The 576716-nt window shown below is 39.0% G+C and overlaps 6 protein-coding genes and 1 pseudogene across 26 annotated transcripts; 4 read left to right on the forward strand and 3 right to left on the reverse strand.

The window, feature by feature from the left end:
• The first annotated feature begins 934 nt into the window (after positions 1–934).
• SLAIN2 (SLAIN motif family member 2) lies at positions 935–72374 on the forward strand. Of its 2 annotated transcripts, XM_061420102.1 has the most exons (9): positions 935–1680; positions 27370–27518; positions 32129–32293; positions 35587–35748; positions 39509–39868; positions 40236–40373; positions 46877–46954; positions 67556–67874; positions 69354–72374. In XM_061420102.1, exons 1-9 carry the CDS (start codon positions 1292–1294, stop codon positions 69418–69420), a joined length of 1827 nt encoding a protein of 608 aa, XP_061276086.1. In that variant the 5' UTR covers positions 935–1291; the 3' UTR covers positions 69421–72374. The 2 variants fall into 2 exon arrangements, with proteins under 2 accessions (XP_061276086.1, XP_061276087.1); XM_061420103.1 differs by lacking the exon at positions 46877–46954.
• Positions 5532–5636, reverse strand: LOC133250150 (U2 spliceosomal RNA; annotated as a pseudogene).
• A 49674-nt stretch (positions 72375–122048) lies between the features above and the next one.
• On the forward strand, positions 122049–127905 carry SLC10A4 (solute carrier family 10 member 4). Its single transcript, XM_061420114.1, has 3 exons — positions 122049–122754; positions 123512–123722; positions 126896–127905. The coding sequence occupies exons 1-3, from the start codon at positions 122132–122134 to the stop codon at positions 127406–127408; spliced, it is 1347 nt and encodes a 448-aa protein (XP_061276098.1). The 5' UTR covers positions 122049–122131; the 3' UTR covers positions 127409–127905.
• An 805-nt stretch (positions 127906–128710) lies between these two features.
• Positions 128711–143894, forward strand: ZAR1 (zygote arrest 1). Of its 3 annotated transcripts, XM_061420115.1 has the most exons (5): positions 128711–129681; positions 131149–131241; positions 131325–131399; positions 135086–135150; positions 143405–143894. In XM_061420115.1, exons 1-5 carry the CDS (start codon positions 128839–128841, stop codon positions 143427–143429), a joined length of 1101 nt encoding a protein of 366 aa, XP_061276099.1. In that variant the 5' UTR covers positions 128711–128838; the 3' UTR covers positions 143430–143894. The 3 variants fall into 3 exon arrangements, with proteins under 3 accessions (XP_061276099.1, XP_061276100.1, XP_061276101.1); XM_061420116.1 differs by lacking the exon at positions 131325–131399; XM_061420117.1 differs by lacking the exons at positions 135086–135150; positions 143405–143894 and adding an exon at positions 132499–134651.
• FRYL (FRY like transcription coactivator) lies at positions 135925–404477 on the reverse strand. Of its 10 annotated transcripts, XM_061420111.1 has the most exons (66): positions 403554–404477; positions 359492–359667; positions 333438–333568; positions 316791–316880; positions 281609–281808; positions 270879–270932; positions 267103–267242; positions 265727–265823; positions 252248–252327; positions 251783–251863; positions 247951–248119; positions 247563–247655; positions 244033–244131; positions 242476–242577; positions 239162–239206; positions 236532–236635; positions 236229–236337; positions 233154–233240; positions 230935–231106; positions 230302–230434; positions 224865–224972; positions 221664–221901; positions 220630–220815; positions 220275–220361; positions 218089–218357; positions 212860–213055; positions 211989–212113; positions 210031–210088; positions 207639–207730; positions 205395–205567; positions 203838–203998; positions 203179–203289; positions 201976–202130; positions 201569–201668; positions 198955–199123; positions 194599–194858; positions 194082–194222; positions 190348–190516; positions 188334–188418; positions 187728–187840; positions 186590–186740; positions 185819–185922; positions 184081–184266; positions 182598–182802; positions 180984–181105; positions 179754–179944; positions 178298–178392; positions 176562–177169; positions 176155–176252; positions 172041–172211; positions 169494–169634; positions 167925–168122; positions 165296–165457; positions 165107–165181; positions 164610–164786; positions 160994–161197; positions 158194–158361; positions 151983–152233; positions 149110–149317; positions 147522–147671; positions 146698–146796; positions 143215–143283; positions 140534–140551; positions 139616–139726; positions 138414–138604; positions 135925–138068 (listed from the first exon to the last, which is right to left on the reverse strand). In XM_061420111.1, the coding sequence occupies exons 5-66, from the start codon at positions 281726–281728 to the stop codon at positions 137810–137812; spliced, it is 9093 nt and encodes a 3030-aa protein (XP_061276095.1). In that variant the 5' UTR covers positions 281729–281808; positions 316791–316880; positions 333438–333568; positions 359492–359667; positions 403554–404477; the 3' UTR covers positions 135925–137809. The 10 variants fall into 10 exon arrangements, with proteins under 10 accessions (XP_061276095.1, XP_061276093.1, XP_061276096.1 ...); XM_061420109.1 differs by lacking the exon at positions 316791–316880; XM_061420112.1 differs by lacking the exon at positions 316791–316880 and having other exon boundaries at positions 359485–359667.
• A 47123-nt stretch (positions 404478–451600) lies between these two features.
• On the forward strand, positions 451601–474552 carry OCIAD1 (OCIA domain containing 1). 8 transcript variants are annotated; one of them, XR_009736995.1, is made up of 10 exons: positions 451609–451734; positions 453283–453345; positions 453773–453853; positions 458433–458486; positions 465329–465376; positions 466177–466312; positions 467179–467398; positions 467818–467896; positions 468330–468404; positions 471291–471442. XR_009736995.1 is itself a non-coding variant. In XM_061420118.1 (9 exons), exons 2-9 carry the CDS (start codon positions 453288–453290, stop codon positions 474055–474057), a joined length of 744 nt encoding a protein of 247 aa, XP_061276102.1. In that variant the 5' UTR covers positions 451601–451734; positions 453283–453287; the 3' UTR covers positions 474058–474552. The 8 variants fall into 8 exon arrangements, 6 of the variants coding, with proteins under 6 accessions (XP_061276102.1, XP_061276105.1, XP_061276104.1 ...); XM_061420118.1 differs by lacking the exons at positions 467818–467896; positions 468330–468404 and adding an exon at positions 474020–474552 and having other exon boundaries at positions 451601–451734; positions 467179–467354; positions 471291–471443; XR_009736996.1 differs by lacking the exon at positions 468330–468404.
• Positions 474553–483263: 8711 nt separating this feature from the next.
• Positions 483264–495322, reverse strand: OCIAD2 (OCIA domain containing 2). 2 transcript variants are annotated; one of them, XM_061420125.1, is made up of 7 exons: positions 495115–495322; positions 492551–492678; positions 489408–489504; positions 487771–487824; positions 487407–487454; positions 486117–486234; positions 483264–484438 (listed from the first exon to the last, which is right to left on the reverse strand). In XM_061420125.1, the coding sequence occupies exons 2-7, from the start codon at positions 492614–492616 to the stop codon at positions 484357–484359; spliced, it is 465 nt and encodes a 154-aa protein (XP_061276109.1). In that variant the 5' UTR covers positions 492617–492678; positions 495115–495322; the 3' UTR covers positions 483264–484356. The 2 variants fall into 2 exon arrangements, with proteins under 2 accessions (XP_061276109.1, XP_061276110.1); XM_061420126.1 differs by having other exon boundaries at positions 492551–492674; positions 495115–495208.
• Positions 495323–576716: the final 81394 nt, after the last annotated feature.

The following is a 576716-nucleotide window of genomic DNA, read 5'->3' on the forward strand; positions in this document are numbered from 1 at the left end:
CAGTCGTGTCCGACTCTAGCGACCTCATGGACTGCAGCCCACCAGGCTCCTCCGTCCACGGGATTTTCCGGGCAAAAGTACTGGAGTGGGATGCCATTGCCTTCTCCGAGGCAAGCAGATTCTTTACCACTGCGCCACTTGGGACAAATTACAAACGGGTGCCACTGAAGACAAATTTTTAGTCATACTTCTCTCAGCGTTTATCAGTATTTGTCAACATGTTTATTAAGTACTTTCAATACACAACCTTTTAAAGGCAAGACACAATATGGAAAAGTTTTTCAGAAGAAAACAATACAAAGAAGAAATTATGGATCGACTAACAGACAAAGTTGAGAAAGGAGCAGTTTTCTATCCCTGCTTCCATGAGTGTGCTGAAAACAGCAATGAAGTCGGGAAAATTGTTCTAGATAATGCCTTTATCTAATGCATAGTGTCTCTCCGTAGTAAGTACTCAACAATTTATGGTTATTCTTTTCTAGACATCTCTTAACCATTTGAGATTTGGCTTTCTCATTTTCAGAAGAAGAAACGGGTCACAGATGGTCTGCGGCTCCTGCCAGACCCGACGATCCCCTATTTCAAGAAGGCATCGACTAAATATTTGCTGAACACACGAAGTAAACTCTTTCCATGGGGCCAGGCTCAGCGCCCACCAGAAAACCCGCTTAGGAGAACAGGATCGGACGCCGGACACACAGGCGAGTGTTCAACCAACGCCAATTGGTGGGGCTAAGAGTGTCGACTTGCAATCTTAGTCCCACCCGCCGCCTGGTCCACACTCCTCTCGTGCCCCGCCTGCGCCCGGAATCGCTCGTCTCATCCAGCAGAGCAGTGACCCGCCTCCGCCAACGCTCCGACCACGCCCCTTCCGGCTTAAGACCCGCCCCCACGCGGCCCCGCCCCACCAGCCTCGCCCATGGCCACGCCCCTCCGCGAGATCTGAGCTGGGTTCCTAGCGTCGGTCGGCGGCCGGTCCACCCTCGACGCTCTGAGGTCACCCACTGGGCCGGGCTGAGGGGGGCGGAGGGACGGAGGGAAGATGGCTGCCGAGGCCGGATATTGGCGCCGCCTCCCCCAATCCTGGAGCCGGCGCAGATGAGGCGGCTCGGCTGGGTCCGGCGACGCTTGGGAACCGGAGCAGGAGGGACACAGGCGGTGGGGCCTGGCCCTGCTATATGCCGGCGCCTCGGCTAGAGTGAGCGGCGGCGGCGGCGCCTCTTTCCTCCGGCTCTTTGCCTGTCGCTGTGAGTCCGAACGGGTGGCGGGCGGCAGAGGCAGCGGGGCCGGGATGGAGGACGTTAACTCCGACGTGAACGCGGACCAGGAGGTGCGGAAGCTGCAGGAGCTGGTGAAGATGCTGGAGAAGCAGAACGAGCAGCTGAGGAGCCGCTCCGGGGCCGTGCAGGGCGCCGGCTCCTTCGGGCCCGGCAGCCCGGTTCGGGCCGGAGCGTCCACTCCCTCCTCCGGCACGGCGTCTCCTCGGGGCTTCCCTTTGGGCCTCAGCGCCAAATCGGGCAGCGGGGCCGGGTCGGGCCCGAGGCGGACGAGTAGCGAGGAGCTGCGGGACGCCACCTCCTTGCTGGCGGCGGGCGAGGGCGGCTTGCTGGACGAGGTGGAGCCGCTGCGGCCCGAGGAACTGGAGCGCCTGTCAGGCTGGGAGGAGGAGGAGGAGAGCTGGTGAGCGCGGGGCTCCGGGCCGGGGCTGGGCGGGGACGGGGGTCCCCCGGTAAGACACCTCGCTTTGTGTAGCGGGGTCCGCTCTCTGACTCGTGGTTTTCTTGCTTTGGTAGCGGTAAGGTCAGCGAGAGTTGGGGGTTCGAGGCTTGCGAGAGGAACAGGGTTTGTAGCTAGTTCTCCTCTGGGTTGGGGGACCCTCTGGTCTTTGGGCCTCGTTGGGATCTGGGGACTGGCACAGCCTGGGAAGGGCTGCTCGCCGTGGGAGGAGTCGGAGGTGGGAAACTGCTCTGTAGGAAGGGATCTTGCTTTGTGTGAAATCCTGCTTTAGGATGCTGGCCTGGGTATTTTGGGTGTCGGGGAGGGGTTCTGCTTGATGAGGTGTCACCGGTGCGGGGAGCAGACCAGGGTAATCGAAGTCCGCGCAGTGGTCAGCGTTTTGGACCAGTGGGAGTTGGGTACATTTCTGGCGGCGATGGGGAGACCGTGTGAATCAGCACTCCCCCTTGGGTAGTGGGGTGAAGCTTGCTTTGTGTGAAGAGGGCAGAGGATGGTGCCGCTTTGTGTAAGAGTCAACGGTGGAACAAGAGCCCTGACTCTCATTTTTTAAACAAAAATTAAGTTTGGCGTTTTCCTGAGCTGTGAAGTGACATTTTCCATCTTTTATTTCCATGTCATGCTAGAGGCAGAGAAAAAGAGCCCTGTTTAAAAATGTGAACCGAACTGCATTGTCACAAGCTACTTGATAAAATTGTGACCCACGGCATAATATCACTTCCATATATAGAGAGGACATGAGAGGCAGTTTGCTTCGTGTTTTATGGCAATTGCATAAAAATATCTATGGGAAATTCTTAATTTGTCTTTTTTTTTTTAAGTTTTCATCTTTTAGCTAAAGTATCTCTCTGTTCTTTGTTGAAATTGAAACTTCTAACTTAGTGAAATTGAAATCCTTCATAGACTCTGGTTTTGCAGGGCTGCAACTTTACTGAATGTCCTGATATAGTTGAGAGCTTTGCCTGGATTCAGGCCCTGGCTCTGCTACTCACAGCTGTACGACCTTGGGCAAGTTACTCTGAGCCTCACTTTCTTCCTCTTATTTGATGAAGAAAATAATAGTTCTTTATTCTATAGCGTTGTGAAGATCATGTGAGATAATCCGTGTATCCTTTTAGCAAGGGTCTGGTATATAAGCTCTCTGAGACACTAGCTGCTATTACTGTTAAGCCAAGTTGTTAATATCAAGAGATATTTAGTGAGTGCTTCCAGGATCTTGTGGGAGATTCTTAAATTTGATCCCTGTTCATTAAGGCAGTTACAGTCTTGTTGGGATAGGGTTGCGAAGAGTCAGACCCGACTTGGCGACTGAACAACAAAATAAGAAATAGGTTGGGAAATACATAGTGAATTGCTTAAAAGACTGATAGGGACCAAAAGTACTGAGAGTGCTGAGAAATTGGGAAGAAAATAACAGTCTAAGGTAGTTGGGAAAACTTTGAGGAGAGGTGGAGCCTGAGGACTGAGGGGCATTTTATGCTGTGACAACTGCTAGAGCAGAGTCAGAGATATTTGTAACTCTCGATTAGAAAGGTTTGAAATACAGAGATACTCTTGAATATATGATGTCAAGCCTTTATTTTACTGCCAAGTGATACCAAATATAATTAGAACTCACTGTGGTAGTGACAGTTTTCATATTAGTGTGAAGTCATGTCCTCACAAAGGAATCCTAGGTATGTATACACTTTAAAAGAAGTGAGAATCATCTAAATACCATCACATGCCTCTTCCAACTGATGATGATAATGATGCTCTTAATAATAACAAGGATTAGCTGCACTCATCCCCCATTTTAGATTATATATTCTTAGAACACATTAACTCCACTTGGAGAGGCTGATTAAGTCTTTTGCTGCTTTGGTTAAGTAAAGCAAGTCTTTTAAAATAGTATGCCAGAAGTTTCTTTTGGCCAGTTGGTTCCTGGTTACATGTCTTTATATTATAGATGTCCTACTCTTTTTCTGAAAAGACTTGTGTGAATTAAAAGTTTGAAAATCATGTTTAAAATGTTTTTGGAGTATGTGTATGAAGTATTAAGTTACAAAGGGTGGTGGGTGTTAGTAGCAGTAAGAGGAAGATTTTTAAATCAGTTTTTCTTAGCAAACTAAAAATCTACTTTCTGTAACATACACATTTCTTTCTTTTTCATTTAGGGAAATGTTTTTTTCCCAAAGGTATACCACAAAATGCCACTCCTGAAGGTGTTAGTAGATATTGTATGAAAAAATAATTGTTGGTCTGAGATCAGATATGTCTGGGGAAAAGGTTCAACAACAACAAAAAAGTTTTCTTTTATGCTGAACTTTTTTGATATGCTAGTATGTGTTGAATATAGTAGATCTCTAAGTGGTGTGGTTTGTCTCCTAAACTCATTTGAGCTCCCAAGGAATTAGTTTCTGTAGAACACACTTAGTAACCAGTATTGTACTTAGTGGAGACAGAACTGGCAAACCACTCAGGTATTCTTGACTGGAGAATCCCATGGACAGAGGAGCCTGGTGGGCTGCAGTCCATGGGGTTGCAAAGAGTTGGGCATGACTGAGTCACACACACACACACACACACACACACACACACAAACACTGTACTTTTAGCAGTGACTTTCACTTATTTTTTTTTAGACTCATCTTCATGATAAGTACATTTTATACCATAGTTTAGTACACACATGTATGTGAATAATTGAAACAGTTTCACAAAACTATACTTAGTATGTATATTAAAGTGCTAAGATTTTCTGTTTCTTTAGGGTAAAAATGCTGGTTACAATTCACTAAGCTGATTTGGTGACCCGTTAATGGTAATTATTAGTTTGAAAAATGCTCTTATAGAACAACTCAGAAAAATCTAGAGAAGGAAACGTACATTATTGTGTATCCCAGTGTGTCACGCGATGCCAGGCAACGTATGAACAATTTTACACTTAATTGCATTTAAGTTTTTATCCATTTATGAGGTAGGTATCATTTTCCAGGTAAGGCAACTTAATCACTCTCTAAGCATCAAATAGCAGACAGTAAATGATGGAGTCAGGATTTGAATCCAGGTCTTTATGACATCATAGCTTATATTGTTCCCACTTTATTTTGCTTTCTCCAAGTATAATTCCTTTTCCACCTGAATAGCCCCTTACAGTATTTGAATACTACCATCATAACCCTACTGACTCCTCCCTACCACACACTGAGCACTCTAATCTCCAGAGTAAAACAACCTCAGTTTGTTTCCTTCTTGTTATTTAGCTCCTAAGTCGTGTCCGACTCTTGCAATCCCATGGACTATAGCCCACCAGTCTTCTCTGTCCATGGGATTCTCTAGGCAAAAATACTGGAGTGGGTTGCCATTTCCTTCTGCAGGGGATCTTTCTGACCCAGAGAGCAAAGCTGCTTCTCCTGCCTAGCAGGTGGATTCTTTACTACTGAGCCACCTAGGAAGCCCTTTAATCATTCATAACTTAATGTAATTCTCTGATCTTTCAGCCATGGTCATTTTTAATAAATTGTAGTTGTTCCTTGTCATTAAATGTGTTATCCAGAACTGAACTTGGAATTTTAGATGATATTTGACCAGCGTGTGGTGGATATATTTTACATGAGCTAAATGCTGTTATTTGGAACCAAGTATTTCATTAACAGTTTTGACTTCTGTTACTTATGCCTAATATGAGCCAGTAGTTTCAGTTACACTCTGTATTTTTATACATAGGTTGTTAAACCAAGTCTTCCTAACTCTGGTTTTCTGTAATGATTTTTTTTAGCTTAGGTATTAAGTTTTTGTATTTTGTTAGTCTTGATTTAGGCTTTTTTTTTTTTTAAGTCCTCGGATAGAGGACGTATCAGATATTAAACTGATAAGAACAGATACTACACTTGATCTTAGCCAAAAGGCCGAGAAGCGATCGATTTAGGCATTTAATATTACCTATTTCTTGCAATTTTGGGGGGTCATTTTCATGGCTTCCCTGGTGGCTCAGACGGTAAAGTGTCTGCCTGCAATGTGGGAGATCTGGGTTCCATCCCTGGATGGGGAGGATTCCCTGGAGAAGGAAATGGCAACCCACTCCAGTACCCTTGCCTGGAAAATCCCATGGACAGAGGAGCCTAGTATGCTACAGTCCATGGGGTCTCAAAGAGTCGGACAGGACTGAGCGATTTCACTCACTCACTCACTGATATTTCATAGGAATACTTAATGGGTCTTCATTCAGGTTGTTGATGAAAATATTAAAATTATAGAATAAAGAGCTCTGAAGATGCAGCTCGACTAGACTTCCTCCAGATTAACATCATTAGTCAACATACATTGTGGTTATTCAATAACTGTTAGTACTACTTCTTCTTATCAAGCCTATATGCCGTTTTGCCTGTATGGATATTATGAAAGATTTTGCCAAATGTCTTGCTGTAATTAAGCTATATGGTGCCTACAAAGTTCTTACCTACAGTTAAGTAAACCTATCAAAATAGAAATTGCAGTTATTTGGTTTCACTTGTTCATGATGAATCTTCTGGCTTTTACCTTTTCTAACTTTACATTTTGTTTAACATAATTTTGAATTTTGCAAGGAATCAATCTGTCTGGAATTTCTAGACATTGCTTCCTTTTCGCTTTAGAAATTCTAGTATTTCCTCTTATTCAGGCTTTTGACCCTTCCATAATATTTTGGATCAACAGCAGTAATTTGGTGATACAATTTCAGTTATTTTCCATTATTTAGAAGAGTAGAGCTAACCTTGTTTAAAGCTGCCTTTCAGCTTACTATCACCTTGACTCAATTTGGACTTCAGTTTCCCTCAATGTAGCCTCCCAACAATTCCAAGTTTGTAGTTCAGTACTGTCAGCTGCATACACATTGCTTCTGTGCAGCAGATCCCCAGAACCTCCCATCCTGCATGACTAAAACTTTACACTCACAGAGCAGCAACTCCTTACCCGTACTCCCAACCCCTGGCAGGTACTGTTCTATGTACTTTATTTCTGTGAGTTTAGCTACAGTAGATGCCTATAAGTGGAATCACGAAGAATTTGTCCCTTTGTGACAAGCTTATTTCACTTAGCATAATTTTCTTAAGGTTTATCCATGTTGTAGCATATGATAGGGCTTCCTTCTGTTTTTAAGGCTGAATAATAGTCCATTCTATGTATATAACACACCTTCTTTATCCATTCATCTTTTGGTGGATGCTTGCATTGCTTCCATTTCTTGGCTGTTGTGAAAAATGCTGCTATGAATGTGGGCCTACAAATAATCTGTGCAAGTCCTTGCTTTCACTTCTTGTGGATTCATAACCAGAAGTGGAGTTTTTTGATCAAATGGTAAATCTAAGTTTAATTTTTTGAGGAGCCACTGTATTGTTTTCTACAGCAGCTAAGCCATTCTGCATTCCAACCAGCATTACACAAAGGTTCCAGTTTTTCCACATTCTTACCAATACTTACTCCGATTCATTCTGAGTTTTTAAATTTTTAAATTATTTTTGGCTGTGCTGGGTCTTCATTGCTGCATGTGGGCTTTCTTGAGTTGTGGTGTGTGGGCTGCTCATTGAGGTGATTTCTCTTGTTGCAGACCACGAGCTCTATGGTGTGTAGGCTTCGGTAGTTGCAACCCTTAGGCTCAGTAGTTGCTATTCAACTTAGTTGCCCAACAGCATGTGGGATCTTTGTGGACCAGGGATTGAACCAATGTCCTCTACATTGCAAGGTGAATTCTTAACCGCTGGACCACTAGGGGAGCCTTCATTCTGTTTTTATATGGTTTTTATATGGTGTGAGCTAGGGGTCCGACAATTCATTTTGCATGTGGACATCCAGTTGTCTCTGTACCATTTGTTGAGAAGACTTTTCTGTTCCCATTAAATTGTCACCACATCTTTGTCAAAATTCAGTTGCTTATAAATGTATGGGCTTATTTCTGGACTCTCCATTCTATTCTGTTAATCTATCTTTGACTATCTTTATTCCAGTACTACACAGCCATAATTACTATAGATTTGAAATTGGAAAGTGTGAGTCCTCTGATTTTGTTTATTTCAAGATTGTTTTGGCTCTTCAGAGACTGTTGTATTTCCATATGATTTTTAGGATCAACTTGTAAATCTCAGAAAAAAAAACCCCTGGAATTTTGATAGGGATTATGTTAAATCTGTAGGTAAATTTGGGATTTTAACTATTGAGGTCTTAACAATATTGATTTTTAATTTTTTTCAACTTTAAAAATTTTCAGTGTAGAAGAGTTATATTCCTTTTGTTAATTTTATTTTAGTCATTTTATTTTTTGATGTCACTGTAAATGGAATTGTTTTTCTTAATTTCATTTTTGAACTCTTCATTATTGCTGTATAGAAATACAGTTGATTTCTGTGTATTGATGTCATTGTCTCTTGCAGTCTTACTGAGCTTGTTTATTAGCTGTGATAGTTTTTTGGTGTGAATCCATAGGATATTTTATATATAAAATTATGTCATCTGCTGATAGATAATTTTACTTCTTTTTTCCCAGGCTGGATGCCTTTTATTTCATTTTCCTGCCTAAATGCCCTGAAACTAGAACACCCAGTATCATGTTGGGTACAAGCAGTGAAAGAAGACATCCATCAGTGTGATTTTCATTGTTCTTTTATTTTTAATAATTGCTAACAATTATTTATTGCATTAACACATGATGGATACTATACTAAGCACTTTATATGCAGTAATTCATCTTTTTAATAACCCAGTATGGTCATTCTGTTATTAATCCCCATTTTAAAGGTGAGGCAATTAAAGCTTAGATTAAATAACTTGCTTATAGTCACTCAAATATATGGACAAACTAGGATTGGAACACAGATACTCTGACTGTATTTAAACATTTTCAACCGTTGTGTGTGTGCATGCTTAGTCATGTCCAACTCTTTGCGTCCCCATGGACTGTAGTCTGCCAGGCTCCTCTGTCCATGAAATTTTCTAGGCAAGATTACTGGAGTGGTTTTCCATTTCCTCCTCCAGGGGATCTTCCTGACCCAGGGATCGAACCCACAGCTCTTGTGTTTCCTGCTTGGCAGGCTGATTCTTTACCACTGTGCCCCTGGGAAGCCTTTACCTAATTCTTGTTATTCTTAATAGATTTGTACTGTTATTCACCTTTAGCTCTATATTCCACCTAATTCGTTTGATCATTTATCTTTTAACAACCTGAGCCCTAGGTACATTTTTTATTTATCTGATGACCTCATTTGGTACTCATTATTCTTGTGCCGAAGTGGCCTTTAGAGCCCCAGGAGTCAGACTGTAGTCCCACCCTTGTCAACTGCATGACCTTGTCAACCACTTACTCTCTGTGCTTGAGACTGTTCATTGTTTGTAGAGTTAATTATTATACCAGCCATATAGAATTAAATATCTGTAAAGCATTTACAAGTTCTTGGTACAAACTAAAAATATAAGTGTTAGCTTTGTCATCATCATCACCATTTTAATTCAACTCTAGCCTGTCTTTGCAGTGAACTTGAAAAATTTAAACATGTACAAAAGTAGAATGAACAATGAAACAAACCTTTCAGTTCACTTCAGTTCAGTCGCTCAGTCGTGTCCCACTCTTTGTGACCTCATGAACTGCAGCATGCCAGGCCTCCCTGCCCATCACCAACTCCTGGAGTTCACTCAGACTCTCACATCCATCAAGTCAGTGATGGCATCCAGCCATCTCATCCTCTGTCGTCCCCTTCTCCTGCCCCTGATCCCTCCCAGCATCAGAGTCTTTTCCAATGAGTCAACTCTTCGCATGAGGTGGCCAAAGTACTGGAGTTTCAGCTTTAGCATCATTCCTTCCAAAGAACACCCAGGGCTGATCTCCTTTAGAATGGACTGGTTGGATCTCCTTGGCATATTGAAAAGCAAAGGTGTCGTATCATTTAATTACTAAATATTATAGTAGAAGATATGGACTCTTTTTAAACCTAACTACAATACCAGTTTCCTGTCTTTAATATCATCAAATGTGCTCTGAATGTTTTTAGACCATCACTATTACATCTTTTCTTTGTATGGAATTTGTATTAGGTAAATAACATCATTCATATTTTTCTTTGGCCTATTGGCCTATAGTCAGCTCCTGTAATATCATCATTAGTTTTATAATTAGTTAACATTTTTAATTAAATTTAGTTTTAGTGTCTCTCTGCTTTCATTTCTTAGTTGTTCCTTTGCAGGTGGAATCTTCCTGGACCGGGGATTGAACCCGTGTCCTGTGCATTGGCAAGTGGATTCTTATCCACTGTGCCACCAGCGAGGTCCCCTTAAAAGTTTTTGAGATTGGAAATCTAAATTGTTCCTTATATCCTGTTAAATTTGCTTTACTTTAAATCAGTTTTAAGTTTATGAAGGCACTTTCACTCAGACTGCTCGTCAATAAATTTTATTGATAAACTTTCCCCAGCTCAGCGATCGATAGGTATGTAGTTTTTACTTTATTTTTTTTCTCATAGCCCTTCACTTTTGAGAATGGACTTTATTACCTGACGATTTTGTTTTATGTATGCTTTTTGTAGGAAACTGTCGGTAGAATTTGTAATTTAATATGATGAGCCCAGGTTTATAAAGCAATTTAATTTGTATACTTGCCACCACTTATGATTTGGCAATGGCTCACTGATTAAAATCTTAAAGTTTTATCTTCTGGATTCTTCTGTACCAAGGAGATGTTAAAGTAACATGGTTTGTGTGTGTTTTAATTGAATCAGAAGTTATACATCAGATGACCATTTTATTCCCTTCTTAACTCTGGTTTCCCAGTGATTCTAACATGACTTTATATTTTCTTTTTTCTTCAATGAACAAATTCTTAGAGCCTGTATGTGTGAGCAGCCCAATGTTAGAACAGTTCGGGACATAGTAATGCATTTTCTTGCTTTCTTAAAAAATTGAATTTGACCAAGAAAGGCCACGTGATTGGTAAAATACATTATAGTCATTATTGTTTGAGCATGTTCTTTATACCAAGGCATTTTATGCGTGTTAAATCATTTAATCTGTTTTGAATTGTAATTGTATTTATTATCCCCATTTTTTTTTTTCAATTAGGGTAAAATATACAAAACAAAAACTTCACCATTTCAGTCACTTCTAAGTGTATAGTTCAGTGGCATATTAAACATTTATGTTGTTGTGAGGTCATCTCCACTATCCTTCTCTAGAACTTTATCTTTACAAATTGAAATTCTGTATAAACAGTAACTCCCCATTCCCCTATTCACCCTGCCTCCAGCCCCTCACCACCACCACCATTCTACAGTCTGTCTATGAGTTTGACTACTCTAGGTACCACATGGAAGTGGAATCATGTAGAATTTATCTTTTAGTGTCTGGTTTATTTCATTTATTGTTGTGTCTTCAAAGTTTATCTTGATCGTATTGATAAGAAGGTGTCATGTTATCTTGTCATCTTACAAGTAAGGAAATTAAACTTGATGTCACACAGCTAATATAGTTCATTGAAATTTTTACCAAGCCTTAAAACCGTGCCTGGTAAATAACATTTTATCTTGATTTGTTTAACCTGTAGATAGATTGATTTTTTAAGGTTTATTCTGTATAACTCTGGAGATCATCACTAGGACAGTAGGTATACACTGTTGTTGCTCAGTCGTGTCCGACTCTCTGCGAACCCATGGATTGTGGCACGCCAGGCTTCCCTGTCCTTCACCATCTTCCAGAGTTTGCTCAAACTCATGTCTATTGAGTCGGTGATGCCATCCAACTCTCTCATCCCCTGTCATCCCCTTTTCCTCCTGCCTTCAGTCTTTCCCAGCATCAGGGTCTTTTTCAATGAGTTGACTCTTTACACTGGGTGGCCAAGGTATATATTAGAGGTAAGCAAATATTTAATTAATAGAAGGAAAATGTTCTAGTAGAGCTGTTCCTAGACAGTATGAACTGCCTTTAAAAAGTGTTGTGAGTAACTTTTAGCAGTAAGAGTTAATTGTCCTGTGGCAAGGGATGTTAGAAAGAGGTAAAAGTTGAATTTGATTACTTCTAAGTGTTCTTTTAAATTCTGTTTCCGTGATTAAAATATTGTAGTCTTTTGGGAACATAAGATACCTTCAAGACAAAGTGCTAAGCTTAAATGTGGGAGAGATCTTTAAGCATCATGGAGTTTTTATAAATCTGTGGCACATTTCTTTGAATATCCTTAGTAATGGCAAATTCTTTTCCTGTTGAGGGTAGGTTTGAGTTTTGAAAACTGTCTAAAGTCATTATTATGCCTAGTGAATAAAAATGGGTTAGGAAGATATTTGAAGCTCTCAGCAGTGTAAGTCCAGTTCACCTTTTTCCTAGATTTACTTCCTGTTAGGAAATTTCATGAACATTCAGGCCTATTACCTTTTAATGTTTGTTCTGTATAGAGTATCTTCTTTTTCTCTCTGAAATTCTAAATTTCCCACTTGGTTTACTTCCTCTTCAATGTTACCTACTACTGTTTATGTTTCTTTTTAGAGCACGTGTAACATCACAACCTCCTCTTTGGTCTGTCTTGTCTAGATTGTGAGTATTTTAAGCAGAGGGAACAGTATCATATTCATCTTTGTGTATCCAAAACAGGCTTTCAGAATCTTGTGAGTTCAGCTATATTAAATTGAATCAATCTGATTGTCAATGATAAATTGAAACTAGGTGAAGCTGGAAATAATGAGACCAAATTTTTTGCATGACTTGCATGACCCCAATACCAGTTAACAGTAAGGAATTGCACATGTAGTCTGCATAATGGCAATATTGAAACTGTACTCTCCCATGAATTAATTAAAATATTGTCAAGATACAGTGTCTTATATCAAAAATCAGTTTCAAAATTATCTCTTTGGTAGGATAAAAGATATACTTTGTTTTATACTTCTTTGTATATTTTATGATTTCTCAGTTTTCTGTTACGAACACAAGTTGCTTTTATAATTAAAAAATCCTAGTGATAAATCCTACTAATTGAAGTCAGTTTCATTAGTCTGTGGTCACATAGAGTAGGGATCATAATACAACGTGATGGATATTTAGGTCACTTCCATGTCTCGGCTGTTGTGAATTGTGCTGCGGTGAACATTGGGGTGCGTGTGTCTTTTCAAATTATGGTTTCTCTGAATATATGCCCATAGTATACCCATAGTGGGATTGCTGAATCATGTGGCAGTTCTGTATGCAGTTTTTTTAAGGAATCTCCATACTGTTTTCCATAATGTTGTACCAATTTACATTCCCACCCACAGTGTAGGAAGGTTCCCTTTTCTCCACACCCTCCCCAGCATTTATTGTTGGTAGATCTTTTGATGATGACCATTCTGACTGGTGTGAGGTGATACCTCATAGTAGTTTTGATTCACATACCTCTAATAATTAGTGATATTGAGCATCTTTTTGTGTGCTTTTTGACCATCTGTATGTCTTCTTTGGAGAAGTGTCTGTTTAATCTTCTGCTCTTCCCGCCGCCCCCAACTCATTTTTTTGATTGAGTTGTTTGGTTTTTGTTTGTTTGTTTTATTGAGGTACATAAGTTGTTTGTATCTTTAGAGGTTAATCCCTTCTTGGTTACTTCATTTGCAAATATTTTCTCCTTTTCTGTGGGTTGTCTTTTTGTTTATGATCTTCTTTGCTGTGCAAAAGCTTTTAAGTTTAATTAGCTCCCATTCGTTTATTTTTATTTTCATTAGGAGGTGGATCAAAAAGATACTATTGTGGTCAGTAGTCTGTTTTTGTTGGGGGGAGGGATCCAAACAGCTTAATTTTCCAAGGATACCAGATAAAGAATTCTAAAGCTTGGAGTTCACATTGTGAGCCTTCTGGGTCACTGATGTTGCTTGTTCTCCTCAGTCTCATTTTTGGGACTACTTTGCATGCAGATCCCTGTGCCAGACTTCCTGAAGTACCTGGCTGGTGCTGATGCCCAGATAGCCCCAAAAGACTCCTTTTCTCCCAGATCCCTGCCTTCTTGCCTTCTGTTGGGAGCATATCTATATATCAGTAAATTCTTTTAATTTTGACATGATTAAAAAAATACTTTGGATAGTAAATAGCATTAAATAATGTATTAATGTAAATGCATTGAGTTATATTAATAATAATGTACTCTTCTTCATAATGGTCTTCCCAGATGGCTCAGTGGTAAATAATCCTGCCAATGCAGGAGACGTGGATTCGATCCCTGGGTTGGGAAGATCCCCTAGAGAAGAAAATGGCAACCCACTCCAGTATTCTTGCCTGGAAAATCCCACGGATAGAGGAGCCTTGTGTGCTACGTCCATGGGGGTCACAAAAGAGTCAAGTACCATTTAGCAATTAAACAATAAAATAGCAACAAATTCATTATAATAATGACTTGTGCTAGCCAAGGCACTCTGCATGTTGACTCCTGTTATAATAGTTTAGTAACAAAAGTGAACTTGTAAAAACATTTAGGTTTTAAGTCTTTCAGTAATACAAGTTCTTATTTTGCATGTTCTGTTTACTCAAAAATCACATCCTCTGTGATCTTTCATTTGGGAATCTAATGGAGGATGTGGACACCTTTAGGAACAAACTAGATTATTTAAGAGGAAGACACAAAATGCAAAATATACAGTTTGCTTTAATCTTGGAAAAGGTTCAAATTCTGGAGTAAAATTGCAATTTCTTGACAATATTAAAGAACTATAGGGAGGAAAATAAAAAGTGATTATATCTTCTTGAAATCTGAAAAATAATAGATAAGCAAGATAATGCAGTACCGTGAAGTTTATGGAAATACTTAGAAATAGAGAAATAGTGTTTAGTTAAAATTTGGAGGTTTAGAATTCATGAGGATGAATCAAACCATATCCCACTTCTAACAATTTACTAGAAGGAGATTCCTCCCACGCACAACCCTCCACTACTCCATTCAGGAACTTCTGCTCATTTGTCTGTGAGAGAGTCAGAAAGCACCCAACCGTGTGTGGCTGTTAAGGGTTGTTTTGTTTGAAAAGTATGAAGAAGAAGCAAGGAGTGAGCCAGGCTAAGTCCACAAATAACCTGTGAGTCTGATAAACATGAGGAATGGAATTTAATAGATGCTATCAAGTTAGTGAGGAGGTTTTAAGTATATGCATTTCGTGCCTAATTAGTGCTGTATTTTATAATTATAGAGATTATATTGTATGTCTTTATTAATAACTAGTAGATATAGAAGGAGTAAATTAATAGTTTTAGGATGTGACTATCTTTTGAGTGAACCTGCTAATTTCCCCCCTAGGAGGAAGATAATGGGTTTTTCATTGACTTGTCATAGTGAAACTCTTGTTTACCATTGGTTATTTTTCACTCGGGCTGATCTGGAGAGGATTGAAAAAACAAAATCCTCCCAAAAAAGATGAATCCTAGAAACCTGAATCTGGAGGTTTGGAACTTGATGAGTAGGTGCTGTAGGTTTCGATGGTAGTACTGCCTATGACTGAGAGAGCTAACAAGTACTGTGTTGGGTACAATCATTCAGTTTTGTCTTAATTTATCTTTGGATTCCTGTTTAGCACCATGCCTGGCCAGTGGTAGCTATCATATAAACGTTTGTTTAAATGACTGACTGTGGCTTTACACTAAGCCTTCAAGTGCTTGGAGTTTAACTTGGAAACATTATGAGAACAGAATTTGATTCTCTGTAAAACCAGCAGTGAGAGTTCTTAAAAGAAAAATTTATATGGACTTGAATGTGAGGAAGTGAAAAGTGAAAATCACTCAGTTCTGTCCAACTCTTTGTGACCCCATGAACTATATAGTCCAGGGAATTCTCCATGCCAGAATACTGGAGTGGGATCTTCCCAACCCAGGGATCGATGCCAAGTCTCCCGCATTGCAGGCAGATTCTTTACCAGCTTCCAACAATGGGTACAGATAGATCAATGGGTATTTCTTTCTGAATCAAAAAGTACAGGGAAAAGAATGAGTGCCTCATCTGAGTAGGATGAAGCAAAGCCTGTGAAGTTTGTTAGGGAACAAGTAAGAAAGTTGGCTTAAAACTCAACATTCAGAAAACTAAGATCATGGCATCCAGTCCCGTCACTTCATGGCGGATAGATGGGGAAACAATGGAAACAGAGAGAGACTATTTTTGGGGGCTCCAAAAATCACTGCAGATGGTGACTGCAGCTATGAAATTAAAAGATGCTTGCTTCTTGGAAGAAAAGCTGTGACCAACCTAGACAACATATTAAAAAGCAGAGACATTACTTTACCAACAAAGCTCTGTCTAGTCAAAGGTATGGTTTTTCCAGTAGTCATGTATGGATGTGAGAGTTGGACTATAAAGAAAGTTGAGCGCCGAAGAATTGATGCTTTTGAACTGTGATGTTGGAGAAGACTCTTGAGAGTCCCTTGGACTGCAAGGAGATCCAACCAGTCAATCCTGAAGGACATCAGTCCTGAATATTCATTGGAAGGACTGATGCTGAAGCTGAAACTCCAATACTTTGGCCACCTGATACGAAGAACCGACTCATTGGAAAAGACCCTGATGCTGGGAAAGATTGAGGGCAGGAGGAGAAGGGGATGAGGATGAGATAGTTGGATGGCATCACTGACACGATGGACATGAGTTTGAGTAGGCTCCAGGAGTTGGTGATGGACAGGGAAGCCTGGCATGCTGCAGTCCATGGGATCACAAAGAGTCAGACACGACCGAGAGACTGAACTGAACTGAAGAAAGTTGAATCATTGGATTGGAGACCATACTGTGGATGATCTCTGAAATCTAGGAGGAGGTTTTTGAGTGTTGGAATATCCTTAACAAAATGGTATTTTGAAAAGAATAATGTGGCAGTGGTATGTGGGTGGGAACAGGAGATGTAGGTATCTTTGTGTGCTAGAAAACCAAGTCTGATCTTTACCCACCTCTTGGGTCCAGAAACACATAGCAAAACTGGAATCCAAATCAAAGTACTGAGCCGTGATGATGGTCTTTCCATTTCATCCCAACCACTTACAATTGATTGCCAAAAAAAACAGTCATACCAAGCTAAATGATTCAAGATCAGATTTGTTTCATTCCGCTTATAAAATGTTTGTGTGCTTAGTTGCTCAGTCGTGTTCGACTCTTTGCAACCCCATGGACTGTAGCCTGCCAGACTCCTCTGTCCATGGGGATTCTCCAGGCATGAATACTGAAGTGGGTTGCCATGCCCCCCTCCCGAGGATCTTCCCAACCCAGGGATCAAATTCAGGTCTCCTGCATTGCAGGCAGATTCTTTACTGTCTGAACCACCAGGGAAGCCCTATAAAAGTAATATCAAAATGATATTTTTAAGCAGTGTAGATATTTTATATCTACATAGCTTATAAGAAAGTTAATTTACATTGCTTAAAAATAGCATTTTGATCTTACTGTCTTATATGAGAGAATTGATACTTTGGGCCACATACTTCTTTGTTGTGAGGGCTGTCCTGTGTATTCTATGATGTCTAGCAACACCCCTGGCCAGACAGAAATGTCATATGTTGCCAGATGTTTCCTGGTGGCAAAATCACCCCAAGTATTACACTAAAGCATACTTACATTGTCTACTTAATCAGAAATATTTAGTGCTGTATTGCAGGAAGAAGTATCTGATTTAGTAACTTTGCTTCATACACATTTCTAAGTAATAAAATAGTAATATTCTGAACATTAGGAAAAACTACTGTGTGCCAGGCAGTTATCTTTGGGAATAAGAGTGGGCCATAATAGATGACACGAATATTTCTGGCCCTGAGATGCTTGGAGTTGTATATGACAGAGTGTTAAATATATATAACTTTTATGTATATATACAACTGCAGGCTTGAACAGTAGAGGACTAGATTGGGTTTTCTCTCCAGGACATTGTTAAATACTTTCCCCCAAACCCCCTAAAATGTATTTTATGCATTCTAACCATCTCGGTATACAGTACACTTTAATGATAAGGAACCCTCACATACTCATTCCTATCTTTCTGTATCTATCTTTTCAAAAGAAAAAGAAAAGAGAATGTCTGGACTGGCCTTAATACTAACTTTAGTTCTAAAAGCAGAGTATAATGTATTACTTACTCTTACTGCTCTGTCATGTAACATAAAGATATTAGCACTGTAATTACCTAATGTTTTAGGCTAGCGTATTGTTGCGGTTAAATTCTTATATTTGAATATATGTTTATCTTAATATATGTATTTTGATTTCTTCTATTCCTATTTGATTTGTGTTTTCACAAAGTGGACAAAATATTCTAATTTTACAATAATTCAAAAATCTAATTTTAGAACCTGTAGGAATACTGCAAATAGGAGATTCTCTGAGAAGGCAGTTTGGTGTTTATTGTGTTGATAAATCTTTGTTACCAGTGTTTAGTAAATTCTAACTTGCTGCTTTCACATCTTTTCTCAGATATTTTTGCAGAAACCTTTCCAACACTAAGAAAAATATATATTAATTTTAAAAACCTAAGCTTGGTTGACAAACCATTAAAAGTCAGTATACATTATTATTGGGCTTCCCTGGTGGCTTAGATGGTAAAGAAGCTGCCTGCAATGCAGGAGACATAGGTTCAATCCCTGGGTTGGGAAGATCCCCTGGAGAAGGGAATGGCAACCCACTCCAGTATTCTTGCCTGGAGAATCCCATGGACAGAGGAGCCTGGTGGGCTACAGTCCATGGCGTTGCAAAGAGTTGGACATGACTGAGCAAGTGACACACACACACATACATTATTATTATTTAGGACTTGAAGAACATATCGTTTGCTAAAAGTTAACTTCTTAGCTGTAAGAACCATGGTTTCTTAAACAGCTGAAGTCTTGTTTAAGGCATTTCACAGATAAAATTAGCTGTTGACAAGCAAAATACTCTTAAGAGAATCAATATGAACCACACACACATTTCATGAAATATATAGATGTGATACATGCTTTTGCTATAATTTGCAGCATCTCATATAGTTTGAGACTTCAGTCTTCCTGATGTTTTTTCTCAAAAAGAAACAACTCATTTTCTGATTGCTACACTCCCAGTTGATCTCATTGTTACTATTGTTTTCCAGCAGTACATGATTATGCCTCAACACTAGATGTTTGCCTTTTTAAAGAAGTAATTTCCAGCCTCAGTTTTGTGGCATCCCAAGGAATATCAAAATTGTTTTTATTTTCTTAAAATTAAAAAACCCACACCATACCAAAATGAGAATCAAGAGACTCATGAAATGAAAATGGAAGCATAGCATGTCACTGTCCAGAAGTTTGAGATTTACTACTTTAAAACTTTTCTTCAGTCTCTTCTACTTGCTCTGCCATTTTTTGATTCAGCATGTTGTGTTTTGCTGACATACTAGCAATTTATATCTGTATTCTACCCTGCAGCTGATGTCATTTGGGGGCTTGTAAACTGTTCTAAGACTTTATTAATGAATTTGCCTTGCAAATAATTACCACTGTTATTTACTAAAATTTAAAAAGACTTACATTTCATGTAAACTGAAGATACTTTTCTTCAATTGCATAATTACAAATAAACTAAAGATACTTTCTTCAGTTGCATTGTGATTTTTTTCCTTGTAATAGTAGGATCAATTACAGCTTTATATTTTGTGGTTCATAGGGCTTAGAAGAAAGCAGGGAACAGCAGAAGGCCATTAGGATGATTATTATATTGACGTCTTTACAAGTATCTTTTGCATTTTTTAAAGTAATGGTATTAGTTGGAAAAATATGATAGTTAAGAGCAATTGTTCTCAAGCAATCGTGATTTTGCCACTTAACAGCTATGTCACCTTGGGCAAGTCGTTTATCTCACTATGCTTCAGTGACCTCATTTATAAAACAGGGATTATAATAGTACCTGTCTCATAAGAGCTGTGCTTTCGGGGTGGCTTGGTGGTAAAGAATTCACCTGCCATTGCAGGATATGTGAATTCAGTCCCTGGGTTGGGAAGATCCCCTGAAGAAGGAAATGGCAACCCACTTCAGTATTCTTGCCTGGGAAATCCCTTGGACAGAGGAGCCTAGCGGGCTACAGTCCATGTGGTTGCAAAAGAGTCAGACATGACTAAGCAACACAATCCTAATAGTTTATTAAATTATATTTAGATGCGGTAGGACAAAAAATCTTGGGCTTCCCACATGGCGCAGTGGTAAAGAATATACCTGCTAATGCAGGAGACACAAGAGATGCAGGTTCGATCCCTGGGTCAGGATGGCCTCCTGGAATAGGAAATGGTAGCCTGCTCCAGTATGTCTTGCCTGGGAAATTCCATGGACAAAGTAGCCTGGCGGGCTACAGTCCATGGGGTCGAAAAGAGTTGGACACGGCTGCGCAACTAACACTTTATTCAGGATCAAATACTTAACAGTCTGGAAATGTCATTACTATTGCAGGGAATATATATTGAGCTTTGTGAAGACAGAGGCTCCAATCTTTTGCTTGGAGTATGCCTTACTCAGTAAATAGAGAGGATGATTTTGAGGTATTCAAATCTGATTTTCCTTAGCTTGTAAAAGTTTTCATACCAATCTGCAGAAGTTTTTCAATAATAATTTTAATATAGCTTTTATTTTTACTTTAAGTTAAATCTTAACTTTGTTAGCCTACTTTCAGCTGACTGCAACATGAAAAGTAATTATTGTGGTTATCTTAAATTCAGCAAAGTATCTCCAGTCTCCCCTCTCATCTTTTAATTATGTGTCTGCTATGTGTATGTATAGAAAAGTCAGGAGAAACCTACTGCAAATTATAAATATTAATAACTTCAGAGGACAGAATTGGTAGAGGGGAGATTATTATCACTTCTTTGTTGTTGTTCAGTCATTAAGTCATGTTTGACTGTTTGAGACTCCATGGACTGTAGCAGCACAACAGGCTTCCCTGTCCTTCACCATCTCCCAGAGTTTGCTCAAACTCATGTCCAGTGATTCAGCGAGGCCATCCAACCATTTCATCCTCTGTCGTCCCCTTCTCCTCCTGCCTTCACTGTTTCCCAGCATCAGGGTCTTTCCAGTGAGTCGGCTCTTAGCATCAGGTGGCCAAAGTGTTGGAGCTTCAGCATCAGTCCTTCCAATGACTTTTAATTTCATGGCTGCAGTTACTGTCTGCAGTGATTTTGGAGCCCCCCAAAGTAAGTAGTCTCTCACTGTTTCCATTGTTTCCCCATCTATTTGCTATGAAGTGATGGGACCGAATGCCATGATCTTAGTTTTCTGAATGTTGAAAAATATTTTTTTTTAAGTTTTTGAAAAAAACTTAAGTTTTAAATTTAAGCCAACTTTTTAAGTTTTAAGCCAGTTTTTTCACTCTCCTCTTTCACTTTCATCAAGAGGTTTCTCTTTACTTTCTGCCATAAGGGTGGTATCATCTGCATATCTGAGGTTATTGATATTTCTCCTGGCAGTCTTGATTCCAGCTTGTGCTTTATCCTGCCCAGCATTTCTCATGATGCATATAAGTTAAATAAGCAGAGTAACAATATACAGCCTTGACATACTCCTTTTCCTATTTGGAACCAGTCTGTTGTTCCATGTCCAGTTCTAGCTGTTGCTTCTTGACCTGCATACAGATTTCTCAGGAGGCAGATAAGGAGGTCTGGTATTCCCATATCTTGAAGAATTTTCCACAGTTTGTTGTGATCCACACAGTCAAAGGCTTTGGCATAGTCAGTAAAGCAGACGTAGCTGTTTTTCTGGAACTCTTGCTTTTTTTTGATGATCCAGTGGATGTTGGTAATTTGATCTCTGGTTCCTCTGCCTTTTCTAAATCCATCTGAAACATCTGGAAATTCATGGTTCACGTACTGCTGAAACCTGGCTTAGAGAATTTTGAGCATTACTTTGCTAGCGTGTGAGATGAGTATAACTGTGTGGTAGTTTGAGCATTCTTTGGTATTGCCTTTCTTTGGGATTGGAATGAAAACTGACCTTTTCCAGTCCTGTGGCCACTGCTGAGTTTTCCAGATTTGTTGGCATATTGAGTGCAGCACTTTCATAGCATCATCTTTTAGGATTTGAAATAGCTCAGCTGTAATTCCATCACCTCCACTCTTTTTGTTCATAGTGATGCTTCCAAGCCACTTGACTTTGCATTCCAGGGTGTCTGGCTCTAGGTGAGTGATCACAGCATCATGGTTATCTGGGTCATGAAGATATTTTTTGTATACTGTCCACAATATATATTTCTAAATATATTACTAAAATTCTTGCTTTTCCAAAATAGTTATATTCTTAGTTTTTTTTTAATAATCACAGGTCATATTATACAGGCATGTGTGATTTTTATGGGTCAAAATATGATTTGTAATGATTAGTTTCTTAATATTCATATTGTTAGTATTCATATTCTTACATCTTTATTAGTTCTTTTAGCAATATACATAAATTACATTTAATGGTGTTTAATTCCTTTGTATTGATTACTCTAAGGGAAAATGCAATATCTTAAAAGGCCAATTATTTCTAACAGATTTTTTAATACCTTCACTGAGATAGAATTTGGAATGGCACCCCACTCCAGTACTCTTGCCTGGCAAATTCCATGGACAGAGGAGCCTGGTAGGCTGCAGTCCATGGGGTCGCTAGGAGTCGGACACGACTAAGCGACTTCACTTTCACTTTTCACTTTCATGCATTGGAGAAGGAAATGGCAACCCACTCCAGTGTTCTTGCTTGGAGAATCCCAGGGACGGGGAAGCCTGGTGGGCTGCCGTCTCTGGGGTCGCACAGAGTCAGACACGACTGAAGTGACTTAGCAGCGGCAGCAGCACCTGTTTGTAGTATTGAGTTATTTCCAGCATGTTTACAGAATAGTACAACCATGGCCATAATCTTGGTTTAGAATATTTTCAGTATTCCCAAAAGAATTCTTATCCCCATTAGCAGTCACTACCCATTTCTCTTTCCCCAGCCTCTCTCCTATCCCTAGGCAACCTCTAATCTACTTTCCATCTCATAGATTTGCCTCTTCTAGACATTCCATATGAATGGTATCATCTGGTATGTGGTCTTTTGTGGCTGACTTCTTTAACTTAGTTTAGTATTTCTGAGGTTTATCCATGTTTAATGTTTTTATTGCTAACAGTTTTTTACAGGTCTCTCTTCAACTTATAAATACCAACTCAGAAACTTCAGACAGGACAAAAATGAATAAAGTAAGTTTCTTTTAATTCAGAGAAAGTTAGAGGTGGAATTTTCTTTTTGGTGAGCCATGTCTAAGTAGATCCAAAGATGCTTTGTTAAAACACCTTTCTTCACTATATAGTAAATAGAGGGGCACCTAATACAGTCTTATGAAAGATACTTAAGAAGGTTCCCTTGAACAAGTCATATTTAAGATGAGATTCAGTAGAAAGTAGTAATGGGCTGGCTGAAGTTGGACAAGGAGAAGGTAAGGTAAGCCCAAAGTGGAATTGAGCAAGGGGAACAGCATATACAGATGACCTAGAAGCAAAAGTATTGGGCTTTCAAGACTAGAAATTAGTACCATATGGCTTTTATTTAGATTGGAGTGATGGAGGAGGGTGAGAAATGTAGCTTAAAAAAAAAAAGGTACTACAATGGTTAGATCATTGCTGTGTCTCAAGGGTCATGGGAGCTGTGTTTTGGAAAAGACTGTAAGGCAAAAGGAAACTGGCATAGTGACTTCCCTGGTGGTCGAGTGGTTAGGAATCCGCCTGCCAGTGCAGGGGACACGGGTTTGATACCTGGTCCAGGAGGATCCCAGATGCTGCAGAGCAACTGAGCCCATGAGCCACAACTATTGAAGTCCATGCTCCTAGAACCCGTGCTCCAAAGTAAGAGAAACCACCTCAAAGAGAAGTCCTTGCACCACAACAAAGAGAAACTCCCACTCACTGCAGCTAGAGAATGTGCATGCACAGCAAAAAAGACCCAGTGCAGCCTATAAATACATATTAAAAAACTGGTATCCAAGTTTTAGTAGAGTAATGTTAATAGTCAGATTCATATTTTAGAAAACAGTTCACCTGCAGTATATGGAATGAATTGGAAGGGAGCAAGATTAGAGATTTTGAAATTAAAAAAAGGACTTTTCTTTTTCAGAATCCTTTTGGCCATTCTGTATCTTTACATTTTCATGTAACTTTTAGAATCAGGCTGTCCATTTCTATAAAAATGTCTGATGATATATTTTAGGGATTGTATTAATTCTGTTGATCAGTTTGGAAGAATTGACATGTTAATATTGAGTCTTCAGATCTGTGAACATGGGCATCTCTCCCATTTATTTAAGGCTTCTTTAATTTCTCTCAGCAATGTTTTAATTGTTTTCAGTGTACAACTCTCGCAGTTCATTTGTTAAATTTATTCCTAAGTATTCTTTTTGATTCTATTGTGAATGGAATTATTTATTTCATGTTTGAATTCTTCATCGATACATAGAAGTACAATTTTTTTGTGGAGGGAGAGCTGTTGATTTTATATCCTATTGCTAAATCTAGTTGATTTTGTTTGCTTTCAGTAGATTCTACAAAGGATTTTTTATGTACAGGATCACAGTCTGTGAATAAAGACAGTTTCACTTTTTCTTTGCCATATGGATGCCTTGAATTTCTTTTTCTTGCCATATTGCACTGGCTAGATACTCCAGTACCACACTGGATAGAGATGATAATACCGTACATCCTTAACTGTGTTCCTAGTCTTCAGAGAAGCATTCAGTCTTTCACTGTTAGATCTGTCTTCTGAAAGATTTTGTACAGGATTGGCATTATTTTTCCTTAGTATTGATAAAATTATTAAGTGAAGGCATCGGGCCTGGACTTTTCTTTGGAGGGAGATTCCTCATGACTAATTCAATTTCTTTTTATAATCTCTACAGAGTCTCAATTTTTTCTTGGGTCCCAGTTGATAACTTGTATCTTTCTAGAAATTTATCTGTCATACCTCCTTTGTTGCCATAAAGTTGTTCGTGATATTCCTTACAATTCTTTTAGTATTGGTAGCAGTGCTCACTCTTTCTTTCAGACTTTGGTTTGTAGCAGTGCTCACTCTTTCTTTTTTTGTTGTTGTTTAATTTTATTTTATTTTTAAACTTTACAATATTGTATTGGTTTTGCCAAATATCAAAATGAATCCGCCACAGGTATACATGTGTTCCCCATCCTGAACCCTCCTCCCACCTCCCTCCCAATACCATCCCTCTGGGTCGTCCCAGGGCACCAGCCTCACTCTTTCTTTCAGACTTTGGTAATGCACATGAAGGAAGCCATACACACAAAACATTGAATGATTTCATTTATATGAAATGTCTAGAAAAGGACATGGAGCTGAAAGCACATTAGTTAATGCCTAAGGCTTGAGGTAGAAACAGAAAAGGGGTTTCTTTTTAGGGTAATATAAATTAATTCTAAAGTTACATGGTGATGGTTGGAATAATTAAATACTAAATTTATCAAATTATACAATGGATTTTATGGTACAGAGATTACACGGGTTGATTTTATGGTATGTAAATTATATCTTGAAAAAGTTGTACTTTTTTTGAAAGTTGTAAGGTACTTTTAGCATCTTAAAAATACAGAAACTACTATAAACTAAATGAATAAAGCATCAATAATTCAGAATCTATTAAAACATCATGATCTCCCCTATGCCACATGAATGGTAGCTTTCCTGTTTTTGTTAGTGGTGCTGTAGTACTTTCAGTCACAAAAAGCTTAAAACTGTAGAACAATTTTGGATTCCTCTATCTTTTTTATTTCCTACCCTCATCATTAATCTGTCACCAAGTCCTGCTGATCCTACATGTATAAACTACTTCTCTCCCTACAGATCCTATATTTAATCCCCTTATTGGCAATAAAGAATGCTCTTGCCTTCTGTTAACAGATAAAAGGTAATGTAGCAAACTGTCTATTCCTCAAGTGATGAAAAGAGGGAAAATGATTCAATAACCCTATGTGTGCAAACTATCTTCTGCTACTCTGTTCTCTTATCTCAGTGTCCCATCACTAAAATGATCCCTAAAAATAAAACACTTTGGCCCATATGATATTGGCACCAAATTATTTTTCAGTCAGGGAACCTTTGGTTGACATTTCACAGTACTTTTAAACCTGCCAGAGGACACATAAGCTGTATTGTATGTAGCATGTAACTGAATGTCTCTTTAGCAAAACCAAGTGTTTCCCTAACCCTAAATTTTAAAGAAAACCCCAAACAAAAGTGCTTGCAGTAATTGTATGTATTATCTCCTTTGCTCATCTCTTACAAACACATAGACTTCTTTAAAATAACTGTTTGCCTACTGAAAACATTTTTTTCAATCTGATGCTTTTGAATTTCTTACATAATGATACATAGTTTAATCAAGAGGGATGGCGTTCTGATGGACACAGCCAATTTATTGATGGCTAATATAATTTACAGTAGGTTGAGATTATCAAGTTTTCACTTGTCAATAAAACTTGAAAAGTATTACTTCATTACCCTGTTTCTGTTAAAATTAAGTCATAGAGGCCCAGTGAGACCGCTGAACTTTCACCTCTATCTAGCATCAACAAGACAAGGAAGCAGTGGGAAATGGGGCCCTTTGTCTCCCGCTCCCCATCCTCCATGTGTCAGTAGGATCCAAGAAAGGAGCTGATTTTACATCCCATCCATTGGAAATACAATAATTTTGTTTATATCATAGATTTCACCTAAAGTGTCTTAATTTGGAAACCACTCTGGTTAGAGTCCAGTTAACTTCACATTTTTCCTGTAGAGTCACATTTGAGATGAACATCAGTTGATACCGTCTGAACTCATTCGAGGAAAAACAAATCAAGTAGGCTTCCCTTGTAGCTCAGTCGGTAAAGAATCTGCCTGCAGTGCAAGAGACCTGGGTTCAATCCCTGGGTCGGGAGGATCCCCTGGAAAAGGAAATGGCGACCCACTCCAGTATCCTTGTCTGGAAAATCTCATGGACAGAGGAGCCTGATGGGCTGTAGTCCATGGGGTCCCAAAGAGTTGGGCATGACTGAGCGACTAACACTTACTTAGGAAATTAAAGTACACCTGTCTCCTGTCTTCTCACCTTTTTGTTTTTATATACCTTCTCTAGGAACTTATAAAATTTATGTCTTCTTTCTGCTTTACTGAAACTGAAGTAATTTAGTAAATTGGATCATATTGTTATTAAGGATTTTTTAAATTATTGCTTTTTTCTAACATACCATCATTTGAAAAGAGGGCTACAGAGGGGCTATTGCTTAAGTAAAAGGAATGAATTGCTAATGATAAATTTTCATGTGGTTTGTGGTAGGAAGGGAACTGGGAATTGGAAAGCAAGGTATTTATCTGACTTCCAGACAAAGCCCTAATGATATGGTTATGTTAGGGAGTTAAGAACTACTGAAAACAGAATAAACTATTGTAAAAACATGTTTCCTCATAGTTTTTGAATGAGAGTAAAAGAAAAATAAGACACACTTTAGGACAGGACAGTTGGCCTCCTTTGAGTTCACTTAATAGTTGAGATTTGGATTTGTATTGATAGTTATAATATTTTCTTCCTGTGTAGAAAGTAGATGTGGGTGATTTAAAAATACGCCATCAGTTTTACTTCTCATCCCCCAATTTAAATCTGTTCAAAAGATCCCTTATTTTATAACCTTGTGTTTAGTAACTAACATTAGTCTTTTTTTGTTTTTTGTTTTCTCCTAGGCTATATTCATCACCAAAGAAAAAACTTACACCAATGCAGAAATCGGTTAGTCCTTTAGTTTGGTGCAGGCAAGTTTTGGATTACCCAAGTCCTGATGTTGAATGTGCTAAAAAGTCTCTTATCCACAAACTTGATCAAACTATGTCAGGTATGTCTGTAATTTTTCTTGTAAATTCACCCCTTTGCTTTCTTTAATCAAAAAACAGATAAATGTTGAATGATATATTTTTAGGAAGGCAGGTCCTTGTTTGGTGGTGTTTTTCAGATCACATCGTGCATGCTGTTGTGAGGTTTTGCCATATGCACATAACCCTGTTCTGTTATTTACTTAATAAGTTCTTTTTTTTTTTTTAATCTCTATTTAGCTTCATGCTAAAAAATATCTGTGAAATAATGGATTTTATGACAAGCTTTTTTTCTAATGTAAACTAGAACAAATGGTTATTTTAAAAAATGTTTTGTCTGGTATCATCTGAAATCATCTCACCAGCCTCAGGGAAATTCTGATGTGATAGAAGGAATCAGATGGAGAACCTTAGAGACCTCCTTCTCACTCTGTCACTTAGTTGCTTGTGACCCTGTGAATTACTTAACTCTGTTGAGCTCAGTTTTCTTATAAGGATGATGAAATCTTATAAGTGTTATTTAAGGGTTAAATGATAATCTTTATGAAAGAGCCTTGCATGTTTTTCTGGTTCATGGTAGTGATTAGTAAATGTATTCATGCCTATCGTCTTTTTGTTTGCTTCGTTTTTTTATTTGGCATTTTAGGTTTAAATTGCTTTTATGCCCTGTTTAATAGCATTCACAAAGCTAATCAAATATATGTGTCACTATTGATGGCATTTAATGTAGCATACTGGTGTGTTGGAAATATAGGAAAAATATTATTGATTCTTTCTTGGAATTACTGTCATTGTCTTAAGAATATCAGTTTCCAGGAATTCCCTGGATGTCCAGCGGTCAATACTCAGTGCTTTCGCTGCTGGTGCCTGGGTTCAGTTCCTGTTCAGGAAACTGAGATCCCGCAATTCGCATGGCATGGCCAAAAAAACAAAAACAGAAGACCAAAAAAAGTAATAGTTTCCCGGAAAACTCATGTAGTAAAAGATTGATGCATGATTACAAATTTGGAATAGGTTTTTGTTTTTTACTTTGTGTTTACTTGGCAGCTGTGTCCTTAAGATTACCTTTTTTGGCTTTTTTGTTGAAGTACATGCTCTTTTTTTTCAGGGTTTAAGCTCCCAGTGGTCAGGGGAGGCATGGGGAATGTACACAGTTAAACTGGCATAAAGTGTAGTTTGCCTGTAAGGAGCAGTGGTTATTTTAAGAAAATAATGTATGGGATAGACATAGTGGAGAAAACCAAAGCTGTTACACTTCAGAAGTAGCAATTGGAGTGAGTAGCATTTTGCTTTATTATGACAAAGTTATTAAAGATAGTAGGAGCCTGTAAGAGAAGCTGTTACTCTTGAACCGAAACTAGGTGTAATCAAGTACTGGATCTGCTCAACAATGCTTAGATCTTATAGCTGTGTGCACAGAGCAGTAGCTATAACTGTATATATTTAAAGGAAAAGTAATTTGGCTGTTTAAAGTTTGAAGCTTATAGTCCTAAACCTCTCTTTTCTCAGGTTGGAGGGAAAATACTTTTTTAAATGTATTTTTTGATAAGGCACATCTTCCTAGAAATTTAGCTATTGTATTCCAGCACAACAGTTTCTGCTCCTTCACACTTGGCTTCTCTTCAGTGAACTACCATGTGTTTCTAAGACATTCTTTTCTTGTTTATTTATTTATTTTTTAATGATAATGCATTATCTTTTTTACCCTGTCTTAAACACTCCCTACAGTTTTCTTTTCAGTCTTTAAGGTTCTCCCTTCTCTGTTCTCTGCCCATCTTCTTTTTTTTTTTTTTGGTTGTAAGACTTATTTAACATAAAATTCCCCACTTTAACTCTTTTTAAGTGTACAGTTCAATGGCATTAAGTACATTCACATTGCCGTCGCCTCTTTCTCCAGAACATTTTGTCATCCCAGACTATATTAGAGCGGAGAAGGCCAAAAGTGAACATAGGATGGTTTTGAGGAGGGTTGATGATGATAGCTGAGCAGTGTGCGTTGGGAGAAAGGGTCATACCAAGATGAAAAGGTATGAAAGGAAAAAGGAATAAGCCAAATATGTGGAACTGGGGGAGAAGAAAGTATCGGCACTGATTTCTGTGTTTCCAGCTAGTGTGATAGGGTGAATGTTTTTACCGTTCTGAGATAAGGACCGCAGACATAAAATTTGTTTTAGCTCAGAAAGAATAAGTTTGGATTTGGACATGAATTGGTTTTGAGAATGAAAATGAGAAAAGAATGAGTTGCTTTGGGGGTGCATTTGCCATATCTTCAGGGGAGACATTAAGTGGGCAGTGTATATGAGACTGAAGCCCATGAAAACTTAGGCTTAGAGATATAAGTAAAGGGGATTTGGGTAATATATACTAACTAATGTTATGAGTATGATTAAAATTTTTCAAGAAAAAGAAAGTTAAAATTTGAGTTGAGAACTTGCAGTGCTGGTTATTTAAATAAATAACCATATAGAGAATATGCTTCAAAGGAAATCAGAGTAAAGAGGAAGGAACGAACACCCCTATTTCTGCTCAGGTTGATATATTGAGATCAAGCTATGTACTACATACTCAATATGTTTAATGATGTCTTGTCTCATGGTGAAATATGTGTAAAACTGTACTACCGACCAGCTTACTATACTATCCAACTTAACAGAAAACATGTTTGCCTTCTCTCAAAACCAGTGCTCTGCCTATAAGCAAACCAGAAACTTCAGAACCATCTTATTTTTTTTTGCCCTTTAGTAATCCTTTGTAGTTTTTAATATTTATCCCTTTCTTCCCTTTTTTGGTCACCTTTATTAACCAGTTCAGTTATTTAACATTAGGATTTCTACCATTTATTTTTCCTGTGCTGATTAGACCATAGTACTCTTGCTCAGAAGTCCCTAATGGTGTTATCATTGCTACTGGACACATTTCAAACTCCTAAGCATGGCGTTCCAGGCCTCCTGTGACCTGGCCCCAGCTGGTTTTTCTTGTTTTGTTCCTTACCATGAACTTTACCTTTCTAGATTACTCACTGTTATTCCCTAAACACAGTATGCATTTTCATGACACAGCTTTAGTTTGTTATAAACACAGATGAAACCATACACTTTGCTCAGTTCTGGTGCCCTATCAAATTACTACTCATCCATTTAAGCTCCACTGCCTCTTCTTCCAAAAAGCCTTACCTATTTTCTGTCAGTTGTAATGAATTACTCCTATCTCCTCATTTCCATTAGCGTCTTTGCACTTTTTTGATGCTACTGATTTCATTTTGCCTTGAAATCATTGTTTTTTCTCCCTGCAGTACTTGGCGATAGGCCTGTTGAGAAAAAGTACAATGTCACATCTGTGTATGTATTCTACATCATACTTCGGTAATGGTCATAAACATGAGTAAATGGTAGATTTTAGAATAGAGTGGAGGAAAGGAAAAAATACTTTTATATATGTGTTTATTTGGCTGGCTGCGTTGGGTCTCAGTTGCAGCACACAGGATCCTTCTTGAATCATGAGGACTCTTTCGTTGCGGCACACAGATTCTCCAGTTGTGGTGTGCGGGCTTAGTAGTTCCGGCATGTGGGCTTAGTTGTTCCGCAGCATGTGAAATCTTCCCAGACCAGGGATCAAACCTGTGTACCCTGCATTGCGAGGTGGCTTCTTACCACTGGACCATAAAGGAAAGTGCCCCCCAAAATATTTTAAGTATTAATTTTTCTTACATATAATTTCACTTGAGATCTTTCGTACTACTTTTATAATTTTGTACACATAGCACAGATGTTTTACCTTTTTCTAGCAGAAGTATTCTCCTTGGCTGAGAAAATGGGAGTGGTGGGAACTTTTTTTCTTTTTAAAAAAGAATTCTTGCATGTTTGACTTTAATATGGGCTAAATAGTCAGTGGACTTCCCTGGTGGCTCAGACGGTAAAGCTAAAGCGTCTGCCTACAATGTGGGAGGCCTGGGTTCAGTCTTTGGGTCGGGAAGATCCCCTGGAGAAGGAAATGGCAACCCACTCCAATATTCTTGCCTGGAAAATCCCATGGACGGAGGAGCCTAGTAGGCTACAGTCCATGGGGTCGCAAAGAGTCAGACACAACTGAGTGACTTCACTTTCACTAAATAGTCAATATTGTTTTATTTCTTCTAAAATCCAAACTTAGGAAAGGCTATGTTTAAAACTCATTATTTCATAGTTTTTTGTTGTTATTAGCAGTATGTATTCAAAAAATGAGAAAACACAAACTGCTGTATATTCATTTTATTTTTAAAGGCTATTCAACAGTGGGAATAAACTTCCCAACAAGACAGAAGTAACTTAATTTAGTAGTTAATAGTTTATTGAAGAGATATTCTTCCTGTGGTATTATTGGGTTAGCCAAAAAGTTTGTATGGGTTTTTCTGTAACATCTTACAATATTTTTGTTTGATGTGGCTCTCTTTTTATTTGCGTAACCGAATTTAAGATAGTGGAGATATTTTGTTGGGATTATTAATGTAATATTACCCCCCCCCCCCCGCCCACCCCGTAGAAATGTTTCTGTATTTAAATTGAGATAATGAATTACTGAATTGCCTAACAGGAAATTTTTTGAAATGTTACTAGCCTTTTGTTCAATTTGATTGTTTCTCTTGTCATTAATGCAGCTCTCAAGAGGCAGAATTTGTATAATAATCCTTTCAACTCCGTCAGTTATACAAGTCCGTACAGTCCAAATGCCAGTAGCCCGTACAGTAGTGGTTTCAATTCTCCATCCTCAACCCCAGTGCGACCTCCTATTGTCAAACAGCTGATACTTCCTGGAAATTCAGGTAAGGAGAAATGAATTGAAGTAATTAAGAAATAGTTTTTAACTTATTGCCCTGCCTCAGAAAATAATTTATTCATCAGTAGCTCAAGTTTTCTTATTTATGAAACCTCCAACTGATTAGAGAGGATATTGTCAAGGAGCTACTTAGCACCAGGTGGTGCTGTACTAGGCACCAGGGATACAGATAAGCCAGGATACATCCAGTTTTCTTTAGCACATATGTAAAATTTTTTTAATGTGGCTTGATTAAATAGGGTCATAAGTTTGATTCTCTTAACAAATGCTTGCTTGGGTTGTAAAAGCTACAGTTAAATAGGAGTTTTAATGAGCTTTGATATTGTACTTTAATAATAGTATTAGACCATATATGAATGTGCCAAGGAGGTGTTTAGAGCCATCAAGGGTATAGGAAAAGGATAGATTGCTATAATTGAGGAAAGAATGTTCTGCGTGGTTCTATGACTGCGACTGTTACTGTATAGCTTACTGTTCTCTAGATTTCACCCGTTCAGTTACTCTTATTACTGCTGTTGTTATGATTAATTATTATAGCTCCCTTAAAAAGTATTAATCACCTCAAACTTTTGACCTCTGTACTTGCCAGTTTCATCACTTACTGATCCCGCTCTTTGCTCTTTACATAGGTTGTTAGTTGTTACTTATATCACCCATGACTGTTGTACTAAAACGTTTGATCTACCATATTTGATTAATATTTTTAAAAAATATTAAAAATTTTTATGCAGGTACTATTTGAGACTGACCTTGTAGTACATTTCCTATTAGGTACACTATACTCTTTTTGATGAAATAAATATTAACTATGTTTTGTATTCTTCTTGTTCTTTTTATGTGCCATTCATGTTAGAGCTGACTCTTACGGTGAAAAATTCAGAAAACAAGAATTTCAAATACATCTGTATTAGAAATATTAGTAACAGTGTTGGAATTTTTCAGTTCTTCATTGGAAGTTGATCAGATGAGAAAGCATTTCCTTAGAAGGTATTAGGTTGGTGCAAAAGTAATTGTGGTTTTACATTGTTGAACTTTGCCGTTTGGTATTGGAATAGATTCTAAATAAATGTGGTTATGTTGTACATCATTTTAATGCACATTTCTCACTTTATTTTTTTTGGCTAATTACTTATTACTTGCTGTATTTTATATTTATTTTAGACTATGGAAATGATGATTGACAAAAAGCAAATTCAAGCAGTTTTCTTATTCAAGTTCAAAAGGGGTTGTAAGGCAGCAGAAACAACTTGTAACATCAGCAACGCATTTGGCCCAGGAATTGCTAACGAACATACAGGGCAGTGGTGATTCGAGAAATTTTGCAAAGGAGATGAGAGCCTTGAAGATGAGGGGCGGAGTGGCCAGCCATTGTAAGTTGACAGTGACCAATTGAGAGGGTCACTGAAGCTGATCCTCTTTACAACTATATGCTGCTGCTGCTGCTGCTGCTAAGTCTCTTCAGTTGTGTCCGATTCTGTGCGACTCCATAGACGGCAGCCCACCACGCTCCGCCATCCCTGGGATTCTCCAGGCAAGAACACGGGAGTGGGTTGCCATTTCCTTCTCCAGTGCATGACAGTGAAAAGTGAAAGTGAAGTCACTCAGTCGTGTCCGACTCTTAGTGACCCCATGGACTGCAGCCTACCAGGTTCCTCTGTCCATGGGATTTTCCAGGCAAGAGTACTGGAGTGGGGTGCCATTGCCGTCTCTGTACAACTACATGAGAAGTTGCCAAAGAACTCAACGTTGACCATTCTATGGTCATTTGACCTTCAAAGCAAATTGAAAGGTGAAAAAGCATGATAAGTGGGTGCCTCATGAGCTGACCACAAATCAAAAAAAATCATCCTTTTGAAGTGTTGTCTTCTCTTATTCTACGTAACAACAATGAACCATTTCTTGATCGGACTGTGACGTGCGACGAAAAGTAGATTTTATATGACAGCCAGCAGTGACCAGCTTGTATTTGGACTTTCATAGCTCTTTGCAAAGCCAGACTGGCACCAGAAAAGGTCATGGTCACTGTTTGGTGGTCTGCTGCTCGTCTGATCCACTACAGCTTTTTGAATCCTGGCGAAACCATTACACCTGAGAAGTATGCTCAGCAAATCGATGAGATGCACTGAAAACTGCAACGCCTACAGCCAGTGGTCAACAGAATGGGTCCAGTTCTTCTCCATGACAACACCCAACCACATGTCGTACAAACAACACTTCAAAAATTGAATGAACTGGGCTACAAAGTTTTACCTCATCCACGTATTCACCTGACCTCTCGCTAACCAACTACCACTTCTTCAAGCATCTCAACAGCTTTTTGCAGGGGAAATGCTTCCACAACCAGCAGGAGGCAGAAAATGCTTTCTAAGAGTTCATCAAACCCGAAAGCACAGATTTTTATGCTACAGGGATAAACAAACTTATTTCTTCTTGGCAAAACTGTGTTGATTGTAATTGTTCCTATTTTGATTAATAAAGATGTGTTTGAGCCTAGTTATAATGATTTAAAATTCACGGTCCAAAACTGCAATTACTTTTTCACCAACCTAATAAGACTCTTTTGGATATGTATAGCCTTTATTCCTTTGAGCTGTCTTCTATCCTCCTTTGGTTTATAGTGATAAAATGTGTTTTTTAATCCAGTCATTTCCTTCATCCTGTCTTTGTGCTTCACTACTAAACATCAGAGAACTCCTTGGATCCCCATTACTAGTTTGGCAAAGGAATTTTGTAAACATGGCATAATGTAGGAGAAACGAGCTTAGTGTTCTTTCTTTGGTTTGGTTCTAAATCTCTAAGGAATCCTGATTTTCCTCAAATTATAGTTTTCTTGTTTAGGAAAAGTAGGTGGTTTTATTCAAGGGAAAAGATGATGGTGTTTGCTAATGACTGAATGGGAGGAGAAAACACGACATAATTCATCTATTTATAGAGCAGTTTCATTGGCTACCTGGTAAAAGTTGAAATCCTCTAGCATGTATTATTTGAACATTAACTACTTTGCCAGTACTGTTTTGAAAACTTAATTTTTCATAAGAATATGGATAAATTATAACTATAAGAAAATGAGTTTTGTATTTGTCATTGTATTTGAAGGAGTCTCTATAGCTGTCTTTATTCTTAATCAGGTCAGTTTTTAATTTTAACATCTGGGAATTTTATAAACAGAAAAGACAGAATCAGTGAACTGAATCAACCCAAAGATACAATATCAAGTTAATTGCAACAGATGTTTATTCAATTTTTGTTCACCAAAGTTTGAATCATTTTATTTTTAAGGTAATTTGAAAAGTTCATCAGACAGAAATCCTCCACTCAGTCCTCAGTCCTCTATAGACAGTGAATTAAGTGCTTCAGAATTAGATGAAGATTCAATTGGATCCAATTATAAGCTAAATGATGTAACTGATGTGCAAATTCTAGCTCGGATGCAGGAAGAAAGTAAGTATTTTAATGGATAAAGTTTAGGTCTTTCATTATGGTATAATTTTGTTGCCCTTATTAAATGTCTTACAGTGTTGTGGAATAGTAGTATAATAAGAATAGAAATGTTGAAATTTCAGAGCTTTTTCAGCATGTGGACTGGTTTGTTCATTGACTTGTTTTTAGAGTCTATTGTATGCTGAGCAGTTTGCTGTGTGAGTACTGAAGAAAAGCAGGCTGTGCTATACTGTGACTGGAAATCATACCCTGCATGTTACTCTGTACTGTAATTCACTAGTATGAGTGAGTGAAGTCGTTCAGTCGTGTCCGACTTGTTGCGACCCCGTGGACTGTAGCCCACCAGGCTCCTCTGTCCATGGGATTCTCCAGGCAAGAGTACTGGAGTGGGTTGCCACTTCCTTCTCCGATTCACTGGTGTAGTATACTCTGTTGCTGTTTCCTTAGTGTAGGTTAGCATTTCTTAGCTGTTCTTTCATTATTCAGATCAGATCAGATCAGATCAGTTGCTCAGTCGTGTCCGACTCTTTGCGACCCCATGAATCGCAGCACGCCAGGCCTCCCTGTCTAACACCAACTCCCGGAGTTCACTGAGACTCAAGTCCATCGAGTCAGTAATGCCATCCAGCCATCTCATCCTCTGTTGTCCCCTTCTCCTCCTGCCCCCAATCCCTCCCAGCATCAGAGTCTTTTCCAATGAGTCAACTCTTCGCATGAGGTGGCCAAAGTACTGGAGTTTCAGCTTTACCATCATTCCTTCCAAAGAAATCCCAGGGCTGATCTCCTTCAGAATGGACTGGTTGGATCTCCTTGCAGTCCAAGGGACTCTCAAGAGTCTTCTCCAACACCACAGTTCAAAAGCATCAATTCTTCGCTGCTCAGCCTTCTTCACAGTCCAACTCTCACATCCATACATGACCACAGGAAAAACCATAGCCTTGACTAGACAGACTTTTGTTGGCAAAGTAATGTCTCTGCTTTTGAATATGCTATCTAGGTTGGTCATAACTTTCCTTCCAAAGAGTAAGCGTCTTTTAATTTCATGGCTGCAGTCACCATCTGTAGTGATTTTGGAGCCCAGAAAAATAAAGTCTGACGCTGTTTCCACTGTTTCCCCATCTATTTCCCATGAAGTGATGGGACCAGATGCCATGATCTTCGTTTTCTGAATGTTGAGCTTTAAGCCAACTTTTTCACTCTCCACTTTCACCTTGATCAAGAGGCTTTTGAGTTCCTCTTCACTTTCTGCCATAAGGGTGGTGTCATCTGCATATCTGAGGTTATTGATATTTCTCCCGGCAATCTTGATTCCAGCTTGTGTATCTTCCAGTCCAGCGTTTCTCATGATGTACTCTGCATATAAGTTAAATAAGCAGGGTAACAATGTACAGCCTTGACGTACTCCTTTTCCTATTTGGAACCCCTAAGGAGCCTATTTAGATTTTTCTTTTCCTTTTTACCCACCTCCACTCCCAATAAATTTTAATACCACTGATATAGTCTACATCTCTTTGTGTGTACTCTAAGAACTACAAACTATTATATCTAAGATTTTTTTCACACCCACAAAATCAGTTTTTTCTCCTTGGAGGCAAGTATATCATCTTCCTTAGAATGTATGGTGTATTCTGATTAAAAAGAGAGAGAGAGACCTTTATGGGAAACTTGAAATTGTGACATTTAATTAAATGAAGCATGTGATATTGCTTTGCACAGTGGTCCTTGCAACTTTTTGGGTAACAGATACCTTTGAGAATCTGGTAGAAGTGTCCCCAAAATATACATGTGCACAAATTTTTTACTATTTCAAGGGTTTATCAGTGACTTGACTCTGATCTGAATATAAGATGATGATGATAATATTATTCTTGCCTGTACATTTTATTGTATGGGCTTAACTGAAGGAAGCAATCTCTCTAAAGTGATCTCTTTAAGCTTTACAATGAAAAGATCCTTAAAGCACAGGTTTCAGAGTCTTGACAGTTGGCTGAGGTAATGGAGCAGTGCTGTAATTTGGTTCAGAAATTTTGTTTGTCCTTTGTTTTATGTAAGTTTTATCAAGCTGTAACATTAAGAAACTGCAAAATGTTGGTTTCTTACTCTGCTAATTCTTATCCCATTTTTACACATCTTCCCTTAGAAAGATAGAAAGGTTTGGTGCTTATCTGTCTTTAGCCCTAGAAACCAATAACATGTTACCCTTTTCTTCTGTAACTTTGTAGACATAACTCCTCACTCCAAGTATGGTATTGCCAGCTAATGAGGGGTTATTGTCACAGATGTGAAAAAAGAATAAAGAATACTGCCTAACTGTTACTTAGACTAAACTTATTTGTTTCTTCTTTGAATCCTGACTTTTTAGACTGCAATATTTTGTTAGTAATTCAATCACATATTTGATACAGTTTTCATATTGTATGTTGGTAACACATAATAGAAATTTTAGCCTTTCTTTAAAAATCCTTTCTAAGCTGTTCACATGCATAAATATTTCTTTTTTTGGTGAATTAAAAAGATACTGAAAATGTGAGTGATACCTCTTTGAAAACACCATCATTTTCTTTTTAAGAATGATTTTCCTTTTTGCAACATTGTTTCTCCAGTTTTTTTGCTAACAAAATTGTAAAGTAACAGATGTGGGCTTTTGCTTGGTTCAGCTCTCATTTTTAAGATGAGAGAAGCACAATGCCCATAGTGGTTGTGATCTCCCTAAGACCCACTTGTTAGTGGAGAACTTGCATCAGGATTGGGATTTTCTTTTCTAAAACAATACTCTTCATGGGTCTGTTGTCTTTTGCTAGGTGACACCAAGTAATTTATCAGTTACTACAATGGTCTCCAAACCTGACCAAAGGGCTAGATGGGCCCTAGGAAAGCATAGTGTTATAGGTACCCTGATATGATTCTCTTTCACTTCTTTGGGGAACCATGTTGATAACACTTTCTGTGTATGACTATATAACTTAAAAAGTTTGAATACTACTCAAGAACACACAGATCTTCTGGACGAAACTGCCAGTAGTTAGCAGGATTTCCTCAAAATATTATCTGAATTCGACACTCTTTTTCAATTGTAATTTTTTTCTCATTGAATATGTGTCACATTTGTTTTTATTCTAGAAGTTTTTATAGTATTTGAAGGGCTCCTTAGGTTGCTTGGGTGTTTCTGGAAATAACAAGATAAAAAGGGACTCCTTTGAAAATTCTTGATGGTTTAGAATATAAGCTTATTTTATTGAAGTCTGTTAGCTTATGAAGCAATTGAAATTACATTTGTACCCAAGTACTGAATTCCTAAGAGTGGGTTAGAAGTTTCCTTCATCATCTTCTGGAGTAAGATTAATCCAAAGGTTTAGTATCCAGGATGTTTGTTTACTCACTGATGTATTTTTTACACTGGTTGGACAGGTAATTGTTTTCCTTCAATATTCCTTTAATGTTAATCTCAAATTTGGACTCCGTCTTTTGAAATAGAAGTATTTTTAAATTTATAGTTTTCTTTTTAATATAGATTTTGGATTCAAGAAGAAATGTTGAAATTGGGTAAAAGTTTATGAATTTCATGTAATTTAAAAATAGCTTTTTAGATGTACTATATGCATCCTTATGTGTGGGGAAGTCTAAGATGAATCAAGTGAAAGGGAGTTTTCCTTTAAATGTTATATGCTATTTGTGTTTCTCAATGATAATTTTGTGCTTTTAAACCTTAAAAATGCTTAAATGTCTAATACTAAAGAAATAACACATTCACTATTGTCAGGTCTCCGGCAAGAATATGCAGCCACAGCGTCTCGGCGCAGTTCTGGTTCATCTTGCAATTCTACAAGACGGGGTACTTTTAGTGATCAGGAACTTGATGCACAAAGTTTAGATGATGAAGATGACAATATGCATCATGCAGTATACCCTGCTGTTAACAGGTTTTCACCATCACCACGCAATTCACCTCGACCATCACCTAAGCAGTCACCCCGAAATTCACCTCGTTCTCGATCTCCTGCTCGGGGAATAGAATATAGTAGAGTGTCCCCACAGCCTATGATTAGCCGCTTACAGCAACCTCGCCTTTCACTTCAAGGCCATCCAACAGATTTACAGACAACCAATGTTAAAAATGAAGGTAACTCTAAGAATGGAAAAAAATTGTCCTTCATATTTTGGTATATAGTAACATGGTTTTTACCAAGGTTTTGTATTTTAGATAAGTACATCAAGAATTTTTACTTAGGTTAGTTTTGCTTTGCCATACTCATGAAGTGTTTAGATTTTGAGTTAAGTAATTTATGGTTCTTTTTTAAAGGTTCTACCCATTTATAGAAACTGTATTGAGTTATTTTTTATAAGATGTGTTTTTTTCCTGTTACTTCTTCTAAAGTCTTCAGAACACTTAAAGAATTATTTTTGAATATTAATATTAATATTTTAATTTTCTCCATCCTAAAAAATGTTTTGACTTTTTTTTTTTAATTAAAATTCTGTTGTCATAGAAAAACTAAGACGCAGTCTTCCAAACCTGTCCCGAACATCTAATACGCAAGTTGACTCAGTGAAAAGCAGCAGAAGTGACTCAAATTTTCAAGTGCCAAATGGAGGTATACCTCGCATGCAACCTCAGGCTTCAGCCAGTAAGTATCTTTTATGTATCAGTTATTTAAAGAAAAATGAAAATTACAGACTTTAATTTTGTGCTGAATAGCTATACTATAGTAAAATGTAGTGTTTATTAGTTCTGTAAGATAATCATAGCTGTATTTAAAATTTGTCCCTATTAAATATCCAGTTGTATCAATACTTAAATCTGTATGAAACTGTAGTCTCTCGAATTTTGAAATAAGCAAGTTCTGTTTAATTTATAAATATGTATATTCTTTAAAAACCTTCTGTTCTGCAATACTGAACATTTAAAGTGACAGAATCTAGGGGGGTGGGAGGGAAATAGTCCTGAAATAGACCATTTAAAACCTAAGGAACTTTCTTACTAGAGTATCAATAAAAGCAATAATCGTCCTATGAGTATACAAATAAAGGCTTGCTAAATTCTTAATAAATACTTTACCAAAGGTAGAATTTTATTTTTTTTAAAAAAGGTTAAAAGTAACTTGATGGAAAGAAAAGCTGAAACTGTTGACTTAAGGAGACATATGCAACATAAACAAGGATTAGAAAATCACACAGAAGGAACGCCTAAGACAAAGTGGCCAGACTGAGCCAAGAAGTGATGTGGGAGTAGATGGGCACTCTGTACTTTACAGAGTGATTTTAAAAGAATTGAACACTTTCCAAGAAGTATTGCTTATTAACTAAGGCAGATATGAGCATGTACTAAACCCAGTTTAAACAACTATCAGAGTTATTTCTGCAATCTTAGAAATGCTCAGTTATGCATGCCTTCTATCCCACAGTTCACGTCAGTTTTGTAGTCTGATTTATTCAGTTCCTTTGTAACATATTTACTGTTTGTGGTTAAAGTGGTCACTATGATGTGTTCCTTCATTTCCTCAAAGCTGTAATGAAGAAGTGATACAAACATAAAGTTATTGACTGTCCATTTTATAACTTGTGTATTGAGGAACAACTTTGACAGTGTTCAATTCTTTTGTAAGTCTCCTTGCATTCTTCCTTGGCTCTGTTGTGTTTAGCTGACTTGGTGTACTTTATATTAAGCTGCTATTATTTGGTGGCTCAAAAATTCACAGTCTAGAAAAAAATTTTGGTTCAATTTGAACCAAAACGACTTTTGTGATGATAAGTTTTCCTTATTTACCAATTGTAAATGATATTATTTATATTATAAAACTCACATTGTGCTATACCTTATATTCATAATTCTGTTTAATCCTCTGAACAAGTCTATAAAGTAGGTTCAGTTACTAATACATTTTTACAAACTAGGAACCGGAAGCTTTGAAAGGCTATGTAGCTTTAATTTTTTCCCTATAGGTGAATTATTTTCTCTTTCCCCTCAGAAGTTGATAATTAAAAATAGATAAAGAAACATAGTGAGGTTCTAATCACTAATTTACTTTTAAGTGGAATGAATATATGTATGCAGTTTCATAGTAGTATATTTCAGTATTTGAATAATGTATAGGCAGAAGAAATAGTAAGGTACCATCCTTTTTTAAAAATTGCATATACTTGTTTATTTTTATATTTGTAGTTATGAAACTTGTTTATAATGAAAATGTCAGAAACATTTATTGTAGTATAGAGTCACATTGTTCACAGGTTGTATTTGAAAAGTAGTAAATCCATAATATTAGCAGGTTTAAAATTTAATAAAGTTTATTTGATAAAAATATTTAAAACTTGGACTTCCCTGGCAGTCCAGTGGTTAGGACCTGTTGCTTTCACTGCCATGGCTCTGGGTTCAGTCCCTGGTCAGGGAACTAAGATCCCACAAGCCACATGGTGCCGCCAAAAAAAGAAAAAAAGTTAAAACTTTGTGTTTAAAGTCAATACATTATGAAGCAAAATGTTACCTATTTTTCTGAAAATTTTACATATATCTTTGATACATAATATATATGTGTTTTAATTAGTGTGTGTGTTAGATGTACTGTTACATATCAAAATTAAGACTAATATGGTAATTATGTAAAAATATTACAATGGCAAGTTTTATACATGAATAGCATTTTAAATATTTTATACAAACCAGTTCATATATTTGCTGCATTTTGTTTTCTTTTAAGTATTTTTCCAGCTCTTAAGTGGTAAAGCTTTGGTTCTTACTTGCTGATCTGCATGAACCTAACTTTGCAAGATTGCTGTTATTTCCACCTAAGGGACCACTTCTTTTGCCTTGTTACTATGCAATCACTATTTTTATATGCTTATTTGCTATGGCTGCATTATTGTGGATGCTGGCATTCAAATATGAATATTATGAAAGTTCTAATATACTTCATTTTGATAGCTATTACCAATTCTTGACTTTTATATTTGGAAAATGTGAGTAACTTAAAAAGTTTAAGAAAACCAGAGCATTGCAAAGGTCATGAATACATGTAATTTTTTCATTTTCTCCAGTTAAAGGAAGGAATGTTTGTCAGGGACAGTTTTTCAAAAGACTAGTGTAGTGCTTGTTTTCTAAGACCACTAGAGAACAGGTTTAGTTTTCAGAAAAATAAGAGAAGGGAGAAAAACCCAAGACAATCTGCTGGTTTTAAAAAAGTAGTATATATTTACTTTTATATGTATTATCTCATTTGAACCTCACACCATCCCATTTTTTATTTTTATAGAGAGGGAGCAGAGATCCATATAAATTATATGTGCAGTGCCAAGTAACTAGAAAACTGGCAAAACCAAGCCAGATTAACTCAGCTCCTCTGTGTGTCTCCTGATTTCCTCCCAGTTACTGTTTGGATTACATCATGCTGACCCTAACTGCAAATAAGGAGGCATTGGAAAATATTCTTGGATGACTATTGGAGCATGATTTGAGGTTGAACTATAAATACTTTATGAATTACCACAAAAGAATAAACTAAGTCTGTGTAACATTTATCATTTGCTTGCTTACATGTAACTAAGTGGAAGAACATATTTGCACAAGATACTCCTAGAGGAGAGATGTATAGGATCAGTATTGTACTGTGGACCTCACACTGAGAAGGGAGTGTTCAGGGCAGTTACCAGCTTATGCATAGCCAGACTGCACTTAGGCCCATGGGGAAGGAATTCTCATCCAAATTTCACTTGTGACCAAAACACTAGAATTTTACACAATTATGAAACATGAAGTTGAAGTAAAATAAGTCATGATAAATCTGTGTAGTGGGCTAATATAAGAATGAGTGAAATACTTGTAGAACTTTTGTTTAAGGATAAGTAATATAATTACGTTGAGTCAGTTATCACAAAGACATTGATACTAAGTATAGTTCTTCTGACCTTTACTTCTGAAAATGTTGATTGAATACATCTGGAATGGGGACCCAGAATCTCTATTTTTTTAGAAGTGTCTCAGCTGACTCTGGGGCATAGTTAAGTTTAAGAACCACTGAATTGGATCTCAGCTGTGGAGGATCTTGAATATTTAATTGAAGTCTCCAGATTTTATCCAGAGATTGTTATTAATTATTACTTAATTATTCAGTAAATAATTAAGATGTTTATAGGGTACATGTTATGTTCCAAGCATTGGGAATATAAATGTGAAAGAGAGAGCTCGTGCCCTTCAAAAGCAGGAAGTGATGGGGAAACAGAGGTGTTACACTCATCAGTATAAAGAGGTTTTCTGAGAAGATACTGAAAAATATCTCAGCCAGCTCTGGAGGAGGTGTCACATGAGGGAAGAAAGTACAGGTTTTCCCAACAGTGGGACCAGTAATGAAATCTTAAGAACGACACCCTGATTATAGTGGTTTTGTTTGACTAAAGTGTGGGTCACAGGATGGTTAGTCAGTTCAGTGACAAGAATGAGAGATGTAGGTAGGGGATAGATTGTGGGAATTTTAAAATACCGTATTTGGAATTCCCTGGCACTCCAGTGGTTAAGCCTCTGTACTTTCATTGCTGAGGGCACAGGTTCTAGTTAGGAAACTAAGATCCCATAAGCTGTGTGGTGCAGCCAAAAAATAAGTAGGTAAATAAAATATATTGAGGAGTTTAGATTTCATCTTAACAAGCTATCATAGCTTTTAATCAGGGTTCCTTCTTAAATTGAATCTGATAGCAATGTGAAGAGTGGATTAAAGTTCTAGAAGGATTTGGAGACTTCAGTTTAGTATACGTTATCATTTAAAAAGTGATTTTGGGAACTCCTTGGCAGTGCAGTGGTTGGGACTTCGTGCTTCCACTGCAGCAGGCATAAGTTGGATCCCTAGAGGGGAACTAGGATCCCACAAGCCACATGGTCAAAATAAAGAAAGACAAGTGATTTTGCCATTGGAAAATGGATCAAATTAAGATTGATAATTCAGATTAAAATTTAGTTTTTGTTCTTATTTGTGTAACATTATGTTTCTTTGTGGTATCATGAAAATCATTCATTTTATTCTATCTGTATCAGGCAAATTTAGAGTATACTGCCTGAACCTATTTGCAGTTTGATTCTTGGCATTACCATTGGACAGTCATCACTTGTCTGTAGATGCTGTTCTTGTGACATCACCCATGAAACTTGAGGGATAAATAAAGTCCATTGGAGTCATTATAGCTGTGAATTTAAATAAGATCTTTACAGAACAATTGGTTATAGATGATATTTTATATTTAAACCCTTGTTTAAGAAATCTAGTGGTTAATAGATATTGTGGATTGCCAGCGTTACGTGCAGTTGGTTACCCTTTGCCCTCATTTGCGCCACTACAAACACTGTGGCCTACTTCTGTTCTTCATGTATATCCTGCACACTCCTACCTCAGGTCCTTACTACTGCTTTTCCTTCCGTCTACAGTGCATTCCCCCAATATCTGTATGGCTCACTTCCGTGCTTCCTTCAGATCTTTGGGCAAATGTCATCTCAGGAGAAATATTTCTTAATCACCCTATTTATAGTTGCAGCTTATGTCTCCTACTTCTTGTCCCCCTTTCCTACTTAATTTTCTCCTTAGCTGTCACCATCTGGCAGGCCATGCATTTTATTCTTTGTTTATTGTCTGTTTCCCCTTCCCTAAACTCTTAGTTCCATGGAAGTAGGAACTTGTCTATCTAGCCAGCTATGTATTCATTATTTCTAAAACAGTACCTGGAATAAAGTACACAATTATTAGAAAGAAAGTAGGAATGAATGGGTGAGTGAATGAATGAAAATGAATGGTAGAAAGCATGTATGAATAAATACATAAATGAAGAATATTTAATGATGATAGTGCCTGATATTTCTGTGGGATAGATATGGGGTAATGCATTATAAAATTGATTGTTTTTTTTTAAGTTTGGAGAATTTTTTGCTAGTCCGCCTGGCAATATGTTTAACTTAAACTGGCATACAACATTTAGTTGCAGTAGTGTGTTGTAATAAGTGTTGGTAGAAATTGAAATCAAATGGGTTTGTTACTTTTAAAAAATGTTTCCTATTAGTGAAAATTCTATCACCATTGATTGGATTAAGCAATAAAGAAAAATTCTCCTTAATTCTTTTTGGTGATGTATCAAGTAATACATTTATCCACAAATGACTGTTTGAATGCTGGCCAGGTTTATGGTTTGAGATCTCTTTTTTGGGGCAGGTGGAAGTGGTGCTTATAAATCCTAGAGGTGTATGAAGTCTTATTTTCACATCATAGAATGATGTTTTAGAACAGCTTACATAGGTGACTGCACTGGTGGCTGTGGGACTCACCCATTCATTGGAGCCATAGTGAGCTTTAGCTCTCTGGATGTCTCTGAACTGCTGCTTAGTTGCCAGTTTTGAGAGTTTTACTGCAGTTAATAGATGAGGAGTTGTGAAGAAAGCTTAGAACTCCTCCTTGAACACTTAAAAAACAGATGCTCTGACTCCTCCAAATCCCTCAACTCCAACACATACGCACACACATCCCTACCCCTCACCATCCCATATGCATATGTACATAGTCCGGATAACCAGGTCTAAAATGCAGCTAGTTAAATTCTACACCAAGATGGTGTTGAGCATATTTAAAGCAACTAGATTGTTGACTCCCTTGAGGACCTGCCTGGTTCTGAGTTTTCTTTTCCTTTTTGAGTATGAGGATTACTATTTCACGTTAGGACAGTTCATCTAACAATAACTGCTTTGCCAAAGTCTGCTTTTTTGCACTGAACAAGTACTACATTTATTTATTTTTTTCTGTACTGTGTGCTTGTGTTCATCACTTTTACTTATTAGCTTTGTATTCTTTGCATCCTGTAGCATGTTTGCTGGTGGTTTGTTTTCTCTGGTATTTTGATCAGTTTACATGTTATAGATTTTCTCATCTATAAGAAACAATTTCTTAAAGTATGCACTTTGCACTAAGATTTCCATTCCCTTTCTTTTCTAACTTAATGCACTAAGCATCACTTTGATTCCTCTGATTTTAGGTTTCTGATGTATTCTCGCCTATCTGTTTCTTGATAAATTTTCAAGTTTGTTTTAAAATATTCAAGTTTACAGAAGCTATAGCCTTTATCTTGTCCTTCCAGGCAAATATTACAGTTCCTTATTTTTCAACAGCTTCGCAAAGGCTGAAAAATTTGCCTCGTACTTCCCTCAAAGCCAAACAGTTGCTTCAAACTTCATCTACAAAAAGAGGTAACTACAGCCTCTTACTAAGTTTTAAATTTCAGCAAATGATCAAGTTAGTTAAATCTTTCACCTTTTGGCATACTGAGTCAGTGATGTCTATAGGGCACATTTTAGTCTTTTTTTTTTTTTTAAATAATAAAATAATGTGGATGCATTCTCTGTTACTTGGATAAATCCAGAAGAAACTAATTTTCTACAGAGGTATGTATGGAGTTTCAATTCTGAAAGGAATAAATGATATTTATTTTTGATAGCTTTTCATATTAGAGAATTTATCATTTTTCTTACCTAAAACTGAGGGTCACTGTTTTAATTTTGTTAGATAAACTAATAAATGCTTTAAAATGTATGAAATGCCAGACATTCTGTATGCAGTATTTTTTCTTCTGACTTTGGTGTTTGGATTTACTTACCTGTAGGATGAAATGGGCCTGTTTTCATATTAGAGATTGATTGAGGTTAGAGCAGAGTTATGGTTAACTGATGATGTTTGGAATATTTATGGAATGGTAGTTTTTATAAGAACTGAGTATTGAAGAAATATCTGAAGGTTGGACATCAAAGCTATCATATTGGTTCCAGGAGGTTGAATGTATGGACAGCTAGGAAAAAGTAGAATTGGGAGAAACACTGTGGGATTGGATAGACCAACAGTAATAAGAATGAACAGGACTTCCCTGGTGGGAAGTGGTTAATAGTCCGTAATTCGGCTTCTCAGGGCAGGGTTTGATTCCTGGTCCCCCTGGTCAAGGAAGTTCCAAATGCCGAGCAGCCAAGAAAGAAAAACAATGAACAGAAACCTCAGAGAATATGGGACAGAATAAATACAGGCAGTGAAGAAAAATATTTCCCCTGTCTGCATAGATTTCCTGACAGCTTCAGAACTCAACAACTAACAAAGATATAAGGATAAAACACTAACAGAATGTTACATGGAAAGAGGAGGTTTGAGGTTTGATTTGTTGAAAAAACAATTTAGTTAATATGGCGACAGAAGTACTGAAATAGGTATCAAAACTTCAGCAAGTTCATTAAAAGCAAATGATTTAACAGTGATTTGGTGGATAAGTATAATTTAAGGAAATACTTTTAGATATTAGAATCCCAAGAAAATAGTCAAATAGAAAACAAGAATGTAGGAAAGTTTGTGTTTTGGATGTCAGAAGTTGATCTTAGGGCCTCCAGTAGGGGTGTTTTCTGGTACCTTCTGTCAGAAATAATGATAGACACAATAGATTATGCTCTTTTATTGAAGAAAAAGGTGCCTTACTAAAGATCACTGTAGAAAATGTTCTTAAATTTTTTGAGGGCCCTAGGCCTCTTTTTTGAGATTTCCAAATACTTTTGAATATTTTTAGGTATGGGAGGAAGGTGAAAACAGATGATCATAAAAGGATTCTAGTATCTACAAAAGGGCAGGAGAGGATATTACATTTATATATATTGTATTTTTTGTTATGTTCTACAAGCTGCTTCATTTGGGGGGCCTTAGGTTTATATAATTTAAAATTTTTACTTAATTCTGTGTTGCTGTTTATTAGATTGAAAGTGAAAGTGACAGTCACTCAGTCGTGTCCAACTCTTTGTGACTCTGAACTATATAGTTCGTGGAATTTTCCAGGCCAGAATACTGGAGTGGGTAGCCTTTCCCTTCTCCAGGAGATCTTCCCAACCCAGGGATCGAACCTGGGTCTCCCACATTGCAGGCAGATTCTTTACCAGCTGAGCCACAAGGGAAGCCATTATTAGATTGAGAAGATCGTAATTTCTGGCTGACTTTTTGGAGGAAGAGTGATCTCCATTACCCTATGGTGATTCTGAGCTACCAACTTACCTACCCTCTGTGATAACAGGAAAGCTGAGTCTCATAATTCCTGGTACCTCTACCTGTCTAGTTGACATGGTAAAGGGAGAGTAGTTTGTGCATGTGCATGTTTGATATTTTGTTCTTTTAATTTCATTTTGTTTAATTTCCTAATTATCTTAATCCAGACTCCCATATTTTCTGGTTGGTGTTGTGACTTGGTGATCATTTACACTATTAAGTTCTAAACCAATTGAGAAATGGTTATGACAGGATTTCAAATACTAATTTAATTACTGGTAAAGCTGAATTGGAGAATATCTCTTGACTGGAAGGCCAAAATGGATTTTCTAATTTCCCCTCCTGCCTTGACTTTGTGAGAGAAAGGGGTCTGCTTTGGACTGTGGGTTTCTCTGATCTTGTAGGGATGTAAAGCAGACAGAACATATGTTCACAGGTAACTTTGCATATTAAACCTGCCCAGTAGAGAAACATGGACTAGATAGTAAATTGCCACATAAATCAAATGTTCCTTATCCTGGGGATGAACTTCTAATGTTTTCTAGAAAGCTGATTTACTTACTTTAAGGGTTCACAGAATTGTGGGAAGAGGAAGAAGTTTTCCTTAAACTCTTGGAAAAATGGTCGCTGATTTTAATTGCATTTAGTAGTGGCTGGAGTTTGAAGATGGGAAGAGAAGTAAAACTGTGTGGCATGGCACAAAAGAAACACACCATAAACATTTGTTGATGAATACGATCATGCCACTAACTCAAGAAGGCTGGACACATCCCTGTTTGCATTTTCTTCTTGCAAAGCTTTTGGCTTTCTTCATCCCATTTTTCCCTTTGAGAAGAGGGAAGAAACCCATTGTGTGTTTTTAAGACTTCATAGAAATGACTGCTTAAACTGCTTTGATAAAGATATGTTTTATCTACCTCCAGTTGTTGGAAAATCAGTGAAGTAGAGATAAACAGGGTTGGGGGGACCTAACCAAGTTAGAGGAAGAAAATGACTAATTAGAAAAGTGAATGCAGAGATCAGGGCAAATTTAAATGTTTTTTTTTTTAATTTAAATGTTTTTTATTTTAAAAACAAATTTAAATGTTTTATATTTTTATTTAGAAGGGAAGAAGCAACTAAGGAGTTTGTGATGGTAGCTGTCTAATATTGCTTTAATGTTCTAATTCACTGTATTTTGAGATATTTAACATGAGATAAGCAATAGTTAATCAGAGTCCTTAATGATATGAACCCAGGAATTTTGTAATTACTCTGGATCCAAAATTTAAAATTTCTTGTGTTCTCTTTTCTGTCAGTTAACATGTACTGAATCTGAAGCAAACAGGATACATGCATTGTATCCTTTTCTCTTTTTTTCTCTGTTCTAGCCCCTCTTTACTTTTTCTTCTATTAACAGTTGTGATCAAAGCCAGCCTCTGCCATAAACAGCTTTTTGAAGCAGTTAAAATGATAGGCGTTGCTCTCGCTCCCATGACTTTGTTATATACAGTGGGAGAATGGGAAAGAAGAGCACAGAGAACTGTTCTTGGGGCTCCCTTCAAACACACACATTTCTGTTAGACCATGTCATGCTGTTTTGGACTGATGATTGAATGGATTGTATTTACATTTAGACTTGCTAAGGCTTTCGTGATTTTCTAAGATTCTCTTTTCTTCTCTGGTTAAGTCTTAAGTACATCGATTAATTTCCTTTGCTGATAAAATCCTATTTCAAAATTCCCTCCTCTCTGAAACTTGTACCTTGCTTTTCCTGATTAAATAGGACTGCATTTTAGAATGTTAAAAATCTAATATTCTGTGGTCTTAAAAAGATCACTTGATTCCAGTTTACCCTCATTATATTTTTATTCCTCCCTAGCCCGCAAATTTATAGATAAGGCAAAATGCTGCTGCCATTAGAGAAGGAAACATTTTTTACAATAGTGAAGCTACAGCTTAGTGCACCTCTTCATAAACTCTCTAGTTTTCCCTCAATTTATACATTAACCTTATTAAAGTATTTCTCTCCATATCTTGAGATTGTGTTAATAGAACATTTTGACTTCTCCTTTCATAAAGGAGTCCTTTCATTCATCTAAGAACTTAAAGATTAATAAAGTTAAAGTTTAAAGATTAATAAAATTAAAAAGATTTCTGATTTATAAATCTGTATTTTAATCCTTGTTATTTTAAAATACAACACCAATTCAGAAAACCGTATAATACATAGAGAACTTAATGAATTCCTATAAGGCAACAACCTTGTGACTACCATTTGTATCAGGAGACTAGAACTTACTCCCTTAGATGCTCTACATCCATCTGCTTCCGAACACAATCCTCTCTTGACCCCTTTTCACCAAAGTAGCCATTCTCCCAAATTTTTATAATTTTTATTTTAGAACTTCCAGAAGTTCCTTACTTCTCTGTATTTGTCATCCAAGTAATCAAACTATAGTTTTGCCTCTTTACTATGTCTTTTTAAGTGTCCCTTAATTTATAGCTTTCCTCCAACTCTTTACTACCCCTTATTGTTTGAAGAAACCACCAAATCACTTGTCCTATAGATGTTCACACAAATTGGATTTTCTGTGATGTCTTTTATCAGGTTCCTCTGTATTTCCTATAAATTGGTAGTTATCTTCATGCTTAATTAGATTCAGTAATGTTATTTTTGGCAAGACTATTTCATTGGTGGTGGCACTTCTTCAGCCAAAGGTGCATACAGTGGGGTTGCCTGTTTCATGTGATATTAACAGGCATTGATGCATAATGCCTATATCTTTACTTTATTAGGAATTGCAGAATTGGGTTTTTCAATTCTAACATTCCTTTATTTAAAATAAAAAAACTAGTATGTAGAGAAACTTTTTCTTATTCTTTGGTAAATCAGCACTAAAGTTTTATTTCAGTGCTTGTTTTTTCCCTTTATTTACCAGTTTGCAAAATAAAAAATTAGCAACCTAGAATTCTCCAAAGATTAACCAGTATTTTTCTTTACTATGTATCATTATAAATGTATAGATTTAAACAAACATTTTTTTATTGTGTTTCAATCTATTCTGGGCATTTTCCCAACTTTGGTAGAAGCATCATCAAGTTGGTGTTCAGGTCTTTTTGACACAACCCTGGTAGTCTTTGATAAAGTCTTAATAAACTTATATGACAAGATTGGCTCATCTTTTACATTTCCTGCCACAGACCTGGATTTAGGTTTTCTTCAGAAAACCTGTTTTGGTAGGAAATGGAATCTCAAAACCAAAATCTTAGTTATTAGTTATGCTCTTTGCTATCTTATTGGTCATTATTTCTAGGTCTTTTCAGTTACTAGAACTGTATATGTGTAAGTTTGTTTATTTTTTAAGATTGAGAGCCTTAATGAGTTCATGCTAATACTTCCCTTTCAAATTTAGGGCTTTAGCCTCTTTTAACTTATTATCTTTCTTTCTTTTATCCTGCTCTGAGAAGCCTATTTCTTGGAAACACATAGAAATAGAGTATCATGTAACAATTTTTCTCCCATGTTTTACACAGAATCTTCTGGCGATAAATAACATTAGTGTAATACACCATACAGTATGGTTACTAAAAACAGTTTATAAAACGTTTCCCATATATTAACTATTCCATATTCTCCTTTATACCTCATTTAGAGATAGCTCTACATTTAAATAATTTCTGATGCTTACTACCAGTCTGTTGATATTGTCTCACCAGTCAATTTTTTTATTTAAAGCTTATCCTCTAGTAGATTCCTTCAGAAGGAGTTATGGGAACAATATCCATTCTCTCATTTTTTGTATGTTGGTGACAGCTTGTTTGCTATTTTTATATTTGAAAGTCAGCTTGATATGAAATCTTTGGCTTATATTTTCTTTCCTTGAGTATCCTAAATATATGACTCTTATTTTTTGTCAGGAATAAGAGTTGTTTCTGTTACAATCATTTGATATTTTTATCTAGATGTCCAAAGGTTTTTTTTTCTCTTTAAAGTCCAATAATTTATGAGAATGCATCTCTTTGTTGGTTCTTCTGAGTTGATTTCCCCAGACTTGTGTTATTTCAATTTAAAGTTGCAGAGATTTAAAAATTTTAGACAAGTTCTTTGAAATTATAGTTTTCATTATTGCGTCCTTTTGTATTGCTCTTCTCTTTTTGTGGGAATTCTTGTACACATATTAGGAGTTCTTTGCCTTCTATATTTGTTGCCTTCTCTTGAATCCTTTTCATCTTTCTTAATTTCTTCTTGTTCTATAAAAGTTTATTTTCATTATTTATTTCTCTTAAAGCACTCTGTTGTGTATGGTGACTCTTGTTCCTTGCATCTTAGACTTCACTTTGAAATGATTTATTTTACGTCTAAATCTTTTCTGTGTTCCACCATCTCACTTTTGAGTGTTTTTCATTATTTATTATGTTCTTTTGTATCTTGTAATTTTCATCTTTGTGTGTGTGTGCACATCAGTTCAGAGAAGGCAATGGCACCCCACTCCAGTACTCTTGCCTGGAAAATCCCATGGATGGAGGAGCCTGGTATGCTGCAGTCCATGGGGTCGTGAAGAGTCAGACATGACAGAGCGACTTCACTTTCACTTTCCACTTTCATGCATTGGAAAAGAAAATGGCAACCCACTCCAGTGTTCTTGCCTGGAGAAGCCCAGGGATGGCGGAGCCTGGTGGGCTGCCGTCTATGGGGTCACACAGAGTTGGACATGACTGAAGCGATGCAGCAGCAGCAGCAGCAGCAGTGCATCAGTTCAGTTCAGTTGCTCAGTCATGTCTGACTCTTTGTGACCCCTTGAACTGCAACATGCCAGGCTTCCCTGTCCATTGCAGACTCTTGGTGCTTGCTCAAACTCATGTCCATCCAGTCAGTGATGCCATCCAACCATCTCATACTCTGCCACCCCCTTCTCTTCCTGCCTTCAATCTTTCCCAGCATCAGGGTCTTTTCTTTCTTTTTTTTTTAATTAATTAATTTTTTTTTTACATTACAATATTGTAGTGGTTTTGCCATACATTGACATGAATCCACCATGGATGTACATGTGTTCCCCATCCTGAAACCCCTCCTCCCACCTCCCTCCCCATCCCATCCCTCTGGGTCATCCTAGTGCACCAGCCCCAAGCACCCTGTATCATGCATGGAACCTGGACTGGCGATTCGTTTCACATGTGTAAATTTACATGTTTCAGTGCCATTCTCCCATATCATCCCATCCTCGCCCTCTCCCACAGAGTCCAAAAGACTATTCTATACATCTGTGTCTCTTTTGCTGACTCGCATACAGGGTTATCATTACCATCTTTCTAAATTCCATATACATGTGTTAGTATACTGTATTGGTGTTTTTCTTTCTGGCTTACTTCACTCTGTATAATCGGCTCCAGTTTCATCCACCTCATTAGGACTGATTCAAGTATATTCTTTTTAATGGCTGAGTAATACTCCATTGTGTATATGTACCACAGCTTTCTTACCCATTCATCTGCTGATGGACATCTAGGTTGCTTCCGTGTCCTGGCTATTATAAACAGTGCTGTGATGAACATTGGGGTACACGTGTCTCTTTCAATTCTGGTTTCCTCGGTGTGTATGCCCAGCAGTGGGATTTCTGGGTCATATGGCAGTTCTATTTCCAGTTTTTTTAAGGAATCTCCACACTGTTCTCCACAGTGGCTGTACTAGTTTGCATTCCCACCAACAGTGTAAGAGGGTTCCCTTTTCTCCACACCCTCTCCAGCATTTATTTCTTGTAGACTTTTGGGTTGCAGCCATTCTGACTGGCGTGAAATGGTACCTCATTGTGGTTTTGATTTGCATTTCTCTGATAATGAGTGATGTTGAGCATCTTTTCATATGTTTGTTAGCCATCTGTATGTCTTCTTTGGAGAAATGTCTATTTAGTTCTTTGGCCCACTTTTTGATTGGGTCTTTTATTTTTCTGGAATTGAGCTGCAGGAGTTGCTTGTATATTTTTGAGATTAATTCTTTGTCCGTGAGTCAGTTCTTCACATTAGGTGGCCAAAATATTGGAGTTTCAGCTTTAGCATCAGTCCTTCTGATGAATATTCAGGACTAATTTCCTTTAGGAAGGACTGATTTGATCTCCTTGCAGTCCAGGGGATTATCAAGAGTCTTCTCCAACACCACACTTCAAAAGCATCAGTTCTTCGGTGTTCGGCTTTCTTTATAATCCAACTCTCACATCCATACATGACTACCCGAAAAACCATAGCTTTGACTAGATGGACCTTTGTTGTGTATGCATGGTAGACATATTTGGCAAGATTTCACCATTAGTAGAAGTATTATTCTATTATTTATTTTCTTACTTTCTTTTTTTTCATATAATAGCTTTATATGAAATTTGGCCTCATTCTTTCTGTTGTTTATTGTTCTGTGAAATTGGTTTTCTAAACACTTAGAAAGGGAGTTTTAAGTTTCTAATTTATGGCTGTAGTGCTCCCTCTTCTGTTGTTTTAGGGAACTGTTCGAAAATAGGGCTATTTATTTTCTGAGGTTTCTTGCTTTTATTCTCCTCCCTTATTTTAAAATTCATTCTTTTAAAGTGTACGCAAAAAAAGGGTGATACAGTTAACCCGTGAACAACATGGGTTTGAACTGTGTGGGTTCACTTATACATGGATTTTTTCACTATGCACATGTGCTACACTACTACACGGTCTGTAGTGGCTGAATCCACAGGCGCAGAACCATGCATACAGAGGGCCAACTGCAAAGTTATGTGTGGATTTTCCACTGTGAAAATGGTCAGCACCTCTAACTCCTTGAATTACTCAAAGGTCAGTTCATAAGTTGAGCAACTGTTAACCACTGTCTGATTTTAGAAATTTTCATCACCCCATAAGAAATACAGGCACTGTTAGCAGTCAGTCCCCATTCCCCACTCCTTCCAGGCACTGGTAACCACTAATCTGTCTCTGGATTTGCCTATGCTATACATTTCATATCAATAGATTCATACAATATGTGATCTTTGCAGCTGGCTTATTTCACTTACCATAACATTTCCAAAGTTCTTCGTATTTAGCATGTATTAGTACTTTGTTCCTTTTTTATTGCCAAATAATATCCCATTGTATGGACACAAACCAATTTTGTCTATCCATTCATCAGTTGGTGGACATTTGAGTTGTTTCCCATTTTGTATTTATTGTGAATAATGCTGCTGATGCTGCAGATGTTTGTTGGTAGCTTATTTATTATCTATTAGTGTTTTTGTATATATGGAAGAAAAGCTAGTGAAGTCGATTCTCACAGGTTTCTTCTGCCTTTATGTTTAATAAATATTCTCTTTATATGCTTAGAAAAATAATGGCAAGTACTGTATACTAATGAAAGAAGAAATCAAAGACTTTTTTATGATTACTTGTTAGCCATTAAAAATTTAATATGCCTTGGTGTCATATCTTATCAAACTTGCATAGGATAGTAGCCCCACAAATAAACTTTCTGAGTCTAGCTGAAATTTAAAATGTTAAAAATGATATTTTAACTTTTAGTCCCAGAGGTGTTTCTCCTTTGGTATTACCAGTCTGGGAATCAGGAGACCTGGATTCAAGGCCTCATTTTCCTATTTATTTGGTCAGTTGATTTCTGTGATTATGGCAATTTTCGTTCACTATAGAGTGGAAGGGTTGTACTAGATGGTTACTACCATCTCGTTTAACAAGGATTCTTTAACTTTGTAATGAGAGAATCATATTTACTTCATCTCTGTGGCCTTTAATAACCAGAAATTATTTTTAAAGCCCTTACTATGTCAGTAACCTGTTGCCCATCATTTATGGTGCATAGATCATTGAGGGGCTGGAATGAGTAGTGTAATTAGGATAACTGACAAGGAAGTATTTTTGTCCTTATTCTTTATTAATTAACTGAATGGCATATATGTTTTAATAAGTATTTTGTTCCCCATTAGTCTTGGTGGCCAATGTTTGGCATTATGTGTTTTTATTGCAAACTATATATTTATTGGACATTTACATATTTTTTAAAAATTATACAATTAATGTAATTTGTAGTTTGGTTGACACATGACTGAAAACAACCACTTGATATGTCTAGTTTTTATATTGCAAGATAGTGTTTAATGTTGTGATAGATTATTTGTAAAAAATTCAGTGAATATCAAGATGAATACAGTATACAGTTTAATCAGTTTCTGTTTTTTAGAGTGAAGTGCCTGCTGAATTATTTAAGCCTTAAATAGAAAATAAACAGATTTTTATTAAATGCTTATTAAAAGACAAAAATGAGTATGAAAAACAAGAATCCTCATATCACCCACCATTCCATTTTAGAGATGACTCTGACACCACAGTTAACATTCTTAGTCATGTCAGTTTTATAAATAGAATTCTAATTCTTGCTTGGGGCAGATAACATTCCTTCATTTTGTGCCTTGGTTCAAGTATAATTCTTGATATCCAAAATGAGTAAAGAGAAATTATATCCTGCTGTCATAATTAATTTGGGTGATAGAGCCTAACTTACTTAATGCCTATATTTTAGTCAGTTTATCAGAACAGCCCAGGAGACTGTCCTGAGTGGCATTGTTGAATATCTTTCCAGAAAACTGAGCTGCAGCAGGCTGAGAGGCACCACATTCCCTGGGTATGGGAGGCATGGATATGATTTGTCTTATAAATCCTGTAATATTTTACATTTTATCAACAGTTTGCGTATACATTACTCATTTGATCTTCACAGCTAACCTTTGGTATCTGCTGAAACTTGTTTTGTTAGATTTGCATCTATGTATGTATTTTTCTCTATTTTGGGATGCAGTGCAAATGGTATTGCATTTAAAATTTATATTTCCATACACTTACTGCTGGCATATAGAAATATAATTGGTTTTTGTATGTTTATCTTACATTTTGTGACTTTCCTGAGCTTAGAATTTCTGGAAGATTTTATTTTTTGTCTGTTTTTTAGATTCCTTGGGATTTTCTGTGTAAAAAGAGTTTTTTTTTCCCCCCTAACTTGTTGTTGTTGTTCAGTCGCCCAGTTGTGTCTGACTCTTTGTGATCCTATGGACTGCAGTATTTCAGGCCTCCCTGTCCCTCACTATCTCCTGGAGTTTGCCCAAGTTCGTGTCCACAGCGTCGGTGATGCCATCCAGCCATCTCATCCTCTGACACTTTCTTCTCCCTCTGCCCTCAGTCTTTCCCAGAAATCTATTAGGTTGGTGCAAGAGTAATTACAGTTTTGTACTATGAATTTTAAATCATAACTAGGCTCAAACACATCTTTATTAATCAAAATAGGAACCATTACAATAGACAAATTTTTGCCAATGAGAAATAGGTTTGCTTATTCCTAGAGCATAAAAATCTGTGCTTCGGGATTTGATGAACTCTTGGAAAGCATTTTCTGCCTCCTGTGGTTGTGGATCCATTTTCCCTGCAAAAAGTTGTCGAAGATGCTTAAAGAAATAGTAGTCGATTGATGAGAGGTCCGGAGAATATGGTGGATGAAGCAAAACTTAGTAGCCCAATTTGATCAACTTGTGAAGCATCAGTTGTGTAATGTGCAGTCAGGCGTTGTCGTGGAGAAGAATTGGGCCATTTCTGTTGACTGATGCCGGCTGCAAACGTTGCTTGTTTTTGTTACATCTCATTAATTTGCTGAGCATACTTCTCAGATGTAACAGTTTCGTTAGGATTCAAAAAGCTGTAGTGGATCAAACCACAGCAGACCACCAAACAGTGACCATGACCTTTGCATGCGAGTTTAGCTTTGAGAAGTTCTTTGGATCTTCTTCTCAGTCCAGCCATGAGCTGGTCCTCATGTGTTGTCATACAAAATCCTGGTTTCATCATACATCACAATAGGATTGCAAAATGGCTCATTGTGTAGAATAAAAGAAGACAATACTTCAAAATGACAATTTTCTGATTTGCAGTCAGTTCATGAGGCACCCACTAACTGAGCTTTTTCATCTTCCCAATTTGCTTCCTCTGCCAAACCACCACAGAATGGTCGACATTGAGACTTAGGCAACTTCTCATGTGGTTAGTTGTAAGAGGATTAGCTTCGATGATGTCTCTCAGTTGGCATCTTCCAATGGATGGCCACTATGCTCCTCCTCTGCAGTGCTCTCTTCTCCTTTGTAAAACTTCTTGAACCACCACTGCACTGTATGTTCCCTAGCAGTTCCTGGGCCAAATGTGTTCTTGATGCTGTGAGTTGTCTCCGCTGCTTTATGACCCATTTTGAACTAAATAAGAAAATCACTTGAAGTTGCTTTTTGTCTAACATCATTTCCATAATCTAAAATATAAAAAATAAGTAATAAGTCATTAGCAAAAAGCATAAAGCAAGAAATGTGAATTAAAATGATGTGTAACATAACCACCTTTATGAAGAATGTATTCCAGTATCAAATGGCAAGTTTCAGCAATGTAAAAAACCTGTTATGTTTGTACCAACCTAAGGTCCATTGTTTTCTGTTCTTATTTATTGCACTCACTGGAACTTCTGGCACTGAGTTGCATAAGAGTGATGAGAGCATATATCCTTACCTTGTTCCTGATCTTAGAGGGGAAGCATTCAGTCTTTCCTCATTAAATATAATGTTCAGTTCAGTTCAGTCACTCAGTCATGTCTGACTCTCTGCAACCCCATGGACAGCAGTATGCCAACTCCTGGAGTTTACTCAAACTCATGTCCATCGCATTGGTGATGCCATCCAACCATCTCATCCTCTGTCATCCCCTTCTCCTCCAACCCTCAATCTTTCCCAGCATCGGGGTCTTTTCAAATGAGTCAGTTCTTCGCATCAAGTGGCCAAAGTATTGGGGTTTCAGCTTCAGCATCAGTCCTTGCAGTGAATATTCAGAACTGATTTCCTTTAGGGTTGACTGATTTGATCTCCTTACAGTCCAAGGGATTCTCAAGTCTTCTGCAACACCACAGTTTAAAAGCATCAATTCTTCGGTGCTCAGCTTTCTTTATAGTCCAACTCTCACATCCATACATGACTACTGGAAAAACCATGGCTTTGACTGGACGGACCTTTGTTGGCAAAGTAATGTGTCTGCTTTTTCATACGCTGTCTAGGTTGATCATAACTTTTCTTCCAAGGAGCAAGTGTCTATTAATTTCATGGCTGCAGCCACCATCTGCAGTGAATTTGGAGCCCAAAAAAATAAAGTCTGACACTGTTTCCACTGTTTCCCCATCTATTTGCCGTGAAGTGATGGGACCAGATACCATGATCCTAGTTTTCTGAATGTTGAGCTTTAAGCCAACTTTTTCACTCTCCTCTTTCACTTTCATCAAGAGGCTCTTTAGTTCTTTGCTTTCTGCCATAAGGGTGGTGTTATCATCTGCATATCTGAGGTTATTATTATATATTGTTTATATTGTTATATCATGTAAGTATAATGTTAGCTGTAGATTTTTTTGTAGGTGCTCTTTATCAAGTTGAAGTTCCTATTCCATCTTTTTCTGAAAATTTTGTCATGAATATGTGTTGAACTTTGTCAAATGCTTTTTTCCATCAAAAATAGGTGGGCTCATGTACTTTTTCTTCTTTAGCCTGTTATTGTGGAGGATTATGTTGATCGATTTTCAAATATTGGACTATCTTTGCATCCTGGGAAAAAACCCCACTTGATCATGGTGTATAATTTTTTTTTATATCACTGAGTTCTTTCTGTTTATATTTTGTTAAGAGTTTTATGTCCATATTCCTGAGAGGTATTGGTCTTCAAGTTTCTTTTTTGACACTGTCTTTTTCTGTTTTGATATTATGGCTGATATTTCATAAAATGAATTTTGATTTATTCTCTCCTCTTCTCTTTTCCGGTAGAGAGTATATGGAATTGATGTTAATTCCTCTTTAAACATTTGGTAGATTTTTTCAGTGAAGTTGTCTGTGCCTGGAGGTTTCTCTTTCAGAGGATTTCGAGTTATGAAATTTCAGTTCAGTCAGTTCAGTTCAGTCACTCAGTCATGTCTGACTCTTTGCGACCCCATGGACTGCAGCACGCCAGGCCTTCCTGTCCATCACCAACTCCCGAAGCCTACTCAAACTCATGTCCATCGCGTCGGTGATGCCATCCAACCATCTCATCCTCTGTCGTCCTCTTCTCCTCCTGCCTTCAATCTTTCCCAGCAGCAGGATCTTTTCTAAGGAGTTGGTTCTTTGCATCAGGTGGCCAAAGTAATGGAGTTTTAGCTTCAGCATCAGTCCTTGCAGTGAATATTCAGGACTGATTTCCTTTAGAATTGGCTGATTTGATCTCTTTGCAGTCCAAGGGACTCTCAAAGTCTTCTCCAGCACCACAGTTCAAAAGCACCAATCTTCGGCACTCAGCTTTCTTTATAGTCCAACTCTCAAATCCATACATGACTACTGTAAAAACCATAGCTTTGACTAGACAATCCATTGTTGGTAATCAGTTTCCTTAATAATTATACGGCCATTCAGTTAATCTGTTACATACCAGATGAGTCACGGTAGTTTGTGCATTTTGAACAGTTGGTTCTTTTCATCTAAATTGTCAAATTAACATGTGTAGAATTGTTCTCAGTACGTCTCCAGGGTCTGTAGTGATATCCCATTTCACTACTGATACTATGTATTTTCTCTCCTTTTTATTTTGTCAGGTTTGTCAGTTGTGAAAGAACTCTCTATTTCATTGATTTTTTTTTCTGTGCTCTTCTATTTTCAGTCTCATTAATTTTTGCTCTTTATTATTTTCTTCTGCTTGCTTTGAGTTTTTTTACTCTACTTTTTCTAGGTTTTTGAAGATAGGAACTTAGATTACTGATGTAAGACTTTCTAATTATGACCCACAAACTTTGATATTTTGTATTTTAATTTTTATTCAGTTCCATATATTATAAAATTTCTATTCAAGTGTATTGTTTGGTTTTCAAGTGATTTTTAAAATCTTTGTTACCTTTTAGTTATTGATTTCTAGTTTCATTGTATTATGATCAGAGAAAGTACTCTTTGTAATTTCAGTTTTTTAAAAACTTGTTGAAGTTTGCTTTATGGCCCAGGGTATAGTCTGTCTTGACTTGGTTTCTGTGGACACTTGAAAAGAATGTGTTTTCTCCTGTTGTTGAGTAGACTGTTCTGTTGATATAAATGTCAATTAGATCCTATGATTGGTGGTGGTGATGTTGAGTTTTTACATACACTTGCTTGTTTTCTGTCTAGTTCTGTTAGTTGAGAGGGAGATGTTGAAATCTCCCAACTGTTATGGGTTTGTCTATTTCTCCTTTCAGTTCAAAGTATTTCCTTCACATGTTTATAGCTGTCTTTAGTATGTACACATTTAGGATTGGCTTGTCTTGGTAATTTGACCCTGCTTTCATTATGTATTATCCTTCCTTGTCCTGTGTAATTTTCTTTTTAATTATCTGATATTACTGTAAACATCATGCTTTGCGTTTTGTATTGTTGGCATGATATATCTTTTCCCATCCCTTAACTTTCAACCTCCCTATATTTTTATATTTGAAGTGAGTTTTCTTATAGGCAGCATAAACTTAGGTTATATTTTAAATGCATTTCTACCAAATCTGGCTTAATAATTGATACAGATGGCCCATTTACATTTCGTGTAATTATTGATGTGCTTAAGTCTGCCATTTTTATTTGTTGTTTTCTGTTTGTTTTCCCTATTTTTCATTTATCTGTTTTCTTTTTCTTGCATTCCTGTGGGTTACTTGAACATTCTTTAGAATTCCATTTTGACTTACAGTGTTTTTTCCCTTTTAGTTTTATTGAGATGTAATTGGCATACAACACTGTATATATATAAGATATACAACATAATGATTTGATTTCCATACATTATGAAATGATAGCCAGTTAAGTTTAGTGAACATCCATCATCTCATGCAGCTACAAAACCAAAAAATCTTAAGATTCACTCTTCTAGCAACTTGCATATATAACATACAGCAGTTAATTAAGTTCTATCAATACATTATACCCCTGGTACTTATTAGTCTTATAATTGGAAGTTTGTACCTTTGGACCAACTTTGTCTGATTTTCTCTCTCCACTATGGCAACCACAAATGACTTAAATGTAGTGTTTTTGAGTGCATATATTTGCATAGTTATTATGGTGACTGTATTACATTATATATGCATTACATCATATATACATATCAGTCTCTCATAGCTCAGTTGATAAAGAATCCACCTGTAATGCAGGAGACCCTGGTTTGATTCCTGGGTCGGGAAGATCCACTGGAGAAGGGATAGGCTACCCACTCCAGTATTCTTGGGCTTCCCTTGTGGCTCAACTGGTAAAGAATCTGCCTGCAATGCGGGAGACCTGGATTCGATCTCTGGGTTGGGAAGGTCCTGTGGAGAAGGGAAAGGCTACCCACTCCAGTATTCTGGCCTGGAGAATTGCATGGACTATATAGTCCATGGGGTCACAAAGAGTCGGACATGACTGAGCGACTTTCACTTCACTTCACTGTTGATGTTATCATTTTATCAGTTCAAGTATGTAAACCTTACCTTTTTTCATGTATCTTTACCCTCACCCTATTTATAATTGTCATAAATATTTACTTTAATATTTCCAATGACATTAGTATTACAAATTTTTCTTAAACCTGCAAATATAATTTTGAAAACTCAAGGAGAAGGAAAGCCTGTGTGTCTGCCTATATTTTTGTTTACCTTATTCTTTCTTCCTTTCTGGTATTCAAGGGTTCCATCTTTTTATCATCTTCTGCCTGTTTATAGAACTTGTTCGACTGGGTTTTTTTGGCAGGGTGGTGGGGAGGAAATGGGTCTGCTGCCCACACATTGTCTTGGTTTTCTTGTCTTGAGAATGTCTTGATTTTCCCTTAATTTTTCTAGGATATTTTCTCTGGGCATAGGATTCTGCGTTGACATTTCTTTTCTTTCAACTCTTGAAAAGTTTATGCCACTTTCCTTCTAATCTCTGTGGGTTATGATGGGAAGTCCACTGTTGTTAAAAATTCATCTTCCCCTATAGGTTATGTATTATCTCTCTCTCTGACTTCAAGGTTTTTATTGTGTTTCATGTTCAAAAGTTTAATTGTGATGTGTTTTGACATGGATTGCTTTGGATTTATCTAGTTTAGTGTTCTCTTAGTTTTTTGAATCTTCAGGTTTATGTCCTTTAGCAAATATGGTGAGTTTTAATATACGAAAGTCATTGTTTCCCACTATACTTTTTGTCCTCTCTTTGTCCTTTCTTCCTAGTACTCCAGTGATATACAGATGTAAGCCTCTTGTAACCCTGCAGGTCCCTGAAAATTCTGTTTGTTCCTTTCTTTCTTTTTTTCTGTTGAAGTATTAATAGTTAGTTTAGAGTGCTGTGTTAATTTCTGCTGTACAACAAAGTGATTCAGTTATACATATATATACATTTTAAAAATTCTTTTTAATTATGGTTTTATCACATGATATTGAATGTAGTTCCTTGTGCTATGCAATAGGATCCTGTTGTTTATCCATTCTGTATGTAATGGTTTGCCTCTGCTAATCCGAAACTCCCAATCCATCCCTCCCCCCACTTCATTCCCCCTTGGCAACCACAAGTCTGTTCTTTGTGTCTGTTTCTGTTTCATAAATAGGTTTATTTGTGTCATATTTTATATTCCACATATAAGTGATATATGGTATCTGTCTTTTTTTAACATATTTCACTTAGTCTCATAATCTCTAGGTTCATCCATGTTGCTGCAAATGGCATTATTTCATTCTTTTTTTTACAACTGAGTAATATTCTATTGTGTATATGTAACACATCTTGTTTATCCATTCATCTGTTGATTGATATTCAGGTTGTTTCCAGGTCTTTGCTATTGTGAATAATAGTTCTGCTGTGAACATAGGACTGTGTTTATCTTTTTGAATTGTGGTTTTGTCTGGATGTTTGCCTGGGAGTGGGATTGCTGGATCATATGGTAGATCTATTTTTAATTTTTTGAAGATCCTCTGTACTGTTTTCCATAGTGGCTGCATCAGTTTACATTCCCACCAACAGTGTAGGAGGGTTCCTTTTTTTCCACACCATCTCCAACATTTATTATTTTGTAGAGTTTTTTATCATGACCTTTCTGATGGGTGTGAGGTGGTACCTCATCATAGATTTGATTTGAATTTTTCTAATGATTGAGTATCTTTTCATGTGCGCATTGGCCACCTGTATGTCTTCTTTGGAGAAATGTCTATGTAGGTCTTCTGCCCATTTTTCAATTGGTTGGTTGTTTTTTGCTGTTCAGTTATATGAGCTGTTTGTATATTTTGGAAATTAAGCCCTTGTTTGTCCCATCATTTGTAAATATGTTATACCATTCTTTAAGTTGTTTATTCATTTTGTTTATGGTTTCCTTTGTTATACAAAAGCTTGTAAGTTTGATTATGTCCTATTTGTTTATTTTCACTTTTATGTTTATTGCCTTGGGAGACTTTTTTTTAAGTCTGTTTTCTCTCCACAAGCCACAGGGTGCAGCCAAAAATAATAAGAATAGAATTCCTAAAGTTTTTTAAAAAGTTCTATCTAGCTCTTCAAAAAATCTTTTAATTCTCATCTCATATTTATATTTTTTTATATCCTTAAGCTTGTATGTAATAGTATTTATAAACTATTACAGTAGTTCAGTAGCTCAGTCATCCCTGTGACTTCTTAATCTGTTTGTCCTGACTAATTTTTAGCCTAGTTTTGGTTATCACTTTACAGTTTCTTTATATGTCTACTAGTTTTTATTGGTTAGTAGACATTGTGAAGTTTTATGTTGTATGCTGGATTTTGTTATCTAATTTTAAATAGTGTGGACTTTGTTCTGGTAGACAGTTATTTATAGATTAGTGTGATCCTTAGAGCAAGGATCAACAAACATTTTCTTAAAGAACCAGATAGTAAATATTTTAGGATCATGGGTGATATGGTCTCTATTGTAACTGTTTTACTTTGTAGCTGGAAAGCAGCCATAGACAATAAATATAAACATACAAATGTTGCCATATTCTAATAAAACTTTATTTACAAAAGCATTTTAGTTTCCCATGAGTGGTAACCTGCTGATCCCTGCTTTAGTGGCTTTTTGTTGAGTTTTGTTAGAGTGGATTTAGAGTTGTTTTATTCTAGAACTAGTTTATTCCTTTTAGAGTGTCCCCTGATTGCCCTGAATATTTGGCAAGGATTCTCTGCTCTAACTAGTTGAAACTCAAACGTGTCCTAGTCCTGTATAAGCTTTGGAAACTGTTCAGTTTACTACATGCCTTCTTTGCTCAGTCATATGGAGCTTTACTTGGTGAGTGCACAGCTCAGTATTCAGGCAGAGGTTCAAACAGACCTGAGTTATAGAGGTCTTCTGGAGCACCTCCCTCCTCTAAGGTACTTTGCCCCTCAGAGTCCAATTTTTGTCTCCTCAACTCAGCAAGATAATTTTGATATTCTCTGGATCCTCCTCCTCATTCTATAATCCAAAAAGTCCACCACCATCCCCTCCCCAAAAAAAGCCAGAGAGCTCATCACATTTATTTTCCTTCTCTCAGGAATTACAGTCCTGTACTGCCTGTTGTTCAATATTTGAAAATCGTTTTTATGTATCTTACCCAAATTATAGAGGTGCTTATAGCAGGAGGGTAAGCCCTGTCCTGTTTTTGTCAACATGGTCGGACACTCCTATTGTGGTTTTAAAATAAGTATATTGATTTCATTCCAAACTAGATTTTCTGGGGATGGTGCTTGGGCCCCTCTCCCCCTCCTTTTAATGTTCCTTGGGATTTTGATACACAGTCAAGCTTTCTCTCTATTCATATCTTAGGCAAAGTAATGCAGGTTCAGAGAGAATAGGGTGACTCTGACTTCTTTCTCCCTTTTCCTCTGAACTCTCCTGCCTTACCCCCATCTATCATTCACTCTGAACCCCCACCCCAGAGTTCTTTGTTAGGTAAAGCATATTAAGGTAATATTTTTTTATCTATATTGTATGTAGGCATTCATAGGTATTTGAAGAAACCTTCCAGAGGTGATTTATCCAAATAGAATCAGCAGGAAAGGACAAATGAATCCCGCAACATCTGAGCTTACAATGCTAAGGGACCACCACAATAATAAAATTTATTTTGAAGTCTTATTTTGACAAAAATTACTTCAATTGTACATTTAATTCTTTTGTGTATCATTACTTGTTTTAATAATGTCTTTTAACTAACTACTTAGTAGAATTGACATTCCAGCGAAACATAGCGTCTCTATCCTATGACTTCATATAGTTCTTGATGTGCCCCTAGATTTTAACTTCCTTACTTGCTGAAGCACAACAGAAGCAGGTTCAGTTTCTAAGATTTAAGTTACACTGTGGATGAGAGAGGACTTACTTTCCAGGTACTTGATACATGTTTACATGATTGTTTCTTTGAGGGGAAAGTGTTTGAAATTCTAGTCAACCCTCTAGTAGCCAGCACTTTTTTCACCTCTACAATGTGGCTTAGGTTGGTTGCCGTGCTGAAACAGAATGCTGCAGTGTCTCTTCTGTTATTGTGGATTCCTAGCTGACCTAGTTAAAAATTAAAACACTGTTATCAAGGATAGTTACAGTCCTCTGAGTAAGGACTTGGTTACTTAAGAGCTGCTAGTGATCTTTATGTAAATGTATATATTACCCCAGAAATATTCTTTACTCCTTGCATTTCTATAGAGTGAATTTTCAGGAATACAGATGTACTGGTGCCCAGTCATAAAGCAGCAGTTTCACTTGCACTTGATTTCCACTGAAAACGTTGATTTTTCTTTGCCATTCTGCAGTACCTTCTCCAGGTAAATTCCGCTCCCCTGCAGCACCGTCTCCTTTGGCTCTTCGGCAACCAGTAAAAGCATTTAGTAACCATGGCTCTGGTTCTCCTGGTAGCCAAGAAACAACACAACTCATGCAAACCACTTCCTCACCTGGGCCTCCCATGGTTCAGAACACAGTCCCAGCAAATCCTCCCAGCAATATCAACAGCACTACTCTAACCAGACCTGCAGGGACAACTGTGATGAGAAGTGGCTTGCCCAGACCCAGTGCCCCTTCTGCTGGGGGTATACCAGTGCCTCGCAGCAAACTTGCACAGCCTGTTCGCAGGTAAGTGGCAAACACTCTGTTTTGACCTTCTTGAGTATAGGAAAGTGGGTAGACAGGAATTACCTTCAGTTCTAATAGTGAAGATCAGGAGTCCTAGTGGGTTCCCACTAAAATCATTAAAATTTGAATAAAACATTACTTTCAAGAAATTCTCACTTGGGACATTGGGGTATTATATCACTTTGATTCAGATTAAATTTGCCCAGATGCCTGGTATGATTAAGCATCTTGGTGAATTCCTAGGAAAAATTGTTAGAACCACTCCATCCAGTTGTGGTATTTGTTTGTTTTGAATATAATGAGATTCAGTAAAGATATTAAAAGCATAGTAGAACCTACAATGAGATTTAAGATACAACTTGTAGCTGTCAGGTCTGAGTGTGTAATCCAGGATGTTGGTTTTCAAATCTCACTACAGTTCAGAATGTTCTGTGGAGTTTATGTAAATATAGAGGCTGAGTTTTGCCTACAAAGTAGATCTGGTGTGAAGCCCCAGATCTGTAGGTATGCTGTTTTTAAATTTGTTTGTTTAATCTCCAGATGATTCTGAGCCTACCCAGATTGGGAGTCACATATATGTAGTCATATCTGTACCTTTCAGATATGGTGGTAAGGACTGTGCTTACCACCATCATTAGGTGTTGAATGTATTAAACTTGAAATATTTATTTGCATGAAAGAAGTGCTTTTGTGCCTTAAGCATTGAAACTGAATTAACCATACTTCTTTTATTTCTAAGATAATATATTACATTTTTGAGTTCAGTAGAGTACAACAGTTTTTCAATCCCTGCGTTAGGATGATCCCTTGGAGGAAAAAATGGCAACCCACTCCAGTATTCTTGCCTGGAGAATCTCATGGACAGAGGAGCCTGGCAGGCTTCAGTCCATAGGGTCGCAGAGTCGGTCACGGCTAAAGCGACTTAGCATGCACATGCACACCTTACTTAATTTTTACTATAGCATTAGACATATAGGTACTGTTGTTATGCCTATTTTTCAGAGAATATTAAAATTTAATGAAGTTAAGTAATTTGCCTGAGACTTCAACTAGCAACATACAGTTCCAAGTATGTCTGACTTCAGAGTCCTTTTAAGCTCTGTCCCATTTTGCCTCTCTCATGATGGTGACACTGTGCCACTGATAACACATTCATCAGTTTACCCCTCAAATAAATAAGTAATAAGTTTGGTGATCCATTTGGTTGGAAAAGATAAGACAGTCTTTTCTCTTACTGCAGTGTCTATGTTAGCAAAAAAGAGGTTAGTGCAGTTACCTGATACCCAGTAAAACTTAAAAGTTGTGGACATGCCTGATGTAGAATGGTCGTGCTAATAGCTGTTTAGAGCTTTGATCTCAGCAGTTCCCTGGAACATTGGATTGTGTTGCAACCTACAAAGTAATTGATATGCGTGGAAGATAGCATGGTAATGTTCCATAAAACCTTGCAAATCATTCTGTAAAATTGCTTTATTTCAGATCCTTGCCAGCTCCTAAAACCTATGGCAGCATGAAAGATGACAGTTGGAAAGATGGCTGTTACTGACCAGCAAAGACAAGAATGCAGAGGTCCACAGCTTCATGGATACCCCTTCACCAGGCTAAAAGACAACTTTTATATGCAGACTGTTCAGATAAGACTCTTGGGATTTATAAAATCCCAGCCCTCTCTGTCTTAATTAGCACAAATTGACAGAGATGATCAAACAGCACTTTAATGACATTTAACATCAGATGTGTTTGGTAATCATACAATCACTCTCCATGGAATCACTTTTAGTTTTATTTAATAGCAACTAAATTGATTTTTTAATATTTGACAGAGGCCAATATCTGGGCAAAAAACTAATGGATGCCAAAGAGAAATGCCCATCTGTAAATGAGAGCATACCTTTGTGCACAAGGTGAATTCTAGCTATCCAAAACTTCACATTCAACCTAAGTTACTGTATACATAGTATCAATAAATATTTGTGTTAATGAGAACTAATATTCTGACTAATTATCTACAATGTTTCACTAGTACTCCAGGAAACTAGATTGAGATGGAAGGGGACAGGGTGGGAAGAAACCTGGGCTAGAGATTTAAAACACAGTTCCTAAATTTGGGAGAATCCTATAAATTATTTTCACAGATTCATTAGAAAAATTGTCATTTTGTTTAATCTTAAGTTTTGGATGTAGCTCACATATCACCACCACCAGATAGTGTTACACCGTGCATCCATCATGTTGCATCGACATATCAGACTTTTGTGTGTTTGTTTTGATTGCCAAAAGGGCTTAATATCAGTTGTACAATCTTTCTAAACTTTATAGCTCCTGGCTCAGGAAAGATAGCCTTTGCTATTGAAGCCAACTTCTTCACATGCTGTTATCTGTTACAGGACTAAGAGATCTTGTTTTTATTAGCAGGTTTCCATGATGGGAAAGAGCAAGTAGTATGTGTCTTTATTCTTGATATAAATAACACCACTTCAGTGCTTATAACCTGGAACAAAACCATACAATAAGGGGGAGGGGGTGTAATCTATGCACTTAACGTTCAAAAACTCTGGTAATGACAGTTGTATTGTTACTATTAATTGACCTAGCAGCCTATTATGTGGTGGGAAATTATAGCCTGCTGAATCCTATTTAAGTTTATCTGCTTTAAACTGAGCAACTGTTTCAAAACACCCTTTGAAAATACTGTCCCTTTTAGATTCTGTCTGACGTCAGTTTTGGGATTTGGGGGTACAAATGAAACCTACTACATGTGACTCTAACCTGTTAAACACTTGCTCTGTGATGGCCCTTATATATATCCTAGAAATAACTAATTTGGATTTTATTTGACTATTACTAGACTAAAGCTTCCATCTTCTGCAGACTTCTCATTTTTTTCATGGTGAGGTCTGTTTTAAAATATTTAATTTGTAGAGCTTTAAAATATTGGCAGTCAGATCATTAAAGGATTTTAGATATTTGAACATACGTTCATCTTCTGTTAGTCAAAGACATTCTGTAAGTTGGCAAAAGAAATTGAGAGAGAAATGGGAAGCTTATATTCAGCATAGTACTGAGGTTTATAGGTTGAGAGAAGGATAAAACTTTTAAGATCAAGACCGCTGTTCTGCCATGATGGACATCATGGTAGTCTTTATTAGCTTGACCAGTAAGGAGTCATTCAGTTAGCACAGCTGCTGGAAGTTTAAACTGCCAGTGCTAGTGTATTTTGGTGTATAATGCAAGGAAGAAATTTTATTCTTGGATTTGAGGGTGATGGGGGTGGGTCAGGAAAGGATGGCGCCAGAATTCCACATATAATGATGAACTTAAAAATGTTGCTTTTCAGAGGAAGATAATGCATCTGTTTCGGGTAGAGGGGTATCTCTTATAAAAATCTAAGTAAGTAAAAGAGCTAGCCACTGTCTCTTTTAAACCACGTATACACAAGAGGAAAAATAGGTCTCAGTTTTCAGTGCAACATTGCAAAAAAAAAAAAAATGCTGCAATCTAATAATTAAAAGGAATTTTAACTCTTACAAAACACCCATTACATTTTTAAGTTAGATTATCAGTTTCAAAAGGAATATTCAGGTTATTTAACTTTTTTTTTAATGGCTGCATCAGAAAAAAAAAATGTCTATTTTTCTTTAATTAAAATTTTCATCACTTGTTAAGAACATGATGGATCTGAGTTAGGTAAAGTATTATTTTACCTGCTGTTATACTACCACAGACTATTGGCTTTTAGTTTCCTAAAGAGAAAAATTGCCTTTTTACTAGAAAGCCTTTGTGTATTGCCAATTTTTCTGTTTGGGAAAAATATAAGGATTCGCTGTGGTTACTCTTACAGATGAAATGTGGATTTGATAAACTAGTGCCTATGATTTTAACTTATGTTTGATATATAGTAGTAAGGGTTTTATGAATGTTGATTATTTTTTTGTGCCAACAGCCCAGAATTGTCACTTATATGTGAGCAGAAGGCTATGAGCTCTGCTTCCAAAGTTATTTAATTTTTCAGTGTTTGAATGTTATTTTTTTGTAAGTGTGTTAATAAAAGTGTAAAGAATTGGAAAAATATAAATATTCTTAACTCAAGCATTTGCTGGATCATTTTTCTACAAAACTTGTTTGTATAATATAAAACACTCTGAAGGGTTGGCTTTTTTTGGTTTTCATACCCTGAAAATCACATTTTGTAATACTGGGGACCATTCATAATTGTCAGATACTTTTTAAAATTATTATCTCAATACATCACTTTTATAAAAACGTTTTTCTGAAGGAAATAAGATCCATATGTGTCCCCAGATGTTTGTATAACTCTAGAATGATCTAGACTATGTATATTTAACTTTTTATTGAATGTACAGGCGTCCATTTTTGACATTACGCATGGTCCTTTTAGATCACATGAAGTTTGATTTGCAAACATTTCTATAGCCGAACTTGTATGTGTGGTTGCCTCCTTAATAAACAACCTGACCATAATGTTTATTATTAAATTTATATTTGTTTTTTCAAGTGTTTTATTAATTTCTGGGTACAGTAAGATCTACCCTCCTTTTCGCCAGTTGCTTACAATTGGTAATAATAAATATCTCAGTTGATTTTTTTTTCTAAACGCAACCCAAGTCACATTGTCCTTTCGGACTTGATCTCTGTGAGGTTGGAATATATCATGCTGTATACTCTCTGTCCTAATTACTTCATATATGGATTTTGAAGGGTGAAATTTGTAGTTTACTCAAAACTGGTACATTCCTATAACTTTTTAACTTGCTGTGAATTGTTATCTAGTTAAAAAAAAGATAGCATACATAAACTAGCAAAAACACCATTATGTAAGAGGCTCCAGGAACTTCCCCTGGTGGTCCGGTGGTTAAGAATTCCCTTTGCAATACAGAGGATAGGGGTTCGATCCCTGGTCGGAGAGCTGAGATCCCATATGCTGTGAAGCCCACGTGCCACAATGGAAGATCCCACGGGCCAGAACACTGACCCAGTGCAGTCAAATAAATGAATCCTTTTTTAAAAACAACCTTAAAAAAAGTGTCCAGAAGAGGAAATTAATACCTTTTCAAACCAAATATGCATATTTATTTAGTTGATCATGTACTACTGCTAAGTCGCTTCAGTCCTGTCCGACTCTGTGTGACCCCATAGACAGCAGCCCACCAGGCTCCGTCCGTCCCTGGGGTTCTCCAGGCAAGAAGACTGGAGTGGGTTGCCATTTCCTTCTCCAATGCATGAAAGTGAAAAGTGAAAGTGAAGTCGCTCAGTCATGTCCGACTTTTCGAGACCCCATGGACTGCAGCCTACCAGGCTCCTCCATCCACGGGATTTTCCAGGCAAGAGTACTGGAGTGGGTCGCCATTGCCTTCTCCAGTTGATCATGTGTATCTTTCTTTTATGGGTGAATGGGGGAAAAAATCAAGAATTGTATATTGTTTTATTAGTTCCCTGCATCCCTTTTGGAAGTTTTCATCGTTCTCTGTGTTAAAATTGGTCTCATTAATGAGTTGTAGAGACATGACACCTTCATGCTTGACTTTTCTCCCAAGTCAATCTAAAAGCTTTTAAGAATATTTTTTTAAAGAATCATTTAAAATTGAATGTCATTATATTTGTAAATTCATGAATGAAAAGTTTACTTAAGCTTTTTATATACCCAGTGCAACAGAAAAATATATATGGTGGTTTTTGTGAATTATTTGCTATATCCAAGTTTAGCTTTGAGCCGCAAAAGCAAAATAAATGATAGTGAAACTAACTTGGAGGAAAAAAATGTGTTCATATGAGCATGAAGCCAAAGTTAGCAACCACTAACATATTTTTAATGATCCTGAATAAGTCTGAGCAGACTAAATGGCCTTCTGTTTACTGGTAAAAAAATGGAACAAATTTTCCTCATGGACCTAACTTAATACAACTCAGTTAAAAGTATTAACTGTATTCTAATTTCAAACCAGTTCTTTACACTGGGTAACTTCAGTGTTTTCTTTTTAGATAGAGGGGAAGAAAGCTTTATTTCTAATGATTTTGAAAATAATAGGCTCATTACTTTTTACTTAACTGAAAATATTAAGAAACATAAAAGGGGAAATGATCCCACATTTTACCTTTGGATCCTGCAATCCCTCCTCCCAGAAATAAAGATTTAAGTGCTGACCTTAACATGGTTATAAAATAACAGGTATCTCAAAAAAATAAAATAACAGGTATCTCCCACATTTCAAAGGTTCACTGTATGCCACTTCACTTTTTTGAAAGACCTATTTGTACCTCTTTTTACTAACCAAAAGAAGTTCAAAGAGGATTTTTGCTTTTACAAAAAAGGGTGAAAGCAAATATAGTGTTCAGTGTTTATTTTGCAGGGAACAGTGAGCCCAACACGTGAAGCCCCTGCACCAGGAGCTACTCAGCGTCTCAAGCCACCATAGCTTGGAACCATGTGAGCATCTGTGCTTTACTTGATTTGTGTCTCTGTTAGCAAGATGTGTCCTCAGATAATTGTTTCTTCACTTTATGCCATTTCAGCTCAGGAAAGTTTCATAGAAACGCTCTCACCTTCAGTAGTGGAGGAAACCCGTATTAAGTGGAAGGGTAAGAAGTCTTCTGTTTAAGATGAGGAAATACTTTTCACTTAAACAATACTGACATGAGTTTCCTCTTGAAACAGAGGTGTACATTAACTGCTTATTGAAAGCTTGACACATTTCTCGGTTCCTGATTATAGATATTCCTTGATTAAAAATAAATACACTGTATCTTTATAACATCAGCTGTCTTTTGTTATGAAAAATTATGTTTATTACAGAAAAATGGAGGAATAGAGTAAATTTATAAAGAAGAAAAAGCACTTACTCCATAGGTAATCAGCCACTTAAATTTAAGGATGTTGTTTTCCCTCCCAGTGAAATTGGGATCATTTTCACGATTGACATTGTAACTTTTTCTTAACTCTGAGGTCACTGAGGACTGCCATCATTCAGATGGATTCTGCTAGGGGAGAAAAAAGTTCCAGGAAAAATATACAAATATTCCAAAATTTTCCCACATCTGTATTTTCATATTCTTTATATAGTTTCTTTTCTTGACACTTGAGCCCCCTGCCCCCCACATACACACACAGCCTACCAAGCCATGACTTGACAGTTTTGGTTGAATACAATTCCAGTTTCAAAACAAAACACCTCTGAAGAAATGGACACAGCCAAATAAAGAATCAAGATAGTCTAGATGAGAGTCTTCAAACTTCAGAATCATCTGACAAGCTGCTAAAATGCAGATTTTTGCACCCTACCCCAAGCATGCCTATTTAACAATAGAGCACTGGCCCCAAGAATAAAACGTCTAGGAATACTATTCCCCAGCACAGGTCAGGTGCCCATTACTGGGCTTGTTGACTATGGCAGGTGATTGAGGTTAAGTAAAAAACATGTATCTCTTGTGAGAAACCATATGGATAGAATGAGGGAAGACCATTTTCCCTAAAAGTGGTGCTGTCTCCAATAGGTAGGCCTTGTCTTTAGTAAACAAAACAATAGTTACACCCCCAAAATGTCTCATTGTGTACCATATAGAATGGTTGTTTCATGTCAGTGGTCATGTTTCCTCAACTACATTTGTGGTGAGAGGGCAGGTTCTGATAGTATTGGATCCCCTGGGTCATGTTCATGCAGCCCAGTATCATTCCTGACCTTGAATTCCACGAAACACCTCGTATCCTTATTATAAATTCCCCTTAATACACAGATTGATTTAAGCTAAGGTTCTGTCATCTGCCACCTGAAGGAAGAGTTAATGTGTTTTTTAAATTGGCACATAAAATATGTACAGAAAAGCGTACAAAACAAATGTTCAGCTGAGTGAATTACTAAGTTACTATATGTATAACCACCATGCAGGCAAGAGTTAGACTCTTAAGAGCACCCAAAAAGCTCTCCTAATGCCATCTGCCAATTACTACTTCCTTCCTCTTCAAAGATAACAGGTATCCTGACTTCCAACATTATTATTTAAGTTTTGCCTATTTTTGAACTTTATCTAAATGTGACCAGAGAAGCTGAAGCTCCAGTACTTTGGCCACCTGATGCAAAGAGCCGACTCATTGGAAAAGACCCTGATGCTGGGTAAGATTGAGGGCAGTAGAAGAAGGGGGCAACAGAGGATGAGATGGTTGGATGGCATCACTGACTCAATGGACATGAGTTTGAACAAACTCTGAGAAATAGTGAAGGACAGGGAAGCCTGGTGTGCTGTAGTCCATGGAGTCACAAAGCCTCAGACACAATTTAGCGACTGAACAACAAACCATACTCTGTAATTTTTTCTGCCTGTCATTTTGATTAAAGGCTAAAAATAGTATTTCTCTGACTCAAGGACTAAACAGCAAAGCTAATGTGAAATTCACCCATGTTGATATTACTGTAGGTCATTGTAATTGTCATATGCCATTGTATATATCACAATTTGTCCATTCTAATGTTAAAGAGCAATTGGGTTGTTTCCAGTTTAAGTCTCTTAAAAATATTGCAGATTTGGACTTCAGAGATAATTAAGACAGAGCAAGCTCTCAAAAGGTTTTTTCTCCTACTGACAACTCAAAATTTTGGACAAAATGCATAAGGTACCTACCTGTGGACACAGAAATACAAACAAAAGCAGGTGGTGTGAGAGGACAGTCAAACCTGAAGAAGAGACTCAGAGAAATTAGTGGTTTTTTCCTCTTTTATCTTGGCCCTGTCCTCAGAGAAGGCACCCAGTAGAGCTGTCATGATGGCTTCTCTGATAGGTTAAACCAGAGAAAATTCTGAGGGAAAACCTATGAAAGGAACCCTGCCCCCTACCTGCCCCCCCCCCAAAAAAAGGGAAAAATAAAAAGCTCTTGGAAGCTAGAGCTTGTTGGGGACTTTTATTTTTGCTTTTCTTTCATGGTTTGTCACTGTTAAGCACCCCATTAAGCCCTGGTAGCAAGCAGTTGAAATTGATGGAAACCCTATTTTTCTGATAGAGAAAATGGGAAAAGAACCTCTGCAATCTAAAGAGTGAGAATAATATCCATTTTTCTCTACTTTTTGTCCTAAAGGTGAACTGAGTTGTGGCAACTGCACAGTGATAGTGATGGTGTTAAAATTCTGAGAGAACCTTTGTATCTGCTCAGAGGAAAAGCAAAGGCACCCTTTGGGGTAAGGAGGAAACTAGAAAGAGAGCCCAGAGAAAGGGGTCCTTTATTGTGTTTTAATCCAAACTAATCAGTGTAAGCTCTAAGCTTACCCCTGCAGTACACATACTCAGACCCAAAGTGGCACAGCAAAGCCTTTGAGAAGTGAACTAATTTAAACCGCTAATTGTGACACAGCATAACTACTGAGCAGTGTGTGTGTGAGGTTGATCCCACATAGCGTAACAAAGCCTTTGTAAACTGACACTGGAACCACAGGCTGCAGAAGATGGAACAGAAGTTGCATTCTGAACCTGTCTGGGTTGTTTGTTTAAAAAAACAAAATCAACATTCTCCAGAACATTTTAACAGGACCTAGAGTCTAAATAATATTCAAAGTATTTAACATATAATCCAAAATTATTCAACATACAAAGAACCAGAGAAATGAGATCAATTCTCAAGAAGTTAAGACAGTAAATGTCAACACCAAGATGGTCCAGATGTTACAATTTTCAGATTTTAAGGCAGCCATTATAATTATAACATGAGATAAAGGAAAACACCCTTGAGATGAATGAAACTGTAGAATCTCTGAACAAGTACATTTTTTTTTTAATGGAAATTTTAGAACTGAAAAACTGAAGATTTAAAAAGTTGGTAGATGGATCCAAGAGCTAACTAAAGATGACAGGAAAGTCAGTGATACTGAAGACAGATCAATAGAATTTATTAAACCTGGAGAACAGAGCAACAAAAGATTGGAAAAATAAGCAGAGCCTCAGTAACCAGAGGACCAGTATCAAAAGGCCCAACATTTGTTTCACTGGACTCACTCTCAAAAAGAAGTCTTTTGTAGGGACTTCCATGATGGTCCAGTGATTTAAGAATCTACCTGCCAATGCAGGGGACACGGGCTCAATCCCGTCTGGGAAGATCCCACGTGCCATGGAGCAGACAAGCCCATGTGTCACAACTGCTGAGCCTGCGCTCTAGAACCCACACTCCTTGATGATACTCCTGCTGCTCCCTTTGCCTCTTCTCTGTGGAGCCTTACAGTAAGCACCCTACATATGAATGAGTTCCATTCCGAGAGTGTGTTATAAGCTGGTTCTAGCACCAGTGTTAGGATACCAGAAAGGAAGAGAAAGAGAGAGGTACATAACAATTATTTGAAGTAATGAATGAAAGTTCCCAAATTTGATGAAAGACATACACTTATAGATTTCAAGAATCTCAGTTAACTGAACATATCTGGGTTGATAAGATAAAACCACACTAAGACACAGTGAAGTGAATTAAACTTTATAACTCAAAAAGCAAAAACTCAGAAATAGACAAACAGACGTAATTACAATGCTGACACCAGAGACAAAGGAGAAAAGTCCTGAAAGCAGCTAGATTGAAACACCTTATGTATGGTAGAACAACAATTTAAATGATCACAGATTTCTGTGAGTCCAGAAGATAGTGAATAAGATCTTTAAAGTGGTGAAAAAGAATAATCAACTCAAATTTCTACACACTGGACAGTAATCACAGCAAAATGACATTTTCAGGTGAGGGAAAACTAAGACTTTATATAAAATCTGCAGACTTGAAGAAAATGATGCCAGGGGGAAATTTAGAACTGCAAGAACAAAGGAAAAGCAGCATAAATGTTCATTCAGTTCAGTTCAGTCACTCAGTCGTGTCCGACTCTTTGCAACTCCATGAACCGCAGCACACCAGGCCTCTCTGTCCATCACCAACTCCCAGAGTCCACCCAAACCCATGTCCATTGAGTCGGTGATGCCATCCAACCATCATCCTCTGTCGTCCCCTTCTCCTCCTGCCCTCAGTCTTTCCCAGCATCAGGGTCTTTTCTAATGAGTCAGCTATTTACATCAGGTGGCCAAAGGATTGGTGTTTCAGCCTCAACATCAGTCCTTCCAATGAACACCCAGGACTGATCTCCTTTAGGATGGACTGGTTGGATCTCCTTGCAGTCCAAGGGACTCTCTAGTGTCTTCTCCAACACCACAGTTCAAAAGCATCAATTTTTTGACACTCAGCTTTCTTTATAGTCCAACTCACATCCACACATGACCACTGGAAAAACCATAGCCTTGACCAGACGGACCTTTGTTGGCAAAGTAACTTCTCTGCTTTTCAATATGCTGTCTAGGTTGGTCATAACTTTCCTTCCAAGGAGTAAGCGTCTTTTAATTTCATGGCCGCAATCACCATCTGCACTGATTTTGGAGCCCAGACAAAAAAAGTCTGACACTGTTTCCACTGTTTCCCCATCTATTTGCCCTGAAGTGATGGGACTGGATGCCATGATCTTAGTTTTCTGAATGTTGAGCTTAAAGCCAACTTTATGTGGGTAAAAACAAAAATTTTCTAAGTTCTTTAAAATTTTTATGACTGTTGTAAGCAAAAGCTGTAACTTTGTCAAAAGTTTTCAGTGTATTTATCATTAATACATATGACAACTGTAAGAATAAAGAGAACTGTAGAGCTGCAAGTTAGTATTTTGTCACTAACGCTAAATACACTAACTTTATTAGACTAATAGACAAAATACTAACTCTAAATAGACTGTGAAAGTTTAGCTATGTATATTGTAATCCCTAGAGTGTGTATATTGTAATTAAGAGAGAGAGAAAATAGCTAAGTTATAATTTAGTTCAGATAGTCTAAAAGAAGGCAGGAAAGGTGGAATAAAGGAACAAAAACAGGACAAACAGAAAACAAATGTTAAAATGGAAGACTTAAATCCGACCATACCATTCTTCAGTTGGTTCAGTCGCTCAGTCATGTCCAACTCTTTGCGACCCCATGAATCGCAGCACACCAGGCCTCCCTGTCCATCACCAACCCCTGGAGTTCACTAAGACTCACGTCCATCGAGTCAGTGATGCCATCCAGCCATCTCATCCTCTGTGGTCCCCTTCTCCTCCTGCCCCCAGTCCCTCCCAGCATCAGAGTCTTTTCCAATGAGTCAACTTTTTGCATGAGGTGGCCAAAGTACTGGAGTTTCAGCTTTAGCATCATTCCCTCCAAAGAAATCCCAGGGCTGATCTCCTTCAGAATGGACTGGTTGGATCTCCTTGCAGTCCAAGGGACTCTCAAGAGTCTTCTCCAACACCACAGTTCAAAAGCATCAATTCTTTGGCACTCAGCCTTCTTCACAGTCCAACTCTCACATCCATACATGACCACTGGAAAAACCATAGCCTTGACTAGACGAAACTTTGTTGGCAAAGTAATGTCTCTGCTTTTGAATATGCTATCTAGGTTGGTCATAACTTTTCTTCCAAGGAGTAAGCGTCTTTGAATTTCATGGCTGCAGTCACCATCTGCAGTGATTTTGGAGCCCAAAAAAATAAAGTCTGACACTGTTTACACTGAAATCAAATTGATTATATTCTTTGCAGCCAAAGATGTAGAAGCTCTATACAGTCAACAAAAACAAGACCAGGAGCTGACTGTGGCTCAGACCATGAACTCCTTATTGCCAAATTCAGACTTAAATTGAAAAAAGTAGGGAAAACCACTAGACCATTCAGGTATGACCTAAATCAAATCCCTTATGATTATAAAGTGGAAGTGAGAAATAGATTTAAGGGACTAGATCTGATAGATAGAGTGCCTGATGAACTATGGACGGAGGTTTGTGACATTGTACAGGAGACAGGGATCAAGACCGTCCCCATGGAAAAGAAATGCAAAAAAGCAAAACGGCTGTCTGAGGAGGCCTTACAAATAGCTATGAAAAGAAGAGAAGCAAAAAGCAAAGGAGAAAAGGAAGGATATAAGCATCGAATGCAGAGTTCCAAAGAATAGCAAGGAGAGATAAGGAAGCCTTCTTCAGCGATCAATGCAAAGAAATCGAGGAAAACAACAGAATGGGAAAGACTAGAGATCTCTTCAAGAAAATTAGAGATACCAAGGGAACATTTCATGCAAAGATGGGCTCGATAAAGGACAGAAATAGTATGGACCTAACAGAAGCAGAAGATATTAAGAAGAAGTGGCAAGAATACACAGAAGAACGGTACAAAAAAGATCTTCATGACCAAGATAATCACGATGGTGTGATCACTGACCTAGAGCCAGACATCCTGGAATGTGAAGTCAAGTGGGCCTTAGGAAACATCACTACAAACAAAGCTAGTAGAGGTGATGGAATTCCAGTTGAGCTATTTCAAATCCTGAAAGATGATGCTGTGAAAGTGCTGCACTCAATATGCCAGCAAATTTGGAAAACTCAGCAAGTGGCCACAGGACTGGAAAAGGTCAGTTTTCATTCCAATCCCAAAGAAAGGCAATGCCAAAGAATGCTCAAACTACTGCACAATTGTACTCATCTCACATGCTAGTAAAGTAATGCTCAAAATTCTCCAAGCCAGGCTTCAGCAATACGTGAACTGTGAACTTCCAGATGTTCAAGCTGGTTTTAGAAAAGGCAGAGGAACCAGAGATCAAATTGCTAACATCGGCTGGATCATGGAAAAAGCAAGAGAGTTCCAGAAAAACATCTATTTCTGCTTTATTGACTATGCCAAAGCCTTTGACTGTGTGGATCACAATAAACTGTGGACAATTCTGAAAGAGATGGGAATACCAGACCACCTGACCTGCCTCTTGAGAAACCTATATGCAGTCAGGAAGCAACAGTTAGAGCTGGACACGGAACAACAGACTGGTTCCAAATAGGAAAATGAGTACATCAAGGCTGTATATTGTCACCCTGCTTATTTAACTTCTATGCAGAGTACATCATGAGAAATGCTGGACTGGAAGAAACAAGCTGGAATCAAGATTGCCGGGAGAAATGTCAATCACCTCAGATATGCAGATGACACCACCCTTATGGCAGAAAGTGAAGAGGAACTAAAAAGCCTCTTGATGAAAGTGAAAGAGGAGAGTGAAAATGTTGGCTTAAAGCTCAACGTTCAGAAAATGAAGATCATGGCATCTGATCCTATCACGTCATGGGAAATAGATGGGGAAACAGTGGAAACCAATCTTACATTTATTTAAGCACACCAGATTAGATTGTCAGATTGCCTAAAAAGACCCAATAAATATATGCTGTTATAACCCCAGTGCAGGCACAGAGGTCCTCACATATGGATTAAGGAGACAAAAGAGGGAGAACCAGAGACATGGCAATGGGAGGACTCAGCTCAACACTGCCAGAGGAATGCAGCCATGAACAAAGGATTGTGGACCATCTCTAGAAGCTAGAAAATCAAAGTAACATATTCTTCCTGGTTAAGATAAAAGCCTACCAAAGCCTTGATGTTAGCCCAGTGAAAGTTGTTTCAGACTTGTGGACCATAACTGTGAAATAATAAAGAAATTTATGTTGTCTTAAGCCACTAAGTTTGTAGTAATTTGTTACAGCAGCAACAGCAAACTGATAGAGATCTCAAATCAACTATCTAAGCATTTACCTTAAGAAACTACAAAAAGAAGCCAAAGGAAAAAAATTTAAGAGCAGACTTCAATGAGACTGAAAAACAATTGAGGAAATCAGTGAAGTCAGAGGACTCTGCTATGAAGTTTCTTGTACATGTGCATGCATTTCTGTTTGATACACATGATTATAAGTGGAATTGCTAGATGAAGTGATGTGCGTATGTTCAGCATCAACAGATGTTTCCCAAGCTGTTTTCCACAGTGTTGTGCCAGCTCCCATTCTTACCCGCAGTGTATGAATGTTCCCGTTGCCCCACATCCTTGCTAGTCCTTTTTACTGTATTTTTGCCTTTTTCCCTTTAGTCAGAGTATATTGTGATATCTTTGTGGGTTTAGCTTTCATTTCTTTGATAATTCATGATGGTTGTGTACTTTTTCACATGCTCGTTGATCATTTGGGTATCCTCTTGAAATTTGTTCCAGTAACTTGCCTGGTTTTATTTTCTTTTTGAGTATAATTGCTTTACAATGCTGTGTTAGTTTCTGCTGTACAATGAAGTGGATCCGCTATATGTATACATATGCCCCCTCCCTCTGAGCCCTCCCTCCCACCCCCGCATCCCCACCCCTCTGGGTCATCACAGAGCACTGAACTGAGCTCCCTGTGCTATACCGGAGGTTCCCACTAGCTAATGTATTTTGTACATGGTAGTGTATATATGTCAATTCTAATCTCCCTATTCATCCTACTCACCTTCCCCTTCTTACCTGTGTCCACATGTCTGGTTCATCTGTGCCATTTTTCTAGATTCCATATTATGCATTCACATACAGTATTTGTTTTTCTCTGATTTTCTATTGAGCTTTCTTTGATTAGTAGGAGTTGTCTGAAGGTGAAAGAGGAGAGTGAAAAAGCTGACTTAAAACTCAACATTCAGAAAACGAAGATCATGGCATCTGGTCCCATCACTTCATGGGAAATAGATGGCGAAACAGTGGAAACAGTGACAGACTTTATTTTGGGGGGCTCCAAAATCACTGCAGATGGTGACTGCAGCCATGAAATTAAAAGACGCTTACTCCTTGGAAGAAAAGTTATGACCAATCTAGACAGCATATTGAAAAGCAGAGACATTACTTTGCCAACAAAGGTCCGTCTGGTCAAGGCTATGGTTTTTCCAGTGGTCATGTATGGATGTAAGAGTTGGACTGTGAAGAAAGCTGAGTGCCGAAGAATTGATGCTTTTGAACTGTGGTGTTGGAGAAGACTCTTGAGAGTCCCTTAGACTGCAAGGAGATCCAACCAGTCTATTCTGAAGGATAGCCCTGGGATTTCTTTGGAGGGAATGATGCTAAAGCTGAAACTCCAGAACTTCGGCCACCTCATGCAAAGAGTTGACTCATTGGAAAAGACTCTGATGCTGGGAGGGATTGGGGTCAGGAGGAGAAGGGGACGACAGAGGATGAGATGGCTGGATGGCATCACTGACTTAATGGACGTGAGTCTTAGTAAACTCAGGGGTTGGTGATGGACAGGGAGGCCTGGCGTGCTGCGATTCATGGGGTCGGCAAAGAGTCGGACACAACTGAGCGACTGAATTGAACTGAACTGAACTGAGGAATTGTCTCTGGGCTTCCCTGGTGGCTCAACTGGTAAAGAATCTGCCTACAATGTGGGAGACCTGGGTTCAATCCCTGGGTTGGGAAGATGTCCCTGGAGAAGGGAAAGTCTATCTAATCCATGTATCCTAGATAAGTAAAAATAGTTTTGAGTGAAGTTTTTCATGGTTCTTTTTAATGAATGAATAATACAATGTGATATCCCTTTCATTTCATGTATTGATATTTGGGGTTTCCTACATTCTCCCTCTCCCTATCCATCTCCCTCCTCTCCTCCCTTATCAGTTTTACCAAGCATATCTCAATTTTTTAATTGCAGCTATTAATTTTATGTGTCCCAAGGCCCAATCCAGGGCTTCCCTAGTTGCTCAGCTGGTAAAGAATCCACCTGTTATGCAGGAGACCCCGCTTCGATTTCTAGGTCAGGAAGTTCCCCTGGAGAAGGGATAGGCTACCACTCCATAATCTTGGGCTTCTTTGGTGGCTCAGATGGTAAAGAATCTGCCTGCAATGTGGGAGACCTGGGTTCGATCCCTGAGTTGGGAAGATACCCTGGAGAAGGGAACAACTACCCACTCCAGTATTCTGGCCTGGAGAATTCTATGGACAGAGGAGCCTGGCGGGCTACTGTTCATGGGGTCACAAAGAGTCAGACATGACTGAGCGACTAAGCACAGCACAGCAAGTCCCAATCCTTGGTCCACTTCTCTGTCTATACTCATTCAATGGTTCTTGGCTTAGAAATCATCTATTATGTGTCTAGATTCAGACCCATCTCCTGAACTCCAGATTTACATACCCATCTGCTGATTTGGTATCCTCACTTGGAAATCCAGTAGAAATCTCAGGGTGTACATGTGCAAAAACAAACTTCTGATCTTGCAAGCCTGCATCCATCTTGGCTGTGGCAACAAGATGAAAACTTCAGAGTCATTCTTGGTCTGTAACACCGAGCAAAATTTACAGTGTAGATTAAAATGTAGATACAGTGATTTCCAGGGCTTCCCAAGTGGCGCTAGTGGTAAAGAGCCTGCCTGCCAATGCAGGAGACGTAAGAGACGCAGGTTCGATTCCTGGGTCAGGAAGATCCCCTGGAGGAGGGCATGGCAACCTACTCCACTATTCTTGCCTGGAGAATCACATGGACAGAGGAGCCTGGTGGGCGACAGTCCATAGGGTCGCATAGAGTTGGACATACTGAAGCAACTAAGCACACACAGCGATTTCCAAGAATGTATCTTATACCTGCACATGTGCTTACGTAGTTGTGAATACAGGACCTTTATTATAGTGTTAACTTGTGGCAAAGGCTGAACTTGAATGACAACCAGTAGGACACTGGTTAAATTATGATACATTATTCACTGAAATATCATGCAGCCAATTAGGAAGATTGTATATAAGAGCTCTGTATAATTATGTGGCATGATACCCAGCATACAGTGTTAGAAGCAAAAACGAAGTACTAAACAATGCCATTTGTGGCAAGAGAGGCTTCTGTGTGCTATTTCACTTGATTAGCAATGACTTTCTCTAGAGGAAAACAAAAGAAACTGGTGACTGACCTGTGGAGAGGGGAACTAGGGACTCTGTGTACAGTAGTAAAAACACTCATTTTACCAGAAATCTTTCTTGTACTTCTGAATTCTTCACCATGTACGTATATACACCCAATGGTTTTTCAAAAAGTAAGAGAAATGTAGGTCTTCTTCTAATTCTCCAAACCTCGCCAAAAACTTACCTGACTTTTAGTTAAATGAATAGAATCTGGTTTGTGGGACATGCTCTTAGATATTTGGGCCACAAAAGGCACTTTCATAAATTTTACTTTAGTGTTGTGCTTTGGGCTTTATCCAGAGTTTTATGAAGAACAACCACAAGAGCTACTTCTCTCTGGTGTAAAATTATCAAGGGCATTGTTCATTCTGTGGTTCAACATCCCCTGCATAAGGGCCTGTTGTGAAAACTTTATTCTAGAATGCAGTACCTGGAAGATCACTGTGTCTCTTGAGGAACTGAGGGTGGCCCTTGTGATTACAAGACCTTTGTGCTTTGTCATATGCTTTGCATTTTTCTTCCTTTGCCAGAAAGTGTAGATTTCTTAGCTTGGTGCAAAAGTAATTGCGGTTTCAAATCTTGAATTTTGAAACATTATAACTAGGCTCAAATACACCTTTATTAATCAAAATAACCATTACAATCAACACATTTTTGCCAATGAGAAATATTTGCTTATTCCTATAGCATAAAAATGCATGCTTCAGGATTCAGTGAACTCTTGGGAAGCATTTTGTGCCTCCTTCTGGTTGTGGAAACAAAGTTGTTGAGATGCTTTAAGTGGTAGTCAGTTGGCAAGCAGTCAGGTGAATATGGTGGGTGAGGCAAAACTTTGTAGCCCATTCATTCCACTTTCGAAGCATTGGTTGTGTGATTTGTAGTCAGGTGTCGCGGAGAATTGGGCCCTTTCTGTTGACCAACGCCAGCTGCAAGTGTTGCAGTTCTCAGTGCATCTCATCAATTTGCTTCTTTGCTTTCTGAGCAAACTTCTCAGATGTAATGGTTTCACCAGGATTCAGAAGGCTGTCATGGATCAGACCAGCAACAATGACCATGATATTTTTTTGGTGCAAGTTTGGCTCTAGGAAGTGCTTTAGAGCTTCTTCTCAGTCCATCCACTGAGCTGGTCATCTCTGGTTGCTGTATAAAATCCACTTTTCATCATACATCACAATCCCATCGAGAAATGGTTCGCTGTTGTGTAGAATAAGAGAAGACAACACTTCAAAATGATGATTTTTTAAATTTGCAGTCAGTTCACAAGGCACCCACTTATCGAGCTTTTTCACCATTCCAATTTGCTTCAAATGCCCAATGACTGTAGAATGGTTGACATTGAGTTCTTTGGCAACTTCTTATGTAGTTAAGATCAGCTACAGTGACCAAGCTTTCAGTTGGTCACTGTCAACTTGTGATGGCTGGCCACTACACTCCTCATCGTCAAGGCTCTCCTCTCCTTTGCAAAACTCCTTGAACCACCACTGCATTGTATGTTCGTTAGCAGTTCCTGGGCCAAGTGCATTGTTGATGTTGAGAGTTGTCTCTGCTGCTTTACAACCCATCTTTTTAGAAAAAGAAAATCACTTGAATTTGCTTTTTGTCTAACATCATTTCCATAGTCTAAAGTAAATATAAAATACACAGCAGATAATAAGTCATTAGCAAAAAAAATAGAAATGCTCATTAAAATGATGTATAAACATAACCACATTTAAGAATATATTCCAATATCAAATGGCAAATTTCAATAATGCAAAAACAAAAATTACATTTTCACCAACCTAATATATATGAATTTATTTCTTTATAGTCTGTCTTGGTCCAAAAAAAAAAAAAAGTGATTTACATAAATAGAAGAAGAAGAAGTTTTTACTGGACAAGAAAACATGAAGCTGAAGAAAATAGAAGAAACCTCATGTGGCATATTTTCTTTTTCCTTTTCAGAACACTGTATTGCGATTTTATTTTATAATACAACTATTCTCTTAGAGGTAAGGTGAGCATAATGAAATTTTTAACCTAGATACTAAAATTTTCCAAATATTTTCATTCTTCCGCAAGCCAGAAAGGCTTCTGTAGGTTTAACTTACTCTGCACAGCCCTAAGCTGTGCACTGAGAAAAAAATACTTATGATAATATAATTTCATAATCAAGTTATACATATTGGTTTATAGTAAATAAAGGAGACTATGTCTACTAAAGAAGTGTAAGCAAAACCTGTAAAAGTCCCTTATCTTTGTCTTAATTCCTTTAAAATAACATGAAAAGGTTTTAATTAGAAAACTTGATTTTCTATGGTAGACATCCTTGTTTTATTTATTTTTTAATTTAATTTTATTTTTAAACTTTACAATATTGTATTGGTTTTGCCAAATATCGAAATGAATCCACCACAGGTATACATGTGTTCTCCATCCTGAACCCTCCTCCCTCCTCCCTCCCCATACCATCCCTCTGGGTCGTCCCAGTGCACCAGCCCCAAGCATCCAGTATCGTGCATTGAACCTGGACTGGCGACTCATTCCGTATATGATATTATACGTATTTCAATGCCATTCTTGCAAATCATCCCACCCTCTCCCTCTCCCACAGAGTCCAAAAGACTGTTCTATACATCAGTGTCTCTTTTGCTGTCTCGTATTCAGGGTTATTGTTACCATCTTTCTAAATTCCATATATATGCATTAGTATACTGTATTGGTGTTTTTCTTTCTGGCTTACTTCACTCTGTATAATAGGCTCCAGTTTCATCCACCTCATTAGGCCTTATGATCCAGCAATCCCACTGCTGGGCATACACACTGAGGAAACCAGAATTGAAAGAGACACATGTACCCCAATGTTCATCGCAGCACTGTTTATAATAGCCAGGACATGGAAGCAACCTAGATGTCCATCAGCAGATGAATGGATAAGAAAGCTGTGGTACATATACACAATGGAGTATTACTCAGCCATTAAAAAGAATACATTTGAATCAGTTCTAATGAGGTGGATGAGACATCCTTGTTTTAATATACACTCCAGAAAATTGCAGGGGAGAGGGAAAGCTTTCTTTGAGAATTGGTAACTTGGTCAGCAGCTAGTTAGAGTATTTATACTTAAACATCTTTTAGATAAAATGAATTACTTGTAGATTATTCTCTTGTAGATGCCACCAAACCAGGCAGACTCATAAATACCAAATAAGAGTTCTTTTTAACACTTTCTCTTTTATTAATCTATTTTTATTTGTATTTAGCTACAATTGACAGGTAGCATTATATTCATTTCAGGTGTATTACATAATGATTTGATATCCACCATAGTAAATCTAGTTCATCACTATACATAGTTACAAATTTTTCTTGTGAAGAAAACTTTAAAGTTCTATTCTCTTAGCAACTTTCAAATATACAATACAGAATTATTAGCTATAGCAACTTTCAAATATACAATACGGAATTATTAGCTATAGCAACTTTCAAATATACAATACAGAATTATTAGCTATAGTCCCCAAGTTGTACATTATATATCTACAACTTATTTATTTTGTAACTGTGGGTTTCCACTCTTTAATCCCCTTCACCCACTTCACCCACTTTCCACACTACCTCCCACTTCTCCTCCCCACCTCTGGTAACCAGCAATCTGTTCTCTATATCCATGAACTCAGTTTGTTTGTTCATACTTTGTTTTGTTTTAGATACCACATATAAGTGAGATCATACAATATTCGTCTTTCTCTGGCTGACTTATTTCACTTAATATAATGTCCTCAAGGCCCATCCATGCTACTGCACATGGTAGGATTTCCTTCTTTTTTATAGCTGAATAATACTCCATTGTGTATGTATATGTATATACATACTTTCTCTAGTCATTTATCCATTGATGGACACTTAGGTAGCTTCCAGAGCTTGGTTATTATAAATAATGCTGCAGTGAACATGAGTGAGTGAAAGTCACTCAGTTGTATCTGACTCTTTGCGACCTCATAGACTGTATAGTCCATGGAATTCTCCAGGCCAGAATACTGGAGTGGGTAGCCTTTCCCTTCTCCAGGGGACCTTCCCAACCCAGGGATCAAACCCAGGTCTCCCACATTGTGGGTAGATTCTTTACCAGCTGAGCCACAAGGGAAGCCCAAGAATACTGGAGTGGGTAGCCTTCTCCAGGGGATCTTCCCAACCCAGGAATTGAACTGGGGTCTCCTGCATTGCAGGCGGATTCTTCACCAACTGAGCTATGCAGTGAACATGGGGGTGCATAATCTTTTCAAGGTAATGTTTTGTTTCTTTCACATAAATACCCAGCAGTGGAATTGCTGGATCATATAGTAATTCTATTTTAAATTTTTCGAGGAAGCTCCATACTATTTTCCATAGTGGCTGCACCAGTTTATTAATACATTCCAATTAACAAGTACACAAGGGTTCCTTCCACATCCTCAGCAATACTTACTATTTCTAGTCTTTTTGATAATAGCTATTCTAACAGTTGGGAGGTGATATGTCATTGTGGATTTGATTTGCATTTTTCTATTGATTAGTGATTTTGAGCATCTTTTCATGTGCCTGTTGTCCATCTTTGGAAAAATGTCTATTCAGATCCTCTGCTCACTTTTTAATAGAATTATTTGCATTTTTTGCTATTGAGTTTTATGAGTTCTTTATATATTTTGGATATTAACCCCTTATTATATATGATTTGCAAAAATTTTCTCCCATTTGGTAGGTTGACTTTTCATTTTGCTTTCTGATTTCCTTTGCTGTGAAGAAGCTTTTTAGTTTGATGTAGTCTCACTTGTGTATTTTTTCTTTGGTTGCCTTTGCTTTTGGTATCAAATCTAAAAATCACCAAGACTTAGGTCAAGGAGTTTGTGGTCTATGTTTTCTTATTATAAGAGTGTGACAGTTTCAGGTAATGTTCAAATCTTTGATCCATTTTGCATTAATTTTCATGTATGGTAAGATAGTGGTCCAGTTTCATTCTTGTGCATGTGACTATCCAGTTTTTCCAACACCATTTATTGAAGACACTGTCTGTCGTGTATGTTTTTGTGCTCCTTTCTTATAAATTGACCCTATATGTGTGGGGTTTTTTTCAAGGATTTCTATTCTATTCCATTGATCTATGTGCCTGTCTTTAATGCCAATACTATACTCTTTTGATTACTATGATTTTGTAATACAATTTGAAATCAGGGAGTATGACACCTCCCATTTTTTTTCTTCTTTCTCAAGACTGCTGTGGCTACTCAGAGTCTTTTATGGTTCCATACCTATTTTAGGATTTTTCTATTTCTGTGGAAAATGCCTTTGGAATTTTGATAGGAATGTATTGAATCGGTAGATTGCTCTGGGTAGTGTGGACATTTTAACAATATTAAATCTTCCAACCCATGAGCACAAACTATCTTTCCATTTATTTGTATCTTCAATTTCTTTCATTAGTATCTGATGAAAATCTTTTTCTGATGCTTTCATAAACAGAAGATGCTGATATGATGTGAATATTGCTTAATAATTTAAGCTCATCAGTAAAACCAATGACGATTCTGTGTTCAGTAGATGTTCTTCTATTGCCAGAAATACAGCATTGAAGCCATCTTTACAAAGGTGCTGTCTTTTTTCCTGTGGATGCAAATCAAATTATCATAATTATTAGAATTACATAGAAGAATATTCAGTAAGTTCTAAGTTCTTAGCTATGTGTATTTTTACATGGGTGCCAGATTTCTATTTACTTGTCTTTGGGACAGTTATTCCACAGGCCTCCTTTGGCATTCTTCTTGATTTTTCACTATGTTCAAATGTTCAAATAGCTAGAAATCCAATATCCAGTAATTGGGGAGGGATGTAGGAGAGGAGGAAAGTGCTGCTGACTGGACTGCTCATTAAGACTAGTCAAGTGGACAGATAGCACAGGAATTGAATGCCTCACCTTTTATACTCATTAATCCTGATTATATTATAATGAATATGAAGAGTGTAAACTCACAGAAAACTGCCCATTCAGTCTTTGATTACCTGTTCTGTAGGAAACATGACATCAGGCCCGGTAGGGGACACCTGCTCACCAACCTTGCACACATTTACATGAACCCCCTACCAGGTCCAAAACTCCATCCCTCTTCAAGGACATTTTGACGCTGAGGTTGTTGGCCATTTTTTTTTTTTTAGTAATTAACTGTGCCTTCTCTTTCTGTGGATAATATTTAAACTATGATTTTTGATATTTCAAAAACAACAACTTTTTATGCAAGGAAATAGAGGAAAACAACAGAATGGGAAAGACTAGAGATCTCTTCAAAAAAATTAGAGGTACCAAGGGAACATTTCATGCAAAGATGGGCTCGATAAAGGACAGAAATGGTATGGACCTAACAGAAGCAGAAGATATTAAGAAGAGGTGGCAAGAATACACAGAAGAACTGTACAGAAAAGATCTTCACGACCCAGATAATCACAATGGTGTGATCACTGACCTAGAGCCAGACATCCTGGAATGTGAAGTCAAGTGGGCCTTAGAAAGCATCACTATGAACAAAGCTAGTAAAGGTGATGGAATTCCAGGCGAGCTATTCCAAATCCTGAAAGATGAGTGCTGCACTCAATATGCCAGCAAATTTGGAATTTGAACTGTGAACTTCCAGATGTCCAAGCTGGTTTTAGAAAACGCAGAGGAACCAGAGATCAAATTGCCAACATCCGCTGGATCATCGAAACAGCAAGAGAGTTCCAGAAAAACATCTATTTCTGCTTTATTGACTATGCCAAAGCCTTTGACTATGCGGATCACAATAAACTGTGGACAATTCTGAAAGAGATGGGAATACCAGACCACCTGACCTGCCTCTTGAGAAACCTATATGCAGGTCAGGAAGCAACAGTTAGAACTGGACATGAAACAGCAGACTGGTTCCAAATAGGAAAAGGAGTATGTTAAGGTTGTATATTGTCACCTTGCTTATTTAGCATATATGCAGAGTACATCATGAGAAACGCTGGGCTGGAAGAAGCACAAGCTGGAATCAAGATTGCCGGGAGAAATATCAATAACCTCAGGTATGCAGATGACACCACCCTTATGGCAGAAAGTGAAGAGGAACTAAAAAGCCTCTTGATGAAAGTGAAAGAGGAGAGTAAAAAAGTTGGCTTAAAGCTCAACATTCAGAAAACTAAGATCATGGCATCTGGTCCCATCACTTCATGGGAAATAGATGGGGAAACAGTGGAAACAGTGTCAGACTTTATTTTGGGGGGCTCCAAAATCACTGCAGATGGTGATTGCAGCCATGAAATTAAAAGACACTTACTCCTTGGAAGGAAAGTTATGACCAACCTAGATAGCATATTCAAAAGCAGAGACATTACTTTGCCAACAAAGGTCCATCTAGTCAAGGCTATGGTTTTTCCATTAGTCATGAGTGGATGTGAGAGTTGGACTGTGAAGAAAGCTGAGTGCCAAAGAATTGATGCTTTTGAACTGTGGTGTTGGAGAAGACTCTTGAGAGTCCCTTGGACTGCAAGGAGATCCAATCAGTCTATCCTAAAGGAGATCAGTCCTGGGTGTTCATTGGAGGGACTGATGCTGAAGCTGAAACTCCAGTATTTTGGCCACCTCATGCGAAGAGTTAACTCATTGGAAACGACCCTGATGCTGGGAGGGACTGGGGGCAGGAGGAGAAGGGGATGACAGAGGATGAGATGGCTGGATGGCATCACCGACTCGATGGGCATGAGTTTGGGTAAACTCTGGGAGTTGGTGATGGACAGGGAGGCCTGGCGTGTTGTGATTCATGGGGTCCCAAAGAATCGGACACGACTGAGCGACTGAACTGAACTGAACTGAAGGAAGGTTTGTTTTGTTTTTGTACAAAGTTGAGAAGATGCTATTTCCTATTCTAAACACTAGGGGGAGACCTTGTTTTTTCTTGAGGCACTGGAAACTGACTCCCAGTCGGCTAGCTCTGAATTCAATTTATTTTCAACACAAGTGAATTAGTGTGAGATTTTTATATCTATAAAAGTAAAATGAAGATACATGACAACTAAATGCAATGTAGTATGTCCTAAAAGAGAAAAAGAACATAAAGCAAAAAACTAAGGAAATCAGAATCACGGATGGACTTTAGTTATTCAGTTCAGTTCAGTCGTTCAGTATTGTCCAACTCTTTGCAACCCCACGGACTACAGCACACCAGACCTCCCTGTCCATCACCAACTCCTGAAACCTACTCAAACTCATGTCCATCACATCAGTGATGCCATCCAACCATCTCATCCTCTGTCGTCCCCATTCTCCTCCTGCCCTCAATCTTTCCCAGCATCAGGGTCTTTTCCAATGAGTCAGTTCTTCGCATCAGGTGGCCAAAGGATTAGAGTTTCAGCTTTAGCATCAGTCCTTCCAGTGAATATTCAGGACTGATTTCCTTTAGGATGGACTGGTTGGATCTCCTTGCAGTCCAAGGGACTCTCAAGAGTCTTCTCCAATACCACAGTTCAAAAGCATCAATTCTTCAGCTCAGCTTTCTTTATAGTCCAACTCTCACATCCATACATGACCACTGGAAAAACTATAGCTTTGACTAGACAGACCTTTGTTGGCAAAGTAATGTCTCTGCTTTTTCATATGCTGTCTAAGTTGGTCATAGCTTTTCTTCCAAAGAGCAAGAGTCTTTTAATTTCATGGCTGCTGTCACAATCTGCAGTGATTTTGGAGCCCCCAAAATAAAGTCTGTCACTGTTTTTCCACTGTTTCCCCATCTATTTCCCATGAAGTGATGGGACTGGATCCCATGATCTTAGTTTTCTGAATGTTGAGTTTTAACCCAGGGTTTTCACTCTCCTCTTTTACTTTCATCAAGAGGCTCTTTAGTTCCTCTTCACTTTCTGCTATAAGGGTGGTGGTATCTGCATATCTGAGGTTATTGGTATTTCTCCCGGTAATCTTGATTCCAGCTTTTGCTTCTTCCAGCCCAGCATTTCTCATGACGTATTCTGCATGTAAGTTAAATAAGCAGGGTGACAATATACAGCCTTGACATACTCCTTTCCCTCTTTGGAACCAGTCTGTTGTTCTATGACCAGTTCTAACTTTTGCTTCCTGACCTGCATACAGATTTCTCAAATGGCAGGTCAGGTGGTTTAGTTATTAATAATGTATTAATGTTGGTTCATTAACTGTGATAAATAGATCATACTAATATAAGATGTTAGCAAGAGGAGATAGTGAGCATCATGTATGTGGGAACATAGTATCTTTGTAGCGGTTCTGTAAGTCTAAACTGTTCCAAAATAAGTTTATTCTAAAAAATACATTTTAGGGGACTTTGCTGGTTTTCCAGTGCAGGGGGTGAAGGTTTGATTACTGATCAGGGAGTTAAGATCCCATGTGCCTCGTGACCAAAGAACCAAAACACAAAACAGGAGCAGTACTCTAACAATTCATTAAAGACTTTTAAAATGGTCCACATTTAAAATTTTTAAAATAAATTTAAATATATACATATTTAAAAGTGAGACCAGAACCTAGTTTCCCATCTTTTTCAGAACCATGGAAAATACTTTCAAAGCAGTATATTTTCTAGGCAAGTTGAATACTAGAAATAGGAACTTTGTTAAATGAGCTATAAATATGTGAGGATGTAATTAAATAGGATTAGAAACATTTAAAGAAACTTAACAAAAGTCTGCTCAGTTTTCTTGAGGAGCTATCAGAGAGTTCCTCTTTGATATGTGTTGCTACATGGCAACCAGGCTTCCATGGTGGCTCAGAGGTTAAAGCGTCTGCCTCCAATGTGGGAGACCAGCGTTCGATCCCTGGGTTGGGAAGATCCCCTGGAGAAGGAAATGGCTACCTACTCCAGTATTCTTGCCTGGAGAATCCCATGGACAGAGGAGCCTGGTGGGCTACAGTCCACAGGGTCGCGAAGAGTCGGACACGACTGAACAACTTCACTTCACTTCACATGGCAACCACCTAGCAAGAATTTCTGTCAATCCCAGTCAGACCTCTCTCATATGCTCTAGTTTCTATTTCTCATAGGAAGTCTTACATTTCTATTTTCTCTCTCAAACCTGTGTCCCTGGATTGACTACTCCTTTCCCTCTCCCTGGCCTTCTCCGTATTCCCTCTTTAGGAACTATGTATTCCTCCATTCAGATCGTGCAGCCCCCACTTCCTATCTAAAGCCTCGGATTCCTTCCGGGTGGAGGGATCCCACGGGCTTGGGGATCTATGGTGGTCAGCAGAGTGTGTATCATCATTCTTGTCCTTCTCCTTCACTTGGACATAAGGTAGAGTTGCATGTCCCTGTCTGTCCCTTGCTTCAGCCAATGGAACCTGAGCAGAAATGACATGTTATTTCTGGATAGAAGCTTTTTATAGCTCATCTGTAACTCTCCATTTTTCCTTCCCCTACCAGAGAAAACACTGTCATTCCAGACGGTAAGGAATACCTCTGCTTGCAGGCTTCAGTGGGGAGCCCCAGGCAACCCATGGGACATACATACAGCATGAGAAAGGAAAATATGTTTGTGTTTATAAGCCACTGAGATTTCAGGGTCGTTGAACAACATAACCCAGCTCGTCTTGACCATCCACCAGTTCTCCCAGCAAAGCATATTGTAACCTTCAGTGTTTTGTATATGAAAAAACCAGAAAACTAGAAGATTAATATCACTCAGCTACAAATTTAGACCCAGGAAGTATGGCTCTAGCATCTGTGCCCTTCATAACCATCCCACAGAAACTCTCAGGAGTCTACCTTCCGTTTCCTTGCCCTGAGCAGTCATCCTGCTGCTCCTGTCTGCCAGGTGGCTTCCTCTGCCTGCTGTATCGCTGTTGCCTGGAGACTAGCCTGGTTAGAACCCTTCCCTGGATCCATGGCTTTTCTTTCTTAGTTTACTCCCTCATTTTGCGGAAGCTTTCTAAGAGGCTCATAGGCAAGGAAACATGGGAGGTTAACTTTTGGAGGGCTTGAATTTTAAAGAATAGTTTATTCTTCTCTCACTGTGATGGTTAATTTTATGTGTCACCATGGTTGGGCCACAGTGTCCAGATATGTGTCCAGTGGTTTTCTGGATGTTTCGCCAAGAATGTGTTTAGATGAGATTCAACAAACATAAACAGCACATTAAAAAGCAGAGATATTACTTTGCCAACAAAGATCCATATGGTCAAAGGTACGGTTTTTCCAGTAGTCTTTTATGGATGTGAGAGTTGAACCATAAAGAAGGCCGAGCACTGAAGAATTCATGGTTTTGAACTGTGGTGTTGGAGAAGACTCTTGAGAGTCCCTTGGACTGCCAGGAGATTAAACCAGTCCATCCTAAAGGAAATCTATCCTGAGTATTCATTGGAAGGACTGATGCTGAAGTTAAAGCTCCAATACTTTGTCCACCTGATGTGAAGAGCCAGTTCATTAGAAAAGACCCTGATGCTGGGAAAGGTTAAAGGCAGGGGAAGAAGGGGATAACAGGACAAGATGGTTGGATGGCATCATTGACTTAATGGACAGGAGTTTGAGCAAGCTCTGGGAGATGGTGAAGGACAGGGAAGCCTGGCGTGCTGCAGTCTATGGGATCACAAAGAGTCAGACACAACTGAGTGACTGAACAACAACAACAAATATTTGTGTAGCTGGATGTTCTGTCAATCTCTGCTTCTTTGTAGTGATGCTATCAGCTAGGAATGCCTGAGGCACTCATGTAGTCTGTGTACTACTTCTGGGGACCCCCACTGACATTTCCCTGACCGGAGCCAGTGTGTGGCTATTCTGTCCCTCATGGTTCTTGCTATGATCAGAAGACACATTAAGCAAACACCATGAGGAAACTTTGAAGCACGATGTATTATTCACAGATCCTGGAGGTTACATGGCACACCCAGTGCCACTCACAGAGGTCAAAGGTAGACAGAGCAGGAGAGGGTACAGATCTGAGGTTCTGTCTCAATTGGGGTCTGAGAGTAAGGTGACTAGTAGATGTCTAGTCACCCTTGGTGGTCTGCTCGAGCTCAACAGAAGAAGGCTGGAAAGCTGACTGGAAGCTTGAGCGCAAGAGTGGGATTTGTCTTCCCTTTAGTGGGACCTGGCTGGGAGAGCCCAGGATCATTATCTTCTGACTCTAACTGCCAAGTTCTGGGAACCAAATGGAGGAAAGAAGGCTAGGGTAGTATAGTATGTTGTGTGCACACGTTCACCTATCATTTTTGCTCCTTGTATTTGTACCCTCCCCTGTGTCTGCTATCCCCCACTACAGACAGTCTTTTACCCTCTCCAGAGAGGAAACCTCTAGTTCCCAGGAGGTTGTCTTGAGACCTAAACTGGGGAATAGACCTGCACATTAACTCCTCCTCTTCTTCCTCCAGTTTCTCCTCATCCTTACTCTTGCTCCTTTTCCTCTCTGGACAAAAAAAAAAAAAAAAAACACTTTACTCAGATATAATATGCATACAGAGAAATGCACTGATTTTCAGAGTGGACCTGCCTAACTGCTTCTCAAACAAGAGCAGATGTTTGAGATGGCCCATCTCTCACACCATCTTTAAGTATGTGGTACTGCCCATTCTTGAGCCTGGGGGGTTCTGGGGTGTGAATTGAGTTAGTAGTGCAATCAAACCCCAGTCTGAGTCAGGGGCCTGGTTCTGGCTACTAATTTTCTCAGAAGACATATCTTTCCCTTCTTTTTTTCTTTCCCAGTGCCAGGACTGAGACAAACAAGTTGTATTTCTTCATGCTTTGCCTTGGTTAAGGGCAGAGAGTTTTCTGTCCTACCTTTGTGAGGAGGGTGTGGCCCTTCAGGTTCTTGACTTTTTGTGAGGGTCTGGCTTTCATCTCCCATCCCCAGTGTCTTATCCTCCAGAAGCCCCCATGCAACTTCACCCTAGGGTTTTGGGTTCCTAGTTCTTGTAAATGCTTTCAATAAAGCATGGACTTCAGCACTGGTTCACTAATTCTATGGTCTTGATTCCAAGGACAGTTATTGTATTTAATTCAACAGTTTTGGTATTTTGTAACTAGAGGGGTTTTTCGGATATTTATTCCATAGTATTGCTGGGAGCAATTCATCTTGTTAAATCCTATTCACCTTTACAGGCTCAATTCAAAGATCACCTCTTATATAAAACCGTCCCACATTTTCCTGGACAAGTAGACCTGCCTCTGAGCTTCTGTGGTCCCCTGTGGCACTCCCCCTCCAGGGCTGTAACTCACTTAACTCACTTGGAAGGCTGCTTTATCTGTGTGCTCACACCTCTCTCTCCACTGCCTGTTATGAGCTATTCAGGGAAAACACTTCCAGATGCACCTCTTAGTGTCTGCAGCTAGCTTAGAGCCTACCACCTGAAGGGTAATTAATACTCACCGAATTAAAAGAAAAGCAATTAATAATGTGCTGGTGCCATAGTTCAAATTCTGATGTGGCTCCTGTCACATTTGAAAGGAGGTATTAGACATCCACATATTTAATGCAAACCCATAAATGGCAACCCACTCCAGTATTCTTGCTGGTAGAATCCCATGGACAGAGGGGCCTGGTGGGCTACAGTCCATGGGGTCACAAAGAATTTGTCACAATTGAAGCAACTTCGCACGCACTTGGCACACACACGTGCAAACGGGTGCCTCCATTCTGTCCCTGAAACATGCCACGTTTGTTCTCCTCTCAAGGTCTTTGCATTACTGTCCTCCTGCTGGGAACATTCTTCCCCTGGATGTTTACATGGTTTCCACCCTCCCCTTCTACGGATCGCAACTAAACTGTTACCTCCAGAGGAGACCAGGCTCCCCTAACCACCCCTGCCCACGTGCCCAGTCATAGTATCCTGTTTTTTCTTTCTAATAGTATTTATTACAACATATAATTCTATAATAAACTAAAATTAACTTTCTTATTTGTGTTTAAAAAATAAACACATAAATGCCATCTATGTAGTAGCATCCCCAGAACCTAGAACAGTGTCCCAAATAATTTGTTGACTATCTGCCTAGCCTGATATGTACAGGTGCAAGAGATTTTAAGACAATGAATAACTGGTCCTCACAGGTTCATTGAAAAGTTTATTTGATCAAAAATTGATCTTCTTTAGGACAGAAGTATCAAATAGATGACATCTTTTACAGTGCATTGACCAAGGAAATACTTGTGGCCAAAATGATGTGGTCTTTTATATTTGCTTCAAATTATTCCTTATAACACAAAAATCCTTATAATTGCTGCTGGGTACATGAAGGCTCACTGAGCTAGGCTCTCTACTTGTATGTAAGTTTGAAATTTTTTGAAATAGTATGTAAAAGAAAAGGTAAAATGCATTTTGGGCTTCAATGGTGGCTCAGATGGTTAAAAAATCTGTCTGCAGTGCAGAAGATCCAGGTTTGATCCTTGGGTCAGGAAGGTCCTCTGGAGAAGGAAATGGAAAACCACTGTAGTATTCTTGCCTGGAAAATTCCATGGACAGAGGAGCCTGGCAGGCTACAGTCCATGGGGTCGCAAAGAGTTGGACATAACTGAGTGACTAACACTTACACTTTCAAAATGCATTTGGCAAAAAAGGGGGGGAAATTATCTTCATTTGGATCACTTTTGAGATTTTTCTATGGCTGTTGTGGACAAGTAGTACTATCTGCCCCTTTCTAGGCCAAAATCATCTAAATTATACTCTGTAATTTGGACCTCACTGGTCATTTAATCATGTGTTAGGGCAGATTTAACCTTGTTTCCTAAGTACAGCCCTGGCTTTTCTATAGCTCGTACCAGCTTTGCTCCATTTAGTCATACAGTTAGTTCAGATCCTTCAAGGTGGAATTTTGATTCAGCCCATCCACTTCTAAAGGATGCACACCTGCTTATCCCTACACCTTTGCTGAAGTAGTTTGTGTGCTTGGTAGGAAGGAGGACGAGATTGTAGGCGAAGGAGAACACAATGCAGTGGGATCTAGAAATGGGGCGACACACAAGCGCCACGGGGTGAGAAGAGAGGGTCGGCCTGAGTGCTGGGACAAAGGTGAAAAAAGGCAAAGTGGAAAGCCTCAGAAATAGCTTGGACCAGCTTTGATATTCCGTCCAGTGTCCGCTTTGCCAAGAATTGGTCTGAAAAGATGCAGTTCCTCCCTTATCTTGGTGAGAGATCTTGGTGAAAATGGGGGAAGGAAGGAGGCTGGAGGTGGCTTTTTTTTTTTTTTTCCTGGAACAAGAGCTTCTTACTAGACAACACAGGAAAGCAAAGCACAGATTTCTCCTTCAGCTCTAGGAATGTTATAATCTCTGTGGCCCGGGGACCACACTGCCTTTTGCCCACCTGTTCCGGGAAGCCAGGTCATGGTACAAGCTCTATATGCTAAATAAACGTTCTTTGGAAGTGGTCTGACCTAGTCTAGCCACACATGTGCACAGCTTCCAGCAGTGAGCCTTCAGCTCTGGTGTGCAAAGGGGTTTGTTAAAAATGCTGGCCAGCCCTCCCTCAGAGGTTCAGATTCATCAGATTTGATGCAGGGTCCATGTATCTACTTCCTCATCTAGCACCTCCGGTAACCTAATAAAGGAGATTTGTGGATCACTGTTTTATACAATTGGCTTTTAGAAAATAATGATAATAATTACCAGTTACTAAATGTCCACTGTGAGCTAGGTATTGTGCTAATCCCCTATGTGTATTATTTTTCTTAGTCCTCACAACAGTGCAGCAGCTAGTCCAGTACAGTTATTAGAGGAGGACATAGATTCAGAGGGTAGCTGAAATTTGTAACTGGTGAGCCCTGGACTGGAAATTCAATGGACTCTGATTTCAAAGCCTGTGCTCCTTCATCAAACTGTGAATCCTCTGTTGATTCCCTAATACCTTGCTACTCAAAGTGTGGTCCTTGGAGGAGCCTGGGAGTTGATTGGCAATGAAGGATCTTATGTCCCAGACCCTGGGAATTAAAATCTGTCTTTTAACAAGACCTCCGAAGCACGATTCTCATCTATTTTATTTATTCATTTTTACCCCATCTCATGGACTTCCCCTGTGGCTCAGCTGGTAAAGAATCCCCTCATAATGCATGAGACCTGGGTTCAATCCCTAGATTGGGAAGATACTCTGGAAAAGGGAAAGGGTACCCACTCCAGTGTTCTGGCCTGGAGAATTCAATGGACTGTATAGCCATGGGGTCACAAAGAGTCAGACACAACTGAGTGACTTTCACTTTCACCCCATCTCATGGGGGCTTCCCAAGTGGTGCTAGTTGTAAAGAACCTGCCTGCCAATGCAGGAGACACAAGAGACTCAGGTTTGATCTATGGGTTAGAAGAGTACAGCAAACCACTCCAGTACTCTTGCCTGGAGAATCCCATGGACAGAAGAGCCTGGCGTGCTATGTATGGTTCATAGGTTGCACAGAGTAGCAGATGACTGAAGCAACTTTGCATGCACACACGCCCCCAGTCTCATGCCAATATAAATTAGAGGCATAGTCTCCTGTTACATATCATGGAGATATCTTATATCTAGGGAATGTGATTCATATTGGTTTATTGATTCATATTGGTTTAATTCATCCATTCAACTAGATTTAACTGAACCTTTTTTTATTTTTTTGGCAGATTGGTTAAATTTTGTTCATTTTTCTCCCCTGGTTGCACCATGTGGCTTGTGGATCTTAGTCCCCCGACCAGGGATTGAACCAAGGTCCGGCTTAAAGCACCGTATCCTAACACCTGAGCCACTAGGGAGTTCCCTGAACCAGTTTTATTATTCTCACCCAAACTGTTACAACTATGTCCTATTTGTTTTCTCTGCCTCCAGTCTCTCCCACCTTCTATCCATTTTGCAAACAACTTTTTAAAAAAGCGGTGAAACATCTTATAAAAACAAAATTTTGGTGATAGATCTACCATAATTAAAGTGCAGCTACTTTGGTTGAAGTGTGTTTTGTACATGTGTGTGTGATGGGGATGGTCCAGGCTCTGTCTTCTTACCTACCCTCCCTTCCCAAGACACCTTCCCTGAACCCTCAAGTGTCCACAGAACACATATGACCATCCTTGCTCTAGCATTTCCCAGCCATGATCAATTATGAAGCACGTGGTCAATAATTTAGTAATAGTTAAAGTACCAAATTTGTGATAAATTTAGTTTAAAATCACCTGAAAGCATTTCAGTATGCTTTCCTGAAGATGAAAACCCCAAATCAGTTACATGCAGGAAAGTGGAATGATATCATTAAGGGTGTCATGGATTCAGGCTGGCCTTCAAATTACTACCAGAGTTTTATTAAAAAATATCACTCTCTTTGCTTAGAAGCTCAGTTCCTTACAGCCTACAGATTTAAGACTTTGGGGAAAGTGGATTCCTGACCTTCAGTGCCCACTTCTGGTCCCTCCTGGGTCCAGTAGTTCTTCCTGCCTTTGTACTTTTTGCTGCTCTTTGGTACTCTCGGTTGGGCCCTGTCTCATCTTTTTACTTTTGTCTGTGAGTTGCAGAAATCTCATCCAACTCACCTTTGTACTCTCAGGCCCTGGAAAACAATGGGATGACAAGTTATTTCTGCTTTTTTTTTTTAACTGATGCATAGATGGTTTATAATATATAAATTTCAGGTGTACAGCAAAAGGGATTCAAATATATATATATATATATATATATTCTTTTCTCATTCTTTTCCATTATAGCTTATTATAAGATACCTGAGTGTAGCTCTCTGTACTATATGGTAGGTCCTTATTGTTTATCTATTTTATACATACTAGTGTGTTTCTATTAATCCCAAGCTCCTGATTTTTCCCTCCCTCCCCTCTTTTCCCCTTTGGTAGCCATAAGTTTGTTTTCTATGTCTATGAGTCTATTTCTGCTTTGTAAATAAGTTCATTTGTATCATTTTTCTAGATTCCACATGTAAGTGATATTGGAATATATATATTCCTCATATAAGCGATCATATGATATTTGTCTTTGTCTACTTACTTCACTTAGTATGATCTCTAGATCCATCCATGTTGCTGCAAATGTCATTTTTTCATTCTTTTTATCACTGAATAATATTCCATTGTATATATATCACATCTTCTTTATCCATTCAACTGTTGATGGACACTTAGATTGGTTCTATGTCTTGGCTAATGTAAATAGTGTCGCTATGAACATTGGAGTATTTCTTCCATTTTAAATGGAGCAAAGCTACCAAAGAAAGCTACCTTATATTTTCTTTCCTTTGTTCAAGGTAACCCCTAGACATATTCATTTGAGTAAAAATAAACTAGAACATGATCCTCAGGGCTCTAACTTACCATAAAGATTTTTCAAGTTCTAGTTTTTCCATATGAACAAGAATTATTTATGTTGATTCCCTAAAGAAGCAGCAGTACTTTATCACCCCAATCATTTTCCATTTGCGTGAGATACACATCAGAAATTTCCTCCTTTGTACTAAACCCAGCAGTGCACAGAGCCAAGCTTTTTAAACAGTAATTCATTAGTTTGGAAATAGGAAGTGACAAGAGGTAATTGATCTGTTTCAATTTGCTCTGGCAGGGGACAGCTTTTATTCCTTTGCCCCATGGCCCCTTTTGATTTGTGTGTGTATTTTTCTCAATTTCTTACCTTTTTTTTTTTTTTTCAATTCAATGGGGAGCAAATTTTAGATTATTTTAAATCACAAATGCAGACATCTCAGTCTCAACCTCTTCTTTCCTATTATAACTAAATATAGAAATTAGGCAATACCATGGTCTCCCTCCCCTGCCTGGCTCCATCTCTGCATTCTGCCCAACCTTCTTTATGCTCTGCTTCCCCTCCCCCACAGAGATTTTAATTTTGTTAAAACGTTTTTACTGCAGCTGCAACTCAAGCAGCTCAGCTAGCCGAAGAAACACAATGTCATTTAATATTCCAGTCCACAGCCCAGACAGTTTCACTTCAGGTCATTTGGAACAGAGCTGTGGCAACGGCTTTATGACAATGATTGGCAACACCCTGCTGCGGAAATCAGGCAGCCTGGAAACCCACCAGTGTGCTCTGCACACATTTCTGCTTTCACACCAGACTGCAAATCACAGCCAATTTAACTGAAGTGAGTGTGGTCACCAGATGACGATATTACCCAAATGCCACTCTCTTGACTCGCCCTGTGTTGGATGGATAAGACACATCCATTCATTAAGCCATCGCCCATTCATTCAGCTATATTCAGAGTGGGTCTCTCTCAAGACAGGAACCACGACAAAGCAGTGCTCAGGACATAAAACTGCACTAGCTCAGCTCCCACTGCGACAGACCTGTGTCTACTGGAGAAGGTAGATGTCAAAAAAATATCACAGGTTGGGGAGGCCATAACGGTAACTTGGGGAACCAGAGAAGATGACACTCGACTCACAGGGAACCCAAAGGTGAGTTCCAGGGCCTCACAGAGGAAGTGAGATTTGAAGTGAATTTTGAAGGATGAACTGGCTATTACGAGATGAAGAAAAGGAGTAAGTGTATTTCTGGCTACAGAAACACATACTAAGAGCAAGAAACTGATGATGGCAGTGCCATTAACTGAGGTCAAGAATAGGGGTCGGGGGTGGAGAGGATGAATTATAGTTGATGCCATGTTTGCAGTATCTGTAGTGGAGCTGGGACTAGAAGTAGAGATTGGAGAGTCATTCTCTGCAGTTCAGGGCTAAAGGCAAGTGAATGAGTAAGTCATCTAAGAATGTGTAGAGGGAGAAGGAGCCCCTGACTAAATCCTAGGAAGGGCAAGGATGTGACAAGTAACACACAAGAGAGTCTGAAGAAGAGTATAAACGGAAAATAGAAATGTGTGGTGGAGAGAAGGCACTGTTTTTATAGAAGCTGTCTTCCTCATTTTTACATCCCTAATACCTGACATTCACCCAGATATCTGATAAATAATGATTTTAGACATTATCCAATTCAATCTTATCCAAAAATGAGAATGGTAAAGCCAAAAGTTATATAATTAAGATATCCTGTCTTTTTTCATTTTTACTACGAAATATCTAGGTATGAAATTATTTCTGTTTACCATTCTCAGGACTCACTATGCTTCCTGAATCTGGAATCATTTTTTTCCAAGTCTGGAAAATCTTTAACTATTACATTTTGAAATATTACTTCTTTTGCCCTCATCTCCAGCCTCCATAAGTCCTTCTGGAATGCCCATTAGATGTAATGAGGTTTTCCAGGATTCTGTTATGGGCTTGTCTGTGTCTTTAAAAGGATGGTGTTACCTTTTATGTAGCATATCTGGGTGTTTTTTCATAAAAGAAAGATTTTCAGCTTGCAGAATCAATCATATTATCAGAAAGTAGAGGCAGGTGTGACAATTGCTATACATCTGACTGCTAATTTACATCTATTCCCAGTTCTCCGTCTTAGGCTTCAGAACCAAAGTTCATTTGCATATTGGACTCCAACTGGTCTAATATCCAAACATCCAGCATCCGATGTATTTATTTATTTACTTTATTTGGGGGCGAATCTTAGTTCCCCAACAAAGGATCAAACCTGTGTCCCCTTCAGTGGAAGCACGGAATCTTAACCACCAGACCTCCAGGGAAGTTCCTACCCAACGTATTTAAAACCTAGTCTCATACTTGCTACTTTGCCTATGATATGTAGCTCAGTTAATGTTATTACCATCCACCCAGTCTTCCAAATTAGAACCTAATTTTGCTTTTGACTCATCTCTCTCCGGCACCACAATTGTATCTTTTCTCAATTTCCATGCTTATTCTCCAGATAAGTTGCCATTAATTTCCATTGGCATTACCATAATAGCCTCCTAGCTTGACTCACTGTTCTTACGCCCGTTTCTGTCCATTTACCCTAAGTTTCTGGAATTGTCTTTCTGAGTCTTGAATCTGGATATGTCATTTCCCTGCATAGAAAACTTAGCTGACTTTCTGCTGTCCACAGAATAAAGTTCAAGATCTTTACATGACAATAAAAAATTAAAAACAAAACAAACAAAAAAACAGCCCTTCATAGCTGTCTCCGCTCCGGTTTGATTCCTGGCTTGGCAAGATACCCTGGAGAAGGGATAGGCTACCCACTCCAGTGTTCATCGGCTTCCCTGGTGGCTCAGATGGTAAAGAATCCACCTGCAACATGGGAGACCTGGGTTTGATCCCTGGGTTGGGAAGATACCCTGTCGAAGGGAACAGCTACCCACTCCAGTATTCTGGCCTGGAGAATTCCATGGACAGAGGGGCCTGACAGGCTATAGTCCATGGGGTCACAAAGAGTTGGACATGACTTTCCAACTTTCACTTCACATAGCCCCTACATAATTTACCTCTCCCACTCATCTTTCTGTATTTTTTTTCTTATCCTGGCCACTTGTGTACACTCCCTGTGCTTCTGTGGAAGTTATGTACCCATGATTTTGTTCAAGCTCTTCTTTGGAATGTCCTTGCCTTCCTTCACACAATCAAAGTCTAGACACTTGTTGGTTAACCAGGCTTGGACTCCACAGCCAGAATTCATCACCACCATCTATCTCTATTTGAACTTGAATATATACAATTCATTACAATATGCCATGTATTGTAATTGACTGTTTACTTGGAGCAGCAAAGTCCTGGAGAATATGAAACAGATCTCATATCTACCTACCTCTATCATCCTGTGTGTGTTTGTGTGTATGTGTGTTAGTCACTTAGTTGTGTCTGACTGTTTGCAACCCCATGGACTGTAGCCCACCAGACTCCTCTGTCCATGGAATTCTCCAGGCAAGAATACTGGAGTGGGTTCCATTTCCTTCTCCAGGAGACCTTCTTGACCTGGGGGTCAAACCCAGGTATCCAGCATTACAGGCAGATTCTCTACCATCTGAGCTACCAGGGAAGCCCTCTACTGTCTTGAAAATTCACACACACACACACACACATACTATTAAAATATATGCCATACACACATATATACTTACATGTGTCATATATATAACAAAATATAAGATTTTCTGAAAAGTCATTTGTATTTGACCAGTTCGGAGAGAGTCAAAACAAGTATGATAAAAATACTAGCACCAGTTCATAATCCCCCCATCTCCAGCCCCTGTAAGTCCTTGCAGCATGATTTTGAGAAGTGGTAAGGGGGATGCAGGGACCTTATCTACTCTCACCCAACCAATACTCTACACAAAGTAGGGCAATGGATCACAATGACAGATACTGGAAAGCAGCATCTATTAGTAATAATTCTCAGATCTATTGGATGGCAAGACTAATTCAATATTGAGAGTGGGAAAAGAATACATGAAATATAAAATTGTTAACAGACCACAGTCTTGTCTTAGGATCAACACATATCATTACTCACCAAGGTTAAATTAGTAAGACGTTGTTTTAATGATTTGCTTCTTGTGTGATGGGCAGGATGCTTCAAATTATTCCAAGAGAGCTAGCTTTGAAGAAAGTTTCAAAATAATACTTCCCAAATTCAAAAATGTGAATGTTTTTCTACTTTGTATGGAGTGATGGGGGAAAAAAAAGTATTTTTAACTGAAATTCAAACTAATTAGTGGTGTCTAATTTTAATAAAACATTTTTTTAAATCTCATTTTTGCTATTTATTGTGTTTTCTGTTTAACAAGAGGTAATCTTTCAGTTGGAGGCCTTTAAAAATATCACTGGAGCTTTTCATGTTTAGATCAAATAATTCTCAGTTTAATATCCTGCTAGAGCTTTGTAGATACTGTTTATTTCTTTTCAGTTTATCAGATGACAAATGCCTCCTGATACAAGCCTTTATGCCATACAAAGACTGCTATGTGAACTCCCCAGGAAAATCTTCTATGTATCAGAAGCCCATTGAAATATTAGGACTCCAGGAAAGCAAGACTTCTCATCTTTCTGTTTAGTTGATAGTGGTAAGAAAGTTAAAGAATAGGGGAGAATAGGTGAACAAGGATGGGACTGGTTAAAGAATGGCAGTTTAGCAAAGCAAAGAAAAAACAATCTTCTCATGTAAGGCAACCCCTATTGTTAAATCACTGAGGACATGAGTGGAACTCTGATGGCCCTTCTGATACAGACTTTGAGATAACACACAAAGGAGGACCTGGATTAAATCAACTCTCAACTGATGCCTCCTGTAGGGACTAGGAAGTGCGCATTGGATCACGTGATGCAGGAGCAGATGAGATGGTATTTTTACAAAGATGATTGCTGGATGAGATCTGACGTGTTATCAGAGCAAGCAAGATAGGCTGGGAAAAGTCATGCGAGGACACAAGGAATCAAAGCCTCAGACAAAGTAGCAGAAGGTTTGGAAGCAAAAGCTGCACAAACCAACAAAGGATCTTGACATACCAAGATCCTCCCCACACAGGAAGTAGGTGAGTTATGCCACTCTGATGTATTCAGTAACAGCTAAGATCACCTCCCAGTATGGGAAGCTGGTAATACCTTGATGACAGATCACGCTGTATTAACAACTGCTTATTTTGTGCAACAACTTAATGGAGCCCATTCTTCCCCTGGCTGCATGAGATTGGGCTGCAATCCAGGAATGTGAGTTACACCAAAACTAACCAAATAATAGCCAAATGCCACCTGTAAAATTACTAAACAACTAATTCCCAATTTTTTCACACTTTCACACTAGCTGAAAATGGTCTTATTATTCAAGGAATCCTTCACTTGCAACTTGAACTGGCTTGGCTGAAAGGGAAGATGGATCAGCTCGCATAACCAGGAAGGTGAGGAGTGTTGTTGGGAAGAACCAAAACAGGAACCTGCCTGCATTTTCTCTCTTCACCTCTCATCAGCTTTATTTAGGCTTTTATTTTTGGCTTTATTCTCCCAAGCTGGGTGGTTTTACAAAATGGAGCTATGGTTAGTATCAGTTTCTGGGTTCACAACTTGCCAACTTCTTAACAAGAGGGCTTTGCCTTGTGATTCTCATTTTAAAAAACATCACAGGAAAAGGCCTTAATTGACCTTGTTGTTGTTTGGTCGATCAGTCATGTCTGACTCTTTGCAGCCCCATGTACTGCAGCACACGAGGCTTCCCTGTCCTTGACTGTCTCCTGGACTCATGTCCATTGAGTCAGTGATTCCATCCAACCTTACTGTCCTCTGTTGTCCCCTTCTCCTCCTGCCTTCAATCTTTCCCAGCATCAGGGTCTTTTCTAATGGTGGATCAATTTCTACTTACTGAACCAGTCACCGAGGGTAAGAGGTTGTTTCCTGGGGTCACATCATATACACACTTTATTGTTTACAAAATCAACTCTTTGAGTTGGATGAGGGGAAAATAACAGAGAGATGATGGTTGTGTGTGGGTGATGCTGCCGGCCACTAAGTATAGTTGGTCCAAGCCCAGAGAAGACAATCTGCTGTACCTGAGGTCCCAGCACTTGTCATGGCCTGATAACCTGGAACAAAGGTCCAGAGAGTCATTTCATATAACCTGACCCTGAAATGCAAGCTGGTCGCTTCCTCTGGTGCTCAGAGGAAGAAACAGCCCTCTGTTCCAATACTGGGGTGATGTGTCACTGTGACCTTCATGAAAAAAAAAATTATTATACTGTTCAGTTCAGTTCAGTCGCTCAGTCATGTCCGACTCTTTGCAGCCCCATGAATCACAGCAGGCCAGGCCTCCCTGTCCATCACCAACTCCTGGAGTTCACCCAAACTCATGTCCATCGAGTCAGTGATGCCATCCAGCCATCTCATCCTTTGTCGTCCCGTTCTCCTCCTGCCCCCTATCCCTCCCAGCATCAGAGTCTTTTCCAGTGAGTCAACTCTTTGAATCAGGTGGCCAAAGTATTGGAGTTTCAGCTTTAGCATCATTCCTTCCAAAGAACACCCAGGACTTACCTCCTTTAGAATGGACTGGTTGGATCTCCTTGCAGTCCAAGGGACTCTCATGAGTCTTCTCCAATACCACAGTTCAAAAGCATCAATTCTTCGGCACTCAGCTTTCTTCACAATCCAACTCTCACATCCATACATGACCACAGGAAAAACCATAGCCTTAACTAGATGGACCTTTGTTGGCAAAGTAATGTCTCTGCTTTTCAATATGCTGTCTAGGTTGGTCATAACTTTCCTTCCAAGGAGTAAGTGTCTTTTAATTTCATGGCTGCAGTCACCATCTGTAGTGATTTTGGAGACCCCCAAAATAAAGTCTGACACTGTTTCCACTGTTTCCCCATCTATTTCCCATGAAGTGATGGGACCAGATGCCATGATCTTCGTTTTCTGAATGTTGAGCTTTAAGCCAACTTTTTCACTCTCCTCTTTCACTTTGATCAAGAGGCTTTTTAGTTCCTCTTCACTTTCTGCCATAAGGGTGGTGTCATCTACATATCTGAGATTATTGATATCTAAAGGATTTTCAAGGACAATTCTGCCTGTAGTGAATTTCTCCTTACAAGCTGATAGTAAAACCTACCCCCTGCCTAGGATTTGTCCAAGCTATTAAGAAGGGTCTGGAGGTCCATTCCTAAACCAGTCCCTGACAACTCAGAGATGGGGTCCTTAGGAAGGCAGTGGCTTCCATTTGGACTTTATGACAACAGCTGTTGGACATGCAATACCCTCCCCCTCCGCACTTCCACACCCCTGCCCCCGCCCCGATCCTCCTACCCCAAAGGAGGGTCTATCTCCCAGGAGAAAAGGGGAGGAACTCTGGGGAGCAAAACAACTGGTTTTGCTCAGTGGAGTGACTGTTTGGCCATATGATTTGGGTGAACATAAATACCTTCCTCCATGGACATCTTGGACTCCACCTCTCTCCACTGGTCCTCCCTGGGTCTTCCTCCTTGGCTTTCTGTCCCCCTTGAGAGCCACTCTGCGTCCAATTAACACATCCTTCATTCCCAGATTACTTCCTGCTATAGTGTTCGTGTACATCAATGTCTTCCTTCCACTCTATGAGGCTGCACTTCATCTACAGAACATGTTTAATTAGAAACAGCAATAGCAGTGCTTCTCTCCACCTGGAACCAGGCCATGTTCCTCAGGAGACAAGGAGGTGCCTCGCTATCTCCTCTTCATCACTCCCCAGGCACCACCCCTGGCCCAAGCCTACTACCTTCCCTTTTCCCATCTAGAGTATTTCCTGCGATTTGGGGGTTGCTTCCTAGCCACATGGTGCTCCTGGCCCTCAGAAGCCACCACTTCATTTCAGTTTTCTCAGTTCAGTTCAGTTCCGTTTTCTAATCATCCTCTTTCTCCAGGTACTGATGCCTGATAAAATGTTTGGACATCTATATTAAAAACTTTATTGTTTACCTGATATTCAAATTTTACTGGGCATCCTATACTTTTATTTGCTATATCTGGCCACTCTATAGTAAGGCTTCCATAAATAGGACCTCCGCCTGCAGAGTCCAATAGGTCACCCATACATTCCTGAGCAGGTTTTAACATGTCTGCATGCACCAGGTGGAGAAGGCAATGGTAACCCACTCCAGTACTCTTGCCTGGAAAATCCCATGGCCAGAGGAGCCTGGTAGGCTGCAGTCCATGGGGTGGCTAAGAGTCGGACACGACTGAGCGACTTCACTTTCACTCTTCACTTTCATGCATTGGAGAAGGAAATGGCAACCCACTCACGTGTTCTTGCCTGGAGAATTCCAGGGATGGGGAAGCCTGGTGGGCTGCCATCTATAGGGTCGCACAGAGTCGGACACGACTGAAGCGACTTAGCAGCAGCAGCAGCAGCAGCAGCATGCACCAGGAGTGACAATCCAAGCCCCCCACCAACTCGAAATATTCAGGCTTTCATGCCAGTTATATAAATGTAACATGAGTATCCTCCCCTTTTCCAAAGTTCACTTCACACCACTTTACTTTTACAAAAGACCTACATATTAGTCCTTGTTTTCACTAACCAAAAGCAATCCAAAGAAGATTTTCACTTTCAGAAAAAAAGTGAAAATTGTGTTGGTTTTGCAATAACCATTACAGAAGCATCGAGTGCTCTAAGAAGTAAGAGTGGACCCAACAAATCCCTTCCTGGGAATGACACTCCTCGTCTCAGCACCAGGTGGCCAGAGCTGTGAACTCTGTTTGAGCATCTGTGCTTCATCTTGATTGATTTTGTACGTCTGTTGCAAGATGTGTCCTACAGTAATTGCTTCTTTGCTTTATGCCAGTTTGGTTTATCGGAACCTCTGCTTTGGGAGAGTGGTGAAACCTTTATGCAGACCAGTATGTTAAGTGTGGAACGCTTTTTGGACACAGAAGACAGTCCCTGGTTATATCTGTCATTAGCTAGTTATTGAAGTATAATTAACACTGTTAGAAATTGACATTTATCCTGGAAAATAGGCTTGATTATACAAATCAGGCATAATCACCAGGCCATGTTGTTCTTAGATAAAAACCAGCTGAGAGGAATATTCCAACCAACTCTCCTGTTTGATGGATTCTATTAGAAGAAAATTTTCCTGCTTCCTTTCAACAAAAGTGGTTAAACGTTATTGTAATTCAAGTTGCTTCAAGGAATTTAGACAACTTCCCTGTTTTATTGATTAAAATGCAATATAGCTATATACTTAATCTACTTGTTTGACAATTTCAGTTTCTATGAGGGGGTGGTGGTTGAGAGTAGAGATAAAGCAAATATAAGAATACAAAAATCATCCATCATCCACTATATTTTGTATACATTGGTCCAGTCCTTTTGAATGCAAATATATAAATATTTTTAAAGAAATTGGGACCAAATTGTATCTACATTCTGTTGTATAATTAATTTGCTTCATTTCAGATTATTAAGCTTTTTAATAGTTGTATACTGTTCTATTACATGAATAAAGTGTAATATGCTCAATCAATTGCATATTGCTGAATATTCAGGTTATTTCTAAATTTCTTTTCTCTTGCTGCTGCTAAGTCGCTTCAGTCGTGTCTGACTCTGTGCGACCCTATAGACGGAAGCCCACCAGGCTCCCCGTCCCTGGGATTCTCCAGGCAAGAACACTGGAGTGGCTTGCCATTTCCTTCTCCAATGCGTGAAAGTGAAAAGTGAAAGGGAAGTCGCTTCAGTCGTGTCTGACTCTTAGCGACCCCATGGACTGCAGCCCACCAGGCTCCTCCGCCCATGGGATTTTCCAGGCAAGAGTACTGGAGTGGGGTGCCTTTTTTGGCTTCCTGAATAAACTGTCTGCAATTCAGATGATTTCTCTAAGTCAGCAGGGTGAGGCCTTCTAGTTTCCGCCTGCCCAATATCCATATTTCCTCTATCTGTTAAGAGCCCCCAGTATTCCTCTGGGGAATCCCTGACCCAGATCTGAGTTCATGTGTCTCATGTGGGGATGAGACTACCCCAAGTTCAAGGGAGAGCATTCCCCTTTGTGGCTACAATGTCTTTTTGAGGATGGGCACAGTTCCTGGGTCAAATTTACCCCAAGACTTTTATGAAAATCACTGGGAAGTAAGCTTTCTCTTTCCGTGGGTGGTTCTGAGCTGGTGGATATTTCTGGAAAAAAAGCCCCCTAGAGAGAAAGTGAACGTTAAAATGAAGATGACATAGAGGAAAGTGGAGCTGAGAAATGGACAGAGACCGAGTCTTCGCTGTAACCTGGGAGCCAGCCACATCAGGGGATTTTTCATTCTCATGAGTCACTAAACTCCCTTTTTGGCTCACAGCAATTTGAGTCAGGGTTTCTGGCACCTCATTTGAAATAATTCAAATTTTTAAAAAAATGTCAAGCAGGACTGTATTATCAGTGTTTTCCCCAGAAGTTGTATCATATACCCACTCACCATCAAAGGTGTGCTTCTATGGCGTTACCACAATTAAATGTTACTCTGATACTCTATTTGACTTTTTTTTTTTTGAAGTTTCATATTATATGTTTATTTAACTATTAGTGGGGTAAAACTTTTCCTATTTAAAACTTTTCCTATTTAATAGAATATAATTTGTCTATTATAAATTGTATCTTTGGCCTATTTTTCTGTATCAACCTATGGCCTATAGATTGATTACATGATTTTCACTTTGATACTCATAGAATGTATTTTTCCTCTGGATTTTAAACTATTAAAATTTTTTTATTTTTCTGATTATAAAATATATGTATAATTTTGAAAAACACAGTAAAACACAAAGAAGAAAATAAAAATCCCTTTTAATACTACCTCTCAATATACATTGGAGAAATTCCCTCTAAGTTTACATATATATAAAATATATTTACTAGAATATGCGTATGTTAATATGTGTTTATAGCTTTATCACTTATGATTATGTCAACACATAATTTCTCTTTTATCTTTAAATAGTCCTCAAAATTACTGAGAAAAGTCATGAACTCACATTTCAAGGAAAAAAATGTACATATGTGGAAAAACTAACTTTATTTCAGGAGAGTCTCAGACTCATCTGTGGACTCCAGATTAGGAACTCTGGTTGTGAACACTATTCTTGGCATCTGCATAGTAGTCTCTTGTCTTAGCACATTCATATTTATTTATTTTTTAAAATTTCTTTAATTGAGGCATAGCTGATTTACAATGTTTCAGGTATGCAACAAAGTCAGTTATATATGTCTATTTATCTTCTTTCTTGGATTCTGTTCCATTATAGGTTACTTCAAGATATTGAATACAGTTCCCCGTGCTGTACAGTAGGTCCTTGTTGTTTATCTATTTTATATATAGTAGTTTGTCGTTGTTATTGTTGTTTAGCCGCTCAGTCATGACTATTTTGCGACCCCATGGACTGTAACCCCTCCAGGCTCCCCTGTCCATGGGATTTTCCAGGCAAGAATACTGGAGTGGGTTGCCATTTCCTTTTTCAGGGCATCTTCCCAAACTAGGGATAGAACCCACATCTCCTGAATTCCAAGTGGATTTTTTTTTTACTGCTGAGCCACCAGGGAAGCCCTGCCTGTTAATCTCAAATTCTTAATTTATCCCTCCTCTGCCTCTTTCCCTTTTGGTAACCATGGGTTTGTTTTCTATGTCTGTGACTGTATTTCTGCTTTGTAAATAAATTCATTTGCATCATTTTGTAATATTTCACATAGAAGTGATATAAAATATTTACTTTTTCTATCTGACTTACTTCACTTAGTGTGATCATCTCTAGGTCCATCCATGTTGTTGCAAATAGCCTTATTTCATTCCTTTTTAATGGCTGAGTGATATTCCATTATATATATGCTATATGTATCACATCTGCTTTACCCATTCATTTTTCAGTGGACATTTAGGTTGCTTCTATGTCTTGGCTATTGAAAATAGTGCTGCAGTGAACACTGAGGTACATGTATATTTTCAAATTAGAACTTTACTCTTTCCAGATATATGCCCAGGAGTGGGATTGCTGGATCATATGGTAACTCTATTTTAGTTTTTAAAGGCAATTCCTATTGGCTCAGGCGGTAAGGAATCCTCCTGCAATGCAGGAGACCTGGGTTTGATCCCTGGGTTGGGAAAAATCCTCTGGAGAAGGAAATGGCAACCCACTCCAGTATTCTTGCCTGGAAAAATCCCATGGACAGAGGAGCCTCGCTGGCTACAGTCCATGGGGTTGCAAAAAGTCAGAAACGACTGAGCAAATAACACGTTCACTTTCCTGTTTGACTACATCATATCCGGTTTAGGACTGACTTTGGGATCCAAAAGCTTGGGTTCAAAAAGCCTGACTCTACCCCTACTGGGAGGTAACTTGGCAAATTCTTTCTTTTGACTTGGCAAATTTCTGACCTCAGTAAGCCTGTTATAAAAATTGAATGAGATGATCCATGATTAAAAGCTCAGCAGATTGTCCTGTATGTAAGCACTCAATGTGGCTCTCATTTTTAAAAAAAATTCCCTGAGTGTTTCCTTAGGATAAACACCCACAAATAGAATTGCTAGATCAAAGTAGATGCACATTTCTAGGACCACTGTCATCTACACCAAGTTTTCTTCTAGAAAGGATACACCACCAGCAGGATGAGAGGGTCTGCAGTTGAGAGAATCCTTGGCACCATAATATAATATCATTTATGTCAGTCTTTTCTAACAGTGAAAGAATAGCATCTAATTGCTTCAGTTTAATTTCTTTGGTCTTTTCTTTGTATGATCTTGTATATCTACTCATAGCATTTGCTTTTTTTTTTTTCCCTATTATATTGTTTGTTCTTGTTAATTTATAAAACCGTTTTATAAAATTAATACTAGCTCTTGGTTTTATAAAAGTTGCAAATATTTTTTCTTATTTTGTAATTTGCTTTTAATTTTTCAATGCTTTTTTGACTATAACAAAGTTTAAAATTGTTATGGCATCCTAGCTATTGAGTTTCCCATTACGATTTCTTCTGTTACTTTTTTGCTTAGGAACATTTTCCCTATCCAAAGATGAGATAAATACTAGCTAATATTTTTCTCCAGAAATTTTGTTCCATTATTGTTATTAATATTAACTCTTTAATCCATGTGGAATTAATTTTGGTGTATGGTGTGCAAGAAGCCTCTAAATTTATTTTCCCCCAGCTGGCATTTTCCACCTATGGTGTCATCTTTCCCATCTATGTATTTTCTCCCTTTTGGGTGGGCCAGACTCTCTTTGGCAGCAGTAAGAGTAAAAGGTAGGGCGATAGAGGAAGTTCAGTGACCCGCAGCACCCTGCCATTACCACCACACCTGGAGAGTGAGCTCTCTTTTCCTAATCCTAGGGTTTTTCCTAAATAGTGAAAAAGATCAGAAGGAAGAGGGGAGGCAAGAGCATATGCTTTCTTTACAACAACCACATGAGCAGGAGAGACGGCAGGTGTGCAGGCCCCAAGAAATCCTTGAGGCTGCAGGTTGAGCGTGATCCTCCTGCTGATTTACAACCCAAGCCCATCTCTTCTGCTTTTTACTCTTCACCCTCGGCAAAAATTCTCTCCCATATCCCTCCCCAGTCCCCAAGAGGAGTTAGTTGGATGGGTTGGCCTGCCTCTAGTTACTGCTTATTTAATTTGATTGTGGATTTTAATACCATTAGCACAAAGTGGAGTGGTGTCTGCAGAGTCGGGCTTCAGCTCACCCTCTGCCATTTGTGTTCTTGGTTTATCTTCTCCTGTGGTTTCAAGAATGTAAAGATTCCACAGTGCCTCCTCCTTATCTTGTCTGTCTGTTCACATGTCTCCTACTAACTTAACCGAAGTATTTGGGTGGCATTTTTTTTATCTGCACATAAGCCAAAATGAAAACTTGGAATCTTTTTGGTCACATTCTACTTTCTTCAAAGCTCTATAGATGTTAGAGCATTGTTTTTTTAGATTTACTGTCTGGGGACAGTTTGAGGGTATATTATTTTCCTAAATGCTTGCAGAAGCACTGCTCTTGTGGATTTATGGTCTAATGGAGAGGAAATAAATTATTTGTGATAAAGAGTGTACTATGCCATGAACTTAATCATATTTGTTATGTGTGTGCGCGCGTGCTAAGTCGCTTCAGTTGTGTCTGGCTCTTTGTGACACTATGGACTGCAGCCTGCCCAGCTCCTCTGTCCATGGGACTCTCCAGGCAAGAGTACTGGAGTGGAGGAGTGGGTTGCCTCTTCCAGGGGATCTTCCCCACCCAGAGATCCAACCTGCCTCTTTTATGTCTCTGGCATTGGCAGGCAGGATTTTTACCACTAGCGCCACCTGGGAAGCCCCCTATTTGTCATAATCTCTTCCATTTTCACAAGATTTGGGGAAGAGAAAATATAAACATACTTATATTTTCAAAGGGCAAAGGAGAAAAGGAAAGATGTATCCATTTGGATGCAGAGTTCCAAAGAATACAAAGAGAGATAAGAAAACCTTCCTAAGTGATCAATGCAAAGAAATAGAGGAAAACAATAGAATGGGAAAGGCTAGAGACCGCTTCAAGAAAATTAGAGACACCAAGGGAATATTTCATGCAAAGATGGGCACAATTAAGTACAGAAACAAACAAACAAACAAAAAGAACAGAAACAGTGGGGACCTAACAATAGAAAATATTAAGAGGTGGGAAGAACACTCAGAAGAATTATACAAAAAAGATCTTAATGACCCAGATAACCACGATGGTGTGGTCACTCACTTAGAGCCAGACATCCTGGAGTGTGAGGTCAAGTAGGCTTTAGGAAGCATCACTATGAACAAAGGGGGAGGTGATGGAATTCCAGCTATTTCAAATAGCTCATCCTAAAAGATGATGCTATGAAAATGGTGCACTCAGTTCAGTTCAGTTCAGTTACTCAGTCATGTCCGACTCTTTGCGACCCCATGAACCGCAGCACACCAGGCTTCCCTGTCCATCACCAACTCCTGGAGTCCCAAACCCATATCCATTGAGTCGGTGATGCCATCCAACCATCTCATCCTCTGTGGTCCCCTTCTCCTCCTGTCCTCAATCTTTCCCAGCATCAGGGTCTTTTCCAATGAGTCAGCTCTTCGCATGAGGTGGCCAAATTATTGGAGTTTCAGCTTCAACATCAGTCCTTCCAATGAACACCCAGGACTGATCTCCTTTAGGATGGACTGGTTGGATCTCCTTGCAGTCCAAGGGACTCTCAAGAGTCTTCTCCAACACCACAGTTCAAAAGCATCAATTCTTTGGCACTCAGCTTTCTTTATAGTCCAACTCACATCCACACATGACCACTGGAAAAACCATAGCCTTGACTAGATGGACCTTTGCTGTATTCAATATACCAGCAAATTTGGAAAACTCAGCAATGGCCACAGGACTGGAAAAGGTCAGTTTTCATTCCAATCCTAAAGAAAGGCAATGCCAAAGAATGCTCAAACTACCGCACAATTGCACTCATCTCACACACTAGCAAAGTAATGCCCCAAATTCTCCAAGCCAGACTTCAACAGTACATGAACAGAGAACTTCCAGATGTTCAAGCTGGATTTAGAAAAAGCAGAGGAACCAGAGATCAAATTGCCAACATCAATTGGATCATCGAAAAAGCAAGAGAGTTCCAAAAAAACATCTATTTCTGCTTTATTGACTATGCCAAAGCCTTTGATTGTGTGGATCACAACAAACTGTGGAAAATTCTTAAAGAGATGGGAATGCTAGACCACCTTACCTTCCTCTGGAGAAATCTGTATGCAGGTCAAGAAGCAATAGTTAGAACCAGACATGGAACAATAGACTGGTTCCAAACTCGGAAAGGAGTACATCAAGGCTGTATATTGTCACCCTGCTTATTTAACTTCTACGCAGAGTACATCATGGGAAATGCCAGGCTGGATGAAGCACAAGCTGGAATTAGGATTGCCAGGAGAAATAGCAATAACCTCAGATATGCAGATGGAGAAGGCAATGGCAACCGACTCCAGTACTCTTGCCTGGAAAATCCCATGGATGGAGGAGCCTGGCGGGTTTCTGTTTATGGGGTCGCACAGAGTTGGACACGACTGAAACAACTTAGCAGCAGCAGCAGCAGATATGCAGATGACATCACAAAGCAAAGAGAAACTTTGCTTTGACAGAAAGCAAAGAGAAACTAAAGAGTCTCTTGATGAAAGTGAAAGAGGAGAGTGAAAAAGCTGATTTAAAACTCAACATTCAAAAAATACTAAGATCATGGCATCTGGTCCCATTACTTCATGGCAAATAGATGGGGAAACAATGCAAACAGTGACAAACTTTATTTTCTTGGCCTCCAAAGTCACTGCAGATGGTGAGTGCAGCCATAAAATTAAAAGATGCTTGCTCCTAGGAAGAAAAGCTATGACAAACCTAGACAGCATATGAAAAAGCAGAGACATTACTTCGCCAACAAAGGTCCATCTAGTCAACACTATGGTTTTTCCAGCAGTCATTAATGGATGTGAGAGTTGGACCATAAAGAAAGCTGAGTGCCGAAGAATTGATGCAAGGAGATCGAAACAGTCAATTCTAAAGGAAATCAGTGCTGAATGTTCATTGGAAGGACTGATGCTGAAGCTCCAATACTTTGGCCACCTGATGCGAAGAGCTGACTCATTTGAAAAAGACCTTAACATTGGGAAAGATTGAATGCAGGTGGAGAAGGGGATGACAGAGGATGAGATGGTTGGATGGCATCACCGACTGGATAAATATGAGTTTGAGCAAGCTCCTGGAGATGGTGAAGGACAGGGAAGCCTGGTGTGCTGCAGTCCATGGGGTCGCAAAGATTGGACACAACTGAGCGACTGAACTGAACTGAACTGAAATATAAACATATGAACTCAGTGCATCATTGGGAAATGGAAGTCACCCAGTCTCCACTGATGTAGAAAATGGGGGTAGGGACAAGTTTCCAGGAGGAAGAATTCACTCGAGGATCTTGGCTCCATACAGACTAAACCTGAACTAAGACTTCAGCCTAGAAATCCCTGCTGTTGGCTTTCACAGCTCAACTGGCTATCAGGTTATAGTCACTTCAGTCAGCCAGATGCCTTCTCCATGGCTTCTTGATATGCAGGGAGGTCCCTTTCCTTTGCAGATGCACCCAGGGACTCACATAAAGTTGTTAAGTCAACACTCCCAAGAACTCTGTATTTGATTTGTTTTCTGGATAAACCTGTCTGAAGCGGGGAACCTCACCACTTTAATTCTTTTCAGTTCTTTAATCCTAAAGCCTGGGCTATACTCAAATCACTTCATAAATCTATGACCACTGAAGTAGCCTTTCCCCATCTGCCAAAAATTCCCAAACACACATTTTTCACGGAGACTTTTCTTAGCAGAGCTCTTCCCCTGCAGTGCTTTAACACCATATCCCGATGAACAGAGTCAGGTGCTTGCGGATTTGGCTGATGAGGCTGAGATTTCCCTGTGCCTCGGATTCCTGGTGTGGAAAAATCGAGCTAACAGGATCTCTCCCAAGGCTCTGCTGAGAGAAAATCAAATAAAATAATGCATACGCACTTGCACAAGACCTGGCCCAAACCCCACCAATATATTTTATTACTTTCTACGTTGTCAGAACACAAGTGTTGTGTCTTGCTACCAGAGAGCCATTCCTATGAAGTCAAGCATCCCTCGCAACACTCGGGGTTGCAGGCTCTTTGAACAGTCTGCATGATGTATGTGCGTGCATAGACCAGCTTTCTCTCTCTCTTATGTGTCTGGATGTCCAGATTTCATTATCAAAGAGACAGAGACCATCAGAGAACTTGATCAGCAGCCAGGCACGGTTTTTTCTGTTTTTTTCTTCTTGTTGTCCTTTGTCAGGTCTTTGTTCCGCCCCTGGCTACACTCTTACAGAACCACTTACTGGTGATTAAAAGGAGGGACTCGACCGGCGAAGGCGGGGCCTGAGGGCGCGCGGGGCCCAGCGATTGGGTTCACCCTCGGGGGCTGCGCTTTCTTAAGTGCCAGCCAGCGGGCGCCGGCCAACCTCCACCGCCCCTCTCCGGCCCCCGCCGCCCACTCCGCCCCACCACAGCAGAGGACCAACCGGCCGCCCCAGACGTCAGCCGCGCGCAGCAGAGCCTTGCAATTGAGTCCCGTTTGGCAGCTGCGGACTGGCGGACAGACAGACGGACGGCGGTGGCGATCGAAGGCGCAGGGAGGCCCGTGCGGCGGGAGGTAAGAGACGTCCGCAGGGCAGGCAAGAGCCAGATCCGCTGCCTCCCCCGACAGAGCCATGGACAGCACCGACAACGCCACCCTGCTTTTCGGCACCGACAATGGCACCCTGCTCTTTGGCCAGTCCACACTGCCCCCGGACAATTACACCTTGTCGCCCACCGCCAGCAGCCTGAGTCCCGGCCCGGACGCACCCCTCGCGCCGGCCTCCAGCGCCGGCCCCGGCCCCGTGCTCAGTGTGGCACCCGGGCCCGGAGTCAGTTTCAGCCCCGGCCCCACTCCGACCCCGGCGCCGACGGCCGGCAGCTTCGCGGGCGGCGCGGGTGGCCCAAGCCCGACCTTGTTCGCTCGGCCCGAGGCGGCCCACGAGCCCCCGTTCTGGGACACGCCGCTGAACCATGGGCTGAACGTGTTGGTGGGCGCCGCCCTGTGCATCACCATGCTGGGCCTGGGCTGCACGGTGGACGGGAACCACTTCGGGGCGCACGTCCGCCGGCCGGTGGGCGCGCTGCTGGCCGCGCTCTGCCAGTTCGGCTTCCTGCCGCTGCTGGCCTTCTTGCTGGCGCTCGCCTTCTCCCTGGACGGCTCGGCCGCCGTGGCGGTGCTCCTGTGTGGCTGCTGTCCCGGCGGGAATCTCTCCAACCTCATGTCCCTGCTCGTGGACGGCGACATGAACCTCAGGTACGGAGCTGCTTACGGTCCCATAGCCGTCTATCTAATCGCCGTCAACCGCGTTTACAGCCACGGGTTCAAGACCAAGGAGGGAGGAAGTAGAGGCGGTTAGCATGAGGTGCGGAAGAGCTGCAAAGAAACTGGAGATGAGGGTGATGTCCAGGCAGAAGAGATAGGGTTGGAGGGGAGAAGATCTAGATGGGAACAGAGGTGCTCTGAGGTCTGGGGGTCTCACCCCCAGCTCTCTCCCCACCCGCCCTGACTGTTGCACTGTCAGTGCAGGTCTGGGCCCCAGAAGACAAAGGGAACTGGGAAGTCTGAAGCCAGGACTCTCGGGAAATGTAAAAGCAAAATAGGACTGTTGGCTCCAATAAAGAAAGTAATCTCATATATAAGGTTGTGATTGAGGTCAGTCCAACAAGTAGTATCCAGCAGCTTTACCATGTCCTTCAGGGTGCTTTGGAGGATTAGAAAAGATAACAAAAATATTCCTTGCCCTCACAATCATCCAGAGGGTAACCAGTGCAGTAGGCTGCAGAAAGCAGAGAGCCACAGTCCTGAGATTCTTTTTATCTCTTACCTGGAGTTCCTATTTCAATTGGGCTTAGACATGCTGCTCTCTTGGTGCTCCCCTGAGATGAAGCAGGTTCACCCCTGACTTCAAACTGGGGGGCTTGCAGGCTCCCTCTTTCTCCTTTATCCAGTGTGCAAGCAAGGCTCTTTGGCTCAAAGCTGTTCCAACTTCTGTCCATTCCCTTTCCTGCAGTATCATCATGACCATCTCCTCAACTCTCCTGGCCCTGGTCTTGATGCCCCTGTGCCTGTGGATCTACAGCCGGCCTTGGATCGACACTCCCCTGGTGCAGTTACTACCCATAGGGACAGTGATCCTGACCCTCTGCAGCACTCTCATCCCCATCGGTTTGGGCGTCTTCATTCGCTATAGATACAGCCGGGTGGCTGACTACATTGTGAAGGTAAGGTCACTCTTCCCTTTGCCTCCTTTACATTCGTAGAGGGTCCTTGGTCTCCGACCCATGGCTGAAATGGTGAGAAGTTTGGAAAAGAAGGATAAGGAAGAAAAGGACTGGGCAGCCCTTGCATGGATAAACTTAAAAAATTATGCCAGGAAGATAACTTCCATCCCATCTTTTGGAACTTTAAAAATAACAGCTTTAATTAATATACCAAGGTTTATTAAAAACAGCATAACTATCAGTACTTATAGGTGGAAACAGATCATGAAGAAAAAAGATGACTGTGCAATTAAACGGCAACATGTTTTTCACTAAGAAGTCATGTATTACTAAAAATCAAAGCAGGTGAAGTAAAATTATTTTAATTGGATTTGTGCAGTATTTTAGAAATGCATTACTCTGTTCTTTAAAAGTGGAACTCTAATTCTGAGAAACTCTGTAGCAGATTCCTTTAAAATGTTTTATTAGTTTTCTAAAAGTAGCTTTACACTAATAAGACCAAAGGTAATTCAAAAATTACATCGTGGAATATAATAGAATACACAAAATAAAATTAGGTCCTGGGTAAATAATGCAGAATATATTACCATTACTAAATTTGTGTTTCTTTTTTCCTTCCCCATTGCAATATATCATATTATTTCTAAAGCTAGTGAAAGGATGAGATTTCTATTATTTTGTGCAATATTTCCAATATTGCTTTATTTTAAAAAAGTGATGCTTTTTGTAGCAGTAGAGATTTTGTAAAAATTGATTGGAGGAGAAAGATTTAAATATTTGTAAATTAAACTTTCTTTGAAAACTCAAAAATAGTAGTAAATAATAGTAAACCTTGAACAGGATTCTCATTTTAGGAAGTTAAATAAAGTATATAACTAATTACTATAAAGTGTATATGCAAATTCCTTTAGAAAACAAAGAGAAAAAGGCTCGCCCTAATGTTTAAATTATGTGGATTTAAGATGACATAATCTTTTGTGTTTTACTTATTTTATTTATTAAAATAATCTGATTATACAGAGGGGCTAACTTTAATATGAAAAATAGAGGGCTCTTTTCAGTACATATATTCAACCTTGAGAAAAAAAATATGCTCTGTAATAAACATCTATTCTTTGAATGTAACAATTACAGGTGGATTCTTTACTGTCTGAATCACCAGGGAAGCCCAATAAATATATATGTACATGAAAACATAAATATTTTAATGTTAAACATAATATACTATAGATTATTTTTGAGAGCATTAAGAACTTAATAAGTTTGATCATTAAGCTAAGAGTATTAATGTGATGCATTTACTATAAAACCTTAGGAATTCTAAGAGAAAGTCAATCAAAACCCTATTCCCATGCTAAAAATAGATAAATATATTTAAATAACAGACAATCCAATAACTTAAAGCTGGACTCATTTCTTAACTAGCACACTCATAAGATCAGCTTCATAATATTTTTATACTTTTGCAAACACTTTAAAATGAGTATTAAATGTCAAATGATTTAAAATGGTTCAAAGGAAATGATTCAGAGCCACTATTTTCACAATGAAGAATCAGATTTCTTGTCAAAGCTTTTGATGTAGACACACTTTGAAACTTAATATAAGAAAAGTTTTTATTGGTACATTTGTAGCATGAGTATCTTATAATTTTATTTCCGTACCCTTTAGGATAGATTTTTGACCAGCCCAGATAAATTTTGAATGATTTTTTAAAGAGTATATGCCAATCCCACAGACTCCAAAGGATTATCTTCCCACATATATCTATGAAGCCAGAAGCAACACTTAAATGTCTCTGGAACTGTTGTCTTCCTCACCAACACCCACCCAACCCTCTGCCCCACTGAAAAAAAACAAACTGCCAATCTGAAGAACAAGAAGAATTTCTAGGTTTCCATCTTATTATTTACAAGCCTTTCTTACTTGTATGAGTGAAATGTATCAGTCAGACATCAAGATGACACACTGTTTTATAAATTGTTTTGTATCTAAAATCTTTCTATTATATATAATAATTGCTAAGCACCACTAGAGACAGGTGGGAGGTTTCTCATCAATAGATAAAAAGGAGGGAGTTGCAGAACTACAAAGAATTCCTCACATCTTATGTTTACGTTTTTTCTTTTCTCTAACCTAATCTGAGTTGGTAATTGTTGAGTATTACTAACAGTTCTCTGAGATATAAAGTATTTTGAAAGTTAAAAATATTGGACACTCAGTTGCATAAATAGTCTTTTATCTTCTGTGTAAAACTAGAACTAATTTCTTATGGAAAACATGGAGTCCTGTTCAGGGGAAGTAATATCCATCTGTCTACTCCATTCATCAGACTATACCTGTTATATTGGGCTCAGTTCTAACCACCCTATTTTTAAGAGGCATATTTACAAATTAAAAAAATGTTCAGAACAGTCGGGCTTCCTAGGTAGTGCTAGTGGTAAAGAATCTGCCTGCCAATGCAGGAGATGCAAGAGATGCGGGTTCGATCCCTGGGTCCGGAGGATCCCCTGGAGGAGGAAATGGCAACCTACACACAGTATTCCTATTGGGAAAATCCCACGGGTAGAGGAGCCTGGTGAGCTACAATCCATGGGGCTGCAAAGAGTCAGACAGGACTGAGTACTCAGAACAAATCTGGACTCCAAAACAGAGTTACGGGATGGAGGCTGAAAACCTGGGACAATCTGCCCCCAGAGAAGAGTAATAACCTTCCCCTCATAACTGATTTTTAAACATGTGTAGGCTGTTTTTAGGATGAGTAGTCTGGTCTGTGTTGCTCCTGAATGTCTATCCAAGACAGTGGCTAGCAGTTATAGAAGGCACACTAGACATAAGGGCAGGTCACCAAACAGAGCTATCTGACATGGCCTGGATGCCTCCTGAGGTGATCTACCCATTCTCAAAAATAATGGCAAAAACTTTTCATTATATGTAGGAGATCAGACTAGATGACTCTCCTCTTCCAAGAGTCCAGGGTCCCCTTGTTTGAATTCCTCTGCAACTCTTATTGTTGTCTTTAGGGCATACCATGCTGGCATTGCACAATCTTAGTTCCCCCACCTGGGACTGAACCCATGCCCCCTGCTTTGGGAGAGCTGAGTCTTAACCACTGGACCGCCAGGGAAGTTCCACAAATTATTTTTGATGGCTTCTCTATTTTCTTTTACTAGATTTCCCTGTGGTCTCTGCTAATGACGCTGGTGGTCCTTTTCATATTGACCGGCACTATGTTAGGACCTGAACTGTTGGCCAGTATTCCAGCAGCTGTTTACGTGGTAGCGATTTTTATGCCTTTGGCAGGCTATGCCTCAGGCTACGGCTTAGCTACTCTCTTCCATCTTCCGCCCAACTGCAAGAGGACCGTGAGCCTGGAAACAGGGAGCCAAAATGTGCAGCTCTGTACCGCCATCCTGAAACTGGCATTTCCACCACAAAACATAGGAAGTATGTACATGTTTCCCTTGCTTTATGCCCTTTTCCAGTCTGCAGAAGCAGGGATTTTTGTTTTAATATATAAAATGTATGGAAGCGGAGTACTGCACAAGCAAGATCCTCTAGATGAAGATGAAGATACAGATATTTCTTATAAGAAACTGAAAGAAGAGGAAATGGCAGACACATCCTATGGCACAGTGAAAGCAGATAATTTAATTATGATGGAAACCACTCAGACTTCACTCTAAATATGGAGATACACAGGAGAGTTTATCTTGCTGAAATACTACTTCATATTTATGGTCTGTGGTAGTGTCTATGGTTTACATAAAGAACAACAGCTGGTTCACATCATTATACATGTAACGATTTTGATCTACCCACCATAAGGTTGCATTGGTATATTACCCAAGCATTTACATAAACTACAAATCAGTGTTGTGAAGTAACTTGCACCTGGGACTGCGAGGTTGCTGGCCTGAACAAGTGTGCTTTTTGGTTTTCACCATGACCAATATCTATGACTGTTTCAAATATGTTAAACAGGGTCTTGGAAATGTAGAATTTTGATGCACTATCTTATATGAGTAAAAACATGCTATATTTGTAAAGCATAATTGAGTTGAATGTAATTGTTGTTAAAACAAAGTGTGCTTGCTCAGTTTATAAATACTTGACACTGTTAAAATTTGACCTGTATTCAGACAAATCCCCAAACAGGTCAATTAAACAATGAAATATAATATCTCATTGTCCAACCTGTTTCAAATCAGGGAAAAATTACATTAATGTATTTGATTACTTGATCTGATATCTATTTGTAATGAACAGCCGACATGTTTCTAGTGAACGAGGCACTTGCTTTTCAACTGGGGACTGGTTCCATCTTCAGCGTTTATGTAAACACAGTCTAAATCAGTTTTCCTTTGCAAAGTTTATTTGGTCAAAAAAATCTGTGGAACGACTATCCTCCCCAGAGAAGAGCAATCCCTGGTGGTACTTAACAGCACCTCCTGGTCACCATTTGAGATGGGCGGGGGACGGAGGAGGCGGGGAGGCGGGGAGGGAGTAAGTTCTCCAAGGGAGAAAACAATTAGCCTAGATACGATGCCCTAGAGTGCTTTCCCTATGCACTTACTGAAAGGGTTCAATGCGTAGATTTCTCAGAGCAACTCTGAGATGATTAAATAACATATAATCTGAGATCGTAGGTTATCAGACCCCAAGTAGTCTCCCCAAACCTCATTTTTGCTCACTAGCCAGAGGCACCCAGCCTAGCCTCAGCTTCGAAGGCGGCGCAGACAATAACCGAGGAACGACTATCACCTGGCTCGGTTAATCCGCGGGATGGTTCTGCGGGTATCTTCTTCACCTGGGGCAAGTTCACTTCCAGATCAGTTTTGCATCGCAAAGAAAGCTTTCTTTGCAGATCATCTTAAGAATATTCGTGCCGACCTCCGGGTGTGGAATATTCCCACACCAAGGTCGGGGAGGGAACCCTTCGGCGAGGAAGCTAGGACACCAGTGGGTGGCGGGAAGGGTGCGGGGGGTGGGGGTGGGGGTGGGGCGCTGCCCCAGCACAGCGCTGGCCGCGGGGGTGGGGCCCGCGTCCGACTGCCCCTGGTAGGTCGTCTATTTAGGGCGCCGGGGCCGACGGGCAGGCGGCAGGGGTACACTGATGGCTGCCCTGGGGGACGTCGTCCTGGATGGTTACCTGTACCCGGCGTGCGCTCTCTACTCGTACCGGTGCCTCTACCCGGCCGCCGCCGCCGCCAAGGGAAAAAGCGGGGCGGACGAGGGTGGCTGGCGACCCCGGGGCGGGGGCTACCCTCCCGTTTCCTCCTCCTCTGACGGCGCGGCCTCGTCGTCGTTCCCGGGCCACGGGCAGCTGGCGGCCGCCGAGTACGTCCACAGCTACCAGCGCGCGCAGCTCATGGCCCTGCTGTCGCAGGTGGGCCCCCGCCCGGCCAGCACTCGGGACGCGGCGGTGCAGGTGAACCCGTTCCGCGACGTATCGGTGCAGTGCTCGCTGGGGCGGCGGACGCTGGGGCACAGGGCCCGCGAGTCCGGCCCGAGTCCGGATCCCGAGGGCGCGGCGGACGCGGGCGGCAGCTGCCCGGCCTCCCCGCAGCGCGCCCGCCGGGGCCCGGAGCAGGACAGCCCGCCGAGCCGCGCCCCGCGGCGCGTGCGTTTCCTGCGCACCCTGGCTGTGTACTCGCCCGTGACCTCCCGCTGCCTAGCCACCCTCCTGGAGGGGGCCGAGGCCGTGGCGGGCCAGCAGAGGCCCGGGGAGCCGGAGACTGAGCGAGGGCCGCCACCTGCGAGGCCCCGAGGCCCCGAGGAGGGAGACGGGTCGGCGAGGAAGGTTTCCCTGCAGCTGCAGCCTGAGGAGGACGAGGCCCAGGCCGCAGTACCGGCAAGCCGCGAGCAGCCCCCGCCCGTTGCCAGGGTCCCGGACACCGCTGGCGAGAGATCGTCGCCCCGGAGCCCCCAGCCGAGCAAGGAGCGCCTGCGCTTCCAGGTGAGACCCGAGTCAGCCCGGGAACTGGCAGGGGATCCCCCAGAGTTGTGTTGGCTCCCATCCGCGTCCGGGTGCCCGCCCTCGGCTGCTCTCGACACGTGGTAGCGCGCGCTCCCTTTACGCGCCGGCAAGCTTCGGTGCCTTTCGGTGGCTGCTGAAGTCTTTCTCCGTCAGCATTAAATCGAGTGTAGTGTGCTTGTTGCTATTATCGTAGAACTGCAGCTGCACAGGGGTGACTGTAGAAAAGCTCTTAACATTCTTATTCCGAGAGTATTTGCTGACCGCCAGAGTGTAGTCAGCTGTATACAGCAAATACATTGTACGCTGGATGATCCAGGATGGGTCTCAGAACATGAGAAAGTGAACTTATTGGCCAGGAGAGTCGATTCCCGTGGATCCCACTCTCTGTTTTGAATTCAGTGTGTTAGAAACTGTAACCATTGATTACTGGGGTCCTGGTCAGGATTTTACCTTGCATTTAAGACGCACCCCTATTCAGAAATCTGATGGTACTGCTGGAGCGTGCGCACTGCCGTGCATTGCTACCCAGGAGCAGCAGGCATGGAGGGCCGTGTGGTAGTTGCCTGAATGCTAAAGAGCTGGAGCGCACTGAGGGGTTGTAACCCAGCGGAGGAGAAAGACGTGAGAAATAGTAAGAGGCCTGGAGGAATCCTTCTGATATCTCCTCCAAGCCCTCAAGGCTATTTAGTCGGGGTCCGGGAAGCAAAGAGAGTGAAACAGATTTGTACACAAGCTATGACCGCTCCAAACTGTGTTGATACTCAACGTTTAACCTTCCTGGACTTGAGTTTGCTCACCTGTGAAAATGCTGAGTCTTCCAAAGTTCCTTCCAATCCTAAAGACCTAACCTGAAAAACTTGTCTGTAACTTGTTGCTGAGAATAACTTAAAGAATAAGGTAATACTACTTTTGTTCATATTGTGTATGAATTAATGGCTTATCCATATTTTCAACTCTCAGCACCATTTGGTAGAAACTTAATTAGCAACATAAAGAGCTTTTTTTTTTCAAGGTGTTCACCCAAGATTATTTTAGGGTGCAGTCTTATTTCTTCTGTTTGACTACCTCATTTGTGTGTGTGCTAAGATCAGACCTATTTTACAGAAAGAAAAACCCTCCCTCCAGAATCCCAAGATTCAGGAACCCTGTATTTTTGGCTTTCCCCTTGCCTGTCTGCAGGAAAACACCTGCTTAGTAAACTGCTACTTGAACCAAGTGAATGTGGAACACAAACTTTTGTGGGCCCATGCTTTTCTATTCAATACTTGATTAAGCTACTAGCTTTCCTAACTGTTACCTTCTGGAGACCACCTTGAACCTGATTCTACTTTCCTCCATGATCTGAAGCAGAGTGCCAGTTTTAAGTATCAGATCCTTTCCAGGCTGCTTGAGATGAAGGCTGATTCTGATGGCAAGTTGGTTAAACTCTGCTGTTCTTTCGCTCAGTTCTTAGAGCAGAAGTACGGCTACTATCACTGCAAGGACTGCAATATCCGCTGGGAAAGTGCCTATGTGTGGTGTGTACAGGGCACTAACAAGGTAAGCAATGCCCTGTCACCAGCGTCATCCTGACGGAAGGTTCAGGAGGGTTTGGACTTTAAGTTTTTCCTTTGTCCCATCAGGTTTACTACAAGCAGTTTTGCCGAACATGCCAGAAGTCTTATAACCCTTACCGAGTGGAGGATATCACCTGCCAAGTAAATTGAACGCTTGCATTTTATGTGTGAACTAGATAGTGATGAGAAGGTTTAGGAGTAGTTTCTTGAATATTTTTTCCTAAGAGAGCCTAGATTCCCAGTGACCTGAGGTTTTGATTCCTTTCTGGAAGGAGTTGTAGAAATAATACTCAACTGGGAAGCCAGGCCTCGGTGATCGTTTCCTCCTGCTCTTGTAAACCTTGGTCGTGTGAACATCTCTGGAGACTGTCGTCTCATTTGCAACGTGGAAGAATGTTTACTTTACCTGACACTCAGTCCAGTTCAGGAGAGAGTAAACTTAAAGAACAGAATACCTTTTAACATGAGGTAGTAGAGGCTGACGATTTTATGCAAATACATTTCATGAAGCATGTACCCAAGTTATAAGTATTTAGTAAAAATGCGAGTTTTTCAGAGCTTTCTGTTTTGCCTTAGTTCAGAAAGGAATGTCAGGTTGAGTGGTAACAGGTTGCTTGTTAAATGAGCACTGCCTTGTGATAATGGACTGTGATAATCAGAGAGGGAAGAACAGACTAGGCTGTTACCACACTGCTAGCGGACCTTGGCTTGCCAGTTGAGACAGCCTAATCAATGCCCTTGACTCTGAGAGTAGAGCAAGCTCTAAAGTAGAGAGGAATCGGACAAGGAAATCGAACTCACTCACAGCTCTGCTCTTGGCCCAGCAGCTGTTGTTCTGCCTTCTGCCTCAGCTTCAGGTCCTTTGCAGCAGGGAGAGGGCCAAGGTCAGCCACTGGTGCCGGGCCTGCTACTAGCTCCTGGCCTCACACCTTCACTTTTGTTGTCAGACTCCTCTCTCCTACCTGGTGGCTCTCCACCCTGGCTTCAAGGGTAGGAAAAGATTTCCTCTTAAAACGTCTTCAAAAGAAGCTTCACAATTCAGAATTGAATCCTATGCAAAATGGGAGCAGGAGCGCATGACGGAAGTGCTTTTGTTCTCCCATTCCTGTCCTTGCGGACAGAACCTTGCTTAGTGTGCATTCAGTTAGTATTTGAATGGACTAGAGAAACAACTTTGAAGTTCCAGGACATCACCAAGGGTTTATCTTCTGTATGCATGTCTCACTTTGATCTTTTTCAGAATTGTAAACAGACTAGATGCTCCTGCCCAGTGAAACTTCGCCATGTGGACCCCAAAAGGCCCCACCGTCAAGATTTGTGTGGGAGATGCAAAGGCAAACGCCTATCCTGTGATAGCACTTTCAGTTTCAAATATATCATTTAAGTGAATGGTGGGGGAAAAAACCCAAGAAAACTGAGGTCCCACTGTGAATGTGTGCTGCTGGAGCAGAAAAGCGAGCTGAGCTTTTTTGCCCCCCATGTCTCTCCTCCTCTTCTGCCGCTCCCTCGAAATACTTCGTGGAAGGCTGTTGTTTGGCAAAACTGTAAAATAAAAGCATTGCAAAACAGTTGATACACTGCATAAAATCCGTAGGAGAGCCTGTCTTAACAGTCTGTGCTTGTTACTTTAGTATTTGTCCATTGCTTATGGAGCAGCCAGGCTCTGAGTTAGGCTAGTCATTACTTGACAGTATGAAGGGGCTCACTGATGGGATGTTTATTGCTTGTAGGTCTGATGCCTATAAGAAATTAATTGACCAAAAAAGCCATCTATTAAAATGAGCATTCTTCTGCAGGAGGTGAAGGCAGAGCTAGGCCTTGATGTTTGAGGGGACAGGGGCGATGGGTAACCCAGTCGCAACCGGGAGTGGACGGCCTCCAGATTACCTCAGTGTAATAGGTGCTGAGGGACAAAGGCTCTGAGAACCTGACTTGCTGACAGCGTCACAGATACGGAACAGATGTGGACTGGAATGGGTGGGGGGCTCTGAGGGCAGTTTTTAGATGTTAAATAACTTCAAATGAACTTCAGCTGGTAATGGAACATTTAAAAAAAAAAAAAAGGTCTCCTAAATGTATTTAAAGATGAAGTTGGAGGCAGCTTTAGCCTTTGTCATTGTGAACTTGCAGTTCTGTAGGTGGCAAGTGTTTGGCACCATTTAGCACTATCCTAACTGTGCCTAATAGCTTTCTGCCAGATTACCAAGAAAACACCGAGACCCTGGAGCATTGGTGGGGGTGGGGTATGACAGGAGGGATTCTAATGAAATCAGAGTTGAGAGCTATTGGTTTCCTGGTTACAGAAACAACATAATTGGAACCAGGTGCTAATTATGCCCTCCAAATTTCTAACCATCCTACTTCAGTTAACCCTTACTACCTTAGAGCAACCGTGTATATAGTGAGTCTGTTAAACATCTTGGATGCTTGTACGTAGACAAATATGGGGAGTAAAAGAAACTAAAATTGAAGTCTCTAGAACCTTTTATAGTGGGGGGAAGGCCTCTAACCCCATGGCCTGGTATTTGTAAAAATGCAGAGTCTTAGGCCTCTTCCTACTGAATCACTACCTGGAGGTGAAGTGTTTAATAAGCACCCCAGATGTTGCTTATGTAATTGAAGTGTGAAAACAATTGAGTCAGCCCTGCAGTTCCCATGGAGAAACATGGCTGTGGCCTCTGCCCTGTGTAGTGGGTGTATGCCCATTAATTTCTGCACAAAACTTCTGCTATGCACTATGTAAGAGCCCCTTAGCACCTGGTAGAAAACAAAAGGGATCTGACTTGGGGAGGGAAGAGAAGGCTTGCCTGAAAAAATGACACTACAGCTGAGCTAAAGTTTGGATGAGCTGAATTAGGCGAAGAGGGAAAGAAAGAACTTTTCCAGACTAGGCTAACATGTGCAAAGGCCCAGTGGTAGAGAAAGCCAGGAGGCCCCAGTGGCAGAATACACTGGAGGACAGGGGTGGGTGTGATGGCTGGCATCACTGGTAGGCCCAGGCTGGGGCAACTGGTCCTCGAATGTCATCAGGATCCACTGAAAGGCTTTAAAGCTGTGGTGGGGCCTTAGTGACAGATTCACCTTTAAAAAAAAAAAATCACTCTGGCAATACCATGTATCCTCATAAACCCATAAGAAGTCGTGCAAAGATCAAATGGCAGTGGGGCCAAAGAGAAATGCAGGACGAGGACCACAAGGTGTGGGTGAAGGTGATGAGTTTTGTGTTAATGCTGTTAACTCATCGTGAGGTCACTGGTAGGTACACGGATAGGAAACCAATTTGACTTACATAGCATGCAAGAGGTACATATTTACTCTAAGCATCTGATGAACAAACGAGGAACAACAGAAATGAGCCCTACAATGAGCCCTAGGACAAATTCAATGGTTATTAATACGGCTATTAATCATTCTTTAGGCTTAACATGGCCATTACTTTTCCCAATAGTGCAGTTAACCCTATTTTACAGTTGAGCAAAGCCAGGATCAGAGCATGTTTTGCTTAGAGTTAGTGGCCTTTCAGAAACTGAACAAAGTGGTACAAGAACTTGTGATGAGAGTTATCGTCAGAACATTCTGGCAATGAAGCACTGTCAAACTGGATGTATAATTAGAGATTTATGTGATTTTTCTGAGTGAGAGTCTGAGAGGCTAGAAGGAAATACCCCAGAATGCTATTCTCTCTTGGTAGCAGGGGAAGTGATTCTAGTTTTGTTCATGTTTCTTACATTTGCTAAAGTGACAGTTTTGAAATTTTGAAAATTTAAAAATAAAAATGCCATAAAGTACAACTATATTGACATCGATTATTATCTCCTCTTGTATAGATTATGCTGGTGGATAAGCAGTTCTCAGAAACCAAAAGGAGGGATGGATGCTCGCTCTGGCTCTGGTGAGTGTCCTGAGACTGTGTAACTGTTTTCTGAATTTATGATGGACAGTTGTGGGGGTGGGGGACACCACACCCTCCCCATCTTACACTACTAAAAGTAAAAATATGTTCTAAATCATGTAAACCTTTGGAGAAACCACACTATCTCATGTTCTTGTACAGACTTACTTTTAAAAATGATAAATTTAGCGGGCAAAAGAAAAAGGTTGTAAATGAACAAAAATTGGTTTCTCATTGAAACTAAATAAGGTGTTTAATAAATTAAGCATTTGATATATTTTGTTAATGAATGCACACTTTGGATCCAGAGGACAAGGAGCATCAAAATATAAGTTTTAAGAAAATCTGATTTGTAGAGGGAAATCCTAATGATTTTATATCTGCATCTTGCTTTCTGCAGGTGTATTCATCTTTATTACATTATTAATAGACTTAGTTACATATGAATCGGAGAAGGCAATGGCAACCCACTCCAGTACTCTTGCCTGGCAAATCCCATGGACGGAGGGGCCTGGTAGGCTGCAGTCCATGGGGTCGCACAGAGTCGGACACGACTGAAGCGACTTAGCAGCAGTAGCAGTAGCAGCACATATGAATAGGAAATTTCCAGTGTTTGGAAGATTTGGGTAATTAGTCAACTGAACTAAATGTGTTCTCCCCTTTTGAAGGACAGTTTTTTTTTTTTTTTTTAGAAATAGTCAAGGCAACATTTGAAAAGTTCCTTAATGAGGCACACTAGAATCATTCATCCTTTCTTAAAATACAACACAGACCAACAGCTACAATGCTTTTTATTTTAACAAAAAGGATATAAGGAGGGTGAGAAAAATAGGGGATGGTGAGATAGGATGTAAAGTGTGGTGTGTCTCCAGACACCACTGCTCTCTTCCTGCCCCACACCCAGAAGTCATTAAATAATTTAAAGGACACCATTTACAGTACCAGAACACCATCAAAATAATTGTTTTTATCAGGGTCAAAAAATACAGTGATTATGAATGTGCTGTGACCAGTTACAGAATTTTATAGGTAACATAACTCTAGTCAGCAGTCCAGTGGCGTGCGCGGCGCCCTCAGTTAATGCACTTGAGCATAATTACATTTCTGGCAGGGTCCGCGCCGCCAAGAAAAGGCAAAGCTAAGCATTTCATTTCTACATTCTAAACTCTGGAATCCCAGAGCCCAGTTTAAAAGAAAAGTCACAGTGGATAAGAGATGCATATAAAAAATACAAGGTGTTCCTTTCAAATCAGAGGAATTTGTGGGACTACATTCATTTCTTTTACAAAATGCTATTTTAAAAAAAGGACAGAGAAATCCAGTCCATGTTATGCTGCAAACTTGGACAGTGAATAAGTGTATTGCATGTTTTGGTTAAGTCAGTCTTCAGGCTTCCTTTCATCTTCCCCCGTAGCCCCGGGTTCCTTAAGGGTGAAACATGTGAGTCCTGCATAAACATATACAAATGCATCTGCATCTCTCTCCTTGAATTCTGCAGACTTGCAGGGCCTGCAAGTCACATATTCTGCCATCAATGACCACAGTTTTTTTCTTTAGCTTTGTACACCTCTTCTTGTATAACAGTGCATTGCACAAATGTACAAGAAAATACCAGTTTTAATCTATACAGTTTCTATAATAATTATGGAGTAAAATAAGTTAACTTTTCTAATGAGAAGCGCTGACGGGCAGCATACATCTTTATTGTACATTTTAAAGTCTCCGCAGGCATCTACTTTGGTTAGTTATCAACAATTGTAACATAAGCACTGATCAGAGAACTGAGCAGCATTCCAATAACGTTAACAGATATATTATTTCTTTTTGAAATACTGGGAAAGCCCAGTTTTAAAATATTATTAAAATGTCCTAACATTTACACACTAAGAAGAGTTAGATCTAATAAAATAAATTTTTTCAAAAATAATCTTGCAGTGCTCTTTTAGGCATGCTCTGAGACGTTATCACCAAACACCCATACCTTGAAAATATGACTATCACATATGCACACATCTCAGCTCACACACACACACACACACACACACAATTCCTTATACAGACCAAAAAAACAAAACACCCACGCCCTTATCCCACATATTGGAAAAAAAAAAAAAAATCAATGGGTTTTGCAAATAAGTCTTTCTGTGTCTGTCTATCCGAATAGATGTTCTTCATGTAGATGATTAAGCATCAGTTGTCGATCATGCTTGTGACTGCTAGAAACCCAAGCAGCTCTGCAGGTCTTCAGCTAAAATGAACCAGCCTCGATTTCAGCCTCATTTTACCTGCTTTCCAATGTCTCAGTATTAGAGGCCATTATTGCAAACATCCTTAGAATTCTTTTCTTTCTCCAGAAAGTATTGTATTTGTATGCATCACTTTTAGCCCTTTTCTTTTCACGTAGGTAAAGTCATTAAAAAAATTCTTTCTTTATACGCTTATTGTGGGAGGTATTGGCAGCTGTTAAGATGATTAGTTTTTTCCCCTTCAGATGTGGTTCTGACATTCTTTTTTACCTTGAGAAAGTTTGACATTAGTTACACTGGGGTTGTGGATGCTGCCAGAAAAAGCTGTCAGTGAACTGCAAGGGTCCATAAAGGTGCTTGTTAATATTCTTAATCATCTTCAGTTCAGTCTTTTCCTGAATGCCTGAAGTTTCTCAAAATCCAGTGCTCACCAAATTTCCAATTGGTTTGGCCTGTGTGAGGAGTTGGTATGATTGCACCGTGCGTAGAGACTCTCTTATTTCTAGGTTAAGTTCCATCAGTTTGTAGTTGGCTTCTGACATGTCCAGGTCAGAGCCTATGACTGCAAAGCTTCCCGTCTGGCCCAGCGTCTGGTGGTGGAAATAGATGTGTAACAGCGTCTGGACAGGGGCATCGTCACAGCTGCCAAAGATGTCATTGGGCCAGAGAGATCTGAAAGCAGACAGTATTTGTAAGTCCTGATTGTACATTTTACACAGCACACATTTACATTACCACAGCAATCATTCCAGATTAAGTACTTTTAGGTTAATACTCACAAAAAGTAATTGCCTTATGAATCACTGAGGATCTGTTTTAACATTTTAACAAATATTACTGAAAGTAGCACAGATAATGAACAAAGTCTAAAATTGGTGTCATTGCACTGATAAGTGTACAAAATAAAGTCATGTTTTCCTTTCACAAAGATTGAGACATCAAGTTGAAAACCCAAACTCCATCATAAATTTCCAGCTAGGTATAAAGGCATCTCCTATAAATCCCTTCACATTTTACCTGAAAGCTTTCACTTGTGCTACAGCTGATATAAATTCCTTATTTTTCAAAGTTTCAATTAAAGAATGAATGGCAGTTTCTATAGTAGTTTGTGCAGCTTTGGAAATGTCAATTTCTTCATTTTCTGAGGCAGACTCGGCTTCTTTGAGGATACTTTCCAACTGGGCAAGTTCCTCTGACATGTTGAAGACCTAAAAGAAATAAATATACTTTAAAAGGATCAAATTTGTATATTCAGTAACAATACTGAGTACTTAGCTGTGAAATTACATCTGATGATGGTAATATTTTCCCTTTAAGATTATTTTCAGTTGTTAAACTTAGGACAGTTAATATTTCAAGTTCTCTATTCAGCTGGAATAATTTCAGCTACCAAACAGTAGTCTTTATATACTCTTGATAAAACAACAGGTTATCTTAAATGTAATAAATGTTATCAATACACTGTAATAAGTAAAACAATAGGTTGTTTATATTGGTCTGTATTTTAACATGTGATAACATGTTATACATACTTCATCTTAGTAAAAATACATTTATATTATTGTTTTGTAACATAAGGCCTGGAATTCTGGGAGGATCATGAAAAAAAATAATTGACAGTAATGAGATGTCTTTATATTTTAAAGGGTTATTTCTCCAGGGTATTTTATATAAACCGGTATGTATGTATTTTTTTTTTAAGTAAATTTAGAAAATGCAGTGATTTCCTTGGTGATAGTTCTGGTACCAGTGGTTTACAAGAGGGAAAGATTCTAAAGCCCCTACCTTTGAATCTATTCATGCTATGATTTCTAATACTCGCAGTGTTCTTGATGTGTTTATTCTTGTGTGAGTTACTAGAACTATAGAAATACTACATGGACAAGATGTTAGGGGGTTTCATAATACAATTTTGTCTTTATTGAACTGACGTGCTTCACTTGATTTTTGATTACAGATGATCTATTGCTGCTACTGGGAATTTTAAGGTCTCAAACCTTTTAAGATCGCTGGATATCTGCTTTCAGATTTCCTAACTGGTCCTAAAACAGCACATCATTTCAAAAACTGATAATACTTAACTAGGGGGGGAAAAAAAGACCCACTAGCCACTCTCCATAAGTGATTTTCGACTTTAGCACTCCCACAAGGAAATAAGTATGAATGTATTTTAATTTTGTACGATCAGTTACTAATGCCTAGTACAACTGAATATTTACCTCTGCTTCATTTTTTATTGTGTTAACTTGGTTGATAAGTTTACAGTAGGCTTGGAACAGAAGCAGCAGTTGAAAATGCAATTTGTATAACCTTCGACAGAGCTCCAGTTCCTAGAAATAAATAACACCATGTTAAATTTAGGTGTTATTTTCCATATTTCACGAGACAACAAAGTTCCAATAAAAATTTATAAGTAAATAATTATTTTAAATTGTTCTGAGATTTATCTTTCTGCAGTAAGCAAGTTAATATGGTATGAAGTTGACGAAACACAGATGAAAGATGCTCTGAAGACTGGGATTAAAATAAAAATTTAAAGATTATTGGTTACATAGTTCATTTTTAGTGTGATACATTTTCACATTAGACAAATAGAATTTTTTAGCAGGCAATAAATAGATTGCTTTAAAAAGGATTCACTAGAACTTAAAACTTTAACTTCATAATGAAAATAATTTATAAATTCATATACTTTTGCTACATTGAGATATACATCTCATTGCATTTATCAACAAGTGCTTGATAAAGCAAAAGTAAAACTTTGGATAACCTCTCATCTAAAATGTAAGAATAGTTTGCTTTTTAAATTAATTCCTTTTTCTAAAAAAAAAAAAAAATTTATAATCTCACTGAAATAAGACAAATTAACAAATGCTCTTGGATTATTAAAATTAAGAAATTTAAAAGGAGATTCATTAGAGATGTGTAAAAAGGCAACTGCTAGTTGTACATATTAATTATAAAACCTCATTATCTTTGTAGGACTAAAACATTTCATGGATTAGGGCTATGCAGAACTAAAGCATACACTACTCTTAAAGCAGTCCATGATAAATCATTGCGAGGTCACAAATGGCAAATGAAACCAGTTTGTCTGACATGGATAAGTAGTCTATAAATTAAGACAGGTCACTTACTGCTAGAATTTCCATTTGCTAAGCAAGAAGGTGATCGGGTCACAAAAAATACAAAGGAAGAAAAAGACCAAGAATTAGTGTAAGAAATCATTTTAACTAGGGTCACAGATGTCCCAGGCAAACTGAAGAACATTTAATTACACCCCAAAGAAAAATTTATGATGCCATTTCCAGAATAAAGTTTTTTTAGACATTTCTGTAACAATCCAGGGTGTTTTTTTTTCACTCTTTGCCAAATAACAGCTAAATTACATTTAGGCTATAGTTTATTTCTTGTGCAAAAGCTACAAAAGGATAAAATCAAACTAGTGGGATGTTGGGAAGTTGGCTAGTGAAAGTGGTCATCTATCTGGGTTTTTATAGCCTTAAAAAAAACTAAATGTAACAAATTTCTGTTAGGAAAGTGGAAAACTTCCAATTACAATAAGAAATGAGTTACTCCTACTTCTCAGAAGAGAACTGGGATATAATTTTATATAATAAGTATCTGCCCATGAGAATATTATCTCTGACATGGCTAATTCTGGCTTTCTTACCCTTTGCTGTCTACTTAAATCACAAGTTACCATAATTAGCGCTGAATCAGAAGGTAAAATATTGAGAGCAGTTGTGTGTTTTAAATTGCATTTCAAATGAAGTTTACTAAACCTCAGAAATTTAACCCAAGTAGGTCTGAATCAACCAACCAGCTTATGGAATATTTAAAAATTATTACATGAAAATATCTATAGCAACTTAGACCTAGTCTCATTAAAGGAGAAGAATTCTAATTAAAACAGCAATCATCATATGTAAATACTGCTTTTGAAATATTCGGAAATCCCTTTTGAAATCTGCTTTTCTAAATAGTTTCCTCTGAAGCACTGTTTATATAACATTTATTGCTATCAATTTAGAAGGGATTTGCTAAGCATAGGTGAACTTTAGCTCTGAACTACTTATCATAAATTACGTGGATGGTCATTCCGTGAATGTTGAGCACAATCCAGTGTCAAACATTAGCATATCTAAATTTCTGAGGTTTTACTTCATATTGTTTTGTATAGAAACTATGAATTTTAAATATATTTTCATTTCTATTAACATAAATAAAAACTGACTCCATACACATATATCCATAGCATCTACTTTAGGATGTAATGGAAAAGATATCACTGATAAAGTTTATAATGATCACAATTATAGGAAATAACAAACATAATTAATTTCTTAGTTTTGAATTACTAGATCACACAAAATGTTAACACTGTACCTTTAAAAATATTGCTTTTTAGTATGTTGAAATTTGCATATATACAATCCTTTCATTTATCTTTAATATTTATTGAGTGCTTATTAGGCAAATGGCTATACTGGTATATAGGAACAGACAGTACATAATGTTGCATAAAAAGAGACCTCTCCTCTCAAGGAGCTGAATGTGAAAGGAGAGCTAAGATATAAATGGAAGGCTTAAATGTAAAGAGTTTTCACTTTTTACTCAGTAGAAAACCTCAAGCTATTTTAATTGACATAGACTGCTGAGATGAACTCCTTGTCATCAGGTAGAAGGGATACAAGAAATACTTAGTCTAATCATCTAATTTATATATGACAAAAGCAGTCTGTTCCTTGTTTAAGCCATAGTGGCAAAGACAGAATTAGAACCAAAGGATCTAATTCTAGTCTGGGATTAATCCCTTATCTTGCCTTGTTTCTTTCTTTACACGGATGAAATGACAATTTCTTTATGACAGAGCAGGATTCGGAGTCAGCCTTTCTAGGTTTGAATCTTAATCCTATTTACGTACTGATTTTAGATAAATTAGCTTCTTTGAGCCTCGATTTTAATTTGCATATATATTTTCTCCTTATTTAAAAATATTTATTAATTGCTTATTATTTATCCTTATCTCATAATGGGGATAATTATAGCATCTACTAGATGAAATTGTATGGGTAGAGATAATGAATATGAAATGCTCAGCACAATGCCTGGCAAACAGTTAACATTTAGTGAGCATATACTGCTATTTTCTCAACATTTCAGTTTTGTAAAACTTCAAATTTTTATTACAGTACTACAGTAACTTTTATGCCAGTCTGACATTGTAAAAGATTAGAATTCTGATGTCAAATGCAGAGGCTATTAATTAATGCATATTCCCCCTATAAAGTTACACTTCTATTAAAATAATTTGTAGGTCTTAATTTTATCCTCATTTAATATATGTGTTATATATGTGCACTCTTCTCTATATTACTATTTTTTTCACTGAATTTTACTAGCAAAAACCATAACTTATCCAACCAGAATTTCATCTTCGGAAGGACTAATATGAATGTATTACTCCAGTTTGCTTTCTTGACCAATTTATCTGTAGAAATCTAACGCAGAATGAAAAAATTTTTAAAGAGGCAGACGCAACTAAAAGTCAACCTGGACTATCCAGATATTCATCGAGCTTATCTATTGAATGTTATTAAGTTTCAGTCACAAGCTGGTCGTTCATTTTTATTAAAGTGAGTTTTTCATTACTAAGCCAACATTCCACTGAACCTAACATTTACAAAGACTATTCTGATAATGAAAAATGTTACAAGTATTCTTTATTTTTAGGAATAGCAAATAAGGACATTTGAGCATATACATTATTTTACCTGATACAGAAATATAGCAAAACTAAGAACAAGAAACTTACTTGTGCATCTGTGTTTATCCTATACATGTCTTCTTTGGCACCAAATGTCCTCTTACAATTGTCTAACCACTGAAGAAATAAGTAACAGTACAATTTTAATACAGTAATTGCATAGTACACAATGAAACTGGTACTATAACAGCCCGCACATACAGAACAAAAATCCTAAAAAGTGAACTTGAATTTCTAGGATTGGTTGTAGACACAGACTTTGATCTCCACTCGAGCAGAATCATTTGTATGCGACAAACCCAAGCAGAGGAGGCTGTCTACGTGGCAACATGTACACACTGGGGAGAGTTTATTAATGGAAACGCAATCAGCTGTCTTCTATTCCAGGGACTTGTGGTGCTCCATTTCAGTAAAGAATATTCATTTTTGTAGATTTTACTGGCAATCTTCACAACCTATACTTGACCTGTGTCTAATGTAAGATGGAGAAATGAAAAGTGGGCTTCCCCTCTTGTTAGTTTAATAAAGGCAACTTAGAATTAACCAGGTCTGTTCGTTTATCAGAAGTGTAATTCTCAGAAGACGTGTGTCACTTTTAATTAGTGAAACAGAAACTAAAATCCATTTAAAATCTTGGTTTTTTTTTTCTTCCTTTTTGGACAGCAATGTATGGCAAATGTGTTATCTCCAAAGAGATACTGGTTGCAGAAGCCAAATATGATTTTCTTATCCAGGGTCTAGTCCTAAAGATGGATAATTTATTTAAGGTAACTTTTCCTTGGCCAGATAAAAAGAAAATAACAGTACTGTGGTTTAGTGGGGAAAACACTGGACTCATAGAATTTCCAAGCTGAAGTGAAAGCTAAGAGCCTTCAAGCTAAGCACTTAGGTTTTGAGAGTATGATGTTAATAATCAGTTCTTTTGACTGCCTGGCTCTTTCTTATGTGACAGATTAAACATAATAAAATTACAATATATATAATATTATCAAATATATAATATGAATTATATTTGAAATTATATATATGAAACTAGGACATTTTTCATTAGGACTTTGAGAAAAACCATGAGCTACATTGTTTATTCTTTGAAAATATTTCATTATTAGACATTTGAAATTCTCAGTTGTAGCTTAACGGTCTACACGCAAAGAATGAAAATTAGGTGTCTCGGTTGTTTCAAAACAGTCTCTTTGACCTTCTGTCCCTTTTATCCCAGCCCCTCAGCCTGCCTGGGCCCTTAGGCTCTGTACTTGACAGCATGTCAGAAGAAAAACATGTTAAAGCTTTCGTAGTGAGATACAGCTGCTGGCAGCCATTGTCAAAAGCTAGTCAGCAGATTTCTCTATATCAGCAAAATTCAGCTGACATCTATCATGGAATCTGTACATGAATGTCTGCTCACACAAAATGTTAGAATGCCTATATGGTTCATCATCATCATCACAAGTCTAGCCCAGTGTGTCCAGTATGCTGATGAAAAAAATTTTTAACTGCTTATTCTTACTAAATATATTTTTTTATACTGTATGCCTATGATAGGGCATGGGGGGGCACTATTCAACATAATTCTGATTTGTATTCTGTTACAAGACAAGCCCCAACCCTGTTGTGCTGTGGCTGCACACTGGCCTGAAAAGTACAGGTCCACAGCTTCCCGGTCAGTGTGTACAAAACACAGCAGACAGTCTGTGTACAGAATAACCTCCAGTTCACCGGTTAATCAGTCTTCCTATCATGATGGATTTTTTTTTTTTTTTAATTCAGGGCTCAAATAAAGGTTAAAAATTAACTGGAGAGGTACGGCGTCTGGGTGTGATGGAGTAGCTTATGTAAGGCCTGTCCTCGAAGGACAACTATGGAAGTTGAGTAAGAACTAGTTGAACTAGGAAGTCCAAAGAACTGACAGTAAATATCAAACTGCCATATTTAGGGAGTTAGAGAAAAGTATCAAGAGAGCCCTACTTTGATTCCAGCGTTACTCTAGGGGATTTGCTCATTCCTGTCCATGGGCTCAGAAGCTGAACAAAAAGTAGTGGCCTGTAGTTTCACTGGGCTGGGAAAGCAGGGCTGTCACAGGTAGTGAGGCCCTAAGGGTCAAGATCCTGGAGAAGAGGGAGCTGCAGAGGAGGCAGCCCAGCAGTCCGTGTGCACTTTCCCCTTGGGGCATTCGTTCCTGTGTTTATCCTGCGCAGGAGGAGAGGCTAAGAAAGCCAGCAGTGGCATCTGGGAGGCTGAAAAGGTAAACAGAGGCTTTTTGGTCTTATGGTGCTGGGGAGACAAAAACTGTTCACTCCAGCCAAGAGAGAGGGTCCTGATGAATACCCCAGGCTTTCACTTGTGATTCTGAGAAGCCTCAAGGAATATACAAGAATGTATTGATACAACTGAAAAACTATTAGAGGGGCAAAAACTGAATAATGAAAAATACTTGTTTGATAGAAAAGAAGAAAGGAAGCAAAGGAAGGGATAGGATAAAAAATAGTGACATGATTACTTATGAAGGAATCGAATTCATTTTTCTCTTCCATACAAGTATTTTAATTGATTCAGCACAATTTTCTGGAAAGAACATTCTTGTCCCACCATATTGCAACAGTACCTCTGCTGTAAAGTATATGATTTGGTCTTACTGGCTGTAGGTCAGAAGTGACTTCTTGGAAATCATAGATTTGGTTTGTACCCATTCTCTGTTAGACCTACATGACTTTGGGAAGTCTCTTTAATTGCCAGTACTTTTATTTATACTATAATCCCTACTTTGGTTACTAATTATTTGTTACTAATTATTTACATAAAGCACAAAGACTTCTATTCCTAAATATTCCTATCTAGAATATTTAGGGAATAAGAACCAGGTTTGACATTTCATTCTTCATAGGCCTTTACATGTGGTAGATATTTAGTACTTACTAAAGAAAGATCGGCCTCCTAGGGAAAAAATACCTGTCTGCAGTTTGTGTGTAAACGAGAACCATTTTTTTCCTTTAAGTTTTTCTGCCCCTGCCATTGAAAACAGCATGCTGGATTTGCCCTCAGGGATCAGAACTGCTGGCTGTGTTTTGCAGTGCCAGACTGGAGGTAGAGAAACATTTGTGTGCAGGCAGTATCTATAGTCTACTACATGCTCCTTTCTCCCTTTGCTTGCCCATGTACACACACACATCACGGGAAAAAGATCACCAGTTCGTCACAAGTGGCGGGTTTTCTGGACCACAACATCATATGCGTTGCTCAGGCAAATACTGCTTTTATATTCCTACTTGCAATGTTAACAGCAGCTATACAGTCTCCACACAGAAGCTTTTTATAAAGCGAGTTTTCCATTGTGTTCTAAGACGCTTAGAAGGCCAGTTTCTAAAAGCTGAAGATCGGGATTTACTGGACAGGCAGCTCCAAGTTCCCCACCATTCTCAGCACAACCTGAGGCAAGTGGCAAGAGGTCCTGTTTCCCTCTCGGCTATTCTGCCAGGTTAGCATGTCTAGTGACACAAGTAACTTTTTTTTTTTACATTGTAAAAAGGGACTGACCTGCTCAGCTGCTTCTTTTTTGGCATTATAAGTATCCAGGTGTTCTTGCAGCTCCAAAACACTGAACTTTAGTGTTTCTAGCAAATCACAGGACATCAGCTGTCAAATCAGAAACACATGGATCCAGGTCACCATTTCTGATCACAATCCTGAGACCAAAACCTTTGGGCTTATGGGTTAGTGAATTTTCAAGCCAACTTAAGGCAGCGTCCCCTACTGTCCACTGTCCTGTACTAAGGACTGACCTTTCACTGAAACAGAGGAGTGCGGTGTGGTTTCAGGAATGTCAGAAAGGGTAAGCATGCCTTCTAATGCTTTCAAAACCTGGCTCAGGCAAAAGTGGCATGTCCCACCAGTGAATACCTTAACAGTAATACACTTGAAGCTTTTTAAACCATAATTCTTTAACTGTCTTAATACATAATCTACAAATGTGCTTGGAGACAAGTGGAGAAGACCAGGGAGTTCTGGGTTCTTCATGGTGGTGGTGGGGCGGGGGTGGGGGTGGGGGTAGTGGAAATGTGTCTAGCCCTCTCCTGTGAGCTTTGATTCAGGAATCAGGGAAAAGTATGCATCTCTAAGCACGATTCTTTAGCTCTCCCATCCAGGACTCTACGAAAGGTGAGGGCAAGAAGAGGTCAGAATCAGAAACAGTCACAAGTCACTGCATACAGTACATGGGAACTATATTTTTCTAGATATTTATAATCAAGTTGAAAATATGAACCTTTAAAATTCTGAATTACCTTAAAAAAGACCATTTACTGAGTGATGCCATTCTAGTTTACTTTTTATGATAAAGTAAGCCTCATGTAAAAACTTACTGTTTCAGCATCCACAAAGACTGTTGGGCATTCTGAACACATCATCATCACTTCCAATGAGCTTTTAAATTTGGCACCAATGCGCTGCAGACTCTCACCAAGAAAGCTGACTGCCTCATTAGTTATGTCCCCAAACTTTCTTTGAATTGACTGTGGAGAAAATATAAGGAAATGTATTTCATATGAAAGCCTTTTTTAATCTTTAAGTAAAAAAGCATCATTTATAATTAGAGCAACCTTCTATTCTAAAACTATGATTGTAGTGATATATGTAGAACCCTAAAAATCAATCTGTAAATCCTTATTTTTAGGCACTTCTTTAGGAAACATGGTAATTTCTAAAAATGATCAAGGATTTATTGTATAGTATTCCTGAAAAGAGAAACTAATGATACATGCTATTCGTCTCCCCAGAGAGGAGTACATGCTAGATATTGCTGGAAATAAAGCCCTCACATGCATGAGGAATTAGATCTTCCGAAGTTAAATTCTACCAAGTGAAACTTTCAGTAAAAGTAGTTTACTCTCCTTGGATAGTTTACTCTCCTGCTGACTTGAACTGAAGTCATCAAAACGCACCAAGGGCAGTATCTTCTCAAAACTCAAGAATATTCATTCACATAAAACCATCAGGGCCTAAACCATAGTGAACACTGAATGAATCAGATGCTATATCAGCAATGTAATTACTATACAAATACTTGGATGTGTACCTACATGTATACGTGTAGCACCATTAGGTGGCATTATGATTAATTTAAAACAAAGTATAAGCCACAGTCTCACGCATGGAGAAATTTGTATCTCTGGAAAGAAAAGAATATAAATAGAAAACCAAGTAGCAATGCAAAACTACAAAGTTAAGTAAATAAATGCTCCAGTTAATAAGCACTGAAGAACTTTCAGAAGGGAAAGACTGAAGGCTGGGAAAACTTCAGCGAGATTATGTACCGAGCTGGGTCTTCTAAGATGGGCAAAATTTGCTTAGGTAGGGTGGAAAGGTGGCAGGCAGTTGGGAAAATAATGACTTAAATGTCAGCCTTGGTTTCCCTAGCTACAGAATGCTAAAAATACATTACGTAGGTCTGTTGTAAGAATTACTTACTGTAAAACATTTAGCTTAGTGCCTTACATATAGTGAGTACTGAATAAATGTTAGCTCATATTACTTTCAGGGATGGAAGCAGCCTTGGTTAAAAATTTTAAGGTCCCCACATAGTAATGAAAGTGCCAATGAAGTGAACCCTTTATGATACATTGTCTTATGATACTGACTGAAAGCTCCTTAAAGGCAGGAACCCGCCTTTATATTTCTTTGGTGTCCCTGGAGGTGTCTAGCATATTCCAGAATTTGATCAAATGTTATTTTGAAGTTTTACTCTAATTACCTTAGGGGAAGTACCTGTACTAGTCACTGTATAATGTCATATTAAAATGTAAATTTAAATTATCACTATCTTAGGAAAATAAAAAACCTTTAAAGGAAACTAGTGAGAATATTAAAATTTGAGATACTGATTTTAGATAAAACCCCGTAATTTTATCCAATAACTGTAGTACGAATTCAGAAGTCTTCAACCGTACTGACCTGAAACAGCCTAGAAAACACGTGAAAAGTAAAGACTGCACAGGACCCGTCGGTGTCAGACAGCATCTGATTGACATGGCAGCGCCAGGCTTCTTCCTCGTCGTCATATGCTACTGGCTGAAAAGCGGCTATGATGGCAGAAAGAAATGGTGATGGCAGAGGTGATGTCTGTACTTCTGGAAAACCATCTTGTTCTTCTTCATCTTGACTGTTAACACATACACAGTCATCATAATATTATCTTAAAAGAATACACTCAATTATTTAAAATACTTTAAATCACCTAACATTATTTCTTACATATGTGCACATATTGATTCAGAAAACGGGCGACCACCTAAATTTTGTGAGAAAGCATGAATAAGCAGATTCTCAGCCTGTTCTTTCTAGCATCTTTGGATTTAGAAATCTGATTTCACACAACCACCTTAAAACAACTTCATCCTACAATGGGGCTTCCCAGGTGGCTCAATGGGGAAAGAATCCACCTGAAATGCAGGAGACACAGAACACATGGGTTCAATCTCTGGGTCAGGATGATCCCCTGGAGGAGGGCATGGCAACCCAGTCCAATATTCTTGCTTGAAGAATCCCATGGACAGAGGAGCCTGGAGGGCTACATTCCATGGGGTTGCAAAGAGTCAGACATGTCTGAAGTGACTGAGCAATCCTACAATATGCCAGGGCTATGGAATAATTTCAGTAACTTCTATGACTAATATAGCCTAGAATGACTTCATTTTAAATGGTCAATTTCAGAGTCTTTTTATTTGAACAGGCCCAAATTGGCAATCATGATACTTTTTAAGTTTTTGTCATGTACTTTTGTGTCAAGGGCTATATATTAGGTGCCTTACATGGGCTGTTTTCATTCAATCTTCACAGAAACTCTATGACAGTTAAGTGCAATTATTCTGATTTTTACCAGTGAAGGACAAAAAGTTCAGTGAGGTTAAATGATGTGCCTAGGCTGCTGGGTAGGAAATGACAGAGCCAGAATTTAAGGCCAGTTCTATGGGACCAAACCCAGTATTATAAAGCCATGACGCATGCTATGTGCCCAGCAGTGTGGCAGTAACAGATCTGACTCAAAGAAATAGAAGACCTGGCCATTTTTTTTGAGGAATCTATAATCCCCACAGTCAGATAATATATACACACAAATATAAGACAATGGAGAAAAAGGTATACATGGTATTTGGGTTGAGCATCCCATAAAGAAACGTGTGACCCTGGGTCTTGAAGAAGTGTTTGGAGCCAGACTCCATAAAGAAATGTGTTACTCAAGGTCTTAAAATTGTGTATTTCACATTACAGGCCTCCACAAGGCCATTCAGAAATTACGGAGCAATTCATATAGAAGAGAGGGATCTGAAAAGACTGGGGAGAAAAGGTCAAAAGGAAGCAGACATGTGAAGTGAAAACTTAAATTCTACCTCAAAAAATTTAATTTTTAAGATGTCACTATGGTGATTGATTTTAAGAAAATGTATCCTGTAACCTTGAGTAGATACACCTCTGTATTTACTAAGGATATTCTACTTATTGTTTCATCTTTAGTACTTGGCCAAAGTCAAGTCTTTTGTCTGCAGCCTTTTAGAAAGCCCGATATCTGAGTATCTATCACTGCATCATTCCTGACTTCTCTGAATTCGTGTATGATCAATGATGAGTGAGTACATAGGCTACTGTCATAGCCAAGTCAGTGACATGAACAACATGTGTGACCAGGATCCTTTGTTAATATCTGAGTGTACACTTTCAAATACAGGTGAACATTCTAGCTATACTGAGAATGAAACACCTCCTTATGTGCTGTATATATTAAAACACTGTTATCACTTGAAGTATAAATAAAAAGCTTTTATTGTAGGAGTAAAACTCTGATATACTTGATCATTAAATATTAAATTTTATATGAGCTTCAAACTGTTGAATAGGGAAATAGATATACTGATAGATAATGCATTAAATTAGATGTCTTTATAAAGAACATTATTTTGAGCTACAAATATTTATAAAATTAAAAATATAAAAACAAAACAGTAGATATAGATTACATCATAATTCTCATCACTGAAGAACTATTTTGTGTTTAAGTAACATAAGCCACCAAAATTTCCTTTAAGAACTTTATGTAATAATTGATCATTCAATTCTGTCTGGTAAAGAATCTGCCTGTAATGTGGGAGACCTGGGTTTGATCCCTGGGTTGGGAAGATTCCCTGGAAAAGGGAAAGGCTACCCACTTCAGTATTCTGGCCTGGAGAATTCCACGGACTTTATAATCCATATGGTCACAAAGAGTTGGACATGACTGAGCAACTTTCACAATTCCGTCAGCCCGTGAGTAGAAAAAAGTCCTGTGTGAGATTTCTTCATACTTCGTGGTAATTTTGAATGTATGATGCATAAACATTTAAAAAGAGCACTCTAACATTTGACAGTACTAAGAAATGATACTTCTGCCCGTTATATAAGTCAAACATTATAACTATTGGTAATAAGACTATAATTTTTGGAATATATTTCAGATCTGTTGTGGTATCCAGAAGTTCCTTCCATAATTGTGATACTTGGCTCCACCCACGGCCCAATATGGATTTCAGCACTTGGGCACTGGCATTCTGCCCAAATAGGTGTTTGGTGTACTTCTAAATATAGACTGCCCCTCACTGTGCTCTGAGAATGGCCTACTTGTTTTTCTTTAAGTGAACGGCAGTAACAGAGAGTAAAACCATGGCAGGAGCTCATTTTACCTTTAAAATGTACACAGAAATGAAAGTCAGTTTACTGGAACAGAGGGTCATGTTTGGGAGGGGACAGGGTAGAAGCATCCCCTCATCACCGTGTCTGCAACACTGTATTCTCACCTAGACAGCCCCGAGAAGTCTGCTTCCTCCTCCTCGCACCGCTCGTCTAGTTCCTTCAGAGCTAAGGTGACATCTTCTTCACAGACTGACCCGGGGTAGCTCTCAGGACCTGGAGGCTCCGGCAGGTCTGTCTCCTCTAGATCCAGAATCCCTTGACACACAAGAGAGTCCTGCTGTTCTTGAATAATATACGACCCATCATCTTCAAAGGCGGTAAGAACCTGTTCCTCCTTTAATACTGAACTTGTATCCTGAAAAACAATCGTATTTTTTTTTTTTACAGACTTTTAACACATTAAAAAGCAAATTTTGCCAACACAGAATAAATGACTGTTGCCACCAATCTACATTTATTTTATTAGGCAATCTTCATTTACACAGTCTGATTTTTGGAGTTTTGGACTCTGATCACATAAAATTGTTCTTTTTTTTTTTTTTTTTTAATAGTTTCCAGTTTAAAACCCTTTGAAATTAAAGTGTATCACCAACTGCCACACAGAAACATCAAGGAGATCTTTTTTCAATAGGACTCAGCTGTTTACTTAGAAACATATCCTTTGGGGAAATATCTTCTCTCCCGCATATTCTAATTCTCCATAGGTAGAGCTTTATATTACAACTATAAATTCTCTTATGGAAATGTCATTTCTTTCATTATGCTAGAACTTATTCTCCAATGAATTCTAGATGTAAGAAGGGGAGGTAATTCAAAATGCTTAACCCGTTGGTTCTGCGGGGCTACCTGTGAATCACGAACAGGTCTTGACCAGTCAGGATGCTGTTGAACAGAAATGACGAGAGCAGCCTGACTGGAATAACTGAGCTGGATACCTGGGATGTATGATTTGCTTTCAGGTAATAAGATTATAATAATTTATTTAGATTTGAGTACTGAGACATCTTCACCACTGAGTTGAGTTCAGAAAATGCTGGAAAATTTTAGACTGTTGTACTCTTGAGAATTAAATGAACTATAAACTCACTTATCAATGAGGGAAATGATAACGGAAAGCGTGTTGTGGCATTTTTCCCCCCTATCCATTGTAACGTTACTGAAATAATGTTGATACATGTGCCTGGCTTGGAGTAAAAGTTCAACAGGTGTTGGCTGAGTAAATGAGCTACCACTACTGAAAAAGAAAAATCCTTCCAGGGTGTAGATCATGACATATCAGCACCAGTTTTAATTCGCATGGACATTAGTTCAATCAGTTTGAAAATAAGCACTTAACGGTCTCTCAGTTTCTTTCAGGACTTAGACCTAAGGTTACTACTGATCAAACTGCAGTTTCTCACCTCTTTCTCACAGATGAAAATACAATTTTCCCTTCCAAATTATGAAAAGTGAAATCCAGCGCCCCTGACCTTAGACCAGTCTGGGCCTTTGTTGTTTAGTTGCCCAGTCGTGTCCGACTCTTTTTCGACCCCATAGACTGGAGCCCTCTAGGCCCTCTGTCCACGGGATTCTTCAGGCTACTGGAGTGGGTTGCCGTTTCCTCCTCCAGGGGATCTTCCCGACCCAGGGATTGAACCCCTCTCTCCGCATCTCCTGTATTACAGGTGGATTCTTTACCACTGAGCCTCTGGGGAAGGCCAGGTCTTAATTTACTCACCTGTAAATTCATGTATAAAATGAAGGATTCTGGGCTGAGTGCTCTGAGATAAATTAATAACGAACTACAATTAGTGTGCAAACTAATATGGGGCTAGTTATGCAAACCACAATAATATACAGTAGAGTATGGTAAGTGAAAGGTATGACAAAGATGGGGTAGCAATAGTGCAATGAATGTTTCTGTCCCCACAAAATTCATATGCAGAAACCCTAAGCCCCAATAGGGTGGTGAAGTGGGGACCTTGGGAGGTGATTAGGTCGTGAGAACTCTCATGAATGAGATCAGACCCTTAAAAGAAGAGGATAAAGAGCTATTCTGTTCTTTCCCACCATGTCAGAACGCAGCAAGAAGAGCTCCCAGGAAGAGAGCCTGCGCCAGACAGCAGTTGGCTGGCACCTTGATCTTGGAGTTTCTGGCCTCCAGAACTGTGGGAAATGCATTTCTGTTGTTGATAAGCCCCTCCCACCCCAGGTGATGGAATTTTTGTTACAGCAGCCAAAGCTAAGACAGATGGGAAAAGGACCTAGAAGATACTAAAGGCACAGAAATGCGGCAGGAAAACACGAAGTATACTAAGGGATAGTTATGGAGAGAAAGTACAAACTCTGAGTCTTCACAGGATGGTGCTTTATAAATAATATGGTATAATCATTCCTTATTTGGTGCAATAGTTTATATTCAATACACTCTATTTAAGGTTTCCATCTGAATTTTCTTCTTAAAGATTTGGCCATTAAATGACTAAGAATTAGTTACTTGGAAAGATACTGTGAGTAACAGTGCCGAAGACACTGCTACACCTAGAATTTTTATTGGTATTAATTTTTCCTTGGGCATCAGTTTGAACATATCGTACTGAAATGATGCACCACCAAATTTCTTGGTTTAATGCCATTACTTTTCATTACTGTATACCTGTAAACACAGGTATTGGTTTTCATTACTGTATACCTATAAACACAGGTATTATTATTTGTTCTTGAATAATAATTTGAAAATACATGTTTCATCTAAAATTATAATGTATGCTGAAATTTTCTAGTAACTCCTGGATTTCATGAAGAGAGAACTTTTTGGCTAATGGAATGAATTCCACTATTATATGTAAATGGTGAGAATCAAATTTTCTTGAACATTACCTTATTGCACAACGACTCCTTCTGTCTCTGTCCCTCACACACACACACACACACATACACTTTCAAAGTTTGATTTTGTATAAGCAATATAATTTCTGGCATGCATGAATTGGTATCTAAACTATTATAAATACTAGAAGAAATCCCTCTGTGGAGGTTCTTCTGATAAACACAAGGATATAATCCCTTCTAGAAGGAATTAGCCAAGCAAGAATATTGGAGTGGGTTGCCATTCCCTTCTCCAGGGGATCCTCCCAAACTGGGGTTTGAATCTGGGTCTCCCGCATTGCAGGCAGGCAACCTGAGCTCTAAGTTTTCTGTCTTGAGGTAGAATGCTTTAGCCTATTATGGCTTCCTAATATTAACAAAATTCAAGGGCAGAAATTCAAATAAACATTTCTAGGAATTTTTTTCTTTAGTTCATAAAATATTTCATCCAGTGAAATTAACTGCTTTCCTTATCTTAAGAAATTGCTTTATAGCGATATGTATAGTATCTGTAACTCATATATAACTTTATACAGTAGGATTATGATTTTATTTATTAGTGCTTTTATACTTTCTTTAAAGGGGCAATTTTGGGTTACGTGACACTATTTGTCACACCAGGAAAAACAAACTAGGCCAACATATCCAACAGACACAAACCTGAATCATACTCTTGTGGACAACTGTTCTTCTGGTGAATTTTTATGTCAACAGAATTATTTTTAAATGAAATAGTATGTTTCAAAAAATATCCCCATTCTCCTCTGTCAGTGTTACAAAGTTTATAGTGATAAGGAAACACACTATTGTAAAAAGAAAAAACATAGTAAATTAAAGCGTTTTTCCTTCATTTAAAAAAAAGTGTCCTTGGGAACTTGATAATGCGTCGGAAGTAGGCCCATTAGATACTGTTGGATAAATGAATGACTCATCTGAAATAACACAATTTCCAGTATGTATGGGAATACATATGAATTTCCAATTCATTTCCAATCAATGTGAATGACTTCCAGGAGGTAGCTTACTCACTTACTATGAATACAGCTATTTTAATAACCAAAACTAAAAGACTTTCCTGTTTGTTCACTATTTTTGTAGTTAAAACACAGGACCATTAACCATATCGCTTTTGTTAAAAAGCTATTTTCCATTGTTTCTAATGAGAATGTCTGCTGACTTATAACATGCTATGAGCTATCCTGGACACAACAGATCAGATGATCAATGAGTAGCTAATGCTCACGTCACAGCCTTCCCATACTGAAAGGAATATAGTCTACTTCAGGTGCAGTTCTGAACACTGTCTGCTCCCTTCATAAACACCTTCCTGTCCACGCACTGTGTCAGTTATGGCCCCTTATCTCCTGCTAATATGCCTCTGGTGTGTCTCTTCATCTCAGCCTTCTCCAGCCCTCCCTCCACTAAAACACTGGTCAAACTATAACCTTGCCTGATGACAGACTGCAAGCTCCATGGAGGAGGTACAGGTACGAGAACACACTCACTTTTCCACAAAAAAGCCAAGATTGAAAAAAATAAACACGATCAGATTGTGTCCTTCGGGCTTAAAATCCTCTAGTTGTTGCCTGCTGTGTGGCTTCTAAGATCACCCTTGTGAGCACCTGGTCCCCTCCAGCTCCTTCTCTCCCAATGCCACGCTCTCAGGTTCCCTGCACTCCAGGCCCACAGGCTGACATTTTAGCTTTTCAGATACATGGGTGCCTTTTCCACTCCTGTTTCCTGGGCCCCGAACTCCCCTCCTCCACACTTACAGTGACTGGCTCCTTCTCATCACTTGTTTCCACCAGATGCTACCCTACCTAAGTGTCTCCCTCACCAAGTCCATATTCTCATTAGATTTTCTTAATATGGGTAGAAAAGGGATCACTTTCTGATATATCATTGATATTTTATGTTTTTACCTGTTTACTGTGTCTCTCCTGCTCAAATGAAGCTCCATAAACCAGAAGCCTTTGTCTGTTCCACAAAGCACTGTGTGCCTAGGGCTAGGACAGAGCCTAGCACATGGCAGGGCTCAGTAAACAAAGATGCTTAAATGACTGAGTGCTTGGGTGCCCTGGGTATTCCCACCCAGGTATCTGGGACAGGGCTTGGCACATAATTGGCATCTTTGGAAAGAATGAAAATTCATGACTTCCTATTGTTTCAAATAAAGCCTGCCTTTAGTGGAACCCAGCGTGTCTTAGGTCCATCCGTCTTTCCTCCTGCTGCTGCTGCTCCTCCTCTTCTCTACAAAGAGTGATTCCTGCTGCTGCCTGCACATTCCATGTTGTTTCACATGGCCGTGTCTTTCTATACCACGTCCCTCTGCCTGCAGTGTCTCAAATGCCACATAACCCCTAATGCACAGCTGATTGGTTCTCACTCTGAGTTTTCACAAAGCCTTGAGCATGTCTGGTTCTGAGTTTCTCATACTGACCTGCAGTGCTTTTTTTAAAAAAACTTCTCTCCCTTAATAGCCAGTGGACACTCTGAGGACAACGTCATGCTTTACGCATCTTTTCAGCACTTAATGGAATGCCCAGCATCTAGTAAATCTCAACGAATATTTGTTGAGTTATCTAAGCTTGAGCCATACTAATATGAACATTTAAAAAAGCTACCCCCCAAAAGCCTTCATTTCAAAATACATCTGCTTACTGTAAAGACGTATGATACACTGTTGGCGTAATCACAAGAACATGAGATTTCTCCTTACTCAGACAATAAGATCTAATAATTAGACTGGTCTTGCTCTGATAACTATATTAATTTGGTTAACACTGAAAAAAGTGTAGTATTTTCCTGATACCAGGGCATAACAGCACATATGAAAGAGCTATAGCAATTACAGTTTTTTAAAAAGAGATATCTACAGTAGTCTTAAAAAAGCAACTAAGAAAACGAATACTCACTTAGTTTTGGTCATTAGCTTGGAATCTGGCTTACTTCTCACAGGCCTTTCCAAAAAACATAATACTGGTAGTTCCACAGTCTTTCTAAAAGGTTTCATTTAACCAATCGCTAACACAGCTGGCCTGAGGTTTTCATCCCAATTACAGCACCAATCACGAAAAAAAAAAAAAAACAAACCCAAATACAAAGCAAAAAGAGAAGAAAAAAACAAAAGCAGTCCTTCAGCACCCGAGAAGATGCTCCCATCCCCGGAGAAGCGCCGGTACATTAACCTAATCACGTTCTGCAGCAGGAGATGCTCATTAAAAACACTTAGGGTTATTTTTAACCTGTAGGTCATTTCCTTAATCCATCACTTTTTTTTTTTCTTCAGTGATCAGATTTGACTATTTCAGTTGGACTAAATCACTTAACCAACAGGTTAGAAATACTGCAAACAAATCAAATAATTAGCATATCAGATGAAAACTCCTTTGAAAGAAAAGCAAGGGGTATCACAGATTGCTAAAAAGAGCCCAGATTGGCCATGCACCAGCCCCCATGACTCCCCACCTCAGGCAGCTGGCTGTTAGCCTTATCTAGAGAAGCTTCCAAACTGGGGGTCTCATCTCTGATTTGCAGCACTTCTTCTGTGGAGAGGCTGCCAGTGGAATCTTGAGACTGAAGAAGTAAATCAGAATGGTCCGGCAGGGTTTCGTCTGCAGCAGAATCGTTATTTAACTGAAAGGAGAGACAGTAAAATAAGGAAATTTATTTAGGAGTTGGCGATGGTCACTAAGGCTACAAGAAACCTGTGTCATAAGATATTCTGAAGCCATAGTTATAAAGAGCTTCTTTGACTTCCTAAGACCACCTTTCCCCCTCATTTCAGTCTGTATCAGAATTGGTGCGATTAATGCAAGCAGCTAGTTCATCAGTAGAAATGAAGTCTCCATTAACACGGATTAAATTTTGCTGAATAGAAACCACCAAAATGGAAGAGCTCTATATGACTCTGGTAATCTTCATCTAAAATTCTTATTTTTATGGTAATGTCTTATGTTTTCAGTTGGCCTAAGGATTCGCGAATGCAGGGGCTTTTTTTGCCTCCCTGTGGCTTTGGCGCAAGCACTCAGTGGATTCTCAAGAAGCAGTGTTAACTGGAGGCAGGTGCTTAAGTCTGAACTGGCCATTAACTTACTGAACCACAAATCAATACGACAGAACTTCAATAAGACAAAAAGAGTTAGGACAATAAAGCTGAAATGGCAGGCCAGCATTAGTGGGTTTATGTTCTTTGAAAACTAGCAGTAATCAATTAGAACAAAGAAAACACTACCATTTTTCTTCTTTTAAGCAGGGCTATACATTTTTCATGGGTCAGTATTTAACATAAGGAAAATCAAGTTCATGATTTTGAGTAGATAAAAGCAGAAGCTAATTTTCTCCCCCTGTGAGGAGGAAGTAGCATCAGATTCTCTTCCAAACTCACTACCACTATAACTGGGCTTCCCAGGTGCTGCTAGCAAGGAACACGCCTGCCAGTGCAGGAGACATAAGAGATGCAGGTTCTGTCCCTGGGTCAGGAAGATCCCCTGGAGAAGGGCATGGCAACCCAGTCCAGTATTCTTGCCTGGAGAATCCCATGGACAGAGGAGCCAGGCGGGCGACAGTCCATGTGATCGCAAAGAGTCGGACATGACTGAAGTGACTTAGCATGCATGCATACCGCTATGACTAGGGTTGGCCTTATGAAGAGACAGTTCTGCTCCAAGGCTCTCATGGAAGCTAACCTTTGTTCAGCACTTACTATACTGACTTCCCCATGAAATTCCCCCGAGGCAGGTGCTGCCAGGAGTCCTGTTTTAAAGGAGAGGGTAGATAGGTAATGACCATAGTTCCACAGTGGTTTGGTGGCACGATGCTAGTCTCTGAGCCTCCGGTCTGGCCCCGGGAGGGTCTGAGCCTCATTCAGTGAGTCACTGCTGCCAGCAACTCACCGTTCCTTTAAATGCACACAGTCCTGGGGAGGAGCAAGCCTTAGGTGGCATCCAGACTGCCCTGCTCAAATGCACTTACAAGCTGTGTGTCCTGGGACAAGTCACTTAGTCTACAGAGCTGCAATCACTGTGCTTACCTCGTGTACTTGAGGGGAGAGGTATAGTGACTAATCCATGTAGAACACTGTGACCAGGGCCTGGTGTGTCTCAGACACTCAGCAAGTGGTAACTGCTGCTACTGTGTCAGCAACAGCTTATCACTTAATACGTGACAGGGAGTTAGGGAAAGACACATCGGCATAATGGTGAGATGCCAAAACAGGGCAGGTGACAAGAAGCCGGCCACAAACCGACAACTGTACATGTTGTCTAAAGGCCAGCTCAGCCTGGCCATTCAACAGCACTGCCAGCACTTTACCAGCAGACTGAGTGTGATGCGGATGGGCCAAATTAAACAGAGGTGTGAAAAAAGGCCCTCATATAAGAGGGCTGTAATGTGGCTGCCACCTGGTCTTCACCAGCTGATTCCTCATCGCATGGGCCTTGATGGCTAATCCACACCCCTGCTCTCTCCTTGTTCTGCCATCTTCAAGTTCTAACCTACTGCCACTGCAAGTTCAGCCTTCCCCTCACTCAGTATTTGGAACACACAGATGATGCTTATAGCCTTCATTTTCTCGTCTCTCTCTCTCTCTCTCTCTCTGAATCTCTGCCACTCACCCTTGGAATGTAAGTCAGAACTTCCATATAACTGACTTGATCTTGCAAAGGGAGCAAAGTTGTGCTCTCTCTTTCCACACTGACAAGGAAAGAAAAGCAGATGGAGAATTAACCAGTGCTGGTGTTTGCACTGATACCAAAACGTATCATTCAGGGCGAAGGCCTCTAAAAGTGCCCAGCGTAGCTCACTGTGACTAGGAGAGAAGCAACAGAAAATACGTCTCATCAGCTCAGAGGTGCTGTCTGTGCTCAATCATGTGACTCTGTGATCCCATAGTCTATAGCCCACCAGGCTCCTCTTCCATGGAATGTTCCAGGCTAGAATACTGAAGTGGGTTGCCACTGCCCCTTCAGTGCTCCCCTTGCTCCCAACCTAGGGGTCAAACCCGAGTCTCTTGCATCTCCTGCATTGGCAGGTGGATTCTTTTACCACTGTGCCACCTGGAAAGCCCAAGGGGTGCACAGATGAAATGCTTAGTTCCACCATGAATCATGGAACACTCCATTGCTGCTACAGCCTTGTGTTTTCATTTCAGCACATGCATTTTACCCAGAAGGAAATGAAAATCCGAATATCGAGCAATGGTAATTACTAAGTTGGAAGTGAAGACAAAGAGGAGACCAGCTGTCACTGTACAGAAAGCTAAGTGTACCATCTGCGTGCGTGAGAGTATCTGGCTTGCTGTGAGCGCCGCCTCCTCTTCCGAGGACTCGTCTGTGTCCTCCTGGTTTGTCAGGTTCAGGCTGGGCGTGCTGCTGGAGCACTGGTACTCCTGGAGCGACGGCGTGTCCCCTTTGTCGATGCTGTCCAGTGAGCGCCTGCGGACTCCCCAGTTGAAGTTGTCCATACTTTCACCCTGGAAAAGCAAGGCGTCATTTCTAAGACCTCGAACACAAGCTTATAAATATAGGGAAGGTAATACACTGGGAGAACATACACCCAGATGAAAAATACTCAGTGTATTGTCATAAGCAGAGATTCAATCAGCCCTTCAGTTTTTTGAAACTTTTAAAACATCACTCAATATTTATAATGTTTAAAGAGATCAAAGTATGTGGTCGATGACCTGTTTTAACTGAATAGGATTCTCTTGACTTTCTATCTAGGGGCGACCAACTAAATCGACTACCTAGGCCATTTCTACTCTAATACACAAACACAAATGAGACCACAAAGAAGACAAATACGTTCACAGATGACAACAAATAAATAATCCAGAACGCCAGGCTGCAACTTACCTGCAGCTCCTGGATAGCAAAAAGGAAAACACACAGAATTAGAAAGAACGAAGACACACGTGTAAATATACACTACACTTGTGGGGAAAAAATGCTCGGTGATTCTCAAACCCAAAGACTGATTCAAGCTCTGGATGAAGCTTTGTGCAGGAAGTCAACACGTGATTCACATTATTTTTTTATGTAGAATATATCGTGGAAAAAAAGACAGACACTTAAAACAACATTTCTATGATACACTCTGGCAACACAAACTTCAGGAAATCTTTAAAATTTACATAGATTTAATACTGGATACAATGCAAAACCGACTTAAAATACCCACATTCAGTTGACAACATACAGGTTCAACAATTTTTTAGACTGTAGCATGGTTCTAGCTAAATCCAGTGGTAATTTTTGGCTAAAGAGGAGTTTAAAATCAAGATCACAGTTATCAAAACATAACCTAGGTCAACTTCAAAAGGTCAATAGGAAACAAGCAAGTTTCTGCTTTGCCCCACTTACGGATTTATCTAAGTTACGTTTCTGTTATTCCAAGCTGATCCTCCTTTGATAAGGATATAATTCTTATACTCTTTCTTAAGCTCAAATGACAAATTACAGTGAGTTGGCTAACAAAATCTGACTTATGTGTATTCCTTTATCAAGAGGGATTGTCCAGGATAGAGGTTTTCAGATCTTTTTTTTCTTAAATAAAGCAGAGGAATACTCATTTCACATGAAACATACAGTGGAAATCAACTGTGCAAAAGTGATAACAAAACCAGGGTTGTGGCAACAGCCCTCAATATGCATTTACGGAATGAATGAATACACGCTGTGGGCTTTCAAGGCTGGGGAATATTTTAGAAGTTTCATTTGCAGTTAAGTTTATTTTGTAGCAAAGTATTTACTATTACCATGTTCAAAGCAAGACTAGGTTTTTAGAAAATCTCTTATCATTTGATTTGGCCTAATTATGAGACCTAAGTTAATACCAGCTCAAATTACTGTGACTTGAATAAAAGACAAAAGCATCTTTAATTCATTCTAGGGTTCTACTCAAAAGCCATATTTATTCCTAGGAACATTTCAGAGTGCCAGACAAACTTGAAAGCAATTATAATGATCTTTTAAAAAAAAAAAAGGCAAATGAAAGAACCTGACCATTATAAAAATGTCAAGAGCCTACCTTCAGAGCTTCTAAATTCTGAACTGAAAAAAGCAAATAACTGCAAAAGACTTTAGAACTGGCTTATGCCTGTGAGGTAGGGCAGCAGGTCTCTTGAACCAATCACACTTTCTTGCCTAATTGTGTAGGTTTTTCCTGTTTCCTACAACTTTCTATGTTTTTTAAATTGTGGGAGTGACAGCAGTTTTGGAGGGTGATGACCTGCTCTTTTAGAAAAAAAAAATTGAATATAAAATAGCAGTGTACATAGACTAAGGGTGCATATTCTTTAAACTTTTAAAGGTGTGTCTATATATATGTATATACTTAGATGTGATATGTGATGTATTAGCAATGGCTATAGTTTTTTAAAAAAGGCTAAAAGCCACTGCCCTATGACACTGAATAATATGTGTTCCTGGGTTCTGAGAACCTGTCCAGCTGCATCTGGGAATACATACGTGGTGAACAGTGGCTACCCCTGAGCCAGTGTGAGGGCATCTGCTGGACCCTGAGGCACCATGGTCATATCCTCACATCCTTGGGGTGGTGGGGGAGAGGTGGGGAGTGGTAGTAGCTGAAGCACACAGGAAGACCTCCATACAATGGTTTCCTATCAACAAGTAATGGTGTGACGTGGTGGAAGCTGTTACAGTTCACTCCTCCACCTCGCCTATTTGAGTCAAAGGAAACATCCCTTCAAAGAGGACTGATGAATGCGCATGGGTTATACGAGTAACTTGAACATCCTTGGACAGAGGTGTAGCATGACATGGTGTGGATACTTGACAGTAAGGCATTTGGAGCTCTTGAAGACAGACATTTATAACAATTTTAGGAGGAACATTTCTGTGATCTGTTTGATGTAAACTTTTCAGATTTAGGAGTCTGTGGCTTAGGGGACTAATGTCAGCTATGGGAATAGGTCCCAAACAGCCTGACACAACCAGGGCGATGGGCAATCCTATTGCTCATTTATTTTTTTTAGAAACTGGCAAATGTCTCAATTTGGGCCAAATGAGGTGTGACAAGAAGTGTGCTGAAAACCTTAGGAGAGTTAACTTCTTCACTTTCCTGAGAGCCTTTATGGAAGTGACCCTCACTTTCTCTGAACACTGCCATGTATGGACATTTGAGGTGAAGCCGACTTGCAGAGAAAGGCAGAGCTTAGAGAATGCAAAGAAACAGCCAGAAACTCCACTGAGGTTTGCCTAAATAAGCTCTGACTCTGGGCTAGCCCAGTTCTGTGAGCAAGTAAATCTATCTTTTGAGTTGGACTTTCCACTTAGGAAGCATCTAAACTGACCCAACTATCAATTTTCTCTAAACTGAATCAGTTTTAAGGAGCGAGTCCTTGGTATTGAATGAAACAAGGCATTTGAGAGAGCTAGCTCCACCCTGAAGAAGAAAGTGGTGGGTGATGTCCTGGGTAGAATCTCAGTCACAGCAAAGTGTTCCAGAGCGCCAAAGGCACCTTAATCGTCAATCTGGTTTCAGGGCCACCTTCTTCAAACTTGTCCGATAGATTTAAATGAAACGTTTACTCTTCTGCTGCACATTAATTTGTGTGGCTTACGCAAACACTTAAGTCTAAGTACACCCTCAATTAAATACTTTTGAAAAAAATCCATTTTTACTCTATACTTTGAAAGATAAAGATGGAAAAAATTAGATGTTCCTTTTATTTCAGACTTATTCTGCTATTGACTAACTGTACTAATTATCTTTAGTTCCCAACTTAGATTTGTACCTTTTGACGTGATACTGCCCTGAACAAGGAAAGATTAAATCCTTGTTTAATCCTGTGGTTAAATCCTTCATTCTCATGTAGCTGTAGCTATTCTATAAATATTATGAAGGAAAGCCCACATCCTTACCTCTGCATCTTCCAACTCAACATCTAAAAAGTCAAAATCCTTAAATACGCCAAACTGTTGTTCACTGCTATTATCTTCCACAGCTACTTCTTCCTCTTGAATTATGTCGTCTGTTGTAGAAATGAGGCTAGTTTGTTGGTCACCGACTTCCAAATCCTCGTTAGAAGAAAATACAACCTGACGCCCAGCCAAAAACAAAACAAAACAGGCCGTCCGTTAGCTCGGTCACTCTGAATATGGGGCATCAGTGCCCTATGAGCCACTGCAGGCCTCTTCTATCAGTGAGCTCAGAGCTTTAATTTGGGCAAATGTCTAACTGTGTGAATACTGAATTAGCACAGGGGCCAAGTGTCATAAAGGCAAGTGACAGTTTTTTCATTCTTAGTCAACACCGTTAAGAAAAGGCAAACAAGGAGACACAATGATTTCTGTTTCTTCATGGACTAACACTTCTAAGATTTTTTAAAACACTTACACAGGTTTTCATGATTACTCACCGATGGATTCTTTGGAAGGCCAGACTCTGGACCACAGAGAGAAAGCACATTCATTAGCTTTTCTCTTGTTCTTCGCTAAAGAGAAAGAAAAAATGCAAACGTTAAGATTACTGATGAAAATAAGGCAAATTCTCAAGTTCTCACAAGTACCATAAAATTGATTCTTCTGTTCTATGAACTTTTATGTACCTGTGATAACTGCGGCCTCTTCCAACTAACAGGCACCAAGGCATTAGAGTTAGAACCGGAAGAAGTGGAGGAAGTGCTTCTTGTCACCGCGATCACTTTGGGTTTCCCATTCCTACCAGCTGCGCTGTGCTGATCACCATATTTATTTCCAATAATTGGTGTCTACAAAGAAATAAATTGCCAGTGTTTGACTCACACAGTTCAACGTAAGTGGGTTAATAGTGTATCTGTGATGACATTTTTTACAAACAATCAGAAAAACAGCATAAGGAGAAAGATTACTTAGCAAAGGCAGATACTACAAAAATCAAAAGTAATGATACTTTTTTTTTTAATAGTAAGATTTCACTTTACTGGAAACAAGACTCTGAGGAGACTGTTGGAGAACTTATTCCTACTTTAAAAATAGATCTGTTGTCTTTAAAAGCCACCGTCTACATCTTTCCCCCCATGATTATAAAGTATGTCCTCTTTGAAAGCTCAGAAATACAAAAATGATTTTACAAAATCACCTGTCATCTCACCACTCAGATTTAATGTTGGTTAACAATTTGGTCAGACTTCCCCAGTATCTCAGATGGTATAGAGTCTGCTTGCAGTGCAGGAGACCTGGGTTTGATCCCTGGGTTGGGAAGATGCCCTGGAGAAGAAATGGCAACCCACTCCAGTATTCTTCCCTGGGAAATCCCATGGACAGAGGAACCTGGCAGGCTACAGTCCATGGGGGCACAGAGTTGGACACGACTGAGCGACTAACACACACAATATTTTGTGTATTTTTTTACGTAATTGTTAAGTATGTGTCTAAAAGTGCTTTTGCAAATATTCAAGATAAGTAACAACTTCAAAGTGAAAGCTATCATATAATGTCTTATTGCAAATCTAATATATGACATTTCCAAAATTTATTTCAGTAAAATTCCATGATGAATCCAAAATGGTGCTTACCTGGCTTTGTGAAGTGTCTCAAATTTGCATTTGAATATAATTTTAAGCTCATCTGCATGTCATACAAGTCCCTTTATGATCTAGTTCCTGCTCATGTTCCCAACTTCAACTTCTACCACTCGTTCCTGAACTTTGCACTCCATCAAAGCTGAGTTTGTTTCCCAAGATATGGCGCCTTTATGGACCTTGGTGTTGACACATATCCCCTGCTCTGCACGGAACACGCACCAAGCAAACCCTGAGGCACTTTGAACGCTGCCGCCACACTTTCAAGGAGGCCCATGCTGATGCCACCACCACATCTGGGTAATTACTCTTGGACATTTACCCAGTGATGTTGATTTGTTTCTTTGCCTGTCTCCAATTGCTCTGTGGGAGTCCCTAGACTGAGCGAGACTCATTGCTATTCCTCTAGTATATCTTCAGTGCCTACACATAGCAGGTACTTTAGGAATTTTTGATGAAATAAATTGAAATTAAGTATCTGATATATATCAAATGTTCTGAGGATTCATATTACTCTTCAAACAAAACAATTGTTACATTATCAATTTCGGACTCAGAAGAATAGCAAAGCTAGTTTCTCTATAATATTCCCACGCTGTGTACTCCATGTTTGAAATTCTCAGGTGATATTAACTAAAACACTAGCACAAGCATACTTTATATCTTAAAAAAACATAAATCAATAAGCTTCAGATAAATTCAGCACCAAGTGCTGTGCTGTGCTTAGTCGCTCAGTCATGTCTGATTCTTTGCCCATAGACTGTAGCCCTCCAGGCTCCTCTGTCTGTGGGGATTCTCCAGGCAAGACTACCGGAGTGGGTAGCCACCGTTCCCTTCTCCAGGGGAACTTCTGACCCAGGGATCGAACCCAGGTCTCCTGCGCCACAGGCGGATTCTTTACCATCTTGAGCCACCAGCGAAGCCCTCAAATACCAAGACTAAACTGCAAATTTTTAAAAAATCTGTATTATCCTTTTCAATTAAAATGTGAGTAGATTTTCAATTGCTATCTTTCTTAACTCCCCCTACCCTGCAAAATACTTGATTGATAACTTCCCTCTTAAAAACTTCCTGCTGGTCTGTTTTCTATCCTGTTCCCAGACTGATCTCCCTAAAATGCAAATCCTAATATTTTCTACTCCAGCTAAAAATCCTTGAGGAGCTACTACTACTTCAAGATATAACCATCTCGTCCGACAATATCCTCATGATTGTGCTGCTCCCTATGGCTTCAGCTTTCTCTCTCATCACACTACTCTATTCTCTGTGCTACATGTTCACAGTAGGCCATGCTAATCAGAATTTTCTAGAGCGCCATGCTTCCTCACACTTACAAGCTTTCATTCACATGTGCTGCTTTTCCTAGGATTAATCTCCCCTGCCCACACTTCCATGTACGCTCCCATTTAGTCAGATTAAGTTAGATGTACATGCTATATAGTCCTATAAAACTTCGAACTTACTTGGCAACCAAAGCACTGTGTTTATTTGCCTATCTCCTCAAGAGGCTACAGGCGCGCTGAGAGTAGGCCTTTTCCCCATGCCCACCTTGTTTTCAGGGCACCTGTCACAGCATCTCCTGCTGAGTATGGGCTCACTCAGTGCTTGATTAATGACAGAATGAACAAATGAACATTTCTAATACAGAGCCTTCACCAATACCTGAGCATCTTACCTCAGATATATCAAAATGAAAATCCAAGGTCTTCCCAGGCAACTCCTTAGAGACATTATTAAAAATTTTAGTGAAGGATATCTCAGGAGAGCCCATATCTCCTCCATAGGTCTTGGGGATATCGTTGGGCACGACAAGGCTTGCCGAGCGGGATACCACCAGTTTTAAGATGTTAAGGGCTTCCTTCCAATAAGGACTCTGGTTTCAAAAATTAATAGACATATAAAAGTTAAAAATACATATGTAACTAAGAACAAAAACTTAGTTACATTGTAGACAGTGAAAATATTATTTCTATATAAATTCCTTGTCAATTATTCATTTTTACTCTGAGGTCCTTAACTGAGGGTCTGAGTTACACAAGGATAGAAAATAAGTTATTATTTCTACTGTTAGATTTACAAGATATTATATGCATAATAATGCTAACAACTCAGGATATTTTGCACTGTTCTCAGTAAGTGCTTTATAAATATTATTCATTAAGAAAGTCTAATACAGTAATCTGGCAGTAGGGGTAAGCCAAAGGGTCGTATGTATGTGAACTTTCTAGATGAATGAAGTACATGGCCCTAAGACTCTAAACTTAAAATGTTTTAAGCCTTGTTGATAAACTATTTTTAATGCATCAGATTTCTTAGACATAAACATATTAAAATATTTTTAAAATTTAGATATTTCTTAATGACTCAAGCCCCAAATAATAAGCATAAGTGCTGTGCTAAAACAATCCTCTCAGTGATTCCTGACATGTATAGGGTGAGCTTTCCCCCTCATATATGGTGGCAATGTTTCGAGTTATTTTTCTGCTTTTCATTTTGTATATTTCTACCAGTATAATTTAGGAATGATTTACATGACAGATGTATAGGTGGAGAGAAATCAATGTCTAATTAAGAATTTAGAACATTTCTCTTTTACCATCTACTGAAAAGAATCATGTAAAAAAAATGACTTTTTTTCTTACTTGTGGTACTAAAATCACACCACCTCAACCTTTTATTATACATATTGTTTCATAGTTAACAGTTCTGAACCAGGTAAAATATTACTAAAAAAAGGAAGTGAAAAAATCCTTAGCAGAACTGAGTTTTCCAATTTAGTTAACATCTCGATATGAAGCCATCTAAAGCACAAAATATTAGTGATAATAGAAATGTCCAAATGATATTGTGACAATTTAAGCACATCACTGTAGAAACAGTTTATCTTTAACAAAATTAAATAGAAATCATCATTTTTTTTCCTTATGTAAAAAACTAGGAGCTCTGGGCACTGTAAAATGTGCAAGCCTCTTCAGGGATGTTCCTGTAAATTATATTGGTAGCTGTGTTCTAAATGTAAAAGAAGGCCTACACGTACTTGCTTGCTGAATCCTACCATTCAGATTCTGCTTTATGTCATTCACATTGGGAACATTTTCCCATCTCATAAATATTCCTGAAAACATGATTTATAAACTAACCACTTCCCCTGTTCTTAAGACATTTAAGGTGTTTCCAATTTTTTATGATTATATATTGTTTTTGAGATGATCACTTTCTATACATAAGATTTGTAGCTACTCACCTGTACATATTTGCCAATGATCTTTATGATCTCCAGATTAAACTGCTTTACTGGGGCAGCGGAGAGGTCAATATGACTCAAAAGACTGTAGATGATCTGTAGTAATGACTGCTGCATACTAGACAGTCCTTTTTCTAGCAGCTAAAAGTAATATTAAAAATATATTTTAATCAGGTTCAAGAAAATTCCATTGTATTTACATTACTGATGTTGAAAACCACAATACAGAGTTAACCTAAGAGTTTATGGTCAGATTATCAGAAATCCAGAGAATAATGAAGGTAAAAGGTACTGTCTGCTATTGTTACTTGTCCTTGCTTCAGAAAGGAGAATTAGGTAGATTGTTTTTTTTTAACCTTAGTGTTTACTTTCATACCCTTAACTAATTTAATTGAACACCATTTATTTTAAAACTCCTCTACCACCATTACCAAAGAATAACTAACTACTCCCGAGCCATTCCCATCAGCCAATGACTACCCATGTAATCTTGGACAAGTTTCTTAACCTCTCTGAGCCCTGATTTTTAAAATAAAAAGTGATACCACTTTCCTATAGGGTTTGTGGGACAATTAAAATTATATCTGTGTAATTTTAAATACATGTAAATAATTTTAGTACTGTTGTTAGTGATAATCTGAGATTCATTAATCATAGAACAAGGATAACTTATACTAATAACATTTGGGGCAAAGCATTCTCTTTACAGACTGGAAATGTATTTCCCATATGTGGTACCCAATAGGCTACACTGTACCAGTGTCAGACCTTAAAGCCCCATGGGTCAGTCTTCAGGGAGACCGAGTGTTACTTTGTGATGATGTGCTCAGTGGTGGCCGACTCTTTGCAACCCCATGGACTGTAGCCCACCAGGTTCCTCTGTCCATGGAATTCCCCAATCAAGAATACCGGAGTGGGTTGCCATTTCCTTCTCCAAGTGTTACCTTAGTGTTGGGCTTTATGGTGGCACAAAAGTGAAAGCTGGATTAAGACACTTAAGTTCAAAACAGCTTAGGCCTTAGGTCTGGCTTTATGTTGGCTCTTGTCCTAAAGGTACAGGTGTAAGATAAACCTAGTGATGCACATTCATGCATGTCAGGAAGCTCTCAGGCAGACAGCTCACTCTGTCAGCTCACTCAAATATAAAGGTGATGGGAATAAATCTATCAAAACCAATACCTTAAAAATTCACACCATCTTGAGCACTTTATGATGGGCACCATCAGTGACTTGGATAAGTTAAACAGTGCTGTAAGCAATACTTAAATGCTTATTGGGTTACAAATAATTTAAGTCTGTGTGTTAGGTTTAATCTCTAGAGGTCAACTTTCTAAAAAGGAAGATATCACTTTATTGCAAGCTGATAAACATTTTTAGTGACTAGGAATTTCTTCCTTTTGAAGGTCTCCAGTATTCTCTACCCAGTAACTTACTTTCCTAGGCATGGAGTTACTTCCTCAACAAATTAATACAGTCGACCCTTGAGTAATACGAGTTTGAACTGTGTCGGTCTGTTTATATGCAGATTTTTTTCAGTGCCACAGCAGTACGTGATTCCCAGTTGGTTGAATCACGGATGTAGAGGGCTGACTGTAAGATATACTCGAAACTGACTACATGGAGAGTTAGCACCCTTAATTCCAGCGTTGTGCAAGGTCAACTGTGTTAACTTTTTATCCTGTTCTAGGACTAGTTTCAGAGAAGGCAATGGCACCCCACTCTAGTACTCTTGCCTGGAGAATCCCATGGACGGAGGAGCCTGGTAGGCTGCAGTCCATGGGGTCACTAAGAGTTGGACACGACTGAGCGACTTCACTTTCACTTTTCACTTTCATGCATTGGAGAAGGAAATGGTAACCCACTCCAGTACTCTTGCCTGGAGAATCCCAGGGATGGGGGAGCCTGGTGGGCTGCCGTCTGCGGGGTCGCACAGGGTCGGACACAACTGAAGCAACTTAGCAGCAGCAGCAGCAGCAGGACTGGTTTTAAATTCTATTTACTGCCCCGCCCATCATATTTTAGATTAGGAGGTAAACATATCACCAGAATAAGTACTTGCCCAGAAGAAATGACTGTAAAGTCATTTAAAGAAATGACTGCTATACTATTATTCTAGAAAGAATTTCAGAGCCAAGAGCTAATTTATAGAAACAAAAAACGATAACCATTTCCTAGGATCAAGACCATGGAAAAAAAAACCCATTTTCCATTTTAAATAAAGGTGAGGTTTATATTGAGTTTTGTGTTATTTAAAGACAGTGAATGCAGAAATACATTCAAAAACCGCTAAGTTGAAGTTTACATTATTTTGAGTTTATACCACTTAAAGAGAGTGAATGAAGAAGTAAACATTGAAAATGAAAAAAAAAAAACTCATTTGTACTTGAACGATATTACCTGTATATTTTTTCCTCTTAAAAAAGATGTTACCTCTATTCACTCTTAAATAAAATTTGAAAATTAGTATTAGTGCTGCTCTAGAAATAAATACTCTTGAAAATTCTGTCACAGAACAGTTGCAAGATCCTTTTATGGGGGTAAATATACCTCTGCAAGATAAGTCACAAGACTAAACGTAGTATCTGAGAAGGAGTCATGCAGGTATCTGCACACTACGTTGATCCAGTTAGAACAATCTCTGGAGTACGTGTGTGTACTGTACAGGCTCATCATGTGAGCCAGGTTGACAAGTGTTGGGCATTTTTCTTCTGCACAAACCTAAAAAAACAACAAAAAAAATTTCATTTACTTAACAACATTAAACATAATTTTATATTCAATGTATTCATTTAATGAAATAATTTAGATCTATACGTTGAAGCATTAATGCATTTTATCTCAATACAGTAGAGAAGTTAAACAGAAAAGGAGAAAGCACAAGGCATCCTTGAGGGAATGACTTAGATAATACGGAAAGATGGTTAATATGTCAAGCACTTCCATGGGTGTTAAGAACACAGCTTTCTTTTCAGTCCAATATTCTAGAAAAATGTCTTTGGTAAAAACCTAAAGTTTTTGTAAATCCTACATATCATCTTGTAAAAAGAGCTTTGTCTTATAAAATCCATATAAGGTTCAAAGTACAAGAAACTAAATAGGCAGACTCAACCAGGAAATCCTCAGGGAGGTTCAGAGTTGCTGTGCCAAAGAAGAAATGCTTTAGTCTCAAGGTGTTCAGGGTATCTCACCAAAGCAGTCAGCTGCAGAAGCCTCAACATGTGTGATACAGTAAAAGGACTTCACTGGAGGGCTGATGAAACGCTGGAGCCCTGCGTCTCCAATGTTCAGGGAATCAGCTAAAGCTCTCAAGGTCCTTGGCCAGTCATTTACAGGCTGGTACAAAGTATACTGACGTTCTTAGAGTTTGCTTGATATGGTATTACAGTATCTGAATCAACAAATGTTTGGGAGAATCTAATGGGCCAAATGCACCTTGTCTGTTCCCTGAGTCATTGGTGGGGATGTTCCTAAACCTCCTTCAAGGATAACTGAACAGTGAAGAACTGGAAAAGGGCCATGTTAGTCTCAGCTATTGTGAAAGGATAGCCGTGACAAAAGTTCTTTTAGTTCCCCTTTTTTTTATTTTCCTCCCTTATTCTTCCATCTTATTTTCACAAACTGCCTACCTAGAGCATTTGATAAAACAAGAGTATTATCTTTTAAAATATATATAAATTTTCAATTTTCAGATGACTGTAACTGACTTTTACACTTATTCATCATGCAGACAATATCACTGGATAAGCCCAAGATATGAAGGCGTGCAAGACTCTGCAGAAACTTAACATAGTACCTTGGAAGTTATTTTATAAAATCATTCAAAGCAGTTGTTTTCATGCATTAGCCTTTTACTCATAAAAGAGACACCAGGAAGAAAAAAGAAAAAGTTGGTTGATATTTCAAAAAGATTTGTATTTCACTTATATTTCAAGATATAATTACTTGTATTTCAAAATATAGTAATTTTTCACACTATTTTACAAAACCATATAACTTTACAATTTCATAATCTGTTACTCTTCAGCAAAAATTTTTATAGTTTGAGGTGAATTCTTTAATCTTAGCTTGAAGAATGACATTCTGATAGAATTCTTATCTTCTTAAAGGATATTTTTTTGAAAGAATGATTTTTTAAAACCTAGTTTTTGAAAAGGAAGACATTCTTTGGAATATAGGCTGTGCAATTTTATAGTAAAGCAAGACCAGCTTAATTTTGGAATTTTGGAATTATCAGGTTAAATTATGAGCCACAAAGAGTTATGTTTTATAACAAAACTTTTTTAGCATGCTGTTTTTGCCATAATGAATAGCTAAAAGGACAATATTTGTTCCAAGCATTGCCTCATTTTGAAATGCTGTGCTCTCCACGGGCACAAACAGCAGCAGCAGTGATATTTGCATAATGAGGAAGCACATAATGGCAGAAAATCACTCTCAACAGTTGAAGTGAGAGAATAATTAGGGAGTCAATTTAGTCCACATCCTGCAGGTTGCTGAAAGCCAACAGAGGGAAACTTTGTGTGCCACTCAACAGGAAGAAAACAGACTTCACAGCAGTTTATGACTCACAGAAAGCCATGTATTTGATTTCTTAAAAACAAAAGATATTTGGGACATTCCTGTGCTTTGCCTCGGTCATGACAGCACAGGCTTGGAGCTCAAGGGGCTTCCATGGTCTTCTGGCCACACTGTGCTTCTCACCTGCCCCAGCACTAAGCAAATTACTCATCACATTTCAGCTGCCAATCTCAAATGTTTCTACTTCCCTTATCAGGGAATTTATGCTTTTTATTTTCTTAAAATCCCCAAATAAGCCGATATTTTTTTCCTTATATTTTCTTTCTTAACCCTCATGTAGGAAAAAAAAAAACCCTTTGTTTACATTTTCCTAATGGTATGTTATCAGAATATTAAAATGAAAGTCATTTTAATAAAATTTTAAAATCACTTTTAGACCTCATTAATGCAAATACACGTTGGGTTTTTTAGTGCAAACCATCATTTTCACAACTAAGATGTATTTCCATTAACTATAATGATGGCTCTTCTTTTTAAACACATGCTTTTAAAATGGTTAAGAATTTCTCCACATCTATTTAGAAATTTAAATAGGGATAGACTCAACAGCATATTTTATTAAATATATTTTTGTCGTTCATTAAATATTATCCATCAAGATAATGAAAGTGTTCTTACTCTTGTAGCTGTATATGTGATAATTGGGTTGATAGTATTTTTTGATTCCATTGGTACCCAGAGATAAATCTGCACTTACCGACATTGAAATGTGGGCCAGGGAGAGGTGGGTGTTTGTTTAGCTTTCTAGAAGCTTGCTCTTTCCATTTATTGATGTGCTATCTGCTACCTGAATCTCAGGTTTGAAAAAAGCTGCTTATATAAAAAGCTCTTCCAGAGAATTTTATGTGCTTGTTCCCTTATGTTGCAGACTTCTCTGATTTTTCCCCAGTGATTTAACCAGGTTATTTTACTTATATTACTATTGAGTCACTTCCTCAGTTCACCTAATTTCCTGTTGCATATATATTACTGGTAAATTCATATAACTCCTTCTTGTAACTGCTTGTATTTTCTGCTTGAAAAGTCTTTTTTCCAAGACTCAATGTGACAAAATAAATAAATACATAAAATTAGTTCAGAATTAAGTTTAAACAGAAGGCAAGGTAGTTACGATTTCTTTCTTGTTCTTAAGAGGAAATTACTAAGTATATAAAATTCAAAATAATTTTCTTTTACAATTTGATTGAGCTATAAAACTTTTTATACAAAGTTTGTCCAGAGGCAATTTAAAAATAGCCACATACTTGTTTAAGAAATGTATGATGGGAGGGAAAGAGTCAAAAAAGGAAAGAAAAAAGAATGAAGGGAACAGAGAGAAGATGAAGAGAATGTTCAAAGGCAAACAAAAAGAACTTTCAGAATCAAAAAATATATTATGCCCTCTTCTTCCTCAGGGACTCTGCACATGTGATTTCTCCTGCTTGGAAAATTTCTACCCTCTGCCCTGCTTCTGTTTCTCATCCAGGAATTTTATTTTGGTCCTTCCTATTCAACTTTCAAAGTCAGCTTAGATATGAATTCCTAGAGGCAGATTTTGGTTTATGTGTCCCTAGAATATTTGCATGGAGAATCCCATGGACAGAGGAGCCTGGCGCGCTACAGTCCACAGGGTCACAATGAGTTGGACACCACTGAGCGGCCAACAGTTTCACTTTCATTGCAAAGTCACCAGATTCTAGGTGGTCACACCCCGAACTCTAGGCCCCAGGGGGCTAAAGGTTCTATCTACTTTGATAATCACTGTATTTCAGCACCTGATCCAGTGCTCAGTACATATCTGGTAGTGAATAAATGAATGACCTGGAAACTGACAGGTAGAGGATAAGTAGGGAAACGGAGCAGAAAAAGACTCAAGACTCAGAGGACAGTTAGTCTAAACAAGTAATTTTATTCACTGTCATTTGAGCAATTGTAACTTACATCACTACTATATTACTCCTTCATATATGCATAAAAATAAAAATTTAGATGCAAAATTCACATAGGAAGTGACAGTAAAAGGATTCTGAAGAGATTCCCCCCTTAAGATAGACTCTAGAGAAATTTCCCTCCAGTGTTATCATTCAGCGTAACATTTGCTTACCTTTGCTATTCGACTAGCTGTTTCTTTGCAAAACTGAGTTGGGCTGTCAAAATGCTGGATTAAGTGAGGCAATAAGCAAAGGATGTTAAGAGGAAAGCCTATCAAAAAAAAAAAAAAGCAAACAATAACCAATTTTATTGCACATTATTTTAAAAATTAAAGGTTTTTATTTTGTTTGTTTTTAACTGGTTCACAGAAACCATTTTCTTTTTATTTCCTGGGGTACTTGATCTTCTAAAAAATTGTGTTTGTTTTTTTGCTTTTACCAAAAAATTTATGCTACTTCACATATTAAGAAAACTCTGTGGAAAAGCAGAAATTAGTAGATTTCCAAACAAATGATTAGTTTACATTTCACTACATTAAAAAGGCAAAAAAAACAGTTGGTGCAATTCTAGTCACATCACCTGACAGCTGGGAAGGGTCCACCAGCGTGTGCTTGGAGACAGAAATCAGTTTACTCAGGAGGTGCACCGTCATTTCTTGCGTGGACACGGAGGTAAAACCCTTAAGGAAGAGCTGCTGAAGTCCTGGGAAGTTATTCCACTTCAGTTTGCTTTGCACGTTTTCAATCTTCTCTCGACTCTCTGATTTATCCAAAGGCAGGTGGATCAGCAGTTTGTTGAGAAGCCTGAGAGCCAGGAGGTATTCATATTCATAATCTGATTCTAACAAAGAGGCTGCTATCCAAAAAATGGTGGCCATCAAGTTGGCGGGCTCAGTAGTGGGCTGCACATCGTACACCGCTTTCTCTCGCAGGGAGGAAAGGCTTCGAGTCCTCGCTAAGCTACTGCTGTGGTTGATCCGTCCGTCCATTATATCCAGTGTGTTACTCCGCCGCCGGTCCCCTCTTCGGTCACCAATTAAACTTAACCTCAAAGAGTTACTTCTTGTATTACTGTTGTATCCCAGATAACTGCTACTATTAATGGGACTTGTGCTTAGATTGAGTTGTCCAGTGCTTTTCCTGTTAGCTGCATACTTGTTTCCCATTATAGGATCATGGTATGAGGTTCTTGAAAGAAAAAAAAAGAAAAAGAGATGAATCCAGGCACAATTGCTTCTTTTGCTACCTTAACTGTACTCTTAAAACAGCTGAAAAACAGTAACTGTTACCAGGAAAAGTCATTTTTAAAGTATATCTGACTTAATACCTGAAACTAACACAACACTGTAAATCAACTCCACTCCAATAAAATTAAAATATTTAAAAAAAAAGCATATCTGACTTTGCTAAAACCAATTTCAGTTCTTTCCTCTCTATTAATAAAAAAACAGTATCCTTCCTACTGTGCCCGATTATTTCCCCTGAGTTGGATAAGGTTTGATTTGAAGTGAAAATGCTGCTATAGTTACTGCTGATAATTTTCAGGTCTGGGATTTGGTGAACATTATATCCAAAGCCCAGGCCTCGTTTCTCTCATCTGCAGACTCAACAGTCCTGATGTCCCTATTTCTGTCAATTCACACTCTTTCCAAAAGAACCAAGCTCAAAAATTTAATTTTGATTTCTCCTTCTCCCTCATATCTAGTTATCATTGATTAAAAAACAATTACAGAATATTTTCTACATGTGCCAGTGGTATGCAAAATGCTAGAAATATTGAAGTCCATGAAAATTATAGCCTGCTAGTTGCTGTTATTAAAATATTAAGAGAATACTGTGAGAATCCAAAGGATAGAATGCTTAGCACTCCCCAGGTCGCAGTTAGAAATGCTTAACTAGGAGAGGGACTTGAAGGATAAATCAGTGTGGGATTTACAAACAGGAGAAAGTTTGAAGAGAGGCTGGTCCAGGCAGAAGGACCAATAGGTGGGAAGTGTGAGTCCTGAGCAGCCTGACCTGCTGGGGGGACAATGGGTTGTTGAGTGTGCTGGGAACAGAGCCTGTTACTGGGGCTGAAGCCTAGAAGCACAGCATGAAGGTCTCTGGCCAGATGAAAGAGGAACAGTATTGCCACTTACTAGCCCTGAGACCCTTCACCTGTCCTCACTGTCTAAGGCTCATTTTCCCACTGGCAATTCATCTGAATTTGGGGGTACTCCTCTCACTACCAATATTAGAACAATATAATATTGTGCCTATTTAGCTACTGAAGTTTTGTATACAAATCCACCGATTGCCTGGCTTATCAATTCTTACTGAGAAAGGGCAGACAGAAGATCATAATGCTTCATGGTTTCAGCTAAAGTATCAATTGCAGATTCCAGCGTGAGAAGCAGCTCAATCACAAATCCCTAGAAAAAAAGGGCAGATTTTAATTAATTATGCCTGAAAGAAGAAACTGTAATGCACATCCTGATGAGATTTTAAAATGGAACAAGTTCCACATTAATATTACAAAATAATTAAACTCTTGAGCAACATGATCTGTGGATGGATGAAAACGTAGCAAACTAATGGTATAAAATGATTATAATGAAAAAAAAAATTGATTATAATGGCAACACAACCCGCCCAAAACTGCTGGGGCCAGAAATCTAGGAGACATCCTTATTTCTTTCTCTCACATCTAAACTGAATCCATCAGCTAGTCTTGAAAATACTACTTTAAAAATACATCCTGTATCTGACTTCTCTACTTCCACAGCTTCCTGTAATCCAACTATCACCGTTTTGGTCTGGGGCCTTACAAACAGCCTCTTAACTGACCTCTTTTGCCTTCCTAAGGATGCCACAAAGCCACCCACAGTGTGAATTTTTAAAAAAGCAAATCACACCCATCCTCCTCCCTTTAAAACTATGTGTAGTTTCCCATCAATTCAGAGTAAAATCCCACCTCTCGCCAGAACCTCCCCAGGCCTCGTGTGATCTGGGCCTGCTGCCCGCCTGCCTCTGGAGTCTCCATCCCATACACGGTAGCCACTCTGGACTGTCTGCTTTTCCTCTGAAGCGCCCACTGCTTCTGCCTCAGGGCCTTTGCACTTGTTAGTCCTATTTCCCTCTGCTCTCTGTCCCAGATGATCACAGGGCTCACTATTCATCTACGCATGTGTTCAGAACTCATCTTCTAGATGATTATATACCAAAAAAAACAAAAAAATACCCCTCTCCCCTATCACTGTTTAAGCTGTCACCCTACCGTATTATTTTCACAGCATTCATCATTAAGGAAAATTGTACTGTACATTACTGATGGATTAAAAGGTCTGTTTCCCCAGTGAAATGTGAGCTCTATGCTAAGAACTCTGTGGTGTCCACTACTATATCCTCAGTGTCTAAAACAGCGTTAAATAACATCATGGGTCACAGACCTATGTTAAGTTCCCTACTGCAGTATTTCATGTAATTTATCTTAAAAAATGAAATTCAGTGTTTTACTTTACATCTACTTTAAATTCCTCTTTTACCTTGTAGTCATCACAGAATATCCAAGTGAGTATGCATAAAGCTGTTTTTATAGGCACCACCTAATTCAATTTGTATGTTATTAAACATGAATCATCTAACTTTGTTTTTAATTTTCTGCTTCTTAGCATCTGACATCAACAATTCTCTGTGACATCAACTTGGTCTACCTGCCGTGATCTACATTTGGAAGCAGGTCTTTGACAATGAGGAACTGCTCAACACCTGCTGAAAGATGTGAACGAACTACCTGTGCATCTTCTCCTGGATCCCCTACAGTTTCTACAAGTCTGGAGAGAACATCAGAAAGTGTAGTTGCAGAGAGAGGCTGCTTTAGGGCCCTGAAAATCTGAAAGGATCTCCCAGCATAGTGTCGAGAGGAACAAGAAAGTGCTGTCTGCAGCGCGACCTCGCTAAGATGATGTTCCAAGTGAATTCCTTCTGTGAAAACAAAGGAAACGAGTAAGTGCTTCTTGTTTTTCAGGATATATATAGGGATGATGATCAGAAGCTAGGAACCGTATTAAATTCAGTGCCAGCATAGTACCTGGCAAAGGGGGCATTAACATTTTCTAACATTTTCCAAGTCAATGCTTTTCCTTTTCATACAATTCTATTTACACTTTAGACGACTCTTCATCATAGTCTCCAGGGAAGTAATCCTTGAGAACAAGGTCTCTCAACGTCACCACTATGTCACTTTGGCAAGATAACTCTGTTGTGAGGGCTGTCCTGTGTGGTGTAGTTGTGTGATGGCATCTCCAGCCTCTTAACAACTTGACACCAGAAGCAACTAATCACTGACGTCCCGCCCCCTAATTGCAAGAAAAATGTCTCCAGACATTGCAAAATGTCCCAAAAAGAATCACCCCCTAGCTAAGAACCACCATTTTAGACACGTTTTACTCTGATTTTTCAGGATGTGTTCAATTTTCGATCACAGAAGCCCAAACCAGTACAGTTTGTCATCTCTATATATGTTCCTTTAAAACAATTGTTTCATGATGAACAATCGTGTTATAATTTCATTATACTATCATATGTCAAACAAAGAATGTCAAAGTGGCATTCTTTTTTTCAAAGATCTATTTGGTATACACCACTTTTAAAGTCTTTATTGAATTTGTTACAGTATTGCTTCTGTTTTTATGCTTTGGTTTTTTGGCCACTAGGCATGTGGAATCTTAGCTCCCTGACCAGGGATCAAACCCACATCTCCAGCAATGGAAGGCAAAGTCTTCATCACTGGACCACCTGGGAAGTCCCAAAAGTAGCAGTCTTATTTTCAAGTAGTAATTTTTCTTCAACCAAAACAAATCTGTTACCACTAATAAGTTAAAAAAGAAAACCTGTCTATGACTTTTGAATTTAGACAGGTCAACTGTCAATTTTTTTTGCTGAATATCATCAGAAGTTTTGACATCACAGTAAAAGATCTACTTGAAAGTAAATATTATCTGAAACATTTATTAAAAGATACCTGAGCTTGACTGCTTAAAAACAGAAACCACATGTTTCAAAAATGTAGTCAACTGCTCAGCACTCTTTATGCTAGGATTCTTGGCAGAAACATCCTCATGGTTCCAAAGGGGCCCTCTTTTTCTGAAAACAGAGAACAGATGTGATTCCCTTGGTTTTTAATTTGATATTAAGTTTTACTCACACTCACTTAAAACCTGCTTTTGCAGTTAGAAAGGATAGTAGTTGAGTAAATCAAACAGCATGTCATACAGTCTACTGCTACTGTTTATATACTACCTGGATTTGCAATGATCTAGAGCAAGTAGCCGGAGAAGGCGATGGCACCCCACTCCAGTACTCTTGCCTGGAAAATCCCATGGATGGAGGAGCCTGGTAGGCTTCAGTCCATGGGGTCGCTAAGAGTCGGACACGAGTGAGCAACTTCACTTTCACTTTTCACTTTCACGCATTGGAGAAGGAAACAGCAACCCACTCCAGGGTTCTTGCCTGGAGAATCCCAGGGACGGGGGAGCCTGGTGGGCTGCCGTCTATGGGGTCGCACAGAGTCGGACACGACTGAAGTGACTTAGCAGCAGCAGCAGTAGAGCAAGTAGCGGAAGATCCAAGTTACATATAATTTCAAAATGTTCCATCATTATAGTCAAAGGCTCTCAGAGGTAGTAGGAAAATTTGGCAAATTTTGCCAAGTGAGAAGAGTACTGGTTACTGCTTAGATATTAAAGGTCAAAATTTATAGAGGTGACACATTATTTAGATTCTAAGGCAAAGAAAATAATTTATAAGTGAAAACTACAGGAAGTTTAGGACAGAATAATGTCCTTCGGTTCTTTCTTTAAAAATATCTGTGCATTTACCAGTTTGGTTATTCAGGTTTCAGCCCCCTATTAGCACAGGCCAAGGTGCCCTGAAAAAAAATGTGGTCACACCGCCTCTAGTTCCTGACACCTCTAATTCATCAAGTACTTTGCTATGAAACTGATTTTTTCAACGTATTTATTTAATTGGGCCCTCCTCCACACTCCTCATTCTAGCTCAAAGATTTTCAATAATGTCTCCTTTCTTGAAAGATCTATAACCTCTGGCCTGGGCTTCATGGTTCTGGTTCTCCAGTTTGAATTCTCCCAAGCTTTCTTGTCTAGGAGCCCCTCAACATTACGTTCAAGCTGGATTACTCAGCAGCCTGAGTAACAATTATACCTTGTTTTCTTACGTCTGTGATTTTCTTCTTGCTGTGGTATGCCAGCCCCTCCCTCCCCAACTATGTTTCTTCTTTACTTAGAGTGTTTTGCCAAGAGTGGACCCTAAGTAAATATTTGATGAAAGACTGGTAATGCAGCTAATGAAGGCAGAAATATACATTCAGAAAATACTACACTCTCTTTGGGCACTTAATCATTCAGACATGATTAAGGCCTTCCTCACATGTAATCTTGTGAGAGCAAAAGAAGAAGGCCTGGCTGCATCAAATTTTCTAAATATCGCACAAGACAAACCTGTCTTTTCCAAATCAATGACACTTTGGAAAACAAAAATAGGGTTCGCTGAAGCTGACAAATGAAACGACGACTTAACAGAGGTTTATGGCTGGGATGGGAAGAGCCGCAAATGTTACCTTGAGGTAATGAATTCCATGAGGGTTTTGACTTTTCCATCCTGCTCTACTGAGATGTCAACCTCGTTGAGGATAGTGGTGTGCAGATGGGAAATGGCAGCGCTGTTATTTCCTAAGCTGATACTAGAGGAGGTAGAACTTGAGCTGAGCCCTGAGTCGGTCATGGGGGAGGGCTGGTAATCAGGTATAAAATCACTAACACCTGCTGAAAGAGACCATGGGTGTGAATACCCAGATGTGAAACCATCTCCCACAATATTTAAAGATTAAGCTATGGGCCCTTACAGATTACACTGGAGCCTCACAAGCACCAGAGGACATCAACTGAGTTTTTGAGCAAACACTGTTTTCAGAGCCTCGTATTAAAACTGAATGGTTCGGATTTACTATGCTAGCCTATGCTGCCATCTGCTGAACAAAGTTGGAACTGGCAGTTTCCTGATACTTTGGCATATTTCCTCAACATGAGTTAAGGAAATAATTTCTACAGTGTTAGCTGATTTTTAATTTCTTACGTTAAGGGGTCCATACTTTCTGCTTCACTTTACTTAAATCAAGACAATTTTAAAGTCTGTGTGTACTATTTATGTTATGCCAATTATTAAATAATTCTAAAGGTTATCACTAATGCCCATATTTATAAAATGGCAAAAGGAGCCTTAAAAACAAACAACAAATACAAACTATGGAATTCTGAATAGAAATGCTTAACTTAAAAAAGGCAGTAAACTTTATTCCATTCATCTTTTAATCATAGTTTTAAAAGGCAACTAAGTTTACTAACGATTGTTTTCTCACTAACTACAGGGCTTTGAGTAAGCTACAGGGCTTGCAGTAAGTAACTTTAAAATGGATCAACCCTGTATCTGACATTATATGACTAGGAAAAAAAGTAGTCTTATTTCAATTTTAAAACCCAATTATTTTCTGGGTCATTTATTATAAACCTGATGATACTGATGAATGAAATAAATGAGTTAGGGCTATTAGGGAAAAAGAAAATACAATTTGAAAAGTAAAACAAATTCACATCAACAGTGAAATAAATTCTACATTAAAGTCTCATTAATTTGGACCTCACTACTTAAAAATATATAATTTGGAACTTACTAGACTTTGAGATGTATAACATTGTAAATGCAATTAGTATAACTGAATGAATAAAATATTTTAAATGTCTTCCTTCGTCAGTTTTTCAGCTCTTGAAAGTAGGAGGAATCTAATACAAGTTCACCATTTTTTTTTTCATAACCAGTGCTCAAATTAAGCCACTCAACATTGTTATGACAAAGATCCTTAAAGGTAATAGAGATTCAAATACTCCAAGTTTAATTCCTTCTTTTATGAATTAATAATGTCACTGGTACCTAAAATAATAAAACTATATTAAAAAGTACTCTAGTATCTCAACTTCAGTTGACTTTCTCTAATGCAAGATTAACAAAGTACAGCTGTATTTTCAAACCACTTTTAAAGCAAATACCTGTGAAAGTATAATCTAAGTGTGCAGTTTGTTTGACGGTAAGCACCCTGGGCTCATTGAACTCCTTGTTCCTGAGAAGGACAGAAGCAACAGTTCGGATGTTACTGTTGGATCCCATTACTATTAACAAGTGCAGAAGCAGGCGTTTGCAATGTTCATACACCTCAGGGTGGCAGTGGTCAAACCCTAAAAAAAGTAGTAGACAATTATTATCAGGAAAGGGAAATGATGAGTAGCATTCTTGCTACCAAATGTATATTTTAAAAAGAAAAGCACAAATTAAATATTTTGTGAAAGACGACATACTACATCAAGTTTTTATATTGGCCTAGAGTTCATTCACACTTTTACAATATCCTATGGTCCTACTGGACTAGGGCGAGTCAAGACAAGTTTCCAATGTGTTTTATGTCTAAAATTCAGTAGTCTCTTAGAAACCATTACTCTGTTACTTAACACTAGATGGACACGAACTTCTAAAGGCAAGCATTTTTTGTGCCTGGAACACAACAGAAAGTCAGTAGACGTTTGCTTACTGAAGGAAGGAAGTAATATATAATATGTGTACATGTCAGGAAAATTTAGGAAAAGATGGCTATTTTGACTTGCTTCAGGCAAACAGTCTTACAAACATGAAAAGTATTGCTGAGATGTGATGGATCCCACATATTTGTCACAGAGGGCACAGTGGAGCTTTAACTGTAATAATTAGACTGTCTACAATCTAATTATTTTGGGAAACAGTCAGTACCCATTTCAATTTTCCATTTACTCTGAAAGTTCCCAGTCCTAAAGGTAAATTAATTTTACTCTTGCTACTGTTACAGAATCTTTCCTGCTGGAAGGTATGTGTATTTTTGTGTGCAGTGGGAGAGACTGTATGAATGGAACAGGAATGGGTATAACAGACTTATCTGTGGTTAAAAGAGAGGCTAGGAATAACACCTCTCTAGACCATGAGAATCCCAGTAAAAAGTGTCATGGGAAACAACATACAAAAATAAGAACAGAAATATGTAGAAACTTTCTTAAAACCATACCACTTTTCCCACTGAGGAAAACTATGAAGGTTCCTCAAAAAACTAAAAATAGATCTACTATATGATCCAGCAATTCCACTACTGGGGGGTATACATCCAAAGAAAACAACGCTAGCAACGATATATGCACCCCAGTGTTCACAGCAGCATTATTTACAACAGCCATTAAAAAAGAATGAAATAATGCCATTTGCAGCATCATGGACGAACCTGGAGGGTATTATGCTTAGTGAAATAAGCCAGACAGAAAAACACAAGTACTGTGTGTTACCACCTATATGTGAAATCTAAAAAATAAAACAAACTACTGAATAGAGCAAAACAGAAGCTGACTAACCGATACAAAGAACATACTAGTAGTTAGTAGCAGGAAGAGGGGTGGTGGGGGAGGTGTGGCAAGATAGGGGTGGGGAATTAAGAGATACAAACGACTGTGCATAAAATAAGTAAGTTACAAGGATATATTATACAGCACAGGGACTCTAGCTGATATTTTATAATAACTATAAATGGCGTAGAATCTATAAAAGTTTTGAGTCATTATTTGTACATTATTTCAAACTCATATTTTAAATCAACTATACCTCAATAAAGGTAAATGAATAAAATGCAACCTATAAAAAACAAACATACCATATACTGCCTTTCAGCGATCACAGAAATGCACAATGAAAGAAACAGCACCAAATATTTATTACCTATAAAAATTGCATGAAGAAGAAGATGGAGGTAGCTTCCCCATTCCACCTTCACACTGTGATCAATGATGAGATCCGTCAAAAGGATCACGGCTATGTTACACCTATGACAAACAAGAGCGTTATTAATGTTCCACTAGAGCAAACCTAGAGAACATCTTAAGCAAATTACTCTAAGATTTTAATATTGTATTTTATGGAAAAATACAATTTCTCAAGAAAAAAAAAAAAGAAGAAAAGAAATACAGCTGAGGAAACCGTTCAATGATAGTTTTACAGCCTATCTGCTAAGGGCTCCTCCCAGTCAAGGGCCATGTTTTCTTCATCTTCAACCCCAAGACCTGGTGCACTGCTTGCCACATAGTCGGTGTTCGGTACACGTTTGGTACATTAATACATTTTGAAAGAATGCAGTCACTGTTCTACTGTGATTTTTGCTAAGCAGGAAATCAGCTTAACTCAAAATAAGAGTGCCTACTACTGTAAAATAGTATTTTTCAGATGTAATAACTGGGTCCCAGAAAGGTCAAGTAACTATGCCAGACACCCAGAAAAGCAGCAGCAGCAGAATTAGATTTAATACTATTCACTGTAAACAGTGAGAAGTCTGAGTTTTTAGATCACTTAAAATCTAAATACACGGATAGAATTTGTGGCAGTATCAAAGGAAAGAAGGTTGCTTGTGTTCCGTGTTGTCAGATAGCATAGAGACAGCTGAAGTATTAAGCAGCGGTTTGGCTCGTATGAAAGAGGAATGACGCTGTGGTCCACCTGTGAAGAGGTAATCCAGGTGATGACGTTTCAGGCAAGTAATCCACCAGTGGTGACCAGCAGCCTCCAGCTGGTGGGAAGGGTAGTGGCTCTCCTTGATTATGCTCCATCACTTTCAGTCGCCAATTAGAATAAAGTGGCATTGAGTCACCTATCAAAATAAAATGATCTCATTGTCTACACCATCTACTTTCTGCCAATATAAGCAAACTCTAGTAAGACACCAACTATTTATACCACTGGAAAGTGATAAGAAAGTTTCCCACTATTTTGACAAATGTTTGCTAGGTAGACCTGGGTACCAATATTATCAGATTAAGCAAATCAGAGAGAGAAAAAGATATATCAATTCAAATTCCTTTATTTTAAATCAAAGCAAAACTACATGAGCACCTCATCATGATTTCACAACTGATGTCCAAGCTATGAGACCACATTATAGGTAAAGCTGCCTTGTATCAAGGGCCTTCTGGTAAGTTACTCAGTTCAAATTTCTGGAGATAGGGCCGATAGAAACCCGTCTTCAAAGGAAATCTGCTCTACTGCAGTGGGGCTGCGGGGTGCAGTAAAAAAAGGCCATCAGGACATGTGAGTTCTGTGTGACGTGGATAAGTCACTTAACCTCTCTGGACCTCAGTTCCATCATGTGCAAAATGAGGAGATTGGACCAGATCATCTTCAGGGTCCCTTGCGGTCTGAAGGCTTGTGCCTCCATCTCACCCTACCTTAGTGTTAAAATGAGACTCGGACAGAGTGCTCATTTTGCAACTGCAAGGGAGAATGTTCAAGAAAACCCGAGTCCCACCAAAGATCAAACCTGTTCAAAAAAGCAGCCTGTTGCCTGTGTGTCTGTTCTGTGATTCTTTCTATGATGCTTCTTGAGAACCAATTCTTATGTTCCTTTTGATCAACCTACAGGGAACCTGTGCTTTTAAAATATATTTCCCCCACTTCATGTTGCTTCTTAAAGTCAAGACATTTCAGATTATATTGGAACACCACTCGTGGCAGTTAAATACTCTTCTTAAAAACAATTTACTGGAAGAATACAATTACTAACGTTACTATAATGATAGTACACCTGACCATCGTAGTTATTAAAAAAAAAACAAAAAAAAACACATTTGGAATGTATTACTTTTTTCTTCTTCATAAGATCCTCCAGAGCTGCTACTGTATCGAGATTCTAGTCTGTGATGTTGACGATTTAAATGACTGTTTAGTCCGCTGTAGATGTCTAGGTGCACATAGCTGTGGGAATGACCACTGAAGTTAGTCACAGTTCATGGTAAAACGGTATTTGTACTTTCTATGCTTAAAAAAAGAACACAGTACACAAATTACTAAAGTTTACTGTGATATATTTTAATTTCCACATTACAATTCAAAAGCTTAAGCTTTGAAGTCAGTTATTTCTGCCTGAAGTTTTTCTTAAACTGTTGTGATAATAACATTCTGGTGAAACCTCTTCCATATAAGACAGGCAAGAGTAAAATTTCCATTTAGAAAAGTTTAAAAAAATGTAGCAACACAAAAAGTGACTCACCATACTCCGCCTATTCATCCATTGGTGCATATTTAAAAATCTAGCATGCAAGTGTCTTTAATGTGAAAAATTTCCAGCATGGAAATATATTTCTTCACTAGAATATTAACACCATTCCAATGCAGAAATTATCGTTTATTCTGATGATAATCATATACGTCAAACTGAAAGATTAATAAAGAACAGAGACGTACTTACCTCTCTTCAATACACTCTTTTATGGGCTTATTATCAGGATTGCCATCTGTGGGAGCAACCATTGTATTGCTACTAGAAGTAGTTCCTGTCATCAGAAATAAACAGTGTCAATGAATGTAAAGCTTAGGACAGCTCAATAAGAACAAAAGATTTCATACTACAGATGTCAAAACTCCACTAAAATGAGAAGAAAAGTGAAAGTTGCTCAGTCATGTCTGACTCTTTGCAACCCCATGAACTATACAAGTCCATGGAATTCTCCAGGCCAGAATACTGGAGTGGGTAGCCTTTCCCTTCTTCAGGGGATCTTCCCAACCCAGGGATCGAACCCAGGTCTCCAGCATTGCAGGTAGATTCTTTACCAGCTGAGCCACAAGGGAAGCCCAAATGAGATGAAGGTGATTTTAAAAAAGGAATGTACCCTTAATGACCAACAGAGTAAGGAGTCAACAGCAACAAAGTTAGGGATGTTTGAAAACAAATGGACAAGAAGTAATTAAGGTCAAAAGAGCTGAATCCAGAGCTGTTAGTGGAGGAAACAAGAAACTTCTGTATCTATATTGTTAAACCTCCAAAAGACTTAGGAATTAGTGGCAACAGAGTACCTCTGGAAGCAGGGGTTGAAGCAGATGCTAAAAATGGCAAGAATGGTTGAAAATCTGTTTCAGAAATAGCTGGGCCCCAAGAGCTACCCCTCTACCTCTTGTAACTGGGTAACTCTCTCTGCTCACTTGAGGTCTTCTTTGATGACAATAAATCAGAGGATTTCTAGACTAGGGCACACCATCCACAGGGGAAGGAGGAAGTACTTTACTGAGGATAAGGGAACTAAGTGGAGATATACACACATACGTAACTTGAAAAGACATACCTCCCTGCAACCTTCTTAAACCACTGGGCTATCAGAAGGCTGGAAGACTGCAAGTGTGTTTATCTATGGATTATACGTATCAGTACACACACAAACGCACACCCCTACATCTTCTACTCTAGGCAGAGGATTGGAAGAATTTTCTCTGGGGAATCTGATTAGTACAAGAGAAAAGACCAATGGACACTTACATCGATGAAATCATTGTATAAAAAACCATATCAACAAGTTCCATATATACCTACAGACCATCCAGTCAACTCTTTAATATGCCACTGTTTATGAAAAGACAGATCTAGAATTGGTAGGCTTTTGAAGACAAAATCAAAACAAAGAAACAGCAATATAAAGAAAATAGGAACTTTCCCAGGTAGAAAGCTTTATCAAATATAGAAGAAGGTAGTCCAACTGTGAAACATGAATAGGATGCTCCTAAAATTTTTTTAATTAAAAAACTCTCTTTGGAATTAAAAATATTTTAGCAGATATAAAAAATTCAATGGAAGCATTATTAGAAATCTCCTAGAAAGTATAACAAAAAGATGAAACCAGATGACAAAAGTAAATTATAAAACACAGCATGAAAGATCTCTAATTATACAATGTTATTAACATCACAAAAGCATTTAATATAAACTGAGTGACAAAGAATTTCATATAAATTTAATCTACAACAGTCCAGATATTTTATCAATTTTCAATGGATGTAGTTTCAACTCAAAATATTATGATAATATAGATATACATAAAAGTAAATACACTCACATGATTGAATACTATGTATAATATATGCTCAAATAATTATAATATGAAATTACACAGTAATTTCAATAAGTGAGCAATTCCGATATTTACATATTAATTATATCCATTTATAAGAGCATCTGTTGTAAATGGACAAAATGGATATATTCCAGTTCTGAATAGGTATATAAATGTTCCCTTTATCACATTACAAATCCTTACATTGTCAAACCTTTCTACTCATATGAGGATTTACAAAGTTCTGTCAAGTTAATTACATCTATGACTTAACATTTGAGTGTTTTCTCTAGGACGTTGAAAGCAAACGCCTGCTAAAATGAACAGTTGTGGAAAGCTTCTTTTTGCATACAAAGTAATCAGTTTTAAACGACTTCTCACCTGAGGTGACAGAAGGGATTTTATAGCTGGAAGTGATGCGGTAATAAGGGGGGTTATCCATGTGAGTGACTCCGGAACTGACAGGGTCGGTCAGCTGTAGTTCACTCACCAGTTCTTCAAGCAACTGCATTGTTTTGTCTCTACCTAAATATACAATAACTTTCTTCACCTGTCACAGAAAAAATCGTTTGGAAAAGAAAAAGCACAATTTTTATCACACAAACTTGTCTTGAGACAAATTTTATCAGAGTAAAGTTCAGCTTTAAGTAGTAGATGAATAAGCACAATCTAAATTTGAATAGACACTGATTAGCAATTAGACATTAATCAGCTTTATAAGTACTCTTCCCTTCAGCCCTTAATATTGTATCATTAGGATGACCTAGATATACTGCTTAGGCAATGGCACCCCACTCCAGTACTCTTGCCTGGAAAATCCCATGGACGGAGGAGCCTGGTAGGCTACAGTCCATGGGGTTGCGAAGAGTCGGACACAACTGAGCGACTTCACTTTGACTTTTCACTTTCATGCACTGGAGAAGGAAATGGCAACCCACCCCAGTGTTCTTGCCTGGAGAATCCCAGGGATGGCGGAGCCTGGTGGGCTGCCCGTCTATGGGGTCACACAGAGTCGGACACGACTGAAGCGACTTAGCAGCAGCAGCAGCAGCAGCTATATTGCTTAATGGTGTCCATAAAGTTATCACTCCCTTTACTTATTTTTAGAAAAGCAAAAGATCATTGCCTTTTTATAAATCAGTTTCTTTTTCAATGGAAAATGAAGTGAAAGTCACTCAGTCATGCCCACCTCTTTGTGACCCCCATGGACTATACAGTCCATGTTATCAGGGTTGATCTCCCTTAAGATTGACTGGTTTGATCCATCTTACTTGATCAATCATACTTGATCAAAAAGTATGTTTTAGTAGTATGTATTATTGAAATAGGCTGATCAATTAGTCAGTGATCTTTCTTTTTTCTCCCTTTTTAAACCTTAGTACTTAAAATGTGATCCTCGTAGAACATGCATTATTATCTGGAGCTTTCGGGAAATACAGAATCTCTGGCCCCACCCCCAACTCCAGAATGAGAATGAGAACAAGATCCCCCCCAGCTGATTCACGCTGCATTCAGATGTGTGAGAAGCTCTGTTTTACATCACCCCTGGACAAATTTTAAAATATGCTCTATCACATCACACCAGAAATCTGATAATGGTTCTCTGATAGTTGACCTCCCACACAGCTCTAGATCTATCCAACCTGCTGTACTTGCTAATTCTTTGTTCTCAAGTTCAGTCTTCTCTGATCACATCAGGTACATTTCTGCCTCTGTGTCTTTGCTCTGACTCAGGACCTCTGAGACGATACTCATGACTCTAATCCTGTCAAGTCTTCAAGCCCCACCTCCCACTCCAGCTGCAGGGCCTGTCAAGAAGCTTTCCTGGACTTTTCATCAACAGCTCTGGGTTAGAATTCCAGCTCTACAGAGATAGACCTAAATAGCTATGTGACTTTGAGCTATGTCACTCTTCTCACTACCTTACTTTATTCATTGTAAAACAGCAGTCATCTTACCAAGCTCACAGATTTCTTCCAGGAATTAAGTAATGTAAATGAAGTGCTTGTACTTGGCCTATAAGTAGTGCTTGCTGCTGCTGCTGCTGCTAAGTCGCTTCAGTTGTGTCTGACTCTGTGTGACCCCATGGACAGCAGCCCACCAGGCTCCTCTGTCCATGGGATTCTCCAGGCAAGAACAATGGAGTGGGTTGCCATTTCCTCCTCCAAATAAGTAGTGCTTAAGAAGTGATAATTAAGAAATTATTATTATCATCATGAAAAATAGCTCTTTTAAAATTTCTGGCAAATGGCAATTCTCTGAATTTCATCTTGAAAAGTGAAAGTGTTAGTCACTCAGTTGTGTCCAACTCTTTGTGACCCCATGGACTGTAGCCCACCAGGCTCCTCTGTCCAAGGAATTCTCCAGACAGGAATACTGGAGTGGATTGCCATGCCCTTCTCCAGGGGATTTTCCTGACCCAGGCTTGAACCTGAGTCTCCCACACTGCAGGCAGATTCTTTACCATCTGAGCTACCAGGGAAGCCCAGGAATTTCATCTCGGCTTCTTGGAATTACAACTTCATGCCTGTTTCTAGTGCCAGCCCCAACTCAGTCATTCATTCATCCAATTAAGGGGAACTTCCTGTGTGTCAGGCACTAGTCTAGGCTCTGACAAGGTGGCAATGAACTAAATTAAGATTCCTGCTCTTTTTTTTTTCTTTTTGCTGCAGTGCACGTCTTACAGGATCTTAGTTCCCTGACCAGGGATTGAACCCAGGCCATGGCAGTGAAAGCACCAAGTTTGAACCACTGGATTGCCAGGGAATTCTCAGATTCCTGCTCTTAAGAGCTCAGAATCTACTGGACTAACTGAGGCAAAAGTAATGAGGCAAAGAAATAAAATATACAGTGAGTTCAATGATAAGTGTTAGGAAAACCAATGAAACAGGGCAAGAAAAAGAAGAGTGTATATGTGGGGGCAGGGCATTTGCAGATTTGAACTAGATGACCAGCAAAGGTATCAGTGAGAACAGCCATTTGAGGAAACATCTTAAGAATGTGCAGAAATGAGCAACTGACTGTTTGGGGAGAGAGGAAAGCAAATGGCAAGGTCCCTGGGTGGGATGCCTGAGTGAGAGCCGGGCAGCAGAGGGTTCAGCATGACCCAACGGCAGCGGGCTTGAAGGGGACTGTTAGGACGTGTGGTCAGACAGCTAATGTGGGATCATGTTTTGTACTACACACCCACCTTTCTCCAAGTGCTTCTCAATGCAGATTATTGTGACATGCCTTCAGAACAAAGCTTTCAGTAATCAGGTTAACCCAGGAGATGTTGGGTAAAGCAAGGCTACTCAATGGTTCATTTCAAGGAGGATCCAGAAGAACCTTTACAGCAACACTCTGCAGAGCTAGTTTTCTGTGGAACATACTTTAAGGAGATGCTACCCTGTGTCTAACAGTTATATCTACATATACACACATGTCTGTGTGCATGTCAGTTTAACCTTTGTGCTTGATAGTTCCATAGTATTCTCTTGAGCAGATTTAAGTACTGTTCTTTCTTCAGAAGATAAAGACTGTGCATTATTCACTGTTTATCTCTTATCATGATTTTTCCTGCTTCCAGAAGCCTTTAGGGCATGATTCTATAGGTACTGAGCTCTCACTTCTCATCATGCTCTAATATCCCAGTGTCAGCTGCTGACAGGAAAAACTACTAACATCTCTCCACTTTCATATTAGTTTCTGTCCAATATCATCTCGAATCCTCTCAGACAGTGGTGGCTCCAAAGTTATCCACTCTCAGGACTCTGCAGTTTTCCTCCGTAGCCCTTACCATGACTGTATATCACTAACCTAGTGATTTATTCATTAAATAAATTAGGTGTAGGTTCAAAGAATAAAATCTGTAGCATCCATCAGATTATAATGCCCAGAACACAGAAGAGCACTTGACCTGTAGTAAAGCCAGGCAATATTTATTAAATGAATCAATGAATAGCAATGAATAGCAATGAATAGCAATGAATCCATGTGCTATTTCCTGATTGTCCTCCTCCTGGCCCCTGCTTTGCCTCTGCTGTTCTACGGCTGCCCAGATTCTGACATCACAAGACACTGGCTAAGTATACTTATACATATATACATGAAAGTGAATGAACTTGAACACATACGTAAGGCAAGAGGCTTGGTTCACTATTTACTCCACAAATGCTGATCAAAAAGTGCAATATTATTTTCAGGTTTTTCGGCCAGCCATCTGCGAGCGTGGTCCACACGTTCTCCACCTCCGACCAGGCCAGCTCATCACCATACTAGATACAGGAAATACAGCACACACTTCAGCAGCACTTCAGTAACAACCATCTATTCAATACCAAACTCATAACATCGTGAAATATTAGAAAATAATGCTTTGACAGACAGCTTTAATCTTCTTCACACTGTAGAGAAATAATCTTTTCTTTCAACAAATCTAAATACAAATATCATTAATCACATATGATTTTAGCTCCATTCCCCAAAAGATATTTTATATCTGATGTGAAGCTTTTTTTTTTTTTTAAAGAAAGGAACTTATTTATAACACATACTTGTTTGGATTATCTAATCTCATTGTCTATTTCTAACCTGTTTACTCCTCCTAACTCGGTAATTCTGTGCAGGAACCACAAATACAAAACCTGTTACCTTTGCTGTCATGTACATCAGATTATTCAGAACCATGGCAGTAGCTTGCGGGGATCCCCAGCCTTCTCCTCGTAACCAGCGCCTGCTAGTCACCATCAGTTCTCGGTCTTTTAAGGAATCGTCTTCATCTTCATCGTGTCGCCTTGCTGTGGGCAAGGGTTTCAAATCCACCAGCTCGATGTTGTTCATCCAGGGTAACAGGTAGTGCAGCATGACCTGTCTCCCAGCAGGGTGAGCTGTCTGAATTCTCTGGCTTATCTCTGTAGTTAAGGACAAGTCAAAGAGGGAACAACTGTGTAACTGTGCTTTCCTTTGATTTGTAATGAATTTAAATGTAACTGTTTAATTCTGAAAAAATAACAAGCCAGATTTTATTCACTACATTTAAGAATTATGAGCATTGTTTCTCCTTTTAATAAACCTGACCTTGATGACATCATAAAGAAAAGGAAACAGCTAACATACACCACAGACTTAACTTTTATATAAAATATCTCTGGTAGTTAAGAAAAATAAATGCACACTATTGGTGAGTCTGGTGTTAACTGCTATGAAAATAGTGTAATGGCTCCTCAAAAAAATTAAAAATAGAACTACCATATGAGTTAGAAATCCCACTGCTGACTATATATCCAAATGAACTGAAAGCAGGGTCCTGAAGGCCTAGTGCACAGTAGCACTATTTACACTGGCCAAGAAGTGGAACCAATCCAAATGTCCATTGCTAGACAAATGGACAAACAAAAATGTGTGTTTTGACACACACATACACATAATAGAAAATTCTGCAACTTTTACAAAGAATGGAAATCCTGTTACTTGCTACAACATCAAAGGATCACCTTTGAGGACATTATGCTAAGTGAAAATAGCTAATCTTAAAACCACAAATACTGTAAGCTTCCACTTTTATAAGATCCAGTATAATCAAGTTCAGAGAAATAGAAATCACAATGGTAGTTAACAGGGCTGGGGGAAGTTCAGGAAAAGGGGAGTTTACTGTTTAGTAGGTATAAAGTTTCACTTCTCTAGGATGAAAAATGGCAGAGATCTGTTTCACAACAATATAAATACACAACACTACTGAACTATACAGTTAAAATGATTAATGTGGGAAATTTTACAATAGGTGCTTCTTAACAAATAAACCTAAGATAAAGACAGTCTTTATTCACGGATTAATTTAAAGTGACCCATGAAAAACCTCACATGTTTAGGTTCTATCTAGGGGAGACTCCTATGAAGTGCTTATTACTTTTACATTCATCTCATATAGTGCTCATGATAAACTTTGTGAGGTGGACAGTTCGAGTAACGTGTGCAAAGTCAGAAAATGATCAAGTGGCAGAGGATTCAAATACAAGGTTGATTCCAAAGCCTATGAGTTTTTATACACTGTTTACTCTCCATAAATCACTTTAAGTAAAAACCTTCTCTTTCCTCAAGCCCCCTTTTGCCTGGGTCTGGGTCTGAATTCCAGTTCTACCACATATACACAGATTGACCTAGGACCAACTATCAACCTTTGATCCTCACCTTATTATTCTCTCAGAAGGTAACAAAAGTAGTTGTGTCACGGAGGTTTGTTTTTTTTTTTTTTATGTACAAAACCTCTTTGAGTCCTTTATTAACATTTGGGGATGTGCCATACGTATAATTAACAGCATCACACCAGCTACAGAAGTACAGATAACCAAGAATGTACTTCGGAACAAGGATCTCAGAGCAACTTACAGTGTTGCCTGCTTTGCACCTCCACAAAAACCCAACTCTGACACATGCAGGACAGACAATATAACAATTTCACTTTGAAATGGTTCTTTAGAAAATGCCAAGAATTGGCAGTTCAAACCCTTTAGAGTGAGATGTGGCAGGTCTTTCAAGTGCCATGGCACTGCTTTAGAAGGCCAGCGTGGGCATCTGAAGGTCAGACAGAGTAAGAACCGACTAGGGCGAGGGGAAGAGGTTTGATTTTCAGTGTACAGAGAGAACAGATGGTCCAAGTGGATACTTTCAGTTCAGGCTCAGTTTGCACAAACTCAACACAGTGCCAACATCTGCTCAGTCCAGTGCCTCGCACACATTTATGCTCAATTCCAACTTTTTAGAAGAACCCTTTCTTTTTTTAAAGTAATTAATTTATTTTAATTGGAGAATAATTACAATATTGTGGTGTTTTTTGCCATATATTGACATGAATCGTCACATGTGTCCCCCCATCCTGAACCCCCTCCCACCTCCCTCCCCACCCCATCCCTCTGGGTTGTCCCAGAGCACTGGCTTTGAGTGCCCTGCTTCAAGCGTTGAACTTGCACTGGTCATCTATTTTACATACAGTAATATATATGTTTCAATGCTATTCTCTCAAATCATCCCACCCTCGCCTTCTCCCACAGAGTCCAAAAGTCTGTCCTTTACATCTGTGTCTCTTTTGCTGCCTTGCATATAGGATCATCGTTACCGTCTAAAAGAATCCCTTCTGTTAACAGGTCAATATTATTACCACAAGTATGAAATATGAGACCTGGATCTCTGAATGAAGAGATCCTGGCTGAGGGATTCTACGTGTGTATGGGAGCCAAGGCCATGCCAGCACCCACTGCCATCCTGACCAATTCCATGACCTCTGAGATACCAGGGACTCCTCTCTTCTGTGCTAAAGCCTCCAGGAAAAGCCCAGGAGCCTCCGAGAAAAGCCTAGAAAAGCCTAGCAGCAAAATTAGTGGAGACAGCGGTTACTTATCTGCTTCCCAGGTGACGCTAGTGGTAAAGAACTCACCTGCCAAGGCAGGAGACTTAAGAGACTCAGTTTTTATCCCTGAGTCAGGGAAGATCCCCTGGAGAAGGACATGGCAACCCACTCCAGTATTCTTGCCTAGAAAATTTCATGGACAGAGGAGCCTGGTGGGCTCTGTAGGGCTGCAAAGACTCAGACACAACTGAAGTGACTTAGCACGTATGTGGTTACTACTTTGCACTGATGACCATCCACGTCCATCCTGAAAGGGATGTCGGGACTGCGGAAGTTGGGAAGAAGGAAGAAGCGTGATTGCTGCTATTTACCGGTGCAAACCTAACATGTGTGCTGCTTTAAACACTGAATGTTAGGAGAATTTAAGTTGTTTTTTCCCCCAATCAGATCAATTAGGGGTGGGACTCAAACTATCTCCACTGCTAAAATAGGCACTGTGGAAAGATGGGCCAAGAAGGCGGAGGCCTCTGTGCCTTGAACCTGAATGAAAGGTTCAGAGCCCTGGTATCTCCTGCATAACAATTCTGGTGCATTTGCAGCACTAAGATTAGAACAGGATCTTACTGAAGATGAAGAAAGAGAAAAACTAGCTAAGAGTCTTTTGTATTATAACTAATAAAACTTTTCAGTTAAAGGATTTATAAGCACTATGGAGGCATCTGCAATAGTGTGTTCATCGACCAGAAAGGCTCAAGCTGGATGAGCTCCCTAATTACCTTAAATCTGAGTCCTGGGAAACCCATATATATACATATAGGACATCTTGCTTGACACACAGCCCATGCTTTAGAAACTCAAGGCAGGAATGTTTTTTGGACCCAAGGAAAGGAAACTGGACCAGGAAGCAAGGTGGGTTCCTAGCTGTAGTTCTGCTTAAGGCAGTACAGTATGTTCTCCTATGATTAGAGGTCTTACTTACGGAAAGAAACCTATACCCTTATCCCTGCCCATTTATATTATTAAAAATAGACCAATATACAAGATAAACTATACACTAGAAGATTCAGGAAGTGTTATGTCTACTAAAGGAATATTTTCAAATTGCCTGTGAAGCCTCTCCTACTGCTGCTAAGTTGCTTCAGTCATGTCGGACTCTGTGCGACCCCATAGACGGCAGCCCACCAGGCTCCCCCGTCCCTGGGATTCTCCAGGCAAGAACACTGGGGTGGGTTGCCATTTCCTTCTCCAATACATGAAAGTGAAAAGTGAAAGTGAAGTCGCTCAGTCGTGTCCGACTCTTAGCGACCCCATGGACTGCAGCCTACCAGGCTCCTCCATCCATGGGATTTTCCAGGCAAGAGTACTGGAGTGGGGTGCCATTGCCTTCTCCAGAAGCCCCCTCCTACTTTGTTTTATTTTGGCTAGTGTGAGGTGGAGAAGAGAGGTCAAGGTTAGAATCCCTTTAGAGATCTTTAATAAGCAATCTCCGTATCATGGTAGATCAGTATTAAAGAGTTCATATTAAAGGAAAAAAACCTCTCTTATATAAAGACAGGTTTTGTTTTAATTCAACCTCAAATTTCATAGATTTACATTTCCTAAAAGTAGTTTTTTCAAAATGGTTGCTGAAAAAAAAAAACTACTAGCCAGTTGAACAATCATACCTGAGAATATGGCGAGAGTTAGCTCGGGATACGCCCTTGCTAACTCTTCGGACAGCTGATAGTAAGACACGGAATACAGATGCGGCAGAGGGGCCAGCTGGCTGAGGACGCCGTCCGTTCTCTGGACCTCCAGCTTGTGAGCATAGCGAAACATCTTCGGTTCCAGGATCTACAGGAATGTAACCCATCCATGTAAGCTTTTGTGGGTCCTCTAAATTTCAGCTATAATTAAAAACATAAAATGTTCTCCCAAGAAACATTATAGTTTAAAAGCTATAGAGTTGTATAAATTGTAAAGTTTCTTGGATGCTAATCTCTAATTCCCAGAAATGTTTGCAAAAGGTCTCTAATTCTTGTTCTTTGTAATTCCAAATGAATACTAGAACAGAGGGTTATAAGGATCAATTTATCTTTCTTTCTAGCACTTAGGGAAAAAAAAAAGTACCAGTCCTGTTGGGGGCCGGCGTGAGGCACTCTGCCCATGGCAAAGGTCATGAGGAAGGAGGCTTGACATACGCAAAGGCGGGATCGAGCCTCAGGAGTCCCCCTGGAAATTCTCGAGCATCTACCCCCATAATCAGAGTCTGCCTACTTTACTACTTTGTGCTCTCCCCTACACCTCTGACTTTACGGGGGGCTGTCCCCCACCACCTCTTTCAGAGAAGGAGTTAACTTAGAGCTCCAGTTAATAATAATTCCTGGGCGTGATAGGAGTGTTTCAACCTACAAACTCCTCTGAAGGTTCTCTAGCCTGCCTGACAGGCTTGTCCGGCCACATGTGATTGCTCACAGCCTCCCAACCGTGAGAGGCACGAGATGCTTTAAACCTTCTAAAAACAGGTTCCTTAGAAAAGTTAGAAAACCATTAGTATAAGTATAGTGGGCTGATTAGAAATTGTATTGGTGAAGGGTTTTTCATTTGTTGAGCCAATGTTTGTTGCTAAGACTCCACATCCCCTGCCCTTACACACATTAATGAATATATAGAAGAAATAAGTATTAACCTTTGATATAAATCACATTAGACCTTAGGCCAAGTAAATTCTTTCCTTAACTAAAACCCACTACACCCTCACCCTATAGGAATGTCACTTTATTTGGGTGGCATCTGTTTTAAGAATAATCACCCTTGGAGAAAAAAGTATTCTGGTTGACTGACCGCTGTCACAAGGAGAAGGTCATAAATTGTTAGCAGGCCCCCCTGGCCAGAAGATGATGTAACACCCCTAAGACCTCTGTATACATTTGTGTGAAGCACCTGACTTTAATAAAAGTCAGGACTGCTGTCCCCGCGTGACTTCTGTATAACATCTCAGTGTATAAAAACAGACTCTGGAAAATAAAGAATTGGGATCAGTTCCTCGAAATACTGGTCTCCCCATGTCTCTTTCTCTCTCAAACTCTGGCTGAGTCTCCATTTGGAGCGCGGAACCTGCCATGCTTACTAATTATGCCTGGGCTTCTAAGATCCGCAGGCCTCAGTGTCTCCTCTCCTTCGGGAGAACGGAAGGACGCCTGCGGCCTACATAAGTGGTGCAAGCTTCTTGTCTTAAAGTTTTATTGGTCTCCCGTGTAAACCAAGCTACTCAGCCTCTTTTCTCCACTGAATTTTCCTACTGAGCTATCCTCATTCTATTACTCTTTATATCTTTGATGAATATTTAAATAGTCGCCGACGCCATCTACCCTTCAAATACCCTGGATCAGCCGGGGCTGGACCCCGGCACAGTCCCATCTTGATAAGCTCTGTAATTCTTTACAAGACTTTAACATTCCTTGTGTTGAATGCCAGTAACATAGTTTGAAAATAACTTCTGCAACTTAACATACAATTATTTGAAGAAGATTTATCACTTTTCCAATTCAAAATTATGACTATATAAAAATATGCGTATGTGAAAAAAAATCTTCAAACCTATTTTGCTTAATCATGGATTAAATATAAAATACAAGCAAAAAATTCTTTTGATATTATACTATACAAAGAGCTACACCCCTCAACCTTCTTCTTAACTAATAAAGACACTAGGGTATAATTCTTAAGATGATCCCTCAGAACCACTTCAAACCCTTTGGGAAAATGTGCATCTCCTTGAATCCCATTCTTAACCTTTGGTTAAGAATGAAGAACCACATCCTACCATCAATGGATATAACCACATATCCAAGTGAAATGTCTAAGTTATTCATCTCAGTCTAATAAAGAAAACTCACAAAAGGTTATCATAAAAGAGCTAATTACTTTTCACTTGATTCTCCAAAACAAACTGACTCACATTATTCTCATTTGCTCAACAGAAACAGGTGAAGGCACACAGAGGCTCTAACCACTCAACTTTTCCAAGTACTCAGACACACAGAGGCACACACACAGGTGAGTGTGGGGGTTATCACACACAATCCTCTACAATACACTCAAAACTTTGCATTATTTGTAGACTTAAATGACCCATATTATCTTAGTCTTCTGTTTCTAATGATAATTAGGAATCATACCATACATCACTATTAAAAATAAAGATGAACATTAGCATACTTTCAAGGCAAGAACAGATTGCTGTGCTTCGTTAAGTCCCGAGTAAAAATATATTTTAATTAACATTTGTTTACAAACCTGTAAAAGTTGCATAGCAACTTCATAGATACTTCGAGAAGAATCAGCGGCTTTAAACAGTATCAGATTGAGGAGCATCACTGTGTCACACTGATAATCCCTAGGGACAAATTTCCCATGTTAGATAAACAATGTTTAGAGGCTTTCACACCAGTTAATAAACATGATATGATATAAAGGGAAGGATGCAGGCATGCAGGGGCTAAGCCTATGAGGTGACTGTTTTGTTTTTTTTTTAAAGGCAATAGGTAACAACAGGTGCATGCTAATCATTATCACCATTTGGTTAGATTTTGTTCGAGTTTAAGGTAAGAAAATATTGGTTTATTAATATTGCTAAGCTCAAAAAGACACATTCTGTTTTTTAAGAGATGCTAAATAATGAAAGATAGCAAAAGCTAGAGTACCTGTTCTGGAAAACATTGGCTATGGCTTTGAAACAACCGGCTGCCACTCTCTTGGAACCAGTGTAACAGCGATCCACCGCCCAATACATCAGGTTGCTCTGATCCGGGTTCAGCTCCAGCAGTAATGTAACTGCCTCACAGCCCAACTGATGAACCTAAGTAAAGACCACAGAATTGCCCAGGACAGAGAAAGGGATGTATTATTTATCTACTCCTCTTACATTTCAATTAAAATAATACAGTGCATATATTTATTGTATTTCATCACAAAACTCAAGTCTCCTTTAGTTCAACTCTTTCTGATTTTTTTCAACCAGCAGAAAAACCAGCACAGAGAAATTAAACGTGGTCTCCTGCTTTTTATATAAGACTCTTAGTCGTACAATTCAATTTTCCAGCAGAGCCACAGAGGTGGCTGATGAATAGGAACAGTGATTAAGTGCTTTTAGGAAAATGAGTGATTAACCTCCCCAGCTATTTTTGTCAAAATTTATTGTTGTTTTTGATAGCCCAATACAAAATACATTTCTTCCAGGGGGAAGAAATGTAAGTCTTATTTTAAATTGTGAAGTCTGTGTTTGTATGGTATGAGTAATAAGGGGGGAAAAGTGATTAATTGGAGAGTCATCAAAAAAGTTAAACAGAGCAAATAGCATATTTCTTACATGGAGCTTAAAGTATTCCACAATTATATTCTTCTACTGATTTAAAACCGTTTGTGAGATAAATACACACTACTATATTAATCCTCTAAGAGGGAAATTAAAATTATTTAAATGAGAACTAAATAAGAATTAGAAATCTCTTAGTTTATGGTATGCTATTTAGTTTTACCTAATATGTTTTGGACCCATAATTCTAACCTATCTTATTTCAAAAAGACATATTCATTGAGCCATACAATAACTCTAAATGATGCAATGTGTGTGTGTGTGCGCTCAGTCATATCCAACTCTCTAAGACCACATGAACGGTAGGCGCCCAGGCTCCTCTGTTTATGAAATTTCCTAGGCAAGAATACTGGAGTGGGTTGCCATCTCCTACTCCAAGGGGTCTTCCCAACCCAGAGATGGAAACTGCATCTCTTGCATCTTCTGCACTGACAGGCAGATAATTTACCCCTAGTGCCACCTGGGAAGCCCCCCAAATAATGCAACGCAGTGGTAATTTACTACAGAATTTTAAGGGAACTGTCATAATTACCTTTTTGTCCAGAGAGTCCAAAATGTTATCCAACCATTTGTACAAATAGCCATCTGATGAAAGTCCTACATTATCTGCAACAGGGCCACAACAGAGTACAGCAGACATAGCCTTCAAACAATAATATTAGAATTACATTTAAAACATTTCAGAGGTTACATGTTGGTTGCTTAATGAGAAGAGGCAGGATATTTTACTTATGCTTATGTAGCCACAATATCTTTGATTTTTTTGTTTATAAAGAAAAGCATAATAGTAACTTTTGAAACGAAGAAATTTACTATGAGCAGTACATAAATATCATGATACTACATTAGACATGCAGTTTGAACAGTACTGGAGGTGAAGGGGAAAAAAAGATCAAGAGAAAGTACTTAAGTAAGAAAAAAAATAAGTATTTTTTTGAGGCAGTCCTCAATTCTTTAAGAATATGGCTTCCAGTTTTCATAGATTCTGGAATATTTCTACATTATATTTTATGCATTTAAATAAACTTCCTGTATAAGTGTTTGAATACAGCAGGCAAATATATATTCTAGTACTCTTAGGTACTCTGAAGAAATCCTGATCCTTTTTATAACACCAGGCACTGAGAGAGAAAAAAATTTTAACTCCACTCTTAACCTAAGAAAAAAGAAGTCAGATTTTTAGGTAAATACCTTCAGTGCACAGTACTGATGTCTGTTAATTTGCATATTTCTATCACTGTATCTGTCCAAGGGTGTAAACATGATGCTAAAAGGACCTGCCCAGTGACTGAACAGCATAAACAGACTGTGACGAAGGCTCTGTTGAGGAAAAATGCTTCTTCTCTGGTGCACTGTAAATAAAAAATAGGAGGAAAAAATTATTTCCATTTCTTCTTCCCTTAATATGCACGTCAATTTATTTGTTATTGGATGGTGGTGATGTTAGTCACTCAGTCGTGTCTGACTCTTTGCAACCCCATGGACTGTAGCCCACCAGGCTCCTCTGTCCATGGGATTCTCCAGGCAAGAATACTGGAGTGGGTTGTCATTCCCTTCTCCAGGGGATCTTCCTGATCCAGGGATTGAACCCAGGTCTCCCGCATTGCAGGCAAATTCTTTGCCGTCTGAGCCACCAGGATTGTTACTGGATACATAATATTATATAAAAAGAAAGCAAAAGTTTTCATTTTAACCTACTCCCAACCTCCACAGTAACAGAAATTATTTACATATATGCATATCACAGGAACAGAGCTGCAGTGTACATTATCATGTTAAGTGAGATGCAGTGTTATGTGAAATACAGCATCTTGCCAAGTAGAAGTGCATGGCAGTCACAATGCTACTGAAGGCTGACAGAGCTGAGCATCAGGACCCTGCTTCTCCCTGGGTTGTTGCTGGCTACGTGTTAACCTTGGCCAAAACATTAACACAATATACTTCTGGATCATGATTAACCAGTAAGAAAGGGCTTTGGACTATATATACTGTTTTCAGCTATACAACAATCATTACATGGAATCTTGATATATTGATCAAGACAACAAGGGAGCTGATCTACTTGCAGTAAAGTGTGAGGTCTGGAGTTAAAACCCACTCTGCTGCCTTTTGCTGCTGGTTTAGGTGATCTCCCTTTAGGTGATAACCCTTCCCTGGTGGCTCAGAGGATAAAGCGTCTGCCTGTAATGCGGGAGACCCGGGTTTGATCCCTGGGTTGATCCCTGGGTTGGGAAGATCCCCTTGAGAAGGAAATGGCAACCCACTCCAGTATTCTTTGCCTGGAGAATCACATGGACAGAGGAGCCTGGTGGGCTACAGTCCACGGGGTTGCAAAGAGTTGGACACGACTGAGCGACTTCACTTTCACTTTCTTTCTTTCTTAGGTGATCTCCAAGGAATCTTTCCACTTAAAAAAAAAAATCTATTCTACAAGCTCTCTGCAGCAATCCTTGTTGAAGAAACTCAACAGTATCATAATGAACCAAAGTAGAAGTTGTAGACAAGTGTTGAGTAATGGATTAAATCATATCTTTACATTAGTGAGCTTCAGATCAGACAATGTAGAGGAAACCATGTTCTTTTCCTCTACAGAGCATCATTTACCTCTCAAGTTCCAAAAGTTACCCTGACATATTTTTCAAATGTTTACAAGTTGCTTGTCAACTTAGATCACCATTCCTCAGGGGGAGAAAAATTATGATAGTCTCTTAATATTCATTTATGGGTTTGAGGAACTAAAAGTCATACCTGGAACATTCTGAATGATATTCGCCACTAAGGCACTAAAATGGCATCGTATATCCTTCAGTGTGTCAGAATCTTTTTCATTTTCTGCTTCCAGGAGTTGTCTAGTTAAATCTACGTATTCCAATAAAGTGTTGTTGAGGAAATGTGTTTCAGTATCAAGGCCACCACTTGCACTGAAAATGTGGAAGAAAATTCATGTTAAGGAAAACATGATTTTAAACTATAACTTAAGTCAACATTATTCTCTCCATCAAAATATATGGCTTTTCAAAATAAAATTATAAGGAGACACAACGGGAACAGGAAGGATCAGTTTAGAAGGTAGAAAGAAGAAAGACTAATTGTGTACATTTACACAGTTGTCCTACATAGACATATTATGCCTTTAGCATAATCAATCAAATACCCATCAGGTACCTATTCTCAGCAAAAATTACTGCTATTACTGGGGATACAAAAATTTAAGATAATTCAAGTAAGACTGTTGGTTTTTTAATCTTCTATTTTAGACCTTGGAAGTTTCTTCAAGAATCTCTACAGGAAGATTCTCTTTGAGGCCAGGGTTCTGGGCCTAGAGTCCACTGACTGCAAGGAGGTCACTGGTGAAAGAGTCCCAAATCCTGGATTCCAGTCTTGTTCCATCAGTTATTAAGTATGTGACCAGTAGGTACTTGAGAGTGTTTTACCAATAGTAATTTAGTTAACTTTTCCTTGTTATATTTATTTGAAAATGCCTCTAAAGTTTATGATTCCAAAAGTAAAAATGCTCTTTCAATAGCTGCAAATAGTTTTTTTTATAAACATCCTAAAGCCATGAAAATAAGAGTAAGGAACCACAGTGATTGTACAGCATATTAAAAATATCGGTCTATGACTATAAAAATATGTTGAATGTATTCATGATGAAACTCTCCTTTATTCCTTAAGTGAGTGTTTTTAAACTCTGGGTCAACACTTCACAGTGGCTGGGAAACTAACATGGTAGATTGTAAGCTGACTCAGAATAACTGAGTACCTACTATGCACCAGGCACAGAGGATCAACTGATTGAACAAACCGAAGAGCCCTGCCTCCTGGCCATTCCAGAATTCATCTTTTTTTCCTTAAGCGAGGAAAAAAAAAATGTCCATAATAGTGTTCACTTTATCTTGATTTCTCTTGGGGCAAAAAAAAAAAAAAAAGACAAATCCAAAAATAAAACATGCAACTGCGTTATTAACATTACAATAAAAGCAATAAAAAAAGAAAAAATATTTAGATGTATTTTAGGTTAATTTTTTGCATCAGGTTCAGCAAGTGTCAAATTCATTTTGGCTAACTTCCATTGTTTTATTTTTGTGAAGCAACAAAGGAAAAAAAAAAGAATGACGCTTCTTTTTTCTTTCATTTGCTTTTCATTTACTATAATAGTAAATCAATGGTTTAGATTCTCTTTGATTAAAGCTATATTTTGAAAGCACTTGTGAAAAACATTCGATATCAAAGGTGTTAGGTGCACTCAGAAATAAATGATCAGGATAAATGGTAAAGTAACAATAAACACTATACTTGCTTATTAATATTTTTTTCCTCAGGATCTTTTCTGGAAATGGTCAGAGTCATTTTTTCCCTCCTTCAATGGTCAGGCAACACCATTATGTTTCTAGGGAAACAGTTATTTCCCTACATAAAGCTGATGGAATTTTCCTCAAGGCCCTGGCCTTAGGGTCAACAATAATTTTAGGTTTTATGTTTTTTATTTGTAAAGGATGGAAATAGAAATTATGTTTTTGGATTTCATAATTGCTCTAAGCACAATAGATTAACAGTTGATTGAAGTAAATTTGCAGTTTTTTAGCCTACATGAAAGGCTAAACTTTCATGTAGCCTTTAAATAACATGATTTTTACAACTCTAGAAAAAACAGATCTTGAATATGGTAAGACATAGTTAAAACAGACACCCATCCCTGGAAAAAAAAAGCTTGCTGTTTACTGCCTAGATTACTAGATCTCAAGAAATATTAAAATCACAAGGACATTCCACTCAACCTTTGCCTGAAGCAATCTGTACAAGTGGTAGTTCTTCAATATATTTTTTAGCCATGGGCTAATGTATTAGATACATCTTTAGTAAATAATATTTATAGTGGTGCAGATTTTTTGTTGTTATAAAGGTACTTTTCGGTTTTTATATATTTTCTGAGGAAAAAAAATATGCTCTCTAATAAATTACAAGTTTTAAAAATCAAAATCCAATACCTACCTGTGACTAATGACACCAGCATCTGCCAGCAGTTCAAATATTCGTACCAGTTGTACTCGTAAAATATCTCGACGCCTGCGCCGTTTCATATTCTATTCCAAAGATAACAAAGATACTAATTAAAAGTCCTTTAAGTAAGTTGACAGAAAATTTGCTGGTGTAACTTAGAAGGAATACTGGGAATGCCTTACGAGTTTGGAGGCTTGTTAGTTTGCTTCTGAAAGGTAGATGTCAGACAGTCTAGGGGCTATTACATCAAAAAGGTATGTGTAGATTAATTTGAAATTAACAAGACAAATAAAATCAAATGACATTTTATATAGTAATAAACTTATGAAGGGAGAAATAGAGTTAAGTCCATAATTACTTTATGGTTACCTTTAGGTCAGATTTGCTAATCTGACAACTTTAGAGGAACTGAAACAGTAAACTATTCCCTTTGGATGATAAAGAATCCCTAAGATGCTCCCAATAATATGACAGAAAAAAAAAAATAATAATATGACAGAAGGAGAGGGAAAACATTACAAAGGGGACTAAAGAAACCCCACAGATTTCACTCATACCATGATTTTTCACTTATCAGTTAATTCTGACACACAAAAATACAAGCAAAAAGAAATCCCTTTGATCATTATGGTGTGAATAAATATGTTTGTCCTACTAAGGCCAAAGTATTAATGCCTAGAATAATAGTCGTAACATCTCAACTTGATTCTGCTTCTAACAGGAACCAATATAATGGTAAGATATAATAAATCTCCTGTATCACTTTCTTCTTGAGCTCATCATTTCATTCATGATGTAATAGAGACTAATAAGAATTAGTCTTTCACTTTCTTGTCTACAACCCAGTTTTCTGCCTTCTAAAACAGGCCAGTTGTGGATAACCAGTTCGTTAAATTTACTGCTTCTTTGAGCTCTTAACAAGTTTGCTGCAATTCATACTGAATGAAATGGTTTCTTAACAGTGCTTGAGGATTTCTGCAGTTTCAGTTGATTTGCTTTCATTCTGTGTTCATAGAAAGACTGTGAGTCTAATGCTCTCAAAATAGCGCACATTCAGACACATCACTGTGCATATCTATTCCCTTGCTATGATGACTTTTTGTCCTGAAATTGATTAGTATACATACTGCCACTTAATTTTATTTCCAATTCTACTTGCACTGTAACCAACATATTATTTTTGAAGCAAAAATCTAATCAATTACAAAATGGAGAATTATCACTACTCCACAGGGCTGAATTAGAAAAAAAGGAAGTGAAGAATTACAGATGCTGTCATAAGGTCCCCATACAAAGTAGCTACTGTCATCTTCCTCTCTTGTTAAAATTCCTCAGAGGATTGCCATTGTTAATAGCATTCTAATTCAGTGTTCTACATCAGACTCATCTAAGGTGCTTAAGAAAATAGATTTCTGGGCTCTACTCCAGGGATTCTCATTGAATAGGCTAGGCCCGGGAATCTATAATTTTTGCAAGCTGTCTGGCTAATTCTCAGATTCTACTGCCATATGGGGACCACTGGTCTATTGGCTAAAGCTGAAATCAGGGGCTTTATCCTTTCACGTGATAGTTCCTTTCTTGCTTTCCAGCCTCACATCCCATCACTTTCCCCATAACAATTACAAAGAAAAACGTGCAATGTCCACATTTTTTAAAAGTAAAGTTTGCAAACGCTGTTCCCTATACCTAGAATGTCTTTCCCTTGCTTGTCTACTGGGGAAATATGCTTCAGAAATTCACCTCAAACGTCACTACCTCAACTAAAAACCTTTCTCTTACTCCACAGGCAGAACCAAAGGCTTTCTTCTCTGTAGCTCATATAACCCTTTACCTGTTACTTGATTTGTGTGCATAATACATTGTTGTAATTATAGATTATACATCATCTGTTCCACAAGAACTGTGATTTCTAAACGTAGCTCAGAACCTGACGTGTAGATGTGGGGTTCTAGACCTGGGGTTGGCAGAATACAGCCCTCAGGCCATATCCAGCTCATTGCTGCCTGTAACTGTAATAGAGCCACACCCACCTATTTAGCCATCTAGGCAGCAAAACTGAGCCGCTGCAACAGAGACAGGATGACCTACAAAGATGAAAATAACTATCTGATCGTTTACAGAGATCAGTGGACTCTGATCTAGACTCTGACCACCCTAACTTCAGGCAGAGAAAATTTAACATCTGTATTACAGAATGGGTTTCTGAGTAAGACCTCCTGGGGAGTGGGGATGGTAGTGGTTTCCACATGTTTTAAAAATGTTGAAAATGGCACTAGACTTATTTACTTCTGAATTTCTAAGTTTTGTTTTACTATATAGAATATAGAAGCCAATTTTCAGTGTTTGCCAAATAAATATTTAATGATATAAAAATACAGTTTACCTCTGGCCTTCGTTCAAGCGCTTCTTTAATTATGGGATGTAATTCCTCTATTAGTTCCCTACAAGAAAAATAATATACATTCTTTCAATTAATAGCCAAACATATAATCTGACCTGTAGAAATATGTAAATATTAATATAATGATATAACCTGACAAACGTTAACCCTAATCTTACTGTTTTAAACACAGTTTTTATTGTGTGTATGTTTTTTGTTTTTTGGTCATACTACATGGCTTTACGGAATCATAGTTCCCTGACCAGGGATCAAACCTGGGTCCTTGGCAGTGAAAGCATGCAGTCCTAACCACTGGAACGCCAGGAAGTCTCTGTTTTGTTTTGATTGTGAAATAACACACACACTCTGTAGAATATGTGAAAAACAGGAAAAATGGCATAGGCCACTTATTCTAATTTGTAGAGATAAATACCTGTTCAATCATTTACAACCCATATACAGTTTACATAGTTGAAACTCTAACATACATAAGATAGTATCCTTTTATCTTTAATTAACACTAGTATAAGCACTTCCACATGCCATTATTTAATTTGTAATACTCTAGTATTGGGTTGAATATGGTAATTTTCCTAACCATTTTCAGTTATTACTGACTCTTAAATTTTATCTATTAAATAATGTCCAGTGAACACCTTTATGTATTAATCTTTGACTTCAATTCTAATTATCTCAATAGGATTAGTCCTTACAAATGAAATTATCAATCAAAAGGTATGAACTTCATGAAAATAATCTTTTTTTGCTTATATTCTGATTTTAAATTGTAAATGTACTCACTGTAGAAAATTGGGAAAATACAAAAAAAAAGAAGAAAATAAAATCCATCTGCAATTTCATTGTCTATAGAAACTACTGCAGACATTCAAAGTATCTGCTTCAGAATTGTTTCTATTTATGTGGGTTTGTGAAACTGAGATAATTTTTGTACCTCATTGTTTTCTATTAGCACAACAGTATATCTGCTTGTCCTAAAATAATCTTCCAACACTTCATTTATAATGAATGCTATCCAGACCTACAGATATGATTTATTAACCTATTCTCTGTTGTATATGTTACCTTGGAGACAAAACATCAACCATTACACCATATCAATAGAGGACAACCTCAAAAGAAAAAATTCAGGATCCAGAACTTCCCTGGTGGCACGGTGGATAAGAATCTGCCTGCCAATGCAGAAGACACAGGTTCGATCCCTGGTCGAGGAAGATTCCACATGCCATGGAGCAACTGAGCCCATGCTCCAAAACTACTGAACCGTGAGCACTCTAGAACCTGCATGCTGCAACTGCTGAGCCCACGTTCTGCAGCAATGAAGCCTGCACATGCTAGAGCTTGTGCTCCTCAACGAGAGAAGCCATGGCAGTTAGAAGCCGACACTAGGCAAAGAGCAGCCCACACTCACTGCAACTAGAGAAAACTTGCACAAAGCAAGAAAGACCCAGCACAGCCGTAAATAAATAAATATTTTTTTAAAATTCAGGATCTAGTCAGCAATAACAAAGAAGAAACTCAGGCAAAAACGAAGAATTTGCTTTATGATTGTGAAAAACATCAAGAATGATATAAAATATGTATATAAATAATTCTTTTAAAAATAGTCACTCTCTTGAACAAGAAGGAGAAAAACTATTTTTAAGCAACAGAATCACTATGTAAGACAGGAAGGAAAATATTGTACTTTTACATGGCATTTGATAATCTCTAGAACATGTTTATGTATAATATATGATTTTCATAATCATTCTTTGAAGAAAATAGGGTAAATGTTAAGCAAAATTAGAAAATAAAGGTGCAGATAAATTAAAGGACCTGCTAAATGTTAAATGGCTAGCTAGCTGGTAAAAGTCAGGATTGATATGAAACTATCTGGATAAGTATGCTACCTTGCCTTCTCAAAAAGTAGCCACATTTACTAAACATATAAAGATAATTACCTAAATGCTCCTGGGTTGGTCCTGCCAAGACCTAGAACAAGGGATTCAGTGATTTCCATGCTCTCAGAGCGCATCATTGGAACTATGTGCTTAAACAAGGATGAAGGGGATGGGATGCCAATAATCTGAAAAAAAAGATATTATATTTGTAATAGCCACTAATGATAGTACATTCAAATAAATAATGACATTTCAGCAATATTTGGTCACAGACAAGGGAATAACGACATTTTAGAATGAACGGTGCTTCAGAATTCACCTCTAACGCACATAATCTTAAAGGGTCACTGTGAATTTGCTGACTACAAATTTGTTAACAGAAGTGGGATTTGCAGGCCTCTGAATTTCTTACAGACACTTACTATCGTGTAATACAGGCTGACTCCCTCCCTTAGCTTATTTCTTTTGACCTGTAAAAATAAGTAAAAACAAAAAAACTACTTCTAAAAGAATCATCAGTGTTAAAGTTAAACACCCAGTATTAAGTTTTGTCAATTTCCTTCAACCATCTGATAATATTTTATTTCATATCATGGAGACCATATCACTGTTCTTATCAAGTTTTTGTCCCACTACATAATTTAGGGAAATTCTAAAAGAAAAAGTTATATATTATTGGTTCCAACTAAGCATCCATTAAAATATTGGATTGGCCAAAAAGTTTGTTTGGGTTTCATACGCTCCTATGGAAAACCTGAAGGAACTTTTGGGCCAACGCAATAGTAATAGGGATTTCTTGAACCATTTTCAGTATTAGTCCATGTAACTAGTACACTTTTCAATAGAGTTACTTTATTGTCCTTAAAAAGAAATTTTAAAACATTCCTTTTATGCTATCATTTGGGTTCAATGACAGAACTAAACAACTTACTTTAGAATCAATGCTGTAGCCACTATCAGGGGTGGACGCCAGCGTCTCAGGCGGAGAACACCTCACAGAACCCGCAGATGTTGAGGATGCTGCGGAGGTCGCTGCACTGCAGCAAAGAAGCAGGTAGTTTCTCCACAGGCCAATGTATGAGTCACTGCTTGTGGTAGTATTTACTTTCTTAGCATTGATGGGGCTACTGAGAAAAAGAAGAAAAACAGGTAGATGTAAATAGCATGTGTTTTTAAAAGTTTCTTTTAAACAAAAGCTCCTCTGTCCATGGAGTTCTCCGGGCAAGAATCTGGAGTGGGTGGCCATTCCCTTCTCCAGGGGATCTTCCCGGCCCAGGGATCGAACTCGGGTCTCCTGCGTTGCAGGCAGATTCTTTACCATCTAAGTTACCAGGGAAGTCCAACTAAAGCTAAATTTCTACCAATTTAGGGGAGATGATTAGCATAAAGTATTTATTACTACTACTGAATCCCTGTGGAATAAGATATAATGAGTAAAATACAAGATTGAAAGTTAAAACATTATAGGATCATTTTAACATAATCTATTATTTCTGTGGGTACAGTTAATATTTTATCAGGTCACATTTGATAACTTATTATATATACTCAATGCAGAGGAAAAAAAGTGAAAACAAAATGAAAATCACCATTAATCCCACACCAAAATAAGCTGATGTCCTTTTCATTATAGGGGACTGGAATGCAAAAGTAGGAAGTCAAGAAACACCTGGAGTAACAGGCAAATTTGGCCTTGGAATACGGAATGAAGCAGGGCAAAGACTAATAGAGTTTTGCCAAGAAAATGCACTGGTCATAGCAAACACCCTCTTCCAACAACACAAGAGAAGACTCTATACGTGGACATCACCAGATGGTCAACACTGAAATCAGATTGATTATATTCTTTGCAGCCAAAGATGGAGAAGCTCTATTTAGTCAGCAAAAACAAGACCAGGAGCTGACTGTGGCTCAGACCATGAACTCCTTATTGCCAAATTCAGACTTAAATTGAAGAAAGTAGGGAAAACCACTAGACCATTCAGGTATGACCTAAATCAAATCCCTTATGATTATACAGTGGAAGTGAGAAATAGATTTAAGGGACTAGATCTGATAGATAGAGTGCCTGATGAACTATGGATGGAGGTTTGTGACATTGTACAGGAGACAGGGATCAAGACCATCACCATGGAAAAGAAATGCAAAAAAGCAAAATGGCTGTCTGGGGAGGCCTTACAAATAGCTGTGAAAAGAAGAGAAGCGAAAAGCAAAGGAGAAAAGGAAAGGTATAAACATCTGAATGCAGAGTTCCAAAGAATACCCAGAAGAGATAAGAAAGCCTTCTTCAGCGATCAATGCAAAGAAATAGAGGAAAACAACAGAATGGGAAAGACTAGGGATCTCTTCAAGAAAATCAGAGATACCAAAGGAACATTTCATGCAAAGATGGGCTTGATAAAGGACAGAAATGGTATGGACCTAACAGAAGCAGAAGATATTAAGAAGAGATGGCAAGAATACACAGAAGAACTGTACAAAAAAGATCTTCATGACCCAGATAATCACGATGGTGTGATCACTGACCTAGAGCCAGATATCCTGGAATGTGAAGTTAAGTGGGCCTTAGAAAGCATCACTATGAACAAAGCTAGTGGAGGTGATGGAATTCCAGTTGAGCTATTCCAAATCCTGAAAGATGATGCTGTGAAAGTGCTGCACTCAATATGCCAGCAAATTTGGAAAACTCAGCAGTGGCCACAGGACTGGAAAAGGTCAGTTTTCATTCCAATCCCAAAGAAAGGCAATGTCAAAGAATGCTCAAACGACCGCACAATTGCACTCATCTCACATGCTAGTAAAGTAATGCTCAAAATTCTCCAAGCCAGGCTTCAGCACTATGTGAACCGTGAACTTCCTGATGTTCAAGCTGGTTTTAGAAAAGGCAGAGGAACCAGAGATCAAATTGCCAACATCTGCTGGATCATGGAAAAAGCAAGAGAGTTCGAGAAAGGCATCTATTTCTGCTTTATTGACCATGCCAAAGCCTTTGACTGTGTGGATCAAAATAAACTGTGGAAAATTCTGAAAGATATGGGAATACCAGACCACCTGATCTGCCTCTTGAGAAATTTGTATGCAGGTCAGGAAGCAACAGTTAGAACTGAACATGGAACAACAGACTGGTTCCAAATAGGAAAAGGAGTTCGTCAAGGCTGTGTATTGTCACCCTGTTTATTTAACTTATATGCATAGTACATCATGAGAAACGCTGGACTGGAAGAAACACAAGCTGGAATCAAGATTACCGGGAGAAATATCAATAACCTCAGATATGCAGATGACACCACCCTTATGTGAAAGTGGAGAGTGAAAAAGTTGGCTTAAAGCTCAACATTCAGAAAATGAAGATCATGGCATCCGGTCCCATCACTTCATGGGAAATAGATGGGGAAACAGTGGAAACAGTGTCCACAGTGTCAGACTTTATTTTTCTGGGCTCCAAAATCACTACAGATGGTGACTGCAGCTATGAAATTAAAAGACGTTTACTCCTTGGAAGGAAAGTTATGACCAACCTAGATAGCATATTCAAAAGCAGAGACATTACTTTGCCAACAAAGGTCCGTCTAGTCAAGGCTATGGTTTTTCCTGTGGTCATGTATTGGTGCAAGAGTTGGACTGTGAAGAAGGCTGAGCGCCGAAGAATTGATGATTTTGAACTGTGGTGTTGGAGAAGACTCTTGAGAGTCCCTTCGACTGCAAGGAGATCCAACCAGTCCATTCTGAAGGAGATCGGCCCTGGGATTTCTTTGGAAGGAATGATGCTAAAGCTGCAACTCCAGTACTTTGGCCACCTCATGCGAAGAGTTGACTCATTGGAAAAGGTTAACAATAACCCGGTGTACGAGACAGCAAAAGAGACACTGATGTATAGAACAGTCTTATGGACTCTGTGGGAGAGGGAGAGGGTGGGAAGATTTGGGAGAATGGCATTGAACCATGTAAAATATCATGTAAGAAACGAGTTGCCAGTCCAGGTTCGATGCACGATACTGGATGCTTGGGGCTAGTGCACTGGGACGACCCAGAGGGATGGTATGGGGAGGGAGGAGGGAGGAGGGTTCAGGATGGGGAACACATGTATACCTGTGGCGGATTCATTTTGATATTTGGCAAAACTAATACAATTATGTAAAGTTTAAAAATAAAATAAAATTAAAAAAAAAAAAAAAGGAAAAGACTCTGATGCTGGGAGGGATTGGGGGCAAGAGGAGAAGGGGACGACAGAGGATCAGATGGCTGGATGGCATCACTGACTCGATGGATGTGAGTCTGAGTGAACTCCGGGAGCTGGTGATGGACAGGGAGGCCTGGCGTGCTGTGATTCATGGGGTCGCAAAGAGTCAGACACGACTGAGCGACTGATCTGATCTGATCTGATCTGATTCTTCTGCTGCTGCTGCTGCTGCTAAGTCGCTTCAGTCGTGTCCGACTCTGCGCGACCCCATAGACGGCAGTCCACCAGGCTCCCCCGTCCCTGGGATTCTCCAGGCAAGAACACTGGAGTGGGTTGCCATTTCCTTCTCCAATGCATGAAAGTTAAAAGTGAAAGTGAAGTCGCTTGGTCATGTCTGATACTTTGCAACCCCATGGACTGCAGCCCACCAGGCTCCTCTGACCATGGGATTTTCCAGGCAAGAGTACTGGAGTGGGGTGCCATTGCCTTCTCCATATATTCTTCTACACATCTTCAATTCAGACACATGTATAAAGGTATAATATATCTCTTTTAGCTTATAAAAACTGAATAATATTATTTCATTTGTTTTATACTTGCTCTTTATACTTAACATATATGTTGAAACATCCTTCATGTAAATAAATACACTTCCATGACCTCATTTTTGATGACCATATGTTATATCATAGAGATTATTTTTATTTTAGAGCCACACTTTCACTGTTGGATATTTAAGCTAACAGTAATTGTTCCCTATTATACACAATATTAAACACTTGAATATATGCTTCATTATAATACATGTTTAATTATTTTCTTGGGTAAATTCCTGAAACTGGAATTGCAGAGTCAAAGAATATCTACATTTTTAAAGCTTCTATCAAATTTCTGTCTTGAAAGAGATTAGACCACTAAAATATTTTGGAACAATTCCATAAATCTTCCCCAAAATGGAAAATTCTGTTGGGATTAACGACTGAGAGCAAAACAAAACAGGAAAAATACTAAGTTTTAGTCCTCACCTTCAGTAGGCTTATAATCTATTAAGATAAACAATACATACCATGCCATTGATTCATTGATAGTTTCTCAGTATCTTATAAAAGTTTCAAAGCACTGTGACGGCAGTAAAATAACAAAAACAAAAACCTGCTTAAAAAAATCACCACCATCATACGTGCTGGGGGAGATATACAACACAGAAATAAAAGTGTCGAATGGTGCTAAGTCTGATGAAGAAAAATAGAGCAGAAAGTGGATACAGGGAATGGTGGTAGGAGGGCGTATTTTAGGTGGTAGGAGGGGTATTTTACCATTTAAAATATGGTAAAATAAAGGAGACTAAATACATTCATAAATGTTATACAAGGTGGCAAGTGTCAATCTTCATTAAAAAAAAAAGGCATCCAATAAACAATACCTGAGAATCTGTATCAATATATAATTAACATGTATGTATACATATATATAAACAGTAAAAACAAAACCAAAAAGTGTATATATGCTTTTTCAAACAAATTTTCTTTGCAATTTAAGGCTTTATAATCTGCAGTTTATAAAGCAATGGTCAGCTCTCTGTCACATTGTCAATTACCCTTAACTCTTTACTATTATGCTCAGAAACTCACTGAACTCATTTCCCTTCACTTCGCACCCTGTATCTACAAACTTATCTATACCCACATCCATATTTATCTTCAGACTCTCTCCTCATTCATTCATTCATTGAACACAAAGTATGTACCCATCAGTGTGATAAGTAAATGAACAATTATAATTTGTAAGACCAAATTATACAAAAAGAATGAAAGGATTATATGACTATATCCTTTATAACTTTCATTGTCCTCCTTAACACACTAGTACATTATGAAATGTCGTTTATGGGATTTCCAATTTGTAGAATTTTTCAAGTGCATGTGTTATGAAGGCTGACAGCCTGTATATTGTAAAATTTACACTAGGAAAATCACTTACTTTATATCAACTTGTGGGGATAACAACTGCAGCCTTGTGTAGGCAAACATCCAAGCATAGCTCACAGCTGTAGGGCAGTGTTTTGGAAGGTTTTCTTGCTTTAAAAAACTGGAGAGACTTATAATCCATGGGTCTTGGCCTTGGGTCACATGTGCAAATATCCATATGTGTGATGGACTGATCACATCAAACTGGTGGCTAATGGGAGAGGAGTTCCACTCTGCTAATGTCTGTAAATCTATTGAGCTTGGGCAGTACAGCAAAGTAGTCTAAGCAGAGAAAAAAATTCATTATTGCACATTTCAACAACTTTTGTAAGTTTTACCACATATATTGCTTTAAATTATGAAAGTGGTCTACTGGTAGTTTCTAGAACAGAGATTCTTAAACAGGGATAATATGAAGTCCGAGATACCTTTAAGGAGGTAGAGAATTCCTGAAATTGCATATAAGGTTTTTGTGCACATGCAGTTTTCTAGAAGAGATTCTGTAATTTTTATTAGTCTCAAAAAGATCTATAAACCTAAAAGGTTAAGAATCACCACGTATGTAATTCTTAAATGAATACGCAATTCACAGGATACTCAAGATGCTAGAGAACTCAAAAATGAACCATTAACTTTCATGCTGATGTGCACTGCAAGACAAGTGAAAATGTCAGTTGCACAGTCATGTCCAACTTTGTGCGACTCCACGGACTGTAGCCTGCCAGGCTACTTTGTCCCTGGAGTTTTCCAGGCAAGAATATTGGAGTGGGTTGCCATTTCCTTCTCCAGGGGATCTTCCTGACCCAGGGATCGAACCTGGGTCTTCCACACTGCAGGCAGATTCTTTACCATCTGAGCCATCAGGGAAGCCATTGTGTACTATGTATGCATAAGTGGAACAGACTGGAAAATGGGCTCCTCTCCAGAGCTACACATTCTCAAATATTTATTCAATAATAGTCAAAGCTCTTAAAATGAAGAGATAAAGACTTCAGAGCAAATTATTTATGATTCAATAGACAACAAAAAATGGAGCCTTAAAAACCGAACAGAGGCTTGATTCACTTGATCATTCAACAGATATTTACAGAGGACCTGCTCTCAGTCAGGCACTGCTTTAGGCACTAGAAGAGAGTCACTCGCTTCTCTTCTTGTTGGCCAATTCATGGTTAATAATCTAAAACAGAATTCTTTAAATTGAACAGATTCATAACCATACCTTAGGCTTCTAAAATTTTTTTATTATCTCTCTTGGTTACATGTAACTTTGAGTTGTAAGAGTCAAGAGTTATGTAGAAAGTACAGAAACCTCTTGTGCAGGTATTGCAAAACAGGAAGAAAATAATTTCAATTAGTAAAGTTTGATAGTTATTCTCATATCAGTTTTGAAAACTTGGTATATGACCTTTCTCCCCCAAACCAAACTAAGAAAGATAGCATAAGCTTTCTTAGTAATGTATGTGTTGAAGAAGTATTTTTCTTCATTTTAATGAGTGAAATTACATATGTTACTGTTGTTTAGCTGCTAAGTTGTGTATGACTCTCTTGCAACCCCATGGACTGCAGCCCACCAGGCTTCTCTTTCCATGGAATTTTCCAGGCAAGAACATGGGAGTGGGTTGCTATTTCCTTCTCTAGGGGAACTTCCAAACCCAGGGATCAAACCCACATCTCCTACATCGACAGGCAGATTTCTTTACCACTGAGCCACCAGGGAAGCCCCAAATTACATATGACTCGGGCATAAGATATTACATATTTACTTCATGCACTTGAATTTATACGGCAAAGCAAACAAATACACTTATTGCAAGATGCAGAATGCAATTTTTTTGCTTTGAATTTCAACAGAAAAAATTTCGATAGCCCTTTAACCAGCATTATACAGGTCAAGAATACTATATGCCATAATCAATAGCAAATACTAGTCGATTGCAACTTCAGATTTAATAGAAACTTCTTAGATTGGAAAGATTGGAATTTTACAAAGATAAAATATTTATATTTTTGTGGGGAAGAGTACTAAGCATAGCATAAAGTAGTGCCACTTTTTAAAAATTATTTTTTATTTTCAAAGCACTTTACCATTTTCACAAATACTTTCTAATGCATGATATTTGTAAAAGAAACTCAGGTATGTATGTATGTACATCTTAAGTTTCAAAACATTGCTGAATAACATGAAATCATTACAGTTACCTGATCGGCCCCAGTGAGATGAATGAAGCTCTCAAGAATGGATGGGCTCAGCCTGTCCATCACATCTATGGCTAATTCATCATCACCCTATAAAAAAGACATCACATGTCTATTAAAGTTTAGGAATGTTTAAGAACAGCAGCCAAACCTAGATAAACATTACAAATTTACTTTAGCCCTATCTGTTACAAATGGAATAGAAGGCAGGTTGGTGAGCTTAGACCCTCTCAAAAAGATCTTGTTAAAAAGTAAATTATACCTGCATGGTAAAAACAGAAATGGAACAAAAATGGACAAAAAGTATAGTTTTTTAAGTATTTTCATTAGATAGCTGAATGAAATATCTAAAATTTACCTTAGGTATTTCCAAAAGTGCAAATAAAGCCCGTATTTCTCTAAGGACACTGACAGCTAATCTCCTAGTGGCAGGTCGACTGCTACAGAGAGTGACGAGTGCAAACCCTTCGACCACATGGAATACACTGGAATATGGGCTCCTTTCCAGAGGAGGGGGATGAGAGGCTCCATTAACCACACCATGCTTGAAAAATAAAATGCAAGTTAAAAAAAAAAGTATGTATTCCAGTAAAACAATTAGTAAAGAGTAAAGGCAAATCATAAAATGACTGCTACAGGTCTGCCTCAGCTCAAGAAATTTAAATAACATTTAATTTATAAAAATGTCACATCACATAGTGAAAAAAGCATTTAACTGGCAGTCTAAAACACATGAATATACAACGTACCTAAGTTCTATCATTCTCTGGCTACTTTATAAAAAGCTTTAGAGTTGATACTTAATCACTATTGGCCCAACATTTCTATATGGAAAATGAAGGATTGAATGGCATCCTTTGTACTCAAAGTTTGGACCAGCAGCGTGGCATCACCTAGGAGATGGTGATGTGCAGGCTCCCTAAACACTGAGAAGCTGGGTTGGCTTAGATGATCCAGCTCTAATATCCAAGGTTCTATGGCTTCTACATTTTCACAAACCAATAATTTGAGCACCTTTTTCAGTTAAGAAGCACACATACTGTGTATGTGAAATGGGGACCACTGATGCCTTTGATAACCAAATAACTGAAAGGCTATCAACATTTTTTATTATACCAGCATTCAACATATTGGAAACAGCCTATTATGTGAGTTAGAATTGCCTTCACTTTGTATGTTCACTGAAAACTAATTATTACCAAAGGAAGAATTTAATTTCTATATTTAATACATAAACTATAACAAAGTTCTGTTTAAGGGGTTACAAACATTTTGAAAGAAAGTAAAACTAGTGAAACTTCTAATTTTTGAGGAAGTCAATATGTTTTAACATCATTACCAGTCATTTGCCACTGATCATACACAGAGGAACACCATGAAAGAGTCTGGTACCTGTGAGTCCTGGTTTTTGTTATGCATTTGGGTTGCTTGTTTCCACTGATTTATTAATTGTACCAACATCTTTACAGCATTATCAAGAAGTGTGGGATGGACATCAGTCACTTCACGAACAATAAAATAAACAAATCCTGAAAGGACATCCTCACGCCAATCTGGAAAATCAAGCATTAGTGCCTGCAGAGTATTGAAAGCCAGAGCACGAAGTTCTTCATCCATATGAATTGTGAGCCTACCAAGAACAAAATTCCATTAGCAAACCTCAAAAACCTTCCAAAGGGCTTTATCATCTAAAACTTAAAACTAAGAATTTAAAAAATACATCCTCTCAATTGGTTCTTAAGAAGTAAGAAAATAGGAACCAATGTTCACTTTTTGTGTGGTATTTTGTCCTTATGCTAATCTGTATTCATTTATTTAAATTCACATGTCAATCTATTAATATCAGTTGGCATCAGAATAGTAAGTTTGATAATTCAGAATAGTAAGTTCGATCATAACACAAATGTTGTCCTTTAGAAAACACAGAACCAGAATTACATTTAAAAAATTCTTTAATCCTTAAAATGCCATATATTATTCTATAATCAATCAAATTTATGCTGAATTATATAATACCTTAGTACTAGCTCACACTGATTTAGTCCTATGCTATCACTGGAAAGGACACAGTTTATCTCTGTTGCTCCTTTCACGCTGCTGAGCTTACAGTTAAACATAAGACGGCTGATTGTGAAGGAAAAAATACAAGTCAGGACGGAATGAATTTAACAGAAATAATTCTTGAAAATGAAAATGAGAATTAAGCTGTAACTTCATAAATGGGGTACGCCTAGAAAGAAGATGAAAAAAAAAAAAGAGTAACATATGAAGTCTTCAAGAGAATTTATGTTAAGTAAATTATAGGAGAGGCTATATATAGTTACCTTTTAAAGACATCAATAAGATATATGAGGACAGGAATGTAATATTAGTTAAAGGATTTTGATAGGACTTAAAAAAGAGAATGATAAACAAGAAAATCATAAAAGATGGCTGCAGCAATGAAACTACTAATATTTAATGCTATATGAGTAAGAGTTTCTGTTTGGGGCTACAGAGAATTATTTACATGATTGACCATCAAGACACATGTATCACAGTTAGAAACAGCCTGAATGAATAAAGATAAGTAGGTGATATTTAAAAATATGCCACAGTTACATGCTTGGGCAGCTGAAAAGATGGAGTTATCCTCAATGATAGAGGAAGAACGCTGTGTGATATCAGTCTTCGCCCTGCTGAACTCAGTTCTGGTCTTCACTAAGCTAACCTTCAACTGACAATGAGACTGTGGAGAAAATGTATTACAGTTGTTTAATACAAAGACCCGGAAGTGAGCCACGAAGCAGCAGCAGTTACAGCAGCACATTGGAAATACCACACAGGGTCAGATCAAGGGTCTCAGTCCAGTGTTGTGTCTCTGATAGTGGCACCAAAGGAGAGATGTGGGAAGGGAGAGTGACCAACTCCATGCTGCTGGCTATAAAGGTTGTTCAACATTCCTTAAATCCATGAACGTACACCTCTCTGAGTGACTTGGGATATATCCATGCAGAGAAAGGGGCCTGACTCATTTATGGCAGAAGAACTATTGAACCTTCCCTGGAGACAGCAGACAGGTCTGCAGACTTACAGTGTATCTTTGCTTTGTTTGTTTGCTTGCTTTATTCTAAGTAAATAAGATTTAGACATCACAATTCCAAATGATAGGAGCTAGGGACAAAATAAGCAGGCACTGGGATCTTTCTTTCTGCCAGAATAAATTAAGTATCACAGGGGAAAGAAGCAAAGTCAATAGCAGAGCAAAGTGTCAACCATTGGCTAGATGTTTGCTCCTTTACTCGGATCCTCCACCCCTGCCCCTTGCGGATGCAACTTCACTTTGGTCGGGAATATGGACTGCCACCCACAAAATGGTGAACTAAACTGAGGTGGGAGGAGTAAGAGCAGAAGTGAATGACAGTTGTTTATTGTGTTCTCAAGGAATAATATTATAAATATTTAATATTATAAATTTTATAAATATTATAAATTATAAAATATTATAAATATTATAAATTATCTAATTTATAGCAAGAGTTAAGAGATACAGTGGGAAGGAATGACTTTATCTCATGATGCCAAGTTTCAAAGTCACCTCTTTCTTCTCCTCCTCATCCAATACCATTCAGTCTCCTACTGCAACCCTTAAGAGCTGAGGATGGGTAGTGTATGGGTGTTTGAAATGTGACCTCCGTGACCAGGGAGGTGGGAAAGGCTGCTAGAGCAGTCTATTAACTGTTTATTCATTGTGAGTTTAACTTAAGGCTTAGTAATAAGAGTTCAGCAAGCAGTAAACATCTTCGAATATGGTAAGATATCACTGCTCCATTGATAGTCTTCGTGGTTGGTTTTCTATTAGGGCAGGGCCAGCAAACTATGGCTCAAGGGCCAAATCCAGCCAGGCTCCTTAACAGGTGGCTGCTTCTTCACTACAATGGCAGAGATGAACAGCTGTGACAGAGACCACGTGACTCACAAATCTTAAAACAGTCACTATCTTGTCTTTTAAGAAAAAAGTCTGCTGACCCCTTATTTAAAGAGAATCCCCAACTGTATCAGCAAAGCAGTTTTTCAAAAGGCCATCACCTCAACTTAGAATTACTTCCAGGAACTGGTATTTAAGTTTGGATGTCATATTAATTACCCTTTTTATAGAGCATAGTGAGGAAAGAGATAAAAACTTGAACTCTATGGGCTCTGCAATAAGAGACAAAAAGTGAAAATGAGACCTGGTCACCACCTTAGGTGCTAAAGAAAGGACTATAGGAGTTAACACAATAATTAATTGCCTAGTGAGTGTCATCACACAGATAATGTCCATATGTTAACAGAATATGTTCTATAAATCCCAAGAAATAATAAATACTAGATGGAAAGGCAAGGAATTTAAAAATAGGATTTATAGGGGAACCCAGAAGAATTTTAAAAGTTAAAAGATGAGTAAGGAGAATGTGTTAACAAAAGACAAAATGGGAGTTTAGAGAGTTATCCACAGATTAAAAATGTCTTTATCACTACTTTTTTTAGTGATAATAATAATGGGATGCTTTAGAAATTTAAAAAGACTAAATGACATAAAAGTTAAACTCACAAACAGGAATTCTCATTTACCTTGCTAACAGTTCAATAAGGTCAGTTCTGCTCATACCATCAGGAATCAGCCTTGGAATAGCAGCAATGCAAGTTCTAAACAAATCAATTTTGGGTTTTCTTTCCCCGCTAAAAAACAGATTACAAGAGGACTTAATAAAATGAATCTTACATACATCAAACAATGAAAGCAAACTTAGAAAAATTATTACAGAAAATATGAGCCCACCTCTAAAAGTTTAATGTATTTAACATAATAAAAAGAGTATATACATTTCCACTAAATAATTATCAGTTTATAAATGCAAAAAAATAATATATAATTAAGGAAAAAAACACAGCTAGCAAGAAAAAAAGGTTTTCAGTAATTGGTAATTAATAACTAATAACAGATAACTAGTAATCGATAACTAATAAGAACCTTCCCTGTATAGCACAGGGAACTCTACCCAATACTCTGTAATAGCCTACATGTGAAAAGAATCTAAAAAAGAGTGGATATATGCATATGTATAATTGATTCACCCCTTCTATACTCCTGAAACTAACACAACACTGTAATAAATCAACTAAACTGCAATAAAAAACTTTTTTAAAAAGAAAACAAGCATAACAAATATTCAAATAGTAAATATTAAGCAAATTATTTATTGGTAGCGCAGTGGTAAAGAATCTGCCTGCCAATACAGGAAACGCAACAGACATGGATTTGATCCCTAGGTCAGGAAGACAGCCTGTAGTAGGAAATGGCAACGCATTCCAGTATTCTTGCCTGGAAAATTCCATGGACAGAGGAGCTTGGTAGGCTATATAGTCCATGGAGTTTCAAAAGAGTCAGATATGGCTGAGCACACACACACACACATTTATATTATTAATTGTTTCAAATAAGTTAAATCTCTGATTTAAATCTCTATAATTATTAAAATAAATAATATTGACATTAAATAACCTAATATTAGTTATTTGGGGGGCCTATAAAATTAACAAAAAAATGTCTTTATTTTCAACATCATATACTAACAGGAGTTTTAGAAAACAGACATTCTCATATACCACTGGTGGCATTCTTTGTTCTTGCCTTTTTATTTTACTTCCGAATATACAAACACACACAAAAATAAGCATATTGTTTATGTAATAAAATGTGTGAAATTTGGAAATCCTGGTTCTTCCAGATGCTTGATGCAATTTAATTCACCTGTATTTTCCCTAGTTATTCAATGATTTTATTTATTTATTTTAAATATCTACCCTTTTATATACTGGCTTTTATTGTGGTCTATATTTCAAGGGAAAGCTGTTAATGTATTTGACACAAATTGTCCTTCAGCTGGCCCAATAAAACATTCTTATATAGAAAAGAGTTGGGATGTTTTAAGAGTTTTGGGGTCAGTATTCATTACAGTGGCAATGAATCTACTACTTATTTTTAGTGATTTTATATATAGTCAGTCTTCTCTTAGCTTTGTCCCAATATGCATGATTTTAGTTACCATAATTTAGTCAAATAATACCAGTCCCCAACAGTGGGATTCAATTTCTGTTACCTGATATTAACTGAAAGTAATTGTATAGCCAAGCTTCCCTACTAGCTCTTCAGCCTACAAATCAGGATGTAAATAACAGATGTGAATCATAACCAATGATTTCACCACATCAATTTTTTCTAAGTCTGTCATGATTGGTCACTATACATCTGTTATTCGGTTCACATGGCAAAAGTGTGTAGCTGTGTTGATTCCCTGTCTCCAGTGGTAAACTCAGGTGATACTGGACAAAAATGGATAATCAAAAGAGTAAGTTGGCCAACAAAAATTAAAGTACAGCAAAGGAAAAAGGAAGTGAACACTGGAAGTGAAATTCAAATCAAACATTAATGGAGTTACAGAAGAAACAGCTGACGAGGGCAAGCTGACACTGCTGTCCCTGAAGACCCAACATATGCAGTCAGAGGAACTCAGTGAGGGCACGTTCATGGGCATAAATGAGGCAAGTGTGACTGAAAGGATGCCGATTTTCCAGAGGAAGTAATGCAAGGGGAAAAAAAAACCCTTCACATTAGAGAAACTCTCCTGGGGCTTGCCAGGTGGCGCTAGTGGGAAAGATCCTGCCTGCCAATGCTAATGCAGGAGACAAAAGAGATGAGGGTCCAGTGCCTCAGTCAGAAAGATCCCCTGGAGAAGGAAATGGCAAATCCCATGGACAGAGGAGCCTGGTGGGCTACAGTCTATGGGGTCGCAATGAGTCAGACACAACTGAAGTGACTTAGCAGGCACAGAGATGTTAGCATACACTAGTATATAGTAACCATGCATTCATTGAGAGATCCAGTATCCAATTTGGTGGTCTAAGACCTACAAAGCAGATATTAACACCATAAAAAAGTCCTCTTGTAAAAAATACATGGATACTTTCTAGCAAGTAAAAGAAGTTGTTGCCATAAAATATATCTGTCTGAGAAGGAAGTCCCTAACAATAAAGGGAAACTCTGTGTTGACAAGCAGTCCTGGGAGTGGCATGGAGGGTGAGGTGAGGTACAGTTTCTCACATAAAAAACTACTCATACATTATTTCCCTCTGTACCCTCAGTTCCCAGGAGGTTTTCAGGGTTTTTTGTTGTTGTTGAACAAAGCTCTGAAAATAAGAGCATTTATTTGACTATGCCCTGACCAGTAACGCCGAAGAAGCTGAAGTTGAACAGTTCTATGAAGACCTACAAGACCTTTTAGAATTAACACCCAAAAAAGATGTCCTTTTCATTACAGGCGACTGGAATGCAAAAGTAGGAAGTCAGGAAAGACCTGGAGTGACAGGCAAATTTGGCCTTGGAGTACAGAATGAAGCAGGGCAAAGGCTAATAGAGTTCTGCCAAGAGAAAGCACTGGTCATAGCAAACACCCTCTTCCAACAACACAAGAGGAGACTTTACACATGGACAGCACCAGACGGTCGACACTGAAATCAGATTGATTATATTCTTTGCAGCCAAAGATAGAGAAGCTCTATACAGTCAGCAAAAACAAGACCGGGAGCTGACTGTGGCTCATCATGAACCAAATTTAGACTGAAATGGAAGAAAGTGGAGAAAACCACTAGACCACTGAGGTATGACCTAAATGAAATCCCTTATGATTATACAATGGAAGTGAGAAATAGATTTAAGGGATTAGATCTGATAGAGTGCCTGATGAACTATGGATGGAGGTTTGTGACATTGTACAGGAGACAAGAATCAAGACCATCCCCAAGAAAAAGAAATGCAAAAAAGCAAAATGGCTGCCTGGGGAGGCCTTACAAATAGCTGTGAAAAGAAGAGAAGCAAAAAGCAAAGGAGAAAAGGAAAGATATACCCATTTGAATGCAGAGTTCCAAAGAATAGCAAGGAGAGATAAGAAAGCCTTCCTCAGCGATCAATGCAAAGAAATAGAGGAAAACAACAGAATGGGAAACACTAGAGAGCTCTTCAAGAAAATTAGAGGTACCAAGGGAACATTTCATGCAAAGATGGGCTCGATAAAGGACAGAAATGGTATGGACCTAACAGAAGCAGAAGATATTAAGAAGAGGTGGCAAGAATACACAGAAGAACTGTCCAAAAAAGATCTTCATGTCCAAGATAATCACGATGGTGTGATCACTCACCTAGAGCCAGACATCCTGGAATGTGAAGTCAAGTGGGCCTTAGAAAGCATCACTACGAACAAAACTAGTGGAGGTGATGAAATTCCAGTTGAGCTATTCCAAATCCTGAAAAATGACACTGTGAAAGTGCTGCACTCAATATGCCAGCAAATTTGGAAAACTCAGCAGTGGCCACAGGACTGGAAAAGGTCAGTTTTCATTCCAATCTCAAAGAAAGGCAATGCCAAAGAATGCTCAAACTATTGCACAATTGCACTCATCTCACACTCTAGTAATGTAATGCTCAAAATTCAGCAAGCCAGGCATCAGCAATACGTGAACCATGAACTTCCAGATGTTCAAGCTGGTTTTAGAAAAGGCAGAGGAACCAGAGATCAAATTGCCAACCTCCGCTGGGTCATAAAAAAAGCAAGAGAGTTCCAGAAAAACATCTATTTCTGCTTTATTGACCATGCCAAAGCCTTTGACTATGTAGATCACAATAAACTGTGGAAAATTCAGAAAGAGATGGGAATACCAGACCACCTGACCTACCTCTTGAGAAACCTGTATGCAGGTCAGGAAGCAACAGTTAGAACTGGACATGGAACAATACACTGGTTCAAAATAGGAAAAGAAGTACGTCAAGGCTGTATATTGTCACCCTGCTTATTTAACTTCTATGAAGAGTACATCATGAGAAACGCTGGGCTGGAGGAAGCACAAGCTGGAATCAAGATTGCCGGGAGAAATATCAATAACCTCAGATATGCAGATGACACCACCCTTATGGCAGAAAGTGAAGAAGAACTAAAGAGCCTCTTGATGAAAGTGAAAGAGGAGAGTGAAAAAGCTGGCTTAAAGCTCAACATTCAGAAAACTAAGATCATGGCACCCAGTCCCAACACTTCATGGCAAATAGATGGGGAAACAGTAGAAACAGTGTCAGACTTTATTTTTCTGGGTTCTAAAATCACTGCAGATGGTGACTGCAACCATGAAATTAAAAGACGTTTACTCTTTGGAATGAAAGTTATGACCAACCTAGACAGCATATTCAAAAGCAGAGACATTACTTTGCCAACAAAGGTCCATCTAGTCAAGGCTATGGTTTTTCCAGTGGTCATGTATGGATGTGAGAGTTGGACTATGAAGAAAGCTGAGTGTGAAGAATTGATGCTTTTGAACTGTGGTGTTGGAGAAGACTTTTGAGAGTCCCCTGGACTGCAAGGAGATCCAACCCGTCCATCCCACAGGAGATCAGTCCTGGGTGTTCATTGGAAGGACTGATGTTGAAGCTGAAACTCCAGTACTTTGGCCACCTGATGTGAAGAGCTAACTCATTGAAAAAGACCCTGATGCTGGGAAAGATTGAGGGCAGGAGAAGAAGGGGATGACAGAGGATGAGATGGTGGACGGCATCATCGACTCGATGGACACAGGTTTCGGTGGACTCTAGGAGTTGGTGATGGACAGAGAGGCCTGGCATGCTGCAGTTCATGAGGTCGCAAAGAGTCGGACATGACTGAGCAACTGAACTGAAATGACTGAAACCAGCCATGTCCACACACATCTGGGGTAACCAGGATTTATCCATAAGGCCTCGTCACTTACAATAAACTGTATGGATCAAGGGTGACTTTTGCTGTCTCTACTGGTTTGACAGCACATAAAAGAGTAAAACTGAGCCTGCGGAAAGAACTGCTGTATCAAAAACTGCAGCAGATGGCAATAGGGGAGAACTCCAGAAGAAAAAGTAAGGGAACAAGCAGAATCAACCCTCTATACTTATGAAAACTGAAATGGCAATGAAGAGAAATTACTGACTACGCACGTAATCATATCTTCAGGCTCCTTATTGGACATCTGCACACTAGTCATACACATGGGCCTCCCAACTTCTTTGTCCAAATGTCTTAGAATGCTATCTAATGCTTTTCTCACTTGAGGATAATAAACTGACATTCCTGGAGGAGAAAAAAAACTCAGTTATAAAATGTCAGACATTAGACATAGAATAATGAGTTATTCTCTGTAAAATATAAAAGGTTATTGACTTTTAATTGGCATTAGCTTATTGATGTTACAAAAGAAATTCTGACTTTGACATACTCTTCTCCCTGATGATCAGATTCAGTATACTGGAGGAAATGTGTAAAAATTTGTACACAACTGAATTTGAAGAAGGATAAGATGCAATGAATAGTATCATATAAGAAGATATTTAGGTGGGGGAGGGGTGGAAAAAAAAAAAAAGATATTTAATCCAAAGTCTTTTAACATGAAAACTTACAGATATTATAGGAAATGTATTCATTTTGTATCACTCTGTATCCTGGAATAACCTGGCACATACATTCATAGGCAAATACATGTATGTAGGCAAATATATTCATTTTAGATTTGATCATAAACTTCACAAAAGAACATTAAACTATATTATTTATTTATTCCAGTTAACACTAACCTATGACTTTTGCTTCTTCATCTGTCAAGGTTTTATTGAGAAAAATTTTCTTTACACGCAAGGTGTTTCCTGAGGGAAGGATAACTCCTGTCGTTGGCATTGGCGGTTCACCATCTTTTTGCTGCAAACTGTCCGCTATGACAAGGAAGACTCTGAGGCCTATGTTCATTCTCTTCAGAGAAAAAAGTTCCAAAATAAAAATGTCAGAAAATTCCTCTTTTTTAACGCTAAAAACATCTCATCAAATAACAGTGAGGGATGGGAGGAAGAAGGATAGAAGAAAAATGAACCTCTCTGTTCAACATTTTTTAAACCAGCCCAGGCACTGGAATTTAACATCAAATTCCCAAGTGCCACTCTTTCACTTCTGAGGTCAACTGGCTCTCCTGTTTTCTGCTGCTAAGTCACTTCAGTCGTGTCCGACTCTGTGTGACCCCATAGACGGCAGCCCACCAGGCTCCCCCGTCCCTGGGATTCTCCAGGAAAGAACACTGGAGTGGGTTGCCAATTCCTTCTCCAATGCATGAAAGTGAAAAGTGAAAATGAAGTCGCTCAGTCGTGTCTGACCCTCAGCAACGCCATGGACTGCAGCCTACCAGGCTCCTCCATCCATGGGATTTTCCAGGCAGGAGTACTGGAGTGGGGTGCCATTGCCTTCTCCGTCCTGTTTTCTAGCTTTCTTCAAAACTCTCCCATTCCTTCCTCAAGTCTACTACCCTGATACTGTACCTTCCCTTCTCTGAGTAGATGATTTGTCTCCCACGTCATAGTAAAAAACCACCAATCTTCCTCAATTTCTCACTACAAAGTACACTGACCTATTTATATCTGCACCTTTTCTTAATGTCCTTTGCTTTTGTCACAATCAAGGGGTGCTGATATTCCTAGTTATTATACAGAATCCTACCTGCTCTTGCATTACCAGGAAATTACACTATCAAATCATTCCTTCTCTTTCTTGCACCTTCAACATTTCCCTTTTAACTGAAGAGATCCGATTCCTGTTCACTATACTCAACTAGCATAATGGAACGATCCCTCCCCGTTAATACTTCCCTCTCACTCATCAGTGAGCATACTGCTCAAAACAGTGGGCATTTTTCCTTCATTCTATCTGACTTGTCAGCAGCATGGAACACTGTCAAAGCATTCTTCTTCCTTAAACACTCCCTTCCTTGACTACATCTGTAGCACTGTGGGCTGTGTCTTATCTACCCGCATTTCAGATTTACCCTCCTTTACCTGGGTATTAAAAGTTATGCTGCTTCAAGGCAAGTTCCCCGGTTGCCTTTTCTTACCATTATGTGTTCTCTCCCAAAGTAGTTTCATGTATTTACATGTCTTCAACTACCACTCGTACCACCCCTAATTTTAAGCCTTATTTCTCTGAACTTGAACCCTTAGACCAATCTGATACTTCTACTTGGATGTCAAAAAGATGCCTCAGATTCACCATGTTCAAACCAAAGGCACTTTCCCCACAAACTCAGTATCTTCTCAGTGTTTCTTTTCTCAGTAAATTATCTCTCTATCCACCATACCATCTCAGCCCAAGCTGTCACTATTCACGACCTACACCAGTGGTCTCTAAATGGGCATATGCATCCCAGTGGGTGTGTAAGACAGTTCACTGGAATACAGGAAGAAAATAAAACTTTCCTTTATATATATATTTTTGTCCAAGATCAAGGTTTTCAGCTTTACTCCTATCTTTATATATAACATAATGCTGGTGACATTAGTCTAAATATCAAAAGGTCATTTCACATAGTCATAGAAGACATTTTGTTAAGCATGTCATCTATAAAAAACAGTCATTTCTGCTCACTTTAAAAATCTGGAAATAATTATTAACCTATCTTAAAAATCCTACAAATAAAAAGCTTCAATAACTTTCTAGCTCACTTGTTAAGCTACTAAATATATACCTTAAGATCTGATTATGAGAAGAACCAGCACAGTAATTTTATACATTCTCCAGTGTCATTAGAGTCCAATAAGCAATTAGTTCACAAAATATCTTTAAACGATCTGAAAATTTAATATCTAAAGTATAAATAGGAGTTTACTAGGGAATAACAGGACCAAAGAAGTAGGAAAGAACATTTAATTTGTCTTTAACTAGGAATTTAAGCCCAAGAGTTCTGATTCCAGAAACTGTGCTCTAAAACAAAATTTTTTTGATTATATAGGATAGTAAATGACTATAATTTTTTTACCTCTGGATTAATGGTGAAAGTTTTAGTAGATTTTCCAACACTGAGAAGATCAAATATTATTTCTTTCATTGCAAAATCCAAACGTTCCTAGAAAAAAGAAAAACAATCAATAAAATCTTATAAGTTTTTACTGCTATAGGGATGCTTTGGAGATATTGTGTGTTTGGTCTAGACTGCAATAAAGCAAGTCACATAAATTTTCTGGCTTAGCAGTGCATATAAAAATTATGTTTATACTATATTGTAGTCTATCAACTGTACTATAGCATTATACCTAAGAAAACAATGCACAACCTTAACTAAAAAGTACGTAATTGCTTAAAAATTGCTAACCATCGTCTGACAACACATCTGACAACACAGGGTTGCCACAGACCTTCAATTTGATTAAAAAAAAATATCTACAAGGAAAAATAAAGCAAACTACAATAAAACAGGGCTCTGCCTATATATGTTAGGTTATCATGCTAGTGAAGTGAAAGTCGCTCAGTCATGTCCGACTCTTTGCAACCCCACGGACTGTAACCTGCTAGGCTCCTCTGTCCATGGAATTCTCCTGGTCAGGATACTGGAGTGGGTAGCAGTTCCCTTCTCTGGGGAATCTTCCCAAACCATGGATCATGTTAAGAATTGTACAAACAATGTCAAGAATACTTGTCTGTGACCAGAAGTTCCTGAATCTAGTTGGACAAAAGGAGAATACATATGAATTAATGTTAATGGGAGAAATATCAATAACCTCAGATATGCAGATGACACCACCCTTATGGCAGAATGTGAAGAAGAACTAAAGAGCCTCTTGATGAAAGTGAAAGAGGAGAGTGAAAAAGTTGGCTTAAAGCTCAATATTCAGAAAACTAAGATCATGGCATCCGGTTCCATCAATTCATGGCAAATAGATGGGGAAACAGTGGAAACAGTGGCTGACTTTTTTGGGCTCCAAAATCACTGCAGATGGTGATTGCAGGCATGAAATTAAAAGACGCTCACTCCTTGGAAGGAAAGTTATGACCAACCTAGACAACACATTAAAAAGCAGAGATATTACTTTGTCAACAAAGGTCTGTTAGTCAAGGTTATCATTTTTCCAGTAGTCATGTATAGATGTGAGAGTTGGACTGTGAAGAAAGCTGAGGGCTGAAGAATTGATGCTTTTGAACTGTGGTGTTGGAGAAGACTCTTGCGAGTCCCTTGGACTGCAAGGAGATCCAACCGGTCCATCCTAAAGGAGATCAGTCCTGGGTGTTCATTGGAAGGACTGATGTTGAAGCTGAAACTCCAATACTTTGGCCACCTGATGTGAAGAGCTAACTCATTTGAGAAGATCCTGATGCTGGGAAAGATTGAGGGCAGGAGGCGAAGGGGACGACAGAGGATGAGATGGTTGGATGGCACCACTGACTCAATGGACATGGGTTTGGGTGGACTCTAGCAGTTGGTGATGGATAGGGAGGCCTGGCGTGCTGCGGATGGGGTCGCAAAGAGTCAGACACGGCTGAGCGACTGAACTGAATGTTGAAAGTATATGATTATATATATATGTGATTTAATTATCAAATGATTAGTTTAATACCCAAACCAGTAGGATAGAAGTTTTAAACACTCATTTACCAAAATCATACTGAAGATCTAAGTGGCGGAATTTCTAAAATAATGATGAAAGGAAGCCTCATGATAAGAGCTATGTGGCAGGCCTGGAGAGAAAGAAATTCAAACTGGGACAGAAAAAACTGGGCTCCAGGAAGGTAATCTCCAAGGAAAAAGATAAAGTCAACTAAGAGTAACTGATGTTTGAGAGGAGCTGTATAGTTCTGGAGGAATGCTGATGTGAGGTGATTAATCCAAGGGAATGGGTACAACCCTACAAGAGATGTGATGAAACGGCAAAAGTTCTCTGAACCACAAATCTAAAGCACAATCTGCTTTCATTCATATCGCTGACACATTTATACTTATCTAATTATCATTAATTCGGTGCTTCTGTAAATAGAAATGTATTATTTTTAAAAATATTTTTTACTTCTTCACTGTCAAGAATAATTACATTATGGGTCATCTTCATTGTCAACAGTTTTAGTTCAAAGAGAACTCAATGAATATCCTGGAATCCCAGTGTTTTTCCTAAATTGAGAAGGTAACCCTACCTATGCTTCTCCAGGGCTGATGTCCCAAAAGACAATGTAGATGTGCTTACTCAGTCTCCATTTACTCCTCTTCAAATAAACCTGCCTTTACTGCAGCAGCTCCAAAGCTAACACGACATTTCCCAGGATGCCTTTGAACAACAGGCTTCAGAATATGATTGAAACCCAGGGAACTGGGGTAGAGGAGGAGGAGGACAGTGAAAAAGGAATCTATTTTACTGGTAGGATCATGGTAGCAGCATGATTCTGAAGCACCAGGGGGCATACTTCCTAATTTGGCAGCTTTTATGACTGTTTCAGAGGCAGCAGCTTCCTTGGGAGTCCAGTGTTATGGTTTCTTCTGTCCCATTAGCAATTCTGTGAACAATCTATATTCCTTAAAAGACCCCTTTGGGGACTTCCCTGGTGGTCCAGTGGTTAAGACTGCCCTTCCATTACATAAGGCACAGGCTCAATCCCTGGTCAGGAAACAAGGATCCCACATGCCACATGGTGGTCAAAAAAATAAAAATAAAAAGACCCCATTGGGTTCAACTATCTACAGTGGATTCTAGTGTCTGTACCTGAGAACCTAGATTAATGTAATTATGAAAACAGTGTTTCACTATCTTTCAAGATACTCGGGCATTAGTTTATAGACTAAAAGTAGGATTATGAGATTTTCTCGACTCTTCCTAAATTGAGTGCTTCCACTTGTGGGAATTTCCTTTCCTTCTCCAAGTGTGTAGATCAATGATTTAAACATATTTTGCACACACACAAAAATCAATCATTAGCCTCATTTATTTTTTACTTTTTAAAGCATACTTTTTTCACTATTCAGTATTAATAAATGTTTTACTACCATGCTTTTAGATGTGTAACAAATTCTAGGAGTCTGAGTCACTCTTACAACTTCCACGTATATACGTATTATGAGTCAGTCACTCACCTGAGCAATGAACTGAATAATCTTTACAAATATATTGAGAGGTGTGTCACGAGGAACCACACTTCGTGAACCTTTCGGGAAAAGTGCTGACACTATGCTCATAAGACGACTAGAAGGAAAAAAGATTTAGTCATGAGGAGAGAATGAAAGTAACAAAACATTAGCAAAAGTCCTTCCCATCCTGTCAAGGTAATTCATATTCTTCCTCAAGGTATTTATGTTAACTAAAATTCATTAGTGTGGTTATTTATTTTTTTTAACCCAGACGTTATTTGAAATACGCTGTAAAACAAAGGCACTCACCTTTGAGTTACAGTGTTGCTTTCACATTTTATTCTAATTACATAGACCCACAACAATCTATACAAAGATTCCAGTGCAACTCGAGACATTTTAGGATCTTTATTCTGTTTAGAAACAAAAGAGAATAAAAATAAGCTTATTTATTAGAGTACTTGTAATAAATTTAAGATCAATTATATTCTGTCAACAATTAAAAGCCCTTTCCATTCCCTTTTTTATTTAATACAAAACAGGTTTCAATATGTAAGTATATGTTTAGTATATAGTAAGTAGAGAGAGCTCAAAAGCAACCATAAATAAGGAAACTGAGTCATTCCTTGTATTCTCAAAACAAACGAGTAAAATACTAGAATTATGTACTTTCTGTATATATAATTCAACTTACCTGATGGTAAATGGGTCCCACAACAATACTGACATAATGATGAAAGGATTATTCATCTTTGCCATAATTCATTGCAGCTCATAAACAGTTAAAATTTAGAACACCAAATGTTGTTATAGATATTTGCACTTATGAAACAATGCAAAATATTATTGAGTGATTATACTTAAAAAAAGAAATATGGAATGGTGGGTTAAAAGTATAGACTCTGAAATTAGGAATAACTAGCCGAACCTCATCCTTGGAGACTGTTACATGTTTGTTTGGTGAAACAGTTTCCTCATCTCTAAAATGGAGATTAGGGTATAAAGTACCCCGTACCTACCTCACAGATTAAGGAAGTTATTATATTATATGGAAAGCATTTGGAACACTGCCTAGCACATCTTAAATGCTCAGTACATGTCAAGTGTTTACCCTTAATTTTTAGTTTAGAACAAGAACATTATTATTTAAAATGAGAAAAGCATCCATTTCAATCACAATTTGATCAACAAACCTTTTCCTCATATGAGCTATTATAAAAAGTGAAGTTCTCAAATGACAAGTCATGTAGTGAGATTTAGTTGTAAAATTTGAAAAGTAGCTAATAATCATCTTTATTAGGAGAAACTCTTTATGCATCTGTTAATTATAATGCATTTAGTCCTATAAATTAGCATTTATTTAATTTGGCTTGAGGGATTTGCTATTGTTAAACAATTATTTTATATGTAACAATGGACAAAAGGGACTTTTTAAATATGAAGTAGCTGAGCCATTCTATCTTATATTTTCTCAGACTACAGAATAATAGACATCTGCTCCCTATGATTAGAAACAATGCAAAAAGGTTACTACTGGAGTTGTTTTTTAAAAAGACAAACACTAGGGGGAAAAAAAATAGCGCTTCCCTGGTGGCTCAGACGATAAAAATCTCCCTGCAATGTAGGAGACCTGGGTTCAGACTTTGGGTCAGAAAGATCCCCTACAGAAGGTAATGGCTATAATTTTGCACATCTATATATATGAAGATTTGATATAATTCAGAATGGAATATCAACTATTCAGTTGTCAGAGTCTAAAAATCAGTCTCTTCCTCTACTGTCAAATCCATGATTCCAAATTTTAAATATACTCCCCAAGTAGTTTTTTTTTTATTAATTTGCTACTAATGTAAATAAAGTAACATATATAGTTATACAAATATATGTTTCTAATGTAACAACCAAGCTTTCTGAAATACTTTCTTTTCTAGCACTTAAATACAAGGTCTCAGATATCAAAATAAGAGTTCAGTTAGTTTTATGTACACTACAAATAATACTTTCACTTTGTTAATTATATTTCCAAAATATGAATACTATAAATCAACATATAGTAAATTATATATTAAAAATCTAAGTCTAATTAACATAAAAATTCTTCTCATATAACTTAGATTATCTTAAATCCCGAGTCATCTGACATGAAATAAAGTTTGATTTTCAAACTTTCCAAGATGGACTACTGTGTTTTATAAAGCAGATTTATTTTATAAAGAACAATGCCAAACAAGATAAAAAGTGATTAAAAATCATATAATTGTTTATTTGGTCACTGAAATGCTGCTATACATGTCTGAATAATGAAAACATCCTCAGTTAATCTAATCCTTAAACAAAGATACACAATTCCCTAGCTACAGTTTTGGTCTAATTTGAATAATCAGATTACATTAGTAAAGTCCAGTTTTATTAACATATAATAAAGTTTTGATGTCAGTCAATATGCTCTTGGCAGCAATCATTTTAGTATTTCTTCACCTTTTCCTACTATGAACAAAAACAAAAAGATTTATTTAAACTCAAACCAGTAGGATTGAAATTTTAAAGTGTTGCATCAAACTTATATTCAGTCTGAGTTACTGTCCCCTTAATTTCATTAGAAAATATTTTAAAAGTATCATTTATTAAAATATATATATATATAAAAAGGTATCATAACAGCTAACATAAATTAAATAGAATATATTAAAACTGAAGATGATGGCTAAAGATCAGTATTCAGTATCATATCTCTCTATTAAATTGATCTTCTTGGGGCCACATTAATATTAAACCTTTGGTAGAAAGTTCCTGCTGTGTGTGCCTCTTCTTTTATAAAACAAGAAGCAGGTTTGAATAAATACATTGGACATGCAAGGCAGCAATGGGTAAAGGGGGGAAAAAAGCCACACTTAAGGAGATAAAGCAATATTTTACTTTGTAACATCAACACGACTCACCTGGAGAGTTTCTATTTGTTTTCTGATACTGTTGTTAGATGGCATCTAAATAAAGCAATGTGAGACAGCAAACATAAACATGAGATGCAGCACATGCATGTTAGATGAAAATAAGCACAAAACAAGACAGCTCTTCACCAAGGTCTCTATTTAGAAGAAATTTGAAATTTCCAAGACAGTGGCTAGAAACACTGAGGGAAAAAAATTCTATAATTTGGACATCATGGATCATGGGATATACCTACAACACTGAAACTGAGAGAAAGTAGTTAAAGTTTCAACTATCTAATTTTTCCTCTAAAAGTACAGCATTTAATTTTAGGCAAGTTTCCATTTTTAAAAGAAAAGAAGCATACACTGTAGAAAAAATATTTCAATTATTTTTATATGGCACCTGCTCTTATTCCTCTCTTTCTTATTCTTCAGAAACTTTAAAATTTTTCACATAATGACCTCAACTGACATAAACATAGGGGGATGGGAAACTACCAAATCACATTTGGAAGAAAAAGAGCAGATTTAACATTTTCAGTGAAAATTAACTGTTGTTCTCTCATGCTATTCATGGACCTACAGATTAATGGCCATTTTTCTGGTCACCAATTTAAAAAACTAGTATGATAATTTTTAAAAAACTGTGCACTATTTTAAAGTACCTTGAAAATATATCATATTTATTCTTATGAATCTATAGAATAGTGCCTTTTTGCTAAGTCACTTCAGTCGTGTCTGACTCTGTGCGACCCCATAGACGGCAGCCCACCAGGCTCCCCTGTCCCTGGGATTCTCCAGGCAAAAGTACTGGAGTGGGGTGCCACTGCCTTCTCCAATGCCTTTTTAATACCCCAGAATTATAGCCAAAAGTACATTTTAAAATATTTAAGTATAGTAATATTCTTGGAGAAGGCAATGGCACCCCACTCCAGTACTCTTGCCTGGAAAATCCCGTGGACGGAGGAGCCTGGTAGGCTGCAGTCCATGGGGTCGCTAAGAGTCGGACATGACTGAGCGACTTCACTTTCTCTTTTCACTTTCATGCATTGGAGAGGGAAATGGCAACCCACTCCAGTGTTCTTGCCTGGAGAATCCCAGGGACAGGGGAGCCTGATGGGCTGCCGTCTATGGGGTCGCACAGAGTCGGACACGACTGAAGCGACTTAGCAGCAGCAGCAATATTCTTTATAATACATTATAAGGTAACATGGTAGACCAGAAAGAACAAAAACTATGGAACTAGATGGATTTAGATGCAAATCTTATCTCTATCAGCCTTAGTTACAGTAAAAATTAAATGAGATACTGTACTTAGAGAATCTAGCCTATAATAAATATCAATAAAAATTTATTTTAAGAAGTAGTAGGTCTAAAAAAAGTGTTAAAGATTACTTTGAGATCAAGAGATTACTTGAATCTCAAAGCAAAATCAATTTAGGTAAGACCTTCATCTTGGACCAATTTTCCCTATATACAAATCAAGTAAGTTGTACCTGTCACAACAGATAACTAGCATAGTTCTTCCCTGAATACTCAACTCCTTACCTCAACTATGCAGCATAGCCACAGTATATAAAGCTTAACAAGCAGGAACCAAGTCATAAAATTTCTGCTGAATAGAGCCTTAATGTAAGTTAAGGGTTAATGGTCAAGACAACTATATTCCAAATATTCATGCTAAGTGGCTCTTATCTCCTTTAGTCTGGCAGATTGACACAGCCATTAATGAAAATGGACAATATGCCAGAAATGTTTAATAGGAGGTAAGGGTTCAAGGAAAAGAGCATTTTAAATGAAAGCCTTAAGACAAAAAAAAAAAAAAAAAGTTAAGGTACTGCGAAAGAACTGCAAATATGTTAGGTGGAAACGTATATATATAAAACATTCCAACAAGCAACAGAAAAGTATGAATTGTCATGAAACAAAGCAATCTTCCAGTAACACTTAAACTCTGTGCCTTAAAATATGTTATAAGTTTGAAGAATCATACTACCTAGAAAATTGTCACCTCCCTTTCAGCACCTAAATCTGTATGAATTACCAAAATAAGGAAAGAAAACAATATAATGTGCTTAATTAAACAAAACTTATTTTCTGGTTGCACGGCATAAAGAATTTAACCAGTGTGACTAATCCTGGGAATTTTCATAAATAAAGCAAAGAGAATATATCAATTTTTATCCAAATATGAATAACATCAATGTATGTATATTATGGAGGGAAACAGCCAAAAATACTTCTGGGAAGACCTATTTTTAGTATACCTTACTAAGAAATCAAAGTATTTTTCAAAATGATATGTAAAATCATTAAAAAAATGTATATATAATAATGTTGCCCAGTAAATCAATCCTTAAGTGAGAAAAAAAGAGCCAGTCCTACTTCTAACATCATGGTTAGCTGTTGGATCAGAGATAAGTCATTTAATCTCTCTGCGTCTCGGTTTCATCATCTTCAAAGCTTAAGATTTTCAGTTTTAACCCTAACTTAGAGGAATAACAGAAAATAAAAAGCCATGTCTGCCATATTTCTATAATATGTAAGCAGATACTCAAATATATTCATTTATGCATCAAAATAGTATTTACGCACAAAACAGTATTCAAATGGGAAAGTGTTCACATGACATTCAGAGGTGGAACATTCCCATTCTGTGTCAGATATTAACTGTGCTCCTGTCCACAGAAGAAAAGAAGATCCTGTGAGATCCTTCAGCAGAGTGTCCTGGGAAGATCCTTCTACCTCACAGGTCTCAGACTGAACACAGATGTACCAAATACTATTAATAACAATTAATTATCCCTTGATTCAAGCCAGAACATTTCAGGAGCTGTCACATCCATATGGATCCAGAACCATACTTCCAGATTTGGCCAGGCATAATTACACTAAATGTGCTTTGAGTGATATTTTATCATCAAGGCTTTTTTCATATTATTCAGACTTGAGCCAACATTACTGAATTTTCTCAAAAGAAAACACAAAATAACTATTTGAAGAATTTTATAAGATTAACTAATACTCTGAAATTCTAAAGGAATTAATAAATACTGCTAAATCTAAGATATTATAAATAATCATTAAAAATATATAATTTTGCATTGATTAAGACCAACTAAATTTAATCAACAGTTTATTCATGTCTGTAACATGATTCCCTATAGAAGAAATGAAGTATGTATAAGAAAAGAAATCTGGTGAAATACCTCTATTCAAATGAACTATGTACTACAAGTTTTGTTATGTACTGTTTAATACACATGCATGAGTGAATGTACCACAGTCAGTATTTACAGGTCAGAAATGAGATTAAGTCTTACCTTTAAATGTGACAAACAGTTCTGTAGGAAAATATGCCAGTTATTTAAAAAAAACTGTTTCTGACTGACACATAAAAGGCAGGTAATTAATGGATATAGAGCCTAAAGGAGAGGAAGAAAGAGAATTAAGATTTTTCATAAAAAAGGCAGCACTGGACTTGTAAATTATATTTCATTCATTCTCATAAACAAAAAAAAATTCTATTAGCATTTTTCTCTTTGTAATAAAAAACACAATCAGGGAATAATCAAACAAAGAAATAACAAAGGGCATTTTTTCTGTAAGAACAATTTCCTGACCTATCACCTCTCCCCAAGTTAGAAATATGCTGTTATTTCTCCCTAGACCCATTACTCCTCTAACTAGAACAGTGGCCCTGGGGTCAGAGGATAGACCAACGTTAACGTTTCAGCTTTCAATTCATCAGGTGACTTTAGGGAGTGTGTGTGCTCCAGTCGCTCAGAGGATACGTTAAAGTGCTAGAGGTCTCACTGTCCTAACATGAACAGTGAGGATAATCATCACACATATCCTATAGGGTTCTGAGGCTTAAAGTAAGATATGGAATGGAAAGCACTTGGCTTAGTGCCTGGCACAGTCACTGTTGATTATTATTATACCTCTATCTTAAGTGGTCAAGTATTCATCCAATATTTCACATTTTCTCCAAGCTGCATACAAATTTACAGAAAAATCCCTCAAAGTTATTGAAGTGTATGGTTAAATGGGGAAAAAAAAATCACCTTAAATTTCTGAAAAGAGAAGTTGTAATTATATAGACAATCACATGCTTCAGAATACAACTTATTATAATGTAAAACTGGACTTCCCTGGTAGCTCAGACGGTAAAGAATTTGCCTGTAATGTGGGAGGCTTGGGTTAGGTCCCTAGATTGGGAAAATCCTCTGGAAAAGGGAATGGCAACCCACTTCAGTATTCTTGCCTGGGGAATCCCATGGACAGAGGAGCCTAGCGGGCTACAGTCCACGGGATCACAAAGAGCCAAACATGATTGAGAGACTAACACTTTCACTTCTCACTACATTTAAATTTTTCTATATTCTAATACGGGTTTCACTTGTGGTTCAGATGGTAAAGAATCTGCCTGCAATGCAGGAGACCCGGGTTCAATCCCTGGGTTGGGAAGATCCCCTGGAGAAGGAAATGGCAACCCACTCCAGTATTCCTGCCTGGAATATCCCACGGATAGAGGAATCTGGCAGGCTATAGTCCATGGGGTCGAAAAGAGTCAGACACAACTGAATGACTAACACTTTCACTTTACATATTCTAATGCAAAATTTAAAGCATCTGTCAAAACCTAGAATAAAGTCTGAATAACCTACCAAATACAGAGCTAATAAAATTAAGAATATACAGTTTTTAAAAGAGCAGGAGAAAATAGGTAAAATTTCCCCTTGTGTTTACACTTTGGATATTTTACAATTTGAATTTTATAATTCTCTTTAAATTCTACTAAAAAAACTCTACTAAATTCATAAATCATTTATTAAAATTCCAAATAAATATGTGAAGGTTTGAAATGTTTCTCATACCAATGAATGTTTCTTTCTGGAACTCAGTTCAAAAGTAGTCTGATAAAGCATCTCCACAAAATTTTTCAAGCAGGGAACATTCACTTCATTTTTCACAGCCTAGGTAAAAAGATAATACAAAAACAAAGAAAATGGTTAAAAACATTAGATCAAACTATATAAGGATTACAAAAAGGTTTTGTAAGGTTTGAAATTAGTTAGTAATTCCCTGAGTATCTAATGGAAGTTCCATAAAGTAAATAAGATAAACCAGGTCCCTGCCCTGGGTGAACAAGCAGAGACTAGAGACAAGTGAACAGGCAATGAATATGTGGTACAAAAAAAGCTCTAAGAGAAAATTCTGTGTGCTCTTAGGGCACTCAGAATGGACCCCAATGAAAAACTCCATAGGAAGTAATATATACACTGAATCCAGCATTTCCTTGCCTAAAATACTACAGTAGCATCCCATGTAACCTCTCTGATCTTATCTCCCATTGCTCTGGCCCCTGCACTGGGATCCAGCCACACTAGCATCTCTGTTATTCCTAGAGCACATCAAACATGCTCTTGCTTCAGGATGACTGTGCTGGCTCCTTCTGCCTAAGGAAGTCTTCCCCCAAATCTGGTATGCCTTACTCCTGCATTCCTTTAGTTTTTGGTCAACTGTTACCATCCCTTTCAGGGTGGTGGTCTTCTCTGAAAGTGAAAGTCGCTCAGCCATGTCCAACTTTTATGATCCCATGGACTATACAGTCCATGGAATTCTCCAGGCAAGAATACTGGAGTGGGTAGCCATTCCCTTCTCCAGGGGATCTTCCCAAACCAGGGATTGAACCCGGGTCTCCCACATTGCTGGTGGATTATTTATCAGCTGAGCCACCAGGGAAGCCTGGTCTTTCCTAATCACTCTATTTAAAATTTCAACTCCCCTACCTACTGCAGCATTTTTAGGTCCCTACCCTGCTTTATATTTCTCCATAGTATTCACCAACACATCTGGCATACTGCATATTGTACATATTCATTTATTGTGAGTTAGCTGCTCTGGATGTAAGATATATAAGAGTAAAAAAGTCTTACCTACCCTAATCATTGTTCTACTCTGTGTATAGGAGAGGCCCTGACACACAGAAAGCACTCAATACAGATAATAAATAAGCAGATGTCAACTAAGAAAGGCTGCTGCTGCTGCTGCTAAGTCGCTTTAGTCGTGTCCGACTCTGCGACCCCATAGACGGCAGCCCATTAGGCTCCTCTGTCCCTGGGATTCTCCAGGCAAGAATACTGGAGTGGGTTGCCATTTCCTTCTCCAATGCATGAAAGTGAAAGTGAAGTCGCTCAGTCGTGCCCAACTCTTAGCGACCCCATGGACTGGAGCCTACCAGGCTCCTCTGTCCACGGGGTTTTCCAGGCAAGAGTACTTGAGTGGGGTGCCATTGCCTTCTCCAAGAAAGGAGGTTGGGGGTTATTAAAGTGGTAAGAATGTTCCAGACAGAAGAAGCTCCATGTACAGAGGCAGGTGTTATGGGCTGAATTGTCCCAAAATTCAAACACTGAAGTCCCAACCCCACATACCTCATAATGTGACCTTATAAGAAAATCATTGCAGATATAGTTAGTTATATTTGCAAGATAAGGTCCTATTGGAGTATGTGTGTATTGGCGGGGGAAGAGGGTGCTACTCCAACATGACTAGTGTCCTCAAAAAGCGGAGGAAATGCAGATATAGACATGCACACAGGAGAACACCATGTAAAGATGAAGGATAGATCAGGGTGAAACTTCTACAAGACAAGGAAGGTCAGAGATTTTCAGCAAACTACCAGAAGCTAGGTAAGAGGCATGGAACAGATCTTCCTCACAGCACTCAAAAAAACTTACCAACACCTTGGTCTCAGACATCTAGCCTCCATCACTGTGAGACAATAAATTTTTGCTGTTTAAACCACCTAGTTTGTGGTACTTTGCTAGGGCAATCCTAGTAAATAAACTAAAAAAGTAAACCTGGCATAAAAGAAGAATTAGGCAACAGTAATAATGGACCACGGTCAAAAGTCTTTCTTCCTACAATCTGCTCCTCTTGAGGAACTGCCTTAAAAACAGATTTTCAGACAAAAGGGAAGCACACAAGACAATTAGGGATGGATAAGCAGTAACTCAAATCACTTCTAGGGAACAAATATCTTCAAACAGGTAAATACATAACCGAATTGTGTATCCATACAATAGAATACTAGTCAACAATGAACAAAATGCTGATACATTCTGTAACATAGCTGGATCTCAAAATAATTATGCAGAGCAAAAGACACCAGAAAAGAGTCTGTAGGGTAAGATTCCATTAGTATAAAATTCTAGGAAACCCCAAAGTAATAGAAAGATCAATGGTTAGATCTGAGAAAAATGTTGGGTGAGTGGTAGTGGGGATTAAAAAGGAGCATGAAGACACTTTTGGAGTATGGTAGAAATGTACACTATCTTCATCGTGATGAAGGTTTTACAGACGTATACATAGGTCCAGTTGTACAATTTAAATATGTATAGTTTAAGTCAATTTTACCTCCGTTAAGTTTTTTAAAATGAAATATGTGTGTGTGTGTATAAATGCAAAGAATATCATACATACAGCAGTACATAGTAAACTGAAAGTAAATAGCATTATCACATACTACACACACACAAAAAAACCACACAGGAGGCAAAAAATTCTAGCATGTCTAAGTATTCTAAAATCCCTAAATCCTATTTATAACACATTATGTTACTAGTGTATGGGCTTCCTTGGTGGCTCAGATGGTAAATCCGCCTGCAATGCGGGAGACCTGGGTTCAATCCCTGGGTCAGGAAGATTGCCTGGAGAAGGGAAAGGCTACCCACTCCAGTATTCTGGCCTGGAGAATTCCATGGACTATATAATCCATGGGGTCACAAAGAGTCGGACACGACTGAGGGACTAATAGACACACACTTGTTAGTAGTAACTACAAATTAATTTTGAGAAATACCGTGAATTTAGACCAAGAAAAGCTTTCATAAATCTGTTTCCCTAGAAGTTACCATGATCATATTTATAATAATCATATTTTCTAAATAACTTAGGATATATGTTTTGACAGCTATGATAAATGTGATGGCAACTACAGAAATGAACATTTAAAAGTGAGACAGTCCTGTAAAATCTAGGATATATGTCACAGTACTTTTAAATTCTTCAGAAGCATTAAAATGGCAGCCACCCTGTAAGGAGCAAATGCCATTAAATGCAGTGTGTATGCTGAGCTACTTGAGATAAGCATTACTTCAAGGTTGCAAAAACACTGCCTGTTAATGGTCTCTAAATCTTAAGGGCCTGGGCTTGTTCTTTTAATTAAAAGACTGATCAGTGTTCTTCTGCTATTTGTCTAATAAAGATTTCCCTACACCCACATAACATTCAAAGTTTCCACTTTATTGTCTAGGAGACTATAAGAAAGTAAGAATGTATCATCTGGTAACTCTTTAGTGAACAGAGACTTTCAAATACAACATAAAAATAAAAATGGACTTACAGCAGCTACAGGGATAAGAATCTCCACAAATAAACCAGCAAGTGCATGTTTTATATCTTTATCTTTTACTTCTAAGAAATACTGAGCACATTCCTTGAGAGGGGAAAAAGATACATTAGATTAACAAAGGAAGAAGATTAAGAAATGTTAATATCACAATAATTTCTTAAACATTCTGCAATTTTATCAGAAAACTAAGTTCGAAATCATGCTCAAATTTAAAAAGAAAGTTAATTCACACTTGTGGCAATTTAACACTTGGAATAAGGAGTTAATAATTATCGTTAATTCATATTTATTTTGTTTCTTTTAAAAAAAAGTCATTAAAAGCAAAAACAACTACTGTTAGGCTAATTCCAATCACTGCAGTTGAAAAGGGTAAGGTCACCTGCATGAACTGAAATGACGCTTCAAAATCTTCTACAGGATACATTTTCACTCGGAAAAATTTCATTCCCATTATTAAGCTGATGACACTTTGTACCACATGTGGACTTTGTTCCTTTTGCCGCAGTTCTTTTAATTCTGTCACAAACTTCTTCCTCACAGCCTGAAACCTTTAAAATACATGGATACATGATTTGATATGAATTAAAAATACTCATGTCTCACATGATATTAAAGGTTGAACTCAAAATGTGTTTTATCTAAACACCATCTCCTTTCTCTGCCCTCATCAAAACTACCAGAAAAACATACAGATGAAAACAAAATTATTTGTTGTTCTAAATTTGCTATTCATTTAGCTTTTTAAATCAAAAATGCCTTAGGGAGAAATTCTAATTTGTAATAAGAATTAAAAATTTCATATTAGAATTAGAAATTTTTCTTATTAGAATTATAACTTCTTATTGCTATAATACCATCAATACAACATTACTACCACTTACTAATAATCATCATAAAAGTAAGATCTAATACTGCTAAGTCACTTCAGTCGTGTCCGACTCTGTGTGACCCCATAGACGGCAGCCCACCAGGTTCCCCCGTCCCTGGGATTCTCCAGGCAAGAACACTGGAGTGGGTTGCCAATTCCTTCTCCAATGCATGAAAGTGAAAAGTGAAAGGGAAGTTGCTCAGTCGTGTCTGACTCTTCGAGACCCCATGGACTGCAGCCCACCAGGCTGCCCCGTCCATGGGATTTTCCAGGCAAGAGTACTGGAGTGGGGTGCCATTGCCTTCTCCAAGATCTAATAACCCACCCATAAAACATCCAAGTGTAAATCAGAGTGTGTCTCTAAATTTTTAAGGTTCCTTTTTAATGAAGTCTGCAATGTGAGTGACAAGGAGGGCAGACTGAAGCTACACATTTGTTTAATGAGATAAACCAATCAACTGTAGACTACTAATTATCACTAAAAATTATTGTCTTCTTACATTGTAGAAAAACTGAAGAAGAATGGGGGGACGCTGGTCTCACAATGTGAATAAGCTAGAGAATCACAATGCTTTTAAAACACTGAGCACCATCTTGGATACAAATGACCCCAGTTGTTAAGACTACTAAATTTTTCTTTGTTTACATTGCAAAAAGATATCTGATAGTTTGTTCATCAATAATACTTCATTTAACCTCTATATATTATGAAACATATATACTATGAAAAATACAATAAACAGATTGCTTATATTAAGTGAAGAGTTTACTGTTAATGTTACTTGGGGAAACTAGTTCTTGAAAGTTAAAATGACAAAGCATACTACCCAGTGGTCACTGATTACATATTAATATTAATAAATATAGATATTAATTACTGTTTAATGAAATATGGACACATGACAGGAAGTATAACTTATCTATTTCCGTTTCAGTCTTGGAGAATACAACACCATTTTCCTTGAAAGTATTCTTTTGCATTTTATAAAGAAAATATAAAGTGAATAAAATTCCTTCCATTGCAATAACATTAGAATCTAAAGATTTTTTTGTTGTTGTTATTAAATTTCTCATAATAATTACTAGTCACTATAATCAAAGGTGGAGAAGGAAATGGCAACCCACTCCAGTATTCTTGCCTGGAGAATTCCATGGACAGAGGAGCCTAGCGTGTTTCAGTCTATGGGGTTGCAAAGAGTCAGACATGACTGGGGGATCTTTAAACCTACCTATGCACTCTTGTCGGAGAAGAAATGGCACCCCACTCCTGTACTCCTGCCTGGAAAATCCCATGGACGAAGGAGCCTGGTAGGCTGCAGTCCACGGGGTCGCAAAGTCGGACACGACTGAGCGACTTCACTTTCACTTTTCACTTTCATGCATTGGAGGAGGAAATGGCAACCCACTCCAGTGTTCTTGCCTGGAGAATCCCAGGGACAGGGGAGCCTGGTGGGCTGCCGCCTCTGGGGTCGCACAGAGTCAGACGTGACTGAAGCGACTTAGCAGTAGCAGCAGCATAATCAAAGGAAATGCGTAGACAAGATGCTAAAACACCCCCAGCCTTTCTCTTTCTCCTCACCCCTTTCCCACCTCACCACCTTTCCTTTCAAATGGTGGTGCCGTCAGCCCAACCAAATGCGGATGTGTCCACGTCTTTTCTCATGCTCACTGTATGTGAGGGTGGAAAACATCTCATTACTGCTCCGAGCGACATTTCTCTAACAACTAGACCAGTGAGTGTGCTCAATCGCTCAGTCATGTCTGACTGTTTGTGACCCAGTGGACTGTAGCTGCCAGGCTCCTCTGTCCATGGAATTTTCCAGGCAAGAATACTGGAGTGGATTGCCATTTCCTATGCCAAGACCAATGAGATTGAGCTACATTTCATATATTTACCTTATATTTACTATCCTTTACTGTAAATATTTTTATTTACTATCCTTACCATCTTAGATTTAACTTAGCTATGATGTAAGGTTCTTCTGGATCCAACTTGCTCATGTATTATTTAGCATTTCTAACCTATATTCCCGATAGAAAATCATTTTCAATAAAAATCAAACTATCATGAACTACAGGGCCATAAAAAGAAATATATCATTGCTCATGTTTTAGTAGCTATATTCCTGAGACAGGGATTCATTGCTGATTAAATATAAATGCAATATTAAAATATTATTGTCTAAGTCATTTCAAATACTCCAACTATATTCCAAGTTCTCTAGCATTGGGTATACAAGGGTCTCTGTTAAATTACAAAGCATAAAAAAATACTAAATTAAAAGATGTATGCATACTAAGTCACTTCAGTTGTGTCCAATTCTATGTGATCTTAAGGACTGCAGCCCTCCAGGCTCCTCTGTTTATGGGATTCTCCAGGCAAGAATACTGGAATGGGTAGCCATATCCTCCTCCAGGGGATATTCCTGACTCAGGGATTGAATCTACATCTCTTGAGTCTCCTGCATTGGCAGGCAGGTTCTTTACCATTAGTGCTACCTAGGAAGCCCAAATTAAAACATAGTAAATACTAAATAAAATACATTACTTAGTATTAAAATCTAAACTACTAAATGCTAACAATAATTGCGTTTGCTCCTTTAGAATTTAAAAGGTTGTTATATGATGATTTCAGGGCCAAAGACTGACTCTTTAAATAGCACCCAAGAAAATCTAAACTGATCCTTTCTGCCTTATAGATTTCCCAATAGGAACAAAGGCAATTCAAAATCTTCCACAGTCTTTAGAGTAAGCACAAGATACAAAAGACAAGCATCTTTTTTAGTGTTTACGATAATTATGGTTCAATATAATCAATGCATGTAACTCCTAATGAATAACCCTTTTTATGGAGTACTCTAGTATATCTTATCATCCCTTTTTGGTATGTCTTCTATCTATTCAAAACTCTGTTCAGTATTAAAACAAATTAAGATGGTTAGAAGGAAGACACTGCAGTGCTATCTCAGAGATAAAAGCCACTCAACTAGAAACCACTAAAAGTAATTATTAGTTTTGACAAGAGTTCGAAAAACACTTCTCATAGAACTGTGAAACATAGGGAATAAGGTAATGACCTGACAATTTGGGGCAATTTCTGACTTCCTTAATTCAGGTTTTATGGAAAATACCAAATAAATGAAAACAATTTGTAGAACTGAAGTATGGGTGTCACTTAAAAATCCTCTAAAAACACAGTAGCAAAATAATAAAAAAGTGAAGCCAACTTTGCAAAATTCTATGGAAAACAGAAATAACAGACCTAAAGTAGTTAGTGTCTATTCTGTCGGTCAGTAACGAGGCATTCTAAAACATATCAAGATCAGTGATTTATGAAACTTACTTTGATTGGGCAAGAACGCCTATCACTTCTGCATATAAATCTGCAATGATATGCACATTCCCAGTGTTGGTTCCTGAATATCTAAAGCAACAAAAAGAACAAACACATTATTTCATTAAATTTTTCCACAAACTCTCTTTCTTAATAAATCTGAAAATTCCTTATCAGGATGTTATATAATTTTTCTCTGAAGATTCACGTGCAGGATGATAAAAAACCACAAGAATTTTCTCCTATCTCTACATTTTAATTTGCCAGGAAATTTAACCTGATTCTTAAAAATCCAATCAATGGTTTTAAGAATTATTTTTACAAAATCCTTTCCATAAGCATCTTGTATGGATTAAAACACATAAAGGCATAACTACTTTGAACTTCAGTAACAAATAATTGAGGAAAATTCAAATTAACAGTCCAAGTCTAGACTGCAGATAAAAGTAACAATGACGTAAGTATTTTACTTACCCTTCCTTATGTTTAAAGTGCTTAAAAGCTAAGTTTAGAACTTCATGAACTAAGGGATCAGGCACAGGATGAACAGGAATCTAGGGGGAAAAAAAATTGTGTGCTAAATAGGTTATAAGCCTTTTATGAGTATTCTCATCATTTCAACTAACCAAATTAATAACCAATTTTAACTTTCATGATATAATCTACTACTAATCTGTCAATCTTCCCCTTTTCTAAGGTTATTATTTTTCTCTAAGAATTTAGTTGAACACCTACTTTGTTGTTGTTTGGTCACTAAGTCATGCCCGTCTCTGTGTGACCTGGTAGACGATAGCCCACCAGGCTCCTTTGTCTATAGGACTTTCTAGGCAAGAATGTGAGTGGGTTGCCATGCCCTCCTCCAGGGGGTCCTCCTGACTCAGGGATCGAACCCACGTCTCCTGCACTGGCAGGTGGATTCTTTACAACTGAGCCACTAGGGAAGCCCTCAACATCTACTTCAGCAAGTTCTAAATTCAAGAATATTAGCTTCATAACCACAAACCCTTAAACTACAGACTATGCAGATGAAAAAACAGTCATTGTTGTACTACTCTCTCTATCAGAAACTTAAAAATACACTCCTGGGTAACTCTCTGTGACACCTATAGGAAAGGGAGCTTGATTGAGCCAGGTCCATATTCCATATAGTCTGATATTCTACCACAATAGTATCCAAAAGGAACCCCAACTTCAAACAATTTAAAATTAGTTATGGTTTTACTAGTACTAGAAAATTTTCATTTAAATGTTTGTTTTATTTAGTTATTTTAAAATTACATGTTAGTTCCTAATATGGAAAACATATCAAAACATTAAAACCAGAAAGTAAAATCCCTGCCCCTTCCCCCATATATAATCACTACTGGTATATATCTACTTGCAGGTTTTTTCCTACACTCACCCACCCACACACCTTATTTTTACTTAATGGAATGATGCATCTTTCCCTGTCAGTACTGAGCACTCCTTACACTATATAGCAGCCATATAAAACTCTGTGTATTTATAATTTATTTAATGAGCTCCCTATTAATGAATATTTCATTCCAGATTTTCAATATATATGATATTATACAAAAAACATCTTATGTATTTAGTATTATTTACTTTTAAAAGTTCCATGGCAAAGAGTTCAAAAAGAGGAACTGATGAGTTAAACATCATCCAAGTCATCATTTACAGAGATTCTTGTTCTTTATATGTGGGGGTCTGTTTTTGACCTCTCTATTCCATCAATTAATTCACATCTATACCAAAATCATTCTGTCTTAATTATAAGAGCTTACTACTAGGTTCTGATGTCTGGCACTGCAAGGCCTCCCTATTTTTCTTCCACGACAGCTTGGCTATTGTTCTTTCCTATTCAATTTAGAGCCATCTTTTCTAGTCCCACAAAAACCGTCTATTACAGATCAATTTGGGGATAACTATATTCTTATACATTTGCATGAAATATCTTCCCACTTCTTTAAAGGCTTTCAGGAAAGTTTTACAATTTTCTGATTTTGCCTTTTGTTATTCTTAAGACAGTAAACATATGAAGAGATGCTTGCTTTCATCAGTAATAAGAATGAAAATACACAATTCAGTTCAGTCACTCAGTCATGTCCAACTCTTTGTGACCCCATGGACTGCAGCACACCAGGCCTCCCTGTCCATCACCAACTCCCAGATTACTCAAACTCATGTCCATTGAGTCAGTGATGCCATCCAACCATCTCAACCTCCATCGTCCCCCTCTCCTCTGGCCTTCAATCTTTCCCAGCATCAGGGCCTTTTCATATGAGCTAGTTCTTTGCATCACGTGGCCAAAGTATTGGAGTTTTAGCTTCAGTATCAGTCTTTCCAATGAATATTCAGGACTGATTTCCTTTCAGATGGATGGTTGGATTTCCCTGTAGTCCAGGGGACTCTCAGAGTCTTCAACACCACAGTTCAAAAGCATCAATTCTTCACAACAAACTGTGGAAAATTCTTCAAGAGATGGGAATACCAGACCACCTGACCTGCCTCCTGAGAAATCTGTATGCAGGTCAAGAAGCAACAGTTAGAACTGGACATGGAACAACAGACTGGTTCCAAATCGGGAAAGGAGTATGTCAAGGCTGTATATTGGTCACCTCGGTTATTTAACTTATATGCAGAGTACATCATTCGAAATGCAGGGCTGGATGAAGCACAAACTGGAATCAAGATTGCCGGGAGAAATATCAATAACCTCAGATATGCAGATGACACCACCCTTACAGCAGAAAGCAAAGAACTAAAGAGCCTCTTGATGAAAGTGAAAGAGGTAAAAAAAAAAAAAAAAAGAAAGTGAAAGAGGAGAGTGAAAAAGTTGGCTTAAAACTCAACATTCAGAAAACTAAGATCATGGCATCTGGTTCCATCACTTCATGGCAAACAGATGGGGAAACAATGAAAACAGTGACAGATTTTACTTTGGGGGGCTCCAAAATCACTGCAGATGGTGACTGCAGCCATGAAATTAAAAGACCCTTGCTCCTTGGAAGAAAAGTTATGACCAACCTAGGCAGCATATTAAAAAGCAGAGACATTACTTTGCCAATAAAGGTCCATCTAGTCAAGGCTATGGTTTTTCCAGTGGTCATGTATGGATGTGAGAGTTGGACTATAAAGAAAGAAAATACACAAGGTATCATTTTACCCTTACTTGATGGGAAAAAAAAACTAAGTCTGACAATACCAAATTGTAGAAATAAGGTAAATGAATGAGGGCTCACAAACACTGCTGGTCAAACTTCAGATCAATTTCTCACATAGCCTGCAGTCTCGTGAAGACCACAGTGTGTCACCACAAAACATGGCCCTTGGGCATAAGGACTGTTTTAAGTTGAAGGCAGGAGAGAAAGAACAGATGAGGGAAAAGCACTCTGCTCCTCCTTCCTCCCTAAAAGCAGCCTCCTGTCTTCCTTTTCCCTAACCAAGAAGAGGACAAACCACTGTCACTAGAAACACAAAGTGGGCACAGAGAAGGAGCTGCACAAAGAAGCCTTACCAAATAGTCCTTATTTTCCACTGGCTTCCCCCATGCATTTACCTTCCCATGATTTACCATCTCTAGGGGCCCAAACTCTTTTCCTTGTCTTGTCACTTCTCCACAATGTGCTGTTCTTTGTTAAAACAGGTTCTCGGGTTGAACCATTCTTTGAGTCTTCACTTATTTTCTGTGAAGGCCTCGAGATGTATATGCTGTAAACCTTTTCTTCTACTAAGCTCACTTCTGGCAGTCTAATCTTAGGCCCCAGCTACTAAACCTAAGAGGGAGGAACTCTATTACACTAGCAGTTACACACATTATAAGAAAACATGGATGTTTAGCTACATACTTCAGAGATCAATCTTAGTAATATAATATTGAATGAAAAAAAGAAACAGTATAATACAACTTTTTAGAAAGTTCAAAAACAAGAAAAATTTAATATATTATTCAGACATACATGAAAACATTTTTTAAGAGTTAAGGGAATAATTAACATAAAAATCAGTATGATAGTAAGGAAGTAGCCAGGGAGTGAAATAGGAGCTTTACATAATTAGGGTTAAAATTTTAGGTAATAGTCGAGTTCTCAGTCTTAGGTGGTAGGCTCATAAGCTACTGTTACACTGTAAATAAATACATAGGTAGTCACACAGAGATCAACGACAAAAGTGTGTCTTGAACCAGGATTATAATTTATCCAATCTGTGCATCTCAGGGTCAATTAGAGCCAAACACATAGGAATTCTTTACGTTTGCTTAAAATTTTACCAGCTGAGCTACCAGGGAAGCCCCCAAATTGTTAATAATATAGTTTATAAAACACATCATCAGTAAGATGAAATTGTAATAAAGATACTAAATATAACCAAGAAAGTCACAAACTAGACTGGCGATAATAAAAAGGATTATAGCTACTCAGAGATGATCACAATGTTTCTCAGGGATTAGATGAAGAAGAGATTTATATTTAAAATGAACATAACTTATTTCTTACAAAGATTAACCAGGTGCTTATCAGGAGGAGGCTGAACTTCAGCCTTAATAATGATCAGGAACTAGATTAAAAGTGGTGGATACAAGACAGACATTAGATAAGAATAAAGATAATTAAATTACAATGAGGGGCAAGAAATCCAATAAGGAACTATTAGTTTACATTTATTCACTTTAATGAGAAGGTGACCAAATTCACACCACAGTAAGGAGAGCACTGGGATTTTTTTTTTAATTTTACTTTTTTATTGGAATATAATTGCTTTATAATGTTGTGTTAGTTTCTGCTGTACAATGAAGTGAATCAGTTATATGTATACATATATCCCCTTCCTATTGGCTCAGATGGTAAAGAATCTGCCTGCAATGTAGGGGACCTGGGTTTGATTCCTGGATCAGAAAGATCCTCTGGAAAAGGGAATGACAACCCACCCCAGTATTCTTGCCTGGAGAATTCCGTGGACAGAGAAGCCTGGTAGCTATAGTCCCTGGGGTCACAAAATTTGGACACAACTGGGAGGCTAACACTTTCACTTCCTCTTGAGCATCCCTCCCACTCTACCAATACCCTATTCCTCTAAGTCATCAGAAAGCACCAAGCTGAGCTCCCTGTGCTATACAGGGACTTCCCACTGGCTATCTATTTCACTCATGGTAGTGTATATATGTCAATGTTACTCTCTCATTTCATTCCACAGTTCTAGGATTTTTGAAACACTGTCTCAAGCAGACGGAGGCACAGCAGCTGACATGGCTCTAAAAGGCTTGTGGTGAACCCTGACGCCAGAACCAACAGCTACAGCCACATCTTGGCTAAGTGGCTCACTATTTACTGTTGACCAGAAGAAATCAGAAAGAACATTCATCTGAAATTTCCTAGAAATGGGTACTGTCCTAAAAGCCTGAACTTGAAATTCAATTAGAAGAAAATGTACTCTGAGGGACACCCCCATGCTATCCGTCATATAAGGGCTGAGTAACCAGCTGTGAACAAAATCTTTCAAGGTCTCAGATAACCTTTTAAAAATAACCTGACCTTACAAGAAAGAAATGAAGTTTATGCATCAGTTTGTAGAAGCTGAGATTTTTAAATGCCATACAAATAACTGTGCATGACTGCATGCTAAGTTGCTTCAATCGTGTCTGACTGTGCGAACCTGTAGACTGGTGCTCACCAGGCTCCTCTGTCCATGGGATTCTCCAGGCAAGAATACTGGAGTGGGTTGTGATACCCTCCTCCAGGGGATCTTCCCAATCCAGGGATCGAACCTGCCTCTCTTACATCTAACCTGCATTGGCAGTAGGGTTCTTTACTACTGCTGCTGCTAAGTCGCTTCAGTTGTGTCTGACTCTGTGCGACCCCATAGACGGCAGCCCACCAGGCTGCCCCGTCCCTGGGATTCTCCAGGCAAGAACACTGGAGTGGGTTGCCAATTCCTTCTCCAATGCATGAAAGTGAAAAGTGAAAGTGAAGTCTCTCAGTTGTGTCCGACCCTCAGCGACCCCATGGACTGCAGCCTTCCAGGCTCCTCCATCCATGGGATTTTCCAGGCAAGAGTACTGGAGTGGGGTGCCACTAGCCCATGATAGTAACAGACTAGGACCTAAATTTATTCTACATAGTAAAGTCAGAGAGCTCAGCCTCCAGAACAGTGTTAACCTTTTTCTCCCATTGGTAAACTGAAATTATAAACTCGAAATTCCTCTTGCAATTAGGGATACTTTAAGTAGGAATTTTATGACTGACTGCATAATTATAAGAAGCTTTCCAATCTTTTATAGGCAGACACATCCCACCATTATAGAAGCATAAGGTTAATAATCACATCTCACTGATATAGGAATTTTGGAATATTGGCTGGGCCATTAAGTATGATCTTGGCATGGCAATCTTTTATGTGGTACCTTGAGTAACTCTTCTTAGGGCTACACTATTCATCACATATTAACAACTTATTGACCAGAGACATATTAATACTCACTTATATAATCAAATTGCAGACCACAAGAGTTTGCTTCTACAAAAATCCCCCAGTCAATAATAAAAGGAGAAACTAAAACCAGTAACTCCAAAATGCTCCCTTAAATTTATACAAAGTTGCCCAACTTATTATAAGTAAATTATAATCAAATTGTAAAATATTTTCTTCATTAGAGTGATAAAAGATGTCTTTCTACACTTTTTATCACTCTAATGAAGAAAAGCTGAGCTATTCTATTCACTAGTTGTATAACCTGGAGGAAGTTTCCACTTTTTTACCTGTGAAAATCGCAGATAATAAATTAGAGCCCGTAATTACCAGACCAGAGATAAAAAACTGAGAGAATGCATTACAATAGGAGATTGATTCTTGTCCCTGCACTTTTTCTACCCTTCTCTAAAAGGGACTAGGACAAAATTCTTACCTCCTAGGAAGGAACGGCAGATGAGGGAACTAGAACATAGAATGGAGACACCAAGGACAAGGTGTCGTAGGGGAAAATGGGAGTAATCCAGAGTTCATTAGGAAGCAGGGAGGTAGATGTATTCTCCTAGCCTGATCTTTCCCAGACTGGGCCAAACAAAATATGCCTGAAGGTAACTAAAAGGTTACTGAAGTCACTGCTATCGTCCCCTATGTCCCAGTTGTTCTTGTACAGTTACTAAGTCATCTCCAACTCATTGCGACCCCATGGACTGCAGCATCCTAGGCTTCCCTGTCCTGCACTATCTTCTGGAGTTTGCTCAGATTCATGTCCATTAAGTTGATGTTGCTATCTAACCATCTTATCCTCTGCCACCCTCTTCTCCTTTTGCCGTCAGTCTTTCCCAGCATCAGGGTCTTTTCTAAAGAGTCAGCTCTTCGCATCAGGTGGCCAAAGTTTTGGAGCTCTGGCTTCAGCTTTGGTCTTTCCAGTGAGTATTCAGGGTTGATTTCTTTTTGATTGGTTTGATCTCCTTGGGACTCTCAAGAGTCTTCTCCAACACCACAGCTCAAAAGCGTCAATTCTTCCTCAATCAGCCTTCTTTATGGTTCAGCTCTCACATTTGTACATGACTACTGGAAAAACCACAGCTTTGACTATATGGACCCTTGTCAACAAAGTGATGGCTCTGCTTTTTAATATGCTGTCTAGGTTGGTCATAGCTTTCCTTCCAAGGAGCAAGTGTCTTTTAATTTCATGGCTGCAGTCACTGTCTGCAGTGATTTTGGGCTCCAAGAAAAAAAAAATTGTCACTGTTTCCACTTTTCCTTTTCTATTTGCCATGAAGTGATGGGATTGGATGCCATGATCTTAGGTTTTTTGAATGGTGAGTTTTAAACCAGTTTTTTCACTATCTTCTTTCACCCTCAAGAGGTTCTTTAGTTCTTCTTCATTTTCTGTCATTAAGTCCCAGTAGGCCCTCTGATTAACCCATGGATGGTTAAAACAAAGGAGGTATCTACCACTAGGTGACGCCAACCTTTATTTGGGAATAGGCTGTATATGGATCAAGCAGCCTGACTCCCAGAACTTCCTATAGAGCTCACAGTGCTAATCATACAGGCTGGCACCAGACACATCAGTGACCTTGCAATAATGTGACACTACACGTGACAGGAATAAAATTTCCTGTGCCCACTCACTGTGCTGTGCTGTGGTTTTACCATAATGATGTCCTCACAGGGATGTCTGGTGTGCTCTAGGCCACAGATATGAAACACAAGCTAACTTACACCCATACTTTCTCCTACATAGTCTTTACTGGCTCCAATTATGCCAGAAGTCTAACAGTGACAGCTAGGGACACTACTTAGCCCTGTTGTGTGCTCTCTATTACTACCTTAATACTGAACTACCAACACTTTCCAAGTGTCTGTGCGCTGGGTATTTGCCAGGCATTTTATATACATTATTTATAACACTTATAGCAAGCTTACATGGTAGTATTTGACCCCTGTTTTGCAGATGAGAGGACTGAAATTTAGAAGTTAGAACATACTTCTCTAAAATATACTGTGTGCCCAGCTTCTGACCAGTGAAAATACATTTAATAAATGGAACAAATGAGGAAAAAAGCTTTCAGTTTTATTACACTGTAGTTAGAAAAGAGACAGAGAAACAGAAGTGAGAGAAGAAACATTATCTCAGTTTTAATTTTTACAAGAAAAAAAAGCATAATCTCTAAAAATTTTAAGAATGGACACTATTAGAATGCTCAGACATTCTTGAAATTTCTACTTCTCCCCCTTGCTTACAATAACAACAACAACAAAAATTCCCAAATTGAATCTCCAAAAAGTGGGGGTGGGGTGGAATCCTATTTCAGTTTATAGAAAAAAGTTCTACTTCATGGAGTAATTAATAGCCTCATCTATAGTATCAAGAATTTTTCAAATTTTGTCATTTGCATGACTAGAAGCAGCTCAAATTCTACTTGAACATTCAAGAAGGATATATCAAGTAAACTCTAAAGAATACTCAAGTTTTATTCCAAAGCTATTTCCTAAATCTAATGCTTTTAGTACATCATGAAAGTGGAAAACCACAAAACCAGATAAGATATGTATACCTGAGAGTCAGCAAGGTTCATTCATTATGTAAATGACCAGTCCTCAGTGAAAAAAGAGTGAATAAACTCACTACTCAGCAAAATCACAAATAACATAATGTTCAGGGCTACTCACTAACATCTAAAATGTCAATGTCAAATCTGAAAATCCTAACGATCTACTACTCCATCTTCTGATATTTCACAATAAGGATTGATAAGACTAAGCCAAAAACTTGAAGTGGCTCATAGGCCTGGTTTCCTAATCTTGTCTATTTCAATGAACAAATGTATGGCTAAAATTCAATATGAAAAAAAAATTCCCTCAAACATTCTAAATGCTATGCTGCTGCTACTAAGTCGCTTCAGTCATCTCCGATTCTGTGCAATCCCATAGATGGCAGCCCACCAGGCTCCCTTGTCCCTGGGATTCTCCAGGCAAGAACACTGGAGTGGGTTGCCAATTCCTTCTCCAATGCATGAAAGTGAAAAGTGAAAGTGAAGTCGCTCAGTCGTGTCCGACTCTTAGCGACCCCATGGACTGCAGCCTACCAGGCTCCTCTGTTCATGGGATTTTCCAGGCAAGAGTACTGGAGTGCGATGCCATCACCTTCTCCGTCTAAATGCTATGGTGCTGTTTAAATATGCTTTTTATCAAGGATTCTAAAGCCTCTGGTACTAACATTCTAACATTTGTAGTTGGCCATGACCCCAAAATTATTCTTCTGACTTTCTTGAAAAAATAAAATTAGTCCTTTACCATCTTGATTTAATTTTGTTCTCATGATGTATCACACTGATTTAACCAGATTTTTTCCCATCACATTTATATAATTTCAATCCTTAGTCTAACTTACGATTTAAACTTTAATTTTATAAGATGCTGGTCATTTCACCTAATTTTATATCACTGATTTTACTAATAAGAATAGTTTTATTTAAAAAGAGAACTAGCTTTATAATCTTCAGCAAATCATTGTAACTAAGAATATTTATCCATAAGATAAAAACAACAGATAGCATTTATTGGACACGTCCCATGTTCGTATTATCGTATCGAATTATTGTATTTAATTCTCATGATTCTTTTATAGAGGAGGAAAGAAATCAGAGAGTAATAACTTGTCCAAGTTACAAAGCAACCAAATGACACAGCTGGGATTAAAAAACATTCCCAAAGTTTATCATAATGATCAGGTGGTATAAGGGATACAGAGCTCTTTGTGTATTGTGAAGAGTTCTAAATATGTGATTATGACACATAATAACGTGTGATAAGGACATGACAAATTAATAAAGAAACAAATAATTTGTAATATATGAGATCAAGCACTAACCCACAAACAATATGTACTCCCCTTTCAAGACTGACCCAACCATGTATCAATATTTCATTACACTCCAGGTTACTCCTGGAGCCATCCATCTCATCAAAATAAAACTGAATCACATTTTAATACATGTATATTATGTGGGACAAAAGTAATAGTCATATTAAATTCAAAATATACTACCATTGATTACTCTCTGAATCTATTAAACCCTACATCATTTTGACACAGAAAAAAATTGGGTTCGTTTGTCATGATAGTTCAGAAAGTTCTATTGATTTTTACTTCATATTCTGTAGGTGCAGTAATTTTGAAGAAGCTAAAAAGACTTGCATTTTACTGGGAAAGAGAAAACCTATATAGGATTTTAAATAATGAACATCAAAAAGATGTTTGCTCCTTGGGAGAAAAGCTATGACAAACCTAGAAGGCATATTAAAAAGCAGAGACATTACTTTGTCAACAAAGTTCCATCTAGTCAAAGCTATGGCTTTCCCAGTAGTCATGTATGGATGTGAGAGTTGGACCATAAAGAAAGCTGAGCGCCAGAGTTGATGCTTTTGAACTTTGGTGTTGGAGAAGACTCTTGAGAGTCCCTTGGACTGCAAGGAGATCCAACCAGTTCATCCTAAAGGAAATCAGTCCTGAATATTCATTGGAAGGACAGATGCTGAAGCTCCAATTCTTTGGCCACCCAGTGCAAAGAATTGACTCATTGGAAAAGACCCTGATGCTGGGAAAGACTGAAGGCAGGAGAAGGGGTCCATAGAGGACAAGATGGTTAGATGGCATCACCAACACAATGGCCATGAGTTTGAACAAGCTCCGAGAGTTGGTGGTGATGGACAGGGAAGCCTGGTGTGCTGCAGTCCATGGGGTCGCAGAGTCGGACGTGACTGAGTGACTGAACTGAACTGATGCTTTTGATATATATTTCTTTGATGAGTGCATTTGAATGAAAATATGAGGATAATGGTAAGAGAGAATAGGGGTATAAATGTTGTTGTACAAAAGAAAATAATGTAACACTGTAAAGAAATTATACTCCGATTAAAAAATAAATTTTTTAAAAAAGAAATGTTAAGTGGAAAGGGAACTGTAAGTTAGAAGAGTATGATAAAAGAACCAAAAACAAGGATGAGCTATGAGAACCACTGTATTTCCCCTTTTTATACTTTAAGTCCATGTGAACCATGGATATGAAAGGATTTTGTGCAGAGGACTCGAAAAATGGGCCTGAAAGGATTTTCTTAGGTTTACAGACCTTGATTTTTTTTTCCCTACTAGAAGAGTTATCTGGACTATTAGAGTTTTTAAAGGAACAGGAGGAAGATCAAGACAAAGACAATGGGGAAGGGTAAAAGGACAGCTGAGAAGGAAAGGTAAGGGGAGAAAGAAAACCCTCCAAGGGTTTGTCTGTGCACTGAAGTTCTGAAGCCAGTGCAATCATAGGTAACTTTTAGATGAGAAGAGAGACCAGTTGCTAAGTGGAAGACCATCATGGCAAACAAAGGAGAAAAAGCATAAAAGAGTCAGATGACGGAGGGGTCTGAAAGTCAGTGCACGGAGTTTGCAATTTCTTTGGCTGGGAGAAGAAATTCCTCTATCGGAGTTTGCAATTTCTTTGGCTGGGAGAAGAAATTCCTCTATCATTTAACTAAGAAATGCAAATACTGATGACTAAACTCATCACAAGATCTACATTTAGCATGAGATCAACCTTGATGGGGCTTCCCAGGTGGAGCTAGTGGTAAAGAATATGCTTCCCAATGCAGGAGACATAAGAGATTTGGGTTCGATCCCTGGCTCAGGAAGATTCCCTGGAGGAGTGCATGACAACCCACTCCAGTATTCTTGCCTGGAGAATCCCATGCACAGAAGAGTCTGGCGGGCTATGGTCCATGGGGTCACAAAGAGCCGGACACAACTCCAGTGACTTAGCATGCATGTAACCTTGATGAATGCAAAGCCCAAGTCTGTTCATGGTATCATGCTTCTGGTCCTCAGGTCCTTCCATATCTCTACTGACTTCCGCCCTAGGATCTAGGATCCAGCTAAACTGAGAGATCAAGAAAGCAAATCTGCCTTTCAGAAAGCACAACTTTCAGAGGAAACTTCTTTCCCACATTGACTAAATAAATCTTCATGAAAGGTACAAATTAAAGTGATTTTACCTTTGATTAATGCATTTATCTATTTCACATATTCAAAGTTATTAAACTTTTATTTTAAACAAAATAAAAAATAAGAAAAATATATTTTTATCTGTGGGTTTCAGATATTCAGATTTCAATATTTTTTCACATACATTGTAAAAACAAAGGCAAAGTACACATGATTACACAATTCAAATATTTTTATAGTGGTTATATCAAAAAAAGACTATCAAATCAATTAACTTTTTATATCTTACACTTGCTTTTTCAAGTCATATTAGGTATTCTATTCCATTTTATACAACAAAAACAAAACTCCCTGTCCAAACATGTCATATGCAAAATATGATTTTTTTTTTCTTTTAGGTGACCTGATTTTTTCTTTTCCCAAAACATTACAGCATACATGGCTGGAAATACATGGATCATCTTTGAATGCTGTATAAGTTTTTAAAGACTACAAACTATGGAAAACATACTTTCACATCAGTACAGGCACTTATACACATACTTGTACTGATCGTGAATAGTAAAAATATGTACAAGATGATAGCTGACACTAAATTACATATTTATATCTTCACTATGTCACTGAGATGGTGAGCTCAGGAGTGCAGCACCTAGAACAACGCCACCCAACAGTAGACATTCTAACACTTATTGAATGAATGAAAGTGAAAGAGAAAGTCATGTCCAACTCTTTGCAACCCCATGGACTATGTATAGTCCATGGAATTTTCCAGGCCAGAGTACTGGAGTGGGTAGCCTTTCCCTTCTCCAGGAGATCTTCCCAACCCAGGGATCAAATCTAGGTCTCTGGCATTACAGGCGGACTCTTTACCAGCTGAGCCACCAGGGAAGCCCAAGAATACTGGAGTGGGTAGCCTAATCCCTTCTCCAGCAGATCTTCTCGACCCAGGAATTGAACCGGGGTCTCCTGCTTTGCAGGCACATTCTTTACCAACTGAGCTATCAGGGAAGCCCGTTGAATGAACAAACATAAATAATTCATTATCCTGAAAATCATTTGCACTTGACAGTTCAGATCACCCCCATTGCTCAACAATCACTGCACAATTATTACATGTTGAAATGCAGGCTTGAGGGCTAGGAAGAGAATTTCTTTAAAAGTGGAGGTGAAAAGGAATTGAAGTAGGTAAATGACAGGTAGACTACAGTGACAGCTAAAAGCCCATATTTAACAGTTTCTATTCAGCTCCATTTTACTAACACGATTTCATGTCTTAGATGGCAAACGAAGGTAGAAAGAATGGGGAGAGACAGGTACAGGACATGTAATCCTCAGGCAATTGAAAGGCATACAATTAAATTACAGGAATTGTGTTTCTGTGAGCCAGAATTTTAGATACAACATCCTAAATTAGGTAACTGAAACATGAAAGTAAATCAGCGAAAAATAGGAAATACAGACTTTGCAGAAACGAAAGAGCTTACCTGCTTTAGAACTTCAACTAAAACTAGACAAAAAATGAAATCTACTGCTAAGTCTCTTCTTTCAAGAAGATAGTCTCTTTCACGTTGCTGTTCATCCCTGAAACAAGAATCTCAAATTAGGATTGCATTATGAAAAGAGCTCTTGGTTAGTATTTCATGTTACTTACTGAATTCCTAGTACGTATGGTGTTTCATGGCAACTGTTAAAAGTTTTTGTAATCACTCAACATATACATTGCATTTCTTGTGTTCTCATTTTGTACGTTAGGAACTTACATGCAAATCTCACTACTATATCTGTCAGAAATTAAACCTAATCTAAAACAATTAGGGGGAGTTTCTGGTGGTTCAGTGGTTAGGACGCCATGCTTCCAGTGCAGGGGGTATGGGTTCAATTCCTGGTCAGGGAACTGGGATCCTACATGCCAAGTGGCACGGCCAAAAAAATGAATAGAATTTATACCCTACTGTTGTATGAAAATTGTACAAATCTTAATTATGTTATTTTGAATAGGTTCACAGAGCTTTTCAGACCTACAATATCCTTCTACTTCTCTGTATATTCATTCTGTTACTTTTTAGAGTTTGCTATTGAAACTCCAACTAAAAATCTTATCTACTTCAAAAAATTATTATAATATATAAATGGAACGATATGTAACCTTGTTCTGTATTTTCCAAGTCGCCTGTAAGTGTGTTATCATATGTTCATAATTTAAAAAAAATAAAAATTAAACATACAAATGGAAAATTTTTAATAAATAAAACCATATTTTAAAATAAATAAAAAATAAAAGAATAAGAGGAAGAAAAATATGAAAATACAGTGCCAGGTCATTTTTTCACAAATCTAAGTTGAAAAATCACAAGTGGCATCTGCTGAAATCCAATTCTAAACCATAGGCCATCATCTGAAAACAAACATGTTTTACTTAAATCTATGATCTCCCTGGAAAATTTGAAGAAAGACAAGTTCAAGGATTTAACTCCAAGAAGAGTCTTAAGTTAAAGAATATAAGGTTTGAGCAGTCTTCCAATATCACAATTGTTTCCCTTCACAAACCATATGAACGGGACTTTCTTTGCATATTTTTAACTTTGTTGATGACTGTTAAAGCTCCTCACTGCACCACTGAGATAGCTTTCTTGAAATGCATTTTGGCAAGACTAGCTCCAGTGGTGACTCCTGTGGGGCAGCACCTCCTTTAACTGATACCTTCACTTGATTCACAGTTTACGTGTGAACCACCTTTTCCCTCTGTTACCTGTTCAACAAAAGTAACCAAACAATAACAATCGTCAGCTGATAACACTATAGCCTCTTCATTGGAAGTACTTCAAGCCCAGACAGAAAAGTAAAAAAATGCGCCACTTACCCCTTAGATTTTGTGCTAGACCGAGGCCTATATTCATATGATTCATCTTCAGTTCCGTTCTGGCGCTTGTACCAGTCAAACAAGGTGCGGAGTAAGGAAGGGAGACAGTGCTCTGCTACTGAGCTCATAGAGCTTATCAACTGGAAACACAAGATGTTGCCAAAGATAAAATACATCAAAGTGCCACGCTTCTAACTCTACTTGCAATCACTTAGAAATGAGCAATATTTCTGGAATAAATTAACACGAAACACAGTAATTCAAGAGCAATAAATGTGTTTCAAAATAAAAATAAGGGCTGGGAGTCTAGCCAAGTAATAAAGTATAGTGAGTTACATTTCACTGACTATTAAAATTTACCCAAATCCTTGCAGTTTAGTTCAGTGGCTTTCCACCCTTTACCTGCCTCCATATGCTGCTTGTGTTAAAACATGACTGTCAGTAACATCCCTGATTATATTCATGACGCCTCTGGGTGAACCGTTACACACAACATGAAACAATCACACCTCCTTCCTTTTCCTGGCCAGTTCTTCCCTACTCATGTGAATGAAATGTTCTAAAATGTTACCACTAGAAGGGATAAAGGGATGCAGAAACAGAGAAGACCGCACCAGTTAGAACTATGGGAAAAGCTCCACTTGCCTCTGTGCTGCTATGACACGGAACAGAGAATTATAATTACACAATTTGTGATACTCACAAATGAACATATTAGAAATGTGTTATATACATGCTTTTCAAGCTTAAAATATATAAATGGACAGCATAAAAATAAATGGAGTGGGACGGATGCCTGCCACTCAATTTGAGGCATCCCTTAAACTATCTGAACTGTAGGTTAGCTTTATCAGATTCATTTCACGAATGAACCCAGCTTGCCTGTAGTGGCGGTAAGAGGTACACCAGCTACCACCAGTCATCCCTAAGGTCACCTTGAGGATCCAGAGAAAAAACACACTCTCTTCATAAGAAACTTTGTATCTGATTCAATCCATTGTTCATAAAATTAGTATTTTAAAATTAGTGTACAGTGAAACATGCTTCACTTTGTTTGACTTAACTAAAAAAACTACAGGCTGCGGGGATATTCAACATCTCACTCAGTTCTACAACTGTAGGAAGTGTCAGTTAATGAAGATAAATGGCTACTTCTAGGAATTAAACATTTATTTTTCCTAATATTTTATATTTTTCATGTAACAAAGAATGAAACAGGTTGATTGTGCATTCTTCTCTTTTTTTATAATCTGTCTTCCTTTAATCATACATTTATGATTTATAAATTATCATAACCTGATAGGTGAATAGTTTCTAATCTAGAAAATGAAAATAAAAACAAGATTCTAATTTTATTTAAGCATTTTGAAATTTTATATTTCATTAACAATGAATACTATCAATCAAAGGAAATCTCTTAATATTTAAAGTAGGAACTAACATCATCTGCTACTGTAAAAATATAAAAGCAGTTTATTTCACACATAGCTTTTATTGTAAAAAAGAATCAAGCTATTGGGCATGATAATTTAGTTTTATTGTCATTTACATAAGAAAAGAAATGGAAATTTCCTTAAAATATGGCTTAATAAGTTTCAAATTCTGATCATTCATTCATCATTAGTTAAATAGATTCAAGATTATTTAAATATATTAGTAATACATTAACAATAACATTAATAATAACTTTAGTTACTAAAATATTAGTAATACATTAATAATAACTAGTACTTAGTATCTTCTGTAATGGCATTAAGATTTGAAAAGGGCTGTATGAAGTGATCTTATTATTATCATAACAAAAGCCTTCTTATTTATAGCTTCTTAGACCAGCAGCTATTTACTGAGTGTATGCATCAGAATCACCTAGGGAGCTATTGTAAAATACAGGTGCCAGAGCACCAATCTTGGTCAGCAGAACTGCAGCAGGAGCCAGAAACACAGTATTTTGGTAAGCCTCCACCAAGTAATTCTAACAAGTCATCTCTATCTAATCAAGCAGACTAACATGAGCATTAACTTCTATTTCCTAGATACCTAATTATGAGAAAAGTAGCTCAGGAATACTAGGTGGCAACAGAAAGCTGATCTCGGTTATTGAACTTTGCAGACAATCAATATATAATGAAATAATTATTGAGCAAACATAATTATGATAAAAATAACACTTGATCAAATATTCATTATTAGCAAGAGGAAAGAACTGACATTAGAAAAATATCACTAAATTTTAGATATTAGTATTCTTTATAAAGATTTCTGGTTTGGGGATTATTTTGGGGTCGGGGGTTGGCCATTGTATATTTTCTTTTTAAGCTTCTTTGGCTTTCTAACACAGGCACTCCCCTTGATCTTTGCACAAGCACAGCTACAAGTTTGAGTATGGGGTGTAGTCAATGCCTCTGAGGACAACCCACAACTACTGCAGAGGGAACTGCAGATAAATGCTGCAGCCCTCCATTCTTCAGACAGACAAGTATGGGCAACATTCTCGATAGCTCTCAGAATGGAATGAACCCCCAGTGCCCAGAGCGGTGATCTCTATCGGTTCTTCCTTTTCCCTGCATCACTCTCTCAAGTCTCCTCCCTAGAATCTCTTTCTAGAACCAAGTCCTTGTCTCTGGCTCTGCCTTTAGAATGGGGTGGAAAGAGAGAAAACCAGGCTAGATGCTTCAATATAAAGGTTCTGAAGCCCCAACAGGAAAAACAGTAAATGTTAAGAGGTCTGCTGCTGCTGCTGCTAAGTCGCTTCAGTCATGTCCGACTCTGTGCGGCCCCATAGACGGCAGCCCACCAGGCTCCACCATCCCTGGGACTCTCCAGGCAAGAACACTGGAGTGGGTTGCCATTTCCTTCTCCAATGCATGAAAGTGAAAGTGAAAGGGAAGTCGCTCAGTCGTGTCTGACTCTTCACGACCCCATGGACTGCAACCCACCAGGCTCCTCCGTCCATGGGACTCTCCAGGCAAGAGTACTGGAGTGGGTTGCCACCGCCTTCTCCGTGTTAAGAGGTCAAATATGTAAAATTGTATACAAGGAAAGATTGAGGGATATAATTGGAAGCCTTCTGAAAATTTTCAAAGGGCATAATAAAGACAGTACCAATGAAAAGCAAAGTTTTAAAATATTTAATAAACAGAAATCAATAAAGTTCACAGCTCATAACTCCTTCTATTTGTTTTGTTAAAAAACAAACTACCAAGGAATTCCATGGCAGTCCAGTGGTTAGCATGTCATGCTTCCACGCTGGTAGCCTGGGTTTGGTCCTTGTTTATTACGGAGAAGGCAATGGCAACCCACTCCAGTACTCTTGCCTGGGAAATCCCATGGACGGAGGAGTCTGGTAGGTTACACTCCATGGGGTCGCAAAGAGTCGGACACAACTGAGTGACTTCACTTTCACTTCTCACTTTAATGCACTGGAGAAGGAAATGGCAACCAACTCCAGTATTCTTGCCTGGAGAATCTTGGGGATGGGAGCCTGGTGGGCTGCCATCTATGGGGTCACACAGAGTTGGACACAACTGATGTGACTTAGCAGCAGTAGCAGCAGCAGGTGTCTTTGTGTGTGTGTGTATAATATATACGTATATATTTATATAAAACAGACTATCAGCTCCAGACAGAATCTAGTGTATAACGATATATAGGGCCACTAAACAAAACATAGAAATTTCTTAATACTGGGTGTATATGTATTTGGATCAGACTGTTAGGATAAACATTTTCCTTTCAGGAAAAAAAAAAGAAAAAAAAAAAAAAGCACACTGGCATACCTGGTCAAACTGAAGATCTTCACCTCTCTGAAGAGATCTAGATAATGGCTTCTCCTACAATTGAAAAAAAAGTATATGCAAAATATTAGAAATTTTACATATATTAAACAGTTGAGATTTGTAAGTTGGTTTTGCTTTCTTTGTAATTAGATTTTCTTTTGTAATTAATTAGTCTTAAGGAAAGGTGCTGATGTGGTAATACAAACAAAATTTAATTAATTTAATTTAGAAGAGCATACACAGCGTGACCCTTTCTGTCAGCCTTACTATCTACTTTTCTTGCTTCCTATTCCACATAGAATTATTTAACTTACTGAATTTGAGAGGTGTCTCAGATTATATTCAAATCTAATACAATTGATTCTTTTATTGAGATTCTTTAGGATGATTTTCTAAACTTTCTACATTAGGCTTTCTTACTGAATTTTTACCTGAAATATGTATCATAAAAAACCAGTGCCATTCTTCAATTGGAATTTAGAAATTTCGAATTTTTAGAATTTTAAATTTAGAGAAAAACTGGAATTTAGAAATATGTATATTCTGAAGCTTATCTATCCAAGAGTCCCAATTTCCTTCTCTCATTTATGACTCACCTTCATGAAAATAAACTCAGAAACATATTTGCCACTGAAATGTAAAAATTCCTAATCTAACTACCAGAGAATCATGTTTCTAACTAATTTAATTGGAGTCGGTAAAATGCTTGAATTTTATGTTGCTTGACTTTCTTTTTTTTAATTAATTTATTTTTATTGAAGGATAATTGCTTTATAGAATTTTGCTGTTTTCTGTCAAACCTCAACATGAATCAGCCATAGGTATACATATATCCCCGCCCTTCTGAAACTCCCTCCCCGTCCCACCCCTCTAGGTTGATACAGAGCTCCTGTTTGAGTTTCCTGAGCCATACAGCAAATTCCCATTGGCCATCTATTTTACATATGGTAATATAAATTTCCATGTTACTCTTTCCATACATCTCACCCCCTCTGCCCTCTCCCCATGTCCATAAGTCTGTTTTCTATGTCTGTTTCTCCATTGTTGCCCTGTAAATAAATTCTTCAGTACCATTTTTCTAGATTCCATATATATTTGTCAGAATACAGTATTTATCTTTCTCTTTCTGACCTCACTTCACTCTGTATAATAGGTTCTAGGTTCATCCACCTCACTAGAACTGACTCAAATGTGTTCCTTTTATGGCTGAATAACATTCTATTGTGTATATATGCCACAACTTCTTTATCCATTCATCCGTGGATGGACATCTAGGTTGCTTCCATGTTCTAGCCATTGTAAATAGTGCTGCAGTGAACGATGGGATACATGTGTCTCTTTCAATTTTGGTTTTATGGCACTTGACTTTCTTAATGGGCAAAAGATTTTTGGTATGTCCTTGGCATTTGAGTCCTTAAATGCTAAGCACACTTTGGTAATTATCTTGCAGACAAGTCTTCTATCTCTAAAACCAACTACAGATGGTGACTTCAGCCATGAAATTAAAAGACGCTTACTCCTTGGAAGGAAAGTTATGACCAACCTGGATAGCATATTCAAAAGCAGAGACATTACTTTGCCAACAAAGGTCCGTCTAGTCAAGGCTATGGTTTTTCCTGTGGTCATGTATGGATGTGAGAGTTGGACTGTGAAGAAAGCTGAGCGCCCAAGAATTGATGTTTTTGAACTGTGGTGTTGGAGAAGACTCTTGAGAGTCCCTTGGACTGCAAGGAGATCCAACCAGTCCATTCTGAAGGAGATCAGCCCTGGGATTTCTTTGGAAGGAATGATACTAAAGCTGAAACTTCAATACTTTGGCCACCTCATGCGAAGAGTTGACTCATTGGAAAAGACTCTGATGCTGGGAGGACTGGGGACAGGAGGAGAAGGGAACAACAGAGGATGAGATGGCTGGATGGCATCATTGACTCGATGGACGTGAGTCTGAGTGAACTCCAGGAGTTGGTGATGGACAGGGAGGCCTGGCGTGCTGTGTGCTGTGATTCATGGGGTCGCAAAGAGTCGGACACGACTGAGCGACTAAACTGAACTGAACTGACTGATGCACGATAAACATACAACACGATAATGATACTGTCCAATAATATATATGCCCAATTAATGAGCTCTAAGTCTCACAGCAAGTTCAAGAGAACACTGCTTCTGTAAGTATCTAAAAGTTTGAAGACTATTGAGCTATCCTAATGTGAATTGTGTATTTAAAACCTGGGCTAGGCGTGGTATAGAAGAGAGAATAAGCTGTTTCTTCCCAACTTACTTGACTTACTTGATCCCCCTCACTTGATCCCTCTTTCACTGTAATACTAAATTGAAAGGTTTTCAGTAATATTTTGAGGAACGCTGATCTACATAGTTCATTACCCCATAGGGTATTTATACAGTAAAGTAATGACTAAGAAAACTAAAAGAGAGAAATTAACTTTTCCAGAAACACTCACACTGTTTTCTTGTACTCAACATTTTTCATTTTTCAATAAACTCACACTTTCTCAAAGATTTCTGAACATTTGATAGCCTCACAGAGTTTTTCCTAAACCAAAAAGTGAGAGTTAGCTGTTTTTTACATAATAAGAACTCAGAAACGATGTTTGAATGTGAAATACTCATGTCACTATCAGTTAAAAAACATTAATTTCTTGGACTCCAAAATCACTGCAGATGGTGACTGCAGCCATGAAATTAAAAGACGCTTGCTCCTTGGAAGAAAAGTTATGACCAACCTAGACAGCATATTAAAAAGCAGAGACACTACTTTGCCAAAGGTCCATCTAGTCAAAGCTATGGTTTTTCTACTAGTCATGTGTGGATACGAGAGCTGGACTATAAAGAAAGCTGAGCATTGAAGAACTGATGCTTTTGAACTGTGGTGTTGGAGAAGACTCTTCAGAGTCCCTTGGACTGCAAGAAGAGCCAACCAGTCCATCCTAAAGGAGATCAGTCCTGAATATTCACTGGAAGGACTGATGCTGAAGCTGAAACTCCACCTGATGTGAAGAATTGATTCATTGGAAAAGAGCCTGATGCTGGGAAAGATTGAAGGCAGGAAGAGAAGGGGACAACAGAGGATGAGATGGTTGGATGGTACCACCGACTCAATGGACATGAGTTTGAGTAAACTCCAGGAGTTGGTGAAGGATAGGGAGGCCTGGCGTGCTGCAGTCCATGGGGTCTCAAAGAGTCGGATACGACTGAGTGACTGAACTAAACTGAAGTGTACTGCCTTAAATACAGATTACTAATCAAGGGCTTTGTATTAACCTCTCAGTTTGATTATAATATGGTTGAGGACAGTCTAACCATTGCTCAAGCAGACGTACTTTCAATATGAGACTTTGAAAAGATAAAGAATTTAAAAACATGCTTATAGTATCTGCAACCCATTAACATGACAACCAAAAAGAATACAAGTTATTCTCCCATCCAAGTACTAACTGGGCCCGATCCTGCTTAGCTTCTGAGATCAGATGAGATCTGGGTGCGTTCAGAGTGCTATGGCCATAGACCAAATTATTCTCTATATTTACATATAGATGAATGCAAAGACTTACGTATAAGAATATTTATTGTACTATCTTTTTCTGCTGTTGTCTTCCTGGTAGCTCAAACAGTAAAGAGGCTGCCTGCAACACAGGAGACCTGGGTTCAATCCCTGGGTCAGGAAGATCCTCTGGAGAAGGGAATGGCAATCCACTCCAGTATTCTTGCCTGGAGAATTCCATGGACAGAGGAGCCTGGTGGGCTACAGTCTATGAGATCGAAAAGACTGGGACAGGACTGAGCAACTAACACTACACTGTTTTTTGCAATGGCCTCAAATTGGGGTAAGTCCCAAACAGCTTATCCATAGAGAGTGGTATACAAACATTTATAGTACTTTCTCTAAGTGAAGTAGTATTCAATTGTTAGAAAGAATGAGACAAATACATATGGGCTGACAATAGAACAATCTCTGATTTTTTAAATAAAAATAGGTACAGAAAAAATATATGTATATAAAATCTCATGGCTGTGTTTTTTCTTTTTTAAAGGTGGAAAGTGCTACAGACATTGATAAATAACAGACATGAAAAATAGTAAACTAAAACTATGGACAGTGATTACCTTGATAAAAAATGAAAGGATCACTATTTTTATTACATAACCTTTAAAACTATTTCCACTTTTTATAATGTCATTATTTCAAAATAATAGAGTATACTAATAATGCATCTAAAGTTCACAATCCCTTATACTCTAATTTGACCCTTTAACTAGTATCTGTGTGCAGAGTACCAGCAGCAACATGTAGCTTCCAAGGAAAGCAAGAGGGCTTACTGAAAAAATTTTGACAGTGTAACAATGATACTGAAATATTTCAATAATCTGCAACTAAACATGGCCTTCTCTCCTACTAAACAATCCTTATCACTGTAGATTAAAAAGTCCAATGACAGAGCAAAAAAATATATATATTATCTTCGACTTTAGGATAGGAAGCTGCAGTGGAGGTGGGGACTTCCTAATGACCACTGAGAAGATGACATCTGAGTCACAATCAGAGGGAAGGGACTGAGCTTGCCATGCAAAGTGGGGAAAAGATAATCCAGTCTGTACCTTGGAACTCCCCAAAGGCTCAGGAATTGGAGGACTTCAGTACTATGAAAGTGTGGATGAAGGTGAAGTTAAAATAAGAATGTTGAGGGATTTCCCTGGGGGTCCAGTGGTGAAGAATCCATCTTGCAACACAGGGACACAGGTTCAATGCCTGGTACGGGATCTGAGACCCCACATGCCACGGGGCAGCTAAACCCATGTGCCACAACTAGAGAAAAAGCCTGCGTGCCACCATGGAGACTCAGAGCAGCCAAAAAATTAAAAAAAATAAGAGGTCTGGTACTGTATTGACCTCTTTTATAGGCTTTTTATTAAAAAGAGAAAACTAAAAAACAAAAAACAAAAAGAGGTTGGTTGAATGTTTAGGAAAAGTTTAAACCCTACCTCTCACTCCCTTCACCCACTCTTACTTAGCAAGTTGGCCGTCTCTCCATCCTGCGCATAGAGGAATTGCCCTTCTTAGCAAAGAGCAAAACAGAGACGTCAGCTGGGAGATTCTACACTTGAAGACAGGGTATCATCCTGAAGACAGGGAGCTTAAGTGAAAAAGTATATGCTAAATAATAATAATAATAATAAAAAAAAAACAGTTATCTTCTGCCTCTATATCCCCTGAATGTTAGTAGCCAAGCCTAAATCTTCTCATTTGGGCTACTGAAGCACCCCTCTCAGGAGATTCTGACTAGCTCCCAGCTAAAGAGCTGACATTGATGGTTCAGATGACTACATGCTAAAGACCACAGTCAAAAAGGCCCCTCCATGAAGGTGGGGCTTCCAATCAGCTGTTCAGTGCCTCAATCATAGTAAATAATATATACCATGTAACAATAAACATGTGAGGAGAAGGGGGGAAACTAACAGAAAAATGCGAGACCAGAAACTCTTTAAAATACAAAGATATTTAATACTATCAAAAAAACAGTGGATAGTGCAGTTGTAAAAATGCTGGTCCTAAACAGAAAAATGCGAGACCAGAAACTCTTTAAAATACAAAGATATTTAATACTATCAAAAAAACAGTGGATAGTGCAGTTGTAAAAATTGCTTGCAAGCTGAAATTTTAATCAATGGTTGCCCTTCCTTTTTGAATCTTCCAAGATGAAAATGAAATCATGGCTGAAGTCAAGCTCAGCTAACCTTTGAATCTTTCAGCTTCCTTAATTTCCTTTTATTATGAGTTCTAATATGAAAATGAAAAGGCCAGTTCTCTCATTTTAGTGGTTGATTAAATTCTTTTAACAGAAGTCTTTCACATGGGTGCTTCTAAGTTTCCATGTAACCTACTGTCCATCTGACCATGAGACACAGGTTAGGCTCCTTGTATGTAACAATTTGTGGATGCTATTGTCTTTAAAACAGAATGAGAATTTCATTCAAGAACTCGAGAGAGTCATCTTGAACAGCAGTTTATTACTGGAAAGGGTACAAAATACATTTCAAAACAAATGAGATCACAATAAACGCATCTGAGGCTATAATGTATTTTCATTATCTAATCATAATGCTGGGTAGATGATACACCATCTACTCAGATTTGGACATAAATGAAACAAAGCTGGCAGAGATCTGATTTAGACAGGAAGAAATTATGCTGGTACATAGGATGTGGTGGTACGAATGGTAAAGAACCAGCCTGCCAATGCAGGAGATAGAAGAGACGCATGTTCAGTCCCTGGGTTGGGAAGATCCCCTGGAGGAGGAAATGGTAACCCACTCCAGTATTCTTGCCTAGAGAATTCCATGTACAGAGGAGCCTGGCGGGCTACAGTCCATGGGGTCGCACAGAGTCGGATATAACTGAAGCAACTTAGCACGCACACATAGGAGTGTCGGTGGTAAAATCTATAAAATATGATGGGGATTTTCTCAGCCAGTGTTTGTCCTGAGCAGCCAGAGTCTACAACATTTGTGTATTTTCCTGGGGTGTCAGAAGGAGAAGGAAGGAATGTCTCTTCTCTCTTAAGTGTGATGATGGGGTAGAAACACCTATTTTTCAATGGAATCCTGAGCACTACCCACTATAACTCAATAATCTCACTTTAAATTACATAGTGGGGGTTTCTGAAATGAACTGTTAAATGAATGAATAAAATATAGTCAGCATCAGTCTATTGTGAAAGAAATATTAGAAGCTCTGGCTAACACAATGATACTGTGCTTTGTCAGAAGGAAAATAAGAGTGCAGGCCGCAGCAGTGTTCTCAAGAATAAGTTCAATTTATATGACAAACTTTTACTAAGAGCCTACCACCAAGGTCAGTGCTGCAGGTACAAGAAGAGAGAGAGACCTGGTTCCTGGTATCAAGTAGCTCACATCCGTAGAGATAAACAGATCTTTAATAAAAGATCTTTTAATGTAAACAATAAACCATAATATGACAATGTCAGAATCTAGGAGTGTGAACAAAATTACTATGGTAAAACACAGATTCATTTAGCTTAAGGAAGGGTCACTATGTTAGAAGGAACACGTGGGAAGCTGGAAGGATGAGTAGAGGTTTAAAAACAGAGGAGTTCAAAGCATTTTAGATCAAGAGAAAAGTAAAAACAAATACATCAGAACAACAGAATATATAGAGGATATTTTTAAGCCAATACTTCTGTCACAGCATACATCAGGATAGGAGAATCAAGAAACATTATACAAACTATAACAAGGCTTTGAAGAGGCTGAAATGACTCCCCCAAGAACTTGAATTTAATACATACGAATGAAAAGGAAGCAAGAATTCTAAAGCAAGAAGGTGATAATACTGATATTTGTGTTGTAGATGAGGGACAGTTTGGTGAGAACAAGGGAAATGGAAAGGTGACGGACTACTACTTGATTGGTGAGAAGGCTAGTGCAATGGTCTAATATGACAGAATCTGACCCTGACGGACTACTACTTGATTGGTGAGAAGGCTAATGCAATGGTCTAATATGACAGAATCTGACCCTGACGGACTACTACTTGATTGGTGAGAAGGCTAATGCAATGGTCTAATATGACAGAATCTGACCCTGACGGACTACTACTTGATTGGTGAGAAGGCTAATGCAATGGTCTAATATGACAGAATCTGACCCTGACGGACTACTACTTGATTGGTGAGAAGGCTAATGCAATGGTCTAATATGACAGAATCTGACCCTGAGCTAGGTCAGTAATACTAGCATTGGTAGAAAAAGGAAAGAGCAAATTATAAAATTGCTATATTATAGACTCGTTCAAAGTAGGTAATTTCACTCACATTCTTTTGATTATGTTACTCTCAAGACTTTTAGATTTCAAAATTGAAATTTCTTTAAGCCTACAAGACATTTTAGAGCTGTTAGGACCATACTACATCATGCTGTTTATAAAACATTTTATAAAATAGGAAAAGAGCTTTTAAAATGTGCTGGGTACGCTGCAAACTGTTGAAGCCAAGTGATGGGTCTAGAGGGGTCATTATACTATAATCTCTACTTTTCTATAAGTTTGTATTGAGATATATGAGTAAATAAAGGTGTAATATATTTCAAGTATACAAGGTGATAAATACGTATATACTCTGAAAGGATTCCCACTATCAAGTTAATTAAAACATCCATCACCTCACATATTCACTTTTTCTTTCTTTCTTTTTTGTTTTTAGTGAGAACACAAATTCGACTTTCTTAGCAACTTTCAGTTAAACAATATAGTATTATTAACTATAATCATCATGCTCCATAAGCCTTTTTTTAATGTATCTTTTAAAAGTGGTTTCCTTTCTGACTGTATGCTATTTAAGTAGGCCAGTAAAGCAATCTAACATGTAATTCACAGACCATGGATGAAGAAAATAACATTTTATAGAGTAAGTACCTTTCTAATTAAACCTTATAAGCACTATTTCATATCTATAAACTCTCATAATCCTAATTTTTAAAACAGAATTTTATATTATATACATGTTATACATACATTGGTATAAATACAAATATAAATATAAATATATATATATACACATTGGCATAAATATTGACGGACAGGGAGGCCTGGTGTGCTGTGATTCATGGGGTCGCAAAGAGTCAGACACGTCTGAGTGACTGAACTGAACTGAACTAAATGCAGAAAGCAATCATGAAATGACTAAACTGAATATATTAATAACGAGATGTACAGTTCTGAAATATACATTTTAGTTAATGATCTTTTATGTACTATTATTTCTTAAACCTCAATTACATGATTTCATAGATACTCTCCTCAGAGTAGTGTCCTCTATTTAAAGATCAGAAAGAAACTCGATGCTTGCAGGCACCCCACCCACAGACCATCACAGTATGAGCAGTAAGTCCTACTTAACTAAGAAAATTAAGAACATATATTTCCTTCTTCTTCCCTCCTTTCTTAGGTCATCTTTATTCTCTCCCCTTCCTTTCTTCCTTCCTTCTGAGAAAGGACAGCAGGTTGAGTTAAGCCTAACTCTTTGCTCTGCTGCTTACTGGCTTTGGGCCTCAGACAAGTAACAGACCCTCTGGGTCTCAAAATAGTGGTGCACATCTATCTCTAATTCAGTTATGTAAGGAATAATACATTTCAGCTGTTACATCCTCTACCTCCATCTTCATTATCACCACCCAACTTGTAATCTACCAACATGCTTTTGATTGATCACATATCCGTTCCCTTCAAACCCCGAGAGTTACTTTCTAAAGTTACTTCACCCTGCAGAAACGGTTCTCAGGCTATTTAACTTCCAAGTCCATAACCTGTTCCCCAGTGTTCACTGTACTCTGCGTCTATTATTTGACGATAATAATGCCATTCTGTAGTTTCTTTCCCGTGATGCCATCATCTGCTGTTTTGGCTTCAATCATCACCCTCATGTGGATGATGCCAAAATCTATGTTTCCTGCAAATTCCCCCAAAGAATTTCCAGCTACCAAATAATTCCACATGGTCTAGATTGCTAGTAGCTCCAGCTTAACATACACAAACATCTTAATCATCCTTACGATCCCAATAAAACTCTTGTTTTCTTTACTGAGGTAAACACACTACCATCTTTTCGAACACTTCAAAAAATCTTTAACCCTTCATGTTCACTCAAAACACCTATTCCATTTTAATTGTGCATCAAGTTCTACTGATTCTGCTTTTGTTATTTATCTCACTTTTTTCCACTGGTAATGCCCTAGTTCAAGACTCTTTTCATTTCAGCCTGGACTTATACAACAGCTAAATAGTCTCCGCCTTTCATCTGTCCTCCTTGTTGTCCTACCACTGTTTATCTATCGTAAAACAGTCATCACAGTTCTTTAGAATCCAACCCAAACCTTGGTTCTTGTTCTTTCTCCTTCCTTCTTTCTCATAAGTAGAGCTCCTCATGCTTTTAAGTATCCTCATGTACTGTAAATTCAAAGCTGTTTACTTGTTCTAAATTTGGCTATTGTCATATCACCAACTCACAGAATATTTTAGATTTTCTTTCATTTTCTCATATGTTTTATCTATCTCAATAACTCCCCTTGGTGAAATCATTTTTGTCCTTTTGTTACCTGCAGTAACTCATCTAAGTGTATTCTAGAGTCATTACAGCTTTTTAGATGACCACTTTTTATCACCTATCGCTTTATTTTTTTTTTAAGACATTATTTTTTAGAGTAGTTTTAGGTTCACAGTGAAACTGAGCAGAAGAACAGACTTACTGTTTTCCCCCATGCCCACACATGCATAGCCCCTACCATTATCAACATGTGCACTAGAGGGGCGTATTCATAACTGACACATCGTAATGATGCAAACTCTATAGACTGCACTGTGGTTCACAACAGGTGTTGTAAATTCTATGGGTTTGGATATCCCTGTGATGATGTGTATCACCATTACAGTATCATACAGGACATGTTCACTACCCTAAAAATCCTGTGTCTGCCTATTCATCCCACCTCTACCCCTGCCCAACCTCTGGCAACCACTGATCTTTTACTGTCTCCATAGCTTTGTCTTTTCCAGAATGTCATATAGCTGGAATTATATAGTATATACCCTTTCAGATTGGCTTCCTTTAATATTTTTCAACTATGTTATTTTCTTTGGAAAATCTATAATATAATGGTTAAGGCAAGAAAAGATTTCAGGTTTATAGGTCAGCTCTACTCACCAAGGGTTCAGCCATTACAACTTCAATTTTCTTTTCAGCTTGAACAGCAAATTCTGCAAAGAGGCTCTTGATGACATATTCACCAGGCTTGACATCTGGGTCAATTGTAATGCTTGACATGATGATATTCTTTTTCCCCAAAGTAGAATGAGAGTTGGAAGAAGTGCAATACTTATTCACTTTGCTGACTGGTGCTGAAGCTAAAATAAAAGAAACAAAAGAACTCTACTTTAATAATCAACTCAATTAGGCCAACCATAACCACCTGGTTTAATATGCATCCTGCCCCTCAACTCCAACCAGATCTCCCAATCTGTATTACCAGACTCTATTTTTTCTATTACACTTGTTGCCTTCTAACCAACATAACTATAACTTTATTATATATCATGTTTACTATGTACTATTTATTTATTATGTGGTATTTTTCTCCTCACCCTGCTGCTGTGAATTCTATATGCTCAGAGACTCTCTTTTGTCTTTTTTGGTCACTGATGAATCCCAAGTGCTTAGAACAATGCCTGGTATATACTGGGGATACAATAAATATGTCATGGATGAATGAATGAATTTTAAACAAAGTTGTATGCAATGAAGGAAATATGTGTGAATAAATAAGATGCAAATTAGGTTAAGAAGTTAAAATACACTACTTTGGAGAGAATGCTCTGGAAACACATTTGAAAAAGCGAACTACATTTGAACTCACATCTAAATGATGAAAAAGAGGAAGCAAGGCAAAGCACCAGGAACAGAAAGTACAAAGTTGAGTTGAATGTTTGAAAAACAAAAAAAGGACCAGTGTGGCTGAAGCTCAAGGGATGGAACAGGGGTGGATGTGAGATGAAGTTAGAAGCATTAGTCAGAGACCAAAGTTTTAGAGCTCTATAAGGAAAATGGATATTACTCTCAATGCAATTAAAATTCAGTGCAAAGTGATGACTTGGAGAGGAAGAGGATCTGGCTTCTCTTTAAAAGATCCCTGGCTCCTCTGGAGAATGAATTAGATGAGGGCAAACGTAGAATCGGGGGAGCCACTACAGAAAATCCAGGTGAGATGATCACAGTTTGGGCTAAGAGGATGGTGATGGCACAGGAGAGAAGGGTCTGTCAGATGTTAGTGGACTTTGCTACTCACAGGAGGGCAAGCAATTAATGATGACTCATAGGACTTTTCTTTGAATCATTCAAAAGAGAGATCAAGATGACATTGTGCCTGGCAAACAGTACATCGAACCAAGTGTGACATAAAGAGAGCACCTGTTCTGTTTTCTTGACACCTGGGCAGCCTACCTGGCTTTTATCTACAGCTTCTCCAGTTGCCTTGATCTTCCTACCTGCTGCATCAAACAGACCTTCCCATTCTCTAACTTCAGCTTGTGACATCCCCTTTGGCCTAGAGTATCCATGGAGAAACCTGTAAGAAATGTACTTCTCTACCTTGACCTGATCTCCAGAGACTGTGCTTTCAATATGCTGTCCTAGAAATTACTCCCTCCTTGAAATAGGAAGCAGAACACAATTCTTCAAACACTTTCTGTTCATGTGTGTGTTACATAACCATAGGACAATACATTTAATCTAAAGAAATACATTCCCAACTCCTAAGGAATTGTTCTGTCAACTAAAAAAACAAAAAAACCTACTCTACCAAACATAACATATGTCAAGATATCTAAAGTGACCGTGGTAACATCAAAAGAAAATTCTAGAAAGTAATATAAAATCAGGTGAGGGCAGTCACTTCAGAAAAAAATCATTTGCAAATTTAAAAAATAAGTATTTTTGAAAGACTGAACTTATAAATGCCAAAGAATGGCTTACTTTCATGTCCTATCCATTATCTATGTTTACTCATTTTTGCATAGTACATAGTACATTTTGCATAGTAATCTTACCTCCAATGGTAAGATTACAAATTAGTCATGCATGATGCTTATATTTTCAAAATAATAATAATCAAAAGACTATTATAAACAGTTAATATTGCATAAAAGATAAATATCTTTGTATCACATAAAATTAAAATATATATTGTATTCTAGAACTAAAATCATATAAAAGAGTTCAAAATAAAAATTCACAGTCCTTTGAACACAGTGCATGCCATTTATTTTAAACAATGACGTGTTTGTTTACTCTGTTTCATGATCCAACATTGTATATTGTAAGTGTCACTGTGGGGAAAGAAGATCTTAAATTTAAAAAACGTATTTTGGATCATTAAGAATACTTTATATTTTATATCCACATTATGTTGGATAGATGTAGAGAATCATAAAATAGTCAAAAAGGCTACTCAGTTTCTAGAATTTTAATTTACATTTTAGGAATAAAAATGAGGATAAAACATTTTTAAATTTTTGACTTATGGTAGTAGATGCAAAATATATCTTTTCCGGTAATTAAGATTCATAAGGTCATATGAGAGTTACAAAGTTTCTTTGGCTTTAACTTTATAATAAATGTTTTAAACAAGAAGCCTATAATAGATCTTGGCACTTGAACTGTAGACTTTGATGAGGTATAATCTTAATGCATTTTAACTTTTACAGTCTTCTCAAAAAGAAAAACTTTAGTTAATATGATCTCTCAAATAGCTCATCGTTACTATCTTCTACTTCCTAAAAAGCATAAACATAAGTTAAGCATAAATAAATATCCCTAGGTATCATAATTGAATTTTCAAGACATTTGCCAATACAGCCAGAAGTTTTAGGGAAACTTGTATTTATCTTCCAAATAAAGGTCTATCTTCTAAATATCCACATTACATTCTAACATCAAAATACTTCAACTTCAAAGAAAAATCAAATTTTTAGTGTTTAAGAGTTAATCAGTTTTACCTCAAAATGAAATCAGTTAGAAAAAGACCCACACCCGAACTGAAAACTGGACAAAAACGATGAAGAAACAAGCTACAAAAGATAAAACAAGCCAATAACCACAAAAACAATATTTAACTTCACTGATATTTTAAAAATAAATAAAAATTAGATAACTTTTTTTATGTACCAAAATGGTTTCCCCCGATTGTGTATTTCAATATAATGTTCAGCTTGGTTAATATATGTGAATTTTTCTCACATTCTGCTAATAGTTAAGAAAAAGGGATAGTCACTCTAAGCAGGGTTAAGAAGGTTAGTTTCTACATAACTAGATTAACCTGATGTCACCAGATTGCTTGAGTCAAATATTTTATGAAGCTAAATAGTACTATTTCTCTACATGCTATTAAAGTCTTTTGAAAATTTTACATATGTCTACTAGAGAATAATGACATAACTGTTAAGAGTGTAATTCTTAACACAATTTAGGCATTGAATTACAAGTTGTAAAAACCCAATGTCATATTAAACATCCTTGGAACATAAATCTATTAAACTCTGATAATAAAAAGAATAAAGCAAGACCTGAGTGATTAATATATAAATTAAGATATAAAAATTAAAAGCTAGCCTGTGTACTCTTTCTCATAGATACGTGTGAAAGTCGCTCAGTTGTGTCCGACTCTTTGAGACTCCATGGATATACAGTCCATGGAATTCTCCAGGCCAGAATAGTGGAGAGGGTAGCATTTTCCTTCTCCATTCTCATAGATAAGGCGCAAATAAAAAGTAAATATGGCACTTCGAAAATCATTTATTTATTTATTTTTATGATTGTGCTGGGTCTTTGTTGCTGTGTGCAGGCTTTCTCTAGTTGCAATGCAAGGGCTTCTAATTGCAATGGCTTTTTGTTGCAGAGCAGCGGCTCTACGAGCTCAGGCTTCAGTAGCTGTGCTATATGGGCTTAGTTGCTCCAAGGACTGTGGAATCTTCCATGGGACAAGGATCGAACCCATATCCCATGAATTGAAGATTTTCAACCTACTGGACCACCAGTGAAGTTTGCTATTTTTAGATAGCGAGCTCTGTATAACATTGTACTTATCATGTTTCATAGAAAAAAAAATTTACCTTCTTCATGCTCATAAGTCTCCTATTCCCTTATAGGATTAATTTAAATTCATTGAAGGAGAACAGACATGTGAGAAGAGACACAAAAACCCTAAGTTGAATCATGTTTGACTTCATTACTTTACAGCAGTGGTTCTTGTTGTTTTCTGCCTCCGTTATATTCTTACGTGCAACACTCTATTCAATAACTCCCTCTAAATTCAGTGACTCTCAGTGATTGAGCTGCCCTAAAAAAGATGAGTAGGGGTGAGTAGATGTAGTTTTAAAAGACCCCAGTGGAGTCCATGAAAACTGAGCGCAGCACCCTCACCCCCAAGGCCAGGTCTTTAGACATAAAAATTACTAGTCTTTGGTCATAATCTTATACATACATATTTATGTAGAGATTTATATAATACAGAAAAGTAACAAAATACCACACAATTTCTTATTATAATAATGATTATTCACTTATATTGGTTAATAATAAACATGTTGATGATGACCTAAGAAAGAAAAGGTATAAGGTAAATGGCCTTTTGAATAAGACCAAAAGTCAAACATAACTATTTTAAAAGACAAAAGCAAAACTCTTGGTTTAAAAATCAAGCCTCTCCCAGCAAGATATTTTGTGGCTATCAACAAACTGAATGAAATTTACACGCAGAGGCAAATAACTCAGAATAGCCAAAGCAATACTGAAGAAGAACAAAGTTGGAGGACTGACAGTACTCAACTTCAAGACTTATTTTAATGCTACCGTGAACAAGACAGTGTGCTACTAATGAAGAATACATGACGACATCAAGAGGACAGAATAGAGAGCCGAGAACAGGCTCACACAGAGTCAACTGAAACTGATCTCTAACAAAGGCGCAAATGCAATCAGTGGAAAACGGAGAATTTTCAGCAAATGGTATTGGGATAACTAGACATTTGCATACTACAAAAATAAATAGATCTAGACACAGAACCTACATCTTTTACAAAAACTAACTCAAAATGGATCACAGATCTAAATGTGAAATGCAAAACAAAAAAATTCCTAGATTATAAGGAGAAAATCTAACAGTTCTTGGGTTTGGTGATGACTTTACAGATACAACACTAAAAGTAAGACCCATGAAAGAAAAATTGATAAACTGAAGCTTTATTAAATTAACTTCAGCTCTGCAAAAGATATTGTTAAGAGGATGAAAATACACAGACTGGGAGAAAACCTTTGCAAAACACGTATCTGGCATCCAAAATATATAACAATTCTTAAAATGCAATAAGAAGATAAACTATCCAGTTTTAAAACAGACAAAACATCTGAACAGACTGCTCACCAAAGACATACAGATGACAAGTAACCATATGAAAAGATGCTCCATATCGTACATCTTCAGAGTAATGCAAATTAAGACAACGATGAGATACCACTCTGGATGAAAAATGTCACCTGCTCTATCAGTAAACAAAGGAAGTTGTAGTTATGAAGCCATCAGCCACTGCAGAGCCCTCAGGTGTGCACTCTGAGGAGATTCAGGATGGAGAAAAACAGGATACTGGCCCTAGATAATTAAGGTACATATCAAAGGAATGATTTCAATAAGCCCAAATGCTTCCATCTTCCCATACATAGAAAAGTGCTAAGTTCATTAACTTCAGATGTCTGCTTTTCTTTAATTAACAGCAAACTTTTGATGTTCAGATTACCTGGCTTTTTGTTGTAAAAACTCTAATATATATCCTGACTCCTCCTTTACCTCTTAGAAGCAGTTCTTCAAAGCTATCTGAGAATCTGCCTCCCAGACCTAAGTCCTCAGCAAGTCTGCCAAATAAAACACAATTCTCAGTTTTTAGGCTGCACTTTTTTTCTTTTTTCAGTCAACAGCACTACACACCCATCATAGTGATCAAAATCCACAACGGTGACAACAACAAATGAGCCTGTGGGACAACAGGGACTCTCTGTCATCACTGGTGAGAATGTAAAAGGGAAGACAGTTTGAAGGATCCTCACAAAATTATATTCTTATCAGAGAACACAGCAACTGTGTTCTTTTGTATTTACCCAAAGGAGTTGAAAATATATATACACAAAAACCTGCATGCAAATGGTTGCAGTTGCTTTATTCCTAACTGTCAAAACTTGGAAGCAACCAAGATGTCCTTCAGTAGGTGAATGGATAAGCAAACTGTGGTACATCCAGACAATGGAATATTGTTTAGTGCTAAAATGAAATGAATTACATAGCCATGAAAAGATGTGGAGGAAACTTAAATGCATGTCACTAAGTGAAAGAGGCCAATCTGAAAAGGCTACATGAAAAGGCTATATTCCAACTGTATGATTCCAACTATTTGACATTCTAGAAAAGGCAAGACTATGGAGACAACTTAGATGAGTGACTGCCAGGGGATAGAGGGAGGGCAGGATAAATCGGTGGAACACAGAAGATTTTTAGAGGCATGGTACTATTCTATATGATACTGCAATGCTGGACACATGTCATTATAAATTGTCAAAGCCCATATAAAGCACAACACCAAGACTGAAGTTGTAAACTACGGGCTTTGGGTGATTATGATGTGTCCCTGTAGGTCCATCAATTTTAACAAACGTATCACATTAATGTAAAGTGTCAACAGGGCCCTCCCTGCTCTTCCCAAATGGGCAGAGCAGGGAGGGCAGGAGAAAGAGGTACGTGGGAACTCTCTGTACTTTCTGCTCAAATTTCTATAAACCTGAAACTGCTCTTTATAAAAAAGTCTATTAATTTTTCAGAAAAGAAAGAAAGGCCTATTCTATTCCTGTCAGCTAGAACCAAAGGTGCCTGGGAAGAGCCACAATAAACAACAGCCCAAGCCAAAGCTTAAAACAATAATGTATTGGATTAAGCTAAGAGGAAAAAAGAAAACAGTTTTAAGTCAATTAAAATAAAACATCAAAAACACACATCAGGTTACATGGTAGATAAATTGAACATAGAGACAAAGGTAGTAGAATCAGTATTAGGGAATAAATGAAAATTTCAACTTTTGGGGAGACCAGTTGGATTCATGTATCTTTCTACCAACTATCCAAAGCAAAACTGTACATTTGAAAGCAATTATTTCTGAAGAGGAAAAAAGAAAATATAAATAATGTGCATGTTGAACATGTTAAGAGATAAATTATGAAAATATCATATGGGCTTCAGTGCACAAACACAATTTGCTGCATAAGGCAAGGAAAGTGATCGTGTTAGTCACTCAGTCGTGTCCAACTCTTTGTGACCCCATGAACTGTAAGCCGTCAGGCTCCTCTGCTCATGGAATTCCAGGCAAGAATACTGGAGTGGGTTGCCATTTCCTTCTCCAGGGGATCTTCCTAACCCAGGGACCGAACCTCCGTCTCCTACATTGCAGGCAGATTCTTTACCATCTGAGCCACAAGGGAAATCCACTTAGCCAAAGGCAAGGAACGTATACCTCAAAATTCCTTCATAAATTTAAGAACCTCATACCAGACACTATTCGCTGATGATTTTGGATACATTATTTAATATTTATTAAGACAGTTTGCATAGTATCTTATTTTATGCTAACAAACCAAATCTTATTTCAAGTGATAAGCTGGTAAATGGCCCTCTTTAAAAAAAAAAAAAAGTCCTGATTTGTAGCATTTGCTAATTTCCATTGTTCCATCACTCCCATTATGGATGATTTCAAGCCATCAATAATTTAACAACCAGCTGGTAAAATTCCTGGAAGGAACTAGATCCAAAACATCACATCAAGTTATTGTTCATGTACAACAAGGAAACTGCCTTCTAATTAAAGTTGATTGTCCCATTTGAATGGAATGTGGACTTCAGTCCTCAGTTTAAGAACTTTCAGATCAGTGGCTTTATGTCCTCCAAAACTGCCAGATTTTGATATATCCATTTTTCCTCCTTAAAAGTCTGTATTATTAACGTAATATTTGCTTAGAATAACTATCCCAAGTCAAATATTGTTGCATCTTCAAATTCATTTACATAAAACAGGCTAAAAAAGAAAAAGTATTCCCATTTTGATCAGACATATATTTACCACTATTTTCTTTTAACTCTCTTTTAGTCTCATTTACTCCATTTAAACCTGTCCAACTGGAATTTATTTGCGGTGTTACACAATAAAGATTTTAAAGTTTTTCATTAACATTTAATTGGTTCTTCTCAGTATGTTTACTAAAATTTTGTCCCTGATTTTCACTATCATAAACTAAATTCATACTCAAATATGCTTTCTAGTTTGCTCATCAACAATCAGTTTTGTATCAGTACCATTCTCTTCATTACTGTAGCTTTATAATAGGTTTTATTATCTGTTGGAAACAAATACTCCTGGTTTACACATTATCTTCAGGAATTTCTCATTTATTGTCATTTACTTATACTTCCAAGTTTATACAAACCTTCACAAAATAATTAGAAGAAAAGTGACACCTTAATTAACTTCTTATCTAGAACCTGGCATACCCTTACTAATTTGTCTTCTTTCATGAACCCAAAGAAAAATGTCTATTTTCCTTCATAGGAGAAACTCTCCAATTCTTCTGTTTCTAAATACTTTGTCTATTCTGTGTAAATGAAATTATTTTTCCTCACCACTCAATCCAAAGATTTTGCTTCTGGATGAATTTCAATGGATAGAAAAAATAAAACTTTTGCTTGTTCTTTGGACAGCTGTTCATAAAATGTTTATTTATCCTAGGCTAAACTATTCCCATCGAAAACAATTTCTAAACATAGAAGTTCCTATGACATCTTTGGCACATTTCCAACTTTTTTTTTTTTACTTTAAATCTACCACAGTAATATTGTTTACTATAAAGATGAAGAAAAAACGACCGATCATCTAAATAATCCATTACTCACTCAGCCAGAGTCTCCCTGTGGTTATTATTTTTGAACCTTCAGAATCTTGGCTAGGAAACTATTCTATAAATTTAGTAATAACGTGGTATTTTAAAAATATGTATGGATCTAAGAGTCAGAAGATGAGAGCCCTAGACTTGATTTGGCTACTGAGTGTCATTATAACCTTGGTCAAAATATTGAAGCTCTCTAAGCTTTGTTCCCCCTCCAAAAATGAATGAATGAGTTTTAGCTCAACTGTGGGTATGGTATCAGAAGCAACAAAAAAAGTTGTTTTCATTTTTGTTCTCCATTCTTCTGCCCATAAAAATTTTTTACTGCCAATGAAAAACCCACTGTGGCAAACCCTCCTCTGGCCAGACATAAGCCTGGGCACCACCACAGCACAGCCGTAAAGTAAAAATATTAGGTTGGCCAAAAAGTTCATTCAGCTCATAGAAAAACCCAAGCAAACTTTCTGCTAACCTAATGTATATGAATACCAGAATCCTACAGTAAACATACCCAGGTGTTTCATCCAGTAAACGTACCCAGACCCAGGGAGAGAGAAATAACTACATATGGCTGTGTACCCGTTTTTCTTCAACTTACAAGAAAGCGAGCAGAATCTAAACAGTTGGGCTGAGTTCTCTATACCCTTGAGGCTGATAAGATGTAAAGAGACCAAGAAAAAACAGACTTTCTCTTAATATTTTAACTGGTTGCTAACTAAGAAAGGCTCACGGAGCCTGCATTTCCTTCCATCACTCTTGGGATTACACTTTAAAACAGTCATATAGCTGTATGGCCCACACACTTAAATTAGCTGACAAAGAAATTTACTGGTATCCAGCAGAGACAAAAGGAACAAAATATTTACCATACACCAGCAGCAAATATCATTGTAGATTTCAAAACACCAAATCTATTTCAATTAAAACAGAAACTAAACAAAGATGCTGATTCTTGCCTTACCATTCACTACTGTTTTAAAGTTTACAGGATAATAAGTAAATGCAATAACATAATAAAATGAAATAATTATTATAAATATTGAGAAAGAAGATATGAAATTTATTAACTAGCAATTATCACGTAGAAATGAAAATAGATAAAAACTTACTCACATATATAAAATACATAGGTATAAATTTAATAAAGAAGCATAGAACTTACATAGAGGAAACGACAAGAACTTCTTAAAGAACATAAAAAGAAGACCTGAACAAAGATAAGGACAAACTTACAGATAAAAGCATTTGTTCTTTTAAGTGCCAATTCCCAGAAAATACGTTAATTAGTACAATTCCAATTAAGATTTCAGTACAACTTTATTTAGGTTGCATTAGAGAAAATTATCTTAGAGTATACTAGATGGTGAAGGACAGGGAAGCCTGGTATGCTGCATTCCATGGGGTCACAAAGAGACACAACTGAGCAACTGAACAATCCTAGGAGGAAGGCTCCCTAGGTGGCGCTAGCGGTAAAGAACCTGATTGCTAATGCAGGAGACATGCTGCTGCTGCTGCTAAGTAGCTTCAGTCATGTCCGACTCTGTGCAACCCCACAGACCGCAGCCCACCAGACTCCTCTGTCCCTGGGATTCTCCAGGCAAGAGTACTGGAGTGGGCTGCCATTTCCTTCTCCAATACATCCATGCACGCTAAGTTGCTTCAGTCGTGTCCAGCTCTGTGCGACCCTATGGACAGCAGCCCACCAGGCTCCTCCGTCCACAGGATTCTCCAGGCAATACTGGAGTGGGTTGCTATTTCCTTCCTCATAATGAGATGCAATGCAGTTTCAATCCCTGTGTTGGGAAGATGGCCTGGAAGAGGGCGTGGCAACCCACTCCAGTAGTCATGCCTGGAGAATCTCATGGACAGAGGAGCCTGGTGGGCTACAGTCCACAGGGTCACAGAGTTGGACACGACTGAAACGACTTAGCACGAATGCACATACTAAAAAAAAAAAAAAAAGCATTTAAAAATAATACAAACACTATTGTCTAAATCAAAAGATAACTATAATCAGAACAGACTATAACTATAATCAGAATATAACTATTATCAAAATATAGTATAAAATGTATAACATCACTAATCACCAGAGAAATGCAAATTAAAATCACAGTGAGATTATCATCTCACACCTGTTAAAATGGCTATCATCAAAAAGACCACAAGTAACAAATGTTGTCAAGGATTGTGGAAAAAAGGAAACCCCTTGTATACTATTGATGGGAATGTAAATCGGTGCTGCCACTGTGGAAAACAACACGGAGGTTTCTCAAAAAACTAAAAACAGAACTACCATATATACCAACTGGGTATATTTTCAAAATAAAGCAAAAATACAAATTCAAAAAGATACATGCACCCCAGTGTTCTCAGCAGCATTAATAACAATTGCCAAGATGTGGAAGCAACCTAAGTGTCCATCAACAGATGCAGGGATAAAGAAGATGTGGCGTATATGTATGTATGTGTATGTGGAATACTATTTAACCTTAAAAAAGAATGAAATTTTGCATTTGTAACAACATGGATGGACCTGGAGGACATAATGCTAAGTGAAGCAAGCCAGACAGAGGAAGACAAATACTGAATAACATAAGTTATATGTGGTATCTAAAATACAACTAACTAACTAATGAAAAAGAAGCAGACTCATAGATATAGAGAACTAGTGATTTTCAATGGGGCAGGGAAGAGGAGAGGAGTAATACAGTGGCAGGGGATTAAGAAGTAAAAACTACTATGTATAAATAAATTACAAGGATACACTGTACAACACAGGGAATATACCCAATATAGTATAACTATAAATACAGTCAACCTTTAAAAATTGTGAATCACTATATTGTATACCTGTAACTTATGTAATATTGTACATCAAATATACTTAAATTTAAAAAAACTTAGTAAAATAGGTAAAATATATCTATCTGTCTACATATAAATAATTATATCAGAATGTTATGCAAAAGTAATCAACTCAGTGAATATTAAATGTACATAAACCAGATTAATATAAAAGATTGGAGAACCTTGCCAAAATTTCAGAAAAAGAATTCAACATAGCAAAGGTAGAAGAAAAGGGGGATTTATTTAGTAATAATTTTGGAATATCTTGCTACTCATTTGCAGAAAAATAAATATAACATATTCAAAGACCAAATTCCAGATGGATATGAAGTAAAAATGTTTTAAAGTCTTAGAAAAGAATTCAAAGTCAACATGCATAATCCAGGAAAGAGGAGACCTTTAGTGAAGATAGAAGGCCCAAAATTATTTAAAAAGAATGCCTTTGACCAAAGAAAAATTTTAAATATTTATAAGGAAACGATACTGTAAACAAGAAAGGACAAAAGTTGGGGGGAAAGTAGAATGTAGATGACAGAAAATATAAAATATAAATATAAAATATTCAAATTTACAAGAGAAAGACAACACAATGGAGAAAAAATGGCAAAAGATATAATTAGACAATTATCATAAGAACCAATCTAAAAAGACAACAAACATATGAAAAAAATATTCAGACTTTGTACTGGCCAGAAAATGAAAATTAAACTTGCAGTGAGCTTTCACTTTATACACAAATATTAAATTTGTGGCAAATATTCAAAAGAATAATTGGATGTATAGCTGAAAAGGTACAAGGAAATTAACACAACACATTGCTGATGGAAAAGTCCTGTTCAACAGTCAAGAAGGGTGGACAAAGGATGAGTGTTCTGGCCCCTATAGCAGAGCCTGGGCAGATAATAAATTTCTTTGATCTTTAGGCTCTCCATCCAACTTCCTGATTACAGTTTAACTTTGTATGACCTACCCCACAAGCAGAGCAAAGAACGGTCAGTCTGCCAGCTCCAGCATTAATGTTCTTTCACTTGGCATATTTCTCATTGTGAATTAGTAAATTGGCACACGTAAAAGCTTGTCTCTGTCAGAAGACTGTTTATAAAAATTCTGCCCCTTGAGAAAGATTTCACATCCACTCTCAGCATTCTGGCAGAGTCAGGATTTCCTGACCTGATGGTGGTCTTTGCTGGCCTTCTCTGGCAATTCCTTAAATCAGAATCAAACTCTCTGGAGGGAGACCCAGGCATCTGTATGTTTCTGAAAACTCCCCAGCGTGACTCTCTTTTGCTGTGCTTAGTTGCTCAGTCGTGTCCAATTCTTTGCGACTCCATGGACTGTAACCCACCAGGTTCTTCTGTCCATGGGGATTCTCCAGGCGAGAATACTGGAGTGGGTTGCCATGCACTCCTCCAGGGAATCTTCCTGACCCAGGGATCAAACCTGCGTCTCCTACATTGCAGGCAGATTCTTTACCGGCTGAACCATCGAGGAAGTAGCCAGGGTGAAAACCACTGCCTTTCACTATTCTTCCAAAGCAGAACATTGGTTCCACACAATGATTTTATTTAAAACTAATTTTGATGATAAAAAGTTTCAAAAACACCATAAACAAGGAAACCTACTTATATAATATCACAAACAACATCCATCAGAGTTAGATGAATGCATGTCAGGGACAGAGCTCTAGGGAGCAGAGTAAAGGATCATTTATAGGATAAATAAAAAATCTAATTTTAAAAAGTTATGTATAATTCTCTCAATTCATACTAGAAATCTTAAACTGATTTTTCTCTCAGGCTTTCAGTCTCTTCACTTTACTCACTATCGATGACCTAAACCACATATCTCGGTCGCCAATCAATCTTTGCCTTTCATTATCTGTTATTTCAAAGAATAAAGTTTCAGTGATATAAACTTAAAGAGTTATCACTGATTTCTCCCTGTGCCCTATATTTCATATCTAGTCTAGCCATCAAATACCATGACTACTAAAAGTAATCCCCACTTCCTTTTTCTGCATAGCTGAACTTTCTGCATAACTGAATTTTTAAGTTCAGGTCCTAATAACAGTCTACGTAAACTCGTTAAAAGTCTTCCTTCACAGTCATCCCCTGCCTCTCAGCTGATGAAATATCAACTTCACATAGCAGCCAAAGGGACTACTTCATATTTGAACCATGTGTGTGTGCCTGCCTTCTAAGTCACTTCAGTCGTGTCCGACTCTTTAAGATCCTGTGGACTGTAGCCCACCAGGCTCCTCTGTCCATGGGATTCTGCAGGCAACAATACTAGAGTGGGTTGCCATGCCCTCCTCCAGGGGATCCTCCCCATCCAGGTATTGAACCCACATCTGTTATGTCTCTTGCACTGGGAGGTAGGTTCTTTAACACCAGCACCTCCTAGGAACCCCATATTTGAACCATACTAGCACGTGAGTCTGAGTGAAATCCGGGAGTTGGTGATGGACAGGGAGGCCTGGCATGCTGCGATTCATGGGGTCGCAAAGAGTCAGACATGACTGAGTGACTGAACTGAACTGAACTGAACTGAGGCCTTTATATTGGAGAAGGAAATGGCAACCCACTCCAGTATTCTTTCCTGGAAAACACCATGGATGGAGGAGCCTGGCAGGCTGCAGTCCATGGGATAACAGTCAGACATGACTGAGCGACTGAGCAGAGGCCTTTATATATGGAGACCCTGGTAGCTCAGACAGTAAAGAATCTGCCTGTAATGCAGGAGACCTGAGTTCGATCCCTAGGTTGGAAAGATCCCCTGGAGCAAGGAATGGCAACCCACTCCAGTACTCTTGCCTGGAAAATCCCAGGACAGAGGAGTCTGGTGGGCTACAGTCCATGGGGTGGCAAAGAGTTGGACACAACTGAGCAATTAACACTTTAAACAACACAAGGGCCCTTATATGAGCTTCGCAGGTAACTCAGAGGTAAAGAATTTGCCTACAATGCAGGAGACTGCAAGAGACGTGGGTTCGATCCCTGGATTGGGATTCAGTATTCTTGCCGGGAAAATCCCATGGACATAGGAGCCTGGCAGGCTTCGGTCCATGGGGTCACAAAGAATTGGACACAACTGAAGCGACTGAGAACACACGCACACAGGTCCTTATATATCAAACATCGCAATGCAGGGCCTCTGTACTCTGCAAAAAAATGCACCACTAACCTTACTTTCAAGAATATTACTAAAGCCATTTTACTGGAGTCATCGTTTTCTTTTCTTCCACAGTCTCCCTACAATAAGAATGGTTCAAAACTTTATGTGAATTTTCTTCATCTTTTTTTTTTTAGAACAATTTTTTAAAGAGCAGTCTTTAGGCTCACAGCTAAATTGAGAGGAAGGTACAGAGACAACCCATATACTTCCTGCTCCCACACATGCATCCTTCCCCCATAATCTACATCCGTTAGTACACTTGCTGCAGTTTATGAGACTACATCGTTATCACCCAGAGTCTACATTAGGGTTCACTCTTTGTGTTGTACACTCCGTAGGTTTGAACAAACGTACCCCGTATGGAACAACTGACTGGTTCAAGCTTGAGAAAGGAGCACAACAGGGCTGTTTGCTCTCACCCTGTTTTGCAAATGCTAAGCACATCATGAGAAATGAGAAATGCTGGGCTGGATGAGTTACAAGTTGGAATCAAGATAAGCAGGAGAAACATCAACAACCTCAGATATGCGGATGATACCACCCTAATGGCAGAAAGCAAAGAGAAACTTAAGAGCTTCTTTTAGGAGGAGAGTGAAAGAGCTGGCTTAAAACTAAATATTAGAAAAACCAAGATCATGGCATCTGACCCCATTACTTCCTGGCAAATAGAACAGGAAACGGTGGAAGTAGTAACAGATTTCCTCTTCTTGGGCTCTGAAATCACTGCGGATGGTGACTCCAGCCATGAAATCAGAAGACGATTGCTTCTTGGCAGAAAAGTGATGACAAACCTCGTCAGTGTGTTGAAAAGCAGAGACATTACTCTCCCGACAAAGGTCTGTATAGTCAAAGCTATGGTCTTCCCAGCGGTCACATATGGTTGTGAGAGTTGGACCGTAAAGAAGGCAGAGCGTCAAAGAACTGATGCCTTTGAGCTGTGGTGCTGGAGAAGACTCCAAAGAGTCCCTTGGACAGCAAGGAGATCAAAACAGTCAATCTTAAGGAAGAGCAACCCTGAATACTAGCTGAAAGGACTGATGCTGAAGCTCCAGTATTTTGGTCATATGATGCGAACAGCCAACTTACTAGAAATGTCCCTGATGCTGGGAAAGATTGAGGGTAGAAGAAGAGGGTGTCAGAGGATGAGATGGTTGGATGGCATCACTGATGCAATGGACATGAACTTGGGCAAACTTCAGGAGATGGTGAAGGACAGGGAAGCCTGGCATGCTGTAGTACGTATGGTTGCAAAAAGTCGGACAAGACTGGGCCACTGAATAACAATATCCATCATTATAGTATCATACAGAGTAGTTTATTTTCCCTAAAAATCCTCTGTGCACCACCTACTCATCCCTCCCTCTCCCAATCCCCAGCAATCACTCTTCTTACTGTCCCCATAATTTTGGCCTCTTCTAGAATGTCATACAGTATGTAGCCTTTTCAGACTGGCTTCTTTCACTTAGTAATATGCAATTATGTTTCCTCCATGTCTTTTCATGGTTTGATAGCTCATTTCATTTTAGCACTGGATAATGTTTCATAGTCTGGATGTACCACAGTTTATTTATGCATTTATCTACTCAAGGACATCTTGGATGCTTCTAATTTTCGGCCATTATGACTAAAGCTGCTATAAACATCAGTGAAGCTTATTTTAAACAACAAAGATCCACTGAATACATCTAATGTAAATCTCTTATTTGTTATTATGTTATCAGTTCAGTTCAGTTCAGTCGCTCAGTCGTGTCCAACTCTTTGCGACTCCATGAATCGAAGCACGCCAGGCCTCCCTGTCCATCACCAACTCCTGGAGTTCACTCAAACTCACGTTATACTGTTACTATATTGCATGTTAATGGATATTAATAGATTCTTCAATTTTTGAATGCCTTTGCTAACTAGGTAATTTATGTTCTCTTTGACCAATGAATATATCTCTGAAATCAATGTCAATGAGAACATAAATTATGCTACCAAATTCATTTTATAAAACCCTAGTTAAAAACTTCCTTGACCTTTCATATTTAACCCAAGACCTATCGTTCTTAGTCTTAAATAGGTCCCATACCCATGATTAAGTGAGCTAATATTTTGTAAAGCATTTAGAAGAGTACCCACCAACCCACCCACACGGGAGGCATTACATACACGCTTGCTAAGGAAATAACATTTATTTATTCCACCTTCCTCTAGTGTCTGATCTACTGCGGTAGTAACCTAATGGCACCCTACTCCAGTACTCTCGCCTGGGAAATCCCATGGACGGAGGAGCCTGGTAGGCTCCAGCCCATGAGGTCGCTAAGAGTCGGACACGACTGAGTGTGAACTTTCACTTTTCACTTTCATGCATTAGAGAAGGAAATGGCAACCCACTCCAGTGTTCTTGCCTGGAGAATCCCAGGGACGGGGGAACCTGGCGGGCTGCCGTCTATGGGGTCGCACAGAGTTGGACATGACTGATGTGACTTAGCAGCAGCAGCAGCAGCAGCAGTAACCTAATGCAGCTTCCTATACATGCTGCATCCCTCTCTCATCCCCTTTTTTGTCCCCAACCCATGAAAAATGGAACTCTGATGAAATCACCTGAACCACTGTCACGAAGTCCATCAATGGCTCCCCCTCCGTTTTAGGTTTAAGATCAAAATATATGAGAAGGTCTTTAGGATATGTGGTCTGGCCTCTGACAACCTTTCTAGGTCATTCCCATCACTCTCCCGCATCCCTCAGCTCCAGTCAAACTGCTGTATTTCCTCCTACTCCCAGCACATCATATTCCTTCTACCCAGCTACTGCCCCCTGAAACTGTCAACTATTTCTTCCTTCACATTTCACTCAAGTCTCACTGTGTGTGTGTGCTGAGGTGCTCAGTCGTGTCCAAATCTTTGCAACCCGATGGATTGTAGCTCACCAGGCTCCTCTGTCCATGGGATTTCCCAGACAAAAACACTGGAGTCGGTTGCCATGTCCTCTTCCAGAAGATCTTTTTGACCCAGGGGTTAAGCCTGCATCTCTTGCATCTCTGGTATTGGCAAGCAGATTCTTTACCATAGTGCCATCTGGAAAAAGCCTCACTAGATCAGGGAAATTTTAAAATTGAAATATGAAGGATTAGAAGAAGTTCGTTGGATTAAAACATCTGGGTGTGTGTGTATGCGTGTTTGTTTCTTTGTAGGGGGAGTGTCTTAGTGCACCTTAACTTGTCTGTGCCCCTATCTACTCTTTTGTAAAAGCATCAGTTTTTAACAGATGAATGGACAATTAAAATATGGTATATTCATACAATGGGATATTATTCAGCCATGAAAATAATCAAGTACCAATATATCCTACAAATGGATGAACCTTCACTTCAGTTCAGTCGCTCAGTCGTGTCCGACTCTTCGCGACCCCGTGAATCGGAGCACGCCAGGCCTCTCTGTCCATCACTAACTCCCAGAGTGCACCCAAACTCATGTCCATCAAGTTGGTGATGCCATCCAGCCATCTCATCCTCTGTCGTCCCCTTCTCCTCCTGCCCTCAATCCCTCCAGCATCAAAGTCTTTTCCAATGAGTCAACTCTTCACATGAGGCGGCCAAAGTATTGGAGTTTCAGCTTCAGCATCAGTCCTTCCAAAGAACACCCAGGACTGATCTCCTTTAGAATGGACTGGTTGGATCTCCTTGCAGTCCAAGGGACTCTCAAGAGTCTTCTCCAACACCACAGTTCAAAGGCATCAATTCTTCGGCGCTCAGCTTTCTTCACAGTCTAACCCTCACATCCATACATGTCCCCTGGAAAAGCCATAGCCTTGACTAGACGGACTTTTGTTGGCAAAGTAATGTCTCTGCTTTTTAATATGCTATCTAGGTTGGTCATAACTTTCCTTGGATGGTCATAATATTTCCAAGGATGAACCTTGGAAATATGGTAAGTGAAAGAAGTCACAAAAGAACATCTATAGCATGATTCCATGTATGTGAAAGGTCCAGAAGAGGCAAATCTGTACAAACAGAAGTCAGAAGACTTTACCAGAAGTTATGAATATGTGGTTTCCTTTTGAGGTGATAAAAATGTTCAACAATTAGAAAGTAATAATTGTTATACATACAATTCTGTGAATACACTAAATACTATGAAATTATATACTTTAAAAGGATGAATTTTATGGTATGTGAATTATATCACAATAAAGCTGCTTTTTTTAAAAAAGCAATAACAGCTTTTCTCAGATTATAAGGATTATAAGAGATTTAAAGTATGTGTATGTTATTGAACACACACACGCATTTACACAATTATACTATGCACTTAACACATACCAGACCCATAAGTACTTCAATAAATGGTACATATTATTTTGAGGAAATAACACAGGTTTTAACTGAAATTAGATGAATGCATAATTGTGCTTTTAGGATTTGATTTTTACTATTTTTGCAATCCAAGAAAAACATCTGAAAAAAAAAAAAAACATCTGGACATTAAAAACACTGCTTATGAATTTTTACATTGTGTAAAAATCCAAGTAAATTATGCAAATCTAATTTTTTAACATACTTTATCTTACTCACATTTTAATTTATAAAACTGTGGTTAAATAAGTCCATTTATTTCTTCTATGTCTGTGATAAAAACTGAATTCTTTGAAACACTGTCACAAAATTATGAAAGTAAATTCTATAAATTAATATATTTACAAGAGGCAGTATATTGATAATAACTGTATCTGTTACCTTACACTGCAGATATATAACTAAATAGATCTTAGTACTAATTCTTGCCTTGTCTTATCAATTTTAGAGAGCTAAGCTAATCTTTAAAATGATAACATCCTCACTACACTGCTGGTTTAACAGAATGTTCCTGATTCAGTTTTTAAAAGAAGTAATGCCTAAAACTGTTGGCACAAAGACAAAATCCTGAATTTAGGCCATATGAATGTCACTTCATTGTTGTTACTGAAAGAAATAAGCTCAACTATAATCAAACTTCAGCAGTACTGCATCAACATTCTGCCAGCTAAGCAGGCCTTGAAACCAGAGGGCCTCTAGCAAATAATATAAAATGTGGCATCGATCATTAATATAAATCATGGCAAATGCATCTACATGAAACATTATTATATTTAATGATAAAGAATTATAATATATATTGCTAATAAGTTATTTTCAATAACAAAAATCAGATCTTTCTCTTTCCTTTTTTCTTTGGAGGATAGGGGCAATATTTGAAATATATATAACTTATTTAACAGAAAAATTACTTTCCATCTCTTTCTTCTCCCTAAAAGCTATTAATAAAGCTAGTTTTTCTCAGCTTTTCCCAAGGAATTTACTGAACAGAATTTAGTCAAACATTATTATCTTTTTTAATCACTGAGGGATCCTTCTATGCATTCCTACTTCAGAAACTGTTCCCCTGAGAGACATCACTAGTATAATAATAATCACATAGTCTAAGAGGGCTCGTATATTTGTCCTCCTACCTTTTTTCCTATTATTAATCCATTCCAACAAAAATGTGTGCAGCTCTAAGCTTTATCTTAATTGCCTACACATTTATCAGAAGTTAAGTAAGCATTAAGTCTACAAAGAAAAACAAAACCACAACCAACCTATGCCCTTCGGGAGCTTATCCTCAAGTAGCAGAGGAAGACATGAACGGTGCGGTTAGTGTAGCGATAACATTGATATTAAAGTGAAGAACAGAACAGACTACACACTTAGTATCTGGCTGACTCAAGAAAGGGTAGGTCTTCAAACACGAGTAAGAATTCACTGTGAAGCAGACAAAGAGGTGAGGGGGTAGGAGGTGCATTCGAGGCAAACGCAGCCGCAAACAGTAAGGCACGGCATGCTCCAGGAACCAGGTGAGTGTGGCAAGAGAGAAGACCAGCAAGATGAGCAGGGCTAGATGACGACAGGCTCCACCACACAGGGGACAGGAAGACTAGGCAGTTAAGGAGGGGAGAGACTCTAGATGCAGACATTTAGAAGGGGCTCCGGGCAGCAATGGGGAGGATGCAGAAAGGATGGAAAAGAAGCTATGGCCATACTCCAGGTGATAAGGCAGAGGCCTGAACTAAGGCAAGTTAAGCGGTGGTGGCAACAGAAGGCAGGAGAGACTAAGGACACTTCAGAAGGTAGAATTCAGAAGGCAAGTCTTGGTGAGTGACTCAAAGGGCTGAGTCAGAAACCTGGTTTCTGGTTTGGGGAGACTGTGGGTGGCTGTACTGCCTACCACCACGGGTAGCATCTGATTATTCAAAACTGAATTCCAATAAATGCCTTTTCTGCTAAGTCTTCTCTGCCCTCTGTGGTTCAATATGATTCCTTCCACCCTAGGATTCCCTGTGTCTATAGTGTGTACCAGATATTTGGTTAAGTCATAATGCATACATAACATTTTTAATTTAACTTCCTTACTGTGAACTTTTCATGTATATTTTCTGTCTCTGAGTAAACTATCAATAGAAGTTCCTTATAATCAAATATCACAAGGTTACAGAGCAGTATATACTCAATAAACGCTCGCTGATTCAAGTGTTGTGCTTGTGTGTGCTTGTGCTTAGTCGCTCAGTCGTGTCTGACTCTTTGAGACTTCATGGACTGTAGCCCGCCAGGCTCCTCTGTCCAAGGAATTCTACAGGCAAGAATACTGGAATGGGTAGCCGTTCCCTTCTCCAGGAGATCTTCCCAACCCAGGGATCGAACCTGGGTCTCCCACACTGCAGGTGGATTCTTTACCATCTGAGCCACCAGGGAAGTCATATTATGAATAGATACTGGGAAGAGATAGATAACCACTGTCCTTTTCTAGGGTCTTAAGACTATCCTCTCTCTCTCTCTTTAAATACAGTAGGGCTAAATGAGGATTAAAATTTTTTAAAAAAAGATATCCACAGATGCTGGTGAAATAAAAATATTCTCCCACTTTCCAGGACTAGGGCAGACATGGTTAGGGCCGTATTGAACAGTGAGAGCTCTCACTTCTTTTCAGTAGTTAGCCACTGTTTTAAAACTATTAAAAAATATCTTTAAGAGATTTGTACCATGAATGCCCAAGGGCAATGGGATGCCCACAAACCGAATCATTTTTTTACTAACAGTGAACAGCAAAGGTTTTACAAACATCTGTTTTGGGTTCACTCTTGGATTCAAGGAATATGACTGCATGAGATTTGGCTGTGGATGGTTATATGGTTCATGTAATGACATGTAAAATGTTTAAATGGTCACAAAACAAAATAACCACATAGTTCACAAGCATCTAAACAAACTAAGTTTTTATAGGACAAGCTGCTGTGTATAATCTAATATACACTGTTTCTCTATAAGAACCCATTTATAGCTTCATTCTCACTACAAAACTGTCTTACTATTTTTAAAAAAGTACATGGTAGGGACGGGGGAAGAAGGGAGAAGGAGAGGGAAAAATAAAAAAAAATTAACAACCAGAGTCTAGTTTATTTTAGTAAATATGTATTCCATAGTATCTTTTTAAGTAGTAAATTATTTAAATTAGTCAGTAATTATAATTCTCCAATATTTTAACTATGTATATTCACTTAGAAGCTTTCCTCATACAAAGATAATTTTCTGCCATCTGTCACAATAATATCTCCATATGGAAGCATTACTTACATATCAAAAATAAAAGAGAAATAAGAGATTGTAAATGTAGTATATTTGGCATAATACAAATCTCAAATTATAGTCTATAAAGTTCTATTTTAAGAAGTCCTCCATATCAACATTTGCTCTTTTATATTATTTGATTATAAAACAAAACTATATCAAATATTTTGGTTAGAGAGTTAGCCAGAAAAAATTAAATTTAGTCTCTCATATTTTATTCATTAGCTTGCTTAGACATGGACAGCACAGTTGGGAGTAAGAACAACTGGGTTCTAATTCCAGTTCTTTGCCACCATATGACCTTGGAAAAGTCACAGTTTTTCTATCCTTCAGTTTCCTTTGGGCAAAACAGATATTACAGCAGAATTTCTGCTTGTTTATTACTTTATTAGTCTGGTATCATTTTATTAAGATACTTTTCACAGAAAAAAGAAAGAAAAGAAAAACAGACTATGATAATAAATAATTTTCATAAGTGCTTTGAGATCTTCAGAGACAAGTGCCACTGGAATTTACTGGAAAGACTACACAAAATCAGTATTTGCCAAGTCCATATATTAGGAAGGAATGAATAAAATAAGAGCTCAGTGATATTGGTTTTAATGACTTATCTGAACTTTGAAATACAAAAGTATATCATCCTGAATGTTCTTTATCCTAAAATTGAGTACACGTGAAAATTACTCAGTGTAACTTCAGGACTATGAGAAAGTTGCAGTCATTACATTACACTGTCTGATGCTTTAAGATAGCTAATGCTGCTTCCAATCAACATTTCGTGCAAACATAGCTGTGGAATAGTACTGGTATCCGATAACCCTGCAGACAGAGATTAGAGCCTGTTATCTTTATTCCCCATTTTTGACCAATAGAGAGAAACTTTGCCAGAAGGACACAAATTAATAAGAAAAGCCCAGACTGGTCAGAGAATATTTACTCATTTTACAGCTGCCAGCATGTGCACACCCAGGTTGCTCTAGCTATCTTACTGATTCTTCATGTTATTTTCAACAGCTTTCATTCAATTTGGATGGGGCTAAAGAATTAGCATGCAAGAAATGGCAATGATCATACCTCAAGCATTTCTCCTGTTTAGGCAAATATACTTACAGCTGCTGCTCCAGGACTTTAACAAGGACTTTATGCTAATTTCAAAAAACACAGAATCCTGTAGACTCAACATTGTGTCCCAACTGGCTGCAGCAGCAGCGGTAGCAGCAGCAATGGATTTGTTGATCTCTCTCTGAGCCGCTGTCCCTTCTGCTTTCACAGGCAGCAGAGTTTTGGCCCACAGAGCCTCAGCTTCATTACCATGCAGTCTCGCAGTGACGCACAACTATAGTGGAAATGCTGCTGAATGCAGATGAACTATTCAGCTGAATAAAGCCTTACAAGTTTATCACAAGTGCCCTGAAGGACACCCTCACCTTTCCTGCTGGAGATACACACGTGGCCAAAATCACCAGCTCTGTTTATTGTCCCCGTTATCAGTTTTGATGAGCTGTGTCTCTGGCTGCTTTCAGTGTAGTCGCTACTGCTAGTAAACAGACAAGGGTGGCGCTCTGCCCTTGGGTGCCAACTTTTCTAGCTCAGAGCCTCAGAAGTCAGAAACAAATTTGGATCCAACATTAAGATCTTTAAGTCTCTTCCTATAACAGCTGACCCTCCCTGCTGCCAAAAAAGCATCGGAGGTGTTTATTCCACTTCAGTCAGTTTCTCTAGGTGATTTTCATAGTCAGTTCTCTCCACCCCTCTACACACCCAGGCAGTAAGCAGTGACTTTCTCAGCGGGCTTATGATGATGCAGAGTCCACTGCCTCACTTAACCCGCCAGAGAGAACGCTGGCTAATGGAATCAAAGGATGATGTAATGAACACCGTGGCTGAGCTTCCATCAGCCTCTAAAACTGCTCAGCTCAGGACAAAGTTTCCTCTGCTACAGGCAACTTATTCAAAAGAGAGAACTCTATTAGAATAATGGGATTATTTTAAAACATAGGGTCTTCTATTCTTAAAACAGGACATAATTCCTCTCAAACTCTTATGGTCAGAATACCAGTAAATAGTGAGAAATCCTCTGGCCAAACAAAACACACGTTTTAAAAACTTTATTCTATAGAAGCTATTTTTAAATGGAAAGCTAACACTATTGAAAGTCTGACTGCTCTTCAAAATAGTAGAAATATTCTAAAATCAAACCTGACAAATAATATTTGGTGTTAATATCATAGGAAAAATGTCTTGACCTCACAATTTACCATTACTCCGAAGATCAGTATTGGGGGGAATGGAGGAAGGTGGTATTTTTCCATCTGTGGCAATACATTTGTACTCATCCATCTATATACTTCTGTATCCTTTAAATACCACAAGGAATAAGTAAATTTCATGATCAAAGTCATAACTGAATGGATTAATTCATAGCCAAAAGGCTAGGCACTATATTAAAAGCTAAAAGAATATTCTTCTATGCATAATACATTAAGGGGAAAAGATAGTCATATTCATTAAGACACATTCAGTGGTAATAGTATTACTGAGAGCATCATTTAAAGCTTATTCCTTCAGAGTAGTCCAGGAACTCTGGAATAAGTCTGCAGCCATTCCTACCCCTGACAGATCTAAAATTGAAATCCAAACCAAGGCTACAAAGGATAACCACACAGAACTCCAATACCACAATACTGTTGTTTCAGCACATCTTCTTGATCAGACACATCTCAGGATCAGGGAAGAACAAGGTTTCTCCTGGCCTAACGGAGCACAAGTGCCTCAAGGAGTTGCATGAACAAAGGGTACTCCATAGTCCAAAAACACTGCCTACAACATCCATTCTTGAACATTAACAATGTATGTCAACCAACAAAAGGCTCTCGGTTATACACAAACTGGTTCAATTTTTCCCTTTAATTAAATATTCCCCAAAGTGATTTGACAATATAATCCTTTTTTCATCAAATGGCTGTATTTGATGAAAAAAGGATTAACTCTATTAACATAGAGTCAGGGAATAAGCTGATCTAGACCCAGACAACAGAGAAGGTGATGGCACCCCACTCTAGTACTCTTGCCTGGAAAATCCCACGGATGGAGGAGCCTGATGGGCTGCAGTCCATGTGGTCACGAAGAGTCTGACACGACTGAGCAACTTCGCTTTCACTTTTCACTTTCGTCCATTGGAGAAGGAAATGGCAACCCATGCCAGTGTTCTTGCCTGGAGAATCCCAGGGACGGGGAGCCTGGTGGGCTGCCGTCTATGGGGTCGCACAGAGTCGGACACGACTGAAGTGACTCAGCAGCAGCAGCAGCAGACCCAAACAAACTACACCAGTCAATGTCAAGACACAGAACTGAAGCATGTCAGCAAGCAGATAAGTCAGAAGGCGTACACACAGATATTTTATCATAGTTTTTCTACCACTACTGAGCTAAGCCTGTTAGTCTTACACAAAACTTAAAAGCTACTTAATATTATTTGTTCCACCAAAGTAATCAGAGCTTATTCTTAGTAAACCTTTGTAAACTATAAACTTTTATAAACTATAACTGTCACATAGAATGTCCAAATAAGATAATTTTTTTAGGGGCTAGAGCTCCAAAGAATTGATGCTTTTGCACTGTGGTGTTGGAGAAGACTCTTGAGAGTCCCTTGGACTGCAAGGAGATCCAACCACTCCATTCCGAAGGAGATCAGTCCTGGGTGTTCTTTGGAAGGAATGATGCTAAAGCTGAAACTCCAGTACTTTGGCCACCTCATGTGAAGAGTTGACTCATTGGAAAAGACTCTGATGCTGGGAGGGATTGGGGGCAGGAGGAGAAGGGGACGACAGAGGATGAGATGGCTGGATGGCATCACTGACTCGATGGACGTGAGTTTGAGTGAACTCCGGGAATTGGAGATGGACAGGGAGGCCTGGCGTGCTGCAGTTTGTGGGGTCGCAAAGAGTTGGACACCACTGAGCAACTGAACTGAACTGAGGGGTTAAATAATAGGTGATTTTTTTCACAATCTTAAAAAAAGAGGATTTTCTTCTGCTTAAGTTTCACATACATGGATCTAAAAGAATAAATCAGAACCTAAAGTGTCTCTTATATCTAATCAATTACTATGTGCATACAGCCAAAGGAAATCAACAGCTTCTTTGAGACAGAGCTACATAATTTAGGGCTTATTTTAGAAGTTCCATTTACACCAGGTCTTCCTTGTAACAGAAGGTGAATGAAAATGACACTTCCATTCATATGGAGAGTAATTCAACAAACCCATGTGAGCAGAGCCTGGGTTCTTAGCATTATACTGAAATGCAAAAAACAAAATAAGTAGCATTATTATTCCAACTATTATTCCCAACTTTAACAAACAGTAATGGACTAAGTATTTCCTTTCTAACCCTTGCCAAATGTTCATCACCCATATCACTGAGAACTACATACGCACTCAACAATTCTTCCAGGAGACCGGGCCAGAGTAGTACTATATTCCAAATGCTTCTCAATCTCTCAATTACTAACCAAACTTTTATATTACACAAATAATAACAGTCCTATCATCTTCAAGTAATTTCTCTATCTTCAACCTATCAATCAATCACATAGCTTAGAGCTTATTGCAAGCTCAACAAAGTGAAGTAAAAATTGCTCAGTCGTGTTGACTCTCTGTGACCCCATGGACTGTACTGTCCATGGAATTCTCCAGGCCAGAATACTGGAGTGGGTAGCCCTTCCCTTCTCCAGGGGATCTTCCCAACCCAGGGTTCGAACCCAGGTCTCCCGCACTGCAGGCAGATTCTTTACCAGCTGAGCCACAAGGGAAGCCTAAGAATACTGCAGTGGGTAGCCTATCCCTTTCTCCAGCGGATCTTCCAACCAGGAATCAAACTGGGGTCGCCTACATTGCAGGTGGATTCTTTACCAGCTGAGCTTAACCTATCAATTAATCACATAGCCTAGAGTTTATTGCAAGCTTGACAAAAGACTAGTCAAAATGTCAGTCAGTTTTCCATTTTATTCATTTCATAAATTCAGAATTCTCCAAGTTGTATCATTCATACATATTTTCTAGTCTAATCACCATAAAAAAATAGCTGCACAAATCATTTCTTGATGGCATATTCTTGGCAAAGCAGAAAAATTTATTTTGGATCATTTCCTTCAACAAACCTCTCCACCCTTTAGACTGTAATATTAAAGAATGTTTTTAAAATTTATAACATTTTTTAAAAATTCACAATTTCAATATTATCAGCCTTTGCTGAGGTCCTCTTGGCATGGGCCAGATACTGTAAAGCACAGGGAACAGAAGAAGGCTATGCCAGTCTTCTTGCCCCCAAGGAATCAGAAAGTAGATGTTCTTTCTTTTAATCAATTTCCATTTGATTCTATGTCCTTTTCACTGACATTTTAAGGATTCATGGAATCGGTTACTTGCTTTACATTTCTAAGTAGAAGGCAGATAACAGTATATCCTAATAAACTGAGTGTGTATATCAGGAAAAATTCTCAGTAAATCCTACAAAAATATTCCCATTTAGATATAGTATCCAAACAAAATGTTCTTTAATAAACAATGAAGTTTGGACTTAACTGACTATATCATACAATCCAATCCAAGAAAATTTAATGTTCTACCAACCCAAAAGGAAATAAAAGTCTTCAATTATTAACAATTCTTAGGAACAGTACAAATATAATGGATTATGCCTTATATTACTACTACTACTAAGTCGCTTCAGTCGTGTCTGACTCTGTGCGACCCCACAGACGGCAGCCCATCAGGCTCCACCATCCCTGGGATTCTCCAGGCAAGAACACTGGAGTGGGTTGCCATTTCCTCCTCCAATCCATGAAAGTGAAAAGTGAAAGTGAAGTCGCTCAGTTGTATCTGACCCTTAGCGACCCCATGGACTGCAGCCCACCAGGCTCCTCCGTCCATGGGATTTTCCAGGCAAGAGTACTGGAGTGGGGTGCCATTGCCTTCTCCGTGACTTATATTAACACCTTTTAAAATATCTCAGAAATTATTAAACCGGTATCCAAATAATCATAATATGGAAAAAACAGAAACTTGACAAGTTTTTCTACAAAAAACGTTAAATATCCTATCACTCCCAGAGCCTTTCACAGTCCCTACAGATTTTAGCCTCTTTGGAAAGTCCTCATCATTTCTGGAGTTTAGAAAAGAGACTGAAAAGTTTTCGGTATGGAAGGAAAGATGCTCTTGGGTCTATGAGATAATTAACATCACACATGAAATATAAAAAAGAAAAATCAAAAAGGCTGTAGAAATCACTTCCTATTTTGCTTTATAATACAACAAAAAATTAACAATAATTATCTATAACAGTAGTTAACATTTACTTTTTAGTACACTTAATTCTACTTTCTCTATTTCCCAAATTGTCTACCATGAATTGGATTTAACATTTTAAAAATTCGTTTCCTTGGAGAAATCACTGATTCGAGGGCTAGAGCATAGAACACACAAGATAAGCCTGGAACATTTGTAAGGGCAGGAAGTGGGAAAGGGCTCAAAAGACAAAATAATATGGGTATGTCAAAGAGAAATGGGAGCCAAGTGATAGAGCTGCCAACAGTCAAAGCTAACACCTGGAGCAACAAAATAAACAATGTAGTATGGAATACTACAAAACCCAAAGTACAAAATAAATATGCATTGAGGCTGTACTTATATAAATAAATGATTAGGTAAATAAAGGAGAAGAGACAAATCTCATATTGTACACACAGAAGTGTTAACTTACTAGGCTTGACTGATATTCTTTGAAAGGTCTGCTTTGATTGGCCCCTGGCTGGCATCAAGGAACTTAAATTTTAAGAGGGGCCCACCATTCCCAGAACTGAAAAGAGCTGCTCAATTATGCATAAATTTTTGGTACAAACAATATAGTTTATGCTGAACAACTGCTTTCCTTCAGCAAGTCCAAAACGGGGTATGTGCCATGTCAGCAGCCCCAATAAAAATCCTGTAATCTGAGTCTATAATGAGCTTCTTTTCTATGAGGAGAAAAAGAAAGATAAAGAAAAAAAAAAAAGACTCAAATGGAACACAGATAAAACAAACAATATCTAAAAAATACATTTAATGGCTGGCACCAGGAGAAGATTAGAGTTTGTGAAAGAAAAGATCAGTAAATATGGAGAAATGGGAACATTAACTCTACAAAGTGAAGTCTAAATGATAAAACAAGGGGAGGAAATGCACAAAGCCTCAGTGACCTTTGGAGCAATATCAGGTAGTCTAATACATGTTGGAATATGCCAACCACATCATAAGCTAACTGCTGGAAACCAACGACAAAAGAGGAAAATCTCAAGAGCAGTTGAAGAAAATGATAAATTACATACAGTGGAACAAAGATAAAAATGAACACATGTTTCATCTGAAACTATACAAAGCAGAAGTTGGAATGCATGCTATCACTGAAAAGCTTAAAACTGATGACTTATAATTCTATTATCTGGTGAAAATATCTTGCAAAGATCAAGCAAAAACTTTTCTGAGACAGACAAGAACTGAAAGAATTTGTCACCAGTATATCTACATACAAAAAAACATTAAAGAAAGTTCTTTAGGCAGAAGAAAAAATTATACTGGATGAAAACCTGTATAACCTGTATAACCTAAACAATATCATCGAAAACAAGTGATGGAAAGTGTCAGAAATGGTACACTGGCAGGAAGCAGAAGAACTTTTGCTTCTTGTTTTAAATTTTCTTTATGTTAATTGACGAAAGTGGTTAACAACCTACAACACAATCAGGTTTATACTGTGTGTAAAAATAAAACATTTGACTACAGCAGTACAAAGGATGAAGAGGAGAAACAAGTATCAGGTTTTAAGATGCTACATTCTACAGAAAATGTGCTATCATTTGAAAGTGGACTACAATAAGGTAAAATTCATTTTTTAAACCCTAGATTTAAAACCCCTAATTTTATTTAAAAATTTTTAAATAATAAGCCAACAGTAGAATAAATTAGAATACTAAAAAGCAAAGGAGGAGGGGAAAACAGATGGGACAAACAGGAAACAACCACAAGATAGATTTAAACCCAACCATGTCCCTAATTAAATATAAACGGTCTAACCACTGTGTGAAAGCATCATGCCAGGTACAAAAAGGATAATTTAGTGAATAAAACAAAGCTTGAGCCCTTGGGAAGGTTGGGATCCAATGGTGGTGATAAAGAGCACGTGGTATGTGGGTGTCCATCCCTACATGCTGTGTGCTTAGTCGCTCAGTTGTCTCCAACTCTGTGACTCAATAGACTGTAGCTGGCCAGTCTCCTCTATCCATGGGATTCTCCAGGCAAGAATACTGAAGTGGGTTGCCATGCCCTCCTCCAGCGGATCTTCCCAACCCAGGGATCAAACCCAGGTCTCCCACATTGCAGGACTGGATTTTTTATCATCTGGGCCACCAGGGAAGTCCATGTCCCTACATACATACATCCAGATATAAAATAACCAGTTGTGATTAAGTGCTGTGATGGTAATAAAGGAGGTATAGTGACAGAGAAAATCAGAGAAGGCCTAGATAAGATAGAGTGATCAGGGAGACGGCCACTAACAGGGAACAATATCAAATACGAAATCTGTTCAGCAGTGGACCTTCTTCTGAAGAATGGATTTTATGGTTAATCCCCAAAAGGAAATCAGACTGAAATCAAAGTAACTCTGGCTGACCAGGGTTAGAGTATCAGAGCCCTCGCCACTTGCCTGAGGAGATTCTCAAAGAATCCCTGAATGACTAATAGGCCCCCACAAAATACTGAGGTCTATAACTGGATGCCGTAGAAGAGCTCTGATCAAGAACAAGGTCAGACAGACCAACCTGATTAGTGAAGGGGAGAATGGACTTGAGGAGAACACAGTGAAAGCTGATGGGCTGTCTAAATTGCTTAGGTAAGGGGTAAGGACTAAAAAGATAACTAGTATACATATTTAGTGGCTTCCCAAGTGGTGCTAGTGGTGAAGAATCTGCTGCCAAAGCAGGAGACACAAGAGATGCAAGTTCGATCCCTGGGTGGGAAAGATCCCCTGGAGAAGGAAATGGCAACTCACTCTAGTATTCTTGCCTGGAAAATTCCATGGACACAGGAGCCTGGCAGGCTAGTCCATGGGGCCGCAAAGAATTAGACCCAAATGAGCACACACATACTTAGAATAACTCAGAAAAGGGCAATAAAAATGGGACTAGGAAGACAGATTCCATTTTTTCTGAATAGGTACTTCTTGATGGACCTGGTGACTGTTAGCATAGGGAAAAAAAGAGGCAAACCTAAATAGTAAAAAAAAAAAGTGACCCCTATACTTAGGTGACTGGGTGGACAGTGGTAGTAAACATGGACCGGCAAGGGGTGGTTTGCAAGGGGTAACAAGGAGAGTTTGGGCAACATAAATCTCAAGTCTAAAAGAGGCATCAAGGCTAGAAGCAAGAGAAGAACAAAGATGGAAGTATACAGACAGCCACTCTCACAAGTTCTCCAGCTTCTCCATTTGTGAAGGGCGTAAACAGAGTTCACTATCTCCAAGTACATGCTAGCCAATACTAACCACAAACTAACAAATTCAGCTGAAACCAAGAAAAATAAAAACAATCAGGAGACAATAATTTAAAAATGAAATAAACAAAGGAGTAATGATGGGACTCTTCCCCTGAAATATGAGGACCAGAATTCCATCTAGATTTCTGGAGAGAAAGGATTCAAGTCGTGACCAAATAAACTACTTATTTTAGAAGTATAAATCAAGTTTCTGAATTAATGGTCATACAACAGAGTCTCTAACAAAAATAAGCTTCAGACAATGTCACAGATTAGATCAATGCATTAGTGTATTCACAAGTTAGCAGCATAAAAGCAATAAAGAAGCTTTTTAACTAAGCTCAATAACTTGGAGAGTGGTTATCTATACATCAATATATTATTCAAGAATGCCATAAGGTATAATTACTGTTACCTTCCTGACACAGGGCATTGATTAATAGCCCAATTTATTCCTAGCCTTGAAGTTCTTTTTATATATTTCACACGTTAAAACAAAAAAATTGCTTCCTCTGCTTAAAATGAAGTAGTCCAGACCCTGTAATCATACTTTCTTCTCTGCCCTCAAAAACCATACAAATTTGCTATCATTTGGCCCAGTGCTAAGACATTATTATTTCTTGAATTAAAACAAAAATCTATTTTTGAATATTTAAAACTGATTCCTGAGTTCCTTAAGAACTCTAGACACTAGAAATTAAATGTAATTGCCTGAAATTGTTTTTGGAAAATACAGGTGAAAAAAATCCAGATACAAATTTTCTAGTCAAAAGGTTATTGGATTTATATTTTTTACAACATGCACAATGTATATTCATTGCCCCCAAAGAAACTAGAATTCTTAATACTAAGATACTTTCATTGTCAGTACAGGATATACAGATGTACTGAGAAGAAAAAAGAGGATATGCATTATAACTGGTCAATCCTACTGGGAAAAATCACTGCACATGGTGATTGCAGCCATGAAATAAAAAGACGCTTACTCCTTGGAAGGAAAGTTATGACCAACCTAGACAGCTTATTAAAGAGCAGAGACATTACTTTGCCAACAAAGGTCCGTCTAGTTAAGGCTATGGTTTTTCCAGCGGCCATGTATGTATGTGAAAGTTGGACTGTGAAGAAAGCTGAGTGCCGAAGAATTGATGTTTTTGAACTGTGGTGTTGGAGAAGACTCTTGAGAGTGCCTTGGACTGCAAGGAGATCCAACCACTCCATTCCGAAGGAGATCAGTCCTGGGTGTTCATTGGAAGGACTGATGCTGAAGCTGAAACTCCAGTACTTTGGCCACCTCATGCGAAGAGCTGACTCATTGGAAAAGACTTGGATGCTGGGAGGGACTGGGGGCAGGAGAAGGGGACGACAGAGGATGAAATGGCTGGATGGCATCACCGACTCGATGGACATGAGTTTGAGTGAAGTCCGGGAGTTGGTGATGGACAGGGAGGCCTGGCGTGCTGCGATTCATGGGGTTGCAAAGAGTCAGACACGACTGAAAAACTGAACTGAACTTAACTGACTGGGAAAAACAGGTAAAATTCTATGGACCATAATTGAAGGTGAATTTAAAATGTATTGCCCAAAGAAGAACTTTTTTGAATGTGAAAATGGGCACTAGCTAGTAACAACATGTCAGAACAGAGATGTAAACCATTAACTGGCCAAGGTCAATGGAGACCAATGGTCACGTTCTCCATGAAGCACCATCACAAAGCAAAGGCTCATGACTTCCTGTCAACACTTGTCTTTCTGAATTTTTCTCACATTGTCAGTAGCACAATAAGTTTTCAATGAACTAGAAGTTTTTATTGTTAGAGCCACTTTTTTAATACCATCCTTACTTTTAAAACAAAAGGGTGAGTTGGCAAGGCTGTAATAAGGAATACGAAAGGAAAGGAAGTACCAAACTGCAGAAGCAACCAAATGTAAAGACAAAAATTACACTTAGGAAGTAGAGTACCAGCAGTTTTAGGAAGATGAAGAGATTGTTTATTGTAATTAAATGGGAAAGCCTAAAACCCAGGAAATGTTTATGAATGATCAATCTTAATCACAATGTATTATATTATATTAAAAACTAATTTGGAAGAACCTACCTTCCTAACATTAATATTCTTTAAAACCTCATTCTAAACCTTGTAAATCAGAACCCACTTCTTTATAAGATTCCCTAGGTCATTCTTACGGAGAAGGCAATGGCACCCCACTCCAGTACTCTTGCCTGGAAAATCCCATGGATGGAGGAGTCTGGTAGGCTGCAGTCCATGGGGTCGTTAAGAGTCAGACGTGACTGAGTGACTTCACTTTTACTTTTCACTTTCATGCATTGGAGAAGGAAATAGCAACCACTCCAGTGTTCTTGCTTGGAGAATCCAAGGGACAGGGGAGCCTGGTGCGCTGCTGTCTATGGGGTTGCACAGAATCGGACACGACTGAAGCGACTTAGCAGCAGCAGCAGCAGGTCATTCTTAAGCACAGTAAAGCTTAAGAAGAGCTAATTTTAAGATATATTTATATAAAATATAAGATATACTGATATAAAATTATCTTGCTTGTGTCATTTTTAGCACATCTTATTTAAAAATAATAACAAATATTTATTTAGAAATAGAGATTAACAAAATTCAGAGCCCTAAGATATAATAAATTTTCTGCATTCCTTATAAAGAACTTTTTAGAGTTTTTTTTAAAGTTTCTAGAAATATATGCCAGTTTATACTTCTTGAGAACAGCATAAGAGATCTTATCGGATGGCTTACCTAACCTTAAATAATCACTCTTTAGAAACAGAAAATTCTGCCAAAAATGTATGTGTGCGTGCTCAGTCATGTCCAGCCCTTTGCAGCCCCATGGACTGTAGCCTGCCAGGCTGCTCTGCTCATGGAATTTTCCAGGCACAAATACTGGAGTGAGTTGCCATTTCCTACCCCAGGGATCTTCCTGACCTAGGGACTGAATCCATGTTTCTTGCATCTCCTGCACTGGCAGGCAGATTCTTTACCACTAGCACCATGTGGGAAGCATCAAAAGTTTAAATAAAAGTAGACTTTAAAACTCAGTTAATGTGCCAATAATTTACATCTATAATATCTAAAATTATTTTATATTATTACTTAACAGTTTGAATAAATCAACGATAGAATGTTTACTTTGCTGATACGGCGTTTGGAAAAACAATTCTCAAAGGCGGACTGATCCCCATCTTGATCACCATCTGTCTATAAAGAATCCTTGTGTTTCTAAAAAAAGAAATATGCAATGAATTACCTTTAGAGTTAATTTATTCTATTTTAAAAATGACTAGGTTTAAAAAACTTTATGGCTAAAGTAAGGCAAGGTGCATATTCTATTTACATATGTAGCAGGATGGGATGCTAAAGGTGGCTGGAAAGTACAGGGATAGCCTAGTAGACAATGAGTTCCATTATGGAAAGGTCCATAAAACAAGATTATTGATAAAAAGCAACTATTTTAGAACTCCACATCAGGGTATTAAGGGCATACAGGAAATCTGTTAAGCCAACAATTGTTATCTTTAAAGAATGAACCATATGGCCTTCCACAAATAGAGACTCACAGATTTTTTTTTTAACTGAAGAATCTTTAGAGATCATGAAACATAGTCCCTCAAATCTTAGATGAGACAACTGAAGCCCAGGGAGGATAAATGATATAATTGGATCCAAATCAAATTAATGAATATTTAATGAATACCTACTGTGGATAACACACTATTCCAAGAGTTACAGAAACTAAGTTTAACAGTGGAGCCCTTCTTCAAGCGGTCCATTCTCTACTTCCCAGGTAAATCACCTGTATGTAGCTCTCTGATGTTAGCAATATCCTTTTCCATATTCTAGCTTAGAGCTGGAACACTTAGGTCCCTAGACCAAATCTGGTTCATCGCTTGATTTGTAAAGAAAGCTGTACTGAAACACAGCCACACACATTCTTTCACATTTCATCCAGGCTTCTTTTTTTCTACAGAGTCAAAGCTAAACAGTTATGACAGAGACTTATGGCCCCCAGATCCTAAAATATTTACTACCTGGCCCTTCCCAGAAAAGGCTTGCCAATCTCTATTCTAGATCACTTTTTGCTTTGATTTGAAGGGTGTTTTTTCCCCCACCTTTTTTCCTTTTCAAACTAATGGAAGGCTGGTTTTGCCTCAGGAACCACTGCCCACTGAGCAATGTGCTAGATGGTTTTGAAGGAAAAAGTCAGTGAGCTAAATATGGCAACTGACAGCAGCTCTCCATAACAAGTGAAAACTTGCTCTGGCACATAAAGGAGAAGAATCAAAGGACAGAAGACTCTTAACTTTCAACAAACATTTAATAAGTGCTTACTAAGTGCCTTCCATGGGGCTAAGCTCTGGGGCTACCCACATAGATAAGACCAACTTAGTTCTCAAAGAATTCACTACCTAGAAAAAGAAGCAACACTTTTATATTAAATGGAATAACAGAAGCTAGTGGACAAAGACAGAGAATAGTTAACTGAAGTTAGGGGTGACAGAAACTAGTTAACCCCAAGGACAATCACACAGAGACTTCTATTCCCCCTACCGAGTTCCAGCTGCAGGAAGTAAGCATGATTAGAAGCTTATATCTACGGATTGTTGCCTCAACCCAAAGGCCACAACGTATAGGTGGATAGAGTTAACCCTTGGACTGGATGTTGCTTCCTGATTCCCTTTATAGCACACTTTATTTTTGTTTAAACTTTCTAGTATAATTCTTTTAGTTACATTTTAAATTTACACTCAGCTTTAGTCATCTTAACCTACTCTGCTGTGCATGTTTTAACCTCTATATTCTTTTTTGAGAATCTTCCAATATAGACATTATTTTTTATCAGTTTTTCACCTTTTTATGCATTATTTCTAATATTTGTTTATATTTTTCTTATCCCCTTTTGTTTCAACTATTTTATCTTAGACATGCTATCTCCTGCCTTTTGTTTCTCTAACTGAGAATAAGCAGGAGTGATGATCAAAATAGCCACCAGGAAAGTATGGTAACTGAACAATGTAACCAGCCCAGCCTCAGAGTGGAGGCGGGTCCAGGGAACCCTGGTGTGGCGAAGACTCACCAATTAGTTGACAAAACCTGAGGTGGTCAAGGTCTTCCCTTACAGCTCAGTTGGTAAAGAATCCACCTGCAATGCAGGAGATCCCAGTTCGATTCCTAGGTCGGGAAGATCCATGGGAGAAGGGATAGGCTACCCACTCCAGTATTCCTGGGCTTCCCTTGTGGCTCAGCTGGTAAAGAATCTGTCTGCAATGCGGGAGACCTGGGTTCAGTTCCTGGGTTGGGAAGATCCCCTGCAGAAGAGAAAGGCTAAGAGGGTCCTGGGGTAGGGCAGGAGGGCTGAAACTGCAGGAGCACTTGGGGAAGGGATGTGGCTATAGCTGAATATCAACTGATAGTAGAAATTGTAGTATTTTAACAACCGGTATCACCATACCAGGGTTGATACTAGATCAACATCAGTTCTGTGATTAGGAAAACAGCAGAGTAAGTGGGATAGAGAAGAAATCATTCCAGGCCTCTTAAAAATGGAGACAGGTACATCTCTATTTCAGTTAAGTTTCTTGCAAGTCCTTTCTAAAAGGACATTACAGGCAGACTTCTAAAAGTCTTTCTAAAAGCCAAATAAGTAAAGACCCTGCCCCTAATTCTAGCCACATTTAACTGCCCCGATTTTCAAAAATATACATCCATGTAATTTGAGGAGACAGTTCAAAGTGACCCTTCTTAAAAAGTCTTAGGTGAACTTTAAAACCAGCCAAGAGAAACTACTGAAGTAATACTGTTACACCAACTTCTAAAAACCTTCATATCTGAATCACAAGACCATTTGGCCGTAGCTATTTGGAAGAGCACACATTATAGACAAAGAAGGAAAGCACAGGAGAAGGTGTTGCAACCCAAGCTCCCATGATCTGTCAGGAAGCTATAAATCACATGCTAAAATGGTTCAGAATTATGCACAATGAAAGACCTAGATCCAAATTCCTAGAATGTTTTTTATGATGGAATGCTCCAAAGATAAATTCTAGCTAAACTGATTCATCTACCTCCAAGTCAAAAATTCAAAATTCTCTGTAAACAATAATAGCCACCGTGTATGGAACTGTGTATCAATTTCATTGCCATTTTTGGTAATCTTAAAAACAATGCTACATAGAAAATATCATTCAAATTCACAGGTGAAGTCAACTGGCCTAGAGAGATTAAGTAGCCTGTTCAAGGACACATAGCCAGTCACAGTGGAGCTCAGCTCAGGTTGGATCAAAGCCCCAACTCGACTCTGTTCTCAATACTTCACTGCCTCTCTCCTCTCACACTTGGAGGTCTTTCCAATATCACTTCTCTATCATGAGAATTCTCATAGACTCAGAGAAGGCGTGAAAGTAACCACCCACAAGGCTTCTCCTACAACCTTCAGTAAGTACTGCCTGAAAAGTAACCAAAGGCCCACTTAAGGAAGCAGTCCTACTTGATTTCAGGACAAGACCCTGACACTGGGGAAGGCTGAGGGCAGGAGGAGAAGAGGGGGACAGAAGATGAATTGTTTGGAAGGAATCATTGACTCAATGGACATGAGTTTGAGCAAGCTCAGGGAAATGGTGGACAGGGAAGCCTGGTGTGCTGCAGTCTGCGGGGTCACAAAGAGTTGTGCATGGCTTAGTTACTGAAAAATAACAACAATGAAAAGCTCAGGACTTCCAAAACCCATTTGCATAAAAAAGAATTCTTGAACTCCTTCAGACACTTACACATGAAAACAAGCTATCACTTGGGTCAAATCAGAAATTCTAAAGCAGACTGAAAATGACCTGGAGCTCAAGTTCTTCCATGATACTACTGTGCCCACCAATCTTTAATGACATCTGAATTTCAAAGGATTCTCCATCTCTTTTGGTCTGTTAGCATTTGAAATGGCAAAAGAAAAACTTCACCTCGATTTTTTCACAAGACTTTCTCTAAATTCCCTATTAATAGTCTAGTCTTTGATGAACACTTAGAACACTCTTTACTCATTTCATTCCCATCTTAAAACAAACTGGTCTGCCATGGTATTCCTCTACCCAATACAGGGTGTATCAAACAAAAGCAAGTTATTCGAGTGACATAAAATCTAACCACTGAGAGCAACGGTTCGACACAAACAAAACTAAAAAGATCACTTATTAAGAAAATCCAGTTGGTAATAGTTAGCATCCCCCACTCTTCACTAGTCACTTCTTCACTAGTCAGTTCAGTTGCTCAGTCACGTCTGACTCTTTGCAAACCCATGGACTGCAGCACGCCAGGTTATCCATCCCTGTCCATCACCAACTCCCAGAGTTCATTCAAACTCATGTCCATTGAGTCAGTGATGCCATCCAACCATCTCATCCTCTGTTATCCCCTTCTCCTCCTGCCCCCAATCCCTCCCAGCATAAGGGTCTTTTCAAATGAGTCAGTTCTTCATATCAGGTGGCCAAAGTATTGGAGTTTCACCTTTAGCAACAGTCCTTCCAATGAATACTCAGGACTGATTTCCTTTAGGATGGACTAGTTGGATCTCCTTGCAGTTCAAGGCACTCTCAAGAGTCTTCTCCAACACCACAGTTCAAAAGCATCAATTTTTTGGCGCTCAGCTTTCTTTATAGTCCAACTCTCACATCCATACATGACCACTGGAAAAACCATAGCCTTGACTAGACGGACCTTTGCTGGCAAAGCAATGTCTCTGCTCTTTAATAAGCTGTCTAGGTTGGTCATAACTTTTGGAGCCCCCCAAAATAAAGTCTCTCACTGTTTGCATTGTTTCCCCATTTATTTGCCATGAAGTGATGGGACCAGATGCTATTATCTTAAAGTTTTCTGAATGTTGACTTTTAAGCCAACTTTTTTCAACTCTCCTCTTTCACTTTCATCAAGAGGCTCTTTAGTTCTTCACTTTCTGCCATAAGGGTGTTGTCATCTGCATATCTGAGGTTATTGATATTTCTCCCAGCAATCTTGATTCCAGCTTGTGCTTTATCCAGTCCAGCGTTTCTCATGATGTATTCTGCATATAAGTTAAATAAGCAGGGTGAAAATATACAGCTTTGACGTACTCCTTTCCTGATTTGGAACCAGTCTGTTGTTCTATGTCCGGCTCTAACTGTTGCTTATTTACCTGCATACAGATTTCTCAGGAGGAAGGTCAGGTGGTCTGGAATCCACATTGCTTTAAGAATTTTCCAGAGTTTGTTGTAATCCACACAGTCAAAGACTTTGACATAGTCAATAAAGCAGAAGTAGATGTTTTCCTGGAACTTTCTTGCTTTTTGATGATTCAATGGATGTTGGCAATTTGATCTCTGGTCCCTCTGCCTTTTCTAAATCCAGCTTGAACATCTGGAAGTTCACAAGTCATGTACTGTTGAAGCCCGGCTTGGAGAATTTTGATCTTTACTTTGTTAATGTGTGAGATGAGTGCAATTGTGTGGTAGTTTGAGCATTTTTAGCACTGCCTTTCTATGGGATTGAAATGAAAACTGACCTTTTCCAGTCCTGTGGCCACTGCTGAGTTTTCCAAATTTGCTGGCATATTGAGTGCAGCACTTTCACAGCATCATCTTTCAGGATTTGAAATAGCTCAACTGGAATTCCATCACCTCCACTAGCTTTGTTCATAGTGATGCTTCCTAAGGCCCACTTGACTTCATATTCCAGGATATCTGGCTCTAGGTGAGTGATCATACCATCATAATTATCTGGGTCATGAAGATCTTTTATGTACAGTTCTTCTGTGTATTCTTGCCACCTCTTCTTAATATCTTCTGCTTCTGTTAGGTCCATACCATTTCTGTCCTTTATCAAGCCCATCTTTGCATGAAATTTCCTTGGTATCTCTAATTTTCTTGCAGAGATCTCTAGTCTTTCCCATTCTACTGTTTTCCTCTATTTCTTTGCATTGATCACTGAGGAAGGCTTTCTTATCTCTCCTTGCTATTCTTTGGAACTCTGCATTCAAATGGGTATATCTTTCCTTTTCTCCTTTGCCTTTCACTTCTCTTCTTTTCACAGCTATTTGCAAGGCCTCCTCGGACAACCATTTTGCCTTTTTGCATTTCTTTTTCTTGGGGATGGTCTTGATCACTGTCTCTTGTACAATGTCACAAACCTCCGTCCATAGTTCTTCAGGCATTCTGTCTATCAGATCTAATCCCTTGAATCTATTTGTCACTTCCACTGTATAATCATTAGGGATTTGATTTAGGTCATACCTGAATGGTCTAGTGGTTTTCCCTACTTTCTTCAATTTAAGTCTGAATTTGGCAATAAGGAGTTCATGATATGAGCCACAGTTAGCTCCCAGTCTTGTTTTTGTTGACTGTATAGGGCTTCTCCATCTTTAGCTGAAAAGAATATAATCAATATGATTTCGGTGTTGACCATCTGGTGATGTCCACGTGTAGAGTCTTCTCCTGTGTTGTTGGAAGGGGGTGTTTGCAACGACCAGTGCGTTCTCTTGGCAAAACTCTGTTAGCCTTTGACCTGCTTCATTCTGTACTTCAAGGTCAATTTGCCCATTACTCCAGGTATTTCTTGGCTTCCTACTTTTGCATTCCAGTCCCCTATAATGAAAAGGACATCTTTTTGGGGTGTTGGTTCTAGAAGGTCTTGTAGGTCTTCATAGAACTGTTCAACTTCTTAAAACTCAACCAAAAAGCATTTGGAATTTTATAACAAGTCCTACATTTTGATTTCTTCCTCCTAGGGAACTATGGTGAACACCTCAAGAGAGATATACCAGCATTCTATTTAAATGTTTATATTCCATGAAATCATTAACACTTTGTAATGAAATGAAAATGGTATCTTAATGTGAGTCTCAATTGTTTTTGTTAAAGTCATGTGAAACAGCTATATACTTAATCAGATTACCTAATCAGAGTGTTATAAAAATAATTATCAACTGTTCATTAAAGTGCAACAAAGGATCTGAAAAAGATGCAGACACATCGAAATTACAGTATTTTCCTATTGAAATATCACTCTTAATTAAAATGAAAGCAGCAAAAGAAAAAAGTACGTGTTCCTTAGTGGAACAATCAATCTTGATAGATATACTAGTGTTTTAAAAAACATTTCATACATAAAAATTCAAAAACATCAAACACTGCCATGATGTAGAATAAAAGGACAGTAGCATTACTGTGTCACTTGGTAGCCAAGAAACCTCAAATAATTTGGTTAAGCCTCCCTGAACTAAAATTTTGTGTAACAACATATCTTAAAGGGTTTTCATGAGGACTTAGATAACATCTGCTTGCTGCTGCTAAGTCGCTTCAGTCGTGTCCGACTCTGTGCGACCCCATAGACGGAAGCCCAGCAGGCTCCCCCGTCCCTGGGATTCTCCAGGCAAGAACACTGGAGTGGGTTGCCATTTCCTTCTCCAATCCATGAAAGTGAAAAGTGAAAGTGAAGCCGCTCAGTCGTGTCCGACTCTTCGAGACCCCATGGACTGCAGCCTACCAGGCTCCTCCGTCCATGGGATTTTCCAGGCAAGAGTACTGGAGTGGGTTGCCATTGCCTTCTCCAACATCTGCTTATTTAACCAATATTTATTGAGCAACTATTATATTCCAAACCCTGAAACACATCAGTAGACAGAGCAAAGTCTATGCTCAACTTATATTTTATTTGAGGGGAAAAAGAGAGAGGTATGCACTAAATGGGTAGACAAATGAGACCATTTAAGTAACTGGTAAATTAAAGCAAGGAAACAAGACCCAGAATAATAAGGTGTTCAAATAATGTTGATACATACTCAGTTCTGCTCAATGTCCCATTATCTCTGTTCTTGGTGAATTATAAAAGTCAGCCATAATATATTTACACTCACTTATTCTTGACTATAAACAGAATGAACAACAACAAAATTAAGGTTGATTCCATCTGAATAAAAATAACCCAACCCTGGAGATACAAGGATTTTGCAGCTGTTACAACAGAAGCCTGTGAAAACACACCGCCTGATTCTTAGGATCTGACTCATAACTATGCCTAACATTCATTCTCCTTCAATGGTCAGTCAACACTAGTATATTCTGAATCAGTGAAGAGCATTTTTTCCCCACCAACTCTTATGCCTGAAGATAAATATTAATATTAATAGAATTGGCATGAATAATATCTATCAGAAAATCAGCTTTTGATTACATAATTAGGACTCTACACAAAAAGTATACAGATATTTGAGGATTTATGAATAAGATTACATAACATGAACACAGGAAAATTGTAATTCCTTTTCCTATTAAGGAAATAGTTTAGTAAATAAATGATTTACTTCTTCACAACAAATTTACAACATTATACAGCCATATAAAGTAGAGTCTCTTTACTGTAAATTCTAACTGTTAGCTAATTATTTAATCAAAAAGCTCCATTACAGTAGGAATCAGGAGGGGAAAAACAAGTTAACCTTTAAGTTAAAAGTTTTAACCTAAACATAAAATCCATGTTTATTCCCTAGCTTTCTGATGTAGTGCCAAGTCCTTGTCTCTTAAGGTGAATTTGCTGATTACTCAACTATTGTCTTTCCCGTCTAGATTCCAGTCCATGTACATCACCTATGATAACCCAGTCTCAATTTCTTCAAAGTGGAGTGGGAAGTTAAAGGGCTCTAAGAGCAAAATCCTTCTTGAACACTTCTCTGACCTATGTGTAATTTAAAACAAATTTTCTTGAGGAATTCACTTCTGTGGAGTATAACCAAAGTATTCAACTTTGTTTATACCAAAATAACTTTCTTTTCAGCCTCAGCTTTTCCTGAGTTATGTGATACCTAATTAAAATACATGATCACAGTTATAAGTATAATTGGCATAAACAAGTTTGGTTGAAAACACAAGTCTTGGTAAGCCCACAACTAAACTTGTTAGGAGCAGAAGTGGTGGCAGGGGATTTAAACGGTGTGCAGTGTACTACCAGCAATTGTTAATATATTCTACAGAGAAATAGAAGATTTTAGGTAAATTCAGTGGGTTGTTTGAGAATTTCTATCAACTTTTAAAACACCAGGTTAGTTAATGTTTAGAGAAAGTTTAAAAAATGAAAAAATTTATCAAAAGCAAAGAAAAATGTTCTTCCAAATATCAACCCCTGCAAATATGCATATTTTTTTTAAAGAAACCGTAAACATCTATAAATACTTCTGGAGTTAAAAGACACAAGGTCAATATCTATATACTGCAAACTTATTCTCAATTTGTCCTCTCACAAAAGTACAATTATCAATTCATATGATTGATCCAATCCAATCTAAATTCCTTAGAAATAACTTTTATTTTGAATGAACAATGAAAGAAGTTGGAAACAACTGACTCAAGTACAAAGCTATGAGATTACATACCAGTTTTTCTCTAAAAGAGTACTTCCTTCTTTGCACTACTGATATGAAATCTCTTCATACTCTTGGTTTCTCCTTTCATTAAATAAGCAACACTGTAACACCCTTTAGAAGAACTGTACCCAGTTCTTTGAATCACTTCTGAATAAACTATTGCATTATCTCTATCCCAGAACCACCAGCAAACAGGAGGTAAAATTTACTCACGCTGGTTCTAAGGAATCAATGGTGTTAATCATGTGCATAGACTGGTGTAAAACACGGTATCAACTTTTGAGATTAAGAAAAGGACTTTATTGGTAAAGTGAAATTTAAGAAACCAAATCTTTGTACAGATATTGCCAAAGAAGTCCATTAAATTAATTTTAATAGTCATTTCCTAAAGTTGAGATTTATTTTTGAAGAGAAAAACGAGGTAAGAGCAATTCCACAAAGGACCTGTAGCCTCTGAAACGTCAAACAACAGATTCTTCAGTTGTTTCAGTTCCATAATTTTGCTTTATTTTGACTGATTGGTAAAAATGATATACAGTAAAGAAAGTCTTTTAACTGGCAAATCGAATGCTTTTTTGCAAATTAATATAAATTATAAAATCCCATTATTATAATTTATAACATATATATTATGTCCAAAAATATGTAAAGTAGTCTTTTAAAATAAAAAAGGAGCCATATTAAACTAATGGGCATAGGATATTACATTTAAACACAGGTCCCTTATATAGGAGTTTGAGCAAGCTCTGAGAGCTGGTGATGGACAGGGAAGCCTGGAGTGCTGCAGTCCGTGGGGCTGCAAAGAGTCGGACACGACTGAGTGACTAAACTGAACTGACAGTGAAGAAAGCAATTAAATGATTCAAGATTGAAAGCTAAAGACTAAATTTCTAATAACATAAATAACTACATATACTTATATATTCATATTGCTTATTTATGCATATCTACATTATTGAACACAAAACTAACTGCTGAATGATTCACAGATTTTAACTGAAATTAAGAGTCACTTTATTTGGGGGGCTCCAAAATCACTGCAGATGGTGATTGCAGCCATGAAATTAAAAGACAGTTGTTCCTTGGAAGAAAAGCTATGACCAACCTAGACAGCATATTAAAAAGCAGAAACATTACTTTGCCAACAAAGTTCCATCTAATCAAAGCTATGGTTTTTCCAGTAGTCATGTATGGATGCGAGAGATGGACTATAAAGAAAACTGAGCACCAAAGAATTGATGCTTTTGATTTGTGGTGTTGGAGAAGGCTCTTGAGAGTCTCTTGGACTGCACGGAGATTCAACCAGTCAATCCTAAAGGAAATCAGTCCTGAATATTCATTGGAAGAACTGATGCTAAAGCTGAAACTCCAATACTTTGGCCACCTGATGAGAAGAACTTACTCATTTGAAAAGATCCCAATGCTGAGAAAGATTGAAGGCGGGAGGAAAAGGGGACGACAGAGGATGAGATGGTTGGATGGCATCACTGACTCAATGGACATGAGTTTGAATAAGCTCCAGGAGTTGGTGATGAACAGGGAAGACTGGTGTGCTGCAGTCCATGGGGTCGCAAAGAGTCAGACACAACTGAGAGACTGAACTGAACTGAACTAAGGAGTCACTAACCATCAGTGGTCTCACCTCCATTTTATACACTCAAAAGTGAAGAGTGAAGAGTATAAAAAAAATAACTTCTACTACCAGTACATTCTAGATATCAATATTTATTTCTTCTTAAAAGTTCCTTCTCTTTTCTTCTACATAATATTTTAACAGAAAGCATGGTTTCTTCTAAATATGACTCTATTTTTCAAAATGACAAGAAATAGTGTTAAGGAGAATACAAAGAAATAGGGATACTGCCCTGGGGAGCTTGAACTGAAATACCTTTGAAAGGTAACTTGGCCTTGTCTACCAAAATTTTCAATGCACACAGAGATTTATACTAAGAAGCAATCATACAAAAGCATAAAGTAATACAATAAATAGATAATAAAGTAATAAAAAATAAATGAATATTTATTAAATAATTACTTCTAATAATTTACAACTAAAGTCACTCTAAGTGTTCATCAATAAGAATAAACTATTGTATCACACAATGGAGTGCATAGTTTAAATGAGACAGAAAAATGTTTATGATGCATTAAATGAAAAAGCAAGTATTGAAACAGTTTAGATAGTAAATATCATTTTTAAATTCTATAAATAAAATGCATAAGTGCATATTAAATACACATGGAAAACAGCTATAAATCAAATTTCCAAAGGATTTAGAGAAAATCTTTTCTTTCTACTAAATATTATGTTAATTTATACGAGCAGTTAAGTATTCCCTATAATAAAAATCAATAATCATAAAGAACATTTTAATATCTTAAAGTGTTTTAATCAAAATAGTAAAGCAGGCATTTTTCATCATCTTCCTAAAGATTTTCTTTTTTAAAAAATATTTTCTAGCTACTATATGCAAATCTGATTTTTCTCCTAACACATGAGTACCATGCTCTCAAACTTTAAAATGCATTATATTCAACTTTGCAGAATTATATGAAACAAAGGTACTGTGACACAAAATAATCACAATTATATTCAAAATTGTAGGATTTTTTTTTTATAGTTCACCTCAAATACTCCTTATCTTTTAGAACAAAAGAATGGGACTTTTAAAAAAGTGATTTCTGTAACAATAGATAAAACTCAGTATCTTCTTTTTCACTTATATATGGTATAAGTTGCAACAATAACATTTTTGTCAGTAAGCATAATCAAAATATTTTCCACAATCACTAAACTGTTAACTTCATTAATGGCTTTATCTTGATCTACAGCAATCAATATTTCTCCATCTCAACTCGAAGCAATCAATATTTCTCCATCTAAATCCTAAGCAAAATTTCTGATACTAAAAACATTTATGCCAACTATATATTTACTCTATTTAAAAATTTTTTTAATATTTAAACTTTCAAATAAAGATTTATGCTCACTAGAATGCATACTTGTAAAAATAATTTCACTTTTCTAAAATACTTTTTATTAAAGGGTTGAAAACACATCTTTACTTTACCTCCTTGTTGATGTTGGTGTTTGTCATAATGACTGTGACAGAAATGGATTCCACCTTCCTGATCTATTGTCTTCTCTGATGAAAGCAAACCAAGACGTTTCAATTTCAGTAACCTTGGAGAACTTTCCTGAAAACTCTCTCCAGGGCCCAAAACCATATTTCCCAAAACAAGAGGAGGAGCAACTCTTTTCAAAAATTCCATATTAAGGTTCTTCTACATTACTGGACCCACAAGTACACAGAAAGGTTTTTGTACCAACTTCCTTGATGAGAAGGTAAGGTTCACTCTTTGTGTCAAAGAGCAAAGAAACGTCATGTGAACTTAGGTTGGTCAACTACCAGCTGTTTTGAAGCTGATTTTTAGGACATTTGCTGTTCATACTGATAAGAAGTCAAACAGCTACCAACTGTGAAACTGCACCTCATATATACATATACAAGTGCATGTACAATGGGTGGTAACAGCAATACTGAGACTATAAAATGCTTAGCATCCATCTAGTTTAACGTTTAGACTTTGAAAACCTACACTGTGATAATGTTAGGACAAATTTACTTTGGTCTGAGGTGTGTCTTATTTTAAACACACTTAACAGCTGAAATGTGAAACAGTAACTTGAATTCAAAAGATAATTCTGATCATTCCAGAAATTCACTAGCAGACTGCAGGAAGATCAAGTTTTATAGAAGGTGAAAAGGAATAATTTAAAACTATACTGTATTATGAACATCCCAATGTACTTTTACTTTTATTTTATTTTCTGCTGCTGTGGTTCTGCTTTACCTTCTGGTGGTTGTTTCATTTAAAAGTTTATCTTTTCTAATACATCTGTGGTGGTGGTGGTTTAGTCACTAAGTCATGTCCGACTCTTGCAACCCCATGGACTGTAGCCTGCCAGGCTCCTCTGTCCATGGGAATTCTCCAGGCAAGAATACTGAAGTGGGTTGCCATTTCCTTCTCCAGGGAATCTTCCTGACCCAGTAATCAAACCCAGATCTCCTGCACTGCAGACAAATTCTTTACCAATTTGTACCAATGTACTTTTAAACACACACCAAAAAAACTTCATTATAATCAATCATAAGTTATAATCTTAAAATCATAAGTTATCTACAGTAGCAAAGGAAATCTTGGGATGAATTACTAAAAAAAAAAATTGATAATTTAAAATATATGAATCTAAGAAAATAAAATTGAACAGTTTAAAGTATAAATATTTAATTCAATAAACCCAGTAATCAACCTTACATAATTTATTTCCAAATAACTAAGCATCCTATTAAATATTTTAAAATAGCAAAAGTAACTGATCCTACTGCCTTATTATAATCCAGAAGCATGATAAAATGTGCCAGTGAAAGGTACTAAATAAGACTTTGTGCACTTTAATATCTTCTTTTCTCCCTTTCTTTGCCTGCCCTCTGGTGGGGTTACTAAGTGACCAAGAAAGAAACAAAAACAAACAAAAAGGAACAGATAAGACATAAACTTCCCTAAGTAGTCAAATTGATAACTTTGAAGGATACACACTTAAGAGAAAAAAAAATCTGATTCATTTAGTGAAACACAATCTTTTTCTTCCAGCACTCAGTAGGAAGAGAAATGATCTACATATATTAAAAGATGAAGCATAAAGTTGTCTACATAGATATCAAGGAAATTGCTGTAATATAAAAACAAGTAAATTTCTGGTCTGAATTGTGATGTGCTTAGTCACTCAGTTATGTCTGACTCTTTGCGACCCCATGAAGTATAACCCACCAGGCTCCTCTGTCCATGGGGATTCTCCAGGCAAGAATACTGGAGTATGTTGCCATGCCCTCCTCCAGGGGATCTACCCAACCCAGGGATTGAACCCAAGTCTCCAGCATTGCAGGCAGATTCTTTACTATCTGAGCCACCAGGGTCTGAATAGATGAGTTTTTAATCCTTAACATTAATAAGGAAGTCAATTATTCTCTATTTCATTCACTTAAAAAATATTAAGTAAAAATCCTCTATACATAAAGCATTAATATATTATTAAGGTTCAGAGGAAATTTAGAGGATTTATTCACGCAAATCCTCTCTCATGGAATTCTACAGTAAAAAGGAGGGAAAAAAAACAAGGAAGTCAAGTAAAGGACTCAAGTTTCTTGCCCTAAAGCAAGACTATACCAACTAGAAAGAAACACTGACTTTAAAAAAAATCCTTCTCAGAAGTAGATTCTCTCTTAACCCTGGAGCACAGAAGGATAAAAATTATGTGATCATCCTATTGCCAACACACTGCAAAAACAAACCGGTCAGAACCATAATCCACGTCCTTTAATAACCTAGAAGTTATCCCTGTATCTTCCCAGGTTTTTATTTTTGTTTCTTCCATCTCACCTCATTCATATTTTTTTTTTTTTTACAGAATTTTATGCATGTGTACACAATTTATTAATTTTGCATTCTAAGATATACACAAGGTCAGCATTTCACAAAACTTATTACTATTCCAAAAGCAGTTATCATGAAACACAGTGATTATATAAGTCAATCAAGCAAAAAGAGCATCTATTAAATTTTCTTATCATGTCATCTTTTATACTTATTTTCAAATAGAAGCTTGAAACATGATATAGTATTAGAATAGGAAGAGAGAATTTTACTTTATAACAATGATCACTTTCCAAATATTAGACCATATATAAAAATAAAGTACTGTCACCAAAGCTCATCTGAAGGCTAGCATCTCTATCTTTTATTTATTCCAAAACAACCCCTGCAGAAACTTAACTTAAACTGAAGGACAACTGGCTTATAATATTATATTAGTTTCAGGTGTACAAGATAGTGATTTGACATTTTTATACGGATAATTATGAAATGATCACCATGGTAAGTCTAGTTACCACCTGTCACACACACAGCATTACTACAATATTACTGACTATATTCCTATGCTATACATTACATCTCCATGACTTATTTTATAAGTAGAAATTTGTACCTCTTGATCTCCCTCACCTATCTCACCTATATCCCCATGCCCTCCCCTTTAGCAAGCCTGTTTGTTCTCTGTGTCTATGAGCTATTTCTGATTTATGTGTGTTACTTTTTTTGAGATTCCACATATAAGTGAAATCACATGGTATTTGTATTCCTCTGCCCGACTTACTTCACTTGACATACACCCTCTAGATTCATGCTGTCCTTTTGTTTATTTCCTCTCTACTGATATGGTCTCTTGTTCTTTAAAACTTAGTTCAAGTCCCTCGTGTCCAGCTCTTTGCAACCCCATGGACTATACATAGTCCATGGAATTCTCCAGGCCAGAATACTGAAGTGGGTAGCCCTTTCCCTTCTCCAGGGGATCTTCCCAACCCAGAGATTGAACCCAGGTCTCCCACATTGCAGGCAGATTCTTTACCAGCTGAGCCACAAGGGAAGCCCAAGAATAGTGGAGTGGGTAGTCTATCCCTTCTCCAGGGGATCTTTCCAACCCAGGAATCGAACCAGGATCTCCTACACTGCAGGCTGATTCTTTACCAACTGAGCTACGAGAGAAGCCAGCACATTGAAACTTACGTGCGTTGTTTTTCTCAGGTCCCTTTGTAGGTCTTCCTTATCTGTGGAGCCCAGGAATACAGTAGTGTGCAACAAACACATGCTGATTATGAGGGCAAGTTACCTTCATGTTTGTTCACGATATACAAGACAACCACGCATGTCACTGTTAACCTCACTGTTCTAAACTACACTTTCAGTTGGAAAAAGAAAGGGCAAGGATTAGGTGATATAGGAGAGACCACAGATTTTTCTCAGACTTCCTTCTTTCAACAAATGTTTGCTGAGTAGCTTCTTTAATAGCCTGTGCATGATGCGAATGCACTAAGGATTTATCTTCATCCCCAGGAAGCTTAACTCTCACAACTACAAGACTCCCTGTTTGGCTTGGCCAAGGCTTTGTTGAGCCTGCAATATGTTCAATTTCTTCTGTCCAATAACGTCCTTTCTTTGCAGGTGTGGATTCCTAATAAACATCTAGGAGCCAAACTCCTTTTCAGTGTCAGCTTTTGGAGGACCGTCCCTAAGACATAACAGCGAGGGATAAAGCATGAGCCTGCAATATCCATTACTAGCTGAATCTACGACAGCGAAATGCCATAAAGCTATTTCTAAGATCTTTGGTTGATTATCAAAACTTTGAACTCTTGCTATAACGGTTAAAGAATTAAGAAATTGTAACAGTTATAAATTATAAATTATAACTAACAGGGCTAGTCACTCAAAGACAGCATTTAAAAATCTTTTGAGACCTGTAAGTCACTATTTCGCCTTTAGAATATTTATTATAATCTTACCGTGGAATTCAAGACAATAATTTCTTGGTGGTAAGCTGGATCATCTAATCCTGGCTGTGGGACTCTTGAGCAGTTTTGAGAATTAAGCATTTAGGTGTTAATCATCCAAGATTAAATAAATGGCTTCAGCTCTGAAGAAAAACAAAATATGAGATTGATACATTAGACATGTTTATAATAAGTACATCTGTGTGTGACCCACATCCACCCTTACTTATGAATATATTATATTGCAGGGTCACTAGGTGCTACAGTTATCCTCTTTCAATTAGTGTTATGTTTTTTCTAAGTTTTTATTATGACAATTTTCAAACTAATACGAAATTATTGAGACTATTATGATGAACCCACCCTTATCAACTCATGGCAAATCCTATTGCATTTACATCTTCACCTACCCCTTAACCCCTATCCCACCACTCTGAGTCATTCTGAAGCAAATTCTAGGCATTATACCACTTTATCTGTAGACCATTCTGTATGTCTCTTTCTAAGACAAAGATTTGCTTTATAAACATAAGGCAATATCATTGTAATACCTACCATTAATTCACAATAATTTCTTTATTACATCAACTACCAATCACTGCTCATATTTCTCCAACTGTCTCATAAGTGTCTAATTCAAAGCTAAACAAAATCCATACAGGCAATTGTTACCATTTCTCCTAAATCCCTTTTAATCTACAGCTGTTTTTTTTTTTTCCCTTTCCCTTCTTCTCTTTGCAGCGACAAACAAAGCTTTAACAAGCCAAAAATTGAGCAAATACATCAATACCCTAACTGTTCAATAATAAATTAAATCCATTTTCATTTTATTCACCAAAATAATCAGATTTGCAAAATAGTTCATATATCCACTAGGCCTAATATTATCCCATCTGCAGACACTGTTTATGGTGCACATTTTTCAAAGTCCAACTGTAATAACTCTGAGCAGGTCCTGGATTATGAACTACTATACCTTATATGTAATAATTTGATGACTACTAAGAATGAAACCAATGACCAGAAGGAGTTATCTTTTAACTACATATAAGGCCTCACATGCAATCATATACATTTCATGTTTTTACTATCATGAAAGGTTGTGCATTTTTCAAGTTAAATACGCCACATTTTTAATTTGTCATTGAACCACAAATCAACCTCATTTTAAATCACATCCTGTTTCTTACTATTTTCCTGTTTAATGAATTTAATTCCCAGCCCAAAAGAAAGAACTACTTCCTAAAATATTAATTGTGTACTTAAAACTTCTTAATCTGAAATTCCTTTAGCCAAGTTAGAAAAATATAAAAATATTTCATTTATTCACAATGCATAATCAAATAAATTATTACTAAAACCAAATCTCTGAAGCCCCAACACTGGTAAATATGAAAATACTACTTTAATATAGATGTACTCATTCATAATCAATTATCATTCAGACTTATGGAATTTTTAACTGCCCCACCAAATATTTCTGCATCTACTAACAACACTGACTCGATGGACGTGAGTCTGAGTGAACTCCGGGAGTTGGTGATGGACAGGGAGGCCTGGCGTGCTGCGATTCATGGGGTCGCAAAGAGTCAGACACGACTGAGCAACTGAACTGAACTGAACTAACAACATGGTATCTACAATCCCACCATAACTTTTGATACTTTATTTTAGGTTCATGGAATCATTTCTCCCTCAAAGCAAATAAAGCTTATGTGACAAACAGCATATCATTTCTTGCCTAGAGTGAGCAGAGCAGTCATGCACTGGTCTGTATTTAATGAAATTTATACTATTTTTGTTTTGTTCAGGGGTAGTTTGGAGTTTTTTTGTTGGTGGTAATGGGTTTTTTTTGCGGCGGTATGGGGGGGCGCAGATCAATTGTACTTTTATCTTCTCTGCATATAGACTACCTAAAATGGAACTTTTATTTTCATTTTACTTGATTAATTTGGAGAATAGTTTATATATAAGAAGAGTAGTTTTTTGGGGGGTGGTTCACATTCCACAGCACGTGTGTCCTTAGTTTCCTGACCAGGGATTTAAACCACACCCCCTGCACTGGAAGGCAGAGTCTTCACCACTGGGGAAGTCCTGAAAAGAATAAATTTTATTACTACTTCTATACTACTACTTTTGAGATGGTCAAGGTCAGAGAGGTCAGGTAACTGCGGTCGTGGTACACACATGACCGATCCTGTTGTTTCTTATTTTAAAATAATAAGCTCGTATTTAACAAGAGTGACTTAAGGAGGTCAGACGGCATTTGACAACACTGAAAAGAAGACTGTAAATTAGTCAAATAGCACAAGCTTTAAAGATTCAAGGCTTTAAATCAGCAATAAGACTAATGATCTAGGACCTTCCATGTATAATAAAGAGAACAGTGGCCCAGCTCTGGTGCTTGGAAGGATTCTCAGATCAAATGAGGTCCTTCAGGGACAACTCTGCTTCACTTTAGTCTAGAAAGTAAGAGAGAAAGTTGAATAGGTGCTCAGGTAACATATTAACCTCATTTCCTTTCTGAAAAGGATTATAAGAATAATGAAGAAAAGAAAGGCCACAAATCTAATGTACCCTAACTGCAGTAAAACATCTGACATAAAAATCTCTGATATACATTGATACAGAAAATTATAATCTTGAACAAATAGAGTAGAAATTAAGAAAAAATGAGTTTCAGTGATGTTCAATGTAAGTACTCTCAATATTTACAGGCTTGGAATACTTCATAATCTGAAAAGGAGAACAAGAAGCTATGGTTCTAAGCACAAGGTAGATTTGAGCTCAATATAATAAAAAGAATAACTTAATTATTATATAATTCATTTAAAAGCTTCTTCGTGAAGAACTGGAGTTCCTGCTGAGTTTTTAGGTAAAGATTGTTCAGTTAAATTCAGTTCAGTCGCTCAGTCGTGTCCGACTCTTTGCGACCCCATGAATCGCAGCACTCCAGGCCTCCCTGTCCATCACCAACTCCCGGAGTTCACTCAGACTCACATCCATTGAGTCAGTGATGCCATCCAGCCATCTCATCCTCTATCGTCTCCCCTTTTCCTCCTGCCCCCAATCCCTCCCAGCATCAGAGTCTTTTCCAATGAGTCAACTCTTCACATGAGGTGGCCAAAGTACTGGAGTTTCAGCTTTAGCATCATTCCTTCCAAAGAAATCCCAGGACTGATCTCCTTCAGAATGGACTGGTTGGATCTCCTTGCAGTCCAAGGGACTCTTAAGAGTCTTCTCCAACACCACAGTTCAAAATGCTATAGAAAGGGTTATACCACTGAGTCAAAAGACTAAGCTGAATTATTTCATAGATTCCAACTTGAAATTCTAAATTTCACTTTAATATATATTTTGTACTTACACTTGAATACTGGAAAGTGTGATGACCTAAAGATTCAATATTTCAACTAAAGAAAGAAACCACAATGTAAGGTATGAAATCTATAATGGAAAACTGTCTTTCTATTAAAATTATTCTGTGAATATTGGAAGACCTCTTTAAATGATGCAAAAGACCAAAATGATGCAATAATTTTCAAATAAATTAGAATAATCATAGCTCCTATCTATAATGGCAAAATAAGTATGTAAAATGGAAAATGAAATACTTTTTTTAATCTGCCAAAGATTATGGAAGATGTGAAAAATCTATGCACAAATACTCAAGTGTAGGCAGCAAATAATTACTCAAATTATCCGTTGTCTGACTGACAAAATTTATTAAAATAAAGAATTTATAGTCATCCCTTTAATTAAGAAAGAAAATTAATGATTCATAAATCAACACTGACTCCACTGCACTAATTTTTAGAAATTCATTTTTTGTCTTACTTTATAAATGTTTTAATTTTTACAATATCTAAAACAAACCTGCATTTTAATCTTCTGCCATTCTTTTTAACCTTCTACCAAATTTCAACTTTCGAGAAGTATGGAAACTTACGATGCTGACTAATGCAATCATGGAGTACACAATATCACCTGCTAAAAGTGCTGTATAATGGCACTGAGCTAGAATAATTGGGCTCGCTGCAAAAATCTAAATCTCTTGCTGATAAAGCAATGTTCTCTGCAGGTAAATTTTTCTATATTTTGTTGATTTTACATTTTTAGCAAAAATAGCAGTTATAATCATACTACTTGTCTTAATGAAAACAATTAGGAAAATTTTCCATTCACAAATTCAAAGGGAAGCTTTCTGTAACAGTTGCATTCACTGAATCATACAGACACAGCCCCAAAGTACATTTTCTAGTAAACTGGTGAATGAATATGTATTGTTTAGAATAATTTTCCTTTTACATTTCTACAGCATTACATTTCTATAGTATTTTTAACCCATTCAATAGCATTTCTGTTGGCACAGGAGAAAAAAAAAAAAAGAACTAGATCACAAAACTATCATATAAGTGCCCTACCTACTCATCTAGACTTAAATAAGAAGAAAAGTTTTGGACAAATGTAGAAACAGCCCAGTAAGACATCACCTCACTAAATCTGGAATTTTCTCCCATCCCTAATTTCTAAAAATCCATTGCTGTAACTATGTATGCCACATATGAATTTATAAAAATCATACCTTTAACAAATATTGAGCAGAACTATGTGCTAAGAATCAGGGACAGAGAAGTGAACAGAACGGACAAAAATCCCTAGGCTCACAGGGCTTACCTTCCAGTAGGAGCTTGAAATTTTTGTAATCCTTCCTTTGAGAGTCTGAAAAAAGTGTTGGAGGCCTCTCCTTCCAAAATGTAAACACAGCTAATCTTGCAGGGTTATGAAACTCTATAATCCAATTACTAATTATGGATTAAGAATTCCTGATAAAAACCCTCCTTATGCTTACTTTCTGTCTGCCATTTATAGTTGATAGTGTCATAATTTTACTATTTGTAGTATTAAGAAGTAATATAGTCATCCTTCTATATCCAGGAGGTAATGGTTCCAGGACTCCTTGTGGAAACCAAAAGAATCAGATGCTCAAGTCCTTTATATAGAAGTTTACAGTATGTATAAATAACCCATGCAAATCCTCCTTTATGCTTTAAACCCTCTCTAGATTATACAATACCTAATACAAGGTAAATGCTATGTAAATAATTATAAATAAAATGCTAATTTTTTGGTGAGCAGTAAACTCAAGTTTTACCTTTTGGAACTTTCTGGAATTTTTTTCTGAATAATTTTAATCCAAGGTTGGTTGAATCTGTAGATGTGGAAGATATAGAGATAGAGAACCGACTGTGCTTTTTCTTACCCATTAAAATGCTTAAAGCCTTCAAATTTCAATAGAATGTGTTCTATTTATTCTATTTGTACCTCAAACAAATTTCTAGACTACTGACAGAGAGTATCCTTTATCAATCTTAGTTTTTCCAGGAGAAAACTAATCCTAACCTCTTCAGCAACTTCATAAATAAACCTTCTGATTTCATTATTTATTCTCTGGACCTTCTTGAGTTAAAATTCCCACTCCCCCTGCTCAACTCTTCAGCTGAACTCTCCACAGAAGTTACCTACAGTCCTTGCATGAAGATATTTATGCTCAAGAGAAACCACAATAAAGCTTTAACCTTAACAGAAATCATCAATGACCCCCAAATTTTTATTCTTGCTTTTCACAAAAAGAGAGTGATCCACTAGTAAAAAGCTTTTTATTTAAAAATACGACACCTAAAACTAAGGTTATTACCATCTCTAAGCAATGTCTTATGCTTTTTATACCTATGAGTGAGTGAGTGAAGTCTCTCAGTCGTGTCTGACTATTTGCGACCCCATGGACTGTAGCCCACCAGGCTCTTCCGTCCATGGGATTCTCTAGGCAAGAATACTGGAGTGGGTTGCCATTTCCTTCTCCAGGGGATTTTCCCGACCCAGGGATTGAACCCAGGTCTCCCACATTGCAGGCAGATTCTTTAACCTCTGAGCCACCAGGGAAGACCATTTTATACCTATAATTTTTTAAAATTATACATTGGAAATTACTCTACCTAATTATGATCCTAAGGTCCTAAAATACCAAACATTAAAGAAAATTATGAAAATATGATGTATATATTTTATATGTTATATGAAGCAACTGATAGTAAAGAGGTCTCAAGACTAATCCAAATTTTAAGTTATTCAGAAAAATGAAGAAGTAGCTAGGCAAGATCACAGAGCAAGTAAATGGCCACAATTTCATCTCCAAAGTGTGTCTTTTCTCTTTTTCTCTGTTTATAGTCTGTAAACTTAAGAGAGGTCTTGCTTTTATAAGAGCAACTATGAAAGCACAAACCCCCACTGATGTTTGGCTGACCTATTTCTGCGAAATTTATAGCACCAAAATAATTTCTCCAAATTTAAGGAAGAATGATCATCTGTTATCTGCAGCCTCATAAACTGGATCAAAAGCCTTTAAAATGTCTATGCTCTTTGACCCAATAATTCTACTTCTAAAGCTTTTTCTAGGAAGATGATCAGAAATGCAGACAGATTTATTCACAAAGGTATCATTGTATTATTATTCCTATGAGCAGAATACTGCAGGGGAGGGACAGGACAAAAACAGACAATGAAAAAAAAAAAAACAAAAACAAATCATGGTATAGTCACTAGATGAAATGTTAGCCATCAATTAAAAACCATTTACTAATATGCCATAATATTCACTATATATTTTTAAGTAATAAGTAGAAAAACAAAAGTCTTTATAGTACCTTCGCAATTACTAGAGATAAAACTACATTTAGAAATAAAGAATAAACTTAGAATGATAGACTCAAATTGTCAAGGCAGTCAATGTCTCTAAGCCCATGTCCTTATTTATAAAATAAAGATAATAAAAACCTCTCAGGGCTATCATGAGAATTCACTTGTGGATGAAAAGTGCTTAAATGGTGCTTGACCTAAGTACTCAAAGGTTATTATTATTATTTATTAACTCATATCCCATATGCTGATAGATAAAATCTGTAATGCTTCTAAAAAAAGAAATGAAGAAATTAAGTTACTCATAATTCTAATACCAAGAGATGGCCACTATTAATTCATGTAAATATCTGGGTTAATTTTTTTCAGATCTTTTAACATGCATTCAACATTTTATACAATTGGTGTTAAGTTTTACTGTTTCTACTGGTTACAAAATACTGTAAAATTTTATAAATATAGTATATGCATTTCATCATTCCACTGGTATTGAACTTAAGGCTCAGTTCTTCACTCTATAAATAAAACTGCAATGAATATCCTGATTGGCAGTCTTTGCATACATCTTTGATTTTTCCCTCAAGAGTCTAAAATCAGAATTTCTATCTCAAATGATATGAAATACACTTGGCCTTACTTCCTACTGACCTCTATAGAATGTAGACACATACTAAGTGTTCAAAGCTGCCAATTTATCTCCTTTCTCCATGGGTACTTCAAAGATATTAACTGGCTTTTTCATTGTAAGTTTTCTGCTGTGTTTTGGTACAATTGCTTGTCAAGTGTTCTCTTTTTGCACTTATTCTATTTAAAGAAGTTCACTTTTCCTTTATATCACTCTAACAGCCTAAACACAATTTGAGTGTTCGTAACTTCAGTACATTCCTCAAAAAGATTCTTAAGAATCTACTTTGTATGACTAGAAAAAGAAGTCCTTGTCTTTCAGAAACACATCCTAAAATATTTACAGATGATATGTATGACAGAGGAACTGCATCAAAGTAAGTGGGAATTGGGGAAAGGGAATGGATAGAATTAACAAAGAGCTGATCAGTGTTGAAGCTGAAGAATGGGTATATGAACATTAATTCCACTAATCTCTCTGTTTAAAAATTTATCATTATATTTAAATATTAAATACAATATTTATATAAATGTATAAATATTTATATAGATTTTCTATTTTATATAAATATTTAAATATTAAATATCTTCAAGGGGAAATTGTTTTTAAAATAAATCTTTAAGAAATAAATTAAAATCTACAAAACAATTATAAACTTCTACCATAATTCAATGATTATAAAAATATAAGACCAAAAATATTTAAGCCAAATTCAAAAGTGAAGTAAACAACTACAGTATTTAGAATCTCTCAATTACACTTGCCAGTAATTCCCACAGATATAAACCTACTACAATGCCTTTTTCCAAACCATGGCTTCAGCATACCATGCTGATTCTCCAAGACAATATTAGTATTTATATTGTGCATTACAAGAATACAATTATGCCTCTGTATGTGCCCACATGAATATTTGATAAGTAGTTTTATTATGTACTAGTATTAAATAATCCAAATTCTCTTGGTGCTTAAATCACATCTTGGTACCAAGCTAGGCACATCATAAACAATACTTGCAGCTTAACAGTTAGATCCACCAAAGTGTTTATTTCTACCCAGAGGCATGCAAGTGTAATGAAAATACTACCTCACTGCACATCTTTAGTACTGTGGGAAAATGTCACCTGTACATATTTCTAACTATGTAGAAAACACTGTATCTTGGAGACAGGTCATGATAACAAAAGAGCATAGCAAAAAGAATTAAGTAATATATCTAGCGATAAAAGGAGAAGGAAATGGCAACCCACTCCAGCATTCTTGCCTGGACAATCCCAGGGACAGAGGAGCCTCGTGGGCTGCTGTCTACGGGGTCACACAGAGTCGGATACGACTGAAGCAACTTAGCAGCAGCAGCAGCAGCAGCAGTGATAAAAGGATCAATGGCTGTTCCCTAAGTTTAAAGCAAGGAAGAAACAGACAGACTAGACACATGTTTTCTAAACTCTCTCACTGCAGTTGAAAAAAGAAAAAAAAAAGAATTTTGCATAAATGAACTTTTAATACATTTTATATAACATGCCAATATAAATATACCCACAGGATACATTTGATACATTTGCAATACACTTTAATAGCCTCCCACCCAGTCACTACCCACTAAAATGATAATCTTGACTTCATAGTTTTAAATACTGAACTAAGAAATTGGCCTGCAAACAAAACAAACCAAAAAATGGCCTGTAACTACTCCTGCTTACCAAACAGAGCAGAAGAATTCCTTTCAACCCTGTATAGAAAATAGCATCAGTACTTGTCTGGGAGAATGGGGAGCAGGGTGCAGAGACACAAGTGGGCAAGAATCAAAGGATTGCTATTTAAACACACACAACTGGCCACCCACAAGAGGAGAATCTCTCACATCTCTTCATGTTCTAAAATTCTGTGCTTCTGAAAGCACCGAGATTATGAGTCCCTAAAGAGCAAGAAATTCATTTTATATCTCCCACAGCACCTAGCAAGCCAGCTTTCATAAAAATAATAAAGTACTAAATAAAGATTAAGTTCAACTAATAATATGCAAAATAAGCATAAACATAAAAGTTTCTGTCCTTTAAATGTATGTTTTCCACATTCTATTAAATGTAAAATCAATGCTATTGTATATTATTTACAAACTCACAAGCATAAAACTGTTAAAATATATATATATATTATGTAGCAGTATATGTGTGTGTAATAGATAATATACATATCACAAAACTACTATTAATATTCATGCTATTTTGTTCATAAAGGTATTAGAAACAATTCACAATAAAATTACTCTAAAACTCAGAATCAAATCAAATTACTAACTTTTAGTTTCAATAATACGTTTTTTTCCCTGCATCCTTAATGACACTATTAATGAACAAAGAAATAAGCAATGGCCCCAGTATAGAAGAAAAATAACAACAGAGTACTTGAAAATGTAGAACTTTTCTAACTCAACCACGATTTCTAGCATTCTAATGTCTAACAGTTCTAGGCTCAAACAGTCTCCTCTGCTTCTGTCTAAGAGGGAACAGTTTTCTCAAAAAAAAAAAAAAAAGTCAATGACATTGTAGAGTTTTCCTATACACATTAACTTTCAATAAACTATGATGGCTTATTTTAAGTGGGTGAAAGATGAAAAAGTCATACAAAAGTCTATGTATGACTTCCAATTTTAAAGCCCAATAAATCCTTTTACAAATAAGGACAATAAGATCAATCTTTATCCCTTTTAAAATGTTATAAAATGACATATGATGCAATAAGACACCTTTTTCATGACAACCTGAAAATTTAACACACCTCTTGATTTCTTTCCATAAGCTTTAGTCCAAATTCCCATTTCTTCAAGGTTCTGAATTAAATTTGAAAAAAATTTAGAATTTTACTAAAATTAACATAACTTCTGATTTTTTAAGAGCAAAGTATTTACAAATATGTTTTTGTTACTTAAAAGTATAATTTTTTTTTTCGCAACTGTTTAAGAATCATGGGTTTATTTTTTGTAACTCTTTGGCTATCATCCTTGTGTATCCTGACAGCGCCATGCGTGTCAGCCCATGTCAATCAAGATGGGTGATTACGAAATGCCAGACTCCTAAATTCAATGTTTTGGAATTCAGTGGGTAAATAAAAATGCTGCTTTGGGGATATTTAAAAAAAAAAAAGTATAATGTATTTTAACAGGCCAATTCTAAGTTTGCAGTTCTAGTTAACACTTCTCACTTATTCTTGGATTTCTGAATTTTAATTACTACTAAAATTAAACATACCTTTAAAAACCTTCATGGAAAAAAAAACTTGAATTGCTCCTTGAAAGAAATAAAGGAAATCGAGAATTTGCGTTGGCAGCAGAGAAAGAAATAAGAATTGGGAGTACAGGATTCAGGGTAGAATGAGCCTCTGTAGAGGTTTTTCACTGAAGAACTAGAGAGCACCTGGAACAATATAACTGGACCAGTTAATGTTGAGGAATCTCCACAAGCCACAGCGGGATGGACACTTAACACAGACCATGGATCCACCCCGAGCTCCCAGAATCTGCTCTAAGTAACACTAACACAGATGCTACCACAGCCAACCAGGAGCTTACAGGCCAGTTGGAAGAGAGATACATGGGACAACCCTTTTTAGATGCTTTGAGAGAAGTTACTTAAATATGTTCAAGCAACAATTGGGTACAAGGGAGTCACTCATCAATTTAAATGCAGGACGGGACAGGAAAGACTTTGCCAAGGAAGTGGTGCTCACAGCCTCCACTGCCAGGGAGTAACTGGAGCTACAATCTACAACTACATGAACGGCTTTTTGCCTCTCTCTGAGGAACTGGCTAGCTGTTGACAGAAGAGCCAGTTAAGTGACATATTAAAGCTTAATAAACATGATTAATAAATATGATTTTTTGCTGTAGGTCTCTGAAACATGACTTCCTACTGTGACAGGCTCCAAAGCTGGGTGCTACCACATACCCTCTGAATTGCACAGCAATGCCTGTCTTGTGTGTGTGAAAGTGGAAAGTGAAAAACCTGGCTTAAAGCTCAACATTCAGAAGACAAAGATCATGGCATCTGGTCCCATCACTTCATGGGAAATAGATGGGGAAACAGTGGAAACAGCGTCAGACTTTATTTTTGGGGGCTCCAAAATCACTGCAGATGGTAACTGCAGCCATGAAATTAAAAGATGCTTACTCCTTAGAAGAAAAGTTATGACCAACCTAGATAGCCTATTCAAAAGCAGAGACATTACTTTGCCAACAAAGGTCCATCTAGTCAAGGCTATGGTTTGTCCAGTGGTCATGTATGGATGTGAGAGTTGGACGGTGAAGAGAGCTGAGCACTGAAGAATTGATGCTTTTGACCTGTGGTGTTGGAGAAGACTCTTGAGAGTCCCTTGGACTGCAAGGAGATCCAACCAGTCCATTCTGAAGGAGATCAGCCCTGGGATTTCTTTGGAAGGAATGATGCTAAAGCTGAAACTCCAGTACTTTGGCCACCTCATGTGAAGAGTTGACTCATTGGAAAAAGACTCTGATGCTGGGAGGGATTGGGGGCAGGAGGAAAAGGGGACGATAGAGGATGAGATGGCTGGATGGCATCACTGACTCGACGGACGTGAGTTTGAGTGAACTCCGGGAGTTGGTGATGGACAGGGAGGCCTGGCGTGCTGCGATTCACGGGGTCGCAAAGAGTCGGACACAACTGAGCGACTGAACTGAACTGCCTGTCTTTTATTCCCGAAAGGTTACCCTGGGATTGCCTCCTCCCTGTGTTTATGAAAGAAAGTATTGAGTCAGATAAGATTTACACTGATTGACAATTCATCTCATTCTAGATATTTATAAAGGATAATAAGCAATTTGTTCAGATCAACATTCTCTGTTCAGAAAATAACACATTTCAAAGTTAGCAACAAAACAACATTCCAAATCAGTTTGGTCACTATGCATGACCATATAGAACATGCCACAGAGCTTAATCCTTCACATTCCAGTACATCCAGTAACTCTAAAAAGGACTCACACACACACAAAAAAAGCTCCACCCCACCAATATGCTTTATTCTCCACAATGATTAAGTCAGTCTAAACAAATTACAAACACGGGATGGTAGAATTCAGAATTAATTCACTGCACCCTAAGAAATGGTGCCCTAGAAACTGAAATCAATAACAATCACTAATCACTAAGAGCTGCCTATGTATGAAAAATATGGGTTAGGTGCTGAACATACTTCGTTTTAACCCAAACAAACCTATAATTTCTATAAATGTTCGACTATGCAGCTGTGGAAACTGACAACTAGCAGATAAAATGAGAAAAACTGCACATCTGGATTCTTCTATATTTTAAAAGAATAAGTTCTTATATGGAGTTATTCAAGATAAAGTTCTCAAATTAAAATGCAGTTATGATTTCAGTGTTTTTATACTGATTCTGAACATTAGAACAAAAGCAAGAGGTCTCTCAAAAAAGGATAATTAAGCATAATTAACACATAATTTACCTTAAATATTTCATGAAGAAAGAATAAATTTGTCTTATCAGAAGTAAAAAATAGGGAGGAAGGAAGAAATCATATCATGGCTAACAAGTCATAGGGATGCTCATTTAAGAAGAAATTCAATCCTCTTCTGCTAATGTCTCCCTATTAAATGAAAGGTCCAAGAACAATTTTCTAAAGGAAAGTGACATTTCTCTGCCTCAACCAGAATTCTCAAAATAATCTTTAACCTAAAATACATTTTCCCAAAGATGTTTAACTTTGATAAAGTTAACTTTTAATTATAAATTTTAATTACCACCGTTTAAACAGTGATATGGAGAAGGAAATGGCAACTCACTCCAGTATTTTTGCCTGGAGAATCCCAGGGACAGAGGAGTCTGGTGGGCTGCTGTCTATGGGATCGAACAGAGTTGGACACGACTGAAGTGACTTAGCAGCAGCAGCAAACAGTGATAACTCAATCAGCTGCAAAATGCTCTGCCCACAATTTTTACATTATAGGGGAAACCTGACGAAGCATGCATGTATCAATTGCTCTGTCTGTGGTTTAACTTCCCTCCACTCCACTTAAATCATCCTTTTCCTGCTGAGTCCCTGCATGCCTCTTTTCCTTTATTCTTGCTCTACCTTGCAAGAATTTTTAGTTTCTAGCTCACTTTAGTGGATTTGAGGTCACTGGAATTATACTTTTTGAATGTTGACTCTGGACCAACTTCCCAATTCAGGTTATGCTCTTATTGTTAAGAATAATAATACATGTTTCAATCATACTAAGCTAGATATAAATGCTAACTGGAAAATGTATCAGAATAAAAGTAAAAAGACAAAAAGAAAACATTTTAGCCTTTCTAGAAACCTAACACCAGGTACAGTATAATAAATGAAAACAGACATAGTTCTATGACCTTCACTAAGCCTGACTATATTATCAAGCTAGACAGTGAAGGACACAAACAATGAATAAGACATAAACCTTAAGAAACTAGTTGTGTGGTGTGACTTACCCAGCTCTATAAACCTGACATGGAACAACAGACTGGTTCCAAATTGGGAAAGGAGTACATCAAGGCTGTATATTGTCACCCTGCTCATTTAACTTCTATGCAGAGTACATCATGAGAAATGCTGGGCTGGATGAAGCACAAGCTGGAATCAAGACTGCTGAGAAAAATATCAATAACTTCAGATATACAGATAACACCACCCTGATGGCAGAAAGCAAAGAACTAAAGACCTCTTGATGAAGGTGAAAGAGGAGAGTGAAAAAGTTGGCTTAAAACTCAATATTCAAAAAACTAAGATCATGTCCTCCAGTCCCATCACTTCATGGCAAATAGATGAGGAAACAATGGAAACACCGACGGACTATTTTCTTGGGCTTCAAAATTACTGCAGGTTGTGACTGTAGCCATGAAATTAAAAGACATTTGCTCCTTGGAAGGAAAGCTATGACAAACCTTAACAACATATTTAAAAAGCAGAGACATTACTTTGCCGACAAAGGTCAGTCTAGTCAAGGCTTTGGTTTGTCCAGTAGTCATGTATCGATGTGAGAGTTGGACTATAAAGAAAGTTTAATGCTGAAGAATTGATGCTTTAGAACTGTGGTGTTGGAGAAGACTCTTGAGAGTCCCTTGGACTGCAAGGAGATCAAACCAGTCAATCCTAAAGGAAATCAGTCCTAAATATTAATTGGAAGAACTGATACTGAAGCTGAAGCTCCAATACTTTCACCACCTGATGAAAAGACTCATTAGACTTACCTGACTCATTAGAAAAGACCCTGATGCTGGGAAAGATTGAAAGCAGGAGGAGAAGGGAATGACAGAGGATGAGATGGTTGGATGGTGTCACTGACTCAACAGACATTAGTTTGAGCAAGATCTGGGAGATGTGAAGGACAGGGAAGCCTGGCGTGCTGCAGTCCAAGGGGTTGCAAAGAGTCGGCCACAACTAAGCAACAACAACACGACCACTCCTAAACTGTCCTAGAAGGAGAGTGTTCCAGAAAGTTCCAATATGGTAAAAATGGAGTATTATAAAATAAAAGCTTATCCTTTAATATATCAGACCTCTGAATTAATGTTATGATTATATTTGAAGCTGTAATATTCATGCAAAATTTTAAATGAGAGGAAATAAGATGTGGAGAGTGCAAAGTGAGGAACTGAGTCATTTCTCCCACCTCACCAGGTTTTTTCACTTTCATTTACTTAGTTACATAAATCCTATGGATAATGCAGTATTTTACCTATGACAAATTTATCTTTCAAGCCTTTCATAAACCTGTCAAACCATGAGCTACATGAAACGTTTTTTGTTTTATAGGTATTTAGTTTTAAAAGTAAAATCTTTCATCGTTCTAAACTTGAAGATCACAGTACCAAATGATAATTCGATTCTTACCTATAATCACCTACCCTAGTTGATATTTCATGGTGATTTTTTAAAACTCAAATTCCAGAAACTAAGACATAATGTCCTAGTTTCATCTTAAGAAAGCTCATTTAAAACTTCCATTAAGATATTTTTACCTTAAAATAATACAACCAAAATACTTCCCATTAGTTAACACTGCTGAAACACAAAAATCTGAAATGTGACTTTAGGAAATTTAATTTAAAAATAGCTTTAAAAGGTTTAGTATCTACTGCATACCCAGTGACAAAATTAAATTCCATTTAGTATGAAAGCAAAATTATAATCTCCTATCCCTTTCATTGCACCAATATATATTCAAAGACAAAAATAGTCATTTAATTCAAGAGGTGATCCAAAGAGACTTAAAAGTTAGATTTATATCCAAAAAGTCACAAGTAAGACAAATCTGTATAAACCCCATTTCCATTGTAAGTTCAGAGAAATGACCTCGTATGAGAAGGCAACACAATGTATGTAGCACAGTTACACAATTCTAAGCTATATTAACTCACACAAAGTAACTTAGCCTCATTTGTAGAAAGAAAGGGAGAGAGGGAAGGAGGGAGAGAATAAGAGAGGAAGAAAAGAAAGCTTGTTATAATTTTAAAAGATGGAATACATAATGATAGTACCCTTCTCCTTACAAAAGAAACATGCTGGCTGGCCCCAGTATAAACAAAATCACGTATGAGAATCAAGTATATTAAACTCAGTCAACAACCAAAAGTGAAAGTGAAAGTCACTCAGTCGTGTCCGACTCTTTGCAACCCCATGGACTACACAGTCCGTGGAATTCTCAGGCCAGAATACTGGAGTGGGTAGCCGTTTCCTTCTCCAGGGGATCTTACCAACCCAGGGATCAAACCCAGGTCTCTCACATTGCAGGCTGATTCTTTACCAGCTGAGCCACCATGGAAGCCCAGTCAACATGCAAGACCACTATATTTAACCTAGCAAGCACCTGGTCAGAAGTTGGCCGCATGGAGTCTGGGGGAGAATGGATACATGTACATGTATGGATGAATCCCTCTGCTATCCACCTGAAACTATCACAACATGTTAATCGGCTATACTCCAATACAAAATAAAAAGCTTAATTAAAGAAAAAAGAAGTTGGCCCCATGGACAGTTAGTCAGAAAGATTCCTCAGGTAAAAGCAGAGGTACATTTAGATATGCTACATAGTCAGAAGTTTATTGGCTATTCCTCACTGTCCTGGAAATTGTCTATTTGTGTTCTAAACACCCCAGTAAATCATAAGAATTCTCTGATATTATCATATAAACATTCTTTGCCAAACTACCATAAAGAGTTTAAGGATTACCCAATATTCACTGAATTGTAAAGATTGTTTCAAAAGGCAAGTCAGATCTTACTATTTCTAAATGAGGTCACTCCCTGAAGGTTCAATACAAGATATTTATAAACTTGTACTTGAGACTTACCTCTTTTATAAGAGATTTCAGTTAGGGATCTAGCACATGGAAAGCTCCCTAATCTCTTAAAGTTCAACAAATATCTATTGAGTTCTTATCAGTTACAAAAATGAAATATACACAATTTGTTGCACTCCAAATAAATACAAAAATAATTCTAATATTTACACAGGCTATGATGAATCTTAGAATTAGCGTATCAACAAAAGTTAAAAGCCAACCTGACTGAGAGGATTTAAGAAGGATTAGGGGATATAAATGGAGACTTTAGGAGAAAGGAAAAAAAAAAGAGAGGGGGGAAGAAGGGTTCAAGAGGCAGAGATATCATGACAAGGATGAAGATGAGTTAAAAAAAAAGAGATAGAAAAATACCAGTCCTGATCTTCTAAAGAGAAGTAGTCTCAAAGGAGCAGAACTTAAAGCTTATAGAAAATGATAAAGGCTTCAATTTCAGGCGGGCTTTCATTTGTCTACAATGAGGGAATGTGTTAGGTTTCACAGACTATACAGAAACAAAACCAATGGGATAAAAATAGATATATAAGAGGATATTTATTATAATTGGTTTTCCTGGTGGCTCAGATGGCAAAGAATCTGCCTAGAAAGCAAAAAGACCTGGGTTTGATCCCTGGATCAGGAAGATCCCCGGAGAAGGGAATGGCAATCCATTCCAGTATTCTTGCCTGGAGAATTCCATGGACAGAGGAGCCTGGTGGGCTACAGTCCATGGGGTCGCAAAGGGTTGGACACAACTGAGCGACTAACATACACACACAGTTACAGTGGCTGAGAAGTCCCATGATCTGCCTTGCAATGCAGGGGACACCAGTTCGATCCCTGGTCTGGGAAGATCCCACATGCGGTGGCAGCAGAGCTGGTGTACCACAATTACTGAAGTCAGAGTCTAAAGCCTGCAAGTCAAAACAACTGAGGCCACACTGCAACTACTAAAGCCCATATGCCTAGAGTCTAAAACAAGAGAAGCCACCGCAATGAGAAGCCCTCACACTGAAACTAGAGAGCAGCCCCTACTCATCACAACTAGAGAAAGCCCGCATACAGCAACAAACACCCACCAAAGCCAAAAAATAAAATAAATAAATCTTTTTTAAAAAGACTATTAGTCTCCAAAAGACTATTCCTAAACTCTCCAATCTAATCATGTGTCCCACCCTTAACTTCTCTCTTGAAATACATACTACCTGTTTAGACATGGGTTTGTGTTTACTAGCTATTCCCACATCAGACTGTTACCTGAAAGCTAGGATTATAATTACTTAATGACTAGTCCAGTCCTGGCACTTGGTGGGTACTCAACAAATACTTGCTGAATTAACAATAAGTAAATCACAGAAGACTGCTTCAAGTTCCCAAGGAGGAAAACAATAATGCCATTACCTGACAAATGGAACATCAGTTTTGTGGATAAAGTCGAACTCTATCTGAGGTATGCTGAATTTGAAGAAATCATGGAATAGGTTTGAGCTGCAGAAGTAGTCATTAAATACTAAATAATTGTTTAGCCAGAAGAAAAAAATGTAACATTAATAGAAAAGGATGAGAAGCAAAACAAAACAAGCTAAAGGCAGAATATGGAAAAGCAGAATAGAGAATATCTCTATTTAACTGGTAGGAAGAAGAAACAACTGGATAAAATATGGATATTCCTAAGATGTAAAAAGCTTGTAAAATAGAAAACACCAACAAACCTATAGAAAAAGAGCTGAAGAAATGGGCAGTTAACAAAAAAAGAAATGCAAATGCTTCTCACCCATATAAAAAAGATACTCAGCCTAATGTGTACAAGATAAACATGCTATGTTATGTCTAAAAGAATCCACAGTTGATGTAAATGGTTCTGAAAGTGTAAATATAAAACTGTAAATTATAAAAAAGATATTCAATCTGACTCATAATGAGAGACGAAAATTAACACTATGAGATTCCATTAGGACGAAAAAAAAATTCTCACAATATATTCTATTGATAAGGTTACAAATATATGTATTCTGTATATATATATGAAGGCTGAGCACCAAAGAATTGATGCTTTTGAACTGTGGTGTTGGAGAAGACTCTTGAGAGTCCCTTGGACTGCAAGGAGATCCAACCAGTCCATCCTAAAGGAGATCAGCCCTGGGATTTCTTTGAAAGGAATGATGCTAAAGCTGAAACTCCAGTACTTTGGCCACCTCATGCGAAGAGGTGACTCATTGGAAAAGACTCTGATGCTGGGAGGGATTGGGGGCAAGAGGAGAAGGGGACGACAGAGTCTGAGTGAACTCTGGGAGTTGGTGATGGACAGGGAGGCCTGGTGTGCTGCGATTCATGGGGTCGCAAAGAGTTGGACACGACTGAGCGACTGATCTGATCTGATATATATATATACACACGAAGAGGCACTCTCATATTTTACTGATGGGTACACAAAGAGATTTGATTCTCATGAGGATAAATCTGTCAATAGCTATAAATCTGTGTACTCATTTTCCCTTTGATCCTGCAATACCACATCCAGGAATCTGTCCCAAATATACAGTGGCAAAAACATAAAAAGATATATATATGGATAATAAAGTTACCAACTGCAGTGCTATTTGCAAAAAATTAGAAACAACTCAGATGCCTATCAACTGAAAATTGGTTAAATAAGCTATGTCTTTTTTATTCATGCAATGAGATATTATGTAGCTATAAAAAGGAATTAATAATTTATTACTAATGAGTGATCTCCATAATATATTAAGTGAAAAAAGCAAGGCATATATTATCATTTGTCTAAAGAGGAATATTTTTTAAAAAGCAGAATGGAAGAATAAACTTAGGTTTTTAGCAAGTTTTCTTATCTACTTAGAAAGAGAAAAAAGAGAAAAGGGTAGAGAAAATAAAGATAGAAGTCAGACTCCTTTCAATAAACCTTGTTTTATGGGGATGACTTTGGAGGCATGAAACTATTATATATGATTATAAAACCAAACTACATTTTAGAAGTTATTAAATATCAGAATATTTAAAATAAAATAACTTAGATGTATACTCTGTTGGTGGCATAACTATACACTTAAAAAAATGATTAAAATTGACATTTTATGTTATGTTTATTTTACCACAACAATTTAAAAATTAAGTAAAAGAACACAGCATACCTGTTCGGTTGTCACTCAAAGAACAGGTTACTAAAAAGGCCATTAAAAAGGACAGTCTTCCCTCCCTTGCTCTGAACTCACAACCAACTGCCATGATGTTAGCGGCCCCATGGAGAGGCACAGGAACTGGTCTCAAGCCAACAGCCAGAATGGACCTGAGACCTACCAATGATGACCTATGTGTGCTTGAAGCACCTCCAGAAGGCTCATTTGTGGCTCCTCCAACCGAGCCCAAGGATATATGCACCCCAGCTAACACCCTGACTGTAGCTACATGAGGTACAGTCATGTAAGCTAGAGGTACCCAGTTAAACTGCACCCCACAAAAACTGACTCATAGCAACTGTGAGATAATAACATTTGCTGCGTTACGCCACTAACTTTTGAGGTGATTTGTTACACAGCAATGGAAGGAAAGTTATGACCAACCTAGACAGCATATTCAAAAGCAGAGACATTACTTTGCCAACAAAGGTTCGTCTAGTCAAGGCTATGGTTTTTCCAGTGGTCATGTATGGATGTGAGAGGTGGACTGTGAAGAAGGCTGAGTGCCGAAAAATTGACGATTCTGAACTGTGGTGTTGGAGAAGACTCTTGAGAGTCCCTTGGACTGCAAGGAGATCCAACCAGTCCATCCTGAAGGAGATCAGCCCTGGGATTTCTTTGGAAGGAATGATGCTAAAGCTGAAACTCCAGTACTTTGGCCACCGCATGCAAAGAGTTGACTCATTGGAAAAGACTCTGATGCTGGGACGGATTGGGGGCAGGAGGAGAAGGGGACGACAGAGGATGAGATGGCTGGATGGCATCACCAACTCGATGGACATGAGTTTGAGTGAACTCCGGGAATTGGTGATGGACAGGGAGGCCTGGCGTGCTGTGATTCACGGGGTCGCAAAGAGTCGGACACGACTGAGCGATTGAACTGAACTGAACTGAACTGAATAGATAACTAACAAACACAGGCCATTGAGTAAACATTCCTAGGGAAATGAGCCCTAAGTCCAAAAATGAACTGCAAATTCCATTGCTGGACTATAGCCAAGAGAAGAAAGTACATACGCCAACCAAAAGCTGCATACAAGAGTGCTCATGGCAACCTGATTCCTAACAGCCCCTAACTAGAAGCAATGCAAATATCTACCAACTAGAAAAGGCATAAATAAATCATGGCATTTCACACAACAGAATACTTATATACAGAAATGGAAAAAAACAAAATAAAACAAAACTACTATTTCATACAACAACATGGCTAAATCTCACAGAAATGAGAAAAGAAACCAGACAAGACAAAATGCCTGTACTGCTACTCTGAGACTGTTACATGTATAATGAGGGTACTATAAATGAGTAATTATGAAATATTTTAATAAAATTTTATTCTTAGTGTTACTGAGAACTAGAATTCTCAGCTGAAAAATACAGATATAAAATAAAAAAGATTAACAAAAAATCTGATAGTATTGAAACTGAATTGGAAATGTCAGTATGAATTCATGAGGTACTCTGTCCTAAAAAAAAAAAAAAATTCCCTAGTTCTGAGAATTGAAAAGGCCTAAAACAATGGTCAACCCACTAGCAATGAGAACCCCTAGAGCCCAAACTGTGGTCTTAAAATTCTATTCCCCAATAAAGGAATCAGGACTCCTTGGAGACATTGCTGACACCAGGTATGGGGATGAAATGTACATGATGATTTATACTAGATAATCAAGAAGCTATCAAAAATTACTAGTCATGTCAAAATAACTCAGTAAGCAACTTTAAGAGTCCCACTGGCCAAAGATTAAGTCATTTAAGCATTAACAATGGTAATTAACATAGTGAATTTTTTAAAACTCCAATATGTTTAAAGAGTCTATAAAGAATCTAGAGGTGAAGGGGAGACCCTAATCAGTCACTGTTGGAAAAAGCAAATATAATCAAGGCACTATACTGAAATAGGTAAGCTAAGGGAAACTGTCAAGCTTTTGTCCTACCTTTCCCATACCAACTGTACTACTATATAGCATAAACTCATTGGCATCAGTCAATGGACATGAGTTTGAGCAAACTCCAGGATTCAGTGAAGGATAGGGAATCCTGGCGGGCTGCAGTCCATGGGGTTGCAAAGAGTCAGACACAACGAAGCAACTGAACAACAATAACAACCACATAACAAATAGTATACATGGAATAGCTTCTCTTTACAGACCATTCCACCTAATAAATGAACAGTAAAGTTATAATTGATGCTTTTGAACTGTGGTGTTGGAGAAGACTCTTGAGAGTCCTTTGGACTGCGAGGAGATCCAACCAGTCCATTCTGAAGGAGATCAGCCCTGGGATTTCTTTGGAAGGAATGATGCTAAAGCTGAAACTCCAGTACTTTGGCCACCTCATGCGAAGAGTTGACTCATTGGAAAAGACTCTGATGCTGGGAGGGATTGGGGGCAGGAGAAGAAGGGGACGACAGAGGATGAGATGGCTGGATGGCATCACTGACTCAATGGACGTGAGTCTGAGTGAACTCCGGGAGCTGGTGATGGACAGGGAGGCCTGGCATGCTGCAATTCATGGGGTCGAAAAGAGTCAGACACGACTGAGCGACTGAACTGAACTGAAAGTTATAATATTAAAATATCACCATTTTGCAAATCTTAATGATTTAATAGATTTCAAGCAGGAAGCCCATCACCTATTTTTATAAATACAGTTTTACTGGAACACAGTCATGCCCATTCATTTACATTTTGTCAACTGCAGCTTTCTCATTGCAACAGCAGAATTTACTAATAGCAGCAGAGGAGACCAGATGGGCCATAAGGCCTAAAATATACACTATCTGCCTCCTTACAGAAAACGTAAGATCTGATCTATATCATGGAGCACAAATGGCAGCTAATCAGCAGAAAAAGACAGACACTTGCCCAAAGACAAAGACTTGCTGAAAGAATCTGAACTGGAGTCTAAGCAAGTCTCTAGATCCAACTACCAATTAACATGAAATACAAAGGTCAGATGAGTATGCTTAATCACTGCACAGGAATGTAATCAGGAATATCCACATCTACGAGACAAAGACCAATTTATCCAACAAATAAATTTTAAAGACAAAAAGGAAGGCAGGATGAAACCTTAAGAGAAAAATCAACCAACTGCAATGGGGAAAGGGCGTATCTAGACCCTGAGCCTATCCAGTCAACTGTTTTTAAAGTGTGTGGGGGACTTCCCTGGCAATCCAGGGTCTAGGACTCCATGGTTTAACTGCAGGGGGCACAAATTCCACCCCTGCACAGGGAACTAAGATCCTGCATTCCATGAGGTTGTGTGATGCTGCTGCTGCTGCTAAGTCGCTTCAGTCGTATCCAACTCTGTGCAACCCCATAGACGGCAGCCCACCAGGCTCCCCTGTCCCTGGGATTCTCCAGGCAAGAACACTGGAGTGGGTTGCCATTTCCTTCTCCAATGCATGAAAGGGAAAAATGAAAGTGAAGTCGCTCAGTCGTGTCCAACTCTTAGCGACCCCATGGACTGCAGCCTACCAGGCTCCTCCGTCCATGGGATTTTCCAGGCAAGAGTACTGGAGTGGGGTGCCATTGCCTTCTCCAAAATGTGTGAGAATTACAATTAACATTAACTGGATATTTGACTATATGGGAATTACTTTTTCAAAGTTACTAATGGTATAACGGTATCAACAGAAAAATACAAATAAATTTTATGATGCCTAGAATTTTCTTTAAAATAGTATAGGAATGGGAGGGAAGTTGGTGAGAGACAAGACAATTTGGCCATGACATGATAATCACTGAACCTGAGTAATGAATACAAGGGGATTCATTACACTAGTCTGTAACTTTTATATGTCTTAAGTTTTCTATAATAAAAATTATAATAAGATATAACACTTCCTCTTTAGGCACTGAAAAATTCTGAAGTAAAAAAGAACAGGTCAAGAAGTATGCTAGGTTACCCCCAAAAGGCAACTTGACTGTGACAAGGTGTGGGGTCTTCTAAAGACGGGTAAAAAGCCAAGCTTGGAAAGAACTGGTCTAGAGATAAAGTAAATGACTGCCTACTAGATCCAAACTTAGTTATGTGACCTTTTCCAACTGCATCAGGCAGCTAGAACTAGGAAATATATATTTGGCAAATTAACTCAGGTTTGTGGTTTGGACAGGGTCTTCAGAATGTTAAAAAGGCAACAGAACATAAGATGCTGCTGCGAATATGATCACGAGGATTGGGTTTTAATTAGAAAAGCAAGAAAATGCCAAGAAACAAGTCATAATAAAGAAAAAGAACAGAGATCGAGTGTTATGATCATGAGAGGAGACTCCAAGGCCTCAGAAGTACAACTAATTGATGATGTGATCTAAGGCAAGAAGTGACAGTCTATGAGACCTTGGGACTCCAGTCCTGGTGAGCTAGTAACGCTGGTTTCTAGTAGGTTTCAGCTACCTGCCAAGCTCACCCTTTCCCAAGCTCATTTTAGAAGGAATCTGTATTTTTTAAAAGGGTCCCAGGATTAGAATCACTGGTATAAGATGCAGTGATCCTGGAAAATATGAAGGTGAAAACAATGGATACTAAACAGGTCAAGGAAACATGATGAGAGTAACTAATAAGATACAAGAGACAGAAAGGGAACAAATGAGTTAAGTGAAGAATTCTAACGGTCAAGACAACAGAAGGATAAGAATGTGAAGAAAAAGAATAAAAGAAAGATATCACAGTCCAAAGACAATGACTAATTGACAGTGGGACCTTATTCTAACCCCACGATTCAAAGAAAGCAGCCTAAAATTATCTCTATCAGATAGGTTGGGAAAGAAAAGGTATCCTCAAAAAAACAAATATCTATCAATTTGTTCATTACAGACATAAAGTGTTGTGTGTATGAAAGCACCAAAAAAGAAACCTTATAAATTATTTAGTTAATTCACTCATTTCATAGATGAGGAAACCAAGGGCTATGAAGACTAATTAACTTGCACTTAAGAACACTATGTAATTAATTATTAGAATTAGAGCTAAGGAGTACCTCATTCTTCACTCAATCTCCTCATCTACCTACATGGTTTCTATTTGGAGACTTACCTCTTTACAGTGCTAAATGTTATCATATATATTTTATTTATAAATAAAAATTTGGTAACTCTTTGTTGACTGACACTCAAAATGAGTCTTCAATATTTTACATCAATAATTTTAATGGTTTCCCATGTCAGCAACTTGTTCTGCTCAATTTTACTCCTCTGCACCCCACCCCAAAACATGTGTTTTGAATAAATCTCAGAGACATTCAAAAAACATATTGGCTAACTAGCACCTATGCTTCCAAAAAAAGGTTAAAAATATGAAAAGGGACACACAGTGCCATGCTATAAAAAGAAGAGGTGGCATTACATACTTCTCTTATCAATTCCATAAATGTGCACATAATTTACAATTATGTCAAGAGGATGCTCTTGACTCAGTGGATTCAAAATACCTAAGTAGGTAGGAAAAGATAGCAATAGGAAGAACTACCTCAGCCTTATAATAAGAAAATATAGAGTACAGACCTAAAGTTGGAATCCATGGCTCTAGCAAAATGAAAACAGAACCAATAACAAATCATAAAATACTAACACAATTCACTTACCATGCAAGTTCTAGTTTGGAGATGAAATTACTCTTATTTTCACAGCTTTTCTACTTCTAACATTTTTATCATTCCATAAAACAATTTTCTTCCCAAATAAAACTAGTTTTAGTAAACCCAGTTTTGAAAGCTCACTTATTGTAATAACCACTAAAAATGGTAATCACCTATAGCAGTAAATATAAGTTTAGATCATTATTTAAAAAACACTTGTAAAAATCTCTAATTATGAAATAAATATAAACTATGATCTTGTGACATCAGTAAGTACCACTTGTACTTCATTCAAAATGAAAATGAAATGATAAAAAAATACCTAATACAGAGCATATAAAAGTGCACACACAAAAAGTTGTTTACATATTTTTGTATTCTTCATAAATACTGCATATTATACTATACCCAGATTATAATATGGAAAAATGTTCTGAAATCTCCAAAAATTAGGTATTATTGTTATTCTTAGATATGATTTTGAAAATTACCACACATACACAAAAGAATAGGTGCTTACCCATGTGTGAAAAGAGAACATGGCACAAAAAAGGGGAAGGTAATTCAAATGAATTAGCTGTTTTACAAATCCCTATTACTCCTTTTTAAAAGCACAAAACATACATACCACTTACCACTTAGAAAGGGTTGCTGAGGCACAGAGTTTGTAGAAAAAACACCAAACATGGAAAGGATCCATCTAGAAGCTTTTTCAATCTGGAGCTTGTACTTTATAGGCACACAAGTGGGCACACTGGTGCAAAACAGTAGTGATTCACCATGTACAATGCAGAATGTGGAATGTTAAAGGCTGAACGACAAAGAAAAAAAGAGAGAAAAGAAACATGGTAGGTTATTAGTTACTAATAACAGCCATGTTTAAAACAATAGTTGTAACACTTGGCAGGTTTCATGTAACATATATCATTATTGAACTTAGTTTTTAGAACTTGAGAATTTAGCCAAGAAGAACTTACTTACTAAAAAATCTCAACTATATAGGGAAAGAATCTCTCTGGAGAGAAAAAAACAAGAAAAGGAGTATTTGTCATTTAAAGGTTCTAAGTTAAATCTTTCATCACCGATAACATTTTTTTAAAGTACATTGTGAATCTCCTCACCATCTAAGCAAAATTACCTATTTCTTGATGATACAAGGGTCATCATCATAACAGTCCTTCCATAGTACTTGAGTATACATACATTATGGGGCAATGACTCTATAGACCTTTTCAAAAGGTACCCTAAGGCACTCCAAGAAATGAGCATTCTCTATTGCTAGATATCTTGTTATCTACAGTATCAAGAATGTACTTATTCTTTGACCCAACAATCCTCCTTCTGGTACATTTCCCTACAGATACAATTCAGTTCAGTTCAGTTCAGTCGCTCAGTCGTGTCCGACTCTTTGCGACCCCATGAATCACAGCACGCCAGGCCTCCCTGTCCATCACCAACTCCTGCAGTTCACCCAAACCCATGTCCATCGAGTTGGTGATGCCATCCAGCTATCTCATCCTCTGTCATCCCCTTCTCCTCCTGCCCCCAATCCCTCCCAGCATCAGAGTCTTTTCCAATGAGTCAACTCTTCACATGAGGTGGCCAAAGTACTGGAGTTTCAGCTTTAGCATCATTCCTTCCAAAGAACACCCAGGACTGATCTCCTTTAGAATGGACTGGTTGGATCTCCTTGCAGTCCATGGGACTCTCAAGAGTCTTCTCCAATACCACAGTTCAAAAGTATCATTCCTACAGATACAATTGCACACTCACAAAATAAAGTGTACAGCAAGATTATTGTGGGATAATCTATAAAAGTGAAACACTGAAAACAACCTAAGAGGATTGGTAAAATCACCTATGATGCATCCACTATAAGGAATATGATGCTAGTATTAAAATGATTAAGGAAGCACTCTGTATTTCCATGGAAACATCATCAGAGAATGTACATATATGTTGTTATAGTCTGTGTTCTTAACAAGGGGAGGGAAAAGGGAAGAAAGAATATCTATTTTTATTGGTTAAATTTTACTAAAAAGTACTGTAAAGAACTATAAGAAATTGCTTAAAAAAAAGAGGCAGGGGACGGGAGAGTCAAGGGGATTGGTTACCAATAAAGGATGGTAAATAAACAGGGATAGAAGCTAAGATTTCAAAGTGTCACTCTGACTTCCAAAACATGTAAATGTTTAAACAAAATAAAATTTAAAACAAGTTCCTCAAAAAAGCTTAATTTTTACTCTTTCATCCCTTTTTTATTAAAACACAAGCTGTTATATGGTCAGTATAACAAAGCTACTCTCCTGGAATGTGCATGTGTGCTAAGTGCGTGCTAAGTCGCTTCAGTATGTCTGATTCTTTACTACCCCGTGGACTGTAGCTTGCCAGTCTCCTCTGTCCATGGAATTCTCCATGCAAGAATACTAGAGTGGGTTGCCATTTCCTTCTCCAGGGAATCTTCCCAACCCAGGGATTGAACGTGCATCTATCTCCTGTGGCTTGTGCATTGTAGGTAGCTTCTTTACCACTGAGCCACCAGGGAGGCCCTGGAATGGTGAATGGCAAATTATTTCCTTGTCTTTCAGAGAAACTCTTCTCTTTCCTACTGGGAGTAATTCCACATATATTCAGTGCCTACTATCTACCAGCAATACGTATATCAGTGAACAAACCCGAAAGATGCCTGCTCCAATGACCTTAAAATTCACTGTCACCCATTTACTCATTACTAATGAAGGTACACTAAGAAAGGAATAAGTATACATTTGCTAGAGGAAATGTAAATTTGACAACCATTCTGAAAAGTAAATTTGTCAATACGTAACAAGAATCTTTAATACGTTCATAGCTGTTTACCTAGTAACTCTGTTCCCACGAATGCAAAATGCAGAGAGAATTTTATATACAAATTTTTTTATACTATTTATAAAGAAAAATTTTTTACATTATTTTAAAAGAAATTTTACATTATTTATAAAGAAAAATTCTAAGGAATATAAATGCCTGAAATAGAGAAAATAGTTGGCTAAATTATGGTTTATTCAGCAGATGGAACATTATGCTACAGTTAACCTAGAAGTAATTTCTAGTTAAACATGTTAGATTAACCGCAAATATTTATCCCTATTCCATGTCTGGCTCCTCTGAAATAATTGTAAAATTTTTTAAAGTAATAAGAAATAAGAACACAAAAGCCAGAGAGAACAGAATAGACATTCTTTGATAGGATAAAATTAAAATACAATTTCAAAAAAAGGGGGGCAGAATGATGTTAAACAACAATTTTAAAAAAAGGGGCAGGACTCAAAATTATATATAATTTTATCCATTTTTTAAAAATTACATTGAAACAGAGATAAATAACTTAATATTATTTCTAAATAGTGATTTTAAATAAATGATGTTTTTATCTTTTATGCTTTTCTGTATTTTCCAAAATATCTACAAAGGGCATTTATTACTGTTATAGTTAGAAAAATATAATCTTTTTAAAAATATATATAACATATATATGGCCTAAGAAGGCCATAATCAAAACAAAGATAACAAGTGTTGGCAAGTGTATGGCTAGAACCCCCTTTACACACTGCTGGTAGGAAGATAAAATAGTACAGCCACTTTGGAAAACAGTCTGGCAGTTCCTCAAAAATAAAATATGTCCTAACCATTCCACTCCCGGGTATACAGCAAAAGAAATTAAAACATACATCCATGCAAAAATATGTGTACAAGTGTTCACAATATCATTATCTGTGATAACCCTATACTACAGAAACTGTCATAATAGCATTATTTGTATTACAGTCAAAAGGCAGAAACAATACAAATGTCATCAACTGATGAATGGATAAATAAAATGTGGTGTATCCATCCAGTGGAGTGTGCCATAAAAAATACTGGTACATGCTACAACATAGATGAATCTGAAACAATTAGGCTAAGTGAAAGAAGCCAGTCACAAAAGGCTACACATTACATTATTCCATTTTATGAACAGACAAATCTATCAATATATAGAGAAAAGACAGATTAGTGGTTGACTCTGGACAGGGAGGAGATGGGGAGGTAATGGATACAGGATTTCTTTTAGGGGATGATGAAGATATTCTAAAATCAATTGTGGTTGTGGCTGCACAAGTCTGTCAATACACACAAACCTCAAATTGTACACTATAAACTGGTGACTTGCATGGTATGTGAATTATATCTCAATAAAGCTATTATATTAAAAAAATATACACAGCCTATCACTTCTTCACCACTCAACAATATTTCACATATTATTCCTTATCACCTTGCAACACTATATAACAGGAAAAGCATTAGATTCAAGATAAAACCAGATTCTCATCAGTCCTAAAACCACTGATAAACCATAACTCCCAAGTTTCCATTTCCTTTTGTGGGGAATGCTCCCAAGTTTCCATTTCCTTTTGTGGGGAATGAGGAGTCCTTTTAGGTATAGCACCTCATTTTTCTCCCAACGACTGAAGTGCATTCCTACCAAGAGTAAGTTATCTTGTATTTGTCCAAAATTCGCCTTGCCAATATATCTTAGTTAAATTTTATATCAAAAGTATATTGATTTAAGAAGAAGAAAAAAAAAATTTTATATCAAAAGTATGAGTGCAAAAAGAAAACGTTTTGTTTCTGAAACTTAAGCCGAACAATTTGAAAAAGGCAAGTCACTTTTAAAATATCCTAAAGAGAAGGCCTCAGCTCTACATCAAAAAACTGATAATATCTGAGCATTTATACACTTGACTATAAAACATTTAAGGCACGTACCTTCCCTATGATTCTTCATCCCTATGTAACACGATCCCAAATACTAGTTGATTATACAATCAATATTGTATAGAAGACTGTATTGCATGTAATTTATTTGTATAAAAGACTAACAGAAGTACACTATTATTACTAGTATTCTATCTCACACTCTAAAGACTGATGGTTGACCCTCCTGAGTTGTCTCTTAGAAAGGCTGAAACTTTTCTATTCTTCAAGTCTCAGGACCACCACAGTCCTGTACTCTCTACAGATATCTTCATCTCTCAAACTGAAAGAAGATGCCCAACGTAAACTTATCAAATTCAGTTCAAGGCTGCTAAAGTACCTCTTCCTGTGCTCTTGGGCCCTCCGAACCCTCTCTTTTTAAAGCAAAACCTATATCTGACCTGTATATTCAGATGACCATTAAGGGGGAAAAAAATCTTACATTCATGCACCACAGACTTCTCTTTATTTCCTCTTACTACAATCTGGGCCTCTACGTCTTCAAGTCTCAACTCATCAACTCAGCCATTTACCCTCTGACCCCAACCACTGCAATACTAAAATACCCTTTTGTCAAAAGGACTCCACAAAGCTTCTCACCTGCCCTCTCTCACTATTCTGATGCACCTCAGATACTGCATCTTTCAAATTGTATGACTCTGATCACAAAGCTCCCTGACTCGGTAATTCAGTGGTACTCCCAATGCCTACAGAATAAAGTCCAGAAATCCCTTAGCCTCACAGTCGAGGTTCTAATGGAAGAGAACAAAGCGCTAGCCCATCTCCCTAATGTTCTCTAGAACTCTGCTCTGTGCAAACACATGCCATTCCTTCCTACGCCCAGATCTTCCTTCCATCTGGAATGCCCTCCCTTTGCCTCTATGCATTAAAGTCCTCTAAAGTCATTTTTTATTTATTTATTTATTTTTTCTAAAGTTGTTTTTAAAGTAGAAAATCACTTTTTAAATCACAGGACTGGGTTTCTCAACCATAAGAGCTTCAAGGACTTTTTATAAGGGTTATAAATGTTAGAAGTATTATAAGTGTTGCAATGTGTAAATTTAGAAAAAGAGCCAACATATAGCACATAATGTTGTTACTGTTATCCATTCAACATAATGAGGGTTCAAAACATATTTTTTAATTGACATGCAAAACAAAGAAGTCTTTTCCAATCATACTATAAACTTTGCTCTCAAAGCAACAGTTTAAGATCTGATACCTCTGGAAGTTAAGATGATGAAAATTTCTGATAATCAAAACTTCAGTTTCTGGGAATCTCACACAGATTTATGATGTATGAACAGCAACCTACTATTTCATGATTTAGTCAAGAACAACTTGATTTATAATCACTTCACCATATATATGTCATGTTGCTGTACACCTTAATCAGTGTTGCATGTCAATTATACCTAAATAAAATGGAAAGAAAAAATTTTTAATATATTTTAACTAATAAAATTTAACATTTAACCAAAAATGGGCGGTGAGGGCAAGCCTTATCAACATAAAGTAGTTTCATCATTTACTTTTTTAAAAAGTAAGGTACATACAATTTACCATCTTAACCACTTTAAGCATACACCTCTGTGGTACCAAGTACATCCATACTGTTGTACAAAGACCACCACCATCCATCTCCAGAAATCTTTTTATCTTTCAAAACTGAAACTCTGTATTCACTAGACAATAACTTCTCTTCCGCTCCCCGCTCCCCGCTCCCAGGCCCTGGCAACAAGCACTCTACTCTCTGTTTCTACGAATTTGACTACTCTAGATATCTTATTTAAGTGGAATCATACCGTATTTGTCCTTTTGTCACTGGCTTATTTCACTAAACACGAGGCCTCTTTGAGGTTCATTTGTGTTATCATTTACTTTTTCAACAAGAACTCCAAAACCACATAAAGGACATGGTTTAAACATTTTCTAGTTTAAACTCATAGTTTTAGCATACTCTGTATTATATGACACTGGACTGCAGATCTGGCTGACTCAAATTACAGAAAGAAAGGGAAAGTAGAATAACACGTACTCAACAATCTGGTATGATACCAGGTATCAAACTAGGTGCATGTCACACAATGAAATCCACGCAACTCTAAACAGATAGGTTATTACTATTCTCAGTTGGTAAATGATAAAAAGGTGATTCAGAGGACCTCCCATGTCGCTGCCCTATCTCCATTTTGTTTTATCATTCCATTTATCACTATCTGACATATAAACATATGTACATACATTTTATTTCCTTATGTGCAACTTATATGTAGGCAAAAAATAAGTTGAGAATCACATTTATTCACCAACGTTATATCTATAATACAATGCCGCTTAGAAGCTGAACATTTTATAATCTCTAGGTTTTCTGAGATGCTTGTCCATAGGTACATTTCTTAGATACTCAAAAGTTGAGAGATTTTATTATTGCCAAAGATATGGGTTTTGGGTTTTGTTTTTTTTTGTTTTTTGAGTAGGTATGAGAGGTGGGGGGTATTGGAAGACAGAAGTAGGGAATAAAATTCCAAGTAAAAAATCCAAGGGTCCAAGAAGGCTGGTCTCCAGTAAGCCCAGATCTGCTATTATAACATCCTCATCTTCTATAAATTTTGTTTTTTTAAATCAAACTTCACCCGAGGACTTTTCTACCAAGCAAGAATTTACAATACGAGAAGAGACACTAGGTTGTGATGGATGGTCTAGTTACCCTTGAATATACTGTCACTATAATATTAACCATATTTACATTACACTACAGATTTCCTTTTTCTGTTTCAGAGTGAAAAATATTCCCACCACCCTGTACTGCTACATTTTCTTCCTTAAAATTGGTTAAAATTTTTCATCACATTTCAAGAAATTAAGAACTAGACACCTAACTTCTAAATTTCATAAACTGTATTTTTTCATAATCTAAATGAGAATATCTTCACAATAAGAAGAATTTTAAATGTTCTTTAGAGAAATCAAAAAATGTTAAGGGGTCCCACTAAATAAATTCCCACTTGCGACAAAAGTCTACATTTCCCATTAGTTTACTGTTTTCAAAAAATAAATTTCTTTTCATCACAGTTTGAATGTTACTTACAAAAGGAGTACTGTATTCACAAAATAATTTTATCTTCACTGATGTAACAAGAAGTCAGTGGTTTCCTTTTTGTGGTAAACAATGGGCCTTGGGAAACATGTTCTCTGGTAAATGTCTTTCACATATTTTTAAATACACAATTGGTTCCACTTCCTAATAATCACCATTTACCAGAAATGCAAAAGATAGAAATCTATCAAGATACACAATAAGACTAAGCAAGCCAAAAAAGAAGAAAGCAAAAGAAAATTACAAATGTTCTCTGAAGAGGGTGGGGTCGAGAAAACTTCTAACCCAACCCCAACCAGCTGTGGATTGCTTTTTAAAATGGAGAATATCAACGTAAGGTGACAAAAATCTTACATGTTTTCTCTCCATTCCTTAGGGATCAGGCCCATCAGTATCAAACATACCATAAGGATCACTCACCTTAAAAAGAATAAAAGGGGGTAAGCCCTCCTTGACCACAAAACTTTCCCTGTCAGTATGGCCCTGTTAATCTGTTCCCATTTATAATTAACATCTTCCAGACAATTCTCTCTAGTCAGCATTTCAGCACCTCACAATTCCATTCCCTCCCATCTTCTATGCACAGGACTGCTGCCAGTGTCACTGATGACCTCTGCTGCTGCTAAGTCACTTCAGTCATGTCCGACTCTGTGTGACCCCATAGATGGCAGCCCACTAGGCTCCCCCGTCCCTGGGATTCTCCAGGCAAGAACACTGGAGTGGGTTGCCCTTTCCTTCTCCAATGCATGAAAGTGAAAAGTGAAAGTGAAGTAGCTCAGCCGTGTCGGACTCTTAGCGACCCCATCGACTGCAGCCTACCAGGCTCCTCCATCCATGGGATTTTCCAGGCAAGAGTACTGGAGTGGGGTGCCGTCGCCTTCTCCGACTGATGATTTCTACCCCTCATGAAATCCAAAGGTCAACAATCAGGACTCATCATGGCTGACTCGCCAGCAGCATTTCTCTCCCTCGTTGTTGAAAACCTTCACTTGGATGGCAAGATGCCACACTTCCTGGTTCTCTCCTTTTCCTCAGGAGTTGCTCCTCCTCTGCCTGTTTCCTAACTCAAAATGTTAGAAAGCCCAGGGCCAGTCTATCCCCTTTTCTCCACTGACATTTACCTCTAGATCTTATCCAGGCTAAAGGCCTTAAATTCAAACCTGGAACTTGTCAGCATATAGATGGTATCTCTGGCCCAGACCTCTCTATTGAGCACTAACCTTGCAAATTCAAAGACCTGTCTGTTCATCTAATAGGATGTCAAACACAACTCTTAACACCGTGTCCTAAATCTTTGCCTACTCCCTGCACTGCACCTCAGTAAATAATGCCACCATTCTTCTAGCTGCTCAGCCCAGAAATCTGGCAGTCACTTTTATTCTTTTCTTTACCTCACACCCTCACATCTAATCCATCAACAAGTTGTGTCAACTCTACTTTCAAAATGCTGGATGTTTTAAATCTGACCACTTCTTTCCCACCCACTGCAACCTCCTAGTCACAGCCATCATCATTTCTGGCCCACACAATTCAAGGAGCCTCTTAACTGGTACCCATGAATCTGCTTACCCCTTAATTCTCTACATAGTCACTAGATTTTTTTTTTTTTTTTTTTTTTGCCACATCACACCATGGAGCTTGCAGGATCTGTTCCCCAACCAGGGATTGAGCCTGGACCAAGCAGTGAAAGCATCGAATCCTAACCACTAGACCACCAACGAGCTCCCAAAGTGATCTTTTTAGACTATAAATTTATTCACTCCACTTGTGCTCAAAAATTTCCACTTGTTTTCCATCAAATGTAAAAAATATCTGTGGTCTCCCTAAAGTTTCCTTTCCTCTATGCTAGCTACACCAGCTCTCCTGCTATTCTTCAAATTCAAGAAGCTTACTCCCACATCAGGGTCTGTGTACTTGCTAATCCCTTCACTGGGAAAGTGCCTTCCTTTGAGTATGCCTTGTTCTTGCCCTTCAGAAGACTGCAAATGCCACCTCCTGCAAAGAGCCCATCCCCATCACCCTATCAGAAATAACCCACACCTGTGCATGTGTGCTTAGTCGCTCAATTGTGTCTGACTCTTTGAGACTCTTTGCACTGTAGCCCACCAGGCTCCTCTGTGTAAGAATACTGGAGCAGTTGTCATTTCCTCCTCCAGGGGATCTTCCCAACCCAGGGATTGAACCTGAGTCTCCTGTGTCTGCTGTACTGCAGATGGGTTCTTTACCTGCTGAACTACTGGGGAAGCCCAACCAACACTCACCACACTCTAAACAGACTTAATTTCTCATCATAGAGCCTATCATCTAATATCTGTTTAATGTTTGCCTACCCGACTAAAAAGGAAGTTTCAGGAGGGCAGAGGCTATCATTTGTAATCCCCAGTATCATCATCTCCTAGTTCACAGGTATACAATAAAAATTTATTAAATAAATGATGGCAAATATATGATATGCACTAACAAAAACAAAACAAGAACCAATATATAGACTTTCAAACATTTTATTGAACAAAGTGACTATTAACCACTTTATAAGGTTCTCTTTTACAACCTTTAGAGGAGCTAAGGGAAGCAGAGAATGAGAGAAGAAAAGAAGTGAACTTTCTTGTCTTCAGCACATAAATCCAATATATTTGCATACCCTACCTTATATACATTTTCAGATGGAACCTAATGTCTCCAGAAAATAGCAAGTTTTAAACTGTTTCTTTTCTTCTTATTAAATACCTGAAGCAACCTGCATCCAAACAATCAGCTTAAAAGGAGGAACAATACTTAGAGGATAACCTAGGAATACATATTTGACTAGACCCCTGTTCCACTAATCTCTAAGATAATTTAGTCAACATAAAAAGGAAAACTTCAGCAAGAGACAGGAAATTAAAAAGGGGTATTGCCCCCACCCCTGAAATTTTGAGCCTCCACAAAGATATTTTAAAGTAAGAAAAATGGGAAAGGAGAAGCAATGTGTCATTGATGGGCTGTATCCTCAAAGCTAGCTTACAAGTCTACTCCACTGAGGTGCACATCAGAGGCCGATGCTCAGTCCCTCCCACCATCAAATTCATGTGGCTAGATACTAACTGCAACCTTCAACAGACTCTGACTATCCTTTAAGAGAAGAAAACAGAATAAAATCTCATGCCAGGCTGTGAGCCTGTACTATTTATCAACATAGAATAGGGTGTACACAGAACAATCACCAGTCTGAAGAAGAGAATTGGCAGATATAGAACTGATCAAACGTTCGGACAAAGATAATGACCTTGGCAGAATTCTAAACAAAGAGGTAAGAAGTGAAGCCATTTGATTTTCTAAGATATTCACTGTTTTGGGGGCATGGAGTGGCAGTCAAGCAGACATTCTACAAAGGTATATCTACAATCAGGTTTAGGTACTTGAGGAGACTCCTCTCAAAAAACAACAAAACATTCCATAAGAATAACAAAGATACAAGGAATATTAACAATACCCACTTCCCCTTTCCTTCAAGGCTTTCCTTCTCCCTCTTGAAGCCAGGCATGGTCATGTGATTTATGTTGGCCAATGAAATGTGAGTAGAATTGATAAATAAACTTCCAATGGAAGTATTTAACTGTTGACACTAGGTTCCAAACCTCTCTTTCCCATTGTCTCTGTAATTATAGAGGGAGCTATTGATATGAAAGTACAACGCCAAACCTATAGAGAGAAGATACTTGCCCCAAATGCATGGACTTGAATGAGAAAGTCTTGCATTTTGGGCACAAATAATTTGAGGATTGTTTTCACTGTAGCATAAGCTAACTTCACTTGATTATTTTAAAATTCTAATAAATTAAAATTCGGCGAATCCAGAAAATCAGACAAGGGAAAATATTTCAGAGACAAAAAAACATACACACATGACAGCATAATGAGAAACAGTTTATAACCATCCATAGAAATAGAGGACTTTAGTAGAATCTCTCTCCAAAATAATTTCATCTTAATTTAAAAAATTTTAAGAATAGTCGGCTATCTCTGAAAGGATGCACAAGAAACTGATAATACTGGTTGCATCCAGGAAAGGAAACTAAAGTAATAGAAAAAGTAAGGAGAGACTTCCAGTTTTCATTCTGGCATGAAAGACATCACTTCATCTTTTAAAAAAGGTAAAAAGATAAACAAACTGAAAAAGCAACAACTCTTAGATTCATAACCACTAGTCCCAAACTTGGATGTAGGCAGATGCAGAGAATCACAACTTCTGAGAACAAAACCCAGGAGCAGATGCTTTCACGGGAGCCAATGGCAGGGTAAGAAAACCTGAACTGTAATTGATAAATTGAGAGGTTCAGCGTGGGCAACTGTGAGTGTTAAAAACTCCAAGGGGACCAATACCAGGGGGAACCCCATACTTGTGTGAGTTTATCTCCAAGAGCCCCACTTGATTCTAATGTGTTTGTGTGCCCAGCCATGTCCGACTCTTTGTGACCCCATGGGCTGTAGCCCTCCAGACTCCTCTGTCCGTGGGATTTCCCCCAGCCAAGATACTGAATAGATTGCCATTTCCTCCTCCAGGGGATCTTCCCAACCCAGGGATCAAACCCGAGTCTCTTGTGCCTCCTGCCTTAGCAGGCGGATTCTTTACCACTGAGTCACCTGGAAAGCCCCCTAGTTCTAATTGTGAATATCAAAGAAAAATCTCCTCAGGTTTCTGGCAGGGGGAAGGGGTAAATATTTTGAAATACTCCAAAGTATTCTGTTCTCCTTGACAAAGTTTGCCCTCAGGAGAAACTAAGAAACTATTACCTAGAACCTAACTGATGTAGGAGAAGGGAAATACCCAACGCCAGCTCCCTCTGGCCATCCTGCACCACCACCTAAGGTGGGAGAAAAAACTGAGAAGCACTTGTGAAGTTCACAGTCTGGAGGAATAGGTTGACTAAAAGGCTGCAATCTAATCATGGGGTCTTAACACACCTCCCCTCCTTCCACATCTCAACACGACATTACTGAAGAAGGCCTATTTAAGTCAGTCTCTTTTACTTTAAGTAAAAGTTCTTAAGTGCTTTTGAGAACAAAACCCATGAGCAGACGCTTCCATGGGAGCCAACGCCAGGGTAAGAAAACCTGAACTGTAACTGACAAATTGAGAGGCTCTGCGTGGACAACTATAAGTGTTAAAAAGTCCAAGGGGACCAGTACTAGGGGGGATCCCCATACCTGTGTGAGTTTATCTCCAAGAGCCCCACCTGATTGTGTGAGTGTGTGTGTGTGCTCAGTTCTGTAAGCCCATGCCCAACTATCAAGAAAATATTACAAGGCATACTAAAAGGAAAACAAAGCAGAAAATGAAAAGACGAAGTAAGCATCATAACCAAATTCATATATGGCAGGATGTTGGAGTTTCCAGTCTGGGAATTCAAAACAACTAATTAATATGCTAATAGCTTTAGTGGATAGAGTAGAAAGCAGGCAAGAAAAGATGCACAATATAAATAGAGAGATGGAAATTCTAAGAATCAAAAAGAAACATTAGTGATCAAAAACATTGTAACTGAAATTGTAATGGAAATAAAGAGAAGCACTGATGGATTAAGGAAAAACTTATGTGAGCTTGAGGATGGACAGGGAGGCCTGGTGTGCTGCGATTCATGGGGTCACAAAGAATCGGACACAACTGAGCGACTGAACTGAACTGAGGATATATCACAGAAACCTGCAAAGAAATAGAATACTGAAAAGCAAAGAGAAAAAACACTGAATAAAATAAAACAGAATATTCAAGAGCTGTGTGACAACTACAAAGGATCTAACATACATGTAATAAGAACAGGAGAAGAAAGAGAGAAAGAAACAGAAGAAATATTTGAAACAATAATGACTGAGAATTTCCCCAAATTAATATCAGATACCAAAACCACAGGTCCAGGAAGGTCAGAAAACACCAAGCAGAAAATACAAAAAGGAAAAAAGAAACCCAAACCTACCACACCCAGGATATATCATGTTCAAAATCAAAGATAAATTTTAAAAATCCTGAAAGAAGCCAGAGGAAAAAGTAAACATTACCTATAGAGGAACAAAGAATCAAAACCACCTTCTTTTGAGAAACCATGCAAGCAAGAAGAGAGTGGAATGATATATTTCAAATGTTGACAGAAAAACAAACAGACCTAGAATTCGGTACCCTCAAAGTCACCCTTCAAAAGAGAAAGAGAATAAAGACTTTCTCAAACAAAAGTTGAGAAAATTTGTTGCCTTCCAAAAAATATTAAAAGAAGTTCCTTAGAAGGAAGGAAAATGATATAGGTCATAAACTCAGAGCTACACTAAGAAAGAAAGAATATCAAAGAAAGAATAAGAATGTAAAATATAAACTTTTCCTATTTTTAGTCATAACTCATCTAATAGACAACAATTTGCTGAAAATAATAATAGCAACAATGGATTCAATTATGTATGTCTAGAAGTGAAATGAAGGACAGCACTGATATAGGGAAGAAAGGGAAGAATTAGAATTATTTTACTATAAGTTATTCTCTCTACTCATGAACCAGTATAGTGTTATTTGAAAGTAGATTTGGATTAGTTGTAAATATATACTGGAAAATATAGAGAAATGACTAAAAACAGTTTAAAAAGAAGTATAATTGATATGCTAACAAAGGTGAGAAAAGAGAATTGTATTAAATACTCAAAACCATAAAAGGCAGAAAAAGGCTTAAAGGAAAAGAAAAGAAAAAAGAACAAGGGTAACAAATGGAAAACAAATATGAAAGAAATTAATCCAATTGTATCAACAATCACTTTGAACATCAATGGTCTAAATGACTTGATTAAAAGACAGATTATTAAAGTGGATTGAAAACCAAGACCCAACTATATTATCTACCAGAAACCCACTTTAAATATAAAAACACAGATTAAAAGTAAATGGATGGAGAAAGATATACCATGCTAAAACTAGTAAAAGACAGACTGTCTGTGTTAGTCGCTCAGTTGTGTCCAACTCTTTGTGACCTTCACTCAGTTGTACCTAACTCTTTAGGATTGTAGCTCACCAGGCTCTTCTGTCCATGGAATTCTCTAGGCAAGAATACTGGAGGGGGTAGCCATTCTCTTCTCCAGGGGATCTTCCCAACTGATGGATCAAAGCTAGAGACAGATTCTTTACTGTCTGAGCCACCAGGGAAGCCCTAATAAAAGACAGATTAGCTATTCTAATTTCATACAGAGCAGACTTAAAAGCAAAGAAAGTTATGAGCGATATAGACGGGACTGTGCGTGCATGCCTACAGTCAGGACTCTTTGCCACCCTCTGACTGTAGTCTGCCAGGCTCCTCTGTCCATGGGATTATTCCAGCAAGAATACTAGAGTGGATTGCTATTTCCTCTTCCAGGGGGATCTTCTCAATCCAGGGATTAAACCCACAGCTCCTGCAGCTCCTGCATGGGCAGGCAGACTCTTTACCACTGAGCCACCTGGGAAGCCCATATATGGGATTACAGAATGATAAAGGGGTCAGTTCTCCACAAAGACATAACAGTCTTCAATGTATATCTACCTGAAGCAAAAACTGAGAAATAGATGAACCCACTATTATAGCTGGAGACTTCAATACCCCTCTGTCAGAAATAAACAGGCACAGCAGTCAGAAAATCAATAAGGACATAGAACTCAACAACACTGTCAATCAAGTGGTTATAACCGACCTCTGCAGACTACTTCAACAACTGCAGGATGCATATTCTTCTCAGGCTCGAAGATAATATTCACCAACAAATTTAAAAGAAATCACAACATCTACTCTCAGACTGCAGTGAAATTAAGCTAGAAATCAATGACAAAGATAATAAGAAAAATCTCAAATCACATGGAGGTAAAACAACACACAGCTAAATAACGCAAGTCAAAGAAGAACTCTCAAAAAAATTTTTTTTCATATTTTGACTAAATGAAAATGAAAATACAATTACCAAAATTTGTGGAAAATAACAAAAAAAATCCATAGAAGGGAATTTATACTAAGAACATTGAATGCATATATTAGAAAAAGAAATCTTAAAATCAATAAACCAAGTTTCCATTTCTAAAAAGTAGAAAGAGCAACTAAGTGCCAAGAGAAGAAAAATAATAATAAATTAGGGCAGAAATCAATTAAATTAAAGCAAAATTAGCAGAAAAAAATTAATAAAACCACAAGCTGATTCTTTGAAAAAAAATTAGTAAAACTGACAAATCTCTAGCCAGACTGACTAAGGGAAAAAAAAAACAGATACAAATTGCTAATAATAGAAATGAAAATGGACATCACTACAGATCCTATGAATATGTGAAAGAATGAATAAATACTATGAGCAACTCTATGTCCACAAATCTGATAACCTAAATGAAATGGAACAATTCTTTGAAAGACACAATCTGCAAAAATTCTCACAAGAAGAAATAGACAATTTGACTAGGCCTGTTTTTATTAAAGAAATTGAATCAATAATAACATTCCAACACAGAAAGTACCAGGCCCCTTACAAAAATTAACTTAAAATGTAAATGCAAAACTATAAAATTCTTCATAAATAACATTAGTAGAAAACCTTAATGACCTTGGGTATGGCAATAATGTTTTAGATATGACACCAAAAGCACAATCAATGAAAGAAATGGTAAGGATATTGATAAGCTGGACATTATTAACATTAAAAACTTCTGCTCTGCAAGACACTATCAAGAGAATAAGAAAATAACTACTGACTGAGAGAAAATATTTGCCAAATACACACCTAATAAAGGGCTGCTGGGGAAAAAAACAAAAACAAAGAGCTCTTAAAATTCAATACAAAAATGACACAATTTAAAAATGGGCCAAGAACCTTAACAGACATCTCACCAAAAAAGATATTCAGATAGCAAATAAGCATAGAAAGAGATACGTCACAGAATATTTCATCAGGGAAATGAAAATTTAAACAATGAGATATCACTGCATTGTCTATGAGAATGGCTACTTTCAAAATAATGATAATACCAAATGCTATAGAGAACGTGGAACAACAGGAATTCTGATATACTGTTGGTAAAACGTAAAATAGTATAGTCACTTTAGAAAAGTTTGACAGTTTCTTACAAAACTAAACATACTCTTACAACTCAGCAACTGTGCTCTTTGGAATTCACCCAAGTTGAAACCATGTCCATGCAAAACCTGCATATGGATGTTTACAACAGCTTTATTCATAATTGCCAATCAAGATTTCCTCCAGTAGGTGAATGGATAAACTCTGCTATGTCCAAATAATGGAATATTATTCAGCACTAAAAAGAAATGAGCTATCAAGTCACAGGAGGACATGGAGGAATCTTAAATGCATAATGTTAAGTAAAGGAAGCTAATCTGCAAAAGCTACATACTGACATTCTGGAAAAGGCAAAACTATGGTGACAGTAAAAAGATCAGTGGTGGCCTGGGAGGGAGTCGGGGGATGGACAGGCAGAGCACAGAGGATTTTAGGGCAGGAAAAATATTCTATATGATACTATAATGGTGGATATATATCAGTACACACCTGTCTATACAACACCAGAAGTTAGCCATAATGTAAACGATGGACTCTGGGTGATTATGATGTTCAATGGAGGTTCATCAAATGTAAGAAATACACCACCCTGAAGGGGGATGTTGTTAACAGCAGAGGCTATGCATGAATGGAAGGATTATATGGGAAATCTCTGTGCTTTCCTCTTAATTTGCTTGTGAACCTAAAACTGCTCTCTGAAAAGGAAGTCTTTATAAAAAATAAACTCTATTAAAACGGTTTTTAGTTTAAAAAACAAATCTTGCCTTTTGTGATCTGACTCTAATTTCAATTATTTCTACAAATCTTAAAAATCAGGTTTCAGCTTAAGTTGCCATTAAAACAAAATTTGTTTAGAAATGTTTAAATAACACATGCATTGCTATATCAAAGGCAATGCCCCACGATTCTCACTTACAAGAAACCAGTCTCCCTATTAAAATTAACTTTTGAAAAGAAAATTCAATGTTTTATCAAATATTTGGATCTTGCAAAATGATTTTACACAAAAAGAAAAACGAGACATTTTCAGAAACTGGTTTTACATGATCTGTGATATAAATCAATTTACAATGCAATAAGTTGTATAAAAATTATAAAGTATGTGCTTATAGGCATTTTTCAAGTGAGATGTTCATAGTTTTCATTAGATTCTCAAAGGGAGCCATCACTTAGATAAGAGGGATGGTATGGGGAAGGAGGTGGGAGGGGGGCTCAGGATGGGGAACACGTGTACACCTGTGGCAGATGCATGCTGATGTACAGCAAAACCAATATTTGATTTAGGTCATACCTGAATGGTCTAGTGGTTTTCCCTACTTTCTTCAATTTAAGTCTGAATTTGGTAATAAGGAGTTCATGATCTGAGCCACAGTCAGCTCCTGGTCTTGTTTTTGCTGACTGTATAGAGCTTCTCCATCTTTGGCTGCAAAGAATATAATCAATCTGATTTCAGTGTTGACCATATGGTGATGTCCATGTGTAGAGTCTTCTCTTGTGTTGTTGGAAGAGGGTGTTTGCTATGACCAGTGCATTTTCTTGGCAAAACTCTATTAGTCTTTGCCCTGCTCCATTCCATATTCCAAGGCCAAATTTGCCTGTCACTCCAGGTGTTTCTTGACTTCCTACTTTTGCATTCCAGTCCCCTATAATGAAAAGGACATCTTTTTTGGGTGTTAGTTCTCAAAGGTCTTGTAGGTCTTCATAGAACCGTTCAACCTCAGCTTCTTCAGCGTTACTGGTTGGGGCATAGACTTGGATTACTGTGATATTGAATGGTTTGCCTTGCAAACGAACAGAGATCATTCTGTCGTTTTTGAGACTGCATCCAAGTACTGCATTTCGGACTCTTTTGTTGACTATGATGGCTACTCCATTTCTTCTGAGGAATTCCTGTCCGCAGTAGTAGTTATAATGGTCATCTGAGTTAAATTCATCCATTCCAGTCCATTTGAGTTCGCTGATTCCTAGAATGTCAACATTCACTCTTGCCATCTCTTGTTTGACCACTTCCAATTTGCCTTGATTCATGGACCTGACATTCCAGGTTCCTATGCAATATTGCTTTGTACAGCATCAGACCTTGCTTCTATCACCAGTCACATCCACAGCTGGGTATTGCAAAATCACTGCAGATGGTGACTGCAGCCATGAAATTAAAAGATGCTTACTCCTTGGAAGGAAAGTTATGTCCAACATAGATAGCATATTCAAAAGCAGAGACATTACTTTGCCAACAAAGGTCCGTCTAGTCAAGGCTATGGTTTTTCCTGTGGTCATATATGGATGTGAGAATTGGACTGTGAAGAAGGCTGAGCGCCAAAGAATTGATGCTTTTCAACTGTGGTGTTGGAGAAAACTCTTGAGAGTCCTCAGACTGCAAGGAGATCCAACCAGTCCATTCTGAAGGAGATCAGCCCTGGGATTTCTTTGGAAGGAATGATACTAAAGCTGAAACTCCAGTACTTTGGCCACCTCCTGCGAAGAGTTGACTCATTGGAAAAGACTCTGATGCTGGGAGGGATTGGGGGCAGGAGGAGAAGGGGACGACAGAGGATGAGATGGCTGGATGGCATCACTGACTCGATGGATGTGAGTCTCAGTGAACTCCAGGAGTTGGTGATGGACAGGGAGGCCTGGCGTGCTGCGATTCATGGGGTGGCAAAGAGTCGGACACGACTGAGCAACTGAACTGAACTGAATTGAACTGAAAATCAATATAATATTGTAAAGTAATTAGCCTCCAATTAAAATAAATAAATTTATATTAAAAAATAAATAAAAATCTGAGAAAAAAAAAAAGATTGAAAACGGCAAGCTTTTAGGTAACAGTTAAATCAAGACATTCACCTACTATTTAACTATTTAACTGAGGCTTCTACACGGTTAACCGTGAAACCCTCTCTGACCTCCATCCTGTATCAGTTCCCCTTTCCAAGGATATAAAAAGAAAATCATTTGTCACCCAAGTATTGAGGAAAGCACTAGGGAACACCATAAGAGCTCATTATTAGATGAAAGAGCACAAAAGGAAGTCAATTGAATTACCCCAATAATCATCATTTTTTAAAAAGATATATTCACATGTGGTAGATGGAATCCTGGAAAATAACTGGGCTACATGTGTCAAGACATTAAAATGTCCATATCCTGTAACTCAATAAAGGGGAATTTACCAAAAAGAAATAATATAAAATCAGGTAAAAAAAAAAAAAAATTGCAGAAAGATGCTTAACTGCATATAGCTAAGAACACAGGCCCCAGAGTGAGCTTGCCAGGATTAACTTATGAGCTATGCAACATGAAGCAAGTCTCTCAACCTCTGTTTCCACTGTTATTTTTAAAAGGATAATAAAACTACCTATTTCAAGAGGGTTTCATGACGATTGAATGAATATATGTTAGATTCTCAGTGTACAGTAAGCTCTCTGTGATCATGTGTTACTTAAACCTGCTAAGCATCAACTATGTGTCAGGCACCATCAGAGGCAGTTGAGACACATCAATGAAAAAAAGAGAAGAATCCTGCCCTTCTTATGGCTTACATGCTAACAAGAGGAGACAATGAACAATAGAAATAAGCAAATTATGAGGCATAAAATGATGAGAGAAGCTATGGGAGAAAAAAAAGGGAAAAGTAAAGAATCACAGAACAACAAGTGCCAGAGGTAGCAGGGGTTACAATTTTTAAATAGTCAGAATACATCTCACTAAAAAAAATTGAAGACTCAACCAGGTAGCTATCAGGAGTAAGCATGTTCAGTCATGGGAAGATCGGTCACAAAGGCCCTAAGATGGGAACATGCCTGGTACATCAGACCAAGAACAAGGATTAGAGCAGACGACTAAGGAAGAGAGGCACAGGAAAACAGGATCAGAGAGGTCATGAGGAACCAACTCAGGCAGGAGATCCGAGATAATGGGGGACCATCTCAGGTAGGGCCTGTAGGCAACTTGCTCTCTGGGCAGCCACTGCAGGGTTTGCAGAAGAGGAACATGACTGTCATACATTTGAAATGATCACTCTGGCTACTGTGCTGAGAACAGATGACAGGGGAGAAGCACTGACGCAGGAGAACTCTCAGTATGGGACTATTTGTGACTGAAGTGTTAGCAAAACCCTTGTCTTTGAGCATGAGAAATTGCTCTTGAATTCAGTTCATATTCTAGCTCTGTTCCCCCGGAAACCATACAGGCAGAATGCCAGCTGTGTTACTAGGCAACATTACTTACGGTAAAAATGACCATCGGTAAATTGTTTGGGATTGAGACAAACAATAAATACCTGGTGAGTGGCTGTAATGCTGGTTTCTCTTAGTTCAGTGGCTCCTATAATTAGGCACGTACCTTGTAGGGATCCTGGAAGCTATGCTCATGAGTTGTTATATAAGATAATGTCTCTTGTGGAACATGGGGCTCCTAAGTAAAGTTAGTTACATACCATGTGAGTCTCATTACTCATACCTAAGCTTCACTTGGAAGAGAGGAGAGGCACAAAGAACAGAGCTGGCTGTTCTCTTTGTGGACTGCAACAGGGACTCCTACCAGGGACTACATGATTCGTCTCTGCTGGGAAGCTGTGCTTCCTGTCCCATATCCTCTTAAGCAAACCTGAAGTCCAATGTGGCCTATGGCAACCCATACATCTGTCTAGCTGAACCCTAAGAAAATGCCACTACTCTGTTGTGATAACCCAGGCAAGAAATGGCAGTGACTTGGACCAGGATGGCAGTGGTGTCAATAGGAACAAGTAGTAATACTGCAAATACAATCTCAAGGGGGAGTTTACAGGATCGACTAATGAATAGGACGCAGGCTGTGCATATTCTATGTGCATACAATAAAGTTATGGATAAGGGCAACATTTTTTGGCCTGAGCAACTGGAAAGATAAGAGTGAAAAACTGGGGGAGAGAACTGGAAATCAGGAGTTCAATTTTTGACAAGTTAATTTTGAGTTGGGGTCATTCATCATCAGGCTTTCTTCTCAATGACTCAAAATGGCCACATGTATCATGAGCTCACGTGACCACATCCAAAAGAAGGGGTGTGCCTTCATAAACCGAAGGAAACCAGACTCCCGAAGGACTTCTTTTATTTGTCACCATGCTTGAACCAATCACTGGCAAGGAGAATGATACTAACAATATTGACTGAGCAACATTTACCAACAGCCTCCTTTGGGTTGGGGAGGAATCCATGAAGCCTGTGAATAACAAATACCTGAACAAAACTGGTCTTAAGAAAGAGAACAACTAGTAAGTGCAGTGTTTGTCAAAGGTATTGTCAAGGGCTTTAAATGGACCATCCACACTGATGTTAACATCATTCAGAATAAAAGAAGATCAGAAATTAAATATAGGTATAAAATGAATGAATAGAAGAAATGACCTATTCTCAGTTTCATGAAAAAGACATCTAGACAAATTCTGTGAAATTTCGTAACCAAAAAAAATTATTCTAAATGATTTGAGGAAAAAAACAAAAATAAGAATTTGACCTAAAATCAAATTCTCAGTTGTAGAAGACAGAGCAATGTCTTGAAAACTCCCAGAAGTAAGTAATTTTGACCTAGACTTTTACACCCAAAAGATCAGGCAAGTAAGAATGCAGAATAAAGACATTTTCAGACATGTAAGAACATTACTTGAGGGTGTTCTTCAGCAAACAAGAATGAAAACCAATAAAGTGGATGTGAGAACACAAGAAACAGTGGAAATGATCCAAGAGTGAAATGAAAAGAAATCCCAGAATGGCAGCTATGCAGCAGGACTAGACAATAATTCATCCTATTAAAACAGAAAATTAGTGAGCTCCATGAAAGGAAGAAATGGATGGATTCTGCTCAAAAGACAGAATAACTAAAAAGCTGGCTTAATGATAGAAATGCATGTGTTTCTTTTCTCAACAGAAAAAAAAAAAAAGATATGCAACCAAAAATTCCAACAGAATGCTGTCTATCTACAGCTTTTCCTCCCTTGCTCCTTGCTAAAGGAAACTAACTTTTTTTCTTTTTTCTTCCTTAAGGTATCAGGTGAGAAACAGAGAATTAGAGAAGGCAGGCAGTCCCTCCCCCAGATCTGTGGGATAAATCTCTACAGGTCTCAACTAGCCCTGGAAATCGCATTCTCCTTTGTCAGCAATTGGGTTGAGCAACTGAGGTGAAAGAGCAACTCGGTTTAAGGCAATGAGACTTACAGGAAAGTCATCTGGGGAGCTTCCTTCAAGGAAAGCTTGAAAGACTTTCCTCCAAGGTAAAAAGAGATCTGATGGGTAGGAGGGAAGATTTTGCCATAAAAAGCACTATTGGGCAACTGGTAAATTTGAACATGTTCCGTATATTAGATAATAGTACTGGTTTGCAGTAGATATGGAAATCTACCACTCACATCCACAACTCACTACCGGGCGTAGGGAGTGTGGTTAAGCTGTAGGCTTCATCAGTTTGCTTCAGCCTTCAAGAGAGGGTCTCACTATTCTCTAGAGGGCTCCCAACCTATAAGTGAGAAAGGCAAGTCCAAGTATACTTGTACCAGTTTAAGTACAAGCCAAGCACCTTCTGCCTGGCATAAAACTCTCCTGATGGACAGTCTTAACTCCAGATCAGCTTCTTGTACTGGCAGTCAGCGTGTCATCACAACCTGACAGCTCCACCTGCCCAATCCTGCTTCCTTCTACTTTGGTACAATCCCAATTCTGGCTCAGCATCTGCTTCCCAGAGATCTCAACCTCTGACAACTACATTTCCTTAATCACGGTTGCATGATCACACCTTTTCTTATGTGATATTGATGAAGTATTTAAGAGTAAAGAATCACAACCTCTGCAACTTTCTCTCAAAAGATTCACCAAAATAGATGGATCTAGATATATAGAGACAAAGATAAAGTGGGGAAAAAGCAAGTATAGCAAAATGTTTATAACTGATAGACCTAGGTGAAAGACAATTCGTATTACTATTTTCATAATTTGATGTTCCAAAATTTTCAAAAATATATTTTAAAGGGGAGAAGATTCAAAAGAAGCACCCATCCTATATTCCCGTCCTCCTGGGCTTTTTAATAAGTGAAAAAAAAAGAGGCCTGGGAGCTACAACAGCCACTGGGAATAAGAGAAAGGTCAGAACCATCAGATATGTCACCTGTGGGTAGATATTCTGTAAAACGCTGCCAAAAATAACCAAGATGACACACCAGGAAAAAAAAAAAAGCTATTTAAGGAAGTAATGGTTCAAGTGTGAAAACATACACATATGACATGATTTTGAACAACTGATAAGTTACAGGAGATTACTGATAGATTCCATTTGTCTTTTTTTTTACTAGGAATATCATCTTTCTATTGGCATGGGATTATGATACACATGTAGAGAAAGAAACGTAACCATAAACTCACTATTCCATTCTGCAATTAATATTTGCATAATGATTAAAAGATATATCACCAACATAAACACAAAGGACCAAAGATTTAATTATGGTTACGGAACGGAATGTAAAATGTTTACAACCTTTCAGGATAAAAGAGCTGAAGGAAGCTGGGAGATGGAATGGGAAAGGGCAAAAGGAAAAGTGGTGGAAACATAGGATTTCAATTTTGATTCCCATTCCCATAAGACTAGAAACTGCTAAACATATTCCACTTGATTCATTTTTTAAAGTTTTTAAGTGAGATAATTCACATACTATAAAATTCATTAATTTATTCATCATTTTTCATTAGGACATTTATCTTTTTATTGTTAAGTTGTAAATGTTCTTTATATATCCTAGATACAAATATTTTCTCCCATTTTGTGGGTTGTCTTTTCATTTTCTTGATGGTATCCTTTGAGCCATAGATGTTTTTAATTTTGATGAAGTGAAATTTCCCTTTTGTTGCTTGCGGTTGTGTCATATCTAAGAAGGCTTTGCCTAACCCAGGGTCACTAAGATTTATCCCTATTTTATTCTAAGAGTGTTTTAAGTTTAGCTGTTACATTTAGATTTATGATCCATTTTTAGTTAATTTCTGTCTATAGTGTGAGGAAGGGATTCAAATCCATTTTGCATGGGTATCTCTAATGCCTCAATACAGCTGAATAAGCTCTTCTTTTCCTATTGTATTGTCTTGGATCATAAGGCTTATTTCTGGACTCTCAATACTATCCATATGTACTGACACTTTTTAAAATTAAGCTAAAATCCACAAAAAAATAAATAAATAAAATAAAATCCACATAATATAAAATTAACCATTTTAAGGGACTTCCCTGGTGCCTCAGACGGTAAAGAATCTGCCTGCAATACTGGAGACATGGGTTCGATCCCTGGGTTGGGAAGATCCCCTGGAGAATTCCCCAGTGTTTTAGTGGTAATAGCTCTGGGTTGTCATGATAGAGAACGAGGTTTGATCCCTGCGTGGGGAACTAATGACCAAGAAAGAAAAAAGGAAGTCAGAGTATTGATTATTGGGTTTCCTTTGTGGCTCATACAGTAAAGAATCTGCCTGCAATGCAGGAGACCTGGGTTCAATCCCTGAGTTCGGAAGATCCCCTGGAGAAGGAAGTGGCAACCCACTCCGTTATTCCTTCCTGGGAATTCCCATGGACAGAGGAATCTGGCCAGCTCAGTCTATGGGGTCGCAAAGAATCAGACACAACTGAGCAACTAACACTTTAAAGTGTACAAGTCAATGGCATTTACTCTATTCACAGTGTTTTTCAATCAACACCTCCTCTTATCTAGTTCCAAAACATTTTCCAAGCAGTCATTCCCCATTCCCCACGCCCCTGGCAACCACTATGTCTAAGGATTTACCTTTCCCAGATATTTCATATTAACTGACTTATACAATGTCATCATCTGTGTCCAGCTTCATTCTCCAATCATGTTTGAGTTCCTGCACTTTGAAACATTTATCAGTACTTCATTTTTATGGCTGAATAATATTCCAACATATGTATATGCCACATTTTGGTTATCAATTCATCAGTTGATTTAGGTTGTTTCTACCTTTTAGATAAACTGCTTTGTAAGTACTGCTGTAAACATTCATGTCATCAATTCTTTTGGGTATATACACAAAAATGGAACATCTGGGTCATATCACAATTTTTGGTTTAACTGTTTGAAGTCAAACTGTTTTCCACTATCCTAAACTCATACCAACAATGTGTAAGTGTCTCAATTTCTTCATGTCCTCATCAAAACTTGTTATTTTCTATTTTCTGAGTTATTTTCAAATGTCACATCCAGAACTTAACACAATACTCCAGGTATAGTCTCAACAGTACAGAATAAAGTAAGACTAACACCTTTCCTCTTTTGAACCACCTCCCCCAGTAGTCCAGATGATGCTCCTATGAAGTCGCTCTTATAGTCACATTACATTTTATATCCGTACTGAGTTTATTACAGTAGTTAAAATACCTAAGTTGTTTGTACTCAGCCACATCTCCCTCACCCCTATAATTATGCAGCTATTTTCTGAACTCATATACAGGATTTCACATCAACACCCATTAAGCTTTCTTCTTAATTTTGACCTACCACTTTAGTCAGAAATATTTTCCCAAAAGTTCACCCTAAAAAGTTCATTTCATCCAAAAATTTGATAAACATGGTATAAACATTTTCATTCACATCATTACAAAAATATGGACAGTGACTTTCAGCATGTCAACTAGAAATTTTTCTCCAGCTGTCATCAATTCATTGTTAATTTTTAGAGCTGCTACTTAACCAATCACACTTCCACCTAATTGTAAGGCCATTCAGCTCACAGCCTGTCAACAGAGAGACATAAAATGCTTTGGCTAAAATCCAGTTATAGTGGATTCAGTCTCTTGACCCACAGTCTAATAAGCCTATCTAGAAAGTAAGATTAGTCTAATGTAACTGTCTTTAGTGAGCCCATGTAACACCATCCTTCAAAAATGTAATCATGATCAGTGCTTTTAGTACTTATAACACAATGAACTCAGATGAGATCATACTAGGTTTCCAATCATATTTTGAAATTTAAAAAATAAAATACAATGGAAAAGCAGTATGTATCACTTAAGGCAGTACGGATCACTCGAAACAACACAGGGAATAAAAATGTTTCATGTCATACTCCACATCATCAAGACAAATATGCTGTCAATTTACTGTACTTTATAAGTTTTTAAAATTCTACAAGAGTTTCTTCTCAACCATAAAAAGTTCAATAGGAAAAAAAATATTTCTCCCATGAGTTCACAAAATTAATAAAATAATTAAACAGGTCAATTTTATAAGTGTAGTGTTTCTAATAACAGATTATCTTATTGAAACCAATTTCCCCAGGTCCTTTAAGAGCATACTCCTAGCTCGAAAATCTCTTTTACAAAGCCTTCCGAGATTATTCCGGTCTAAAATAGCTGCTACTTTGCCATTTCACGATACCCACTATTCCCACCACTTACTTTGTCACTCAGTCATCTGATGCTTGGTAGTTATTGCTGTTAACAGTTTGATAATTATTATCTACAATAGGGTTCTGCAGCATTCTTTTCTAACTTCATAACAACCAACATAAAAAAGGTAAGCACTCCGATTCTTTTATTAATTTATATCACATATATTATAAACCTATAAAGAATTAAAATTATTGGATAAACCTGAAGACATCTTAGGATCCTCTGGTTCTTCCCCTTCTGAAAGGGGCAAACGAGGTACAGAGAAAGAGATGTTAAGGTAGACAAGGATAAAATTCAGCAGGTTGTGTTTACTTAACTTCTAAAACGTATCAGGTAAGCACTGTGTCAGTTTCCTATTGTTGCAGTCACAAATTACCAAAAATTTAGTGGTAACAAATACATGTCTTACAGTTTCAGAAGTCAGAAGTCCAAAACAGGTCTCACGGGGCTAAAATCAAAGTGTCAACAGAGCTGTGTTCCTGTCCAGAAGCTCTAAGCAAAGTCCACTTTCTTGCCTTTCCTGGTTTATGGAAGCTGCCCAGTTCCCTTGGCTCACAGCCCTCTTCTGTCTCCAAAGCCAACAATGCCTGGGTTTCTTCCTTCTCATGATGCCATCTCTCTGGTTCTGACTCCACTGACTCCTGCTTCTTTTAAAGTCCTGTGATTACATTAGGTCCACCTGTTTCTAAAACCCTCACAACTCCATTTATGCATGCCGGAGATGGATATAAAAGGAAATGTACAAAAAGTAAGGCTTTTCTTGACCCCTACATCAACCAGATAGCATCACTGACTCAATGGATATGAATGTGAGCAAACTCTGGGAGACACAGGAGGACAGAAGAGCCTGGCCCATGGGGTTGCAAAGAGTGGGACACGACTGAGCGACTGAACAACAACACATCAACTAAAATTACAAAATTATCTCTCCATTCCTTACTCTATACTAGAGATCTCTGTGCATGATTTTGTTTAAAAAGAGGGTTTTTAAACCTCTACAAACCATGCTACATTCCATTTAGGTTTCCGCATATGAGAACAGGTCATAAGAAACAAGGCTAAAACTATGTAAAAGGTGACACACTGGATGTGAAAATCGAACAAGTTATGTGTCACTGAATCATCTCGTACCTATTTTAAATGGATTACAGAGTTTAAGGTCATAGATTCTTTCCCAATTAGTACAATTTTAGGCTCTAGGGTTGAACATGTAAATTATTTTTATGACTATTTCAACCATTCAGATAAATTCCCCCAAAGTATAATATATTGAACTACATATTATCAACAGTTTAATATGTCTTGACACATATAACACATTATTTTTCAGGAAACCATCAGCCATATGGGAACATATCCTATTTTAAAAAAAAAAAAAAAGGTTACTGGGGTGATATAACTGACTTCTAGGTATCCCTGTTCATCTAATAATGAACTCTTAAGGATGCTCCTTGGGCCTTCCCTGAACACCTGGGTAAAAATAGTTTTCTTTTCATGTACTGAAAAAAGGCTACAGATACATGATGGGGATTAGGGAAGCGATATGTGATTGACAGCAGAAACCTTGGTGTTAAATGACTGGCAAATATCTTGATTGAACTTATACCTCTAGAGCAGCCGTTTTTAATCTCTCCTGGGTCATGCCCTCTGTTTTGAGAATCTGAAGAACCTACGGATTTCTCACTAGAAAAATGCACATGAGCACATATTCAAAACTTTTCATATAACTTACTTTATTGCATTTTAAACTTACTGACATTATAGACCATATAAAATCAGTCTTTGGAAAGAGATCTGAAGGTCTCAATTTTTGGTTTTATGCCAAAATTTGTTACACCCAGAAATAAAATTCAAAGTATGTAGTAAAACAAACCAAACTTCATAATTATTTCAACAAACAGATACCAAAATAGTGATGGCTGCTGGAGGTACTGCCTCTCACACCAAAGCACAGTTGTAGGAGAAAACCCACCTCTTTTGCAGAATTTTCCAGGGAGAGCTGGGTGTAAGAGAGAAAGTTTAGGTCCTGACAGTAAAGAGAATACTGACTGAATTTAATGAATGTTTCCCAAAACAGTAACACTTTATATTTGTACATATTTATAAATAAGGGAAAGACGGAAGGCGTGGTTTCAAAACTTGAGAAATAAGATAAATGTAAATATTTGGGGGAAAAAAAAAAATCACACCAGACCTACTATTTTCCTGCTACTCAGTCATCCAAAATGTATTAAGTTCAAAGTGGAGTAAATACAACCCTCAGAGAGATTCTCAAGCCAGTTAGATAAAAAGAAAATACTAGAAGATATAATGAGCCACCTTCCCAGATGGCTCAGTGAGTAAAGAATCCGCCTGCAGTGCAGGAGAAACAGGTTCAATTCCTGGGTCAGGGAGATCCCCTGGAGAAGGGCATGGCAACCCACTCCAATATTCTTTCCTGGAGAATCCCATGGACAGAGGAGCCTGGCAGGCTACGGTCCATGGGGTCACAAAGAGTCACACAATTATGAAGCGATTTAGCATGCATGCAGAAGACACATTACATGTGTGATCTTAAATTTGAAATTTAATAATATTCAGTGTGTGAGATGGACAACAGTACCCTCTCCTGGTCCTGCATCACGCTGCTTAGGGCCTTTACTATGCTGGATATGACAGATCTGCCTCACTCGACCTCCCACCTGCCTATGGGCAAGTAGAAAGGGAGTTTCTTAGTTGTTTGGGAGGCAAGCACAGTTGTAGAAATACGAGATTGCTTCACAGCATCATTCCAGCATCCCCCAGCTTCTTGGGTAATGAGAAGCAGGACAGCAGGAGCACCACCAGCAGAGGTATTGGGTCTGACCTCCTAACCCTGGGTTGCAGCTCGGGGTCTGTCCGGCAGTTTCCAGAGTGTCCGGAGGCAAATATTAATACAGCTGTGGAAGAGGTGGCTCCAGGTATGGATTCCAGCACAGTTCCTGGCATGGCCTCTGAGCCGCCCTGGTGAGTTACCTCTGGACTGATCCCCTAAAACCTGCTGTTAGGTACTTTAACAATTCTGCAAGCACCTAATACATTGTATGAAATCTCTTCAGCTTAAATATCCAGAAAGGCTTCTGTTTGTGACGTTGAGACACACATTTGTTGTTCAGTTGCTCAGTCATGTCTGACTCTTTGCAACCCCACGGACTGCAGCACGCCAGGCTTCCCTGTCCTTCACCATCTCCAAGAGGTTACTCAAATTCATGTCCATCAAGTCAGTGATACCATACAACCATCTCGTCTTCTGTCGTCCCCTTCTCCTCCGGCCTTCTATCTTTCCCAGCATCAGGGTCTTTTCCATTAAGTCAGTTCTTCGCATCAGGTGGTCAAAGTATTGGAGCTTCAGCTTCAGCATCAGTCCTTCCAATGAATATTCAGGGTTGATTTCTTTTAGGTTTGACTGGTTTGATCTCCTTGCAGTCCAAGGGACTCTCAAGAGTCTTCTCCAACACCACAGTTGGAAAGCATCACTTCTTCAGTGCTCAGCCTTCTTCATGGTCCAACTCTCACATCCATATATGACAAATGGTAAAACCACAGCTTTGACTATATGGACCTTTGTCAGCAAAGTAACGTCTCTGCTTTTTAATATGCTGTCTAGATTTATCATAGCTTTTCTTCCAAGGAGTAAGCATCTTTTAATTTCATGGCTGCAGTCACCATCCGCAGTGATTTTGGAACCCAAGAAAATAGTCTGTCACTGTTTCTGTTGTTTCCCCATCTATTTGCCATGAAGTGATGGGACCAGATGCCACGATCTTCATTTTTTGAATGCTGAGTTTTAAGTCAGCTTTTTCACTCTCCTCTTTCACCTTCATCAAGAGGCTCTTTAGTTCTTCTTCACTTTCTGCCATAAGGGTGGTGTCAGCTGTATATCTGAGGTTATTAATATTTCTCCCAGCAATCTTGATTCCAGCTTGTGCTTCATCCAGCCCGGCATTTCACATGATGTACTCTGCATATAAGTTAAATAAGCAGGGTGACAATTACAGCCTTGGAGTACTCCTCTCCCAATTTGGAACCAGTTCATCATCCCATGTCCAGTTCTAACTGTTGCTTCTTGACCTGCATACAGGTTTCTCAGAACACTGGTAAGGTGGCCTGGTATTCCCATCTCTTTAAGAATCTCCCACAGTTTGCTGTGATCAACACAGTCAAAGGCTTTAGCACAGTTAATGAAGCAGAAGTAGATGTTCTTCTAGAATCCCTGCAGTAGACAGACATCCCCTGGGGAGAGGTGGCAGTTTCACACCCTGGAGAGGTTGTCTGGGATGGCCTCACCTGTTTACTTTCATCAGATCACAGTGAGCTGCAGAGTGCATGGGCCCAAGCAAGAATACCTGCAGATGTCAGTAGAATTATGCTATCATTCACAGATGAACTTTTAAATTTTTTGTAAAGAAAGGCAGATTAAACACAGTATTAATATAGCAAAATACAAATAAGCAATAAGAAAATAGGAGCGCTGACAACTGTCTGTTACCAATATCAGTACTTTATAAAAAAAAAAAAAAACTATAAGGTAAAAAATGTGATTATCTTGTAAAATGTAGACTATAAAACTTTTAGAAGAAAACACAGGGGGAAAAAGTCTTTGAGACTTAGGACTAAGTGAAGAGTTCACATACGACACCAAAAGTACAATCATAGAAGAGAAAACAATGATTAAATGCACTACATGAAAATTTAAAACTTTCTTGCCTCTTCAAAAAAAAAATCCTTGTTAAGAGGATGATGAGACAATCTGTGGATGGGAAGAAAATCTGTGCCAATCACATATCTAGCAAAAGACTTACATCTCGAATATATAAAGAACTCTCAAAACTCAACAGTGAAAAACAAACCACCTAATTTGCTCATTCGGGAAACAATTTACCCATGAGGGAAAGGCAAACCAAAACTGCAAGGAGGTATCACTACACAACTATTAGAATGAGCAAACATTTAAAAACAGTGAAAATAACCAAATTCTGGCAAACATATAGAGAGACTGGATCTTCTGTACACTGCTATTGGGAGTATACAGCCACTCTGGAAAACAGTCTGGCTCTTTCTTGTAAAAATAAATACACACTTACAATGCAACCAAGCAATTATACTCTTGGGCACGTACACCAGAGAAATGAAAACAGGTTCACACAGAAAACCTGTACACAAATGTGCACGGTAGCTCTATTCGTCACAGCCAGAAGCTAGGAGTAACTCATGCTCTTCAACAGGTGAAGAGTTAAACTGTGTAACTGTGACGCACCCACACACTGACCCTGCTCAGTACTAAAAAGAAATGAAATACTGATACACAGGACAGCTTGGATGGTTCTCTAGGGCACTGGGCTGGGTGAAAAGAAAGTTCATCTCAAAAAGTTACATATAGTACAATTCCATTTTAACACTCTCAAAATGACACAATTACAGAGATGGAGAACAAATTACCCGCTGCCAATAAATAGGGATGCAGAGGGTTGGGAAAGAGGAGACCTTGAGCTACATGATGGAGTTTCTGGGCAGTGATGGAACACTACTGTACCTTGATTGAGGTGGTGGAGAAATCTAGACATGAAATGTTATCAAAGTGCACAGAACTATACATACATACTCATGAGTGAGCGCACTGAAAACCATGAAAACTGAATGCGACTACTTAACAGTATTGTACTACTGTCAGTTTCCTGGTTTAATGTTGTTATAAATATGTTGTGTTATATAAGATATTACAACCGAGGGACACTGAATGAAGGTTACACAGGAGTCCTTGTATTATTTTTGCAACTTGATGTGAATTTATAATTAGTTCCAAATAAATTTTTTTAAGTGATGACATTCAAGCATCCTTATTTTGAAAATTACTAATATTTTAGGTAGAATCAAAAATATGGAAATAATATATTTTAAATTGCTCTAAAATTTTTTCATTTTTATCTCACTGTTTTTGGTAAAGTCTTACTATGTACATAATATTACAGTATATAGTTTACAACAGACATACACATACTGGGAATGCAGACAGAAATTTTTACACTGCTGGAGTAACACATAAAAGTTTCACAGACTTCTGTTACAGCAGTTATAATAATCTAAGACTGTCTATTACATTTTTTTTACTTGGGCAAGCATATGTTAGAACAGGAAAAACATGGGTTTGAGAATCAAAAAGAACTCAATTTGTAACCATATAAACAAGTCACAATCTCATCCTCATTTGTGAAATATAGACGTTGTATTAGATCATTCCCAAGGACAGTCCAGCTCTAAAAACACTATGACTCCATGAGTTCTACAACAGGAAAAAGTGAAACAACCATAAAGAAATGTATGACTAAAACTCTAACCAGCAGTTCTTGAAACTATTACTATGGATTCAGTATCGCCAGGAATATTAAATAAAGACATAGTCTAAGTCATCATCGACACAAACACAGAAAAGTGCATCTACAAAGATAATTTTAGCTCAAAGAAAACAGATTACCAAAAAATCCTGTTGAAATATAGATAGATAACAGGTACATGTGACTATTTTACATGCAATCTCACAGTTCTTTAAAGCCTCTAATTCCTGCCCATGGAATTATATTAGGTTCTGAATTGCAGCAAATAATACATCAATGCATACAGGTGTCCTGATGCACAAGTTTGCAGGTTGGTGTCTCACAAGATGGAGAAGGCAATGGCACCCCACTCCAGTACTTTTGCCTAGACAATCCCATGGACGGAGGAGCCTGGTAGGCTGCAGTCCATGGGGTCGCTAGAGTCGGACACAACTGAGCGACTTCACTTTCACTTTTCACTTTCATGCATTGGAGAAGGAAATGGCAACCCACTCCAGTGTTCTAGCCTGGAGAATCCCAGGGATGGGGAAGCCTGGTGGGCTGCTGTCTATGGGGTCGCACAGAGTCCGACACGACTGAAGCCACTTAGCAGCAGCAGCAGCAGCAGTCTCACAAGAAGTAGACTATCAAGACATCCAGAAGAGAATTACTTTCCATTCACTTAATTATTCTCCGTCTACTTGAATTAGACTTAATAAGATGGAATTTTAAGACATTCATTATTCATGGGAAGTTAAACATCTACAAGGCAATTATACCACCCTGTTACACCACCTTCTGCTATGCAGAAATACCACCTGCCTGAAACAGAGGCCAAAACCCAGGAAAGAAGCCAACAGTCTTCTAAGCAGTAAAAACACAACAAGGTCCTACCACTAAAGCTCCACGCACAGGACGTTCTTTGGTTTCTCACCCAGAACCTTCTATCATTTTTATCCACCATTCAACAAGTAGCTATGGGTTCTATTTTCCTATTGCATGGAAAATACCAAATTTGAGTTAACTACTGCAGGTGGGTATAACGAGAGCAAACAAAAAGATACAGTTAACAGTAAAATAATAAGCAAATCTACCCCTCAAACCAGACATGATTTAGGAAGGAATGGCTCCACCAACGAACAAAATATGGTGGTCTGTATATTGCTGACTGAGGAGATTAATGACTGGACATTCTACAAATACATCATTAAGAGTTCAATGACACCCAAGACACATGAATGGAACCACCAAAATAGTATTTTTTTTTTAAGCAGTATTATAGACAGTATTATCCATCTTAACTTTTTCTAATGGAGAAGAAAATTGAAAATCACATTTAAAGTATCTTTCCAGCTTCTTTACTACTGAACTAAATTACATCACATCTAATGTTACCATGAAATAGAGACATACGGAAACAACAAGGACAAAACACAACAAGGAATCCTGAGAAGTTGAAACATTATGTTGAAATTCATGCAGGCAACAAGGCATACCTGCGAATGTTTCAGGACCTAGAAAACAAAGCTGCACTGCAGTAAATGAACATACTAGTATCCTGTCTTCCATTGCCAGATGTTCTTTAAAAGAAAAACCACAACCACCACTTCAACCTCTCTGAAGTATAGTTGTTCTAAAATACAACGTATCTCACAACTGCTGTCACCCAACAGCAAGATTTACTTGGTAAAAACTTTATGTTGACATTTCCTAGAAAGATCAAGAACACAGTGGCATCAAAGTGTCTTGTTGCTGCTGCTGCTGCTAAGTCGATTCAGTCGTGTCGGACTCTGTGCGACCCCATAGAGGGCAGCCCACCAGGCTCCCCAGTCCCTAGGATTCTCCAGGGAAGAACACTGGAGTGGGTTGCCATGTCCTTCTCCAATGCATGAAAGTGAAAAGTGAAAGTGAAGTCGCTCAGTCGTGTCTGACTCTTCGAGACCCCATGGACTGCAGCCTACCAGGCTTACATTTGATCAAATATAGTCATTCAAAATACTCTAAAAAAAATGACCAGACGTCTGTAAAAGTACAATCAAAGGAGAATGACAGAAAATTTTCAAAAATAAATTACATCCTTTTACTTTAAAAGATAGTACATACAAAGTACTTATCACGTTACTTATTAAGTATTCAATAAATGTGGCTACTATTATTACTAACAAGCTGGAAAATAAGGACTGGGAGCCGATGAAAACATCTGTGATTATAGTGATCAGGCAACCAATAAACACTTACTAAGTGCCCACATGGAGAAGGCAATGGCACCCCACTCCAGTACTCTTGCCTGGAAACTCCTATAGACAGAGGAGCCTGGTAGGGTGCAGTCCATGGGGTTGTGAAGAGTCGGACATGACTGAGCAACTTTATGTTCACTTTTCACTTTCATGCATTGGAGAAGGAAATGGCAACCCACTCCAGTGTTCTTACCTGGAGAATCCCAGGGATGGGGGAGCCTGGTAGGCTGCCGTCCATGGGGTCGCACAGAGTCGGACACGACTGAAGCGACTTAGCAGCAGCAGCAGCAGCAGCAAGTGCCTACAAGGTCTCTAGCAGGGCAATACAAGTTCATCACAAGCAACTTACACAGCAAGTTTATTTATCTCTGATCAAATAAATGACAAGTTGCATAATACCTTCTAAGCCAGTAAGGTAAACATCATACTACATTCTACAATGACTAGAACTTAACCAAGTACTTTCAGCTTCTTTCAAAGCACTGTCCTTTATTTAAGTCCAGTATGCAAAACTCAAGACATAAATTATTCACTTGTAGAGAGTCACCAAATGATTAAATGAATATTTTTAAAAAGCGTCACCAAAATGAGTGGGGTTTTTTTTCCCATTTCCAAAAAATGAATCTTGTGATTTTTATAGGGGGAGACAAAATGCTCTCCAGGTTTAGGTAGAATAAGGATTTAGATAAATTTCCTCTTAAGGAAAATCTTTCTAAACTTGGAGCATCATGAGAGCACCCTCTCTACTCCTAGGATTTATGAACAGTACAGGGACAGATTTATATAAGAATACACACTAATTAAAACGTTATCTTTCATTTATATTAAATATCAGAACAGCCAATGTACAGAGATGGAATGGAGATTAGCCGTTGTTGCCTAGGGCTGAGGAGGAGAACGCAATGGCACCCCACTCCAGTACTCTTGCCTGGGAAATCCCATGGACAGAGGAGCCTGGTAGGCTACAGTCCATGGGGTCACAAAGAGTCGGACATGACTGAGCGACTTCACTTTCACTTTTCACTTTCATGCATTGGAGAAGGAAATGGCAACCCACTCCAGTGTTCTTGCCTGGTGAATCCCAGGGACGGGGGAGCCCTGTGGGCTGCCGCCCATGGGGTTGCACAGAGTCGGATACAACTGAAGTGACAGCAGCAGCAGCAGGGCTCAGGAAGGAGGTCAGGAAGGTGATGGCGTGATGAAAGAGTTCTAAAACTGGTTGTGATAGAAGTGCATAACTCCAGAACACACTAAATACCACTAACTTGTACAATCTAAATAGGTGAATTGTACAGTATGTAAATTATATCTCAAGCTGTTATTTTAAATTTTTAACTCTTTTCAAAACTCAACAAATCACACTTGCCGAATTGCAAAGTCCATGGGATATATCCTCCATCTACCTCTCTCTTACCTAGCTGACTCCAATTAATGACGGTCCCACAAGGGCCACTTTCTTAACCAATTCTTTCTCCACAAATACAAAGATCAAGCAATAGAACAGGTTTATGAGGGAAGGAGCCAGTCCATTTTGTAAAAGAAAGAAATACTTCACACTATATTTTAATACAAGTGATTTTTCAAAACAATTATTTTCATGCCATACAAAAAAAAATACTGATAAAGATATCTATTTATTGTAGCATTATGAGTTTTAACTAAGATCATCACATCTGGTCCCATCACCTCATGGCAAATAGATGGGAAAACAGTGGAAACAGTGTCCGACTTTATTTTGGGGGCTCCAAAATCACTGCAGATGGTGACTACAGCCATGAAATTAAAAGATGCTTACTCCTTGGAAGGAAAGTTATGACCAACCTAGACAGCATATTAAAAAGCAGAGACATTATTTTGCCAACAGAAGTCCATCTAGTCAAAGCTATGGTTTTTCCAGTGGTCATGTATGGATGTGAGACTTGGACTATAAAGAAAGCTGAGCACCAAAGAATTGATGCTTTTGAATTGCGGTTCTGGAAAAGACTCTTGAGAGTCCCTTGGACTGCAAGGAGATCCAACCAGTCCATCCTAAAGGAAATCAGTCCTGAATATTCATTGGAAGGACCGATGCTGAAGCTCAAACTCCAATGCTTTGGCCATCTGATGCAAAGAACTGACATTTGAAAAGATCCTGATGCTGGGAAAGATTGAGAGCAGGAGGAGAAGGGGATGAGACGATAAGATGTCTGGATGGCATAACCGACTCAATGGACCTGAGTTAGAGTAAACTCCGGGAGCTGGCGATGGACAGGGAGGCCTGGCATGCTGCAGTCAGTCCATGGGGTGGCAAAGAGTTGGACACGACTGAGTGACTGAACTGAACTGACTGATGAGTTTTAAAGAATGTGTTACTACTCTATCAGTAAACTAGGAATCACCTACTAGGATAGAGATGTAGTATCATTTTGGGGTCTATGAAATATATGATCCCTGGAGGGTATAAGGAAAGATACATCAACATTTGCATAATTTCACAAATATTCTGCCTCATGGCAATAACTAATACAATATTGTAAAGTTTAAAAATAAAATTAAAAATAAATAAATACACCAAAAAAAAAAATTCTAGAACTCATATATTTACTTTAACAGGCTCCATGGATCCCAACCCACCTCCTACGGAATACCAGGTCTGTCTGCTAGGATACTTTTAAAGAAACTATACAAAATAATAAACAAGGGTGAATCACACACCTAAGAGTGCACTTTGTGCACGCTATTTTTCATCCACATGTACCACTCTGTCTATTTAAGGATCCTACTCAGAGGAACTCGTGGTGAAGACAAATTTCATCATCCTATCCTCAGTGCCTACGTGGTGCACAAATTAGGTGCAGTTCTCAATAAAAACTTGCTGAATAAAAAGAGATTTCTTGCCTGATTAGCCCTACTGGCTGCTTGCAGCTGGGCTTTCTATTTAGGAACTTTTGGAAAACCTTTTTCCTTTCTGGGCTGGCTTAAAGAAGCACCCAGAGAGCAACAGAATCTTACCACCTTCTTCATCAGCCTAAGATGTAGCTTCCTTTTTACAATGAGCAACATTAAGGGTAGAGTAAGACCTCTGCATGTGAACTGATCAGGAACAAATATCTTCCGGCAGTCCTCCTGGGGCTATTACAAGATGTGCCAGTTGGCAGCCTCAGAGCAATTTTTAAGGCTCTCTAGAGATGAGAAGAATCAAGAAATGAGAAGAGATTAGGCTTACGGTATGTACTCCAAAAACATTTAGGGTAAAGACACTTAAAATGTTCAGGGAGACAGATTTTAACCATTTTTGAAATGATTGTGATTCTTATAGTCTATAATCATAGACTTTGTTTTGAACACAAAAATACTGGTGAAAGCCTTGTTTCTTAAGAACAGGTAAAAATAAACATAACTATCGAGCCTGAAGAAATTAATAATAATCATTTCATTATATAAAATAAAAAATAAATAAGTGTATAAAATTGATTACCCTTCTCCATTCCAGTAAATGTAACTAATTAAAATTTTCAAGTAAGACAGCTTAAGGCATTCCTATTTGAAAGTAATAAAAAAAAGAAAGGAAAAAAACTGGAATTAAAAGTCAAACCATGGTCAGTAGCTATAATGTGATGAAGGCAATTTTATGGGGGATGTTTAGTTTCTAAATTACACATTTTTTTCATAACAATATTTTACAATGAACATGTGAAACTGGTGATAAGGAAAAAACTGGTTTTTCCTTTAAACACACATATACACTTTCCCCAAATAAAACAATATGAACTTTTTTTTTATGGTTTTACAGAAGCTTTTGGGCTAATAAAAACTGCTCAAGCACTTTAGAAAATAGTAAAAGGGGCTTATTTAACTTATATGCAGAGTATATCATGAGAAACGCTGGGCTGGAGGAAGCACAAGCTGGAATAAAGACTGCCGGGAGAAATATCAATAACCTCAGATATGCAGATGACACCACCCTTATGGCAGAAAGTGAAGAGGAACTAAAGAGCCTCTTGATGAAAGTGAAAGAGGAGAGTGAAAAAGTTGGCTTAAAGCTCAACATTCAGAAAACGAAGATCATGGTATCTGTTCCCATCACTTCATGGGAAATAGATGGGGAAACAGTGGAAACAGTGTCAGACTATTTTCCTGAGCTCCAAAATCACTGCGGATGGTGATTGCAGCCATGAAATTAAAAGACGCTTACTCCTTGGAAGGAAAGTTATGACCAACCTGCTGCTGCTAAGTCACGTCAGTCGTGTCCGACTCTGTGTGACCCCATAGACAGTACCCAACAGGCCCCTCTGTCCCTGGGATTCTCCAGGCAAGAATACTAGAGTGGGTTGCCATTTCCTTCTCCAATGCATGAAAGTGAAGTCGCTCAGTCATGTCCGACTCTTAGTGACCCCAAGGACTGCAGCCTACCATGCTCCTCCATCCATGAGATTCTCCAGGCAAGAGTACTGGAGTGGGTTGCCATTGCCTTCTCCGATGACCAACCTAGACAACATATTAAAAAGCAGAAACATTACTTTGCCAACAGAGGTCCGTCTGGTCAAGGCTATGGTTTTTCCTGTGGTCATGTATGGCTGTGAGAGTTGGACTGTGAAGAAAGCTGAGCACCGAAGAATTGATGCTTTTGAACTGTGGTGTTGGAGAAGACTCTTGAGAATCCCTTGGACTGCAAGGAGATCCAACCAGTCCATTCTAAAGGAGATCAGTCCTGGGTGTTCATTGGAAGGACTGATGCTAAAGCTGAAACTCCAGTACTTTGGCCACCTCATGTGAAGTGTTGACTCATTGGAAAAGACCCTGAGGCTGGGAGAGATTGGGGGCAGGAGGAGAAGGGGATGACAGAGGATGAGATGGCTGGATGGCATCACCGATTCAATGGACATGAGTTTGAGTAAACTCCGGGAGTTGGTGATGGACAGGGAGGCCTTGCGTGCTGCGATTCATGGGGGTCACAAAGAATCAGACATGACTGAGCAACTGAACTGAACTGAAAAGGGGCTAGGATGAGAGTGGAGAGGGCAAGTTCCAACTTTTGTTAATGCTTTTTAACCAAAGTTCAAAATCTAACGAAGAAATATACATATAAGTCAAAGCATGGCCTGAGCTGAAAAGGACTTTACAGAATCAAGAGAAAAGAGCCATCACTTGGGATTAGAACAGGAGAGCTTGCAGATAAGGTAACATGAGCTGGGTTAGAGGGATGATCCCACTGATGAGGTACCAGTAACTGAAATTCAGAGTACATGCTCTGCCCCACAACCAATATTTTACATACGGAAAATAGTTCAAGTAGTGAACATACACCCCAAACTTACTTTATTTTTTATTTTTAAAAAATATAAGATTTGCTACATAAAACAATGAAAACTTTCCCACATCACCTAAGTTTCTAACAATTCCACTATTCCTTTACCATTTTGGCATGAATCCTGTGTCACTGTTACTATGCACCTGTTACTGCAATGAGATACACATTATCTTTTTCCTACGGATGATAATTTTGCATCTTCCCCATTAATCTCCGTAACCTTCAGAGTAATGACTGTCATCCATTTCTACTTTACGTTTCCACAATACTCCTCAAATAAATGGGTACTCAACAGATGTTGACAGATTAAACCTTGTTCTAGTAATTGGGACGACAAACAATCACCATCATGAAAGATGTCTGTGGATCAAACACTATTAACAATTAAGTCACATTTTTGTACACAGAACAAAAAGCAACTAGATTAATATACCTTCCCCTAGACACTAAACCAACTGCTGGTGTTTGGTGTAACTTGTTCAGAAAGGTGTTTTTAAAAATAAATAAGCCTCTCAAGCAGCCTTTACAGAACATTATCTTTTTCTCTCACAAAGTCCTAAGTCAACAAATCCATTTACTGGGCACTAGAAATGTATTAGGTGACAGAGTGTATCTGCACAGAAATAGAGGACAGTCCTAGTTCCCAGGGATCTCAAGGGACACTTCACAATTCAAGAAATGCCTTGGCAATGTGTATATTTAAGACAATGTGTTTAAAACAATGTGAAAAGCACACAGGAAAAATATGTTCTCCAGGAAACACAGCCTAGATATTTCAAAGATAATTCTGAGTGTTTTCTTTATATGTAATCTTTTAAAAGTTCCGGAATTCTCTCCTTTATTGTTTAAATAAGCTGGTAAGTGAACAAAAACAGAATTTTGGAAACTTGCTTTAATCTTCTACTTTCTATTATGAGATGGAAAGGAAGATTATGCTAGCCAGCTTGCCTGACATACTTATCAAAGGAAAGGAGAAGAAAGGGGACCATTATGTGTACAATGCCAGATACCATCAAGATTATTAGGAAAGATCACGTGTTTGTATGTCTACACTTGCAAAATTCTATAGGAAGAGTAAAGCATCTCTCAAACATTATTCTCTGAAATTGACTTTTAGTTTCCCAGGTATAGTTTCTCTGTTGTTATTGCTGAGCCTGTGAATTTATGTTATAATGCTTCACATCACTCAAAGTTACTAAACAGTTAATGAATACTTCGGAAAGTTTAACACACACACACACACACACACCAACCACTGGGCCAGAAGTTCCAATAAATTCACTTTTCTAAAAAAGTAGTTTTACAAAATAACAGAATGGAAGAAATGGAGAAGGCAATGGCACCCCACTCCAGTACTCTTGCCTGGAAAATCCCATGGACAGAGGAGCATGGTAGGCTGCAGTCCATGGGGTCGCTTAGAGTCGGACATGACTGAGCGACTTCCCTTTCACTTTTCACTTTCTTGCATTGGAGAAGGAAATGGCAACCCACTCCAGTGTTCTTGCCTGGAGAATCCCAGGGATGGGGGAGCCTGGTAGGCTGCCGTCTATGGGGTCGCACAAAGTCGGACATGACTGAAGCGATTTAGCAGCAGCAGCAGCCAAAAACAGACTACATAACAACACACCCACCGCAACTTTGTTTATAGGCTTGTAACTTGCACATGCAAGTACTCTACAAAGTATTGCACAAGAAGAAACTGTCAAAAATGAATGCTCATGAAAATATTCCTTTTCTAAATAAGGTTTCTAACAAGGATGTACTGTTTCTAAATGTAACTTCTTTAGCATGTTTTGACAGGTATGTGTATTAGTCGCTCAGTCGTGTCCGATTCTTGGCGACCCCATGGACTGGAGCCCGTCAGGCTCCTCTATCTGTGGAATTCTCCAGGCAAGTACTGGAGTGGGTTGCCAGTCCCTTCTCCAGGGATTGACAGGTATAGAATAGCACTAATGCTTAAGATGGAGGGGGAAAAATTTCTTGTTTATCAATAGTACAAGCTGCTGTTAGTAACTATAATGTCTATGGGTTCGGTAGCAGAAACTAACTTTACGGAAGGTATCTGCTGGACAGAATAGTTAAACTAACTTTATTTCTATCGAAATTCTATTTTTTCCGCCTAATCCTATAGACCCTAGCAATCTGAAGTTTTTTGTTTTGCAACGTTTCTTCTTCCTTCCAAAAGAATCTCCGCCAGTCAGTCGAGGTAACACTTTCCACAGTTCAAAGGTGAAGGCAAATTCTCACTACAAAGAGCTCTTGCTCCTCATCAGCACCCCTCTTTTTTTTTTTTTTCAAATTATCTTGACCTAAAAGGGAACGACAGAGGATGAGACGGCTGGATGGCATCACCGACTCGATGGACGTGAGTTTGAGTGAACTCCGGGAGTTGGTGATGGACAGGGAGGCCTGGCGTGCTGCAGTTCATGGGGTCGCAAAGAGTCGGACACGACTGAGCGACTGAACTGAACTGAAGAGAGGTTAATGCTCCCTTACAGTGCAAATCCACAAAAGAAACGATTTTAGATGCCAGGAATGAAACTAGGATGGGAGGAAAAGTCCGACAGCGATCAAGAACCATTTCGTCCTAGAAGTGAGCCTTTCCAAAACGCAGGAAACGATGTTTTGCCCAAAGAACCTGCCGCCCGGAAGCCATAACTTCCATCAATAGGCAAAGAAAAGTTACAAAGAAGAGCTCAGCACCCAGGCAGCCTGCGCGGGTGCGGAGACGGGAGAGCTGCAAAGACGCTCCCTGGCCCCGACGGGCGGCGGCTGCGGGGTCGGTGGGGGTAGACTCCGGCTCAGGCAGGCACGGAGTCTAGGGGTGCGCCGCCGGCCCGGAGCAGCGCGGGCACGGCGCCCGCATCCGCACCCCTCCCCACGACCGCGAGCAGTGGGCGGAGAGACCAGAGCAGAGGAAAAGCAGGACAATGCTGGGCCCGGCTGGCGACTCTGCACTCTCCGTGGTCCCCAGCGCCCCTTCTCGCCCGGGGTCGCCAAGCTGCCGCGCTGTTTGCTTCCCAGCTCTGCCTTCAGGGCCAGGGAGGCAGAGCGGTGGCCGCCGACCTCCCTCCGCCGCGCCGCCTTCCTCCCCGCGGGGCGGCTCCCGCGAGTCCGCGAGGACGCGGCGCGCGCGAGCCGAATTGGGCGCGCGAGGGGAAGGGGACGCGCAAGGGAAGCAGCGCGCGCACCGGGAGCCGGGCGCGCGGGGGAGCCAAGCGCTCGGCGCTCCCCGAGGACCAGCTGCCGCTCCGGCGAGTTTTCGGTTGAGACGGGGACTGCGGTGCGGCTTAGTGTCCGTTACGGGTCTTGGCCCGGGCGGCGCAGATTGCCAGCCATCCTGGCCCGCCTCCCCTCTCGGCCCCCATCAGAAAGCGGGCGAGGGCCGGCGATCTCGTCTCCCGCCGGGGCTGCGGCCGCCAGCCGGCGGGCATCCCGGCGCCCGCCTCTGGAGCTGGAAGAGAAAGTGAAATGAAGCGCCTTTCCCCAGGCAACACCTACCCGTCCCCAGTCCAAGTGCAGCTGCCTCGCTCCTCAGGCGCCGCCGGTCCCCGCCCTCGGGCCCCAGACTTCGTTCTCTTGACAATGGCGCGTCCCCTTTAAGGAATAATCCGATCGGAACCGATCTGTGGTTAAACCTCCCTCCGACTCCAGATTTTAACCGGATTTCTCTCTCTCTCTCTCCCCAAGAGCCCGACGGGCGCCCGGCGGTGCTGCGAGCTCTTCCCACCTCTTCCCCGCCCCGCCTACCCCCTGGTCTTCCTGATTGGCGAGAAACACTACAACAGGAACAGCAGTTCTCACACGCCACTGGCCAGTGCAGCCGCCGCTCAGAGTTACCCCCGCCTTCACCCCGCCCCTTTTCCTGGGTTGGTCCTACCTCTAATCATTCTCTGTCTTCTACTCCGTCGTTGCTTTGGAGAACTGGCAGTCAAGGCTTACCTTCCCGCCTCCGGAAAGCGAACTTTATTTTTATTGGTAAAAAGACATCTTCCTGTGCACCTGATTGGACAAGGAAGGAGTTAGTCTGCACGCCCCTTACCCATTATTGCTCTCTCTACACGGGTTTGAGAAACACGACCGCAAAGTCCTCCTCCCCACTTTGCCTAGTTCGAAGCGCCTTTCCCTTTAAATGTTGGTAGGGGTCGTAGACAAACTCATAGTCTGTGTTGGGGAAAGACGGAAAGGGAGAGGAGAAAATTTCAAAATCTCCTGATGACTTTGGAGCTGGGATCCAGCGGAATCTCATCCTTCGGTCTACTGAATGGAGTGGTTAGAATGAGCAAGAATACCTGCAATTCTAGTACTCACTCTTGAGATGTAATCAACAAGTTTTCACTCACTGTCCACTCTACTCCTACTGTCGATCCCACTGTCATTTTGCTACCCCAAAGAGCTTTAATAAAGATATCTGCAAACCTAGGGGTGCCCTTGTTTGTTCCACAATCGTTCGTTTAAATCGCTTCTATTTAAAGCTCCGTTTAATTCATATGCTCTGTTGTTATCTCGGGTTTGTCACGAGATCTAAGTTACTCTTCTGAAAAGATTGAATAGATGCCCACCCAGCGTGCCATCCTCCAAAGTTGAAGAAGTCCTTACCTCTTGCTAGAACTGCGTAAGGGAGCCTGGGTTGAGCCCAATTGGGCACCAGAAGGTTATTCCTTGAGAGAATTGGGGGAGTCTGGCACCGGAAGCTTAACCCTGCAGCAAAACCTCACGCATGGAAAAAGGAGGAATTCTTCGGCAGCCTGGTAAGGTCTGTGTTAGGAGCTCCCCAGTTTCCCATGGGAACTGTAAGAACCGGAAGGATTGTACCTACTAAGATTCGGTACTCAAGTGCTTTGGTACCTATCTATGAATGTTAGGGAGAAATAGTTAAATGTCTGCCTCCCTTTGCCAATGAACTTAGAGAGACTTTGGACCTCAGGATGTTTAGTATATTTGCAGTGAGAGCCCAGCGGAAACAAGCGGTGCCAAGAAAGTGGCAGCGCTTGGCAGTACCCCAGAAGGGATTTAGGACCAGAAAAAGGGAGATAAACAGTGGCAGCCCACTCCAGTGTTCTTGCCTGGAGAATCCCAGGGACGGGGGAGCCTGGTGGGCTGCCGTCTATGGGGTCGCACAGAGTCGGACACGACTGAAGTGACTTAGCATAGCATAGTAGATAGGAATTTTCGGAGAGTTCAGGGGGAAAATCTCCTGGAAATACCCTAAATATGGAAGAGTGAGAAAAGGGAAAGGTTGTAGGTGGTTTAGGTGTTTCTATTAGAGGCAAGAGACAAGGAAATAACCTGGATTATATTTATATGGCCTTCACAGGTTTTTTTTTTTGTTTTTTTTTTAATCAAGATCCAGGTTAAGTTTTCAAGTTCTTTGTAAATCTCTTGCTTCATGAGGCCAAGAGTATTTTGTTACACTAGCACATTGGGCTCATAACTCCAGAAAGCAGTCTACAGTAACCTCTGGATTCTTTTCCTTACACCTAACCAACCATGATCATCACCTAACAAATGTAATTTATATTGTTTTCTCTCTATTTCACACTTGCCCACAATAGGTTTATTTATTACTTTTTTAGCCTATGCACCCAGACTCCTGGTAATAATACTGCTATTGGTATTTTACACTGAGGAAGAATTTAGAAAATCTACAAACCTGCATATGCAGGTCATTCTTAAGAATGTTCTGTGTTATTGAACACAGCTCCAATTCTAACCCCAGAGAAACTGATAATTTGCCCTTTTATCTTCAGAAGGACTTTATATTTCCCACATTTGTTTCCCATCTCTAAGCCAGATACCCATTCTTCAAAAAGAAATATTCCAGACTTCCCTGGTGGTCCAATGGTTAAGATTCCACCTGTCAATGCAGGGGACACAGATTCTGTTTTTGGTCTGGGGAAATTCCACCGCCGAGGAGCAACAAAGTCCTTCTGCCACAACTATTGAGCCCACAATGCTCCAGCTACTAAGCCTGCACATCTAGAGCCCATGCTCGGCAACAAAAGAAGTCATTGCAATGAGAAGCCCCGCACCACAATGGCAGGTAGCCCCCTACTTGCAGCAACTAGAGAAAGCCCCTGTACAGCAACGAAGACCCAGCACAGCCATAAAAAATATTCCCCCAATTTATGCCAGTATGACCAAAGCTTTTCAACATCCTTGTATATAGATCTTTGTTAAAAACTTTTAAAGGGATCCCCTGGTGACTCAGTCAGTAAAGAGACTTCCCGCATTGTGGGAGACCCGGGTTCAGTCCCTGGGCCGGGAAGATCCCGAAGGAAATGGCAACCCATTCCAGTATTCTTGCCTGGAGAATTCCATGGACAAAAGAGCCTGGTGGGCTACAGTCCATGGGGTGACAAAGAGTCAGACATGGTGAAATTTCGGAAAGGTGAAATTTCACACATTACAATCTCTTATTCTCTTTTGTTTGTATATAAAGGTAAGCCAGTAATTTAGTTTTCCTCAGAAAAATTATGTTACCATGTATATGGCAAATTCTTTTCAGTTCACCATACATTCATATAGGAATTATTATGCACTGAGTAAACAACAGGGGGAATTAATGAATGTATCTCCATTCTCCAGAGAGTATAATGAATTTCCAAATTCTATCTGTAAGTGGCACAATTTTATCTCTCACCCAGCATGTAGGTGGATACCATCTATTAATCAGTGATTTTCCATAGTAAAATTAAGAAAAAACCCAGTCACTAAAAGCTATCTATCAAAATCTCTTTCCCCAGTCCTTTATTAGTATTAACAAGAATAAGACACATTAAAACAAAATCTGTTCATAGTAATTTGTTTTATAAAGAAACTTCAAAAAATATTTCCTGGATCTCTATAGAGGAGGAAGTCCTATGCATTCTATACTTCAATGTCTTCTTTTATAAAATGAGAACTAATATTCATTTAGAAGATCACTGAAAGATCTTCAGTTATCAGTAAAAGATTAAATTATGTTCAGTATGGTACTGAGGCAGGAAAAAAAAAATGATACTAATATATTTTCTAAAAGACTTCCAGTACTCCCCTACTTAAAACTCTTTAAAGATTCTCCAAGCACATATTGAATAAAGTCAAAGCATCTCAACAAAACATACAAGTCTCTTATACCTCTCAGGTTTCTTCTCTGGCTACTCCTTCATTTGACACTTGAAATGGCTGCTCTTTAGATATCAATGATCATGATTTTTCAAGCCTCCGTGCTTTGTGGCATGAGGTTTCCTTTGTGTGGGATAGACTTCCCTTCCATGCTTACCTGACAGACTCTTCCATCTGTCCATCAAAACCTAAAAGAAGCTTTACCTGTTTTGTGACGCCTTCTCTGATTGTACCCACTCCCTGATTTAATTATTCTTATACCATATATATATATATATATAATTTTGATTATAGGTATCACACTAAAGGGGCTTCCCTAGTAGCTCAGCTGGTAAAGAATCCACCTGCAATGCAGAAGACCCCAGTTCAATTCCTGAGTCAGGAAGATCCCCTGGAGAAGGGATAGGCTACCCACTCCAGTATTCTTGCCTGGAGAGTTCCAAGGACAGAGGAGCCTGGCGGGTTACAGTCGATGGGGTCACAAAGAGTCAAAGGCAGCTGAATGACTAAGCACAGCACAGCACATCACACTAAAGACAGAATTAAAAATGTTTCTATTTCTACCTCTTGCACTAATCTGGTTTGTTTCCAACAGCAAAGGCCATACATACACATCTTTGCATCAGCATCATTTAGAATGATGCCTGACATAACTGAAGGCTTTTAATAAATGCATGTCAAATTGAATGAACAAGGCTGAGACTAAAAGGTTAACCTACAATGTGAAAATCTAATTAACCAGAACACTATTTTAGGTGTATTTTAATTATTTAATATTTTATTGTAAATCTATCTTATCATAATTTATTTTTGCGCTTAGTCTAGATCACTGGTTCCTAAACTTTTTTATTTTATGACCAATAAAATTTACAAGGAATTTTTGAGAACTGATAAAGGTTTAACAACTTTTTTATTTCATAAAGTAGTGGTATAAAAATACATATAAATAAATCATCTTTCTATTCTCCCCATTATTTCATAAAATAAGAATATCTTTAAAACCTAAATTGGGAAGTTTATTTCATAAAACAGGAAAATCTGAAAACCAAAAATTGGTTGGAGAGAGTTATAACTTCAGAATCAAAGTTCTTTGAATAAATTTGATAGTATAAAGAATTTGTACAAACTTCCAACTGAGTCTAGAAAACTCATTGCATTTCACAGTACTTGATCCAATGCTCCTTTTCATCCATTTTAAAAGATGGCTTAGAAATTAAAATATTCCTAAGATTTTCTTTTCCCTCCATAACGTTTATGGGGAAGAGGAAAAACTATTTGACTTTTTGTTAATTTTCACTCTACCCATGAACAAATATTAGAGCATCATAACTAATAGACTTGCTAGCTTCCTGTCAGAATTTTTGTACAGAAACTCTTATTGTTTATGGGAGGCCCTGGCAAAATGCTTCCTGAATTCTTTTTTGCATCTATCAGATCTTACAGAGTTTCCCTCCTTTCTTTTGGAAACTGACCACTCTTTGAAAACCATTGTTTAGAATGCTGCCCCTTTTTGTCAAAGTGTCAAACAATAAACATTCAAGTGCTCTTTTATAAAAAATTTTGCCCATATAATACATACATTTTCTGAGTTTCAAAAAATGTAGGTTAAGTGTCCAATAACCATCAATGAATATCATAGTATCTATCCTGTATCACAGTTATTGTAATGATGCTATAAGCCATATTAAAGCACATGGAGAAATGTTTGTGTTAGAGTAAGTCAAATATATCTATTTAAATATATTTATTTATTTATATATAAAAGTGCTCTTTAAAATTGTGCAACCCAGTTGGATATAAATTATTTATGGTAGGATAGCTCATAATGGCTAAGCATCTTGTAGAAGAAATCTGATGCCATGGTAAAGGTCTGGAAATAACACCTTCTAAACTGAGTCAAATAGTTGATTTCTTGTTTCATGGAATATGTGATTAATGTATCACCTATAACCTTCCATTAATAAAACATTATATTCATTTTGCATTCAAATTCTATACCTATTTTAGATCACTTAGGAGCTTTATAATTGAGATATTTTATCAGTAACATCTTAATTTTTTCCAAAATATTTTACTGCTGGTATGTTAGTATTTTACCATTTTTCTTTCCCTTTATCACTACAAGGGGACTTCCATTCTAAACAGATTCCTTGTGTAAAAATGTGAATTTAAAGAAGAGATAAATTAAGGAATACTGACTTTATAAATCTGAGAAGGCAATGGCACCCCACTCCAGTACTCTTGCCTGGAAAATCCCATGGATGGAGGAGCTGGGAAGGCTGGAGTCCATGGGGTAGCTGAGGGTCAGACACGACTGAGCGACTTCACTTTCACTTTTCACTTTCATGCATTGGAGAAGGAAATGGCAACCCACTCCAGTGTTCTTGCCTGGAGAATCCCAGGGATGGGGGAGCCTGGTGGGCTGCCGTCTATGGGGTCACACAGTCGGACACAACTGAAGCAACTTAGCAGCAGCAGCAGCAGACTTTATAAGTGAATTACTCAGAGAATTTTTAGAATATTATTCAAATGAGATCTATTTTTACTCAGAAACAACTTCTCAGAAGTAAAATGCATAATATAAAAAAGATGCCAAGGGAATTCCCTGGATGTTCAGTGGTTAGGACTCCGCACTTTCACTACCAAGATCCATGTTCAGTCTCTAGTAGGAGAACTAAGGTCCCACAAGCCATGCAATGCAGACCAAAAAAAAAAAGAGGCACCTATATTCTGTACAATCCTTTTTATGTACTCAGTCACTAAAAATATCTTTAAATTCAGTAGCCAAGAGCATAAACAGTGGTTACTTTTCAGATTAGATTTTTATATTAAATTATGTAAAGGAATGAACAGTTCACCTCTCCCTGTTGGGATGGTCATCCAGTACTATGGTGAAATCACTTTGCAACTATCTTAAAACCTCATAGATTCTAACATGTATTTTAAAAGTGTTGCCCTGGTAAGTATGAATTTGTAACTGGAAGGGAATATAGTTACTTTATGAGAAAACAGAAATCCATTCCCGGTTTATGAGTTGCAGGAAAATTGATGGGAAATGTAGGCACTTTTAATTCATTGCTACCACCTATCAACTTATTTTCTCATTTGGGAAAGGAATTAATAAATTATCTAGAAAATTGGGAAATTGTTTGTGGGTTGGAGGGAAACAGTTATGCCATCATACCACTGGCAAAGGCGTTTACCATATGACTGACTGCCTTGGGGGTTCTGTCTGTTGACAGAAAAGCAGAAAAACAAAGGACAAAGGAAAGTCTCTTTAAATAATCCTTCCCACTAAGCAAAATAAATAGATCATTTGTTTCAGCAACAGAAGCAAACTGTTAACAATTGAGAAAAGCCACCTGCAGGTGCTTATGAACACAAACTGCCCCAGAGCCCAGAATTACTATTGTTTAAAAGGGTTAGCAAACTTTTTCTGTAAAGGGCCAGACAGTAAATATTTTTGGCTTTGCAGCCTATATGGGGTCTGTCACAACTACTCAACTCTTCCTGTAGCACAAAAGTGGCCACAGAGAATACATAAATGAATATGCAGAGCTATGTTTCAATAAAACTTTATGTATGGACACTGAAATGGAATTTCATTTAATTTTCATGTATCAAGGTGTATCATTCTTATTTTGTCCCAATCATTTAAAAATATAAAAACCATTCTTGGCTTGCAAGCCATGCAAAAAGAGGTATTGGGCCAGATCTGTCTATGGGCAGTGGTACTGATCTCTTGTTTAACATAACCCTAATTCATTTAAAAACATTTTGAGGGGGGTTGAGTACCTAGTATGTGGATTTCCCAAGTGGCTCAGTGGTTAACAGTCTGCCGGCCAAATGAGTTTACTGGGTGACTCAGGTTCAATCCTGGGGTCGGGAAGATGCCGGGGACAAGGGAATGGCAACCCACTCCAGTATTCTTGCCTGGGAAATCCGATGGACAGAGGAACCTGGCAGGTTACAGTCCATGGGGTCGCAAAGAGTTGGACAAGACTTAGCGACGAAACAGCAGCAGCAGCAGCAGCAACAACCCAGTATATGTTCGGTATTATGCTAGGCCTGGGGACTATAACAGCTAACAAGATAGGCGCAATCCCTGTCCTCATGGGGCTTATGATAAAATAACCGCACAAAGATATAGTTAGAAACTGTAATTAGTGGTTATGAAAGAAAAGTACAGGGTGCTCTAAACTGTGACTTGTAATCTAGACTAGGAGGTCAGAGAAGACTTCACTTTTGACAAGGACTGGAAAATTAGTATGAACTGACATAGTGAAGTGCAGGAGGGTGGGAGACGGGGGAGAAGGAAAATATTTCAGGCAGAAGGCACAGCATATAGGGAACCTTAATGGCACTAAAAAATCTGTCTGCCTGGAAAATACAAAATGAAAGGAAATTAAGTTGGAGAAATAGAAGTTAAACAATGAGTTAATAAGGATTTAAATTTGAGAAATAGGTAAAGGAAAAGCATTCAGGGCCTAGTAAGTCTTTCTTCACCCTAATGGTAGAAAGTGAAGAGGAACTAAAGAGCCTCTTGATGAAAGTGAAAGAGGAGAGTGAAAAAGTTGGCTTAAAGCTCAGCATTCAGAAAACTAAGATCATGGCATCGGGTCCCATCTCTTCATGGGAAATAGATGGGGAAACAGTGGAAACAGTGTCAGACTTTATTTTTTTGGGCTCCAAAATCACTGCAGATGGTGATTGCAGCCATGAAATTAAAAGACGCTTACTCCTTGGAAGAAAAGTTATGACCAACTGAGACAGCATATTCAAAAGCAGAGACGTTACTTTGCCAACAAAGGTCCGTCTAGTCAAGGCTATGGTTTTTCCAGTGGTCATGTATGGATGTGAAAGTTGGACTGTGAAGAAAGCTGAGCACTGAAGAATTGATGCTTTTGAACTGTGGTGTTGGAAAAGACTTTTGAGAGTCCCTCGGACTGCAAGGAGATCCAACCAGTCCATTCTAAAGGAGATCTGCCGGGGGTGTTCTTTGGAAGGAATGATGGTAAAGCTGAAACTCCAGTACTTTGGCCACCTCATGCGAAGAGTTGACTCATTGGAAAAGACTCTGATGCTGGGAGGGATTGGGGGCAGGAGGAGAAGGGGACAACAGAGAATGAGATGGCTGGATGGCGTCACTGACTCAATGGATGTGAGTCTGAGTGAACTCCGGGAGTTGGTGATGGACAGGGAGGCCTGGTGTGCTGCGATTCATGGGGTGGCAAAGAGTTGGACACGAATGAGCGACTGAACTGAACTGAACTGAAGTCTTTCTTCAAAGTCCTAGAAAACCTTCAAAGCTTTAAGTCAAAGCCATAACATGGTCAGATTTTCATTTTTCAAAGATCACTCATTACAGTGTGGACAAAATTAATGAGGGAAAACCATAATGACTGCAATAGTCAAAGGTTTCTAGACCCTAGACTCCATGCCCTAGAGTCAGACATAAGTATTTTACCTAGTAAAGTAGTAATAGCCAGTATGTTCTTAATATTTTACATGTATATAGGTCCCCTACATCCAAACCTTCAAGTTGCAAACTTTCAAAGATGCGAACATGTGTTTACATGTCCAATCATATAAGCTGGTTCATCTTTCTGGCATACATTGTCACACGTGAGCATCCTCTACCAGTGGTGGTGCTTTTGTGTACTTTACAGTGCTGTAAAGAATACAGTACTACAGTATCTTTATTTCAAGCTAAATCTGTAAGAGGACGACTTCACTGAATTCCTTACTGTGGAACACAAGGAGCTTATTAATGAAGATATGTTGAAATTGGAGACCCAGAGAAAGGATGAAGAGAGACAAGAGGAAGAAGTAACTGAAGAACAGAAGAGATTCATGATGTGGAAAATGGCAAGGGGAACTTCTTTATCTGAGGACCCTAACGTGGAACGGTACACCAAGGTTGCAGGAGCTGTTCAGGATGAAGTCCAATGCTACCATGTCATCTATGATGAGAAAAAAAGAGCTACTACCCAGACATCACTCGATCATCTTCATAAAATTGTAGATAGAATTGAATCCAGCAAGTAACCAGAGCCTGTGCCATCAGTGTCGTGCGTGAGTGAAATTGCAGCTTGCTCACTGTCTCCTATTGCTGACAATCCTTCAGCTCTACCATCGCCCACTTCTCTCCCTCCTCCAGTCAGTAACTCTTCCTGCCTGTTCACTCAATGCCAGCCCCTGTGTGTCAGCTGTTGTACTGTACTACTGTACTTTTCAAGATACTGTACTGTAAGATTTTAAATGTTCCTTTTTTTTTTTGCGCTTGTGTTTTATGTATTATTTGTGTGAAAAGTATTATAAACCTAAAAAGAAAAAAGATCTTTACGACCCAGATAATCACGATGGTGTGATCACTCACCTAGAGCCAGACATCCTGGAATGTGAAGTCAAGTGGGCCTTAGGAAGCATCACTATGAACAAAGCTAGTGGAGGTGATGGAATTCCAGTTGAGCTATTTCAAATCCTAAAAGATGATGCTGTGAAAGTGCTGCACTCCATATGCCAGCAAATTTGGAAAACTCAGCAGTGGCCACAGGACTGGAAAAGGTCAGTTTTCATTCCAATCCCAAAGAAAGGCAATGTCAAAGAATACTCAAACTACCGCACAATTGCACTCATCTCACACGCTAGCAAAGTAATGCTTAAAATTCTCCAAGCCAGGCTTCAGCAATATGTGAACCGTGAACTTCCAGATGTTCAAACTGGTTTTAGAAAAGGCAGAGGAACCAGAGATCAAATTGCCAACATCTGCTGGATCATCAAAAAAGCAAGAGAGTTCCAGAAAAACATCTATTTCTGCTTTATTGACTATGCCAAAACCTTTGACTGTGTGGATCACAATAAACTGTGGAAAATTCAGAAAGAGATGGGAATACCAGACAACCTGACCTGCCTCTTGAGAAACCTGCATGCAGGTCAGGAAGCAACAGTTAGAACTGGACATGGAACAACAGACTGGTTCCAAATAGGAAAAGGAGTATGTCAAGGCAGTATATTGTCATCCTGCTTATTTAACTTATATGAAGAATACATCATGAGAAATGCTGGGCTGGATGAAGCACAAGCTGGAATCAAGATCGCTGGGAAAAATGTCAATAACTTCAGATATGCAGATGATACCACCCTTATGGCAGAAAGTGAAGAGGAACTAAAGAGTCTCTTGATGAAAGTGAAAGTGGAGAGTGAAAAAGTTGGCTTAAAGCTCAACATTCAGAACACTAAGATCATGGCATCCGGTCCCAACACTTCATGACAAATAGATTGGGAAACAGTGGAAACAGTAGCTGACTTTATTTTGGGGGGCTCTAAAATCACTGCAGATGGTGACTGCAGCCATGAAATTAAAAGACGCTTACTCCTTGGAAGAAAAGTTATGACCAACCTAGACAGCATATTAAAAAGCAGAGACATTACTTCGACAACAAAGGTCCACTTAGTCAAGGCTATGGTTTTTCCAGTAGTCACGTATGGATGTGAAAGTTGGACTCTAAAGAAAGCTGAGCACTGAAGAATTGATGCTTTTGAACTGTGGTGTTGGAGAATACTCTTGAGAGCCCCTTGGACTACAAGGAGATCCAACCAGTCCATCCTAAAGGAGATCAGTCCTGGGTGTTCATTCGAAGGACTGATGTTGAAGCTGAAACTCCAATACTTTGGCCACCTGATGCGAAGAGCTGATTAATTTGAAAAAAACCTGATGTTGGGAAAGATTGAAGGCAGGAGGAGAAGGGGACAACAGAGGATGAGACAGTTAGATGGCATCACTGACTCAATGGACATGAGTTTGAGTAAACTCCAGGAGTTAGTAATGGACAGGAAGGCCTGGCATGCTGCAGTCCATGGGGTCACAAAGAGTTGGACATGACTGAGCGACTGAACTGAACGGTACAGTACTGTATAGCCAGTTGTGCTAGTTGGGTACCAAGGCTAACCTCGCTGGACTTATACAAACAAATAGGACTTACGATGGCACTCTTGGAACAGAACTTGTTCATTTGTAAGAGACTTACTGTATTAACAAAATTGAATTTCATAACTAATCCATAAGAAGGCATTATTATCATCCCTTTATGGAGGAGGAGACTTAACTATGTGCTACCTATCAATTTCTTCCCTTGGTGCAGCCCCAGCTAAGTTTAGAGAATCATGGGAAAGAATTGTAGGAGAAAGGTAAGAGTGAGGAGGAGAGAGAAGCAGAAAGAAATGAAGAAATGTGTTCCCTGGGATAGCCTTGGGTCAGAACCTAGTCTCTTCCCCAAGAGATTGTACTATTTACTGGGAATGAGCCCCAAATTCAGCGAGGTGACTGTCTTGGGCTTCTATGGAAACCCTGAAGAGAGTACTCATTTGTACAGAAATATACCCAATATCTCACCAACTTGATGGACATGAGTTGAGCAAGCTTCAGGAGTTGGTGATGGACAGGGAAGCCTGGTGTGCTGCAGTCCATGAGGTCACAAAAAGTCGGATACGACTGAACGACTGAACTGAACTGATACCCAATGCAATGTTTGGTACGTAGTTACATCAAAAAAATCCTCTTTGTTTATCTAAAATTCAAATATAACTAGGCATACTGTATTTTATCTCCCAAACCTATATTAAGGAAACAAATACATTCCCTCCCATAAAACCAAGATATCAGCTAGAGAAACCTAGCTCCTTAAGATTTAAAAAATCAGCCTGCACACCTTTTACTCAAGCAGAAACCTTCTCAAGGACTTTGGGAATTACCAAGGCAGAGATATGGGATGGAGGACCATATTATTACCCTTGCCTCCAGGCTCATTCTTTCATTTGTAAGATTCACTTTGGGGCTCTTTCACGATCAAGAAGACCAACAAAGTTGGAAACATTGTTAGAGTGGTAGATATCACAGGAGAGCTGGGAGTTACAGGAAGCAGTCCCATCAAGCACAGTCTTGCAAACAGTTCAAAGCAGAATTTTCTTATACTCATTTGTTGAGAGTCCTTTCGGCCAACTACCACCAGTGGTTTTTCATGGTCGTCCGCCAGGATCCCTGGGTCATGCTCACTCTCTTAACATGTTTTTTTTTCCCTCCTCTGTCTTCTCAACAGTCTTTTAGTAGCCAAGAATTTCTTTCCTTCTATTGAGCAAATTCCCAAACGAAGCAGTTTTGACTCCTCTCTAAAGCTTTGTCACCAGCAGATGACCAAGACTTCAGGATCTCAATCACTTATTGAGGCATTCCTCCAAAACAAAGACAGTTTGACATTCTCCCTAAGAAGAATTCTGATGCCAGCATTCAAGACAATAATCACTTTTTCTTAAGTTGTTTCAATATCGTTTTTTGCCAGCATTCAGGATAAAGAGGGATACCTCTGTTGGTTGCATCCAGTTTGGCCCACTTTTACCAGTTACATCATCATTTTCTTGAGGAAGTTCAACTGCTTTTCATCCCTGTGACTTCATACATCAAAAATTCAGGAAAGGGGCTTCCCTGGTCCAGTGGTTAAGATTCAGCCTCGCAATGCAGGAGACACTGGTTCGATCCCTGGTCCAGGAAGATCCCTCATGATGCGGGGCAAGTAAGCCCATGCACCACAACTGCTGAGCCACACACGCTCTAGACCCCGTGCTCTGCAATAAGAGGAGCCACTATGATGAGAAGGCACCATAACGAGAAGCCTGCAACTAGAGAGTCGACCCCACTCACTGCAGCTAGAGGAAGACTGTGCACAGCAATGAAGACCCAGCGCAGCCAAAAATAAATATACAAATAATTAAATAAATTACTAAAAAAAAGTTCAGGAGAAACTCAGTGGGCAGCATCTTGGATTCTATTATAGATTCCAGAAAACCCCTTTTTTTTTCCTCCCTCTGTTCTGCCTTTAAATCTGATTCAAAATGAAAACTGATTACTTTTTCCAAGGTAAATAGAGAAGGTTTGATAAACATGCCACAATTTTCTATAGCTGGAAGCCTCATCTGATTAAAAAAAAAGCTAAGGTAAGCTCTCAGGACAGAGTGAGAAGAATAGAGGAGACAGAAAGATATGAAAAAAGTGGGTTCTGTAGAACCATAGCCTTTGGCTCAGGCCCTATTCCATTATCTTTTTCAAGGTTTATCTTCTAAATTTGGCTTTACTTGCCTATTTTCCAGGTGGTTCTGAGATACTGCAAAAACCACTTTAGATATACACATAACAGGAATCTTACTACCCAAGTGAGATAATAATGAAAAAACACAATGGTTTATAAGTACATATTCCTATGAGGTCATCTATAGCAAAGTGAAATAGGGAATTGGGTCAATCAAATTGATACATTTAAAAACAGCTTTGCCACAATTATCTTGATATTTTGTCATCTACTGGTTAGTGTCTTTTTTTTGTTTGCTTGATGTATCCAAATAAAAGCATTAATGTTTTACTACTGTTTTGAAAGTGTAAATTCAGCCTGAATGCTAGAGTATTAATAACTGAAATAGAATATATTAATTATTAATTAAGTAGAAGACAAATAGATTAGTAATATAGTAGCCACACTGATAATATGATAACAGAGAAACAGAGGCTCAGATTCAAGCAGCAAAACAATGTGATGGATTTTTCATTTTTTCAGGATGTTTACCACACCAGAAAATATTTATTTTCTACATATAATAAAAGTGCCAATATAAGTAAATATTCTTACAAACCAACTGAAAAAAATAAAATCTTATTTCAATAAATTACTCATTTAACACAGAAAGAAAAAAATCCATAGTAACCAAACAATATTCTAAACTGTCCTGCAAAGAAACATCTTACCTTTAAGAAATTATGATGTTTCCCTCAATCAATGAAGCAATGTAAATCTTACCTGTGTGGGTTTTTACCCTTCAAGAAAATTCTCAACTTTCCATGTGCCAGTACTATAGCAGGTCACATTTTCCATAAGACAAGCTTTACAAACCATATGTAGATATCTGATGGCTGTGGATAATCTCCTAACAAAATTTACTATTTTGGATCTGTTTATAGAAGTCCTGTTATGTGAACATTTTTAGTCTGTTCGATGTCAGCCTGGTAATTTTCATGCAAGTAAGGAAACAGTTTGTTCTGGCCTCCAAAATGGTACCAACATAAAAAGTGTCCTTCACGTTGGAGAACTTGTGACTGAAGAACCTTCAGCAAAAGCAGTAAAAAATGGTGACTATAACAAGTTTGAAGTGGCAGTGCTAATGGGAGAGAGCTCTTCCTCACCAGCATAATGGAGTCAGCAGTGATTGTCAAGTGATGGCGAGAGAAAAAGCACCTGACCTTCAAGTTCATTCCTTTCCTGACATGGAGATTCTGTCAGCCTCAGAGAATCCAGATTATTGTTTTTAATGGCAATCTCATTATAGACCCCATCCTATTTTTCTAGCACCATCTTCCACTTTGCTCTAATGTTTGGATCAAATTGGTCTATACGCTATTCCCCAGATTCCTTCATTACCCTTGCCTACATCACAGAGAAAGGTCTCAGAAGAGCAGGGTCCAAGAAGGTAAACAAAGAAATCAAGAGATTTAATATTTAATCATGAAGGCACTGGGGCTTCCCTGGTAGCTCAGAAGGTAAAGAATCCATCTGCAATGCAGAAGACTGGGGTTCGATCCCTGGGTAAGGAGGATCCCCAGGAGAAGACAGTGGCACCCCACTCTAGTATTCTTGCCTGGAAAATCCCATGGACAGAGGAAGCTGGCAGGCTACAGTCCATAGGATCACAAGAGTCAGACATGACTGAGCGACTAAACCACCATGAAGGAATTGAGAGCAGCCGAGCTAGAGAAGCCTGGCTGTAGCCCCAGTCAATGCCCCTAAGAAACCTACAGTTGAATCTGAAGAGGGTGAAAATGAGACAGACAATAGAATGGTCAAGTCCTCTCAGGCTATTCAATACCCGTGAGCAGACAAGTCAAGTGGGCCACAGACTACTGTCAGTATTTGGAGACTGCATTGAGATGTCCTTAAGGAATTTGGAAATGAGAGGACTCTAAAAGTCATTCTGGAGTTCACTGGAAAACCAACACATAATAAATCAGAGAGGAGAAATCCAAAGTCACCATGAAGAGAGTGGCTCCCACCAGACTTGTCTGAAGAAGATAAAATATGCCATCATATCTAAAAAAGACAAGAGTCCATCAGAATGGGGATGGTTATCCACAAAGGCAGACGAATAGAAGAGTCACAGAAAACTGAGAGCAGGCTTCATCCAAGCCCCTATAGAGGAAGGACACAAGAACTGACTCATTGGAAAAGATCCTGATGCTGGGAAAGATTGAAGGCAGGAGGAGAATGGGACAACACAGGATGAGATGGTATCACCGACTCTATGGACATGAGTTTAAGCAAACTCCAGGAGTTGGTGATGGACAGGGAGGCCTGGCATGCTGCAGTCCGTGGGGTCACAAAGAGGGGGACACGACTGAGCGACTGAACTGAACTGAACTGAACCATGATTGAACAAGCTGATCTGTCAATCCTAGTGGTAGGAACACTATTATCACAGGTGTTCTACATGTCTTAACTTACTGACATCTTACAAATACCATGTAGTGCTGTAATGGTCAAGGTTCTTTTGTTGCAAATGGCAGAAACAACCCTAATTAGCTTAAGCAAGAAGAGGAGCTTTATGAGAGAACACAGGGATGTCTCCAGAAAAGGTAAAGCCACTGAGCCTCTGAAGGACTTGGAAGAGGGAGCTGGCAGGCACTGCCCCAGGCGCTCTCTCTGGGGCCTATGGCCTCTGGTTTCTTCTTTTCTTAGCAAAGTCTGCTTCATTCCCTTCTGCCTTTCTCTGCAGGCCAGCCTCAACTAGCTCTGGCAGCACACGGATAGGCAGCCCCTGACCCCAAGGTCACATTATTTCATTCAAGAAAATAGAGCAAGGACTTCCCTGGTGATCCAGTGGCTAAGACTGCACTCCCAGTGCAGGGGGCCAGGTTCAATCCCTGGTCAGAGAACAGGATCCCACGAGCTGCAACTAAAGATCCAGCATGCTGCAGTGAAGTTCCTGCATGTCCCAACTAAGACTCAGTGCAGCCAAATTTAAAAAAAAAAAGAGCAGACTGGATACAATCTCTGGGTCTAAATTGCAAGTTTCTGAGAGAAAGAATCTGATCAGCCAGACCTCAATAAAGAGTCCTCTCATTCATTTCCCTCTGCACAGTGGTACAAGATCATACCATAAAACATGGATATGAGAGGCCCATATATATGAAGGGATGGAGGGAGGGAAGATGGCTATTCTTAGAGGAAGTCAACCAGTGTGAAAACATCCCGAAATACATCTTCTGCAGGTAGGAACCATTATTATTTCCATCTTACATATGAAGAAACGAAGGTGTTCACAGCTTTAGTAACTTGCCCAAGGTCACAGAGCTAGTCAATGGTAGACCCAGGATCTGAAGTCAAGTCTGAGTCTTAATCACTATGCTGTAATGTGTCCCCAATCCCTGTTCACCAAGTAACCTTCTTATTTGATACAGCTTCTTATGAGGTTCTACCTGCAGACATGTATGATCACACAGACTTCATATATTCTAATTCTTATGATGATTATGGTTCACATTATAAACTAATAAATTGACATTCATTTTTGTTGTTCAGTCACTAAGTTGTGTCCAACTCTTTGCAACCCCATGGACTACAGCATGCCAGGACAGCATTCCCTGTCCTTCACTCTCTCCCGGAGTTTGCTCAAATTCAGGTCCAGACCTTCTGGTTCTTATGTCATTATTTTGAGTTTAGGTAATGTTAGGTCAGTCCTAAGAAATGAATGGATTCTTTGTATGTTGACAATATTGGTTTTTAGAGCCTGTGAGACTAAGGCTGAGCCCTCAACTATGATGGCTGTCATGGTTGTAAATCCCACCATTCAGGTAATTCATGTTCCTAGGAAAATTCTTATTGTTGTTGTTGCTTAGTCACTCAGTTGTGTCTGACTCTTTGCCACTCCGTGGACTATAGCCCGCCAGGCTCTAATTGGAGGATAATTGCTTTACAGCAATTGTGTTGGTTGGTTTCTACCATACAACAACATGAATCAGTCATAACTATGTAACTATAAAGAAAGTAAAAAAGTGAAGTCGCTCAGTCGTGTCCAATTCTTTGCAACCCCACGGACCATAGCCTACCAGGCTCCTTCGTCCATGGGATTTTCCAGGCAAGAGTACTGGAGTGGGTTTCCATATATAAATATATATATATATATCTATATCCCTTCCTTGAGCCTCCCTCCCACACCACCCCATGCCATCCCTCTGGGTTGTCACAGAGTTCCAGGCTGGGCTCCCTGTGTTATAAAGCAGCTTCCCAATAGTTATTTATTTTACACATGGTAGTTTATATATTGCAGAAGGAAATGGCAATCCACTCCAGTGTTCTTGCCTGGGAAATCCCATGCACAGAGGACCCTGGAGGGCTGCAGTCCATGGGGTTGCAAAGAGTCAGACCTGCCTTAGCAACTGAGCACTGTGTATATACGTCAATGCTACGTTCTCAATTCATTTCACCCTCTCCTTCCCCTGCTGTGTCCACAGTCTGTTCTCTATGTGTGCATCTCCATTGCTGCCCTGCAGATAGGTTTATTGGTACCCTTTTTCTAGATTCCATACGTATGTATTACAGGCTTCCTTGGTGGATCAGCAGTAAAGAATTCACCTGCAAAACAGGAGATGCAGGTTTGATCCCAGGGTTGGGAAGATCCTCTGGAGAAGGAAATGGCAACCCACTCCAGCATGCTTGCCTGGGAAATCCCACGGACAGAGGAACCTGGAAGGCTATGGTCCACAGGGTCGCAAAGAGTCAGACATGACTGAGCTACTACACCACCACTGTGTGTTATTATACGATCGGAGCAGGAAACAACTTCAATATTCTTGCCTAGAAAATCCCACGGATAGCAGACCCTGGCAGACTATAGTCCATAGGGTCGCAAAGAGTTGGACATGACTGAGCAACTAAGCACACATACAATACACAATAATCGTTTTTCTCTTCCTGACCTGCTTCACTCTGTAACAGGCTCTAGGTTCCTCCACCTCGCTACAACTGACTGAAATGCATTCTTTTTATGGTTGAGTAATATTCCATTGTGTATATGTACCACATCTTCTTATCCATTCATCTGTCAATGGACATCTAGGTTGTTTCCAGGTCCTAGCTATTGTAAATAGTGCTGCAGTGAACACTGGGGTGTGGGTTTATGTGTGTGTGTATACGCTCAGTCACTCAGTCATGTCTGACCCTGTGTCACCCCATGGACTGTTTATTCCTAGTTTTTTAAGGAATTTCCATAGCGGCTGTATCAATTTACATTCCCACCAATAGCGCAGGATGGTTCCCTTTTCTCCACATCGTCTCCAGCATTTACTGTTAAGGGACCACTGCTGGCCTTTCTGTCATGACAACCCTTTTCTAACCACAATGAAATATTTTGAATTCTACAAAGATCAGGTCTTTTCCCCTAGTAGGCCCTAACAACAACAAAATGCTTGGTTCCTGTTTGCAAACTGAGTAATTTCTATTTTCCATTCATCCATGCATTCTATAATTATTATTAATGCCAGTTATATGCCAAGCAATATGCTAGTGAAGAACATAAGCACTGACTTTGCCATTAAGTTGCTTGGAGTACAGACTAGCTTAGTATTTGAGAAAAGTAAAACAGATTTTCAAAGGAGAATAAGAATGAAGGAAAAAGAGAAGAAAGCAGAAAAGAGATGTGTGGGCCTTTTCCCACAGCAGAGATAAAGAAAGAGAAAGAAGGAAAGAAGAATCCTGAGTTGATTCAAATATAACCCAAAGACAGATTTCTTGAGTGCTTATTATGATAATAATCATGAAAGTAATGTCTTCCATCTCACATCCCAGTGGAAAACAGAAGTACATTGTGATATAAATAACCCAAATCAAGCAGTCTTGGCTAAAGAGCAACTAGCATCTGCAATTGCCAAAGTACTGAATGATTATAAGCTTTCTGACACGCCTGTGGGGTTCACTACTCATCAACAATCAATCCACAAATATATACAAGATGCAATTTGATTCAACTGATAGATCCATCTGAATTCCAACATGTTTAATTAACCAGAACTCTGTTAAGTTGTTGTCTATCCTAAAAGCAAGATTCTCTATAGCTGTATTTTCCCCCATGATAGAAACAAGTTCAGCACATTCAAAGAAGAGGAGGGAGTCCAATTTGCTAAATCAGAATGAAGGAAAGAGAGGTCGGCCAGGTCATGAGGGCCTTGTAAACATGGGTAAAGACTGGGTTTGTATTCCAAATGCAATGGGAAACCACTGTAGGGCTTTACTCTGATGAATGACAAGATTGGATTTACCAATTAAAGAAGGGTACTTCTGGATTACATATAAAGTATGTGTTTTGTGAGGACAAGAATTGAACCAGAGAGACTTGTTAGAGGAATATTGCAAAAGACTGGAGGAGAGATTTTGAATTGATACTTTTGAACTGTGGTGTTTGGAGAAGACTCTTGAGAACCCCTTGGACTGCAAGAGACCAAACCAGTCAATCCTAAAGGAAATCAGTCCTGAATATTCATTGGAAAGACTGATGCTAAAGCTGAAGCTCCAAAACTTTGGCCACCTGATGCAAAGAACTGACCCATTGGAACAGACCCTGATGTTGGGAAAGATGCTTCCTGAAGGCAGGAGGAGAAGGGGACAAGAGAGGATGAGAAGGTTGGATGGCATCGCCGACTCGATGGACATGAGTTTGAGAAGCTCTGGGAGTTGGTGATGGACAGGGAAGCCTGGCTTACTGGCTCAGTCCATGGGGTCGCAAAGAGTTGGACACGACTGAGCAACTGAACTGAACTGAACTAAGATTTTGAAAGGAGAATAAGAATGAAGGGAAAAGAGAAGAATGCAGAAAAGAGATGTGTGGGCCCACAGGGGAGATGAAGAAAGAGGAAGAAGAGTCTTGTTAGCCTGGACTTGAGTGGTAACAATGAAGGTGGTAACATTTCACTGAATATATTATGATATAGATAGAGCTGACAGTACTTGCTGATGGATTAAATATGAGGGAATTTAGAAAGGAGTCTAGAATGACTGTCAGATCAGTGGTGCCAAATACTCATTCAGAAGGGGAACACAGGGCAAAGGAGCAGTTTTGGGAAAGGAAGTTAAGAGTTGAAGTTGGAGTTATCAAGTAGTCATCCAAGTCACGCAAAGGGAGTTACCAAGCAGGAGCTGGGCTCTGAGTCTGGAGGTCATGGAAAGAGATAAATTGGAAGGCTTCAGTATATAGATGGTATCTAAGGCCGTGGGACTAAAGCATCTAGAAAATGAGCATAAATAAGCATAAGTAAACAAAGGCAAACAACTCAGCCCTGATGTGCTCCAATATTTAATAGTCTTGCAAACAGGAGTCAATGAAGCAGGAGAAGCAGCAGAGAGATGGGATCTGGAAGCCAAGTGAAGAAATGTTTAAGTGGGGAGTGATCCCCAGTTTAAATGCTAGTAAGAGGCCAAGCAGGTGAGAACTGAGACATGAGTTCTGGATTTGGCAAGACAGTGGTGGTTATTTGATCGTGACAAGTGTAAATTCTGGAAATAGAGTTGAGTTGAAACTATGAGGTGACAAAATGGAGACATTAATAATAGACTTTTTGTAACAGACTATTGCAGTAAAGGGCCTTCCCAGTGGTGCCAGTGGTAAAGAAGTTCCCTGCTAATCCAGGAGACATAGAGACACAGGTTTGATCTCTGGGTCAGGAAGATCCCCTGGAGAAGGGAATGGCAACCCATCCCAGTATTCTTGCCTGGAAAATTCCATGGACAAGAGGAGTCTGGCGGGTTACAGTCCATAGGGTTGCAAAGAGTCAGACAAGACTGAAGGAACTTAGCACACATGCACGTGTTATAGTAAAAAGGAGTAGGAAAGGGTGATATTAGTTTAGAAGAACAAGGACACTAGGGAGAATTTATATCCTGCTTGTATATTAAGAGTAGAAGGAAAAATTGTGGATGCAAGAAAGGGAAGAAATGCTGGATTGAAATTGTTGATGGGTCAAAAGCACAGGATAAGGTGTATACATGGAAATATTGACTTCAGATGGGAGCACTGATTGTTATTCAGGATAACAGAAGGGAAGGTGAAATATTTAGGTACAGATGCTGGCAGGCTGATAGATGTAGTGAAGAAAAAAATGAGATGGTTTTCTTCCAATTTCTTCTATTTTCTCAGTCAAATCAGAAGAGTGGTCATTATTTAAGACTGAGAAATGAACTGGGGGGATGTTTAAGGTTTGAAGGTAGAGGGAAAGCTGTGAAATACTTACCTAGGAGAGGTGAATTGACCAGGAAAATGTAGCAAGACTATTGAACAGAGTAAGGCTGACTTGAAATTTATGGTTAAAATTTTTCTTGATGTAAGAGCAGTCAACATGGTTGTATATTCTTCTCAAGCCATGTTCAATGGCTCATTGATGATGTGAAGTAGATAAAGAATTCTGTTTAATATGGGGTTGGGTTTTTCTAGTGAGTAAGATGGAAAATGAGAAGGGTGTGGTAGTTGTGGTATATGCAATGGAGTGATTGGTTCCAGTAAGCCACAAAAACAGAAAGGACAGCAACACAGGAGAAAAAATAGCCAGTGAAGAAGTGGTAGGCTACTAGCTGGCTGCTCCAAAAAGGTTGATTGGGTATGGTAGTGATGGTAGAGATAGAAAGTTGAGAGATGATTGATCAGAAGAGTAAACAGAATACTGGAAATCAAGATTTCTAGAGGCGATATAGTAATATGGTAGGAAGTTCTTCAAGACATATGACCACGATAGCATTTTGCTGAAATGCAGTGGAGGAACATAATATTGGAAGTGAGAAGACTGAGGAACTCAGAGGCTAGGGTGTTTACATGAATAATTTTTATAAACGCTGACATCACCCGACACAAGATTATAGAGTAGTGCTGGGGCGGAAGACAGTAAAACCAGAATCTAAAATCTTCCCTGAAAAAGGAAAAGTTAGCAAGAGGATGGGAGACAATTCAATAAAGAGAGATGGTGGTCTGAGAGCATGTACTTCAAAGAAGTACAAAGCTGAGTTTGTTGTTGTCATTGTTGCTTAGGGAGGAAAAACAATAAAGATACCTAAAAGTAGCATCGAGAATCAAGGGCATCACCTTGGGGTCCTCTTCAACTGGGGTGTAGGAGGAAACACGACTACCACTTGAGACAACTGAGCAAATATGTCTTCAAAGCCAAACTTCAGTTAAGGAAAGAGGTACTACAAGTTCCAAGACACACAGTGGAAGGGTATGGCTAACTGGGGAAGAGTGAGCGACTGATTCAGATCAGTGGATGTACTAAACTCTATGAATGATAATGAATGACCCAGGAGCTTACACTTCTGTTTGTGTGGCTGAAATATAGCCGGCATTTGACATAATGAGATTAATTCTGATGGTCACTTAAGAGAAGGTACCATCTTCACTGTAACCTGTGCTTTGGGCCTGATTTCTTGGCACTCCGTAGGAAAGAGAATGGTGGTATCATGATCTTCGTGAAGTGGCAGCCTTGCAAGATGTGTGGCCTTGCTTTCAATCCTGCTGAACGTAGTGTGACAGGGAGAGAACTGATTTTACCAAGGTCAAATGAATGCTCATGGTCTTGCTTGAATCCTCTGAGCCTTTCAAAAGATGTATTCCATTAAGCCGCCAGGAACACATTCCCTTAGAAAATTCCTGCTTTCAGTGTCCAAAGGCTTTGACTCCCAGGCACATTAATCAATGGCGTAATTAGTTCTACAATAGCCTGCTTATCCTACAAATCCTCCAGTACTGAGATGAAAAAGTATCCAGACTGAAGTGACTTAGCATAGCATAGCATAGCATAGGAACAGCATTGGCCTTTCCCAAATTATACCAGTGAAAATTGATGTGAAGATGGAATGACTGTCCCAAAAGACTTAAATCAAGTCATGAAGGAAAAAAGAGGCTCATAACTGATGTTTATGAAACTCCTTAAATTTCATGATAAAAAATCAGCATACATGAAAATAATAACTGTTTAAATTATATTCAACAGTTGTGATCTTACTTCCCAGCATACTTCAAACACATATTAACAGTCACCTTTTGTCTGGATATAGTTTAAAACTACAAAAAGCTTAGTGCTACATAAATTAGAAACACTTTAAAAAAAAGACAGAGAAAATCTACAGGTGTTTATTCAGCAATGAACTATTATGGATGAATGGTAAGAAGACTTGAGTTCAAAGAACTGAAACACATCTCAACAAGCTAAAAGCTATTAAAAGAGCCTGACTAATAACCTTTCACCCCTACCCAACACCTCTTAACATAAATTCATGACATAGAATGATGTTTGAAACAATGGGTGTTTTGTTTTAAATTTTCAAGTCCAAGGTGTTACTGCTTACTACTGGAGTCTGGAATGCCCAGATGGTTGGGCTTGACAACTGATTCAACATGTCTAAATCTTGTTGGGACACAACAAAAGGTGCAGATGGTCAGAGCAGACAGTCACATTTAAAATACACTGTTGTTATAATGATTTAGAATAGGTCTTCATGAAAGCTACATTTAAAAGTATAGTGGGGAGTCAGATGAAAAACAAGATTTGATTGAAAGGACTTGAACTAGAAAGGTTCCATAAAAGTTTAAAACAGGTAACTCTTGCATGTGAGCTAAGCATTTCCCTTTTTACAACTTCACCTATGCGATCACTCCCCTTGAAAAAAGCTTCTTCTCCAGAATTTTTTTCTTCCTCAAGTCCTTTCCCAAAGCTGCTGCCAAAATCAACTTCCTCTGTTGCCATTATGACAATGTCACTCCCATCCTAAAACGCCCTTTAATGGCCTTTGCTGGTCTCCCTGTGAGTGGCAGGCTTTTGGCCCTGCCCTGATGACAAACACACTATTTCTGCCCAGATTTATTTAAGGCTCCTACCTATTTTTACAAACCCACATGTCATTTTCCTCTCCACATAGGTTGATTATCATTCAGTTTCTGAACTTAATGTGCATTAGTATTTAGATTGTAAACATTTTACTCAGTTTTGCTCAGTAAGAGCTCCTCATTTTACCTCAATCTTCCCATTCACTCCACCCCAACAATACATACACACTGCAAATCTCTAGAGCTAGTTGCCTTATTCAAATTTCTCCTGAAATTTGATCATTTTTTTGTAAAAACTACACAAGCAATCAGCCACACTGAAAATTTTGGTCCGATGTAAATCAAACAACACCAAAAGCAAAGTACTCTTAAAAGATGAAAATCATGTGGAATTTCCCCAAGAGGCAAAAAGACTTTTCAGAATGAGTCACGGGAAAAATTATCTAATATTTTTATCACGGGCAACTTCTAGGAAAAAGTTCTCCAGATTCTGAAATAGCACCAAGGCTAAGTACTTTTTATTCCTTCATCCTTTTCTTTTTTTAAAAACCTAAAAGACCTGAATACAAGTCTCAACTTGGTTATCTCCAACTTTTGTTATTTTTGTCATTTAATCTCTTCAAGCTTCAGCCTCTTGTTTGTAAAGGGGAAATAGCCATATCTATGTGAGCTTTTCCGAGGATTCAGTAGCATTTGTAAAAATGCTTTGTGAAGTAAAAAGTGCTACACAAATACAAGGTATTATTATTACTTCCTTCAAATGTTCCTTTTTGATAGAACTTTCCCAGGATTTCCCCTTTCCCATGCATTTTTAATCTGGAGACAAACCTGGTAGTGTAATCATAAACTTACCTTCTAAATGGGAAACTGTGTTAAATCTTTCAGAGATATTGAATATTGTTGTCAAAAATATCTTCTATAATTATTGGATTTTACAGGAAATCAGAGATACTGATGTCATTTTTTATGATTATAATTTTTTAAATACAGAAAATATATAAAAGAAAATGAAATTTATCGGTAACCTCACGACCCAACAACACAACTATTAAAAATTGTGGGGTCTCTTTCTTATCTTTTCGTAATGCATATGTATAACCTTATGGAGTGTTTGTACATACCTATGCTATGCTAAGTCACTTCAGTCGTGTCTGACTCTTCTGCGACACCATGGACTGTAGCCGGGCCAGGCTCCTCTGTCAACAGGATTTCTCAGGCAAGAATACTGGAGTGGGTTGCCATTTCCTTCTCCAGGGGATCTTCCCCACCCAGGGATTGAATCCACAGCTTTTACGTCTCCTGCATTGGCAGATGGATTCTTTACTACTACGGCCATCTGGGAAGCCCCTTTGTACATGCAAGAGGCTTTATATGAATTATCTAATTTATTATTCACAACCACCTTGTGAGGCAGATACTATGAGCCTCTGCTACCTTTCACAGAGGAAGAATCAGTTCAGAGAGATTAACTTGCTGAAAGTTACATACAGGGGGCTGCCTAGGGATGCTGAAGTCCCTACCATGGAGCACTCCATTATTTCATGTACAACACTGCAATCCTACTGTGCCTGCCACTCTCCTCACTTGTGAAACAGTGGCCATTTTACTATGTCATTATATATTAATTAGAAGCATGGTTTTTAATCATCTTTGTAGTTTGGATGAGTCATGATTCATTTAATTAGCCCCCTATTGTGGGATACTTAAATTTATTTCCGATTTTTCACTAAACATTCTTTTGTTTAATAATATTCAAATATATGCTCAATATCTAAAACTTTTTAAAAAATCTATTTATTTATTTGTGGGTTTTCTGTGCTGCATGGGCTTTTCTCTAGTTGCTGTGAGTGGGGGCTACTCTTTGTTGCAGTGCTCGGGCTTCTCATTGCGGTGGCTTCTCTTACTATGGAGCCCAGGCTCTGGGGCACATGGGCTTCAGTAGCTGGGCTCCAGAGCACAGACCAAGTAGTTGTGGTGCACGGCTTAGTTATTCCATTGGTATGTGGGATTTTCCCAGATCAGGGATCGAACCTGTGTCTCCTGTATTAGCAGGTGGATTCTTTACCACCGAGCCACCAGGGAAGCTCTAAAACTTTTTTAAAATAAGGAAATACATCATAAAGAAAGTAAAAATCTTCTGTACACCCTTCTCCAAAAAGAAATTCTACCCTTACCTCTTTCTCTCTCTCTCTTTTTTTTTTTTTTTTTGAGTTCATCACTTCTAACAGTTTTGTATATATTTTTGCAGGACTGTTTTTCCTACTTTAATTTCATTTAATTTTTCTGACCAAAAAAAGAAATAAAATCATTCTATATATGATTTGCACTTTGCTTTTTTTGCTGTGCAAAATTTCATGGAAATCTTTCCATGTCAGTTCATGTGTTTATCAGGACTCTTTCTATGGCAAGAATTACACACCAATTCAAACCAAACTAGATTAAAAGGGATTGCTTTTTTGCATACATAATTGGGAAGTCCAGAGGTAGATCTGTATCTCATGTGCAGCTGGGTCCAAGTCCTTTAGAGACAGCATCAAGAAACCCTCTTTCTCTCCCACTCCGGTCTCTGCCTTCCACTGCAATGGCTTCCTTCCCAGGCAGATACCAGTAGCTTATCAAGGCCCATGAAAGGAGTGTGTGTCTTAGGATGGACAGTCATCACGGCAGCTTGTGTCCTGGGTTCACAGCTAGCATTGAGAGGCAGAATCAACCTCAGCCTCACACACTAACTGAAAAAGGGTAACACTTGGTTTCACAAAGGAAAATCAGGGCACTGCTACCAAAAGAAGGAAGGAAGGAGGCTGGGCACATACAGCAATAAATACTTGCTAGTGGCTTCCCATGGAGAAGGAAATGGCACCCCACTCCCATGGACGGAGGAGCCTGGTAGACAGTCCATGGGGTCGCAGAGAGTCGGACACGACTGAGCGACTTCACTTCACTCACTTCATACTCCAGTACTCTTGCCTGGAGAATCCCACGCACGGAGGAGCCTGGTAGACAGTCCGTGGGGTCGCAGAGAGTCGGACACGACTGAGTGGCTTCACTTCAGTGGCTTCCCAGGTGGTGCTTGTAACAAAGAACCTGCCTGCCAGTGCAGGAGATGCAAGAGACGTGGGTTCGATCCCTGGGTAGGGAAGATCCCCCTGGAGAAGGAAATGGCTACCCACTCCAGTATTCTTGCCTGGAGAATTATGTGGACAGAGAAGCCTGGTTGGCTACAGCCCATGGGGTTGCAAAGAGTTAGACACAGCTGAGTGACCAAGAACACACACACACACGGTATGTATAGGTTTGTCTTACGATGGATGATAGCTTATTTTTTAACTTGGTGTTTGGACCACAATTTGTTCCATAACTAATCTACTGATGAGCAGTTCAGCTATTCTTACCAAATAGTCTAAATGGATATATTTTGTACTTACATTGTCTGATTTAAGTTTTAAGCATCTTTAGCACTCAACTGATTTCATATTTGTTACATAATACATCACAGCCTTCTTATTAATTTTGCAATATTTCACATGGAAATGAACACACCCCATGTTATGGACTGATTTGTGTACTTGTGTACCCTCCAAAATACGTGGTGGAAGCCCTGACCCCCCTCAGAATGTGACCTGATTTGGACATAGGGTCTTTACAGAGATAATCAGGCTTCCCTGGTGGCTCAGACAGTAAAGAATCTGCCTGCAATGTGGGAGACGTGGGTTCGATCCCTGGGCCAGGAAGATACCCTGGAGAAGGAAACAGCTACCCACTCTAGTATTCTTGCCTGGAGAATATCATGGACAGAGGAGCCTGGAGGATGACATTTCATGGGCTTGCAAAGAGTTGGACCTGACTGAGAGACTAACACACACTGAGGCAATCAAGTTAACATGAGCCTAACCCAGCAGGACTGGTGTCCTTACAGAAATGAGAAATTTGGGCACAGAGACAGACACACAGAGGGAGAGACCATGTGGACACCCCATGTGGACACCCAGGGGGAGGAGAGCCAAGAGACTGGAGTGACACGTGCACAAGCCAAGGAACGCCAAGGATTGCCAGCAGCACCAGAAGGTTCAAGAGGCAAGCGAGAATTCTCCTCTAGAGCCATCAGAGAAAGCATGCAGCGCGCTGACACCGATTTCAGACTTCTCAACTCTGCAACTGGGAAACAGTAAATTTCTGATTTTAAACCACCTGATTCTTGGTTCTTTGATATGCTCTCCTTCAGAAACTAAGATATGGTACTTACCTTCCCTGGAGGACTCTAAAGTGTCAGTTCAGTTCAGTCGCTCAGTCATGTCCAACTCTTTGCAACCCCATGAATTGCAGCACGCCAGGCCTCCCTGTCCATCACCAACTCCTGGAGTCTACCCAAACCCATGTCCATCGAGTCGGTGATGCCATCCAGCCATCTCATCCTCTGTAGTCCCCTTCTCCTCCTGCCCCCAAAGTGTCAGTAAAATGCAATAAAAACAACAATGAAATCATTATTTCGTGCCTAAAAGATAGTAAAAATTAGAAGGCTGGGCAATGCCAAGGTTGGTTGGGATGTCGGGATGTGTATATAGGAAGTCTCTTGCACTGCTAGGGGAAGCACAGTGGGGGATCTATTCTGGAGAGTAAGCTAACAGTGCTTAGCCCAATAAAGAATATGCCTGGCCATTCTCCTCCTAGGTACTTAGCTTCTAAAGAATTCTCATAAAGGTCCATGAAGGTACGTGTTTAAGGAGGTTTGTGTATTATGACTTGTGGTGGTCACAAGTTTGAAGCAGACTGAGTGGCCATAGCTTGGTAGTAGGTACAAAGGGAAAATGTGGTAAATACACACCAAGGACTACTTACTATGCAGTCATTAGAAATAACAGGCTACCAGCCATAATGGGAACGCATCTGAGTCAGTTCTGATGAGGTGGATGAACCTAGAACCTATTATACAGAGTGAAGTAAGTCAGAAAGAGAAAGATAAATATCGTATTCTAACACATATATACGGAATCTAGAAGAATGGTACTGAAGAACTTATTTACAGGGCAGCACTGGAGAAACAGACATAGAGAACAGACTTATGGACATGGGGAGAGGGGAGGAGAGGGTGAGATGTATGGAAAGAGTAACATGGAAACTTACATTACCATATTAAAATAGATAGCCAATGGGAATTTGCTGTATGGCTCAGGAAACTCAAACAGGGGCTCTGTATCACAAAGAGGGGTGGGATGGGGAGGGAGATGGGAGGGAGGTTCAAAAGGGAGGGGATATATGTATACCTATGGCTGATTCATGTTTCAGTTTGACAGAAAACAACAAAATTCTTTAAAGCAATTATCCTTCAATAAAAAAATAAATTAAAAAAAGAAGAAATAACAGGTTACATATATGCAATCCCTAGCAGCATGGATGAATTTTAGAAACATAGTCCTCAATATGAAAATAACAATAAAACAAATTATGTAAATGTGAAATACAAACTCATATGTGCATCCAGGGTTGAGACACCACTGCTTGAATACACCAAAGCAGAAAACCAGGAAACAGTACTGTATCAGAAGCCAAAAGAAAGATAACTTCAGGTAGAGAATGATTTACAACACCAAATGCTGCAGAGATTTTAAGATGTGAAAGGAATCCAAATAATTTAGCAACTAGAAGGCCATTATTGACCCTTGGGGAAGAGCTTTAGAGGAGAATTGGGGGTAAAAGACAGTAGTAGCTTGAGGAATGAAATGCAAGCAAGATGCTGGAGATGTGGAAGGTAGACAGCTTTTTCCAGGAAAACACATAATCATCCACTTGAAAGACAACTCTGACATCAAGCTATAATTTTACATGATAGGGACTGTGGTGGATTTAAAACATGTCCATACTCCATGCTTCCACTGCAGGCAACATGGGTTCAACCCCTGGCTGGGGAACTAAGATTCCACAAGCCATGTGGTTCAACCAAAAAATAAAATAATGCACTGATATGTCCTTAAAGCCTTTGATGTACTGTGCTTAGCCACTCAGTTGTGTGCAACTCTTTGCAACCCCATGGACTGTAGCCCACCAGGCTCCTCTGTCCATGAGGATTCTCCAGGTAAGAATACTGGAGTAGGTTGCCATGCCCTCCTCCAGGGGATCTTCCCAACCCAGGGACTGAACCCAAGTCTCCCGCATTGCAGATGGATTCTTTACCGTCTGAGTCACCAAGGAAGCCCAAGAATACTGGAGTGGGTAGCCTATCCCTTCTTCAGGGGATCTTCCCAACCCAGGAATTGAACTGGGGTCTTCTGCATTGCAGGTGGATTCTTAATCGGCTGAGCTATCAGGAAAGCCCAAAGCTTTCGATACTTCTCCCTTAAAAAGCTAGAGTTCAATTTCCCCTTCTCTTGGGTATAGGCTAGACTTAGTGCTTTACTGGACTTACTTGCTTCTAACAACTCATACAGAGGAAGTAGTGGTGATGGCTTCAGATACCAGGTCATAAAAGGCATTGCCGCTTCCTCCTCTTTCTTAGATAATCGCTCTGCAGAAATAGCTGCCTGGTCACGAGGACACTCAAGCAGCACTACGGAGAAAAACTGAGGCCCTTGCCAGTAACCAGGAGAGTAAGCTGCCTTGGAAATGTTGAATTCCAGCCGCAGGCAAAGCCTTCAGATGACTGTAACCCCAGACTACACCTTGACCAAAGCCTTCTGAAAGACCCTGAGCCAGAACCACACAGCAAACCCACCCCCCAAACTCCTGAACCACAAAAATTGTGAGACAATAGATGTCTATTGTTTTAAGCTGCTAAACTTAAGAATAATTTGTTACATAACAATGGATAGCTAATACATACACTATACAGATGGGTGGACAATTTGAATTTTTGTATGGTTAATATGGGTTTCCCAGGTGGCTCTAGTGGTAAAGAACCTGTGTGCCAATGCAGGTGATGTAAGAGATGTGGGTTTGATCCTTGGGTCGGGAAGATTGTCTGGAGAAGGAAATGGCTACCCACTCCAGTATCCTTGCCTGGAAAATCCCATGGACAGAGGAACCTGGAGGGCTATAGTCCATGGGATCACAGAGTTGGACACAACTGAAGCGACTTAACACACACATATGGCTAATACTCTGACTTACTTCAGATAGATCTGGAAAAAGACACGTCACATAAGATTTATAAGAACTTTCAAGTTTGTTTATGTATCCATGTATGTTAAGTTTGCAGTTATTTAGAAGAAATTCCATCATTTAAATTTTAGTGGTGAGCAGTTTAATTTTTTTATTACATGGGTATGAGGATTTCTACATTTTATGCTGGTTTTATAAATTAATGATATCTAGAAAAGATGATGTCCCTGTTTTTTAAAACTAGAACCATGTGCATTTTATTCATTCACAGTTTCATGTCTGGCTTTAGCATTTGTCAGTTAAACTTGGCAAAACATTTGGGAAAAAGTAATCAATTTTTATTGCTTTCATTACAACATTTTCTTTATCAGCTTTGGGAATGGATTTTATACTTTGTTGGCTTTCAACCTTTCCCTAAATTGCCTTTATAATTTTCTTTATCTTCACTCAGAAAGACTCTTTAGATTTAGAGTATGTTTTAAAAAATCATTTCAAGTTGTGGCTATTTTTAAAATTAGACCACAGATACTCAGGATTAGATTGATTTGACTGATCTCACTTTTTTGTAGATGGCCCAGTATCATCACTCCCTCCACCTCACCCCACCCAAACCCCATTCTTAAAATTAATTTCAGTCACTTTTAATGCTCCACCCCCCAGTGTCTTTCATATCCAGATCCCGCACCCGAAAATTCCACTTGAATTAGTTTGGGGCAGGACCTGGACTCATTCCTTTTACAAACCTGATTCAGTTCAGTTCAGTTAAGTCACTCAGTCGTGTCTGACTCTTTGCGATCCCGTGAATCGCAGCACGCCAGGCTTCCCTGTCCATCACCAACTCCCGGAGTTCATCCAGACTCATGTCCATCGAGTCAGTGATGCCATCCAGCCATCTCATCCTCTGTCATCCCCTTCTCCTCCTGCCCCCAATCCCTCCCAGCATCAGAGTCTTTTCCAATGAGTCAACTCTTCGCATGAGGTGGCCAAAGTACTGGAGGTTCAGCTTTAGCATCATTCCTTCCAAAGAAATCCCAGGGCTGTTCTCCTTCAGAATGGACTGGTTGGATCTCCTTGCAGTCCAAGGGACTCTCAAGAGTCTTCTCCAACACCACAGTTCAAAAGCATCAATTCTTCAGCGCTCAGCCTTCTTCATAGTCCAACTCTCATATCCATACATGACCACAGGAAAAACCATAGCCTTGACTGCTGCTGCTGCTAAGTCGCTTCAGTCGTATCCAACTCTGTGCGACCCCATAGACGGCAGCCCGCCAGGCTCCACCATCCCTGGGATTCTCCAGGCAAGAACACTGGAGTGGGTTGCCATTTCCTTCTCCAATGCAGGAAAGTGAAAAGTGAAAGTGAATTTGCTCAGTCGTGTCCAACTCTAGCGACCCCATGGACTGCAGCCTACCAGGCTCCTCCATGGGATTTTCCAGGCAAAAGTACTGGAGTAGGGTGCCACTGCCTTCTCCGATAGCCTTGACTAGACAGACATTTGTTGGCAAAGTAATGTCTCTGTTTTTGAATATGCTATCTACGTTGGTCATAACTTTCCTTCCAAGGAGTAAGCGTCTTTTAATTTCATGCCTGCAGTCACCATCTGCAGTGATTTTGGAGCCCAGAAAAATAAAGTCTGTCACTGTTTCCCCATCTATTTCCCATGAAGTGATGGGACCGAATGCCATGATCTTCGTTTTCCGAATGTTGAGCTTTAAGCCAATTTTTTCACTCTCCACTTTCACTTTCATCAAGAAGCTCTTGAGTTCCTCTTCACTTTCTGCCATAAGGGTGGTGTTATCTGCATATCTGAGGTTATTGATATTTCTCCCGGCAATCTTGATTTCACCTTGTGTTTCTTCCAGCCCGGCGTTTCTCATGATGTACTCTGCGTATAAGTTAAATAAACAGGGTGACAATATATAGCCTTGACGTACTCCTTTTCCTATTTGGAACCAGTCTGTTGTTCCATGTCCAGTTCTAACTGTTGCTTCCTGACCTGCATACAGATTTCTCAAGAGGCAGGTCAGGTGGTCTGGTATTCCCATCTCTTTCAGAATTTTCCACAGTTTATTGTGATCCACACAGTCAAAGGCTTTGGCATAGTCAATAAAGCAGAAATAGATGTTTTTCTGGAAGACAAATCTGATTAGATGATTCTAATTGGTAACCAACTTGAGAACCAGTGTGGTAGACCCTTGCTATTCAAAGATGATCTTAAGATTAGCAGAACTGGCTTCACCTGAGAGTGGTTTGTTGCACAAACAGAATTTCAGTTTCCATCTCAGACTCACTCATTCAAGCAGAATCTGCTTTTTAATAAGTCTCCAGGTCATTCATAAGGCCTTTAAAATTAAGAGCACTGGCTAGATTCAAATCCTCCCTCTACGACTTACCAGCTATGTGACATTGAATAACTTAACTTCTCCGTGCCTCAAATCCCTCATTTATGAAGCAAGAATAATAATAGTACCTATGACCTATAGGGTTGATTTGAGAATTTCACACGATATTGCACTAAAATATTTAGAATGGTGCCTGCCTTATAGTAGTGAGGGCACAAAAAATGTTAGGTATTATTTATAGCAGTTACCTCTTCTTGCTTCTTCTTTAAAGTAATACTTCTTGGACTCTTGCTGCTGCTGCGGCTGCTAAGTTGCCTCAGTCGTGTCCGACTCTATGCAATCCCACAGACAGCAGCCCACCAGGCTCCCCCGTCCCTGGGATTCTCCAGGCAAGACCACTGGAGTGGGTTGCCATTTCCTTCTCCAGTGCATGAAAGTGAAAAGTGAAAGTGAAAGTGAATTTGCTCAGTCATGTCTGACTCCTAGCGGCCCCATGGACTGCAGTCCACCAGGCTCCTCCATCCATGGGATTTTCCAGGCCAGAGTACTGGAGTGGGTTGCCATTGCCTTCTCCATCTTGGAGTCTTAACCATCATTTAAACCACTGGCTCCAGGTTGTTTCTTTGGAAGCTACAGGCTAACCAGAGCAGAATCAACTCAGTGCTTTCAAAAATCTAGAAATCCCTCAGTCTCATCTCTGAAGATTCTGATTCAGTCAGTTTGCGGACTGAAAACAAATTCCAGAGAATCTGTGTTTTTAAATCCTCCCAGGGTGATCTGGGTGATCTGATGCTCAAAGTCCTTAGACTGGGAATCAGTGCTTGGCATGCTGGTATTGCCCAGCATTCACCCTACCCTTTCACTACTGTAACATCAGCTTCACTGATGGCCTGACAACTCTAGCTTAGGCCTTTTCCTTAGCTCCAGATCGACATACCTAACTGATCATGACAGCCCTCCACCTAGGTATCCTGTAGACACTGTAAAATCCTCACATTCAGAATTCATCCCAACAATCAAAATGCCCCCTTCCAACAGAAAGTCCTTTGACACATGAGGCCCCTGACTCTCTGTCAGCCAGTGGTTCCAGCACCCAACACTGTGCCCAAAGCCAGGAACCTGGGAGTCACTCTTGTCCTCTTTCTCTTTAATTGTCCTACTCAATAACAATGTCCTTTTGATTATACATCTTCATTATTCCTGAAATCTGTTCTCCTGTCTTTGTTAGCACTTCAACCATGTAAGTTCAGGCTTTCATCTTTTCTTTTTTGGAATAAAATAGTCTTAATTGACGTAACTGTTCTTCTTGTCTTTTTTATTTTTTTTATGTGGACCATTTTTAAAGTCTTTATTGACTATGTTACAATATTGCTTCTGTTTTATGTTTTGGTTTTTTCACCTTGAGGCATGTGGGATCTTAACTCCCCCACCAGGGATAGAAGCTGCACCCCCTGCAAAGGAAGGCAAAATCTAAACCCCTGGACCACCAGGTAAGTCCCCTCCTTGCCTTTAATTTAATCTGTTAACTACACAGCTGATAGTGATTTTTCTGAAATTCAAATCTGATCCTCTGTTCATTCCCTTGTTTCAAATCCGTCTATGCCTTCCCTATTGCCTTTAGGATAAAATGGAAAGTCCTTTCTATGACATATGAGGCTCCTCATGGTACGGTCTCTATTACTCTGATCACTTTCTCTCTACTACTTCTTCTCTGCTATGACTAATATGATTATTTTGGAGATGTTCAAAGCAACCCACTCTCTCACCTGCAGGTGCATATGCTGTACTCTCCTCCTTGAGCACCCTTTCTTTGGTTCTTCCTTTAGCTAACTCATTTGTCTCTCAAAGTTACCTCTTGCAAAAACCTTGTTCCCTATGATGCTATAGGATCCCCTTAGTTACAATAGTAATTGCATTATGAACTGTATGTATAAGTAGTTAAGCATATGGATTCCAGAGTCAGAGTGTATAGATCTGAGTCCTGGTATCACTGGTTACAGCTCTATGACACTAACCTACTTAATCTCTGTGCTTTGGTCACCTTGTTTGTAAAAGTATTACTTTAATAAGTCATCTCTTATTTTGTCTTGAGAAGTAAATGATATGACACATAAAATTCTTAAAACACTGCCTGACACAAAGTAAGTGCTTAGCAGCTATCAGTTATTATTATTATCTCTATTGATGAACTTAGCTTTTTAACAGCAGAGGCTGTGTTTATGTTTGATTTTGTTTATGTCTTTTTTGTTTTTTTAACCTCTGTGCTCTTTATCTGGTCCCTCCCATATCATATATACTCGTTAATGACTATACATCTTTATTCATTCTGTCTTTTAACAACTATTAGTTGAGCACTTATGTCAGGCACTATTCTAAGCACAAGGGATACATCAGTGAAAGAATTAAAATTCTGCCTACATAGTACTTACCTGGAGACAGAAAGGCATAAGTAAAACATGTCAGGTGGCAGTAGACAGGGAGTCAGAGAGGGAATGGGAAATGCTAGTGACAGACAAGTGTTGCTGATGGGAGAGAAGGAAGAGAAGCATTCCAATTTTTAAATAGGATGATCAAGAAAGGTTCATTGAGAAGATGCAGGCTCAGCAAAGATCTTAAGTAGATGAGAGGTTGATATCCTAGGGCACTCAGATATCCCACTCAGAGGAGGAAACAATTACATAGTCCCCAAGATGAGTATCTGCTTTGCATATTTGAGAAAATGCAAGAGCAGTGTTACTGTAGTGTAGTTAGAAGGGGAAGGGCAGCAGAATATGAGGTCAGGAGGAGTTCTCTGATGGCCTAGTGGCTACGATTCTAGGCTTTTACTGCCAAATTCAAGCTGTATTTGGGGAATTGAGATCCTGTAAGCCACATGGTATGGCCCCCCCTCAAAAAAAAAAAAAAACACATACACACAAGTCAGAAGGGAGGCAAGAAAGATTGCAGGGTCTTATTAGCCATCATAAGGACTTTGTCATTTACTGGAGAACATTGGGAAGCCATTGGAGGGTTCTGAGAAGAGGAGTGAGTATCTGACTTGGATTTTAACAAGATCAGTGTGGCTGCTATGTTAAGAGTAAACTGAGGGAGAAGGAAATGGCAACCCACTCCAGTACTCTTGCCTGGAAAATTACATGGACTGAGGAGCCTGGTAGGCTACAGTCCAGTCCATGGGGTCACAAAGACTCACACACAACTGAGCAACTTCACTTTCACTTTTGATAACCTGAGTATATCCATACATGAAAAATTATTCAGCTAGGAGAAAAATGGAGTAGAGCTGTATCGATCCAGAAGGATATGACTCTATACACACATACATGTATCAGTCATATGGAAGAAATAAAGCAAATTTCAGAATAAAAAAAAAAGAGTAAATTGAGGCAAGGCAGAGAGAGCAGTTAGGGGACTTGAGCAATAATTAGGCAAGGGATGATGACATGGACCAGAGTAGTTGTAGTGGGTCTAGTGAAAAGGAATGAGATTATGGTGATATGACTGAAGAGAGAGCCAAAAGGATTTACCATGTGAGTGTATGTAGGGTGTGAGACAAAAAAGCAGTCAAGGACAGGAATGCCTCCAATGATGTTAGCCCACTTAGAAAGAGGAATTGTCTCCAAGTGAAATGGGGAAGATTGAAAATAAGAGGTTAATTTTTTTCTGTTCTGGAGTTGGAGATCAGAAATTTGGTTTGGGATGTGCAAAGTTTGTGACACCTATTAAGTATAAAGGGAGACAGATAGATGAGTCTGGAGTTCCAGAAGAAGGGTCTGTACTGGAAAACTAAATTTGGGAGTTATCAGGGCACAAATGTTATTTAAACCTGAAAATTGTATGAGATTAACAAGAAAGTAATCACAGAGATGTCCAAACTCTGAATCCAAGGGCACTCCAAAATTTAGAAGACGGAGATGAGGAGGAATCAGCAAAGAACACTGGCCAGTAAGATTTTAAGAAGAATGGAAAAGTGGGAAATTTTAGAATCAAGTGAAGAAAATGTTTAAATAAGGAATGATCAGTTGTGTCAAATACTTTTCCTGGAATAGGTCAAGTAATACAAGAATTGAGAATTGAAAAATCAGCAACGTGGAGGTCATGGGGACTTTTTACAAGGGCATTTGTAAGTGGAAGAGTGAGGGAAAGAACATGCTTGAAGTAGGTCCAAGAGAAACTGGGAGGAGTTGGATTTAGGAAGTACAGAAATTCTTTCAAGTTTTTCCATAAAAGAGCAAATAAATAGGATGTGGGCTCAAGGGAAGTTTGGGGGGGGCAGTTATTGTTGCTAAAGGTGTGAGAATTATAGCTTGTTTATAAGCTGGTGGGAATATTCCAACAGTAAAGGGAAGTCAATGATGTGGGAGAGAGTGAGAAGAACTGCTGCAAGGATGACCTGGAGTAGATTAGAGAGAATGAGATCCACCTGACAAGTGTAGGGTGGGTCTTGGACAGGAGTACAGGAAAAAGACACACAGTAACAGGAGGAAAGACAGACTATGTGGGCACAGATGCAGGTAGGCTGGCAGATGTGATAAGAGCCTGAGATTTCTCACTGCATCTCTTAAAGGTCCTTTAAAGAAATATCAGAACACATAATCTGTTACATATATAAATGACTTTTCATTTAACTATTTTAAAAAGAGCCTAGTACGCATGATACTGTTGATAGAAATATAGAGGGACACAGAATCTTTTCTAGCAAGAATCAGTACTGTGGGTGAAATAGGTAAACAAACAATGTGGTGCTGAAAGTGTTATCAAAAAGGCATTTGAAAATACTACAGGAGCTAAGACTGAGAAAAGCATTGAACAAAATTTTCAGAATATATAAGTATGCAGCCAGGACTAATTTCCTAAGGCTTAATATTCTGGGTCAGTAAACTTGCAAAATTCTGTGTTTTAACATTATAAGAATGTGAAAGTTCTCATTTCCTGCATAGATAGAAAAGTAAATACTTGTATTTGCTTTTTGGCCAATTTGAGGTTGATATAGTGAAACTCCTCTGACACTGTTAATACTTTACACTTCTAGACCTCAAACTTCCTTCCATATCAAAAACTCCTTGGCTCTTGAATCAAAGTTTTAAAAATATTTTTTTCATGCAATAATTTTTCTTAAAAGAATTCATGAATAATTATTTAAATATTTACAGTTGGCCTGAATCTTAAACATTTTGTGGGAGTTAATTATAAATAAATATAATATACATATATATATATTTCAACTTTAAAAGAAGTTTAAGGCCCACTCTCTTAGGAGTTACTATGATAAAATGAATTATTCCCTTTGTGGTTCTAATCTTATAAGAAAATAACTTCAAAGCCGAAATTTCTGAGTGGAACCCAGATTCAAAACTTCAAAATCAGCTACATGCAGCTGCACTCTGGCTCCCCTAATCCATCTAACAGCTTTTAGTGGGTTCTATAAGTGACATTAGAAAAGGCACAGCAGATGTGCAAGATGGCTTCTGAAATCTAAAGTAGGACAGATGGTTCTCTGGTTGATTGACAGCATGAGGAGCTCTACGCAAGGGTCACTTCCTGTGAAGGTTTGCCCCTCCCAACCCCCACTCCTGCTTCTGCCTGCAAATGGAAGGGTCATACAAGAAACAAAAGCAGAGATGGCTATTCAGAGTGTCTTTGTTTAAAAACATTCATTGTAGTGAAAAGATTTTCTATAAAGGAAAAATCACCTAGATATGGAAAAAATTCTTTTTTAACCTTTGACAAAGAATTGACTCTCTGCATAGTTACAACAAAGTACATTCATGTTTGAACACAATACTCAGGAGACTGGAGGTAGAGATGAAAGAACAAAGAACTAACAACTGCAATTTATAAGCATTGGTTAGTACTACTGTTTAGTACTACCAAACAGCATTGGTTAGTACTAGACTATTTCACCATTGGAAGTCCCATATTGCCCTTAAAAATAAACTTATTTTAAATTTTAACTATTTATGATTGGTAACCAGGAATTAATAGTCTAGGCTACATCACCTGTATGCTTATCCCTCTCTCTTTCTCTCTCTCTTTTTTTTTTTTCAAATTCCTTTCTAGTACTTCAAATCTTTAAGAAAAGTAAAAACAAACTCATATTCATTGCATGTAAACTAAATGCTGGGCCCTGTACTAGGTGCTTTCTTATAATTTAATATGATTTGGGATCTCAGCACTGCAGAGATTAACTGACTCTTTCTTCTTAGGTTCACATTAATACAGAAACTTGGGCCCCTGGTTTTATTGATATTCTTCTTCGTCTCTTCTGCTGTTAGAGGGAAGTGTAGTGTTAGTGGCTCAGTTGTATCGGACTCTTTGCAACCCCACGGATTGCAGCCTGCTAGGTTCCTCTGTCCATGAAACTCTCCAGGCAAGAATACTGGAGTGGGTTGCCGTTCCCTTCACCAGGGGATCTTCCAGACCCAGGGATTGAACCCGGGTCTTCCACACTGCAGGCAGATTATTTACCATCAGGGAAGCCCCAGGGTGTCAGAGGGAAACAAACACAAAATACACCCAGGAGAATATGTCCACACCTAAGTTCAGATGCGTGCTATGATTCCAAGATTTCTGCCTTCCACCCAGCTCTTGAAGACATTTATACAGTGGCAGATGCAAGGTCTCTCCATAGAAGAGACTCAGGAACAGTGATGTGTTTGTAAGGAAGTGCTGGGGATAAATTGTCTTAAAACTTCCTTTGTCTAAAATTATGCTTATTTAGAGCAAGCTGCCAAAGTACCAGTAAATTCACATCCTGCTAGGAATCCTGCATTTTGGAGGGTCTTCAAAAACTGCTGCACATTGATAAAAGTCTGAAGACTATAGTGGATCCTGTCCATCTAGTCAAGGCTATGGTTTTTCCTGTGGTCATGTATGGCTGTGAGAGTTGGACTGTGAAGAAGGCAGAGCGCTGAAGAATTGATGCTTTTGAACTGTGGTGTTGGAGAAGACTCTTGAGAGTATCTTGGACTGCAAGGAGATCCAACCAGTCCATTCTGAAGGAGATCAGCCCTGGGATTTCTTTGGAGGGAATGATGCTGAAGCTGAACCTCCAGTACTTTGGCCACCTCATGCAAAGAGTTGACTCATTGGAAAAGACTCTGATGCTGGGAGGGATTGGGGGCAGGAGGAGAAGGGGATGACAGAGGATGAGATGGCTGGATGGCATCACTGACTCGATGGATGTGAGTCTAGTGAACTCCGGGAGTTTGTGATGGACAGGGAGGCCTGGCGTGCTGCAATTCATGGGGTCGCAAAGAGTCGGACACGACTGAGCAACTGAACTGAACTCAACTGAATTGATACACAGATACATTTAGACTTTACTCCTGAGGCTCATGAAGTAAACTGGGTCCTGACCATATGGACAGCAACCTCCCAGCTACCTCTTTCCATTCTCAAACAATTCTAGAAGCAACGAATAGCCAACTAAGTGATACAGAAGAATGAATAAGTGATCTGAAAGATAGAATAATGGAACTCACTCAGAACAGCATACAGAAAGACAAATGAAAGAAAGAAAAAACGCAAGCAATGTATGAGATCTATTGGATAATATAGGTGCTCAATACTGCTAACTATTAGAGAAACGCAAATCAAAACCACAGTTAAGGTATCATCTCATACGAGTCAGGATGGTCATCAAAAAACCTACAAATAACAAATGCTGAAGAGGGTGTAGAAAAAATAAAACCCCTCCTACACTACTGGTCAGTGTATTGGTCAGTCAGCAAAAACAAGACTGGGAGCTGACTGTGGCTCAGATCATGAACTCCTTATTGCCAAATTCAGACTTAAATTGAAGAAAGTAGGGAAAACCACTAGACCATTCAGGTATGACCTAAATCAAATCCCTAATGATTATACAGTGGAAGTGAGAAATAGATTTAAGGGACTAGATCTGATAGAGTGCCTGATGAACTATGGACAGAGGTTCGTGACATCGTACAGGAGACAGGAATCAAGACCATCCCAAGAAAAAGAAATGCAAAAAAGCAAAATGGCTGTCTGAGCTTACAAATAGCTGTGAGAAGAAGAGAAGCCAAAGGCAAAGGAGAAAAGGAAAGATATACTCATTTGAATGCAGAGTTCCAAACAATAGCAAGGAGAGACAAGAAAGCCTTCTTCAGTGATCAGTGCAAAGAAATAGAGGAAAACAATAGAATGGGAAAGACTAGAGATCTCCTCAAGAAATTAGAGATACCAAGGGAACATTTCATGCAAAGATGGGCTCAATAAAGGACAGAAATGGTATGGACCTAACAGAAGCAGAAGATATTAAGAAGAGGTGGGAAGAATACTCAGAAGAACTGTACAAAAAAGATCTTCATGACCCAGATAATCATGATGGTGTGATCACTCACCTAGAGCCAGACATCCTGGAATGTGAAGTCAAGTGGACCTTAGGAAGCATCACTATGAACAAAGCTAGTGGAGGTGATGGAATTCCAGTTGAGCTATTTCAAATCCTGAAAGATGATGCTGTGAAAGTGCTCCACTCAATATGCCAGCAAATTTGGAAAACTCAGCAGTGGCCACAGCACTGGAAAAGGTCAGTTTTCATTCCAATCCCTAAGAAAGGCAATGCCAAAGAATGATCAAACTACCGCACAATTGCACTCATCTCACACGCTAGCAAAGTAATGTTCAAAATTCTCCAAACCAGGCTTCAGCAGTATGTGAACCATGAACTTCCAGATGTTCAAGCTGGTTTTAGAAAAGGCAGAGGTACCAGAGATCAAATTGCCAACATCCGCTGGATCATCAAAAAAGCAAGAGAGTTCCAGAAAAACATCTATTTCTGCTTTATTGACTATGCCAAAGCCTTTGACTGTGTGGATCACAATAAACTGTGGAAAATCTTTAAAGAGATGGGAATACCAGACCACCTGCCCTGCTTCTTGAGAAACCTATATGCAGGTCAGAAAGCAACAGTTAGAACTGGACATGGAACAACAGACTGGTTCCAAATAGGAAAAGGAGGATGTCAAGGCTGTATATTGTCACCCTGCTTATTTAACTTATATGCAGAGTACATCATGAGAAACGCTGGGCTGGATGAAGCACAAGCTGGAATCAAGAGTGCCGGGAGAAATATTAATAACCTCAGATACGCAGATGACACCACCCATATGGCAGAAAGTGAAGAAGAACTAAAGAGCCTCTTGATGAAAGTGAAAGAGGAGAGTAAAAAAGTTGGCTTAAAGCTCAACATTCAGAAAACTAAGATCATGGCATCTGGTCCCATCGCTTCATGGCAAATAGATGGAGATACAGTGGAAACAGTGCCAGACTTTATTTTTTGGGGCTCAAAAATCACTGCAGATGGTGACTGCAGCCATGAAATTAAAAGACGCTTACCCCTTGGAAGGAAAGTTATGACCAAGCTAGATAGCATACTCAAAAGCAGAGACATTACTTTGCCAACAAAGGTCCGTCTAGTCAAGGCTATGGTTTTTCCAGTAGTCACGTATGGATGTGAGAGTTGGACTGTGAAGAAAGCTGAGCACTGAAGAATTGATGCTTTTGAACTGTGGTGTTGGAGAAGACTCTTGAGAGTCCCTTGGACTGCAAGGAGAGCCAACCAGTCCATCCTAAAGGAGATCAGTCCTGGGTGTTCATTGGAAGGACTGATGTTGAGGCTGAAACTGCAATACTTTGGCCACCTGATGCGAAGAGCTGACTTATTGGAAAAGACCCTGATGCTGGTAAAGATTGAGGGCAGGAGGAGAAGGGGACAACAGAGGATGAGATGGTTGGATGGTGTCACCAACTCAATGGACAGGAGTCTGAGTAAACTCTGGCAGTTGGTAATGGACAGGGAGGCCTGGAATGCTGCAGTCCATGGGGTTGCAAAGAGTCAGACATGACTGAGTGACTGAACTGAACACTGTTGGTGGGAATTGAATTTGGTGTAGCCTCCATAAAAAAACAGTATGAAGATTCATTTAAAAATTAAAAATAGAGCTACCATATGATCCAGAAATCCCACTTTTGGGTAAACATGCAGAAAAGACAAAAACTCTAATTCAAAAATATTTATACACTCTAATGTTCATAGCAGCACTAATTATAATAACCAAAACACGGAAACAATCCAAGTACCCATCAACAAACAATTGACTTAAGTTTACGTGGCATGCATATACAATGGAATATTAACCAGTTGTAAAAAAGAATGAAAATGTTGCCATTTGCCGCAGAATGGATGGACCTAGAGAATATCATATTCACTGAAGTAAGTCAGAGAAAAACTGACTGAAACCAAATATTATATGGTATCACTTCCATGTGAATCTAAAAAATATTACAAATAAGTCTATATACAGAACAAAAACAATCTCACAGATATAGAAAACTAGCTTATGGTTACCTAAGGGGAATGGAAGTACAAAGGATAAATTTAGAGTATGAGATTAGCATACAAAACTACTATACATAAAATAGGTAACAAGAATTTTCTGTACAGTACAGAGAACTATATTCAATATCTTGTAACAACCTATTGTGGATTAAAAAATGTTGCCTGACATATCAAGAATGCTGTGGCCATCAAGCCACCAGCTATTACCACAGCCCATAGCTGTAAGCTGAGGGAACTGAAGATGGAGACAAAAGGGCTGCTGGATGCCAAGCCCTCAGCCACTGCAGCCATCCCCAGTGGTGTACAATGAGGGGACTCAGGATGAGAAAGAACCGGACACTAGCTCTAGGTAGCTAAGGTTCATGTTAAAGAAATGATCTCAATGACTCTTGCATCTTTCCATACATAGAAAAATACTAAAATCATTAACTTGAGATGTCTGGTATTCTTTAACCAAAAGTAATCTTTTGATGTTCCGACTACCTGGTTTTTGTTGCAAAGCTCCCATATTGTATATCCTGGCTCCTCCCTGAACTTTTTGGAGCAGTCCCTCAGAGCTGTCTGAGACGCTATCTCCTGGGCTTGATGTCCTCAGCAGGTCCACCTACTAAAATATAAGTCTCAACTTTCATGGTGTACATTTTTTTTTCAGTTGATACTATATGGAAAATAATCTGAAAAAAATCATACATATAATTAATTAGTTACTCTGCTGTACACTGAAACTGGCATAGTATTGTAAATCAACTATGTTTCAATAATTTTAAAAAAGAGAGAGAGACAAGTAAAAAGGTGGATCAACTTTCAGTAAGCCTTTGGCGCCAACCCAATCTATGTTTAAATTCTTTAATTGTTGCATTACCAATGGACTCATTAACCTCTAAATTCCAGAAGAGAAAATGCCAATTTACCTTGAATGTTTAGAATCTTATTTTTTCCCACAGAAAGAGTACCATACCGTTTCTTCAATAGAAATCCAAGTTTTCAGTTAACTTGATTGCTGAGAAATATGTGAGCAACAGAAAATACACTCATCAATGTCTATCATGTGCCAAGTGTTAGGCCTGGCTCAGTAATATAAAGAATATGGTAAAATTATGTTCTGTACTCTTACAACTTATTCAGAAAGCAAAGAGCAGATTACCTTTTAGTGTTAAGCTCACTCAGTGTGTCTTCTAATTTTCCTATTTTTGTTTCTTCTTTTATAAAAATGTACTCAAATTCACTTAAGTAACACTTATTGATTTCACACTATGTGCTAATCATTTTTGATGCCAGATAGGCTCCTACTGTTATGGATCTTTCATTTTAGTGAGGTGCTGGAGAGAGGGGGTGGCAGGGGGGAGAGAACAGACAAATAATTGTTTAGGTCATGATGAATGGCATGAAAATATTAAATGGAGTAATATGGAGAGTGACTGGGGAGCTATTTTAATTGTGTGATCAGGGAAGGTTTCTTTGATATGATGACATCAGGTGCAACCACAAACGAGAAGTCATGTGATCTGGAGGAACAATGTTATTGAAAAAGTAACAGTGGTTGTAGAAGGAATGATGATTGCAAAGGCCCCAAACCCAGAACCAGACTACCATGTTCTAGGAGCAAAATGAATATTAATTATTAATATTGATGACCTTAAGGATATATTTAGGAGTATTATGATTTATAAGCCAAGTTGTCAGTCTGAGAGAAGCTCTGCAATAGAGAGAGAAATGAGCAGAAAGATCACAACAGTGGCAGAACAACATTATAGTGACAGAATTTTGCACAAAGGTAGGAAGGAGTTATTAATCCTCAGGGTGTATTTCAGGGAAGTCTTTGCAAAGGAGGTAATGTAAAAGCAGGATTTTGAACTATCAATAGTGTTGACAAGGCAGGAAGGATGACTATGTCAGGGGCAAAGCATACAGGGAACTGTGAGTGCAAAGGAATTTCCTACAGTGAACACGAAAATAGAAAAAAGTGAGGCTCAAGAGGGCAGAGGCCAAGCCATGAAAGGGCTCGATATTCTGTGCATGATAGGAGATATGAAAGGCTCTAAGGAATGAACCACAGGATTGAATTTTAGAGGATCACCACAGACTGTCTCCCAAATATGTCTGTGGGAGAAGAAAATGAAGGCAGTGAAAAAAAGACGGAATGAGGATAGCCACAGTTGGGCTCAGTAAGAAATAAAAGTGATCTGAGAGGTTTTTAGGAGTTAAACAAAAGAGGGCTTGACTGTTCACTGCTTCAGTCGCTCAGTCATGTTCAACTCTTTGCGACCTCATGAATCGCACGCAGCATGCCAGGCCTCCTTGTCCATCACCAACTCCCAGAGTTCACTCAAACTCATGTCCATCGAGTCGGTGATGCCATCCAGCCATCTCATCCTCTGTCGTCCCCTTCTCCTCCTGCCCCTAATCCCTCCCAGCATCAGTCTTTTCCAATGAGTCAACTCTTCACATGAGGTGGCCAAAGTATTGGAGTTTCAGATTTAGTATCAGTCCTTCCAATGAACACCCAGGACTGATCTCCTTCAGAATGGACTGGCTGGATCTCCTTGCAGTCCAAGGGACTCTCAAGAGTCTTCCCCAACACTACAGTTCAAAAGCATCAATTCCTTGGCGCTCAGCTTTCTTCACAGTCCAACTCTCACATCCATACATGACCACTGGAAAAACCATAGCCTTGACTAGACGGACCTTTGTTGGTAAAGTACTGTCTCTGCTTTTGAATATGCTATCTAGTTTGGTCATAACTTTCCTTCCAAGGAGTAAGCGTCTTTTAATTTCATGGCTGCAGTCACCATCTGCAGTGATTTTTGAGCCCAAAAAGATAAAGTCTGACACTGTTTCCACTGTATCTCCATCTATTTCCCATGAAGTGATGGGACCAGATGCCATGATCTTCGTTTTCTGAATGTTGAGCTTTAAGCCAACTTTTTCACTCTCCTCTTTCACTTTCATCAAGAGGCTTTTTAGTTCCTCTTCATTTTCTGCCATAAGGGTGGGGTCATCTGCATATCTGAGGTTATTGATATTTCTCCTGGCAATCTTGATTCCAGCTTGTGCATCATCCAGCCCAGCATTTCTCATGATGTACTCTGCATATAAGTTAAATAAGCAGGGTGACAATATACAGCCTTGACATCCTCCTTTTCCTATTTGGAACCAGTCTGTTGTTCCATGTCCAGTTCTGTTGCTTCCTCACCTAATCACCAATAACTTTCAGTAGCTGGCTCTCTACAAATATTTGTATAGTGAAGAAATGAATGGTGGTTGAGAAGTCATGAGCCCCGCCCTCAAACTTCCATTACTAGAGAACTTGGACGGCTTATGCCTCGTTTAAGTGTGTCGTTTTAAACCCAACAACCCTATGAGGTAGGTCGTATTTCCATTTTTCAGTAGAGAAAAACCTGAGGTTCAGAGAGACCTGGAAGGTACCTTGCCTGAGGTTTCTAGAACTAGTCAGAAGGCTCAAAATTACCAAGTGCACATGTTTAATAATTATTTGCTACTACTAAGCCTAGAGGCCCAAAGGAAGAAGTGCACTATGTAAAGCCTAAAAGCAGAGAAAGCTAAATAGCCAACTCTAAACAGAGGATAAAAAGGGCTTCCAGAACGTTCCTGCTGGCCAGTCACTGGAGGATTACAGAGGTGCGTCACATTAGCCTAAACCTTTGCCTCCTCCCGCGCGCTGCAGGGAGGAGGTGGGCGGGGCTCCGGTCCGCAATGGTCGAACGCGCAGCCGCAGTGCAGCCCGTGAGCGCCGCGGCCGGCGGTGGAGGGGAACGCTGCAGGAACAAGCCAAGGAGGACAACGCAGACAGACGCAGGAGTTCGCGTCCATTCTGAGGCTGCTCGCTTTCAGACTCCGCAGGGAGGACTTGACGTCATTTCCTTCCGTAGGTCACCACTGCTTCCGGGTCGCGGTCATTTTGAGTCTGTATCTGGGTGACTTCTTGGCGGTCGTGTCGTTGACCGCTCCCCACCCCCAACCCCGCTGCAGTCCCGCGCGCCTCCCACCTTCCCCTCCCCCCTCCACCACACTTGACTCCCCTCCGGGCCTTCTGTCCCTGGTCGACCGGGCTCGCCGCGCCACCGCCCGCCGCCGTCGTCGGGAGGTGGGTGAAATGACGCAGAAAGCCCCGTTCCGCCCCCCCACCTACCCACTCACCATCTCTGTGCGGCCGGCTGCTCCCCTGCGCCTGCCGCCATTTTTCCCGCCTGCGAGGGTGGGCCGATCGCTCTTTGGGCCTCGGGCTCCTGGGTGCCGGTGACCAGGGCTGGTGAGGGAGCGTGTCTGGGGGTGTGCATGGGAGAAATTGGTGGTGACGGATGTGTGTAGGTGTTGGAGGTGGGAGACGCAATGCGTGGGGGATGGGGTGCAGGAATCGACGGTGGTGGTTTTATTCTTTGGGAGCAAGAGATTAAAATGGTTTTGTCAAGCCTGACAGTCTCTTTCTAGGTAGGATGCGGTTGTGAGAAGAGGATTTCAGTTTTTTCTTTTACGGTTGTTCGATGATATACGTAGTTTATTAAGGAACCTCTATCCATCCATGCATTGATTTATTTATTCTTTTTCTCTAGTCAAGAGGTTGGCATGAATTAATAGAAGGCCCTCAGTGACAACTTACTGAATAAGTGAATTATGGAAGGGTCCCAATTTCTATCCTCATCGCGTGTGAAATTTCCCGTTTTCATTTAAATTGTCTTTAAGATGAGAATAAAGACGATATGTGAACATTGTGCAAAATACGTAGCTGTCTAAATCTGTTGATCTCGTAAATCCGGAGACATAGGTTAAAAATAATAATAAAGTGTACGTTCTTGAAATGCTATGCATTTTGTGTATCTCGTTTATTTTTCTAGGTCTCCATTTTAGGGTGGGAGAAAAGAGGATACAATCGAATGTTCTGTTAGCTTCGCACCACAGGGAGAACAAAATGACGTCCTTGTTATTTGGTTTTTTTTTTTTTGGAAGTACTGCTTTGTAGAAGAGATTGTATGTTTCCTGGTGATTATTTCATTTTTTAAAAATGTAAGCCCAGAAATGACTTGGAATTTCCTTCTCTATTTTGGTGAATTATCTTAATCGTTGGGCATATGTTTCGGAGAGGATCTTAACACAGTATAATGTGAAATAAAGCAGCCTCAGAAGGAAAAATAAGTCTTTTTAAAAAACCGATAACCTTTTGTATCTTGATATAACCAGCTGATAAATAATTGCAAAGCATCTATTCTTCTTCAATTACAGGACCTAGTGAATCGTTCTAAAATAGGTAATAGGTTTGTGACTTTTTTAGGCAACTTTTCAAGTACTCTAGATGTAGTTGTGTTCTGTAAATATTTGTTGACTGGTTGCAATGTAGTAATTTTACTACGTTATATCTTGATTTATTTTGGCCCGTTGCAGTCATTTCTAATGCTTTTCATGAATGTTTTTGATGCAGGAAAGATGAATGGGAGGGCTGATTTTCGAGAGCCAAATGCAGAAGTTCCAAGACCAATTCCCCGTAACTATCAGTTAAATTATTTGTAATTAAAAGCATTTTTTATGTAGAGAAATTTTCTTTGTCTTGAATAACGTAGCCACTGGGCTGGCTTCATGGCTTGTGTGACCTTTGTGGTTGCACATGGACCCATTAATGGTCTACTCTTGGCACCCTTAAATGCTTAGTAATTTGAACAAAGGGTCCCAAATTTTAATTTTGCGCTAGACCCAGCCCATTTTGTAGCCAATCTTGACTACATAACTGGTAGAATATTGGCACTAATTTTATATTTGAAGTCAAAGTTCGTTAAAAGTTTACAATCCACTTATTCCATTACTTTATTTTTTAAAAAATTATGTTTTGTTAATGTTTAGACTAAGGTAATTTTTCAGACTTAGTTTTTCTTCGTGGATGTTTTAACATTTTACTAATTTTCCTTGGTAAAAAGACATAGGGGCTGATTACATTCCAACGGAGGAAGAAAGAAGAGTCTTTGCAGAGTGCAATGATGAAAGCTTCTGGTTCAGATGTAAGTTAAATTTTCTAATCAACAAAATTTGATCTTTAATATCTGAAATTATGATGATTTCACATAGAAAGAATGGGCAGCTTTTTGACTTTGGTATGGTTATTGCTAAAAGAGGTTGGTTAAAGAAATAAAGTTGTATACATTCTATTAAGCATTTAAAATTGAATTATAGTTGATGTATGATGTTAGTTTCAAGTGTACTCCATAGTCATTTGGCCTTTGCATATATCATGAAATGATCAGAATTGTATGCATTTTAAAGTAATAATTTTTTGCAAGATTGTAAAGTATTTTTGTTGACAATAGTTACAGCATTTACTGAGTGTACATGGGTTATATAAAAATGACCTAATAAGGTTAATAACTATTACCCTCACTTTACAGATGAAGAAATTGAGGTTTAGAGCTGTTAAAGATACTATCTGTTGTTCTGCAGCTGGTAAGCGGTGGTGTCTGGACTTGAAGCCATGTCTCTGAAAATAGTTCATGATTCTACCCCTTAAACTTTTAACCACTATAGGATAAAAATTGGTTAGTTTCTGTTTTATTGATGTGAAGTATAATTACACTACAGCTCTTAATTTCTGACTAGAGATCTTATACATGAAGATTTTATTTTTTAAGTACAGAGAATGGTGAAAGCAACACAGAACATAATTTTCCTTTCAATAGAACCATGTCGTTTCTTCAAGAGGTCACTGCAGTCCTTTCAGATGAGGTAATTCTAGCAAAAAAAAAAAAAAAAAAAAAAAGGTGGGATTTTGAAAAAGGAGGGGGTGACAAGTAATTAAAAAGGATGTACATTTTCATCAGTCAGCCTAGTATTTGTGCATATAGTATGTAAGGTACTGTGCTTGGAATATGTTTTATGAGACAGTCTTTGTCTTGAAGTAGTTTTATGATGTACCTGAGACAAAACTAACTCATGAGACACCTTGAGAAAGGTTAAGTGCATAACAGCAATAGGATTAAAAAGATAAATTAGTTGGAATTTATTTAGCTATAAAAGGCTTTATTAAATGAGACTTAACAACCAGTAGAAGTTCAGGTAAATGAAGAATGGTGGGGGAGCATTTAAATGAACAAAGGCAGGTTCTCTAATCACTTAATCTCTACTGGAGCCTTGAGTCTGAAGGGATTGGAGCAGAGGTCTTTTGTTGGGGGTGGAAAATAAATATAATACCAAGAAGTTAAAGGTTTGATTTATTACCTATTATATGTTCTTGGGGGCTTCCCAGGAGGTGCTAGTGATAAAGAACCTGCCTGCCAATGCAGGAAACATAAGAGATGCAGGTTCAATATCTGGGAAGATCCCCTGGAGGAGGACATGGAGACCCCACTCCAGTATTCTTGCCTGCAGAATCCCATGGACAGAGGAGCCTGGCGGGCTACAGTCCATAGGATTGCAAAGAGTCAGACGTGATTGAAGCAACTTAGCACATGTCTGTGAGTTCTTGGGCCAAGGGGATGATACGTTATTTTCTTTAAAGGAACATTAGTTAGCAGTGTGCAGAATGGGTTAGAAGGATAAGAAGGTGTACAATTGGTTACATCTGCACAAACATACAGGTAATGTAACAATCTACATGCTAGGGTTAGTTTAATGTGTATTATATGTTACAGCAGTTCTCAATCTCTGCAATTGAGATAGTGTATGAATTCATATTTGTTTCATGCATCTTTTATAGGTTTTGTGAATGATGTTTCATGCATCTGAATTGGTTTTCGAATAAAACAGTATATGATTTATGTAAGAGAGAGCATAGACTCTGAGACCTGACTGTCTGGATTCAAGTTACAGCTCCAGCGTATATTAGCTGTGAGATTTTGGAGAAGTTCCTGATCTCTATATGCCTCAGTTTCCTTCTCTTAAGTGGGGATAATAATAACCTATCTCATGGGATTGTTAAGGAGATTAATTCAGTTTAACTTATTTGTGTTAAGCTGTTTTATTGAATGGCTGTCAGTGCTGTTGTGATAAATGAAAAGTTTCAATTGAAAATGATTATGAGTTTAGAGAAGTATTTTGCTAGTGTAAGAAAAGAGTTAAAGGAATTTTAGGGGTTCTTGTGTTGAATATGATTGAGATCATGGTCATAATATAAAATAGCATTTGGTCAGCAGTTTTACTGATTTGCCTAAAGAAACATTTGGTAGACTCTGGAGTGGGAGTCAAGTAGTGCAGTGGGAAAAGACCACTGACCTGGGAGTTAGAAGACTTGAATTTTGATCTAAATTCTACCACAAACCATCTGGGTTGCTTTGAGCAAATGACTTCTTTACTCTGACTAGAATGAAGACTGAATAATCTATGAAGTCTCTTAATTTTCCATTCTCATTTTCTGTAACAATGCATGAGTTGGGAAGAGACCTTAGTTCTACTCGGTTACCCTTTATTGTATGGAAAGAAGTTAGGAGATTTATGGAAAGATACAGTGGTGAATGGCAGAACTAGTACTAGAATCTCATTAACCAGACTGTTGCTCTTTACATTATGCCATCTTGGCCTAAGAAGAAAGCAAAATGGGGAAATTGTCCTCTGCAGAGATGGCCAACTAACTCATTGCCTTTTATCCTTAATGATTCTTCAGTGCTTCAAGTTGCAATTCTTGAACCAAGCTGAAGGAGAAAAGTGATTGCAAATTGTACTGATGCTGTAATTTTAAAGGAGTATCCTTTGAAAAACCTTAAATAATATATGAAGGCATTCTAACCAACCAATGTTAGATCATTTTTCCAGCAGAGGTAAAATCCATTAGTAAGTAATAGAGCAAGGATTTAAGCCTTAGAGTTTCTGCAGATTGTGTCTGATGGCAAAGCTAATGCCCTGTTCCAGCATTATGGGTTTTAATCATGAATATTTTAATAATTCAAATGCTTAATGACTTTGGTTCTTAAGTTGCCCATATATATTCTAGACCATAGTTGAGCAGGCTGTAACCCAAGGGCCAAATCTGTTTTTGTATGGCTGTGAGCTAAGGGTGACTTTCACATTTTTGAATAGTTGAAAAAAGCAAAAGAATTTTTCATTACACATGAAATTTACCTGGAATTCCTATTTTTGCATTCATGAAGTTTTATTAGGACATGGTGTGTTCATTTGTTTATATATTATCTCAGTGCTTTTGCTTTAAAATTCATAGTTGGGGCAAAGACTGTGTGGCAGACAATACCTCAAGTATTTACCACGTGACTCTTTACAGACCATTACCCAGCCCCTAGTCAGGAACTTCAGTCTCCAGTGCGGCAGCCATGTGTAGCTATTTCAATGTAAAATAGTTTACAGCAGAAGGGATACAAAGGAAAATCAGCAAAGGTAAAGGAGTGGGTGAAATTCAGAGACAAAGCTTCTAAGAGTCCTCTCCAAGTAGTCACACACTGAATGTACTAAATTTCTGCAGTTGCATGTTGTAGTAACACATCAGAGACTTAGCACCCACAGTTTTTATTAGGATCTGGTCACATAGGCTCCTTCAGCCTAGCAGGTAACAAAAATTCCAGACTCCCCAAAGGAAAGGAGGTGTTTGATATGAACAATATTTGTGCAAGTAGTTTGGGCATAGTGAGCCACTTATCATCCAGGTAAAGTTTTATATCGGTTTACCTGTCAACCTCCTAGATATAAGGGAAGGACCAATCTTGAAAGCAGGCCTTTATAAGGAAAGCAGTCTCCAGGCTGCCGTGTTAAATCTTTCCTGCACACTGCCAACTGGAGAAGAGATATAGACTTAACATCGAAATTCTTTTGGGCAGTTTGGGTATAGAAGACTGGCTTCATAAATTATGAGCCTCTGAGATTATGAGAGTTTTGGATTTTTCACTCGGGATTAATATGCATATGTACGTCAGTCATATTTTCATTTAGTTTTATAGAATTCCCTGGTTTAAGAGAAAGCATTGGTGTTTAAAATATATGCTTTCTAATTGTACCAATCACCATATGATTTTGGGCAAATAATGTGTCTTGTGTATTGGTTCACTCTGTAATACAGAACTTAAAAACTTGATATCTGGTATCAGAATTCATTGGAATCTGGAATCTGCCATTGACGTGGCTGTATGATCTTGAACAAATTACTTAATGTCTCTAAGCTTCAGTTTCCTTATCTTTAAAAGGGTAATAGTAATATCTAGCTTATAAAGATGTGGTAAAAATTAAATGAGATAATGTGCTGAAAGCACTTAACATGGTACATAGAATTTTGCAGTTTGTAATATATGTGTTGCCTACCTCATCAGTAATTTTTTCCCCCGTTCAACTTCAGAGGTAACTTTTGATCACTATTACTGTGTTGTTTTAGTTGATGATATCAGTGAATGGCTTTTTTAGAGCCTAAATCTGGGTGGTTCTGAAATTATGTTGTTTAATAATCTGTTGTATTTTCTTAAATTTAAAATGCTTTTTATGTTTCCCTGAGTATATATAGCACAGCTTTTAAAAGTGGAGAAATCTCTCTTGAAGATCTTAATTGCAATGTACTTCTAGCTGGTTTTACTGATATACATCTATTTATCCTAATGAACTCAGACAAAATCCTTTCCTTTTATTGATGTTAACAAATTCTTTTTCCCCCTATAGCTGTACCTTTGGCTGCAACAAGTATGTTGATTACTCAAGGATTGATTAGTAAAGGTAAATATTTTAAACTTTGAATTTGTTTAGCACATTGGGTATCATGTTTTTATGTTTTGTTTTTCTCATCTTTAGATAAGGGACATATGGTAATGTATCATATTAAAAATTATTATTAAAATTTTCTACATCAGAAGAGATCTATCTCCATGAATCCAGATTCAAATGTCAAATTTGAGAATTTGATGTCATCCTGCACTGTAGTGTATTAACACTCTAAGAACAAGAAAGTAATTAAAAGCCAGTGGTGGTTTATAGGAAGGTAGAGAAATAAACCTGGCTTAGGTAGACCATCCACATAACTCATCACCTAGTAGCTTGTTAGAAATGCATATTCATGGGCCCCATCCCAGGCCTGCTGAATCAAGAGTCTGAGTTAAGGCTCCAGCTGAATCTTATGTATTGGTTAAAAGACTGAATTCTCTACCTAGCTTCCTAAACCAGCTTTGTCTTATAATGAGGGAGTGGAGGTTCTTCGTTGTCCAAATTCTGTTGGTTTAAATGGTGAAGTTGGCAATCTCTTAATAACCAGAGCAAAAAGAAAATACATAGATATTCTGTTCAGTTCAGTTCAGTCGCTCAGTCGTGTCTGACTCTTTGCAACTCCATGAATCGCAGCACGCCAGGCCTCCCTGTCCATCACCAACTCCCGGAGTTCACTCAAACTCATGTCCATCGAGTCAGTGATGCCATCCAGCCATCTCATCCTCTGTCGTCCCCTTCTCCTACCCCCAGTCCACCCCAGCATCAGGGTCTTTTCCAGTGAGTCAACTCTTCGCATGAGGTGGCCAAAGTATTGGCGTTTCAGCTTTAGCATTTAGCAAAATAAATGAAAAATTTGAATTATGTAGTAAAATATGCTACTTGGAAAGAATAGTTGCGTTTAGGTTAGGTATTAAATATATCAGTCTCTACATCTTTAAATTTAGTTGTGTAAACAGTAGAAATATTCATTACATTTATTTTGTGACCTGTCTTCTTGGAATTAGAAGCTATTCCAGAAAATGATAGTCAACAAGCTCCTTCTAAAATGTTACTATGATAGGAACATATGGCTTTTTCATATTAGCAGTATGAAATACTTAGTAGTATTGATATAACTAGTTGAGAAAAGTAGTTTTGGGGGAAATGGGAGGAGTTTTTGAGGTAAAATTTTGTTTTTATTTCAAGAATTTCCAAAGAACCTCACTAGACAGGAATTTTTAAAAAGCAAATGAATCAAGATACATATAATCTTACTTGTCTTTCAGAGTTGTTTTATAGACTAGGGTTGTTTCTATAATGTGAAACAGACATTTTAGTCTCATTAATTTTAAGGAAAAACTGAGCAATGGAGAAATTATAGTGTCTATTATTATACTACCCATTTTATGTGAGTTCTGTCAGTCATTTAATGATTAGAGCTAGACATGGGGTGGGGTGGATTACAGAAAAGAACAATTAATAACAGCTGGTGGTTCATGTAAGGGAAACAAAGTGAATACAAAGTCGTGAATACAACTTTGTGAATATAACGTTGAAACAAATAGAGACTATAATTAAATATTAAATAAGCTTCTAAGTTTTGTGGTAGAGACTCGAAGAGCTATAGGTTTTCAAAGAAGAAAGATCTTTGTAGGGCTACTGTAATGAAGGTTTTGAAGATGGGTAGGATTTAGATTAAAGGAGATGTAAGAGTATCTTAGGAAGGAGGGACCTGGTTATCAGAATGATAACTATGACAGTTGGGGGGGCAGTCAGGGGACTGACAAGGCTAGAGTGACAAAATTGTGCAGGGAAGAATGAAAATGTATAGCTAAGGTAGAACCAAGAGAAATGGTAATTTGAAAAGATTATAAGAAAGCAAACTTTTGGAACTTTGGGGCTTACGTAGAGTAGGAGACTTTGGACAGCTTGAAGGTAAGACACAAGTGGTAAAGTTTGGGAGGATCAGATTGCACCTACTCACTTAGACCTTATGTTTTCAACAATAAAGTGACACCATTGCTAGGTTTTTGCCTGTTTGGGAATGCCTTGTAGCTACTCATACATACAACCAAACCACATACAGAAATTCCCTTTTTGTAGTTGAACACACATCTTCATAGGGTGGTTCTTATATAATTACCACTGAAAACCTTAGGACCTAGTACTGAAATGACAGATTATTTTTGCAGCCAAAATCATCTTGGACTTCTGGTTACCGTTTGGTGATTATTTGACTTGAAATTAATGGTGATTTATGCCTCTGATTTTGTTTGCAGAAGTCATACCATGAGCAACAACCATCCTCAACATCTTTCTCTATACAACATCTTTCTCTATAGTTTTTCATAGTGACTGGGCTTGGAGCTTTTCGGTGGGATTTAGTAATCTACTTTTTAAAAAGGATGAATTGCTGAAAATGACTTACCTAATTTGTAGAATAACATTTTCTATTGAGCGTGTCACGTCACCTTTATACCTTTGTCAGTGTTTTGCTGTTGGGATTTTGATACTTTGAGTAAAAAATACAGAAAAGAATATTGAGTGATATGTCATCCATATAATTATCTCCCAGAATTGAGGGCTTTTATTGTTGTTGAAATTGTATTGGGGTCTTGTTTTTGGAGGGTGAGGTATTCTAATGAAAAAGTCAATGTCAAAAAAAAATATTGAGAGAGACTTTAGAAAAGGAATTTGAATCCAGCAAAGCATTTTGCATTTAATCAAAATGCCTAACATTTTGTGTATGATTTTATCCACGTGTATGATTTTTAATCCAGTTTGTCATAGTCTGCGTAGTCTTAGCTGCTCCTGCTCTAGTCATTCTTTTAAATCAAAATATTTAAATATACTCAGATCATTTCTAACTTCAGAACATAAAAAAGAAAAAATCTTTTTTATCCTTTTACAGCTGTTCCTAGTTGTCTTGAATTTGAAGCCAGACTTCATGAATGAGCACTTCACTTTTTCTTTTGACCTATTGCAGTATATGTCATAGATTATACATACAATCTGATACGTACTAAAACGTACCAGTGCAACCTTTTTGTAGCTTGAATTTGATAGACAGGTTTTCTTCACGACCATTACATAACTTTAATCAGTCCTTAAAATGTTCTCTTCTCTTGGCTTCAATTATAACACATTCTTCTGGTTTTTCTCCTGTTGCAGGCAACTTCTCTATTTCTTCATGTTTTTTGAATGTCTGATATGCACTATATGTTCTGGGTATGTAGCATTGAAGACAAAAACCCACAGCCTCTTAATGCTTACATTCTTAGTGTGGGTTTTTTCCTTCATTGTGTTCTTAAGAGTTTTACTTTGCCTTTGAATTTTTAGTTCATGTACTATCCAGCAATGATGGGAAGTTTAGTGGCCATTTATTGCTCTAAATCCTCATAATTATCTCGAGCCTAGGTAATCGGCTCTAAAACCACGTTCTGCACATCTCCACATGAATGGCCCTTCTACAGTCTCCTCAAATTGAACTCAAGTTCAGTCCCAAACTGAATTCACTTCTCCATAAATTAATTCCTCCATTCCCTCCGAGTCTGAATGGCATCCCTCTCTAGCCAGGATACAGACATTTTTCACTTCTATTCCTTACCTGCTTTGTCCAACAAATGTCCATTCTGTAGTCTAGCTCTTAAGTATTTCTGTAAGCTGTCTACTTTCATCTGCACTCCCATTGTAATTCATGTACCATTTGTTGGTAAGAATATTGCATTAGTCTCAGTAATTGTATTTGTCTCCATTCTTGCTACTTCCCGTTAAAATATGGACTTTTTTTGGCAGTTGACGGGGCATAGTGCATGCAGTAGACACTAAAATACAAGAATAATTCATTTTATTGTGCTTTACAGATACTTTTGTTTTTTTACAAATTGAAAATTTGTGACAAGCTGCATAGAGCAAGTCTTATCAATATCACTTTTCTGAAAGTAGCTGTTCACTTCTGTGTCTCTGTGTCATATTTTGGTAATTCTTCCAGTAATTTAAACTTTTTCATTATCATGTGATCATTGTCATGGCGATCTGTAATCATTGCCCTTTGATGTTGCTGTTACAAAGATTATAGCTTGCTGAAGGCTCAGATGGTTAGCATTTTTAAGCACAAAGTATTTTTTTTTTATTAAGGTATGTACATTGTTTTTTAGACATAATACTATTGCACATTTAATAGACTACAATACAGTGTAAACATGAATTTTAATATGCAGTGAGAAACCAGTAAATTTGTATGATTTGCTTTATTACAGTGGTCTGGAACTGAGCCTGCAGTTGTCTCCAATCTGTGTCCGTATTTGAGTGGATGAATAGCAACCATTACACTATATTCTGTTTGTCTTCATTTGCTCTGTACTAAAGCTCTGTGAGGTTAAAGAGAGTGTCTCTTTACTGTTATATTCCTATTTCCTAGAATGTAGTGCCTGTATATTATAAGTGGTCTATAGGTATTTGCTGACAGAATAAAGAAACAATGTTTTGTGTAAATGTAGATATTGATATAGTCCTCCCTTTTCTCATCATCTCAGTTCATTTTGTATAAAATTAAATGGCAAAATTACATATACATGATACAATCTTTTATGTACCTTCTTTCAACGTTGTGAGATTCATCCAATAGTATGCCCAAACTGGCTTGTACCAGCTCCAGAGGGCTAATTGTTACAAATTTTAGAAACTTGGCAAACCAGTTTTTAAAGCATTGGTAGCTTGAAATTGGTCATAGTGCAAGTATTTACACCACAGAAATCAACTAACATTACAAATCAGAGCCTTTTATTTGGGGAGCTTGTTTACCAGCATGTCACTAGATTCATTCACATTGTTGCATGTAGTTGTAAGTTATATACACTCATTGCATATAGTTTTTGCTATGTGAATATATCATAGCAGTCTGCCCATCCTTTTGTACATTGATGATTGTGTAGTTTCCAGTTTTGACATTACAAATGGTTCTGCCATGAACTCCATGTCTCTATGTAGACGTTTTGCTTGGTCATAGATTATGTCCAGGTACAATTTTAGTAGATACTTTCTAAACTTTCCAAACTGTTCAGACCAATTTATACTCCTACTACCAGTTCATTGATTTCTGTTTGTGTCGTTATCACCAACACATGCTACTTTTGTGTCTTTTTGAATTTTAGCCGTTGTTAGTGAACACTATAGTGATTGCATTGTAGTTTTAATTTGCATCTCCCTCATGGTTAATGGGAGAAGGCAGTGGCACCCCACTCAGTACTCTTGCCTGGAAAATCCCATGGACGGAGGAGCCTGGTGGGCTGCAGTCCAGGGGGTTGCGAAGAGTCAGACACGACTGAGCAACTTCACTTTCACTTTTCACTTTCATGCATTGGAGAAGGAAATGGCAACCCACTCCACTGTTTTTGCCTGGAGAATCCCAGGAACGGGAGAGCCTGGTGGGCTGCCGTCTCTGGGGTCGCACAGAGTTGGACACGACTGAAGCGACCATTAGCAGCAGCAGCATGGTTAATGAAGTTGATCTCGTGTGTATTTATCAGATCTCTTATAAGAAGGGCTTTGTGTAGTCTCTTCAGGATATTTATCTGGTATAAGGACATGAAGAATCTCTTGTGCTTTTTCTGTAAACTTTAGTGTATGTATTTATTTTGTCACACTTCTTAGTTCACTGACCAGGGTTTGAACTCAGGCCCTTGCCAGTGAAAGCCCAAAGCCTTAACCACTGGGATGCTAGGGAATTCCCTGTTTTGTCTTTCATACTTTTATTTTCAGGTCATCTCGAATTACTTTTGAACATTAGATGAGGTAGGATCAAGGTACATGTTTCCCCCGTACAGATTCGTGGTTGGCCCAGGACTATATTTTGAAAGCTAGTCTTTGTTCACTGCAATGCAGTGTTGTTGCCTCTGTTACAAATCAAGTGACTGTATGTGTGGGTCTGTTTCTGGATTTTTCTGAATTTGATCAATTTATGTGTTTTTGTACTTATAACACATTATCTTAATTAGTATAGCTTTATCATAGATACTGATATCTGGTGATAGCTGGTTCTCCATTGTGGTATTCTTCAATATTGCCTTGGTTTTTCTTGACCCTTTGTGTTCCCACATGAATATTAGAATAAGCTTTTTAGTTTGGGGAAAAAACTTTATTTGCTTTTAATTGGGATTGCGTTGAATTTATAGATGTTATGAAGATTACCATCTTTATTTAATCTTTGAATTCATGAACGTGGTGTGTTTCTCCATTTACTTAGCTTTCATTTCCCTCAGTGAATTTTTTAGTTTTCAGAATCTTTCTAATTTTTTATTAGATTTGTGTTTGGGTCTTTGATGGGTTTTGGTGCTGTATAGTATCCTTTTTAAATTGTTGGTTCTCTTGTTTGTTCCTGATTCATAGAGATGTGTATTTTTTGTGTGTGTGTATTTTTGTATATTGACCTTGTATCAAGTGGTCTTGCTGAATTCATCCATTCTAATAGATTAGAATCTTTTGATTTCTTCATATTTCTCTTGATGTTGAATTCCCTTTTGAATAGCTTCAGGCTGCTTTGGTATTCTGGAAAGAGCTAATGCCGCCAGGTAATATATAAAGGTAGTCTGTACTAATTTTTCCTTATGTCTTTGTGAGTTGCTCAAAGCCACTAAGAAATAGATATATCTTGCTTTATACTGCACTGCTAAACTTACAGCTATTTTTGTCTCACATTATAAAAGACGAGCAGAAGTATGTGACTAGCAGAATTATTTTCTTTGTATTTTTGACCATGATTTCTGTACCATTCTTGTACTCTTAGCATAAACTTCTTTCCTTGCAATAAAAAATAAAAAACATCTTAATTATGTAAATGTAACAGTGTTGCTCAGAAATATTTACTGTTTTATCTTTAGGAATCCTTTCAAGTCATCCCAAATATGGTTCCATTCCTAAACTTATATGTAAGTATGAACAATACTAATTCTCTTAGTTTTTTGCCTAAGTAAAATAAAAAGCTTTTACAAATGATCTATCTTACTAATAACAGTTATTTGGTTATTTGTTTTGATAAATCATTGTGTTTAAGTTTTAAATGAACTACTTGGGCATTTTATTGTTAGCATTAAAAACCATGAGTTAGTTGAAAGAGGCATTTTTCCCTGTTTTTATAATGTCTAAAACCATTAGTTTTAAATTATTTTGTAAAAAGGTAATATTTGAAAATAAGTTATCTTGGTCTATGAGGAAAGAAAGTTCAGCTATTCTGGTTAATCAAAGAATATTTAAAATTAAGTGTAATTTTTTTAAAAACCGTAATTTGCAATTAGTAAATAAACATAACAGCATTTATAAGTGTAGTTTCTTTACATTTTATGATATGGGTAATAAAAAAATAGTAAATTGCCCTAAAAGAGAGTGTCTGAAGCTTTTTATGAATCTTTCCAGGGTATTCTGTCTTCTGTATTGGAAAGATAGAACAGTAGCCATGCTTAGGTAGCACTTCATAATTTATCATTTTAAGGGATTTGTTTCACATAATTTTTAACTTACTTGATTTTGTGAAAGTGAATTATATCCACTGAATATTTCTGTGAACTCTGAATGCAACTCAATGTTGTACTTTTACCAGTATTTCAGGAAATCTGTTTTTCCACACTAGAGACATATTTAGAACTACATTTTTTTGAAGTGTTCTTTTAGAAAAGATTTTTGTCTAAAGAGGCACATTGAATTACACTTTTTGTTTATTTTTACAAATAAGTTGCTTGCATCATGGGATACTTTGCTGGAAAGCTTTCTTATGTGAAAACTTGCCAGGAGAAGTTCAAGAATCTTGAGAATTCCCCTCTGGGAGAAGCTTTACGATCAGGACAGGCACGACGATCTTCACCAACTGGGTAGGCCGTTCAGATCTTTATAAAGGCTTTCATTTTAGCTAAAAAAAAACCCTGTAACTAGATACTGATGTAGTTGAGTGCATGAAACATTGCCTTACTGAAGGACCATTGGAAACTTGCCATTTTGCGGCAAGCTAAAGCTAATTTTATTTTTAAAAGTAAAACAAGACTTGTTTAGTTTAAAATAAAGAGTTGCATCCTATTGGGAGTTCATGTCCGAGAATGAGAGATTTTAATTTGGCAAACTAGTTTGGTTACTATACTCTTATTTTTTTTAATTGCCAAATATTATCAGTCTCATCTCTTGACAGATTTCAACTTTTTAATTCTTCTGTTGTTTAAAACTGTATAAGTATAGATAAGTGAATCTGTCTTGAGAGGTAGATAAATAATAAGGTAATTAAGTAGATTTGGTAGATAAATTGTCCTGTCACAAATGGCAAGCAACAGAAACCCCATTAGAACTACTCTTATTTATATTTGCTTCAGCAAAATGGTGTTGATACGGACTACTCCCTGTGGAAGTAACTTCCCAGTTAATGTGAGAAATGGACATATTTTCTGATCTGAGGTACTTTTTCTTTCCAAGAACTTCAAACACATTAAAAGGATCTCTGAAGCCTAATAATAGAAAATTGGGTATATATTTTCTCTTCTCTATGTTAAGAGTGACAATTTTTTAGTTATATAAGTGGATCAGAACATGTTTTTGTGGCAGAAACAGACTTTATTTTAGTGTTTTAAATAACTATACTAACATTATATGATTCCTTTAGAAAATGACTTAAGTTTTTGTATCTTAACACACTTCTTTAAATAAGGCATAGACAGTAACCCTGTTTATACAATATGATTTTATCTTATAGGCACTATTCTCAGAGGTCAAAATATGACTCAAATGTGAGTGGTCATTCATCTTTTGGAACATCCCCAGCAGCAGACAACTTAGAAAAAGAGATGCTTCCTCATTATGAGCCAATTCCATTTAGTGCTTCTTTGAATGAATCTACTCCAACTGGTATTACTGATCATATTGCCCAAGGTAGAAACTTCTCTTGAAATGAATTTCAGCTTTTATGGTCCAACGTATGTATAAACTTTATTTGATGACCTTTTTTGCTGGATATCACCTCTGTATTCCACCATCAGCCTAAACTCAGCATGTTTGTTTGCTCATCTGTTCATTTGAATTCATTCTTCATTCATTCAACACTTTTTGAGGTCCAGTAGGTATCAGGTACTCTTACTAGATATGGAAGTAAAGATGAATAAGAGTTGGCTGTTTGCCCTGAAAAACTCTCTCAGTCTGCTGGAAGATATAGAAAAATAAGAATAAATTATTAATATGCTCCATTAATTGAAAATGCTAACCATGTTTAGTGAAATAGCAAAGACGAAATGATAAATGGTCCTTGGAAGAGTCTTTAAAAGATTTCATTTATTACTGTGGTCTTAAAGGCTCTCTTAGCATCTTGGTAATGTGAGAAAAATTACCTGCTTTACAGAACTGTTGTCAAGTGAGAAAATCCATGTGAAAGTGCTTTGTGAAGCTTGTGTGACTGTTAGCTTTGAAGATCACGTGATGTGAGTGAAACAACATCAACTTTGGATTAAGGCCTGCATATGAATCATGATTGACATTTGCTAGCTATGTGTCTTTAGACAAGTAATTTGTGGTGCCTTCAGTCCCTTGATCTCTTGAATTGAGATGATAATACCTCTCTTAAAGAACTTTGGGAATGAAATGAACTAATGAGAGGTAATGCCTGAAAAGTATTAATAATAGACTGTCAGCAAATGTTAGCTAGCTTGCTTCCTTGCTTTCTTCAGTGTAATTTGCCATGAAAGATGAATTGGAAACAAAGTATAAGTTTGTAATTCCTTACCTAAAATCCAAAACATTTTTAAAAGAACAGATTTTTAAATATAAATTAGTGATAAAATTCTGACCTGAACTCAAACCGATTTCAGCTGGATAGAACTATATTGATAATCTTTATCTTAATATTTTTTCTAGATTTTGTTTTAGGAATGTCGTGTTTGCTTATTCATCACTACTTCAATGGACATTAAGTAATGAGGGATATATATGGTAATGTTTTTTCTAAAATCTAAAACTGATTTTTGAAGCATTTCTGACTCCCAAGGGTTTGGAGAAGGGATTATGGACCTCATGAGTATTTGAAAACACATGCTTTGAAATAAATAGAATAAGCCAGTACCTGTGGGGAGCAAACAAGGTTAAAGGGACATTCGGGCCTTCATTTCTTTTCAGACAGAACAGATTTTATTCTCTATGTATGAATATGTTAAAAGGACGGAAGGTATAGAGTGGAAAGAGAGGTGTTGATTATAGATCAAGTAAGGTTCCAGATGGTGCAGAAAAGGTTCTAGGTTGGTCAGGATATAAAATAGCCATTTGCTGTATGTGGCTGTTAATTCATTAAAATTAAGACAAATTGAAAATTCAGTTCCTCAGTTGCTTTGGTAGCATTTCAGTTGCTCAGTAGCCATATGTGCTACTGGCTACTGTGTTGGACTGTGTAGAGAACATTCACATCAATATAGAAAATTGTATTGGACAGCACTGTCTCAGAGCAAGAGTCAGTGGTGGGGGTGGGGGGTGAATAACTGAAGAGATTCTTAAGTCTTATTTTTGACTGCACTGTACAACATGTGTACAACACGTGCTGTACTGAATCATCAGGAAAGTTCAAAAGTCTTTTAATTCTCACCTTTTTCCCCCTTAGTGGCTGGACACAAGACACCTGATTAGTGAGAAAGGAAAAGAGGTCAGCAGCCTAGGAGAGAATGGTTAAAGTCATTATTTTATCTCCAAAGTCAGCTGTCTCACAGTGTCTCCCATTTCTCCAGTCTCCCAAATGCAGATCTATTCTACGTCTGTTCTAGCCGTGCACCAGGTCTTCCCTTGCTATGTCTTGCATCTTTCCTTGCATTTGCATTAGAAAATTTCGTTCCATGTTACATAACTTCTTTGCCGGTAAAAACAGACAAAACGCCCTTTGGTATCTGCCCACAGACTACAGCAAGGACCAAACTTTCATGTATTTTAAGTCCTCCACTGTAGCCATCCACCCATCCTGCTGTGCTGTCTTACCCCCTGCCCCCAAGTCACGATCGCCGCTTTAGTTCCCTGTGTGAGCCCACAGTGGCCTCTGCTTTCCTGCAGTCCTCCCTTACCAGAACATCCTCCCCTTTTGTTTAAGTCCTGTTTGTCCTCAACTTTCTCTTACCAGGAATTGAAAGTTATTAATCTCTCAGAGTAGAAAGCATTCTTTCATAGTTGTCATGAGACTTACTGTAGTTTATTACAGTTAGATTTAAATCAGTGCTTTTTTACATTTTCCTGTTCCTTCCAGCTCTTAACTGTAAGTCTTGCTCCCTACACAATGCAAGATATTTTCATTTGGCTTTTACAAGTGAAAAAAATTGTCCTTAATTTTCTGTCTGATTCATGTTTTCATTATTCGTTGCAAAATTTCAGAACAATGAAGTGTTTTTCTTTTTGATACGAAAATGTATTAGACCTGGAAGGAATTTTAGTGAAGATCATCTAGTTCAAACTTCCATATTTCACAGTTGAGAAAACCAAGATTCGAAGAAGCTTAGTGATTTGCCCAAGGATGTTCATTGAATGTTGTCAGAGTGGGAATGAGAATCTAGGGCTCCTAACTACTCATCTAGTATAAGCTGTCTCCTTTAGAATTTTAAAAATATCATTTATGCTGAAAGGAAATGAATTCAATAACTTATTACTAATGAAATGCAAGGTGGTTTTAAATGCAGTATACAGTTTTAATATTTTTCTTTAAGCAAGAAAAATTTGGTTTTTATCCATGGTATATAATATTAGAACTAATTAGAAATTTAAATCCTCTGCTTTGTATCAGTGCAAGTATACTTCATGGTAAAAGATTGTAGTTGAATATATTCAATGAATAGTTATGTTGCTTTGAAAAATGTGAGTATTCGCTGGGACCTTACTATTGACTTTCAAAATAGTACCATTTATAAAAACTGTTTTAAAACAATTATTTTAATTCATATGGTTATATTATTAAAATGATATACCTGATTTCTATGTCTCATTAAAAACCTCTGAAAAATATTATTTTGGGAGTGGTTTGTTAGATTTTGTAAGTTAAATAGTTCACTGAGTGTTATGTTAGCATTAATTAATTTTTAAAAAATGTTATCTGGCTTTGCTTGCTAACTATATATTTTATAAACTATATTCAATATTTAGTCCTGTCACCTAACCATTTCCTTATTTTTATATCAGTATTTGACTCTGATAAAATGTTTTCATACTTTGACTTTCTTTGGGGGAGAGAGAATAAATGCTGGTTCCCCAGGTAAAAGTTGCTACTTTTTTCTGCCTCAGTATTGCATCCATTCGACCTGAATCAAAATGATGCTTCCTGTGGTTAAAGACTATGTTTTATACCTTTCAATAGCTATTTTCAAGTATTATTGAAATACAAGAAAACATAAATGTTTTCTTAATTGCTGGAGTTGTTTGTATATGTATAGGCTGCAACATTTAACTATGGAACTATTACTAAATCTACACCATGTCTAGTTTTGTTCAATTGTCGCTAGTAGAATATATTTCTCTTTAATTATATAAACTGTATGAATAACCTCCCAGTTTAGAGCAACACTAGCATTTTAATGAGTGAATTTTGCTGGTATATATTATATCCATTCTTCTTCTGGCCATGGGTAGTTTAAAAATATATATTTTTAACTTTAGAAATAAAAGCTTGAAAGTGTAAGAGGAAGTAGATTTTGGTTTTATAGTTACCTTGGGGAAAATACAGAACCTTTGGAATACTGGTAATAATCTGATCCTTCACTTTAATTTTTTGGTAGGTAAGAAGCATTTGTAAACTTTAGTTGCTTTGGATTTATTAAAATCCTTTTATCACCATTTATTAACTGTTTGTTGTTTTAGGACCTGATCCCAACACTGAAGAAAGTCCTAAAAGAAAAAATATTACATATGAGGAATTAAGGAATAAGAACAGAGAGTCATATGAAGTTACTTTAACACATAAGACTGACCCCTCAGTCAGGCCTATGCAGGAAAGAATGCCAAAAAAAGAAGGTATGATAGTCTAGTCTGAATCACTTTACTCTTTAGGATTGGAAACTGCAGCACTAGTTTCATTATACTAACGTGTGATTTAATGCCTCAAGCAATTAACCAAAATAACATTTTTTAAGATGGTAACTATTAATAGTTATCAGTTCTTCCTTTTTTACAATGTTCCAAAAGCCAGTTTATGTTAGAAAATAATGAAGTCCAAATAAGTATAGCTTACAACAGTAAGACTAAATTTTTAATGTAGAAATTATACAAACATTTGATTGTATGAGAAGCCACCTTGGGAATTGATAACATTTTTTTAAATGATGTATCTATTGCATAAAACCAGATTGGATTGATAATGCCCCTTTTGGCAGAATCACAGAATCCTGATTGAGTAATAAAATGATGGTCTTGTATGTCTATGAAATTGAGAGTTACATGCTTACAAACTAGCTTTTAGGGCATTTCCAAATAGGGAGTTTGACTTTTAACAGAACTTTGTGCATAGTTGCTCAGTTGTGTCCGACTCTTTGCGACCCCATGTACTGTAGCCCACCAGGCTCCCAGGAAGAATACTGGTGTGGGTTGCTATTTCCTCCTCCAGTGGATCTTCCTGACCCGGGGACTGAACCCATATCTCTTACGTTAACAGGTGAATTCTTAACCACTGAGCTGCCAGCGAAGCCCCTTAACAGTACTTCACTCTGTAATTATTATATACAGATTTTTAATATTATGATTTAAGACTTTTTGGAGCAGCTGTGCATAACTGAGAGTAAATTTTCTGACACCAAAGATTTGTCAGTAACGAGGGCATTTTGAATAGGGCTTTGTAGCTGTTTCAGTATAAAATTTTGTAATATCTTTCTTGAGGAATTATAGAGGATGTATCATTGTTTCAAGGTTTTCTATTTACTACTTTAAAAATTGAAGGAACAAAAAGGTCCTTTGTACCTTCTTGAGAGTACGCCACAGAGAATGCAAAAATACATAAAAAATCCTTAGTATTTTTTATTATGATCATTCCTTTAGAGCTAGTTTTATTTCTAATCCATAGTAATTGTTTCATTTAATTCTATTTTATAACAGTGATCCACCTCTGTCATATTATTGATATTGTTTACAGCTTTAAAATAGATTTATAATCAGCGATACTTGTTAATGTTTGTCGTAAAACATAAGCCTTATGTATTTAGTAGTTATTGCTCTGTAATATGTGAAGATTCACTGGTACTCTGATCTTCTAATTAATTTGAGAGTTTAGACTGTAAGCTCCATGAGGGCAGGCGGTAGTATTCTTCTCATTTTTGTAATCTGCTCTACTGTGTGCCTGCATAGCGTAGTGCCATCGTTTGATACGTCAGGAATGTTGTGTTTTGGTTGGGCCTTCTAGTAAGATAACACAGTAGATGAGTGATATTTGCTGGATTTGGACATCGGTGCTTTTGGCTGTGAACAGTTTTGAAGTTGTGTTTCGTGATACAGTGATGTGAACTTTTTCTTTGTAAAAAGAAAGCTTTTTTTGTGCTTTATATAATTTAAAGAAAAAAGTTATGAAACAGTTTGTGATTTCTGTTCTAGAACCTAGATAGAAATTTAACAGTACAAAGGTCATAAAGTGTCATTTAAAAATTCTCAGCTTTTGTTTATGTGGATTATTTCGTTGTTCCTTTAGCTAGTTAGAAATTATGGCAGAAATTTTAAACATCTAAGCATATTTTCGGATAGCTGTCAGCAGTGATGTCCCCACACATCATGTAGCTCCGTGAAGACTGCCTTCTACACATAAGGGGAGAAGAGCAAGGGGGAAAAGCAGAACAGTGTCTTAGTATAATAATGAAATAATTTTGACTTTATAAAGACTTCACTGAAAAACTTGGGGAAGGGAATCCCCTTATACTTTGATAATTGCTTCTTTACATTGTTACGAATACTTGGGTCTTGTGAAGTTATAATTCACAGATGATGGCTGTGTAGAAGAGAGGCTAAAAAGTAAGAGTAGAGAAGATAGAAGAACATGTTTCAAAATATAACTTCACATAAAATACAAAAATATTGGAAAGCATTTCCTCCTTGTACTAGTATTAATCTCCTGAGACAGATTACATTAATCAAGTCTGAGGTTTCTGTGAAAAACGACATTCAAATGTTCAGTATTGTTTTATTTTTCATTTACTGGTAACTGTTGTACATCGTGTAATGTATACCATGCTTGCTTTCGATGGTAAAGCTGTAAAGGTACCCAGGCTTTGGACCTAAATAGACCTGTGTTCACGTTTCAGTGCTACCTATTTTTTTAGGCTTGTACCTTGGGCAAGTTACTAATCTGTTTTCCTTAGAATGGGGATTATATTTACTTGATCAGGTTGTTTTAGACATCAAATACACATGTAAAGATCTTGATGCCATATTTATGTCCAACCTCCAGTTCACAAAAGTCTAACCAGCCCCTTTTTATAATTATAATTTGACTCTTAAGTACATTTATTCAAATGAGAAACATAATTTAAGTCATAATAATAGCAAACATAAAACAGTTCCTTTCACTTATTACTATTTGGAATCATCAATTATTTGTGCTTTTTTCCTAGTCAAGGTAAACAAATATGGAGATACTTGGGATGAGTGAAAAATTGCATCATTGGACCTACTGAAGGAGTTTCAGTATCCAGCTTCATCTAGGTGGTCATGAACATCTGCATGCTTTGAGCTCAGCAGCAGTCTTCATAAACACATTTAAAACTAGAACCTGGGTTTTTGTGGTTTGACTTATTGAAATGATGTTTTAAAAACTCAAGACTTTAACATTAATATTGTGTGAATGTAGTCATTTGGGGAACTCTTTGAATGATGTTATTATATCATGATTATACATAGTTTATGAAATTGTTTTAAGTTACAGGCCAAGGATACTCTGTTATAAAACTTTCAAGAGAATGTAATGCTCTACAATCACTGCATCTGGAAATAAATGATACCTGCATGTTGAATTGGGGTGGGGGGAGCAAGCATAATTTTTAAGTGTTAAACTTTACATCAAAATTATTAAAACGCCTTTCTCCAGTGTTTGCTGTATTCTCTTAGTGTTTATGGTAAATAAAATATAAAGGAACATGTATCTTCATTGATTTTATGGTCTTATTGTTTCTAGTCTGCCTGTGTGCTAAATTGCTTCAATCGTGTCCAACTCTGCAATCCTGTGGACTGTAGCCTGCCAGGCTCCTGTCCATGGGATTCTCCAGGCAAGAATACTGGAGTGGGTTGCCCTCTTCTTAAGTACAATCATAAGAAAGAGTTTTGTAGGGATAGGAAATAAAGTCATCTATCTGAATATTTAATTATACAAAGAATGTGACTCAAATAAAGCAACATACAGTGAATAGCCCAATGCCCTGAAAAAAGCGGTGTTTGAAAAATTTGCGAATTCCAGGGGAATAAAAATTTGGTATACTGTATTTTCTTCATTATTGACCTAATATTTGTTTCTGGTTCAGGTGAATGGAAAGTGAAATTGTGGTCTCATCTAAATTATACTTAATTGTATTACATTTCCACCAGAAACAGTATTTCAGTTAGTTCTGCTCCAAATCATCCCCAAACTGTGGCCTAAAACAGCAACAATTCATTGTCTCAGTTTTTCTGTGTCAGAATTTAAGGAAGGATCAGCTGAGTAATGGGCTCTGGGTCTCTGAGGTTTGCAGTCAGGTGCTGGATAGAATGGAAACAGCAGGCAGCTGGGCTGGGGCCTGGCCAGGCTTCTCTTAGCTTCAGGACCTTGCTGTGTCTCTTTGCATAGAGTGTGGGCTCTCCACTGCATGTTGTGCTCAAGGCCATTAGGCTGTTGACTTGATCATTAGTGCTCTAGTGTGACTGCAGCAAGCGTTTCAGAAACGCCTTTTTTTCTGACCTTGTCTCAGAAGTCCCGAAGCATTTTTTGTAAACCTGCCTCAAGGCAGGAGCATAAACTCCACCCCCAGTCACGTTTTTTAAAAAAAGAAACATGGGATGGAAGATGCTGAGCTTTCTTCAGCCCCCATTTGACCACAATAATTCACACCATTCTCACACACGAAATAAACTCATACTTTTTCCGGAACTCCACTGTGACAGCTCAGGGTCTAGGAGCTTATTGTCTAATCAGGTCCAGGTGTGGATGAGGTAAAGGTCCCTGAGTATCATTCCTCTCAGTCTGAATACCTATGAACTTAGAAGTAATCTTCCCTGTTTGTCCCAAATTCTTGCTTCTTTAGACTTCCCTTTTTAAAGGGTGAATGAGAATGAGAGGCATACAGCAGTCACTTATCTTTGGCACTTAAACCCAGCCAAGTCTTGTGTTGCTTTGACTAGGATTTAGGCATAACCCTTGGGGCTCTTGGTCCTGCTCTCTGAGTCATCCTTTCCCACAAAGGTAGCACATGATTGCCATTGAATAGTGCTCTCGAGCTGCCTCTTTCCCTTAGGAATTAGGGATTCCAAGGTCTATATTCCTATCCAAGCTGATAAAATTTTTTAAACCCGTGGAGCTCTTAGGTCCACTCGATTACACAAATGCCCCTGTAAGTCTATTAAAATAGTCTCTTCTACGTTGGCCTCCCTGTGAGGCTGATGAACGACCTCCCTAAAATTCTTGGAAGCCTTGGGCAGGGTCTTCAAAGTTATACCTTTAAGACTTGTAGAAGGCCATTTGTGTCTGAAACGTTCTGAGGCACTGTCATCTTTCTCAGATCTGAAAGGAAGTCTTGGTGCCCTTCTCTGAATTTGACCTTTGCCTGGAAGCTATTTCTGTATATGAGAACACTTTCCTGGCTTAAAAGACTCTTCTGAGCTTTTATGTTTTCTCCAAATCACATTTGTTCCTTATGTAAGGTTTCTCCTCTCATTTTACTTACAAAGCTAGAAAAATCCAGGTGACATCCTCAGCACTGACCTGAAATCACTAGATCAAGTTTATTAGGTACGTATTTTTTTATTTTCCATTTTACCACAGGTAGCAGTTTTGCTAAACTCTGCTACACAATCTTCCCTTGTAGCTCAGCTGGTAAAGAATCCGCCTGCAATGCAGGAGACCTGGGTTCGATCTCTGGGTTGGGAAGATCCCCTGGAGAAGGGAAAGGCTACCCACTCCAGTATTCTGGCCTAGAGAATTCCATGGACTGTATATAGTCCATGGGGTCACAAAGAGTCAGACACGACCGGGTGACTTTTCACTACACAGTTAGGGTCTCTTCCAGCTTCCAATAACATTTTCCCTTATTCCCTATAATTCCTCCTTTTTACCCTCATCCAAGCCCTTTAGGTTTTTATGAAAACCTCCTCAAGGTCTTGCAGTATCCATCTGCCATGTGTTTCCCAAACTAGTGCCACATGTTTAGGTTTTTATGGCAGCTCCTTATGTCCAGCTACCCAGTTTCTGTATTAAGAGTTTGATAAGTAAAATTGTTCTGAATGATAGAGATTTATTATAGGAATTAGATCTTAGAAAATTGTGAAACTGATAAATCAGTCTATTGTGTCTGCAACTAGTATTAGGCATGTTCTTACGGACACAATAGAGACCTAAGTAGAAACAGGTCACTCTAGGCCTAAATTTGGAACTGTCATACCTTCATTTCTGCCTCATATTTTTCCTAAAGCAAGTCATATGGACAAGTCCAAGGTCAAGACATAGGTAAGTGCATCCCACTAACAATGGGAGAGAAATACAAAATTATATGACAAGAAGCTTGCATGTAAAGAGAGAGAAGGAATTGGCTTACTCAAGGGTCTTCCCTTGTACTTCCAATGCAGGGGACCCAGGTTCAATCCCTGGTCAGGGAACCAGATCTCATGCTGCAACTAAGAGTTTGCTTGCCTCAACTAAAAGATCCTGTGTGCCACAAGTAAGACCCAGCGTACCCAAATAAATGAGTCGTTAAAAACATTGAGCCAGTAATACAATCACAAGGGGAGCAGAAGTGACCAGTTCTGCCGCTGGCATTCTAAAGGCATTTAGCTTGTATCTATCTCACGCAGACATTGCATCACATTGTATTATAGCTATGTATTTAAATATCTTACCTCCTGCACTAATCTCTTTGAAAGCAGGGATTATTTTATATATGTATGTATCCCTATGTCTTCAAACACATTGCCTTGCATATTGAAAGTCCTGAAAAATATTGGTGGAGTTAATGGATGAAGCCATTTCTGGGCTTCCAAATCATAAGCTCTGGTTTTCAAAACATTGTTAGGAAGCTTCCTCCCCCCGCCCCCGCCCCGCCCCCCTACTTTTTGGCCGTGTTGTGTGAGACATAGAATCTTAGCTCCCCAACCAGGGATCGAACCTGTGCCCCCCGCAGTGGAAACATGACATCTTAACCGCTGGACCACCAGGGAAGCCCCAGGGAGCTTCCTTTTTGATATTTTCTTTCCTCACCATCATTAATTTCAACCTCCCAGGTTCCTTCTCTTGCCACTTCCCCATTTCCATCCGTATTCTTTCCCCAGCCACTTCTAGAGATGAGAGAATCTAATCAAGTATTTTATAATATAAATTCTTCAAGATGGTCCTTTAGTCAAAGATTTTTTAGACAACATGAATATTATACATTAATAAAGCAAAGGGTCAAACTGGTTTTCAGTACAGGTGACACAAAACTTTAATCAGAAATTTTGGACTGAGAAGGACAGATAGTTGAGTCTGAAAATAGTTCCATGAAATTGAAAAGAGGTAAGTGTATAACGAGTTATACTGAAGTTCAGAATGACCAGCTGCGTAAGCATAAAGTAGGCAGATGAGACTTGAAGGCAGATCATGGGGAAAAGCCTAGCGTGGGCCAAAGACATGACACAATCACACAGGTTTGGACTACAGCAGTAGTTGTTAACCTCATAGCTAACATCCATTTGTTACCGAATTAGGTCATAAGGATCCCGCTTGGGCTCTAGCCCAGCAGAGGCCCCTGCCTCAGTAAGGAAGGTTCTTTTTCCATTGGGGTTCATGCAGTCAAAAATGAGTTCAAAGCTGAAATTGAAGCCTTTTGCAATGGCCAGAGAATGGAGATATGGGAACTTAGTTCATAAATCAACTTAACGTAGGGGATGACTGAGGCAAGATTTTAGGGAAAGTTTAATGAGGGGGAGGCATATGCATTGCTTTTCTGAAAAGAGGGAGGGTTCTTCCTGGTGCCACCTCCTTTTTCCCCTGTGTAGTCCTCTGGCATCTGGGTCAGAAGCAGGTCGAACCACCATGATGCAGACAGGCGGTGATCTTAGCCTGATTGGTTGGTGGTGAGGTAATCGGGAGTTGACATCATCAACCTTCTGGTTCCAACGGTTTGAGGTCTGTGTGTTTTGTGGGCAGCATACAGTTAACTTCTCCCACCTGCTAGGAGTTTTAGTATCTTTGAAACATCCCAAAGGACATGACTCAGAGTATTAGCTACACACGTTGAGGAGGAACTAAAAGTCCTTGACTTTAATGGTGCAACTATTATTGCATGTGTGTGGAAGTGAAGAATATGCTAGTGTATAATACGCCACTGGTCCAGCTTCACACAACCACACGTTTTGGTCCCAGACTTTGAAGCCTCTGGGTTAATCACTAAAATCTCTACAACGCTATAAATGTCTATGAAATCAGATTTTATAGTTCAGATTTGGGTGTAGAGTTTCAAAGTGAAAATGTTTTCTGTTGATTAGCAAATTCCATTGTTGAATAGTAAGAAAATTACCTACATGACATTTTCATTACTTAAGTCATTCAAGATAAGTATCATTACTATCACAATGTTAACAGAAACTAGGAGAATCATTCTGACAGCACAGGAAGAGAAAATCTTTGCTTAAATGAGAATTTAGAAAATACATTAGCATTGTATACAGTATATCTATATATAGTTATAGATAGATAACAATATATATTGAAAATTCTGGAAATTATGATGTACTTTGGTAAATGAATCAGACATAAGAGGATTTTGCTACTATTTTTTAAATTGTGAGATGTTTATTTCATGTAGAATATAGTTAAACTCCAGCAATAACTTTTGAACTTCAGGATCACACCGAAGCAAAATTTAGAAACAAATGGTCACCCTAGCTAATACTGGGTGGAACGTTTAAGCAATGTCTCAGAATTTAAAATATCTTTTATAGAGTCCTTTCTAGTCATCCATACATATGTTACCTAAGACAGAAACACACTTCTGGCATCACTGGAGTGTCAGTTCAGTTCATCACTCAGTCGTGTCTGACTCTTTGCAAACCCATGGACTATAGCATGCCCGGCTTCCCTGTCCATCACCAACCCCCCTGGAGCTTGCTCAAACTCATGTCCATCAAGTCGGTGATGCCATCCAATAATCTCATCCTCTGTCATCCCCTTCTCCTCCTGCCCTCAATCTTTGCCAGCATTAGGGCCTTTTCCAGTGAGTCAGTTCTTCCTATCAGGTGACCAGAGTACTGGAGTTTCAGCTTCAGTATCAGTCCTTCTAATGTATATTCAGGAAGTGTCACATGGGAGTAAAATAAATCACTTCAATGCTGTTTTCTGATTGGATGAGGATCATCCTTATTCTCATTACTGCCCTTCTCCACTATTAATGGGCTTCCCACATCGTGCTAGTGGTAAAGAGTCTGCTTGCCAATGCAGGATACATAAGACATATGGGTTTGATCTCTGGGTTGGGAAGATCCTCTGGAGGAGATAATGGCAACACACTCCAGTATTCTTGCCTGGGAAATCCCATGGACAGAGGAGCCTGGCAAACTTACAGACATGCGGTTGCAAAGAGTCAGACACAACTGAAGCAACCTAGCATGTACGCATACCACAGTTAAGAACATTTTACCATGTTATCTAAAAATACACATGCAGAACAACACTTGTTGATTTCACATATCGTTTGTCTCTTCTTATAGGTACATCCACGAATAAAGTATCTCAGTCAGTTTGGTCACTCAGTCATATCTGACTCTTTGTGATCCCATGGACTGCAGCATGCTAGGCTTCCTTGTCCATCGCCAGCTCCTGGAGTTTACTCAAACCCATGTCCATTGAGTTGGTGATGCCATCCAACCATCTCATCCTCTGTTGTCCCCTTCTCCTCCTGCCTTCAATCTTTCCCAGCTTCAGGGTCTTTTAAAATGAGTCAGTTTTTAGCATCAGGTGGCCAAAGTATTGGAGTTTCAGCTTCAGCATCAGGCCTTCCAATGAATATTCAGGACTGATTTCCTTTAGGATGGACTGGTTGGATCTCCTTGCAGTCCAAGGGACTCTCAAGAGTCTTCTCCAACACCACAGTTCAAAAGCATCAGTTCTTCAGCGCTCAGTTTTCTTTATAGTCCAACTCTCTCATCCAAACATGACTACTGGGAAAACCATAGCTTTGACTTGAAGGACCTTTGTTGGCAAAGTAATGTCTCTGCTTTTGAATATGCTGTCTAGGTTGGTCATAGTTTTCCTTCCAAGGAGCAAGCGTCTTTTAATTTCATGGCTGCAGTCACCATCTGCAGTGATTTTGGAGCCCCCCAAAATAAAGTCTGGCACTGTTTCCACTGTTTCCCCATCTATTTACCATGAAGTGATGGGAGCAGATGCTATGATCTTAGTTTTCTGAATGTTGAGTTTTAAGCTAACTTTTCAGTCTCCTCTTTCACTTTCATCAAGAGGCTTTTTAGTTCCTCTTCGCTTTCTGCCATAAGGGTGGTGTCATCTGCATATCTGAGGTTATTGATATTTCTCCCAGCAATCTTGATTCCAGCTTGTGCTTCATCCAGCCCAGCATTTCTCATGATGTCCTCTGTATATAAGTTAAATAAGCAGGGTGACAATATACAGCCTTGATGTACTCCTTTCCCGATTTAGAACCAGTCTGTTGTTCCATGTCCAGTTCTAACTGTTGCTTCCTGACCTGCATACAGATTTCTCAGGAGGCAGGTCAGGTGGTCTGGTATTCCCATCTCTTTAAAGATTTTCCATAGTTTATTGTGATCCATACAGTCAAAAGCTTTGGCGTAGCCAATAAAGCAGCTCTCTTGCTTTTTCAGTGATCCAGTGGATGTTGGCAATTTGATCTCTGGTTCCTCTGCCTTTTCTACAACCAGCTTGAACACCTGGAAGTTCATGGTTCACGTATTGTTGAAGCTTGGCTTGGAGAATTATGAGCATTACTTTACTAGCATGTGAGATGAGTGCAATTGTGTGGAAGTTTGAGCATTCTTTGGCATTGCCTTTCTTTGGGATTGGAATGAAAACTGACCTTTTCCAGTCCTGTGGCCACTGCTGAGTTTTCCAAATTTGCTGGCATATGGAGTGCAGCACTTTCACAGCATCATCTTTTAGGATTTGAAATAGCTCAACTAGAATTCCATCACCTCCATTAGCTTTGTTCATAGTGATGCTTCCTAAGGCCCACTTGACTTCGCATTCCAGGATGTCTGGCTCTAGGTGAGTGATCACACCATTGTGATTATCTGGGTGGTCAAGATCTTTTTTATACAGTTCTTCTGAGTATTCTTGCCACCTCTTAATATCTTCTGCTTCTGTTAGGTCTCTACCATTTCTGTCCTTTATTGTGCCTATCTTTGCATGAAATGTTCCCTTGGTATCTCTACTTTTCTCTAGTCTTTCCCATTTTATTGTTTTCCTATATTTCTTTGCAGTATCTAAACATTACATTTTAAATTCCAAAAACCAAATGTGAAAACTTTCCATTTTCTTCACTCTTGAACATCAGTCCAGTAAGGAATAAGGAAAGTTTTGCCAAGGAAGCTGGTTAGATATCCAATGTTTACCATGTAGTCTCTTCAGTTCTTTCCTTTATGCAAATTTATGTACAATTTTATCTTGTTCTTTGCCAAGGTTTTGGTTGTAAATCATGAAAATACTGCTTCAAAAACTTATGATCACTTTGTTGGTGAGTGTTGATAACTGCTAAATGCTAACAGACAAATGCTGCTCCTTTAAATCTTTCCTGCAAAAACAGAGCCACCCTCAGACACCTGTTTCCTAATAAACACAACAGATAATGCAGCAAAATATTCAAGAATTATTGGCTGACCTTCGAGGTTTTTTCCCTGATTGATTTTCTTTTGCACTAAGATCACTGTGATAAACTGTTTCAATAAGAAACTTATCCACTTAGGAAAATCAGAGAGCCCAAACCATAAACCCAATTGGAGTCAGAAGGACTATGAAGTTGTCAGCAATAAGCATAATGTTCCCTTTCAGCAATAATAGATTCATCCTTCCCCACTGCCCCAAGATGGGTTTTCACATTGACTTGCTGTGCTTAACAATGTGAAAATACTCTGATCCCTGGGAATTCATTTTCTGGAACACAGGAAATAAATGTGCCCAATTCTGAGTTTCTGCTAATAGCTGAGATAACACAGAGTCATCAATTGCTAGTTGTCAGAACCAGGAGTCAAACTGCACCCAAAGAACCCAGGATATTGGCTCTGCATCCTGATTTACACAAACAGAATTTTATTGACAGGAAGAAAACCCAGGATATGTAATATAAAAGTGTGTGAGTGTTAGTTGCTCAGTTGTGTCTGACTCTTCGCAACCCCATGGACTATAGCCTAACAGTCTCCTCTGCCCATGGGATTCTCCAGGCAAGAAAACTGGAGTGGGTTGTTATCTCCTTCTACAGGGGATCTTCTCTACCCCAGTGTCAAACCGGAGTCTCCTGCATTGCAGGCAGATTCTTTACCATATGAGCCATAAGAGAAGCCCACAATATAAAAAGAGACATGGTCAAAATTACTCCATTTCATACACTTACTATCCATGTAAAAATAAAAACTTCTAAATATTTTTGATGTAGAAAATAAAATATATATCAAGCATTAATTTTTTTCTCTTTGAATTTTTTTATTTTTAAGCATTAACTTTCAATGAGGTTTTCCTTTTTACCTCCATGATACAGTTTTCAAGATGAATTAAGTAAAATGTAAAGTGTACATACACACACCTTCATTAAATGAATGGTGACACATATATACAGCATTTTCCTGAGAAAGTACAAAGATGCAGAAATGTTCACGTAGGGCTCAGACAACCTAACAAAGACAAAGGGTCCCCAGTGGAAGAGTTTGTCTTCATGCAAAAAAAACCTGGCATGAGAATAGGAATGCAACTCTTGGGGTTGGATTGGCTCCCTCTGAGCTCCCTTAAAACCCTGAAGTTTATCAGTCTCTGAATTAATTCTTCCAGTGATTCTTCCCAGAAATATGCAAACTGCTCCGGAGGGACATTTGGAGAAGTTTTGTTTATTCTTTTAAGCCACGAGCAGCATATAAAAGAGCCCCAGTTCTCGAGAACTGACCATGAGCTAAGCAAGTAACCTAAAACAACCAGCTTTTCCAAAACTTCACCATACCGGGCAGACACGAAATCGCTAAGGTCACTAAAAGGACAGCTGATTTGTATTGCGATGCTCTCAAATGAAATATTTTCCATTAAGTTAGAAAAGCTTGGCTCCTACATTTTAGAAACCACTTCCCATAGACACAGTCTTCCTTGTAGTTCTGTATTTCTACCTCCATACACATTGGTTTTCTTTGGGCATGATTTCCCAAGTTTCTCAGCGTTCATTCCTGTTCTCTATCAGAGATCTTAAAACCCTGAACAAAAGCAAGAGTGAAATGGGGGTGAATGGGGGTGAATCAGAGAAGACTTCAAACTCTTTCATTTAGCTGTAAGGAGGTGAGAGTGCAATGCAATGCTATTTGGTGTATGAATGCTCCCAACATGTTCTTAAACAGCAGAAAACATGGAATGCTCAATTCAATTGAGAATTAACAGGAAAGCATTTCAATAGAGCAAGAGAATCACAATGTTGCTGTTCCACAATATGCAAGTTATTTTAAAGTACACTTGACATTTTAAAGGTACACAAATTCAGATGCTCTTCAAGGCTTCGGTGCCCACACACAGAGTTTAGGAAGCTGAAGGCTGTGAACTTCTCTCCTGACTTAATCCATGCTTTGTTTTGCATTCCTCACAGGTAAGCAGGCAGTGCCTAAAACAGAAGCAAAAATGTTGTTTTGTACTTTGACACTGGAAGCTCTCGTCTGAACACAATATTATTCAGGGATTAAAAAAAATTTAATTGATATATAGCTAATTGACAACGTTGTGTTAGTTTCTAGTGTACGCAAAGTGACTCAGTTCTCCATATACATGTTTGTGCTTAGTTGCTCAGTCGTGTCCGACTCTTTGCAACCCCATCAACTGTAGCCCACCAGGCTCCTCTGTCCCTGGGATTCTCCAGGCAAGAATACTGCAGTGGGTTGCCATTGCCTACTCTAATACATATGTTTATATACATATTATTTTCTATTATGGCTTATTACAGGATATTGAATATAGTTCCCTGGGTTATACAGTAAGACCTTGTTGTTTATCTATTTTATATATAGTAATTGTGCATCTGTTAATCCCAATCTCCCAATTTATTCTTACCCCCTTTCCCCTTTGGTAACCATAAGTTTATTTTCTATGTTTTTGAGTCTATTTCTGTTTTGTAAATAAATTCATTTGCATCGTATTTTAGATTATTTAGAAGTATTTTCTAAGCTAAAGTTTTCAAGCTTTTGTTTTCTCAGGAATAATTGGAGTTGTTTCTCGGTTTTAGACTCCTGGAATTTCATCCACTAGAAGGCCAACAATGATCTTCCTGTCCAATGTTGTTGTCAGCATGCCGTGCTGCCTTTCAAACAAGTATGGGGTGTTTAGAGTAAGGTGTCCCCAACAGCAGTCCTATAGTACCATGATAGAAATAGTTATTATTCACTGAGCACTCACTGAGTGTCATAAGCAATCATTCCTATTCCTTATAACATCCCATAAAAAAATTCTGGTGGCCATTTTATACAGATGAGAAAACTGAAGATTTGAGAATTTAAGAAACATGTCCAAGGTCACACAAGTTAGTAAGTAAACAGAACTGCTTTTGAACCCAGCGACTCTAACAGCAGAGGTAATGTGGCTAACTCCAGAGGCCTACTGCTTGTATCCCCTCATGAGCATCACAACTTATATTAATAGTAAAGGCTCTGAGAAGTCTTGCAATTGAGAATCCTGGTTAAACTTGTGTAATCTTGTGACGGTAGAAGCTGTGTTGGCTGATTAAGGCATTCATTAGACATTTGTACTGGAGAAGGCAATGGCACCCCACTCCAGTACTCTTGCCTGGAAAATCCCATGGATGGAGGAGCCTGGTAGGCTACACTCCATGGGGTCGCTAAGAGTCGGACACGACTGAGCGACTTCACTTTCACTTTTCACTTTCATGCACTGGAGAAGGAAATGGCAACCCACTCCAGTGTTCTTGCCTGGAGAATCCCAGGGAGGGGGGAGCCTGGTGGGCTGCCATCTATGGGGTCACACAGAGTCGGACATGACTGAAGCAACTTAGCAGCAGCAGCAGCAGCAGCAGCAGCAGCAGCAGCAGTAGACACTTGTACAATGCCTTGAAGGTAGTAGGTACTTACTAAATGTTTGATGAGCAAACAAAATAGGTAACTCAGTTAAATCATAATTATTAATGAAGTTGAATAGCAACAACTCAAACTTTGAATTTTTTTCAACATATCAATGTTAGAAACTATTTTAATATTACAAATGGTTGAATGACCTTTCATTTACTTTTTAATAGTTACCTTAATTATAATCCCTTAACCAAACAGAGTACAAACCTGTTATGCCCTGGACCGAAACCAGCTCCACGAAGCTGGCCTTCAAAGGAATGGAATTTACTTTGGCACACTCCTATATATGATGCTTTTCCAAGGCCAAATCCTAAGATACCAGCAACTGTAAAAGCAGGTTAGGAAAGATAAACAATTTAAATATTTGGAACCTCCTGCATTGTCTGCTAGAACTTTCTTTATTAACAGCAATAATTCTTATATCAAAAGTACCTTACTAAATCAATGAACAAAAACTCTGGGAATGAAGCTCTCTATTAAAGAGCAGGATTGGGAACTAGAGACTTTTTGATCTCCTCAGTTTTGAACTGGAGATAGAAGGGCCAGGTTACAGCAAGCCAAGGTGATGCTCTGACATGGGCAGCCAGAGGGTGGCCCAACTGGCAGACAAGTCTGTGAGGTCACCCAGGAAGGGAGAGGTGGGACTTGGGTTGTGGCTCTGGGTAGCCTCCAAATCACTAGGTAGGAGACCCCTTAATTCTCTGTATGGATGGAGTATGGGGAGCCACATTATCTTGCAGGCAGGGGAGGGAGGTCACGAGGCAGGACCATGGAAAACATTTCTAACCTGTTATTCCTGCCGGGAATGAGGTTTTGGATGGTACACCAGAATGTATCTTCTGTGGACATAAAAGGTCTCTGTATAATCAGTGCAAGAAGGTGAAAGCCTAAGTTTATGGTAAATGTATATTAGAAAATGGGCTTCCCTGGTGGTTCAGTGGTAAAGAATCTGCCTGCTGGTGTAGGAGACTCAGGTTCAATCCCTGAGTTATGAAGAGCCCCTGGAGGAGAAAATGGCAACCCACTCCAGTATTCTTGCCTGGAGAATCCCATGGACAGAGGAGCCTGGAGGGCTATAGTCCATGGGGTGGCAAAAAAGTCGGACATGACTTAGCAACTAAACAACAACGTCATCAGAAAGCCCTGATTTTAAAAAACTCTTCATTTATCATGTCCATTATAGAAAATATTTGGAAAAGATTGGCCAAAATAAAAAATTAAAATCCCTTGTGGAGCTGTTGTTCAGAGGCTCTGCTGGCAATGTCCTCTTGTGTCTCCAGCCAGGCCCTCCTAGGCCACGCTTCAGAGAGGACTAAGGTGAAGTCCCTACTGCTCAGCTTTCTGTCAGAAAGTGTGGAATGAACTAAAAAACTGCAATGTGGCAAAAAATGGACACTAGTGTTCAGAGAGATTGACCTGGACATTCCTATCTCCAGTTACTATAAACATAACCTTTTTATAAAAATGAATCTTTGTTTTTTAACTTCTATGACTTACGTGCAACTTTAGGCAATGAACCAAATCTCGGATTTGCTGCTAAATAACCTAGGAAGTAATGTATAAAGACATTATTATTTCATTTTATAACATTTAAATTCAAAAAGGATAAAGAAGTCTTAATTTCATCTTCAAATTTAATTTCCCTTTGCCATGTAACCTAACACAGTCACTCATTCCAAGGAAGAGGACATCTATGGGAAAGAAGTATGGGGACATAGACTAGAAACAGTCTAAAGCCTGCATAAATAAATCCTTCACCAAAACAGAAATGCCAAGTATTGTACCAAAACCTGCCAGGAGGACCACAGAAAACTGGATTTTCTTAAGTTAAAACATTTACTAAATATCAACTCTTACTTACCATGATGGACCAGTCCTTGGGTGACAAGCATGCTTACAAGAGAAAAAGGCAGAGCTGTAAAACAAAAAAGCCCTTAAGTATTGTTATTTTGAAATTTGGCACCTTCCCTAGAGGTCAGGGAGAATTACTCTGTTTTTTTCTTCTTACTTTGGCAGTGAGATCTTAGTCATTTGTTATTTTACTTATTTGACAAATATTAAGCACCACATGGAGAATTTTCTTGGGGTCTGCCCCAGGCGCTCAACCTAATGCACAGCATTAACATAACAAAATCTAGACTCCCTGCAATTCCATCTCCAACACCCACCATGCATCATCTCTCTCATCACTACATACAACACAGGCACATTCATGTGTGTGTGCACTGAGCTGGGGAATTTGGGAGTTGCCGTGAGCCGTATATTTAGAAAATGTCAATCCTGCAGAAAAGTTTTTTTAAAAAAAGGACAATAAACTGCACATCCTGTTTAGGATAGTGCCCTGCTTTTGTCTTTTAATGCCATTTTGTTGCACGATTTGGATATATTTATTTTCTGAAAATTACTATATTCGCAGTAAACATGGGCAATGTTTAGAGATGATTTTTAAAAACAGACACATTGGTCTGGCAAAAGCAGTTTCTAGTCAAAATGTGTCAAATGACTTCTTCCCAAAGCAGTGAGAAGTGATTATATATACTATTTGATTTGGCTTAGCTGCTAGCTCTTCCTAGTAACCAAGACAAATCAAATAGCAACCAGCTTTTCCACTCAGATCTATCTACCTGATGGTAGGCAAATGAGTCATACTGTAATTTTAAACTACTAGGGGCTTACTTCAATTACTTACTCATGGGTTATCAGAAAACAATTTCTAGCAGCATAATCAATAATCAGTAATGCATAGCAAATATCAACTTCTAAACAGTGTTATTTCCAAAACAACTGATACTGGATTTGAATAATTTAAGAAATCAAAATGAGTATTTCAAAGTAAAATTAGCTCTATGCCAGCAATATTGGGACTATATCTACAGGCTCTGGTATGACATTTTCAAATGAAAAGTCATGAATTTTTAAAATTAGATGGGACTTTAATGCACTGCCTGAATTCACACCCTTGTCTTATATAAAGCAGGCCCAGAAAGAGAAAGAGACTTGACAGAAAAAGTTATTTCAAGACACTGTAAGGGAAGTATTAACAGAATGCTCCCACTCTTCATTCATTCCACAAATATTTAACTGGTTCACGTATTTTTATATGTGAAGCACCATGCTTGGCTCTAGGAGGGCGCAATGAACCTGAACTTGATGAAGGTTAGAGTCCAGTGGAATTGTGGAAGGTCTACTCTTTCAAGAAATTCTAAGTTAACACTCCTGGTTCACTTTCTCGGTCACATGAAGGAAAGTGTTAGGGGTGAATCACTTTCTGCTAAGGAAGGTAAACAGCGCCTACATCAGATACAGTCCCTGCCCTTAAAAAAGTCTCAATATGGATTTAAATTCCAAACAGCCTCAGATACCAACGTTCTTCCCGGAATTATGCAAAGTTCCTGCTAAAAAAAAAAAAAATCATTACCATAATTCTAATATGATATTAGGCAGTTTATATTAGGCAGCAAATACAGTGTTAACGACAATTAAGAGGGGTGCGATTACCTCTCTTCCAGAAACTTTCTTCTTGACATTCCCGGATAATCTTTGAAATCTCTGATCTGTGGATGTGCAGTTTTGATTTTGGACAAAACAACAGACTCTGCAAGGGAAGTTACATGATGAGTTGACTGAAATCATCAGGAAAGCATCTGTTCTATTTCCCCCCGAGGAGGGCAAGGAGGTCTCTTCCCTCTGGTCTCACAGCATGTGTGCCTTGGATCCCGGCTGCCAGCACTGAGCAATAGCCGGTTTCAGCCAGTGCTTTGCAGATGCAAGCGCTGGGTGAACTTGAGCAAGAAAAGAATTTTTTTGAGAAGCAAACAGTGATTCATGGTGTAGCGAGCATGAAGCAGATATCTGGTCAGAATGCATTACTGCTGAGGCCACATTTTCTTTTTTAAATATTTATTTAACTAGGCGGCACCAGTTCTTAGTTGTGGCATGCGGGCTCTAGTTCCCTGACCAGGGACTGAACCCTGGCCCCCTGCATTGGAAGCTCAGAGTCTTAGCCACTGGACCACCAGGGAAGTCCCCACATTTTCTTCATCTAGCCTCTGCACGCTTCCCCTGCAATGCTACTCACTCCTTGGGCTGTAATCTTTTGTTGTTCAGTGACTCATTAAATTTTTATTATGGTAAAATACCCGTAATAGTTACCATTTTAACCATTTTACTTAAAAATTTTTTTCATACTCTGGTATACTTTATTTAAAAAAAATTTCTATATTAAAGTATAGTTGGTTTACAAAAATGTGTTTAACCATCGTATACAATAAAAAGCAGACAACAAATGGCATTAAGTATATCTATAATATTGTGCAGCCATATCTATCTAGTTCCAGAACTTTTTCATCACCCTCAAAGGAAATTCCATACCCATTGAAGAGTCTCTCCTCATTCCCTAATCACCTAGCAACCATTAATCTGCCTTTTGGATCTGCCTATTCTGGATATTTTGTACAAACAATATCATACTGCATGTGACCTTGTGTGGTTAGCTTCTTTTCCTTTGTGTAATGTGTCAAAGGTTCATGCACGATGTAATATGTATTTCATTTCTTTTTATGGCTCAGTAATGTTCCAGTGTATGCACATAACACATTCTGTTTATCCATTCATCCATTGATGGGTATCTGGACTGTTTCCACTGTCGGACTATTGTGAATAATGCTGCTGTGAACATTCCTGTACAAGTTTTAGTTTTCCGCTCTGCTGGGCCATGTTGTAACTCTGTGTTTAACTTATTGGGGAACTGCCAAACTGTTTTCCACAGGAGCTGCACCATTTTACAATCCCAGCAACAATGTATGAGGTTTTCAATTTTTCTATATCCTTGTCAACACTTGTTATTTTCTGTTTTCTTTCTTTTCTGTTAGTTGCACTGTGCAATTTATGGGATCTTAGTTCCCTTACCAGGGGGTGAACCCCAGTATTTATTTTTTAAAATTAGCACATTAAATGCTTTTAATATAAACTATTTAATTTGTTTAAACTAAAAAAACTAAATTGTTTCTGTTTTTGATTATGGTCATGCTAGTGGTTGTGAAATGGTGGTTGTGATTTGCATTTTCCATTAAGTATCTTTTCATCAGAATTTTGGCCATGTGTATATCTTCTTTGGAGAAATACCTAATCAAGCCCTTTGCTCATTTTTTCAAATTAGGTTGTCTTTCTGTTGTTGAGTTGTAAGAGCTCTTTATATATTATGGATACTAAACCCTTATCAGACATATAATTCATAAATAATTTTTCCCATTCTGTGGGTGATTCATTTGTTTTTTAGAAACAAACTTTATTGAAATTTTTCCTTAAATCACACTTATATTTCCTTGTTTGTGAATTACTTATGTAGGTCCTTTTCCTTTTATCTCTTGGAATTTTAGTGATTTTCTTGTTGAGGTGAAGTCTATGGCTTTTGAAGTTCACCCTGTTGATTTTGCAAATGGTCTTTTTGGACTTTCTGTAGTAGATGTCAGTGTGAATGGTGATTACCATTTCTCAAACACTTGCCCCTGGGCCAGGCACTGTGCCAAGCACTTTACGTGCATGATGGTGAGGTACAAGGACCCTGTGGTGCCAGTGCCTTCAGAGCTCTACCTACCACCCAAGCAGGCAAGTCCTCTCTTCTTCCTCTACAGCTCCCCCAGTGCAGCACGCGGAAGCAGTGGTCAGGGTGAGCCACAGCAACCAGAGAAGGACCTGCTCTTATGCTCCACTTATGTTAGCTCAGCAAACACTCCTCCTTCCCCCAGTGTAAATATTTCTTCTTGGTTCTGCCTGTGGCAGAAATAAGCATCTCTCTCCTTCCCCTCCCCTAAACACACACATGCAGGGTCAGGGAACCCGACTATCACAGCTGCTGTGAGTCCTGCAGTCAAGACTGAAGTACCAGCAGAGAGTGTCCTCAGGGAGCTCTGGTGAGCCTTTTCTGTAGAGCCATAAATGTTTTATGGCTCTCCATTTCACAGAGGCAACTTGGGTGTCTAAATTCTTTTCCTTGTGACATGATATCATTTGTCTATTTGCCTCTCCTAAGCTTTGCTCTTAAATATAATCTCCATAACCCATTTTTAGCTTGAAAAGTTGACCTCAGAGAACATGAACTCTATTTACCTATCACAATACCTTCTCTTTTCTTCATTCATGTGTCCCCAAGACACACAATCTTCATTCTCAACAAGCTGAAAAACTGTGCCCCAGTTAACACTTGGGTTCTCAATCTGATGACTAATTTAGTAGTTCAGGGCTCTGCCATCTTGAACAGTAACTACAGTCAGCAGCATATCCTTAGCATGATTAGCCTTGGTAACAGAAATATAAAAAGCATGCATCATGTAGCATTCTGTTAGATTCAATAAAGAGTTTTGCTCTGCTAAAGGAAACCTCTTCAGTCACTGACAACCTATAGAAGAGTTAGTTAAGTTGAATTCTAAACAGGGAAGAGTAAAGAAAAGATTTTGTAAATAAAAGTCTCCTTTTCAAGACAGCCAGAAACATACTTTCCCTCTCTGTTCTATTTTCCTTGAGCTTATCCTACAAAGTGCCAGGCAGAGGAAAGTAAGACAATTGATCAAGGATGAGGTTTAAGGGGAAGTCCTGTATGATATTCCTCTTTAGATGGCAGACTTCAAATTATAAATACATACCTGCTTGCTTGGTGGTGGCAAATGGGGACCTTTTTCTTGGTTTTCATGTGTGGACACTGAAGCCATGATGACCTTGTCTTCGCTTCTCTTCTAGTTGAGTGGACTCAGCTTCCTTGTTGACCCACTATCTAAGGAAAGTATAAGAGTCACTGTGCAGTGATAGAACATTTATGTCAACCATAAAACACCCTTAGGATCAACACCCCTATTTGGAAAACTTACTTTCATTTTGTCATTAATCTTAACTTCCAACCACCTGCAAACTCACTTTCTAATGCTCCTTCCCCAGCAACACACACACACATACTAACAGACTGATGGTGACAGATCAGAGGTGGAGTGGAGTGAGATGTCAAAGAAGGCAGAGTGAAATGTTTTACAACCTACAGTGTCAGTCACGACCGTGTCTGACTCTTTGTGACCCCATGGACTGTGTAGCCTACCAGGCTCCCTCTGTCCATGGAATTCTCTAAGCAAGAATACTGGAGTGGGTAGCCATTCCCTTCTTTAGAGGATCTTCCCAACCCAGGGATCCAACCCGGGTCTCCTATGTTGCAGGCAAATTACTTACCATCTGAGCCACCAGGGAAGCCCTTAAGACTTATAAACTACCCTGAAAAATTTCAATTCATTACCAGGTCATTAACTTACACAAATATTTACTGAGTGTCTATTATGTGCCAGACCAAAGGCTACAAAAGAAGACGACATCAATACTAAAGTAACTCACAGTCTACAGGGAAGACAGGCAGTTATACAACATGTAGAAGTCTTCCCTAGAGGTAGGCACAGGGTGCTGAGGAAGGAGAGGAAAAAAGGCATGTTCTCTCTGGTTAGATCTGAAGACACCAAAGACTAAGACTCTTGAGCTTTCAAGACGGCCTGTGGAGAGTGGATGGACTCCAGGGGCAGGGAGACCAGATTGGAAAGTGCTATCATAGTCTAGGGAATGAAGTCAAGAGGCCTGAACCAAGACCCTTGTGGGAAGGCTAGAGATGATAATTTTGCATCTGGAAATGTTGGATTTGGGTGCCTGTGGGGGCATACATTGGAATTAACCATTAGGGATTAGAATATTTGAGGATTTGAGTCTAGAGTTACAGATTAAGAGTAGGCTGGAAAGATCAGTTTGGAAGTTGCCATCTAGGAAATGATAGGTAAAGTAGGAAACAGGAATAAAATTGTGTAAGAAGAGTACTGGAGAATGTGAACATCGAGGCCAAGGGAATACCAACAGGAGGAAGAACAACAGGCCAAGGAGAGGACTGAGAAAGAAGAGCTGATACAAAGTGGAAAAGTGTCTGAGGAAGAAATAAATCATCAGTGTCATGTGGCTCAGAACAACGGGCATAGTCCAGGTGGACCATGAACCCTACCCAACCTCCTGCCCAGTCAATGGGCCACTGTCCTCTGCAGGTCCAGACTCCATGACAACCACTGACTTTCATGCAAAATGAACATATTTTCATACACAATTCAGTTTCCTACTAAGCTGCCAGGAATATCAGCCAAGGGAATCCATACTTGACCAAGTTTCACTTTCGGTGCTTGATGTTATTATAGCGGGAGTATGATGCCCTACGGTGGAAAGTCTTGGAATCAGGAAGACCTGAGTTCAGATCCTGACTACTTGGTAGCCTGGCTTTGGGGTAAGTAACTTGAAGTGTCTGTGCCACAGCTTCTCAACTGCCAAGTGCGGGTAATGGACCTTAAGGGGCTAGTACAAGGATGAAGGGTGAGGTCCACAAGTCGGCAGCTCCACAACCAGCACACAGTGAGTGTGTGAGCAGTAAGGGGCAGCTGTCAGAACACTGAGCACCCTATTTCTTGAGGACTTCCAGGAAGTCTTTGCTGACATAAGGCCAAATTAGATTATCTTTGCCTAGTTAGGCCATTGCCTCAAATCCGGAAGCAAAAACACTACAACTGGGCTTTGGTGGTGAAGTCCCTTCACACCCATCTAGCCTTCAGTCCACATCTAAGCTGGGCTTCTCAGGGTGTTGCCTAAAGGTGCAGCCCCCACCCTATGCCCAGATCTGGTTTGGGGTCCCTCTGCTTCTTTAGTTGTTGGGGGTGAGGTGGCAGAAGTCCTGACGGGTGGGCAGTGGGAGGGAGGCGATCGGCAGGATAGGGGGGTGAGGGCGTGCGATCGGACACAGCTAGGGAGGGTCCCTGCACTTTCTGGTAGGGGAGCAGGGACTGGGAGTGGGGTTGGGGGTGGAGCGGGATCAGCTTGCAGGAAATTGCTGCCATCGGGGTCGCATCCGGAGCCGGGCCAGTAAGGGGCGATTCTAGGCTAAGTACCACCGTCCTGAGGACCCCAGAAGTCATGTAGTCAAAGAAGGCCACCCCCTGTCGCTATCGCACCCGCTGTTACCTGCCCCCACCCCTCAAGTGGGCACACCCGCGGGGCTGAGGATCTCCTCGCAGGCCGCGTCTCCCTCGCGCGCCCAGCCAAGCTCGCCACCCTGTGCGGCCGTGGCTGCACCTCGGATGCTCCGGCTTCCCGGGTGCCCGCGCCCGCCCCTGGCGACCCCCGGGAGCCCTTATCGTGGTCCCCTTACCGCGCTCGCTTCCAGGACCTCGCCTGTGCTCTGGAGCTTCCCTCCGCCTCTTTCTTCCTCTCGCTCCGCCCCCGTGGCGCCCCGCCCCTCGCTTCCTCGCGTGAGTCATTCAACAAGTGCACCCCATCCCCCGCCTCGCAGTCCCTTTCTCTCTTGGTGGCCTCACCCACACACAACTGCCCCGGCTGAAACCCGGCTCCTGTTGGAACCTCCGACTCCACCCCCAAGGCTTGTCCAGACACCCGGTAGATTCTACTGAATACTTCCTCGATTGCCTTACAAATTACTTCTTTCCTCCCAACGAAAAGAGCGACAACCATTTATTGAACACCCTCCTTGGACGAGACGGCTACTTCCACTTATCTGCAGGCTTGTTTTGGCTTGTCTTTTTTTGCAGTGTAATTGGCATAGCATTATATTAATTTTAGGAGCTCAACATAATGATTCAATATTTGTATACGTTGCAAAATGATTACTCAGTAAATCTAGTTAACATCCCTCACTATTTGTAGTTACCAAAAAAAATTACCCCACCCCTCCCCTTGGATGAAGATTTTTTAAATCTCCTTTTAGCAACTTTCAAACATGCAATATATATATATATATATATATAGTATTATTAACTATAGTTGCCATGCTGTGTGTTACATTCCCATGACTTATTTTATAACTGGAATTTTCCACCTTTGATGCCCTTCACTCATTTTGCTGATCCCTATGCAATCTTTTCTACAACTCTCTACAAAGAATACTGTTATCTGCATTTTATGGACCAGGCAACTGAGTTGTGCCAGGCCACACTGGTTGTTCAGTCTCAGTGGTATCTGAATCTTTGCCACCCATGCACTGCAGCACACCAGGCGTCCCTGTCCTTCACCATCTCCCAGAGCTTGCTCAAACTCATGTCCACTGAGTCAGTGATGCCATCCAACCATCTTATCCTCTGTCGTCCCCTTCTCCTCTTGCCTTCAATCTTTCCCAGCATCAGCGTCTTTTCTCCAATGAATTGGCTCTTTGTATCAGGTGGCCAAAGTATTGGAGCTTCAGCTTCAGTATCAGGCTTTCCAATGAATATTCAGAATTGACTTCTTTAAAGATTGACTGGTTTGATCTCCTGGCAGTCCAAGGGACTCTCAAGAGTCTTCTCCAACACCACAGTTTAAAACATCAATTCTTTGGCACTGAGCTTTCTTTATGGTCCAACTCTCACATCCATACATGACTACTGGAAAAACCATAGCTTTGACCATACGAACCTTTGTCGGCAAAGTATTTAAGTAAAAAAATAAAAGATACGTCTTTACTACCTGTGTCACTCTCCCCAACCTCAGCTGTGATTCCTCCCTGGAACATGCCACTGGGACTCAGGGAATGTCTTGAGTTGGAAGAGAGGCTGTGGGTCATGTGGAAGGCCTTTATCATTTCACATCTTTCCTGACTGTCCTAATTAGTCTCTACACCTCTGGCCTCTTGCGAGCCCCTCTGGCATCCACTGGGCCTTCCTTCTGTTCCTCGTGTTCACCCAGTTCTTCCCACCTGAGTGAGGCCTGGTATGGAGCCTGGACTCCTCTCCCCATCAGGCATGTGCTGGTTTTTTCCTGCTCATTCTTCTCTGACTCTTACTCATGGGGACCTGCCTTGACCCCATGCAGCCTAAAGTGGGTCTGCCTTTTCCTTGTTCATAGCACTTATCATGCATTATCATGAACACTCTTGTTAGTGTGCTTACTCCTTTAAAATTTATTTCCCCTTCTTCAGTGTCCTCTTCCTGAGATAAGGACCAAGATGGTATTATTTTGCCCACCATTGTATACTTAGCATCTCATATTTGGAAGGGCCCAGTGAAGAGCTGCTGAATGAATGAATGAATGAACCAATGAGTCTGAGCCCAAAGGCTGGATGTCAGGATACTGTTTGGGAGAATCTGTGTTCCCCCCAGTACACCCCCAGACCACTGTTCCTCCATGTGATTCACTGCTTTCTTTTCACTCCCACTTCCCCCCTCTAAATAAAAAGGAGACACAATTCTGTTGCTAATTTTGCTCTGTGTTACCGGAAGTCAGAAATAACTTTATTTCGTGGTCTAAAAGGAAGAGCTTTCTAATCGGTTTTGTGATAAAATTGAATAGCCCTACGTTACGAAGTTTATCTTCCAACAAATATGCTACAGGCATTTGACCTTTTAACATCTTGCTACAATAGAGTCTATGTCCCTACCCTCACTTCTACTTTCCACCAGAATGTTCTACTTAATTGTCTGAAATAATTAGAAGTTATCCATCAGATAGTAAAGAATTCACGTGCAATGTGGGAGACCTGGGTTTGATCTCTGGGTTGGAAAGATCCCATGGAGGAGGGCATGGCAACCCACTCCAGAATTCTTGCCTGGAGAATCCCCATGGACAGAGCAGCCTGGCAGGCTGCAGTCCATGGGGGTCACAAAGAGTCGGGCACGACTGAGAGATTAAGCGCAGCACCCGTATGCCATGGGCATGTGTTATATAAATTCATTACTTGGTACTGATTGGACAAATGTGGGGTGCCGCTGTATTCTTCTAGGTACTTTCAGAGATAAAAGAGAAAAGACATGGGTCCCTTCCACAAAGGATAGATCACTTCCCAAAGAATTAGGATAAAATACAACATCCATAGCCCTAGAAGTGGACAACACTGAACAGAGCCTTTCTTTACTAAAATTTTATTTTTTTAAAAAATTTATTGTAATATAGCTGATTTGCAGTGTGTTAGTTTCAGGGTTTTTTTGTTTTTGTTTTTAAATTCTATTGATATATAGTTGATTTACAATGTTGTGAACAGAGCCTTTCTTAGGTCATGCCTCAGTAGCTGCCGGAGCCTCAGGATCATGATGGCAAAGTTGATTATCGCTGGCTAATGCTATGGAAACTGTGGCTGATTTAGAAAGTGCAAAAACATTCATAGCAGGCTGCAGCTGGAGCAATTTCCATAGCTCTGTGCTGTCCCCAGGAAAGATCCCAGTTCATTAGCAGGGCCCGACAGGATTCAGCCCCTGCCCGTCTTTCCAACACAGCGATCTTAGGCCCTTCAGGGGTCCTACAGAGAGGCTGAGGTTCTCTCTTCTCATGTTTCATGCTTTTGCATATGCTGGGGCTTCAGCTTCTGCATTCTCCACCCCTCCCTCACCCATTTTTTAAAAAAATTGAAGTATAGCTGATGTGCAGTATTATATGTTACAGGTGTACAAAATAGTGAGTCAGAATTTTTAAAGGTTGTACTCCACTTATGGTTATTACAAAATATTGGCTCTACTCCCTGTCTTGTACAACGTATCCTTGTAGCTTATTTTATGCATAATAGTTTGTACGTCTTAATTCCATCTCCCCTTCTCTCTCCCCACTGTTTAACCACTATTTTGTTCTCTATAACTGAATCTGTTTCTTTTTTGTTATATTCACTAGTTTGTTGTATTTTTTTAGATTCACAAATAAATGATATCATACAGTATTTGTCTTTCTGTGTCTGACTTATTTCACTTAGCATGATGTTCCCAAAGTCTACACATGTTGCAAATGTTGTTTGTTTAATGGCCTAGTAGTATTCCATTGTACATATACCACATCTTCTTTATCCATTCATATTGATGAATGCTTAAGTTGCTTTCATGTCTTGGCAATTATAAATAATGCTGCTATGAACATAGGGTATATGTATCTTTTGTAATTAGTGTTTTTTGGGTTTTTGGGGATATATAGCCAGGAGTGGAATTGCTGGGTCATATGCTAGTTGTATTTTTTGTTTTTTGAGAAAACTCCATACTGTTTTTCACAGTGGCTGCACCAATTTACATTCCCATTAACTGTGTATGAGGGCTCCGTTTTCTCTACATCCTTGCCAACATTCATTATTTGTGTTCTTTCTTATGATAGCCATTCTGACAGGTGTGAGGTGATACCTCATTGTGGTTTTTAACTTGAATTTCTTTGACAATGTAGAGCACCTTTTCAAGTGCCTGTTGTCCATCTTCATGCCCTCTTTGGAAAAATCTCTATTTGGGTCTTCTGCCCATTTTTTACTCAGCTTGTTTGCTTGTTAGATGTTGAGTTATGTGAGCTGTTTATATATTTTGCATATTAAACCTTATCAGCAAATATTTTCTCTCATTCAGCAGGTTATCTTTTAGTTTTGCTGATTGTCTCACTCATTCTTAAAGACTATGCCTAGGGATCACTTCTTGACAGCTTGGCCAGACTCAAGCTTGCTTTCCCAGCTCCTGGGTTCCCATTGCGCTTTGCAGTGGATACCTATTGTGTATATGTGTGTGCATATATACGTGTTTGTTACGCACGTATGTGTATACAGGTTTAACAGTTATAACTAACATGTATTAAACACGATGTGCCACGTGTTCTTCTGGTCTCTTTTCACCTTTTAACCATCCGCACAGCAGTCACCCGACAGAGATGCTAATAACTTAGCCAGGAAGTGACAGGACCAGCATTTGAACCCAGGACTGAGAGCTGTACATTTCAGAACTGTCTCTCAGCTGTCATCACATTATGTTACAACCACTGATGTCGTTCATGGTCACTCCTCTTGACTGTGAGCTCCTTGAGGGCAGGGACTGATCTTGCTCAGTAAATGGAACACAGTATGAACTCAAGAATGAGTAAGTGAGTTTAATGAGGCATGGAATTAAAAAAATGAATAATATCTGGTCCTTTATTTCAAGAGACTCACAGTCTCTTTTTCTCCTTTTTTCTTCCCCAGATGGTTGCAGGGCCTTTTAAAAAATCTGAGAAATTGGTATTATTATTCCAGCTTTACATGTAAGAAAAATGAGGCCAAGAGAAGTTCACTAACACAGCCAAGGTCATAGCTGGGAACAGGCACAGCCAAGATTCAAACCTTAGTGGCTTGGCTCCAGACTCATGCTCTGAACCTCTAGAATAAATATGTCTCCACTAGCCTCAGTGGGCAGAAAAGACACAAAAACGGATGCAAAACTAGAGACAGGTACGGAAACTTAGGCAGCAAGGTAGGGAGAAGGAGCAGCCTGCCATGAGACTGACTGAAGAGCAGGCCCTAGTTGGGAGGGCAGGGTAGGGGATGCATAGAAAACAAAATCCTGGTGGGAATCTCTATAAGTGCCTTAGGGAGGCACTCACAACCACCTCTGGGCTCAATCACAACCACCTCTTCCCTGCTGGTTAAAAGGGACTCTGACTGGGATCTGGTGGGGAAGTTTCCTTGTGTGTGTGTGTGTGTGTGGCGGGAGGGGGGCGGCGGGGGGGATGGTGGGATGGGCATCTTGAATGACCTTGGAGTGGCCAGAGCAACCCTCACCTTCCGGCCTTCCTTTTTCTTGTGCCAGCTCCCCACTTGCCAGCTGCCTACTTCTGTGAATCACAAGATCTCGTTGAGTCACTCATTCCCTCTCTGAGGAATAAATAATGTCAAGTCTCACAAAAGCTGAGCAGTTGGCAGAAAGCATCATGCGAAGATGGAGCACGGGTTCTCTTCTCCTTTGTGAACCCGCATGGCTGTCAGGATAGGCGTGTTGCCAGGCTCTCAGCATGAGCTTTTGGGCCATCAACCCAGAGCCCTGCTGTTTTAGTTTTGTTTAGACTTGATGCTCAGGCTGCCAGACTCAGCAAGAAGCAAAGTCAGACCCAAGGATCATAATTTTGGCCCAAATGGGGAAAATCTGAAATATGAAGATGAGTGTACATCAATTTGGTCGTGTCTCCAGTCTTCCTGAGACAGGCCTATCCTTTATTTTGCTCATGAATGCCCATGATTGACATCCTGAAAGTTAATTTAGTACTTTAATATTCCAGAGCTGCTTCCCACAGCCTACAATGTGCAGAGCCCTTTAAATGCAAAATCCAGAATGCTCCTGCTGTAGCAGAGAGAATATGCAGTCAGGCAGAGGACAATCATATCTTGTGGCAGATATTTTGACCTCTCTCTAAGAGGGCGCTGTCATCTTTGTGTCTTGGTGTCTGATCTGAGCCTCTCTCTAGAAGGGCCCCCCAGTGTGGCTGGAGTAGGGGTAGCAGTGTTTTGTGTGTGTATGTGTGTTAGTCACTCAGTCATGTCTGATGCTTTGTGACTCCATGGACAATAGCCCACCAGGCTCCTCTGTCCACAGAGTTCTCCAGGCAAGAATACTGGAGTGGGTTGCCATTCCCTTCTCCAGGGGATCTTCCCAACCCAGAGATCAAACCCAGGTCTCCTACATTGCAGGTAGATTCAGAAAAGCAATTTGATTTTATAGTGAAAAATACAACAGGGTATAAACACAAGAATGGATTTTGCTCCTTGCAGGGCATAATTCTACTTCAGAAGAGAGGCTAATTAATCAAAATCTAATTGATAGAAGTTTGGGTAAAGCTGACGTGTTTTGAAAAACTAGACTTTCTTTTTTAGAGCAGTTTTAGATTCACAGCAAAATGAAGAGGAAGGTACAAAGATCTCCCCTCACCTCCACTCCTTTACATCTTTCCACTTATCAACCTGCCCCAAAAGAATGGTGTGTTGGTTGTAACGGGTGAACCTGTGTTGACACATTATTATCACCCAGAGTTCAGAGCCTATGAATTTAGTACTTGGACTCGAGCTAGATTGCCTGGATTCAGTTATAGCCCCACTGTATGCCTATAGACTATAGTTATATTAATATAAATAATGGCTTGGCATGGTATCTGACACATAGGTAGAGCAAGCAGTTTGTGTTTACGCCCATCTCCTTCAGAAAAACCCTCCCTAGCCTCTTGTGCAGCAATCCTTCCTGTGTGCTATTCTTGAATGACCTCTTTATTTGCCTCGAAGATGTGAGATCCCTGGAGGCAGGGACTGTCTTTCTCACCTTCATGTCTGTGGCAGTAAAACCACCTTAAGATATTAATTTTGTTCCATACTCGTTCAGCAGCTTGAGCAAATAGTGGGACCTCCCCATAGCAAGAAAATCCTCAAGGCTGGCCTTAACTCTGGCCAAAATTTTGGCTCCCTGTCCACCAATGCCAAAGAGAAATACGGAGACAGAGTTTAGAGGAAATGGAAAAGAGGAGCTTTATTATTTTTGCCAGGCAAAAGAGAAACACAGCAGGCTAGTGTCTCAAGAACTGTGTCCCCCTTTCTTGAGAATAGGGAGAGGTTTAATATCCTCTTGAAGGTTTTGCTTTTTTTTTCCTCTTGCAGAGTTTCAAAATGGCCACAGCTGGCATCAGGCAACTCAGTAACTGGGTCTTGTGTTCTGAAGTTATCCGCCTGTGACCTTCTTTTTTGAGATGGAGAATGCTACAAGAGTGTAGGGGGAAAAGAAAGCCAGGTGCTGGGTATAGTTTATGGGTCAGAGAGTAATTTGCTTTGTGAAGGACAAGTCCAGCTACAAGTGTTTGTTAGTAGTAACAGCTAAAGAATAACCAAGATTGTTTAATTCTTGTGGGCCAAACTTGAGGCCTGTTTGACTGGTATGTGCCAAAGGTTGTTCACTTATTTTCTGTTGTTGCTGTGACAACTCCAGGTTTGTTGATGTCTTTTGCATCAGAAGTAAAAAGGGAGAGTTCATTTAAAAAAGCATGAAGCAGGCATCTAGAACATCATTCCTTTGTAAAATTTCGTTGTAGGAAAAAAGAGCCCTAGCTGAGAGAGGAAGAAGCGGACTGATCCTAGAGGGAAGATTTTGAGTTTCTGGAGGGACTGGAGAGGAAACAGAAATGTGTGGAACCTGGAGGAGTGGAGGGCAACACTTCTCTCCCTCTTTCTAGATCTGGTCTGTGAAAGGACCTCATGGCAAAAGAGCTCCAGTGTGCCCCGAGGAGGGAGGTTCATTGAACATTCAGCTTCATAAGTTGTGGTGCTGGGTTGGGGCCACAGATTTCAAGGGATTGTGTGGATTTTGACATTGACCATCTCCACGACACCATAGGGGATCAGAGGACAGTCTAAAATGCTCTGGGCTGTGCCAGAGTCCCAGAGCCCTCCTCTTGACCCTAGGAGAAGGTACCTCCCCTCTCTGCCCCCATCAAATTCACAAGTTTGAATTTCCTGAGTGGCAGGGTGCACCTAACAATTGTAATTTTATCTAGAGACATAAGAACGTGGCTCTTTCTGAACCGTGGTGAAATGAGCTAAAATTCACACATGCAGTGTGTTCATGATCCTTGCCAAAGCAGGCCTGAGTGTGTTTGGTAAGTGAATGATACAGGAAGCATCTTGAAATGGATCCAGTCTATTTGAATGATACTATAGAAAGGGTAGTTTTTGTTTACCAGCTTTAAATAAAGATTTTCCAAGGCAATTTCCTGAGCTTTTAAAGCACATTCAAATAAGTTGTCTTTGAAGAAAGATTCAAAAGACTTTCGTGGCTGCAAGTAAGCAACAAGTTGAGTTTATAACTCTCAGTCTTATATTTGTTGGTTGCCCAGGCAGCTAAGCCTGGCTGCTTAACACTTGGACCCTGGAAAGATTGGAGTCTCCAGTCAGAACTTGTATCACAAAGCCCCACCTAATATGGTAAAGCTTGTTAATAGGCAAAACACCCAACTGCTACTTGGTATACTGCCCTTCATTTCACAAAGCTGCCTTGTACCTACATTTCCTGGTCTTTGTTCAGAATGAAAGTTGTTTAGGCTGTTCTATTCTCAGTTACTGGCAGTCATTCACTCAAGAATTACTCAAACGAATTAAATCTAAAGATAATAAAAAATATATATATATTCCTTTAGTGTCTGCTCATTCCCCTCTTCAGCTTCAGTCTTCAGAAACTTCTTTCTAGGTTGCTTTAATAACCTGCAGACTTGATTTATTTTCTTGCCCTTCTAAGTATCAGAAAAGCATTTACAAGAAAGAAAATAAATGGAAAAGCAAGAACAGGCTAAACAGTATGACAAAGAATTCAGGCAAATCTTGAAAGGTGAGATATTCCAGTGGACAACTGCTTTCGACTCTCAGCAAGTCAGCACCATAGAAACCAAGGATGTTATGGAGGAAAAGAAATTGGGACCCAACCACAAGTGCAGCCTATGGTCCTAGATTACATTCTAGTTTGAACTGTTTTGAACATCTATTGGGAGAATAATTGTGAAAATTGGAATAAGACTTGGGTCATAAATGATATTAAAGCTCATTAAGTTTTAATGTTAGGATTAATATTGTGGCTTGTTGGGAGTAAAAAGAATTCATTTTGGTTACATAGGATGTCCTTATATTTGTGAGCTGCATACTGAAGTATTTAGGGGTCAAAGGCCATGATGTACAGCATAAAAAAATATGAATATAAAAGAATAAAATCTGGAAGAACTGAGTTATATCTCACGTTAGATCTTCCTTATTACATGATCCAGTTAACTTGAAAGTCTGCTTCACTGTACATGTATAGATATGGTACACGAATACCTAGGTAGGGAAAGTACATGGAGTCTGGGGTATGTTTTGCATTTAGTAAGTGTGTGAATTTGGATGTTTCTCTCTGTGCCTGCTTCCCAGCTGTAATATAGGTGTAGTATTAGTGAATCTATTACAGAAGGTAATTATGAGATTAAATGAGTTAGTATATATAAGCTCATTAAAACAGTTCTTGGCACAAAGTAAACTGCTACGTAAGTGTTAGCTCTTATTTTTATTATTGTTTTTGTTATTAAGGAGTATGATTCTAGAAGATCTTTGATAGAAAAAGTATCAACACATACTTTTGTGTTGGCAAAAACTGATATAATCAGCACAGCTTCTTGAAATTTTTGATATGTTTTTAGTAGCTGTGGGAGGCCTATATTCCTAGGGACCCATCTCTGAGTTCTTCCTTACAGTATATTGAGAAATGTCCCAACCATTGTTTTAGGGATTGGTGAACAGTGGTGAGACCTAACAACATTTTTTTTTCTCATTGGTTATAATAAGGCTTTGGGGTTAGTGTCCTATTAAAAAACCCTAAGTTTTAAGTGTAATTAAATAATAGATAAGCAAAGATACTACCAGAAGTAGAATCTTCTGACAGGAATACTTCTTTATTAGAGATGCTAGAATTCGAATTCATCTTTTCTTTAAAAAAATTAGTGAAAATAATATGTGATGACTATCTTTATGTGTCAACTTGACTACCTGCAGATGCCCATACTAAAAGTGGACTTCTCTGATGGTCCAGTGGTTGCGAATCTGTCTGCCAGTGCAGGGGACCCTGGTTCAATCCCTCGTCTGGGAATATTCCATATGCCATGAGGCAACTCAGCTCGCGTGCCACAACTACCGAGCCCACACGCTAGAGCCCGTGTTCTGCAACCAGAGAAAGCCCTGAGCAGCGACGAAGACCCAGAGCAGCCAAAAATAAACAAATAAAAATGAAAAAAATAATTCTGATTGTATCAATTATCTGATCCAGGATGTTTGTGGATAAGATTAGCCTTTGAGTCGGTAGACTCAGTAAATTGTCCTCCACAATGAGGGCGGGCATCATCCAATCTGTTGAGGGCCTGAACAGAACAAAAAGGTGGAGAAAGGTCTAACTTGCTCTGTTTTTCGCTGCCTCACTGATAGAGCTGGGACTCCTCATCTCATTCTCTTTGAACCTTGGATTGAAATTTACACCATCAGCCCCTCTGATTCTCAAGCTCTTGACCCAGCTTTCCTGTGTCTCCAGCTTGCAGATGTAGACCATGGGTCTTCTCAGCCTCCATAATTACATAGGCCAATTCCTCATAACCTCTGTCCCTTTCTCCTAACCAGTAGGAGATATATTTGTTTGTTGTTTAGTCACTAAGTCGTATCTGACTCTTTGCGACCCCATGGATTGTAGCCCTCCAGGCTCCTCTATCTATGGGATTACCCAGGCAAGAATACTGGAGTGGGTTGCAATTTCCTCCTCTAGGGGATCTTCTCAACCCAGGGACTGAACCCATGTTTCCTGCATTGGGAGGCAGATTCTTTACCACTGAGCCAACAAGGAAGCCAGGAGATATATATCTATACATATCTGTATCTAACACACAGTATAAGATGCCTTTATAAATACATCCCTTCAAGCAAATCTGACACATGATGATTTAGGACTACAGTTGGTCTCTGTCATTAACAGAATAGAAAGACAATAAATATGATTTTGTAACTATATTTTCAGATTTTCAGTTTAGATAAATGCTGTCCCTCAATTAATACTCCAAATGGCTTTAGTTTTCAGTGTTTCATGTCAATTTTGGCTTTTTGGGGTCGCAAAGAGTAGGACATGACTGAGCGACTAATCTGATCTGATCTGATCTGAAACTCAGCAGTGGCCACAGGACTGGAAAGGGTCAGTTTTCATTCCGATCCCAAAGAAAGGCAATGCCAAAGAATGCTCAAACTACCACACAATTGCACTCATCTCACATGTGAGTAAAGTAATGCTCAAAATTCTCCAAGTCAGGCTTCAACAATACGTGAACTGTGAACTTCCTGATGTTCAAGCTGGTTTTAGAAAAGGCAGAGGAACCAGAGATCAAATTGCCAACATCCGCTGGATCATGGAAAAAGCAAGAGAGTTCCAGAAAAACATCTATTTCTGCTTTATTGACTATGCCAAAGCCTTTGTGTGGATCACAATAAACTGTGGAAAATTTTGAAAGAGATGGGAATACCAGACCACCTGATCTGCCTCTTGAGAAATCTGTATGCAGGTCAGGAAGCAACAGTTAGAACTGGACATGGACCAACAGACTGGTTCCAAATAGGAAAAGGAGTACGTCAAGGCTGTATATTGTCACCCTGCTTATTTAACTTATATGCAGAGTACATCATGAGAAACGCTGGACTGGAAGAAGCACAGGCTGGAATCAAGATTTTCGGGAGAAATAGCAATAACCTCAAATAATGCAGATGACACCACCCATATGGCAGAAAGTGAAGAGGGACTAAAACGCCTCTTGATGAAAGTGAAAGAGGAGAGTGAAAAAGTTGGCTTAAAGCTCAACATTCAGAAAATGAAGATCATGGCATCTGGTCCCATCACTTCATGGGAAATAGATGGGGAAATAGTGGAAACAGTGCCAGACTTTATTTTTTGGGCTCCAAAAGCACTACAGATGGTGAGTGCAGCCATGAAATTAAAAGACGCTTACTGCTTGGAAGGAAAGTTATGACCAACCTAGATAGCATAATCAAAAGCAGAGACATCACTTTGCCAACAAAAGTCCGTCTAGTCAAGGCTATGGTTTTTCCAGTGGTCATGTATGGATGTGAGAGTTGGACTGTGAAGAAGGCTGAGTGCCAAAGAATTGATGCTTTTGAACTGTGTGGTATTAGAGAAGACTCTTGAGAGTCCCTTGGACTGCAAGGAGATCCAACCAGTCCATTCTGAAGGAGATCAGCACTGGGATTTCTTTGGAGGGAATGATGCTAAAGCTGAAATTCCAGTACTTTGGCCACCTCATGCAAAGAGTTGACTCATTGGAAAAGACTCTGATGCTGGGAGGGATTGGGGGCAGGAGGAGAAGGGGACGACAGAGGATGAGATGGCTGGATGGCATCACTGACTCGATGGACGTGAGTCTCAATGAAGTCCGGGGGTTGGTGATGGATAGGGAGGCCTGGCGTGCTGCCATTCATGGGGTCACAAAGAATTGGACACGACTGAGCGACTGAACTGAACTGAATAACTTTTTATTATCTTTCTTCTAATATAAACAGAGCCTTTGAACTTTAGGCACTGTGAGGACTTTGCAAGGTGTTTCAACAGCACATTTATCTTAGGTTTCAGAGTAAGCTGATAGTTCAAGATTAAATGGATGTGTATCAGAGAAAGTCCTAAAGGGCTAGGTTAAAGTTTACAATTATGAGAAATTATGAAAATTATTTATTTGATAAGGTCTGCATTATCAAACTTTCAGCCTCAGAAATGAGAACATTGTTATGATGTTACTATATCATAATTTCATAAAAGCAAAACTTTATTTGAAATATACACATGAATAATTTAACATCTCCTGACACTGAATGACAAATACCTTGCTAACATACTTCACATGAGATGTCTCATAACTTACCACAACACTCAAGGATCTTTCATGCCTGTTTCCCTTGAGATAACTGATATGCTGACAGGTTAAAAACTGGATTGAAATTTAGAATCAATGATTTATTCTTCATCCAACCAATATTTATTGAGTGCTTACTAGGTGTCAAGCCCAGTTCTAGGTTCTGGAGATACACAGGTGAATAAAACATCAAAATTCCTGCTTTGAGAATTGGGAACACAGTTCTCTGGAGTCTAGCAGTTAGAATTGAAAATTACTTATTAAATGGTTAGGTGGCATTCTAGCCTGACTTTTTATAAGTTTAACTCTACAAGATGGTTTCTTTTTCCTGATGGAGAAAGGTCCCCAAACACATCCTAAGTCTACAAAGGGTGAAAATCTGGACTAAAGCTAGACTCCTCGAGAAAAACAAATAAACAAAAACCAAAAATAAAAAACACTCTTTGACATAGCTGCTGCTGCTGCTGCTGCTGCTAAGTCGCTTCAGTCGTGTCCGACTCTGTGTGACCCCATGGGCTACAGCCTACCAGGCTTCTCCGTCCATGGGGTTCTCCAGGCAAGAACACTGGAGTGGGTTGCCATTTCCTTCTCCATTGACATAGCTGCTTCCTTAAAAAACAAAAAACCAACACACTCACACACACACACACACACACGTTTCTCTGTATCTTTTCAAATCATCACCCATTTTAGACAAACTTTCTGAACATAAGGCAATACCCTATACAATTCAGGATTGCCTAGCCAGTGGACTATTTTTCTCTGTTATAGATACCTGGTTGCAATAATTTTTATGTAGTACAAAAAAAAAAAAAAAGGAAACCTCAGTGTATTTCCGTAATACAGTGACCTGAATTTGCTGGGAGAGACTGTAGCTCATCAGGTAAGGTTTTTACTCCCTTAGCAACCAAATTGCCATCATGCTGCAAACTATAACAACCTCTGCAGTCGCCTGACCTACTTAGAGAACCCAAAGTGCACACCAAAGCATCTGCATCTCCGAACACCATGGCCCATATGTACCTCTAACCGATAATTTATGGTTCAAGGTTGCTGTTTGTTATGTTACATGGGCAAAGAGTCTCAATAAGACATTTTAAAACAGTGACATTTCCCTATAGACAGCTTCTGCACCTATCTAAACTTTATATAATTTAAAATAGAGCACAAGCTTTTCATATTGAAAAGTACTGGGATAAGCAAATAATGGGATGCCTTCAGCAGTAATCATGAGCATATAAAAATTTTAAATCATCATCCTTATACTATATAGTTATAATAATGAACACATTTTTTACTTCTATTTTCAAATATGATGATTTATGATCTTTATATCTGAGAACCACTTTACAGCCTTAATACATACATATTATATTAAAGGAAGTGAAAGAATCTTGAAATAAGATTTTCCTCTCCTCCAGGTTTCTGAAGATAGCTCTCATTTCTTTTACCATTTATTGAGAAAAAGCTCATATGATTCATAGTAATGTCGGATTTTTGAATAACAATGCCCAGGAGGTTTGAGCTGTGTATGAAAATTTAAAACAGACGACCTTAGGATACTGGAGTTTATATTCATATTAAACACCTACCTAGTTCTTCTGAATTTAATGAAAGTAAAAAGCAAAATCTTCCTGAACAGAGAGTCTCAGGTAAGCACAGCGCCATGCACAGGAATAGATGGGAAATTTCAGTGCAAGGTATCACATCATGAAAGGGACAGTGAGGGGATGAGGCCATCATTTTACATCATTTAGTGTAAATGATTTCTGTCTTCACCTTGAACACCTCATCTTACTACCATCTCATAATCTTGACTGTGAAATTGAACTATATATTATGTTTTTGTTTCTTATTATTGGGGGGGAGGTTCTCTTTCCTCTCCTTGGCACTAGGGACAATTTGATGATAAGTCATTGGATAAAGGCTTTGGACTAAGAAAGAGAACAGAGAGTCCCACTCTGGCTCTAGGGGACCTGCATACATTTTTGTTATAGGACAAAACATCCCACCTTCTGGGCCTCAGCTTCATTAGCTGTAAAAAGGACAGCACTGGACCAGATGATCTCTGAAGTTTCACTTTTGGCTGCAAAATTCTATGGTTTAATCTAGTTTCAGCTATGGAAACTAAGAAGCAAAATGTTAACTGTAAGAGGCTAATGGTTACATACTCTGTTTCACCAAATTCATAAAGCAAAAACGTAATCCAAATTCCTCCAAGAGTCGTCCAATTGCCCACGGGTGGTACTGTGGCAAGGTCAATATCATTCCTCACTCAATGTTTCCTTTTATTGAAGGGAAATCCATCAGGAGGCACTCCTGGCATCTCTCTGCACTATCCTTGCTCTGCTCTTGGGGAGGTACAGCGGTTTGTCTAACAGGTGAATTTAGAAGGAGAATGAGGACCAACCTAGACAGCATATTCAAAAGCAGAGACATTACTTTACCAACAAAGGTCCGTCTAGTCAAGGCTATGGTTTTTCCAGTGGTCAGGTATGGATGTGAGAGTTGGACTGTGAAGAAAGCTGAGCACTGAAGAATTGATGCTTTTGAACTGTGGTGTTGGAGAAGACTCTTGAGAGTCCCTTGGACTGCAAGGAGATCCAACCAGTCCATTCTGAAGGAGATCAGCACTGGGATTTCTTTGGAGGGAATGATGCTGAAGCTGAAACTCCAGTACTTTGGCCACCTCATGGGAAGAGTTGACTCATTGGAAAAGACTCTGATGCTGGGAGGGATTGGGGGCAGGAGGAGAAGGGGATGACAGAGGACGAGATGGCTGGATGGCATCACTGACTGGATGGATGTGAGTCTGGGTGAACTCCAGGAGTTGGTGATAGACAGGGAGGCCTGGCGTGCTGCGATTCATGGGGTGGCAAAAAGTCGGACACGACTGAGCAACTGAACTGGACTGAACTGCAGACAGGGTTGCTAGCCATTCCCTGGACTCCTCTTGGGAGCTGGTGTCCCTGTGGAGAATGTGTGTCCTGCTCTGTTCTTTCATGCTATCAGTTTCGAGGACCAAGACCCTGCCTTGGGGGTTCTGTAGTCACTATGGGTAAGTTTGTCTAGTTCAGGGGTCTAGCATTATGAAAACATTTGGCTTTAGGTCAAAGCCACATTCTGCAGTATCAGCCTTCATAGTAGCAAGCCTGATATTTTTATTTCTTTGTGTCTTATTATTGAACTATATTTCTAAAATAGTTCAGAACTTGGATGAGTCAGACAGGACTGAGCAACTGACACTTTCACTTTAAGTCCCAATGAGAGTACTAGATGGTCCTAACAGATGACTTTGGCCATGAACTTTCCACTTAGACTCATGCAGGTCTTCTCCCAGCCTTGATGTCTCTGTTAAGGTCTTAATGACATGATTGCAAATTCTGGCATTCAAGATGCCAGAGATCATTATTTTAGCCAACAATTACACAGCTACATGGCACTCACAGTTCTCAAATGGAAGCCAAATACTTAAACAATCACCACATAACTTAAATATATTGCATTCAATTTATTACAGAGCTGAATCGAGATGGGAAAGAAGAAGCATTTATTGCATGATATGGATGTTGGCTGAAATTTGAATAATCAATCTACCCTTATTGCAATTTGTTTCCCCCTTGAATCCAGAAAGAAGGGCTTAAAGTCACAGAAACTATGCAGTTTAATAAATACTTGAGGGCCTAGTATGATGTCTGGACTTCTTTAGGTGCTAAGGGATACAGCAGTGGACTGAATACACACAAATGTGTATCCTCAAGGAGCTTGTATTTTAGTAGAAGAGACACACAATAACCAAAGTAAACAAGTAAATAAAGGAAATAATTAAATAATGTAAATAAATGGAATACAGTGGCACAGTGTCTAGGGTCAAACAACCTGGGGTCAGAACTCCATCACTTTCGAGCCATATGACCTTCACCTCCATGTGCCTCAGTTTCCTCATCTGTAAAATGGCTTTCATAAAACTTTGGAAAGTTTATCATGAACCAATGCCCAAGAACTGCAAGTGGGCCATGTGACTGAAGAGCAAAGTGCAGTAGAGAGGGGTGATGCATTGGGACTCCAAGTGTAATTCACCCAGTTGTGTCTGACTCTGTGACCCCATGGACTGTACAGTCCATGGAATTCTCCAGGCCAGAATACTGGAGTGGGTAACTGTTCCCTTCTCCAGGGGATCTTCCCAATCCAGGGATCGAACCCAGGTCTCCCACATGGCAGGTGGATTCTTTGCCAGCTGAGCCACCAGGGAAGCCCTTCGGGTTCCTTCAAAGAAGAGCCTAAAATGGAAATTTAGGTTCAGTTCAGTTCAGTTGCTCAGTCGTGTCCGACTCTTTGTGACCCCGTGAATTGCAGCACACCAGGCCTCCCTGTCCATCACCAACTCCCAGAGTCCACTCAAACTCATGTCCATTGAGTCGGTAATGCCATCCAGCCATCTCATTCTCTGTCGTCCCCTTCTCCTCCTGCCCCCAATCCCTCCCAGCATCAGAGTCTTTTCCAATGAGTCAACTCTTTGCATGAGGTGGCCAAAGTATTGGAGTTTCAGCTTTAGCATCAGTCCTTCCAAAGAACACCCAGGACTGATCTCCTTTAGAATAGACTGGTTGGATCTCCTTGGTACCTATGATTTATTAAGGCTGTGCTCTCAGGAAAAAGGTAGAGAGAAAAGCAGAAGAGAGCAGATGAAGGAGCTAAGCAAGGACGAGGCCTCAGCTGGTGTGGACTGGCCCTTGGGGAGCTCTGGAGCATGATTGCAGTACAGAGTGATCCCCCTTGAGACCAGCGGGCTGGCCTTTTATACCCTCAAATCAGTGAGTCATTGGCAGTGGGCCACCAGGAGAGTTTCTCAGTCCCTTTGTGCTGCTATTACAAAAACCACAGACTGTGTAGCTTATAAACAACAGAAATTTATTTGTCATAGTGTGGAGGCTGGAAGTCTGAGATCAAAATACCAGCATGATGGGGTGAGGGCTCACCTCTGGGTTGCAGACTTTTCCTTGTATTGTCACTGGTAGAAGGGGCTAGGGAGCTCTGCAGGGTTTTCTTTTATAAGGGCCCTTATCCCATTCATGTGGGCTCCACTTTGATAAACTCATCAACTCTCCAAGGACCCACCATTGTATTGCAGGTTAAGACCTCAACATAGGAAGTTTAGGGGGACACAAACACACAGACCATAGCCGTCAGCTAAAGTCAAGGTGTCAGCAGAGCTGCATGCCTTTCTGGAGGCTCCAGGAAAAGGCTGAAAAGAAGAGCTGCAGGGGGCACCTTGCTGCCTCACCTCCACGTCCTCAGTGATCCAGGTCTGCTCCAAACCAGAGTATCCCCCACATAAAGCAGCAGCCTTGCAGGGAGATAGCCCCGCATCCTCAGAGGCAGCACCAGGCAGCCCATGAGAGAAATGTGATCTTTAAGAGGCAGAAATGAAGCAGCAGCCATTTGAAGGTTGGTGGAGGGAGTTAGGGGCAGTTGCCAAGGTGCTGGTGAGTTTTAGTCCAGCTCTTCTTCCCAAATGCTGGCCCTATTGACCAGCAGTTACCCCAGACCCATCAGGAAATGTTTTGCTGTGAGCTCATTGTGGTGGAAGCCAAAAGAGCCAACAGAGGCCTCCTTCCTGACACCTCTCCATTAGCCTTCTCCACCATTGATTTCACCTAGCATCAAACTTGTCTACCTGCACCAGGTACTTTTCTCTTGTACTTCCGGACCTCTTCTTCCTCAACTTCCCCCAGATTTGTGCAACATCTAATTCCATAATAAGCAATCTCTCCCATAATACTCATAGTGGTATTGCTTCTCTGACTGGACTTTACTATTGTAGGAGGGAAAGATAATTAACTTTTTCTTATCACATTTCTAGGGGCATTTTATCATTTTATCACAACTTTATGGCTGTCTGTCCTTGAATATAATGAATATATATCAGTATAATCAATGAGACATTGAATATAATGTCTTTGAATGTCTGATATGGGAGGCACAGAAGAACTCTTTTCAGGAGAACCTTAATCTGTATAGAGATCTTTGTCAGTGAGACAAACAGAAATTGGGGGCCAGAGAGACAGCAGAAAGATAAATTCTTCACTCTCATATCTTGCAGAGAACTGAAAATTTCCCATCTCCAGAGCTGTTATCTTCCAGTTTCTTCTCCTTGTACTTGGCTTGAGTCTTTCTATCTCATCACACAGTATGATGTTGAAGAGAGGCCAGCAGGACTTAATTCAGTCACGAAATTGCTAAATTTACTCATTCATAATCTCCTAGTGTAATGAGAAGTGTGTTGGCCTGAGGCTCAGAGGATCCGGTTTCTAGTCCTAGTTGCCAAGAACCCTCTAACTGGGGATTGGGGGAAGTCATCCAGACCCTATGGGGTTTGGTGTTTTTGTAAGATGTTTTATAATAGACAAGTTAATTGAATGGATTATGGATCTTCTGCTACATACCTAAATTCATTGCTCTTGTAAAAGTCTTTTTAGAAACTTGCCTTTTAGCTTTTTACATTAGAGTTCTACCAAGTCCAGTGCATGCCTCTCAGAAGTGATATAATAATAACTACACGGATTGCCACAGCACCCTCACTGATCCCAAGGTCGGACGGTGCTGTGTCACGGTGGGATCACACACAGGGAGCCATCCTGAGGAAAGAGTGGGCTTTCCAGAACTCAGAGGGATTGACGGAGCTTTCCTCACTCTTTTATTTGCTTTTGGCACAGTATGACATATTTGTGTATGCCCAGATGCATGATCACTACTGTTTTTAGATAATATTTACCTGTTCTAATGACATTAACTCTCATAAAATAGACACATGACTTTAAAAGATTTCCTGCAAAGAAACCATGAGGTATAAACAAGAACATGAGTGCAAGCAAATAAACAACATAAATGGCAAAGTGGGCACTTTTACTCTTAGAACAAAACCCTTGCTATTCACATAAAAAGGTAAAAATAATGAGGATCAAATCAAATCTGATGTGGATGAACCTGGAGTCTGTCATACAGAGTGAAACTAGTCAGGAAGAGAAAAAATATCAAGTATTAATGTATATACAAGGATTCTAGAGACATGGTACTGATGATTTACAGGGCAGAATAGAGACACAGTTGTAGAGAACAGACTTCGGACACAGCGGAGAAAGGAGAGTGTAGGATGAATTGGGAGAGTAGGATTGACTCATATACACTACCTTGTGTGAAATAGATAGCTAGTAGGAACCTGCTGTATAGCCCAGAGAGCTCAGCCTTGTGCTCTGTGATAACCCAGAGGGGTGGGATGGGGGAGGTGGTGGGAAGCAGGCTATATATACATGGACATATAGCTGATTCATGATATTGTACAGCAGAAACTAATGCAACATTGTAAAGCAACTATATTCCAATTAAAAAATAAAATAATAAAAATTGAAAAAAAATCAGATCTGAAAAAAACTCTGACAAAAACATTAAAAATTATCAAGAAGCTGCTTTACAATTTGACTTTACAATCTATTGATTTATATTTACTATAATTAATGAGGAACTTCTGTTGCTACTGCTAAATCACTTCAGTCGTGTCCGACTCTGTGTGACCCCATAGACAGCAGCCCACTAGGCTCTGCTGCCCACGGGATTCTTCAGGAAAGAACACTGGAGTGGGTTGCCATTTCCTTCTCCAATGCATGAAAGTGAAAAGTGAAAGTGAAGTCACTCAGTCGTGCCCGAATCTTAGCGACCCTATGGACTGCAGCCTACCAGGCTCCCCCGTCCATGGGATTTTCCAGGCAAGAGTACTGGAGTAGGGTGCCATTGCCTTCTCCGAATGAGGAACTTCTACTTAAGGGCATATTGTGTCTTGAAATATTAACTAATGTAGTATAATGCCATGTGATTATCAAGGCATTTAAAAATAGTATTTATTTTATCTTGATATCATCTTTTCATTTTCTTTTTTGCAGCACTTGTTATAATGCTTGTAATAGCTGGGTAGGTATACATACATATTGGAAGCATGTACGAAAACATATTACTGATTAGAGAGACATGACCCAAAAGCTGCAGATGACTGATTTGGGCTGAAACTGACATGCCCATCTGTCTATCTGACTTACTACGAAGAGGTGTGTGTGTGTGTGTGACAGGCAGCCAGGATTCTGCACTTCAAGATGGCAAGACACTTGCCACTCTACTTTTTATGACTTATGACATAGAAGAACTAAGGTAGGGATTATACTTTAGAAATTCACATAAATGTTTTCATTTCAATTGTCAGGACCCTACTCCCCACCTCAAACTTCTAGGAAAAACAGGACTATGTTTAGTAATCTTTCAATGAGCTGTTTATTTTCTCTTTTACTTTCATCTGGTTCAGCATCTAAGTAAATCAACGTTGTTGCCCTGTTAGTTTTGGTAAACAAAGGGAATCTGAACATTTTTCTGATTCAGCAAAGAATTTTGTTAGGGAGTTGAATGTGTATAATATACATTTTTAGGTCTACTTTACAGAACTAAAGTTACTTTTGTTCAAGAACAAAAACAAATGATACAGTATTTTAAAGTATACTTTATGCAGAAAATATAATATTTAATACTTTAAGTTATTTTTAACAACTGACAAAGGATTGATCTCCAAAACATGCAAGCAGCTTATGCAGCTCAATACCAGAAAAAAAACAACCCAATCATAAAGCAGGCAGATCTAAATAGACATTTTTCCAAAGAAGGCATACAGATGGCTAATAAACACATGAAAAGATGCTCAACATTTCTTATTATTAAAGTAATGCAAACCAAAACTACAATGAGGTGGCTCAGTGGTAAAGAATCCATCTACCAATGCAGGAGACACAGGTTTGATTCCTGATCCAGAAAAGACCCCACATGCTGCAGAGAAGCTAACCCATGTGCCACAACCACTGAGCCTGTGCCCTAGAATCTGTGCTCCACAATAAAAGAAGCCACAGCAGTGGGGAGCCCTCACACTGCAGCTAGAGAGTAGTCCCTGCTCGCTACAACTGGAGAAAAACCCAAAGCAGCACTGAAGACCTAGCACAACCAAAAAAAATAAAACACCAGTATGATGAGGTATTACCCCACACTGGTCAGAATGACTGTCATCAAAAATTCTATAAACAATAAATCTTAGAGAGGGTGTGGAGAAAAGGGAATCCTTTGCCCTGTTGGTGGGAATATAAATTGACACAGCTGCTGTGAAGAACAGTATGGAGGTTCCTTAAAAACCTAGGAATAAAACTATCCTATGCAATGGCAACCCACCCCAGTACTCTTGCCTGGAAAATCCCATGGACGGAGAGGCCTGGTGGGCTGCAGTCCATGGGGTTGCTAGGAGTCAGACAAGACTGAGTGACATCACTTTCACTTTTCACTTTCATGCATTGGAGAAGGAAATGGCAACCCACTCCAGTGTTCTTGCCTGGAGAATCCCAGGGACGGGGGAGCCTGGTGGGTGGCCGTCTATGGGGTCACACAGAGTCGGACACTACTGAAGCAACTTAGCAGCAGCAGCAGCATGACCCAGCAATCCCTGTACTGAGCATATACCCCGAGGAAACCATAATTGAAAAAATCACATGTACCCCAATGTTCATTGCAGCACTGTTTACAATAGCTAGGACATGGAAGCAACCTAGATGTCCATTGACAGATGAATGGATGAAGAAGTTGTGGTACATATATATAATGGAATACTACTCACTCATAAAAAGGAATGCATTTGAGGAATGCATTCAGTTCTAACGACGTGGGTGAGCATAGAGCCTATTATACAGAGAGAAGTAAGTTGGAAAGAGAAAAACAAATATTGCATATTAACTCATATATATGGAATCTAGAAGGATGCTACTGGTGAGCCTATTTGCAGGGCATCAATGGAGATGCAGAGAACAGATTTGTGTACACAGTTGGGGAAGGAAATGGTGGGACGAATTGGGAGTAGTATTGAAACATATACTTTATCGTATGTAAAATAGATAGCCAGTGGGAATTTGCTGTAAGACACAGGGAGCTCAAACCTGGTGCTCTGTGACAACCTAGAGGGGTAGGATGATGTGGGAGGTGATTCTTTTGCTGCTTCATGTTGATGTATGGCAGAATTCAAGATGAAAGAAGTAAAAGTTAGTCACTCAGTCATGTCTGACTCTTTTCGACCCCATGGTCGCATGAGCCCCCCTGCCAGGCTCCTCTGTTCATGGGATTCTCCAGGCAAGAATACTGGAGTGGGTTGCCATTTCCTTCTCCAGGGAATCTTCCTCACCCAGGAATTGAACCTGGGTCTTCTGCATTGGAGACAGATTCTTTACCATCTGAGCTATCAGGAAGCCCCCAAAACCATGTAAAGCAATTACCCTCCAATTAAAAATAAAATAAAAAACTCTAAGTTATTTTTCAAAATATAGCCTGAAACAGAAAAGATACAGGGTATAAATGTGGACTTAATTGTGCATCTGTAACAGCCCCCTAAATCTTAGTGACTCAATGCCATGAAAGTTTTGTTTTCACTCATATTACATGTCTAATGCAGTTTGGTAGGTGGGGCTCTGCTCATTGGAACCTCTCAGGAACTGTAGTAGACAGAATAAGGGCTCCTAAGGAGATCCAACCAGTCTATTCTAAAGGAGATCAGCCCTGGGATTTCTTTGGAGGGAATGATGCTGAAGCTGAAACTCCAGTACTTTGGCCACCTCGTGCGGAGAGTTGACTCATTGGAAAAGACTCTGATGCTGGGAGGGATTGGGGGCAGGAGGAGAAGGGGATGACAGAGGATGAGATGGCTGGATGGCATCACTGACTCGATGGACATGAGTTTGGGTGAACTTCGGGAGTTGGTGATGGACAGGGAGGCCTGGCGTGCTGCAATTCATGGGGTCACAAAGAGTTGGACACGACTGAGCGACTGAACTGAACTGAACTGAACTGAAAGATGTCAATGTCCTAAAACCTAGAGTCTGTGAATATATACCTTACATAGCAAAAGGTGCTTTGCTGATGTGTTTAAGGTAAGGAATTGAGATGGGAAGATGTTCTTGGATTATGATTATTATTAAAATGGTCCTTTTAAGAGGGAGGAGAGCAGGTCAAAGGCAGTAGTAGTGGGAGATGTGACCGTGGAAGGAGGAGGTTGGAGTGATGTGAGGGAGGGTCACAAGCAGAGTGCAAGCAGCCTCCAGACACTTTAAAAAAAAAAGCAAGGAAATGGATTCTCCCCTGAAGCCTCTAGAAGGAATGAGGTCTGATGAGCCCAGTGAAATTGATTTTGGACTCTGAACTCCAAAATTATAAGACAATAAGTTTGTATTGTTTTAAGACACTTAATTTGTGATAATTTGTTATAGAAGCAAGAAGAATGAATACAGGGACCTATGTTCAATTCTGACTAATATGTTTATGGTCCCTAAGGCAGAAAATGGAAAAGCTGTGAATGATGTGCCTGTTCCTAAAGCTTCAACCAGAAGCAGCACACACCGCTTCTACTTATATTTCACTGGACAGTACAAGTCACATGGTCACACTTGCTGTCAAAGGAGGTGGGGCAAACAATGCCACCATTTGCCTGCAAGTGGGAGCCACTGGGTTTGTGAACAGCTCTGCTGCTGCTGCTAAGTCGCTTCAGTCAAGTCTGACTCTGTGTGACCTCATAGACAGCAGTTTACCAGGCTCCCCCGTCCCTGGGATTCTCCAGGCAAGAACACTGGAGTGGATTGCCATTTCCTTCTCCAATGCATGAAAGTGAAAAGTGAAAGTGAAGTCGTTCAGTTGTGTTCGACTCTTAGCGACCCCATGGACTGCAGCCTACCAGGCTCCTCCACCCATGGGATTTTCCAGGCAAGAGTGCTGGAGTGGGGTGCTATCGCCTTCTCCATGTGAACAGCTCTAGGGACTGACAAACAGGAAGAGCAGAACTAAAGAGACTAGGTCTCAGAAAAGTGAAAATATGACTTATCCCAGAAAACTGATGCACACAATCAGGAATTTTTCAAAATTTCTCACTGGCTAGTGATAGTAGGGCTTCCCTGGTGGCTCAGTTGGTAAAGAATCCACCTGCAATGCAGGAGACCCCAGTTCTATCCCTGGGTTGGGAAGATCCCCTGGAGAAGGGATAGGTTATCCACTCCAGGCCTGGAGAATTCCATGGGGTCACAAAGAGTCAGACACAACTGAGTGACTTTCGCTTTTTGTTCTAGTGAGTGAGGCAGTGGCTACAAATACTTCATCCAGAATCCCAGCAATGGGCAGATTCGAATTCTCCTGGATTCCATGTAGCTAGAAGAGATGGCCCTGCCTTGACGAGAGGAGACGGGACCCTGAGTGAGCATCAGTATCCGTAGACTCAAACTGCCTTAGACCAGCTGGAGATTCCAGGTCCCTTGGTAGCTGGTTTTCAACCGGGTTTAGCCAGTGGAAAACACTGGTAGGGAATTGGCTGGTGGGAGGAGCCAGGGTGTTTTTCCCTCTGCCTTTCACCTTGAGTGGATGCAGGGGCTGTATCTCTTCTTGTCTACTGCTTCTGCTGGTTCAGCTTGTTTTCAAGTTCCAGCTTCTGCCAAATGACTCCAAGTCATGAATCCTGGTAGCTACCTCCTCCTTTTGTCCCTCCAGCCTGGGGATGGGAATAAACATACATTTCCTGATCTGTGAGTTTCATCATAGTTTCCTGACTGGTTTCTTGAAGCCTCTTACATCATCTGTGTAACCAGTTCCCTACCATAAAATTCCACTTTATTTCTGGTTTCCTGGTTGGACTCTGATTGAAACACTGAGTAACCCAGAATCTGACAACCTCTCCACTCAGGCAACTCTGGTTAAGGGAAGGTCCTTGTGGTCCTGAGCAGTAGGTAAGGAAGAACTAGTGAAAATGACACAAGTCCACAGGATTCAAGGCAGAGTGGTAGAGATATAAGGTTGCCAGGTAAAATACAGGTATGTCTTATGCATATGTCTTAGGCTGTATAATTCTTTGTGGTCAGGACTGTATTGTGCATTGTAGGATATATGGCAATATTTGGGACATATTTATACTGAAAGATTATTCATTGTTTATCTGAAATTCGGATTCATCTAGGTGTCTTATATTTCTATTTGCTCAATTCAGCAATCTTAATAGAGAATGAGCTCACATGGAGAGCTGGCTTCAATGCTGGGTTGTGCAGAAACAAATATGAGGGCAGGCAGGATCAGCTTTGGAAAAAAATTGGGCATGGGAGTCAGGCCTTAACTGAAGTCTTTGTTATAGGCAACACTTACTATGACTGAGGCAATGATGAAATATGGATAGTCCAATCAGAGGACCCAGGAGAGTGAAAGCTCAGAAAGATGCCAGTGCATGTGTGTGTGGGCATGTGTGTAAATGAATTACAGAAACTTGCCTGAAATAATGGCTTCAATTCAGCGGTTGCTAATCAAATGTTCTCAATTAGTTGGGAGTCTAAAGATATATAGATGATAAGCTTGCTTGTGGTTTTTGAGGACAATGATGGACGAGAATAGAATCTTTTCAAAAATAATTTAACTTATTTATTTCTGACTGTGCTGAGTCTTCATTGCTGCATGGGCTTTTCTCTAGTTGTAGTGAGCAGGGGCTACTCTTCAGCTGTGGTGCACAGACTTCCCATCGTGGTGGCTTCACTTACAGAGCATGGGCTCCAGGACGTGCAGCCTTCAGGGGTTGCGGCACATAGACTCAGTAGCTGTGGCTCCCAGGCTCTGGAGTACAGGCTCAGTAGTTGTGGTACACAGGCTTAGTTGCTCTGCAGCCTGTGGGGTCTTCCTGGATCAGGGATCAAACCTGAGTCTCCTGCTTTGGCAGGTGGATTCTTTACCACTGACTCACCAGGGAAGCCCCCATAGTATCTTGCAAAGACCAAATGGCCAAAGCTGGTGAGCTGTCTAAGCCAGAGGTTCTCAACTGGAAGCAATTTTGTCCTTTTTTGTCCCCCAGGAATGCTTGGCAATGCCTGAACAGTTTTGATTGCCACAAATGGAGGTAGGTGCTGCTAACACCTAGTTGGGTGGAGGCCAGCTAACCGCCCTGTGGTGCATAGGACAGCTCTTAAACTCCCAAACAGTTCCCAACAGCCCACCTAAGAATCATCCAATCCAAAAAAGTCAATAGAGCCGCTGTGGAGAAACCTGGTGTAAATACGTATGGAAAGTCAGTAGTCAGCACACATTCCGTATAGAAAAGCGTATACAAAATGTGCTGTGCCAAGAGTGAAGCCAGATGATAATGCTGAAATGCCATGAGGACAGATTCCAAACTGAAATAGAAGCAGCTGGCACCACATAGACCCCTCATTTGTCATCCCATAGCTGGGATTTAGCCACCTCTGCAAAGAGACAATAAATCATCAGTGTGGGTGGTATGTCAGTATCCCTAAATGTTTTAGCCAGAATACAGGGCCATTATTTCTTCAGGGTGATTCATTTCTGTATGATACAGGAGATGGATATATAAGCGTGACAATGTGTTCAAGTATATGGAGTTCAAGGGAAGATGTTGCGATCTAAGGGGGACAAGGAGACATAGCTGACATTTCGCAGGGAGGTTTTCTACCCAGGGTCCTGGTAGCCTAAATGTCACATCCTCCCAACTTAAAACTTTTCTTTCCTACCTTGTTATTTCCCTGGAAGTGGTCAAGAATCTGCCTGCCACTACAGGAGATGTAAGTTCGATCCCCAGGTTGGGAAGTTCCCCTGGAGAAGGAAATGGCAACCCACTCCAGTATTCCTGCCTGGGAAATCTCATGGACAGAGACCTGGCAGGCTAAATCCATGGGGTGGCAAAGATTCAGATATGACTTAGCAACTAAATTACAATGTTCCTGATATCTATATGTTAGACTCAGAAAAGGTCTCTGATTGGCCCTACTAGGGTCACTGCCCACTCCTGGATCACTCATTGTGTCCAGGTTGGCCAAGTCTGTGTCATGGGTTCACCCCTGTCCTCAGGAGTGAGGTTGCACTTCCAAGGAGTAGAGGTGTTTGGCCCAGGGTAGCGTCTCCAAGGTAACCTGCACAGCCAGGGATGAAAACCCACACGAGTCAGCTCCTTCCAGCAGTCAGGGACCAGCTGGTACAGTCACAAAGGGTCAGGACTAGAGGAAGCATAGTCATGTGATCCAGGAACCTGACCCTTAATTTCCTTCTCCACTAACAAACATGGGTCTGTCTATAAGGGTCAGACTCTGTTTTCACTCTGAGGTTTCAAAATATTTATAAATTTTCTTCTCTGGTGGTTGAACTACCAATGAGCTGTCCATGTCTTACCAAATGCTTACACGTAGGACTGTCTGTCGGAACACCATCCCAAGTTACTAAGAATAAAGAAAATGGAGCTTTTCTAGAGCAGTGCTGTTTGAGTAAAAATTTTGGGAAAAGCACTTTGAGAACAGACTGTATTTCTAAAGCTTTCTCAGTAATGATTATTTCTCCTAGCATGAGCAAGAACAGAGATTTGTACGTCAGAATAAAAAGATTATGTGTCCCAGCAACCTGAAATTTTAAACGTTTTATGAGTCTTCCTCTGCAGCTGGCACATGAAAGAGGAAAAACACACACGTCATTAAAAAGAGAGTTTATATGTAACGTGTGAGGTAGAAGAGCTTCCTCTTGCAGCTGAGTAAATTTTTGGAGTGTTGACTGGTTTATGTGAAATGAAATGTACAATTAAATTACGGCTTGACAAGTTTATTTCTCCAAGGAGGATCTTGACTTTCAGGCTTTTGTTTTTTCACTGTTTTAACTTCCTAATCAGGTTGACATACTATAGGTGTGTAATTATGTCAAATATATGAAATTTATTTCTCCTTTTATCATTCTCCTTCAAAAGCAGAAAGCAAATATACAAAGAAATGCATACAATGAGCTTAATTAACTGGGAAAGAGTCAAGAGGGCATATTAACTTATAGGAATTATCTGCTGCTGCTGCTGCTGCTAAGTCACTTCAGTCGTGTCTGACTCTGTGCGACCCCAGAGACTGCAGCCCACCAGGCTCCCCCGTCCCCGGGATTCTCCAGGTAAGAACAGGAAATATCTAGAACTCTTCATTGCATTACTTGCAACTGGGATTGATTTCTCCTCCTAAGGACACATTCCCCTTTTTCCTTCTGAGCCAAAGACTTAACATGATTGAATGAGATGACATATGTTCAGTATTGGCATAGAGCAAGTTTTCAATAAATGTGGCTTCTCTTTTCAGCTCCTTCCAATAACTAATCATCAAGCCTGATGATTTAGCAGAACAAGTAGTTCTCAACTTTCACAGTATATTGGGATCACCCCAGAAACTCATGAAATATTCCACCCCCTGGTACCCACTTTGGAATCACAGGATCTGAATTTCCAACCCCATATCTAACAAGCTCTGATGGACACCAAGTACCATAAACTTTAAGTTGGAGTCTACAACAACTTCTGGGTTTGTTTCTTTGGCTCTCAAGAATTGAATGAACTTTGTATTCATTTTAAACAGAAATTTGGAGCTAGAAAGGAACTTAGTATTTTTTCCATCTCCTTCTATTACAGTTGGAACTGAATCCCAGAGACACTAAATGATTTGCCCCATGGGGACACCCAGTCAATTGCTAGGCATGGTGTGTTTGTCCCTGGGCCCCACCCCACACCAGGGCTGACTTAGAGCATTAAGTCCTCTTTGGCTTCATGTGGTGGAGACACTGACTTTGGGATCAGATTTACCTACTTCTGCTGCTAATACATAGACAGCTCCATCCTGAATGCGTCATACAGATCCTGTGCTTTGTACTTTGTACAAAAATAGCTTCCCAATTCTAATGGCTGGCTATTTCTCACTTTTATTACCTGATATAATTACCTCTTGCCCAGTCTTCTGCGTGGTGATGTGATTCATGACTGTTATTAGCAGCAGGCCTGAATGCACTTTGAAAGGAACATTATGACCAAATATCATCAATCAAATACCATATAATCCTATTTGATTATTTTAGTGTCTCAGGAGAGTGAGAGATTTAGAAATAAATTTGGAAAGGATTGTTGCTTTTTTATAGCTTCAAGTCAAGTTGGCTTTGGAGAGTATAACATTGTCCTATGTTTCAAATTTAAGGGCAGAATTTTTAAGTGCCCACCCACCTATTTTAGAATTGCATGATATGACATTGAGTGAAAGATCATCATATGTGATTTATGGTGATGTTTTTCAAGTTCTAGTCCTAAAATTGAGTGAATAACTCAAGATTAGGTATATTTAGTATCTCTCTCAGTTATCTGAATTGATCTGTCCTAACTGTAACTCAAGGGCTTCCTTGGTAGCTCAGACAGTAAAGAAGCCACCTGCAATGCGGGAGACCCAGGTTTGATCCCTGGATTGGGAAGATCCCTGGAGAAGGGAATGGCAACCCACTCCAGTATTCTTGCCTGGAGAATCCCATGGACAGAGGAGCCTGGTGGGCTACAGTCCATGAGGTTGCAATGAGTCAGATATGACTGAAATGACTTAACATGTATGTACCTGTAACTCAAATTATTATGACTAGAAATTAGTCCTTCTCAGGCTGTGCCTTAGTGATTTCTGAACCATTCCTAAGATGTTCTTCATGTTTTTCCATTTGTTCTTCCAGCTGTGGCCTTGTCTGTGGCTGACTCCCATGGGATTCTTCCCCGTTGGCCAAGGCGTCTTCCACTGCTAATTGATTCTATTTCCACCACTGTGCATGGGTGAAGGGGAACTGCCTACACTTCTGTCTCTTCATTCCCTATACCTCCGTTTTATGGATAGTTTCCTGAAGATTTGATACTAATGAAAGGGAGTAACAGGGACTTCCCCTATGGTCCAGTGGCTAAGACTCCATGCTCCCAATGCAGGGGACCCAGGTTTGATCTCGGTTGGGGAACTAGATCCCAAAGGCCTCAACTAAGAGTCTGTATGTCACAACTAAGACACACAGCCAAATAGATAAATTTTAAAAATAATTATTAAAAAAAGAGGACTTCTCTGATGGTCCAGTGGTTGAGAATCCACCTGCCAATGCAGGGTACATGGATTAAATCCCTGGTCAGGGAAGACTCCACATGTGCAGGGCGACTAAGCCCAGTGCACCACAACTAGTGAAGCCCACACTGTAGAGCTTGTGCCACCGCAGTGAAGAGAAGCCCAAGCATTGCAACTAGAGTGTCTCCCACTTGCTGCAACTAGAGAAAGCCCTCATGCAGAAATAAAGACCTAGGACAGCCAAAAATAAGTGAATAAATTAAAAAAGGTGGGGGGGTACAATACCTGCAGAGAAAAGCCAGATCAGCACTCCAGTTCTCTAAAAAGACTAAACCCCTACTAAGCCCAGATCTTGTTTTACCAGGCTGTGACAGCTCAGTTCCTGTTGGAAAGCTCTAAATGTTTCAGGGTTTGTGTCATTTGTCCCCCATGCCTAGAAAGAAAAATGAAAGAGGTCCTGGGAGTCTGAATGACTGTGATTTGTAGTATGGTAGGCCAGCTTTGACATGGCGCACTAGGGTCATCCTTCTTAGAAGAGCCATCAGGCCAGGACTGCCCTTGGTATTTGAGGGCCCCGGGGCAAACACAAGCCTGCATACCCATATGTCCAAATCTTCTGAAGTCCTTGTGCCCAACATGACCACAGCCCTCCCCAAGGACTGTCCTTACAACCTGGAAGCTGAAGGAGCCACACCCTCCCCCTGCCAACCAGCAGCAGCCCAGCTCTGACCAGGAGGCCAGCACAGATGGGCCAGGGCAGTTTGGGGTCTGGGGTCGGACTCCTGTGAGTGAACCCACCTGCCTGACCCGGGGTCAGGTACTGACCTGGGCCCAGCTGCTGAGGGAGTTCTCAGTTCTCAGTGGCTCTACCAACAAAGCAGAAGGATTCTATTGTGGAATTGCTTTGGAAAATTCTACAGACCAACTGCGCTGCCCACCCCCGTGGAGACTCACACTTTACATTATAGTATATAGCAAAGGTTTGGAACAATCATGTGAGAAGAAAATCTGCTTAATTTCATTTAACCCAATGATTCCCAAATGGAGCACTTTTGGGGGACCCTTAAGCCTTATTTGTATCCCAGAGTTCTCCAGCACATCTGGGGCTGCTTTTTTGGGAAGGACTTTTGGACCTCAGAAGCAGAGGACCAAGTGAATCTCGCTTCTCAGTCTGAAGCCCAGGATTGCTCCTGGGTCATGACAGACCCTGCTCTTGTTCACGCCTTCATTTATCCAGAGCTCATTATTGTCAGTAAGCATGGTGCTTTAGGGCTCACAATACTTTTAGGGGCCCATGAAAATGTTTTAATTTGTTTTAAATAAGATATAAAAATGTGCTTTCAGGTCAAAGACGATGTTTCCGTAAGTAATATTAGCACATCCACCTTTATTCCAACAGTTGTAAAATATGATTTTTAATATATTTTAGATGATAAAATGATTCAGGAATGCAAAAGGGCTAAGGGCCTCCAGAAATCAGAATGTAGCCACACATTTCTGCCTTCTCTTTGTCTTATATCCCAATCCTAGTGTCCCCAACAAGCAATGCTTTTAATGTGCATATTTCTGTCTATGTGAATGTTTTTGAAAACATGTATTGTTGCTTTGTGGAATGTAGTTTTCATTTACATGATATTGTATTGTTCTGTGTCCTGCAGTTTTCACTGAGCACCATGTTTTTATGATCAACCCACGCTGCTCTAAGGATGTCCAAGTCTATATCATTGCTTCTGCCTGCTGTGTAATACTCTGTAGTACATCTGCATGTCTCACCAGTTCACTCTCCCAGTGAGGCAGGCCCAGGACTCCAACTCCATCTCCGTACTCCACCATGTCCATGTACATTCCCCTCATGGTCCTGGGTGGGAATGTCCCCAGTATGCTGAGCAGTTACCTTTGGAGTCAGAGGGCAGAAACATACTTAATTTGGCAAAGTTATACCAAAAGGCTTTCAGGAAGAAATGTTTTTCCTTTTTTGTGAGCTGGTTATGACAAGGTTTATTATCCATTGTGTTAGCTTCATGAAATAAATTGAGTAGTTCTTTTCTTATTTTCTGGAGCAATTGCATTGGAATTCGTTTGTTGGCAGTGTTAAAACAGGGGCAGTATGACTGCTTGATGTTAAAGCACACTTATAAAGTCAATTGTCTGAAAATGTTTTCAATTTCTTACTTGGCTATGGGTTCTAATAATTTTAAGGGCTCTCAGTCTGATGTTGACACCTAGGCAGGATAACTAGATCCATGTGACACCATGATGGGTTTTTCTGTTATTGATGACTTTGTAACTTGGTGTAACACCTGATTTGTGCACAGTGGGTTTTCAGTAATGCTATTGATGGGTTTGCAGTCCTTTACTTCCCACTGCCAACCAGGATTTCATTCTCTGTATGTCAAATAAGTCTGCCCTGATCAAGGAATTGGTATTTTTTTTTTCATGATCTCAAAGTTTTACATTGACAGTGAGGTCATGTAGCTTTTGGTGTAAGGTTTTCCCTCTTGAGGAAAAAGCCAAGGCTGGCAGTTGATAACTTATAAATCATATGAATCATTCTGATTACCCAGTGAATATTTTTTTCCTTAATAGTAGACATTCCAAAATTGCACTTGTAGCACAAAACAGTCCTATCCTGAATCCTCAGAAACAACTGGCTTGGTGAGTGTATTCTCCACTTTCTCTCTAATTACTGCCACTCAAGATTAGTATGTTTTAAAAAAGGAAGCTACCAGTAAAAATGATTTGAGTGTATTTCATTTCTCTAGTTCACTTAGCAAGTTACATTATACAGATATCTTCCATTTTAAATAAACCTGCTACTCTTCTGACATTAAAATTTATAGAATTATACCAAAAGAGGCTCATGTGTTTCCTAAAGAGCTTTCTCTTGGATCTATCAAGAAATGACCCCTCCCCCACTCACTTAGGAAATACACCACTAATTTTGTCAGTCATTGAGAGAATAAGATTTACTCTTCTGATATTAATATAACTTATTTTGCTGGAATACAACTATTATATAAAAGAAAAGATATTACAATTGGATTCTAGGATCCAAAGTGAATCAGGGGCCAAATTTTCTTCCTTTTCTCTGACATTTTCCAAAAGTAACCTAAAATCTCATAGGCTTAAAAATTTTTTTCCAGAAGAAAAATCCCTGTATGAAAGCAACAGTGTAGACTTCATATCATTAATCCTGGAAAGAAAAGCACAAAGTCCATTTTCTAATCTTAATTTATTGTACTTGAGTATCTTTGCTGACTTCTGGAATCAGTGGGAGTTTGGTGGTTTAGTCCATTAATTGATTTTACAAGCATTTACTTTATGTCAAGTATATAGTGGTGAACCCTGGTGGTTCAGATGGTTAAAAATCTGCCTGCAATGCAGGATACGTGACTTTGATCGCTGGGTCAGGAAGATCCTCTAGAGAAAAAAATGGCTACCCACTCTAGTATTCTTGTCCGGAGAATCCCATGGACAGAGGAACCTGGCGGGCTATGGTCCGTAGGGTCGCAAAGAGTCAGACACGAATGAAGTGACTTCACATGGATACACGTAGCAGTCAACAGTTACAACCACAAAGAACAGGCCCTGCCTTCCTCAAACTTACATTCTAAAGGAAGAAATAGAGAGCAAAGTAACAGAGATGGCTGTAATTCTCTGGGGTTGCCGTGTAGAGTGGAATGTGTTAGAGGAGCGTGGGGGCGAGGCGTGGCAGTGACCGCAGTGGTGGCTTGGTTGACAGCAGTAGCAGTGGAGATGGAAACAAAAGGACAGATTGGGGATAAGATCTGAAATAGAGCTACAGATCTCCAGCATACCGTATGGAAGGCGACCTTGGTCTGACTTCCTGGAAGCAGACCGAGATGGAGATTTGGGAGCAGGAGTACCTTGAGGAGTGTTCTCAGAATGCCTGTGATGGAGTGAGGGAAGCAGGAGGGACCAGTCAGAGAAGCTGAACTGTGCCTACAACAGAGACCACCTCAGTGGATCTCAGAGGGAGGGCTGAAGCTGGGCTGGCCCTTCTGATGCGTCCCAAATTGAAGTGAGGACGGGGTGGGTATTGTTCTTCTCAAGGACCAGTCATTGGAAATGGACTGCTCAAGAAGAGTGCACCGGGGCCAGGCAGCCCACTTCTGAACCTCCTGGAGAGGGACTCTGCTGGGAGCTGTCAGGAACCAGCTCTCAGCAGTCAGGCACCTAGGTCCCAACTGGGGAATCTGGCAGCGCATCACACCATCCACTAGAGAATATGTGGCTCTGGCTCCATAAGACGTAGGTAAGATGCTGTGTTCTAACTCAGGCTGATGATGAAATGCTAATATCTAATTTTTGAATTCTCAAATTCAAGTGAGCATCAAAATCATCTGAGAAGTACTGATTTCTGGACCCAATCCCCCCAATCAGAGGTTTGTGGTGTGACCAGAGATTCTTCAGTTTTAATGAGTATTTTAAGTTATTCTGATGTAAGAGTTCACTCTTAACACTGGTGGGGAAAAGATATCTTGCATTAGGAACAATTCTAAGAAGCTGCCAAGATATCCTGTCCCTGGTGTAAACACCCTGCATAATTTCAGGATTGTGAATTGGTGCATTTTGCTCTTATGATTGGACTTCCCATATCCCTGGGAGGAGGGCATGGCAACCCACTCCAGTATTCTTGCCTGGAGAATCCCATGGACAGAGGAGCTGACAGGTTACAGTCCATGGGGTCACAAAGAGTTGGACACAATTGAAGCCACTTAGCACACACACCGTCTTGTGATTAGACTGTATCATGTGGCACAGTGTATCTTAAGGGAGGGAGATTATCCAGGTGGGCCTGACCTAATTACTTAAACTTTTTGAAATCAGGGAGTCTAGCCACATCACGTGAGACATTTCACCTACAGAACAGTGAGATAATTAAGGGGAGATAACTAAGGGGTATTGTTTTACGGCACTGAATTTGTGGTATTTGTTATGCAGTAGCAGAAAATGAATTCACAAACAATTGTATTAGGCATATCCTGGAGACATTACAGAGAAGAAATAGACTTGATCTGCTAGTAGTCAGTCTAAGAGAGAAAGGGAATGGCAAGACACGGAATGCCCCCTTAGATTCTTCCTAGTTAAATGGAAATGGTATGCCCACCCTGCCTTCCTCAGGGGATTGCTTGGGGTGGGGGAGTCCAAATCAAGTGTAAACATAACAGAGAAGAACTGAACCATAATTACAATATGAGCTCTAGGGCTTTTATAAGATTCTTTATAGGGATTCTTCCTAATCAAATATACAGATTTTTGAATGAAAATTTTCTTGTGTACCCTAAAGATATATAGAAGGTACTTCCTCTGACTTTTAAACAAATGATAGAGTGCCAAGCTACCTGCTGGCTTGTCTGCCAAGTGCCAACGGATGGTGGAACCCAGGTGAGCAGAGATTTGGGGTGCACTCCTCTTCCTCGCACATTGCAGGGCTGGGTCAAGACTGTTCATGGGGGGACAGGGGTGGGCAACTGAGAGTGGCATTAATCAGGATATAGCCAGGAAAACAGAAGCCACGTTGGCTATTATAGCAGAGGGAGTATAATATATAGAATAGGTATTGGAGGCCTGATGGGGCAAAAGGGAAGATAATAACTACAGGAAGTACTGACCACCACTTGGAACTGTGGGAAGGAAAGGAAGAAGTTAGGATTAGCAAAACCTAGAAATTTAGAGGAGAAGCCTCTTGGAGTGGCAGGCAGATCTCTGAGAAAGAAGCCTAGAGGGTGCTGGCACCTCTGAAAGGGTAAAGTGAGACTGGTTCTGGGCATGTTGAAAAAGCTGGAGTCTGGGACAGCTACTGCTGCTGGGGCAAATGCCCGCTGCTGGGCTCACAGTCTCTCTAGGACCCTCTGTGGACAGAACCCAGTAGGGGAGCAAGCAGGCAAAAGGAAAAGCTTGTGTGAAGAGTCCAGCCACAGCATCACAAAGCAGGTTATGAAATGGTGGGTATGGAACTGAGAAACAATACCTTAATCACCAGCACAGGTGGTTTCCAATGGGGCTAGGGAAGTCTGATCTCATTTGAAGGACTCAAGACAGTGATTGTGGATGGGAGTGGTGGGAGAGAGCTGGCTTGTTATCAACTTCTCCTTTGCCCTAATAAAAGATCCCAAATGCATGATGCCTGAAAGGAACAGCTTTCTCACAATAGAAACCCTGGGATGGAGAGAGGGATGAGATGGGTGGGACAGCAGGCTAGAGAGTACCTGTCAGGGATGTTCGTATGAATGATATTCTCCATGAGAGCTGGACCGGTGGAGAGGATCTCCTGATCCTCCAACAGGGTACTTGATCCCTGGAAGTGTCAAGAAGTGTATGGAACTGTTGGGTGAGCATGGTGCACCTTCTTGGAATGTTAACTCTTCTGGAAGGTTTTCAGGGAAAATATTTTTGCATTAAAAAGTGTACTGTGGAATTGCAACCAGAAGTGGGACCCAGCTGCTCACTGCTCAAAAGCCAATAAAGAGGCAAAATTAGTGGAAAGGAAAGTTTGCTTTATTTTGGATGTGGCAATGAGGTGAGGGCAGACATCTGTCCAAAAGCTGCCTCCCCTCACCCTGACAATCAAGGGGCAATAACTTTTATAGGTTGAAGGAGGGGGCTGCATGCAGAAACAGCACAGTCAGCTCTGATAGTTCGCTTGAAATTGATCATCAATGGTCTGACCAGTGTCATCTTGATTGTTTTAAGTACAATTAGTCTTTAGTTCCAAAGTTGGTTTGTTCCCATTTCCTTGAGGCTGATTCTTGGAACCATGGCATCTTATGTTAAGGCTACAGTCCAGTCACCATGTGGTTAGCTTCTTCCACCTGGTGGGGCTGTCAGTATCTGTAAGACAGCTCACAGGATACGGCTCAAAATATTACCTATAGCCCTTGAGAAGGAGCTAAAGGCCCTTAATTATGCTTAATAACTGATCTATTATTATTTAAGGGCTTTCCTGGTGGCTCAGTTGTAAAGAATCCGCCTGCAATATAGAAGACCTGGGTTTGATCCCTGGGTCAGGAAGATCCCCTGGAGAAGGAAATGGCAACCCACTCCAGTATTCTTGCCTGGAGAATCCCATGGACAGAAGACCCAGTGGGCTACAACCCATAGGGTGGCAAAGAGTCAGATACGACTAAGCACGATGATACAGATATATCATTATTTAGTCTTGTTAGACTGTTTTCCTTTGTTTTTGCATTTTCTTGCTTCTCTGATTAAGCTTATTCTTTGGCTAAAGTTTTTCCACAGACAAAAGGCAGGTGGAGGACATGGGGTCAAGGACCATAGATAGGATCCTGCTGTGTTTCAGAATGGTGCAAATTTTACTTTTGGCACTAATATATAAGATGTCAAAGCAAATATATGTTTGCAGTAGACAAGATCAACTGCCACCTATCCTTCCAGAGTCCTTGAAAAAGTTTGGAAAACACTCCAAGTCTTTACAATTTGTCACTTGAGTTTTTAAAGCTCAAGGAAGGATTCTTTTTTTTTTTTTGTCTAGAAAAGACTTCTTTCCTATTTGAAATTGCAAATGTTTAAATTATAAAAATTAAAACAGTTTTCTTAAGCCTTAATGTTAAATTTAGAAATCTTGTTAGACTTTTTATAAACCTAATAAAACAAGAACAGTCATCTTTAATTGTTGTCAGGTTAAGGGTAGATTAACTCAGTTTCAACAGATTAAATCTGCCACATATTGGTCACAGTTATAAACTTAATTAAATTCCCTTAAATATTTTAAATTGCATTTGTACATTTAATATATTTAATTTTCTTAAGTGCCTCATATGCCCAACAAGACAAATTTATGACCTAACAAGCAAAACCTTTCTAAGTAGTTAGATAACTCATAAATTAGATTTATAAATAGAGTTACCTTTTTGTTCTCTTAAACATTTCAGTACTGGTTAAATATTTCTTCAAGTTAAAATTAGAAGTAAAAAACCAATTACACCTTTCAAACTGAGGTCACAGGCTAAACCACCAGATTTTCTACTCTGGCATGTTCTCTAACCCTTTAAATAAACTTGGTGATTGCAAAACTGATTCCAAAAGTGAACATAAAGCTATTAGTTGTATGGGTTCGATTTGCTTCTTCATCTCTATTCAATTCTTATTTTTTCCAGGGCTAAAAATGTATTTTCCCAACTACAAGAAAACAACTGTACCACCTTAGGTGGGTCCATGTGACAAGATTAACCATTCCTGATTAAGTCATGGTTGGGATTTTGATCAGAGTACAGACCTGTGGACTTCATGCCTCACAAATGATCATGTTGGATCATTTTTGAAGATGGAGGCTTGAAGGCCCCTTTTCTGGCTATTTCTATTATATGTACATTCCTTTTTAAAAATGAGATATGATTTACACGTAATATTGTATAAGTTAATGGTATACCAAGTGTTGATTCCATACATTTATACGTTGCTGTGTGATTACCACTGGTAGCATTGGCTAACATCTCTGTCATGGCACAGAGTAACTGTTAGGGGAAGCACACTGATTGAAACCTCCCACCCTGGCCAGGCACCATAGTAACTGTTCACATGAGTTGTTTTAGGACAGGAGATCCTGATTAGGAATACGGAACTAATAAGCCACCACCAACGGGAAGAGTTTGGGAAAGGTCCAAAGGAGACACCGCATGTCCGTCCACTTCCCAGAATCCCTCTCGCTAGCATCCATCTTGGCTGAGCGATGCGTGTGCCACCAGGAAAGACTCTGAATTCGAATGATTGGCCAAAGACCACCCAGAAACTAATCCCATCACCATAAAACCCGAGACTGTGAGCCACGCGGCAGAGCAGTTCTCCTGGGTTCCCTTACCCTACTGCTCTCCACCCGGGTGCCCTTTCCCAGTAAAATCTCTTGCTTTGTCAGCACATGTGTCTCCTCAGACAATTCATTTCTGAGTGTTAGACAAGAGCCCAGTTTCCGGTCCTGGAAGGGGTCTGCCTTCCTGCAACACAACCATTTCTTTCTTGTGGTGGAAACAGTTAAGGTATATATTCTTTCATTTTCTCCTCCAGCCTGATATATTAGTGCTTGTCTTGTCTGAGTCTGTTCACCACGTAAAGACATTTTCATTGCTTATCTTCTGATTCTCCCAGCAGAGCATTATTCTGCTGCAAGATGGCAGGTGCGGGTCCATGAGGGAGAAGACCTTCCATCTCTCCCTCTGGATACAACCGCAAGAGCAAAAAATAAACAGTTACTCAATGATAATGAACAAATGCATGTATAGGAGGAGACAGGAGAAGGAGGAGTCAGCCTCCCTCTCCCACTCCCACTTTCCTTTCTGTTGTTGCCACTGAAGGGACATAAAAGGTGTGCTAACCAGGCAGGGGGCAATTAGGAACTCAGGGTATGGCTTCAAACAGGTTTGGACTTAAATCTTGCCTCCACAATTGAAGAAAAGCACAGCTATTGAAAGGTTCCCTGACTTCTCTGATCCTATTTTCTCAACTTTGAAGTCCCTAACTTATGGATGATTGTTAATAATCATTTGAAATTGTGTACATAAAACAGACAGCATTGTGCCTGGAACATGGCTCACTATAATCGCCAATTTATTGATTTGTTTTTATTGTCCATCTCTGTCTTGCGCAGTGTTCTGTCTCTCTCAGGTGGCTGGCACCAGGACTTCCTGGATGGATGACTTCCTATCCATGACAATATTTGGACCACTTCTCCTCAGCTGCTAGAACTCTGAGCATTGGACACCACCGGTACCTGAGTGACATGCTTGGGTCATGCATGGCGCATTGGTGTTATGGGAATGCTATGGCGATTGTTTTGTGTAATGTGTGTTTATGCTGTTGCCTCTCAGGGTAAAGCCATAGTCATCTGTATACAGAGTTAGGTCAGACCTGAAGGATGAGAAAAGTCATTGTGTCATCAGTTAGATAAGAGCCTCTATTACAGAACTGAGTGTGAGAAGTGTAGGTGGGTAAGAGAATGAGACTCTTTCTCTTGGACTTGACAGCTGAGATATCAAGATGACTGGGGAGAGATTGTGAGAAGAAGGTCTTTACATGACACCCTTCACAGACAGTCACTTTCTGAGTCTCAACCCTATCTTATTCTAAGTGCCTTCCAAGATAGCTACACTCTGCCTCCAAAAGGCTGGGATCTCTCCTTTTGGTTCTTAGCCTGTCACCAGGGATTCTTAATTTCCTCACTGTTGACACCTGGGCCTGGATAATTCTTTGCTGCAGTCCCGAGCACTGTAGGATGACTAGCAGCATTGTACTGTAGGTACAGTAGCTGGGAGCTCTTTGTGACAATAACAAATGTTTGCAGACACTGCTGAATGTCTCCTAGGCAAGCTCATTTGCAAACCTCTGAACTGACCTCTCTCTTATGCTTTTGTATTTACTTCCCTTGTGTGCCCTTTGGCATCCTGTGAAGTCTTCCTGAACATTCCATCCAAACTGTGCCTAGGAGAAAGAAACATTTGGGGGTATGAATAAACTAGGTCCTTGAAGGAGGAGCGAGCAGATCTCAACAGCTACTGGGGTTGATGGTGGCAGTAGGAATCGAAGCCGAAGAATCCTAGGGGGACTGGAAACACAGCTGTTCCCACCTGGAGCCTCTTTTCAAAGTGTTTGAGACCCTAAAAGGGATGGTGGATTTGCTTAAGTTGTTTTTCCCATGAGTTTTTGGATTTTTTTCCACTCTGAGACAGGTGCACATTTAAGAAGTTCTGAATTCATGTCATACCCCTTATGGAAGCCTAATTAGAGCCAGATTTTATAGTTTTGACTGGGAATGGTAAAATTTTAACATGGCTGAAAGCCCAAGAAATAAATTTTCAAAGTGCTTTATGGCCTTTCCTGCTATATCAGAAATTCAGAGAGAATGACAGCGATGTTTCCTGGTGGCCAAGCATCTGGAAGTGTTTTCCCTTTGTTTTCATGGGCACCATGGTTGACTCACAAGGGACTCTCCCTCTTGGCATCTTTCACATGGATTGCTAGTTGAAACTTCTTGGCACAGATAAGATTGGTGGATCCTTCAATTCTCCACACTTTCTTTTCCTTGTCTTGAGACATTCTATCCAGGCTCCACAGTGCTCTCCAGTGGAACAATACAACAGGGTGGCCTGCCAAGCAGGTGCAAAGTTTTGGAAGACATTGCAATAAAGGCATCTCTGGATAAATGGGCAAGTCAATAAATGTATGCCCTAGGGCCAATTTGCATTGATTATTATTTTAATTATTTATTTAAAGTTTATTTTTGGCTTCACTGGGTCTTCATTGCTGTACCCGGGCTCTCCTTTGTTGTGGTGAGTGGGGGCTACTCTTCATTGTGGTGCCTGGACTTCTCATTGCAGTGGCTTCTCTTGTTGCAGAGCGTGGGCTCTAGAGTGCGAGGGCTTCAGAAAATGCATCTCATGGGCTCAGTAGTTGTGGCTCACAGGCTGTAGAAAGCAAACTCGGTAGTTGTGGTTCAGGGGATTAATTGGCCCCTCCACCCCCCTACCCTCCACCCTGGCATGTGGAATCTTCCTGGAGCAGGGATCAAACCTGTGTCCCCTGCATTGGCAGGCGGATTCTTAACCACTGGACCACCAGGGAAGTCCCAATTTGCATTTTTTAAACAGTCTGCATATTGAGTTCAAGAGATGTTATTAAATGATGCAAGAGATTGGGCTGGATGTCAGACTAGACATGGGATAGAGTGGGGCAAGTTGGTCAGGTAAGATTGTTTTTGGAAACACCTTCAGGTTGTAAGGGAGTGAAACCAGGCATGAACAGAATGATGATACACTTTAATTCTGTGTAGAGGTCAGAGGCTATGGGAGGGAAGAGCAGGAAGAGGCTCTTTCTGGTCCAGAAGAATGAGGGATGGCCTCATGGAGGAGAAAGCATTTGAGCTCTATGGGATTTTGACAGATGGTGGTAGCTGGCTGTGGAAGGGCCCTGAGCTGTGAGGAATGGAATAGTATGAGCAAAGGAATGGACATGGGAAGGAGTAAGACATGTTCTGGGGTTCAGATGTGGTTAGAGTTTAAAATATGTTAAAGGCAGTAGAGAAAGATCAAGCTGGAAAGACACATGTTGGGTGTTCAATAAATAAATACCCATTAAATGAATAAATTAGTGGTAGATTGTTATCATATGACATAGGCTTTGAAGAGCAAATTAAAGAATCTGGGTTTTCTGCTCTAAGCAATATGGGGCAGTGGGCATTAACATGTTTTGATCAGAAAAGTAATAGCAGATTTTCATTTCAGGAAGATTAAATTAGCAAAAGAAGGTAGCATGGATTGCAGCTGAAAATCCAAATATGCTACATGTACCACTGGCAGTACACAGGATGATTCTAGGTGGGAGGTGCAGGACTGCCACTCAGGTAGTAAGAACCAACAGAGCATTACTGCTCATTCATTGCCCCTCTGCTATTCTGGATGGTTAAATGTTTCACATATAACCCCTGGGTACATGGGTACATTTTAAAGTGTTAATGGTTATATTCAACTATGAATTTCAAAATTGCAGTATGATACAAAAATTTTAAAATACATTTATTTCGGAAGAAAAAGTAGGTTAATTTAAAGAGAAAATTAAATAATAGGTGGATAAGCAAGTCCTGAAGATGGCATGTGAATGACTGAAGTTTGGGAAACACTGGACCAGAGGCATGAGGGATTAAAGGCAGAGGACTGGTCAAGAGCCATTGGACTGACTATCTGTGCAGTCAGCTAGATCATGATCAGTAAAGCAGAGATATTACTTTGCCAACAGAGGTCCGTCTAGTCAAGGCTATGGTTTTTCCTGTGGTCATGTATGTATGTGAGAGTTGGACTGTAAAGAAGGCTGAGTGCCGAAGAATTGACGCTTTTGAACTGTAGTGTTGGAGAAGACTCTTGAGAGTCCCTTGGACTGCAAGGAGATCCAACCAGTCCATTCTGAAGGAGATCAGCCCTGGGATTTCTTTGGAGGGAATGATGCTAAAGCTGAAACTCCAGTACTTTGGCCACCTCATGCGAAGAGTTGACTCACTGGAAAAGACTCTGATGTTGGGAGGGATTGGGGGCAGGAGGAGAAGGGGACGACAGAGGATGAGACGGCTGGATGGCATCACTACTCGATGGACGTGAGTCTGAGTGAACTCCGGGAGTTGGTGATGGACAGGGAGGCCTGGCGTGCTGCGATTCATGGGGTGGCAAAGAGTCGGACGCGACAGAGCAACTGAGCTGAACTGAACTGAACTGATAACAAGTGGCTAGTACTGAGCCCACCCATCATTTACAGGTTTAGCCTTTTACCTTTTTACTTAACTTCACTATGTATGAAAAGTTCCAGTCCAGTTAAAGGGATTTTCCACAAAGTATATCCAAAAGTGTGCTAAGCCTATAATTCTACTTCCGTAAATATTTTGAACATTTCCTTCTAATCTTTTCTCTGCTTATCCATGCTTATATTTAATGAAGTTGGGATCATACTTTGTATACAGTTTGTATCTTCTTTGGCCATCTATGGTAGTTTCATGAATGTTTTCCCATATTCCTCTAGATTCCCTCAAAAATATTTTTTCCATTTGGAGGGATGTACCATGATTTAATCACCTATAATGTTTGACTTTTAGATTGTATTCAGTTGTTTGGACAGATAACAAAGCTTTGGAAATAACCTTTTTATGGCCATCACCAAAAAGTTTACAAATAATAAATACTGGAGAGGACGTGGAGAAAAGGGAGCCCTCCTACACTATTGGTGGGAATGTAAATAGGTACAGCCACTATCGAGACCACTATGGAAGTTTAAAAAAAAAACTGAAAATAGAAATTCCCTGATGTTCACTGTTAGGATACTGGCTTTTCACTGCCTAGGGTGCAAGTTCAATCTCTGGTTGGGGAAATAAGATCCCACAAGCTGTGAGACATGGCCAAAAAAATTCCCTGAAAATAGAGTTAGCATATGATCAAGCAATCCCACTCCTAGGAACATATCTAGAAAAGACAAAAATTTGAATTTGGAAAGATACATGCACCCTAATGTTCATGGCAGCAGTATTTATGATAGCCAAGACATGGAAGCGATCTAAATGTCCATGGACAGATGAATGAATAAAGATGTATATATATTTCATTTATACAATGGAATTTTACTCAGCTATAAAAAGAAATGAAATCTTGTCATTTGCAGCAACATGAATGGACCTAGAGATTATCATACTAAGTGTAGTAAGTCAGATAAAGAAAGACAAATATTATATGATATCACCTATATGTGGAATCTTAATAAATGATACAAATGAACTTATTTATAAAACAGACAGATATAGAAAAGAAATTTATGGCTACCAAAAGAGAAGGGGGGAGGGATAAATAGAGAGTATGGGGTTAACAGGTGCACATTACTGTATATAAAATAGATAAACAACAAGGACCCACTGTACCGCACAAGGACCTATATTTATCATCTTGTAATAATCTATAATGGAAAAGAATCCAAAAAAGAATATAGATGTATACATATATATGCATAACCGAGTCATTCTCTGTATACTTGAAACTAATACAATATTTAAAATCAACTATATTTCAATGAAAAAAGAAAGAGCCTCTCTTCCTTAAAATGTACAATTATAGTTTTTTTAGTATGTTCACAAACTAGTCCAACCATTAACATTCATTCTACAACATTTACATCATCCCAGAAAGAAACCCCATAACCCATTTGCAGTCACTTCTATTTCCTCCTCCCCTAGCAATCACAAATCTACTTTCTGTCTCTACAGATTTACCTGTTCTGGACACTTCATATAAATAGAATCACATAATACGTGGCCTTTTGAGACCAGCTCCTTTCACTTACTATAATGTTTTCAAAGTTTGCCCACACTTAGCATATATTAAGAAAGCACTAAAAGTCCACTGTATATAAAATATCCACTGTATACATACTTTATTTAGTATATAAAAATTCACTGTATATAAAATATACAGTCTATTGTTTACAGGTGGAAATCAATAGAATGGGAAAGACTAGAGATCTCATCAAGAAAATTGGAGATACCAAGGGAACATTTCATGCAAAGATGGGCCCAATAAAGGACAGAAATCATATGGACCTAACAGAAGCAGAAGACATTAAGAAGAGGTGGCAAGAATACACAGAAGAACTATACAAAAAAGATCTTCATGATCCAGAAAACCATGTGGTGTAATCACTCACCTAGAGCCAGACATCCTGGAATGTGAAGTCAAGTGGGTCTCAGAAAGCATCACAATGAACAAAGCTAGTAGAGGTGATGGAATTCCAAATTCCAAATCCTAAAAGATGATGCTGTTAAAGTGCTGCACTTAATATGCCAGAAAATTTGGAAAACTCAGCAGTGGCCACAGGACTGGAAAAGGTCAGCTTTCATTCCAATCCCAAAGAAAGGCAATGCCAAAAACTGTTCAAAGTACTGTGCAATTGCACTCATCTCACACACTAGCAAAGCAAAGCTCAAAATTCTCCAAGCCAGACTTCAACAGTATGTGAACCATGAACTTCCAGATGTTCAAGTAGAATTTAGAAAAAGCAGAGGAACCAGAGATCAAATTGCCAACATCCACTGGATCATTGAAAAAGCAAGAGTTCCAAAAAAAACATCTACTTCTGCTTTTTTGACTATGCCAAAGCCTTTGACTGTGGATCATAAGAAACTGGAAAATTCTTCAAGAGATGGGAATACCAGACTACCTGACCTGCGTCCTGAGAAATCTGTATGTAGGTCAAGAAGCAACAGTTAGAACTGGACATGGAACAACAGACTGGTTCCAAATCGGGAAAGGAGTACACCAAGGCTGTATATTGTCACCCTGCTTATTTAACTTATATGCAGAGTACATCTCGCGAAATGCCGGGCTGGATGAATCACAGACTAGAATCAAGATTGCTGGGAGAAACAGCAATAATCTCAGATATGCAGGTGACACCTTTATGGCAGAAAGCAAAGAACTAAAGAGCCTCTTGATGAAAGTGAAAGAGAATGAAAAAGTTGTCTTAACTCAATGTTCGGAAAACTAAGATCATGGCATCCAGTCCCATCACTTCATGGCAAATAGATGGGGAAACAATGGAAACAGTGAGAGACTTTATTTTTGGCGGGCTCCAAAATTAACTGCAAATGGTGACTGCAGCCATGAAAATAAAAGATACTTGCTCCTTGGAAGAAAAGGTATGACCAACCTAGACAGCATATTAAAAAGCAGAGACGCTACTTTGCCAACAAAGGTCCATCTAGTGAAAACTATGGTTTTTCCAGTACTCATGTATGGATGTGAGAGTTGGACTATAAACAAAGCTGAGCGCTGAAGAATTGATGCTTCTGAACTGTGGTTTTGGAGAAGGCTCTTGAGAGTTCCTTGGACTGCAAGGAGATCCAACTAATCAATCCTAAAGGAAATCAGTCCTGAATATTTATTGGAAGGACTGATGCTGAAGCTGAAACTCCAATACTTTGGCCAACTGATGCAAAGAACTGACTCATTTGAAAAGACCCTGATGCTGGGAAAGATTGAATGCAAGAGGAGAAGGGGCCATCAGAGGATGAGATGGTTGGATGACATCACCGACTCAATGGACATGAATTTGAGCAAGCTCTGGGAGTTGGTGATGGACAGGGAGGCCTGGCGTGCTAGTCCATGGGGTTGCAGAGTCAGACTTGCCTGAGTGACTGAACTGAACTGAAAAATTCCACTTATCTTCCTTATTTAAAACAAAACAAAACTTCTTGCTAGCTTCTGACAGGAAGGTGTCTCTTCTCCTCTCCTTTTCTTTCTGTACGCCTCTCTCTCATTCATATTCTCTCTCTCTCTCCCTCTTTCCTCCTTTTCATGGAAAATAACTGCCTGCTCTGGCTTTTCCTGATGTTAGCACATCTTAGCTGTGACATCCTTCACCTCTTTTCCATTTTTTGCTCCAGTCACCATTTCTCCCATTATTCAAAAATAAGAAGGGACAATCTCTTTTTTTTTTTTAGCCACAGCTTTCTCATTTGTATCTGCTGACTGATCATAAGGAAACTTACCTTATTCTGGGAATGAGAGGGGAGGGCTTCCTTTCTGGACAATGTTGTATAAGAGCAGGCAAGCACTTTTTTTACAGAATTCTCTTAAACAACCTAGAAATATGCATTGTCTCAGTGCATGGCACCATAGGGGATCCTCTGTGGGATATGAAGATGGGAGGACCAAAGACCCACTTTAGGTAGTTTGTATTCTAAGAAAGGATCTGAAACATTCTTGATAATACTGCCTGATAATCACGAAATTATAATTATAATTATAATCATGAAATTATACTCCTTCAAAGGCTAGAATCATGTTCTGTTAACCTTCTCCAAAACTGCAATGCTTGGCACAAAGCAGGCCTTATTTTTGTTAGGATGTTTTAAAAGAGATATGCATAAGGTGCTGAGAAAGGTCAGGTGAGGTAGGGGTTAATTCTGGCTGGAGAAACCTAAGAAGGCTTCATGGAGAAAATGGTTTCTGTGGTGAGCAGTGAAGGAGGAATGGATTTAGGCCTGGAGCATCAGAAAGAAACTTCTAGGAAAACAGGAAATGTATAGAGATGAAGCTGTGTGAAGTGTGGAAAGGGAGCCTGAGTCAAGTTAATGAGTTAACTTTGAAACAGACAAAAACGAAGTTGAGAATTTCATATCAGATGCCCCAAACTTCCAAGTAAGGAAAGAAGTAAGAGCGTCTTCAAAACAGGAAAGGAATGGGAGTGGAATTTGGATCCAAAGGAGTGTGAAAAAGTTTGGCTGTAGGATGTGGGCTGGAAACTCAACTAGACACAAGATTTGAGACCTTGAGGTGTTTGTGGTCATACATATGGAGATATCGACAAATACTGAATCATCTAGGTTATAATTCAACCAATATCTTAAATATATTGGTACACATTTTACTTTTTAATAAGTCACGTTCTATTAAAATTAAAATATAGCATACATTCCTTTTCTTACCAACTAGCAACAGATGTTATTAAACACTGTTTTAGACTCTGGGGACATAGCAGTGAACAAGATAGACAAGATTTCTGCCTTTTTGGACATTTCCATTCTAGTGGGGAGTGGGGAGACAGAGAAGAACAAAACAAGTAACGGAAAGGTGTATAATAATAGCAGAGACCAAGCATAGCTAAACATTATTATTTCAAAACTTTATTCAAAATAATACATAAACATTAACAAAGACTGTTTTCTAACTAACTAATCACCATTTGCTAATATAAATATTGGAAAATCCAAACATAGTTTATTTACGCATGTTTTCTCAAACACTGTGTGTGCCAAATTCACAGGGTTTTATTGTACCAAAGTGAAAAAGTTATTCAGCACAATATGAAAGACAATTTGAAAATGTCTGGGAAATTTCGACACAGAGTATATCTGTAGTTAATTTCTAGAAAACTGTGCTAGGAGTCATAATGTCTTGGTGACAATAGATAACACTGTGTAATTTTTTCCTTGTGAATGTATTTATGTACATCAATTCAGTTCAGTCCCTCAGTCATGTCCGACTCTTTGCGACCCCATGAATCGCAGCACGCCAGGCCTCCCTGTCTATCACCAACTCCCGGAGTTCACCCAGACTCACGTCCATGCAAAAATACATAAGACCCCAATCCTACTTTCAGAGAGCTCCCAGCCTAGAGGAGGAAAGAATCCATTAGAAAGCTAACAAAATACACAGTAAAAAACTGGTCCAAATCCCCTGTGAGGTGTGCTACGCCTTGCCTTGAACCTTCATTAATGTCACAGAACCTGACCTTGCAGGATTCAGGATGGGGATGCAAGAAGTCTGCATAGTAGAAAGAACTGCATTAACAAAGATGAGGCAGAAGCAGGTGTAGAGAAAAGAAACGTATTTATTGAGTTCTAAACTCAACCTTATGTACATAGTAGGTCCTTTGTAAATGTTCAGTGAATAAGTATTCTTGTTGAAAAAGGGTCATTAGAGCCATTTTGAAGACAAAGAAACTGAGGCTCAGAGAGATTAAATCATAGTTCTAAAGTCACTTAGCTAAATGTGGGGAAGTTAGATATTGACCCCCAGGCAGTCTGCCTAGCAAGATTCTCTTCTTTGCCCTGTCCAGATGGGTGGCTCAAGTCTAGGGTGTGCAGTGAGGGGGCAGAGTGGGCATTGTAACCAGAGGGGAACTTAGACACACAGATTGGGCCTGGGCTGCAGCTGTCCCTAAATGACGTTCTAGATAACACATGCTGTTCTTGGAGAAAAGCTACCGAAGATCTTAAAGTGGAAGAGTAATATCATCAGTCTTTATTTTAGAAACAAGGTCAGTCAGTCGGTCAGTCATGTCCAACTCTTTGAGACCCCATGAACCACAGCATGCCAGGCCTCCCTGTCCATCATCAACTCCCGGAGTTTACTCAAATGCATGTCCATTGAGTCGGTGATGTCATCCAACCATTTCATCCTCTGTTGGCCCCTTTTCCTCCCACCTTCAACCTTTCCCAGCATCAGGGTCTTTTCCAATCAGTCAGTTCTTTGCATCAGTTGGCCAAAGTATTGGAGTTTCAGCTTCAGCATCAGTCTTTCCAATGAATATTCAGGACTGATTTCCTTTAGGATGGACTGGTTGGATCTCCTTGCTATAAGTGGGATAGGGTGGAAGTTAGAGGGTGGGGATGGGAGCAATGGCTACAAAAGTAGACTAATAGATAAGTTAAGAAATGGTATTGTACAGAGCTGATGAAGAGGAATAGATTTGAGACTGAGCAGGGGCTGTGGAAATGGAGACCCAGGGGGAAAGAGGCCTGGAAACACGTCTGAAGGAGCGTAACCACCACTCACAGGCCAGATGGACTAGAGGGGCAGAAAGCGATGCAAGATGGAGCTGGGATGTCTAGCTTTAGTAAAGGGTGATGCTATGAGCTGAAACAGAGACAATAAGAAAAGAAATGCAGTTGGTCGGCAGAAGATAATATTTTAGACATTTCTGGCTAGAGTCACACAAAAAGAGATGTATAATGGACAGCAGGGAATACAAGATGAGCACAAAGGAGAGTGGCTGGAACAAGAACATGTTGGAAGTCATCAGTCTCCAAGAGACAGTTAGGACCAGAAGGATGGGAGGGCCAGGGAGAGGTTTAGAAGAAGAGAGGGGAGGAGCAGGGCACAGGAGGGGAGGTCACAAAGGAAGGGCAGAGAGGCAACAGGAGACCCAGAGGGAGAAGGCTGTGGAGGCCACGGAAGAGTCTAGGGGAGCTGGAGTTGGCTGACTGAAGGTTCCCAGAAGAATGGATAGGGCGGAAGCCAGGGGAGGAGTGAAGAGTGAGTGAATGAATAGGGAGAATCAGTAAGGTGGATTCTTTCAGAGTTTCCCAGCAATGAGAGGAGAAACCGGGTAACTTGAAGGGAGTACTGAGGAGAGAGAAACCTTAGCGTGCTCCTGGGGGAAGTTTGTGAGCTGCCAGCTGCCTTGGTCGGCCACCAGAGGAGGAAAGTGGGTGAAGCAGAGTTCTTTCTCATCTACTCTTGTGCAAAGCAGCTTTCTTAACAGGGAGGGGGAGAATCTGACTTAGTAGCAGCATCGTCTCTACCACTGTTAAAAGACCAGAGTATTGCAACATTGCTCTTCTCACGGTACAGTCTACTGATTGCTTTATAATCATGTTCTCTTTTGGAGGGGTAAAGATAGAACTGGACTTGTAGCAAAAGGTTATAGGAGGTGGCCAAGTGCTCTGATTCTTGAGCCAGGTTGCCTAGACTCAAAGCCCAGCTCTGTCACTTGCTATGTGAACTTATCAATTATTTAACTTCTCAGAGGCCCAGTTTCCTGTTGTGAGCATTACCCAAGACAATACGAAGAACTTAGAACAATGTCTGGCACACAACCAGCCTCATGGAGATACTGGCTATTATCCTTAATGGTTATGCCAAGGATCTTGGGCATCGGTGCTGGAAATGACCCAGGGGTTTAACTGACCCTGACTTTTCCACCTGCCACTGGCGCATATTACTGCTAGGATTGCTTTAGCTATTCTTTACCAACATGAAATTCTTTTAATTTTGCATGAAACGTCTTGCAAATTAATATTTGCTTTTTAAGATTACAAGAAGCTGTTCTTAAAATGAAAAATAAAGCCTTCTCCTGCAAGGTAATAAGGAAGAGGACACTATTTAGGAAAAACTGATTTTGGTGTCGTAAAACTCTGAAGTACAGAGTTCATAACAGTATAACTGAATAAATAATTATAATACTAGAGAGGAGGGGGTCTACATGCTATTGAATATCTAACTCTTATTTTAACTGATTAAGGAAGCTATATTTATGCTTCATACACTTCTTAAAACATTCTTCCTCTAAAATATTTCAAAGCACCAAAGTAAAACATCTGGCACCAGGCAGTATGCAAAACAATCTTTTGCTGTTTTTCATGGCAGTGTGAGCTCTTACTTGGAATTGCTCTACCTCACTGCCCCCTGCTGGTCGAGACTCAGTACAAACCAAAGCCCTGTGACCACTCCAGTCGACTTCAGACTGTGTGCTCCCCACAGGCTGCAAAAAGATAGCCCAATTGATTCCTATTAAGAAAATAAATTGCTGGAAAAAAAAAAAGAAAGTAAATTGCTGGGACTTGCCTGGTGGTCCAGTGGTTAGGATTTTGCCTTCCAATGCAGGGGGTGAGAGTACCATCCCTGGTCAAGGAGCTAGGATCCCACATGCCTGCTGGCCAGAAAACCAAAAAACATAAAACAGAGGCAACCTTGTAACACATTCAATAAAGACTTTAAAATAGTCCACATCAAAAAATCTTTAAAAAAATAAATAAAAAAGGAAAATAGATTGCCATTTTAACTTACATCCTGGTCAGGTATTGGTTTTGTGGAACTTGCAGTTTATTCTATTCGGGGGACCCTCTAAAAGATTAAAGAATACAAAGTCACAAATACAATGTCAAAGGTGGAAGAAAATATCTACTTTAAAATAAAAGAAATGACAACACATTACAGATGTCAAAATGCTGACAGCTGCCACAAGCATTGCACAATCCAGAAAACAAAATATTCTGTATTAACTAGCTGTCTTACACACCCCCCAAACTCTCTTTTACCTTACATTAAAAAATTCTTTGCCTCTTTTTTTTAAAAAAGGTTTTGCAATGTTTTTTTGTGGTGGGAATAGAAAGACAATTCAAATTTTCCTCAATCATGGTTCATCTTTTTTTTTTTTTAAACTGTTGATGGTTAGAAGAATTTCCCTCAACTTCACAATCCATTTGCAATGTTCTGTGTATTTCAGGTTGATGGTCAAATTTGGTGGTCAGTTTCTTAATCATAGAAAATCATTTCTATGATTCATGCATGCAGTTTCAGGACATTTTCTAGTTTTCTACTACAATATGTAATCTTGAATACTACTTGAAATAGGTAGCACTTATTAACCAGTTTATCTCTATGTCCCCCTTGCAGTGGATACAATTTCTGTTTTTTAGATGGCAGCATTTCATGTTAAATTAGCAAGATAACTAAATACTTTTCTAATTAAGTGTATTTTCACTTCTCTTCCTTAATGGAATCATCAAACAATCCAAAAACTGATTACTTCTGTTTGACATTTGTCTCTTCTTTTTTAAAAATTATCTTTATTTATTTATTTGGCTGTACTGGGTTTAAGTTGCAGCATGTGGGATCTAGTTCCCTGACCAGGGATCGAAGCTGGGCCCCCTGCATTGGGAGTGCAGACTCCCAGCCACTGAACCACCAAGGAGGTCCCTGTCTCTTCTTGATGAATTACTGCTTTTGGTATGATCTGGAGTTTTTTGGTCACAATTTGTTTCTCAATATCAGGCTAATTTCTCCTGATTTCATTCTTCATAGTAACCACTTTTCTTTCATATTACACTAAATTTACTACCTGAATTTTCTTTCAAAATGGTAACTCTGTGAGGTGGGTGTGTTAACTTTTTGTGTTAATCATTTCACTATATATATATATATATATATATCATGTTTTGCACCTTAAATTTCGTACACAACTTTGTACATACTTTACACAACTTTGTAAAGTATGTCTCAACAATGTTGGAAAAAAATTTTTTTCAGTTCTTTAATAAAATAAGTAAAATGTCTATTGCTTCTCACTTGTTTTTACTGAAAACTTCCAAAACAACATTCAAAATTGTGGCTAACACTTCACCCCCTCAATTTCTCCTCAGCAGGACCCAAAACTGCCTGCCGCCACTCTAATGCCTGCGATGTGAGGCAAATGTGACAGACAGGACGCTGACGTGGAAAGGGACAGCTAGTTGGCTGAACCAACTGTGTTTAAAATAGCTTACTTTTGAAAATTTTGTGTAAATGGATGACCACGTGAGCACAGAGCTGGAGCACGTCACAGGGTCATTAACTCCATGGGGAAACTTCCACGTCTCTCTTCGATCCCTCCTGTTTCCAGGCAATGCCAGGGTTTGGGGACAACTCTGTATGGCTTATTGATCCCATTCTGCTGTGCCTGTCCTTGCAGAAAACTGTTTTAATTTAAATCAGGTGGATGAAAAGTGAAAGTCGCAGTCGTGTCTGACTCCTTGCGATCCCGTGGACTGTAGCCTGCCAGGCTCCTCTGTCCATAGGGATTCTCCAGACAAGAATACTGGAGCGGGTGCTTGTTCCCTTCTCCAGGGGATCTTCCCAACCCAGGGATCAAACCCAGGTCTTCTGCATTGCAGGCCGATTTTTACCATCTAAGCCACCATGGAAGGCCGTGGATGGAAAGTCAGTCTAAAAGAGAGTAAATTCAGAATTAAGAAATATTTTTTAATGTACCTTTAAAAAAATAGGCAGATCTACAATTATATTTGATGATTTCACTCAGTAATTGATAGAGCAAGCAGTCAGTAAGGATATAGTAAACTTGAACATTTTGAATAAGCTTGTCCTGATATTTGTAGAATACTGCATACTTGAAAATGTATATTTTAAGGTATGAGATAGAAATCAAGAGACTGGTTTAGTTTGTCCCTTCAATAACTTGACGTTGGAGTATGTCACTTATTTGTAGAATAAGAGAATCTAAGAAACTTAGATTGTTTCTAAGATCCCTTTTAATTCTAAAACTCCATAAACTTGATGTGCATATTAGACACTAGGATGATTGCATGAAGAAAGAAAATCAGACCATTTTTACTATTAAAATTTTGGGGAAGCATATGAAAATGTATTACTATCATGCTCACCATCAACTATTGTTTTTAGCTTTTCCTTCTAGTCTTTGTATAAGGCCAAAGAGAGAAACTGGCCACTTTGACAACCTGAAACTGGACTCCAGGAATGTCACCAACAGTATGACGTTTGCAACCAAATCCAGCAACCAGAACTTCATCATTTTCCTCAATAAAATTCAAACAGCCGTCATTGGTACAAAGGTTGTGATTTTTTTTTTTTTTTTTTGCCATTTCTGATTACTGAACCCTGACACACTTCCTAATGGCAGAATCTGGCTCTTTGGCTTCAACTTCTACTTTTTCAAGCACAATTTCCTTGGCATGAGAAGCACCTCCAAAAGGATTGGCTGTCAGAGTTATGCACAAATGGGCTTCCTTGTACTGTTTAGTGGGGCTTCCCAGGAGGTGCTGGTGGTAAAGAACTCTCCTATCAATGCAGGAGCAATGCAGGGTTGGATTCTTGAGTGGGGAAAATTCCCTGGAGGAAGGCATGGCAACCCACCCCAGTATTCTTGCCTGGAGAATCCCATGGGCGAGCCTGGCAGGCTACAATTTATAGGGTCACAAAGAGTCGGACATGACGGAAGCAACTTAGCATGCACGTCTTGTTTATCAAGTCATTTCCAGTCTTGTCGGTGGCTACTGAGCTTCCTGGCAATATGAACACCAGGATATTTGCCCGTCATCCACAGGCTTGAGCAAGAGGGAGAAGAAGCACAGGAAGGAGCCACAAGCCACTGCAAGCCCAGACCTTTAAAAAAAAATAAAAGAACTTGCACACTTGCAATAATTAGTTGTAATTAGTGTGACTATTTCTTGTGTGTTATTAGGCTTGAAAATTCTGTTTTTCATAAATGGACTAAATGTTTGCTCTCACTATATTATTATATTGCAAATATTATATCTACATAGTATTAATTGACTTAGAACTCACATTTTTCTATTGTAGTATACAATTTACTTAGCCCAGTTCTATGGTGATTACCACTGATTTAATATTGTCAGATTAATTTTGTATGTATATATTCTTAGGCAGAGCATCACTGGGTCGTTAGACTTCCTTTTTATTGTTGAAAATGTACACCTTCTAGGAAGGAAGGATATTTTAGGAAGGTGGATACTAAATGAAGGAATACTTTAAGGAAAAAGTATTGTTTTTAAAATAATTTAAATAGAAAATAAAAGTCTTGTTGCTATAATCTGCTTTGTATTCTCAACTTTTGGTTTTTGTTTTTTTTGAAACATTGATAGTATATTTATCTGGGCAGCCAGTTTGCAAGACTTCAGATTTCTAAAAACAAGTATTGAGGCCCAAAATGTTGGGATTCCAACTCATTCTTTCTCAGAAGGCTCTGGGGTCCTTATGCAAATTCCTTCCATTCTTCTCCAGCAACCAGCTTTGCAGGAACAGTGCCAGGATTACTTCTGATACACCCTCTGCCCTCCTCTTAATGCCTCCTGGACAATGCATCTATCTCATAAGTAATAGTTTGATACAGAAGTAATTGCAGTTTCAGACTGTGAATTTTAAACCATTATGACTAGGCTCAAACACATCTTTATTAATTAAAATAGGAACCATTATAATCAACACATTTTTGCCAATGAGAAGTGTTTGTTTATTCCTGGAAATGTTTCAGGATTCGACGGACACTTGGAAAGCATTCTGCCTCCTGTGGTTATGGAAGGGTTTTCCTTGCAAGTGTTGTGGAGATGCTTGAAGAAGTGGTAGTCAGTTGGCGAGAAGTCAGGTGAATATGGCGGGTGAGGCAAACCTTCATAGCCTAATCCGTTCAAATTTTGACGCATTGGTTGTATGATGTGTGGTTGGGTATTGCTGTGGAGATGAATTGGCCCCTTCTGTTGACCAATGCTGGCTATAGGTGGTGCAGTTTTGGGGGCATCGATTTGCTGAGCATACTTCTCAGATGTAATGGATTTGCCAGGATTCAGAAAACTGTAGCAGATCAGACCACAGCAGACCACCAAACAGTGACCCTGACCTTTTTTTTGGTGCAAGTTTGGCTTTAGGAAGTGCTCTGGAGCTTCTTCTTGGTTCAACAGCTGAGCTGGTCATCGCTGGTTGTATAAAATGCACTTTTCATCACACATCACAATTCGATCGAAAATGATTCATTATTGTTGCCTCGAATAAGAAGATGGCACTTCAAAATGATGATTTTTTTGGTTTGTGGTCAGCTCATGAGGCACCCACTTACTGAGCTTTTTCACCTTTCCAATTTGCTTCAAATGCTGAATGACTGGAGAAGGGTTGACGTTGAGGGTTTTTTTTTTTTTTTTTTTGGCAACTTCTTGTGTAGTTGTAAGATGGTCAGCTTTGATGATGGTGGCTCTCAATTGGTCTTTGTTAACTTCCAATGGATGGCCACTACTCTCCTCATCTTCAAGTCTCTCGTCTTCTTGACAAAACTTCTTGAACCACTGCTGCAATGTACCTTTGTTAGCAGCTCCTGGGCCAAATGCATTGTTGATGTTGCAAGTTCTCTCCACTTCCTTACGACCCATTTTGAACTCGAATTAAAAAAAAACACTCAAGTTTGCTTTTTGTCTAACGTTGTGTCTATAGTCTAAAATAAATATAAAATAAACCACAAGTAATGTCAGTAGCAAAAAACATAAAGTGAGAAATATGCATTAAAATGATGTATAATACAATCCATTTATTTAGAATATATTTCAATATCAAATGCCAAAGTTCAACAATATAAAACCACGATTACTTGTGCACCAACCTAATAAAAGGGGCTGATCAACTGCTTCTTTTCAGGACAAAAAGGTGCACTTGCAGCTTTTATCACTGGACAGGGGATCTGTTGAAATAACTGAGCACTTTTGCTCAACAGACCTCTTGTTTCAATTTGGCCTTAGCAAGGTCCCCATCAGATAGAAGGAGAAGGCAATGGCACCCTACTCCAGTACTCTTGCCTGGAAAATCCCATGGACAGAGGAGCCTGGTAGGCTGCAGTCCATGGGGTCTCGAAGAGTCGGACACAACTGAGCAACTTCACTTTTACTTTCACTTTCATGCATTGGAGAAGGAAATGGCAAGCCACTCCAGTGTTCTTGCCTGGAGAATCCCAGGGACGGGGGAGCCTGGTGGGCTGCCGTCTGTGGGGTTGCACAGAGTCGGACATGACTGAAGCGACTTAGCAGCAGCAGCATCGTATAGAAAACCTCCAGTGCACACATGGTTAGTGATGCCATATGTCTTGGCCTCTAGGGACACGTTTTAGAATAACACATCTATCCTCTTTTGCCACCTTGCTCCAATCTGCTGCCATAAGATGCTGGTCTTTTGGGAAGGAATTGCTGGTATACAACCCTCACACCGTCCTCCTCCTTTTCTTTATGGGGTGGCTGCAGAAAGTATCTGTCCTATTCTGCAATTAACTACCCAGTAAAAGCTCTGCCCAGTGGGGTGAGGCCTGTGGTTTTCTAGGCCTGCCTGTGGCTGACTCCCTCAAATCTTACACAGGGGACTAATCAAGAGGAAACGAATCAGTTCCTTCCCAGGACGATCTAGTAACTATGAAGATGTACACATTAGAAACTTGTGGGTCAACCCACACCCCAAACTGGGTGATCCCAACCCTTTCCCACTTAATCTACCAGCATAGGTTATTCCACCTCTGGATGAATCATCTCATAGGACTACTCCTGGCTTAACTGCATACAGTGGTGTGGGTGGTGTTGCAAAAGGTTTTTTTTTAATGCCTGTTAGAATGGGAGAGGACAGGGAGGTGAGGGAAGAGGAAGAGGAGCCAAACTGGAAACGTTGCAAGCTGACTCTGGAGCTGAACTCGTTTTCACTCACCAGGGTGCTGTGGAATGTATCATCACACCTGCCTCATCCTGTTTGTGTAAAGTCAGAAAGCTTCACTTGAGCATGTCCTAAGTGGGAGGTACATTTCACATTCTTTGTCCTTGGCTTCTGGAGAAGGCAATGACACCCCACTCCAGTACTCTTGCCTGGAAAATCCCATGGGTGGAGGAGCCTGGTAGGCTGCAGTCCATGGGGTCGCTAGGAGTCAGACACGACTAAGCGACTTCACTTTAACTTTTCACTTTTCACTTTCATGCATTGGAGAAGGAAATGGCAACCCACTACAGTGTTCTTGCCTGGAGAATCCCAGGGACGGGGAGCCTGGTGGGCTGCCGTCTCTGGGGTCACACAGAGTCGGACACGACTGAAGCGACTTAGCAGCAGCAGCAGTCCTTGGCTTCAGGGTCCCTTCATTAGACCATGCTGTCATATTTGGTGAAACTTCTAAGCTCACCTGAACCTACAACACAGCTTCATTTTTCCTGACTTTGTCTCTTTTCTAGACGTCATCCCATTTACCTGGATGGCCTTCCCCCAGTTCCTGCCCTTTGTAATCTTCTCCATCCTCCGAAACCCACTTGCCTTGATCATCTTAGCTTTTGCTCTGTGTAAAAAAGACCTATCCTTTACTGTTTCTGAATCGTTTGCTTAGTGAGTCACCAGCAGAATTTAATTTTTTTCTCCAGGTTTCTGTAGTGGGGACCATGAACTGACTTCTCATAGTTCTGTCATCAGAGAAGGCAATGGCACCCCACTCCAGTACTCTTGCCTGGAAAATCCCATGGACGGAGGAGCCTGGTAGGCTGCAGTCCATGGGGTCGAGAAGAGTCGGACACAACTGAATGACTTCACTTTCACTTTTCACTTTCATGCATTGGAGAAGGAAATGGCAACCTGCTCCAGTGTTCTTGCCTGGAGAATCCCAGAGACGGTGGAGCCTGAGGGGCTGCCGTCTATGGGGTCGCACAGAGTCAGACACGACTGAAGTGACTTAGCAGCAGCAGCAGCAGCAGTTCTGTCATGGCAGGAGTCTAATGTGTAGTGACCTCACAGATACAGAAGCAATCTCTCATACTTCTCAAAAGAGACACACCTCTAGATATCTACTTGATTCATTTGTTCATGTATCTTGTTTCAGTTTAGATTATATACTTTTGGAAGGGTATATATTTTGTATCTTCTAAGATACTGTTGCAGTGAAAAGAAAAAAAGAGGACTGAGTTTTTCTCTTTCCCTATCCTGAGAACGAAAGATAAAGAGAAGATAAAGAGAACAGTGAACAGGTCTGAACATTCCTAGTTTTTTTTTTACTCTAACTGCTCTTAACTCTGCATGTCTGTAGCTAGGTTTGCTTTTCTGCCTCCTAACTCTACAGGTGCTACAACTGACAAATTTTCCTTTGACTCTATGCTAAATACATCCTCTATCTTGTATTTACCTTTGCAATACCCTCCCTTGTAGCTACATATCAGAAAAAGAGGCCAAAGAGCCACCACCAAACTGCCAGACTCAATTACCGGGTTACTGACGCCAGTTTATGACTGTCTTTGAAACAGTGCAAGAGGAAGAAATTAAGATCCTATTACCTTGTTCCTCATCACTGACTCCTGATTGTGAGCCCTTGGCTTATATAAGCCCCTAGAATCTTCATGAAGCAGGGAGCACACAGTTCTTGACCTATCAGCCTTGTGTTCTCCTCTCTGCTGGCTGAGATTTAAAGCCTTCTTTCTATTTTCTCCAAACTCTGTCTTCGTATTTTTTTGATTTAGCTTCGGTGGGCAGAGAAGGCCAAGAGTTTGGCCAGCAACAATACTTATTTAACAACTGATGTTCAATTAATGGCAGAAGAGAAGGAACTAATTCCTCCTGGATCCTGTAAGACATAAAGAAGTCCACCATGAGCCCGCAAAGCTTTATCCTAAAACTTTGTATGCATTTTACAGCACTGTCTGTAGCTTACCCCTATTTGTTTTAACGTGAAAATGTTATGAGTTAGTTACACTAGGTAAACTTATGGGCTTCCCAGGTGGTGTTAGTGGTAAAGAACTCACTTTAGAGACTTGGGTTCGATCCCCAGCTTGGGAAGATCCACTGCAGCAGGAAACAGCAAACCACTCCAGTATTGGCTGTAGAATCCCATGGACAGAGGAGCCTGGTGGGCTACAGTCCATGGGGTTGCAAAGAGTCAGACACAACTGATGAGACTTAGGACTCATGGAGGTAAACTTAATGCCTTGAAAAGATGTGCAATATTAAATTTCTAAGTCTTTATATCCTCTGATGGGCTTCCCAGATGGCTCAGTGGCAAAGAATCTGCTTGTCAATGCAGGAGACACAGGAGACTCGGGTTTGATTCCTGGGTCAGGAAGATCCCCTGGAGAAGCAAATGGCAACCCACTCCAGAGTTCTTGACTGGAAAATTCCATGGACAGAGGAGCCTGGTGGGCTACAGTCCATGAGGTTGCAAAGAATCAGACATGACTGAGTGACTGAGCACTGGGCACATATCCTCTGATAAACTGCTGCTCACCCTTGTTGTATATCCCAGTTAAGAAAGCATGGCAGGATGGAGACATACACCATGTTCATGGATCAGAAGAATCAATATAGTGAAAATGAGTATACTACCCAAAGCAATCTATAGACTCAATGCAATCCCTATCAAGCTACCAACGGTAATTTTCAGAGAACTAGAACAAATAATTTCACAATTTGTATGGAAATACAAAAAACCTCGAATAGCCAAAGCAATCTTGAGAAGGAAAAATGGGACTGGAGGAATCAACCTGCCTGAATTCAGGCTATACCACAAAGATACAGTCATCAAGACAGTATGGTACTGGCACAAAGACAGAAACATAGATCAGTGAAACAAAATAGAAAGCCCAGAGATAAATCCACGCACCTATGGACACCTTATCTTTGACAAAGCAGGCAAGAATATACAATGGGGAGAAGACAATCTCTTTAACAAGTGATGCTGGGAAAACTGGTCAACCACTTGTAAAACAATGAAACTAGAACACTTTCTAACACCACACACAAAAATAAACTCAAAATGGATCAAAGATCTAAATGTAAGACCAGAAACTATAAAACTTCTAGAGGAAACATAAACAAAACACTCTCTGACGTAAACCATAGCAGGATCGTCTATGACCCAGCTCCCAGAGTAATGGAAATAAAAGCAAAAATAAACAATGAGACCTAATTAAACTTAAAACCTTTTGTGGAATGAAGGAAACTATAAGCAAGGTGAAAAGGCAGCCTTCAGAATGGGAGAAAATAATAGCAAATGAAGCAAGTGACAAAGAATTAATCTCAAAAATATACAAGCAACTCCTGCAGCTCAATTCCAGAAAAATATACAACCCAATAAAAAAATGGGCCAAAGAACTAAACAGACTTTCTCCAAAAAATACATTTAGATGGCTAACAAACATATTAAAAGATGCTCAACATCACTCATTATCAGAAAAATGCAAATCAAAACCACAATGAGGTACTATCTCACTCTGGTCAGAATGGCTGCTGTCAAAAAGTCTACAAACAATAAATGCTGGAGAGGGTGGGGAGAAAAAGGAACCCTCTTACACTGTTGGTGGAAATGCAAACTAGTACAGCCACTGTGGAGAATAGTGTGGAGATTCCTTAAAAACCTGGAAATAGAACTGCCATACAGCCCAGCAATCCCACTGCTGGGCATACACACTGAGGAACCCAGAATTGAAAGAGACACGTGTACCCCAATGTTCATTGCAGCACTGTTTATAATAGCCAGGACATGGAAGCAACCTAGATGCCCATCAGCAGACGAATGGATAAAGAAAGCTGTGGTACATATATACAATGGAGTATTACTCAGCCATTAAAAAGAACACATTTGAATCAGTTCTAATGAGATGGATGAAACTGGAGCCTATTATACAGAGTGAAGTAAGTCAGAAAGAAAAACACCAATACAGTATACTAACCCATATATATGGAATTTAGAAAGATGGTAACGATGACCCTATATGAGAGACAGCAAAAGAGACACAGATGTAAAGAACAGACTTTTGGACTCTGTGGGAGAAGGCAAGGGTGGGATGATTTGAGAGAATAGCACTGAAACATGTATTTTATCATATGTGAAATAGATCACCAGTCCAGGTTCGATGCATGAGACAGGGTGCTCAGGGCTGGTGCACTGGGATGACCCTGAGGGATGGTATGGGGAGGGAGGTGGGAGGGGGATTCAGGATGGGGAACACATGTTCACCCTTGGCTGATTCATGTGAATGTATCACAAAAACCACCACAATATTGTAAAGTAATTAGCCTCCAATTAAAATAAATTAAAATAAAATAATAAAATGAGAAATCACAATGCACAGAACTAAAAAAAAAAAGGCATGACAGGGAGTTCCCCAATGGTCCAGTTGTTGACTCTGTTATGCCAAAGCAGGGGGCATGGGTTTGGCTCCCTGGTCAGGGAACTAAGATTCCATGTGCCCCACAGAGTGGCAAAAAAAAAAAAAAAAAAAAACCGCTACACACACACAATGTAGACTAGCACAATAAAAGAGAAACATTAAAATATACATGATTAAAAAAAGAAAAAAACATGGGGAATAAAAGTCAAATGTGTATGGGATGAATAAAATGGAAAATTTGATATTAAAATCCACTTAGGCAACTTCTTGCAGAAGTTTATATATTGGCAAATATATAAACAGTCTTCCAAGGGAGTGAACTCACCAACAAGAGTCTGGTCTGTATTTCTTTCAAGTCTGGCCAGCTAGTGCACAGATGTGATCACTTCTTACTATAATTCTTAATTTTTCAGGTGGGAAAGTGGAGGCTTAGGCAGGTAAATGGGCTTCCTAGGTGGCTCAGTGGCAAAGAATTCACCTGCCAATGCAGGAGACACGATTTCCATCCCTGGGTAGGGAACACCCCCTGGAGGAGGAAATGGCAATCCACTCCATTAATCTTGCCTGGGAAATTCCATGGACAGAGGAGCCTGGTGGGCTACAGTCTATGGAGTCTCAAAGAGTCAGATTCAAGGGAGCACGCACGCACTAGGCAGGTTAACAAGCCCCACAGTAGCTGTAGCTGTGAGTAAACAGACCATACAACCAGGGCCCCCAGGCCTCCAGGAGACTCAGGCCTCTGGGCCAACTCCCTCCTGTAGGACTCCAGAGCCAATTCAGGACTTCACATATACTTTTCATGCTGGGTTGAGATTATTGGAGCACTTCAGACTCCACCCCTGGGTCAAGAGCTCCTCCTTGCTGGGACTATGTCTTGTTCACCTCTCTCTGTGCACTCAGCCTGCCACACAGAGGGTTCCCAGGAAGTGTGAAAATGAATAGGTAAAAATGTATAAATCTAAGAAACTGATGAATGATTCTCAATTTTACAAGCCTATCTTTAAAAAAAATTTTTTTTTTACTAATAGTTGCTTTACAAATGTGTTACTTTCTACTGTATAGCAAAGTGAATAACTTATACATACACAGATAACCCTTCCTTTTTGGATTTCCTTCCCATTTAGGTCACCACAGAGCACTGAGTAGAATTCCCTGTGCTATACAGTAGGTTCTCATTACTTATCTATTTTATAGTAGTGTATATACATCAATTCCAATCTCCCAATTCATCCCACCTTCCCCTTTCCACTTTAGTATCCGTAAGTTTGTTCTCTACATCCGTGTCTGTATTTCTGCTTTGGAAATAAGTTCATCTGCAGCATTTTTCTAGATTCCACATATTAGCGATATTATACGATATTTATTTTTCTCTAACTTCATTCTGTATGACAGTCTCTAGGTCTATCAACGTCTCTGCAAACGTCCAGGCCTGTCTTCTATAAGCCCTTTGTGTTTAACTTGTGCCAAGATTATAAGTCTAAATGAAAAAGAATTCAATGCTTATATGAGAATGTGAACTCAGTGTTTCTCAAGATTTTTCTTACTGTTTTCACTGTATTGAAAATGTTCACTCAAGTAGATCTTCTTTACTTTGGATTGATTCCCTTTCACCTCTTTGGGAACCCCCTGTGGCCCAGGACACAGTGATTGTTTCTGTCTCAGAACAGGCTCTTCCTATTCCGCTACTGCAGGAACACAACTTGCCTGTCTTCTGTGGTGGTGGTTTAGTCACTAAGCTGTGTTCTATTCCTGCAACCCAATGGACTGTAGCCCACCAGACTCCTCTGTCCACAGGATTCTCCAGGCAAGAATATTGTAGTGGGTTGTCATTTCCTTCTCCAGGGAATCTTCCCAACCCAGAAATCGAACCTGGGTCTCTTGCACTGCCGGTGGATTCTCTACCGACAGCTACCAGAGAAGCCCTATGACATACAGCATCTTGGTCACCATTCTCACAGGACCCCAAGTTAAATCACCTTCAGGTAGATACAAGGAGAATCCCTTCTTAACTATGTTATAGGTACAGATGCTAATTCTACAACTTAAGATAGTTTTTAAAAGCAGCTTTATTGAGATATAATTCACATGCTATGAAATTCACCTATTTACACCATTCAATGGCTTTTGGTATGTTCAGAGTTGTGTAACCATCACCACCCTCCATTTTGGAACATTTCCGTCACCACATAAAGAACTTCTACTCTTTGGCCATCACTCTCTAGCCTCTCCCAGGGCTGGGGGTAAGGAACTAGTCATGTGTACAATGAGACAGCTCTGTGGCAATACAAGCATCTATTTTGCTTGAATATGAATCAGTCAAGATCATTGTTCTCAAGTGACAGAAATATGAATCAAACTAGCTTGGGCAAAAGGGAGTATTTATTTTTTTAATTAAAAATTTACATTGGACTATAGTTGATTTACAATATTGTGTTAGTTTCAAGTGTACAGAAAAGCGATTTAGTCATACATATTTTTGACTTAAATGTAGAAAACTTACTTCACAAATCAATAATTTTTGAAGTTTGACTTAGTTGTCTTCAATTATGAGAGTTGTGAGTTTGGGGCAAAATGAGGGCTGCAGCCCAGGCGATGGCACCTCAGATAGCTCTGAGAGACTGCTTCAAAGAGGTGAGGGGAAAAGGTCAATATATATGATTTTTGGTGAAGGAGGAATACATGCAGTCAAGCACATATATTTCCTTAAGGTTTCTACTAGTCTTGTGAAGTTCTGCTGGTCACGAGGAGTAGTCATCACCATGAAGGATTTTAGGGCTTTTCTAGATATGAGAAGATACAAGAACTGAGCTCATATAATCAGCTCCTGAAAAGATCTTAAGTATCTGAAGACCTGTCCTGCCAGTTTTTCCCTGAGCACAGAGTATCTCACTTCTGCTCTCCACCCTGAATTCCTTTCAGCGGGTATTGAAGGTCAGCAGCTTCAGCAGCACATGGCTTAATCCTTGTTGAGGTAGATATGTAGATGGCAAGTGCCAATTTATAATTTGCAATATACATATATCTATTCTATTTCAGATTCTTTTCCCATATAGGTTATCATAGAGTACTGAGGAGCATTTCCTGTGCTATACAGTAGGTCCGTGCTGATCATCTGTTTTATATATAGCGGTGTGTATATGTTAATCTCAGTCTTTAAGGGAGCATTTATTGACCAGTAGGATCCATGAAGTTTGAAGCAAACCATGGGAAGGGCACACAGGCAGCTGGGTCTTAGAAAGCAAAGAGGGGTTTGAATACTCTTCTTTCTCCTTTGCCCTTCTTTTCATCTTTTTTCTCAGTGAAACCATTTTCCTCCACATGGCAGGAAAGAGGAGCATCTCTGTTTCCTCACATCACATGCTCTCTACCACCAAGAAACTTAGAAATAACCTGGAAGCCTAAAGCCAACAATATAGACAAATTCCCCTGGAAGACAACCAGGTCAAACTTCAAATATTATTGATTTGTGAGGTGAGTTTTCTTCTGGGGGTAGAATGACAATTCATCTATATGACAGAAAAGGTGGTTGATGACAGCTGACATCTGGTTATAAATTAAAGATAGAAAGTGATACAAATTAAGAAGCATATTTACTTCATACCATGTGCTTAAAATCCAATAGTCACGATGCAGATATAGAGGTACCACAAAAATCTGTAGTAGATACCATGAAAATAAGCATAAAATAAGGATAGAATGTTAACACAATCACATGACAAAGTCCTCGTCAATGGGATGTAAGTGGAAGCAGTGTGTGCAACTTTTAGGAAGTGTCCTTCAAGGGTGACCTTTTTCCTTCCCCTTTCTTACTCTTTTTTTTTTTTTAATTTATTTTGTAATTAAAGGAAAATTGCTTTGCAGTGTTGTGTTGGTTTCTGTCATACAACAATGTGAATCAACCACAATAAGACGTATATTCCCTCCCTCCCCTCACCCTCTTTCTCCTTTCTTATTCTTGATGGTTTGAATGAGGATGCAAAGCCTGGCACTGAAGGAGTTATCTTGAATGGTGAAGTGGAATCTGTCTGTAGAGGGTATTGAGCAACAAGATTGAAATGGCCTGGGTTCCCGAAGACTGTGGGGCCATCATAACAGCCTAGGACTACTTTATTAAAAATGTATTGTTATTTATTTATGGCTGTGCGGAGTCTTCGTTGCTGCGAAGGTTTTTCTCTAGTTCTGGGAAGCTTGAGCTACGATCTAGCTGTGTTGCGTGAACTTCTCATCACGGCGGCTTCTCTTGTGGAGTGCAGGCTCTATGGCTCATGGGCCCAGGAGTTGTGATTCCCGGGCTCTGGAGCACAGGATCAATAGTTGTGTCAGTTGGGCTTAGCTGCTCTGCAGCATGTGGGATCTTCCTGGCCCAGGGATCAAACCCATGTCTCCTGCACTGGCAGGCAGATTCTTTACCACTGAGCCACCAGGGAAGCCCAGCCCAGGGTTACACATGCCAACATTATTAACAGAAAGACATAACCTGAATCTGGTTCAAGCCACTGTTATTTTAGAATTTCTGTCGTACTTGACCAAAGCTTGGGATAAAAGGTTGAAAAAAAAAAGGTTCCTATTCTAATAATTTCTCGATCTCAATGGATTGTACTGACAAGGTAGACAATGACATTTGCAGGTAAATCCTCAAAAAAGGAAAAAATAACCAACTTTCTGGTGGCTCAGCAATAAAGAATCTGCCTGCCATGCAAGAGACCCCAGTTCATTCCTCAGTTGGGAAGATCCCCTGGAGGAGGAAATGGCAACCCACTCCAGTACTCTTTCCTGGAAAATCCTATGGACAGAGGAGCCTGGTGGGCTATAGTTCATGGGGTTGCAGAGAGTCAGACATGATTTAGAGACTAAACAACAACAGCAATGTACTCTTTTTTAGGAAATCACGGGAGTAAACCAGTTAAGAGGAAGACATGGTCCTGGCAATGGAGAATCCAACACAGGAGACAGGTGAAAGTATTTCTCAAGAGGGACTGGAGGGAAGCTCCAGGACAACAGGCATGCAGCCAGCCTGGGAAGCAGCCTGTTCAGATTAGAGCACAAGCAGATTCTTCCCAGTGATAGATTCTTTTCCATGATGGGTTATTACAAAATGTTGAATATAGTTTCATGTGCCATACAGATGGACCTTGTTGTTTATTCTGTGTGTAATAGTTTATATCTGCTAATCCCAAACTCCCGATCCATCCCTTCCCTCTTCCCCTCCCTGCTTGGCAACACAAGTCTGTTCTTTATGTCTGTGAGTCTGTTTGTTTCATAGATAGGTTCATTTGTGTTGTATTTTATAAGTAATATCATATATATTTGTCTTTATCTATCTGATTTATTTCACTTATATTCCAAGTCCATCCATGTTTCTGCAGGTGGCATTATTTCTTTTGTTCTTACGGCTGAGTAGTATTCCATTGTATATATCAATACTTACCGCATTTTCTTTATCCATTCATCTGTCAGTGGACATTTAGGTTGCTTCATGTCTTGGCTATTGTAACTGGTGCTGCTCTGCACATTGGGGTGCATGTAACTTTTCAAATTACAGTTTTCTCAAGATGTATGCCAGGAGTGGCATTGGCAGGATCATACCATAACTCTATTTTCAGTTTTTTAAGCAACTTCCATACTGTTCTCACAGAGGCTGCACCAATTTACATTCCCACCAATAGTCTAGGAAGGTTCCCTTTCCCCTCACCCTCTCCAGCCTCTATTATTGTAGACTTCTCGATGATGACCATTTTGACTGGTGTGAGGTCCCCTCCTAACGGTTGTATTATGCTCCTCACTTTGCCAGTTCGAAAGAACGTGGTATTTAACCTGTAAGCTGAGTTTAAAATCTGAAAAAGGACTCTGGGAGTTGAGCAGTTAGGCTCCTTGCCTGTACTGACCCCCCTAGGTGGTGTTTACTAAACAAATGTTCAATCAAGGCAGCATAACAATTTCTAGAGGAGAAATTATTTTGAGCACAACATTCATATTTTGTAACTTGAATATTCCTCTTTCTCTCTTTCCTGTGCCCAGAGGGGCATAGGATTGAAGGAGGAAACAGACAGAGCTGGACTCCATCTTAGGCCAGGCTGTGAACATTAGGCTACACGCGTGGTCACCCTCCCAATGGACTCTGAACTTTGTGCCTTGTGTCTATAGAAATGGCATACCAATGGAAAACCAGACCCCAGATAAAGGAGCCTCAGGACTTGTACTTGGACTCTCCATTGCCTAAAAGAATATGCTAATTATCTCTGTAACAGAACAAAGTGGTAAATTCCATTATGTTTATCGGGATATGACCACAGGCCTATTGATAAATATCCACTGCTTATCTAGTCTTGTGACACATGAATCATGGGTTAACTTTGATCGTATCTCTCTTTTACCTTGTCCAGACTAGTTTCAAGAAATTTGGGGAGGTGGGTTTGAGCAAGTACACTTAGGGTATATAAGGTTTTCATAAAAACTGGTTGGGGTCCTTGGCTAAGAGGAGACTCTGCCTTGGGCCCTCCAGTGTAATAAACTGTGCGTTGTCCTTCTGAGTGAGTTTGTTTCCCAGGACGCATGGCTACAACATTTGGTGCATTGGCCAGGAAGCCAAGGCTTCCCCAAAGATGGTTGCAGAATTCTTAAACCCTTGTGGGGGAGTCCAGGTGAGCTGTTGTTTGGTGCCCCTGACTGGATCTTCCCATTCAAAGACAAAGATGGGCTCTGATGCTGGGGCTCAGAGATATCAGGTCCCTGAGAGCCCATGGTAACCTTAAAAGTGGGGGACCAAAACATTGACTTCATGGTGGAAACAGGAGCAGAACTGTGGGTGGTAACAAAACCTGTGGCACCACTGTCCAAAGAGACTACCGCTGTAACTGGGGTATCAGGAGAAGACATGACTAAATCATTTTGCCAGCCCAGAAAATGTCAGATGGGGGAGGGCACCAAGTGATTCATGAATTCCTCTACATTCCTGAGTGCCCAGTACCCCTGTTGGGTAGAGACTTGCTCTCCAAACTAGGAGCACAAGTGACTTTCTCCCCTGAGGAGAGGCCCACCTTCCGGATGGACACTATGACTTATTTGTTCTCTCTCTCAATACCACCCCAAGATGAGTGGAGGTTGCATGAGCCTCTGAAGGAAGAACCAGGTGGGCTAGAAGAGCATGAGAGAGAGCTAACTCAATTATTCCCTGAGATCTGGGCGGAAGACAACCCTCCTCCCTCCAGGCTGGCTAAACATCAAGCCCCAGTGATAATAGAACTCAAACCAGGCACCATCCCGGTTTGATAGTGCCAGCACCCACTACCGATAGAGGCCTGGGCCAGCATACTGCCCCGTATCAATAGATTGAAACAAGCGGGCATTCTAGTAGAGTGCCAGTTATCTTTGAATACACTGATCCTGCCAGTCAAAAAGGAAGGAGGACAGGACTATAGGCCTGTACAGGATCTCAGGCTAGTCAACCAGGCTACTGTGACTTTACACCCCACTGTTCCAAACCCCTATACCTTACTTAGCCTCCTCCCGCCAAGGACTAAAGTTTATACTTGCCTAGATCTCAAGGATGCCGCCTTCTGCGTACACCTCGCCCCAGCGTCACAGCCCATCTTTGCCTTTGAATGGAAGATCCAGTCAGGGGCACCAAAAGACAGCTCATCTGGATTCCCCTACAAGGGTTTAAGAACTCCCCAGCCACCTTTGGGGAAGCCTTGACTTCTAACCTGGATTCATTCCATCCGAAAGAGTATGAATGATGGCTCCTACAATATGTGGATGACCTGCTGCTGGCTGCCGAAACCAAGGAAAAATGTTGGGAAGGGACAAAAGCACTGCTCCAGCTGTTGATGGAAGCAGGTTACCGGGTGTCGTAGAAGAAAGCACAGATCTGCAAGGAGGAGTTAAAGTTGCAGGTATTGCTCCTTGGATCTATCATACAAGGATGAAGACAGCATACCACGCAGACCCAGAAAACGCCGAGTGGACTGCTCAGAGGGACCCCACTGACCCTCAAGAGACCATCCTTAAGAAGAAGGAAAAGAAGATCCTGGACGAGCCCCTTGAGGATGAAGCCACATAATTAACTCCTGCTGCTTGGTCTCATCAACGTGCACATTCCTACCCAGACTTCACAATATCTCCAACTGTTGGGTATGTGGGGCTATGCCTCTGTCTGTGATGGATGGACTTCCCTGATGGCTGTCACTGCTCCGCCAAGGAGATTTTAAACCACTCTGCTCTTTTCTGGGACATAATCATAATCTCTCCCTGCTCTCTGGGTGTAAGCCAGACCTACAGTCAATAGACTTGGGTCATAGGGTTACCTTTGATATAAATGCCAGTGTAACAAAAGCCTAATCTACAACAAGCCCTGGTAAATCTACCTTTTTTACATGCTAGGTGGACAAGATCTGTGTTTCAATGGTATGAGTATATTGCTTCCTTATTTGTACCCTCTATAGGGACAACAGATATTATGATTAAAGTAGAGGCCTTGACTAATTTCACAAAACAGGCCCTCCTAGATAGACCAAAAGCCATCCAAGCCTTAAATGAAGAGCAAATCCAATTGAGAAAAGTGGTAATTCAAAATAGAATGGCTTTGGACATACTCACAGCTGCTCAAGGAGGGACCTGGGCTTTAATTAAGGTTGAATGTTGTGTATGCATTCCTGACTTATCTGGCAATGTATCAACTGCTGTAGATGACATGAAAAGCTAGGTAAAAGAAATGTCAAATGAAAACATTCCTTTCTGGACTTAGGTCCTATCTTGGGTAAAGGGCGATTGGTGGAAAACTATATTTACCATTGTTATAATTGCCTTGATAATTCTGCTTTGTGGACCCTGAATTTTACAATGTATTATGAACTTTGTAACCCAAAGGTTGTTGTCATTCTCCCAAATTGGCGGTCGGAGAGCCAGGGTGCAATATATCCCTATGAGTGATACTCGTAATATGAGTTAAGAGCATCAAGAGAGGGGAATGAAGGAGGAAACAGACAGAGCTGGACTCCATCGTAGTCCAGGCTGTGAACATTAGACTGCATGCATGGTCACCCTCCCAATGGACTCTGAACTTTGTGCCAGGTGTCTATAGAAATGGCATACCAATGGAAAACCAGACCCCAGATAAAAGAGCCTCAGGACTTGTACTTGGACTCTCTGTTGCCTAAAAGAATATGCTAATTATCTCTGTAAACAGAACAAAGTGGTAAATTCCATTATGTTTATCGGGATATGACCACAGGCCTATTGATAAATATCCACTGCTTATCTAGTCTTGTGACACATGAATCATGGGTTAACTTTGATCGTATCTCTCTTTTACCTTGTCCAGACTAGTTTCAAGGAATTTGGGGAGGTGGGTTTGAGCAAGTACACTTAGGGTATATAAGGTTTTCACAAAAACTGGTCAGGGTCCTTGGCTAAGAGGAGACTCTGCCTTGGGCCCGCCGGTGTAATAAACTGCTCTGCAATATCTGCATTGTCCTCCTGAGTGAGTTTGTTTCCCGGAAAGCGTGGCTACAACAGGATGACTGCTGAAAGGTATTCCCTTTATTATTTTTTTAAATTTATTTTAATTGGAGGCTAATTCCTTTACAATATCGTGGTGGTTTTTGCCATACATTCACATGAATCAGCCATGGGTGAACATGTGTTCCCCATCCTGAACCCTCCTCCCACATCCCTCCCATCCCATCCCTCAGGGTCATCCCAGTGCACCAGCCCTGAGCACCCTGTCTCATGCATCTAACCTGGACTGGCAATCTATTTCACATATGATAATATACATGTTTCAGTGCTATTCTCTTAAATCATCCCACCCTTGCCTTCTCCCACAGAGTCCAAAAGTCTGTTCTTTACATCTGTAAGGTATTCCCTTTAATTTGTATACCCCTTAGCCTCTGGAGAAAGCACTGGATGGGATGTCTTGGTCAGGGCAGTGCTGGTTCAGTAATGAATAAGCCCCAACACAACTGTGGGTCAGTCACACAGAGCAGCCTGAGACCCTTGTCCCAGTCAAAGGGCTGGCTTTCCTCTTTGCAATGATTCAATGATGTAGGCTCCCTTCTTGTGGTGGCTCAGACCTTTCCCTCAGACCTCCTTATCACAAGCAGAAAGGGAGAGACAGGAGAAATAACACTTTCTAACCTCCTTGTCTGGCAGTGACACATATCACGTGGTCACCTTCTACTGGTGACAACTAGTCACTCAAGATTTCATGAAGATGGCAGGGGAGCTGAGAAACATCGCCCCTGGCTGGCAGCTCCTTTCCAGTAGCAGCTCTACTGTGTGACAGGCAGGACCAGCAGGGATGTTTGGTAGATAGTTAACCTTCTCTGCCATAGGGAGCTTCCATTCAAGAAAAGACAGGAGAAAGGCAGGCAAAGGGTACTCCTCCATTTCCTCATAGAAAGTCTAAAGTCTCATCAGCTCAGTTCAGTTGAGTCGCTCAGTCATGTCCGACTCTTTGCGACCCCATGAATTGCAGCATGCCAGGCCTCCCTGCCCATCACCAACTCCCGGAGTTCACTCAGACTCACGTCCATAATCGCAAGCAAAACCCAATGCCTTGAGACTTGGCTAAAACAGCTGAAACCCACCACCTTCTTAGAGAAGTTCATTACTTTTCACATTTATTAAAGACAAGGAACCTCTCTTTTGATATCTATTTTTTCTAATTTTATTTTTTTAATTGAAGTATAGTTGATTTATAAAGTTGCACAAGTTTCAGATACACACACACACACACACACATATATATGTATATATACAGCATAGTGATTCAGTGATATATATGCATATATCCTGGTGGTTCAGCTGATAAAGAATCTGCCTGCCATGCAGGGGACCCCGGTTCTATCCCTGAGTTGGGAAGATACCCTGGAAAAGGGATAGGCTATCCATTCCAGTATTCTTGGGCTTCCTGGTAGCTCAGACAGTAAAGAATCTGCCTGCAATGAGGGAGACCTGCGTTAGATCCCTGGGTTGGGAAGATCCCCTGGATAAGGGACCAGCTACCCACTCCAGTATTCTTGCCTAGAGAATTCCATGGACAGAGAAGCCTGGCAGTCTACAGTTCATGCAGTTGCAAAGAGTTGGACATGACTGGCAACTTTTCGTTTTCACCTATGTATGTATCAATATATATATATATTTTGTCAGATTCTTTTCCCTTATAGGTTATTCTAAAACACTGAGTATCCAACAAGGACCTATATGGTAGGTCTATTTTATATCTATTTTATATATAGTAGTATGTGTGTGTTAATCCCAACCTCCTAATAACCTCTCTCTCTTTTGAATAAAAGTATGAAGAGTATGAAAAAAAAAAGTTGTTCATGATTTCTAGGTGTTGAGTCTGTCCATCTGAATGTTACCCTAAACAAAGCCACTTAAATATCAAAAGAGGAACGTTAAGTGAATGAGATATAACCATGCTGTGGAGTATTAACCAGCTGTTAATAGTTACTGTGCACAAGACACTTTATCGACAAGAGAAAATATTCATAATGTATTAGGTTTAAAAAAAGCAGGGAAACAAAGATAATTAAATAACTCCTAATCAAAGACTAAGATCAAACAACTAACTGAACTATATGTATCTTTTTTTTTTTTTAAAGAGAATTGTAATAGACTGCATTATTATCCAAAAACACTTTCCACCTCCTTGAGCAGACTCTGCCCCATTGAGACTGGCTTGGCCAGTGTAGGTGGAAGCGATGTGGTCCTTCCAGGAGACCTGAAAGTAGGTGCTGCTCCTAAGCTTGAGTCCCAGATGCATGATGATGGAGCATAGGTGCAGTCAACCCACTGTGGACACATGATCCGAGTGAGAAATAAACACTTGTCAATGTAAAACAGGAACTGAGCTTATCCTAAAGTCAGAGAATAATCTCTTTTTGAAAAAATTAATGAGCATAATTGAGAGCCTGAAGTAACATGGATGGTTTCTCTTTATTTCACCTCTTCAAAGAAAAACACTTCTGTTTTTTGCTAGATCAGAACATCTTTATTATACCATAAAAGTACCATCTCTTAGTAGAAATTCTTGTTTTCTGATAAAAAGAAAAATAGTCTCAACATGTTCTGACTGAACTTGATGTGCTCATGCTGCAAGAAATAGGGGAGGCAGAAGGAAGCAGTGGGCAGTGCCATAATGGGCTTCATTCATTTCCATTCACAGTAAGAATGCAAATGGCCATTTGAGGTCCTAGAACAGACTCCGACAAAAATGAAAAGGCCATGGCCTTTGAAATGAAATTTAAACCAAGCAGATTGTAAACACAAAAACTGAAGTAGCAGCAATCAATTTACATATAATGGATGCATTCACAGAGCAGGGCAAACTGGATGATGCTGTTATCAGTTATACAAGTAACTCATATCCTATATGTGATGAGTAAAAAAATATGCAGTAACTATTTAAATAGCAATGACATTCAATGAAGAACAAGGTAATTAAAAATTCATATGAACATTCTATTTGACATGATATTTGGGAAATAAATTAAAAGCAACTTCATAGTTAACTGACTGTAGGGACAATATACTTCAAACTTACAAGATACAAAGGAAAGGATCTGGAATCATAAAATTTCTTGCCATGTGCCACCAAGGGACAAAATAATAAATCATAATAATTATTATAAACTAAAACATTACCCCTTTGTAAAAAGGGAGGGGAAAAAAAAACCCTCTGATGACATTGCCCTTTGCATCCTGAGTACGTTTCTTATTTCTGCGGTTGGAAAAAGAGTCAGAATGAGAGAAAATCTGAATAAGTGAAGTGAAAGTTACTCAGTCGTGTCTGACTCTTTGCGACCCCATGGACTATACAGTACATGGAATTCTCCAGGCCAGAATACTGGAGTGGACAGCCTTTCCCTTCTCCAGAGGATCTTCCTGACTTAGGGATTGAACTGGGATCTACTGCATTGCAGGCAGATTCTTTACCAACTGAGATATGAGGGAACCCCCAGAGAAAACCTAGCAAAGGCAATGATCTCAGGATGGAGAGGTAATTGATATAATTGCCAAACAAGCTTAGTACAAGGCCCACAGGATGTATAAGGTAGGTTTTTACAGCAGAAATGGACGGCTGCTCACCAAAACTTGGTTTCTTTCCTTTCTGGGTTCATAGCTAGACAGCATTTTCCAGACTCCTTTATAGTTAGCAGTGATCAACCCCACCCCCACCCCGCCATGGTGGGGAGCAGGTTAAATCTGTTGGAAATTCACCCAAAACTCCAAGACAAGAATCAGTTCAGTTCAGTTCAGTCGCTCAGTCGTGTCCGACTCTTTGCCACCCCATGAATCGCAGCACGCCAGGCCTCCCTGTCCATCACCAACTCCCAGAGTTTACCCAAACTCATGTCCATCAAGTCGGTGATGCCATCCAGCCATCTCATCCTCTGTCGTCCCTTTCTCCTCCTGCCCCTAATCCCTAACAGCATGAGGGTCTTTTCCAATGAGTCAACTCTTTGCATGAGGTGGCCAAAGTATTGGAGTTTCAGCTTCAGCATCAGTCCTTCCAATGAACACCCAGGGCTGATCTCCTTTAGATGGACTGGTTGGATCTCCTTGCAGTCCAAGGGACTCTCAAGAGTCTTCTCCAACACCACAGTTCAAAAGCATCAATTCTTCGGCGCTCAGCTTTCTTCACAGTCCAACTCTCACATCCATACATGACCACTGGAAAAACCATAGCCTTGACTAGTTGGACCTTTGTTGGCAAAGTAATGTCTCTGCTTTTGAATATGCTATCTAGGTTGGTCATAACTTTCCTTCCAAGGAGTAAGCGTCTTTTAATTTCATGGCTGCAGTCACCATCTGCAGTGATTTTTGAGCCCCCCAAAAATAAAGTCTGACACTGTTTCCACTGTTTCCCCATCTATTTCCCATGAAGTGATGGGACCGGATGCCATGATCTTCGTTTTCTAAATGTTGAGCTTTAAGCCAACTTTTTCACTCTTATCTTTCACTTTCATCAAGAGGCTTTTTAGTTCCTCTTCACTTTCTGTCCTAAGGATAACAAGGCAGTTAAAGGAGGAGGCTGGGCCCTGCCCAGACACCATATTTCTCATTCTTGAAGTCAGGAGACCTCCCTGATCGCACGTGTGTAGAAGGCTCCTTAGCGGTCAAAGGGGAATGATGCTAATACAAGGCTACCCATAGGCCTTTGAGGTAGAATCCATCTTGGCTAAGAGATGTGTGCATACACATGGGAGGATCCTGAGATATGCCAGTTATGGACTGTGAATTGGGCAAATCAAAAGGATTGGCCTTGGGCTTCCCTGGTGATCCAGTGGTTAAGAATCCACCTTACTATGTAGGGGGCATTTTGGGTTCTTATGCTTTCTAGTCTCTCACCTCACTCTGTGCCCAGAAATCTACTATGAGAATTTCTCTGCCTCCTGACCTGGGCCTCAAGCCTTGAATCCCATGCCATCTTCCCTAGTGCCCATAAGAAACATTCATGTTTAATGGTCCATTTTCAAGAATAAATGCTAACCTAAGAATGAGGAACTATTAATAACTAGCTTGAATAATGACATTGCTGTTGTAGCAACCAAAGGAGTTACAAAACTGGAAAGTCTGGGCAAACAAAGGGAAGGTGAGATAACTAGGGTTTTGGGCAGGCTCATTCTATCGGTGAATTCAAAACATAAGAACAGGAATAACTGCGTGGGAAAGAGGAAGACAAGATGTCAGTGAGGGGCCAGCCCATAAGGAGGAAGGGAATAAGCTTAGGCAACCTCTGGGAAGACTGTTCACCCCCTAGTACTCAGCCAATGAGGAACTGGGTAGGGGGGACTTGCATGCTACAGAATAAATTGCTTCCTGTTACTGTCCTGGGTGTGCCTGCTCACCAGACACCCGATCTTACAAGACAGTCATTAAAAGTCTTGCTTTCGCTATGTTTTGTGTGTCCAAGTCCATCCTTTGGTTTGGGGCTAGCAAGCATGTTTCTCATATGCCTAGCTCCAAGTTTTCCAAGGGTTCCTCTTTGCATCTATCAGATCCCCTTCACTCCTAGCCTTGGCAGCCTCCACATTGTTATAGATGGCCTTCTGGGCTGGCAGCTAACCAGAAGCCCAAATTATAAACTTTGTGGATGCTGTCTCAAGAAATACACTCCAGCATAAACTGGAAGGCATAAGCTCTACAGGCAAGGGATTCCTCTTCAGGAAAGTCCTGGAAACAGATCTGGACTAGTTCAAAAACACTTCTCTGGCTGTGCTGGGGCAGGCACCTAGCACGGTGCAAGGTCACAGGAGGGTGTAAGACGTCTGATCAGAAATCAGCTGGCACATAGAGGATGCTTGCTTGCAACCCAATCGGGTTTGAAGGGAATTTGGGGGACACCCTAAACTCTTCAGGTTTCCTGGTCAATGTTCCTAGGATTCCATTTTAGGAGTGCTCTCTTGCTATTGGTTGCAGAATACTACATGGGAGAATCCCCTTCTAAGCCAGAAGAAACACCTCTGGAGTGTATCCTTAAGAACTGGAAATTTTTTGAAATCAAAGGATTAAGAAGGGAGAAACTTCAGTTCTACTACAGCAGTGCCTAGCCTTTGTATAATTTGGGGAACAAAGAAAAATGATCTGAATATGAGTTTCTAAAGTATAATGCCATTCTGCAACTGGATCTTTAACGCTGCAGGATGGGAAAGTGGAGTGAGATTCCCTATGTTCAGGCCTTCATGCTCCTTTACCAAAATCCCACCCTATACGGCTCTTGCCATTTAAAACCTGGACAAACAGAAGACTCTCCCGACATTTTGGATGATCCCCTTCTAAGCTCTCCTGTCTCTCAGCAGGGCAACCGAGCTCTCCCTGCCCCTGACAGTATTCCTACCTCTCCATAGCCACCTACTTCTCCAGAGCCACCTACTTCTCCTGGCCCCTCTGACCAATTCCAAACTCCACCTTCCCATGTCCCTCGAACTCCATCTCCCCATGTTTTTCCTTACCCTCTGTTACCTCAAGAAACAAAGACTAGTCCTTCTGGGGTAACATGCAGTGGAGCTTCCTATCACCCAGGACCAGAGAAATTGTACTATCTTAGGGAAGTGGCAAATGGTGAAGGGACAGTCAGAATACTTGTGCCCTTCTCTTTAACCGAGTTAGCCCAGTGCAAACAGGAACTGGGTAGATTTTCTGAAGACCCTAGTAAATTTGTTGAAGGGTTTCATGCCCTCATTCTGGTCTATGATTAACTTGGAAGGATGTGCAAAGAGTTCTATCTACCTGCTACACTCCTGAGGAAAACAGAAAATCTGGATAGTAGCTCAGGGGCGTGCTGACCAGCTTGCTGGAAATCAACCTGAACACAATGCTACGAGTGGAGATGCAGTCTCAAATCAGGAACCCTCTTGGAATTATAATTCCCAGAAGCACATGATCCAATTAGAAGGGATGAGAAAGTATATCAAAAAGTCAGTTAACTAGGAAAAAGGTTAAGGAGTAACCCAGGAAGAAAAGGGAAATCCAGTCCTTCTTCACGGGCGGCTTATGGAGACATTTAGGAAACATACCAGTAAAGATCCCTTCAACTCTGAAGGTCAGTCCCTGCTGGGACAGCAATGCCAGTCTGCTCCTGATATTAGACACAAACTCCTGAAGTTGCAATTTGGCTCACAAACGCCCATGCCCCACTCCTAGATGTGGCCTTTGGGTATTTAATAATAAAGACCAAGCTCAGGAGAAGAGAGGACCCAGTGTGGGAAAAGACAGGCCAGGGTTCATGTATAACTGACAGCTGTTGCTGTCAGTCATGCCTGTGACCTCAGGCCAACCCAAGGGGTCCGAGAAAGTCCAACTATCCATCTGGAGGTAAGACCAACAAGGAGCAACATTACAAACGCAAGTCAACTGGCCACTGGGCCTGGATTGCCAGAAAGAGCCCCCCAGACCATGCCCAACTTGCAAACAAAGAGTTCATTGGAAGAGGGACTGCCCTCAGTCCTGTAGGAGAAGGGGCTCCTGCTCCTGAGACGGCCATGCTGGATGACTGAGGTGGCCTGGGGATTCTGGTGGGTACTACCCATCCGCCAGTGAGAAGTCGATCTCCATCAAGGAGCCTTGGGTAGTCCTTGACGTGACAGAAAATCGATTTCTTAATTGATGTGGGAACCACTGACTCTGTCTTAATTTCTCATGTTGGACCTCTCTCCTCCAAAAGCTGCACTGTGACTGTTGTCAGTGGAAAGCTTTGCACCCATTATTTCCCTGGGCCTCTCATTGGCCAATTGGAGCAATGGTTGATTTCACACGCCTTTCTAGCTATGCCTCAGTGTCCTACCCCTATCCTTGGGAGGGACCTTCTGAGCTCCCTTGGGGTCCGTTAGGAGGCCATTGAGAAGCCCCTTATTTTGACTCTAAGACAGACCAGCCATAAGGGCAATTCTATTCCCAGCTATATCCTACAGGCAGTAGACTTTTCAGTATGGGACAAAGAACTCCCTGGAAGGGCCATAAATGCCCAACCTCTAAGGATTAGCCTTTAGGCCAGAAACTGTCTATACTAACAAGGGACAATATCCTATAAAGTTGGAAGTGAAGAAGGGTTTACAACCTCTCGTGGATAAAATTCTAAAGCATGGCCTCTTGGTGCCCTGCCAGTCTCTGTGCAACACTCTTATTCTTCCAATTGTTAAGCCAAACGGGGAATGTAGGGTGGCCCAAGACCTGACAGCAGTGGTCCCTATACATCTCCTCCTGGCCAATCATAACGTACTAACCCAAATCCCTGAGGACACTACTAGAGTAAGGTTAAGGAGTCTAGTGGTGTCCTCAGGAATTTGGGTTAATACGTTATGATTGGCCAAGAGGGGACATAAAGGGACCACTTCATTTTCTGGGCTCCCAAATCGCTGCAGATGGTGACTGCAGCCATGAAATTAAAAGATGCTTGCACCTTGGAAGGAAAGCTATGACCAACCTAGGCAGCATATTAAAAAGTAGAGACATTACTTTGCCAGCAAAGGTCCATCTAGTCAAAGCTACGGTTTTTCCACTAGTCATGTATGGATGTGAGAGTGGGACCATAAAGAAAGCTGAGCACTGAAGAATTGATGCTTTTGAATTGTGGTGTTGGAGGAGACTCATGAGAGTCCCTTGGACTGCAAGGAGATCCAACCAGTCAATCCTAAAGGAAATCAGTCCTGAATATTCACTGGAAGGACTGATGCTGAAGCTCCAGTA

This window comes from Bos javanicus, chromosome 6 (genome assembly GCF_032452875.1).
Source record: "Bos javanicus breed banteng chromosome 6, ARS-OSU_banteng_1.0, whole genome shotgun sequence".
NCBI lineage: Eukaryota > Metazoa > Chordata > Mammalia > Artiodactyla > Bovidae > Bos > Bos javanicus.

What these genes read in the sequence shown, in the direction of transcription:
- SLC10A4 (XM_061420114.1), top strand. Translation starts at nt 122,132, where the DNA reads ATGGACAGCACCGACAACGCCACCCTGCTTTTCGGCACCGACAATGGC. An exon ending in GACGGCGACATGAACCTCAG is followed by an intron (nt 122,755 to 123,511) that starts GTACGGAGCTGC and finishes CCTTTCCTGCAG; the next exon opens with TATCATCATGACCATCTCCT. An exon ending in TGGCTGACTACATTGTGAAG is followed by an intron (nt 123,723 to 126,895) that starts GTAAGGTCACTC and finishes TTCTTTTACTAG; the next exon opens with ATTTCCCTGTGGTCTCTGCT.
- ZAR1 (XM_061420117.1), top strand. Translation starts at nt 128,839, where the DNA reads ATGGCTGCCCTGGGGGACGTCGTCCTGGATGGTTACCTGTACCCGGCG. An exon ending in GTGTACAGGGCACTAACAAG is followed by an intron (nt 131,242 to 131,324) that starts GTAAGCAATGCC and finishes TTGTCCCATCAG; the next exon opens with GTTTACTACAAGCAGTTTTG. An exon ending in TGGAGGATATCACCTGCCAA is followed by an intron (nt 131,400 to 132,498) that starts GTAAATTGAACG and finishes GATCTTTTTCAG; the next exon opens with AATTGTAAACAGACTAGATG.
- OCIAD1 (XM_061420118.1), top strand. Translation starts at nt 453,288, where the DNA reads ATGAATGGGAGGGCTGATTTTCGAGAGCCAAATGCAGAAGTTCCAAGA. An exon ending in TGAAAGCTTCTGGTTCAGAT is followed by an intron (nt 453,854 to 458,432) that starts GTAAGTTAAATT and finishes TTCCCCCTATAG; the next exon opens with CTGTACCTTTGGCTGCAACA. An exon ending in CGACGATCTTCACCAACTGG is followed by an intron (nt 466,313 to 467,178) that starts GTAGGCCGTTCA and finishes TTTATCTTATAG; the next exon opens with GCACTATTCTCAGAGGTCAA.
- OCIAD2 (XM_061420125.1), bottom strand. Translation starts at nt 492,616, where the DNA reads ATGGCTTCAGTGTCCACACATGAAAACCAAGAAAAAGGTCCCCATTTG. An exon ending in CCAAGGACTGGTCCATCATG is followed by an intron (nt 487,455 to 487,770) that starts GTAAGTAAGAGT and finishes ATTACTTCCTAG; the next exon opens with GTTATTTAGCAGCAAATCCG. An exon ending in TTCATTGCCTAAAGTTGCAC is followed by an intron (nt 486,235 to 487,406) that starts GTAAGTCATAGA and finishes CTGCTTTTACAG; the next exon opens with TTGCTGGTATCTTAGGATTT.
- FRYL (XM_061420104.1), bottom strand. Translation starts at nt 305,256, where the DNA reads ATGTTGAGTCTACAGGATTCTGTGTTTTTTGAAATTAGCATAAAGTCC. An exon ending in TTATTCAGTTCATTGCTCAG is followed by an intron (nt 233,241 to 236,228) that starts GTGAGTGACTGA and finishes TCTTTTTTCTAG; the next exon opens with GAACGTTTGGATTTTGCAAT. An exon ending in GAGCCTGAAGATATGATTAC is followed by an intron (nt 224,973 to 230,301) that starts GTGCGTAGTCAG and finishes TCTGTTTTTTAG; the next exon opens with CGGGGAAAGAAAACCCAAAA.
- SLAIN2 (XM_061420102.1), top strand. Translation starts at nt 1,292, where the DNA reads ATGGAGGACGTTAACTCCGACGTGAACGCGGACCAGGAGGTGCGGAAG. An exon ending in ACTTGATCAAACTATGTCAG is followed by an intron (nt 27,519 to 32,128) that starts GTATGTCTGTAA and finishes TCATTAATGCAG; the next exon opens with CTCTCAAGAGGCAGAATTTG. An exon ending in CTTGCACAGCCTGTTCGCAG is followed by an intron (nt 67,875 to 69,353) that starts GTAAGTGGCAAA and finishes GCTTTATTTCAG; the next exon opens with ATCCTTGCCAGCTCCTAAAA.